The 569124-nt window shown below is 40.7% G+C and overlaps 9 protein-coding genes and 2 long non-coding RNA genes across 16 annotated transcripts; 6 read left to right on the plus strand and 5 right to left on the minus strand.

The window, feature by feature from the left end:
* The first annotated feature begins 56534 nt into the window (after positions 1-56534).
* LOC139755350 (uncharacterized) lies at positions 56535-91503 on the plus strand. Its single transcript, XR_011714085.1, has 4 exons — positions 56535-56621; positions 56740-56845; positions 73248-73404; positions 91365-91503. It is a non-coding gene; the product is annotated as an uncharacterized lncRNA (long non-coding RNA).
* On the minus strand, positions 90728-110456 carry LOC139755346 (beta-secretase 1-like). 2 transcript variants are annotated; one of them, XM_071673512.1, is made up of 10 exons: positions 110350-110456; positions 103349-103559; positions 102027-102167; positions 100846-100977; positions 98752-98920; positions 98072-98256; positions 96748-96861; positions 95797-95968; positions 93829-93945; positions 90728-91554 (listed from the first exon to the last, which is right to left on the minus strand). In XM_071673512.1, the coding sequence occupies exons 2-10, from the start codon at positions 103541-103543 to the stop codon at positions 91361-91363; spliced, it is 1419 nt and encodes a 472-aa protein (XP_071529613.1). In that variant the 5' UTR covers positions 103544-103559; positions 110350-110456; the 3' UTR covers positions 90728-91360. The 2 variants fall into 2 exon arrangements, with proteins under 2 accessions (XP_071529613.1, XP_071529614.1); XM_071673513.1 differs by having other exon boundaries at positions 110315-110422.
* A 6507-nt stretch (positions 110457-116963) lies between these two features.
* LOC139755349 (uncharacterized) lies at positions 116964-206630 on the minus strand. The gene is given in 7 exon segments (XM_071673518.1): positions 116964-124882; positions 124884-129172; positions 199774-199808; positions 200004-200390; positions 200422-202051; positions 204160-204343; positions 206469-206630. Coding segments are annotated over 7 exon segments (8079 nt in total). The 5' UTR covers positions 206472-206630; the 3' UTR covers positions 116964-123331.
* A 181-nt stretch (positions 206631-206811) lies between these two features.
* On the plus strand, positions 206812-228091 carry LOC139755348 (splicing factor YJU2). Its single transcript, XM_071673517.1, has 3 exons — positions 206812-208129; positions 227077-227143; positions 227606-228091. The coding sequence occupies exon 1, from the start codon at positions 207000-207002 to the stop codon at positions 208050-208052; it is 1053 nt and encodes a 350-aa protein (XP_071529618.1). The 5' UTR covers positions 206812-206999; the 3' UTR covers positions 208053-208129; positions 227077-227143; positions 227606-228091.
* Positions 212892-322299, minus strand: LOC139755347 (tyrosine-protein phosphatase non-receptor type 2-like). 3 transcript variants are annotated; one of them, XM_071673516.1, is made up of 10 exons: positions 322114-322282; positions 316986-317144; positions 314873-315007; positions 312612-312745; positions 310750-310975; positions 308864-309025; positions 306345-306540; positions 303883-303976; positions 286438-286557; positions 212892-213362 (listed from the first exon to the last, which is right to left on the minus strand). In XM_071673516.1, the coding sequence occupies exons 1-10, from the start codon at positions 322195-322197 to the stop codon at positions 213302-213304; spliced, it is 1371 nt and encodes a 456-aa protein (XP_071529617.1). In that variant the 5' UTR covers positions 322198-322282; the 3' UTR covers positions 212892-213301. The 3 variants fall into 3 exon arrangements, 2 of the variants coding, with proteins under 2 accessions (XP_071529617.1, XP_071529616.1); XR_011714084.1 differs by lacking the exon at positions 212892-213362 and adding an exon at positions 294037-294114 and having other exon boundaries at positions 322114-322284; XM_071673515.1 differs by lacking the exon at positions 212892-213362 and having other exon boundaries at positions 281349-286557; positions 322114-322299.
* Positions 232962-241295, plus strand: LOC139755345 (uncharacterized). Its single transcript, XR_011714083.1, has 2 exons — positions 232962-234782; positions 235245-241295. It is a non-coding gene; the product is annotated as an uncharacterized lncRNA (long non-coding RNA).
* A 7349-nt stretch (positions 322300-329648) lies between the features above and the next one.
* On the plus strand, positions 329649-349319 carry LOC139755353 (protein O-linked-mannose beta-1,2-N-acetylglucosaminyltransferase 1-like). Its single transcript, XM_071673524.1, has 16 exons — positions 329649-329702; positions 331635-331904; positions 331992-332148; positions 332375-332505; positions 333397-333609; positions 334259-334478; positions 335525-335652; positions 336286-336350; positions 336917-337075; positions 337324-337422; positions 339303-339501; positions 340139-340326; positions 340626-340728; positions 340888-340959; positions 344895-345004; positions 347375-349319. The coding sequence occupies exons 1-16, from the start codon at positions 329664-329666 to the stop codon at positions 347721-347723; spliced, it is 2502 nt and encodes an 833-aa protein (XP_071529625.1). The 5' UTR covers positions 329649-329663; the 3' UTR covers positions 347724-349319.
* A 2093-nt stretch (positions 349320-351412) lies between these two features.
* Positions 351413-367895, plus strand: LOC139755351 (uncharacterized). 3 transcript variants are annotated; one of them, XM_071673519.1, is made up of 4 exons: positions 351413-351564; positions 356681-360100; positions 362166-362393; positions 365496-367895. In XM_071673519.1, the coding sequence occupies exons 2-4, from the start codon at positions 358287-358289 to the stop codon at positions 367663-367665; spliced, it is 4212 nt and encodes a 1403-aa protein (XP_071529620.1). In that variant the 5' UTR covers positions 351413-351564; positions 356681-358286; the 3' UTR covers positions 367666-367895. The 3 variants fall into 3 exon arrangements, with proteins under 3 accessions (XP_071529620.1, XP_071529622.1, XP_071529621.1); XM_071673521.1 differs by having other exon boundaries at positions 351447-351520; XM_071673520.1 differs by having other exon boundaries at positions 351458-351594.
* Positions 367896-399643: 31748 nt separating this feature from the next.
* On the minus strand, positions 399644-415632 carry LOC139755352 (ADP-ribose glycohydrolase OARD1-like). The gene is made up of 5 exons (XM_071673523.1): positions 415505-415632; positions 414121-414201; positions 411464-411631; positions 410591-410695; positions 399644-404145 (listed from the first exon to the last, which is right to left on the minus strand). Exons 2-5 carry the CDS (start codon positions 414178-414180, stop codon positions 403939-403941), a joined length of 540 nt encoding a protein of 179 aa, XP_071529624.1. The 5' UTR covers positions 414181-414201; positions 415505-415632; the 3' UTR covers positions 399644-403938.
* Positions 415633-416258: 626 nt separating this feature from the next.
* Positions 416259-454447, plus strand: Rubicon (run domain Beclin-1-interacting and cysteine-rich domain-containing protein rubicon). The gene is made up of 14 exons (XM_071673525.1): positions 416259-416486; positions 418420-418654; positions 419964-420041; positions 420730-420896; positions 423928-424060; positions 430217-431965; positions 433394-433610; positions 433841-433957; positions 435604-435779; positions 439047-439192; positions 444800-444982; positions 448208-448390; positions 451564-451717; positions 453697-454447. The coding sequence occupies exons 1-14, from the start codon at positions 416479-416481 to the stop codon at positions 453898-453900; spliced, it is 3750 nt and encodes a 1249-aa protein (XP_071529626.1). The 5' UTR covers positions 416259-416478; the 3' UTR covers positions 453901-454447.
* Positions 454448-458685: 4238 nt separating this feature from the next.
* LOC139755667 (glycine receptor subunit alpha-2-like) lies at positions 458686-477856 on the minus strand. The gene is made up of 13 exons (XM_071674318.1): positions 477755-477856; positions 475242-475333; positions 473289-473359; positions 472107-472379; positions 469763-469878; positions 468502-468584; positions 466131-466277; positions 464228-464426; positions 462611-462715; positions 462494-462500; positions 462202-462350; positions 461977-462025; positions 458686-461127 (listed from the first exon to the last, which is right to left on the minus strand). Exons 1-13 carry the CDS (start codon positions 477772-477774, stop codon positions 460984-460986), a joined length of 1455 nt encoding a protein of 484 aa, XP_071530419.1. The 5' UTR covers positions 477775-477856; the 3' UTR covers positions 458686-460983.
* Between the last annotated feature and the right edge of the window lie 91268 nt (positions 477857-569124).

The following is a 569124-nucleotide window of genomic DNA, read 5'->3' on the forward strand; positions in this document are numbered from 1 at the left end:
TTATACGTTGGTTTCTGGGTTTACCTACGTGTGTGTCTGTGCATACATGTGTATCTATGTATGTCCAGTGCATTTCATATATATATATATATATATATATATATATATATATATATATATATATATATATATATATATATATATATATATATATATATATATATGTACGACCTGGTCATCTTGACCTCCACCCAATACAGCGTTCTAAACATAAGATTTCGAGTAAGTTTTGCTGTGAGGGGGGGAGGGGGGGGGGGGAAGGAACCATCTCCCGCAGTAATTACTTAAATGTCACGAGTTTTCCTCCTAATTTCCCCAGAGAGAGAGAGAGAGAGAGAAAGAGAGAGAGAGAGAGAGAGAGAGAGAGAGAGAGAGAGAGAGAGAGAGAGAGAGAGAGAGAGAGAGAGAGAGAGAAAGGGCCGCCTGTGTCTCGTTCCTCCCCGTCGTAGGCTTCACCTTAGCGCTAAAATAGGCACCGCCCAATTCCATATGATGAAACTATCCCTCAAAAGGTCAAGATTGTTCATGACTTTCGTCGTCGTCTTTTTATCTCCAACCATTACTTCTCTGCTCGACAAAAGTAAAAAAAAAAAAAAGAATATTGCAGTTTTTTCATTAATTTGTGAAAAGCATAAGTCGCTCTATTCCTAGAAGAAAATAAACACTGCCCATTTTCTTTGATATAAGAAATATGATTGTAATATATATATATATATATATATATATATATATATATATATATATATATATATATATATATATATATAGCGTCCTAGCTTCGTCTCTTCGATGTATATCAACTGAGTTATATTTCTCTTTTGTGTCTCCCCTAATGATGTGATTATTACACGAAAGTGCACTTGGGAACTTATCGTGTTTCATTTTCCCCGTGGACTCATAGGAATATATATATATATATATATATATATATATATATATATATATATATATATATATATATATATATATATATCTTTTGCAAGAGACTGAAAGCGACGCCCCCTCTGCCGGAGGGTAGGAAGCTTGTCAAGAAATTCTGTGTACTTCCGTCCGCCCGGAGCTAGCCTCCTGCTGGGCAAAAGATGTACTTTTTTACGGTATTTGATATACATGATTCCCCAGCTGAGGCTCCAGCCTCTTGCTGACGAGACCCAAGAGTAAGAGGTTGTGAGAGGAAGTCACAGAGTGAGAGTACAGGATGCGTAGGTGGTTGTGAGAGGAAGAAGTCATAGAGTGCGAGCAGAGGATGTTTGAGTGGTTGTGAGAGGAAGTCATGGAGTGAGAGCAGAGGATGAGTAGGTTGTTGTGAGAGGAAGAAGTCATAGAGTGCGAGCAGAAGATGTTTTAGTGGTTCTGAGAGGAAGTCATGGAGTGAGAGCAGAGGATGGGTAAGTGGATGTGAGAGGGAGTCATAGAGTAAGAGCAAAGTGAGAGTAGGAAGTTGTAACAGGGAATCATAGAGTGAGATTAGAGGGAGAGTAGGAGGATGCCAGAGGGAGTCATATAGTGAGAAAAGAGGAAGAGCAAAAGAGGATGTGAAAGGCAGTCATAGATATATGAGTAGAGGGATAATAAGATGATGTGAGAGAGGACCATATAGAAAGAGTAAAGGGAGAGTAAAATACACTCCCTTACTTTCGAACCCTCGACCTCACTGGCTCGATACGTACAAAGACTTCGAATCTCTCACACCAGTTTGATGATGGCGACAGCGAACAGTTTGTTTTTTCGATAGATGGAAAGACAGAGCAACCAGGGGTCAAGTTATGAAAGACATTTTAAGAAAATATTCTAATAGTACTAAGGTAAGTGGTTGATGGGGAATCAGGTAAATGACGAACCTTTGAACTGTGAATACAAAAAGTTTAAAACGTTCTATGACTACAGTTCAAGAGGTGGGGGAACCTTACGAGTATAGAACTTCCTCCCTAGGACGGTACAAGTAGATAATTCCAGAGAAGTAATCACTTATAAGTCAGTGAGTCATCAGACGAGTAGATATGAACTCTAAACCGCGAATGAACCGGTCTCGATCGGCTTCGAATGCGCTCATTCGGCCGACTCCCTCCGCCCGCACGCCCTCCATTTCTTACCAGTAACAATGATAATGCAGTCAAAGGCTTCGCTTGCTCTGCCTTGTTCTCGTCTGCACAAAAGCATCACACAAGGCCCCTCGGAGCGTCTTGCGTGAGGTAACAGCTTTACTAAGGGCACACAAAGGAGCTCCGAACCCATTATCATACAACTGTATTAAATTTCAGTATATTGTGTTCTGTCTTAAGCCATCGTTCATACAGACGGCGTGTGTGTGTGTGATTTGATGAAGGACGTTCTCCTATAGAAAATACTTCATCTAAGTGCTATTTGTGGACACACATTGTATAGAAACGTTCAATCTGGTGTGGGTGATGAAGAAAGGAAAGGACAGCGACCTGGGCCAAAGGAGTGACACTTCAGCCCCTGAAGTGTTGGCTCACTGCGCAGGAAGCAGTGATTCCCCCAACACCCATGGAGGTATAGTGCCGGTAATATACCTCCTTTGTGTAGATCTCGGCATAGAAAACGGAGGTACCTAGAACAGCAACCAACCACATTAAAAAAAAAAAAAAAGAAGAAAAGAAATGAAAATTATAAAATGAAATTAGAGCAAATCATGTCAGCCACTATGTGCTTACATTTCCTCCCCATAATGATCTAATGAGTCTTGTACGTTGACGCCAAACGTGAGAAAACCAAGGCGAATTCTCCTTCCACTCCAGGGCCTCGAGGAAGATAATTGAGCAGCAAGTGAATGCTTCCTCATTTTTTCGGTGGAACGCCGGAGATTACAGAGCCAAACACGACCACCGTGCCGTCTATCCCAGGGGCAAAGCTGGTGACTTAATGTGATGAGATGAAGATTGTGGAAAAGAAAGAGAGATTGGTGTTATATACTCATGAAACTGGAGCATTTAATAATGATGATAATAATAATAATAATAATAATAATAATAATAATAATGATAATAAAGATATTAATGATAATCACAATAATGATAATATTAATATCAGTATGATAATAATGATAATAAAAATCATAATAATTATAAGAAGAAGAAGAAGAAGTATGATAACAATGATAATATACACATGAAAATAATGGTATTGATAATGATGATAATATTGATAATAATTATGAAAATGATAATGATGGTGATCAATAGGTGGGTCCCTTCTTCCAAACACTTGTTGAACTGCCACTCTTCTATGTCAACAGATTTTCTCCTCCCTGAGGCAAGTGTAGAGAGAGAGAGATCCATCTTTCTTCAGCATCTGTAGACAGATCCGTCTTCCTCGAACATCTGTAGACAGAGATCCTTCCATTCTCTTCACACGTATCAACAATCCTACCTCCATAGAGAAATCCCTCTGGACAAACACCTGTAGACCCTTCCTTTTAAGCACACACACACACACACACACACACACACACACACACCTGTAAACAGATGTGTCCCCCCCCCCTTTCATTTTCTACCTCTTAAAAGTAATGGACAGTTAACAGCTTCAAAGTTTTCTTCAGAAGAGCTAAGATAATGCTCAGCCAAGAAAGGAAGACGTTATATAAATCCACCGAGAAAAATGCTATACCTAATTTATGTTTTTTTCCTTAATACAGTAATGGAAAAGGTTCCTCTTACCTCAGTTTTCTGTAACTTGAAACAAGACAAAGAAAATGGGTTTAGCGTTCACAAAAGACAAGGAAGATGGATTTAGAATTGGTCAAAGACAGGGAGAGATGAGTTTAACTTTTTAGCGTAGAAGACCATTATAAATTGGTTTAGATTCGGTAAAGGATTGAATATAGGCTTTAATTCCTTCCATGATAGGGACAAATGAAGCGCTGTAAACACACCCACACACACACACACACACACACACACACAGGACACACACACAGGACACAGGGCCAAACTTGATAACTAGATCCTTGTTACTAGACAACACCACGAAACGCCAGCAAGTCCTCTTGATCCCGACGCAGCACCAGAGGGGTTAGTTCTGCCAGCACGGCGTCGTGGCGTCAGAGAGGGTGTGTGTGTGTGTGTGTGTGTGTGTGTGTGTGTGGACGGGGGGTAATTGGTGTGTGTATCTGTGGGGGGGGGTCTTCTTCTTCAAGGCCCCGCCCGCTTTCCTTCGTCTCCTCCACAGGGTTTCGTCCATAACGAATGATCGTGACTGACACTTCCAGTGATTTTAATTGATCTGCGAAAACGCAGACGAAAATTTCAGCAAGCTGATTTTTCTTTCTTTTTTTATTTCATTTTAGCTGCTCTTAATACGTATATTCTTTTTTCTTCTTTTTCTGCTTAATTTGAGCGGAATATTTTCATATTCTTTCAGTTTCCCGTATCGACCGAATATTTGCCTGCGTCTATACTTTGTACTCACTCGCTCCGGGTAATACACTCTCTCTCTCTCTCTCTCTCTCTCTCTCTCTCTCTCTCTCTCTCTCTCTCTCTCTCTCTCTCTCTATCTATCTATCTATCTATCTATCTCAGCGGTGAGTGCTACGCCCTCATGGCAAAATCCCGTCGTAAAGTAGAGGTTGGTGAGTTCGCAGTCACCGGTGAGTTTCGCAGTCACCCTATTTGCACGAAAGTTAACGACCCTTAGAGATATATAAAGGCCGGGCCTTTTGTTCCGAGCCATTTATCAACGAATATTATCACTGTACATGTACCATTGTAGCATTAGATCTCTATCTATCTGCTTATCTATGAATCTGTCTACAGTCCAACCCGTCTATCTGGCGATCTGTCCAAAATCATTAGTCCTCATATGTTGCCCGTGTCTTTCTCTCTCTGTCTCTTGACCTGTCTGCCTCTATCCTCATTCATCCGTCTGTCTCTCCCTGCCTTCATCACCTGTGATGTTATATGTGGCTATATCAGCATAATGAGAAAATAGACGTTTGAACCTATTGAAGTAAAACTTTGGATTTCAGGAAATGTGAGACGCGAATATATCCTCGTATGTAAAAAGGTTTTCCGTAATTAGATGTAATTTCTAATACCCCTTGAAGGAAAAAAGGAGTCCTTGCGCACGACATTACGACCCTTGCACACGAACGTACGACCCCTTTTACAAGAGCGTACGACCCTTGAGTGTAATGGCCAGGCCTTTGTCCCCAACCCTTAAAGAACTGAGTCATACAAACGCTTTCGGCCTGAGGCACAAAGGTATCAGAACACGTCACCAAAAGTGTTTACGCGAAAATTAAGATTTTTATTTCTTTACGACGTGTTTTTTTCCGCAGAATTATGTCATAAAATGGTCGTTACCTCATCTTTTATGAATCTTAAATCTTTTGGACTCTCCTTCTCTCCAGGGACACGTATCTTAAGATCGAATTTTCTGATATTATCTCCCGAATATTTATATAAGAATATTTTATCTGAATATTGATTAAAGAGTTGTGTTGAAGTGATCGAAAATTAATAAAAAGGGGAGATTGCAAAAGAAATCGTCTCAAATTACCTATGAAACAATTAAACAAAAGCATTATGACAAAAGAGTTCATGTAGAAAAAACGAAAGAATTCCATTCTTATGTTTCTGATAAGAAAGGTGTTTGTCCACATCTTGCCATGTGTATCAAACAAAAAAAAGAAAAGAAAATAATTGTTTCATCGATATAGCTGCCGGAAAATATAATTCCTTTTTTTTTTTTCTATAAATGCTATTTCCAGGAGAGTTAACCCAGTTTCCAGCCTCAGTCATGTCAGGAATTCTCCCCAACAGACCGTATACGTGACTGGAAACTCGAGCAAATTATCTCCTTTCTTTCCTTTAATTCGTACGTACTTCATATATATATATATATATATATATATATATATATATATATATATATATATATATATATATATATATATATATATTTCTTTTCTTTCATACTATTCGCCATTTCCCGCGTTAGCGAGGTAGCGTTAAGAACAGAGGACTGGGCCTTTGAGGGAATATCCTCACCTGGCCCCCTTCTCTGTTCCTTCACTGGGCACAAAGGGAATATCATTAGCCTGATTACAATTCACGAAGATATGTGCGCCTCGTTTTAGATAATTGGATGATTGGAATGCTTAAGTGAGGGTACAATCACCTGGAAACAAGAGACAGTAACTCGAGAATAGCCATAAACCTTACGACTTCATTCAGACGAACCAAGATGTTGCAAAGACGATCCACAAAACACACACACACACACACAAAACACTCATTGCACTGTTAAGGGTAGACACAGGGAAGTGATACAGAATTCATTATCACCTTCTCCTCTCATCGGTGTTGGAGGCCAGGATGCCAGGTGCACACACACACAGCATACTAGATGTGGCCGCAGGTCCTATATTTCCCAAAGGCAGGATTATAGGATATCACAGGTCAAACCCCCTAACAGCTCCTGCCGAGCAATGATAACAAAAAAAATATATTCCGTGGACCCAACCCCCTTCATCAGGAGTTGGGGAAAAAGAAAAAAAATCGCTCCGTTGTATTATAGGGGGAAGGGCCTCAGTCGATGTGAAATATAATGAATGGAAGGGAAACTAATGAATATTCAATATCCACAGGGAATTGACCCGGTAAATTATCTCTTCAGCTGGGCTAGTGGTCATATCTCCCTCTTGCTAACCCCAAATATAGCAATAAAAAGATACAAATCAATCGGGGTGGAGAGCGCTGCTCCCCTCCACCCCCTGGCCAAGACCTACTGGGTATTACGAAGGGCGTTTGATTAATCTAATGGATTTTAAGGAAGTAATATCCGTTTCTTTTGCCCGCCCTTTGATTAATTCTTTACGCCGAGTTTGTTTGCTCACATGTATTTGTGATCGGTTAGTTTAGCTTGTGATTATGTAGGTCAAGTGGAGATTGTCATCTATCTATCTATCTATCTACCTATCTATCTATCTATCTGTCTGTCAATCCGTCTATCTAGCTGTCTATATATGTTTACATGTATATATATATATATATATATATATATATATATATATATATGTATATATATATATATATATATATATATATATATATATATATATATATATATATATATATTCCTATGAGTCCACGGAAAAATGGAACACGGTAAGTTCCTAAGTGCACTTTCGTGTAATAATCACATCATCAGGGGAGACACAAGAGAGAAATATAGCAGTCAGTTGATATACGACGAAGAGACGTAGCTAGGACGCCATTTGGTAAACATGAGATTGTCTTGGAAGAAAAACTGACCATAGAATAAGAAAAGAATTACATATTTGTCACATTCCTACTTTACGATATATGTGATATGTCACGATATTTGTAGTCGTGTTCAAGGGTCGTAACAGCGTTCCCGGGTCGTACCGTCGTGCTCGAGGGTCGCAACGTCATGATCAAGGGTGGTACCGTCGTGTTCAAGGGTCTTACCGTCGTGCTCAAGGGTCGTACCGTCGTGTTCAAGGGTCGTACCGTCGTGCTCAAGGGTCGTCGTACCGTCGTGCTCAAGGGTCGTCGCACCGTCGTGCTCAGGGGTCGTCGTACCATCGTGCTCCGGGTCGTACCGTCGTGCTCAAGGGTCGTAGCAACGAGGTCGCGTCGTGCCGTCGTGCTCCGGAGGTCCTTCCAAGCCCGTGCCCAAGGCGCCGGCGCCCTCAGGTGCACTATACGACGAAGAGCCGGAGACGTGATTACATTCAAGGATTTATGAGGGGGGGTTGCGCGCGCCACCCAAAACACGAGCGGGGTGGGCAATGCTTCTGCTGCTGCCGACGTCGCTGCTGCTTGGTGGAATGAATTTGTCGCCGGTAAAGCTATCATTTACCGGAGGTTGCGTTGTTAACCGTTCCAGATGAAACACTTGTGTGATTTTCTGTGGGTGCTGGGAAGACAAATATTTGGGTGTTGATTTAGGAGGATTGGCGGCCGGGCTTATGTCAAAGACTGGTTTGTTGGAAGTGCAAACACGGGTTTCTCTGTCTCACGCGCCGAGAGATTGGTTGCCGCCCGAGACAAATGTTTGTTGCCGGTATTTGTTGTCGATGTTGTAAGAGAGGAGAAAAAAAAAATGTACAGCAGCATCACTAGGGTGTGTACAGGAAAGCCTTTCTTTTTTCTTCTTCTTCTTCTTTGTATGTTGAAGGTTTCCAGTCACAGTGACAAAAGTCTACATCAAGGCCAGGCCTTCGTTGAACTAGGGAGAGAATTATGAAAGAGAACAAAGACTAGACAAGGGGAAGTGTTTACGAATTTTTGAGGTGAAAAGCCTGTTTGTTTGTTTTGTTCTTTTAAATGTGCCAGGTCGTAATTACTGGGTAAGATATGAGGAGGTAGGACTTCGGTCATCTTGACAGCATTTGCTGTTGCATTCGTTCATGATGTGATGAAACATGGGGCTAGGAAAAAAAAATATTGCTGTCTCTTAAAATCACTTTCGTTTTTGCTTCTTAAGAAAAAACAGTTCTCTTTAAATTTCTATGACTGAACCTTGTCACTTGAACACTGACTTTAGATATGCGAGCTTGATTACATGTCCTAAGTTGTTTGAAGGGAGAGAGAAGGAAGAATTATGAAATTCCTCTTCTGGGCCATGATTGGGCATTTACAAGGTCAACCCGTCTTCGTTTTCTGTTTCAGAAATGATGGTTTTCTCATCCCTTTCCTTTTCAGAACACACACACACACACACACACACACACACACACACACACACACACACAGCTCTTGAACTTCAGTCTCTTTTTAATTCTTAAGCCTGTTCTCTCTCTCTCTCTCTCTCTCTCTCTCTCTCTCTCTCTCTCTCTCTCTCTCTCTCTCTCTCTCTCTCTCTCTCTCTCTCCTCCTCCTCCTCCTCCTCCTCCTCCTCCTCTTTGATGCAATATACTTGAATCCTGAGACGCAGTCAGAGATGATGATGATAATCATCATCATCATCATCAGCCACCCAGAGCTGCCAGTGTGAAACTGAACATCCCATACAGTGCGACAGCCGCGCTGGTCTGGGAGAAACGTGACCCCCCCATCCATCCATATACGAGAATTTCGTCCTCTTGGGCCACTGGAACATCCACCGCTGACTCTGCCCCAGAGTGTGACTACCAGCCCTCTCCCAAGCAACACGTTCTCCTACGTCAATTTGCAAGACCAAGAAAAAGAAAGAACTACAGATTTCTTTCTTCTTTTTTTTTTTCGTACGTTTATTCAGCTGAAAGAACGGAATGACGTCATGCCTCGGGATGGGGCAAGAGAGCTTTGGATCCGCCAACAGAGCAGAAAAATCCTCGTGTCTCATATGACATATTTTATCCTCCCCCGGAGGCCAAGATCCCCCCCGCAGGGTATTCCTTGGTATTACAATTACAGAAACGGATGCATCAGAATATCGCCATACGAAATTGGCCTGTATGAAAACCAGTGAGAAATTCCATCATATATTGACCTTTTATAGGAATACGAGTTGGCCCTGATATATCGCAAAGCGATTTTATTAAAAGGAATGTTACTTTCGGGAGACTTGGCCACGGTGATTGTGTTCTTTGGCCACAGTGGTCGTGTTCCTTTGACCACAGTGGTTGTGTTCTTTGGCCGCAGTGTTTGTGTTCCTTCGCCACAATGATTGTGTTCCTTGGCCACAGTGGTTGTGTTCCTTGGCCACAGTGGTTGTGTTCCTTGGCCACAGTGGTTGTGTTCCTTGGCCACAGTGGTTGTGTTCCTTGGCCACAGTGATTGTGTTCCTTGGCCACAGTGGTTGTGTTCTTGGCCACAGTGATTGTGTTCCTTGGCCACAGTGATTGTGTTCCTTGGCCACAGTGATTGTGTTCCTTGGCCACAGTGGTTGTGTTCCTTGGCCACAGTGATTGTGTTCCTTGGCCACAGTGGTTGTGTTCCTTGGCCACAGTGGTTGTGTTCCTTGGCCACAGTGATTGTGTTCCTTGGCCACAGTGATTGTGTTCCTTGGCCACAGTGATTGTGTTCCTTGGCCACAGTGATTGTGTTCCTTGGCCACAGTGATTGTGTTCCTTGGCCACAGTGATTGTGTTCCTTGGCCACAGTGATTGTGTTCCTTGGCCACAGTGGTTGTGTTCCTTGGCCACAGTGGTTGTGTTCCTTGGCCACAGTGATTGTGTTCCTTGGCCACAGTGATTGTGTTCCTTGGCCACAGTGGTTGTGTTCCATCATGTCTTAAAAACCATTAGGAATATAAGATGTTGTATCACTTGGTCTGATTTAACTTGTTGTCATTTCGTCTTAAGCCTTTGAATACGACGGTACGACCCTTGAGCACGACGGTACGACCCTTGAGCACGACGGTACGACCCTTGAGCACGACCGTACGACCCTTGAGCACGACGGTACGACCCTTGAGCACGACGGTACGATTCTTGAGCACGACTGTACGATGCTTGAGCACGACGGTGCGACCCTTGAGCACGACGCACGACCCTTGAGCGCGACGGTTCGACCCTTGAATATGGCGTACGACCCTTGAGCATGACGGTACGATGCTTGAGCACGACGGTACGACCCTTGAGCACGACGCACGACCCTTGAGCACGACGGTCCGACCCTTGAGCACGACGGTTCGACCCTTGAATACGGCGTACGACCCTTGAGCACGACGCACGACCCTTGAGCACGACGGTTCGACCCTTGAATACGGCGTACGACCCTTGAACACGATGGTACGATGCTTGAGCACGACGGTGCGACTCTTGAGCACGAAATTACATTTTCTATGAATCTATCGACTGTTTGACTGTTCTAAATAAAGAAGCAACCACGGTGCGTGTAAGAAAACGGAAGATGGGTGGCACCATCTGTACCTTAACCCCTCCAACCAGGGCTCAACGCCCGTATGGTAATTAGCCTCCCTGAAGCAGCGGTGGACGAAACACGTCACCTCTACTTCGTTATGGAGTTAGGTCCAGACGGGGTTGATCCCGGGGAAGAGGACGACAAGTGCAAGAACATGTATGAAACAAGCAAATTCTTGATGTATATGCAGATACGGTATGCATACGGTAATCATACGGTAATCATATGGTATGCATACGGTAATCATATGGTATGGATACGGTAATCACACGGTAATCATACGGTATGCATACGGTATGCATACTGTAATCATAAGGTATACATACGGTAATTATAAGGTAATCATACGGTAATCATACGAAATCAGTGATGATAAATTCTCCGGTATTCGTTGTAGTTTCGGCAGTTATAAAAGGCCATGAACACCCCTTTGAAATATGAAAACAAATGTCATATTCTCTAATGATGACAGTGAGAGAGAGAGAGAGAGAGAGAGAGAGAGAGAGAGAGAGAGAGAGAGAGAGAGAGAACCCGACCACACGCATTGCTTACTGCTACTTTTTTTACGCTTCGTTTGTCTTCTTTGTTTGTTTGTTTTTATCTAATCCTTCGCAGTGTGGTACTTCTTTTAGGGTCCACGCGTTAAATGGATGCCTGCTCTCCTTTCCTTTCTCCTCCCGCCTTTTTTGAAATTTGCTCCGGTCGTTCTTTTAGCCAACATCACGTACTGAGAGATTCTATCCGGGGCGAAAAATCCCCGCCGAAGTTAATTTGTGGACTTGGGGGTTTCTCCCCACCGACGCAGGGGCATTCGGATGCTGGACATGGATGCTGACAAGCGATAGTTGAAGGTCGCTGCTCGAACGTATATCACTCGTAGTCAGACTTAAAAGAACGACAGGAGGGTTTCTTTTAAGGGGGAGAGAAAGAATAAGAACGAAATCAGGTAAATGTAATGAAGGAGGAAATAAGATGAAAATCAGTAATACGTATTGAAGAGAATGTGTAGCATTTTTTGGAATGGTAGGTGAATGAAGGAGGAAATAAGATGAAAATCAGTAATACGTGGAATAATAGGTAAATGAGAGAAGAAATACGATAAAACCACTAATACGTATTAAAGAAGAAGAGAGATGCGTATTGTATGTGGGATGAATAAGTGCGTCTCCAGCATGTAGCAGAACACGATTGTGAGAAACAGGAGCAAGAGGGAGCCTAGAAATCCTTCCCTCTTTTATTATCACTTTCTAGAAACATAAGAATAGGGGTTAAGCGATATTGATTTCTTCTTCTTCCTCGTAGGTTTGATTCCTAATCATGCCACAGTCAGATGGAGAGGTCGAACGCATATAAAAGGAATACGCATGCGTACCGAGAGAGAGAGAGAGAGAGAGAGAGAGAGAGAGAGAGAGAGAGAGAGAGAGAGAGAGAGAGAGAGAGAGCTCAGTGGCCCGGGGATAGCGTGCTTACCTACATCTCGCCCAGCGGATGTGGGTTCGAGTCCCACTGGAGGAGCGGCGTTGATGTAATATGCATGCGCAGCCACTAAGCTCTTATTTCGACAGTGTACGTAATACCGCAAACAATTCTCCCTGAAATTAACCGTAAGAAATTATGGCGAGTTATTCCCTATGGTCGTAGTAAAGTCAGCTCTCTAAAGCTGTATGTAAATAAGCCTCTTAAAATTTACTCCTTGCCGGTAAATAGTGAGGAGGGAAGAAACCATTTTCAATCTTGCGAGACTTGAAGAGCCAGAGGCGATGTAGTCTCGTCATTACGGTCGAGGTCCCAGGACTCGGGTGTGGTAATCATTAGCCTCTCTCTACCTTTGCCGCCTCGAAGGGCAAGCTGACGAAAACGGATTGAGAGGAGGAAGACGCAGGGAAGAACAAGAGGGTTGGGGGGAAATAAAATATGGAAGGGGGCAAATTAATCGACCGCTTTCCCATCGATTCAGAGCGACGTAAAAATTGGCCATAACACGCGTATCGCAGTATCGCCCTCCCTCCCTCCATTGCACCCCCTGCTGATGCGCGTCTGTGAGCGGGAACCGCGTACACACGAGCGACCACCGAACACTATACCCCAGTCCCTGCGCTAGTAGAGACCTTTGCAAGGCCGGAATAACAAAGTCGGCGCTCGGAACACCACCACCTCCCCTCGAAAGCGGGGAGTGGGTGAGATCCTCTGGGCGCGTCCCACACTCCCTGCTCCCACCAGAACCCAGTTTGATGAAAACCAACTCAAGCATACGGGATTCCCAGCTGGGATTGCCTCCTCCCCGCGCGCCCCCGCCTTGTGTTGCATTGTCGGGAAACGTGGAGACACAGCTGAATATCAGACCCGGACGAAATATGTTTTCCCCGCGAGTTCCCCCTGGGAGGGGGGGGGAGGCTGCGGGGGGGCCCATAGGATCAAGAGGCGTGAGTGAGGTGAGGCAAGTTGACGAGTCGCGTGCGCGCGCTCTCCTCCCGAGTTCCACCACAGAAGCGTATGTCACAGAGTACCATTGTGCCCTCAAGCTCGCCTCAGAACAGCGCGTACTACAATACTTCTGTCAAACTAGTTTACTCGTTAAGTAAATGTGCGATAAATGTAACTGGGAATATAATGCACAACTCTGTTTGATATTGTTAGATTTCGCCAGCATTCAACTTTAAGTTGGACGAAGCCTAAAGGTATTATTATTATTATCATTATTATCATTATTATTATTATTATTATTATTATTATTATTTTTGTTGTTGTTATTATCATTAGTATCATTATTATTATCATTATCATTATCATTATTATTATTATTATTATCATTATCATTATTATTATTATTATTATTATTATTATTATTATTATTATTATCATTAATATTATTCATTCAGTCAGTCGTTTCATCCTACCGTTCTTTACTGATCTTTTCCATAAAACCCAATGACTGTGAATCAAGTGTATGACAGGACTAACATAAATGTGGGTTAGTCTTGGTGACTGGTGAGAGCAATTGAAGAACACAACTACATCAACCACATAATGTTTGCGTCGCGAGGAGTTTGTTTGTCCCTGCCCAGGTACAAAACATAATCAGTATGACTGTGTCTAGCTTAAGTAGCTATATGTATCTTCGCTGGAAAGAATAAGGCAAAGGCTGTTGTCTCCTCCGGGCTACAGTGAACCACCGGTGGATTAAACAGTGTCTTACTGTTTGAGATCCTTCAGCACAACGTTTAGGGTCAGGTCAAAGACCCCGACATCATACCCAAGGGTCGTATCGTCGTTCTCAATTTCATCCTCTCCTGCTCAAGGAAAACGTGCCATCGTCCTCAAGATTTTTTTTTTCTAAACAGCATAAGATCAAGTATTGCCAAGAATGTCTAGTTCCTCAAAGGCGACGGCAAGAAACACAAAGGAATTTGAAAATCTCTTCAGAGTGTATCGGTCATGGCTGCTGGAATAATTCCTTCCCGTTCTGCTGAGAATCTTTTCAACAGTTTATTGAAAGCGGTTATGCAATTTTTCACACTTCTCGGCCTTTTTCCTTGCACTGGTGCGGATGATTTAACTTATTCATCCCAACTTTTCATTCTACGACTTTACATAAACTGATGCAATGTTTTTTTTTTTTTCGTACGTTTATTCAGCTGAAAGAACGGAATGACGTCATGCCTCGGGATGGGGCAAGAGAGCTTTGGATCCGCAACAGAGCAGAAAAATCCTCGTGTCTCATATGACATATTCTATCCTCCCCCGGAGGCCAAGATCCCCCCCGCAGGGTATTCCTTGGTATTACAATTACAGAAACGATGCATCAGCAATAATCGCCATACGAAATTGGCCTGTATGAAAACCAGTGAGAAATTCCATCATATATTGACCTTTTATAGGAAATACGAGTTGGCCCTGATATATCGCAAAGCGATTTTATTAAAAGGAATGTTACTTTCGGGAGACTTGGCCACGGTGATTGTGTTCTTTGGCCACAGTGGTCGTGTTCCTTTGACCACAGTGGTTGTGTTCTTTGGCCGCAGTGATTGTGTTCCTTCGCCACAATGATTGTGTTCCTTGGCCACAGTGGTTGTATTCCTTGGCCACAGTGGTTGTGTTCTTTGGCCACAGTGGTTGTGTTCCTTGGCCACAGTGGTTGTGTTCCTTGGCCACAGTGATTGTGTTCCTTGGCCACAGTGGTTGTGTTCTTGGCCACAGTGATTGTGTTCCTTGGCCACAGTGATTGTGTTCCTTGGCCACAGTGATTGTGTTCCTTGGCCACAGTGGTTGTGTTCCTTGGCCACAGTGATTGTGTTCCTTGGCCACAGTGGTTGTGTTCCTTGGCCACAGTGGTTGTGTTCCTTGGCCACAGTGATTGTGTTCCTTGGCCACAGTGATTGTGTTCCTTGGCCACAGTGATTGTGTTCCTTGGCCACAGTGATTGTGTTCCTTGGCCACAGTGATTGTGTTCCTTGGCCACAGTGATTGTGTTCCTTGGCCACAGTGATTGTGTTCCTTGGCCACAGTGGTTGTGTTCTTGCCACGTTTTGTTCCTTGGCCACAGTGATTGTGTTCCTTGGCCACAGTGATTGTGTTCCTTGGCCACAGTGGTTGTGTTCCATCATGTCTTAAAACCATTAGGCATATAAGATGTTGTATCCTTGGTCATGATTTACTTGTGTCATTCGTCTTTAGCCTTTGAATACGACGGTACGACCTTGAGCACGACGGTAGACCCTTGAGCACGAGTACGACCCTTGAGCACGACGTACGACCTTGAGCACGACGGTAACGACCCTTGAGCACGACGTACGATTTCTTGAGCACGACTGTACGATGCTTGAGCACGACGGTCGACCCTTGAGCACGACGCACGACCCTTGAGCGCGACGGTTCGACCCTTGAATTGCGGTACGACCTTGAGCATGACGGTACGATGCTTGAGCACGACGGTACGGCCCTTAAGCACGACGCACGACCCTTGAGCACAACGGTCCGACCCTTGAATACGGCGTACGACCCTTGAGCACGATGGTACGATGCTTGAGCACGAAATTACATTTTCTATGAATCTATCGACTGTTTGACTGTTCTAAATAAAGAAGCAACCACGGTGAGTGTAAGAAAACGGAAGATGGGTGGCACCATCTGTACCTTAACCCCTCCAACCAGGGCTCAACACCCGTATGGTAATTAGCCTCCCTGAAGCAGCGGTGGACGAAACACGTCACCTCTACTCCGTTATGGAGTTAGGTCCAGACGGGGTTGATCCCGGGGAAGAGGACGACAAGTGCAAGAACATGTATGAAACAAGCAAATTCTTGATGTATATGCAGATACGGTATGCATACGGTAATCATACGGTAATCATATGGTATGCATACGGTAATCATATGGTATGGATACGGTAATCACACGGTAATCATACGGTATGCATACGGTATTCATACGGTATGCATACTGTAATCATAAGGTATACATACGGTAATTATAAGGTAATCATACGGTAATCATACGAAATCAGTGATGATAAATTCTCCGGTATTCGTTGTAGTTTCGGCAGTTATAAAAGGCCATGAACACCCCTTTGAAATACAAACACAAATGTCATATTCTCTAATGATGACAGTGAGAGAGAGAGAGAGAGAGAGAGAGAGAGAGAGAGAGAGAGAGAGAGACCCGACCACACGCATTGCTTACTGCTACTTTTTTGCGCTTCGTTTGTCTTCTTTGTTTGTTTGTTTTTATCTAATCCTTCGCAGTGTGGTACTTCTTTTAGGGTCCACGCGTTAAATGGATGCCTGCCCTCCTTTCCTTTCTCCTCCCGCCTTTTTTGAAATTTGCTCCGGTCGTTCTTTTAGCCAACATCACGTACTGAGAGATTCTATCCGGGGCGAAAAATCCCCGCCGAAGTTAATTTGTGGACTTGGGGGTTTCTCCCCACCGACGCAGGGGCATTCGGATGCTGGACATGGATGCTGACAAGCGATAGTTGAAGGTCGCTGCTCGAACGTATATCACTCGTAGTCAGACTTAAAAGAACGACAGGAGGGTTTCTTTTAAGGGGGAGAGAAAGAATAAGAACGAAATCAGGTAAATGTAATGAAGGAGGAAATAAGATGAAAATCAGTAATACGTATTGAAGAGAATGTGTAGCATTTTTTGGAATGGTAGGTGAATGAAGGAGGAAATAAGATGAAAATCAGTAATACGTGGAATAATAGGTAAATGAGAGAAGAAATACGATAAAACCACTAATACGTATTAAAGAAGAAGAGAGATGCGTATTGTATGTGGGATGAATAAATGCGTCTCCAGCATGTAGCAGAACACGACTGTGAGAAACAGGAGCAAGAGGGAGCCTAGAAATCCTCCCCTCTTTTATTATCACTTTCTAGAAACATAAGAATAGGGGTTAAGCGATATTAATATCTTCTTCTTCCTCGTAGGTTTGATTCCTAATCATGCCACAGTCAGATGGAGAGGTCGAACGCATATAAAAGGAATACGCATGCGTACCGAGAGAGAGAGAGAGAGAGAGAGAGAGAGAGAGAGAGAGAGAGAGAGAGAGAGAGAGAGAGAGAGAGAGCTCAGTGGCCCGGGGATAGCGTGCTTACCTACATCTCGCCCAGCGGATGTGGGTTCGAGTCCCACTGGAGGAGCGGCGTTGATGTAATATGCATGCGCAGCCACTAAGCTCTTATTTCGACAGTGTACGTAATACCGCAAACAATTCTCCCTGAAATTAGCCGTAAGAAATTATGGCGAGTTATTCCCTATGGTCGTAGTAAAGTCACCTCTCTAAAGCTGTATGTAAATAAGCCTCTTAAAATTTACTCCTTGCCGGTAAATAGTGAGGAGGGAAGAAACCATTTTCAATCTTGCGAGACTTGAAGAGCCAGAGGCGATGTAGTCTCGTCATTACGGTCGAGGTCCCAGGACTTGGGTGTGGTAATCATTAGCCTCTCTCTACCTTTGCCGCCTCGAAGGGCAAGCTGACGAAAACGGATTGAGAGGAGGATGACGCAGGGAAGAACAAGAGGGTTGGGGGGAAATAAAATATGGAAGGGGGCAAATTAATCGACCGCTTTCCCATCGATTCAGAGCGACGTAAAAATTGGCCATAACACGCGTATCGCAGTATCGCCCTCCCTCCCTCCATTGCACCCCCTGCTGATGCGCGTCTGTGAGCGGGAACCGCGTACACACGAGCGACCACCGAACACTATACCCCAATCCCTGCGCTAGTAGAGACCTTTGCAAGGCCGGAATAACTAAGTCGGCGCTCGGAACACCACCACCTCCCCTCGAAAGCGGGGAGTGGGTGAGATCCTCTGGGCGCGTCCCACACTCCCTGCTCCCACCAGAACCCAGTTTGATGAAAACCAACTCAAGCATACGGGATTCCCAGCTGGGATTGCCTCCTCCCCGCGCGCCCCCGCCTTGTGTTGCATTGTCGGGAAACGTGGAGACACAGCTGAATATCAGACCCGGACGAAATATGTTTTCCCCGCGAGTTCCCCCTGGGAGGGGGGGGGGGGGAGGCTGCGGGGCCCATGGGATCAAGAGGCGTGAGTGAGGTGAGGCAAGTTGACGAGGCGCGCGCGCGCGCTCTCCTCCCGAGTTCCACCACAGAAGCGTATGTCACAGAGTACCATTGTGCCCTCAAGCTCGCCTCAGAACAGCTCGTAATACAGTACTTCTGTCAAACTAGTTTACTCGTTAAGTAAATGTGCGATAAATGTAACTGGGAATATAATGCACAACTCTGTTTGATATTGTTAGATTTCGCCAGCATTCAACTTTAAGTTGGACGAAGCCTAAAGGTATTATTATTATTATCATTATTATCATTATTATTATTATTATTATTATTATTATTATTATTTTTGTTGTTGTTATTATCATTAGTATCATTATTATTATCATTATCATTATTATTATTATTATTATCATTATCATTATCATTATTATTATTATTATTATTATTATTATTATTATTATTATTATCATTAATATTATTCATTCAGTCAGTCGTTTCATCCTACCGTTCTTTACTGATCTTTTCCATAAAACCCAATGACTGTGAATCAACTGTATGACAGGACTAACATAAATGTGGGTTAGTCTTGGTGACTGGTGAGAGCATTTGAAGAACATAACTACATCAGCCACATAATGTTTACGTCGCGAGGAGTTTGTTTGTCCCTGCCCAGGTACAAAACATAATCAGTAAGACTGTGTCTAGCTTAAGTAGCTATATGTATCTTCGCTGGAAAGAATAAGCCAAAGGCTGGTGTCTCCTCCGGGCTACAGTGAACCACCGGTGGATTAAACAGAGTGTTTTACTGTTTGAGATCCTTCAGCACGACGTTTAGGGTCAGGTCAAAGACCCCGACATCATACCCAAGGGTCGTATCGTCGTTCTCAATTTCATCCTCTCCTGGTTAAGGAAAACGTGCCATCGTCCTCAAGACTTTTTTTTTCTAAACAGCATAAGATCAAGTATTGCCAAGAATGTCTAGTTCCTCAAAGGCGAGGGCAAGAAACACAAAGGAATTTGAAAATCTCTTCAGAGTGTATCGGTCATGGCTGCTGGAATAATTCCTTCCCGTTCTGCTAAAGAATCTTTTCAACAGTTTATTGAAAGCGGTTATGCAATTTTTCACACCTCTCGGCCTTTTTCCTTGCGCTGGTGTGGATGATTTAACTTATTCATCCCAACTTTTCATTCTACGACTTTACATAAACTGATGCAATGTTTTTTTTTTTTCGGTATTCACTATGACACCCACTTGGGTAGAGCGACAGAGAGAGAGTTTGGTAAGAGGAAGACATTGAGATGAATATGAGCGTAAACGGGACACCAAATATATGTGGCTCTTCATGAGAATCAGCGTTTCAGCTCCTTGAAATCTAAGCTGATAGAAATTTGTTGTGTATGTGCCTAGTTCACGAATGAGATCAGGGTGAATTTTCCAGTATTTTTATACCCGTTGTCCACAAAATAGATATACGAGTCACATAAGTATAAGAAACACAATCTTATATAGAGAAACGTTAGAGATATATAGTCTATACTCTATAGCGAGGTGGGATATAGGGGTCGACCATTGCAAGACTATAATTGGCCAACCAGTATTGATGATACCTACCATAGTCTAAGCCCAGGCCAGCGCCGCCTGCCAGCCAGCACCTGAAACTCTCCCACCACCACACACATTCGTCTTGTTAAACAAAACACCAAAGCAACGATCTTTATTTCACCTTCCATATAAGTTCAGACGATAATTATTGTGGCTTTCCACCTCACACGACCTTCTAACCAACGCAGGTTGCAAGCCATTTCCGTATATACGAATTTCGCCCGGGTTGTGAGGATAGCAGCCGAGACGCTGGCTGCGGGAGTCAAACGAGCGCGGAGGAGGTGGCTTGGCCTCAAGTGAACAGCCAGGAATGTGTGTGGTAATTGAGGTAATATCTCAGAAGATATCTGGGCGTTCTGTCACTCGGTAATTCTGTTCTGGAGGCAGCCTGGGGTCCGATGAGTCAAGCCTGGGGCCCACTAAACTTGCGATATACTGCTGACCTGCCACAAGATACTGCACTTTACGACCCCCTGATATGGGGTTCATGATGGCGTGCGAACGGGTCTGGCAACAACCGAGGAGAGGTGCGTGGTTTTCGACCTGGTTCTCCCAGCAGGTGGGGCAGCGAGCTCCCCCTGGCTGTGAGGCTCCAATGTTGTTATTGTTGTGAGATTGGCCAGGTCTCCACACACTGGCATGGACACTTATCTCATGACAGCTAGCGAGACTCGAGGGGGATCTCACTTCGTCCTAGTCGAAGGCACTGCCTTACCGTCTCACGTGACTGTGTTTAAGGTCTCCTGGTGTATAATGCGTTTGAGATTCTCTCTTGTTGAATTTAGTGAATCACGAAAAATGTATTTTGTGGTATCACGTGACTAAACAAAGCTCCTCTCACATCACATGTGTCGCAACGTAAAAGCCTTCTCCCAGTCGTGTACATCGCGGTGTTAACCTCTCTCTTGCAAATCGTTATGTAAATGCGCGTCGATATTGTATTGTGTGAATGGTTAGAATAACATGTTATTCGGAGGGAGTTCTAGTGGGTTCCCGTGTTGGTGCATCACACGACCTTCATAAGCGGCGACCTCAGACACTCAGAAAAGCTGGTTGTACATAATGAGAAACATCCAGAGGTCAAGTCTCGAGTGGAACAATGTGTATAGGTGGACTAGATTTCGGGCGCTGTATGTTACGTTGATATGCTACGTCAAGAATAGATTAAGGGGCATCTTACCCTCACACACACACACACACACACACACAGACACACACACACACACACACACACACACACACACACACACACACACACAGCCCCTGCACCTCCAGAGTTGCGTTACAGTCAGTAGCAGGGAAGGATTCCTTTGAAGTTCTCTTACGGGACTGTACTCTTTTTCGTCAAGTGACGATGATAGAGACTCTTCAAAGGAGAATTTTCACTTTCGATATTACTTCAAAAGGGCGGACTCTAGCAACACCTAATATATATATATATATATATATATTTTTTTTTTTCAAACTATTCGCCATTTCCCGCGTTAGCGAGGTAGCGTTAAGAACAGAGAACTGGGCCACTGAGGGAATATCCTCACCTGGCCCTCCTCTCCGTTCCTTCTTTTGGAAAATTAAAAAAAAAATTGAGAGGGGAGGATTTCCAGCCCCCCGCTCCCTCCCCTTTTAGTCGCCTTCCACGACACGCAGGGAATACGTGGGAAGTATTCTTTCTCCCCTATATATATATATATATGTATATATATATATATATATATATATATATATATATATATATATATATATATATATATATATTTACTTGTATGCACCGTGTACATGTTTGGAAGAATCTCTGCTTTATTTCAGTGAAGCCAAACTGCTGTCACGGGAGAAAGAAGAGGAGAATTTATAAGACTTGTTGGATAATCCTTTTGAATAGAGGCAATAAGGAAAGGCAAGGAGAAAATGCAGGAAATCTTAAGAAATGCCAGAGTAAGGCGCTTAATGGCCTTCACTAAGGAGGGGTAATCTTAGGAGAAAATCAGGAGAGAGCAAGATGGAAGAGGAGGAAGTGTGTGAATGTCACAACGCGATTTCGGCGACGTCTGAAGAGCCATTAGTTTAGTGTTGAGTTTGCGCGGGTTGGGGCAGTGTTAGGGTGTCTGGAATGTCTTGGAAGTACTTGTCGTCAGCTCTGGCTCTGGAATTTAGATGTTGTCTCTCATAAAGTTCTCTGTAGTGTCTTCACGTATAGCTGGCGTCATGTGAAGTGTCCTAATACACGAGAGTACAAATTTTGCGCGTTAAGTGTACATAAGTAATGAACATTTTCAACAAAAGTTTGCACAGAGGTACTACTTTTTTTCAACTGAGGTACTACTCTCTCCGCTCTTCCGATCCAAACATTCTTGTATATGTATTTCCACGAACTCAATTTTCTAGTTTAAAAGTTTGACTATTGTGTTTCGCATTCTAAAAAAAAAAAAAAGTTGCCTAAATCTATTTCATCCCGAGAGCTACTGTGAATGTAGAATCCGTACAGAACATTCAGCAGACGAGGGAGTTTATATTCTTCATAACTTTTATCAGTGTCGAGGATTTGGAACAGGTGAACATCGCTTTTACAAAATGTGTCGGTCAAGGGACGATCTAAATCCACAGAATTATCGATTGGAAGGACTTCAGCACAGTGATCAAGTGGGGAAATTTTCCTCGTCATTACTGTTTAATGTCATGTAATCAAAGTTATAGGAATATGACGAAGAAATAGGCTTCGGTGTTCTAAAATCAACTGGGAAATACACAAGACTGTATCTTAGCTGTAGTGTTCACAGAGGTGCCTGACTCTGGCTATGAGAATAGAATTCCTCAAGCTTCCTCCTAGCATAGTGAGAGACCACAGCTTCCTCCTAGCATAGTGAGAGACCGCAGCCTCCGCCTAACATAGTGAGAAACCACAGCCCCCGCCTAGCATAGTGAGAGACCACAGCCCCCGCCTAGCATGGTGAGAGACCACAGCCCCCGCCTAGCATAGTGAGAGACCACAGCTTCCGCCTAACATAGTGAGAGACCACAGCCTCCGCCTAGCATAGTGAGAGACCACAGCTTCCTCCTAGCATAGTGAGAGACCGCAGCCTCCGCCTAGCATGGTGAGAGACCACAGCTTCTGGCTACAGTAGGAAGACACCACATCCTCCACCATCGTCATGAGAGAGCACAGTTTCCAGTAGCGATACAACCCTTTAAGCACGACGGTACTCACAACCCTCAGCCACGAAGGTACGGATCCGCGAGTACAGCCGTACATCCTTCGGGTACGGTGTTCGAAAACAAGTGAATGAAGGAGGCATTCGTCCTTCAAGAGCGCCTCCCCGGACCTGCCACATGTTCTTCTTTCAGCAGCAGTAAAAAAAAAAAAAAAAAGGCGTTTGTAAGTGGCTTTTCTCCCTCCCTGTTAGTCTTACTACGTGCAAAGGAGACGCTCTAACTGCTTTGACTATTTCACTCAGGCGCCCAGCGATCGTATGGCATCTGATCGAGTTACGTTTCATGAAATTTGATAATAATTTCTCATATTTCTCTCTCGTTCTCTTTGCGTGACCTGAAACTTCATCCCTGCGAAACCAAGGGTAATGGAGTCCCACTAATGAAATGCATGAAAATGAAAGCCCATTATGGCCAGCAATATCATCAAGGGAAAGGAAGCCAGTCTCCGGCAGGGGAATCCGATTCCTGAAGAAGGCGCTGTTGCAGGACCTGACCGAACTCGGCTCACACGACGCATAGAAAATGGATGAGCTCAGCTATTCGTGCGCGGCCAGAGACTTCCAATCAATATATAAGCCAGAGAGACGAACGTAATCGTGCACTTCGATGCCGTGGTAAAGGACTCGAACTGCATTTCTTGTCTTCGAGCTGTAAGCGTCGGATGGGAGCTGAGATGTATGCTGGACCGCTGTGCTAGACCTGACGCGAAGGTATTGGAGTTTTCTGATATGTGGCTTAGAGGAGAGATGAGAACAGCTGCTGAATGCATGTGATATGCCCTCCTCCTGCTCAGCGGACGACCCAGAAATGGAGGGGAAAATTCACCAATTGACCCCTGGCTCAACAGAGGTTTCGACCAGCGTGTCATGAACGGAGTACTCATAGATACGTATACGCATGTTCATGGCGCGCAATTTAGGCGTTTGTTGAACTGAAGATAAATGGTGAATTTTGCCTGTGAGTCTGGATTTTTGAGACGCTTTTGCTGGATGGGTGTGGGAGAGAGGAAGAGCAAAGCTTCGAGAGCCTTTCACAAGGGGAACAACAACAACACCATCAACAACAAGCAAAATCCAAAACCTTTATTTTGTTGTGCCTGAAAGTTGTAATGGACGTGAAATGGCCATAAGCACTTTAGCGGTTTCTTGTGATACTGGAAGAGAATGGACATATTCCAGGCTTAGTGCGTGGGCGATGGTTACACTTCTCTTATGCCTTTCTCTCCATTCACATGCGTTTCTCATACAACACGGTTATGAGTGGCAGTAACTCCTCATATCGTTTATATCCTCTGGTATTTTGGTGTCTACACAAATAAGACGAAAAGAGTCGGCTACATGTGCAGTGGAGGAAGATGTTTTACACTAAAAGAGAGAGAGAGAGAGAGAGAGAGAGAGAGAGAGAGAGAGAGAGAGAGAGAGAGAGAGAGAGATGGGAAGGAGACGCAGGGAGGAAGGGAGAGAAAGAGAGAAGATATGAGAAGTCGAGTGGAAGGGAGATCCACCGAAACTCTCACCTCACTGAGCGAGACTTGGTGGAGGGTGTGGATGATGAGGAACCTCCCACCCCATATATCAAGTCATTATCAGCAGGTGGGGGGCCAGCCAAGCACCAGAACGTTGAGTGGTGACCCTTGATAGATGGGTTAGGTTCCTGGGCTGGTCTGTAGGTCCAATATATCATAGAGATTAGGGAAGTCCCCTTTACCTGGCCTTAACGAACCCTCGCAGAACGTATTGTTTACATCTGCACTGAACGTTGATATTTCAAAGTCTAGCTTTTATCCTGCCAGTCTGACACATTCTCTTTTTGAACTGTCGTAGATGTATTACCAAAACAGTTTGATAGATGATATTTTTTCCCCTCCCTCCTCTTCACCACCGTCTGGCGCAGGAAGATCCCTCAAGACCTGACAATTTTCCATGGGAGTAGGTCGAGTGTTGGGATTTTTCGTTGTCGGTAGAAGGTGCTCTGGTTGGTTCGCACCTGGTGGATGTAGGGGTCTTAAGCCTTGGTAGTGAGGTATGCGTCTGTTTGTCAGTGTGTGTGTGTGTGTGTGTGTGTGTGTGTGTGTGTGTGTGTGTGTGTGTGTGTGAAACAGAGAGAGAGAGAGAGAGAGAGAGAGAGAGAGAGAGAGAGAGAGAGAGAGGAGAGAGGAAGGGGAATGTTTATATGCATAGGTGTTCATCAGATCCAGAGAACACAGATGCACTCCAAGGGTAAAACTTTTGAACATGTTCCTGCTTGGTGATCAGGTAATGCCATTTCTCTCATTAATTAGAGTAATTGCACGCACTCCTGTTAATTAATTGCATTGCACAAAATTCGAGAATTTTAGTTTCACGAGTTTTTATACAGTTGAGAAAAATTTGTGCCTGTGATGCATCTCATTAAGTGTATTCATGATGAGGATAGAATGAGACATAAGTAACCCAGTGATGTGAGTAGTTTTGGGTCTCATTATGAGTGTGTGAGTTCATCTCCCGACGAAGACTGAGGCTATAACCATACAAGTGTTCTCTTAACGTTCAAAACTCCACTTCGTATATATTGTTCGTAGGGAATTCTTTTTTTTTTTGTTAAGACTCTGCCTGACAGAGATGCTGAGGGCTTTGACCAATACCTCCCTGAAGGAGGAGGACGTATCTCCTCGTCTCCAAACACAGGAGGCGTCGTGTATGATGCACTGAAGACGAACTCGTATATTTTGAGTGGGTGTTGTGCCTCATAACTCAACACGAGGCTTTCTGCCTCTTCTACGTTGCAAGGATTCACTTTACTTCTTCCTTGATGTGGGAAGGGGGCCGTCTGTTCCATAATTGCTTGGGGGGGGAAAGGGAATGTCTCTCTCTCTCTCTCTCTCTCTCTCTCTCTCTCTCTCTCTCTCTCTCTCTCTCTCTCTCTCTCTCTCTCTCTCTCTCTCTCTCTCTCTCTCTCCTGCTGTCGTCCCTGCCCCAACATACCGCCCATCCTCGTCTATCGCTGCTCTTCTTCCTCCCTCGTCTGCCTCTCTCCCATCCCCCGTATCGCCAACACCGGGGTCCAGAACACTTGTCAGTCGCATTTAATTGTTCCCGGACAAAGGTCACGTGTTCAGTGTTTACACTGGTGGTACAACACCGTAATGACAACTGTTCGACGGTGCTGGACGGGACAGCACCATCTGCAGATACGCAATCTATTTAGTCCTCAGATAAGCAGAGATGAGAGACATTGATTGTCAAAACTGTATCGTCGAAGAAAACCGAGTGTGTGTGTGTGTGTGTATACACACAGACGTAGATTCGTGAATCAACACTCGACAAATATAAATATTTAATTGGTTCTTATGCATATACACATTTCCATTAATTGAGAGGCAGTTCAGCTCCAACGCGTCAGAAAGACAAACACGCCCTGCACGGGACGGGACCCATGGAGAGGGGGACAATAAAGCGCAGCTCATCATAACTCTTGATATGTCGAGGGTGGAACGCTTGTGAGAACCAGGTCGCCCTACAGAATACCAAGAATTTTGTTCTATATTCTAAATAGACATAATCCCAGACGGTGTCCAGCACAATTCGGTGATATACGATTCTCCTGGGATCATCCCTCGTCTCTCTGTGTCCCTCGAGCTTGCGGGAGGACAAGAGGCGGCGCCCCCCCCGGCCCCACAAGGCCTAATGGCATCCCAGGCCTCGTAGAGCCACCACACAACACTGATTCACAACAGCTTCCGCCCTGGCTGGAAGGTACAGGTGCTGAGGTATTGCCTTCAATTTGCATAATGTTGACCCCCGGGAGCGACGGTGGTCGAAGCAGCGGCGCTAATGTTAGCATTAAACAACATAAACTTCTCGGTATTATGATCATTTTTCTAGCAAAACTAATAATGGCTTTTTCAATAGCCATAAATAGAACGACGGATGAAATACAAGGGCGACGCGGCAGGCTGGGGTGCGTCAGTGTAGGGAGGTTGTTGAAGGCCACACACACACACACACACACACACACACACACACACTTCATAAGCCATGGTTAAAGCCCGTAGCAGCAAATTTGTGGAGCTCGATGAAAAGATGCACGGGACAATTACCAAAATATTCGAAAGAAATCTTGACACGTTGTTGGTATCCGACCCAGATGAACGTACGATGCTCACGTAATCCAGGCGGGGGTGGGGATGGGGGCTGAGGGCGGGGGTGGGGGCTGAGGGCGGGGGCGGGGGCGGGGGCGGGGGCGGGGGCTGAGGGAGACGGTGGTCAATCATGAGGCAAGATGAGAAGTGAGCGCTTCCCACCTAGCCCTGATATAGGCCCACCTAGTCCTGATGTAGTCCCACCTAGCCCTGATGTAGGTACTCGTACGTAGGTAAGGATTCTCTCTCTCTCTCTCTCTCTCTCTCTCTCTCTCTCTCTCTCTCTCTCTCTCTCTCTCTCTCTCTCTCTCTCCAGGTAACTAGCGTCAGCATTTCGGAGCTACGCTTCCACAACAACACTCTCCTACATACACCATCCCTCATCGAAGACAGCCAGTGGCATTTCAGGTAAAAGTCCATAAATGTATACATATTTATATATATATATATATATATATATATATATATATATATATATAGAGAGAGAGAGAGAGAGAGAGAGAGAGAGAGAGAGAGAGAGAGAGAGAGAGAGGGGGGGGGGGGGGGGGGGGAGAGAGAGAGAGAGAGAGAGAGAGAGAGAGAGAGAGAGAGAGAGAGAGAGAGAGAGAGAGAGAGATAAACCTCCAGAACCGACAAGGCATGAGATCAGAAAGACATTACGAAAAGTTTGACCTAATATGCCAAAGATGAGGAGAGGGAGAGTGACAGACAGACAGACAGCGCCAACGCACCCTACACTTCCTGCAATAGGTAGCCACTGCAGCCTGCAGGCACGTACGTAAGGTGCGATGATTTACGATATTATCTCGAGCGTTTTAAATCTAGTCTTAAGTGGCTATAAACTGCAGACTTTATTTTGCCATTTACATACACATTTCAGTCCCTGGGAGTCGGGGGGGGGAAAAAGATATTGTCCACGTATCTTATACGTTTTATATATATATATATATATATATATATATATATATATATATATATATATATATATATATATATATATATATATATATATGCCGGCATATGTAAGATATGAAGAAGAAAATTGGCAGAGGTGAGTGGTTGGTACCACTGAACAATGCCATTCCGCCGCTCAGGGTGACGGTGGCCAGTGAGGGAGGAAGTGTTGATGGCCATGGGGGCTGGGTGCGATGGTGATGAAGGAAAATGTTTGGTAAAAAAGAAAAAAGAAAGGGAGGGGGTTAGGTGGGAATGGTTGCGGTAGCCAAGTGTGGTGGTGATGAGAAGGGATGTGCTAGGTCTCCCCCAGGAGCGAACAGATGAGGACCCAGAATACCGAATATCGTAGTATGTAACCACTGTTTCAGCTGCCAGTCAAAAATGGTAGGTTCTTGGGCCGGTTAACTTGGCGTCAGAACCTGTCACCAAGCCAGGGTCATTAAGGCTGTCATTACCAAGCTATAAACACGAAAATATTAAGATGATCATCATCTTCAGGTGTATAGGATGATTTAAGTACCATAGACTCTCTCACGAAATATATGGTCCTTCCAGATGCCCGAGACTATCACTCTTGTAGCTTCCGTTGAGCTGGGCGCCGTGTTGTGGGGGAAAGGGGGAGGGGAGTTGCCAGTTGCCTCCAGCAGTGTAACAGACACTTTCTATCGCAGCCTCCTGTCTCATTAGTCCTCATCACGTCAGCAGATTATCTTCTACAAAAGTTTTCACTGAATTTAGAAGGAGTCTGACAAGGCTGGCTCGTGTGACGAGACTCCAAGATTTCATTCAAAAAACTTCGTCTGAATTAATTGTTTAGTGCGAGATTTGAGGAACAAAGATGGCGGACCTGATGACGCAGGAATGCTGTCACACGCCCGGCGTCATATCTCTTTTATTATCTTTTTTTTTTTCCCTATCTTTCTATATCTTCATAACAACTGAAGAATGTCTGACCAGATATCTGAGTGATGGTCGCTCAGAATCATTATCGTAACCGGTCTCAAACATTAATTTCTACTTCAACGCGAGCTAAACTTTTAATAGGAGTACTGAATAGAACTTTTGATATTAAGATGATTAGTGTTATAGCTCGAAGGCGCCCTCCGCGGGATCAATTTTTGATGCGTAGACCACTGGCAGATCAGGTCAAAGGTCACCACGCCATCATACCCAAGGGTCGTACAGCCGTACTCACGATTAGAAGACAGTTGTTTGTACGTGTAGTTAGAGCTACATACCCTCGCAACACAGCCAAGATGAAGGTAGTGTGTAGATAACCACTCAAACATACGTGGAGACGTGAGTTTTAAAATCCCTCGTGCTTTTCTAGTTAATGGAAGTAGGTAATTTGATAATTTGTAAGGATATGATATCAATGTTATGTCTTGGTCCTCTTCACTGAGCACTTTGAAACCCCAGTTGAAAGAAATCTTCATGAAACTCCTTTGCATTGCTAAAGTTATCCCCTAGAAGAAAATGGACGTAGTGTATATTTATTGGCCTGAAGTTACGATTTCAAAAACAAATAAAAATGTTTTTTTCACACAACCCCCCCCCCCCCTAAAAAAGAAATACCCTTTAATCTCCGGAGATTTGCGATAGAATTCCTTCTTATTCCTTATTCTTTCGTTGCCTATACACTCTCTCTCTCTCTCTCTCTCTCTCTCTCTCTCTCTCTCTCTCTCTCTCTCTCTCTCTCTCTCTCTCTCTCTCTCTCTCAGCATGTCTTCCCTCGTCCTTCCTTCCCTCCCTCCATACTTTGCCTTCCACACCGGGCTAGAACTTTGTCGTGCATTCCCCGATATATTTCTGGCACCGCACAATGCCCTCTTTCTCTGCAGTCCTTTGAAATATATCCATTTGTCTCCATCCACTGCGGAACCTTCAGTTCTGCTTCGGTGGCCAAGGGGCCAATTATTTCCCCTCCTGTGAGCACAATAATGTTACTGTTTTCTCTCTCTCTCTCTCTCTCTCTCTCTCTCTCTCTCTCTCTCTCTCTCTCTCTCTCTCTCTCTCTCTCTCTCTCTCTCTCTCTCTCTCTCTCTCTCTCTCCATTTCTCTTTCTCTCCCCATTACTCTTTACTGAAGATTACCAGCGTCGTCACCGTTATACAGAAGGAGAGGAAAACAATACATCATTGTCTCAGGAGGGATGTTATATATGTATCGTATATATATATATATATATATATATATATATATATATATATATATATATATATATATATATATTCCACTATATAAATATATATCGTTCCAGTTACTCCATTCCTTGCACCCTTTTCACCCTCCTGTATGTTCAGACCCCGATCGCTCAAATATACATAATATATATATATATATATATATATATATATATATATATATATATATATATATATATATATATATGTTCCTTCTTTCATACTATTCGCCATTTCCCGCATTAGCGAGGTAGCGTTAAGAACAGAGGATGAGGACTGGGCCTTTGAGGGAATATCCTCAACTGGCCCCCTTCTCTGTTCCTTCTTTTGGAAAATTAAAAAAAAAAAAAATTAGAGGGGAGGATTTCCAGCCCCCCGTTCCCTTCCCTTTTAGTCGCCTTCTACGACACGCAGGGAATACGTGGGAAGTATTCTTTCTCCCCTATCCCCAGGGATATATATATATATATATATATATATATATATATATATATATATATATATATATATATATACACAATTTTTCTATCTATACTCATTATACTTAACCGCCGTCTCCCGCGCTAGCGAGGTAGCGCATGGAAACAGACGAGGAATGGCCCAACCCACCCACATACACATGTATATACATACATAAACGTCCACGCACGCACATATATATATATATATATATATACATACACATTTCAACGTATACATACATATACATACACAGTCATATGCATATATACACATGTACATGTCCATACTTGATGTCTTCATCCATCCATTCTCGTCGCCACCCCCGCCACACACGAAATAGCATTTCCCCCTCCCCAAGCGAGGTAGCGCCAGAAGACAAAAATGCCTCGTTCATTGTACGGGTTCGATGCCGTGTCCCAGCCTCGTTCACTGTACGGGTTCGATGCCGTGTCCCAGGCTCGATGCACAACTTGTTAGTCAAATATTTGTATTTTGCTTTTTCAATTAGTATGTATATATGAGTGTTTGTTTTCGTCTGCGTATGTATTTGTTTATGTGTTGACGTGTGTGTGTGTGTGTGTGTGTGTGTGTGTGTGTGTGTGTGTGTGTGTGTGTGTGTTATGCGTTTGTGTCTTTGTGTACGTCTCTATGTGTATGCATGCGTGTGTATGTGTTTGCATATATGTACGTTAATCCACACACGACAGTTCTTATGCTCACCTCTGGAGTCACTACGAAGAAGGATGATTTTACAGAAATGTAAAGCAAGAAATCGTTTGGGCATATATATATATATATATATATATATATATATATATATATATATATATATATATATATATATATATATATTGCATTTTGTACATCTGTTGTTTCTCCCCATCTCTCTCTCCACACTGCAATAATTGAAATCCGATGCGTTCGTGTGAAGTCACGGCTGGTGGGACAAATTGGCTGTTAATCTTGGCCCGGGGCGTAGATTTAGATGAATCCTATGAGAAGATTCTGGGCAAGAGATGTTAGTTTCCCCTGGTGGGGGTTTATAGCAAGAGGGAAGGGCTGTGCACTGAGAGGACGAGGGAAGGCTAGTGCCTTCCTGTAAGTTCCCCGAGAGGATGGAGGTTTGTGTGAGGTTCGGTGAGAGGATGTGTTGATAATGAGATTTAGCAAGAGAAACTAGTTCATGGGATTTCGTTGTAGAGGAGATTGCTGGTAAAAGATGATAATGATGATGATAACAATCGATAGTGTATTGAATATACAGGAAATGTACACAATGTATAGACAGCGGGGCTCTTAAGAGCGTCTTGAGGTAGGCAAGTTAAACAGACAGACAGTCAGTCTTTATATACACAAGCTGAGGTGGCAATCTGTACCGAAGTTGAGGAAAATGTTGTGATAATGTCAGCGGCTCAGACCGAGGAAGTAACTTTGAGATTACCTTTTATAGGGAGAGATAATTTGGGGTTATATTATGAAGACTAATTTTTTTAGTCGACGTTTTTACTACTGATCTGACACTTGATATTGACGTTTCAGTTTCATCCGAGTTTAAATGATGTTTAGATGTCATTGGTGAACTTCAGCGTAGCAAGATGCACTGAAGATAGAAAGTGCATTGCTCAGTTTACCTTTACTACGTACGTATACTTAAAGTATGCATGACCCTATCCATTGTTTATGGTGGGGAAAAAAAGAATGCTTTACCAATTGTAATAATCACACTCAAGATAACGGTGGGAAAAATAATATCCCTCCCACTACTGGACCACTAAAGTACGACCCTTGAGCACAACGATACGACCCTTGAGCACGACGGTACCCATGAGCACGACGGTACGACCCCTCAGCACGACTTCAAGACTTTTAGTTTATGGTGACGAAACTATGGAACACACACACACACACACACCCTCGGCCACACGAAACTGTGGGACACGAAAGTGTAGAACGTGCGTGCCCAGTGTGTGGCTGCCCTGCACCCCGGCAGCGCCACACGCCACTACCACTAGAGGGATTACTGCTGTACTTCCTCTCCTCCTCACGAATCCCTCTCCGCCATTATTTTGGGGAATTGGCTTTTCTAAGTCAATTTTCCTGCGCCATAAGTTCCACTGTCCCCGGAGCGTTGCTGAGGGGGAGGCAGCCAAGGACCCAGCGCCACCACACACCCCACACACTAGCTAGAACTGTGGTACAGAGAGACCGGGTGGGTCTGCATCACAAGCCTGGGAGACGTGAGAGAGGAAAGAGTAGGGAATTATAATACAGACCGATGACACAATGCTGAAATAAGTAGGAACTGTGGCTTTTGGTTACCGAAGTAACTGGAAGGGGCAAACATGCTTGCTCTGGTAAACCGTGATGTGGGACTGATTACGGTGAGTGATAAGGAAATATGACACATCTCGCATGGCCACAGCAAGGAACCTGAATACACCGTCTTGGTTCCCAGGTAGCCTTCTGGAACTTTATTGGCCATCAGCAACTCTCCCTTCGTCTTAGCTTGTCTCTCTCGATTCTGCAGACTATTGGTTTAGATATTGATATTATTTTAGAATTGTTCTCTTGCCATAGCTACCAAATCATTTCATGCACATGTCCCATGAAAAAGATTATATATATATATATATATATATATATATATATATATATATACACTAATGTGCATGTATAGCCAAGACCTCCAGCAGCCTCTCCAGTGTACGTGTCATCCTTTCGACGTGAAACTTCCATTTTGCCCAGCCATCACTCCTGGCTACCGCCTCTTACCGCACCTCTCCACGACGCCCCTGACAATTTATTTCCCCCCTTCCTGCTTCCCTCGTCACCTGGAAAGCATCAGGGAAACATACCACACACTTTACAAGCGGAGAGAGGAGCGTAAAAGAAGCCTTGCCTCGTCCAACTCCATCACAGCCATCTTATGTCAAGGCTCCGGGATGTCTCCTCTCATTCCCCCGTCCAGTTAACAGCGTCTTCGGCGCGGAACTTGTGGCAAGTGTGTTGTGCGTCCTCCACTACACGACCAGTTGAATGTAAATGTCTTGTTCCCCGCGGGTGGCGTCGTGTGTGTGTATACCCACACTTAGTGGTCTCCATCAGGGAAGTCTTCTCCTCCTTTCGGCAGGCACTTCACCACAAGGTTCCTGGCTCTTCTGATGTCGAGTAATTCTCTTCCTGGTGGCTTCTATTCTTTCTTTTTTTCCCCCCTTTTCTTCCCGTCTCTAAACTCGTGTTTCGTATTTCCTCCCCGAAATTTGTGTTTAAGATTTTTTTTTTTTCCCTCAGCGAGTAGGTCTCTCTCCTTGGCAAAAATTTCTGTTCGCTGCTTTTTTTTTTTTTTTTTTTTTAGATTTTTCCCAACATTTTTACAGTTATTTAGTAATGTGTGGACGGTTTGAGCATTTCTGTGTCATCTTTCCTTTAACAGCATTAAGGCACCGATGTTTCTCGGCGAGCTTGGGGCTTAAAATGATAGTGTGGTATGTTCATTTGTTCTCTGTGAATGGTTTGGACTCTGGAGGTGTCTGTTTGTGTGTGTGTGTGTGTGTGTGTGTGTGTGTGTGTCTGTGCGTGTACTGATTGGTGAACATATACTGTGTGTCTGTGCGTATAACTACGTATATATGTATATTCGTGTGTATATTTTTGTCCTTGTTGTGTATGTATTCCTTTGTTGGTGTATGTGAATGCGTGTGTGTGTGTGTGTGTGTGTGTGTGTGTGTGTGTGTGCACATGGATATCTTTGTGTTCGTGTGTACGTATGTGTGTACGCGTGTCACTCATCCACACCAGCATCCACCACCACAGGTGTTATTAAGACTGCTTCACCCAGACCATGTTAAACACAGTGTGGCGGAACGAGGAACGAGAGAGAGGGGGGAAAAAAAGAATTTAATCCAGTTGTTTGGTTCTGACTGCCAGAGAGATACCCTCTACTGTTGGTGGCTCTGTGAAAAAGAGTCACTTCGAGTCCAGCTTCAGTTTTTATTTAACAAGGTTTGTGCCCAGTTGGTGCCGTACCATGCCTGACACACGGGATTTCAACGATGAGAGAGTCACACCAGAATTACTTTATATATATATATATATATATATATATATATATATATATATATATATATATATATATATATATTGGAAAGGATCACAATTTTGCGCGTGATCAAGATATTCCTATGAGTCCACGGGGAAAATGAAACATAGACTCATAGGAATCAAATTGCGTAGAGAAGTATAAACGGAAAGACAGGATGTCAGAGAAAGGTGCAAGATGGTTAATATAGGGCAAGAACTTGAGGTGGAGAAACTATTCAGTATTTTTAGGGAGAATTACAAGAATTCTAGAAGGAAAGAAATAAGGGCGATAGTACAAGGGAGCAAATTGGAATTCAGTGAAGGCGTAAAAATGGGAGTTATACACGAATGGGAAGTGGAAGTGCGAATATTAAAGTATTGAAGTGTTGAAGTGGTCGAGAAGATGGAGTTCGATAGGGTTTTGTCAGCATCGTGATCAAAGTGAGAGGTTAGGAAATAATGACTTGGTATAAACAAGAAATAGATATAAACTATTGCGAAAATAAAGCGCAAAGCAGCTATTTGAATGTATTCGCAGTGAATATTATTAAAAAAAGAGGTGAACATGCAATGTATTGCGAGCGATGAAGTGGATTAATAGTAAATTAAATTCTGTACGGCTTGGCATGAGATTGGCGGAATGCATACTCTGTTGCCATTTGCCAAAGCAAATGGATAAGAGTGAGCAAATACAAGTATTAGTTGTTGTGTTTTTAAATTATGGACGGTATTGATTGGTAGGGCTCCGGCAGTAACGACATCAGATTTAGGAAACAACGGTTCAGAAGTGGGAGGAGTGATTCCGTTTTTACTAAATTTGAAGAGTAGTTTGAGTAACTTAAATGCAAATGTGTATTAAATAGAGAAATAAGACGATAGGCATATGAAGATTATACGATGCTCTGTGGAAGATAGAAATAATGTGGGAAGATAGTTGAGAAGCAGTAAAGAATTATTGACGAGGACTTAAGCACTGTGAACGTGTGTACGAAGTGAAATGTTTCCATGTAGAGGTTTGCGCAAGGGATGTGTGATATCCACTGGTTGTTAAATTGTTTAGAGATAGGTTTTAGGGGAGGTAATCAAGTATCCTGGAAGAGGGCAGTCTAACATAAGTCTGGGTTTGGGATGAGAGCTTGGGAAGTGCGTCAGTTTTTTCCTATATACAGCCATTGGCTTTCCAGTCAAACTGCAAGCTGCTGTGACTGCCTTTGGACAAGTGTGTAGCAAATTAAGAACATGTGTGATGCAAGTTATATTAGCTAGCATGTTGGTTGAGGTCCCATCATTGCGTCGTTTTAAAGATTCGCAAAACACTTGACCCGGAGTGCATAATTCACACTGGGAGTGGATCCAGCGACTACCATAGGACTGGCATAGTGGGAGCGGGCGAATTTCGAGCCTTGAAAAATGCGTTGTAACGCGAGACATTATCTCGCAAGCAAAAATGGGTATGTTTGAGGGAATGGTGGTTCCAACAATGTTGTATGGTTGCGAGGCGTGGCTATGGATAGAGTTGTGCGCAGGAGGATGGATGTGCTGGAAATGAGATGTTTGAGGACAATGTGTGGTGTGAGGTGGTTTGATCGAGTAAGTAACGTAAGGGTAAGAGAGATGTGTGGAAATAAAAAGAGCGTGGTTGAGAGAGCAGAAGAGGGTGTTTTGAAATGGTTTGGGCACATGGAGAGAATGAGTGAGGAAAGATTGACCAAGAGGATATATGTGTCGGAGGTGGAGGGAACGAGGAGAAGAGGGAGACCAAATTGGAGGTGGAAAGATGGAGTGAAAAAGATTTTGTGTGATCGGGGCCTGAACATGCAGGAGGGTGAAAGGAGGGCAAGGAATAGAGTGAATTGGAGCGATGTGGTATACAGGGGTTGACGTGCTGTCAGTGGATTGAATCAAGGCATGTGAAGCGTCTGGGGTAAACCATGGAAAGCTGTGTAGGTATGTATATTTGCGTGTGTGGACGTGTGTATGTACATGTGTATGGGGGGGGGGGGTTGGGCCATTTCTTTCGTCTGTTTCCTTGCGCTACCTCGCAAACGCGGGAGACAGCGACAAAGTATAAAAAAAAAAAAAAAAAAAAAAATATATATATATATATATATATATATATATATATATATATTAATCTATGGAGTGTCTCATTCCTCTTGGGATTTAATTAACAGTGGGGCGAGTAAAACGAATGAATTATCAGCAGTACCGGAGATGAGAGCTAGGAAAAAAGATTAATGTTGTTACGTATGCAAATGATCACATAACATAAAAATTCCCACAGATGTGTTCGGGATATGCGAGGAATGTAGCGTGTTTCTTTTTTTTTCTTTTTTTTTCCCCACAGCATCCTGTCTAGTGCGACAAAGTTTTCCAGTTTTGCTTTCCCTCCATGTCCTGGAATTACTAAGATGAAAAAGAAACAAAATGAGAATTTTTCAGAATCATCACATTCGGTGTGACGTACAGAAAACTGTCTAATTTTACTGACTCTGCGCAACACTGACGGAATGGGACAGTGCCTCGAATTATTACAAGACAAGTGGATGAACAAGATAGCTGGAACAGACATATGAGATGGTTTCGACCCCTGGACGTTGTAAGCGCCAACCTAGCTATTCATATCCCCTCGGGGCAGGTTGATAAATAGATACCTGGCTTATATATATATATATATATATATATATATATATATATATATATATATATATATATATATATATATATATATATATATATATATATTATAAAACAAAATCAAAACAAATGCCCAATGATTGGCGAGCGATGAAGGTGGCATTCAAATGCATCCCACACCACCATCTTAAATTCCTGTACGTCTTTGTCAATTAATAGAATAAGTTACGAGGCAAATATCTCTTTTGACATGTATTTGGCCAAATATAAACTTCTCGCCGCTCATGAAAAACAGAGGAAATACATTCGCCCTGCGTTGCGTGTTTGTTTACGAATGTGCGTCACCCATGTGTGATGGTGGAGCGTTCCCGGAAGACTCGAACCATTACTGTTTTACTTGTTTACCAACGGCCTTGACTGGGACGGTTCTTCCTTTTTCACTAAAACAATATTGCAGAGGCTTCAGGTTTCAGTGCCTATGAATGCTCGTGTCTCCGATCAACAAATAGAAGGAAATAAACAAGCTTCATAGGACGTCCCCAACTTTTCCCCATAGATGATGGGAGACTAGCAAACCTTAATGGGGAAAATGTGACTCCCGACGAAAGTATAGATTAAAGGGGCGAACGTACCTACACCGTGCAAGGTGTTTCACGAATTGTCTTTGCAAATGTCATCCTTGTCCTAAGGGTTATGACGCGAAGTGACATATCATTATAAAAAGACACTTTGATAACAGGTTTCAGAATACACCTTTGGGGGGGACGTGTCTCTGTCTCATCCGTGGGTGTCAGCACTGTTCTCCAACCATATTTCTCTGGTGCTCTCATGGCCTCTCCTGCTCCTCTCGCTCCCTCTTCCTTACCTTTCTTCACCATTGTGTTTCCAGGTCCACCACCCACTCTCTCCTCACCTGCCTCCCCCTCACTTCCTCTTCTTCCATATTACCCCAGGTCCTCCTGCTGCTTTCCCTTATATTCCTGCCTCGCTCTGGTCCGCCCTACTCTTCCTCTTCGCTTCCTTTCTTTAAGAGGCTTCCTCATCCTCCTCTTCCCTCGATCGTCCACTAATCCCCACCCCACGCCCCCGCCTCTTCCCGCCCTCACATACTGGCCCTCCACTGCCCTGAGACCCCTCCCACTCTCCCTCACACACCAGAACTCCAACGCCGTCTGTATACGCGAGAGCAACTCGCTCTCAGAAGCGACTGTGATGAAGAAGAATTGTTCCCAAACTTTTTCAACTCGGCTCAAACTAATGGCGTCGACCGAGGTCTACGAGGTCAATAAGACAGCGCCTACCAGTGAGGTTGCTCTAGGTTCACATGCACACATAATCCAAGTATGAAGATCGACCTTATTTCTTCCTCTTGGTTTCAACGACCGCACGCCTCGTCGGGCCTAGGGCGAATCACACTTGTTAGTGTCTGGAACATGAAAGACGTGATCTGTTAAACTAACGATAGAAGTAGGCTGTAGATTACTGTGTGTAAGCCATGGATATTTCTCGCTTTTTTGCACCTGGTGAGGTTTAGCCTATCGCTTTGCCTCAACTCTTTTCCGTCTATTGGCGATACATCTTCGCCAAGGGTGATTTTTCACTCTCGGTCCAACCACTTGCAGATGGAGTCCCGCGTTAGTGAGGTAGAAATATATATATATATATATATATATATATATATATATATATATATATATATATATATATGAGTGATATCGTTTGTTCCTTAGAGCCCATTTCAAATTAGATACACATTGAACACGTGTCCGTAAACCTGACAAATTAAGGAACAATAACGTTTTCCGCAGCGGTGGAAAACTTCCTGCATCACCACACTACTCTGCGTTAAGCTCCTGCCGAGGCAGTTCTTGGGGTCGTTCTATCGGGAAGCCATCACTGGCGCCTTCAGCGAGGAACATAACAGGGGCTGGGCGGGCGCGGGGGGGGTGGTGAGTGTTGCTCACGGCCTCACAGCTGCTCCTGCTGGGGGTGTGGGGAGGGGGTCTTGGTGGTCTGGACATTGAACTTAGAATTACATTTGCTGGTCGTGTGAACAGAATTACATTTGCTGGTCGTGTGAACATTTCTTCCTCCCACTTCGTCTCCCATAACGAAAGCCTTCAGCAGCTCGTCGTTCGAACTTTCCCAAAGATCTTTTTGAGTCCACTTAGACTCCGCGAACGGGAAATCCTCCAGACCTCAGACATAAGCTTGTGAAACAGAGACGATTATTCTTAGCATAGAACCAGTAGTGCTCAGGCGCCCTGTAGGTAATACTTCCAGTCATACCCCGTCAAGAGGTTGGAGTGAGCGAGGAGGTACGATACAGCGCAGAGTTCCCTGCATGTCGACAGCGCAGTCACTAAACCAGCTAGGCTACCTCCACTGTTTACAATGTTTCTTCATTACCCCACAGTGGGTCCCCGTGGTATTGAAAATGTCTCCTCTGCACCCGTTACGGCACACTGTGCAACGGAAAACAGTTTATTTAATTTCCTCAAGAGCAGGTTTTACAGACCAAGAAGAAACTCGCATTTCTCGTTTTAAAACCGAGCTTCGCCACCAGCCTGCACCGCCAAGTTTAGAATTTCTATAAAAGTTTCCTTATCATTCAATGGTATACTTATAATTCATGGGTGTTCACGTCTGTCCTGTCACAGTTAGGCTGAGTTATCTATCAGTTCAAAGCTTTCAGCAAAGTGCATTAGCATGGTGTGGTATCCTCCTCAAATTCACATACACCTCTCTCTTTCTCATCTTTCTTAAATCAACAGACTTTTTTCTTCCAGTAACAGTTAAACTTTCTCCTTCATTCTCGACAACACTGCTGCATTAATTCTGGACTAATTATTTCCGAGTAATTAGTTCGGTTAAGAGTCTTGAGATAAAGATCATAATGATATCAGCGAAATGTTTCGTTCCACACAAGTCCAAGATACAAAAGAAGCCTTCTTAAGCCACTGTAAATGAAGAAAATACTAAAGGCCTCTGTCGTTTTGTCTGGGATATATATATATATATATATATATATATATATATATATATATATATATATATATATATATATATATATATTTATATATATATATATATATATATATATATATATATATATATATATATATATATATATATATATATATATAGTTACTTCATATTCAAAATCTCCGTTGCCTTTACATTGCCTCGGCTGTTCATAGTTCTCAATCTGCTCCTAAGATGCAATTACACTTTGGGATGCACGTAGCGCTACTGCTCCGGCTTTATGTCTTCAAGACGTGCCTGGTGTGTGGGCGTGTGTGTGAGGTGGAGGAGGGAACTCCTGGCGGAGGGATCTGTAACTAGTAATTCTGTTGTTTCATTTCCTACCTTCGCTTCTATCGGATATATACATTTTATTCTCCCCTTCTGTATTCCTGAAACTAAAAATGTCTCTAAATGCCTCTTATATTTTTGATAGGAACTCACGAAATTATCAGTGTATACCTTTGGGTAAATTAATAACCTTGCTTAGTGGGAGTGTTCCCAGCTAGCGTTCCCAGGCGCAGGCTGCGACCGAGTTTGAGGTCGGAATGGGTTACACATCTCCCGCGGCAGTTTACATGCGCCAGATGACTCGCTGGTTAATTAGTTTACCAGGAGGTCGAGTCCGGACAGTAGTAGGTCAAGGCTCAAGGAGGCTTCATAAAGTGTTGCGCTGCTGTTATTGTAATATTCATAGACACCAGAGGCTGGCTGGGTACCTTGTGAAGACGGAGAAATGCTAATACTCTCTCTCTCTCTCTCTCTCTCTCTCTCTCTCTCTCTCTCTCTCTCTCTCTCTCTCTCTCTCTCTCTCTCTCTCTCTCTCTCTCTCTCCTGCATTGGTGTGTGTGTATGTGTGTGTGCCTTAGAGCCATATACATAAATGAATATTACACTAGACGTTGTATTTCACAGAAATGGTTGTACATTATACATTTTTTTTATTCTTTCTACCTTAGTAGCATTTACATAGTTTTCAATGCATTTTCCTGTCCTTTTCAGGGAACATTAAATCTCTTGAGCTGTCTTCTCTTGCTCAAAGGAAGATCTACGGATCTTGGAAGAGGGAAATCACTCGTCAGGCCAGACTGGGACACACGATTGTTTGATAATGACCCTCATCAATCTTGAGGTAATCAGGAGGGTGATTTGCAACAGAGGAGATAGAGAGAGAGAGGAGTAGGAGGCCGCAAGGAGCTCCAGAACTCTTCATTATCTTCTGCGTTACGTAAGGACGGTTAGGGACACATAATTTCATTCTCGGAGTCTGGGCTGCCAGAGGAGAGAGAGAGAGAGAGAGAGAGAGAGAGAGAGAGAGAGAGAGAGAGAGAGAGAGAGAGGGCGTCTTCAGTCAATGACTTCGAAAGAATTTCTTTCTCCAGGGCGCGATCTTTTATGGTAGACATTTTCTTAGTCTTCGGCGCGCGATGGATTGTTCACTGTGAACGAGTAATCTAGATATCTCAGAGTCTGAAGACTTCACAAGGGTTTTTTTTTTCCTATACAGTGAATGAGACAAAATGTCTTTTTAAAGGTTAAGTAAACGAGATGGTTTTGATCGACGGTGTTGTGGCCGTAACAGGTAAAACCCGGAGTGGTATATGGACAGCACAGCCGTCATTTTGACACTCGATTTATGTGACACCTGCTCCTCGTGATGAATGGCATGTATGACACCAGACCAATGTCACGGCATGCCCGCATGACACCTGTGTCGCGTGACAACCCTTTCGCCAGCTGGTGTTGCCAGCGATGGGTCACATTATGCCATTCAGGTATGGTCGCTGTGTTTACATAACCAGTCCTATAAATCATTTTTTTTTTTTCTATCTTCTCAGGTTTGTCTTTGGAATCCGGCTTCCTTAACACAACGTCCGAGTAAATTTCCCCCTAAACTTGGAACTTAATATGGGACGCTTTGAGGAAAAAGATTATCACGAACGTAATTACTTGACAGTCAGCAGTTCCTCCTTAATTTCCCTGAAGACGCTGGTCAAGACTCGAGGAATTATTGGCCTCGGTTTGTTGAGCAATTTTTGCACGTATTTGTATTGTCACCAACGTCAGTTGTCCTCAGCCCAGGGAACATCTGCTGCAGCCTGTCTAGTGGAGGACCTTCGTTCTCAAATACAAGGAAACACCTGTAACGTCTTTTTCGGGCACCGCGCCTCAGCTGGACGACTCAAGCGACGCGCTCGGCGCTCCTTAAAAGTTTCGATCTTTGCATGATTCAGTTGACAACAGACCCCGTCTCCCCCCACACTCCTATCCAGTCTCTCATATCTCTTTCGGTTCCTCTAGCTTCTGGGTCACCTAATCGCGTATATTCAAATGTATAAAGGTTCACAAAGAGCCTTTGATATCTTGTTTTCTCTCTCTTTCTGTTCACGGAGATACATAACATGAGATCAAACTTATTCTGACGAATTACTGGCCCTTCAGAACCTTTCGTGGATCCAGCGACGTGTTTTAGATAGGCATTTCAAATTCTGACGTGGTGACAGGTGTGATCTTCGCGGTAAAAGATTGGTCGCTTCGGTAGCATTGGCTGTTTTGCATACAGGTTTTCCCGAGCGTTTCACGCTCCTCTCCGAAAGTAACAAATGTATGACAGAATAAGATATGACGCTGGAAGAGGCAAACGGCTCTGATCGTCCTCCTGTCAAGCTTACTGTAATATCTTCTACGTTGCCTGGCTATAAAGCATCAAGAGCATTTCCCTTCATCAGAGGAATTTCCTCCGAATGTATGTTGTTATTGATGGGGATTTTTCTGTCGTGTTCCATAAAGCGTCACATTTTACGGTATGAATAATTCACTCATTGCTGACACACTTTGCACAACCCATGATTTAGGAATGAAATATTGACGATTCTTTTGATGGACAATGTTTTGTGAGTGTTCCAAAACATGCAGAAACTACACGTTACTGATTTCTTGCGCTCTGGGAATTGGTGAACCAAAATGTATAGTTTGTGTGGTCTTTGTTTGCCTTCAGTTGTGGTGCAGTTGTGGTCCCTGTGTAGCTACAGTTGTGGTGAAGAAATATGAATAGCCACTGATGGTTATGAGAGTGTGATCCTCTGTGGTTGTGGTAGTAAATACAGGAATATGTGTCGACGCTGTGTGGTTACGCTTATGGCATTGTGGTCTTGATGTGGCTACAGTGGTAGTTAGGTTACGTTTATGGCATGAATGTATACGCGGTCTTTATGTGGCTACAGTGGTAGTTAGGCTACGTTTATGGCATGAATGTATACGTGGTCTTTATGTGGCTACAGTGGTAGTTAGGCTACGTTTATGGCATGAATGTATACGTGGTCTTTATGTGGCTACAGTGGTAGTTAGGCTACGTTTATGGCATGAATGTATACGTGGTCTTTATGTGGCTACAGTGGTAGTTAGGCTACGTTTATGGCATGAATGTATACGCGGTCTTTATGTGGCTACAGTGGTAGTTAGGCTACGTTTATGGCATGAATGTGTACGTGGTCTTTATGTGGCTACAGTGGTAGTTAGGCTACGTTTATGGCATGAATGTGTACGTGGTCTTTATATGGCTATATGGTTGCTGCAGCTATAAGGGTGCGTTACCCTTTGTAGTGTTAAGGTCTGTGGTCCCTCTGTAGTACCTTTTGTGCTATATACCTATGTGGTCCCTGTATGGTACGTACTTGTGTGGTGCCTGTGTGGTATCTGTGATCACAGTGTTTTCTAAATATACTTTTATCTACTGTAGACTGTCATACGAAAGAGTAAGTAAAAGAAGTTCTTTAAAAACTCGGGAGATAGCAGTTCAGGCGTCGGTGATTTAAGAGAGAAAAAAAGTTCGAGAATGGAAGACCTTTTGACTCGTATTCGAGGAGGCGGAACAAAGCTAAACAGACCAATATAAACGTTCATTCAGAATGCAAAAAAAAAAAAAAAAAAAAAAAAAAATAAAAAAGCTGGTGAGAGTTGGCCGTCACAAAGAGTGGGAGAAAAATGGCTGAGTAAACAAGGTGGGATTACTGAGGGCAAGAAAGCAAGGAGGGAGGAAGAAAGGTGAGTGTCGTCAGGCACAAACTACCACAGTGTTTTTACAAGAGCTGTTGCTTGAGGACCAGAGGCCAAGTGGACTTGTATGTGAGAGCGCGAGAGACGATCATCGCTGGAGACTCCGTCAGACGGTGGATATATGACCAGAGTGAGGGAAGGGAGCACACTGCCTCACTGCAGGAGGTCCTTCTAGTGTGGGAGAGACAGTCAAATTGCAGGACACTCCCCTCAGACTGCGGAAGACATAGCCAGGCTGCGGAGGTGTGTCGCATCTTTTAAGGTAAGGAACTTCAGTCGTCGTGCGGGTACAGATAGCGTGGGACGTTCGAAGAAAGATGATACTGCCGTTCGATTCGTTCCCAAGTGTAACATGGGCCACTCTGTCGCGTCACAGGACTAGGGGTGACGCTTCTGTGGCCTGAGCGAAACGATCTCGTTGTAAACAGTAGAAGAGGACAACGGTCTGGCGAATGACAGTAACATTTTGTACTCCGGTCCGGCATTGGTTCACATCCAGTTTGAAAAGTAAAGTGAACGCTGGCCCGCAGTTTCAACATTCCACCGCGTCAAAGGCAGTGACTGGCCGCTGTCCAAGCACTTCTCAATAAAAGTTTCCCCCCTTTTTTTAACGTTTACACCCTCATGATATTTTGTCATTGCATATTTTTGCTCGTGGTGCCTCAATTATGCGTTTGTAGTTCGGCTGTTTCATTTTTTCTCACCTCACCTCAGTGTCATGAAACATTTTAGGAGATAATTTGATACAGCTTTTATCATCGAAGTGACCCTAAGGCGTACCTGTAGCTAGGTGATCTGATATCTATCGTTTTGTAATTTATTGGACCATGGATTTTATGTCTGATATATATTAAAGTTTCTTGTCTCTGTGTTCTTGATAATCTCGACATGTTCCTCAATGAAATCCGGCCGTCAAGTCACACCAGTGGGGAACACACTGAAATACACCTCACTGAATTTCAACATTCTACTAATTTCTCTTGACTACGATATGAATTGCTCCGAGCCTCGGAAGCTTTCTAGAGAGGGAGGGGGTTGCTCTGGCGTCTTCTTAGTGCCCTTATGATTATCTGCATCATGAGTCTATGCTGATGTTGACAGGGAATTTCGATCCATAATGTGTTTCTTGGTATCACAGGAGGAAATACATCATCTACATTGTCTTCAACCTTCGTCTGAATCGTTGAATTACCTGCTTTCTCATTTCGTTATCCGTTGTAACAATAGATTTTGCTTTACGTTTTAAAAGAAATCTTGAATCGATTAGTTAATGAATTCCATGCCTTTTCTTTTTTATTTTTGGATGATCTTTTCTTTTTCTGATACCATCTTAAAGCCTTTTAGTTATTCATCTCTCGTTTTCTCTTTAGAGAGAGCCACCATGTGTGTTCGCCTGACATGTCTTTGACAGTTGTGATTCTTGTTTTCTTATTCTTTAGACTTTTACCATATTGGCTCATTCACCACAAAACAGGAATTCTCCTCTTTCCAAACTTGCATTTTACGATTTTATGTATGGTTGGTGACCGTCGGCCCATTTTCTGACCTCGAATCTCAGCCGGGGAGGAGAAAGCTTCCCTCCTTGCACTTCCAGCCGCAGGTACTGGGGACCTCCTACTCTCCTCTCCAGCCTTGACCCCTCAGCGCCCAGCTCGACCTCCAGTTTCTCCATATGACGATGCCTCCTCCCCTTCCCTCCCATCACAGATTAAAGGTGTGTCTGTGGCAGAGAGATAAGAAAACGGGCAGCAGGGGGTCCCTCCTGTTGATGGCGGGATGTCTCGTCCCGCAGCCCAGTGTGGTCATTACCGGCGGGAGTCCTTCAGTCCTGCATCCCCTTCTCGGAGGCCCGTCACCCGCACGGTGGCACAGGAGGAAGGAAGGAAGAGGTAGAAAATGGCAGCAAAATGTGAGGAGCGTCCGACTACATCACTAACGAACGGATGTACGATCGACCACCCTGAGGCAAAGGCTTCGATCGCTTTGTGGGTTAGGTCGAGGAGGCGAGTGTGAGTAAGCGACTGTCACACTGGCAGGTGAGGAGGCCCTCTGAGTTAGTTCCCGAGGGTTCATTCCAGTCACGCCTCTACACGCCCTACCTACGTGACTTCCTGGTGTGTGTACATCTCAGGAAAAGACTTTAAGATGCGATAGATCTTCGACCGAAGGCGTTTGATCAAGCTCAGAGTGAGTGAGCTACAATTTACGAAGAATAAGTGGAAATCAGTTATGAATATCAAATAAGGGCCATTATGACTTTACATGATCATAGTCATATTCAATTACGTGTAAACGATGATTTAGGTGATAGGATGATGCCAGTTTGTGATGGTTAATCGACGCATGTGAGACGTGATAGTGGAAGCGACGATGCTGCATCGAAGGAACTTATACGAATACCATTTTCTCCTTCTTGACCTACGGGATTAAAAGGCTGAGGATCATCGACGTAAAGGATCATCTTTTGCCATTCCCTTACGCCCCGAGAATAGGGTTCTGTTTATCAGGCGCGGCGCATACAACACGACGGTCTTAAAGAGTTCGTCCCAGACGCGACGGGTCTGGCCTTGAGAGAAGCCTCTCGGTGAACTCTCTTGACTGTTTAGTTTTACCAGAAGCAACGATCTGGGGCGTCTCGCGTCGCACGCCAGATGAGACGACCGAGGAACAACAGGACATGACACCTGTTACGTAGCTAATAGTGGTCGTGGTGGTGACTCTAGCAATCATGGCGGTGATGATGGTAGCAGGTGGTGTTAGTGGTGGCAGTGATGACGGTGGCGAGCTCTCGCTGATTTTCACTGCCCGCCATGGAGGATGGGAACAGTGAGAATCATATACTACCGTACACTACCCCTCAGAGTCAGTATGAACAGGGGTACATAGCGAATGGTGATATCCTTCCTGTTACTTGGCACCAGATGAATAAGCTACGTAATATATATGTAGATCACTGGGCCTGAGTTTAGCTAAACTTAGCAAAATCTCACATCTTGGTGAGTGTTGGCGAAACGAGAATGTTTAGCAGACTTACTGTTTGTGTGAATTCTGCCAAGTTTGGTTTATGAAATTGCAACGGGATATGCATATTCATGAGGTCCGTGACAAGTGTGTAAATGAATTTGAGAGCAGAACCTCACCTTTACACTCCCAGACACAAAGTTAGGAAGCAGACTGGCAGGCAAGCGAATGGGTAGGCTGGCTAGATAGATTGGTCCCTAAAGCATCGCTACTTGATGAATAGAACGATACACATCAAGACAGTGCCTGAGATTCAGGTTCTCTTCCGTCTTGTTCGTACTGTTGTACCATATTCACAACTATTCAAGTTCGTACGATTGAAAGAAAAAAAAAAAGTGTCCTTCAGGGAGATCTTTAAAAAAAAAAAAAAAAGGATCTAGGTAATTCTCATACCTTATTTATCTTAGCTACCTCGACGTGCCTTGATAAAAGAGTGTTCCTGATTCCTTAAGCATAAGTCCTGAGTCCCTATCAAGAGTATGGCCTTCAGTCTTAAGAGTCCTTGTATGTTCATCATCATCATGACTGACCTGACCACGATGTCAGTAATTCAGTCCAGACATGGTCATCCCTGCATGCCTTCAAGCGTAGACTTATTCATCAAACCGTAGGAGCAGTGGGTATGAGTAACCAGGACAACAAAACTATAATGAGAAGCTGTCTGACAAAGATAACAAAGCGAGTCTTGACTCACCAAGATGACAAAAGCAACCTAAGTAACTCATAAGCAACAGCACCAGCAGCTGTGTAGATTGGGGCCAAGCCAGACTCGCCACAACAGAGGGATCAGACTAAGCAGGACTTTTCGTTGGGCGCGTATAGAAGAACGAACCCTCAACCCTGGCGTGCCAACATCCTAGCTCACACGGTCCCATGAGGCCGCTGTCTCTTGCTCCGGTCTCGCACGCTCCTTATCTTCTGACATTTTTGCACAAGTTATGCTTCCATCACCAGCATATATATTGCACATCACCAGTTCTGAGGAGGAGCAGCAGTTTCTCCGCCTCTCTGTGTGGAAGACTTATTTTTTTTCCTTCTTTCTCCCCGTCGACTCTCCTCACATCACGGGGGAGACACAGAGAGCACCTCCCGCTGATAGAACCCGCTACATTTTTCACTCCCGTCTTAAAATTCTGCGAAGTCTAATCAGGAAAATCCTTCAGATGTCTCGAAAAAAAAGAAAAACTAATAAAAGGAAAACACGCGTTATCTTTGTTACGGGGTTACATGAAAACGTTAGAAAAATATGTCAACAAAACTAAGCGTATGCAATGCCCTTGCGAATGATGGATTCGTCCACAAACATGAAGATCATAGCGAAGATTCGGAGGAATAAACAGAGTGACATTCACGATGCGCGAAGGTAAGAGAAAGAATAGACGAAAGAGTGACTAGGATGAGGGAGGATAAGAAGAATACAAAGAGCAGTTTTGTTGGACAGTGAAGAATGGCTGCTGTTAAGACGTGAATGACCCGTCGAGGGCGGGGGCAGTGCTGGGCGGTGGGGTTGAAGGAGCTGGAAGAGTGTGAGAGGAGGCGGGTGAGGTGGGGGAGAGTATGGGAGGTGGGGGTTTAGGGTGGGGGTGGTAGAGCGCGCTTTATGAATTATTTCAGAGGCTTCCGAGAACAGATGTGTGTGGCAGTGCGTGCAGGTGCCTAGCCATGTATACTTATGTATTCATGTGTGTTATGGTGAAGCCATGAACACGCTTTTATGTTCGTGATGGTGTGTATATCCATGAATGCCTGTGGTGTATATGTCTGTCTGTCGGTGTCTGCGAAAATTCCAGCTGCCTCGTAATATTGAAACAAGACACAGAAATGGTTCGGAACTTCTTTGACACATACTATACGTATTTCAATTTGTTTTCCTTTAAAGAAAAAAAAAAAGAGAAAGAAAAATGATCGTTTGTCCTCCGCCTCGACGTTGTGGTGAGAGCAGAAGGATGACTGGCTCTCTCTCAGACCTTCGTTCTGTTTCACTTCGACTGTTTAGTTCAGAGACGACCTACGTAATACTCTGAACTTCGAAGCGACGCTTTCGAGCTCCCTGGAATCTGTATTTCCAGTAGAGGAAGGTTTTCTTTGGGAAGGTGTCTGCCGGAGTTCATGGTTATGTGAAGGTGAACGTTCGGTAACTACTAGTTCGCTGTGTGTTGGATAAGAGGTAATCATGGCTGGAGTGAAAACTTGGGCATTTTCCTCTGTGTCTTCACAGGTCCCCATTACTCCCTTCGCTCCAGGTGTTGTGGACGTTTCTTTCTTGAGCACGACGTAAGGGGCCTTTGGATACGATCACCTCACCCTTGACCTGGCCCTGACGGACTAGAAGTCTAAGGCCAGGTTAACATAATGGTCCCTATGCTCAAGGTTTTTAACAAAGTGATCGGTTAATCTACTGCAGATCACGCACGTCCAGGCTATAAGCTAAAGTTGCGAGATCTCACGCATTTTCAGATGCCAAAAGTGTGACATATAAGGTCTTTCTCTGGTCGGCAGTTTCAGTAATGGAATCAGGACCCGCAACGCCATACACTGTTACCATTAACACTTGTCATCAACACACATCTTTCAACACTCGTGTAGGTTCCACCCCCCCCCCCCCCCAACCCCCACGTAGAGAGACAGACCTGCAAGAACATAATTTGAGGCAAGGACGCCATAGCGAAAACGTCGGTGTTTCAAGCATCACTTGTATTAATCGCTACCAAATTCGCTTCGCTGGAAGGACGTCTGCCAAAGGTGGATCTCAGAATCGCCCGGGTGTTGGCTGCAGCTGAACCTAAGAAAAAAAAAATATACGCAGAGGTTCTTGGCAAGATCGATACATTGTGGTACAGCATCATATCGGATATTCTTCTCTGTGTCTATCGCCTGCATGATCATTTGTTCCAGGAGGTATTCTGGAGGCTGGATCTTACGGTGGAAAATGTAGAAGACTTCCTTGCGGCTGGTAGGTTAAGGTCTGTCAGGAAAAATGTTTCTGCAGTCAGAAATTTATATATTCTTCTCCCGAGATATGTTTCTTCCACGTCTATAGATGGAAGTCCATCTTACCCTCTTACTAATGGACAGGATTACATTACGTCCACCTTACGAGCAGTAACTACCTGGAACAGATTCCATTTATGTTCATAGGTGTAACTGATATCATGATACTGGACGGTGGATGTTGGCCAACTTGGCCCGTCGTTGGCCCACTCGGCCACCGACATCAATACACCGGACGGTAGACATCGGCCAGGGGAGGGCCCCGAGCTGAGGCCAAATTGGGCCGTCCTTAGCCCGCTCAGCTGCCCTCCACCATCAACATTATACCTACCGGTAAGCGCCTGAAACTTCCCTCATATTCCGGCCAAATCCCTCCATTTTTCTCCCCGTCTCGGCCGAGATGGGGAGGGTAAACCCTGACTCTGGATGGGGGAGAATAAACCAACCCCCAACCCCCCCGCCTCAAGACGGGGAGGGTAAAATTGAATTTGATGCTCTCATAAATTTCTCTGTAACTTTCCTTGTTAGAGAAAGACATGAACGAATCACTGGATTCAACTGAGGCCCAGTATCTGTTGCCTCACACAACGGATTGTTCAAGTTTCCCCTGACAAACTTTGGCTGCCTGCGTCCGTGGCCTTGTGTGTCTGCGTGATCAACATCTTCCTCAAGCAGAAATGTTCAGAGAAGCGGGAACACCCAGAAGGCCGATGTATGTATATGATTCTCGATGACTTAAGATTAACAAGACAGGCCTTATAGATTATGTATACTAAGACAGTCATTCACTGAAGAAAAGAGGAATATATATATATAGTAGTTCCAACAATGTTGTTTGGTTGCGAGGCGTGGGCTATGGATAGAGTTGTGCGCAGGAGGATGGATGTGCTGGAAATGAGATGTTTGAGGACAATGTGTGGTGTGAGGTGGTTTGATCGAGTAAGTAACGTAAGGGTAAGAGAGATGTGTGGAAATGAAAAGAGCGTGGTTGAGAGAGCAGAAGAGGGTGTTTTGAAATGGTTTGGGCACATGGAGAGAATGAGTGAGGAAAGATTGACCAAGAGGATATATGTGTCGGAGGTGGAAGGAACGAGGAGAAGAGGGAGACCAAATTGGAGGTGGAAAGATGGAGTGAAAAGGATTTTGTGTGATCGGGGCCTGAACATGCAGGAGGGTGAAAGGAGGGCAAGGAATAGAGTGAATTGGAGCGATGTGGTATACAGGGGTTGACGTGCTGTCAGTGGATTGAATCAAGGCATGTGAAGCGTCCGGGGTAAACCATGGAAAGCTGTGTAGGTATGTATATTTGCGTGTGTGGACGTGTGTATGTACATGTGTATGGGGGGGGTTGGGCCATTTCTTTCGTCTGTTTTCCTTGTGCTACCTCGCAAACGCGGGAGACAGCGACAAAGTATAAAAAAAAAAAAAAAAAATATATATATATATATATATATATATATATATATATATATATATATATATATATATATATATATATATATATATATATATATATATTGCCATGATTGAATGGGAGGCAGTTTCTGATCGTGAAATGTATCTACGTTAACTTGTACATAAATGCTTTTGTAGTTGCTTCTGCATTTTTCATTAGCAATTATCAAAACTTCTAAGCCAATATTTCTTACTCACGGTTGTCATTATGAGTAAGAATTATAATTAAGAGAAATGTCAAGAGTTGAAATCAAACTGCGCGTTAACACTCCCTTTGCGTATGGCAAATATCAACTTCACTCCGAGTGTAGGACACAAGTCACCCTCACTCTCCCTTCGAGTGTAAGATGGGTCAACCTCACTCTCCCTTCGAGTGTAAGATGGGTCAACCTCACTCTCCCTCCTTGCGTGGGGCACAAGTCAACCTCGCTTATGAAAACACAAATGCATATTCATTCATCTGAGGTCAAATTTACTCGGTCAATGCAAGGAAAGGTTAATTACTCTTCAAAGGGACTTGTGTGAAAAAAAAAATGAATTACGTTTTTTTTTTCCTCCCACATCCAAATTGTTCAAAGGTTCGGTTTTAATTTTCCATGAATTCATTGCTCGTTTTCAAAGCTACGGGCAAGCCCTTACCCCAGTTCCCCGTTCTTCCACAGTGCGTTTTTGGTGTACGCACATCTGACGTCATCATCATCATCATCATCATCAACTATCTGTTAAGTCGTGTAATGTCTTCAGCAGCTTCCCGACCTCCTCCAGGCTGAGGAGTGAGTGCACACATGTGCCGAACACCACCACTGTACTGCCACTGACACTTCACACACACACACACACACACACACACACACACACACACACACACACACACACACCAAACAGACAAGTACGCTTACAGTGAGAGAGAGAGAGAGAGAGAGAGAGAGAGAGAGAGAGAGAGAGAGAGAGAGAGAGAGAGAGAGAGACGTAGACAGGTTAATAGATATTAGTTTATGGATAGATAAGAGCACATATTAACAGACAGATTGATAGATAGATAGATGCTGATTTAAATATGCTGTATTTGAGCGTATACGTGTAACCGTCTATATATAATAACAAAGCTGATATGCCTTATATAAAGCCTGATGGGATGTGTGTTGATTCTACCATACGAAACAAAAAGTCTTTCTCAATTCATAAAGAAATTAATCTCCAAAGAATATATCGCCAGAAATGAGGTCGGTAGCGGATGCAGTGGGAAATCACCCGTCCATTTCTTTGCTTTGTTTATTCTGACAGCTGTTAAGCTCAAATACCTGTTCGGTTTACGGAATATTTCTAGAGTTAGTCTAACCGCCCACATTCTCCGACTCATAACCAAGGGCGAGGGGACCACAAACATGTCATACCAGCATCTATATTGCACCCTCTATCGGCAGACAGATCACGTCCTTCATTCTAGTATCCGCAGTGTAAGAGACAGGACTCGGCGTTAATGGCTTTTCTTGTAAGCTCACTCATTCAACTTTCAGTCGAGAGAAGAAATGACTCATAAAACCCTAGGAAATACTTATTATCCTCTCGAGATTCGCGAACGGCAGAGCTGGGCCTGTAAACACTCACGTAGACAGACATATCGGTTTTAAGTGTGACGCGTTTCAGAAGCAACGTTTCCCTTAAATAAAGTTTGTTCAAGATTAACGTTTTCTTTACGGTAACGTTTTTTGTGTGTGGAAGTAACGTTTCCTTAAGGTAACGTTCGTGGAAAGGTAACGTTTCCTACAGGAATGTTTTTTTTTTTTTTTAATGGAAGTTTATTCAAAAAGCAACGTCCTTGAATATAACTCTGCTTTTTAACAAAAAGTTTTTACAGTATTACATTGTTTGTCTCCTGCATCACCTCATCGTCTTCCTTCCGTCCTGTTTATCCTCCTTCTCCTCCTCCTCCTACTCCTGCTCCTTTACCTCCTCCCTCCTCTCTTCCTTTCAGCCCTCCAACCTCTCCTATTTTCCCGGCTCTCTTGCGATCCAAGAGAAAAATGAGAGGGATCCAGACCAAACAACACCTGGGGTCGTGTTGCTCCTCAAGCCTCCTCATGAAGGAGAAAATGCACCGTCAGTAGCCTAGCCCCCTGGCTCTGGCAACCACCTGCAGTAAGCGACTTGCTTGCTTACCCGCTTGCTTGCTTACTTACTCCTCCATCACGTTGCAGCTACACGAGGCCAACACCATCTTCTTTTTCTCGTTTCCCCTTCACTTCGGTCCTGCGGCCTCTCTCTCTCTCTCTCTCTCTCTCTCTCTCTCTCTCTCTCTCTCTCTCTCTCTCTCTCTCTCTCTCTCTCTCTCCCTGAGTTTCGCACACCTCAGGTCCTGCATCCCTTCTGACGCGGAGTTCCGCATCCCTCTTGTCTCGGTACCACGACACCTGGTCCTCCTAGTCTTCCCTGAGATCTGTCGCACACCGCAACGCCCTCTAGACCGACCTTCTGTTGTCTCCTATCCTCTTTATGAGCCCGGAACCACTTCACACTGGCTGTTCTTCGTCGCAGACTGAATGGTGGCTGTTCATGTCTGGTCTTAACCATCTTCAGACCCCACCAAGGTCGTCCCACTTGATGTTATAACATTCTTCCCGGTGATCTCGGTGTAAAGTACACCCCAGTGAATCGTTGCTACACGCTTATCTCCCCAGTTCTTGTCTCCCTCGCTCCCCGCTGCTTCAGTGCGCCAACACCATCTCTACCCTACCCAGGTGCCAACTCTTTTGCTCTCTTACCCATGTAGAAATGTTTCTCTACCCAAAGCAAACTGCAACTGCGAATCTCAATCCCCAAACGACCCAGTTCTGCACCCCGACTTTTTTTGTGCTGGAAGGGTTAGAAAAATACAGACTGAGTCGAAGAATTAGAGGCGGGGTAAGACTGACGGTGCAAAGGAGAGAGGTTAAAGAGAGGGTAGAGTGATTAGAGAGGGTTTGTGGTCTATCTTGTGTCTCTGTGGATGTATCCTGTGTCTGGAAGGGTTTTGAAGAGGATGTGTCACCCATTTCATGCATAGGATAACATCCTCTCTTACGTCCATAGCTCCAGTGACGTAGATATCGTCTTCCGCAAAGCAAAAAACTCTATTTTCCTTTTTTTCTTTCTTTCTTAAGACTGAGCTTTCCAGTAGGTTAATCCCTTCGTTACCTCAGACTCGGTCATCCACAAAGTGGACTATAATTTCTGGGTGGACCTCAGCTGCCGTTTACAGTACTTCAATCTCAGCACAAGCTTGTATACGAGGAAGTCTTGCAACTAAGTCTCCCAAATACCCTCAGGCTCTGTATCGGTCGCGTCACATAACACGACTTCAGTATCCCCAGCAGTCCATATGTTTCCTCTGTAATGTGCAGCCTCTCCATAAATCCTCCTCAAGGAAACTTCTAACCAGCATATTTCTCCCTGGGTAACAGTCGTGGGGAAACTGACCGAAGCGTTATTGAGCATTAACTTTGATTTCTTGGGATAAGTTTATGCGTCGGTTAACAGCAGAGACGCCAGTCTTCGCAGCCATTCTCCTGCAGCTAGTTGTACTGATAACCTGGGCCGAATTGGGCTATCGAGTCCCCAACGCTTGGTTTATTGGAGGTGGTGGGATGGGGGTTGGGGGTCTTGTTCCTTTAACAGCATATTTAACTTCGTTCCCGAGGCCTGACGCGGGCGTAATGGCGAGAAAGAGAGAGAGAGAGAGAGAGAGAGAGAGAGAGAGAGAGAGATGGAGTTTCGGATGGCTCCCTTTCATCTCCACCACCACCACCGGTAGGTGCAAAAGTGAGACATGTTGAGATTTTTCCTCGTCTGTAATGAAGCCCAACCTATTCGTGTTATCATCTCTCCTCTTGTTTACGTCATACCCTTTAATACTAGGCTTCCTGCCACACGCCCTCCAACCCGACTGCGACGTCCGCGGATGTATTTCAGTGTCTCCAGAGAGTGTGAGGAGACGCCCTGTTTCTCGGTGAACGCTGATTCTCTCGAAATGCAGCCTCGTTGTTGCGGGCGTCGCTTAAAAGGGGTCCTGGGGATGTGAATTAAGAGATAATATTACTCTAAGTTGTTGTCGAATACAGTAGAGAAAAGAAATCTGTTTCATGATCTGCCACTGTGCTGGAGAGTAACAATGACCGCTTGTTGCTAGGCGCCTCGAGAGCTCACTTTCTGTTCTAAAATACGCAAAGCACTAAGTTAAGTGTCCTTAGGAGTTATAAAGATACCATTATTTAACTTATGATATTCAACCAAGGAAGGTGAGCAAGGGAAATAACTCAGATCAGCGATAGCTACCGAATGACCGGGAATGTTTGGTAAGTCGATTTGGCACATACGCCTGGAGGAGGAGGATTGTTGTTGCCACGTCTGTGTTGTCTTCGTCAGGTTGACAGTTACCCGCTGGCCTTGGTAGTGACAGGTTGTCTGCTATACGTTTCAATTTTTAAAGGTATATTGGTTTCAGGCAGAGCATGTGATGTGCTTGATTGATTATTTTTGTATTAATTGAGTGATCATTTGGTTAATGAAGGTGTAATAAGTGAAGTGGTTATAATTCCCTCTTGCAGGTTGAGTCTTGCCTGGAACAATCTCCGGCTCTTGCACGCAATTATATTTCGGTTGACGTCTACAACAGGGAGGTTCAACACTGGAGCACAACGTTACGACCCCTAGGTAAGTTGACATGTCCACTTATCCCAAAGTGAAAGGGCAAAGGTCACGCCATCACAATAAAAGGGTCGTATTTTTAAGGTTAATGAGCATTGTTGATTTCCGCTAAAATTTGTATTTTGCTTTTTTATTTTGTAGTCAAGGATTCGTATGATTTTCGTGAATTCTGTAGAGATGGTAATGTTTTCTTGCAAAGTTGTTGAAGGTAATTAAGGGGTTATAGTTCGAGGATAAACCGCTGGTGAGAAGGACCTTTCAAGTCGAACCCAGTATCGTCATTGCTCGTTTTGACAGTCGTTAAATGTTCAGTTCTGTTAATCATTTTGGTGCCCGAACGTTCCAAGCAGGATCAGAGAAATAATGAACTCTTTTGGAGCGTGAATTTCCTCTATAAAACTGTTCCTCTTCGTTCGGTGACTGTGTGGGCAACAGGTGAAAGGATGAACCATTGGTGCTCCTGCTGGCGCCCTACCAGCTCATCGTCCGGTCACAGACATTACTTAGATCAGCAAACTAATGTAGAGAGTGGGATTTGGTGGGGCCAGATTGTGAGCCTGTTGCCGGAGATGGGTCTCTCGTCGGTTGCGCCAGGATTAAAAGTCTGCGAAGTGACATATTTGAAAGGTTGACGCAATGCTAGTGAAAGCCTACTAGGAGTGTGGTGTCCACATGGATGTAATCAAATATTCATACGAAGGCACATGCGAAAGGATTTATTCCTATAATGAGATGCGTATACATAATCTGCTTCGGGGACCCGTAGGAAATGAATAAATCTAGCAAACTCACTGTATTCTTCACTGTTTATCCGAGAATCCTCATGAATTAGAATATCTTGTACTCATAGTATCACTGTTTTCTTCTCGGGAAGCAGATAAAGGTGTCCGGAAAGCTCCACAAGGCAACCGCGATAAATGCAACGATACAACAACATCCTAGGCTGATGAGTTTGCAGTGGTCCCATCAGCGGAGATTGTTTTTTGAATGAGATCTTTGCGGACAGCCTTGCGCTCTTAATTCAACCTCCGTGTCTCCTGCATTACACCGTAAACTTGCATGAGAGGTGAATCACTCGGAAAAGTCGTTCGCATAAGTTGCAGTGATACCGATCAGGCTTTATGGTATTAGACGCGGCTGTCAGACAGCCGATCAGATTCCAATACGATGGGTTTACCCACAAGAGGCTGAAGGGTTGAACTGGAAGTTGTGTTTGTGATTGTCCTGAGCGTAGACAAGTTGTGTCGAGGCTCTATTGGTCACGCACCAGAATGGTACCCGTAAATTCTGATTCGATGTTCGAACGAAGCGTTGGTTTTCGTAAATGTGTATTAGTTACTATCGCTGGGTAGTTGGAATTTCTGTATTACATGAAAAACGTAGCAATTTGCCTGATAGAAGACCTTTTGTTCTTTCCCTTCCTTACCCGACCCGTTTCGAAATGTTTCCCCGGTTCGCTTTAAAAACTAGAAACACCTTTTCACATTCGGGTTCCTTCACCATCACTATTATTCTTTGTCACCTGTAGTGCCACTAGCTACTTAAAGTCCTCAGGTGCGTCACGTGTGTGTTAGTACTTTTCTGTGCTTGTGTTTTTGTATGTGTGTGTGCTTGCGCGTATTACTTTTGTTTTGCGTGTTTGATTTTTGTACATATGTGTTCTTGCGTGTTTTTGTTTTATACACTGATTCCCATTATCTTAAGGATAATTAAAGACCTCTCACGACCTTGGTAACGCATATAGCAACATGAATATGTCAGATGCGCAGATATAATCTACATAACTTTTCCTGAAAAGCTGAAAAGACAATCAGCTTTAATGGCACGGTATTTAAAAGGCTTTTCTCCCTTTGATCCTTATAGGAATATTAATACGACCGGGTCCAAATTTAGTAACGTGTTTATAAATGCTTCCCTAGAGATGAGGCTGTGGTCTGATACCTTACACAAAGTCTAGGAGTTTGTTTCTCTTTGTGTCCAGATGACCAGTCGTTGTAATATGTTAGCAGAAAAGATGTAGAACCACACTTTCTATCCACAATGCAAATTTCACGTCATTAATAGTCAGATGAACACGTCAGCTAAAATCAGTACCATAATCCTAGTAGTGTTTGGAAAATGGTTGTGGCTGGCGAGGGCAGAGAGCTTAGAGTGAAGGCTGCGTGCCGGAGCCAGCCAGCCAGCCTCCCTCCTGTTCCATTGGCCTGGAAGGTAACCTGAGCTGAAATGCGTATGGGAAGGTTCAGTTTTGTCCACACAGTTGACTGCACTGGGAGGGGAAGGACCCATGTGCTGCTGCTGTTGGACCTGTGACTAAAATCCTTTTATTTATTTTCACAGTTTTAAGGCAACCAGTTTAAATGCGTTTCTGTCGGTGATTTTTACTTCAAAATTCACGCGTTTAAGAGCACCGCCAGATACAACCTCCAGTCACGACTATGCAAACTCTGCTTGTTTTTAGCTGGAGCCTTGAGTCTCGAGAGAACTGCGGAATGAAAAAATACTCAGAATACTTCCCCTACCTTAAATGCCGGGTTGATGTTGGTCTGGTGTACGTTTATCAGGTTGGGCTTGATGTTGTGGTGGACCTGCTAATGCTTGGGATGGTGTTGGTGACGTTAACGAAGGGGGATGGATATTGCTGGAGGGGACCAGGGGTGTTATGTACATGTAGGTAGGAATATTACCACGGAATAAAACGCTCGCACATATTTGCATAAATACATGCGTGTGTGAATATACACATATATGCATGCGTTAAGGATTTAAAAGTTTTCCACGTGTTCTAGTGATCTGATGCGGTAATGGGATATCCTGAGGACATTCCATCCGAAGCGTTTTAGTTAACTGATATATATATATATATATATATATATATATATATATATATATATATATATATATATATATATATATTTATATTATCCCTGGGGATAGGGGAGAAAGAATACTTCCCACGTATTCCCTGCGTGTCGTACAAGGCGACTCAAAGGGGAGGGAGCGGGGGGCTGGAAATCCTCCCCTCTCGTTTTTTTTTAATTTTCCAAAAGAAGGAACAGAGAACGAGGCCAGGTGAGGATATTCCCTCAGAGGTCCAGTCCTCTGTTCTTAACGCTACCCTGCTAACGCGGGAAATAGCGAATAGTTTGGAAGGCAGAAGTGATATTGTGACAGTGATTGTGTCAGCGTCGCGTCGCCTCGCCGCAGTGTATCGAGACAGACTTCCCCAGAACTTTTAAAGGGGAAGTAAATGTTTATAGTTGTGTTACTGGAGTGATAGTTTTCATGCATGGTGTTTTTGACAAGAAAATAGTGAAGTTGGAGAAAAATGTAGCTTAGACATTGAAGCTTATTGATACAGTGGTGAAATTGATGAGAACTGCTATTTACGTTTGTGTGAATAAATTGTACATTTCCTTTTCCATAGCCAGAGGTTGAACCATTATGTGACATTCATTTTTTTTTTTTTCATTCATTTCAAGCTAAAAGTTTGTTTCTAAATTGTTTCTTACATTTTTCATATGTATATATATGTATGTGTGTGTGTGTGTGGGTATGTGCGTATGTGTGTGTATGTGTGTGTGTGTGTATATGTATATATATATGTATATTATCCCTGGGGATAGGGGTGAAAGAATACTTCCCACGTATTCCTCGCGTGTCGTAGAAAGCGACTAGAGGGGACGGGAGCGGGGGGCCGGAAATCCTCCCCTCCTTGTATTAACTTTCTAAAATGGGAAACAGAAGAAGGAGTCACGCGGGGAGTGATCATCCTCCTCGAAGGCTCAGAGTGGGGTGCCTAAATGTGTGTGGATGTAACCAAGATGTGAAAAAAGGAGAGATAGGTAGTATGTTTGAGGAAAGGAACCTGGATGTTTTGGCTCTGAGTGAAACGAAGCTCAAGGGTAAAGGGGAAGAGTGGTTTGGAAATGTCTGGGGAGTGAAGTCAGGGGTTAGTGAGAGGACAAGAGCAAGGGAAGGAGTAGCAATACTCCTTAAACAGGAGTTGTGGGAGTATGTGATAGAATGTAAGAAAGTAAATTCTCGATTAATATGGGTAAAATTGAAAGTTGATGGAGAGAGGTGGGTGATTATTGGTGCATATGCACCTGGGCATGAGAAGAAAGATCATGAGAGGCAAGTGTTTTGGGAGCAGCTGAATGAGTGTGTTAGCGGTTTTGATGCACGAGACCGGGTTATAGTGATGGGTGATTTGAATGCAAAGGTGAGTAATGTGGCAGTTGAGGGAATAATTGGTATGCATGGGGTGTTCAGTGTTGTAAATGGAAATGGTGAAGAGCTTGTAGATTTATGTGCTGAAAAAGGACTGATGATTGGGAATACCTGGTTTAAAAAGCGAGATATACATAAGTATACTTATGTAAGTAGGAGAGATGGCCAGAGAGCGTTATTGGATTACGTGTTAATTGACAGGCGTGCGAAAGAGAGACTTTTGGATGTTAATGTGCTGAGAGGTGCAACTGGAGGGTTGTCTGATCATTATCTTGTGGAGGCTAAGGTGAAGATTAGTATGGGTTTTCAGAAAAGAGGAGTGAATGTTGGGGTGAAGAAGGTGGTGAGAATAAGTGAGCTTGGGAAGGAGACCTGTGTGGGGAAGTACCAGGAGAGACTGTGTACAGAATGGAAAAAGGTGAGAACAATGGAAGTAAGGGGAGTGGGGGAGGAATGGGATGTATTTAGGGAATCAGTGATGGATTGCGCAAAAGATGCTTGTGGCATGAGAAGAGTGGGAGGTGGGCTGTTTAGAAAGGGTAGTGAGTGGTGGGATGAAGAAGTAAGAGTATTAGTGAAAGAGAAGAGAGAGGCATTTGGACGATTTTTGCAGGGAAAAAATGCAATTGAGTGGGAGAAGTATAAAAGAAAGAGACAGGAGGTCAAGAGAAAGGTGCAAGAGGTGAAAAAAAGGGCAAATGAGAGTTGGGGTGAGAGACTATCAGTAAATTTTAGGGAGAATAAAAAGATGTTCTGGAAGGAGGTAAATAGGGTGCGTAAGACAAGGGAGCAAATGGGAACTTCAGTGAAGGGCGTAAATGGGGAGGTGATAACAAGTAGTGGTGATGTGAGAAGGAGATGGAATGAGTATTTTGAAGGTTTGTTGAATGTGTCTGATGACAGAGTGGCAGATATAGGGTGTTTTGGTCGAGGTGGTGTGCAAAGTGAGAGGGTTAGGGAAAATGATTTGGTAAACAGAGAAGAGGTAGTAAAAGCTTTGCGGAAGATGAAAGCCGGCAAGGCAGCAGGTTTGGATGGTATTGCAGTGGAATTTATTAAAAAAGGGGGTGACTGTATTGTTGACTGGTTGGTAAGGTTATTTAATGTATGTATGACTCATGGTGAGGTGCCTGAGGATTGGCGGAATGCGTGCATAGTGCCATTGTACAAAGGCAAAGGGGATAAGAGTGAGTGCTCAAATTACAGAGGTATAAGTTTGTTGAGTATTCCTGGTAAATTATATGGGAGGGTATTGATTGAGAGGGTGAAGGCATGTACAGAGCATCAGATTGGGGAAGAGCAGTGCGGTTTCAGAAGTGGTAGAGGATGTGTGGATCAGGTGTTTGCTTTGAAGAATGTATGTGAGAAATACTTAGAAAAGCAAATGGATTTGTATGTAGCATTTATGGATCTGGAGAAGGCATATGATAGAGTTGATAGAGATGCTCTGTGGAAGGTATTAAGAATATATGGTGTGGGAGGCAAGTTGTTAGAAGCAGTGAAAAGTTTTTATCGAGGATGTAAGGCATGTGTACGTGTAGGAAGAGAGGAAAGTGATTGGTTCTCAGTGAATGTAGGTTTGCGGCAGGGGTGTGTGATGTCTCCATGGTTGTTTAATTTGTTTATGGATGGGGTTGTTAGGGAGGTGAATGCAAGAGTCCTGGAAAGAGGGGCAAGTATGAAGTCTGTTGGGGATGAGAGAGCCTGGGAAGTGAGTCAGTTGTTGTTCGCTGATGATACAGCGCTGGTGGCTGATTCATGTGAGAAACTGCAGAAGCTGGTGACTGAGTTTGGTAAAGTGTGTGGAAGAAGAAAGTTAAGAGTAAATGTGAATAAGAGCAAGGTTATTAGGTACAGTAGGGTTGAGGGTCAAGTCAATTGGGAGGTAAGTTTGAATGGAGAAAAACTGGAGGAAGTGAAGTGTTTTAGATATCTGGGAGTGGATCTGTCAGCGGATGGAACCATGGAAGCGGAAGTGGATCATAGGGTGGGGGAGGGGGCGAAAATTTTGGGAGCCTTGAAAAATGTGTGGAAGTCGAGAACATTATCTCGGAAAGCAAAAATGGGTATGTTTGAAGGAATAGTGGTTCCAACAATGTTGTATGGTTGCGAGGCGTGGGCTATGGATAGAGTTGTGCGCAGGAGGATGGATGTGCTGGAAATGAGATGTTTGAGGACAATGTGTGGTGTGAGGTGGTTTGATCGAGTAAGTAACGTAAGGGTAAGAGAGATGTGTGGAAATAAAAAGAGCGTGGTTGAGAGAGCAGAAGAGGGTGTTTTGAAATGGTTTGGGCACATGGAGAGAATGAGTGAGGAAAGATTGACCAAGAGGATATATGTGTCGGAGGTGGAGGGAACGAGGAGAAGAGGGAGACCAAATTGGAGGTGGAAAGATGGAGTGAAAAAGATTTTGTGTGATCGGGGCCTGAACATGCAGGAGGGTGTAAGGAGGGCAAGGAATAGAGTGAATTGGAGCGATGTGGTATACAGGGGTTGACGTGCTGTCAGTGGAGTGAATCAAGGCATGTGAGGCGTCTGGGGTGGACCATGGAAAGCTGTGTAGGTATGTATACACGTGTGTGGACATGTGTATGTACATGTGTATGGGGGGGGGGGGTGGGCCATTTCTTTCGTCTGTTTCCTTGCGCTACCTCGCAGACGCGGGAGACAGCGACAAAGTATAAAAAAAAAAAAAAAAAAAAAAAAAAATATATATATATATATATAGTGAGGCTTTGTCTGGAGCTTTACATAACATGAGCTTTTAGTTCGTCTAATCCGCTTCAGGGAATATGTGGGCTATCGAAGGTTTACTTTCAGGTAGTTTGTGTATAGAATTCGTAGTAGAAGTGTTCCAGTTCGTATATATAATATTTTGGTTGGATGGAGAGTAAGTTTGTTTTCATAGACCGATTTTTCTCCATTTAAACGTGATACATAGCTAAAGGACATGATACTTGCATACGGAGTTCTTGCATGTCTTCCAAAGATGATGGTGAAATAGGGTATCTGTAACTGGCCTTGTTTCATGATTCATAATCTACGGAAGAATCTTAAATGCACCTCTGTATTTATTGATTTATGTATCCCCAATAGCTTGGTGATTTAACAGAAATTATAAATAGATTTTTGATGTGATATTCAGGCTAGAAACTCGAAAGCAAGTTTCGATAAAACGAATGAGTATTTCACTTTATTGGTTTGCCCTGCGTTAGGAGTACTCAATTTTCTGTGTGGTAGGTACATATGAGTAAGATAATGTTGACGTCTCAGATGAGCATCAGCTTATGGAACAGAGAGATGGACTGTATAAGGAGACGAAGCTTAGACGATGATGTATACATAAATGTGTCGTTTCTATTTTCAATCTGAAGGTTCCAGTCACGAACAAAAGTCTTCATCGCTATCAGGCCTTAAATAGAACGGAAAAAAAGTGAAAAATAATCAAGAAAGGAGAAATGGATGAGAATTATCTAAGATTTTCTGAGGTGGTGGAGAACCTGTCCCTCACTAAAATGCAGGTTCTCCACCTCCTCAAAAAAAAAAAAAGTCAGAAAAAGATAAGGTGAGGAAGAGTGTGAGGATGAGAAGTAAAAGACTCTTCTATTCCAAAACTCTCTTTCCCATTCTCCAACTTTGCCCTAAATCATTTTAATTCCGTGTTTCATGATGAGAAAAGGAAGTAGAAGAGAAGAAGCGCCGAGGTAGGAAGTGAGGAGAATGATAAATGTATGATGTATGTCAGGAGAAAATACTGACTAGCCTGACAAACTTAGCCATCATCACACCGAGGATGTAAGATATTGTCCCGCGTACCAGTTTAACGCTCGCTGAGGCACTACCGTTCCGGGATGTGGAATAACGGGTTGTGACTGACAGTGAATCGGTTGAATCCCCAAGCAGTTGGGCCTCCTTACCGCTTGACGACTGGGACTTTTAAAAGTGAGTTTCAAGAAAAATCTGCAGTTTGCGACGTTATTAATTTGTTGATGGTCAGTAGAGCTCAGAAGGTATGCACTTGGAGATTTACACCTGTACCACTGAAAAGCTGGGTCGACGTACGTGAGAAAATATCTGAGAAACCTTTCCCTCCTCCACACTAACGTTGGAGGTAGACCGTAGCCTAGGCTGGCCGAGCGTCATCACACACACACACACACACACACATACACACAGCACCCTATCGACCACTTCGGAAACTTCTACATTTTCAGCCACCATTTGCAGTCCAAAAGGAACGAATCTGCAGCAAATTGAGGATCAAAGTTTCCAAATCGGCGTTAACTATAACTTGTGGGATCGTAGGGTAACTTTGGGTCCGACTGCTGCTCTTAAGGGATTAGATCGTTGAACTGTGGACCAAGTCTCAGGCCTGGGGAGGCTACGACTGTCTCTCAGGAGGAAAGAAGTTTGCCGGAGCGAAGATTAACTGTGTTACTCCCTTGGTTCTGTTATGACACCGAGTCAACGAGATGACGTACGGCTCCCTTAGCTAGCTAGCCCGTGGATGTTGCCAGTACCTCTGGTACATGAGCGCGTCTCTGGATGAAACTTGTTCACCCACCTCCGGAAAACCTAGCGAAAGTTATCCATCCATCTCATGAATATTTACCGTGATCATGGTCATACTTGGTTCACAAACACGAAAAGGAAGTTAGAAAGAAAGAAAGAAAAAAAAAAAAGCTGGTCCTACGAGGCAAGCGAGTGGGAAGGACACCAAACAGTCCTATGAGCCAAGATTTGGCACAGACTCGGGGCTTCCATCTAGAAATTTAATGCCATTTTACTGATATCTATAATGCGTTTATGTAGATAGTACTTGAGTTTTACTTTTTATATTTTGTGATGGGAGAATGGATGACGTAAGACCGCTGCACGCGACCAGCATCAGTTTGTCAGGCATAGTTAGAGTACATGGGGAACCAGCCTCATCTTAAGGTTCCATACCCACAACTAACCAGAATTTCGAGCATATTTATTTATTCTCAGTTTAGAATTAGATATACTTGGTGTAATGTTGACGACGAAGGCGATAAACGATTATTTTCATCTTTACGTTAACTACTGGTTTTAATTAAGGTTTGTGAGAGAGTCTCCAGTCTCACTGAACGTCTCATTTTCATACAGATTGTTGAAAGCTGGAAAACAAGTTCTTAAATGAGGTGAATTTTGAAAATTATGCTGTTTCCAGAATCTGCGTCGCATATGTTTTCCAGGATCTGCGACCTCTAACATCATTATACCAAACACTTCAACAATCGAAGGAAAAACTATAAAGAAGTTTTGTACATGAACAGATTTGGGATGTCCTCAAACATAATGAAAAATCTTTGTGTCATCAGTCAACATTTACGGGAGATTTACATGTTGCATCACCTTTGCCCAGAGGCGGAGACGAAGATTCAAGATTTCTGGTGCTAGGCTGTCCAGCCCCCAAGGCCATATACCACACAAACACCCGCCTTGACGCACCTCACTCTGCCCGACCGTAATGTTGACACGTTTACACCTCTCGCTTCTGGATGATCACTTCCTCCTGAGGCCTCTACATGTAGAAGATAATATCACCCTCTGAAGGGTCGTACCGTCTTACTCGAGAGGTGGTGCCATCGTTTTAAAAGAGGTTAATAACCACAGCATTCCGTCAGTCTCCGCGCCACCATTCTTCACACTTCATCACCCGGGGGTCAGCGTCATCCATCATCGGACGCCTCGCGTTCAAAGGCCCCTCTCCCCCCAAGGAAAAACCCTGGCTCCTCCTCCTCCTCCTCGATAGCGTCAACAACCACTTTATCCGCTGAAAATTCGCCCGCTTTGAGAGCTTTAGACTTTTCCGTGGCCTTACCGTCTCCCTGCGCCTCTCTCTCTCTCTCTCTCTCTCTCTCTCTCTCTCTCTCTCTCTCTCTCTCTCTCTCTCTCTCGCTCTCTCTCTCTCTCTCTCTCTCTCTCTCTCTCTCTCTCTCTCTCTCTCTCTCTCTCTCTCTCTCTCTCTCTCTCTGCCAGATGCTGCAGCTGGGACGCAGTCCTGGTAACCTACGTATCTGTAGGAAGTCACTGTTGATTGTGGAAGTTCTAACCGGCCTGTGTGTGGTGTACAAATACCCCGTTTCCCCAGGAAGTTAGATGAGGGATTCATAAGCCTTTCAGAGAACTTCTTGAACTCATTAAAGGCCATTAAATATTCAAACACATGATGAATTATTCCGTCTTTCACCTACACACTGATAAGCACTGGAGGCCACGACCTGCCTTAATGTTCATTGCACACACACACACACACACACACACACACACACACACACACACACACACACACCAACTTTAGCCAACATGATTATAAAGAATATCCAAGGTTAAGAGACGGCGCAACATGAGTATAAAACTCTCTCCTTGTAACGCAAAATGTAATCACAGGCTAGCCTCACGTGTGGTTGAAGACAGTGATAGCCAAGTGTCTTGAGAGGCAAAAGGAACAAAATATCCTGGACATAAAAAAAAAAAAAAAGGACCCACGCATCTTTGTGCTGTTTGGCAGACCATGATGCCGACGAGATCGTCATGATCAGCAGCGCTCGTAATTTTACTCCTGCTTCTATACTCGACCCGCTAACACGTCACGGGACTTCCCTGCAGCGTCAGATGCTGGGCCCGGCGACCGCAGACCATCCCTTTTCTGTAGGAGCGGAAGACTGAAGGAGCCATGACCTTGGGCGGCACGTCAGGATACGTCGTTCACAACACTGACAAAGCCTCCCAGTGTCCAACACTAACAATGAAGGTGCCAAGGCCAGCGTCTCAAGCGTGTGTGTGTGTGTGTGTGTGTGAGGGAGGGTTCAACGGAGCTATCGCTGCTGCAACAAAGATTCGTCCAGCCATAAAGAAAACGGAAAAGAAACTTTAGTCCAGTGTTGGTGTGCCGGGCTTTACCTAAAGGCGGATCACAGACCGTCAACTTTCTCCGAGGCTGACCGGAAAATCCTTCTAGTGGATGTTTTTAGATCGCTAGATTATATTTTGCTTTTGTAGAGAAAGTCTCCAAAGGGAATTAATTATCCGACACGAAATTTAATGTGACATCATCTCGTCGTATCGTAGAAACTTAGATGCAGATATTTACGTCGCTGGCAGTGTTCAGATCTGAAAAGAATTCAGGTTTCCATCATAACCGCCTCTCAGACCAATGACATATACGTGTTTTTACAGTTATTTCCAGTCCTATTTCTGATCCTTTGCGATTCCTGGGTGCCACATGCCCTTTTGCGTCTTGCGAACGCTGTATCGCTTCTGAAGATAAGCTGTGTTAAACACCTCGAAAAATTACGAATTTGGTCCGAGTTGCCTAACTGTTGATGTGGTCGAGGTGGTATTTCCTTCCTTGCACCATATAATGACCAACAAGAGTTAAAAGAGTATTGCACAGAGTTTAGACACGGAAATTAATTAGTTTTTTAGTGGGCAACATAACATATCCTCAGATTTTTAAAGGATTTGGATCATGTTGACTCGTCTTGCTTCCACTCCCGCCTCCTCGAAGAGAATCTGTTGCAGTAATGGAGATAAAAGTTATGATCGAGATTTTCATTTAAAGAATTATGTTCAAGATGAGTATCATCTGATATGCAAGGCTTATTCATCTTGGAGATCTCTAATTACTAATTTGAACATCGAAAGTATTTTGATATATGAATATTCCTGTTTACGAGTTTCGCTTGGTCAGGTTCTTACCCTTCCTTCAGCCGCATCAAACGCCTCTTTGCCTCATGGCCACATGAAGAGGCGCTGTATGTGATGGAGCAGAGGTTCGTATCATAATCACGGAAAAATACTCGGCTTTGGTTATCTACCAGCAAAAATGTGCTCCCTCTTTGATGCTGCAAGTAAATAAACTTAAAAGAATAATTTCCATTTGTGTCGATCAGCTAATGCACAAACGTTGTTGCTTTTATAGTTTTTTGTATTTCTCTTCAAAATTTATGAATATTGATGTTTGAGTATATATATATATATATATATATATATATATATATATATATATATTATATTGTGTGTTTGTGTAACCCAAACTTTCGTTTCCTGGCCAGATGAACTGTACTTAAGACGTTGAGTTTTCAGTATTAAAAAGCATTTTCATACACGCAAGTAACCAATCCTCGGAATCAGTAACCGAAGTAATATCTAGAAGATAAGAAAGAGAAGATCAACAGCACGATGTGGGGAAAGAGGGCAAAGCGTAGGAGAGTTGCCTATGATGGTGTTACATAACACCCTCACTTATTTTCTATTTTGTCCTGGTAATCTCGATACTTCCGGTCACAAAGATCCTTCTGGTGATGAGTATGAAGAGTAGTTTGTTGTATTTTCAGTCGTTACAAAAAAAAAAAAATAGAATAAAGAATTACCACAGTCGACAGTTATGAAAGTTCGCTTATACCGCATCAACATTACCAACGCCAATATACACTTCCGCCGCTCATTCGCTGCTCGCATTAACTTAGGCTGTAGCAAATACCTCAGGATTTAGGGATCTTCACGCTAATTTCGTGCTGGATATTTATGTGATAACGCGCTAACAATATTCTCATTAAGCACAGAAAAAAAATGTGTACGCTTTATTTTTTTTTTTCACAATTTTTCGGACTTTTAAGAAATGTTAAGAGAAATTGTGAACATTCATGGATTCAGTGTGTGAAAAGACATTAGCAAAATCATTTTTTTTATATTCTTACGTAATCTGTATTTAAAATTACGTCATCGCTTAAGGCAAGTATAGAATGAAATACAAAGTGTAGAGGATTTAGCGAGAAAGAGTGGGATTACAATAAGAGAAGAGAGATGAGATATAATGAAAAGTTGAAAGTTAAGTAGGTAACTTGCTGAGGGTGAAGTGAAGTTTTAAGATGAGATCAAAAGAGTCAGTAAGGGAAGTGAGGTACTGGAATGGAGGAAAACGGGCCTGGATGACTAATATTCTTCCCAAGTGTTGTCTGAGATGGAAGGATGGAGTGCTTACTTAATACAAGGCTGGAGGAAGGGCGTATTAATACCAGACTTTATGCTGCTCTGGAAATGAAAAAGATAAAAAGAGATTGCTCTAGATGCGGCAAGGAATGGGATATATATCTGACAGAAGACGGGGTTATGTGATACACTTTCGGGTGTTCATAAAAATCCGTAGACTGATCTCATCTGGAAAGATTGAGTGTACGACAGTTACCATGAGAGGACTTGAATAAAGAAAAGAACACAACAGTTGCTTTATTGACTGCACGAACACCGCGAGAAACGAGAGGAAGGTGGTACACGAGGCAGTTGTATCGCCACCAGACAGACCTACATGTACACTAGCAGCTGTACCGTCGCCAGAGAACCCACTGGTACACCAGAAGCCTTGCCGTCGCCAGAGAACCCACAGGTACACCAGAAGCCGTACCGTCGCCAGAGAACCCACAGATACGCCGGAAACTGTACCATCGCCAGAGAACCCAGAGGTACGCCAGAAACTGTACCGTCGCCAGAGAACCCACAGGTACACCAGAAGCTGTACCGTCGCCAGAGAACCCACAGGTACACCAGAAACCGTACCGTCGCCAGAGAACCCACAGGTACACCAGCAGCTGCGGCTGGGACGCATAAGATTTGAATAATGCGACGGGTTCTCAGCTCGTCTGGATTTGTTGAGTCAACGTCGGAAACCTTCCTGAAGTTGTTTCTCTTCTTTTTCAGCTTGCGGCTAAAAATGATGTAAATATTCTTTTGTTTCTTTTTATTATTACTGTTACTGTCACCGCTGTTATTGTTAGCTTCTTTGGGGGTCAGGTCAAAGTTGAAACCATTATACTTATGGATTGTGCTGTCATAAGGTGATTAAAAATGTGATTATGTTTCTGTTTAAAGTCTGATCTGTAATGCATGATTGTGTCATCACTTTACATCAGCCTTTTACAGACATTCATCCTGACCTGACATAAGAAGACAGGTCTTTGAAATTGCCTCTGTTAACAGAACTGTTCGCGGCGTCACATGCGACGTAGACGAGAAGCGACACTCACCCCAGCTTAGGCGAAGCGACTATTTTTTTTTTTTTTTTATCTAAAGAATATTGTAGGGTAAACACCGTCGCGATTATCAGTATTGACCAGGTACACACTTGTGTAAAAATCTCTCGTCCACTGGTTTTAAGTATTACCATTTTCAGGAAATTTAAATCATTTGATAGCTTGACAGATTTTAAGTTAACTTTCCGCGCAATGGTTGCTGGCGTGCAAAGGTAGCGGGAGGGGTGTCTCCACCTCCAAACCAACCTGTTCAAATCGTCCATGTTTATATTTTCCGTGTAGCAAGATGTAGATTTTGTTTGGAAAACTGATGTGTTTTGTGTAATACAAGTTGATTCTTCAGTAAACTTAAAGATTTGATGGAAAATTTTGCGCCTTCGATGCGTACCGTAAACTCTGTTTTATAACCTACCCCCAGACTAGCGCTCTGATCATTCTTATAAATCTTTTGTTTTTTATACAGAGGACATTAGAAACCAGGGTCATTACTATATTATCTTAATGACCTCCATTAATATTAGTATCCCTTGGTCCGAGTAAAGTGGGTTTTTTTTTGTACAGATAAGCCCATTAAACCCGGGTTAGATTCTACCTGCTTTAAAGTCATTGTGATCGGTTGCTTCCCTTTATATTGTGTGCGGTGGACCTGAAATTATTGTCATAACTGACTAACGTCACGTTGGGTTAGTGGCATTTTTCACCGTTGTTGATATTGGTTACATAAAGGGAATAGGTTGGTAGTCCCAGTTTCCGTACACGTCCGAAAGCCCAGGAGTGTATAGATCTCTAATGGTGATTTTAAGACGTAGATGCATCACGACCTTATGAAAATTAGAAATAGTTTTGAAATTGTATTCTGTCTGTTCGTGTTTCTTTATTCAACATAAGCTAAGATAAACCTCTGTCGTCGGAAGAGCTGCGATCTGGAAAGACATAATCCGAGACAATGATGAAAGTCAAACTTTGTCTTTAATGTATTTTTGGGTTTCAGCTCAACTCGGACGGTCGTTTGAGCGACGGTGATATCATATGTATCGGGAAAATGAATTATTGTTATCGATTATATACCTGCCCTTTTATGTACAGTATTATAGATATACCTGAATCCTCATCAGTATATGGTTTATGAAGAAGACGGCAGATTCCTCAGTATCAAGGTATATTCAGACACCACTCCCGAGACGAATGAAGTTCCCACCTTCAACTCGGTTTCCAACGTGTCTAAGCGCGGCTTACCTAGACCTCAGATCGGTCAGGGGTTGGCTCAGGCCGAAAGAGCGTCTGCCGACATAAGGATGATCACGCTTAACATCTAGGTTCTTTATATATATATATATATATATATATATATATATATATATATATATATATATCGTTTGGTTTACCTAAGTGGAAAAATCCGTTCAAGTGTTCCGCTGAGGCTGTCGCTACGGCCAAGATGAGGAGGTGAGTTTAAAGTCCTGTTGAAAATTCGTTTTCGAGTAGATTATGACGAGAATGAACGGGGTGATAACAAAGTTGTGCTATAACTAAATTACGTAAACTTTGTTCTGAGTGATTCCCCATGTTTCATGTGTAGCATGTTTTATTCGTTTCCAATGTATACCATAGTATGTAATGTTACCTTCATTGTTTTTTTATAGAGTGGAGTATCATTGGCTTTATTACGTAGGTAACATAGATTATTGTTAGCTTTATCGTGTATGTAACATGGAGTATCATTAGCTTTGTGGCGTAGGTAGCAGATTATTGTTAGCTTTATTGTGTATGTAACATGGAGTGTCATAGCTTTATTGTGTATGTAACATGGAGTCTCATTATCTTTATTGCTAAGGTAACATAGGTTACTGTTACCTTTATTGTGTATGTAACATGGAGTATCATTAGCTTTATGGCGTAGGTAACATAGATTATTGTTAGCTTTATTGTGTATGTAACATGGAGTGTCATAGCTTTATTGTGTATGTAACATGGAGTCTCATTATCTTTATTGCTAAGGTAACATAGGTTATTGTTACCTTTATTGTGTATGTAACATGGAGTATCATTAGCTTTATGGCGTAGGTAACATAGATTATTGTTAGCTTTATTGTGTATGTAACAATGTGGTATTGTTACAGGTGCGGTGGAATCCGATGATACAGTCTCCGTCGTCGCTCCCACACCCCGGCATCATATCCACCCTGTGGACCCCGATGACAGGTGCCTCTGGCAGAGGCTGGACGGCCGGCACACACACACACACACATACACACAACTCCCCACAGGCGTCATAAGGTGAGCTGGTGCGTCTGTTAATACATAGCTGTATGTAGTAAATCCTCTTGATACATTACATACAGCAAGATATATATTAGAAATGGGATGAAGGCTTTGAAATGGGCATAATGTATGACTGCGATGGTTTACCCATGCCTGCAAAGTTTACCACACTTTCCCCTATGGATGTTTTCTCCCTCAAGCGTATTATAATAGAACCTGGGAGCCTGTTATCTGCATGGCTTGATGACGACGAATTGAAGAAGGGTTTCCTCGTTGTCCTCGTCTGTCTCTCAGTCCGACGATCATATCCACCACAACGTTTCTCGAGCCAAAAATAAATCAAGTCCATTGCTGGAACCACAGTCCCTCCCTCCGGGAATGGCTGCAGGTGGTTCCTGAGGGGGGGGGGGGGGGGGGGGGGGCGAGATGTTTGTTGGCGTCAACTCCGTTCCGTTTCCGTCCTCCGTTGCCCACCCTTTTTATCCCAATTTTGTGGTTCCGGTTACAGTGGGAGGAGGCGACTGTTGATGTGAATTCTTTTCCCCCAGGTGAGTCACAGCCAGAAAGCTCCGGGCTGGCAGATGAAGCAATCTAAAAGGCACATTAAAAGCACAAATGAAGAAATGCAACGTGAATTTTACCACCTGGTTTCAGAATGTGGCCTGCTGCTCCCAGTTGGTAAAATCCATGTCGCATTTCTTCATTTATGCTTTTACCGTGTCTTTTGGATTGCATCGCCTGCCCGCCCGAAGCTTTCTGGCCGGAACTGAACTGGAAATAAAGAACTTGTTGACGAAGTCGACTGTCACTCAGCCCGCAGATAATGCCCAGACCACTGGAGCTGCAGCATCATGGTTTTCTCCCCACTGCCGATGCTCCTGACTTCGACAGGAGACGTTGGCAAAAGCGAGTCTTTCTTCCCATTTTATTGGTCATATTTTCCCCGAAGACACTCCTGGCGAGATCGGCAAACTCGCCCTTGTTTCGCAGCCCTAGAGGAGTGAGGTGGAATGGAAAGATGTCATTACCACGTTTACATACCACAGTCATAATCTTATTCCTAAGACCCCGTCATTAGATACGCTGTTGAGTAGTTTCCCGAAAGGGATACCGGCGTATCAGATTTTGTGGTGGACCTCCTCATGAATTCCTGCCGCTTCGGAAAGGTGGCTGCTCTCCGTCTGTGGAGGATCAGGTTAGGATTGCTAGCCACATTGGTGTTCCATAGATTTACTATAGCATGACCGAGAATGCACGTTGTAAATAGACTGGAGAAGGATAACCAGGTCTGTATCTTCACTTGGGTTGAGAGTCGTGGTTCTGAGAGGCAGGGAGATGTACCCACAATGACGTTATCTGATGGCTGCAGGAGATGGACCAAGGAACGTTAATGAAGATAACAAAGCGCACAAGACACCCACTCCTCAAGTCTCTCGGGAAATTATCACCGCATCTTGGACTTGGCAATGATTAATGTCTTGTGTTCATCTCGTGGCTCAGGTCTGATTGTCCTTCGCCAACCTTCCCTCCACTACCACCACCGTAAGACTGACTAGGATCCTTACATGATAACAGTACAGACTAGGCGCGTTCGAGAACCCCTTACATAGCATAGGATCCAGTTTTGTGTTTGTTTTTTACATCTTTAGTTAATAGTAGGATTATCATTTTATCTCAACATAGTCAACAGTTTAAAATATAAAAATCTGTTTACCCCTGCGGTTTCTATACAGTTTAGACGTTATGAGAGCGATACCCTGTCCTCTTTCTACCACAAATAAGATTATAACCGCAGATAACCTCGTCATGGTCCATAAGGTCTCCTATTATCTGTCCTCCCTGTGTACCTCTGTGTTACAGGGGAACCAGATGAGAAGAGACATCTAAATACATCAGTTATTGGCGTCCGTGCGTCAGGTTCTTTCGTTACGTTTCCATAGATAAAATCATATCTGGTACTGGAGTGGCTGATCATATACAGTATATATGTGGACGTTTGTATTTGTTTAGATACCTGAATGTAATATAAATCAGTGTATGTAAGTATTCCTCCTTGTTACGTCGAGTTTTAAAAGTTAACTAAAATGCTAATGAAGAACTTGCTTGAGGACGACGCAAATCCTTGAATTTGATGAAGAATTGCTGGTAATTTGCAGGTAATTACAGAGAACCTGGGCCCAAGCCTCTCACCGCACCCGCCGGCTCTCTATATCCTCCATGACAACTCCAGTTCGTATTAAAGGACCCTTCCATCTCTACCTCCTAATGAGCTGAGCAACTCCACAATATACAGGACAGTGTAGTGTGTTTCCTGGCGAGGCCGTATATGTTTTAATGCTCAGAAGGACGCGGCAAAAATATTTCAATAGAACTGAAATATTATAGCGGAAGTTATTAAGGTTTGGTCAAAATACATGAGCGATTAAAAAAGCTATTATGATTGTCACTGTGCTTTGCACCCAAACAAAATGTAATAAAGACAAACCTAGGTGTAGGGAAGTCATTCGTACATTAAGATACTTAAAGATTAAAAGAGATAATTCACAAGACCCATTATATACTTATGAAAGGGTTATTGTGCTTCATAAGTATTGTATACCTGCCAGGTCAAACATGATTTTCTGGTGAATAACAACATTATCATCCCCTTGAAGGCAATGGCTCAAGTGCTTGAGAATAACAACTACTTGAGTACGACGACTCATGTTTACTTTCTTTTTACTTGGTGTACTTGAGGGGCTAATAATTAGTCGTACTTCGATGTGTCAGTATTCCGAGAACAAAATTCGTGCGAGTCCGTCCCCGCTTTGTTACGTTGTTTCAACACCCAGACGCGTACCGCAATACTATGCTTTCTTGATTACTTGAAAACAGAATAAACTTCCAGTGTACTCTGTGATGTTCAGTGTGTGACGGTCTTTCTCACGGGACTACTATACGCCCTCAGAAAGGCTTTGCCCTATGATGAATGCTGACATGTGAGAACGAATACGAAATCTCCCTCACCTGTTCCGTCTGGGCTGTGTGCGCTGTAGCCTTGGGCCTCGTTTCATCCAAAAATGATCGGAATAAAGAGGAATGGCGGGTCTTAAACCTTCTTGGAACGGGATGTTTGTTCACGAAGAGAGAGACAGATAAACTTATAGGCAGGTCTAAAAAAGATTCTTGGCAGGGAATGAGAAGAAATGTGGTGATGTAAATGGAAGGAAATATACCTTGATATAATCTCCGCATCAGTGAAATAGCTAAGACTCCCTAAAATAGACAGGGGGTTTTGTTCAGGCGTCCATTGTATTCTCCGTAGGAGTAGCCACTCGAGATGGACAGGTGTTTGATTTGTCTCTGTATGGAGCAGTGATCGCACAGCCGGAAGCCTTCTTTCTCAAGCTTCTGTCTCTACAGGATTCAGCTCGAAGTAGCTCACCTCATCACCCCCTACCCCACGGTTTTGCCTGGAAAGACAACATCGTGTATCAGAAGCGGTCACAACGAGCGATATGACTATAGAGTACAAGTGAGGAAGAAACTAGATATTGTTCTTCGCCGGATCAGCACGACGACACATGACCGCCAGACTCGCAGGAGAGAGAGACTTACAAGGCGCGATGGCCTACCATAATCCACCTGCAGGGAGGTGTCGTCTCCAACTGTAGGAGGTTCGCGCCCTCAGGGTTCGGAAAGGCTGGCCCCTACCTTACGGGAAGCTTGCCCGAGCCTGTGACAAATGTTGCCTCGTAAGGAAGCAGTGTTGCGGTTCACTGTGGGAACATTTGCAGTATTGTTATCTTCCAGCCGATGGGTCAGGTCGGAGGAAGATGGACCGCTTGGCGTGGGCACCTCACCGCTGGGATCAGATACTGCCTGATTTATAATGGTTGGAGGGAGGTGGGCGAGGGAGACGTGGAGGGTAAAGGGTGAAAATAAAAAGAAGGGAGTGTGTTGCAGATGGAAGATGGAGCAGCAGAGTGGTGGAACCTAATGGGTGGAGTGGCAGAGCAGTGGAACCATAGAGGTTGAGTGGCAGAGCAATGGAACCACAGAGGTGGAGTGACAGAAATTTGTAAGATGTGAGTTGAGATAGTCAAAAGAACCTGGAGGTTGCGGAAGGCAAGGCATTAAGACAATAGTTAGAGGGGTGAGAATTATCGTTCCTTCGGGATGAACCATGCTACATGTTTCCATGGTGAAGGAAGTTTATATATTTTTGAAAAGATAAAAAGGGAAACGGAGGAGGCATTTTCTCTCGTGCTCCGATACTACTTGTATCCAATCACCTTTTCCCTGTGTAGATTTCACAAGGTCTCTCATTATTCTGCTCTGATGTGCCTTGGGATTATGTCCCCCTTTATGTATTTCTGAAACTGTACAGCCTATCTTGATTTCCCTCCATGTATCTTCTCTAAACCCAGTTCGCTCTCTGTACTCTAGCACTTCTTCACTTAAGTAGCTCTTCAATCTAGAACTAATGTCTCCAGTTTCGAGACTTGTACTCAGAGCTATACTCAAAGTGTTGGTACCTACACTCAAAGCCACGCCTCACCAGCCTAGTAGGGTCGTACACTCAAGCCTAGTCGTACTCAGAGCTATACTCAAAGTGTTGGTACCTACACTCAAAGCCACGCCTCACCAGCCTACTAGGGTCGTACACTCAAGCCTAGTCGTATTATCGGTGGACAGCAAGTCAGTGGATCTGGACGGCTTGTTGATGCATGGTTGCGAAGGTTTTCTTATGCTTGGCCCACGAAAATGTATCAGCATAAATTGTCACCTTTTTGTGAATCCCAATTGCGCACTGTGTTGCTCAGTAGTTATTCCCTCCACTATGAAAACCTTTCCTCCGCATTACCACTGCCGGTCTTTCATGCATCCGTCATCTTGATTGATCTTCACCGACATCATTAAAGACCAGTTTGGTTACCCTCAACTCTTTTTGAGGGTTGAATACAAATCAGCGTAATTCGTTCACATTGTCCAAATTATCCACTTTTCAGAGTACTGGCTCCTCGCTCACCCTTACCAACTGTATATTCTCTAGAGGCTTCCCAACTCGTGCCTTATTGCCATCTCTGGCGTGTACCACGCGCAGATGTTTGTCGTCTCATGAGTAATGTTTCTAACCCGTATGGACCACGTCAGACGTGAAAAGTAATTTGAAGTAAAGCTCTTAATATCTCGTCGGGTAAATAACAGGTCGAAAAATGGTTCTTACAGACGCTGGCGGCTATTGGCACTATCTTTCAAACTCTCAAATCTTGTTTGAGCTTCCCTTCCTTAAATCCGTGACAGAATCAGATATGTAAATATGTGATATTACGTTAATTTAGGTTTACGTAAATACGTATGTTATATAAGCATTAAGAATTAAAGACCCAATTTCAGCAGTAATACAAATTAGCGAACAGTGGTTTACCCATAAACAATAGGCCATCAGATCTGTTATCGTGCGAGGGAAGGAGCTTCTGTTTAAAGAGGAAAACTTTTCTTTTTTTATTCTCGTGGTAAAGGACTTACATATAAAAACCAGCCTCATTTTGCCCCGGGGGTGCAATGTCATAGTATTTTCTGGTTGTTCTCCGTATGCCCAGAGGGGTCTCGCCGAGAAAGGTATATTTATTGAAGATGAATAATTTACTTCCATACGTGGCCTCGACCTTTCCATTGTGGAGCCTGAAGGGCAAGGGGGAACCTGGAGCAGTGGGAGGGAGTGGGTGGGAGGCTGCTGCTTCACCTGCCTGTCCATGAGAGGGAGTAAAGTAAGCGAGGGGGTTAGGCTCGCGAATGAGGTAAGTGAGGGGGTTAAGCTAGCGAATGAGGTAAGTGAGGGGGTTAGACTAGTGAATGAGGTAAGCTAGGGGGTTAGACAAGCGAGGGGAGGTCAGGCAAAAAAAACTGAAGATGAACGAGTAAGAGGGGAGGAAGGAGAAGTGAGCGAGTAGTGTTAATGAGTGAAGGTATTAAGGTGAGGTAAAGCGAGGCTAGGAAGACTGTGCGGTAAATCGAGCAACGTTCACCTTTCTCCAGACTTGAATAAAATCCTTCCCCATATCCTGTGCTTCCCCTGCCACTCCGTGCACTCCCTTCTTCCTCTCCCGTCCCTCTGCTTGGGCTCAGATCCGGCGTCAACTGGGCTTCCCCCACACCTACATACTGGCAGCGTTACGTCTCTCGCAGCCTATCCTATGTATCACCGGTAACTTGCCGGCTCTCCGCCGGGGTGTGTGTGTGTGATATCTTGACGTCCGTTCCTCCATCTCTATGAATGCTTCCCGGGTATTTGGAATTCTGGACTCTCTCCAACCTCGTGCCATCTTAATCCTACCTCGCCCTGATATCCTTCCCTTAGACGCCACCATTCTTGATATTCTTGGTGGTCACTCAAAATCCTTCGTTTTACATTGCTACTACTGAAACGTTTTAGAAAACTGTACGTTAAGAAAACAAGTTTAAGAGGCGATGCCCCGCGAGTGTAAAGCTCCCTGCCCGTGTACACAGTTAGGTAAAAGAACAGTTAGAAAACTCCAATACAAAACATTCATAGTTCGTCCGCCTTTCCATTAACTGCTCTTCGCACACTGACGCTCCTTCCAGTCCTCCCCTGTGTAACCTGCATTACCCACCCAGGTCTCCCTTACGTCATTGAAAATCTCGGGTACGTAACGCCCCCGTCTGTCTTCAGACAACCAGCGACCACACGGCCATTCCTCTTGTCGCCCTGACGCCAGACTACTCAGGTAGAGCCCCTTCACCCCTCCGGCAGCGTCCCCACACTTCGTATTCTTTATGACACACTGCTCAGTCCATTCCTGCCAACTCCATACCGTAGGGTTTTCTAAGCCCATAAATTTTCTAGACACAGTCTTTTCACTTTTCTACGGACGTTCTCCGCTGTCCTCTGTGTTGTACACAGATGCGGACTTTAATTAATGCCCTGAATATGTCTCTCATTTGTTACTTTTGTAATCCTTTTAATTTCGTGAGGACTCCCGTCATGTGTACCTTCCCTCTTGTGCTTAATACGAGTCACCCTGCAAGGTATGCATCGCTCTTCAACACATAAGCGTTTGTACATAGTCACTGTATTCATCCACTTCCTCGGTATTCTACCTTCATTCTTGGCTGTGATGTGAAGACACTTGTCAGTCCACTCACCTCAGGTCTCATGTTTCTCTTGCACCTTACACCTCAACAGGAACTCTCCTTAAAGCTCCTAGTTTCCATTTGTCTACTGCTGACATGCCATCTTTTCTTACCGTATTTCACAAATTCCGGAGCTCATAAGTTATTCCTCCAGTCTTATACATATCCATCGACACGAACGTCCGCGACAGAAGCTACATGAAAAGGTAACTGATGCATGTGTTCGTTGCCCATGATAAATTGATTTTACTATGTTCCGGATAGAATGTCAGCGGGGAAAATAACTGAAATGTCTCGAGTTCTTTGGCCCTGTGAAATTTTGAGAGGCCCTCAGCACTACAACCAAGCTGTGAGATGGTTGTCAGTAATAAGATAATTCATGAAAAGAGGAAACTAACAAGAACATGAGGAGGAAGCGGTAAACATTGGAATGCAAGGAAAACAAAAGCCAAGCCTGGTTGATCCCGTCAAGAAAGGGACGTTGATCGATAGAACATGGTCGTTAACTCCGGTTTAAACAGAAAGACCACACGACACAACTGGCCCTCAGGTGGCACACACACACACACACTGCGACTAGAGGAGGAAATGAACACGTATAACCTGGATATAAAGTTCGTTCCCTTTATACTCTGGTTATATATCAGGGACACTGGGACGGGATTCAACACGGGGTCTCTTATCTGTTCAAGGATAATTGTGAATTTATTCGTATTAACGCAGACAACTTCTCTAGCACGACGATGCAGCCCTCTGACCTAACCCTTCGGGATCAGGTCAGAGGTCATGTCAAGGGGTTGTGATTTTTTTAAATATTTCAAAATGTTGACCAAAAATAAATCAAGGAGTCAGCAAATGGAAAACTGCATAGGACTGTTAAAGTTTATGCTAATTTGTAGTAAATTAATACATATCTGACTCCACTGTATAATTTATTCCAACGCTACCACACACTGCTGAACACATGGGCACAGAGGGACAGATACAGTAACAACTTAATTAGAAAAATGACCGGATAACTTCATTAACCCATTAACCCCTTGAACATGATGATACGACTCTCGAGCACGACGGTACGGTCCTTACGTGTAATTAGCGTGGCATTTAAACCTAACCTATGATAAGGATCAGGGCAAAGGTCAATCATTGTAATCAAGGGTCGTGCTCGGGGAATTCAACGGGTTTTATCTACTTACTGCTGGGTGATATAAGGCGAAGGAAATTATTCAACCCGCGTTGTTGCGGGTTGAATCCCAAGAATTTGCGTTCAGTCGAAATCCAGTCTGCAGTAAAGTGGGTTTTTTTTTTTGTTGTTTTTTTTAAGAGCTTTTGGTAAGCTGGTATAGATCGTTTCAATCGTAATTCGAAAAAAGAATTGGAAGCTATAAGTAACTGTACTTTGAAGCAGTGAGGCATTATATTTCTTTACAAGAAAGATCCGTAACCCTGAGCATTGCCAGACCCCTAACATAAATAAGTTTTAAACCAGAGTATTAACAGACACGCACCATCAGCCCACAGTAATACCAGATACCTAATACTCCCATCCGCTTACAGTATTACCAGACACCTAATACCACCATCAGCCTGCACTATTACCAGACACCCAGCGGCGCAATTTTTTATGCAAATTAAGTAACATCTCATTACCTAAAATCTCTCTGCTTTGCGAAATTAAAAACCTTCCATTTGCTTTTATTTCCGACGTAAAGGGATTATATATATATATATATATATATATATATATATATATATATATATATATATATATATATATATATATATATATATATATATTTTTATTTATTATACTTTGTCGCTGTCTCCCGCGTTTGCGAGGTAGCGCAAGGAAACAGACGAAAGAAATGGCCCCACCCCCCCCCCCCCCCCCCCCATACACATGTATATACATACGTCCACACACGCAAATATACATACCTACACAGCTTTCCATGGTTTACCCCAGACGCTTCACATGCCTTGATTCAATCCACTGACAGCACGTCAACCCCGGTATACCACATCGATCCAATTCACTCTATTCTTTGCCCTCCTTTCACCCTCCTGCATGTTCAGGCCCCGATCACAAAATCTTTTTCTCCATCTTTCCACCTCCAATTTGGTCTCCCTCTTCCCCTCGTTCCCTCCACCTCCGACACATATATCCTCTTGGTCAATCTTTCCTCACTCATTCTCTCCATGTGCCCAAACCACTTCAAAACACCCTCTTCTGCTCTCTCAACCACGCTCTTTTTATTTCCACACATCTCTCTTACCCTTACGTTACTCACTCGATCAAACCACCTCACACCACACATTGTCCTCAAACATCTCATTTCCAGCACATCCATCCTCCTGCGCACAACTCTAACTCTATCCATAGCCCACGCCTCGCAACCATACAACATTGTTGGAACCACTATTCCTTCAAACATACCCATTTTTGCTTTCCGAGATAATGTGTGTGTGCTACCCTCTCATGGACAGTAGCCGCCACATCGTTCTACATCGCCCGCCTCAGGCAGAACTTACCTTCAGCCATGACCGTGCTCAGGCCTTTGTGACGCTCCTGATGTATTATCCGCCCGTATGCGAGACAGCTGAATTAAAATGGCTAAAAAACAAGAACGATGCGCTTCCTTGTAAAGCATAATAGGAAAAATACATGTTTATTCTGTCCGCGTCGATGTAAAGTATCAAGTCCCATTGATTAGTGAATGAGTCTTGAAAATCATCCTTTGTATGCATTAAAGATCTGATGGCGAGTACATTCCAATTGACGCTGAGAAAGAAATGTAAAGACTGCAGAGATATTCTCATCAAGTGAAAATACCAGACTGTGAAAAAGCCGGTATCCAGTATCGGATTCCTGCAAAGTAAACCTCTTATATATGAGGATTTTGTTGAAATAAAGATGTGGAAATTCGGTAAATGCAGAGTTGATATCCTGAAGCGGTTACAAGAATATATATATATATATATATATATATATATATATATATATATATATATATATATATATTTTGCTTTGTCGCTGTCTCCCGCGTTAGCGAGGTAGCGCAAGGAAACAGACGAAAGAATGGCCCAACCCGCCCACATACACATGTATACACATACATGTCCACCCATGCACAATATACATACCTTTACATCTCGATGTACACATATATATACACACACAGACATATATGTATATATATATATATATATATATATATATATATATATATATATATATATATTTTTTTTTTTTTTTTTTTTTTGCTGTCTCCCGCGTTTGCGAGGTAGCGCAAGGAAACACGAAAAAAATGGCCCAACCCACCCCCATACACATGTATATACATACGTCCACACACGCAAATATACATACCTACACAGCTTTCCATGGTTTACCCCAGACGCTTCACATGCCCTGATTCAATCCACTGACAGCACGTCAACCCCGGTATACCACATCGATCCAATTCACGCTATTCCTTGCCCTCCTTTCACCCTCCTGCATGTTCAGGCCCCGATCACACAAAATCTTTTTCACTCCATCTTTCCACCTCCAATTTGGTCTCCCACTTCTCCTCGTTCCCTCCACCTCTGACACATATATTCTCTTGGTCAATCTTTCCTCACTCATTCTCTCCATGTGCCCAAACCATTTCAAAACACCCTCTTCTGCTCTCTCAACCACGCTCTTTTTATTTCCACACATCTCTCTTACCCTTACGTTACTTACTCGATCAAACCACCTCACACCACACATTGTCCTCAAACATCTCATTTCCAGCACATCCATCCTCCTGCGCACAACTCTATCCATAGCCCACGCCTCGCAACCATACAACATTGTTGGAACCACTATTCCTTCAAACATACCCATTTTTGCTTTCCGATATAACGTTCTCGACTTCCACAATCTTCAATGCTCCCAGAACTTTTGCCCCCTCCCCCACCCTATGATTCACTTCCGCTTCCATGGTTCCATCCGCTGCCAAATCCACTCCCAGATATTTTAAACCCTTCACTTCCTTCAGTTTTTCTCCATTCAAACTTACCTCCCATTTGACTTGTCCCTCAACCCTACTGTATCTAATAACCTTGCTCTTATTCACATTTACTCTTAGCTTTCTTCTTTCACACACTTCACCAAACTCAAGTCACCAGCTTCTGCAGTTTCTCAAACGAATCAGCCCCCAGCGCTGTATCATCAGCGAACAACAACTGACTCACTTCCCAAGCTCTCTCATACACAACAGACTGCATACTTGCCCCACTTTCCAAAACTCTTGCATTCACCTCCCTAACAACCCCATCCATAAACAAATTAAACAACCATGGAGACATCACACACCCCTGCCACAAACCAGCATTCACTGAGAACCAATCACTTTCCTCTCTTCCTACATGTACACATGCCTTACATCCTCGATAAAAACTTTTCACTGCTTCTAACAACTTGCCCTCCACACCATATATTCTTAATACCTTCCACAGAGCATCTCTATCAACTCTATCATATGCCTTCTCCAAATCCATAAATGCTACACACAAATCCATTTGCTTTTCTAAGTATTTCTCACATACATTCTTCAAAGCAAAACACCTGATCCACACATCCTCTACCACTTCTGAAATCACTCTGGTCTTCCCCAATCTGATGCTCTGTACATGCTTTCACCCTCTCAATCAATACCCTTCCATATAATTTCCCAGGAATACTCAACAAACTTATACCTCTGTAATTTGAGCACTCACTTTTATCCCCTTTGCCTTTGTACAATGGCACTATGCAAGCATTCCTCGAATCCTCAGGCATCTCACCCTGATCATACATAAATAACCTTACCAACCAGTCAACAATACAGTCACCCCCCCTTTTCAATAAATTCCACTGCAATACCATCCAAACCCGCTCCCTTGCTGGCTTTCATCTTCCGCAAAGCTTTTAGTACCTCTTCTATGTTTACCAAAATCATTCTCCCTAACCCTCTCACTTTGCACACCACCTCGACCAAAACACCCTATATCTGCCACTCTATCATCAAACACATTCAACAAACCTTCAAAATACTCACTCCATCTCCTTCTCACATCACCACTACTTATCACCTCCCCATTAGCCCCCTTCACTGAAGTTCCCATTTGTTCCCTTGTCTTACGCACTCTATTTACCTCCTTCCAAAGCATCTTTTTATTCTCCCTAAAATTTGATGATACTCTCTCACCCCAACTCTCATTAGCCCTCTTTTTCACCTCTTCCAACAATGTTATATGGTTGTGAGGCATGGGCTATAGTTGTGCGGAGGAGGGTGGATGTGCTGGAAATGAGATGTTTGAGGACAATATGTGGTGTGAGGTGGTTTGATCGAGTAAGTAATAATAGGGTAAGAGAGATGTGTGGTAATAAAAAGAGTGTGGTTGAGAGAGCAGAAGAGGGTGTTTTGAAATAGTTTGGTCACATGGAGAGAATGAGTGAGGAAAGATTGACCAAGAGGATATATGTGTCAGAGGTGGAGGGAACGAGAAGTGGGAGACCCAATTGGAGGGGAGTGAAAAAGATTTTGAGTGATCGGGGCCTGAACGTGCAGGAGGGTGAAAGGCATGCAAGGAATAGAGTGAATTGGAACGATGTGCTGTACCGGGTTCAACTTGCTGTCAGTGGATGGAACCAGGGTGTGTGAAGCATCAGGGGTTAACCATGGAAAGCTCTGTGGGGCCTGGATGTGGAAAGGGAGCTGTGGTTTCAGTGCATTATACATGACAGCTAGAGACTGTGAACGAATGTGGCCTTTGTTGTCTTTTCCTAGTGCTACCTCGCGAACATGTGGGGGGGAGGGGTTTGTTATTTCATGTGTGGTGGGGTGGCGATGGGAATGAATAAGGGCAGACAGTATGAATTATATACATGTGTATATATGTATACGTCTGTGTGTGTATATATATGTATACGTTGAGATGTATAGGTATGTATATTTGCGTGTGTGGACGTGTATGTATATACGTGTATGTGGGTGGGTTGGGCCATTCTTTTGTCTGTTTCCTTGCGCTACCTCGCTAACACAGGAGACAGCGACAAAACAAAGCAAAATATATGTATATATATATATATATATATATGTGTGTGTGTGTGTGTTCTTCAGTCTCATCCTAAACCTTTAATGGAGACAAAAATATCTATTATGGAAGTTTGTAATGTCTGAGTAAGGATGGCTAGATTCCATATGAGTTAGTAGTGTTGAGAATATCATCCAGCACATTTTGTTGAGGATGAAGTGAAGAAGACCTTTGATCTGACCCCTTGACCCTAAGATGGGTGGTATAGATGAGGGCATAGTGAAAATGTCATTGGTGTCAGTAATAAACAAGTTAAATATATGATACGTTTGAGTATGCTAATGTAGTTTTTCAGATCTAAATGAACAAATGTAATGAAAATTCTTGCAATATTATATGTGTGATGGCAGCAAGTATGTATAAGCATAGGACAAAATGAATGTAAGGCATGTGTACGTGTAGGAAGAGAGGAAAGTGATTGGTTCTCAGTGAATGTAGGTTTGCGGCAGGGGTGTGTGATGTCTCCATGGTTGTTTAATTTGTTTATGGATGGGTTGTTAGGGAGGTAAATGCAGAGTTTTGGAAAGAGGGGCAAGTATGAAGTCTGTTGGGATGAGAGAGCTTGGGAAGTGAGTCAGTTGTTGTTCGCTGATGATACAGCGCTGGTGGTGATTCATGTGAGAAACTGCAGAAGCTGGTAGAGAGTTTGGGAAATGTGTAGAAGAAAAAGTTAAGAGTAAATGTGAATAAGAGCAAGGTTATTAGGTACAGTAGGTTGGGGTCAAGTCAATTGGGAGGTGAGCAGGATGTACAGAAGATAAGGTTTATGAATATAGCTTTTGACCAAAATTGTATGGGCCAGGTCAAAGTCCAGAGGTGTTGAGAGTGCAGTCAAAATGTGTTTGGCAGAGCATAGTGAATTTAGGTTTCTGAGGGGTGTAGAGTTTGTTAAAGTCTCCCTCTCAAGGGAATACGGTTGAATGATATTGTGGAAGGCAACATACTGCAGTAGCTCAGTGTTCTAGGTACATGTGTTTTTGTTGGAGGGAAGCAATGTAACCCTTGTCCTAAATGTTTTTTTGTTTTTGATGTTTACTTATTCAGAATTAGTCAACAATATACTCTGTTATTTGATGCCTCTGCATCAGTTATCCAGACCTACCTTGATCTTTAGCTCTTTTGTCAGTAATTAACTAGTTACAATTATGATACCCCAGTTCTGCAGTTGCTCAACTGTATATTTTCAGACAAATGACTACCACAATTCAATAAACCATTCTTTATTATTTATTTAGATGCACACAAGCTATTCATATCCTACATAAGGACAAAACTAGAATGTAAGGCATGTGTACGTGTAGAAAGAGAGGAAAGTGATTGGTTCTCAGTGAATGTAGGTTTGCGGCAGGGGTGTGTGATGTCTCCATGGTTGTTTAATTTGTTTATGGATGGGGTTGTTAGGGAGGTAAATGCAAGAGTTTTGGAAAGAGGGGCAAGTATGAAGTCTGTTGGGGATGAGAGAGCTTGGGAAGTGAGTCAGTTGTTGTTCGCTGATGATACAGCGCTGGTGGCTGATTCATGTGAGAAACTGCAGAAGCTGGTAAATGAGTTTGGTAAAGTGTGTGGAAGAAAGTTAAGAGTAAATGTGAATAAGAGCAAGGTTATTAGGTACAGTAGGGTTGGGGGTCAAGTCAATTGGGAGGTGAGTTTGAATGGAGAAAAACTGAAGGAAGTGAAGTGTTTTAGATATCTGGGAGTGGATCTGGCAGCGGATGGGACCATGGAAGCGGAGGTGGATCATAGGGTGGGGGAGGGGGCGAAAATTCTGGGGGCCTTGAAGAATGTGTGGAAGTCGAGAACATTATCTCGGAAAGCAAAAATGGGTATGTTTGAAGGAATAGTGGTTCCAACAATGTTGTATGGTTGCGAGGCGTGGGCTATGGATAGAGTTGTGCGCAGGAGGATGGATGTGCTGGAAATGAGATGTTTGAGGACAATGTGTGGTGTGAAGTGGTTTGATCGAGTGAGTAACGTAAGGGTAAGAGAGATGTGTGGAAATAAAAAGAGCATGGTTGAGAGAGCAGAAGAGGGTGTTTTGAAGTGGTTTGGGCACATGGAGAGAATGAGTGAGGAAAGATTGACCAAGAGGATATATGTGTCGGAGGTGGAGGGAACGAGGAGAAGAGGGAGACCAAATTGGAGGTGGAAAGATGGAGTGAAAAAGATTTTGTGTGATCGGGGCCTGAACATGCAGGAGGGTGAAAGGAGGGCAAGAAATAGAGTGAATTGGAGCGATGTGGTATACCGGGGTTGACGTGCTGTCAGTGGATTGAATCAGGGCATGTGAAGCGTCTGGGGTAAACCATGGAAAGCTGTGTAGGTATGTATATTTGCGTGTGTGGACGTATGTATATACATGTGTATGGGGGGGTGGGTTGGGCCATTTCTTTCGTCTGTTTCCTTGCGCTACCTCGCAAACGCGGGAGACAGCGACAAAGTATAATAAATAAATAAATAAATAGTTTGAACACCACACCTAAAGAAGCTCAAAGAACTAGTGGAGAAAGTCCAGAGAAGGGCAACAAAGATGGTACCAGAATTATGAAAGTTGAGTAACAGGGAAGGCTGTAGAGGCTTTAAATTTGCCTGTCTTGGAAGGAGGAAGAGTTAGGAGTGCCATGATTACAACCCTAAAGTTTTTAAAACAGATTGATGATGTGGACAGTGAACAGTTCTTCGAGATATGGAGGGATAGGACAACCAAAGAACATAACATGAAAGTAAGCAAGATTTGTTATGTAAGATGTAAAGAAGTACTTTTATCATGTGAGTGATGGGAGAATGGAATAGAATGACTGAGGACAAGGCTAGAGCAGACAGCATACAATAATTGTTGTATGATAGCAGAGAATATTCAGTGTAAAACTCTCTCTCCATTCAAACTAGGTAATCACACATACACAAAGCTAGATCACCAAGTCGAAATATGCGAGATACTCTTCAGTGGATTGATAAAATTTTTGGAATACGATAGAGAGCATACATCAGAGAGGCATTCCTTGAAATTGGTTGAGGTAGCCATTGAAATATCACATGGGTTTGGAACCATCAATTATCTTGATCTATGCAAATGACTTGCCAGAAGTTATGGACTCCTTCCTGAATATGTTTGTAAATGATTCAAAGTTGATGAGTTAACTGAAAAGAGAGGAGGATTGCATTCCCTTACAAGGGGACCTTGATAGACCCCAAGTTTGGTTTATGTGGCAGATGAAATTCAGCTTGAATAAATGGAAAGTGTCCATAATGCATATGGGAAAATATAGCTGGTACATGCCAGGTGAGTGTAGTTTTAGCTGAGTGTATGTCTGATGAAATGGAGTTTCAGACTGGGTTGGGAGTGGTGGCTGTTGTGTTTGTCATTACTGTGTAAATCAGCATTGTCATGTCCTGTTTGTTGAGAAAAGGGTGGATCTTTGAGAACAGATCACTGAAGTGGGGAGCAAGGTAAATTTTTTTTCCTACTTGGGGGTTGGTTGGTAGTAATGGTGTAGTTTGGACCGTAATAAAAGAATTTCCCAGTAATGAAATACATAGAGCAGTTAACATTTTCCCAATCACCATAATCAAATTAACTGCCCACATGTAATGTATATCCACACGTATTCGATGGTGATATGTAATAGGGTGTGTCTACTTTTGAATGAACACCTTCCAATCCCTTTTCCATATTTATGACTGATTTCTTATGGATGATGTGAGGCCGGTCAAATTGGAAATAAATACCCGAAACGAAATTAGATAAAACTTGTAAGTAGAAACATTAGACAGGAGCATAGGTTTGCTTCATTAACAGTCCCCCTCCCAGGAGGTTTCCTTGAGCAGTTGATATTTCCTGATAACACCAAAGTCTGCATGAAAGCTGTTAATTCTACTTATTGTAGTATACTTTCATAAGAGCCTCTGAAAACACTGTGCTAGAGTTGTCTTCTGCCAGTGGACTCTTAAGGTTGAAGCAGCAAGGGACTAAGAAACAACACTGAAGTTCACCAAGTATGGAGACTTTTTCTGGAGCAACCTCCTGGAGGGAGTTCCCCAAGGGAATGGGCATCATAGATATAGACAAAATTAGTTTAAAGAGTATGGAATATAATAATCACATTATTTAAAGTTTATTTCAAACATCAAAACTTGTTTTCCATGTAATCAATAATGCAACAAGTGTACCTTAAAACCTACTAAAGTTGGATTTTATGGTAAGGATTATTTTTGTCTTTCTAAGCAATTGTTAGTCCATTCATGAAAGTTCTTCCATATACCTGTTATAACTTTCCTATAAACACTGTATTCTTCCAAGGTGATATATTGCAAACCTTATATTTTCCGATCAACACTGGAACATTCACCCATATATTCTTCATGAGATAATGATTCTTATCATTCTTTTCACATTTTCAGTGCACCTTGATCAGTTCTAATTGTTCCCCATATAAAGAATCACAATCAAGTGCATACCATAACATTTTCAATGTATATGGTGTATGGATAGATAAAATATCAAAACAGCCACCCTTTCACTTTTCCCAACTCCATCAGTAAGTTTCCAGTTTATTATGTGTAATGGCACTAAAAATTTCAAAGGTTACTTGTAAGATGAATAAAATATAAACTTCACAGTAGCCATGAACAGAGCTCCATAGTCAAACATAATGAAACTTATTTAATCATTGTAAATTACAAATCAAACATTCATACATAAGTACAATATTAAAATTTTCATGTTGAACTTTCAGGTGTTCGTCTCATCCAAGGTTAGGAATGGGACCTCAGGGTTAAAGTGTGGTCTAATGAGAGATCGCCATGCCCATCTTAATGCTGCTAATATTAAAGGGAGAGACAGCAATCCAAGGAGTCCACCCATTATATAAGAAGCCAGTGTTAGTCCACTAACTTCATTTGGCACATACTCGCACAACTTCAAGTCTGCAAGGGGAGAAGAATGTTTCCATCAACACATAGCATTATCATTCTAAACAGTAAGAATACTGTCTCTACATTAATATTTTGAAATAATAGCAAATATAACTTTAGCATCAGTATGAAATGTACTTTGCTTTAAAGAAACTATTTTGCTTGTCCTGTAAAGTCACATCAAAACTAGCTTTAAATCCATCTCTTTGTAGATGCCTTGGCAGCATTCCTCTTTTCTTTTTAATTCCCACTTGACCTACAATGCAGTCTACTCTCCCATTAGCCACTTATTCTCACCATTTTAATTAGTTCAATTCTGCATGTATCCAACCTGAGCTTCTTGCTAAAATACTTGGTAGTTATACAGCATTAACGGTGGCCTATGGTTGATGATCACTTTAATCTTGATTGCTAGAATTTCAGGCATGGGTGTCTTGCAGAATTCAGTCAGCTGGCTACACAGCAACACACTAATAGTCTTTCTTTAGTCTGCACACATCCTTCCTTTCAATAAGCATTGCACAAAACTGCATCAAATGTCATCAGTATGACCACTAATGAAAGTGCTATGAAAGATGAAGTGCAGCAAAGCAGGGGAAATGGATGGGACTGCATTTACAACCCTCAAAGAATAGGAGTGCATCACTGATAATTGGTTAGTCATATTCTCTGATGTTTGTATAGCCCAAGGTGAAGTGCCTAAAAACTGGGAGAATGCATGTATTGGGAGATACAAAGGCATATTCAATTTACAAAAGTTTGAGCATAACTGATAAGGTGTATGAAAGGGAGGTGAAAAGAGTGTGTTAGTATCTGACTGGGGAGGAGTATTGTGGCTTTGAAAAAGGTAAAGGCTGTGTGGACCATGCATTTGCATGGAGAAAGAAGGAACAGCGACATTTGCAGATCTGGAGAAAGTTTATTAGAAGCTTGACTGAGATGCCTTGTGGATGGTGCTATGATATATGAAGTAAATGAAAGTTAATACATGCAAAGAAGTGTTTTTTTATGGGATAGTAAGGCATGTGTGCAAGTAACAAGGAAGGATGCCAAGAGGTTTCTATTGAAGGTGGATCTGCATCAAAGATATATGATGTCACTATGGTTATTTAATTTGTTCACAGATAGGGTGGCGGTAAGATGTATAAAAAAAGGGTTTTGGAGCAGGCCCACGATACGCAGGGGGTGGTATGGAAGGTGAATCAGATGCTGTGTGCAAATATGACTCTGATGGCAGACTGCAAAAAGAAACTCATCTGGGAGAATGTCTGAAAGTTGAGAGTTAATGTAAACAAAGGTGGAGCAAAAATGTGCTGCCAGGGGTACCTTGTTATAAGTACCAACAATCAGATTTCACCACAATGGTTGGGCTGGCATGCAGTGTTCACCAAATGCCTTGCTTTTTAAAGTATACTATTTCCACGCCATGCTTCTTTCATAGTTGCCAGTCAGATATTCATCTAGGACTGACCTTAACAATGTAACTAGTTTTCCTTTAAATATTTCTGTAGTTTCTCAGAGAGAGGACAGTATGAGTGTTAGTTTAAATGTGGTGGACCTGAAGTACAGTGCTTTAGGTTCTTGGAAGTGGACATGGCAGCAGATGAAACCATTGGGGATAAAGTGTGTTGTACGGTGAAGCCAAGGTCCCAGGCACATTACAAGCATGTGAATGAAAGGGTCAGTTTCTGTAAGGATTATGCTGAATGTTTGATGGTTTGTTAATCCTAACAGTGTTGAACAGATGCAAGTCTTAAGTTGTGAATGCAAAAGAGGAAGAGGGTATGCATGTTGAAAAAAAATGCCTGAGGATATGTAGTTTGGGTAGGATGATCATTTAAGGAATGATTGGATCAAAGAGTGGTAGTAAATGCAGTCTGATTGAAATAGCCAACCAGGGTTTGCTGAAATGGTTATGGTATACATGGATAGGATAAACAAAAAAAATACTAAGAGAATCCACACAGCAGAAGTGGAGGGAGCAAAGGGAAAGCGGGAGACTGAAATGGATGAAGATGGCTTCCAGGTACAAGCCTTAACCTTCAGGACAAATGTGAATATATGACAGGCTTTCGATGAGTCAGCATAAACCATGTAGTAGTCTTCAGGGACTGGCTCTGATATTGGTACATTGAACATGACAGCAAGAGTGTTGTGTGCAAATGAGGTCAATGTTCCTTTGTTCGTAATGCTACCTCTGATGCAGGACAGCATTTAGATGTAAAAAAAAAATATTTCTCAAGCATAGGTGAACATGCATTTCTACTTAAAAAAATTTTATATAACCTGAGGAATTGTAGATCTCTCCTAAAGTAACAGATGGGCCACAAGTTGATTCAGAGAAGCCAATCACACTGCGACTTCGGTCAAATGTGACACATAATCCCTCTAATATTACAGCACCTAGAACAGTAAGACAAAATAAGCTCAAGTTAAAGCTTCTTTCTGTTACCTTATGAATTAAGCCATAGGTACAATTTTCTTTACACCCAAAGCTTTATTTGATTGTTTTTCAGATTGTATAATTAAAACCAATAATGAGAACATTTCTGAATATTTAAATTGCTATAAAGTATAAATTGTATATGTGCAAAAAAAAAAAAGTTTTTCTTTTCCTCAAAGAAATTTTCCACTGTCCCTGTTTACTAAATGTGTGTGTATGAAGTAAATACTACCCTGGCAGTGGTTAAGGTTCCATTAAATGTTACTGTTTAATGAAATCATCACTACCAGTAATTCTAACCTCTTTTATCTCATATACACCAAGTAAGACGCCATATAATACTATCCAATATATATAATAAGCAAAAACTCAGTCTTGCTATATACAGTAAAATTTTCACAAAGACAAAGATGCATCTTATGTTAAGTGCTTATATATATCTATCTATGTTTCTATTGCCTTATCCCTGGGGATTGGGGAGAAAGAATACTTCCCACGTATTCCCTGCATGTCACAGAAGGCGACTAAATGGGGAGGGAGCGGGGGGCTGGAAATCCTTCCCTCTTGTTTTTAATTTTCCAAAAGATGGAATAGAGAAGGGGGCCAGGAGAGGATATTCCCTCAAAGGCTCAGTCCTTTGTTCTTGGCGCTACGTCGCTGATGCAGGAAATGGCGAATAGTATGAAAAAAAAATCTAATGCCTATTCCTTCCTGGAACTCCCATCAAGGGGGCCATGGCAAAAGACTGCATTTATCACTGTCTTGCATGCCTCCCTCACATACGCCATTTCACACATTCTTTCGTTATTTCTTTCCCTCCAGTGCTCTTCCGATCTGTTTCCCCATAATACACAAGGTTTTCCTCTCACATCATCCCCTTTAATCATACCCTTTCCATTTTGCATTCTTTCCACATGCCAAAACCAACTAAAAAAATTACTGTTTCACCCACTCTAATTGCTTCATATGATCTTCATCAAACTTGTACAATACAGTACTTTCACTAATTCAAAATTCCTCAATGTCGCTCTAAAGAAAAAATGATTGTTACACCTCCAATGCCATTCTCATTTACAGAGCAGATTAAGTGTAAACAGTAAATCGCTTCACTCATTTATTCTCAGCCTCTGTTCATGATGTTATTTCAAGTCTTTCCACACTACTGCACCAGTGTTTTTTAAGTAATCACTTTGCACCCTCAAATGATTCATGAGAAAACTAACGTTTCCATTAAAACTTTGACCTTATAAACAAAATGTTTCCATTGCACACAATCAACAGTTCAGTGCCTGGCATCCTTATATGAAGTATTTTCATTCTTTAACATATTAACTGCATCTATCCAATCCTTTTCTGCTTATTTCTCCTTGTATCAACCATATTAAAACATACTCACAACCCAATCATCTATCCTGTATTCTTTTATGTCCATACCATCTCAAAAGGCTTTCATCCATGTGCTTTTCTAACTACTACATACCACATAACTTGTTTTCATTCTTATTCATTATCCTAAATTCAAGAGTAACATGCTTCTTTAATTGAAGGTTAGAAGAAAATATGGCAGTCTTTACCATATAATCTGAGTATCAAGTTATGATCCTTAAAGAATGTATTGGGCTGGTCAGAACATGAAATACTTGAGAAAGATTCTGAATTCTGATGAAACTGTACATGAAGCTGATGAGGCATTAAAAAAAGTAATGCAGATGAATGTTTAGAACTTAGTATACAGTAAACAAATGGTCTGATGAAGAATTCCCATGCTTCTTTATGCCAAGACATTATAGAAAATTTCACATGGAGCTTACCTAACACAGTTCCTGTTTGTGACTCGTTGATTCCCAGCACCCAGCAGTCTGTGGTGTCATTGACAGCATCTGGTGCAGGGCGCAAATAAGACTGAGGTGGAATTGTGATGGCAAATGCTGAGTTGTTATTGTTAGCTAAATGTATTGTAATGTTAGGAAAGGCATCCCAAGCCTGGGAAAGAGAGAGATCTATTAATGTTCACAGTATAAGTATAAATACTTGCATATTCTGGATAAATCAATATATTTCATGTCCAACTGACAATCCCTTTGATGAACCATTCTTAACAAGCTTAATTATTTACAGTAAATTCAAAACTGTGTCTCCTCTCAAAGTCTTAAGATATGATGCTTAGCCATGACAACTCTCAAAGTATAATGAATTAACTATAATAAAAAGCCCCTTCATTGTCTATGATGACAATTACTTACATACCATATCTTAAGACTTGCATAGTAATTACACAACGCTTTTATATCAGCACTATTACTACCATTCCAAGGTTTGCATTCAATTAGCTCAATCCAATGAGAACATGTACTGCTTTCTCCCCTACACCTTAAAGCTTTGGAACTCTAATTTCTCATGTTATTCCCAATAACTATGACCTGGCATATATTAAAATACAGGATTTTCACGTCCTCCAAAATTTGTAAATACTTTCTTTCTCTTCTTTTTCTTTCATAATCCTCTCTATATTTCAATTAAGGCCCAGCCTTGATGTGGACTTTTGTCTAACTGGAACCTTAAACAAAAAAAAACTGTAGTCCATTAATAGTCCAATATTTTTTTTTTCATACCAAACTGGTTCTCCTCCTAAGCAAGGTAGTGTCAAGGACAATAAAAAAACAAACAACCTCACTTGTATACATCCAACCTCTAGCTGTCGTATGTGATGAATCAAGTCTTACGTTCAAATCTCTTATTTTCTAAACATATAAAGTGCTAACCTTATGATCCTCTGGCCAGCAAACTTCTTCATTTCCCAACCAAAATTCCTGTGGCAGCGGTGGCTCCAATACAGAAGTCTGAGACTGTATTTCTGACATTACAATCTTGAAGACCTGTTAAAAAGACCTATTTCAGGTCAAGAACATACTTCCTCACCATCATTGTACAATATGACCATTATACTGCTTTACTTATTTATTTAAGCCTAAAAATTTTATTACATTTTCATAGCTTATATGAGAATGTAATAAAAACTAAAAGTTATTCACCGCCTGTCTGTTTGTATTCGTGGCAAACTATGTATCAAAAAGCAGAATGGAGGGTCAGTTGGATGAATCACAAGTGTCTTCAGGAACGAGAAGGAAGGAAATCTATTCATAATGCACACATTAACGAAAGCAAAACATTCTCAAAGCCTATCTCAAAGAGGAGGAGGAGAAAAAGTACTAGTTCCACCAATCCTCCATCAGCAGACTACATATCAACTGTTTGACTCCCATTGTACTGATAATGCTAATGAAATCATATCAGACAATGACCCTAGTTGTGAATGCAGCCTGAAATCTCAAGACTGGAGGATGCTATTACTTGCTACAAGGAGCTTTACAGTGTGAAGAAAAATGAGCACAGCAATAAAAAGTCTAGTCCTACTTCTTACCAAGACATTCTCCAGTATTAAGACAATTGAAAGATAATGATGCTGATAATTCATAGAGGTAACCCCCTGCCCAACTCTTTAAGCACATTGCTGCAGCATAAATTCACACAATGTGTACTATAGTTTCTTGTAAATTTTACTGTTTTGGTAACCCATTTGATTATCATTCTCCATGGTTATGCAAGAAAATAACTTTATGTGCAAAGTGTAATTTAATAAGTTCTGAATCTGAAAATCTTTTAATAGGAATGCATCTTACATTATATAATTGAACTTAATGGGAAAATACATTCCATTATACTATATGATATTCATTTCAATATCAGGATTTCAGGGCAACTACCCAGATGTATTAAATCTCCCAATTTTCTGTGGGATAAATCAGATACATACAGTCTCTCAAATCACTTGCCCAGTGTGTCAAAGTGAAACATGAGTGTACACCTGTAAGTGCCTCTTTTTCACTTTGCACTCTAAAATTATTTATAATTTCCATTCAAACTACCTCTATATTCAAAATGCTCCAACTTTCTTTGATATTGCACCATCATTCTGGCATTATTATCTGGAAAAGTGTACTTGTAAAAGATGGAATGGGTAAAAAAAAAATCCTTTTAAACTAACCGTACATGCAAGTTATATTTTGAAAAAAAAAAAATACATACCTCAGATGGTAATCGCAAATTGGATGTCCCTGAGTCTATGATACTCTTGTCTGTGTTGTACTCTACACAGGGAAGGGTAAGTATTTTTCCACCAATATCCAGTGCTACCACTAGGACTTCATAAAACCATGCTCGTCTGATGGGGCTGGTAACAGTGGGTGATGGACATGCACCAGTGGCAGATCCTGAACACCAAAACAGTTTAACTATCATTATCAAACACTATCATTATCGCAAAGAAAATTGAGGCCCTTTAGGAAATCAGTTATTCAGCTGTTAGGTATAACTGGGTAAATTACAAGTATATTCACACTTACAAAGTATTTGAAAACATGATGAACTACTCCAAAAGCCAGCATTTTCAAATCATAAATACGGAGCTCAGTAAAATTGGTATTACCAAGCATTCATTAAACATCAATCAAAGGAGTTGTTTCCAGACATTAAGACGTTATAGCTCTCTTCCTGGTATCATAATATTTATGATTTAAAAATTGTATTATGGTATGAATGAATTTCACATTACATTCCCTCCAAACAAAACTGACTAATCCACAATATCACAAGTGTTTTCCTTCCAAAACTCAAGGTGTGTGAGATCTCGTTATATATACTAAAAGACTAATTCACTGCTTTGAAAAATTAGCTCAAGTACATATAACTACAACTTCAGAACTAACCAATAAACAGCCGTCCAAAGTGATGAAATGTTCCTTCCTCTCTGGAGGGTCCACACAGTTCAAGAGTAAAAATGTTAGCTGCTTGGTTCCGGGCAACAAGTCCATCAAACCATGGTTTAACTACTCCCTGAGGCTGAGCTAAAGCTGGAAAGGCCAGGCCCACAATACCCTAGAAAAAGGAAGTCTGTTTTATGAAATTGGGTCCAATTCCTTCCAAATGTAAGTGGATAAATAGAAAGCCTCTTCAGAAATATGTAACAGCTATGCATAAGTTCTGCATGTAAATGCAGTATACGCCAATACATGAAAAATCGTATGACTTAGGGCTTACTTGTTCACAGCCTTCATTACTGGTCTGATGCATATGATGCCCATATGGAGAAAGACTGGGTACCTTTCACGATGTAAAACTAGATAGTTATGAATACATCTTGTGCATGTACACAGTGGGATCCAATGCACAAACACAACAAGTTGGAGGTACCTCTTTTTATATGAGAACACACTAGAAATCACTAAAAATTACAGACATAAGAAGACATCAGCTAATAATGAACTCATTGGTACTACAAGGAAGTAGTCATACTAGAATGGTTTTCCTATCCAAACTTTTTTATCATTACCATTACTTTGTTATCTATAGTTTCCCAATATGAGATACAAGTGCTAGCAATGAATGAAGTAAAGTTCAATTGAAGAAGTCATAGCCATGTTTATCATTAACAGAACTCAGATTACCAGGACATACATTTGAGTTACATTGGATGAGCCACTCTTCTAAAATCTAATTCCGAATTCCATGACACTTAGGGTCTCACAAATCATTGAGGAAACTATGTCATGGGTCTATTGTACATCTAACAAGCCTCCTGTAACTGTGAAATTTCAGTTGCTAAGCAAAGCCAAAGAATGCCCTCCTCTTTCTATCACATACCTATAGAGACTCCAGACAATGATTTGGTGTGTCACAAATACCTATGGGATAGTAGGAGCTCACCAATTCATCCCCTGTGTCTGTGGATATCTAAATATCAAATAATGTGGGTGTCCTACCAAGGTGAAAGTGCCTAAAAATCACTTCCATGTTATTTCATTGTGAATTATTGAGTTGTATTGTTTATTCACCTTTTCAGAAAGGTAGCATCAGGAACAGATGAACTATAGCCTCAACTGCACACATCCAAAATCTACCTATGCACAATGTACTGATTCCAGAGATTACCATCCACAGACTACACCATGCTTTTTCTTGATCACTTCTCATGCCCTGCTCCTGCCCAATGACTAGAAGTCATCCACACTCCATCAAAAGACCACATCACTCTATGATGTATATCCAGTGCATTCCTTTCCCCCTTCTAAATTTTCAGGCTCTCTGCACAAGAACTAGACAAGCAACAAGAGGTCAAAAATGTAGGATATTAAAATTCCAAAACTGAGAGTATAACTACACTTACCAAATGGTGATGCTCTGGAGACTGACTGACAACCAACCAAGGTGTTACACATATGGTACCTCGTGCATTTTATGTTGTCCACAAATATATAATCTCTCCTTGTCACACATAACACTTGACAAACGTAACTCATTCTTCATGACTAGATTTTCTTGCAGTGAACACTATGCGCTAACCCTACCTTTTGGAGAAATGGTATGAGCAATGAATAGAAGTAGGAACATTAGAAAGGAGCATTACAAAGAAACAGGTAAAAGTAACAGGTAGATATATTAGGTGGAAGAATTAAGTAGTAGTATGGTGGAACATTAGGTGGAAGTAGTAGGGAGGAAAATTAGGTAAACACTTCATGTAGAAGTAGTCGAGAGGAATGTTACGTAGGAGCCTTTGAAAACACTGAGCAAGAGTGGCCCTTTGCCAGTGACTATTAAGGGTGAAGCATTAAAGGCCTAGAAATGGCACTGGAGTTCACCAGTTATGGAGACTATTGCCGTGGCTAACCCCTCAAGGGAGATCACTATGGCTCTACGGGAATTAGCATAAAAAATATAGAAAGACAGATATTAAGTTCCTTATCCAATAAGAAATCACAAAAGGTCATGATAAGATTATTCAACAATCTATTACAATACTGTACCTGCCACTGGGATTTGTTGACATAAAAATTTTCTGACTTTGTGATGAGTGCCAGGTCAGTTACAAGGGGAACTATGCCAGGCATACTAGAAAACTTCACCAGGTCACGTCCCAAATGGCCTGTCCAACTACCCTGTAAAAAAATATGAACATCTATTTTCATATGTTTACAATATTTATGAATGTAATTATAAGTGAACCAAAAGTTGCCAGCAAAAAAGGCTTGAGCAAAATGAGCCATTACTGTAAATATTCTTTCAGGTGATTCTGTGCCTGATGTAAGCAGATTTCAAACAGTTATGTTCATCAAAACTTGATATGCCTCCTTTCACTGCATAACAAAGTAACACATGGAAACAATTTCTCACCGAGGCCAGAGGTGATATTGGGAAAGGTCCAAGTAAGAAGGGTAACAGAAAATAAAACTAATGCAAAACAGTGAAATCAGTAAATTCCTAAGTTGAAGAAAAACTTTAAAAAAAAAGTACTGCTGACCAGTTGAAGTGCCTTAACAACACTATCATAAACAACAGACCAATGAGGTCAACCCTATCTAATTCTCTGCTATTCAGGTGCTCTTAAATACTCGAGTTTTGTTTATGGTAAAGAAACGTACATGGTAAAATAATATATAAGATATAATCCTGAATATTGCTGTGCTGTACAATTACTAGCAAAACAAGAAGAAATCAATATATCGGAGATAATTCAGTAACCCTTTACAAGCAAAATCAAGCTTACACAACATCTGGCTATGATGGAGAGCTTGAAGAAATTATGTAATCTATGTCAATATATTAGGGAATTAAAATATAATACTAGGACTACAACCTTCATGATTATAATGGAGGAAATTAAGTAATTAAATCCTCAAGATGCCCTGTACATATATCAGAAAGGCACGCCTGAAAGATATTTGACTGCTCATGCATGAAGGATTGAGACTTTTTCGTGTTTTGAAAAATGAAATTCAAATCTGCCTGGATTAAGTACAACAATGGCTAAAAGCAGTTCCAGTTGAACCCAAATCTGACTATACTGCATTGTGCCTGGTTGCTAAAGAAGTAATAAATGTGAGAGCTGTCTCATGGCAAAATCTTTTCATACATACAGATAGTCAGGAAGGCATGATTCAGTAACAATCCCAGTTAATATAAAATGGTGTTATGTGATGGAACCTACCTGAGTATACATCACCTTAACATCCATGTTTCGATCCACATATGATGATGAGTTTTGACTTGCAAAGAAAGTGTCAAGATCATCATGTGGAGCACCTGCTATGGCCAAATTGCTGCTGCCTGTGTCCACTAGTACATTAAACTGAAACAAAATATGGAGCAAATTGAAAAATTTGCATAATAAACTAAAACACTAAAAGTGTAAATGGGGAAATGAGGTATATATTGACAGGAACATCAATCATTACTTGTGCCACGTCATGTTCAAAGTATCATTGGAAAATCTGTACATACTGTAAATTCAAATATCACTTTCATCACTTACATTAACATATCAACAGGTACATTAACGTATCAACAGGTTAGTTCAGGGCCAAAACTATCAAACATCTTTTGACATTACCAAGATAAGTTTTCTAAGATTATTTTTCTTGGAAAACACAGTGGCAATTAGATGAATTTTAAGAAACACAAAAGACCTCTCCCTTTATAAAACACAGTGGCAATTAGATGAATTTTAAGAAACACAAAAGACCTCTCCCTTTATGATGAACAAGGCTATTTATTCAGGTCTTCTTTACCTTCAGGGAGTAAACAGCATATGGGCTGATGCCCTATCAAGGTTGGTTTATATGAACAAACTGAACATAATCAGAGGCACTCATTACGATCCTTTCTTTTGGGGTAACCCATAAGTGGATCTCTTTGCCTCCTTGGAATGCCCTTTTACCAACTACTGTCTCTAGGATATTCCAAATGGGATTACAATTTCACTGATTGCTCTGCGTCCTTACTTGACAGAGGTGAGTTGAAAGAATCTGACTTTATAATAAATTCTACCAGGTTAACTTAGAAACCTGACCCTCTTGCCCTATGCCACAATGCTGGCTCACTTTCTCTCATTTGTATTACTTTGGTTTTTGCTCTCAAGAGCTGGTAAACTAGCAAAAACCATGGAATACTCATATGATTACTGTGTGGCTGCTGGCAACGCAAGGGTGGGCCATTTTGATAACTGTTTATTTCTCAACAAGTCACAGCTTTGGAACTCTACTTTTTCATGTCTTTCCTAATAACTATGACCTGGCACATTTCAAAAGACATGTTTTACACTTCCTCCAAAATTTATAAATACTTCCCTTTGTCTTTTCTTTTTCCCTTTCATAATCCTCTGTATGTTTCAATTAAGGCCCGGTCTTGATAAGGACTTTTGTCTGTCACTGAAGACTCCATTGCAAAACAAATGAAATGTAAATCTTTTGCCATATGATGATAAAGAATTATGTCCAGAAATAATAAAACACTTAAATATGTACAACCAACCTTTTGTGGAGGTGTACCAATTTCTATTTCTGTGTAGTATCCATCACCAGGCTTTCCAAATAGGTTCCAAATCTGAGCTGAGGTAGGTGTGGAGGTAGTGACTGGTGGATGACTAGCTGTGTAGTGGATACTGATGCACAAAAGAAGAGACACTGCACACTGACTCACTAACAGATGATGGATACCCAATGTCATCTCATTTAGATGGGTTCTGCAATGAATGAAAGAGAAAATTCCACACTCTACCTGCACACAATATATGATGAATCATTATCATCTTGTGGACACCATGTCACAACATTATCTACAAATCAGAATAGCACAGCATAACCAAAAAAGTGTGTTCCATATATTATGATATAATTACTTGCAGCCAAAGCTACATATGCAAGGTAGTATCCAGCACTTACATTAAGACTTTATGGGGCACTTGAATGAGCATCTATGATTGTTTTCATGCTTTTGCTTAAGACACTTCTGGCTATTCTGAGTTACATTGAGTTACATAGATACACAGACCACAAAGACCCAAGGCTCAGGCAAGGTAGTCTGGCCTTAACACTAATGAGAAGAACCCAGTAATTAACAGTTATTTATTTAACAACACTTAATCATACGCTTCACTGCCACTTATTTTTAAAACTTTTAACTTATTTACCAGTGAAAATGAACTACAATATTTAAAGACTTGAGGGAGTGTATCTCACATATCATTGCAAAACAAGTGCTGATATCCTAAAATAATTTTCATGTTACCCCTTGAGTCCCCCCACTCCACAGAATAAAAGGAACACAAAAGCTCTACCCTAAACTAACCAAACTTTGTAAATATATATACCTGAATTAACAATTCTTGTTATTGATGACGAGTATTCATGATTAGTAAATAAAAAACTTCCATGTATGTTGCAAGTTGAAGAGAAAGATAAAACCAAATCCGTCAATAGTCAAAAAATGTAGCTGCTACTTACATATTCATCTTGTTCCAAAATACATGTCACCTGAGACATCTGCTTACTCTACAGATATTCAGTGTTTACAAGTGTAGGGATATATTTCTAGGTTATTCATTTGGCTATGGCATTCATTACCATTTTTATAACCTTTATCCAATTTTTGTTTTGAAACCATAAATAAAATACAGTAACATTTATAGAGGAATCTGGCGTGCTATGCAACTAATCTTTTCAAATGCAGAGGATCACAACCTGGTTTTTGTCTCAATCAACAGGATAATGGCAATGCTATTCTTTTCTTTTATCATCCATCAATGCCTCTGTAGATCACAGTGATAGTGAGAGCACTTAGGGTAGGTTAGTTTTTGACATATATTTCACTTGCATTAATAACCCTACACTATCCCGTAACCTGGCCAAAACTCTCCCAAGTTTTGTCAAGTTAATCTAATATGCAATAACTGGATGTGAAATATAATCTTCCATGAGATCACTGACTTCTAGCATCATACACTATCTTAATTTCACAAAAAAGGAGAAAAATAGAGTAAAAATTTTTCCCCATACCTCACCTACAGAAAAGGTACTCCAAACATATACGTAAAAATCAGAATAGGTTCTAAGGTCACTGGGGCATACTTAAAAGTAGAGGTTCAGGATATGTGAATGTTATGCTCCAAGGCTGGATGAATGATAAAGTTGTATTCTAGTGCTGCCATCCAAATGCAGTAACAGGGAATCTAAGAATTTATGGGATAGCAGGAATCACTGTGGAGAATATATCCTGAAACAATAAATTATTCTATGGTAAGAAGGGCCATAAAAATCTGGGAAAATATGGGGATTAGGTATTGCTAAAGTATGTGAAACATTTGCATACACGCATAGATCTTATGAACGCCTCACATACTTTACCCCTGCAGCTGAAACTTACCTTAAATTCAACGTTATTTGAAAATTCTAAGATTGTTTGGTGTTGTGTTTACACCACGATGCTGGGAAGTTTCTGATGTGTTTGCAGACATACAAATGCTCTAGTGACAAAAGTTCCAATGCACATACTTTATCATCTGGTGAGATGCAGCAGATAGCAATAACATTACTATATTTCAATTAACACTGAGAATTATGTTATCTCAGCTGCTAGGTGAAATTAATTGAGGTTTTTATGCATTTTGTTGATTTCTAGTAATGTTTCAAATACTTTCACATAAATACTCAACAATTACCTTTGTAAACCTCCCCATTATTAATATATTTATCACTGTAGGATAAACAAGAAAAGAACAAAGGTCATTTTATCATTGTACTGGCACCAGCAGGTGAAATTATTATATGCCATTATTACTGATTTTGTTTTAACTTCACTATATTTTTTATTTACTGATTTTTCCAAAAAAACAAGTTTTTGTATTAATATGATTCAGAAAATATAAATTCTCATGACTGAAAAGCACCATTTTGATTTTGTTTAAACATGTTGTCAAAGAGCTCTTACTGCAATTTTCAAGTGCTAAGAACACATTAACAGTCAAATCAGTCAATCTTACTTTTATCCCCATACCTTGGGGAAAGGGGCTATGTCCTTCACACTCCCTAACCTTATGACTCAACACGTCACACCCTATCTCAGTATAACCAAAAGTTAAATAAGATTTCAAAGAGATCTATTGATAATGAGACTCATAGTAAAATAAACAATGTTGGCATCCTAGCTTTTGACCAGCCCATGCCAATTCTGTATAATTGTAAATTTGACTGCATGATAACAAAAAATCAAATAACCCAATGATGCTCCTATGATGTTATTCTCCACAATGAGCTTCAACATTCCATTAGTATTCCACTTAATACAGTAATGGCAATAAAGCACAATTTTACAGATACTTCCATAATAATCAGTAATTTCCTAACAAAGAGATGAAAATTTCTACCATTTCATTATACACAAGAATTTTGTTTTGGTTCAATAGACAATCCATTGGACCAAAATTATATATTGTAGTTTAGAAAAAGCATGGAATGGATGGACTTGGACAAAAATAATATAAATAGATCCCTTACCCTAAGCAGAAGTGATTCAGGAGAGTGCTGATAAAATATGAGGGCCATAAAAATCCTAAATCCTAAGATAACAAGAAAACTGTAAAGACTAAGGTAACAAAAAATGTGGTTACTTAACATAATAGTATTTGAAACAAATCTAGAAATCAACAAGTTATAGAAACCTCACCGAGCTTCCCCTTTTAGCTGAGATTTATATCTTTCAATGTTAGAATATACAAATGTCAGTACATATTCCATCCCTTCATAAGGTCAAGAATGTAAGCAAAAAGTGGTCATGTGGTGGTTTTACAGTTGGGACATTTGCATACACATAATACACTAAATTCCCAGCAATTGTATCCAGACAGACATAACAACCACATATTTTTCAAATAATATAAAAGTATACTAACTCTCAGTTGCTAAAAAGGAAATTTGAGAGAGGTTTTCATAGGTTTTATTGAATTCTACATATGTTAAACATATGTATGCACGAGACCGGGTTATAGTGATGGGTGATTTGAATGCAAAGGTGAGTAATGTGGCAGTTGAGGGAATAATTGGTATGCATGGGGTGTTCAGTGTTGTAAATGGAAATGGTGAAGAGCTTGTAGATTTATGTGCTGAAAAAGGACTGATGATTGGGAATACCTGGTTTAAAAAGCGAGATATACATAAGTATACTTATGTAAGCAGGAGAGATGGCCAGAGAGCGTTATTGGATTACGTGTTAATTGACAGGCGTGCGAAAGAGAGACTTTTGGATGTTAATGTGCTGAGAGGTGCAACTGGAGGGATGTCTGATCATTATCTTGTGGAGGCTAAGGTGAAGATTAGTAAGGGTTTTCAGAAAAGAGGAGTGAATGTTGGGGTGAAGAAGGTGGTGAGAGTAAGTGAGCTTGGGAAGGAGACCTGTGTGGGGAAGTACCAGGAGAGACTGTGTACAGAATGGAAAAAGGTGAGAACAGTGGAAGTAAGGGGAGTGGGGGAGGAATGGGATGTATTTAGGGAATCAGTGATGGATTGCGCAAAAGATGCTTGTGGCATGAGAAGAGTGGGAGGTGGGCTGTTTAGAAAGGGTAGTGAGTGGTGGGATGAAGAAGTAAGAGTATTAGTGAAAGAGAAGAGAGAGGCATTTGGACGATTTTTGCAGGGAAAAAATGCAATTGAGTGGGAGAAGTATAAAAGAAAGAGACAGGAGGTCAAGAGAAAGGTGCAAGAGGTGAAAAAAAGGGCAAATGAGAGTTGGGGTGAGAGACTATCAGTAAATTTTAGGGAGAATAAAAAGATGTTCTGGAAGGAGGTAAATAGGGTGCGTAAGACAAGGGAGCAAATGGGAACTTCAGTGAAGGGCGTAAATGGGGAGGTGATAACAAGTAGTGGTGATGTGAGAAGGAGATGGAATGAGTATTTTGAAGGTTTGTTGAATGTGTCTGATGACAGAGTGGCAGATATAGGGTGTTTTGGTCGTGGTGGTGTGCAAAGTGAGAGGGTTAGGGAAAATGATTTGGTAAACAGAGAAGAGGTAGTAAAAGCTTTGCGGAAGATGAAAGCCGGCAAGGCAGCAGGTTTGGATGGTATTGCAGTGGAATTTATTAAAAAAGGGGGTGACTGTATTGTTGACTGGTTGGTAAGGTTATTTAATGTATGTATGACTCATGGTGAGGTGCCTGAGGATTGGCGGAATGCGTGCATAGTGCCATTGTACAAAGGCAAAGGGGATAAGAGTGAGTGCTCAAATTACAGAGGTATAAGTTTGTTGAGTATTCCTGGTAAACTATATGGGAGGGTATTGATTGAGAGGGTGAAGGCATGTACAGAGCATCAGATTGGGGAAGAGCAGTGCGGTTTCAGAAGTGGTAGAGGATGTGTGGATCAGGTGTTTGCTTTGAAGAATGTATGTGAGAAATACTTAGAAAAGCAAATGGATTTGTATGTAGCATTTATGGATCTGGAGAAGGCATATGATAGAGTTGATAGAGATGCTCTGTGGAAGGTATTAAGAATATATGGTGTGGGAGGCAAGTTGTTAGAAGCAGTGAAAAGTTTTTATCGAGGATGTAAGGCATGTGTACGTGTAGGAAGAGAGGAAAGTGATTGGTTCTCAGTGAATGTAGGTTTGCGGCAGGGGTGTGTGATGTCTCCATGGTTGTTTAATTTGTTTATGGATGGGGTTGTTAGGGAGGTAAATGCAAGAGTCCTGGAAAGAGGGGCAAGTATGAAGGCTGTTGGGGATGAGAGAGCTTGGGAAGTGAGTCAGTTGTTGTTCGCTGATGATACAGCGCTGGTGGCTGATTCATGTGAGAAACTGCAGAAGCTGGTGACTGAGTTTGGTAAAGTGTGTGGAAGAAGAAAGTTAAGAGTAAATGTGAATAAGAGCAAGGTTATTAGGTACAGTAGGGTTGAGGGTCAAGTCAATTGGGAGGTGAGTTTGAATGGAGAAAAACTGGAGGAAGTGAAGTGTTTTAGATATCTGGGAGTGGATCTGTCAGCGGATGGAACCATGGAAGCGGAAGTGGATCATAGGGTGGGGGAGGGGGCGAAAATTTTGGGAGCCTTGAAAAATGTGTGGAAGTCGAGAACATTATCTCGGAAAGCAAAAATGGGTATGTTTGAAGGAATAGTGGTTCCAACAATGTTGTATGGTTGCGAGGCGTGGGCTATGGATAGAGTTGTGCGCAGGAGGATGGATGTGCTGGAAATGAGATGTTTGAGGACAATGTGTGGTGTGAGGTGGTTTGATCGAGTAAGTAACGTAAGGGTAAGAGAGATGTGTGGAAATAAAAAGAGCGTGGTTGAGAGAGCAGAAGAGGGTGTTTTGAAATGGTTTGGGCACATGGAGAGAATGAGTGAGGAAAGATTGACCAAGAGGATATATGTGTCGGAGGTGGAGGGAACGAGGAGAAGAGGGAGACCAAATTGGAGGTGGAAAGATGGAGTGAAAAAGATTTTGTGTGATCGGGGCCTGAACATGCAGGAGGGTGAAAGGAGGGCAAGGAATAGAGTGAATTGGAGCGATGTGGTATACAGGGGTTGACGTGCTGTCAGTGGATTGAATCAAGGCATGTGAAGCGTCTGGGGTAAACCATGGAAAGCTGTGTAGGTATGTATATTTGCGTGTGTGGACGTGTGTATGTACGTGTGTATGGGGGTTGGGCCATTTCTTTCGTCTGTTTCCTCGCGCTACCTCGCAAACGCGGGAGACAGCGACAAAGTATAAAAAAAAAAAAAAAAAAAAAAAAAATATGTTAAACAACCTAAGTCTACAATAATTAACCCAATATTTTCCCTGAACATTTTAGTAACCCTTATCATTGCTTTTTACTTTATTGTAGCATTAAACATTTTCATAATTTCCCAAAGCCCTTTTATACTGGTTCAAGCGAGGGCAATCAGTCTATGCATTTGCATTTCTTTAAAATCCTTGTCATTTCTGTGCTGTCCCTTATTGACTACACATCCACATAACTTTTAGCAAACTTTGCACCCATGAATGAGGGACAACAAATACAAACTTCCAATGTTCATAACGATCAGGACAACCCCTCACACCAAAAAAAGTTTTGATATTAATGAATTCTAAAAGTAAAAGCCATTTGACGGTTTTCTGTGTTAGTGAAGAGAGACACACCCCTAAATTAAATAATCACCCTCATCATAACTCCTTTGGATCCAAAACTGTACTAAGATTGAAGAAAAACTCTGCACTTGCTACATTTGGTACCAATAATTAATGAATGCCAAAACACCGCCATATAAATCTTGATTACTACCCCAGTAATATTCACTGTGATCACCAAAGGAAGAGAAAGGATGTTTTTTACACAGTCGAATACTATATTCATAACTAGTTAGTATCATAAAGCTAATGTTTTTATATTTTTGCTGATGAACTAAGAATACAAATTTACCCTGAAACTTCTTTCATAAGTGAAAATCGTACACACGATAAGTATTTACTTACCTGATTCATTCAACAACAGTAGAAGAGAAACTTACTGGTGGGGTGAACTAAACACAGAGTAGTACCGTGGTCATCTCTTGTTACCCTAGAATCCCACCTCCCACACCTGTCCTGTTGTTTACGTCCACTACAATGCCGAAATGATTTGAGCCCTTTAATTATATATATATAAAATATATATATATAATATATATATATATATATTAAATAATATATATTATATAAAAAATATAATATATATAATAATTATATATATATATTTTAAATATATAAAAAATTAAAATTTATTAAAAAAATTTTATATAAATTATTATAAAATAATAAATAATAATTAATAATAAAAAAAAAATTTTTTTATTAATAATTTTTTATATTTATATAATAAAAAATATTATTAAATAATTTATTTAAAAAAATTAAAATTAAAATATAAATATATAAAAATAAAAAAAATAATATATTTTTTAAAAATATTAAAATTAATAATTTATATATAAATATTTAAATAAATATAAATAAATTTTAATATATTTTATTTATAATTTAAATAATTATTAAATAATTTTTAATATAATTAATTTAATTTTAATATTAAAATTATAAAAAATATTAAATTTAAAATAATTTAATAAAAATAAAAAATTTTATAAAATAATAAATAATAAAAATTAATATTTAAAATAATTATAAAATAATATTTTAAAATATTTTTAAAAAAATATAAATTAAAAAAATATTATATTAATTTTTATAAAATTTTTAAAAAAAATTAATTAAAATTTAAAAATTATAAAAAATAAATAATATAAAATATAAAAATTAAATTAAAATAAAAATTAATTTAAAAATTAAAATTATTTTTAAAATTTTTTTTTATTATTAATAAAAAAATATTTTTAAAATTAAAAAATTTAATAAAAATTATTTATTTTTAAAATATATAAATAAAAATATTAAAATTTAATTTTAATTTTAAAATTTTAAAATTTTATATTTATTTTTAATAATAAATATATTTTTTTTTAAATATAATTATATTAAATTTAATTTTTTTAAATTTTTTATTTTTAATAAAATAATAATTTTTTATTTAAAATTATAATTAAATTAATAATATTTAAATTAATTAAAATTTAAATTTTTAATATAATATAATAAATAATTTTTAATATAATTTAATTTATTTTAAAATTTTAAAATAATTATTAAATTTTTTATATATAAAAATTTTAAAATTTTATTTTTAAATTTAAATTTTTTAATATTTTTATTTTAAAAATTAATTTTATTATTATTTTATAAATTTAAAATTTTTAATAAAAAAAAAATAAATTAATAAATTTTTATAATAATAAAAAATATAATATATAATTAAAAAAATATATTTAAAAAAAAAAAAAAATTTATTTTTTTATTTTAAAAATATTAATATTTTTTTTATAATAATAATATATATATATATATTATATATATAAAATTTTATATATATATATATATATATATTTTATATAAAAATAAAATGGGGGAGAAAGAACTCTCCCTTTCCCCCTTTCCCTCGCGTGTCGTAAAAGGGCGATTTTAAAGTGAGCGGGGAAAGGGGGGGGGGGGATTGGAAACCCCCTTCCTTTAATTTCTAAAGGAGGAAGCAAGGAGTTGGGCGGGTAGTGCTCATCCTCCTCGAAGGCTCAGACTGAGGTGTCTGAATGTGTGAGAAGAAAGATCACGAAAGGCAAGAGTTTTGGGAGCAGCTGAGTGAGTGACATCAATTTTGGTGCAAAAGACCGAGTATCAGTGATGGGCGATTTAAATGCGATGGTAAGTACTATGGCAGTTGGGGGTATAAATGGTTTGCATGGGGTAATCAGTGTGATGAATAGAAATGGTGAAGAGCTTATGGACTTGTGTCCTGAAAAATGATGTGATAGGGAATACCTGGTTCAAAAAGAGGTTTACCCAAGTATATGTATGTGAACAGGAAAGATGGTTAAGGGACATTATTAGATTACATACTAATTGATAGGCGTGTATAAAGAGAGACTTTTGGATGTAAATGTGCTGAGACAGGCAGCTAGTAGGACGTCTGATCATTATCTTGTGGAGACAAGGGTGAATATTTGTTGAGGTTTTCGAAAATAGGGAAACAATATCAGGAAGAATAGAGTGGAGAGAGAACATACGCTTGGAAAGATCTGTGTGAAGAAATACCAGCAGAGATTGAGTGTAGAATGGCAGAAGGTGAAAGCAAATGAAGAGGGGAGTGGCTTAGGAATGGGAAGTATTTACGGAGGCAGTGATAGCATGTGCAAGAAGTGCATGTGGTATTCGAAAGGTGGGAGCTGGTCAGATTAGAACGGGCTGTGAGTGGTGGGATGAAGAAGTAAAATTGCTGGTGAAAGATAGGAGATAGGCAATTGGTCAATACTTACAAGAAAGGAGTGCAAATAATTGGGCTTTGTATAAGAGAAAGCAGCAGGAGGTCAAGAGAGAGATGCAGGGGTTGAAAAGAGGGCAAATGAGAGAGTATCATTAAACTTTAGGGAGAATTAAAAGATGTTTTGCAAGAAGGCAAATAATACACAAAAGACTAGAGAGCAAATGGGAACATCAGTGAAGCAGGCAAAATGGGAAGTGATATCAGGTAATGGTGTTTCAAGCTCAGCGAACCTGTTTATAGGATGTAGTGTGTTTTGTGAGGATTTTCTGAAATGAGTTTTATATGCCATAAAATATGGTGTTTTATTAACGCAATTTGTTGTTCCATTACCTTCAAAAACTTGGGTCAACCTATACATGAGGCATACCTTAAATAAAAGTTTTCTTGGCCAAAACCTAAGGGTGACCTATAAACGAGGTAGACTTATAGACCAGTATATACGGTGTATGTGTACGTGAGTGGATGTCTTTCTTCGTCTGTTTCTTGGCACTACCATGCTACTGCTGGAGATGGTGATCAAGTATGAATATACATATACAGTATTATGAAACTGAAACTGATGTTATGGCAGGCATACTTAAGAATCACCTTCTTGTCCATATACCTTTTACAGCAAAGAAATTCAAAAACCATGGTATGTCATATGTGTTTAACTAGTGGCATACATACGGGAAGAAAAAGAAGATACCAATGCAAAGACTGAAGTTACATTATACTGACCTCGATCCCAAGAGTTTTCAAACAAAAGCAGCAATATCACTTCATAAAATGTCCATTAAATGCTTGTATCAGTTCTCCAACCTGAGAACACTTTTTCATCTGATACATTATTAAATAGGCACCATAAATAATCACATAATTACAGATGAAGTATCATGGAACATTATTTTTCCAAAGAACAAACATTTACGATAGTATAAATGTTTTACATCATAATTCTGTCCTATAATCTATGACAATAAAAAGAGAACGGGTTTGAAGTTTCTTTTGTTATATTTTCACCGTATAAAAATAAATTTACAATTTTTTAAAAATGTGAAAAAATGCCCCACCTCCTCAGCAGGGTACATGAAAAACTGGCTGGGTCCAAAGTTTTAAAGAACTGCTCAAGGATGACAATAAAATGAGATGTGGATTATGAAACAACAGAATTAAAGGTGTGTTAGGAGAGTGTGGGGATAAGTATGCACATGAAAACTAAAAATCCTACGGTTTTATGGAATTATGTGCACTAAAAAACCTAGGATTATTGATGACTCTAACTGATGCAGGCAAGAATGAAGGTGAAAATGCTGCTAGATGGCTATAATTAGTATTAAAGTACGATAAAAAGTGGTCAAGTACCTGATGACTGTACAAAGGATGTGACCAACCCCTACATAAAGTGGTTTCAAAATTAGTAAAAGGACTATGGAGGAATATATATTCTTGGCATAAGTGGCAAGGCATAAAGTAAGCTATAATAAACCTTGTTCAAACACCTAGTAAATGCCTTGTACATGAACAAGATGGATTTTAGAGGGAGACATCGTATAGGCCAAAATTTTACACTTTGGCCTGTAGTAAAGAAAGTCCAAGATAAAAAAGATGTAAGCAGTGGTTACAGAATTATGGTAGAAAAGGGATATAATAAATTTCATTGGAAAAGACTAAGAATTTCTGACCATAGTACATGGCTAAGACTTGTCAATGCTGTTATGGGCTTTTAAATCGGAAACAGCAATTGTATAAAGGTATATGGTGGTTTAATCAAGGGGTAAATGAAACTGGAGGTACTTCAAGGCTTAGTAATGTCATCATGGTTGTTTAATGTCTTTCTGGTAGGAACATCATGTGAGATAAGAGGGAGGTGAGGTTATTAAAGTGTACTGAACTGATAAATCTTGATGGAACATTATGGTCATCACAGTTATTGTGAGCAGATTTATACCATTCTAAAAGATGAATCAGATTTTGTATGAAACAAATCACTCTTATGTTCAGCAGAAGGATCATTGAAGTAAATGAAAGTAAAACTAATATTCTAGGCTTTGAATGATATGATTTGTTAGTGCAATATGAATAAGAATGAAGATGTCACTAAATTTGTTAAACAGACCAAGTACTGATGATCTTAAATTAAGGATAGTACCAGGAAAACTAAAGCTGAGAATAGATCCAGGCAGGGAAGAACATCTGGAGGAGCACTCAACTGAATTGAAAACATTCATATGTAGTGTGTGCCAGAGGCTTGTATATGTTTGTTTGTTCCACCTCTGGTGCATGGAAAAGAAACCTTAAGTTTCCCTAGATCCAAATAGGTAAAACTTATGAGAAGTATATGTGCATAAGTTTGTAGTATAGCTGGAATTATGAGCATGTACAGAATACTTGAATAAAGATATTAGAAAGGTATGTAACATCAAGAAATCATTGACCATTAAGGATGCATGATAGATGACAGGTCAGTCAAGATATAGGAGAGGCACAGAGAGTAAAGGTAGATTGCAAAAGAAATAAGACAAGCAATGAGTGTATTGTTTACTGTAAGAGGTTTTTCTAATGAGAATACCACAGTAATGATTTATATTCAAATGTACTGGAGTCATTTTGTGTGATGTCGGAGGTGTAAATGGCCCAAGTTCACTTTAGCACAAAGAACATGGATTCTATATAAGTGAACTGACAGGTAACATGATCCACCACCATGTAAATGGGAATTCAAATCTAACAAACCACAATAGAACAAAACATGTGGTAAATAAAGATTCATCAATTAAGATCCAATATACCAGTACATGCATTAAAGTCTTATCATCACAATAACAGCTAAAATTCATTTGTAACTTAACATTTTACATGGTACTTCACACACTTTCACTATTAAATTAAACTGCTACGCAAATGCTAAAAGAACCAGCAAAGGAGGAACAAATTGTGACACTTCATCAGTCAGCTGTAAACTATACAACCTTATAAGATTGCAGGGTCCTGTTTAAGTTAAAGCTAATCTATCTATTAATGTAATCCATGGCAATTGGTGCAATTAAGTTATATAGTTACAAGGCAGCAGAATTTCCTAAATCATCTTATATTTCCTTCAGATGTGATTCTTACACACAACCTAATCCTGTACAAGAAAACATTCTTGGTCTGTTGACTGTACAGCTGAGGAAGGTATAGTAACACACTTGATGGTCACAAGTTTACATAAAAACATATAACTTTCTACTTTCTCATTGATACTAGAGCAAGTTTATATGATACAGATGGAAAATTAACAAATGAAGTGCTAATTTGAACTTACCTTGACCCTAATACTAACTGCTAATATTAGGTACAAAATTCATGCCGAGCTTCTCATCAGCAAATGCAGTAAAGAATGACACCAGGATGTTACTATTTTTTACCCTCTTCATATTAACCCAATGATAACAAAACCTAATAATCACATGCAAGGTTGACTGCACACCTAATCAAACTGGGCTGAATATCTGACTCAGAATTAATGAGATGATAAATCCATCTCATTTGAACCATAACCAACCCTAATATTCAGCAATAACATGCTACTGGACTTCACCTTCTTAAGGTTACACTGCAAGTGCATTTGGTGAGACTGTAAAAAAAAATGGCTTCTTGCTTCAAAAGCATCCATCCTTTCCCACCTCAAGGATGCAGCAATGCCTTGAAGCTGCACGAGACCCTTGAATTGGGGTCCTGAGGTAACACCAGAACCCGAAAGAAAGGGACCCTAGGGTAATATTATTATCATCATCGCCTAACTATTGAACAGTATCATCAAAGACACAAGTCAGATCATGAGTCAAAGGACTGAGACTGATTACTGCTTCTGTTGCTTTTCCAAATCACTTTCACTACTTTAACTTTTCTTGTCTGGCATTCCAACCTTTGTTCACTCGCATACTCTGGCTCTTGGAAGGGAACTGATGCTGTGAAATGGTATTTGTGTTAGCAAAATTAATTACTTTAAGTGTACATTGCTGCCCATGCACCCATATGTCACCACAGTCTACAGTTTGTTGTTTTAATTATTACCTAAAGGACATTGCACGCAGTGAGGATGACCGACCTTGATAAGCTTGTTTATGAGTGGTTCAAGCCCTTGAACTTCTACGTAATTACCTACCTCTACCTCAGAATTTTTGATAAGTACAGTAAAATCTACAGTTGTATTGATATTCAAACTAATCTTCTGGAAAATAAAACTCCACAAATTAAGTTAATTTATTCCATCTGCTATCACGTCCCTTGGTAATACTCATACCCATAATCCAGCAATATCCAAAATTCAGCATCTGAATGGCCCTAAGGTTTTTGGATTTGAAACATTAGACTTAGAGTGCAATATCAGAACCTTTCCCAATGAAGACTGACTTCACAGAACTCTGTCTAGAAAGTAAGCAGTTTGGGCACATACAGAATAGTTTATTTCATAAAAGGAATAAATATGAACGTCCCCACCCTCCACCCTTTTTAACAACTTTATAATCACAATAATGGTCCCAATTTGATCTCAAGAGAGCCCCAATCCTGTATTCCTGGTCCTAAACTGGATCTATCTAGTACTTAGCCACATCTCACACGTAAGTTGAAGATAACAGACTTAATGACCATTCCATTTACTTTAAACAGGGTATGCCTGTAGGCTTCAAGATGAACAATGTTAAGTGAGAGTGGTATATCATTCATCAAGATAGAAGCCCTTCCATATTCATGTCCAGCTACTTAATCCAGATACATAAGAATGACAGAGTCCTTTACTGCAGTCATGTGCAAATAAATTATAACAATGCTTCAAAAACATCAAATAAATACTATACATGCTCTCACTAAAGTCCTATTTCTTACAAATTACAAGCAATTGCTACATGCTAAAACTATCCTTGTATCAAAATACAAAAAAATTACTAAATCCAATACAGCCACCATCCAATGCAACATGCACTTCTAATACTTTTTTCATTGCTTATCTGCCCTTGATCTGACACCTACCTATACAATCTCATTACTTTTTTATCCTTACTTTCTCTTCTTTTCTACTATTAAACTCTGTTTACAAGTTTTGTTGTCCTTTAAAAAAAAAAATGTTTCATTTGCCACACTTCTGCAGAATCTGACATGCATTATAAAAAAATTTTGGTTAAATTTGATTTCAGGGGCATACAAGACAGCAACAATGGATTTACATATGAAAGGCATTTTGAATGAAGGAATGTGTGATCTGCTTATGATGCAGGGTAGAAAATAACTTCCCCTGATATACAGAAAGCTTAAAGCAGATAAATATTTATTGAACAACAGTCAATGAAAACAGAAGTATACAGTACCCTGCATTAGCAAGACATAACCAGTAGGAATCCTCCATTTCTTGGTAGACTGAAGGGTAAAAATGTCTTGAGGTAGAAGTTGATAAATCATGGATACAGGAGATGAATTGTATGAGAAAAACAATGAATGAATTATCAACAAAAATAGAATGAGAATATAAAATGTCCAAAGAAATTTTGAAAATATACAGATGGCAAGAACAAAATTAAAAATGAGTTCTGAAACTATTCTATTTGAGTCTATTAAAAGTAAACTGAGGGTATTTCAACTAACATGTCCAAGTTTTGACTAGACAACTCATTAACTGAAAAATTGATCTTATTCAAGTAAAATGCTCCAGTAAATGTAACACTATACGAAAAATCAGCGCAATGTTGATGAAGCTTCAAAATTAAAGCAATCCATTTAGAGGAAATGTAAAATGAAAGTAAACAAGCATGTCCTTAGTGTGTCTCATGTATGATTTAAGAAATGCCCCAGACTTAAAACCCATTTTTTATTCCCAATGGAAAACTGAGGATGCTTCTCATAATCAATGAGAAAACATTCTGCATGGAAAAGGTGGGCAATCAACTCATACCTAAATATAAAGGAACTCAAATTTGAGAACAGTTAGTCCTGTACCTAAACAGGTAAGTTGAAATTTTGATATCCATAGTCTTTAATGGGAAGAGTTGTGTTTTAACCCAATTTTGAGAGTCCTTGCATCCTATGAAACCTGTGCTCTGAAATCCTACAATTAATATCCTATCAGGCTGATGTTAATAGTTTACAGGAAAGTTGCAAACTTCCTATCATCAGAGCATATGCTCATAGTTGTATAGAAGATATCTGGAGTCAATAAATGGGTCTATATTCAAAATTTTACCTGTAACTTGCAGGTAAAGAACAGTTGGGTGGCAAATCTAATCTCAGGGAACTGAGCATCCCTGTCCTTTGTCAGCTGGTAGGATTGGGGTTCGGGACCTCAATTCTGGTCACTCAGTTTGCATTTGATCTACCCCACATACATGTGAATGTAATAAAAGACAAACAAATAAATAAACATGCAAGTATGTCAAACATACCTTAAGATTCTGCTATGGAAATAATTTTGATTCATCCTTAGATCTATTTTGTTCTTAACAATGAAAGTTCTCCCTTCATCTTGCATGGGGATGAATGGAGAAACCATGAATGAGTGCAATCAAGGAAGTACCAAGAGTCCAGGGCAATTATAGAACGAAAACAACAACAAATCGAAATCTTTCGCTAAGCAAATGTCGTGAAGTATAATGAGAAAAAGCAAGGGAAGGTTTAATTATGGTCTAATCTTTAAAAATCTCTAAATAATACATCAAGTGCATTGGCCCGAAATGAAGAACGATCAATAGTGTATTTCTTCCATACTATTTATACTACCTTGATTAAACCCTATCAATTTTTCTGATTTTTTTAGGTTTGAGTAATTTTTCTAAAGAGCGATCTGGGAAAACTTAACTCTAATAGAGTTATAATCAAGTGTATCTTCCATTTATGATTCTGATGTTAACATCAGAAGCAATACTATATTTCACTTTGAAATTCAAGGTAAGGCATTTTCTATCTAGAAAAAAAACATCTGCAAACACTACAAATGAAACATCAGAATATCTGATTTTACTCCATCTCCCCAAAATTCCTGAACTCTTAATCACACCAACACATAACTCCAAAAAGATTATCTACAGGTCACCTTTTTATCTTAATAGTATAATGTAGAAACTCAAGCAAGGAAATGATAGACTCTATGCATGGTGATATAAGCTATGCAGGTAGGAAAAAATACCCCATTTATTCTATGACATGATAATTCTCAGAATGCATAGTAAGAATACTTCTCTGCCCAACCTAAAGCAGTAATGGAACCACATACTTGTTAGGAAATATAGAGCAATTGCACCTGAGACTGTAAAAGAAGCACATCATCATGAATCATGTATACCATACCTGCTTCTTAAATGAATCGGACACGATAAAAAAATAATGTATTGTACTGAACCAAATTTTGTCCACGTTTCTGCATCTAACATGTCTTGTATACAAAGGCTGAACTTGGCAATTGCACAGATGAAGTACCAGCTGCAGCATCACATTTCTTCTTAATATAGCATAGGATCATGTTTCCAACAACATAATGCTCCCTCACATTATACATCAATTCACCCTCACTTAATTTTGGATTCATTTCAACTTCCTGCTCCATGGCATGTATAATCTGCTTCCTCTTTTCACTACTACAATCAGAATTATCCATGGATGCTTGTTAGATACTATTTTATGGATAAAATAGGGGCAAAACCCACTGAATAGAAAAGCACAAACCACTAAAACCTTAAATTTAAACCTTGGAACCTTTGCCACTTTGGAAAGAATCATAAATATGTGGACATCTGAATTCTGGATGATCTAGGACTATTGGACATTTACAGCCAAGATGGACTTTTATCTACTTTAAAGCAGATGTTTTCTAAACATTTGATGACTGATAAAAGCTCTTTGGACATATGTACAAGTAACCATTGTTTAGCATACTTTCAAATAAAGCATTTTCATTTTAATGGTTTTCATATTGGGAAACTTTCAAATAGAAGCTGAATGCACCAGTAATTTTTCATTTAGCTTTGTTTTGAAACGCGCAATGCATCGATATTCTGGATTCTCTTTATGAGCCCTCTTGAGGTATCACATCACCTGCCCATCTGTCTCCAGAACAGCTGCCTTAAACCATAGTTGCTAGTTTAGCAACTTTGTAGCCAGTTTCATTTTCATCTGGTGGCATTTCTTAGCCTTTCACAACATGCAGATATCTACAAATTTTTCATGAAGTCTACCAATAACTGGAAACTTCTGTCTGTACTCACAGGTAATAAACTGTCTGGCCTTATTAATCACATATTTCATTATTTTCATACAAACATATTTTGATACTGTATAAACTCTTTTATATATTATATTTAAACAGATAATAAACCAAAAATAATTAAAGGAAAAAAAGTGAAAGTCACACCTAACCTCACAAATCTTGTTCCAATCTCATACCGCACTAAAGCAGGGTTAAAATCATGTAGAGTTGTGGAATAAGATCAACGACCCAACACTTAAGGGAGTTTGAAGAAAGGTCTAGTCAGACAATGTGTACAACTGTTGATCATATGATGTGCTAGGACTGTCATCATGGGAAATTTTTAAACTTTGCACATGATGTGGATGTCAGTTAGGATGCAGAGGGCAATGTGTATTTTGTTGGTCTCCCTTGTGAAAATCTCTCATATGAAAAATTGCTTAAGTTGATCTGGATGAAAGCAGCTTCGTAGCATCATGATAAAGAGAAAGACACTGGAGAACAAAACATATTTCAATTTACAACAAACAGATTAAGGTAGGTGTTCAGCTTAACAGAAGAGAAGTAGTCAACTATAAGACATATTCCTCTGTAAACTGGAGCTCCAATGTTTGCAGGGACCTGGTGGGTTTGACTGAATGCTAGTGAGTAATTCAAAGGAAGAAGCAGAAGTATACTGTGCAGACTTCTTTGGAAAAGTTCTTAAAATCAAAACTACATCAACCAGCAAAAGCATCCTTCCATCAACTCCTTTAGAAGCCACCAGTGTAGCACATGCATCCACTGATAATAAGGTGTTCAACAACTGCTTCACAATCTTCCCTCCAAATACTAACCCCCTAACAAATTCATCATAAAAGTCAGTTTCACAAGTCTTTCCAGGTCACTGTCTGTGAATTTAATAAATACCATACAAAACATCTCAATAGTTTCCATGTCCAGATAGCTCTAGGTTCACAATGTATCCCATCATTATTGTATGTATTCCTGTGGGAAATTAATCTTTGCTTAGTGTACTTCTGAGCTGCTAGACATTTCTTAGCAATGTTTCTACTGTGTCAAACAATGATTAAGTGTATTTTAACTGTAACATGGTTAAATCCCATACCTTAAGAAAAAATACCATACAAAATAACTGACTGATAAGAGACTTGGAAGAACTTATGACAACATGGCTGAAATTACTGGACAAAAAGGAAAATGAAAATGAACAGAAATAGTGAATGAGCTAACAATGGTTAAATGTATCTCAGAAAATCATGGAAAGTGAGACTGCTAATCATGTTCACCTGCAGGGTTTTGTTTATATGGCTGAGATGCAGGACTTCTACTAAGGATAAAAAACATAAAAGCAAGATAACTTTGAAAGGCATGACTGATGGTGCTTCGAAAGAGTTTTTCAATGACTTGAAATACTGCTGGCCATAATGCATGACAAGGTTTATATGAACTGTATACAAATAAATACTATGGTATAACATCAAAACTATGATCAGGTGGGAATAGAACAGAATAGAATGAGGAAACTAAAAGCAAGTAAAACACGATGCAAAAAGGGGCTAATTAAGAAAAGACATGTGAACAAGAATAAACATAGTATATATATGTGTGTGAGGGGTATCTTGATGGAGGATGCTATAATACCTTAAGGGCATGGAATGTGAAGTAGGTTCTGCAAAGCCACCCTTTCATACTCGGGAAAGAGTGCAGGACTTCCAATTAAAATTTCCCTCATAGTATGCAAATGAACATAAATATTCAAATGAACTTTATTTTTGTAACGGGGAAAGATGGGAATCTTCTGTGGTGGTTTACCATATTCTGAAGTAACATTAGTATAGGCTATACTGGAAACTGATGGCATGTCACAAGTGTATAGGCTATACTGGAAACTGAGGGCACATGAGAGACTGGGTGGTTGATATTTATTTCAAATGTATGCACTCTGCTCCACTAGCCATCATATTCCACAGCCCAGCTGCGTCTCTAATCTGTGTGAGCTACCTTTACATTAAATGAAAGTTTTAACTGAATTTTCTTATTTTCAATTATAAATAACTCTAAGAAGTAAGAATGATCTACATTTCATTGCTCCCACATATTTCAACCGTCAAACCTGAATGAAAAATAATCTGAAATCCTATCTTCATCATGAAAGCTGAATAATTCATTTTCTCTATCATGTCAATTTAGATATAATATAAAGCACCTATCAATAAATAATACTATATAAGTGATTTCCTCTGTAACATGTAGTCGGAAATAGTACAATCAACTCATCAAACTCTGCATAGTAATCACATTTATGGCAGTAGTAGGAGAAAATCAAAATAGGCAGTACAGTAATTTTGTAGTCATCTTTAAAAATTGTCTAATACATCTAGATATATTACTTTGTAGAAGTCTCAGCTAAATCTCTGCGGTACACATGAAGTTTCCCACCAACACATACCACCACCATTTCTGGCACAACACAGTTATCTTTGCTTCGCTCCACTGTCTCCTGCACCTTTCCTTTCACAAACTTTTTCGTTTTCCTATCTCTTTTGATTTGACCTCTTATCTTTTTTCTCCTCTTTTTGGATTTAATTGACTTACTTTTCCCTTTCCTTTCAGATGGAAGGATGAGAGGATGGCAAATTGGCTCCCCATCAGGTAACTCAACATACTTAGCATTTTTCTTTGCATTTTCTTTAGCCCTAGCATCAAGTTCTGACTTCCTTCTCATTTCTGATATTGCATTCATCAGAGATAAACTTGGTCTCATGTAATACCCACCTTTAGAACCCATTTTGACTTTCTTTAACATATTATTTTCTAGACATGATTCTTTGATTTGCTCACTCAAGGACTCAACTGTGTTATTTTTCTTTTCATCTCTACTATTTTTTCTGCAACACTGTTCCTTAGGATGGTCACTGTGCTCCATGGAGGGTGTTACAACCCTTAAAACTCGAGTTACTGGGCCATTAGCAGTCTGAGCTGTTAGAGCAACAATTCTTTCTTGTGGTTTATCTGCATAAGTGGATTTTGAATCATCTAAATGGGTTTCAGCCTTAGCCTGAGTGAGGATCGTGTTACCAGGTAAAGTGTTAGCATAGCTAGTAATTAAAGCTGGAGGAACAATGGTGAGTGGATTAGGTGAAACAGGTAACTCATAGTCTATTACAGATTTTTGCTTTTCGTGGTGAGAAAAATAATGTTGATGTGTTTGCATTACATTTGTACTGTTGGATATCCGATTCACTAATGTAGTCTTTAGAGGTACTCCCCATGATTGGGATAATGAAGTTCTTGGTAACGGTACACCAGTGGGTCCAATTGGTGATACAAAAGGCAAAACATGGAGCCTCTGGTTCTGGTGTTCTACTGTCGATCCCTGAGAAAAAGCTGTCACTGACTGAATACTGTTTGTCTGTGGATTCCTTAAAGAGTTTTTAGTCTCTGATCTTTCTGAGAACTGATTAGAAGCTAATGAAGGTGATGTCCTAGATGAACAAATGGTTTCTAATGAGTTGTTAGTAACATCAACTTTTAAGGGCATTACAGGAACAAGAGATGACTGAGATGTTATGTATTTCCTGGATAACATCATAGTGTTACCATCATTTTCTGGTCTACGAGTGTCTCGCAAACTTTCTGGTTTCAGAGAATGACTAGTTTTAACACACTTTAATTGCTCTATATCATGTGCAGATTGTGAATCAACCACGGGAATGACTTTCAGTACCTCTCCCTCAGAATCAGATATCTGAATCTTCATATTAGACAAAACCATCGGCTTCTGAGCAACAGATGATTTCCAAGAATCTTCACCTTCACTTTCACTTTCCTCTTCTGAGCCATCATAAACACTGGTCTCATTTTCAAAATCTGATGTTGGTTGCACAGTTTCTTCACTTTCACTGCCTGATATGCCTATCTCTGTCCCATTTGTCAACCCTACTCTCTATACAGGAGGTTTCATGACCACTTCCAATACCCTCCAATGACTTCACACTAATATGGCAGTTACAGCCACCTGATCCAAGTTCTAGCTGTGATGGTTCAGGGGATGGAGTGCAACTTTCTGGTGAAGTAATTAAAGGAGACAAAAATCCAATCTCTGTAGAGTCCAATTCCAATAACCCAGGATTGGATTCATCTGACTTTAAAGCTGGATGAAGCTCATGCTGAGGACTAGATTTAGTGCAGCCAAATTTGTAGTCCTGACAAAGTTTAGCTGCATCAAAAACATGACATGAACTTTCTCTTTGCAAGTTATTATCTTGGTTCAAAATGTGACTATACTCATTTTCTCTTGAAACATCCAACCCTAACTGTTCAAATGCATTTATGTTATGGCATACCTTTATGTCTGATTTCTTGGAAACAGAATAGAACTTTTTATCTTTTTCTGGAATATCACTACTTCTTGCATTCTCATCAAAATCAAGAAATTCTTTTACTCTTGGACTAAAGCATTTCTTGTCATGAACAACTGAGTTATCAAGGATTCCACAAATTAGTGCACCTCTTTCAAAACAAAAGTCATCCGATGGGCTATCAATTTCCTCAGTCAACCTCCCAATTTTGTTTTCTTTCTGAATAGTGTCTGATGTATTTCTTTGCTTTTTAATGACTTTATTCCCATCTGCATCTTCAACCATCCTTTTCTGGCCTCGCTGATTTGAGCAACATGTTTGTTTTTCAGGATATGTGTATTCCACCTTTAAGGTTTTGTCCCAACAAAAATTTTCACCAGTTATACCCTTCTCCCTCCTTATTTCATACAAAATATCAGAATTACCTTTCAGTGAATTAGTGTGGCAATTCTTTTTTTCCTGCATACCACAGCCATGAATAGAATCTGACACACCTCCATCTTTAGTTACTTTTCTCATTCCATTACCAACATCCTTTGTCTTCTTGGGGTGTTTGCACTTTTTCTCAGGAATTATAATCTGAATCTCATCTTCTGAATCAATTGATATAATAGGAATGTCATCATCACCATCTCCATCATGTGAGGTTCCTGGTTTTTCCGCATTGATGATAAAATTTACTTCCCCTGCACACACAGGCAAGGAATCAACTGCCAGCAGCTGCTCTGAACCTCCAGGTCTATCATCATCATATTCATCATTGCAATTATTTCTTGACTGAAAACATTTTGGTTCTTCCATATATATACTATCACTAGGAACTGTCTTTGAGAGTCTTTCCACACATTTTCTATTCTTTTTAATTGCTTCAGATAAACCAAAAACATTGTGCAAAGCCTCCTCCATTTTTACAGAAACTACTCTATCGTCTAAAGACTGAACTACTGAACATACTGAGGCACTTGGTAAATTGATACTAGATTCTCCTTGTTTAGTGTCACAACCACTTTGATCCGAGGTACTAAGGTTATTTCTTAACATTTCTATACTAGCAGCATAAGTTGCTCCTGAATAGTCCTGAGTTACAGATGTATCATGAATTTCCTTTCTCTCTTTAGAGAGACTTTTTCTAATACTAGTATCAGTAGTAATTATTTGGGATTCTTCATTTCTGTTTTCTTCCTGTCTTACTGCATTCATGCGTAGTCGTCTTAATGACATACGCTTTTTCTTTTTCTTTGATTTATCATGAGTATCAACTTTAGTTACTGGTATACTTGAGCAAGTTGGTCCTGAATCTATCATTACAGATGGGACTGTTCTCATACAAGTTGAAGTTACCATGGGTACCACAGCCATTGTACATACAGTGCTATATGACATAGAAGGGTGAGGAGTTTTGGGTGCTGTGAACACAGCAGATGATGTAAAGGTTTGTGTGACAGGTAAATTTGTAGCTTCATAATCACATGAAGCACCGGATACTGGAAATTTTACTAAGTGGGCTGCTACCTCTGCTCTGTGATGAGAAAGTGAAGAACATGATGGTATTCTTGTACAAGTCTGAGATAATTTCACGGGGAAGGGGTTTAAATCAATATTAGTAGGCAAAGGTACACTATTCATCTGAGTAGAAGTGGTTGATACTGAATTTATGGCAGCACAATGTTCAGAAACTTTACAAACAGGATACTGAGATGCCTGGATATTATTTACTTGGCAGTTTTCCTCCAGTTCTGAGTAACCAGTATCTTTATATTTCACATTCAACTCTTGATCAATTTCACTTTTAACACAATTAGATGATTCAGGACTGATTGTTTCAGGAGGAGAATTACTCGCAGTTTCCCCAAAGAACAGAGAACTACTAATATGTTCCTCAAATGTTTTACTTGGGTGTTCTTGAACAGGACACTGGAAGAATTTGTCATCAAAGTCTATGTCTTGTAACAGCGAACCAAAGTACTTGCTTGAAGGCCCTTTCACAGTTGATTCTGAATTATTGTTTTTTCTAAAGAAGCCTCTGTGTTGCACATCTTTGTCTTCCAAAAGGGGCATAGCCTGAACTTGTTCTTTTAATGACGAATCCTCAGGATATCCCATCCAGCTGCGGACATTATCAGACTCAGGAGACAACAATAAATAATAGGGACTAGCATTAGGGGAACTTTCAGAAGATGGAGTACTGCTTTTCTTTAATTCATGATTTGTGGCATCACTACTGTCTTGAAATGAAGATGAACTACATTCAATGACTGAATTACTATCTTTAACCTTCCTTTCTCTATTTTTGATGAACTCTCCATCATTTTTACGACTAATAACACCTGATCCATCACATTCTTGTATAAACTTCTCAAGAATATCTAATACATGAACCTCTTGAAGGCTTCGATCCAAATCCCTACTTTTACAACATTCACAATCAAGGTGTAAATCCTGTACAGCATTTGAAAACTGAGGAATTAGGGCAGTATCATACTGCATGAGGTTTACAGACCCTTCAGATTTGTTTTTCAACTCAAGCTCTTTGCTATGACTTGGGTTTTGGATTGCTCTACTCTCGTTGTGTGTGCAGACTAGCTGATCAAAACTTTCATTCTGCATACCTACTGACTGGCCAGATTCTGTTAACTCCAAGGCCATCTTCTTCATATATTCTTTAGTATCAAGATCATGCTGTGGTGCTTTCAGTTGAATTTGGCAACATTTCTCAGCAATTATTTGTTTTTCACTGGGTAAGGAAATATCATATACAGCTCCTTTAGCACTGAAACAATGCTGTGTTGTTTCTTTCACCTTCTCATCATTAACAACAACACTGCTAACCTCATGATCAGTTATTTTTGATATCTCATTTTGAATACCAATATCAAGTACTTGGTTTTCTCTACATCCCTGACCATGTGTGGAAATTTCATCAGGCATATTACTAGCCTGGAAAGGCTGGCTGTCCTTCATACTAAATTCTCTATCTTTTATTTCTGATTTTGTATCATTATCCACTAACTCTTTGGTTGAAGCTTCTGACACTGTAACTTTCAAATAAGACTGAACATTTTCCTCAGGTAACACATATTGTTTCTTTATACTGGCTTCAAAATTCTGTGTGCAATGTGGCTTAACATAGTTCTGTACACCATGTGGCACATTAATTTCCAAATCCTCTGGGGTATCCCTCTCAGGTTTGTTTATACAAGTTTTAGCATCTAAAGGGCTTTCATCTGTTTGTTTCTGTTGAGGCTCCTGTGCAAATCCTAATCTTTGACTATCCCCATGAATCTCTACTGGACTAACTATTTTGACATAATCTTGTCTGCCAAGAGAAAGCAATGAAGTAGTGCTAGAATGGCAGTTACGTAATTCCTCAACATGGATCTCATCTTTGTCATCATTCATCGTAAGTACAGAATCTTCCAACATATTCTTCAATTTTTCATTTTCTGATGCAGATATAAGAGTTGTGTGTATATCATCATTCAATTTTCTACCTTTCTCATATGATACACATGTGGAAGTTTCATTGTTTATTTCACTTTCCGTTCTTTCTTTCTTCGACAGCACATCTCTTTGGGCATCAATTTGTACTTGGAAAACACAGCTGTTATCTAACATCGGAGTACCCACACTATGTTTGTCTGTTTGCAGCTCGTTTTTCGCCTCATTAATTCTTTCTGCTAATTGTTCACCATGCTTTTGTTGTTGAATGTTGTTGCCTGCTTCTTCTGTAGTTTTATTAGTACCTGGTGATGAATTTCCCTCACTTGGGACTTCTGGAGAAGAACGGATCCCTTGTACCACAACTTCGATGTCCAATTCTTCAAGGTATACTTCCATAACAGACCAAGGATCCTTAGCAATTGAACCTGCAATAAACCAAACTTTTAGTAAACAGACTTAAAATCCTGAAGGTGTGTACATAAGACTTTTTATAGTTTCCACAAGAAATCTTGGAAACATTGTATATGAAAAGGTAATGAAGCCTAGGATGAAATACGATGAGATGTAAGCAAAAGGGGATACTAGATTTACATAAACAAGCTTAAAGCATAGTATATAATAAAACAAAACTTCTGGAAAAAAAGGGCATAAAGACAGAGGAAAAGCAACATAATGTCTTATCACATTAAATATTCTAAGTGAGAAGAGTCAAATCCAACTTGTACAAAAGTAAAATAAAATGTAAAATCTAGCATTTCATTCTTATATTATTCTCTAATATATGAATACACAGAAATATACGAGTAAATAAGGAAAATAAATATGCTCATATGTGTCTTTGTATGTGATTACCTAACTGTATATGGCGAGAGAGCTCTCCATTAATAGAGGCCCACTACTTGACATTTCCTATCATTTACACTCTAAGTTTTCCATCACCAAATGCACATATCTTGTCAATGTTTTTCATTATCCCACTGCTGAAGAACTATTTCTTCATATCCTTCCTGACCCTTTTAATCCTCAGTTCCTTTCTACATATTCTGGTTTAGGGTTTGTTTCATATAACTAATTTATGAAAGCATCAGTGTCATCCCTTCCACGAAAATAAAGGTGATTATGGTGTCTTTCTTTTTCCTCCCTTCTTCATTTTGGGTATATAAAAGAATTCTCTCCCCCCCTTTAAGTTATATCCTTAAAATCTAGCATCATCCACAAAGCAATAAGTTGGATTTTATTAAGCTGAACTTGGGTATATCCAAAAGAGAGGACACTAAACTGATAAGGCACGGTCCTGCTTAGGCTGATTTTGCAATATATATATATATCTTCAGCATCTCACTATCCACCTACCTGAAGGATATTCTGAAACAGTGACATAAATCAAAATAAAATCTAGTTTTCTCAAGATCCTCCATACATGAATTTTTGGTTTCAAGTTAGGAATAACATCAACTTGAAGGTCCCTGCTACTGAGTGTAGAACAATCCCACAGATGCAGCCCTGTACAAGGAGTTCCCAGGGTTATGTGTTCATCATAAGTATATATACATATATAAGTGTTTACGGAATTTTTTTTACCTAATGTAATCTTCAGGAGTCTTCCACTCCAAAAGCCTGAGCCGGGACCATACCATTGGGCTGGTCATTCGTTGACCAATCTGTTAGAAGCTACAGCCCACAGGCCCATGTAGGCCCCATAACCTGGCTGATCTGATATGATTTGTAGATATTTGTTCAGGGCCCTCTTAAATTTCTTCACTGTGTATCTCATAATGTTTTTGATGGTTTCTACATGTCATACTTTTCGATTTCAAAGGTAGTACTTTACGGAGTCTTCCATGCCTGTCATACCAGTAGGGAGTCAATCCTAAATGTATGTTGGGGCCATACCTTCTACGACTTCCTAAGTGTGGATGATGATATACCTCTACTGTTTGCACTCCATAGAGTACAGCCTTGGAAATTTCAGTCATTCCCAGAAATGGAGACCCATGGTCCCTAACTGTGATACACTCACGGGCCACCCAGTGTCAAGTGCACAAGTTCAAATCCTGGTAATGGCAGTCAAACTGCAGTTAGCCCAGCTGTTCACCAACCCCTAGAGGATGGTTGATAAAATGGGTACCCAGTTTAGGTTTGTGTGTAAATATAAAGCATCAAAACTACAGCTCTCTTTCCACATCCAGGTCCCACAGACCATACCATGGTTTACCCTAGATATTTCACATGCCCTGATTCAGTCCATTGACAGCACGTCAGCCCTGATTTACCACATTGTTCCAATTCACTCTATCCCTTGCATGCCTTTCATCCTCCTGCATATTCAAGCCCCAATCACTCAAAATCTTTTCCACTCCATCCTTCCACCTCCAATTTGGTCTCCCGCTTCTCCTTGTTCCCTCCACCTCTGACACATATATCCTCTTTGTCAATCTTTCCTCATTTATTCTCTCCATGTGTCCAAACCATTTCAACACACCCTCTTCTGCTCTCTCAACCACACTCTTTTTATTACCACACATCTCTCTTATCCTTTCATTACTTACTCAATCAAACCACCTCACACCACATATTGTGCTCATAAATCTCATTTCCAATACATCCACCCTCCTCTGCACAACCCTATCTATAGCCCATGCCTTGCAACCATACAACATTGTTGAAACCACTATTCCTTCAAACATACCCATTTTTGCTCCCTGAGATAACATTCTCTCCTTCCACACATTCTTCAATGCTCCCATAACCTTCACTCCCTCCCCCACCCTGTGACTCACTTCTGCTTCCATGGTTCCATCCGCTGCTAAATCCACTACCGGATATCTAAAACACTTCACTTCCTCCAGTTTTTCTCCATTCAAACTTACCTCTCAAATGACTTGTCCCTTAATCCTACTGTACCTAATAACCTTGCTCTTATTCACATTTACTCTCAGCTTTCTTCTTTCACACACTTTACCAAACTCAGTCACCAGCTTCTGCAGTTTCTCACCTGAATCAGCCACCAGCACTGTATCATCAGCGAACAACAACTGACTCACTTCCCAAGCCCTCTCATCCAAAACGGACTGCATACTTGCCCCTCTCCAAAACTCTTGCATTCACCTCCCTAACAACCCCATCCATAAACAAATTAAACGCACCCCTGCCACAAACCAACACTCACTGAGAACCAATCACTTTCTTCTCTTCCTACTCGTACACATGCCTTACATCATCCATAAACAAATTAAACAACCATAGAGATATCACGCATCCCTGCCGCAAACCAACACTCACTGAGAACCAATCACTTTCCTCTCTTCCTACTCATACACATGCTTTACAACCTTGATATAAACTTTCCACTGCTTCCAGCAACTTGCCTCCTACACCATATACTCTTAATACCTTCCACAGAGCATCTCTATCAACTCATATCATATGCCTTCTCCAGATCCATAAATGCTACATATAAATCCATTTGTTTTTCAAAGTATTTCCATGTGTGGCGAGGTGGCGATGGGAATGAATAAAGGCAGACAGTGTGAATTGTGTGCATGAGTATATATGTATGTGTCTGTGTGTGTATATATATGTGTACACTGAGATGTATAGGTATGTATATTTGCGTGTGTGGACGTGCATGTATATACATTGTGTATGGGGGTGGGTTGGGCCATTTCTTTCGTCTGTTTCCTTGCGCTACCTCGCAAACGTGGGAGACAGTGACAAAGCAAAATAAAAAAAATAAAAAAAAATAATATATATATATATATATATATATATATATATATATATATATATATATATATATATATATATATATAAGTCAATTGGGAGGTACGTTTGAATGGAGAAAAACTGGAGGAAGTAAAGTGTTTTAGATATCTGGGAGTGGATCTGGCAGCGGATGGAACCATGGAAGCGGAGGTGGATCATAGGGTGGGGGAGGGGGCGAAAATTCTGGGAGCCTTGAAGAATGTGTGGAAGTTGAGAACATTATCTCAGAAAGCAAAAATGGGCATGTTTGAAGGAATAGTAGTTCCAACAATGTTGTATGGTTGCGAGGCGTGGGCTATGGATAGAGTTGTGCGCAGGAGGATGGATGTGCTGGAAATGAGATGTTTGAGGACAATGTGTGGTGTGAGGTGGTTTGATCGAGTAAGTAACGTAAGGGTAAGAGAGATGTGTGGAAATAAAAAGAGCGTGGTTGAGAGAGCAGAAGATGGTGTTTTGAAATGGTTTGGGCACATGGAGAGAATGAGTGAGGAAAGATTGACCTAAAGGATATATGTGTCGGAGGTGGAGGGAACGAGGAGAAGTGGGAGACCAAATTGGAGGTGGAAAGATGGAGTGAAAAAGATTTTGTGTGATTGGAGCCTGAACATGCAGGAGGGTGAAAGGAGGGCAAGGAATAGAGTGAATTGGATCGATGTGGTATACCGGGGTTGACGTGCTGTCAGTGGATTGAATCAGGGCAGTGAAGCGTCTGGGGTAAACCATGGAAAGCTGTGTAGGTATGTATATTTGCGTGTGTGGACGTATGTATATACATGTGTATGGTGGGGTTGGGCCATTTCTTTCGTCTGTTTCCTTGCGCTACCTTGCAAACGCGGGAGACAGCGACAAAGTATAATAAAAAAATAATAAATATATATATATATATATATATATATATATATATATATATATATATATTTTTTTTTTTTTTTTTTTTCATACTATTCGTCATTTCCCGCATTAGCGAGGTAGCGCTAAGAACAGAGGACTGGGCCTTTGAGGGAATATCCTCACCTGGCCCCCTTCTCTGTTCCTTCTTTTGGAAAAAAAAAATAAAAAAAAAAAACGAGAGGGGAGGATTTCCAGCCCCCCGCTCCCTTCCCTTTTAGTCGCCTTCTACGACACGCAGGGAATACGTGGGAAGTATTCTTTCTCCCCTATCCCCAGGGATAATAAATATATATATATATATATATATATATATATATATATATATAAGAAGAATGTATGTGAGAAATACTTAGAAAAGCAAATGGATTTGTATGTAGCATTTATGGATCTGGAGAAGGCATATGATAGAGTTGATAGAGATGCTCTGTGGAAGGTATTAAGAATATATGGTGTGGGAGGCAAGTTGTTAGAAGCAGTGAAAAGTTTTTATCGAGGATGTAAGGCATGTGTACGTGTAGGAAGAGAGGAAAGTGATTGGTTCTCAGTGAATGTAGGTTTGCGGCAGGGGTGTGTGATGTCTCCATGGTTGTTTAATTTGTTTATGGATGGGGTTGTAAGGGAGGTAAATGCAAGAGTCCTGGAAAGAGGGGCAAGTATGAAGTCTGTTGGGGATGAGAGAGCTTGGGAAGTGAGTCAGTTGTTGTTCGCTGATGATACAGCGCTGGTGGCTGATTCATGTGAGAAACTGCAGAAGCTGGTGACTGAGTTTGGTAAAGTGTGTGGAAGAAGAAAGTTGAGAGTAAATGTGAATAAGAGCAAGGTTATTAGGTACAGTAGGGGTGAGGGTCAAGTCAATTGGGAGGTGAGTTTGAATGGAGAAAAACTGGAGGAAGTGAAGTGTTTTAGATATCTGGGAGTGGATCTGTCAGCGGATGGAACCATGGAAGCGGAAGTGGATCATAGGGTGGGGAGGGGGCAAAAATTTTGGGAGCCTTGAAAAATGTGTGGAAGTCGAGAACATTATCTCGGAAAGCAAAAATGGGTATGTTTGAGGGAATAGTGGTTCCAACAATGTTGTATGGTTGCGAGGCGTGGGCTATGGATAGAGATGTGCGCAGGAGGATGGATGTGCTGGAAATGAGATGTTTGAGGACAATGTGTGGTGTGAGGTGGTTTGATCGAGTAAGTAACGTAAGGGTAAGAGAGATGTGTGGAAATAAAAAGAGCGTGGTTGAGAGAGCAGAAGAGGGTGTTTTGAAATGGTTTGGGCACATGGAGAGAATGAGTGAGGAGAGATTGACCAAGAGGATATATGTGTCGGAGGTGGAGGGAACGAGGAGAAGAGGGAGACCAAATTGGAGGTGGAAAGATGGAGTGAAAAAGATTTTGTGTGATCGGGGCCTGAACATGCGGGAGGGTGAAAGGAGGGCAAGAAATAGAGTGAATTGGAGTCATGTGGTATACAGGGGTTGACGTGCTGTCAGTGGATTGAAGCAAGGCATGTGAAGCGTCTGGGGTAAACCATGGAAAGCTGTGTAGGTATGTATATTTGCGTGTGTGGACGTGTGTATGTACATGTGTATGGGGGGGGGGGGTTGGGCCATTTCTTTCGTCTGTTTCCTTGCGCTACCTCGCAAACGCGGGAGACAGCGACTAAGTATAAAAAAAAAAAAAAAAAAATATATATAAGAGTGAGTGCTCAAATTACAGAGGTATAAGTTTGTTGAGTATTCCTGGCAAATTATATGGGAGGGTATTGATTGAGAGGGTGAAGGCATGTACAGAGCATCAGATTGGGGAAGAGCAGTGTGGTTTCAGAAGTGGTAGAGGATGTGTGGATCAGGTGTTTGCTTTGAAGAATGTATGTGAGAAATACTTAGAAAAGCAAATGGATTTGTATGTAGCATTTATGGATCTGGAGAAGGCATATGATAGAGTTGATAGAGATGCTCTGTGGAAGGTATTAAGAATATATGGTGTGGGAGGCAAGTTGTTAGAAGCAGTGAAAAGTTTTTATCGAGGATGTAAGGCATGTGTACGTGTAGGAAGAGAGGAAAGTGATTGGTTCTCAGTGAATGTAGGTTTGCGGCAGGGGTGTGTGATGTCTCCATGGTTGTTAATTTGTTTATGGATGGGGTTGTTAGGGAGGTGAATGCAAGAGTTTTGGAAAGAGGGGCAAGGATGAAGTCTGTTGGGGATGAGAGAGCTTGGGAAGTGAGTCAGTTGTTGTTCGCTGATGATACAGCACTGGTGGCTGATTCATGTGAGAAACTGCAGAAGCTGGTGACTGAGTTTGGTAAAGTGTGTGAAAGAAGAAAGTTAAGAGTAAATGTGAATAAGAGCAAGGTTATTAGGTACAGTAGGGTTGAGGGTCAAGTCAATTGGGAGGTGAGTTTGAATGGAGAAAAACTGGAGGAAGTGAAGTGTTTTAGATATCTGGGAGTGGATCTGGCAGCGGATGGAAACATGGAAGCGGAAGTGGATCATAGGGTGGGGGAGGGGGCGAAAATTCTGGGAGCCTTGAAGAATGTGTGGAAGTCGAGAACATTATCTCGGAAAGCAAAAATGGGCATGTTTGAAGGAATAGTGATTCCAACAATGTTGTATGGTTGCAAGGCGTGGACTATGGATAGAGTTGTGCACAGGAGGATGGATGTGCTGGAAATGAGATGTTTGAGGACAATGTGTGGTGTGAGGTGGTTTGATCGAGTAAGTAACGTAAGGGTAAGAGAGATGTGTGGAAATAAAAAGAGCGTGGTTGAGAGAGCAGAAGAGGGTGTTTTGAAATGGTTTGGTCACATGGAGAGAATGAGTGAGGAAAGATTGACCAAGAGGATATATGTGTCGGAGGTGGAGGGAACGAGGAGAAGAGGGATACCAAATTGGAGGTGGAAAGATGGAGTGAAAAAGATTTTGTGTGATCGGGGCCTGAACATGCAGGAGGGTGAAAGGAGGGCAAGGAATAGAGTGAATTGGAGCGATGTGGTATACCGGGGTTGACGTGCTGTCAGTGGATTGAATCAAGGCATGTGAAGCATCTGGGGTAAACCATGGAAAGCTGTGTAGGTATGTACATTTGCGTGTGTGGACGTATGTATATACATGTGTATGGGGGTGGGTTGGGCCATTTTTTTCGTCTGTTTCCTTGCGCTACCTCGCAAACGCGGGAGACAGCGACAAAAAAAAAAAAAAAAAATATATATATATATATATATATATATATATATATATATATATATATTGGGAAGGCATATGATAGAGTTGATAGAGATGCTCTGTGGAAGGTATTAAGAATATATGGTGTGGGAGGAAAGTTGTTAGAAGCAGTGAAAAGTTTTTATCGAGGATGTAAGGCATGTGTACGTGTAGGAAGAGAGGAAAGTGATTGGTTCTCAGTGAATGTAGGTTTGCGGCAGGGGTGTGTGATGTCTCCATGGTTGTTTAATTTGTTTATGGATGGGGTTGTTAGGGAGGTAAATGCAAGAGTTTTGGAAAGAGGGGCAAGTATGAAGTCTGTTGGGGATGAGAGAGCTTGGGAAGTGAGTCAGTTGTTGTTCGCTGATGATACAGCGCTGGTGGCTGATTCATGTGAGAAACTGCAGAAGCTGGTGACTGAGTTTGGTAGAGTGTGTGGAAGAAGAAAGTTAAGAGTAAATGTGAATAAGAGCAAGGTTATTAGGTACAGTAGGGTTGAGGGTCAAGTCAATTGGGAGGTGAGTTTGAATGGAGAAAAACTGGAGGAAGTGAAGTGTTTTAGATATCTGGGAGTGGATCTGGCAGCGGATGAAACCATGGAAGCGGAAGTGGATCATAGGGTGGGGGAGGGGGCGAAAATTCTGGGGGCCTTGAAGAATGTGTGGAAGTCGAGAACATTATCTCGGAAAGCAAAAATGGGTATGTTCGAAGGAATAGTGGTTCCAACAATGTTGTATGGTTGCGAGGCGTGGGCTATGGATAGAGTTGTGCGCAGGAGGATGGATGTGCTGGAAATGAGATGTTTGAGGACAATGTGTGGTGTGAGGTGGTTTGATCGAGTGAGTAACGTAAGGGTAAGAGAGATGTGTGGAAATAAAAAGAGCGTGGTTGAGAGAGCAGAAGAGGGTGTTTTGAAGTGGTTTGGGCACATGGAGAGGATGAGTGAGGAAAGATTGACCAAGAGGATATATGTGTCGGAGGTGGAGGGAGCAAGGAGAAGAGGGAGACCAAATTGGAGGTGGAAAGATGGAGTGAAAAAGATTTTGTGTGATCGGGGCCTGAACATGCAGGAGGGTGAAAGGAGGGCAAGGAATAGAGTGAATTGGAGCGATGTGGTATACCGGGGTTGACGTGCTGTCAGTGGATTGAATCAAGGCATGTGAAGCGTCTGGGGTAAACCATGGAAAGCTGTGTAGGTATGTATATTTGCGTGTGTGGACGTATGTATATACATGTGTATGGGGGGGGGTTGGGCCATTTCTTTCGTCTGTTTCCTTGCGCTACCTCGCAAACGCGGGAGACAGCGACAAAGTAAAAAAAAAAAAAAAAAAAAAATATATATATATATATATATATATATATATATATATATATATATATATATATATATATATATATATATATATATATTTATTTATCTATTATACTTTGTCGCTGTCTCCTACGTTAGCGAGGTAGCGGAAAGAAACAGACGAAAGACTGGCCAAACCCACCCACATACACATGTATATATATACACATCCACACAAGCATATATACATACCTTTACATTTCAATGCATACATATATATACATACACAGACATATACATATATACACATGTACATAATTCATACTTGCTGCATTTATTCATTCCCGTTGCCACCCCGCCATACATGAAATGACAACCCCCTCCCCCCGAACGCACAGCAATGGTGCATATGCCACGACATCCAGGAAATACCTCAGTATCGCTAAAATGGTGAAAATGACTGAGCATTATGAGTGAGAACAGTAGCTTACACCTCATGCAGAACTGACTGACTCAATTGGAGCACATTCTATGACATCATTAAGGCCAAGGACAAAAGTCCTCTTCCTAATCTCACTAGTACTGGAATGATAAGTGTCCTCAACTTTGAATATACTTTTGTACTTACTTACTCCCAACATATTTCCTCATCATTTATAACTCTTCCTTTTGAATCCCCAAATTTGGTTGTCTGCTCATTAATCAACAATTTGCAGCAGATGAATTAATGAAAAGTTTTGGGGTTTTCTCTGCCATGACCATAAGCGCTTATTCCAAATTTCTCTTTTCCTCTGTTCTTTCAAATCCTAGTTGGCTGTCTTGCCACCTTTATGAGTGGGAACAGTAGCTCACACCTCATGCAGAACTGACTGACACAATCGGAGCACATTCTATGACATCATTAAGGCCAAGGACAAAAGTCCTCTTCCTAATCTCATTAGCACTGGAATGATAATTGTCCTCAACTGTGAATATACTTTTGTACTTACTTACTCCCCACATATTTCCTCATCAATTTATAACTCTTCCTTTTGAATCCCCAAATTTGGTTGTCTGCTCATTAATCAACAATTTGCAGCAGATGAATTAATGAAAAGTTTTGGGGTTTTCTCTGCCATGACCATAAGTGCTTATTCCAAATTTCTCTTTTCCTCTGTTCTTTCAAATCCTAGTTGGCTGTCTTGCCACCTTTAACTTCTCCAGAGTACATCCATATGCTCTTTTGCTTTTTGACATTTACTAAACTAACTCTTTCCCTTTTCTAGCCTTCTCTAAAAAGTAATGACGTTGGAACTCCATTTTCTATTTAACTGAACTTCCCATAATAATTACCTATACATTGGCTATGAAACTTCATTTTCAATTTGTGATCTCAAAGACACTGTCATTACTAGGTAGTTTCCACAATATGCCACTTTGAATCTGTTTTGTCTGATCTTTTTACCTCATTAAAAATAAGCTCAAACTCAATCCTTACATCACTTTTTCCAAATGGTGCATCACATCAATTCCAATGCTACTAAGGTTACAGGTAAGATCCAATAACACTGATATATCAAGCCCTCTTATTCTAGTTGGTTCAGTGACATGCTAATACAGGAAACTTTACTTTCTACTTTCTAGCACTTATATTTCAAATACTATGATCATGAGAATCTAAATTTTCCCAATTATTTTCTATAAGAAAAATCACCCATTATCAGGAATTTACTATCAATGAGAGGTGCATTTCTCAACACATCCTTAATGTTCTTTCATTATAATCATTAAATATTTGTTTTTGAGTCAATACAATTCTTCATAAAATTGTAAATCACAAATACCACGATGCAAATCTTTCCTACAGTTACTGTTTCCATTTTGTACTGTTGGAATTGGCTATCCATCAATATTTCCAGACAACGTTGTCCTTTATCAAGGGGACCCATTCCCTTCATCCTTTGTCTTATCTGTCCATGCTATCATTTACCCCTCTTGACAGAGTAGGTCAGACCTTACCTCTTTAGCAAGATTTGTCTCCATTACTCCAATAGTATCAAGTTTGCCTTCCCCAATGTGGTTCTTGTATTCTAACTCTTTTCAATTTATTACCAGTCCATCCATATTCACATGCACTATTTCCAATCTAAAATTGTACCAGTTAACACTCCTAAACTCCAAACTTTACGTGTAGCTACCTAATTACATATGATGTGAGATATATTTAGCAAACTTTCCATGTTCCATATGAGTTTCAAACTATACTATGCTTCTCAAGTTTGGTCACTGCACCTAAAGAAGCACAAAGAGCAAACAGAGATGGCCCTGAGGAGGGCAACAAAGATGGTACCACAACTAAGAGAGCTAAGTTATAGGTAAAGCTGGAGGTTTTGAATTCACCCACCTTGGAAGAGAGAAGAGTGAGGGGTGACCTGATCACAACTTTTAAAGTCTTTAAGAGAAATCAAAGAAGTAAACTGTGAACAGTTTTCAAGAAATGTAGAGATAGAGCAGTGGCCATAACATGAAAGTAAGAAATTAATTAACTAGGATGTAAAGAAGTACATTTACTGTACAAGAGTGGTGGATGAATGGAACAGACTGACGGAGGATATGGTTGACACAAAAAACATACATAAGTCTAAGAGGTTGTATGACAATAGAGAATACTCAATAGATGACTTCAACGAGTGTAAAACTTTCCCTCCTTACAGTACAAACAGGTAATAATAACTGTGTGGACTAAAAAGCAAAGTATTTCTCACATATATTTCTACTATGGTATTGTTTTCAAATACTCTTGTTGATAAATACAGTATACAGTATACAATTCAAGGGATTAATAGAGGATGGGCTGTCCATTTATGTAAGTTGTTCACTAAATTGCATCTTTTAATATACTCACTAATAGCCAAATATGCAGTCTAGATACAGGAACGTAAAATGTAAAGGTATCATCAATTAGAGAATAAAAATTAAATGAAATCAAAGACTACAATGTAGTGAAAAAACAAATAATTAATGTACTGTATACTGTTTTAGTCAACTAACCTGTTGGGTGGAAGCTGTAATTGCCATGTTGTATAGTGGGGACTCTAAATGAAGGTCATTCCAAGTCTGAGGAGTATACAATGATTCTCCTCTTGCTGCTACTTCCAGAAGGTTCTGGTAAACTCTTACTGGTGTTGGCAGAAGGTATTAATGAATATGTAGTAGAAAGAGCAACAGGCTCAAAAAAGAGTAAAGCTTTAGCTGGGTTATGTCTTTGGTGCAGCCTCCTTACTATAATTCCCCTTGAGGTTTTTAAATACCCATAATAATGTTGCACATCAGCATCACATGAGGTATTAATGAAATTGAGGGTACTGTCAAAAGACTCCCATATAAAGGTTCCCCGTCAGTCTTTCCATCACTTCATGAGTCTCATCAGCCAAGGCATGATCTGCAATCCTCCTCTGTCAAATGGTGTTACCCACAATCAGCCCCATCATCTTCATGCCACGCAGCAACAGTACCCTTGGGAGCATTTTCTCCAGCCTATGACATAATTTGGTGGTAGTCTCCTTGCACACATTCCTGAAAATCAGGTTCAGCATTTACAACATAAAGGAATTTGTGTAAGCCACTGGCAAGCATCCTTATCTTCTTGTCCTTCTAAGGTTCCCAGTTGAAAATTGCTGACTTAAGATTATAATTTTTGAGATTCTGCAATGTCCTCTTGCCTCTTGTAATCTCCTCTGAAACCATTATATCTCCTTTCAGGAGCTTCTTCCTAAATAGCCTCATGCAGGTAACAATGAAGTCTTTATCCATTGGTTGGATCAAAGAAGCGGTGCTAGGGGGGGATTCCCAAGCACCTAATATTGCCATCATGGCTAACTATCATGTCTACACTGAGATGAAGATGTAATGACCAAAAGTAGGACTGCTTTCACATCCCTGAGAGAAATCTGGAGGAGTTTAATTAGATAGCTGCACATCTTGGGTACAGAGTAATCAAAAACCAATCAGAGAATAGCTGCACATCTTGGGTACAGAGAAATCAAAAACCAATCAGAGAGGATCTTCTGGAAGAAGAATAAAGGACAAGAAGTTGTTTCCTTAGAAAATATGGTTTTGGTGACTTCCACACAACCACAGATTTCGCCTGATGGATGCCATCACCAAAGGCACAAAAGGTTACTGATATGCATTCCTTACTGACTTTGCAGCCAAGGGTGGAGTGATCCTGTTTAGAGGCCTGTGTATTTTCAGATAGAGAATGCCAAAACAAAGCAGTTTCATCATTTTATACATGTGCCTGCAACAAATCCTATTCTTTCATAAGGTCATTAGAGTTTTCTAAATGGCTCTACTCTCAGTCACAGAATGGCAATGCATTTACAAAAACACCATAACCATTTTCAGCCCCCCTAAACCTTACATTTTGCAAGCTTATTCGCTGCAGCACACAAGTGTATGCCATGAATGTTGACCCTAATTAAATGATATAATAATCATAACTGGTGCTAAAATTAAAGTTTGTACATTTTGTTAGTTTATTTACCACAGCACAGTTCTACACCATCAATGACACCCCTTGAGTGCTGATGCATGTAACATTTATGATCAGTCTCCTTCTAACTGTTTACTGCTAAAACCTTTCATGTGCTTCCTAGCACCAATAGTAAATTCACTAATTGTTACACCAACTTAGAACTTTAAAAGCTAATTGTTTTGAGCTTTTCTTTCATCTTTCTTCTGTCTGAAACTGTTTACATTTAATGCTGTCTCATTACACAAGCAGGAAAAAGACACTCCAGACCTGAGCTTTTGGTAATCATCAGCTCTAATTCTTTATCTAAACTCAGATTCACAAACTTTCCTTTGTTACTACCTTTAGGAACCAAACCATGATGGCCATCACAAATGAACAATACAAGTGAAAAATAAAGCAAAATATTTTTCTGTAGTGCACATAGCACACAAAAGAATAGCAATACTTCTGCTTAAGCACATGTCAACAAACTGGGTTAGTCAAGGGTCAAGCTTGGGTGTGTGGGTAAACCACACACATCTACTGTGCATGCTTCAAGCACAAGCTAGTCTTAAAAGATTAAAAAATCAAGGCAATTGGAGCATGATTTGATCACACAGACACAGATCAGCATGGGCAGATTTGGTCAAAGTCTAAAAATCTTTTTGATTTTGGTCTTGTACCCTCGACATCTTGGACTGACCAACTGCTGAGCTGGGTCACTGGTTGACCATGTTGTTGGAAACCAGAGGCCACAGACTCAGAACATCCACAACCTAGCTGGTCCTGTATTATGTGTAAATACTTACCCATGGCTTTCTTCAATTTCCTATCTCTGCATCCCAGTGTTTCTGATGGGTGAAGGTAATGTGATGAACAGGCTTAGGTTTGGGTCTCTTTTTTTAAATTTTCCAGTGTCTTTCATGCCTATCATGACCACAAGGAATTATCGACAAGTGTAGGTTGGGAACTAAACCTCCTAGGATTTTCAAGTGTAAATGATGATACACCTTTCCTTTCAACAATGATACACATTTCCTGTTAGCACTCCAAAGAGTGCCACCTGAGATTTCAGTTGTTCTCAGCATTTGGTTTTTTTTAATTACATCAATAAGGGTTGTGAAAGCTTTTTGAACAATATCCAATTTTGCAATTTCATTCACCTTTAATTGTAAAGGTGATGTTAGCAGTAGGTAGTAGTTGGTAGGTATATTACCAGTACTACCCGCCCAGGGCCCAGGTATCAGGAGGGTTAATGACATCTGCTTAGTGAGCCAGTACTTCGGTGGTTGTCAAGTTGCACACCTCTGATTCCGGTAGCTGTCTGTTCTTTCTGCCTCGCTAATATGTGGATGACTTGTATTCTGTCCACAAACATACAATCTCTCCTTGTCATACATAACACTTGACAACACTAACTCATGTAATTCATTCTTCGTAACTCTAGATTTTCATGTGCTGAGCACTATGCGCTAGCCCAACCTTTTGGCAAAATGGTGGGAGCAGTAGACAGAAGTAGTAGGTAGGATTATTTAGGTAAGCTTATTAGGTAGAAACATTAGGTAGAAGCAGTAGGTAGAAGCATCAGACAGAAGTAGTCATTAGGAACTTTAGATAGGAGCCTCTGCAAACACTGTGCCAGACTTGCCCTCTGCCAGTGGCCTGTTAAGGGAGAGGCACTAAAGGCTAAAAGGTGGCAATAGAGTTTTTTAGTTATGGAGACTCTGTTGCCATAGATAGGTACCTCTTTCAGGTAGTTCCAATTGGAATAGGCATCAGAGATATAGAAAGATAGACAGATAGACAGTCATGTTAGCACATAGCAGTATCATATTTATATGAGCATTACTACCTTTCATTAAAGAACAACACCACTGGCTTTCCCTCTCTTGACTTAGAGTCTACAAGCTCTATCTAACCAACCTTTTGGTAAAAGCCAACTCTTGCTTTGACTTGTTTAATAAATGTTAGGTCATTAAACATTACAGCTTTAATACTGTTCAATGGGGATGTGCTTACTTGTCATTAGGACAAACACATTAGTGTCAAACACATTAGTGTTTTACCAAATTTCTGTCACGCAACTCATCAAAGTTTACACTGTTATACTGAAGCTTGACTTTTCATGTTTAATGCTGATGTGTAAAACTTTCTATTTATCCATACTATTCGCCATTTCCCGCATTAGCGAGGTAGATATACCAAAATTCTTTTGTCACCTATACCCTAAATCCAATCTATCACTATGTCTGTACCAACTTAAGAATGCAGATGATAAATTTCTGTTGAAACTTAATTTACAGACAGAATAAACTAAAAAACAAAAAATCTAACATGGAAGAAAAAGGGTAATTAAATTTACAAAGACTCAGTGAAATACATCAAAAGACACCAAACAAAAAGTTCAAGAGCTAGCAGGGAAGATAAGAGATATTCAACGTCATACCTGAAGAAATGAAAAAAAAATCTGCAAGGAGGGGTTTTGGCAACCTTTTAAAAACTGGACAAATGGCTAAAATCAGTATCAGATCAGCCCAAGATGAACAACCATGCAACATGTTGTTGAGACATTAAATGAAAGTATTGCAACACAAGTAGGAAGTCTGATGAACACTACTTCATCTGAGCATAAAGGTGGACTATGTTCATTATCACTACCTCATTTCCTGACGGGATCTTTCAGTATTTCTTTCCTCCAAATTTCTTTTCCTCTTGTTTCCTTGTAAATGGTTACTATTAAACTATTAATCATTCAATATGAAAGGCTAATACTATAAAAAAAATTCTTCTGTGAAATCCATTGTTATCTTCTGTCTATTTCTATATTCTATTCTTTTGCATTTTCTCTTTGTCTTCTCTTTCTATCATTTCTATGAGTCTAGTACAATCTACAAAACATCTTACATTTATACTATAGCTCTCTACTTTCCAAAGGATTATTTCATGAGACTAACACAGTTGGTGTTACTGGACTCAATCTGTTCAAGATCACAACACAAGTGGAAGATCACCTTTTTGACAAGGATGCATCATTGGGAGTGCAGTCTTGTTAAAGAGCTTCTCACCCGATAGGAGTCCATATTTCTCTACTACTGGAAGTAGAGCTGCCTTGCGCTACAGAATCACCTTAGAAAGATCCTAGGTAGCACCAGGACTCTAATAGAAATTGATCCTAAGGCAATCTAGATTCAGGTGTCCCGAGGTCTTTCACAGCCATATTTATGTAAAAAGAAAATAAATCACCAGGAACTACTAAAATCACTGAGGCTATACTCCAAGGAGCACAGATGGGAGAGGTATATCATCTTTCTTTTTCTTTCAAACTATTTGCCATTTCCCGCATTAGCAAGGTAGCGTTAAGAACACAGGACTGGGCCTCTGTGGGAATATCCTCACCTGGCCCCCTTCTCTGTTCCTTCTTTTGGAAAATTAAAAAAAACAAACAAGAGGGGAGGATTTCCAGCCCCCCGCTCCCTCCCCTTTTAGTCGCCTTCTATGACACGCAGGGAATACGTGGGAAGTATTCTTTCTCCCCTATCCCTAGGGACACCAAACAGGTGACTGTGGCAGCATCATCTATATCTGGTAAATCCTAGAAGGTATGGTTCCTAATCTGAATTTGGAAACATCTAATGGCATGACAGGCATAAAAGACTTTGTCAAATACTATCTCTGAAATCCTAAGGGGCCATATGCACAAAAAGAGAAAACATCTTAAACATCCAGGGACCATGACTTCAACACCTAGCCATATGCCAAAAGAAACAGCATGGGATGCACAGTGGAGAAGTTCAAGGGTGCACTGGACAAGTACCTACAAAGCATACCAGACCAGCCAGGCTGTGGGACCTGAGGGTTGTGGCTTTTAACAACTTGGTCAACCAACGATCCAATCTAGCAACATAGGTCCGATCTAAGCCATGGGGGTAAAGACCTCTGAAGACTCGCCCAGGTATCCATTAGGAGGTAATTATAGATATATGACTAAAATAAAACAGAGAAAATGTATGAATTTTTTTCATTCTACAAATAATCTTTGGAAAAACAGTGAAATGAAAATAACTGTTCTGTGAGACCATCTCATTAATTCTGAATGATACAAGTTGTTGTCCAGTCAAACATCAACATTCTGCTAGTGTCAACCACTCAGCTGGAGGTACATCTGTAAACCATTTCAAATGAAAAAATACAACTGGAAAAATGAAATCCAGTCTCACGGCATCAACCTCTACAGTTGTTTTAAAATCAACTAATAAACACTGCAGAGTGATCTTATAATACTTTAGATTATTAATACATTATGTAAAATTCAGTGATATATGATACTAACAGCAGCTCAATGCTCTCATGGTTTTCACACATATTCTTTGTATGACCGTATTAACCCCTGAGGGTTTTCATGCATATTTCACATATTAACTAACGTATGTGATTTTGATACTGGCTTTATTGCATTTCACTGGCTTACATGTATATCATCTTAAAGCTGAGGTCAATCACAGATGGCCGTAAGTCAATCAAAGCAGGATACAGGAACTTGGGTCAATCACAGCTCACCATAGTACAATACATAGTATAGTACAATCACAGCTGGTATGAGGCTAATCACAGCTCTTCTCAGTTCTGAACAATCACAGCTAGCATGATGTCAATCACAGATGATCTTATGTTAGTCTGAGCTGACTTTATGTCATTGACAATAAGTCTTCAGTCAATACAGATGGTATTACACCAATGTGAGTAGGCCTTACGTATATAACACCATCTGTGATTGACAAAAGACCATCTCTGACTGAAAAATATATTATCAACATATTCTAGGGGGAAGAACCTGAACAAGACCCTGAGACCTTGCACCCAGAGCAGGAAAGAGAGTCATCCAGCCCAGTACTCTGAAAGAGTTAAAGAGTATAATTCAACTCACTCAACAAGAAGCAATAGCTATACAAATGAGTATCTACCTCAGCTTTTTCAACACTCAAAAATTAATTACTGAACAGCCCTATATTATTTCTTCGTAATCAATAACCCACATTTTTGAAGCCCACTTGCTATATTCATAAAACAATGAATGATTGTGGCATGAGAAGAGTGGGAGGTGGGTTGATTAGAAAGGGTAGTGAGTGGTGGGATGAAGAAGTAAGAGTATTAGTGAAAGAGAAGAGAGAGGCATTTGGACGATTTTTGCAGGGAAAAAATGCAATTGAGTGGGAGATGTATAACAGAAAGAGACAGGAGGTCAAGAGAAAGGTGCAAGAGGTGAAAAAAAGGGCAAATGAGAGTTGGGGTGAGAGAGTATCATTAAATTTTAGGGAGAATAAAAAGATGTTCTGGAAGGAGGTAAATAAAGTGCGTAAGACAAGGGAGCAAATGGGAACTTCAGTGAAGGGCGCAAATGGGGAGGTGATAACAAGTAGTGGTGATGTGAGAAGGAGATGGAGTGAGTATTTTGAAGGTTTGTTGAATGTGTTTGATGATAGAGTGGCAGATATAGGGTGTTTTGGTCGAGGTGGTGTGCAAAGTGAGAGGGTTAGGGGAAAATGATTTGGTAAACAGAGAAGAGGTAGTGAAAGCTTTGCGGAAGATGAAAGCCGGCAAGGCAGCAGGTTTGGATGGTATTGCAGTGGAATTTATTAAAAAAGGGGGTGACTGTATTGTTGACTGGTTGGTAAGGTTATTTAATGTATGTATGACTCATGGTGAGGTGCCTGAGGATTGGCAGAATGCGTGCATAGTGCCATTGTACAAAGGCAAAGGGGATAAGAGTGAGTGCTCAAATCACAGAGGTATAAGTTTGTTGAGTATTCCTGGTAAATTATATGGGAGGGTATTGATTGAGAGGGTGAAGGCATGTACAGAGCATCAGATTGGGGAAGAGCAGTGTGGTTTCAGAAGTGGTAGAGGATGTGTGGATCAGGTGTTTGCTTTGAAGAATGTATGTGAGAAATACTTAGAAAAGCAAATGGATTTGTATGTAGCATTTATGGATCTGGAGAAGGCATATGATAGAGTTGATAGAGATGCTCTGTGGAAGGTATTAAGAATATATGGTGTGGGAGGAAAGTTGTTAGAAGCAGTGAAAAGTTTTTATCGAGGATGTAAGGCATGTGTACGTGTAGGAAGAGAGGAAAGTGATTAGTTATCAGTGAATGTAGGTTTGCAGCAGGGGTGTGTGATGTCTCCATGGTTGTTTAATTTGTTTATGGATGGGGTTGTTAGGGAGGTAAATGCAAGAGTTTTGGAAAGAGGGGCAAGTATGAAGTCTGTTGTGGATGAGAGAGCTTGGGAAGTGAGTCAGTTGTTGTTCGCTGATGATACAGCACTGGTGGCTGATTCATGTGAGAAACTGCAGAAGCTGGTGACTGAGTTTGGTAAAGTGTGTGGAAGAAGAAAGTTAAGAGTAAATGTGAATAAGAGCAAGGTTATTAGGTACAGTAGGGTTGAGGGTCAAGTCAATTGGGAGGTGAGTTTGAATGGAGAAAAACTGGAGGAAGTGAAGTGTTTTAGATATCTGGGAGTGGATCTGGCAGCGGATGGAACCATGGAAGCAGAAGTGGATCATAGGGTGGGGGAGGGGGCGAAAATTCTGGGGGCCTTGAAGAATGTGTGGAAGTCGAGAACATTATCTCGGAAAGCAAAAATGGGTATGTTTGAAGGAATAGTGGTTCCAACAATGTTGTATGGTTGCGAGGCGTGGGCTATGGATAGAGTTGTGCGCAGGAGGATGGAGGTGCTGGAAATGAGATGTTTGAGGACAATGTGTGGTGTGAGGTGGTTTGATCGAGTGAGTAACGTAAGGGTAAGAGAGATGTGTGGAAATAAAAAGAGCGTGGTTGAGAGAGCAGAAGAGGGTGTTTTGAAGTGGTTTGGGCACATGGAGAGAATGAGTGAGGAAAGATTGACCAAGAGGATATATGTGTCGGAGGTGGAGGGAACGAGGAGAAAAGGGAGACCAAATTGGAGGTGGAAAGATGGAGTGAAAAAGATTTTGTGTGATCGGGGCCTGAACATGCAGGAGGGTGAAAGGAGGGCAAGGAATAGAGTGAATTGGAGTGATGTGGTATACTGGGGTTGACGTGATGTCAGTGGATTGAATCAAGGCATGTGAAGCGTCTGGGGTAAACCATGGAAAGCTGTGTAGGTATGTATATTTGCGTGTGTGGACGTATGTATATACATGTGTATGGGGCGGGGTTGGGCCATTTCTTTCGTCTGTTTCCTTGCGCTACCTCGCAAACGCGGGAGACAGCGACAAAGTATAATGATGAATGAATGAATTCTAAAGAATATTCAAATCATATATTACAAACTCTGACACTACTTTTATATTCCAATTTAAATTTCTCCCTAGTTTGTTACAAATAAGTACCATGAGTAAAGAAAGAATTCCACATATAAAGTTGGAATAAACACTTCCTAACTCTAAATTTTTTTATCCAAATTCAAATGCATAAAATACCACTCATACTCAGAGTTTTGGATTAATTAAAGACACCAAATAATCAAAATACCAATTTCAAACAACTATGGCCTATCTGTGACCATGTAGTATCATGATAGCGGAAATATGGTTTACTAAGCTCTTCACATTCTAGACTACCAGAATGCTTAGACAAAGAACATCAACACTTTTGGCTAAGAATTATTTTTTTTTTCAATATCCCATTAAAGTTGTACTTACAAGTCTTGAATTCACTAAAGATACTATTTAAGGAAGTGGCCAAAGAAAAGTACTTCAGATCTATGTGCATATGTAATCATATGAAGAATGACGTATTAACCCATCATAACGTGCACTACAATGCTGTTAACTATTCAAAAATGCATAGGTGTTAACAACACGAATTCTTGCCACACTCAGTCTGTGTATGTCCCATTGTCTTTGTACTGCGAATAGTGAATTCACTCAAGATGCCATTTAATAGCATTCATGTCATGGTACTTTAAACCTATCTATCAATGCCAATTAATAGCATTCATGTCATAGTACTTTAAACCTATCTATCAATGCCAATTAATAGCATTCATGTCATAATACTTTAAAACTATCTATCAGTATTAGTGCTAAATCAAGAAGCATATTAAAAACATGCCATAATGTACTTTATTTTGGTGGACATGTTCTAGGTTATGAAAAAGCTCTGATGCATTATCATTACCACTAACAGTCTGGAAACACAGTGTAAGTGCATATCTTGATAGTTTTCATTTTGCTGTAGTAGGTGAACCACATCATAATCATTTATAAACCATTTGTGCAAGTGAAAGCACTTGTCTGACTACACATCAACACTTCATATCATTCCACCAGAAACTGGTAACAATCCAAGAATCAGAAACATTCACTTCCACATAAGCAGCAAGATGGCTAAGAGAATCAAGGATGAAGAGGCTGGAAGGAGGAGCAATCCAGCCCACCATCCAACATTGCTAGAGCACCAGCAGACCAGAATCTGCAACAACACTGCAGTCTAAGACACAGACCCAAAATCACTTCCTTACTTACTTGTTCTGTCTTCACCCTTTATGTGTTTAACATTATTAGCATTAAGACACTGCTCAGCTCACCTTTCAATCTACTGCAATTATAGCCTTTAACACAACATCAAATGGCATTATCTCATTCACTTCCAGTAAATTAAATATCACTTCAGTTTAAAAAAATGCATTACTGTCATGTAACTTCAAGACCACTTTTACAGGGCTCCCACAGCATCAATCATACAATCCTATTAATAATAACAGACATTTCCTGAGGAAGAAGGTCCACAATGAGACTATCACATTTTGTTTAAAGACAATGATACAGTCGTGGAAAAGGTAACTTCTTACTCAAAGTGTAATAACATAAAGGCAGTGGGTTTGGATGGTATTGCAGCTGATTTTATTAAGAAAGGGGGTGATGGTGTTGTTGATTGGTTGGTAAGGATATTCAATGTATGTATGGATCATGGGGAAGTGCCTGAGGATTGGCAGAATGCATGTATAGTGCCACTGTACAAAGGCAAGGGGACAAAGGTGAGTGCTCAAACTACAGAGGTATAAGTTTGTTGAGTATTCTTGGAAACTGTATGGGAGAGTACTGACTGAGAGGATGAAGGCATGTACAGAGCATCAGATTGGGGAGGAGCATTGTGGTTTCAGAAGTGGTGGAAGATATGTGGATCAGGTGTTTGCTTTGAAGAATGTGAGAAATACTTAGAAAAACAGATGGACTTGTATGTGGCATTTATGGATCTGCAGAAGGTATGTGACAGGGCAGATACATATGCTTTGTTGAAGGACTTAAAGAGTATATGGTGTGAAGGTAAGCTGCTAGAAGCAGTGAGAAGTTTTTATCAAGGGTGTAAGGCATGTGTTAAAGTAGGGAGTGGAGAGTAATTGGTTCCCAGTGCAGGTCGATCTATGGCTGGGGTGTGTGATGTCCCCATGGTTGTTTAATTTGTGTATGGTTGGGGTGGCTGAGGAGGTAAATGCAAGAGTTTTGAAACGAGGGGCAAGTATGCAAGTCTGTTGGAGATGAGAGGGCCTGGGAAGCGAGTCAGTTTTTGTTTGGTGATGATACAGCTCTAGTGGCTGAGAAACTGCATAAGTTGGTGATTGACTTAGGAAAAGTGTGTGAAAAGAGAAAACTGAGAATGAATGTGGATATGAGCACGGTCATCTGATTCAGCAGGGTTGAGGGACAAGTTAGATGGGAAGTGAGTTAAAATGGAGAAAAATCAGTGGAAGTAAAGTGTCTTAGATATCTGGGAGTGGACCTAGCAGTGAATGGAACCTTGGAAGTGGAAGTGAGTCATTGGGTGGGGGAGAGGGCAAAGGTTCTGGGAGCGATGAAAAATGTGTGGAAAGAGAGAATGTTATCTCGGAAAGCAAAAATGGGTATGTTTGAAGGAATAGTTCAACAATATTTCCAACAATATTATATGGTTGCAAGGCATCAGCTATACATAGGGTTGTATGGGGGAGGGTGGATGAAATAAAATGGGGTGTGAGATGGTTTAATTAAGTAAGTAATGAGAGAGTAAGAGAGATGTGTGGTAATAAAAAGTCTGGATGAGAAAGCAGAACAGGGTGTGTTGAAATGGTTTGAACATATGAAGAGAATGCATGAGGAAAGGTTAACAAAGAGGATGTGTGTCCAAGTTAGAGGGAACAAGGAAAAGCAGGAGGCCAAATTGGAGGGGAAGGACGGAGTGAAAAAGATTTTGAGCAATCAGAAACTGAACATGCAAGAAATAGAGTGAATTGGAACGATGTGGTATATCGTGTTGGCGTGCTCTCAATGGACTGAACCAGGGCAAGTGAATGTCTGGGGTAAACTATGGAAAGGTCTGTGGCGCTTAGTTTGTGGAGAGGAAGCTGTGGTTTTGGTGTATTCCACATGACATGTAATGAATGGATGTGAGCAGATGTGGCCTTTATCGATCTGATCCTGATGCTATCTCACTGAGGGGAAATAGCAATCAAGTATGAAATACTTCTTGTTAATCATTTCCCACATTTGCAAGGTAGCACTAAGTACATTTGAAAGACTCATTTTCTCACATCCACTCTAGCTGTCATGTATAATGCACCCAAACCAGAGACCCCTGTCCACAACCAAGCCCCATAGAGCTTTCCATGATCTCCCTCATCTCTTTATATGCCTAGGTTCAGCCCACTGACATGTCATCATTTGTATACCACATCACTCCAATTCACTCTATCCTGCATGTTCATGCCCCACACACTCAAAGCATCTTTCACTACATTTTTCCACCTCTTCCATGGTTTCTCTGTTTCTCTTACTCCCTCCTCTCCCATCACTTATACTCTCGCTCATCATCTGCTTATGAGCACATCATTTCAGCACTCTTCAGCTCTCTCGTACATACTAATCCCACTACTATATCTTTTATTTGATCAACCCAACTCAAAACACATATTGTCCTTTCCTACACATCCATCCTATTATGTACAATATCATCAACATCCCATGACTCACATACATTCAACACTAATGGGACTACTATACCATCACACATACCCAATTTTGCCCTAAGAGACACTGATTCTCCACACATTTCCCAAGTCACCCATGAACTTCATCCTGTTACCCACCCTCATTTGTTCACATCCATTCTCTTGCTGTCATGTGTAATGCACTGAAACCACAGCAATGCTATCCACAACCAGGCCCCACAAAACTACCTAAAGTTTCCTGCAGCCTAAGGGTATGTACACTACTTGCAGCAGCAGGAAAATGTAGACTCTTCTGGAGCAGTAAGTTCTTTGACTAGAGAGAACTCCCAATGATACAGCCTCACCAAATGTAACTTTTCAGTCAGTGTAACAGTGTGCAGGTGGAGTCTAGTAACTTAAACACAAATCATATATATATATATTTTTTCCATACACATTCGCCATTTCCCACATTAGCGAGGTAGCGTTAACAACTGAGGACTGAGTCTTAGAGGGAACATCTTCACTTGGCCTCCTTCTCTGTTCCTTCTTGTGGAAAATCAAAAAACAGGAGGGGAGGATTTCCAGCCCCCAACTCCCTTCCATTCTAGTTGCCTTTTACGACAAGCAGGGAATACGTAGGAAGTGTTCTTTCTCCCCCATCCCCAGAGATAATATATACACACCCATCTGGGGTACCCAGGCTCTGTCTGCTAGAGGTTACACTGAGAGTGAAAGGTCACTTCTAATTAATTAACATACTAAAGTGCAGTCTTGTCTAAAGACATTCTTGCTTCAAAGAAGTTCATTCTGTCCCTCCTAATGAGTGTAGTGCAGCCTTAGGCTACCGAATACTCTGGAAAATGGGTCCTACGGTAACATCCAGACATTTTCAGAAGGGATCCTGGGGTAATAATAAATAGCTATGCATACAAGCATATGAAGGCAGAAAAATTTCTCTTTGGCATATTACATTAAAGACCAAAAGTTCTTCTGTATCTATTCGCCTAAACCTACAAATTACAGATGTACAGAGAATACCTAGATTATCAACAAATACTACTTAACCTGCACAAGGCACCTGACAGTCACCTCATCCAGCACATCATTACACCTGATGCTTTCCAAAAGAGAGAAATCCCAGAAAGGAATGAGAATCGATCTTCCCAGTGATGCCTTCAGTCCAAATATTAGTCTCACGAAACAAGTAACTCAGCAGTGCATAAAATGGGTCAAATGTATCTAACTGGCTTTGTTCTTTTTAGTACAATTTAGTACCAACTATCCCTGAAGATGCTATAAAGTACAGAATAGAAAAATGTTGGAATCATCATAGTAAAAATGTTGCAATATTAGTGTGTGTAGCACTCACATGATAAAGAATTATGGATATAGCATATCTAATTTATAACCTCCTGAACAATGTAATAACAGGTGTAAGAAAAAATAAATGGTGAAGATACTAACATATACCTAGCTAAATGTGTGCACATATTGACTTACATATGCAAATGTACATGCCTTAAATTTGCTCACCTTGGATGAAAGAAGAGTGTGGGGTTACTTAACCACAACATGTAAGTTTCTAAAACAGGCAGTTGACAAACAGTAAATATTTCTTTAAGAGATTGAGGGACAGAACAGAACAACCAGAGAACATAACATGAAACTGAGCAAGAAACATGTTACGAAAGATGTGGAATACTTCTATGGTATACGAATGGTAGATGAATGTAATAAAATGATTGAAGACTTGGTTCATGCACACAGCATACAAATATTCAAATTTCATAATATTAGAGAATGATAAAGAGTTGAGGGGACATAAGTGTAAAACTCCCTTCCCATAAGGTACAATTAGATAATTACATATATTCACACACAAACATACACATACCTTACCTTACCTTCCTGCCCTAGGAGTCCATTCTATCTTCTATGAGGCTCCCACAGCGCTCAGGAAGTAGGCCACGTCCACCAAGCATAACCACAGGTCATAAAGTGTGATGATGTTGTGTTGTGTCTATTTTTTTCTTTTCTTTGGGGGGGGAGGGAGACTGCACAGTAGGTGTTCATTTTGTCATAATTATGGCACTGTAATGTGGGCATGACGGGATTCTGTAGTAAGAAACTAGGTTTGTAGTAACAAAATGTAGTTTTGATGGGTTTATGTCTATCTGGGTGGTATTAACAACTGAATTGGGAAAATGGTTGTTTAGTGCTTGTAATATGGTATGCATAAGCTCTGACTTTTTCATGGTTATGGAGTTCTTTTGATAAAATAGGCCTAGTGTCAGAAAGTATAGCATGGCAATGTGGAACTGTATTGCAAGAATCTTTGTTCACTGTGTAGGCATTGAATGCTTATGGTAGCAAGGCTGCTTGTATTCTTCACAGTGCTCTGCTTTTTTTTTTTGTGGCCTGCTGTTTTGTTGAATTTGTGTGTGAAGATGTTAATTTCCACTAATAAGCATCCCTTATCCCTGGGGCAGGGAAAAAGAATACTTCCCACATATTCCATGCGTGTTGTAGGTGACTAAAATGGGCAGGATGAGAACGATGAGAAGAGAGATATGTAGTATGCTTCAGGAGAGGAACCTGAATGTTTTAGCTCTGAGTAAAACTAAACTTATATGTAATGGGTAAGAATGATTAGGGGGAATGTCTTACTAGTAAAGTCAGGAGCTAGTGCGAGAGCAAAAGGTAAAGGAAGGTGTGACATTCCTGCTGAAGGAGTTTGTGTGAAAGAATGTAACAAAGTGAACTCCTAATTGTTATGGGTAAAACTACAAGTAAAGTACAAGAAGTGAAAGAATAATACTGCTTATGCACCTGGTAATGAAAGGAGGGAGGAAGAAAGGTGAGTGCTTTGGGAGGAGCTGAAAGTGTGAGTAATTTTGTTGTGAGGACTTGATTATTAGTACTGTAATGGGTGATTTGAATGTAAGAGTGGGTGGGGTGATGTGGTAGTTGAAGGTATGATTGGAAGTGATGAGAAACTTAAGTGTGAATGAAAATGGTGAACACCTTCTGGAGTTATGCATTAAAAAAAGAACCATAATAGGGAATACTTAGTTCAAAAAAAAAAGGAATGTGTAAATACATGGATGTGTGAGGTAGATGGTATGCAGGCATCATTAGATTTATATACCAACTGATAGGTGTGCAAAAGAGCAACTAATGGACATGAACGTGCTGAAAGGGGTACCTGGAGGAATGTCTGAGGACTACTTGTTGGAGGCAAGAGTGAAAGCTTGTAGAGGCTTGTAAAAAAAAAAAAAAAAATGAAATAGTGTGGATGGGCAGAGCATAGTGAAAGTGAGTTCATATGAAAAAAAGCTTATGTGATGAGATAACAAGGGAGAGTACACAAAGATGGCATAATATGAGAGCAAATAAAGCTAAGGGAGTGGAAGAGGTATGAGAGGTATTTTAGGAAGCAGAGCATAAAAGTGCAAAAGAAGTGTTTGGCATATGGAAGGTGGGCATGTGAGAAGGGTAGTGAGTGGTGGGATTTGGAAGTTGCTGGTTAAAGAGCAAAAGAGAAGTGAATGGATGAAGGTGAGATTAAACAGACCTAATGAAGCAAACAAAGAATAAGATATACTTACGGCAACAGTGCTTACAAGTGAAAGAGAATAAGATATACTTACGGAAGCAGTGCTTACAAGTGAAGGACAAGTGTCTGACAAGTTGGAGGTGGGAATGTGAGAAAGGGTAGTGACTGGTGGGATTAGGAAGTTATATTGTTGGACAAAGAGAAAGGAGAGGTGTATAGGCATTACTTACAATGAAAGAAAGAAAGTGACTGGAAGATGCACAAGAGAAAGAGGAAGGAGCTCAACGGGAATGTGCAGGAACTAAAAAAGAAGGCAAATGAGAGTCCGGTGGAGTGAGCATCAACAACCTTCAGGAAAAATGAGATTTGTTTTGGAAGGGCATTAATAGCACGAAGAAATAAAAAAAGAACAAATGGGAGCATCAGTGATGGAGGCAAATGATGAGATGGAGTGAATATTTTGAAGGACTGTTGAGTGTGCTGATGATAGGGCAGCAGATGTGGGATGTTTTGGACATAGGATTACACAAACAAAATATTGCCGTGAGGTAACATCACACTTCAAGGCATGAGAAATAGAATTCAAAAGAGATCTTTCACAGCCTGTATTGATGTGGTACAGAAACTAAACTACTTTCCTAGAAATGATTGAAATCAGTGAAGCTGTATTCTCAGGTGTACAATGGAAGAGGTATATCATCTCATACATCTGGAAAGTTCTACACTCATAAATATTTCCCTACTGACATTGCAAGCATGGAAGACTACAAAAATTTTACCAATAAAATCAAATGGCATGATAAGCACAAAAACAGTCAACACCATAAGCATCTGGGCTCAAGAGTATTCAAAACTTCCTTCGGATGCACTCTGGTAAAACTTAAGAATGCCCTTGACAAGTATATACAAAGTGTGCTAAACCAGCCAGACTCTGGTGGTTTCATGGGCCTGAGGTGAGCATCTTCAAACAGGTTGCTAATTCAATGACCTTGCTCACCAGCTTGGGCTCAACCCAAACTGTGAGGCACAGACTACTCCAGGTAAACCACATGTAAATCCCTCTCTTTCTCCAAGGATTCTCACAAAATTTTTTCAAATCACACATCCTCCAACTCTCATTTCATAATGTGATGTTCTGCACATGTCCCATCCTCTCAATCTCCTTTCTCTCCTACATAACTTACTAGGTATAACCAATAGACTTACACCTCAGTAATATGATCAGTCAATTCTGTTCTCTTTACCTCTATTTACAGGCACTCTATATTCATTCTGCCAGTCTTTTGGCACCTTAACTTGGGCCACACATACAATGAAAATCCTGATAAGTCAATCAACTATGGTGTCATCCCTTTCTTGAGAAATGCTACTGAAATCCCATCCACTCCTACTACTCAGCTAAAATTCATCTTATGCAAGGCTTCTGCTCAACATACCACCTCAGTCTAATCACACTATATTTTCCATCATAATATCTAATACTTTCAAAAGGCTTTCAAAATATTCTCGCCATCTCTTTTCTTTGTTACCACTTACCTAAGTGCTCCCCTTAATGCTGCTTCCATTTTTTATATTGTACTCCTTAAGTTCATGAATAATCTATCACTCCAACACTCAATAGCCTTCTTTTTTAGTAACATGCTGCATTTCCCAATCACTAGCACTCCTTTCTGGTTACAGAAACCATCCATACCTCTTTCATCTCTTTCCATAGCAACGTAAACCCCTAGCTCCTCTTAAAGAGATATCTAAGCATGCTGGGTAACTTTTCACAAAGAACAGCTACAAAACAAGTTTTTCACCTCTATTTCAAAGTGAACTTGGTTGGTGCTTGAGGTGGCACTGCATGATAATTTTTCCCACAGTCAACCATCCTCCACCCATATCAATGATGGTGAATTATGTTTTATGAGTTTTCAGAGAAAGAAAAAGAGTGACTCTCAGTTACATTCACAGGACCAGGAAGATGATCTTGTATTACTTGACAATGATGATGTCTTCGAATTATAAGGAGAGTGATCTTGTGGAAACAGGTTCTTCCAGCACTGAAAGCTCAACAAGATGAGGCAGAAGGTGTTTCTTGCAAACGTGGAGGCAGTGTTGTCTTTGCCTGCATGACCTTGATATTACTGTATCTGACTGATACAGCTGGTAACTTTACAACTTTTATGATTTTGCTGTTATAAAGACATCATTAATGGATCACCAGTTATAAAACAAAAAATACATCATATACGATCAAAACATTACCATGCTCCAATAATACAAACTTGCTGAAAGTGAATTTTCATTTGTAGCATCACCACAAGCAGGCAGAGTCTGGCATCACCATTAATAACGATAATAATAAAATCATTTTAATAATAATAATAATAATAATAATAATAATGCAAGAGTTTTGGAAAGAGGGGCAAGTATGAAGTCTGTTGGGGATGAGAGAGCTTGGGAAGTGAGTCAGTTGTTGTTTGCTGATGATACAGCACTGGTGGCTGATTCATGTGAGAAACTGCAGAAGCTGGTGACTGAGTTTGGTAAAGTGTGTGGAAGAAGAAAGTTAAGAGTAAATGTGAATAAGAGCAAGGTTATTAGGTACAGTAGGGTTGAGGGTCAAGTCAATTGGGAGGTGAGTTTGAATGGAGAAAAACTGGAGGAAGTGAAGTGTTTTAGATATCTGGGAGTGGATCTGGCAGCGGATGGAACCATGGAAGCGGAAGTGGATCATAGGGTGGGGGAGGGGGCGAAAATTCTGGGGGCCTTGAAGAATGTGTGGAAGTCAAGAACATTATCTTGGAAAGCAAAAATGGGTATGTTTGAAGGAATAGTGGTTCCAACAATGTTGTATGGTTGCGAGGCGTGGGCTATGGATAGAGTTGTGCGCAGGAGGATGGATGTGCTGGAAATGAGATGTTTGAGGACAATGTGTGGTGTGAGGTGGTTTGATCGAGTGAGTAACGTAAGGGTAAGAGAGATGTGTGGAAATAAAAAGAGCGTGGTTGAGAGGGTGTTTTGAAGAGGGTGTTTTGAAGTGGTTTGGGCACATGGAGAGGATGAGTGAGGAAAGATTGACCAAGAGGATATATGTGTCGGAGGTGGAGGGAGCAAGGAGAAGAGGGAGACCAAATTGGAGGTGGAAAGATGGAGTGAAAAAGATTTTGTGTGATCGGGGCCTGAACATGCAGGAGGGTGAAAGGAGGGCAAGGAATAGAGTGAATTGGAGCGATGTGGTATACCGGGGTTGACGTGCTGTCAGTGGATTGAATCAAGGCATGTGAAGCGTCTGGGGTAAACCATGGAAAGCTGTGTAGGTATGTATATTTGCGTGTGTGGACGTATGTATATACATGTGTATGGGGGGGGGGGGGCCATTTCTTTCGTCTGTTTCCTTGCGCTACCTCGCAAACGCGGGAGACAGCGACAAAGTATATAAAAAAAAAAAAAAAATAATAATAATAATAATAATAATAATAATAATAATAAAATCACTTCCATAAAACTGATAATAACAATGATAATAATAAAAATAATAATAATAATAATAATAATAATAATAATAATAATTATAATAATAATAATAATAATAATATACCATACCTTACCTTCTCGCCCTAGGATCCCCTTTCATGGGTTTCCCACAGCACTCACGCAGCCCACCACATCCAATGTGAAGGACCACAGGTAAAGAGGTACAGTCATGTGGATACATTTTTCTAGGGTGTGTGCAGGATGACTGAAGAGTAATTGATGAGTGTCTTCAGTATAGAAGTTGCATCTTGAGCATTAGGGGGTCTCGTGATATGCTGAATTAGTGTTTGTATTGTTGGAGGGATAGGTAGCATCCACGACCCAGGTGAGGAGGCATAACTTGTACAGTGCCTGCGAAGTGAAGTTTCAGGTGGTTGCATGTCTGGTGGAGTTATGTGTAAGACCGGGATGGAAGGGGAGTCATCTTTTGCTTGTTATTATGGCATGTGCATGTATTGTTAATTGTAAATGTCATGACTGTTCAGGGGTGAGGGGAACTGTAAGTAAAGGCTGATGAAGTGTGAAGCAGGGTTAAGCATTTCATTTCTACTTGGGGGCTAATGGGTGGTTTTGAAGTGGTTTGGGTGGGAAGGGTCTAGCACTGTTCCAAAGAACTGAGCACCAATGCTCCTAAGATAGGGCTGTATTAGAATCAATCTTGTTTAATTCAGCAGATACTGAATGTTTATGGTTGTTTAGCAGCCGGTAAGTCTTCTGAATAATGATTTGTGAAATCTGTGGCTCTATCTGCTTCAAACTGAGCATGACCAGGCAGATGAGGTGAAGTTTACAGTGGAGTAGATAAAGTATTTGTATTCGATATGAAATACTGTCCTCAAGGATTTCATTTCTAGCATGTCCATCCTCTTCCTTTCACTTGAGTTTAAGGCCCAGGACTCATACACATAGAAAACAGTGAGGACTAATGTACCTTCAAACATTCCCACCTCTGCTCTTACATGCAAGGACCTCTTCATACATAGTGAGTGTGGCAGCAAAGATAAATGACATTGTTAATCAAGAAATGCAGCAACAACTGCACACTAACCCTACCTAAGAGCAGGATTTCACTGTACGCACTTATACTATAAGTAAACGGCTGACAGGTATTTTACATGCTCCTTAACCCTTACACCACAGCCACCGTTAGCTAATGCTGTCAATGGGAGCAATCACCATCATCACATGACAAATTTACTTTTTCCATCTTTGCTAATCCACAAATGCCAGGAGGCCAGGAGATGCAATTACAGTATCAATATTCAAGGGTTTTCTTTGAACTGCAAGTCAATATCATGACAAGAATGGCTTCTGAGTGTGAACTTGATTCATGCCCTATGAGGGCAGCATGAGTGGCAACTAAGTGATACATTAAACTGTGACTATGGCTAACATGCAACCTCCTCCATCATTTTATTTTTTTCAACCACTCCTAAAGGGATTTATGCATTACCTTCACATTATGCCATGGCATTATGAAATATGTTAACTCACTAGGGGATCTACACATTATCTTCAGTGTTATACCATATCCATTATCTACACATTAACTTCAGTGTTATACCACATCCATTATCAAGTATTTTAGCCCACTTTACTTGTAAATGCTTACTTTTACATGCATTTCTTTCATTACAAAAACAAGAAAAACAATGTTAATGATACACACCCTTAAAACCTTCCTTCAATCTTCTTAGGAATCTATGAGTTAACTTCAGTTATATTGGTCGTATAGGGTCGGTTAGCTCATGTTTTTCTTTAACAAATTCTGAACTCTTTATATATTTCTTTTAATTTACAATAGGAATTTTACTTTAATATGTTAATCAACTTTCAGCAAGCCATCCAGCATTTAAAGGTTACTCTTCAGGCTGACTACTTGTACCATTAGTAGCCAACTGAGGTCTCTTCCACTGCCAGGCACAAAAAGGAAAAAAATTCCACTCTCCTCAGTACTCATACAATCACCAATATCAGGAGAATGGCCACAAACAATTATCATGCATACATAGTGACTGACTATCCAGAAAATATGTAAACTGTTGGAAATCAAGTAATGAGCACAAGCACTAATCACATACATCAGTCATTTGTTAAGGAAAGTAAAGAATAATGATATGATAAATGTGAATAAATAGACAGTGATTTTAGAAGGATTACATAAGGAGAAAACAAAAACTGTGTCCCTATAACTTTCATACTTCACCTATATTCAAATGGAAGATACAAACCTGAAAACCATGCTTAATTTTCTCTTTTTGTAATCTTGGGATGATGGAGGACTTTGGCAACAAATGATAGTACGGCACTTGGATATTCCCACCGAAAAAAACACCTCCAACATCCTCCCCACACGGGCCAGCCACTTTCCCTCCTCACTCTCACTTTTAGGCAAGTAGTTTAATATTCAAAGGGTTTTGGGAACAATGAAGAATGTATGGAAAGAGAGAACATTATCGAGGTGAGCAAAAATGGGTATGCTTGACAGAATAGTAGTTCCAACAATAATATATGATTGCAAAGCATGGGCTATAGATAGAGTTGTACAGAGAAGGGTGGATATGTTGGAAATCAAATGTTTGAGGACAATATGCAGTGTGAGGTGGTTTCATCGAGTAACTAATGAAAGGGTAAGAAAGGTGCATGGAAATAAAAAAGAGTATGGTTGAGATAGCAAAAGAGGTTATGTTGAAATGGTATGGACATATGGAAAGAATGAGTGAAGAGTGATTGACAAAGAGGATATATATGTCAGAGGAGGAGGGAACATGGAGAAGTGAGACACAAAATTGGATGTGGAAAGATGGAGTGAAAAAGACTTTGAGCGATCGGGGCCTGACCATACAGGAGGGTGAGAGGCGTGCAAGGAATAAAGTGAATTGGAATGATGTGGTATACAGGGGTCGACTTCCTGTCAATGGACTGAACCAAGGCATGTGAAGCGTCTCGAGTAAACCATGGAAAGGCCTGTGGGGCCTGGATGTGGATAGGGAGCTGTGGTTTTGGTACATTACACGTGATAGCTAGAGACTGAGTGTGAATGAATGAGGCCTTTTTGTCTGTTTTCCTGGTGCTACCTCGCTGAAGCAGGGGGTAGTGATTGCTGTCTCAAGCTGTCATGTGCAATTTACTGAAATCACAGCTCCCTTTCCACATCCAGGCCCCATAGACCTTTCCATGGTTTACTCCAGACACTTCACATGCCCCAGTTCAATCCACTGACAGCACTTCAATGGTGGGTGGGTGGGGTGGGTGGGAGGAATGCTATTTCAGGTGTGGAGGGGTGGCAACGGGAATGGATGAAGGCAGCAAGTATGAATATGTACACATGTATATTTGTATATGTCTGTGTTTGCACATGTATGTATGTGTACGCTGAAATGTATATGGATGTATACATGTGTGTATGAGTGTTATGCATGATGCATGTGTACATGGGTGAGTTGGGCCATTCCTTGTCTGTTTCCTTGTCTTACCTCACTGACGCGGGAGATGGCGATTAAGTATAATAAAAATAAATAAACAATTAAAAAAATATATATATATATATATATATATATATATATATATATATATATATATATATATATATTTTTTTTTTTTTTTTTTTTGCTTTGTCGCTGTCTCCCGCGTTTGCGAGGTAGCGCAAGGAAACAGACGAAAGAAATGGCCCAACCCACTCCCACACACATGTATACACATACGTCCACACACGCAAATACACATACCTACACAGCTTTCCATGGTTTACCCCAGACGCTTCACATGCCTTGATTCAATCCACTGACAGCACGTCAACCCCGGTATACCACATCGCTCCAATTCACTCTATTCCTTGCCCTCCTTTCACCCTCCTGCATGTTCAGGCCCCGATCACACAAAATCTTTTTCACTCCATCTTTCCACCTCCAATTTGGTCTCCCTCTTCTCCTCGTTCCCTCCACCTCCGACACATATATCCTCTTGGTCAATCTTTCCTCACTCATTCTCTCCATGTGCCCGAACCATTTCAAAACACCCTCTTCTGCTCTCTCAACCACGCTCTTTTTATTTCCAAACATCTCTCTTACCCTTACGTTACTTACTCGATCAAACCACCTCACACCACACATTGTCCTCAAACATCTCATTTCCAGCACATCCATCCTCCTGCGCACAACTCTATCCATAGCCCACGCCTCGCAACCATACAACATTGTTGGAACCACTATTCCTTCAAACATACCCATTTTTGCTTTCCGAGATAATGTTCTCGACTTCCACACATTCTTCAAGGCTCCCAGAATTTTCGCCCCCTCCCCCACCCTATGATCCACTTCCGCTTCCATGGTTCCATCCGCTGCCAGATCCACTCCTAGATATCTAAAACACTTCACTTCCTCCAGTTTTTCTCCATTCAAACTCACCTCCCAATTGACTTGACCCTCAACCCTACTGTACCTAATAACCTTGCTCTTATTCACATTTACTCTTAACTTTCTTCTTTCACACACTTTACCAAACTCAGTCACCAGCTTCTGCAGTTTCTCACATGAATCAGCCACCAGCGCTGTATCATCAGCGAACAACAACTGACTCACTTCCCAAGCTCTCTCATCCCCAACAGACTTCATACTTGCCCCTCTCTCCAAAACTCTTGCATTCACCTCCCTAACCACCCCATCCATAAACAAATTAAACAACCATGGAGACATCACACACCCCTGCCGCAAACCTACATTCACTGAGAACCAATCACTTTCCTCTCTTCCTACACGTACACACGCCTTGGAGCGATGTGGTATACCGGGGTTGACGTGCTGTCAGTGGATTGAATCAAGGCATGTGAAGCGTCTGGGGTAAACCATGGAAAGCTGTGTAGGTATGTATATTTGCGTGTGTGGAAGTATGTATATACATGTGTATGGGGGTGGGTTGGGCCATTTCTTTCGTCTGTTTCCTTGCACTACCTCGCAAACGCGGGAGACAGCGACAAAGCAAATATATATATATATATATATATATATATATATATTTTTTTTTTCATACTATCCGCCATTTCCCGCGACAGCGAGGTAGCATTAAGAACAGAGGACTGGGCCTTTGAGGAAATATCCTCACCTGGCCCTCTTCTCTGTTCCTTCTTTTGGAAAAAAAAAAAACGAGAGGGGAGGATTTCCAGCCCCCCGCTCCCTTCCCTTTTAGTCGCCTTCTATGACACGCAGGGAATACGTGAGAAGTATTCTTTCTCCCCTATCCCCAGGGATAATATATATATATATATATATATATATATATATATATATATATATATATATATATATATATATATATATCCCTGGGGATAGGGGATTAAGAATACTTCCCACGTATTCCCTGCGTGTCGTAGAAGGCGACTAAAAGGGGAGGGAGCGGAGGGCTGGAAATCCTCCCCTCTCATTTTTTTTTTTAATTTTCCAAAAGAAGGAACAGAGAATTGGGCCAGGTTAGGGTATTCCCTCAAAGGCCCAGTCCTCTGTTCTTAATGCTACCTCGCTAACGCGGGAAATGGCGAATAGTTTAAAAGAAAAAGAAAAGATATATATACATATGGCTGATTCATGTGAGAAACTGCAGAAGCTGGTGACTGAGTTTGGTAAAGTGTGTGAAAGAAGAAAGTTAAGAGTAAATGTAAATAAGAGCAAGGTAATTAGGTACAGTAGGGTTGAGGGTCAAGTCAATTGGGAGGTAAGTTTGAATGGAGAAAAACTGGAGGAAGTAAAGTGTTTTAGATATCTGGGAGTGGATCTGGCAGTGGATGGAACCATGGAAGCGGAAGTGGATCATAGGGTAGGGGAGGGGGCGAAAATCCTGGGAGCCTTGAAGAATGTGTGGAAGTCGAGAACATTATCTCAGAAAGCAAAAATGGGTATGTTTGAAGGAATAGTGGTTCCAATAATGTTGTATGGTTGCGAGGTGTGGGCTATGGATAGAGTTGTGCGCAGGAGGATGGATGTGCTGGAAATGAGATGTTTGAGGACAATGTGTGGTGTGAGGTGGTTTGATCGAGTAAGTAACGTAAGGGTAAGAGAGATGTGCGGAAATAAAAAGAGCGTGGTTGAGAGAGCAGAAGATGGTGTTTTGAAATGGTTTGGGCACATGAGTGAGGAAAGATTGACCAAGAGGTTATAACGAGGAGAAGTGGGAGACCAAATTGGAGGTGGAAAGATGGAGTGAAAAAGATTTTGTGTGATCGGGGCCTGAACATGCAGGAGGGTGAAAGGAGGGCAAGGAATAGAGTGAATTGGATCGATGTGGTATACCGGGGTTGAGCATGTGAAGCGTCTGGGGTAAACCATGGAAAGCTGTGTAGGTATGTATATTTGCGTGTGTGGACGTATGTATGTACATGTGTATGGGGGTGGGTTGGGCCATTTCTTTCGTCTGTTTCCTTGCGCTACCTCGCAAACGCGGGAGACAGCGGCAAAAAAAAAAAAAATATATATATATATATATATATATATATATGTATATTTTTCATTTATTTATTTTGCTTTGTCGCTGTCTCCTGCGTTTGCGAGGTAGCGCAAGGAAACAGATGAAAGAAATGGCCCAACCCACCCCCATACACAATGTATATACATACACGTCCACACACGCAAATATACATACCTATACATCTCAATGTACACATATATATACACACACAGACACATACATATATACCCATGCACACAATTCACACTGTCTGCCTTTATTCATTCCCATCACCACCTCGCCACACATGGAATACCATCCCCCTCCCCCTCACATGTACGAGGTAGCACTAGGAAAAGACAACAAAGGCCCCATTCGTTCACACTCAGTCTCCAGCTGTCATGCAATAATGCCCGAAACCACAGCTCCCCCTCCACATCCAGGCCCCACACAACTTTCCATGGTTTACCCCAGACGCCCCACATGCCCCGATTCAACCCACTGACAGCACGCCCACCCCAGCATACCACATCGATCCAATTCACTCTATTCCTTGCCCGCCTTTCACCCTCCTGCATGTTCAGGCCCCGATCACACAAAATCTTTTTCACTCCATCTTTCCACCTCCAATTTGGTCTCCCACTTCTCCTCGTTCCCTCCACCTCCGACACATATATCCTCTTGGTCAATCTTTCCTCACTCATTCCCTCCATGTGCCCAAACCATTTCAAAACACCCTCTTCTGCTCTCTCAACCACGCTCTTTTTATTTCCACACATCTCTCCCACCCTTACACTACTTACTCGATCAAACCACCTCACACCACACATTGTCCTCAAACATCCCATTTCCAGCACATCCACCCTCCTGCACACAACTCCATTCATAGCCCACGCCTCGCAACCACACAACATTGTTGGAACCACCATTCCTTCAAACATACCCATTTTTGCTTTCCGAGATAATGTTCTCGACTTCCACACATTCTTCAAGGCTCCCAGGATTCTCGCCCCCTCCCCCACCCTATGATTCACTTCCGCTTCCATATATATATATATATATATAATGGCGAATAGTTTAAAAGAAAGATATATACATATATATATATATATATATATATATATATATATATATATATATATCTATATATATATTTTTTTTTATTATTATACTTTGTCGGTCTCCCGCGTTTGCGAGGTAGCGCAAGGAAACAGATGAAAGAAATGGCCCAACCCCCCCCCATACACATGTATATACATACGTCCACACACGCAAATATACATACCTACACAGCTTTCCATGGTTTACCCCAGACGCTTCACATGCCCTGCTTCAATCCACTGACAGCACGTCAACCCCGGTATACCACATCGCTCCAATTCACTCTATTCCTTGCCCTCCTTTCACCCTCCTGCATGTTCAGGCCCCGATCACACAAAATCTTTTTCACTCCATCTTTCCACCTCCAATTTGGTCTCCCTCTTCTCCTTGTTCCCTCCACCTCCGACACATATATCCTCTTGGTCAATCTTTCCTCACTCATCCTCTCCATGTGCCCAAACCACTTCAAAACACCCTCTTCTGCTCTCTCAACCACGCTCTTTTTATTTCCACACATCTCTCTTACCCTTACGTTACTCACTCGATCAAACCACCTCACACCACACATTGTCCTCAAACATCTCATTTCCAGCACATCCATCCTCCTGCGCACAACTCTATCCATAGCCCACGCCTCGCAACCACACAACATTGTTGGAACCACCATTCCTTCAAACATACCCATTTTTGCTTTCCGAGATAATGTTCTCGACTTCCACACATTCTTCAAGGCTCCCAGGATTCTCGCCCCCTCCCCCACCCTATGATTCACTTCCGCTTCCATATATATATATATATATATAATGGCGAATAGTTTAAAAGAAAGATATATACATATATATATACATATATATATATATATATATATATATATATATATATATATATATATATATATATATACATATATATATTTTTTTTTTTATTATTATACTTTGTCGGTCTCCCGCGTTTGCGAGGTAGCGCAAGGAAACAGACGAAAGAAATGGCCCAACCCCCCCCATACACATGTATATACATACGTCCACACACGCAAATATACATACCTACACAGCTTTCCATGGTTTACCCCAGACGCTTCACATGCCCTGCTTCAATCCACTGACAGCACGTCAACCCCGGTATACCACATCGCTCCAATTCACTCTATTCCTTGCCCTCCTTTCACCCTCCTGCATGTTCAGGCCCCGATCACACAAAATCTTTTTCACTCCATCTTTCCACCTCCAATTTGGTCTCCCTCTTCTCCTTGTTCCCTCCACCTCCGACACATATATCCTCTTGGTCAATCTTTCCTCACTCATCCTCTCCATGTGCCCAAACCACTTCAAAACACCCTCTTCTGCTCTCTCAACCACGCTCTTTTTATTTCCACACATCTCTCTTACCCTTACGTTACTCACTCGATCAAACCACCTCACACCACACATTGTCCTCAAACATCTCATTTCCAGCACATCCATCCTCCTGCGCACAACTCTATCCATAGCCCACGCCTCGCAACCATACAACATTGTTGGAACCACTATTCCTTCAAACATACCCATTTTTGCTTTCCGAGATAATGTTCTCGACTTCCACACATTCTTCAAGGCTCCCAGAATTTTCGCCCCCTCCCCCACCCTATGATCCACTTCCGCTTCCATGGTTCCATCCGCTGCCAGATCCACTCCCAGATATCCAAAACACTTCACTTCCTCCAGTTTTTCTCCATTCAAACTCACCTCCCAATTGACTTGACCCTCAACCCCACTGTACCTAATAACCTTGCTCTTATTCACATTTACTCTTAACTTTCTTCTTCCACACACTTTACCAAACTCAGTCACCAGCTTCTGCAGTTTCTCACATGAATCAGCCACCAGGGCTGTATCATAAGCGAACAACAACTGACTCACTTCTCCCAAGCTCTCTCATCCACAACAGACTTCATACTTGCCCCTCTTTCCAAAACTCTTGCATTCACCTCCCTAACAACCCCATCCATAAACAAATTAAACTACCATGGAGACATCACACACCCCTGCCGCAAACCTACATTCACTGAGAACCAATCACTTTCCTCTCTTCCTACACGTACACATGCCTTACATCCTCGATATATATTTGTATATTTGTATGTAGCATTTATGGATCTGGAGAAGGCATATGATAGAGTTGATAGAGATGCTCTGTGGAAGGTATTAAGAATATATGGTGTGGGAGGCAACTTGTTAGAAGCAGTGAAAAGTTTTTATTGAGGATGTAAGTCATGTGTACGTGTAGGAAGAGAGGAAAGTGATTGGTTCTCAGTGAATGTAGGTTTGCGGCAGGGGTGTGTGATGTCTCCATGGTAGTTTAATTTGTTTATGGATGGGGTTGTTAGGGAGGTGAATGCAAGAGTTTTGGAAAGAGGGGCAAGTATGAAGTCTGTTGTGGATGAGAGAGCTTGGGAGAAGTGAGTCAGTTGTTGTTCGCTTATGATACAGCCCTGGTGGCTGATTCATGTGAGAAACTGCAGAAGCTGGTGACTGAGTTTGGTAAAGTGTGTGAAAGAAGAAAGTTAAGAGTATATGTGAATAAGAGCAAGGTTATTAGGTACAGTAGGGTTGAGGGTCAAGTCAATTGGGAGGTAAGTTTGAATGGAGAAAAACTGGAGGAAGTAAAGTGTTTTAGATATCTGGGAGTGGATCTGGCAGCGGATGGAACCATGAAAGTGGAAGTGAATCATAGGGTGGGGGAGGGGGCGAAAATCCTGGGAGCCTTGAAGAATGTGTGGAAGTCGAGAACATTATCTTGGAAAGCAAAAATGGGTATGTTTGAAGGAATAATGGTTCCAACAATGTTGTATGGTTGTGAGGCGTGGGCTATGGATAGAGTTGTGCGCAGGAGGGTGGATGTGCTGGAAATGAGATGTTTGAGGACAATGTTTGGTGTGAGGTGGTTTGATCGAGTAAGTAACGTAAGGGTAAGAGAGATGTGTGGAAATAAAAAGAGCGTGGTTGAGAGAGCAGATGAGGGTGTTTTGAAATGGTTTGGGCACATGGAGAGAATGAGTGAGGAAAGATTGACCAAGAGGATATATGTGTCGGAGGTGGAGGGAACGAGGAGAAGTGGGAGACCAAATTGGAGGTGGAAAGATGGAGTGAAAAAGATTTGGTGTGATCGGGGCCTGAACATGCAGGAGGGTGAAAGGAGGGCAAGGAATAGAGTGAATTGGATCAATGTGGTATACCGGGGTTGATGTGCTGTCAGTGGATTGAATCAGGGCATGTGAAGCATCTGGGGTAAACCATGGAAAGCTGTGTAGGTATGTATATTTGCGTGTGTGGACGTGTATGTACATACATGAGTATGGGGGTGGGTTGGGCCATTTCTTTCGTCTGTTTCCTTGCACTACCTCGCAAACACGGGAGACAGCGGGAAAGAAAAAAAAAAAAAAAAAATATAGAGAAGAATGTGAAACCAAATTCAAGAAAAAGATGGGAAACTCAATGCCACCTATTCTCCTTCTTCACACCAGTTCTACAAAACGTCATGCAAGAAAGAAACAACTGCTCCGCATCTTTCTCTCTTCCTGGATCTCAGACATGTCACCCAACCCTTCTGTCAATAAATCAGCATTGATCCAGGCCTTCTTTAAATGTCTTCTCTTACTTTTGCATACCAATCAATCACTTAATAAAGAAACAATTTCCTTTTCATTTTCTTTCAGAAAAAAGAGATGCAAACTGCAGGAATTCCACCACGTAAAGGTTGATGTCCCAGGATCTCAGTTCCCTATTCCATTCTGTGATATGCTGTCAATGGGCTGAATATGAAGCAGCTATCAAGTGCAAACCACAGAGATGTCTGTGAAGTTTGGCTGAGGATAAGAGGCTCTAGTTTAGAAGCATTATACATGACATCTAGAAAGTGAATAAGAACAAATGAGGCAATTCTTCATAAGCTCCTAGCAATACCTTGTTACACAGGTAAAATAATGATGTTGATGATGATGATGATGATGATGATGATGATGATGATGATAATAATATCAATAATAATAATAATAATAATAATAATAATAATAATAATAATATAATAATAATAAAAATAATAGTAATAATAATAATAATCCAGGAAACCTTTCAAGATAGGGTATCCCAAGGCTCTTGCAGCCCCAAGGTTCCACTACACTCAGCAGTACAGACAGGATGAACTTCTTTGAAGAAATAACTTATTTCACAAGACTGAACATTTATCTATCAACTGAAGATGAATCAAGCTTGCTAAAGGTGACTTTTCAGCTGAGGTGTAACCCCTAGTAAGAAGAGTAAGCAACATGTATACACATATCACATATGGAGGTAATACTGAGCTTACCCTACTTGTGGTTACACCATGAGCATAATATCCCCTCACTAAGACTGTATCATTCACAACAGACAGAAAAAAAAAAAAAAAATGCAATTCCTTCAAGGAACTTCTCACTCCAAAAGACTCCCATCATTTCAATGCTCCAAACTGGAGTGCACCCTTGGAGCTGCAGGGGCCCCTACAAGGGTCCCAAGGCTGTATAATTACATACATTTGCGTAATCATCAGTATTTCCAGACTCCACCTGGATACATATGGTGACACCACAGGGAAAAAGTCTCCTTCAGTGAGGTGGTATCATCCTCAATGGATGTAAGTAAATGCTTGACATGGAGCTTCTCATTCCAAAGGAGTCAATCATTTCCCCAATAAATGGAATCCTGGAGTAGTACAGTACAACAATATACCATATTCTTTTTCTTTTGAACCTGTTTGCCATTTCCCACCTTAGTGAGGTAATGCCAGGAACAGATGACTGAATCTTAAGAGGAAAAGTGCCTACTTGACTCCTTCCTCTGTTCCTTCTTTTGGAAAAACTAATAACATTCACTGCCCTTGGTATTGTGTTACTTCTTTTGAAAAGTAATATCCAATCTCCTTGCTACTGGATTATTTGAGATCTCTGTGATCAATAAAGTTGTGTTTAATGTCCTTCGTATCGTGTGTTCCTCTTCCTTTTGGAAAGTAATAATATTTGCTCTCCATGGTACTTTTTTATCTGTTCCATATTTGGGAAAGTAAAAATATTTCCTTGGTACTGTATATCTGTTCCTTCTTTTGGAAAGTAATGATATTTACCATCCTTGCTGCTGGTTATCTGTTTCTTCTTTTGAAAAGTGGTAATATTCATTCTCCTTAGCATTGTGTTATCTGTTCCTTCTTTTGGAAAGTAATTATACTTACTCTCCTTGGTGCTAGTTATGTTTCTTCTTTTAGAAAGTAATAATGTTTACTCTCTTTAGTACTGTGTTATCTTAAATCTATGGATGCACAGTTTTAATACAGTAGTTACTCTTCTTAGTGTCATGATATGTTAGATATCTGAAAGCATAAAAGAGTCCAAAAATGCAAGCACAAATATTCAAACATGTGGTTGTTATGAGGACACTCTTGCTCTAAAGGATTCCCTGATCCTATATTAAGCACACCCTTGAAACTGAATGAGCCCCATAAAAGGAGTCCTGAAATAGTATCATAATATAAATCATATTCTCTTCTTTCAAGTGGCAGATTAAAAAATCTACGTAAATAATGACTGTTGCATTTACATCAAGAAATGTGAGGCCATAACTAAAGAAACAGGAAAGGACACAAAGTTGACCAGTACAAAAATAATACAGTGACACAAGAAATCTTTGTTATGTAAAGTTAAAGAATGCATGGGATACCACCAAGTTAAAAATGAATGTGGCTAAACGAAATATACTTCTCTGAAAGAAAGAGCAGGCCCCTTTCTCACAAAGAAATGCTTCCACAAGTGGTTCAGGTTTATTGATACACAGTAATACTTAATATCAAAATGGCAATCATAAAAGTTTTTCTATTTCTGTGAGTGTAGTCAGTTAGCTAAATGGAAAATGTAACGTGGAAAAACAGAATGAAGCAATGGTAAGTATGAAGGTCAGGTGTGGAAGAATGTGTACAGAATGAATGTTGAGGTAAATGGATGTGACAACTGTGGTACATGGGTCAGACTCAGCATGGACCAACCTGCTTTAACTGCAAAAGAAAACTTACAGAAAAATATTTACACACTCATGTGGAAATTATATAACTAATTCTGCTACATACACAAAGCTTATGCTTCATATATACAAAGCATGAAAAATACTACAGAATGAGGTTTCATCTAAATGAAACACATAGCCAATTCTATCCATCTATAAACATACCTTTGTTTAAAGAAAGTGATGATGTTGGCTGCAATAAATCTTACGAATTATGAGGAATATAAAAAGATTCCAAGAGCAAAATATAAATATGGGAATTCTAATCTATCCATCATCATTCCCTTACACCAAAAAATTTGCTCACATAATGACTCAAAGTCTCTTCGGCATTTCTTAATATTCAAACCCTGTATATATTACACACACAAACACACACACACACACACATATATATATATATATATATATATATATATATATATATATATATATATATATATATATATATATCTATTTTTTTTTTTTTTGACGCTGTCTCCCGCGTTTGCAAGGTAGCGCAAGGAAACAGACGAAAGAAATGGCCCAACCCACCCCCATACACATGTATATACATACACGTCCACACACGCAAATATACATACCTACACAGCTTTCCATGGTTTATCCCAGACGCTTCACATGCCCTGATTCAATCCACTGACAGCGCGTCAACCCCGGTATACCACATCGATCCAATTCACTCTATTCCTTGCCCTTCTTTCACCCTCCTGCATGTTCAGGCCCCGATCACACAAAATCTTTTTCATTCCATCTTTCCACCTCCAATTTGGTCTCCCACTTCTCCTCGTTCCCTCCACCTCCGACACATATATCCTCTTGGTCAATCTTTCCTCACTCATTTTCTCCATGTGCCCAAACCATTTCAAAACACCCTCTACTGCTCTCTCAACCACGCTCGTTTTATTTCCACACATCTCTCTTACCCTTACGTTACTTACTCGATCAAACCACCTCACACCACACATTGTCCTCAAACGTCTCATTTCCAGCACATCCACCCTCCTGCGCACAACTCTATCCATAGCCCACGCCTTGCAACCATACAACATTGTTATATATATATATATATATATATATATATATATATATATATATATATATATATATAATCGAAAGATATTTGAGATCTTGTGTTACTAACCTCATCTAACCCAACTATCTACTATGTGTATCATCACCGACTTAGCACATAACTGTTATACATATTGGTTATTCTACAGAGCTGGATAAGAGTGGAGCTGGTTGCAAATGAAAATTCAGCAGAATTAAAAACTACTAGTATCCCAGAAACTTTAGGAAACCTCTAGCATTCTTGGGGTTACGATCCTCTGTCTTCTGGCGATACAAACACCTCTTACCCATTTTTAACAACCTATTACTCATTTGGCCCACTGGCTTGGCCTGGCTATGTTTACCGACCAATCAGCAACCTCCATATGGTAATGCTACTGTACTGCTAAATGGTACCAATCTGCCTTGTAATTTTGAAAACAATGTCAATATAGCGGCAGTCAACATTGGTTAAGAGAAAGACATTCAAAAGAGATGAAGGACATTACAAAACAACCTGAAAAACTGCTGATGGGACACCACCCTGGAGGAAACAGATTTTAATTCCTTGAAACCTGCATTTCTCTCCTGAGTTTGATCATCCTGCCTACCTTTAAGAGCATAAGCACCAACATGTAAAAGGAAGGTTAGAGAAAAATCTTAGAAAAAAAAAAAATGATAAAAGCAAGCACAATTACCTTAATACTTATATCTATGGTACAGTAAGTTCCTTCAGCCCAAAAGTGGCAACCTCAGTGCCATGTAAAGTCAATCTCAACATTTAATCTACAGTATAGCATAACCTAAAATTGTGCTATATTGATCGGCAAGGAAAGGCTCCTCAGAAAGGTTTGGTTTGAGGATAACTTCCAGGAATGTCAGTTTCTAGTATGCAGGCCAGATTGAGCCAACCAAAACAAGTCATTTAATCCAGAAGGAGGAGGTGTTCCTAGTTGGGAAAAAGCCATCTATAAAAAAGTACGTAAGCATGTTGTGCTGAAAATGGCATTTGATGACATACTGTGATGAAAAGGGTTAATAAAATAAGTCATGATGGGGTAATACAGATGGATGAAAGTAAGAAGGGTGCATATAAAACAGATGAAGACAGTGTGCTGAAATGGTTTAGATATATGGGAACGACAAGGGAGGAAAGGCTGACTAATCCTAGGTGTAGAAGTTGGTCAGCAGTCAATCCACTGCTCACCTCAAACTCCCAAAGGGGCTGGTTGATTTATTTTTATTTTTTTTTTTTCCCCCAAAGGAAGGAACAGAGAAGGGGTCCGGGTGAGGATGTTTCCTCAGAGGCCCAGTCCTCTGTTCTTAACGCTACCTCGCTGATGCGGGAAATGGCAAATAGTAGTACGAAAAAAAATTATATATATATACATACATATATATATATATATATATATATATATATATATATATATATATATATATATCTTTTTTTTTTTTTTTTTTTGCTTTGTCGCTGTCTCCCGCGCTTGTGAGGTAGCGCAAGGAAACAGACGAAAGAAATGGCCCAACCCACCCCCATACACATGTATATACATACATCCACACACGCAAAATATACATACCTACACAGCTTTCCATGGTTTACCCCAGACGCTTCACATGCCCCGATTCAATCCACTGACATCACGTCAACCCCGGTATACCACATCGCTCCAATTCACTCTATTCCTTGCCCTCCTTTCACCCTCCTGCATGTTCAGGCCCCGATCACACCAAATCTTTTTCACTCCATCTTTCCACCTCCAATTTGGTCTCCCTCTTCTCCTTATTCCCTCCACCTCCGACACATATATCCTCTTGGTCAATCTTTCCTCACTCATTCTCTCCATGTGCCCAAACCATTTCAAAACACCCTCTTCTGCTCTCTCAATCACGCTCTTTTTATTTCCACACATCTCTCTTACCCTTACGTTACTTACTCGATCAAACCACCTCACACCACACATTGTCCTCAAACATCTCATTTCCAGCACATCCATCCTCCTGCGCACAACTCTATCCATAGCCCACGCCTCGCAACCATACAACATTGTTGGAACCACTATTCCTTCAAACATACGCATTTTTGCTTTCCGAGATAATGTTCTCGACTTCCACACATTCTTCAAGGCTCCCAGAATTTTCGCCCCCTCCCCCACCCTATGATCCACTTCCGCTTCCATGGTTCCATCCGCTGCCAGATCCACTCCCAGATATCTAAAACACTTCACTTCCTCCAGTTTTTCTCCATTCAAACTCACCTCCCAATTGACTTGACCCTCATCCCTACTGTACCTAATAACCTTGCTCTTATTCACATTTACTCTTAACTTTCTTCTTTCACACACTTTACCAAACTCAGTCACCAGCTTCTGCAGTTTCTCACATGAATCAGCCACCAGCGCTGTATCATCAGCGAACAACAACTGACTCACTTCCCAAGCTCTCTCATCCCCAACAGACTTCATACTTGCCCCTCTTTCCAAAACTCTTGCATTCACCTCCCTATATATATATCTATATGTATATATATATATATATATATATATTATATATATATATATACCTCATCGATCCAATTCACTCTATTCCTTGCCCGCCTTTCACCCTCTTGCATGTTCAGGCCCCGATCACTCAAAATCTTTTTCACTCCATCTTTCCACCTCCAATTTGGTCTCCCACTTCTCGTTCCCTCCACCTCCGACACATATATCCTCTCGGTCAATCTTTCCTCACTCATTCTCTCCATGTGCCCAAACCATTTCAAAACACCCTCTTCTGCTCTCTCAACCACGCTCTTTTTATCTCCACACATCTCTCTTACCCTTACATTACTTACTCGATCAAACCACCTCACACCACACATTGTCCTCAAACATCTCATTTCCAGCACATCCACCCTCTTGCGCACAACTCTATCCATAGCCCACGCCTCGCAACCATACAACATTGTTGGAACCACTATTCCTTCAAACATACCCATTTTTGCTTTCCGAGATAATGTTCTCGACTTCCACACATTCTTCAAGGCTCCCAGGATTTTCGCCCCCTCCCCCACCCTATGATTCACTTCCGCTTTCATGGTTCCATCCGCTGCCAGATCCCCTCCCAGATATTAAAACACTTTACTTCCTCCAGTTTTTCTCCATTCAAACTTACCTCCCAATTGACTTGACCCTCATCCCTACTGTACCTAATAACCTTGCTCTTATTCACATTTACTCTTAACTTTCTTCTTCCACACACTTTACCAAACTCAGTCACCAGCTTCTGCAGTTTCTCACATGAATCAGCCACCAGCGCTGTATCATCAGCGAACAACAACTGACTCACTTCCCAAGCTCTCTCATCCCCAACAGACTTCATACTTGCCCCTCTTTCCAAAATTCTTGCATTCACCTCCCTAACAACCCCATCCATAAACAAATTAAACAACCATGGAGACATCACACACTCCTGCCGCAAACCTACATTCACTGAGAACCAATCACTTTCCTCTCTTCCTACATGTACACATGCCTTACATCCTCGATAAAAACTTTTCACTGCTTCTAACAACTTGCCTCCCACACCATATATTCTTAATATATATATATATTTTTATATATATATATATATATATATATATATATATGTATGTATTCCATGTGTGGCGAGGTGGCGATGGGAATGAATAAAGGCAGACAGTGTGAATTGTGTGCATGGGTATATATGTATGTGTCTGTGTGTGTATATATATGTGTACATTGAGATGTATAGGTATGTATATTTGCGTGTGTGGACGTGTATGTATATACATGTGTATGGGGGTGGGTTGGGCCATTTCTTTCATCTGTTTCCTTGCGCTACCTCGCAAACGCGGGAGACAGCGACAAAGCAAAATAAATAAATAAAATATGTATATATATATATATATATATATATATATATATATATATATATATATATATATATATATACATATATATATACATATATATATATATATATATATATATATATATATATATGTTTGAAGGAATAGTGGTTCCAACAATGTTGTATGGTTGCGAGGCGTGGACTATGGATAGAGTTGTGCGCAGGAGGATGGATGTGCTGAAAATGAGATGTTTGAGGACAATGTGTGGTGTGAGGTGGTTTGATCGAGTAAGTAACGTAAGGGTAAGAGAGATGTGTGGAAATAAAAAGAGCGTGGTTGAGAGAGCAGAAGAGGGTGTTTTGAAATGGTTTGGTCACATGGAGAGAATGAGTGAGGAAAGATTGACCAAGAGGATATATGTGTCGGAGGTGGAGGGAACGAGGAGAAGAGGGAGACCGAATTGGAGGTGGAAAGATGGAGTGAAAAAGATTTTGTGTGATCGGGGCCTGAACATGCAGGAGGGTGAAAGGAGGGCAAAGAATAGTATGAATTGGAGCGATGTGGTATACCGGGGTTGACGTGCTGTGAGTGGACTGAATCAAGGCATGTGTATGGGGATGGGTTGGGCCATTTCTTTCGTCTGTTTCCTTGCGCTACCTCGCAAACGCAGGAGACAGCGAAAAAAAAAAAAAAAAAAAAAAAAAAAAAAAAATATATATATATTTTTTTTTCTTTTGCTTTGTCGCTGTCTCCCGCGTTTGCGAGGTAGCGCAAGGAAACAGACGAAAGAAATGGCCCAACCCACCCCCATACACATGTATATACATACGTCCACACACGCAAATATACATACCTACACAGCTTTCCATGGTTTACCCCAGACGCTTCACATGCCCTGATTCAATCCACTGACAGCACGTCAACCCCGGTATACCACATCGATCCAATTCACTCTATTCCTTGCCCTCCTTTCACCCTCCTGCATGTTCAGGCCCCGATCACACAAAATCCTTTTCACTCCATCTTTCCACCTCCAATTTGGTCTCCCACTTCTCCTCGTTCCCTCCACCTGCTGTTTCCTGTGGAGCAGGATGGCAACAGGAATAGATGAAGGCAAGCAAGTATGAATATGTACATGTGTATATATGTACATGTCTGTGTATGTGTACGTATATGTATGTATATGTGCATATATGGGCATTTATGTATATAAACATGTATATGAGTGGATGGGTCATACTTCGTCTGTTTCCTGGCGCTTCCTCGCAATTATGTATAATAAATATAAAAATCTTATATATTATCCCTGGGGATAGGGGAGAAAGAATACTTCCCACGTATTCCCTGCGTGTCGTGGAAGGCGACTAAAAGAGGAGGGAGTGGGGGGCTGGAAATCCTCCCCTCCCATTATTTTTTTTTTATTTTTCCAAAAGAAGGAACAGAGAAGGGGGCCAGGTGAGGATATTCCCTCAAAGGCCCAGTTCTCTGTTCTTAACGCTACCTCGCTAATGCAGGAAATGGCGAATAGTTTGAAAAAAAAAGAAAAGATCTTATATATATCATCATCCTAGAGACCCCAGAGACAGAGGGAGAAAGAATGCCGCCAATGTATTCACTGTATGTCATGGAAGGTACCAAAGAGGGTAGGGAGCATGTGGCAGGAAATCCTCCCTTCCTGTATGACTTTCCAGGAGGAACACTGCAAAGAGCCAAGTGAGGATGTTCCCCCTCTAAGGCTCAGTCAGCTGTTCTTGTCATTATGTTGCTCACATGGGAAATGGCAAGCATATATATAGTAAATGAGAAGACCTTGAATAGGGCATTCAGTTGCACATGCTGTCTCGGCTCTGAAGGAAAAAAAGGGGGAGGGGGTAATCATATTAGATGTGGAGAGATCAAGGAGAAATAGAGAAACAGGAAGAGGTGGAGGGCTGGAGGAAAAAATGCCTTGAGTGATCAGGGCTTCAGTATGTAAGAATGCATGCAGTGGGCATGGAACAGATCTAATTGAAGTGATGTGGCCAAGTGTAACTAATGGTTTGAAAAAGGCATATGATGTGACTGGGGGAACCAGACAGGTCCATGGAGCTTAGCTGTAAATAGTTGGGATCTGTGAACAATGTGAGGCTATTCTTCATATGTTCCTGGCACTACCTTGCTACACAGGAAATAGCAAACAAGTCTGATAGAATGAAGAAATACATACATCATCACACTGTGTTAATCAATCCCAGAACCCCTCTGTGAAAGAGGTCCTGGGACTATAACCTTAGGAACCACCAAACAGAAATCTTACGGCCATCAGGAATGTAATACTTGTACAGATGTTGCTGATTCATCAGTGGGCTAACCTAGGCCAAGCCAGCCAGCCATTTGCACTGAATATGTGGTTAGCAAGAGGCGAGAGGCATTCACCTCACCAGAAGGCAGGGGATCTCAGAGAAAAGGCTCACAGGGCAAACTGAACTTAAGGAACATTTGTTAAAATGTGAATCTTTAAAAAAATCTTTTTTATAAAAGGCAAAGGTTAACACTTGATTACACCCACTTCTAATATGATTAACCAACATCCTACCAGGTAAAAAAAATTAAACTGGGTCTGGGAACATAACATACCTCAATGATCATGGAATATGAATCCTGCTAACCTCAAACAGGCCCAAGAGTGAACCACCTAGCGATCAATGTCTCTATCCCATGATATAAAACAAGCTATGATTTGCCAAATTCTATCTTATGGTCACTATTTCCTGAATTGGGTAGATAGAGAGAGCAAATCATTTTCTTTTCATTCACATTTGTTGGTATAATCCATTTTTTCCGTATGTGTGAAGAAAAGGAAAAATAAAGATGAAAAACTTCCATTATAATGAATATAACAATAATTATATTCAACAGCTTATCTATCATATGATGTCCACCACATCTTTTAACTGCTTTTGCTTACATGCTGTTCCTTCATTTTTTCTTCTCCCATCTGAAGTTGTAACATGACAATCTTTCATAAATTCTAAGGATTCAAAGCTATAACTAGCCTCACTGTTTTGAGAATTAATTTATTCATTAATAACAAGAGAACATGTATTGAGAGATAAACACATAAGAACCTCCTATTAGGCAAATAATGGTAAAATGTGCCCATCCATTGATCATCCAAGATCTGTTTAAAAAGCATTTCAGTCAAGCAGAAAATCAATCTACTTTGTGCTCTTATCTAACTCTGATTTATGAGTACCAAATGTTCCAAAAGCCAGTTCTAAATCAGTAGTATTCACCGGCAGTTATGAAAAGTGACATTCAATTTCAGGTATAGCCTTTTTCAGCAAGTACCTTTATAAGCCTTTCCATTACCATGGATAATCAAAGGCTGGGAAAGATGTGCTTATAGAGAAGTCAGGTGGGGAGGAAATAATAAAAAAATAAAATTTTTCCTAAAAAAATCTGCCCCATTTCCAACTCAAGAAAGACCTTAACTGTTTTGCCACTTTATGATGCATCAACTTGTGTCATTTTCTTGGTGCTTATATGGACAACTAATGTTCACATTCTTGGAATTCAAAACAAGAAACAACAGTAATTGCCACAATTACTAAACACTAAGTGCACCTTTGTACCAAGAGACCAAGCATGAAAAAAACTATTTTTTCCTTAACCAGTTCCAGTCTCGCATCTTGTGGTATTGGTCTTGGTAGTGCGTGGATTACCAGATGTGGTTGCTGGGTACAGTGGGGCATAGGGAGTTTAATCCAGGGCAGCAGACACAGGATTTGCTACTACCCTGTTCCTCACCAGCCACTATATAACACCAACACCACCATCTTCTTCTTTTCTTCCTCTTCTTACAGATTGAGACTGTATCTCACTGGAAAGGGTTGGAAACAATTCAAGTCATGAATTGTTGATAAGGTAGTTTTACTTACTGTATCCCTGATGCTTTTGCTTTATTCTTATTCACACTAATATAATATTTGGACAGTAATTTGGACAGAGTGAAACTAAAAGGAAAGGCTTCTGCTTTATTCTTATTCATACTACTATAATATTTGGATAGTGTGGAAATAAAAGGAAAAGCAAAAGTGTAAAATGAATGAAATAATAGTGTGATCAAATATTTTGGTGCAGATGTAAGGCATTACAGTTTACAAAGAAAGATGAAGTCATTCATATTGAATTGTGGCAGAAGGATGCTATAGAAAATTATAGGAATGATAACCACTACAAAGTTAGAAGGGAGAAAGAAACAAAAGATATATTATATAATGCAACAAGTGCAGATAAATAAATGTTTGGAAGAGCTTAAAAGATCTGGAATACATTGTCATTGGTAATGTTACATCTAGAGAATGAAGAGAACATGTTTGATGCGCTTTTAACCTTGAGGAGGTTAGAGTACTGGAGATATGGTAATTCTACAGAGGGTGAGGTGTTGCTATGGAAAATAAAAATAGGAGCCTGTTCATAGGCATACCAAATGGACTGTGTACAACTGATACCTTTTTTAAACAAACATTCATAAGTTCAAATAATAACATAAGAGTATAAGGTTTAAGACACTTTTAGGGAAAGTAACTGTATACTGGAGGTTCGTGAAAAAGGTGTTAGAAACTAATTAAAGTCTGAACGGAATACTATCGACTGACATGGCCTAAAGAAATTGTCAAAAAGAGAAAAAAAAAAGTCAAGAAAAATGTAAAGATGATATGTAAGAGGTACAACGAAATAGTGAAAACGAGGCTGACATCAACATAGGAAAGTATGAGGGAAAGGCTTTGGAAGTTTTGGTTGTTGAAAAGATGCGTGTGCTTTATAAAAATCAAAAGGAACAAGAGAAGAGTTCAGTATGATCACAACAGAATAAGGAAGAAAGTAAAGCCAACATTGTGAATAATTAAATTTCCTAGTGGATACAGCGTGCAGATACTACTAACATTTTTGCACACCAGGCAGTAAGTCCTGGCATCCCCAAGTGAATGAGGTAGGTACAACCAACCATCAGCTGTACACAAAATGTTTACAATAATTATCAATTTGTGACACTGTTTTCAGTCTTAAATTTTCTTCTGTTTGTATCTTATTGTTCTACGATATTGAATATACCAACGGAAAGAATACTGCCCATGTATCTCCTGTATGTTGTGAAAAAGCAACTAAAAGAAGCAGAAGCAAGGGATAGAAGAGTATGAAAATGAACAACAATAACTGTACTGAGGTTGGATACCCTCCCTTCCTTTATCATTTTCCAAATGAATGAAAAGAAGGAACCACAGGAGGACATCTCCCTCTAAGGCTCACTCTTCTGTTCTTGACGCTACCTCATTTCCAATGGAAAGTGAACGTGTAGGAAAAAAAAATTAAATCTTATACCACAAACCATTACTGTGAGTGGTGCAAACTACTGGCAGAATTAATATTTACAATACACTGTAAAACATTTTAATTTTCCTTTTGCCCCTGGGTAATAAGAGTTATTTTCTAAATGACTGTTACTAAAAAGTACAGAAAATGGCTATCATTCCCCAGAACTTTGCTTTTGTGATAAGGACTGATATTTTGATATTTACCTATTTTTCAGAACATTCCAGATAGATTCAGTGTTGAGTAGCTAATACAGAACTTTCTAAAAGTTTCTAGTAATACAAATAGTAACACAGGTTCTATCTCTTTAATCTGGCAACCCTATGATCTGCCCACTGCCAGACCATAGAAAATACTGGAAAACAGAAACTGACGCCAAGTCATACACAGCTGACGAACTAATTTCATAGTATTCACAAAGTCTTTCCAGAAGTTCCTTTATCTAATTTTTTTCAGTAACTCCACCTTTTCAAGCACAGACAATGATTCATGCTTAGGTTTTTTAGCACTAGCACCATCTGCACCTCTTGGTCTTTTGGATGACATTCTGAAAGGCTAAAATGTAGCTGAATATAATTAACAAGACTGTTAATTAGCTCGCCTGCAAAGTAAACAGATTTTGGCGCCTTAGAGATGCTCACAACACTTGGTGGCAGATCCACAAACTACTAATTAATGGAGGCAGATTCAAATGTGCTGGACCATGGGAGTTGCCTGACCAAAGAGCGTTGGATTATAGGGTAACAACCTGTATAAATATAAGGGCCTTAAAACAACCAGTTCATTTCAGATCTAGCTGCCTTAGTGGATATATATATCATTCATTTTATTTATTTTGCTTTGTCACTGTCTACCGCGTTAGCGAGGTAGCGCAAGGAAACAGACGAAAGAATGGCCCAACCCACCCACATACACATGTATATACATACACGTCCACACACGCAAATATACAAACCTATACATCTCAATGTACACATATATATACACACACAGACATATACATATATACACATGTGCATAATTCATACTGTCTGCCTTTATTTATTTATATATATTTCTTTTTTTTTGTTGCTGTCTCCCGCGTTAGCGAGGTAGCGCCAGGGAACAGAAGAAAGAACGGCCCAACCCACCCACATACACATGTATATACATACATGTCCACACACGCAAATATACATACCTATACATCTCAACGTATACATATATATATATATATATATATATATATATATATATATATATATATATATATACACATGTACATAATTCACACTGTCTGCCTTTATTCATTTCCATCGCCACCCCGCCACACATGAAATAAAAACCCCCTCCCCCTTATGTGTGCGAGGTAGCGCTAAGAAAAGACAACAAAGGCCACATTTATTCATACCCAGTCTCTAGCTGTCACGTAATAATGCACCGAAACCACAGCTCTCCTCAACATCCAGGCCCCAAGGAACCTTTCATGGTCCACCACAGACGCTTCACATGGGGAAGGCATCAGGGATAAATATCACAGGAAAACCTATATCCAGCATTCATCCAACCAGAAAGCTCTTGCATCAGGAATTTCCAATAACTCCCAACACAAATCCACATCCTAGCTACTGACACCCTCACAAATTTATCTTGTAAGTTTTAGCCTGGTTCAGTGCTTGTTGAAAGTTTACACCACTACCACTAATCTACAGTGTTTACAGTCTTTCCTGCTAAACTTAAGCAGCTACCCACCTGAACAGCAGTTTGCATTAATGTAGGCTGACATTCATCTTCTAATATTTCCTACAACCTTGTTACAGTATCCAATTCTGGGGAGATGTCAGAGACCAAACCTTTTTCTCTCCTCATGGTTTGTCCTATGAGCACCGAGATATATTCTATGGGAATATACCAATCTGCATCCCTCCAAACCCAAAGCCAGTGAGAAGCCTCAACCTTTTCTCAACCTTTCCCATTTAAACTTGGGTCTCTGTGTTGAAGTGGTGTTTGCAGTGTTGTAAATCTAGTGTTGTAAGCAAAAACAGTAAAAGTGTGACAGGGGATTTTTCTAGTGTGTGGCTTCTGATGGGTGCATACCTGATGGGATGACTTTTAGACAAAGATGGAAGGATAGCTGTTTTGTGCTTATTGGATAATTGAAGTGTGTATGTCTTGTTTGTTCTGAGTGGAAGGGATCAATGAGTAGAGGTTTCTGAAGTGTGAGGCAAGGGTAAGCTTTCTAATTGTATTAGGGCGTTGTTGGTTAATTATGCAATGGTTCGGGTAGGGGTCTAATACTGTTGCAGAGTTTACAGTAATGTTGGGATGCGTTAAGTTCAGACAACAGAATGGAAAGTGTGATGTGTGTCTGGGGGTGTGTGATATCAGATGTCTAATTCTCTGGTGGGATGGTGTTTAAGACTGAGTTGGGAGGGCACTTGTTTAGTGCTTATTGGGTTACTTCTGTAAGTATGCAATTTTCAGAGGTATGTCTGCTAAAGAGTGGTAGGATCTGTGAATAAAGACTGAAGAGCAAGGCAGGGGCAAGCCTTTAATTTCTACTAGGAGGTTGATTGTTAGTTAGGAGTGATTTGGATAAAATGGAACTAGTGCTGTAGCAAAGACTAAGTGATAAGTAAGTTGAGGTGGGATTGTACTGGGATGATGCTTGTTTCATAGTTTAAGTGCTGAGTATTTGTGGTTGCTAAGCAGCCAATACTTGTCCTGAGCGCTCTATTTTCTGTAGCTTGAAGCCTTTTTTAAAGCTTTCTGTCGAGATGGTGAAAGACCAGGCAGGGAAGGCAAAATTTAGTGTAGACATGATGACTGTTTATAAAGGATGGTATTGGATTATTTTTCTTATCCAAATCTGATGTCGATATCTTATCAAAACACATCCAAGTTTATGTTTCTCCTTTAGTTAAGAATATCATTTGTTTCTTTGTTGTCCTATCATTCTTTAATGAAGTTCTTTCATAAAAGAAAAATGGTGTTTTGCTTTTACTATTTCTGTATTTAAGATGAGGGAAGAGCACTAAGGAAAAATAATTGTTTTTCTTTGACTGGCTATCATTATTCTCTTAAATAATATCAAATATTGTTCTAATATCTCACATAAACACAAATTAGGACATCTGGATTGTATACTCTGTCAATCTGGTATAACTTATTTTTGGGTTTTTGTCACACTGAGGATAAAATACTTACCTACCTCCCACCCAAAGCCATTCCAAACTTATAATCAACAGAATGGGACTGTAACTTGTACTTATCACATTTTACATAATAATCTTCGGTAGCTTTGTACTTCATTCAAGAATTAATAATAACCGGCATGTTCAGAAAAATATTGGAGAAAATAGGTGAAATAAGTAGTAGTCTTATCCGTTATTTACAGTCTCTGGTGCCTACACCCAGCTAGCTCCATAAATGTAAAAGTTCTACATGTATTTTTACAATAATGGGGTAATATTGGTAAAAGTATCAAATTAAAAATGCACATAATATTGTAATACCAGTGTCCACATGTGCAGTTAAATAAACACACACAAATACATACATGTAATTCCAAGTTAATGTTGGGTGTGTGTTCCTCAAAATCACAACTTAACAGAAACACTGGATAGTGGTTCACACTGTACCACAGGATTCAATGGAATGATCAGAGCATTTTGTTTTTTATGGCTCTCTCTCTCTCTCTCTCTCTCTCTCTCTCTCTCTCTCTCTCTCTCTCTCTCTCTCTCTCTCTCTCTCTCTCTCTCTCTCTCTCTCTCTAAGTTACACACAAGATGAGTAAAATGCCTAAAAATGAAGAGTAAAGTGCAAGTGTATGATTAATTTAAGTATCTAAAATGAACAGTAACGTGCAAGTATATGACTAATCTATGTAAATAGAGTTATGAATAGTTGCATAAAACATCTCTCATATATATCCCACTGTAACTGCAATGCTTTGGAATTTAGCTTTCAACAGACTCTTCAGACCCCATCAGTCTAAGTTTGGGATCTACAGGAAATTTCTGAAAAAGTCCATTGTATCAAAAATCTAATTTGGTAAGTTAAGGATCCATTGGAGTGAATGTGGGAGCTACTGAACTAATCCATTAGTTCCCAGCCTTCATCCAGTATGCTGGACATCAGAAAAACATTTCCCAGCCAGTTGCTCATTTCTCTAACTAGCATAAAATGTTTTCTCTGCACACATACAGATAGTTTTACATTGATCTACAATGATTTAATAGTGAAGTATCATCTTTTGTGCCTGTGTACCTACAAAGACATGTACCTACAAAGATAATCTATACAGAAATTTCAAGACACAACAAGCCACAACTTTGTCACTGCCCATTTGTTTTAGGTTTAGGTTACCAGAGATAATTACACTGAGATCTTTTTCCTCACTCACCTTTTGAAGATTAAGAGTTGATACTATAGCTTGCATTCCTGTTTTCACTACCAATACACTTTTCATTCACTATTAATACAATAAAATTTGCCATCTTTCAGCCTAGTCCATCAATATGTCTATGCCAGTTTAAAGCTGCAGACATTCAATTTCTTATGCCTTAAAGGTGGCTATCACACCTTAATCCATGAGCCGGATTAACACTACAACATTTATAGGGAGGCATTCAACCTTTACATTATCATACTTCACTCAAATGTACTGGGTGTCCTGGGGCATTATCTAAAATTAGCAGCACCTTGTTAGCAGTGTTATCTTCAAAGCAGTGCTATTCCACAGCAGGGAAAAGAAAGAAGTAATTTGTTTCTAAAAAAAAAAAATTTCAGTTAACCAACCCCCCAGTTTGAATGCCAAATCACAGGCAGATTCAACACCCCCATTGCCAATGGAATGTTGGGCCTCTTCAGGTTTTCAAATCAAAATTGCCCTAGGCATTTCTCCCAGAAGTCTTACCCTGTCTTTTGCAGCTTCAAAACAGTATGGCTACTTCTCTTCAGTAGAAATAATTTTTTCCTATTGTATGCTTCCATTAGTTGTCACTTGTTGCAGTAAATAACTACTTTCTTTGATGTTTTCTAAAATCTTCAGGATAATTATTAGGCCCTAGTGTCAGAACTAGCAGCTTAATCAATCATTTCAATATCAAGCACACCATGATTTCTTTTAAATCTTTCAAACCACCCATTACTAGCATAAAAAAGTTCAGTTTAGAATCTTCCCCACATTCATTTTTAAAAATTTCTTTCTAACTTTTTGTCTTCCAAATAATCATAGCTTTTATCAGCAAGTTATGCAGATTCTGATCATCCTGATTATCAGCATGTTAAACTGATTTTGGTCTTTCATCATGAAACTTTGCTGTCCTTCCATCTCTTTATGGAGAGTCATTTTCTTATCATTGAGATCCAGCTTTTAGTATAGCTTATTACAGTCTATAACATGATGTTCCCAGCACAGATATAGCAAGTACAAACACTTTCAAAACCTGGTTATACTGTTCATCTGCTTCAAAAAGCTATGATACTTTGAAATTTGCTCCTAAAGTTACTGATACGGTTTCTTTTTGCACCATCGTTTTCTTAATGCCTTGTTTCAATACATCTTGACCAATTGTTACCATCATTAAAAATTTGTGATACAGTCACAATGATCATTTACACAATGTACTGACAGCCACCACAGAAAAACAGTGGGTGTAGTCTGGACGAAAACAAAGAAGAATGAAGCAGCATAAAATTCACACAAGGACATGCAATAGGCCATGCGGAATGTTGTTCTGTCTTGGATCGAATACTTATAAGTTTCAGATTCAGAGTTCAGTAACTCAAATTGATTTCCTAATTCATAAGTTATGTTAAAGATGAATTCCTACATAATGGGAGGAACTCCGAGCATCAACCATGAAGAACTCGTAAAGGAAAATAGCCTACACATGTTCACAATTTCTGTGGTTTTGCCAAACCATAAACTAGTCCAAATCCTGTGAAACACTGGCCCATGAAAAAAAAAAAAAGAGGAGATACTTGCAATCTCAAGGAAGAGATTCTTATGACAAACTGGACCGAAAGGGAGCTGCAGGAGAGAGTGAAGATGCCCTAATAATTCTATGTAAGTTGACTACAAAAAAATGATCTGAGTTTCTCACACTTTAAGGCAGATTCGCCAATTTGTAATGATCATGATCCATACCATGGGTTTGCCTTAAAGCTTCTAAAGTAATGTACAGTATAGTCCAGTGAGAAAGAGTTGCATAAAGAGAAAAGATGGCTTTCAAAACCACTATCTATGGATATATTTCTTGAAAAAAAATTCTTCCTCTTCCACAAAATCAAGACAAAATAATGCTCCAAGTTAATATATCTATGCCTGCTGCAGAAAAAATGACTCAGAGAATGGGGAACACAAATTCAACACCGCTCCCTCTTCCTAATATTAATTCCAACACTTCTTACTGTAAAACCTAAAATTAATGCCACAACAGCCACAATCTCTGGTGCTAAATTTGTGTCTTATTTCTAACATTAAGTGCTGAAATGTCTGTCATCCGTATTTTTAGACCCCAAACACTCCTGAGGGTGAGAGATCAGCATAGGAAAGAATGACCTCTCACCATGGTATACAAGGAGCGTCATCCTATCAATGGGATAAACCAGGGAATATGTAGCAATCAAGTCTGTGGAAGGTTTGTGGGGCTTGGCTACTGATAGTATGTTCTGTTGTCAGTAGATTGAATATGAGATCCAAAGAATGTATGTGTGCAAATAAGGCTGGTGTTCACTTGTTCCCAATGATACCTTATTAAGGTGGGAAAATCAACTGTATACAATAAAATATCTTAACTATTAGACTTACATTATATATATATTTCTGCAGTCTTGTGTGTGTTTTATAATGTTTCAGAGCTGACCATCTTTCCAGATGAACATATCTTCCATTACATACAGTACTGGGAATCTACAGAAAAACAGGTTTCACTAAATGGGATTTCCCTACGCATCCACCATTTCAAAAATAGATTCTACTCTGTACTGCAAGGGATGGATATAGCTTCATTTATGTAAATACTAAAACACTATATCTGTAAATCAAAATCTAAATTACAGTCAAATACATTAACACATAACTTCAAAAACATTTCATAATGAACATTAAAACCTAATATGTGCTATATACTATCAATAAAATAACAAAAAAGCAAACAAGAAGCCTTATTCTAATGAAAGCATATTCTACTAATTCACACTTTCACTATGGCAGCATATGAATAAACATTGTCTAGACACTTTGTGCACTCAACACTTAATTCTCTTAAGTTATTCCTTGCGATCTAAAAGTACCAAGGCATTCAAATATAATTTATCATACACAATAGGAATCAATTATGTTTAACTACTGAAAACTAACAGAATTACAACTAGTGCTGGCAACAGTTTTGAAAGACAATTGTTTATGGACAAGCTACCTCATATCACAATCTCACAAATGTTAATATGACTATTATGCAAGACATAAACTCTGTTAATGGATTGAACCACGGCATGTGAAGCATCTGGGGTAAACCACAGAAAGGTCTGTGGGGCCTGGATGTGGAAAGGAAGCTGTGATTTCAGTGCCTTGGTTCATGCCATTGGTGGCATATTGCCCTCCAAATGACATTTTCCAGGTCATTCTATCATGTGCACACCCTTCCTTGTGAATGTTCAGGCCAAGATCTTCAAAGTCTCTTTCATTCCACCTTTCCATACTCTTGGTCTTCCCCTCACTATTATTCCTTCTGCCCTCAATGTATAGTTACTCTTTTTCAGTCTCTCCACCCATTCTCTTCATATGATGACTGTATTAGCACCCCTGGTTACCTCTCTTAGTCACATTGCTCTCTACCACACTACCTTCTCTTACTCATGGGCTTTTAATAAATCTTACTTCTTTTTCCATTAATTTTGCCGATATTCACTTTTTTTTTAACAATATATTCTTCAAATGAGTATGATTTCGTAATATCTTACTTTTTAGTAGACCAAACTGTTTGGTGATGTTTCCATCAATTCTTTTTGCAAGTCCAACAACCTAGAACCAAAATTCTGTAGCAGAGGAGTCTGTACTTTTTCCAACACTAATACACATGTTGCATGCCTTGTGGACCTTGAATCTCCAAACTTATATCCGTCATATGGTTCATCACCCAACTACCACTGGTTTTCTATTTCTTCATTTCCTGCTAGTAAAGGGAGTAGTGTTACTACTTGAGCCTTCTCTCTTTTTGACATCAAGGACAGATGGAACCATAGTGGTTCTTTACACACCTCATTGCTGGATACTTGGGATCATAAGTATGCTGGATTTCTTCTTACATGTATTTTGATACTTATGATGACAAAAGTAAGATTCTGAGAAGAGTGTGTAGATGTAATGTGTGCAGCTTGGCATTGGTCTCTGGTTTCAATACAAACATGCAGGGTGTGCTGCTATGATTCAAACATAGAATGATGATGAACAGAGAAAATGACAGAGAGGATCTATACTTCAGAGGCTGAGGGAGAAAGGGGTAGGGGAAACCAAAGAGATGAAAGGATGAAGTGAAGGAGACTCTGATGTATCATTACCTGAGCATTCAAGAAAGGTGTGCATAGGACAGAACAAATTTGGGGAACGTCACATGCAGGGGTGATATGCTATCAATAGGCAGGGAATAAGAAGATAAACAACAAAGTAGTCAGTGGGGCTTCACTATGGATGGTAGTCTATGGTTTTGTGCAAGTGAGCCCAATGTTTGCATGCTCATTATGCTACCTCATAAAAGCATCACAGACATTTAATTATCTAATAAAAAAATTTATCTATTTATTTATTACACTTTCTCGTTGTCTTCCGCGTTTGTGAGGTAGCGCAAGGAAACAGAAGAAAGAATGGCCCAACCCAACCACATACACATGTATATACATACATGCCCAATTTTCCTCGGGCTGATAATGACAAAAAAGGGGGAACCATGACAGTCTAGATTACAAATCTGCTATTATACTTCTCAAAAAATATTACAGCTACAAAATGCACAACCTAATTTCAAAAGAAATGAGAAAAGGAGCTTTTAATTACGAAGTGATAAATGCTGTTACAAAAAAATTGAAAGAATAGAAAATGAAAGAGAACTAAATGAACCAGTATCATGTATTGCAATGATATAACAGTATCATAAGGAGAAAGATTAGTATTTTTAAAAGTCCTTAAAATGTTCCTACGTAGTAAATAAACACATGATCAAAGTCATATAAACTGCCATAATGAGGCTACGATTACCATAAATAACTGCAACAGGATAATATTAGACAACAATAACAATGAGTACCGGATGGGCAGGAGAAAAAAAGATGGCACATGAGATCACAGACCTGCTTCAAGAGTAAATTAAAATTATGAAAGCTTAAAAATCATGTGCCTTAAAAGGGGACAGGTTTTTAGCTGGCATGGGATAACAGTATTAAAGAAAATAAATGCAAGGAAAGTGTTGATCAAATTCTTTGCCTTAGGTGGTGAGTTCATTTGTACCAAAAATTATTAGTCATAAACTTAACACTACTAATAAAATGCAAAATGAGAGACTATTCCATACAAAGTATCAAGGTTACAACTGACGTGTTTGCTAACACCAGATTCAACTGTATTCCTTTCAAAAAGGACTGAATCTACTAGCATCACATGCTGTGTCAATTAAAACCTTAACAACACCAAGTTCTAGTCTTCATAAGGTGATCACCTTCACAGCTAACAAGACTGTTAGTTGTATGAAGCTTGGGACCAGACATGTCCCCTACCCAAAAAAAAAAAAAAAAACTTTCCTGGTAGGTGGTAATCCTCCTTAAGGTACCATATTCTTTCAAGTTACCCCATTCTCTGATTAGCAGTAACCTGCACAGAAATATGATGACAAAGAACAGTTACAACAAACCAGACTATGTTAAACCAGATAATGTCAACCTTGAAAATTCTGCAATAAAATTACCAATCTGGCACTTCTGATCACAAATGCTCCAGTTGGTGATGGGAACGCATAAAATTCTGTATACGACTTTTCATAAAATTCTGATACTAAGCTATTAGGTATAAGTAGTAAATATACATGTTTACAGGAAAAATATACATACCATGATAGGAACAATTAGAATTATATGTATATTTCAGAAGTGCCAATGTGCAAGATGTGTGTACAAACAGAAAAATACTCTTTCTAATACAAATCAGCACTGCACATACATCTTCAAAGGTATATATCTATATATGGAATCATTCAATTAATTGCCCTGTATATACACATTCTGTACTATCAGATACATAGTGATGGTGGAGGCAGCCATGGTGGTCGGGCTGGAGGTACAGTACTGTACTAAAGCAGAATTCAATCACACAATACAGTGGTATGTACAGCCCTTACACTAACATATATTCAGTTCACCTAAATATCTACTTATCTACACACAAATTATAATGGATTGTACTGCTCATGCACTATACTTATATTCTTTCGATTATCAACTTCACAGGCATTCCTTAGACTTGTTCTTCAAGGAGTTTCATCTTCACTTTCACAGACAAATTCTGCTTTTTCCTACTAGGAGTTGATGAAACTTTGTCTTTAGAAGCCATAATGTGAAACAATTAAGTAAGTATGAAAGCATAATATGACAATAAATCTACTATTAAAAAAGAATTTTTCCAGAATAAAAGTTTGGCAAATCACAGGACACAGGTTAAGATATACTGATAGCTTGGGCAACAAAACAACATTGACCTAACAGTAGCTACAGAGAGGCAAGAACGAATGAATCTTATGTGATACTTTACTGTAAACAGTAATAAACCTGTATTAGTAATTCATTAGAATGAAATATTTACTTTTGGGGGAATAAATCAATAAGTAAACCCCATTCTAACAAACTAATTGAGGGAAAGGGTAGTCTGTCAGAATCCATAAATACATTACATCTCATATTTTTGGAAGGAGCAGTAATGAAAGAAATATTAACAAAAGTAATGGAAACCTACCTTATTCCCTGATGGCCACAGGTGTTTAGGGAGTAGCAAACACTACTGTCAATCAGAAAAAAATAACCCCCAGAGTCACCTGAATTACTTTTTGGTCAGAAATGTCCATGCTCTCCCCATGCTCATGATAATCATATTCAGCATTTCATAAATTCTGTGGTATGTCCTAGATCTCAGCACAAGCAAAACTGGTGGCCTTTGAGCCCCTAAAAACACAACAATTATGTGAGGACAAAGACACCATATTTGTTTAGGAGTACAACCAAGTTGGCACTTATCTCGTACTGGCATTCACTGACAAAGATGTGTCTTGCTTCATCTTTAAATCTTACTTAAATCACCTCTGAAGGTGTAAAGGCAAAGATAAAAATGCACCATTCAACTACAGTGCATCAATTCAAAACTATGTGTATGTGTTCAGAGAGAATTAAATGTTAATAAAATAAGGAAAAAATGCACCAAGTGATATGCAACATGCTGCTGTACATTCTGACACCTCGCATACCACAACGAAGTAAGGGACTAACAGAATATCCCATCACATCTCAAACTCAGCCCGATAGGTCTTTAATTTACCAAACTAAATTTGTAAGGTAACAGACTTGTACAAAAATGTTTGTTAGACCCCAAACAAAGTCTGATACTTTCTGAAAAGTCCATTAGAAGTTGAATTATGATACACTAAAGTCCATCTAAATGGGGGTTTACCGTATCTTTATTAGCTATGAAGAGTAGATTCCGCTGAAAAAATAACATTACACAAGTCCATTCATAACACAGAGATGTTTCCAGAAAAATTTTTTTGATATCTTATATCTACTCTCATGTTTGTACTGAAATAAAATATAAATTTTACATTATATCAATACTGTATGTACAGTGATACATCATAAGAGTACAGAAGTACATTAGTCTTTAAGCAAAAAACTATTGTGCTCATCACTAAAGCTGTTGGTAAATGGAACCATTGGTTGCTTTGGACAGTTATTAGATACATCTGACTAGTTCTGATATACCAGATAAAAGTTCAAACAGGTTTCAGGTATACGATAAAACCAATTTCCAACACTCATAGAGTGAGCTCTAACAAGGTTTCACTATAAATGTTCGTATATATGTACATAAAGCAAGTACCTAAATATCTTTTCATTCATTTTGCTTTGTCGCTGTCTCTCGCATTAGAGAGGTAGCGCAAGGAAACAGACGAAAAAATGGCCCAACCCACCCACATACACATGTATATACATACACGTCCACACATGCAAATATACATACCTATACATCTCAATGTATACATTTTTTTTTTTTTTTTGCTTTGTCGCTGTCTCCCGCGTTTGCGAGGTAGCGCAAGGAAACAGACGAAAGAAATGGCCCAACCCCCCCCATACACATGTATATACATACACGTCCACACACGCAAATATACATACCTACACAGCTTTCCATGGTTTACCCCAGACGCTTCACATGCCCTAATTCAATCCACTGACAGCACGTCAACCCCGGTATACCACATCGATCCAATTCACTCTATTCCTTGCCCTCCTTTCACCCTCCTGCATGATCAGGCCCCGATCACACAAAATCTTTTTCACTCCATCTTTCCACCTCCAATTTGGTCTCCCACTTCTCCTCGTTCCCTCCACCTCCGACACATATATCCTCTTGGTCAATCTTTCCTCACTCATTCTCTCCATGTGACCAAACCATTTCAAAACACCCTCTTCTGCTCTCTCAACCACACTCTTTTTATTACCACACATCTCTCTTACCCTATTATTACTTACTCGATCAAACCACCTCACACCACATATTGTCCTCAAACATCTCATTTCCAGCACATCCACCCTCCTCCACACAACCTGAATATATATTTATATATATATGGATTATTCACTTATCAGTAGGAAGAGAGGAAAGTGATTGGTTCCCAGTGAATGCCGGTTTGTGGCAGGGGTGCGTGATGTCTCCATGGTTGTTTAATTTGTTTATGGATAGGGTTGTTAGGGAGGTGCATGCAAGAGTTTTGGAGAAGGGGGCAAGTATGCAGTCTGTTGTGGATGAGAGGGCTTGGGAAGTGAGTAAGTTGTTGTCTGCTAATGATACAGTGCTGGTGGCTGATTCGAGTGAGAAACTGCAGAAGCTGGTGACTGAGTTTGGAAAAGTGTGTGAAAGAAGAAAGTTAAGAGTAAATGTGAATAAGAGCAAGGTTATTAGGTACAGTAGGGTTGAGGGACAAGTCAATTGGGAGGTAAGTTTGAATGGAGAAAAACTGGAGGAAGTAAAGTGTTTTAGATATCTGGGAGTGGATCTGGCAGCGGATGGAACCATGGAAGCGGAAGTGGATCATAGGGTGGGGGAGGGGGCGAAAATTCTGGGAGCCTTGAAGAATGTGTGGAAGTCGAGAACAGTATCTCAGAAAGCAAAAATGGGTATGTTTGAAGGAATAGTGGTTCCAACAATGTTGTATGGTTGCGAGGCGTGGTCTATGGATAGAGTTGTGCGCAGGAGGATGGATGTGCTGGAAATGAGATGTTTGAGGACAATGTGTGGTGTGAGGTGGTTTGATCGAGTAAGTAATAATAGGGTAAGAGAGATGTGTGGTAATAAAAAGAGTGTGGTTGACACAGCAGAAGAGGGTGTTTTGAAATGGTTTGGTCACATGGAAAAAATGACTGAGGAAAGATTGACCAAGAGGATATATGTGTCAGAAGTGGAGGGAACGAGAAGTGGGAGACCGAATTGGAGGTGGAAAGATGGAGTGAAAAAGATTTTGTGTGATCGGGGCCTGAACATGCAGGAGGGTGAAAGGAGGGCAAGGAATAGAGTGAATTGGATTGATGTGGTATACCGGGGTTGACGTGCTGTCAGTGGATTGAATCAGGGCATGTGAAGCGTCTGGGGTAAACCATGGAAAGCTGTGTAGGTATGCATATTTGCGTGAATAGCTAGGTTGACTGTGGACCTACTGCCACAACTAGGATGTGGATGTGTGCTTGACCCATTGTACATTTGGAGCACAAAAGTAGTTGTCTTTAACACTCCTACACTTTGGTACTCAGCAGGCTTTCCCAATGTGTCACAGGCATCTCAAGGATAACATCCTACTATTCTATATGCTTACAAATAAAGGAATTTCCTCAATACACCTCAATAGTTACGTGTGTTTTTCTCAGGTGATTTAGCACCCATACCTGATTTTACTTGTCAGGTTGTAATCAAAGTAAAGGGTGTCCCACACTCGATCCATGTTATCCATAATGATTAAGATGAAAGTGTTATTTCTTCTGGTTGGTTCTGTTTCAAGTGAATGAGGGAGAACTTCCCACACAGCCGAATAACTTTTAAAAGCAGCTGCCAACCCAACAGCTTTCCATGTCAACAGTTCCAGCTACAGTGCTATTTCCTATTTGTTTCCACATTTACAACAAGGCTTCTGGGGTTAACATATGATACTATGTTTCTTATTTGTTCCATAAACTCTTGTGGCTTTACTCTAGCCTAAGCCTGGTACCCATTTCATCAACCAACCCCTGCGGGTTGACTGTGGACTAATTGCTGCATCCGGGATTCGAAGGTATGCACTCGACCCTGGGTGGCCCATGAATGTGTCATGGTCAGGAACACTAACCACTGCATCATGTTGGTCAAATAAAAAGGTTCACAGGGTCTAGTCTAAGTAAATATTACATAATTCCATTTCATGGGAGAAACATAACTATTGAAATTTACCCATGATAAGGATCCACAAACAGTCACCAAAGAGAAGCACTAATCCAAGCATAAAGGATTCAAATTATCTACTGGCCAATGACAGGACAGCTTTCATGTTAGAGAGAGATACATTTGAAAGTTTTCCTTGACAAACATGGGAATGTACCACACATTTCTCTTCCCAAGTTAGCACAATAGCATGAGAGAGAGAGAGAGAGAGAGAGAGAGAGAGAGAGAGAGAGAGAGAGAGAGAGAGAGGAGAGAGAGGAGAGAGATAGAGCAATGTGGATACTCCCACTTTGGAGGAGAGGAGGTCAAGGGGTTATGTGGTGACAATAATCACCATTTCCAATGACTCTGACAGTGCAAAAACAACCTTTTTCCAAGTGATTAAGTATTGTAAGAACAAGAATCACACCTAGAAATGGATAAAAGCTAAGAAGGAAGACAAAATATTTGTCATATAAGAAAACAGTGGACATCTGAAAAGAAATCAAATGCTGATAACATAATCAGAGGTAGAATCGAGAAATCGTGTCTGTGCACAAAAAATAAGCATGGTTAAGAAATGGGGCAACATGAAAATAAACTTGCTTTTCATACACACAAACAAGTAAATTGGATAACAAATTATAAATCTGAAAACATCACACTTTAAAGTTTGGATCATAAACTTTCATACCAAAGCATAAAAACTTGTAGCCAATTAACATGAAAATCAAAAATGAGATATATCCTTCCACATACACAAGTGAATTAACACATATGCTACCAAATTAACTTTAAGCTTCTACTCACCACTCAGAAGGCTACGGAAGCTCAGGTTGGTGAAGCTGGAAGATAAGAAAAAGATCATTAAGCAACAAAGTAATACCAGTAAAATTTGTATATAAAGAACTGATTACAAACCCTTAAATTGCAAATTCATTCTTTTCCTCAAAAGCTGATATTGCAAATATATTCATTCTGCTTAATAACAACCATGAATACACCAAAACAACATGCAAAATATCGCATCCACAACTCACTTTTGGTTATGTTGAATGTTTTTTTGCTCGCTAATCTGCCAACTAGGGCTCTGTAACAGAGATGAAAGACCTCTTCTCATACTTCCATCATCACTATCTACTGAAGTGGTCCATTTGGATAAACGTTCCCTTGGGGCTGTAGGGGCTTGGACTTCAATGGAGCCAGTTCTCTGTCTTGTTTGGCGGCGTAATATTTCAGCAGCAACTCTTGGTCTCTTATTGGGTTGTAATTCTGAAGGCCAAGGTAAAACATTTACTCGTCCCTGGCCCTTCCCTCTATTGGCACCCCTTCCATGGCCCCGACCCCTTCCCCTAGATTTGGGCTGAGTATCATTACTAACTTCTAGGTTTGAGTCAGACGATCTAAAATTTCCAGCTGCACATCCACTAATTATATGCGATCTACCTCTTCCCCTACGTTTTCCTCGACCTCGCCCTCGGCCCTCGGCCTCGACCTCTATTATTTCCCTTGCACTGGTTAATACTTGCACCCGAACAATGAGACAAACCATCAGAAGACTGATCAGAACACAATGTTTTGCTCTCATCATCTTCAATTATGTCCGAGGGTAATGTAGACCCAGAATGACTAGAAGCCACACTTAATATGTCCTCACAATGCTCATGAATCACTGGAGTTTGGGAGGAGTTTATAACAGAAGTAGCACCATCATCAATCCTTAATATACTCTCATTTCTTGGCACTGAACATGAGCCATTATCTTCTTGACCTATAAAACATGATCTTGAAAAACTAGGAGTATTTTCAACAATTTTATTTTCAAGACTTAACACATTACTAGCTTCTACTTCTCTCTCATTACCTACAATCAAAGCATGTTCATCACTGCTACTTGACTGATTAACTGGTAATGAGCCACCACCCTCATTAGACACTAAAGACCCAGATGCAACATCAGGTGGATCATTTACTGTTCCACATTTTTCTAATGTTATCATTGCTGGGTGAATGTTAAAATGTATATCTTGAGGGGCAGATACTTCCAAATCTGCTGATGTCAAGTTTTTCAATTTGACTTGAGATGAATTTACTACAGATTTGCATTTTGCTACTTCATTTACATCTATATCTCCTGATGACCCAAAAGAAGAGTTAGAATATGAGGATAACTTTCGATTTTCCTGTAACTGCGGCAAAGAAACAATTGCTACTTTGTTAGCATCATCCTCATTATAACCACTGTCATCACTTGAAGCTGAAGCAGCTGGTGACAAGAACTGAGAATCACACAATAGGGAAAGATCATCTTTAACAGAGTCACTACAATTTCCTGATGTACATATCAGTGAGTCTCGGTTAGAACAATTTCCCTGCACACCTTCCGCCAGGATTTTCTGGATATCTTCATTTTCTTCGAATGCTGATGCAGGTTTACTTATGATATCACTGGTAATGCCAGTATCCTGACAAGTATAAGAATGTAACACCTTTTTTTCTCTTTTTGGAGAAACCTGAGAAAAAGCTGACCTTTGACTGGGAATGACACATCTTTGTTCTTCCGGTAAACGTAAATCTGACAAAGTCTCTCCAGAAAGTTTTAATACATCAGGTTCAGCACAGGTAGAATTCACACCTGTACTATTTGAGTGTAAACTGTTCGTCACTTCATCACTGCGTGCTGACTCTGGGGATTCAAAACCTTTCATCCATGACTCAAGTTCTGCTGTCACAATATCATCTAAAGAAGATGCAGATGGAGATTCCTTTTTGACTGGATGAGCAGGTGATTCTAAATCTAGATTATTAAGCAACTCAAAGAAACTTTCACATTTAGGATCAGTCTTCAACATGGGAGATAGCAATTTTGTTGAAGAAACTTCGGTTGGTTTGCTTACTGGGGGGCACTTTTTTGGAGATCTGCGTATATGTTTGGTTGGTTTAGGGGGAGCATACGACTTTCGCAAGAGAAGTTCTACTTCTTTATCGGTGACGGATCCAAATGACTGAGCAGGACTCAGCAATGGGCTTCTTATATCTGACTGCACACCACTACTGCTGCTACTTCCACCCCATAATCGGTAATGACCTGCAAATAGGTAAATATATATCAATGCATGGTACAACATATCAAAAAGAATATACAGTTAAAGTCATGGGAACAGAATTCAAATTTTACAACATACCATTTAGTAATTTTCTCTCTCAAAGCAATATCATACAGATAACCTTATTCAATTTGGCAGTTATCTCCTTTTGAAAAACCTATAATTCATTAACTGATAAAGATATTCCTTGGTACAAAGAAAGAAATGGCATAAATTATCAACAGCAATTCATTTCATGGGGTATTTAATGTATTTCAACAAAGAGTGCTTCATGAATACATAATCTATTTCTTTGGTTAGACTTGTGAATGTACTTGCTATTTGAACCAGTGTCCCATCAAATTCAAATAACAGGAAAGAACTTTCACCCAGAACAAGCCTCCCCTTCTATCTACTTAGTTTTCTTTCCTGGTTTAGCAACACAACAGTAGGAAATGCAACATAGCCTCATGTAATTATTTTGTAAAATGCATCAACCCAAGACACCATCATCCACAGCCAGTATCCAGACTATGCCTTACTTTGAACACTTCATTCACATAATCTAGTTTAGCTAACTGGAACCACATTCAATCATCCCCCACCACCCTCATACTGTTCTTAATTTTTCTATCTAATACACAACCCTTACCCTTCTAAACCTTTATCCATCCTTCAATCTACTCCTCCCCCTTGTTCCCCACACTTCTGACACACTCATCCTAATCGTTCTTTTGTTGTTCATCATCTTGAAATGGAAGTTCTAACAATTTCAGCATAACCTGGTCAGCCCTCACAATCGGACTACATTCACAATTACTCCTGTCTCTACAATGTCATTCCTTACAAACTTAACCAAACTCAAAGGACATATCAAAGGCACCTCATTTACATTACATCCATATTTTCTTTTCTTTTGCATTTAAGGCTAAAGTCTTGCATTTGATAAAACACCATTAGGACTCTGATTCAAATACACATATCCATCCTGGATCCTTTAACTTTTAGAAATTACACATACAAGGAGGGGAGGGCTTCAAGCCCCAACTCATGCCCCCATTTGTTGCCTTCTACAACATGGCAGAGAATATGTAGGAAATATTCACTCTTCATGTATTTAAATGTATATCTCGGAAAGCAAAAATGGGTATGTTTGAAGGAATAGTGGTTCCAACAATGTTGTATGGTTGCGAGGCGTGGGCTATGGATAGAGTTGTGCGCAGGAGGATGGATGTGCTGGAAATGAGATGTTTGAGGACAATGTGTGGTGTGAGGTGGTTTGATCGAGTAAGTAACGTAAGGGTAAGAGAGATGTGTGGAAATAAAAAGAGCGTGGTTGAGAGAGCAGAAGAGGGTGTTTTGAAATGGTTTGGGCACATGGAGAGAATGAGTGAGGAAAGATTGACCAAGAGGATATATGTGTCGGAGGTGGAGGGAACGAGGAGAAGAGGGAGACCAAATTGGAGGTGGAAAGATGGAGTGAAAAAGATTTTGTGTGATCGGGGCCTGAACATGCAGGAGGGTGAAAGGAGGGCAAGGAATAGAGTGAATTGGAGCGATGTGGTATACAGGGGTTGACGTGCTGTCAGTGGATTGAATCAAGGCATGTGAAGCGTCTGGGGTAAACCATATATATATATATATATATATTAGGAACTATGAAAAGAATGAGTAAGGAAAGGTAACAAAGAGGATATTTTTGGCAGAAGTGGAGGAAACTTGGAGAACGGGGAGACTAAATCGGAGATGGAAGAACGGAGCGATAAAGATTTTAAGCATCTGGGGCCTGATCAAGCAAGAAGGTGAAAGGCATGCAAGGGACAGAGTGAGCTGGAATGATGTGGTATACAGGGGTCGACATAATGTCACTGGACTGAACCAGGGAAGGAAAAGCATCCAGATCAAAACAAGGAAATACCTGTGGGGCACTGGTTGTGGATAAGGGGCTATGGTTTTGGTGCATGAGACAAGTCAGCAAGAGAAACCAAAATGTTTTAAAGACAGCAAATAATCATGATATCCATCATCACCTTTTATAAAAATACATAAAGGCAGGAGAAATCATGCTTAGATTATCTTACCAGATTCTATAAGTGATAAAAATACCTACCAAAGTCTGAAGATCGGCGAGGAATTTGCTGCCTTATATTTCGACTAATTACTCTCTCCCACGGTGATTCATCCAGCAAAGAGTCACACCCTGCATTGTCACACCGTAATATTGCTTGATCCAAAGAAAAGTGAAAAGGCCGTACACGTCCCTCTCTGCAGTGAATGCATGGATGGCCAACACTCTGTCAAGGTAGAAGCCATGATTACTCTTAAACACAGATGAGAGAAATATTGCATGAGGGGGTTCTTTTAAGTGAAGTGAATAGGTAGCTTATTTCATTTAGTGGAATTAGTAAAGCACTAGAACATACTGGTTATCCAGCACTTTCTAGCATGAAAAAAATATCTTGGCTGAAAACTATTTACATAAAATTAGTATTGCACATCTTGGCTTTATTCAAAAACTTCAATTTATTTTCATTAACATTACTATCAGAACTCTCTCCAATACTAAGATTACTAAATAAATTCTAATTCTTCGTATCACACTCATTTACTGTTTTACTATTTTCTGGAATTTATTCTTCATATCACACTCATTTACTGTTTTACTATTTTCTGAACACAACTCTACCATGGCAAATCAAAATCACTCAGCATCCAAAGCTAATAGTGATGCAACTAAACTGGGCTTTTCTAATATCAATTCTCGTAAGCAAAATGTCAAATTAACATTTCATTAAGTTTACTGGGAATTGTCGCAAAGCCCTTTCCTCACAATCCTGTTTGGTTAAAACATTTATGCTAATCAACATTATATAACTCCCAACTGGGGTCCCTACCCTTGTTTACCTAAACAAAATTTATAATATAAGCAGCAATAAGTACCAGAGTCAAGTACTACTTTACCAACTGGTAACAAACCTTTTCTTTCCTCTTTTATACTACTTTAATTGAATTTCCCTACATAAGAAAAGTTTTCGAAAATAAAATACATACAACTGATCATCAAATCATAACTTGCAAAAAGTCCAATCTTCACTGTGGTCACAAGAAAGTTTGTACTCAATGCCTTAATAAAATTTTGTAAAATAAAAGTTTATAAGTCATACATAGTTGTGTTTGTAATGGTAGAATATACATCCTAATTCCACCAAAGATAGCACATGAAATATCATGTATTCTGTACATATTTCCAATATGGACAATGACAACTCAAGGAGGGAGGGGTTTGATGACTGTTTCTCTCCCTACACCTCAAATCTTTGAAACTCTCTATGTTCTTATATGTCTTTCACACCAACTACAACCTGGCACATCTTAAAAGATAGGTTTTCCTTCCTCCAAAATTCATAAATACTTTACCTCGTCTCTTATTTTTCCCTTTCATTAATTTCTTTATATTTCAATTATGCCCTGGCCATGACGTGGACTTCTGTCTATGACTAGAGCTTCCAACATAATAAAAATACAATTAACATGAAGTATCATATTGAGAGAGTACAAAAAAATAATTAAATGACATACATAATGAAATGACTTCAAAATTACTCAAAACTTACATTTCAGAGTTGAACCCATTACCAGAGAACTATAGTTTTTTTGTTTTTTTTTTTGACACATTAAGATCATAGCCCCTTCCTCAAACCCTGTCTGAATAACTATGCCTCCCAGACCCTGGCTCTAGCCTACCTCAGTAAAACATAATCGTACTACAAGGAAAAAATTACTCGAAATACTCGACAGAAATATCCAATACAAAACTAATAAACATGGAACACTGTTATCAAAAAGCAGCCACTAAATCCAAAATTAGGGACAAAAACTGAACATCAGCATATTGTCACGACCTCACATTGCCGACATACTTTGGAACAAAATTTCCACTTTTTTGCCCATATCACCAACAATAATGTTCAACCCCTATTAGACACCGCCCCATCGATCCCTTATCTTTTAAAATTAACATAACATTATAACAACCTCTTCTAATTCCTGTCAACCATATCCTATGCTTATCATGCTGTCCTAATTTTGCACTATAATGAATAATGTCTGATATGTCAAAGTTTGAATCATTTTCGAATATTCCTCTCTTGTTTATACACACAAACCTTATCACTGCCGATATGTGTAACCCGAAACGTACTGATTCCTATGAGCCATACTTCTCATATCTATTTCTTATCAACCCATATTGTGCATCAATGAGTACATAGAGAGAAATAAACATTACAGTGGAAATAAATACATTAAGTGGCGGTGATCCTTGGCCCTATGGGTTGGAAATGCGAGTCTATACAACCCCATACCAATTACCTACACGCCTGGTGAAATACTTAGCATACAAATTACATGCAGCCATACCATTTTGCTCGTGGTGAAGTAATACGCCTTTCATACTCTATGCGTGCCTCGTGAGAAGTGCTATACAACGTTTTGCCGCCGTTTGGGTGCCGCCATCTTGAGCTGTGACCATGCGCAAGATTCACCCACTAGTCCCAACACCTGTAACACACGTGGAAAACTCTAATAAAACAACCCTTTTCTCGATTCTTATTAAGAATGATGGGAATCTATCCGTTCTACTGTGCAGTACCGTTAGGATATTTATTCGAAAGAGTTATAAGAAGGCGGCAATAGATAAAGAATAGTGTTATTAGTGACTGTAAACTCAGGCATTGGGACACAGGGCAACACTGAACCCAAACTTTGCTGGCAGAGTGTTTACGTTGGGCCAGTTTGGTGAGGGCTGAGTAAGCTTTCCCAGGACTCGGGTTTTGCCGACGTAAACCATCAGGCAATCACCAACAGATTACTCTCCAACTGTTGCTGCCCAACCACTGTGACTCAAAAGTGTAAATCACGGGCAAGGTAGCCAGACTTCAGTAGGCGAACATGTCTGAAAGGAAAGTCCTCAATAAATATTATCCTCCAGATTTTGACCCGTCTAAGATTCCTAGGGCAAGATGCCCCAGAAACCGCCAGTTCACTGTGCGTTTAATGGTACCATGTAACATCAAGTGTTACACGTGTGGTGAATATATTGCCAAGGGGAAGAAATTCAACGCAAGGAAAGAGGACGTGGAAAATATGACCTATCTCGGAGTTCGGATTTACCGATTTTATATCAAGTGTCCAGGATGCCTTGCAGAAATATCTTTTCGCACAGATCCAGAGAGTACAGATTATGTTATTGAGGCTGGGGCTCATCGAAATTTTCAGGCATTAAAGCTAGCAGAAGAGCAGGCAGCAAGAGAGGAGCGAGAAGCTAAGGAGGAAATTGAATCAAATCCGATGTTACTTCTTGAAAACCGGACACAACAGTCCCAGTATGAGATGGAGGTGTTAGAATCACTCGAAGATCTTCGTGAGATGAATGATCGGCATGCGGGTATTGACCTTGGGAAGATAGCAGAGAAGTTCGAGGCTGAAAGAAAGATGACTCAGGAACAAATTGCTGAAGTTGAAAGATTAGAGGCACTGCAAGCCTTAGGTTATGAAATGGTTGATGGAAAAATGATAAAGAGAATTGCTCCTGAGGAATTGGATGATGATAAACCATTAACGAAGAAAATTAAAGTTGAGCATGATTCAAAAAGTTCAAATGTTTGTACAACAAAAGATGCAGTTGATGCAAAGAAAATTAACATGAAGTCAAGACTGGCTGGATTGATCAAGGCTAAAGTTTCACAAGAGACAGAGAAGGCAAGAACTACTGAATCTCAAGGTAAACCAGAGTCTGATGAACCTGAAGAGTCTGTATTGTCAAAGCCTGTAGAGTTGAAATTGAGAAATGTGCCTGAAAAAACAGCATTATCAGAAAAATGCCTTAAAGGTATCATATCAGCTAAGTCCACTGAAGCAAGTTCATTGCCAGAGACCGGACCAAAAGGACTCAGTGGACTGTCATTTCTTGGAGCATATTCTGATTCCGAGGAGAGTAACTGAGGCCATCAGTTATAGAATATACGTTTTTTACTTCATTTTACATGAAATTTTACTGTTTCACATACCTCCTCTTGCAGGTGAGAATAAAAATACCAGTATGCTTTTTCCTTTTGACACATCTTGAGCTAAGTCTTTCTGAAAATTTTTTGTTCTGTAAAAAGTAATGATGATTATATTGTACATATGATATATTACACAGTTTTAAAAACTGCACCGACCTTATGGGACTTATAATTAACATATTGTGCACTGACCATATGCGACATATAACTAATATATTAGTGAACCTATTTTTTAAGTAACAATTATCAGTTGATGTATGTTGTCAGTTTTTTTTTTCAAAAACGAAGTATAATGCAAGGGAAATATATTTTACCTACCAGAATATAGTTTATTTTCAAATTTCGCTCTGAGTAATATTGTTTTACATTTTTTGTGGATGCTGTTAATCATACCATAAAACTTTCATTAATATTTATGTAATAAAAATTAATGTTTATGTTAGAATTTGTTTGTCACTAGAACTCTGTACCTTTATGGATACGAAACACAGATGAAAGGCAACATGTAAATATTCCTGACTGTACCATATAACTGTACTATGTGACACTCCCATAGCATTTTAAAGTTTGCATTTATGGGTATGTTCATTGCCTGGGAATATGCATATATATATGTACATTTTATATACATATAGACTTTTTTTTAGATGGTAAAGGTATTGCCAGCCTCTGCCTTTAGGACGATACATTGCAAGTGAAAAGTGAACTTTGGCGATGCTTTACTATTGACCAGAAACTCGTCAAAGAGCTTCTCACCCCATCATCATTTCCCTCCTTCTGTAAGTAGTGTATCCTTAGGTTGCAGGATCCTTAGGAAAGGAAGTCCTGGATAACACCAGGACCCTTTTCTAGAAAGGATCCCAGGGAAGTCTTAGATATAGTAAGTGTAGACTATGTACATGTATATGTATAGCATAGAAAATTCCTGGTGCTACCTCCCCGATGCAAGAGGTGGCAATGCTGTTTCCTGTGGGGAAGGGTGGCGCCAGGAATGGATAAAGGCGAGCAAGTATGAATATGTACGTGTGTATATATGTATGTATATGTAGGGATGTATGTATATATTGTGCATATATGTACATGCATATATATATTATATATATATTATTATTATTATTATTATTATTATTATTACTTTTGTCGCTGTCTCCCGCGTTTGCGAGGTAGCGCAAGGAAACAGACGAAAGAAATGGCACAACCCACCCCCATACACATGTATATACATACACGTCCACACACGCAAATATACACACCCATACATCTCAATGTACACATATATATACACACACAGACACATATACACATGCACACAATTCACACTGCCTTTATTCATTCCCATTGCCACCTCGCCACACATGGAGTAACATCCCCCTCCCCCCTCATGTGTGCGAGGTAGCACTAGGAAAAGACAACAAAGGCCCCATTCGTTCACACTCAGTCTCTAGCTGTCATGCAATAATGCCCGAAACCACAGCTCCCTTTCCACATCCAGGCCCCACAGAATTTCCCATGGTTTACCCCAGACACTTCACATGCCCTGATTCAATCCATTGACAGCACGTCAACCCGGTATACCACATCGTTCTAATTCACACTATTCCTTGCACGCCTTTCACTCTCCTGTATGTTCAGGCCCCGATCACTCAAAATCTTTTTCACTCCATCTTTCCACCTCCAATTCGGTCTCCCAGTTCTCGTTCCCTCCACCTCTGACACATATATCCTCTTGGTCAATCTTTCCTCAGTCATTTTTTCCATGTGACCAAACCATTTCAAAACACCCTCTTCTGCTGTGTCAACCACACTCTTTTTATTACCACACATCTCTCTTACCCTATTATTACTTACTCCATCAAACCACCTCACACCACATACTGTCCTCAAACATCTCATTTCCAGCACATCCACCCTCCTCCGCACAACTCTATCCATAGCCCACGCCTCGCAACCATATAACAATGTTGGAACCACTATTCCTTCAAACATACCCATTTTTGCTTTCTGAGATAATGTTCTCGACTTCCACACATTCTTCAATGCTCCCAGAAACTTTTCACCCACTCCCCCACCCTATGATTCACTTCTACTTCCATGGTCCCATCCGCTGCCAAATCCACTCCTACATGTATGTATATACATGTGTATGTGGGTAGGTTGGGCCATTCTTTTGTCTGTTTCCTTGTGCTACCTCGCTAACGTGGGAGACAGCAACAAAACAAAATAAATAAATAAATGAATAACAATTCATAGCCCTTGGTACCATGAAATAATTACATAATCTGCCCATGTATGAGAGAAAAGACTTCCAGTGCTGCCTTTCACTCTCAGGTCCTTTCCTTTTCCTCTGTCCATTTTTAAATGTTCCTCAACCCTTCAGATTACTTCACAACATCTCTATGCAGTTTCACAATGCTATTCCAAGATCCCTGAGCAGGAGCTTCCCTTGATTAATATAACTATGTAATTCAGCACTTACTGAAAGTTCTTGGTAAAAGTATCATGATCAAAACATCAGAAAAATTAATGGATGGTTTGGTTTTACACATTGTTACCACCTTAGTATAAGAATTTAAAGAGGTCAGCATGAGAAGACTGAGAGTACACTAGATAAACCACTAAATTGATTTTGCTAAAGGGAAGCAGGAGAATAAGGTGTGAAGCATGTAGGAGAGAGAGAAATGAATTTTTAACAAAAAAAGAAAAATTTCATTATGCATGATTATGGATAAAAACAGTAAATAATCACTGGGAGAAAGGTTACAGGATTTTTTCCCCTACTATCAGCATGCCTAGTCTTTCAACCTACCATCCAATTTGCAAACATTTGTGTCATTAACATTCCCTAGGGTATATCCCAAAAATTGCACATGAGATCTCAAATTTTACCCTGTACCGCCAAAGTGATCCAAAGGAAATTTGACCCTAATTACATTAGGAAAATGCAAAGAGAAGAATCATCTCAAGTACAGAATTATGAAAATTTTGAGTTCAGAATTGGCTAAGAAACTAAAAGACCCAACGGGTGCTCTGTAACCCACTTAGGTCTGTGACATCATGGCTTAGTAATGAGGTGACAGTAAGCTGACAACCCATCCCACATAATAATCTTAGGCCACGAAAGGTCTGTCCTTGCCAACCCTACCAGTGATTTGGATACAAGGTGATCTCAATTTAAGCAAAGAATCGATCAAACAGAAGCAGTAGTTAGGGTTTGTATGCTGTAGTCAGAGCCCTGTTGAAGATCCATAAAGGAACTACCTTGTGGGATTTTGGGGATCTTCCTTGGGTAGACATCTAACTCAAAAGTTTCCTTATTATATCACCAGTACTTGAGTCGTGGGAATCTTGGGCATTAAGGTCTGTCTTTGCAACCCCAACTGATGAGAATGCATTACAAGATAATTTTAACTGCAAGACATGTTAACTAGACACTTCTGAAAAGGGCAAACGAAACAACTAAAAATTGGAGGGAGCTGTCTAGTAGAGCATCCCAGGAGTGGAGGAAGCTGTTTGGTGGAGTATCCCCTTAATGGAAAGAGTTCTGTGGTGGAGCAACCTAGTTGTGAAGGGAGCTATCTGGTGGAGCATCCCAGTTGCTGAGGATGCTCTTTGGTGGAGCATCCCAGTAGTGGAAGGAGCTGTATAGTGGAGCTTCCCAGTAATGAAAGAAGCACTCTGGCAGACCATCCCAGAAAGAAATTACTCTCAATTGGTTTAAGTGCTGTCACAGTATGACACCATTCATTTTTTTTTTTTTTTTATGTTGAAGGCTCCAATCACAGACAAAAGTCCCCATATACAAGAAATTGTGAAATATACAGGAAATTGTGAAATGGAAAAAGAAAAGACAAGGGGAAATATCTACAGATTTTTGAGAAATTCAAAAACCTGTCTTTTGAAATGTGCCAGGTCATAGTTATTGGGAAAGACAGAGGGTTTCAAAGTGTAACAAAAGAAGCAAGTATCAAATGGCCCATGCCAGCATAACATTTGGAATGGTTTGTGTGAGAGCTTCAAAGACCTAGTCCATTCACAGAACATTCAGTTATAAAAATATTTTTCATTAAAATAGTACAAAAATAAACAACGACATTGTGTAGGTAGGCTCAAAAGCAAAGGCTTCTAGTCACTCTTGTATTTGAAAATGAAAAAGTCTTTTAAAACAAAATCTCCCTAAGATCAACAAAAGTTCTCTACAATACATATATCATTAAAAACAAAAATAAAACTTTATTAAAGTATTACAGACTCATGATTAACTGGTTAACCCAAATGACACAGTGCACTAACATTCATCTTGGAGCTCTTACAAGAGTAAAATAAAAGCACTCTGTTCATTCTATGAAACACGGACAAAAGAGAGGGAAACAGATCTAAATCTCTAAAGTTCAGATGCTATAGTTAAGAAGTGAAAAATCTAATGGTAGAGGTCAACAAGTTCACACAAAATAATGTTGAGGAATGGATCAGGTAACTGTGGCTGTTGAAAAAATATGGACAAGTATAAGCTGGTCTCAGGTATTATAGAGGACAGGAAGGTGAAGCCTTCTTTATACACCATATTTTAGGGAAGGAATGATCTTCCTTAGAGATCTTGTTCTTTCAAATGCTCATGGGGTTCTGTCCAAAGGAAAATTTTTATAATTATCTAGCTGTAGTTATTGTATAGCAGTCAACGTAAACATTCCAACAATTCTATAGCTGAACTGCCAGTATGTTGACCTTGACCCTTCAACATCCTACAGAAATTTGCTAATAAGGTAACAAGAATAAAGTGTTTTAATATTTGATTTTTATTATATTCTTCCCCAAAGCCATTTAACACAAGAATATTTGTGGACCTGATAATGTGAAACTAGTTTATCATTTTATTTTCATTTATATATCTCTTTCGCAGATCCAATAAACATAAAAATATTCATTGTTCTTACCATAGGTTGAATAAGATTTTACAATCATTTAAGATACTGAACAGTCCTTCATTATAATCAAAAGCAAATTGTATGCTAACATGATGCTGATCTGGATATACTGCAATTATCAATATGGGGGAAAACACTCATGAACACATTCTCTGTACTCTATTTTATGCTGTGTGTCAGTTAGGCACTATCACTTTTGCATTTTTGATTCCTGCAAGTCAGTTATGCCTCATTAATGTGCTATGTGGTATGTCAACTAACAGTGCTAGAGACGGGAACGTTTAGCTGGAACCTCCAACTCTTCATCCTCTTCATCCATGCTGGATCTGTAGAAAACAGAGAGGAAGATGAATGTTTATAATCACCAAGAAAGAAGCTAATGTATTTTAAGCAGAGGTTTGTTTTAGCAGGTTAAGCCAAAAACAAAGACTTTTTAGCTGTTTCAATTTTCTTTATAACACCTGTATATGAAAATAAACTACCTACTGGTACAGTAACTGCTATATCATGAATCGATTAAATTTGGTAAAAAGTACTTGGGCTGACATGCTAATTCTAGGGAATATGAAAATACAATAATTTTTTTCTTGGCTTGAATCATGCTTTAAGGTAGCACATGTCCTTACTGAGCATGAATAAATGAGACTCTAAATAAGTTGTGTGAACTCAATGCACCTGTATGATTTTGCAGATAAATTTCCTAATGTTAATCTGTATGTTCCTTTCAACTTGCACTTTTTAATATCATATAACGTACCAGTCTACTTTATCTCCTATTTCTAAATGCACTTTTCAGACAACAAACTCTCAAAATAATTTCAAGAGAACAATTGTGTAACTGATAAGTAATCATCAATATATATATAACAGAAATTCACAAGCACAGAGAAAATAAATCCATAAGAAATGTTAAAAATCTTATTCATGAACTAACAAAAAGGTTCCACATAATATATGTCTGGTAAATAATTATACATAAAAATGAGTTCTTTTATCATTTGAAATGAAAATGATTATAGTCCTTCTAGGAAGTCATTTACATAGATTATCAGGGCCCCTAAGAGGTACATGCAACATGCATGTCTTCCCTAACATTCAGATAGTTCTGACTGCCAGGAAGTCCTGTTTCCTCACCAACATCCTCTGTTGTAGAGTGCCAAATGCCTTCTGGATGTCCAAGAACACAAAATCCACCTGGTCGTCAACTTTATGAAAGCCAAACTCACTTTATCCTATAATAGATTTGCTGCACAACTTTTTTCCTCTTTGAACGTGTTACCTTTTACCTTTTACTTTTTTTTTCTTCTTCTTTGCAAGTAAGCATTCATTTGCTTCCTGATTAGTATTTACCAAACCTCACTCTTGGTCATTAGTTTAGTATATTTTCCACATAGACTTTCTTAGAAGAAAAATATGACGCTCTTTTCTGTTTCCTTAGCAATTATTTTTTTTTTCTACATTTCAAGTGGCCAGATAAGAAATTAAAGATTTGCACTTTGTAGATGTCAAGGGCTAGACAAAAGTTAAGAAAGCAAAGACTCCCATTCACTCAAATACTCTGGAGATGTGGGCTACAACAGAAGTTCAAACAAAATCCCTGAGAGAGGAGTGTGACATAAGACAAATCACCAGTATACCTGGCATTATGAAATCCACACTGGTGATCAGAAAGAAGAAAATGGGATTCAAAGCCCTCAAGAAAAAAGTTTCAAAGACTGGAGATAGCAGAAGTGTGAGCTATACAGTGATAGATGGAGGGATTAGAGTGGTCATCTCTTCAATGTTTTATGTGATGAAACTCAAAATCTGCAGGGAATGAAAAAGAAAAACTAAAGAAATGGCTTAAACTGTTCCAGATGAACCCAATATAAACAGCTATGCAATTTATGTGGCTGATGAGATCAACAGTATTGTGAAACAATCAGCACACATGGTGAGCACTGTATGCTAGCCGTACCTCATAGCAAAATCTCTCAGTACTACTAGGAAGGTACTACTTCCCCATTTCCTGTACTTATTTCTAGCTATTGTACTTCCCACATATCACCTATATCACTTTTTCTTTTGACATCTGAACAATAACCCTTCTCTCTGACCTCTTTGCATTTCCAAATACTTATAACCAAACCTCTTATTTTTGACCATAAGTTCTCTTTCCATTTCCTTTCTGCACAATAATTTTTAAAGATAATTATAGAGTACAACGAACCTATGGCCCTAGTCCCCAGGATCATGGGATACTAAGAATCTTCAGGTATCTGACTGACTCTACTGCCGGTGAGAGGGAGGGCTCAGACAGTATTAGTACTTGCCCCTTCCATGATCTTTTCTTTTCTGATAGACCTGCCCCTTTTTCTATTCACTGTACCAACACTCATGGTCTCTAGTAACCTCTCTTCTGTTTAACACCACTTGTCTAGTACCTCTCCTAATATCTTACTTCTCTCTGAGACCCAATTATGTTCTCATTAGTTCCTTTTGCATATCCAACTATAATCTCTACTCACAATTATTGTTCAAAGGTGGTATCTGTGCTTATTTCAACAGCAATATGGGTTCCTATTTAGGTGTTGAAATTTCATCTTCTGAACAGATGCTTAATTTATACAAAGGATTGATCCGTCTTTGTATGGAGTACTGCTCTCAAATCTGGGTTGGTTCTGGCTTTGCATTCTTGACAGGCTAATTCAGAACTTGATCCACTTGCCTCATTCCACATTGTTGGTACTCTTTCCCTCTTCTGTAGGTATTAATTTGGTTTTTGCTTCAGAGAGCTGGTTGCATCACAGTGTACCCCCACCACCAGCTGCACCATGCAATACTCGGCAAGCTGCTGTGTCACCTGATAACTGTGTAGCTGTTAGGAACTCAAGGATGGGTAGTTTTGATAACTGTTTCTTTCCCTACACCTTGAAGCTTTGGAATTCTCTACCCCCTCATATCTTTCCCAATGTCTATGACCCGGCATATTTTAAGACAAGTTTTTTGCTTCCTCCAAAATTCAGATACATTCCCTTGTCTCTTCTTTTTTCCTTTTCATTAATCACTCTATACATCAAGACCCAGCCTTGATGTGGATTTTTGTCCATGACTGAAGCCTCCTATGTAAAAAAAAAAAAAAAAATCCATCATAACTTACAGAACCTCCCACAATACTGTTGTGTATTCTGTGGAATTCTACTTCCCATTTTAGATTTTCAAAAAAAAAAAAAATTTGACTGTAGAATCACTCTATATTTCCTCTTGGTTCAGGTTTTCTCTCTGATTTCAATGTTAATTCTTCACTAACTACAGTGTCAGCCACCACATATTTCCAAAGGCAGTCCACAGCGAAGGTTTAGGGTATGAGCATGTGATGCTCTCAGGGTGGAATCATAGTATGTTTGATCGTTGAAACAATTGCTTCTATGTGAGCAAAAGCAACCTGCCTCAGTGTGCCTCAAGCTGTCTTAATGGAATGATGTTCTGTCTTTACTGTTCAGGACTGCCTCTCCATTTTGGGAATATTGCTTCTGGGAGCTGTATTTCTTCCACCTGCACCTCAAGATGCTTAGCTCTTACCTTTCTTAGGAGTAGAAAGCATGAATTCTCACCTGGAAGCAAGAAAATGTGGGTCCATGAGATTTCCTTGTGTATTGGGTGCTCAGAACATACAATCAGGAGACTGCTTTCTGCAACAACTCATCAATGCCTCACCTCATTCAGGAGATCAAGACCCTGTGAACTCTAGACATGGACCTACAATTATTCAGGAACCTGTACAATTCCATGCCCATATGTCTGCAGATGGTAATCAAGGCCACAGGAGAGATAAAGTAATGAAATGTGTGACATTACCTTTGAAAATGTATAGATAGGTGGACAGGTTGTTTGTGGATACTGTACATAATCAAATGAGTAATGCATGGTTACTCTTCCCAAAAGTCTGATATTTTCAGGCAATTGGAAAAGAGAATGAAATTGATTTTCGGATGATGCATCAGCCCTTCAAACTATTGGGAGTGCAGTGACTTATTAGAACTTAAAGTTTTTCAGGGTATTTTCTGAAAATTAATATCATGATTCTCTTCATGCATTTTGTTCTAAGATTATTTTGTACTTAGAATCTCCATTATTAGAGCTTTCCTAACTACAAGTTTTCTTGCAGCCTCCTTCTCTGTATAAACTATACCTTCAATATCTCTTTCATATATTTAAACTAGTTCATCAGATCTTTTCTGATGATTGTGTGCTATCAAAACCTGTATTAAATTTTCTTCCAATTGTTAATTTTCCTATTACGTCTCCAAAACTAATAATATCTGGTCTGTAAACTCTAGGTTCTTACCTTTAACCACAAACCCATCTCTTTGTAGTCTCAGCACAACTCTTTTAATGCAGTATATAATATTCCTTTCTTCAGACGAGTGTTGTAGGTGACCGCTCTCTAGTCTATCCTTCTCTTTTTTAACCTTTTAGCTTTTTTCTCCCCTTGATATGTTTTTCTTTTTGTAAAGAATACCCTTCTGTATTCTTTATGATCAACAAGTTTCTCTGCCTGCTTTAACACCACCTATCACACTCCAAGCTGAAAGTAACCCTAACAAGCTTTCCCTTTTGTCATAACTGTTTCCTTTTCCTTTGTTTACAGATTTTGCATCTCCCATGTCTGTTACATCTATCAGTTTCACTAACCATTTCTTTCCTTCAATGCCCTTTCCGGTTTTGACTAGATAAGGGCATCGTACTGTGGGAAGAAATTGGGATTTAAATGTGTTAATTATGTCAACTCTCTCCAAATGAAAAATTGTCAATCTAAAATAAAAGAAACAATAAACAAGACAAAACAGATCAAGCAAATGAAGATGGAGCAAATTTTGAAGCTGGAGAAAAATGTGGTGTGAGACAAATGTATTAGTGAAGTGGGTTATTTGTTGAAGGAAGAGTTAAAAAGATTTTAGGTTGAAAGAATGAATAAAACAAGACAGGAACCAGAGGAATACCACCAGTGTGAGGGAAAGGAGAGACTAATTAACAACACTGGAAAATGGACTAACCAAAAAAAGTTGGTAATTAAGAACAAAATGGGGGATAAAAGCCAAATGAAGGTAGCTTGGAGCTTAAAGCTCTGTGCTAGTCCTTATCAGAAGCTTCAAAAAAACATGCAGCTGGTGAGAAAGGAAACTGTGAGTCAATATTCTTTAAAGGAATGAAATCTAAGCAGATATTCAAAATATACGAAATAGTAAAAAAATAGCGATGATAACTGGAAGGAACAAAATGGTCAACCATTTTCAAGGAGGGCATTACAAATTCAAAGGTGAACAAACATAGGATCTAGCTCAAAGCCACACTCCTTCAAGACACAAGGAGGCATGTCATTAAGATTCATTCACCCTGATCATATCCAAAAGGATAAGTGATTTATAAACTTCACAAAAAGTAATCATAAAAGGGGTTACATGATTAGGAATATATAGTAATAAAGTGCTGGTCTTGCATTCTTTCTCATTAAAACTATGCTACTAAGTTAAACTGAATATTTTCTTACATATGCTTTTTACTTTAACTCTTCCCTTAAAACTATTTCTCAACCTCATTTTTTCTTTTCTTTTTTTCATTTAGGCTGGGCATCACTCAGCAACTTAAAACTGTGACCTGAGTCTTTGACTCAAAGAATGGAAGTAAATCAGGTGAAGAAATGTCAGAATTAACCAAGGTGGAATGAAAGGAACAGAGGGGACCAAAAAAGGTGGCTATATCCGGAGGGGAAACAAGAGAAGTGCAGGATCATTTTTTTTCTGTTGTTCTTGCTCTATGTAAACAATTCATCAGGACTACATTCATACTAGAATATATTAGCAACTGATACCACAGTCGTAAGAGAAGTAAGGAATGACCAGGATTGCATCTGCTTAAAAAAGGAACTCAATTAAACTGATGAGTTGGTCAGATGCATGGTTTATGAAGCTCAACTCAAAAAAACACAAAGGAATGAAGACAAGACACAGTTAGGGAAGGCTTACATATGACTTCAGTCTGGCAAGAAACAAATTAAAATAAATTGTGTAAAACTTGGTGTCAGCAATATACTCAACCAAACAGCAAGACATATGTTGTGAGAATTTGAAGGAGCCAAATTACCTGTTGGTTAATACCTGTATCAAAATTTCCTTTAATTACAAGAACATAAGACTGTTTACACCTAATATCATGCCTAAATTAGGGTTTGCAACATAACTTTAGTTACTGCACCTAAAAAACTAAGACAACCAAATAAAATAATATCCAGAAGTGAAAGACCACAAAGACAGTACCTAAAATAAGAGCTTTAAGTCTCAGGGAGAGGTTAGATGTTATAAATCTGCTCAAAAAAAGGAGAATCTAGAAAGACTTGAATACCATTTCTAAGTTTAGGAAGATATGAATACCATTTTTAAGTTTCTTAATCAAAATGACAATGTCCACAGTTAGCACTTTTTTGAAAGATGCATAGAGAGAATAATGAGAGAGCATAGCAAAAACCTGTAAAAAATATATGAGGCAGTATTTCTATAACAATGGAATTAGGAGGAATGGAATCAGCCAAGTGATGAGAATGAGAATATAGAGTTTAAAGAAATTTAAAAAGTTGTGTGACAGGAAAGATGATTTAGGGATGGAGCTCCACAAGTATAAAACTACCTTCCTGAATTATACAATACACAATTACAAGCAGATCCCCAGAAAGAAAACTGCAAAATGTAAACACACAGGCCATATAATGGAAACTGAAGAACAAGCAGAGCAGAGTAGGGTTTTTGTATCTATTTGTTCAAATCTGGTCTTTGGCTTGTGATGAGCCTTTTTGCTGTAAAGGAGATGCTGGTGAGTGGTGATCACATATGGTAATCCTGTCCTTGGGGACTGATGGTGGGTCTATGAACAAGTTGTTATTGAGATATCAACTAAAACACAAGGATACCTGCACCTTCTCATCTTAATTTCTCAATGGCTGACTCCTGTCAGGTAAGTGTTTAACATAAAATGTATACGTTACATATAACAGAATTACCAAGTATTGGCAAATATTATGAAATTACATAAAGCGAACTGAAAAGGCAAGTTCATGTTAACACTTCGTCTGATTATAGATGTCACCAACAGCTGATCATTTCCCAAATACTATATTGTTCATTACTTACTCTCTTCCTGTTATGTTCATTGCTTATTCTCTTAGTTCAAAGCACATGAAGATCATCATACAAGGATTTGAGTTTTGAAGTTATCTGAAAACAAACCCTTTTACATGGTTACTGACATGTCATGACCAACTAAACCCTAATCGTAGTAACCTCCTATATGCTACACACACACACACACACACACACACACACACAGGTAGCGCAAGGAAACAGACGAAAGAATGACCCAACCCACCCACATACACATGTATATACATACACGTCCACACACGCAAATATACATACCTATACATCTCAATGTACACATATATATACACACACAGACATATACATATATACACATGTACATAATTCATAGTCTGCCTTTATTCATTCCCATCGCCACCTCGCCACACATGGAATAACAACCCCCTCCCCCCTCATGTGTGCAAGGTAGCACTACAAAAAGACAACAAAGGCCCCATTCATTCACACTCAGTCTCTATCTGTCATGTAATAATGCACCGAAACCACAGCTCCCTTTCCACATCTAGGCCTACAAAACTTTCCTTGGTTTACCCCAGATGCTTCACATGCCCTTGTTCAATCCATTGACAGCACATCAACTCCAGTATACCACATCGGTCCAATTCAATCTATTCCTTGCACGCCTTTCACCCTCCTGCATGTTCAGGCCCCGATCGCTCAAAATCTTTTTTGCTCCATCCTTCCGTCTCCAATTTGGTCTTCTACTTCTCCTCATTCCCTCCACCTCTGACACATATATCCTCTTTGTCAATCTTTCCTCACTCATTCTCTCCATGTGACCAAACCATTACAATACACTCTCTTATGCTCTCTCAACCAAACTCGTTTTATTACCACACATCTCTCTTACCCTATCATTACTTACTTGATCAAACCACTTCACACCACATATTGTCCTTAAACATCTCATTTCCAACACATCCACCCTCCTCCACACAACCCTATCTACAGCCCATGCCTCAAAACCATATAACATTGTTGGAACCACTATTCCTTCAAACATACCCATTTTTGCTTTCCGAGATAATGTTCTCGCCTTTCATTCATTCTTAAACGCTCCCAGAACTTTTGCCCCCCCACCCTGTGACTCACTTCCACTTCCACAGTTCTATCCGCTGCCAAATCCACTCCCAGATATCTAAAATACTTCACTTCCCCCAGTTTTTCTCCATTCAAACTTACCTCCCAATTGAATTGTTCCTCAACCCTACTGTACCTAATAATCTCGCTCTTATTCACATTTACTCTCAGCTTTCTTCTGTTACACACTTTACCAAACTCAATCACCAGCTTCTGCAGTTTCTCACCCGAATCAGCCACCAGCGCTGCATCATCAGCGAACAACAACTGACTCACTTCCCAAGCCCTCTCATCCACAACAGACTGCATACTTGCCCCTCTCCCCTAAACTCTAGCATTCACCTCCCTAACAACCCCAAACATAAACAAATTAAGCAACCATAGAGACATCACACACCCATGCCACAAACTGCCATTCACTAAGAACCAATCACTTTCCTCTCTTCCTACTCGTACACATGCCTTACATCCTTGATAAAAACTTTTCACTGCTTCCAGCAACTTGCCTCCCACACCATATATTCTTAATACCTTCCACAGAGCATCTCTATCAACTCTATCATATGCCTTCTCCAGATCCATAAATGCTACATACAAATCCATTTGTTTTTCTAAGTATTTCTCACATACAAAAAGCAAACACCTGATCCACACATCCTCTACCACATCTGAAACTGCACTGCTCTTCCCCAATCTGATGCTCTGTACATGCCTTCATCCTCTCAATCAATACGCTCCCATACAATTTCCCAGGAATACTCAACAAACTTAGACCTCTGTAATTTGAACACTCACCTTTATCCCCTTTGCCTTTGTACAATGGCATTATGCATGCATTCCGCCAATTTTCAGGCATTTCACCATACATACATTGAATATCCTCACCAACCAGTCAAAACACAGTCACCCCCTTTTTAAACAAATTCCACTGCAATACCATCCAAACCTGCCGCCTTGCCAACTTCCATCTTCCGCAAAGCTTTCACTACCTCTTCTCTGTTTACCAAATCATTCTCCCTGACCCTCCACTTTGCACAACACCTCAACCTTATCTCTGCCACTCTATCATCTAAAACATTCAACAAACCTTCAAAATACCCCCTGGGGATGGGGAAGAATGAATACTTCCCATGTTTTCCCTGCATGTCAGAGAAGGCGATTAAAAGGGGAGGGAACAGAAGGCTGGAAAGCCTTCCCTCTCGTTTTTGATAAATATGTATCCCTCTTTTACAAGTACCCAAGAAGAATTATGGCTTATAAAATCACATGTTATCCCTGGGGATAGGGGAGAAAGAATACTTCCCATGTATTCCCTGCGTGTCATAGAAGGCGACTAAAAGGGGAGGGAGCGGGGGGGCTGGAAATCCTCCCATCTCGTTTTTTTTTAATTTTCCAAAAGAAGGAACAGAGAAGGGGGCTAGGTGAGGATATTCTCCCAAAGGCCCAGTCCTCTGTTCTTAACGCTACCTCGCTAACGTGGAAAATGGCAAATAGTTTGAAAAAAAAAATATATATATATATATGTTTATTATACTTTGTCGCTGTCTCCTGCGTTAGCAAGGTAGTGCAAGGAAACAGACGAAAGAATGGCCCAACCAACCCACATACACATGTATATACATACACGTCCACACACGCACATATACATACCTATACATCTCAACGTATACATATATATACACACACTGACATATACATATATACACATGTACATAATTCGTACTGTCTGCCCTTATTCATTCCCGTCGCCACACATGAAATAACAACCCCCTCCCCCCCAGCATGTGCACGAGGTAGCGCTAGGGATAGGGGAGAAAGAATACTTCCCATGTAGTCCCTGCAAGTCGTAGAAGCGACTAAAATGGGAGGGAGTGGGGGGGGGTGGAAATCCTCCCCTCCTGTTTTTAATTTTCCTCAAGAAGGTACAGAGAAGGGGCCAAGTGAGGATTTCCCTCAAAGGCTCAGTCCTCTGTTCTTAATGCTACCTCGCTAATGCGGGAAATGGCAAATAGTATGAAAAAAAATGTATGTATATATAATATATATTATTTACTTATCATACTTGATTGCCGTTTCCCAGATCATCGAGGTAGCACCAGGAGACAAACGAAGAATGTCCCATGCACTCATATACACAAATATATACATAAACGCTCATACACACACATATATGTATATTATTTATTTTATTATCTTATTTTGCTTTGTCGCTGTCTCCCGCGTTTGCGAGGTAGCGCAAGGAAACAGACGAAAGAAATGGCACAACCCACCCCCATACACAATGTACACACACACACACCCACACATGCAAATATACATACCTATACATCTCAATGTACACATATATATACACACACAGACACATACATATATACCCATGTACACAATTCACACTGCCTACCCCTATTCATTCCCATTGCCACCTCGCCACCTCGCCACACATGGAATACCATCCCCCTCCCCCCTCATGTGTGCGAGGTAGCACTATGAAAAGACAACAAAGGCCCCATTCGTTCACACTCAGTCTCCAGCTGTCAAGCAATAATGCCCGAAACCACAGCTCCCTTTCCACATCCAGGCCCCACACAACTTTCCATGGTTTACCTATACCTATACCTATGTATACATACATATATACATATATTTTTTTTTTTTTTTTGCTTTGTCGCTGTCTCCCGCGTTTGCAAGGTAGCGCAAGGAAACAGACGAAAGAAATGGCCCAACCCACCCCCATACACATGTATATACATACGTCCACACACGCAAATATACATACCTACACAGCTTTCCATGGTTTACCCCAGACGCTTCACATGCCTTGATTCAATCCACTGACAGCACGTCAACCCCGGTATACCACATCGCTCCAATTCACTCTATTCCTTGCCCTCCTTTCACCCTCCTGCATGTTCAGGCCCCGATCACACAAAATCTTCTTCACTCCATCTTTCCACCTCCAATTTGGTCTCCCTCTTCTCCTCGTTCCCTCCACCTCCGACACATATATCCTCTTGGTCAATCTTTCCTCACTCATTCTCTCCATGTGCCCAATCCATTTCAAAACACCCTCTTCTGCTCTCTCAACCACGCTCTTTTTATTTCCACACATCTCTTTTACCCTTACGTTACTTACTCGATCAAACCACCTCACACCACACATTGTCCTCAAACATCTCATTTCCAGCACATCCATCCTCCTGCGCACAACTCTATCCATAGCCCACGCCTCGCAACCATACAACATTGTTGGAACACTATTCCTTCAAACATACCTGTTTTTGCTTTCCGAGATAATGTTCTCGACTTCCACACATTCTTCAAGGCTCCCAGAATTTTCGCCCCCTCCCCCACCCTATGATCCACTTCCGCTTCCATGGTTCCATCCGCTGCCAGATCCACTCCCAGATATCTAAAACACTTCACTTCCTCCAGTTTTTCTCCATTCAAACTCACCTCCCAATTGACTTGACCCTCAACCCTACTGTACCTAATAACCTTGCTCTTATTCACATTTACTCTTAACTTTCTTCTTTCACACACTTTACCAAACTCAGTCACCAGCTTCTGCAGTTTCTCACATGAATCAGCCACCAGCGCTGTATCATCAGCGAACAACAACTGACTCACTTCCCAAGCTCTCTCATCCCCAACAGACTTCATACTTGCCCCTCTTTCCAAAACTCTTGCATTCACCTCCCTAACAACCCCATCCATAAACAAATTAAACAACCATGGAGACATCACACACCCCTGCCGCAAACCTACATTCACTGAGAACCAATCACTTTCCTCTCTTCCTACACGTACACATGCCTTACATCCTCGATAAAAACTTTTCACTGCTTCTAACAACTTGCCTCCCACACCATATATTCTTAATACCTTCCACAGAGCATCTCTATCAACTCTATCATATGCCTTCTCCAGATCCATAAATGCTACATACAAATCCATTTGCTTTTCTAAGTATTTCTCACATACATTCTTCAAAGCAAACACCTGATCCACACATCCTCTACCACTTCTGAAACCACACTGCTCTTCCCCAATCTGATGCTCTGTACATGCCTTCACCCTCTCAATCAATACCCTCCCATATAATTTACCAGGAATACTCAACAAACTTATACCTCTGTAATTTGAGCACTCACTCTTACCCCCTTTGCCTTTGTACAATGGCACTATGCACGCATTCCGCCAATCCTCAGGCACCTCACCATGAGTCATACATACATTAAATAACCTTACCAACCAATCAACAATACAGTCACCCCCTTTTTTAATAAATTCCACTGCAATACCATCCAAACCTGCTGCCTTGCCGGCTTTCATCTTCCGCAAAGCTTTTACTACCTCTTGTCTGTTTACCAAATCATTTTCCCTAACCCTCTCACTTTGCACACCACCTCGACCAAAACACCCTATATCTGCCACTCTATCATCAAACACATTCAACAAACCTTCAAAATACTCACTCCATCTCCTTCTCACATCACCACTACTTGTTATCACCTCCCCATTTGCGCCCTTCACGGAAGTTCCCATTTGCTCCCTTGTCTTACGCACTTTATTTACCTCCTTCCAGAACATCTTTTTATTCTCCCTAAAATTTAATGATACTCTCTCACCCCAACTCTCATTTGCCCTTTTTTTCACCTCTTGCACCTTTCTCTTGACCTCCTGTCTCTTTCTTTTATACATCTCCCACTCAATTGCATTTTTTCCCTGCAAATATCGTCCAAATGCCTCTCTCTTCTCTTTCACTAATACTCTTACTTCTTCATCCCACCACTCACTACCCTTTCTAATCAACCCACCTCCCACTCTTCTCATGCCACAAGCATCTTTTGCGCGATCCATCACTGATTCCCTAAATACATCCCATTCCTCCCCCACTCCCCTTACTTCCATTGTTCTCACCTTTTTCCATTCTGTACTCATATATACATATATATATATGTACACATATACATACTTATACACAGACAGACATATATACACATGTACATATTCATAATTGCTTGCTTTCATCCATTCCTGGCGCTACTTTACCCCACAGGAAACAGTATCGCTTCCCCCTGCTTCACGAAGTCAAAAAAGGCTACATTCGTTCACAGTCAGTCTCTAGCTGTTATGTGTAATGCACCGAAAACACAGCTCCCTAACCACATCCAGGCCCCACAGACCTTTCCATGGTTTATCCCAGATGTTTCACATGACTAAGTCCATAAAAATTATCAAAACCAACGTTTATTCTTATCAACTAAGAGTTAAGTATTTGTAGTTTAAGAAAAACACCATTTACCAAATTAGTTGATCTTAAGTAAGGCCTATGTGGGTGAAGTGGGGGCACAAATTGGGTGCCACAGGCATGTCGAGTCACAGCAAATGGAGTACAACTGCCCATCTTGATCAGCATTTGGTCAACAAAGCCTCTACAAAACTCCAGTGGCTCATTCTTTGTTTGGGTTGTCATCTATGGCCAATCTACAGTGCTTTGATCACAGACAGTAGCACTAATAAGGTTAGAGCTTACATTATTCATCCCTTGCCAATTTCTTAATCTATTTGACAGAACATCAAAATATCACCATCCCCCTTGCTGGGCTCTAGAATACTTTTGTTTCATGCCTTTCTCATCTAATCCATATTGTTTTTATGTGCTTGATTCTCTGTTTCTTCCATACTGTAAAGCTTCTAGTCCTAGAATATTTTCCTTAATTTCCATTTGATACAAAGCATAAATAATCATACATCTTTTTGCTTCCAGATTGTACAACTGAAGTCCTTTTGATCTTTCATGATAGTCCATTTATTCCATTCTTTCAATATTGGAGGTAAAGCATTTCTGAAGTCTTTTCCAACTTGTTAATCTCAATATGTTTTGTTGATAAAAAAACAAGCAGTTTTCAATTATCCCTCTTATACAGATAGTGATCATCTCCAGTACTTAAAAGTTCTCATCATGCATTACCTGATTCATTAACATAATCTTTTTTTTCAGAGTAGTTTTTAAATTTCAAATATTCAAATTGATAACTTCTAGATATTGAAAATTTTTAAACTCTCCACCTCACTTCCTACTGGAAACTTTTAGGGTGATACCATTACACAGTTAATCCTTCCAATATTTTTTAGATCGTCTCTCAAAAAATTTCTATCGGTTCTCTGCTGCTCAGTTATATATTACAGTACATTTCAAATTTATGCATTTTCTCTAGGACTTTAAATTACATCATTTTACTATCTCTAAGAGTGCTTATTGCATATCCCCTAACTGGTTTCTTTTCTGTTACCAGGCTCCACCTGTAAATGGTTTCATCATGAGTGGGAAGTCACTTTTGGCATGTCTGTATCGTGTCCATGAACAGAAAGGTGTCATCTTGTTGAGAAACTTTCTACGCCAAAGGAGTTCATCATTTCCCTGCTTTTGCACAGAGTGCAGCCATGAAGCTGCAAAAGACTTATACTTAGGGTCCGGAGTTGTATAACTAATTACTTATCAGTGCAATAGGGGAGAGAATACTTCACTTGAAGGGCCCCATCCATTGAACTATCTTTACCATTATACAACTTTTAAACTACTGTATGAATTCAAATTTTCATCACCAAGCTTACCTAATTTATCCACACCTCTGAATCCATATGAGAACTTCTTTACAGCTTTATGAAAAATGACCTCAGTTGCCATTTCTTTATATCTTTGAGGGAAATATTCGCAGTTGTTATTGACAAATAAGTTAACAAATTTGAAGGTTACAATAAACTGTTTTAGCTCTCTGTCATAATCTTATTGCATGTTTACCTAGTTAAGGAGCATCCATGCTGCCACCATAGGCCCTCCCTCTCCACTCAACAACCACCCTCACTAACAAAGAGGCAGGTATATTATTATTCTTTAAAACAACATCCTATAAACATATTCTGTAGGGGGATTTTTTTTTTTTTTTGCTTTGTCGCTGTCTCCTGCGTTAGCAAGGTAGTGCAAGGAAACAGACGAAAGAATGGCCCAACCAACCCACATACACATGTATATACATGCACGTCCACACACGCAAATATACATACCTACACAGCTTTCCATGGTTTACCCCAGACGCTTCACATGCCTTGATTCAATCCACTGACAGCACGTCAACCCCTGTATACCACATCGCTCCAATTCACTCTATTCCTTGCCCTCCTTTCACCCTCCTGCATGTTCAGGCCCCGATCGCTCAAAATCTTTTTTGCTCCATCCTTCCGTCTCCAATTTGGTCTTCTACTTCTCCTCATTCCCTCCACCTCTGACACATATATCCTCTTTGTCAATCTTTCCTCACTCATTCTCTCCATGTGACCAAACCATTACAATACACTCTCTTATGCTCTCTCAACCAAACTCGTTTTATTACCACACATCTCTCTTACCCTATCATTACTTACTTGATCAAACCACTTCACACCACATATTGTCCTTAAACATCTCATTTCCAACACATCCACCCTCCTCCACACAACCCTATCTACAGCCCATGCCTCAAAACCATATAACATTGTTGGAACCACTATTCCTTCAAACATACCCATTTTTGCTTTCCGAGATAATGTTCTCGCCTTTCATTCATTCTTAAACGCTCCCAGAACTTTTGCCCCCCCACCCTGTGACTCACTTCCACTTCCACAGTTCTATCCGCTGCCAAATCCACTCCCAGATATCTAAAATACTTCACTTCCCCCAGTTTTTCTCCATTCAAACTTACCTCCCAATTGAATTGTTCCTCAACCCTACTGTACCTAATAATCTCGCTCTTATTCACATTTACTCTCAGCTTTCTTCTGTTACACACTTTACCAAACTCAATCACCAGCTTCTGCAGTTTCTCACCCGAATCAGCCACCAGCGCTGCATCATCAGCGAACAACAACTGACTCACTTCCCAAGCCCTCTCATCCACAACAGACTGCATACTTGCCCCTCTCCCCTAAACTCTAGCATTCACCTCCCTAACAACCCCAAACATAAACAAATTAAGCAACCATAGAGACATCACACACCCATGCCACAAACTGCCATTCACTAAGAACCAATCACTTTCCTCTCTTCCTACTCGTACACATGCCTTACATCCTTGATAAAAACTTTTCACTGCTTCCAGCAACTTGCCTCCCACACCATATATTCTTAATACCTTCCACAGAGCATCTCTATCAACTCTATCATATGCCTTCTCCAGATCCATAAATGCTACATACAAATCCATTTGTTTTTCTAAGTATTTCTCACATACAAAAAGCAAACACCTGATCCACACATCCTCTACCACATCTGAAACTGCACTGCTCTTCCCCAATCTGATGCTCTGTACATGCCTTCATCCTCTCAATCAATACGCTCCCATACAATTTCCCAGGAATACTCAACAAACTTAGACCTCTGTAATTTGAACACTCACCTTTATCCCCTTTGCCTTTGTACAATGGCATTATGCATGCATTCCGCCAATTTTCAGGCATTTCACCATACATACATTGAATATCCTCACCAACCAGTCAAAACACAGTCACCCCCTTTTTAAACAAATTCCACTGCAATACCATCCAAACCTGCCGCCTTGCCAACTTCCATCTTCCGCAAAGCTTTCACTACCTCTTCTCTGTTTACCAAATCATTCTCCCTGACCCTCCACTTTGCACAACACCTCAACCTTATCTCTGCCACTCTATCATCTAAAACATTCAACAAACCTTCAAAATACCCCCTGGGGATGGGGAAGAATGAATACTTCCCATGTTTTCCCTGCATGTCAGAGAAGGCGATTAAAAGGGGAGGGAACAGAAGGCTGGAAAGCCTTCCCTCTCGTTTTTGATAAATATGTATCCCTCTTTTACAAGTACCCAAGAAGAATTATGGCTTATAAAATCACATGTTATCCCTGGGGATAGGGGAGAAAGAATACTTCCCATGTATTCCCTGCGTGTCATAGAAGGCGACTAAAAGGGGAGGGAGCGGGGGGGCTGGAAATCCTCCCATCTCGTTTTTTTTTAATTTTCCAAAAGAAGGAACAGAGAAGGGGGCTAGGTGAGGATATTCTCCCAAAGGCCCAGTCCTCTGTTCTTAACGCTACCTCGCTAACGTGGAAAATGGCAAATAGTTTGAAAAAAAAAATATATATATATATATGTTTATTATACTTTGTCGCTGTCTCCTGCGTTAGCAAGGTAGTGCAAGGAAACAGACGAAAGAATGGCCCAACCAACCCACATACACATGTATATACATACACGTCCACACACGCACATATACATACCTATACATCTCAACGTATACATATATATACACACACTGACATATACATATATACACATGTACATAATTCGTACTGTCTGCCCTTATTCATTCCCGTCGCCACACATGAAATAACAACCCCCTCCCCCCCAGCATGTGCACGAGGTAGCGCTAGGGATAGGGGAGAAAGAATACTTCCCATGTAGTCCCTGCAAGTCGTAGAAGCGACTAAAATGGGAGGGAGTGGGGGGGGGTGGAAATCCTCCCCTCCTGTTTTTAATTTTCCTCAAGAAGGTACAGAGAAGGGGCCAAGTGAGGATTTCCCTCAAAGGCTCAGTCCTCTGTTCTTAATGCTACCTCGCTAATGCGGGAAATGGCAAATAGTATGAAAAAAAATGTATGTATATATAATATATATTATTTACTTATCATACTTGATTGCCGTTTCCCAGATCATCGAGGTAGCACCAGGAGACAAACGAAGAATGTCCCATGCACTCATATACACAAATATATACATAAACGCTCATACACACACATATATGTATATTATTTATTTATTATCTTATTTTGCTTTGTCGCTGTCTCCCGCGTTTGCGAGGTAGCGCAAGGAAACAGACGAAAGAAATGGCACAACCCACCCCCATACACAATGTACACACACACACACCCACACATGCAAATATACATACCTATACATCTCAATGTACACATATATATACACACACAGACACATACATATATACCCATGTACACAATTCACACTGCCTACCCCTATTCATTCCCATTGCCACCTCGCCACCTCGCCACACATGGAATACCATCCCCCTCCCCCCTCATGTGTGCGAGGTAGCACTATGAAAAGACAACAAAGGCCCCATTCGTTCACACTCAGTCTCCAGCTGTCAAGCAATAATGCCCGAAACCACAGCTCCCTTTCCACATCCAGGCCCCACACAACTTTCCATGGTTTACCTATACCTATACCTATGTATACATACATATATACATATATTTTTTTTTTTTTTTTGCTTTGTCGCTGTCTCCCGCGTTTGCAAGGTAGCGCAAGGAAACAGACGAAAGAAATGGCCCAACCCACCCCCATACACATGTATATACATACGTCCACACACGCAAATATACATACCTACACAGCTTTCCATGGTTTACCCCAGACGCTTCACATGCCTTGATTCAATCCACTGACAGCACGTCAACCCCGGTATACCACATCGCTCCAATTCACTCTATTCCTTGCCCTCCTTTCACCCTCCTGCATGTTCAGGCCCCGATCACACAAAATCTTCTTCACTCCATCTTTCCACCTCCAATTTGGTCTCCCTCTTCTCCTCGTTCCCTCCACCTCCGACACATATATCCTCTTGGTCAATCTTTCCTCACTCATTCTCTCCATGTGCCCAATCCATTTCAAAACACCCTCTTCTGCTCTCTCAACCACGCTCTTTTTATTTCCACACATCTCTTTTACCCTTACGTTACTTACTCGATCAAACCACCTCACACCACACATTGTCCTCAAACATCTCATTTCCAGCACATCCATCCTCCTGCGCACAACTCTATCCATAGCCCACGCCTCGCAACCATACAACATTGTTGGAACACTATTCCTTCAAACATACCTGTTTTTGCTTTCCGAGATAATGTTCTCGACTTCCACACATTCTTCAAGGCTCCCAGAATTTTCGCCCCCTCCCCCACCCTATGATCCACTTCCGCTTCCATGGTTCCATCCGCTGCCAGATCCACTCCCAGATATCTAAAACACTTCACTTCCTCCAGTTTTTCTCCATTCAAACTCACCTCCCAATTGACTTGACCCTCAACCCTACTGTACCTAATAACCTTGCTCTTATTCACATTTACTCTTAACTTTCTTCTTTCACACACTTTACCAAACTCAGTCACCAGCTTCTGCAGTTTCTCACATGAATCAGCCACCAGCGCTGTATCATCAGCGAACAACAACTGACTCACTTCCCAAGCTCTCTCATCCCCAACAGACTTCATACTTGCCCCTCTTTCCAAAACTCTTGCATTCACCTCCCTAACAACCCCATCCATAAACAAATTAAACAACCATGGAGACATCACACACCCCTGCCGCAAACCTACATTCACTGAGAACCAATCACTTTCCTCTCTTCCTACACGTACACATGCCTTACATCCTCGATAAAAACTTTTCACTGCTTCTAACAACTTGCCTCCCACACCATATATTCTTAATACCTTCCACAGAGCATCTCTATCAACTCTATCATATGCCTTCTCCAGATCCATAAATGCTACATACAAATCCATTTGCTTTTCTAAGTATTTCTCACATACATTCTTCAAAGCAAACACCTGATCCACACATCCTCTACCACTTCTGAAACCACACTGCTCTTCCCCAATCTGATGCTCTGTACATGCCTTCACCCTCTCAATCAATACCCTCCCATATAATTTACCAGGAATACTCAACAAACTTATACCTCTGTAATTTGAGCACTCACTCTTACCCCCTTTGCCTTTGTACAATGGCACTATGCACGCATTCCGCCAATCCTCAGGCACCTCACCATGAGTCATACATACATTAAATAACCTTACCAACCAATCAACAATACAGTCACCCCCTTTTTTAATAAATTCCACTGCAATACCATCCAAACCTGCTGCCTTGCCGGCTTTCATCTTCCGCAAAGCTTTTACTACCTCTTGTCTGTTTACCAAATCATTTTCCCTAACCCTCTCACTTTGCACACCACCTCGACCAAAACACCCTATATCTGCCACTCTATCATCAAACACATTCAACAAACCTTCAAAATACTCACTCCATCTCCTTCTCACATCACCACTACTTGTTATCACCTCCCCATTTGCGCCCTTCACGGAAGTTCCCATTTGCTCCCTTGTCTTACGCACTTTATTTACCTCCTTCCAGAACATCTTTTTATTCTCCCTAAAATTTAATGATACTCTCTCACCCCAACTCTCATTTGCCCTTTTTTTCACCTCTTGCACCTTTCTCTTGACCTCCTGTCTCTTTCTTTTATACATCTCCCACTCAATTGCATTTTTTCCCTGCAAATATCGTCCAAATGCCTCTCTCTTCTCTTTCACTAATACTCTTACTTCTTCATCCCACCACTCACTACCCTTTCTAATCAACCCACCTCCCACTCTTCTCATGCCACAAGCATCTTTTGCGCGATCCATCACTGATTCCCTAAATACATCCCATTCCTCCCCCACTCCCCTTACTTCCATTGTTCTCACCTTTTTCCATTCTGTACTCATATATACATATATATATATGTACACATATACATACTTATACACAGACAGACATATATACACATGTACATATTCATAATTGCTTGCTTTCATCCATTCCTGGCGCTACTTTACCCCACAGGAAACAGTATCGCTTCCCCCTGCTTCACGAAGTCAAAAAAGGCTACATTCGTTCACAGTCAGTCTCTAGCTGTTATGTGTAATGCACCGAAAACACAGCTCCCTAACCACATCCAGGCCCCACAGACCTTTCCATGGTTTATCCCAGATGTTTCACATGACTAAGTCCATAAAAATTATCAAAACCAACGTTTATTCTTATCAACTAAGAGTTAAGTATTTGTAGTTTAAGAAAAACACCATTTACCAAATTAGTTGATCTTAAGTAAGGCCTATGTGGGTGAAGTGGGGGCACAAATTGGGTGCCACAGGCATGTCGAGTCACAGCAAATGGAGTACAACTGCCCATCTTGATCAGCATTTGGTCAACAAAGCCTCTACAAAACTCCAGTGGCTCATTCTTTGTTTGGGTTGTCATCTATGGCCAATCTACAGTGCTTTGATCACAGACAGTAGCACTAATAAGGTTAGAGCTTACATTATTCATCCCTTGCCAATTTCTTAATCTATTTGACAGAACATCAAAATATCACCATCCCCCTTGCTGGGCTCTAGAATACTTTTGTTTCATGCCTTTCTCATCTAATCCATATTGTTTTTATGTGCTTGATTCTCTGTTTCTTCCATACTGTAAAGCTTCTAGTCCTAGAATATTTTCCTTAATTTCCATTTGATACAAAGCATAAATAATCATACATCTTTTTGCTTCCAGATTGTACAACTGAAGTCCTTTTGATCTTTCATGATAGTCCATTTATTCCATTCTTTCAATATTGGAGGTAAAGCATTTCTGAAGTCTTTTCCAACTTGTTAATCTCAATATGTTTTGTTGATAAAAAAACAAGCAGTTTTCAATTATCCCTCTTATACAGATAGTGATCATCTCCAGTACTTAAAAGTTCTCATCATGCATTACCTGATTCATTAACATAATCTTTTTTTTCAGAGTAGTTTTTAAATTTCAAATATTCAAATTGATAACTTCTAGATATTGAAAATTTTTAAACTCTCCACCTCACTTCCTACTGGAAACTTTTAGGGTGATACCATTACACAGTTAATCCTTCCAATATTTTTTAGATCGTCTCTCAAAAAATTTCTATCGGTTCTCTGCTGCTCAGTTATATATTACAGTACATTTCAAATTTATGCATTTTCTCTAGGACTTTAAATTACATCATTTTACTATCTCTAAGAGTGCTTATTGCATATCCCCTAACTGGTTTCTTTTCTGTTACCAGGCTCCACCTGTAAATGGTTTCATCATGAGTGGGAAGTCACCTTTGGCATGTCTGTATCGTGTCCATGAACAGAAAGGTGTCATCTTGTTGAGAAACTTTCTACGCCAAAGGAGTTCATCATTTCCCTGCTTTTGCACAGAGTGCAGCCATGAAGCTGCAAAAGACTTATACTTAGGGTCCGGAGTTGTATAACTAATTACTTATCAGTGCAATAGGGGAGAGAATACTTCACTTAAAGGGCCCCATCCATTGAACTATCTTTACCATTATACAACTTTTAAACTACTGTATGAATTCAAATTTTCATCACCAAGCTTACCTAATTTATCCACACCTCTGAATCCATATGAGAACTTCTTTACAGCTTTATGAAAAATGACCTCAGTTGCCATTTCTTTATATCTTTGAGGGAAATATTCGCAGTTGTTATTGACAAATAAGTTAACAAATTTGAAGGTTACAATAAACTGTTTTAGCTCTCTGTCATAATCTTATTGCATGTTTACCTAGTTAAGGAGCATCCATGCTGCCACCATAGGCCCTCCCTCTCCACTCAACAACCACCCTCACTAACAAAGAGGCAGGTATATTATTATTCTTTAAAACAACATCCTATAAACATATTCTGTAGGGGGATTTTTTTTTTTTTCTGCTAATAGAAAGGATCAATACCAAGAGTTCATTAGCCAAGAATTATGGCACTATGGTGAACAGTTTTGTGAAATTTACATGAGAGTATAGAAGAAACACTAGTACCTTAACCTCAGACACAGGTCAAATAGTAAAACAGTTAGGGTGGTTTAATAATGTACAAATATGAAAGGAATTGAATAAGTTCAAAAGCATTTTCAGTAGAAGACATTAAAGACCCATCAACACTCAGATGGAATGGGGAGTCTTGGAAAGCAATAAAATACCTAATGGAGACATAATGTATTAAAGAGTCTCGACCAACATATGGGTAATGGTCCTGATGAAATATCTTCATATGTGCAGATGTGCACAGATACACTTGACAAACCACTTGAAACATTATTCAAGATGTAGCTATAAGCAGCCAGGGTGCCAAAGGAGTGAAAGGGAGCAGACATCATACCTATCTGAATGAAAGGAGATTGGGAGGATGCAGTGAACTACAGATGGGTCTTCCTAATGAACTTTGTAAAGTACTGGAAAAGATAATCAGAAAGCAAATGACTGACTCCTGCACAAGAAAACCTATCTGAATAGAGACAACATGATTTCAGGAAAAGGTTATGTCCAATGAATTTTCTATATTTCTACAAGAGAGTAATTGTTTTGAGCAAAAGAGAAAGCCGAGTGGATTGTCTATATATGGACGGACAGAGATCATTTGACACAGTCACACAGTAGACTGCAAAAGAAGCTGCATCACCATGTAAGAATAAAGAGGAGATTCCTTTGATGAATGAAAGATTGTTTGTGGAAGGGTACAAAGTTTATATTGCTCTTCTTGATCTATGTGAATGATTTGCCAGAAGAATTGGACTCCCACATGCACATGTTTGAACATGATGAAAAGATCATGAGGAAAGTAAAAAAAGTGAAGTAGATTACATAAGCTGTGATCACAAGGGACCTAGACAAACTCGAAAGTTGACCTGATATATGGTTGATGAAATTCAACCAGAATATATGTAAAATGATAAATATGAACAAGAGTGGAAGAAGGCCTGAATAAGAACATTACCTTGCAGGAAATATGCAGCAGAATCTATGTGTGAGAGGGACTTGGTTGTTCACATCATCCCTAAACTGTCACCATAGTCCAACATTACATAAACAGTAAAGGAGACAAACTGTTTGCTAGCAACTCTTAGAATATCATGCAAATAAAATGATAAGGAAATACTTGGCAGAGTGTTTAAATCCTATATAAAGCCATACCTAGAATATGCTTCTCAAAGTTGTCCTTGCTTAAACTTAAAGAAGCCCAAGAACCAAAAAAGAAATCCAGAGGACAACAAAGATGATGCTACTGGAATAAATAATCTGAGATACATGGAAAGCAATAGTCCTTAAACTTGCCCACCATGGAGGAGAGAGATGTGAAGGGTGATACGATCACAATCTTTCTGTTTCTAAACCAGCTTGATGACATGCCGAGAAATTCCTCAAAAAATGCAGGTATAGAAACACCAGGGGCCATAACATGAAATTTAGCAATCAAGAAACTTGTTAAAAAAGGAACACAAGAAATACTTTTATAAGAGGAGTATACTGAGTTAAATGAATGTGAATGTAGATAGTATGTATTGATTAAAAAAAGTCGCAAGATATCACAGAAATTTCAAGGGATGGGCCCCACAAATGCAGATCTCCCTCCCCGTACGAAACTAAAGCGTAATGAAGATAGGTATTCATGGATACAATCCTGCTCTTTAACACTATGACCATCTCATCAATCCTTTTCATATTAAGGATACTAATCTACTGTTATATAGCAGGGTAGCAGGGAGCTAAGTATGTCCAGCTACACATGTAAAATCTTGCCACAAATTGAGTTCTGTGTGTGCTAGAAGCTCTACTGATTGACCATAGATGGCAACACAAACAAAGGATTAATCACTGGAACTGTCTGCAGGCCTTAATACCCTACTAGAGACCACTGTGGTTAGATATGGCTCATTCCTAAACACTAGCCAAGTTAATGGAGCTCAACCCTCCTGTATTGCCCACAACCATGCCCTTGCCACTAAAATGCCATCCTAATTTAGGATTGGGCAACCAAGTAGATAATGTATTTTTCCTGAAGTACAAGTGCCTAATTCTGATTTATAAAAAGATCAATAGTTTTTCAAAGCTTCTCTAAACCTGATCATACAAACAAAAGAAATTATGAAATACAAGTTTATGCAACTTGTGTAAATAAGGTCCAGTCTTATGTATAATATGTTTTCCTGAACAAGGAATGGTTACATCTTTATCCATATGATTTTTTTTCATATCTTTTCTGCACACCTTTTTATAATGGAAAAATTTACCGGGCTCTGAAAAATTCAACTGTGAACTGAAAGGGTTAAATTCTTTGATCCTTCACCAATGACGTCAATTACTTTTCATCATAAAATGACCATAACGTTAGCAAGACTAGCCATCAAATCCACTTAAAACAATATTAGATAGTGGAAATCATCATTTCAACCCAAGAATTGTTAAGAATATGAAAAGGATTCTCCTTTAATCAATGGTGTACAAATTAGTTCAACTAGTTCAATATGATGTCAAGATTCTTCTGAAAGTAAATACATTGCACCAGATGAAAATTCTTTATGATAAATAGATTTTCAGCTTATGAAGTAATATTAGGGTTTAATTGCAACTATACAAGTATACTGTAATTCTTGCTTCACCACATAAAGGCACATTAGTATATATGAAAGAAATTATAAAGAAATCTGATTACTGTGGCATAATTTCAAATAGCTTTACATTTACCTAATCCGAGTACATGGGAATGTTTTTTTATATCTTCTGTGTATGAGATACTTCAAAGCTTGAGTTCACACACACTGTGAAGGCTTTGATGGTATACTATTACATTCACCTTTTCCTTTCTTTGTACATTGTGCTGGTATATATTAACACACTACAGTTTTGCTTGTATACTTTTTCTTCATAGTGTGAGGGGAAGTGTCTTTCTTTTACACTCAACTCTGAAGGCTCAGAAACTTTAGACATATATTTTGCATAATTTCCCTGCATACCCTTCCAACAGGCCCATGATCACTTGTTCTCTGAAATTCCTTTGGGTTAATTTTTAAGATGTACTTTGAATGTTGCAACATATATCATAAACATTTGAAGAGGAAGAGAAGTTTAAGCCTTGTGAAACATAATTTCTATAATTTTTTTATCATTTTGAAAAAATTATATAAGTAAACATTCACAATACATATCAATATGTTATACTATCAACAACTTGAAAAAATTGAGATAAAATTTTTAAAAAATGGGAGAATCAAGAGAAGATGGTGGCATGGGGTGATCAGCTGGCTCTGTGCTTTTATTCAAGTTTACTGCTGTTGTTGGGAGTTGGCAGCACATCTTGGGGTCTAGTAACCACTTTCTATGCCAGAAAGAATGAACAAACTTTGCATTAAGGGAAAACATTCCTGGTGAATATGGAGGAAAGATGAAATATGTGCATTAGGATAGATAATTTTCATTTGTCTACAGTCTAACTACGCAATCAAAGGGTTAAGGTTAAATTACTGATCATTTCTAATATGGAGCTCTCAATTCTTAAGTCTGCAACCATATTTATAACCATTCAGGGTTTTCTAACCTCTGTTTATTTTAGGTCCTTAGTTAACTTATCTTGAACTGTTTCATTCTTGTAACTGTATAATTCTGTGTTAACCTTTCCATATAAAGTATTACTGGTGTTATCACAAACTCACTTATACAGGTTTTGATTAATGTTGTAATTTGTTTCACTGTCTGCTATTCTCCTCACTATTTTCATTATTTGTCTTATCTTTTATTTCAACTATCTCTATTCATTATAGTGATTCTTTTAATTCTACCCTTCACAGATATTCCCTAAATTACAGTTACTCTGTCTATTCTTATTCAAATCAATGCCACTGGTAAAGTAAAGGTGCTTTCCAATTTCATTTTTTCATGTTAGCATTTTTCTCACATGGCAAAAATTTCAAACTCATCCATCCAGACCCAGGAAACTCCTTCAATAGGCAAAAAAAAAAAAAAAAAAAAAAAAAAAAAAATTACAACCCATGGAAGAAATTGGCCAGATATTTGATGAAGCAATCAGTCTTGCTTAATTGTATAACTTTTCCATTCCTCACCTACAACTCGCATTTTTAACACACACTATGCACCTCTATGGTAATTACAGTGTATATATACATAGTGAGATATTTATGAAAACATTTGCTTCTGTTTTGTACTTATCAATTGTTACTGTCTTTAGCACTTAACCATTCATACAGTCATCTATTTTCAGTATGGATTTATTAAATGTCTAAAATCTACTTCAGCTAGGATACCTGAAAATTACTAACAATCAGGAAAATATCCTCAATATATAATATCATGCTTAGTGGAAAACCCTTCAATCTATGCCTTTCCAATTTATACTTAGGTTTTAAGGAAAATATTTCCAATTTATACTTAGGTTTTTAGGAAAATATCTCGGTGTAAATAAAGGACAAGCTGTGCTTCCATGATCTATTTGTTTCCACATTTGTCTCCATTTTTGTTTTATACTTCATCTTATCTTACTTGGTCCATATGTTTCACATATTTCTAATTCCTTTATCAAGTTCTATGACTAGATAAACTAGTCCTTAGCCTTAAGTTTCACCTACTTTTGATTCCTCTATCTATTCCCACAACTCCTGATGGACTACATATTTTCACTTATCACATCACTAACAACGCTCATATTATTCGAAATGCTAGAATGCTTCTAGAAGTCAAATAATTTTTTCTTCTCCATACATAAACTTTTGCCTTATAATTTCCAATGTTGTACATTCTCCTACATACAAAAGGATGTTCATGTATTCATATTTCATCATAAAGCACCCTAACCCATTCCAATGAAATCCCCTCTCCCAAAGAACACACAAACATACTCATAAGACACTACTCAAAGGTCAACCACAAGCCAACCTCACATCTAAATACGAGTCATGAAAGAATTACATAAAATACAACAAGAAACAATTGCCCCCCACCCTTCACTCCAACTAATAAAAGCAATGCAATTAAAACCTTAAAGAAATCCTGCTACAGATACTAACAACATATCAAACATTCACGTAAACACTTTGACCCATTTGCAATCCAAGCACTTACAGATATCTTTAACCACTCTTAACTACACAACAAAGTCCCTGACATCTGGAAACTTGCCAACATAATAACCAATCCTAAAACCTTTTAAACCACCAAAATCCCTCTCCTCATACTGCCATATATCACTTCTATCCTCAGTATCCAAACTGTGAAAAACTGATCCACAAAATAATCAAACAAAACATCCCAGTCTTATTCATACAACATTGCTTCAGATCCAACCACACTTCACACAATGTATGCTGGATGACTTCAACCAACCACAAGCCCCCTTCCAGCAGAGAATGAGTGGCAATAGACATCAACAAAGCATTCAAAACTGTCACCTGACACATCCTCACACAAAAGATAGCCAACTGTCATGGCAGAGTTACTCTACAATGAAATTCCTCAGGGTGCAGTTCTTTCTCAAACCTTCTTCAATTTCCTCCTGCACAACCTCCTATTACCTTGAGCAAACCACAACATGATGGCTCTTTCATGTGCAGATGACCTCACAATCACATCACAATACCCTAATACTACAAGAGCATCAACAAACATATAGCACTGCAATACTCCACTAGACCAATAGATCACTCAAAGAAGAATGTCCACCTCTACACAGAAGTTCTTAATCACTCTTTTACCCCTGAAACACATGAATTCAACTCACATTCTCCTCTCATCATGAATGGACAGTCACCTGCACTGAACAAAACACCAACCATTTTAGGCATCACAAATGACACACATGGGGTCCATTGCTCACACCACTGGTACCAACACAAAAGCAATACACAAACTGAATACTTCGGAATACTAATTGGCACCGGGTTTGGACAAGAAGAAGAATCCTAAGCATCTTCTACAAACAATTCACCTGATCCACTTTAAACTTTACTTTATGTGCCTGATCTTCAGTCCTCTCAAAATCAAATATAACAATGCTACAAACCATGCAAGATAGAGCAGTCAGATCAATGGCTGCCTAGGAACCACAAACATTCATTACCTACAGAGAAAGAAAGGTCTTCCTAATGCAATCCCACCTTAACATGCTCAGTACTCAATTCTATGCAACAGCACAGAAACCCTTCCATTCACAACTAACACCAATATCCAAAAAGAAATAAGAAGTTTACTCCTGCCTCATCCTTCAGCAACCTCCATTCACAGATCCCTCACCCTGTCCCCTAACATTTATGATGCTAACAAAACACAGACACTGAAATAACCAAGCAATTACTAAATACCTGCCCTACACCCCATCCGACACTCCCCCAACAAACATGAGTCACACTTTCTTATGTATGACCTAGGAATCACCCACCTCTGAAACAGTACAAATATTATTTCAACATATCTCAGGACACTTCATGCTCATGATGCACCATCCACAATGAAGGTACCATGCACTTACTACTCAATTGCCCTGCACTATCTGCACAAAGAAGCACACACAACAACTATACTCTGTGACTTACAGACCTGAATGGTGGAAGTGGCTGGCTTCCTGAGTGCTGCAAGAGCCTCATAAAGTAAGTAATAATGATGTGTGGGTGTATATGATATGTAAATATGTAAATCATGCATATATGAAAATGCATACAAGTAAATATTGTGCAAATGACACTTACAAGATTTGTGAAATCATACCTAAAAAAAACCCCATAAAGTGTGAAATGTGGACAGGTGTCTGCACAACAAAATCACACCTGGAAAAAAGCCATAATCATCTTACACTTACATAAGCAAGGAGCATCCATACCACAAGCCAGGGCCCTCACCTGTCTACGCAACACTGTCCCACATCAATACTTTTTTTTGGGGGGGGGGTATTTTCGTCAATACCATTAGGTATAGAAATATTCTGCAAGGGAATTTTTTCTTTCACATTATTTCTTTATTTGTGCACTTGGAAAGCATCATTTCAGTTGAATTGCACAGCTTATGGGTTAAATGGTACCTAAATTACACACCATGACGGAGTGTGACACAGTGATGGAGAGCTATGTGGTTATATGTAAGAGATGGAACACATCACAAAATTGCAAAATATAATGTTACTTCCTAGTGAAAAAAAAAGATATATCAGAGGAACCAGCAACATTACCAATAAGACATATGAAAATACAATGAAGGTTCCAAAAGTTTTAGCATTTTTCTTTTTGTAATGCAGATTTAGATCAATTTCATTCTTCTTCACTTTTGTATTGTAGATACAAGTAACCCTATACAATAAAATTCTATCACTTGAAGGACAAAGCAGCAAAATATTCATACCAGGAACAATCAGCATTTGTAAATTATTCACGTGACATAACATCACAGGCAACTGCAGAGGTTTACTTACATTTTCAAGATCCCTTTGGTAAGCATGAAAACTTCTTAAATAGGGACAAACATCAATCGCTGAGGTATTCTTTAAAACAAAGCTTCCCAAAAGTATATCATGAGACAATGCATACTATAATTTTAGAGCAACTGTGTCCAAAAGTCTAACTGTCATATTTTGAAAAAGATATGTTAATTATATTAAACTGTTACATAAAAGTTCTTACATCACATATCAGACATAACTGATACTGTAATGGACACTACACTAAAGAAGAGGAAACAAAAATCTACAAAACTACTGATACAGGTCTAATCCATGGTGTTCCAATGGAATACAATTTTGTTATTTTCTATAGATAAATAACTAAGATAATGGGGAATGATATGACACCACAAACACAACATAACTCTGCTGTAAAAACAACAAACATTAGCAAACAATTCTCTGCGATCTGAAAAAGAAACTGCTCCCTATACTTATCTGTTACAAGACCTGTTACTGCAAATTTTTTTCTAAATCATACCCATATTTCATTTTTTTGTGTCATTACTTTCCGTATGCAGTTACAAGACAACTATAAGTGATGATGCGACTTCCTGGGGTGTATTGTCCTTCAAAGTGTATCGTATTACATTATATGCTGATAACACCATATAATTATATATTTTTTCATTATACTTTGTCACTGTCTCCTGCATTAGCAAGGTAGCGCAAGGAAACAGATGAAAGAATAGCCCAACTCACCCACATACACATGTATATACATAAACGCCCACACACACACATTATACATACCTATACATTTCAATATACACATACATACACAGACATACACATAAATACACATGCACATATTCATACTTGCTGCCTTCATCCATTCCCGTCACCACCCTGCCACACGTGAAATGGCAGCCCCCTCCCCCCACACAAGTGTGGGGTAGCACTAGGAAAAGACAACAAAGGCCACATTCATTCACACTCAGTCTCTAGTTGTCATGCGTAATGCACCGAAACCACAGCTCTCTTTCCACATCCAGGCCTCACAAAACTTTCCATGGTTTATCCCAAACATTTTGCATACCCCAGTTCCATCCATTGACAACACATTGACCCCAGTATACTACATTGTTCCAATTCACTCTATTCCATGCATGCCTTTCACCCTCCTGCATGTTCAGGCCCTGATTGCTCAAATTTTTTTTTCTCTATCTTTCCACCTCCAATTTGGTCTCCTGGTTCCTCTTGTTCCCTCAGTTTCTGACATATATCCGTTTTGTAAACCTTCCCTCAAAACCATTTCAGCACACACTCATTTGTTCTCTCAACCACACTCTCCTTATTTCCACTAATCTCTCCTACTCTTTCATTAATTACTCAATCACACCACCTTACACCACATATTGTCCTCAAACATCTCATTTCCAACACATCCACCCTCCTCTGCATATCATAATATTGTTGAAACCATTTATTCCTTCAAATATACCCATATTTGCCCTTCGAAATAAAGTTCTCTCTTTCCACACATTCTTCATTGCTCCCAGAACACTCACCCTCCCCCCAATCTATGATTCACTCCTTCTTCCATGGTTCCATTCACTAACATGTCCACTCCCAGATATCTAAAACACTTCCCTTCCTCCAAATTTTCTCCATTAGAACTTACATCCCATCAATCTATATATATTTCTGGTGCATTTTCCAACTGGAACTCCCCCAAGGGGGTGGCTCTGGCAACAAAGTCTCCATAACTGGTGGACTCTGGTGCCACTTCCTAACCTTCCCCCTTAATAGGCCACTGGCAGATGGAACTCTAGTGCAGTGTTTGCAGAGGCTCCTACCTAATGTTTCTATAGACCAGTGCTTCCTAATGTGTCTACCTAATGCTCCTGCCTACTACTCCCTAATGTTTCTGCCTAATGCTCCTGCCTAAATGTTCTGACCTACTACTGCTATATACTGTCCCTACCATTTTCCCAAAAGGCAGGGCTAGCACATGGTGCTCACCACAGTAAAATCTAGTTATGAAGACTGAACTGTAAAAAGTGTTGTCAAGTATCATGTGTAACAAGGAGAGATTGTATGTCCCAACTAACTTGCTCTTTACCCTGTTGAACCTAATAACCTTGCTTTTATTCACATTTATTCTTAAACTTCTCCTTTCACACACTCTTCCAAACTCACTCACCAACCTCAGCACTTTCTCACCTGAAACAGCCACCAGTGCTGCATCATCTGCAAACAATAACCGACTCACTTCCCAGGCCCTCTCATTCCCAACAAACTGCATACTTACCCTTCTCTCCAAGACTCATGCATTCACCTCCCTCACCACCCCATCCAAAAACAAATAAACAGCCATGGAAACACCACACACCACTGCCGCAGACCAACCCTCACTAGGAACCATTCACTCTCCTCTCTTCCTTCTCATACACATGCATTACACACTTGATTAGAAATCACTGCTTCAAGCAGCTTACCTCCCACACCATATATTCTTGAGACCTTCCACAAAGTATCATTCTCAACCCTCTCATATGCCTTCTCTAGATCCATGAAGTATTACTCATACACATTCTTCAAAGCAAACACCTGATCTACACATAATCCACCACTTCCAAAACCACACTGTTCCTCCCAAATCTGATGCTCTATAAACGCTTTCAAACCTAGGTATACTCAATAAACTTATACCTCTGTAGTTTAAACACTCACCTTTAACCCCTTTGCATTTATACAATGGAACTATACATGCATTCTGTCAGTCATCAGGCACTTCACCATAATCCATACATACAATGGATATCCTTACCAACCAATCAACAACACAGTCACCCCCTTTCTTAATGAATTCAACTGCAGTACCAAACACTCCTGCTGCCTTACCACATTTCATCTTCCTCAAGGCTTTCACCACCCTTCCTCTATTCACCAAACCACTCTCCGTGACTCTTTCACTTCGTATACCATCCCAACCAAAACATCCAACATCTGCCACTCTATCAACAAACACTTATAACAATCCTTCAACATACTCCATCTCCTCCTAACATCATCACTACCTATTATCATTTCCTGTTTTGACTCTTCCAAAACCTGACTCACGTCTGCTTCCATGGTTCCATTTGCTGCCAAGTCCACTCCTAGATATCTAAAACACTTCACTTCCTCCAATAATTCTCCATTCAAACTTACATCCCACCTAACTTGTCCCTAAACCCTACTGAACCTAATAACCTTGCTCTTATTCACATTCACTCTAAACTTTCTCCTTTCACACACTTTTCCAAACTCAGTCACTAACTTCTGCAGTTTCTCACTTGAATCAGCCACCAGAGTTGTATCATCAGGGAATAACAATTGACACTTCCCTGGCCCTCTCATCCCCAACAGACGTCATACTTGCCCCTTTCTCCAAAACCCTTGCAAAAACTTCCACAATGTATCTCTATCAACCCTATCATATGCCTTCTCTGGATCTATAAATGCTACCTTGCTGGAGGGGGGATGCTTTCGTGTGTGGCGGGATGGTGACAGAAATGGATGAAGGCAGCAAGTATGAATATGTACATGTGTATATATGCATATGTCTGTGTATGTATATGTATGTATACGTTGAATTGTATATGTGCATGTATGGGGGCGTTTATATATGTGTATGTGAGTGATTGGTACATTCTTCATTTATTTCTTTGCGCTACCTCGCTGACATGGGAAACAGTGATTAAGTATAATAAATAAATATGTGTGTGTGTGTGAAGGGGGGGGATGCTAACTTCCTCTGGCGGGGTAGCACCAGGAATGGATGAAGGCAAGCAAGTATATGTGCATGTGTATATATGTATATGTGTGTGTGTATGTATGTGTATGTATATGTGTGTGTATGGGCATTTATGCATATATATATGTGTATATGGCTGGATGGGCCATTCTTCATCTGCTTCCTAGCGCTACCTTGTTGACATGAGAAACATCGATTAAGTATGATAAAAAGGCCACATTCATTCATACTCAGTCTCTAGCTGTCATGTGTGATATACTGAAACCACAGCTCCCTTTCCACATCCAGGCCCCACAGACCTTTTCATGGTTTACCCTGAACACTTCACATGCCCTGGTTCAGTCCATTGACAGCATGTCCACCCTGGTATACCACATTGTTCCAATTCACTCTATTCCTTGCACGCCTTTCACCCTCATGTTTGTTCAGGTCCTGATCACTCAAAATCTTTTTCACTCCATCCTTCCACCTCCAATTTGGTCTCCTCCTTCTCCTTGTTCCCTCCACCTCTGACACATGTATCCTCTTTGTCAATCTTTCCTCACTCATTCTCTCCATGTGTCCAAACCATTTCAGCACACCCTCTTCTGCTCTCTCAACCACACTCGTTATTACCATACAGCTCTCTTGCCCTTTCATTACTTACTCGATCAAACAACCTCACACCACATACTGTCCTCAAACATTTCATTTCCAACATATCCACCCTTCTCCGTACAACCCTATCTAGAGCCCATGCCTTGCAACCATAAAACATTGTTGGAACCACTATTTCTTCAAATATACCCATTTTTGCTCTCCAAGATAACGTTCTCGCCTTCCACACACTCCTCAACACTCCCAGAACCTTTGTCCCCTTCCTCACCCTGACTCACTCATATATATATATTATATTCATATACATATTATACTTGTTTCCTATAATCATGCCTTCTGTTTTTCAAATAGGCTTGACTGTGGTTATTTCACTGTCTTCCATTTTCAAATATCTAAAATTAAGTCAAATACCATCTAGAAAGTTTCAGGGGCTTCAAATAAAAATAATGTCAATCTCCATAACTACTTATTAGGTGAATTCTTCCCTTGATTGATAAAACACAACCAAACTAAATGAGTGATGAAATTCTACTTTGAAGACTCCCTCCTAGCAACTGGCAAATTCTGGGTTCAAGGAAGTTATTGAGAGATGGAGGAAGTATTACAAACAAATACAATAACTAAGTGGAAAGACACAAAGAAAACATAAAGGGTGCGAGTATGTGATGTGCAAAGAAAATAAAACATAAAAAAACAAAACATAAAGGGTGTGAGTGTGTAATATACAAAGAAAATAAAACAACAAAAACAGAGTTACAAAATAAGAAGATAAAGAATAGAAATAAGTAGGTAAGGAAATACAAGTGATACAAGAAATTATAAAATCCACCAATCATCTAACTTTTATTCTTTATTCATTTTCCTCTAATGGACTTCATTAGGTGTATACTTAAAGAAAAACAACCGAGTTGGTATGCTGTTTATGCTAAGGTCATTAAGGTCATCAACGTTAAGATAATTCTACAGTCACAAACACTCTCATTATGTAAGTGAGTCATGGAAATGGGTGCAAAAATGTTATAGAGAATATGCAATATAAAGAATGATGAATGAAGTAAATAATGAGACAAAGAAAGATAAAAGTAAAAGTGGGTACAGCAAGGGACAGACAAAATTGGAGATAGATATTATACAGTTTGGTACACAAAATAGAAGATAGATATTATACAGTCTGGTATTCATCTCTTATATTCAGCTCCATTCCCATGAACACAAGGCACACTAGGTGCAAACAGACCATCATCTAACTCACACATAGCCCAACTTCAATGCACCTCAGTGAAACCTGGATTTCCACATTATACACATATCTTCATGTCCAATGCACTGGAGTAAAACGTGGATTTCAAAATCAATAGAAGTGTGTTTTACTTCTAGATTCTGCACGCCCAAGATGATTCATCATGTATGACTTGTCTCCAATCTCACTTCCAACCTCACAGAACATGGTTCCACTACATTTCATGACAAACCATTCATATGGCCCCTTCATCTGACAATCCCAAGTCCTAATCAATTACTCTTACACCATCTATCCAATTCTACAGTTTACTACCTCTTTTGTCTTCAGGTATACTACTATATACCTGCTTTACTAAAATAACATCTATCATAAACACTGCTTAACAATATTATCGTAAAAAGACTCACCAATGTGTCTTTCTAAAGATTTTTCAATTCTTCTTCTACCATATTTATTCAATCTGTAATGTTCCTGCACAATGTACATATAAATTTTTGCCAATCATCACAGCTTATGCCACATCAATTTTAATCCTTAGTATGACTCAATTCTTGTCTTGCTCTTTATTTCTTACTAGTTGTTGCTTGGATCCTTATAACTACTACCAATCACTTCTGTTTGAGATGAATACATGATGTTTCAACTTCACTTTTAATAAATTTTGAAAACAGGCCATTTTTGGCCTATTTTTCAGAAATAAAAGAGGACAGAACCCACTCAAACAAACCTTGACTGTATTTTGATACAAGTATCATCGTCCATAAATTTCATCACAATCAATAAATCACAGCTACGGTCTGCTTAAAATTGAATGTCTATCATTCACAGATCATAAAAAACAGATGGTGACTTAAATTGCTAAATTTTGTGCAATCTCGATATAGGTATCATCCAAAAATTTCTTAAAATTTTATCATTCACTGGTAACTAAAGTCAGAGCCTGGACACAAATTATTCAAATGATATGTGAGAAATACTTAGAAAAGCAAATGGATTTGTATGTAGCATTTATGGATCTGGAGAAGGCATATGATAGAGTTGATAGAGATGCTCTGTGGAAGGTATTAAGAATATATGGTGTGGGAGGAAAGTTGTTAGAAGCAGTGAAAAGTTTTTATCGAGGATGTAAGGCATGTGTACGTGTAGAAAGAGAGGAAAGTGATTGGTTCTCAGTGAATGTAGGTTTGCGGCAGGGGTGTGTGATGTCTCCATGGTTGTTTAATTTGTTTATGGATGGGGTTGTTAGGGAGGTAAATACAAGAGTTTTGGAAAGAGGGGCAAGTATGAAGTCTGTTGGGGATGAGAGAGCTTGGGAAGTGAGTCAGTTGTTGTTCGCTGATGATACAGCGCTGGTGGCTGATTCATGTGAGAAACTGCAGAAGCTGGTGACTGAGTTTGGTAAAGTGTGTGGAAGAAGAAAGTTAAGAGTAAATGTGAATAAGAGCAAGGTTATTAGGTACAGTAGGGTTGAGGGTCAAGTCAATTGGGAGGTGAGTTTGAATGGAGAAAAACTGGAGGAAGTGAAGTGTTTTAGATATCTGGGAGTGGATCTGGCAGCGGATGGAACCATGGAAGCGGAAGTGGATCATAGGGTGGGGGAGGGGGCGAAAATTCTGGGGGCCTTGAAGAATGTGTGGAAGTCAAGAACATTATCTCGGAAAGCAAAAATGGGTATGTTTGAGGGAATAGTGGTTCCAACAATGTTGTATGGTTGCGAGGCGTGGGCTATGGATAGAGTTGTGCGCAGGAGGATGGATGTGCTGGAAATGAGATGTTTGAGGACAATGTGTGGTGTGAGGTGGTTTGATCGAGTGAGTAACGTAAGGGTAAGAGAGATGTGTGGAAATAAAAAGAGTGTGGTTGAGAGAGCAGAAGAGGGTGTTTTGAAGTGGTTTGGGCACATGGAGAGAATGAGTGAGGAAAGATTGACCAAGAGGATATATGTGTCGGAGGTGGAGGGAACGAGGAGAAGAGGGAGACCAAATTGGAGGTGGAAAGATGGAGTGAAGAAGATTTTGTGTGATCGGGGCCTGAACATGTAGGAGGGTGAAAGGAGGGCAAGGAATAGAGTGAATTGGAGCGATGTGGTATACCGTGGTTGACGTGCTGTCAGTGGATTGAATCAGGGCATGTGAAGCGTCTGGGGTAAACCATGGAAAGCTGTGTAGGTATGTATATTTGCGTGTGTGGACGTATGTATATACATGTGTATGGGGGGGGTTGGGCCATTTCTTTCGTCTGTTTCCTTGCGCTACCTCGCAAACGCGGGAGACAGCGACAAAGTATAATAATAAAAATGACAATGCTGTCAACAGCAATGTCATACCATAATACAACCATAACATTTTTCTAGCCTTATAAAAATTAGAGTCTCTTAGTTATTTTCAGCATCCCTATATGTATATAATTGACCTAAAGTTCTAGCTAACATCTTTGCTTCAGCAAATGGAAGATAATCATCTCTATTAAGCACGAGTGCTAACTTCCAATTTATTCTATCAAGTGTTCACAGTACATTACTGTCACTCCACTTCTCTCTCCTCCAATGTAATGCCCCATTCATAAAATCAATGAAACATGGGTTAAATTACTTAGTTTTAAAGCAATCACACATTTACTTCAAATTACTCACTCATACTAACATCAACTCTTCCACAAAAACTTTTTCCAAGTGCTCTCAACAACATTCTAAAAGTTTTCCATGCACACCAGAGTAAAAACTACTACAAGAGCTCCCTTTTTAATCCCTTAACTTCTCCAAAAGTAAAATCAAAAGAGGTAAGCAACTCCTATAGACATAAATACACACATCATGACTTATGCATCTATATCAAAGCCACCCGCCGGATCTAGGTGGCTGCCAAGATGGCAGTGCACAATCATTTTTCCCCCACAATCAATCACCCTCAAACCTTGCCAATGACAACATATTCTTGTGAGTTTTCAAGGAAGGAAACAGAGCAGCTTTTAGCTAATTTAAAGGATCGGCAGATGATCCTAAAATACTTCACGATAATGATCTTTATTCAGATTAATTGAGAATTATTTCATGGTCAATGACTCTTCTAGCATTGAAAACTGACGAAGGTACAGCATGAGGTGTTTCTCACACAAGTGGAGTCAGTGTTACCAGCCCCATCTGACCTTGACAATACTAAATCTGACTGGTGCAAATGATAATTTTACTTTAATAATTTTGTTGATGAAAAAAATTAGCAATTATACTGAATATAATATAATAAAATCTATTATGCAAAATTAAACAATCATAAATCAGTAATCAATTTTTCAATGAAAAATGCATAATAAAACAAGTGCCAACTTATTTGATATTCAAGCCTTACTCTTGCAATTCTTATTTTGTTAACACAGCTAAAAAGCTTCTAAATATCATAGAATGATAGTAGTGGATGAAGTATATTTCTAAAATGATTTTTTTCAGTTATGTGATTATCTCTGAAACTGTCACTTCTACATAAATATCTTTGAAACTAAGGTTGAAGTCAGTCTTTATACAATATGAAAAACATCAGAGGGTTGGAAAGTAAACCTAGCTGAGAAGGTAAGGGGTTAATCTTATGATGTGCCTTTTATATATCCATAAATGCTGCAAACAGTTAATCCATTTCTCTTTAGCTTGCTCTAAAAGGTCTGGCCTCTACATCCTCTTGCCTTCCTAGATCCCCATTGTTCCTTACATACACAAGAAAAACACTAATCCTTTTGATCCAATCACAAACTCTGTCAACTATGCTACTGAAATTAATTCCTCCCAACTTTTACTGTAATCTTTACAACCTTTACCTGTACACAGTAGAACAGTTACTGCCTTTGTTCAATAAGCTGGCAGCGAACCTTTTCCCCATTCTGCAATACTCACTTTTCAAATCCACTCAATAGCAGTTTCTCTATTTCTCACCATTATATTCAACAGTCCATCCATACCTCTAGCTTTCCCATTCTTTGAAGTGTAAAATTGCTCTCTTCACCTCCTTTGTAATATCTTTCTTTCCCTTATGCTTATTTCAGTCTGTCCTTGTCTATATTCTAATTGCACTATCAGTCATGTCTCTTGGGCCATTATCTTCGTTCTTTAAAGTCTTCTCTCCATCTCTTACAAACTTAAAAGAAGAATGAAGGAAAGAAAAAAAGAAAGAAGGAAGGAAGAGAGAGTGAATGAGCTACAGAAAATTAAGCAATATTGACATTCAAGATAGAAAATAAGAAAATAGATGCTTAACATTAAAGTAGGCTGTCACTATATTTGTCCAAACCACTAATATACAAGTCAAATCTTTTATCATCATAACTCCTAAAAGAACGTGCACCTTCTTCCATGAATTTCTAAGATTTATTACTTTACATATACCAACAGTCAATCAATTAGAATACCCTTAAAACACTACTAGCTGGGATTATTCTAAATTTGCATTTAGTGCTCCATTCTGTAATTGGAAAATATGTTGGGACAATACACTTCACTTTGAGGAAAATTGGAAACGTTTGGACTTTCAAACGGGGCGACTGATATTTCTTACAACAATGGGGCATCTTTGCAAATTCCAAAGGCTGCATCATTTACAGCTAAGTATGAATTCTACATGAATATAAGTAAAGGTTACAGCAGTGAGCAGATAAAAGAACTATATCCAAAATATACTATTAACAGCTCAAGTTTAATCTTCCTTCTTTTCAATAAGCTATGATTGTTAAAGGTTTAGTACCTTCTCATCAAATACCAGTAAAGTAAATGAAGAAAGGAACAAAAGCTGATCTTTTAACTTTAACGGCATTACAATACTTGTAAGAGACAAATGCCCCGATCACCAGAAAGCAAAAAGAAAACAGAAAAGGAAAAACACTTAGGCTGGATTAAATAAATGTCACTTATCACCTTTTACAAAAAATTTACTAATGGGAATGCTTTACACTAGTGATTAAATGGCTTATAAAAAAAATATGGCACAAATATTGTGCCAGCCTATTTTCACTACCTTACACAGGTAATACAATGGTAATTACATATAAGCAGGTGTATATATAAATAGAAAAATAAATTTCCTTATCAGATTACAGTTATAAAGAGCCTCGACATCCTCTAACTAGCTACCCTACATAGGAATATAGCAATACAGTCCATTGCCTTTTATAAATACCTGTAGTATGAAATGTTGTACCATTCACAACTAAAGCTGTTTCATCTTCCATACCCCTGACTGTTCTTTAGTACATATTAAGTGTACAAAATGAACGATATTATCACAAGCAACTACAGTACTTAATGTGAACAGCTGGAAATATTCAAATAAAAATAACTTTGTTAATAGTACAGATGTTGGCACCGAGTATGGCACAGCAACAGCCACATGAAATCCTGTCTAACTCTGGAAACTTGCAAGAAAAATGTTCAAATATTTGCTTCCCTGCAATATGATGAAGGAGATAAGTAATCTACTGTACATGCAGTAGAGATAAAAGTTATCATGATGACATACAATCCAAGCACACCAACCCGAACCCAGTCATCCAGAATCTTCATTATCTACAACATTATACTTTGATATTAGCAATATAAATGACCATCCTCTTTATGAAATGTCTAAAAACTAAGAAGAATGTCATTCTGACATGCCAGTAATAAACATTCAGGTAAACTGGGTTTTGGGGTAATAAAGAAATTTGATTAGTGATTCAGGAGTATCTTACACAAAGGCAAAACTCCTTTCATTTTGATTATGAGAGACCCTTACTCTTAAATGCATCAAAACACTTTGCCCTCTACTCAGCATTAAATCTACTTAGAGCCAAATGAATTTGGGTGCAGCAGTCTCAAAAAAAAGTCTTTACCTTTTATGAAGTGGAATGAAGGCTACCATAATCACAAATAAAAACTACACCTACATTATCTAACTTATCGTACAATAATGTACAGCAAAATATTTAGCAACTGAAGATAATCTTGTTCCATCAAAACTTTAAAGCCAATGAAAATAATCAAACCAAAGCCACACTGACTTCTGACTGGCCCATCATATAAAAGATAAAATCTAAGGCTAAATACAGTTAGGCGTATTCTGACTGCAATGACATCATCAAACTCAGAAATATATCTTATTTACCCCCATGAATTTTCAATGAGAACAAGCTATCGAAACCACATAAGCTGAAAAAGAATATATCAATTCAGAATTAAAAAAGCCTTTGTATGATCTAATTGTTGTAAGGACTGATAATGCCCTGTGTTTGCTTCATATTACAGAAGCTAGTTAAAATAAGGACATAACTGGTGATAGATTACTAATATCCCTACATTATGCACACCATAAGAGTTCTTTGGCATAAATATCATCAAAAATGCTTCTGTTCACCTTTTCCATCATATTAGTACTGTCTTTCACATTCTTAGTTAAAATCTGTTGACAAACTTATCTAGAGGGAATTCTGCAATACTAACAGACATACATACACACTCTTCTAGAAACACCATTCTACATGTTTTGTTCTGTTTACGGTAAAAGCTGATAGCAAATGTCCTTGGACTAATTCAAAATAGTGGATAAGCTACAGGCACCCTGTAGTAGATATAAAGTGGTATCTCCAATTGTCATCAGAGAATTCATTTTTTCTTATGTTAGAATAACAATATTGAAATAAAATTGTTTTAATAAATCTCACTGTAATTTTTCTTAATACAGATTCACCAAGAGTACCTCAGACTACTACAAACTCTTAAATCTGGACCTAATGTGCGAATAATGATAATTATAATCAATACTAATTACTATCAAATAATCTAAAAATACAGGTCCCTCAAATTCATAAACCAGACTTTGCTTGTATGTCAATGCATCACTATCATCATCTTAGAACAACCCTCTTCCTGCGCAAAACAATGCCAGTTTCAGCCAAGAGCAAAGCACCCGTACCAAGGCATAACCCCATGTTGTACTACTTCCATACTAAAACCCAAATGTCTTTTATACTAAGAAATATCCAAAGGTTTCAAAAATTCCACACCAAAAAATACTTAAATACAATTTACCATGTCAATGGACTGCAGTTCATATTTGTGGTTATTGGTTTTAGTGGCCATGTGCAACACAGATATGAGAGCAAATAATACTAGGTACTATTAACTTTATATCTTTGTAATTATATAACCCCAGGACCCCTTTCACAGGGATCCTGCAGCTCAGTGGCACATCATGCTGGCTTAGGGGCTCATCCCCCATCACTTACAACAGTTAGGGCCAAGGTATATAAGGTATGTCAGAGTTTATCAGGCTCCAGTTAAATGTTACAAAATTTGGGTAGCAACTGGATCACTAAAAGTTGATCAAGATTTGCTCTAAGTGTTCTAAAATGAATTTCCAACAGGAATTATTACTGTAATTCTATTTGAGAATTTTGATATAAGTGTGCAATTCATGAATTTCTTTTAACCTTGATGTCACTTAATTGCCTTCATATGTGAACTGATTAGTGCCTTTTTTTCATGCTAGAAAGCATTAACTCATGATATCCATATTGTGCCTCTCCCTTCTCAAATTTCCCATACTACAACTTCAAGGCTGCAATATAATCAATAACAGAGAAATGATAGACTTCTTTATATTTCTTTCATTACTCTGTACTCTTCTTGTCTAATGAAGATGATACAACCTTTTTGAGGATGATTTCTCACTAATGGTGTATTCATGGGTGGACAGAGCCCGGTTTTATATATGATATATTTCATTTTTTCATACATATTTGTGCAAGCAAGGTAGCACCAAGAACAGATGGACGAGTCTTACAAGAAAAAATCGTCACTTAGCTCCTTCTATTCCTTCTCTTGGAAAGTAATACAGTGGGGAAGGATTTCTAGCACTCCCTGCCCTCCCATTCATCCTAGTCCCCTTCAATGACATGTAAGGGACTCATGACCAGTATTCTTTCTGTAGCTTATAAAGTGTAGTTGTCTGCATTTACATACAGAGTGCATGGCAGTGCATTCATGACAGATGCATCTTGGGCATGAAGGGTCTAGTATAAGTTGAAACAGTGTTTATATTGTTGCAGGGATGGGTGATTTCTAGAGGGCAAATGGGAAAGCATGACTCATGTTTGTCTGGGGAATGTGGCTTCTAATGTTAGTGCTTGTCACTTCATTTGGGGGGATCCGTGAGTAGAAGGGTTGGTGCTTAGTTATGGAGTGGTTTGGGTGGGAGGGGTCTAAAGCCGCTTCATAGAACTGAATGCCAAGCATGTTGAGATGGGACTGCATTAGGAGAATCTTAGTTTCATTATGTAGGTGTTGAGAGTCTGTGGTTGCTAAGCAGCCAGTGATTGTTCTGAGTGCACTATTTTGTGTGGTTTGCAATTCTTTTAATTTGCTTTTAGGAGGGTAGAAGTTCTGTCAGGAAAGGTAAAATATAGAGTGAAACAGAGGAACTGTTTAGAAAGAATGTTCAGGGATTTATTTTCCTGTCCAAATCTCATGCCAGTTAGCTTTCTGAGGGCATTCTTGTACTGATGTTATTAGCATGGAGAGTGAATGTCGCATGTGTTTGGTTTGTTATGTGAAGCCTAAAATGGTTGGTGCTTCTTTAAGTGGAAGTGATAGTCCATTTAAGACTTCTATTGAGATGATGTTCTGTCTTGGGTGAGCCATATTCCTAATCAAATAATGTGGTGCAGCATGCCTGTCGCTGCTACTGTAATTTCAGGGTGTTGTGATGTGATTGTGAAGTCATCTGTATATCAAAGGACCTTCATGCTGTGGTGTGCTGGAGGTAATTGGAGGTTGTGTAGGAAGATATTGAAGAGGGTTGGAGAAAGAGCCCATATGTAAGTGTGTATATACATACATGTTACAGGACTCTGCCTGCTCAAGGTTACACGGCCAGTGAAAAGTCACCTTTGGCAGGTCTGTATCATTGGGAGTATAGTCTCATGAAAGAGCTTCTCACTCCAAAGGAGTCTACAAATCCCTTCTCTGGAAAGCAGTGCAGTCTTGTGCTACAGGAGCCTTTAGAAAGGTCCTGGGTAACTCCAGGACTCTCATATAAAGTGGTCCAGGGATAACTATAAATGGAAATAAAAGGAGTATGGTTGAGAGGGCTGAAGAGGATATGATGAAATGGTTTCAACATGGGGAGAGAATGAGTGAATAAAGGTTGACAAACAGGACATACATGTCAGAAGTGGAAGGGGACTAGGAGAAGAGGGAAACCAAACTGGAGATGGAAAGACGGAGAAAATTTTGTTTTGAGTGCTCAAGTCCTGATCCTGCATTAGGGTGAAAGGTGTAAACTACAGTGATTGGAGCAATGTGGTACGCAGCGTGTGATACACAATCAATGGAGAGAACGAAGGCATATGAAGCAGCCAAGGGACACCACAGCAAAGTCTTGTTGTGGATAGGGAGGATATGGTTACAGCACATTGTACATGAGCTAGATAACAGATGAGAAGGAATGAGGCCTTTTCTTTGTCTGTTCCTGGTGCAACTTTGCTAATGTAGATGTGTGGTAATAAAAAGTGTGTGGTTGAGAGAGCAGAAGAGGGTGTGCTGAAATGGTTTGGTCACATGGAGAGAATGAGTGAGGAAAGATTGACAAAGAGGATATATGTGTTAGAGGTGGAGGGAACAAGGAGAAGTGGGAGACCAAAGAGGAGGTGGAAGGATGGAGTCAAAAAAATTTTGAGTGGTAGGGGCCTGAACATACAGGAAAGTGAAAGGCATGCAAGGAATAGAGTGAACTGGAATGGTGTTATACCGGGGTCGACGTGCTGTCAATGGATTGAACCAGGGCATGTGAAGCGTCTGGGGTAAAACATGGATAGTTTTGTGGGGCCTGGATGTGGAAAAGCTGTGGTTTCAGTGAATTATACATGACAGCTAGAGACTGAGTGTGAACGAATGAGGCCTTTGTGGTTTTCCTAGCGCTACCTCACGCACATGAGGGGGGAGGGGGTTGTTATTTCATGTGTGGTGGGGTGCCAACGGGAATGAATAAGGGCAGACAGTATGAATTATATACATGTGTATATATGTATATGTCTGTGTGTGTATATATATGTATACGTTGAGATGTATAGGTATGTATATGTGCGTGTGTGGACGTGTATGTATATGCATGTGTATGTGGGTGGGTTGGGCCATTCTTTCATCTGTTTCCTTGCACTACCTCGCTAACGCGGGAGACAGCGACAAAGTATAATAATAAAAATATATATATATTATATTTATTATTATATTATACTTTGTCGCTGTCTCCCGCGTTTGCGAGGTAGTGCAAGGAAACAGACGAAAGAAATGACACAACCCCCCCCCATACACATGTATATACATACGTCCACACACGCAAATACACATACCTACACAGCTTTCCATGGTTTACCCCAGACGCTTCACATGCCCTGCTTCAATCCACTGACAGCACGTCAACCCCGGTATACCACATCACTCCAATTCACTCTATTCCTTGCCCTCCTTTCACCCTCCTGCATGTTCAGGCCCCGATCACACAAAATCTTTTTCACTCCATCTTTCCACCTCCAATTTGGTCTCCCTCTTCTCCTTGTTCCCTCCACCTCCGACACATATATCCTCTTGGTCAATCTTACCTCACTCATCCTCTCCATGTGCCCAAACCACTTCAAAACACCCTCTTCTGCTCTCTCAACCACGCTCTTTTTATTTCCACACATCTCTCTTACCCTTACGTTACTCACTCGATCAAACCACCTCACACCACACATTGTCCTCAAACATCTCATTTCCAGCACATCCATCCTCCTGTGCACAACTCTATCCATAGCCCACGCCTCGCAACCATACAACATTGTTGGAACCACTATTCCTTCAAACATACCCATTTTTGCTTTCCGAGATAATGTTCTCGACTTCCACACATTCTTCAAGGCCCCCAGGATTTTCGCCCCCTCCCCCACCCTATGATCCACTTCCGCTTCCATGGTTCCATCCGCTGCCAGATCCACTCCCAGATATCTAAAACACTTCACTTCCTCCAGTTTTTCTCCATTCAAACTCACCTCCCAATTGACTTGACCCTCAACCCTACTGTACCTAATAACCTTGCTCTTATTCACATTTACTCTTAACTTTCTTCTTCCACACACTTTTCCAAACTCAGTCACCAGCTTCTGCAGTTTCTCACATGAATCAGCCACCAGCGCTATATCATCAGCGAACAACAACTGACTCACTTCCCAAACTCTCTCATCCCCAACAGACTTCATACTTGCCCCTCTTTCCAAAACTCTTGCATTTACCTCCCTAACAACCCCATCCATAAACAAATTAAACAACCATGGAGACATCACACACCCCTGCCGCAAACCAACATTCACTGAGAACCAATCACTTTCCTCTCTTCCTACACGTACACATGCCTTGCATCCTCGATAAAAACTTTTCACTGCTTCTAACAACTTTCCTCCCACACCATATATTCTTAATACCTTCCACAGAGCATCTCTATCAACTCTATCATATGCCTTCTCCAGATCCATAAATGCTACATACAAATCCATTTGCTTTTCTAAGTATTTCTCACATACATTCTTCAAAGCAAACACCTGATCCACACATCCTCTACCACTTCTGAAACCACACTGCTCTTCCCCAATCTGATGCTCTGTACATGCCTTCACCCTCTCAATCAATACCCTCCCATATAATTTACCAGGAATACTCAACAAACTTATACCTCTGTAATTTGAGCACTCACTCTTATCCCCTTTGCCTTTGTACAATGGCACTATGCACGCATTCCGCCAATCCTTAGGCACCTTACCATGAGTCATACATACATTAAATAACCTTACCAACCAGTCAACAATACAGTCACCCCCTTTTTTAATAAATTCCACTGCAATACCATCCAAACCTGCTGCCTTGCCGGCTTTCATCTTCCGCAAAGCTTTCACTACCTCTTCTCTGTTTACCAAATCATTTTCCCTAACCCTCTCACTTTGCACACCACCTCGACCAAAACACCCTATATCTGCCACTCTATCATCAAACACATTCAACAAACCTTCAAAATACTCACTCCATCTCCTTCTCACATCACCACTACTTGTTATCACCTCCCCACTTGCGCCCTTCACCGAAGTTCACATTTGCTCCCTTGTCTTACGCACTTTATTTACCTCCTTCCAGAACATCTTTTTATTCTCCCTAAAATTTAATGATACTCTCTCACCCCAACTCTCATATGTTTACCAAATGGCGTTCTAGCTTCGTCTCCAAGTCACTCTCCCTTGCACACCTCACAACCTTCCACATGGTCAGGAGGCTGATATCCACCAATAGTTCATTCTCAATAAATGAAAATCTGACAAATGAAGAAAGTACTGTACACTATCCTCGATAAAAAAAGAAATACTGCATAATGATAAACAATTAGCGTTCTTCACCCAAAAGACCACTAGTATAATAAGCTAAGTTGCATATCATTTTCCTCAAGTGTTCCATTGTGTGTAACTTTTCACAACATTTTTGAAGAGAAGATTTGGACACAATGCTAACAATAGCATAACAGAAATTCCAGCACATCAAAAGAGTCAACCATTCCTTGAATGATGAATAAAACTCAGGGATCACCCCATTTTAAAGTAAGACAATTTGGAAAATATGACCTAAATATGCTCTGGAGTATTGATCTATACTCCAAACAGATATATTAAAAAAGATTATGCCAATGCCTTTGCTATAAATCCTTCAAGATCTAAAAACCCAAATAACTAAAAACTGACTCGCAATACTAAACTAAATACACCAAACTCTCAGTCTGAACCTATCTACACTGTAATTTGTACATACATAACCACAGCAGACTGATCATTTGGAGTAAATCAAGAGAAGACTAGTACAGAAATAATTAAGTACACAGAGGTATTGATAACTAAAGAAAATTAATGAAAAGTGAAGCTCATTTTGAGCTGTTACAATTCCTTATCATTAATAGCTTATTGTAAATTTTTCCTGAAACTATGTTTGATAAGCAGTATATCAACTGATCCATGATGCTTCTTATGTCTGTGTGACCTAATACACTGTAAGTATCATGATGTTGTTACATACTGTGGGAGCACATTAACATTCATCATGCAGTGTCTGCAAAAATACTTGTCTGCTTCCCCATACATTTTCAAAGGAGATAAACTTGTATGTTATTAATCTGTCATCTCTTCTTTGGCCTTGATTACAATCTGCAGATGTCTGAGCATGGAATTGGCAAGGTTCCAGAAGTATTCTAGTTCTAAGATTTTGTTCAACAGGATCTTGATAAGAAAAGGAGTGAGGTACTGATGAGGTGTTGCACGAAGCAGCCACCTGATCATGCATTCTGAACATGATCTCACACGTACTCACACTTTCTTGCTTCCATGGGAGAATTTGGGCTTTCTCCTTAAAAAGGTAAGAGCCAACTATCTTGAAGCACAGGTGGAAGAAATCACAGCACCCTAAAGAAAAATTCTCAAAATGAAATGGCAGCCTTGAACAGTAAAGAAAGAACATCTTTCCCTCAAGATATCATGAGGTGCACTACGACAGGTTGCTAGTGAATAAACCATTTGAAATACTAGCCTCAACGACCAGATGTATAATGATTTCACCCAAACAGCATCATATGCTTGTTCTGACAAGTAATGTATAGCATATGGAAATATATGGGGTGGACAAGGCTTTTTGTGAACACTATATGTGGTAGAGGAGGAACATTATTTCCACTGGAAATAATTCATTCCACAAAGAAAGAAACTACCAAAAATACCTTGTACTATGCACTGTTCTTAAAAGGGGAGTAACTAACTAATGGAAAGTAATAAAAAATGGCAATATCTATCTTTTGACAGCAGAGGAATTCAATGTTGGATGAAATCTGAACACTCACATGGACACCATTTAAATAATGCTTAAAAATTAAAAGAAAAATCCACGCCATAACCATTACAATTAATAACAGTCTTTGATACGACAAACTCAAACTTATTTCTGGGCACAGTAAGACCCTTAAGTCAAGTTTAGCAGACCTAATATGATTCTACATAATAAAGCAAACCAGGAAACTGTATGCAATACTATGGAGTACAATAAAATCATTTTGTAAGTGTGTATGTGTGTGTGTAACTAATTACCTATTTTCTAAGTACAAAGAGGGAATTCTTCATTTATGGGGTCTCACTTCTAACATTTTCTTTACAGTCACACACCTTTTTAAATTCTAGTATAATGTCAGCATTTACAATGTCATCATTTTGTTTGTTCCATTCATCAATTACTCTAACACCATAAAAGCACTTCACATTTTTTCTAATGTGCTTTTTGTTGATTTTTTTGATATGGCCCCTGGCTGCTCTATCTTTGCATCTTTTGAAAAAATTTCACTGTTATTATTGTTAAACTGGTTTAGAAACTTAAAAGTTGTGATCAACTCACCCATTAGTCTTCTCCCTTCCATGGGAGGCCTCTAATCTCTGAGTGCAGCTCATTTCTCTGAACTCTGGTACCATCTTTGCTGCCATCCTCAAGGCCTTCTCTGTTAGGTCTTTGTGCCTTCTTAAAAGGTGCAAAGACCAATCATGAGGAGCATATCGTAGTTCTGGCCAAATATACATTGTGAATAGCTTCCTGAACATTTCCTCATCAATATCTTTACAGGCAATTTAAATACTTACCCACTGACAGTTTGTCTCCCAAGTTGTGGATCTAGAGATAAGTTAGGCACAGTCCCTCTAAAACAAATTCCTTCAGTGTATCTTATCCTTATGACTTTGCATTTACTTATGTTGAATTTCATAACACTGTGTGTATTTAGCTATCTCTTTGCTTTTTGTCATCTTTAATCTTCCGTATTCATTATGTATATTTCTGATGTAGCTGGGAGAACATTAAATAATATCTCCATCTATTTTGTTGGTTACTCCAATACTCTTGTTTGGCATTTTCTGATATATTTCAATGTATTTTTGTGAATTCAATCACTATTTCTTCCTTACGTTGAAGTCTCTCGTTTGAGAACATTTTTATTGCCTCTGTTGCCAATCATATATCATGACAGATCCTTCTCCTTTTAAATCAAAGCTATATAGCCCTGACTATCATTTCGTTTTGTTGAAGGCCATTAGACACAGCACTCAACTGATACAAATAAGTATATCTTTTTTATTTATAATAATTGATCAATATTTCCCACGTCAGCAAGGTAGCGCCAGGAAACAGACAAAGAAATACCCATCCACTCATATACATTTATGCACATATACATTCAAAGCAACATACACACATAACATACATATACATACACAGACATATACATATATACACATGTACATATTCATACTTGCTAGCCTTCATCCATTCCTGGCACTACCCTGCCCCATAGGAAACAGCATTGCCATCCCCTGTGCCAACAAGATAGCACCAAGAAACAGACAAAAAAGGTCACATCTACTCACACTCAGTCTCTAGCTGTCACGTGTAATGCATTGAAACCACAGCTCCTTATCTACATCCAAGCCCCACAGACCTTTCCAAGGTTTATCCAGATGTTTCACTCCATCCTTCCACCTCCAGTTTGGTCTACCACTTCTCCTCCTTGTTCCCTTCACCTCTGACACATATATCCTCTTTGTCAACCTTTCCTCACTCATTCCCTCCATATGTCCACACACTCTCTTCTGCTCTCTCAACCACACTCTTTGCATTACCACACATATTTCTTACACTTCCATTACTTACTCGATCAAACCACCTCACACTACATATTGTCCGCAAACATTTAATTTTCAACGCATCCACCCTCCTCTGCACAACCCTGTCTATTGCCCATGCTTCACAACCATATAATATTGTTGGAGCTACTATTCCTCCAAACACACCCATCTCTGCTCTCTGAGATAATTCTCTCTCTATCTCCAAGAAAGGGTCTGTGGGGTCTGGATGTGGATAAGGAGATGGGTTTTCAGTGCATTCCACATGGCAGATAGAGAATGAGTGTGAACAAATATGACATTTTTGTCTGTTCTCTTGGCATGTATGTGTATGTATATGTTTATAAATAAATAATGGGCATTCATGTATGTATATATATATATATATATATATATATATATATATATATATATATATATATATATATATATATATATACATACATATATATATATATATATATATATATATATATATATATATATATACATACATACATATATATATATATATATATATATATATATATATATATATATATATATATATATATATATATATATATACAACAAGGGCCACACTCGTTCACACTCACTCTCTAGCTGTCATGTAATAATGCCCGAAACCACAGCTCCCTTTCCACATCCATGCCCCACACAACTTTCCATGGTTTACCCCAGACGCTTCACATGCCCTGATTCAATCCATTGACAGCACGTCGACCCCAGTATACCACATCAATCCAATTCACTCTATTCCTTGCCCACCTTTCAACCTCCTGCATGTTTAGGCCCCGATCACTCAAAATCTTTTTCACTCCATCTTTCCACCTCCAATTTGGTCTCCCACTTCTCCTCGTTCCCTCCACCTCCAACATATATCCTCTTGGTCAATCTTTCCTCACTCATTCTCTCCATGTGCCCAAACCATTTTAAAACACCCTCTTCTGCTCTCTCAACCATGCTCTTTTCATTTCCCCACATCTCTCTTGCCCTTACATTACTTACTCGATCAAACCACCTCACACCACATACTGTCCTCAAACATCTCATTTCTAACACATCCACCCTCCTGCGCACCACTCTATCCATAGCCCACGCCTCACAACCATACAACATTGTTGGAACCACTATTCCTTCAAACATACCCATTTTTGCCTTCCGAGATAATGTTCTCGACTTCCAAACATTCTTCAGGGCTCCCAGGATTTTTGCCCCCCCCCCCCCCATTCACTTCCGCTTCCATGGTTCCATCTGCTGCCAGATCCACTCCCAGATACCTAAAGCACTTTACTTCCTCCAGTTTTTCTCCATTCAAACTTACCTCCCAATTGACTTGACCCTCAACCCTACTGAACCTAATAACCTTGCTCTTATTCACATTTACTCTTAACTTTCTTCTTTCACACACTTTACCAAACTCAGTCACCAGCTTCTCCAGTTTCTCACATGAATCAGCCACCAGTGCTGTATCATCAGCGAACAACAACTGACTCACTTCCCAAGCTCTCTCATCCCCAACAGACTGCATACTTGCCCCTCTTTCTAAAACTCTTGCATTCACCTCCCTAACAACCCCATCCATAAACAAATTAAACAACCATGGAGACATCACACACCCCTGCCGCAAACCTACATTCACTGAGAACCAATCACTTTCCTCTCTTCCTACACGTACACATGCCTTACATCCTCGATAAAAACTTTTCGCTGCTTCTAACAACTTGCCTCCCACACCATATATTCTTAGCACCTTCCACAGAGCATCTCTATCAACTCTATCATATGCCTTCTCCAGATCCATATATACATTTCTTTCTTTCAAACTATTCGCCATTTCCCGCGTTAGCAAGGTAGCGTTAAGAACAGAGGACTGGGCCTCTGATGGAATATCCTCACCTGGCCTCGTTCTCTGTTCCTTCTTTTGGAAAATTAAAAAAAATACGAGAGGGGAGGATTTCCAGCCCCCCGCTCCCTCCCCTTTTAGTCGCCTTCTACGACACGCAGGGAATACGTGGGAAATCCTCCTCTCTCATTATTTTTTTTTAATTTTCGAAAAGAAGGGACAGAAAAGGGGGCCAGGTAAGGATATTCCCTCAAAGGTCCAGTCCTCTGTTTTTAACGCAACCTCGCTAATGCAGGAGATGGCGCATAGTATGAAAGAAAGAAATATATATATATATATATCTTTTATATATATATATATATATATATATATATATATATATATATATATATATATATATATACATATATATACATATATATATATATATATATATATATATATATATATATATATATATATATAGAAATATATATATATCTTTTATATATATATATATATGTGTGTGTGTGTGTGTTTGTGTGTTTGTGTGTTTGTGTGTGTATGTGAGTGGATGGGCCGTTCTTAGTGTGTTTCCTGGTGCTACCTCACTGACGAGGGAAACAGCGATCAAGTATGTGGAAAGGGAGCTGTGGTTTCGGTGCATTACACATGACAGCTAAAGACTGAGTGTCAACTAATGTGGCCTTTGTTGTCTTTTCCTAGCTCTACCTCACGTGTGTGTGTGTGTGGGGGAGGAGGATGCCATTTCATGTGTGGTGGGGTGGCGATGGGAATGAACGAAGGCAGCAAGTATGAGTATGTACATGTGTATATATGCATATGTCTGTGTATGTATATGTATGTGTACACTGAAATGTATAGGTGTGTATATGTGCCTGTGTGGGCGTTTATGCATATACATGTGTATGTGGGTGGGTTGGGCCATTCTTTCGTCTGTTTCCTTGCACTACCTTGCTAATGTGGGAAACAGCGATTAAGTATAATAAATAAATATATTGGTGCTGCTGGAATCTACATGCATTAAGTTACATAGCAAGTAGAAAGTCACTTTTAGCATGGCCATTTCATCAACGGCTGGTGAAAAAGAATACAGTCTCCTCAACGAACTTATCATTTCAATAGAGTCCAACCAGTCCCTCCTACTGAGTGTAATGTTTCCTTAAAGCTGCATGAACTCTTGGATACAGGATCCTGGGTTGTACAGGCAGAGCCAAAAGTCACTGTGCACATATACTACAAAGGATAAAATTGCCTTATTCTTAGTATACCATATACAACAAATGGCCTACATAACTCTTGACACGTATAGTGACCAAACGACCTCTCCTTCCTCCCTTCCTTTCCCACACACGTCACTTCAGTGTTTCTTTAAACACAAGCATGTCTGGATGCAAACAGCTGTTAATGTGAAAATGAAAGTATAGCAAAATGCATTCGGAAACAGAATAATTTGTAAGGACATTTGGCCACCACAGTCATCAGATCTTACAACCACTGATTATTATCTAAGGGGAGCTATGAAAGGCACAGTTTACAAAGACAGTGCTCACACTGAACTGATGGATGCCATCACATATTTCATTGAGAACATCTCTATGACTGATTTGTCGCGTATCTCGGCAAACAAGATAAGATGTATCGACGCATGTCTACAGGCGAGTGGGTACCATTCAACATCCATTGTAACTGGAACTTAAGTATGGGAAATGTATTTATATTAATGTACAAAAACTCGCTGATTATACTCATCGTCTAAGGTAGGTGCAAACTGACTTTTGGTTCACAATAATGATGTATGTAAAAAAAAGTTTCCTCATTGCCATTTACTATGTAGCAAGGTAGTGCCGGGAATAAAGAACAACAGTCTTAATTGTTCACATCCACTCTCTAGCTGTCAAGTATAGTGCTACAAATCCAAAACCCCACATCCACAGCTTGCCCCACAGACCATTCCATAGTTTCATCTGACCACTTACGCCCTGGCTTGGCCCACTGTCTGCATGTCACACCCTGCATACCACATGGCTCCACATCAATTTATCCCATGCACACCTCATATCCTGCATATTCAGGCCCCAGTCACTCAAAGCACATTTCACATCATCTTTCCACCTCCTCAGTATCTCACTTCTTGTTCTCTTTACATCATACATGTGCAACCTCAGTCAGCCTCTCCTCACTCATCTCTCCATACGTCCAAACTATCTCAATCTCAACACACCCTCTTCACCTCTCTCATTCATACTCCTCTAACTTCAACACTCTCCTCTCACCTCATTATTCTTTATTTGGTCATCTCCCTCACACCACTTACTACCCTTAGACATTTAATTTCCAACACATCCATCCTCCACTTTACTTTCTCTTACAACATCCCGTGCCTGGAACCTTAGCCCCCTCACCTACCCTCTGTTTTACTTAGCTCTCATGGTTTCATCCACTCCCAGGTATCTAAGCACTACACTTACTCCAAGTTCTCTTCATTCAAACTCACCCACCTCTGTTTCTCCCCTGCTAAACTTAAAAATCTTATTTTTCTTCAAATTAACACTCAACTTTCTCCTTTCACACACACTCTCCCAAACTCAGAAAACAGCTTCTGCATTATCTCACTCAAATCTGCCACTAGAGCCTTGTAAACAGCAAACAATTGACTCATCTTCTTGCCAACCCCCCTCCCCCCTTTCACCAATTACATACTTAGATAATAAGGAAACTTACAATCCTACCGTAACTGATGCTGTCTTTAAATATCATTGTCTGCAAGATGCTCCAATCCTGGCAGAGGGACAGCCTATTAAAATCTTCAAGAAATTTATGCGGGAAAAAGTATCTTTCTTCCTAGCACCAATTATGGAAAGGCAATTCCTTTTAAAAAACCTTGAAAGAATCCTCTCCAGGTTGACAGAGTTCATTTATTTATCAATTCAGATGTTTATCTAAAATTACCCAAGAACCCCTTTCTACAGAAAGAGTCCTGGTATTACCTAGGACCTATTTCTGATAGCTCCTGAAGACCAAGGCTGTGCTACCTCCAGTAGCAGGGAAATGTGGACTCTTTTGGATCTGACCAAAGGATCACTCGCTGTGTAATCTCATGCAGGTAGAGTTTGGTAACACCTGTGACAAAGTTTTGCTTATGTAAACTTGGTAGCTTCAGCCCTGACCTTCCTCTGAACTAATTCCACAGAAATGGTACAACTCCAAAGGTGAACAATGCCAAACAGTTCCTATATACAGTAGATATGTATCTATGTACTTGTCTATGATTGTCATATAATCATCACCCATCTCTTCCAATCTATTCAATATTCTTGTAAGAGAAGTATGATGACAACTAGTGTGCAATCTTGGAACCAGTTAAAATTCATGCTGAGTGCCAATATAGAAAAAACTTCACTTCAATTATCAAATCTATAAAGTACAAAATGAGCACAAATTCATTTCTTGCTTTTTTCTTGATTCTTACAAACAATCAGATATCATAAATCATAGAAAATCTGATTAATGTTGTGGTATTCATATGACACCAATGAAATGGTTTGACAGCTAAATTAAAGAGTAGGCACAATTTGTCTCTCTTAATGATGCTTTTTCAAATATTAAAGAGACTGTGAAAAGAGCCTAAATATTCTAAACTACACCGCATGCATTTTCCTAGCATAAACAAACTGATAATTACTGTCATTAAGAAAAATTCAGGCCCTTTGTTGATGACATATCTAAGATTCTATGCCTAAAATTAAGTACCTTATTTTCTGTCAGTAATCAGATGGAGATATTCCATTCTTAGTTTGTCAAAGACGGAATGCCTTTAAATCTATTAATATCCTCTTATATGATATTTAAGAGGAAACTATCAGTTAAGTTTTCCTTTCAGGATAAAGGTAAACTCAAGTTTGTACCACCACAATTTTAGGTACAAGTCACCTAATAGGATATCACACACTGATTAATCACACTATAAATATGCACACCTATCTGTTCATCCCCAGTCTGCAAAGACACTGAGCAAATATTCAGGTGCCCAATTACTGATGGCACTACAGAGCAGCAAATAATCAATTTATTTCCTTGGAAGGATAGAAATTGCTAGTTGCTGGGTTAAATTACTTTTGCAAAAATATTTTACTGTTAGGCATGAAAGCTGTGTCAACAAAATGGGAGATATGGAGAGGGCAAATATTAAGATGTGTGTTTATGCCATTGAACAATGCCATCCCATGTTCAGTGTAAGGTGTTGGAGGCAAAGGATGGAGCGATGGTGGTGGGGGAGAGTGTGGTAGCCAGAGATGTAGGAAGGGGTGGCGGTGGTCTGGGAAGATGTAGTGGCCAGGAAGGAAGGGCACGGCGTTCAAGAAGGGAGGGTATGGTGGCTAAGGAGAGAGGGAGTGGCAATGGTTATAGAGTGCATGGTGGCCAGGGTGGTATGACATGGTAGCCCTCTGCAGGTACATATGGGTTTGAGGAAAAAAAAAAAAAAAAAAAAAACATTGCAAGGGAAACTGTCATCAGGTCATAATCTTAAGACTCTTAACAAGTTACTATTTCTAACAGCTAGCATAGCCAAGCTTTACTTATGGCTTTAATATCTGGAGTGATACCCACATAATTTCATCATATCCTGTTGTTATAGCTCACAAATGAGTAATCAAAGTAACACCTGGAGAACTTTCTCACATATTTTCCCTCTACTCAACAATGAAACTTGATTAAACAGAGCAAAAAAGGAAATATTCTAGCTTTCCCTATACATTCAAAAGAAAAAAGTTTGCTAGGGGGCCCAAACCCAGAACTGCAGATTTCAGTTTTTCTCTAAGGTTTGCAGGAAACATTTCATATACAAAACATTAAAAACAGTCACAGTGATCCATACCACACTAGACCTCTCTGCTATGAAACATTTCAACCAGCAATCTCAGAGATAAAAGCTAATATTCAGTGTCAAATCTGGCTGAGACAAATATATCTTTTATCACAAACCCAAGTATCATAACCTTATAATTTATTACATTATTGTATTTTCTGAACCTATCACTTTTCCAAGACTGAGAGCCACTATAAAACTTTCTAACAGTATATAACCATTATCCACAACTTCTCAAACATTCTCCTTCATAATCAGGCATATATGTTTATAACCAAGAATACTTTGACTTGCTGAATATACCCCTATTTTTTCAGACATTCTACTAAAGCTAAATAAAATCTCAAGTGATAATAAATCTTATCTACAGCCTACACACAGAATTCAAAATTATGACAAATAATGACTTTGGGCGAGTGCATTAAAGGAAAAAGTTGACTAAATATAAATAAAAGCAACGGTATTTGGTTTAGAAGTGTAGAGAGACAATTGAGGTGTGTTTGATTGGAGAAATATTGGAGGAATGAAGTGCTTTAGTTACCTGGGAGTGAACATGGCAGCAAATGAAATAGGGGAAGCAAAGGCAAGTCAAAGGATGAGTGAGGGGGTGAAGGTTCTGAGAACACTGAGGAATGTGTGGAAAGAAAGGTTGCTATCTGGGAGGGCAAAAATGGATATGGATGCAAGGCATGGGCTACAGATGAGAATGTGAGGAGGGTAAATGTGTTAGAAATAAAATATCTGAGAACAACATTAGGTGTGCGGGGGGTTGATCAAGCAAATAATAACAAGGTAAGAAAGAGGTGTGTTAATAAGATTATGGTTGAAAAAGATGGAGAGAGTGTGCTGAAATTATTTGGACATATAGATAGAATGAGTGAAGAAAAGTTGACAAAGAGGAAATATGTGCAGCAGAAGTAGAGGGAATGGGGGAAAATAATGAGAAGGAATGACAGAGTGAGATATTCTGAGTACTAGGGGCCTGCCTGATGGAGAAAATTGGAGTAATGTGGCATACGGGGGTCAACATGCAGTCAATGGAGTAAAACAAGGCATATGAAGCAACCACAGGAATCCATCAAAAAGGTAAAACAAGGCATATGAAGCAACCACAGGAATCCATCGAAAAGGTCTGTGGGACCCTGTTGTGGAAAGGGGAACTGTGGTTTTGATGCATTGCACATGTCAGCTTGGGAATGGATGTGAGCAAATGAAGCCTTTTCTTTATCTGTTTCTAGTGCTACTGCACTAACTTAGGAAACAGTATAAACAAAAACGAAAGGGAAGAAAAAGAAGATTAAATACAAAAGAGAGAATACATACGTCAGAAAAGGAGGGAACACGGAGAAAGGGAAGACCATATTGGAGACGAAAGAATAGAATGAAAAAGATTTTGAGCAACTGGGGCCTGATCATACAGGAGTGAAAGGCATGCACAGGATAGAGTAAACTAGGATTGATGTAACTGACATGTTGTCAATGGGCTGAACCAGGGCATGTGAAGTAACCAGGGTGAACTATAAAAAAAACTATGCGGCCTGGTTTTGGTGCATTATGCATGAAAGCTAGAGAATGGATGTAAGCAAAAGCAGCGTTTCTTTGTCTATTTCTGGTGCTACTTCACTAACGTGGCAAATTGCGACCAAGTCTGAGTACATATCTATTATATTTTCATTCATTTATTTAAACCTGATCAAAATACATAAATAAAAATATAACAAATACATACTTAGGCTTGGCTGCAATTTCCCACATTACCAGAGTAGCAACAGAAACAAAGAAAGGCTGCATTTGCTCACATCCATTCTCAAGCTTCCCTGTGGGGCGTGATAGAGAGGAATGGATAAAGGCAAGCAAGTATGAATATGTACATGAGTATATATGTAAATGCCTGTGTATGGGTATGTATATGTTGATTTGTAATGTATGTATGTGCGCATATGGCTGTTTATGTATATATATGTGTTCAAGAGTGGATGGGACATTCTTTGTCTGTTTCCTGGCACTATCACGCTGACACAGTAAACAGTGATTATGTATAATAAAAAAAAGAAATATATATATATATATATATATATATATATTTTTTTTTTGCTTTGTCGCTGTCTCCCGCGTTTGCGAGGTAGCGCGAAGAAACAGACGAAAGAAATGGCCCAACCCACCCCCATACACATGCCTTGATTCAATCCACTGACAGCACGTCAACCCCGGTATACCACATCGCTCCAATTCACTCTATTCTTTGCCCTCCTTTCACCCTCCTGCATGTTCAGGCCCCAATCACACAAAATCTTTTTCACTCCATCTTTCCACCTCCAATTTGGTCTCCCTCTTCTCCTCGTTCCCTCCACCTCCGACACATATATCCTCTTGGTCAATCTTTCCTCACTCATTCTCTCCATGTGACCAAACCATTTCAAAACACCCTCTTCTGCTCTCTCAACCATGCTCTTTTTATTTCCACACATCTCTCTTACCCTTACGTTACTTACTCGATCAAACCACCTCACACCACACATTGTCCTCAAACATCTCATTTCCAGCACATCCATCCTCCTGCGCACAACTCTATCCATAGTCCACGCCTCGCAACCATACAACATTGTTGGAACCACTATTCCTTCAAACATACCCATTTTTGCTTTCCGAGATAATGTTCTCGACTTCCACACATTCTTCAAGGCTCCCAGAATTTTCGCCCCCTCCCCCACTCTATGATCCACTTCCGCTTCCATGGTTCCATCCGCTGCCAGATCCACTCCCAGATATCTAAAACACTTCACTTCCTCCAGTTTTTCTCCATTCAAACTCACCTCCCAATTGAATTGACCCTCAACCCTACTGTACCTAATAACCTTGCTCTTATTCACATTTACTCTTAACTTTCTTCTTTCACACACTTTACCAAACTCAGTCACCAGCTTCTGCAGTTTCTCACATGAATCAGCCACCAGCGCTGTATCATCAGCGAACAACAACTGACTCACTTCCCAAGCTCTCTCATCCCCAACAGACTTCATACTTGCCCCTCTTTCCAAAATTCTTGCATTCACCTCCCTAACAACCCCATCCATAAACAAATTAAACAACCATGGAGACATCACACACCCCTGCCGCAAACCTACATTCACTGAGAACCAATCACTTTCCTCTCTTCCTACACATACACATGCCTTACATCCTCGATAAAAACTTTTCACTGCTTCTAACAACTTGCCTCCCACATCATATATTCTTAATACCTTCCACAGAGCATCTCTATCAACTCTATCATATATATATATATATATATATATATATATATATATATATATATATATATATATATATATTTTTTTTTTCTTTTTTTTATACTTTGTCGCTGTCTCCCGCGTTTGCGAGGTAGCGCAAGGAAACAGACGAAAGAAATGGCCCAACCCCCCATACACATGTATATACATACGTCCCACACGCAAATATACATACCTACACAACTTTCCATAGTTTACCCCAGACGCTTGACATGCCGTGATTCAATCCACTGACAGCATGTCAACCCCAGTATACCACATCGCTCCAATTCACTCTATTCCTTGCCCTCCTTTCACCCTCCTGCATGTTCAGGCCCCGATCACACAAAATCTTTTTCACTCCATCTTTCCACCTCCAATTTGGTCTCCCTCTTCTCCTCGTTCCCTCCACCTCCGACACATATATCCTCTTGGTCAATCTTTCCTCACTCATTCTCTCCATGTGCCCAAACCACTTCAAAACACCCTCTTCTGCTCTCTCAATCACGCTCTTTTTATTACCACACATCTCTCTTACCCTTACGTTACTCACTCGATCAAACCACCTCACACCACACATTGTCCTCAAACATCTCATTTCCAGCACATCCACCCTCCTGCGCACAACTCTATCCATAGCCCACGCCTCGCAACCATACAACATTGTTGGAACCACTATTCCTTCAAACATACCCATTTTTGCTTTCCGAGATAATGTTCTCGACTTCCACACATTCTTCAAGGCCCCCAGAATTTTCGCCCCCTCCCCCACCCTATGATCCACTTCCGCTTCCATTGTTCCATCCGCTGCCAGATCCACTCCCAGATATCTAAAACACTTCACTTCCTCCAGTTTTTCTCCATTCAAACTCACCTCCCAATTGAATTGACCCTCAACCCTACTGTACCTAATAACCTTGCTCTTATTCACATTTACTCTTAACTTTCTTCTTCCACACACTTTACCAAACTCAGTCACCAGCTTCTGCAGTTTCTCACATGAATCAGCCACCAGCGCTGTATCATCAGCGAACAACAACTGACTCACTTCCCAAGCTCTCTCATCCCCAACAGACTTCATACTTGCCCCTCTTTCCAAAACTCTTGCATTTACCTCCCTAACAACCCCATCCATAAACAAATTAAACAACCATGGAGACATCACACCCCTGCCGCAGACCTACATTCACTGAGAACCAATCACTTTCCTCTCTTCCTACACGTACACATGCCTTACATCCTCGATAAAAACTTTTCACTGCTTCTAACAACTTTCCTCCCACACCATATATTCTTAATACCTTCCACAGAGCATCTCTATCAACTCTATCATATGCCTTCTCCAGATCCATAAATGCTACATACAAATCCATTTGCTTTTCTAAGTATTTCTCACATACATTCTTTAAAGCAAACACCTGATCCACACATCCTTTTGCTTTGTCGCTGTCTCCCGCGTTTGTGAGGTAGCGCAAGGAAACAGACGAAAGAAATGGCCCAACCCACCCCCATACACATGTATATACATACACGTCCACACACGCAAATATACATACCTATATATCTCAATGTACCCATACATATACTGTCTGCCTTTATTTATTCCCATATATATCCTCTTGGTCAATCTTTCCTCACTCATTCTCTCCATGTGACCAAACCATTTCAAAACACCCTCTTCTGCTCTCTCAACCACACTCTTTTTATTTCCACACATCTCTCTTACCCTTACATTACTTTCTCGATCAAACCACCTCACACCACATATTGTCCTCAAACATCTCATTTCCAGCACATCCACCCTCCTGCGCACAACTCTATCCATAGCCCACACCTTGCAGCCATACAACAGACACAAGAATGGCCCAACCACCCACATACACGTGTATATACATATGGAAAGTGTGTGAAAGGAGAAAGTTGAGATAAAATGTGAATAAGAGCAAGGTTTATCAGGTTTAGCAGGGATGAAGGACAAGTTAGGTGGGATGTAAGTTTGAATGGAGAAAAACTGGAGGAAGTGAAGCATTACAGATATCTAGGAGAGGACTAGGCAGCAAGTGGAACTGTGGAGGAATAAGTGAGTCATAGGGCGGGGAGGGGGTGAAGGTTCTGGGAGCGATGAAGAATGTGTGGAAAGTGAGAATATTATCTTGGACAAAAATGAATATGTTTGAAGGAATTGTAGTTCCACAATATCATATGGTTGCAAAGCATGTGCAGATGAGGGCGGATGGGTTGAAAATGAATGTCTAAGGACAATACGTGGTGTGAGGGGCTTTGATCGAGTATGTAATGAAAGGGTATGAGAGATGTGTGGTAATAAAAAGTGTGGTTCAGAGAGCAGAAGAGGGTGTATTGAAATGGTTTGTACATATGGAGAGAATCGGTGAGGAAAGGTTGACAAAGAGGATATATGTGTCAGAGGTGCAGAGAACAAGTGGGAGACCAAATTGGAGGTGGAAGAATGGAGTGAAAAAGATTTTGAGCAATTGGGGCCTGTACATGTAGGAGAATGCAAGGCGTGCATGGAATAGAGTAAACTGGAACAACGTGGTATACTGACGTTGCTATGCTGTCCATGGACTGAACCAAAGTAAGCAAAACGTCTGGGGTAAACCATGGAAAGGTCTGTGAGGCCTGTGTGGATAGGGAGCTGTCGTTTCGGTGCATTACACATGACAGCTAGAGAATAGGTGTGAGCAGATGTGGCCCTTTTTTTCTGTTTTTCTGGTGCTACCTTGCTGACACAGGGAGTGGCAATGCTGTTTCCTGTGGGGCAGGGTGATGCTGGGAATGGATGAAGGCATGCAAGTATGAATATGTACATGTGTATATATGTATATGTCTGTGTGTGTATGTAAGTGTATATGCTGATATGTATATGTATGCGTATATGTTGATATGTATATGTATGTATATCCCTGGGGATAGGGGAGAAAGAATACTTCCTACATATTCCCTGCATGTCATAAAAGGCAACTAAAAGGTGAGGGAGAGGGGGCTGACAATGCTCCCCTCCCATTCTTAATTTTCCAAAAGGAACAGAGAAGGGGGCCAAGTGAGGATATTCCCTCTAAGGCTAAGTCCTCTGTTCTTAACGCTACCGTGTTAACGTGGGAAATAGCAAACATGTTAAAAAAAAAAAGTTCATTTATGTATACATATGTGTAAATGAGTGAATGGGTTGTTCTTCGTCTGTTACCTGATGCTACCTCACTGATGCGGGAAACGGTGATCAAGTATGATAAAAAAATATAATAATAATATCTATAATGCACTAGAACCATTCTAAAGGTTCCTATGACTCAAGGCTGTGCTACCTGCAAAAGTAAATGCAGGATGCTCCAGAGTAAGTTCTTTGATGAGACTGTCTGCCTAGTGATAGAGCCTCACCAAAGTTGACTTTTCACTCATGGTGTAACCTGAATAGCCCTATATCACTTTTATCCTCAGTATCCAGGTTTTGGTAAAAAACTGATCCACAATAGAATCAAATAAACCATCCCTCCCCCCAACGGAATCAAATAAACCATCCCTCCCCCCACACACCATGGTTTCAGACCAAAACTCTCTACTTCCACACTACACAGTGACGTCACACAACATATCCTGAATGTATTCAACCAACCACCATCCTCCCACACAGTGCAATAAGCATCAACATAGCATCTTGACACTGTCCCCTAACTTGAAACTAACCTACACAAGTGGTTGGTCAATTTCATAGCCAACTACCATGCCAGAATCACTCACAATGTCTCCATCTTAAACTCTACAATGGAGTTCCCCAAAGAGCAGTTCTTTCTCCCTTCAATCTCCTTTCACACAACTTCTCAGTATGTTAGGCAAACCTTAACACGAAGATCCTTCTGTATGCAGACGATCTCTTGATCGTGAGAACACCCTGATACCACGAAAGTAACATCAAACATGCAGCAATACATTATGCAATTGGAACAATACTCACCCACAATAGAATGTCTGCATCTCTACAGAAGTGTTCAATAACTCTTTCAACCACAGACAGGACATGGATCCAGCTCACACCCTTCAATCTCTCCCAGTGAGCAAAACACCAATCATTCTTGGAAACCAACACATGACATTCACTCCCCACACCAATAACATCAAAACAAAATCAAAACACATACTAAATGCCTTCAGACCACTAACAAACACCAGATATGGACAAGAAAAAGAATCCCTCAATATCCTATATAAACAGTTTACCTGCTCTACTTAAAACTATGCCTCAACTGCCTAAATTTTCACCCTCTCAAAAGCAAATTTAACAAAAGCACAAACCACACAAAATCAATGCTGTCTGAAAAATCACTGGTAGCCTAGCAACCACAAAAATTCAATACCACAATGAAACAAAGATCCTCCCAGTACAGTCCCATCTCATACTCGGAACTCAATCACACTTGGCAATTGACCCCTCCCAAACAAACCACTCTTTAACACTACCAACTGCTACATAGGCATAAAATGCTTACCCTTACCTCATACTTCAGTAATCTCTACTCACAGATCCCCAAACCACAAAACATAACACAGACGAACACACAATAAAATATCCAAAAAGCTTTAAAAAGCCAACCTCCTAACTCAGTTTCGACCTAACCACATCAGAGATACACCTACCAGAAACTACACTCCCCTAACAAACACTAGTCACACACTCCTACTTATGCTCTGGACATCATCCAACACTACGACTACTCTACAATCAACATTTCAACACATCTTAAGACCCTTCATGCACACACTGCAATAACCACAAAGAAGACACCAAGAACTTAATAATTTAATACTCAGCTGTTCAGCACTCACTGCACATAGATGCACACACATCACTATACTTTAAGGCCAATGGTCCTAAACAGCAGATGCAGCTGACATCTAGTGCTGCAAGAGCCTAATAAATGAATAAGTGCTCTGACACACTGACTTTTTCTAAAAAAGTGGTCCTGGGAAATTTTTTCTATTTTTTTCTTTCATATTTGTTCAATATTTCCTGCATTAGCAACCTAATGCCAGGAACAGAGAAAAAAAAGGCCACATTTGCCTGCATCCATTTCATTCTCCACCTGCTGCTCATAAAGTACCAACATCACAGCCCTATCCACAACCAAGCCCCACAGACTTTTCCAGTTTTTCCCAGCCACTACATATGCCCAGATCCAATCCACTGACAGCACAATGTCTTCTGTAATCCACATTGATACAATTTATGCCTTTCACCCTCCTGCACGTTCAGGCCTGAAATACTCAAGGACTTTTCAGTTAATCTTTCCACCTCCAATTCAGTTTACCCCTTCTCCTTCTCCCTCCACTTTCTCTCTCCTAACCATTTTAGCAAACCTTCTTCAGCTCTTTCTATCATAATGTATGTGGGCGGGTTGGGCCATTCTTTCGTCTGTTTCCTTGTGTTACCTCGCTAACACATGAGACAGCAACTAAGAATAGAAAGGAAAAAACTCTTTCTTACCCTACAATTACTTACTTGACCAACACTCCTCACACCCACATATTGCCCTCAAACATTTAATTTCCAATACATACATCCTCTTCCATACAGTCTCATCTAAATTCCATGCCTTGCATCCCTAAAACATTATCGGGACTACTATGCCTTCAAATGTATTAATTTTTACCTTCAATGCTCCCAGAACCTTGGCCCCTCACCCACCCTTTAACTCACTTCAGCTTCCACGGTTCCATTCACTGCCATGTCCACTCTCAGGTATTTAAAGTAATTCACTTCCTTCACAGGTTTTTTCCATTCAGACCCACACCCAAACTAACATGTCTCTTTGAACTGCTGAGCCTAATAACCTTGCTTTTATTCACACTGAATCTCAACTCTCCTTTCACACACTTTCCCAAACTCAGACACCACTACCTGCAGTTTCTTACTCAAATCTGCCAACAGCACCATGCCATCACTAAATAATAACTCGTACCCCCTAAAAAAAAAAAAAAAAAAACTACCATTTGCCTCCTTTATCCCATCCATAAACAGATTAAACAGCAATGGTGATATCACATATCCTTGCTACATACCCTCCACCACCTGGAACCACTCACCATCCTGTCTACCTACTCAAACACATACCTTCTTATCTATAAACTACTCCCTGCTTCTAACAGCTTTCATACCCCACTATATATATATATTCATAACATTTTTCACAAAGCAACCCTATCAGTTCTAACACACATTTTCTCCAGATCCAAAAATGCAACATACAAATCCCTCTATTTCTCTATGTATTTTTCATGCACATTCTTCAAAACAAAAGACAGAACCACACATCCTCTGCCACACCTGGAACCACATTGTTCCTACCCAGTCTAATGCGCTGTGTATGCCACCACCCTCTCAATCACCACTTGTCCATACAACTTACCAACTACACTAAACAAATGTTTGCCTTTGTAATTAAAACACTCACTTTTGTACTCTTTGTCTTAATACAATGGCACTATACAGTCATTCTGTCAATCATCAGGAACCTCACTATGATCCAAGCACACGATGAAAATCATAACAAAGCAATCAACAAGTGTCATCCCCTTCCTTAAGAAAGTCAACCATACTATCATCCACTCAAGACACTTTGTTACTCTTCATCATATGCAATGCTTTTCTCTCCTCTCCCTTTTCACAGAATCACTTTCTATGACTCCCTTCAATTAGCACCATATCAAAAATATCCCACATCTGCCATCCAATCACTGCATGGCTTAACAAGCCTTCAAAATAATCACTCCATCTCCTCCACTTCATTTCTCCCTACTACCTCTTCCCTATTTGCCCCCTTCACTGGAGTTCCCTTTTGTTCTCTCTCTTTTTTTTTTTTTTTTTTTTTTTACACTATTAACCTCCTTCCAAAACATTTTCTTATTCTTCCTAAAATGTGATGATACTCATTCATCCTAATGCTCATTTGCCTTTTTTCAGCACCTGTACCTTCCCCTTAACATCATGCTGCTTTCTCTTGTACATCTCCCAGTAACATTCATTCACCTGCAAAGAATGCCCATACATCTCTTTTCTCTTCTATTCGCAACTTTACTTCCTCATCCTACCACTCATCACCCTTCCTCACCAATCCAACTTCCATCTTTTACACATTTCTCTCAAGCATGTATGCGGTGTTTCCCTAAACACCTTCCATTCCTCATCCAAGCCCCTAGCGTCATTTACTCTCATCTTTTGCCATTTAACACAATATCTCTCCTGGAATCTCTTCACACAAGCCTATATAGACATACATGCTTATGTATAAATACACCTGTATTACCATAATGCACTTGCATATGCATTACACTGCAAATGGAAAGTCACCTTCAGAGAGGATGAATCACATTCAGTTGACTAAAAGGAGTGCAGGCAGTCTCATCATGGAACTTCTCACTCTAAAGGAGCCCACCACTTCCCTGCTTCTGATTGTGGTGTATCCTTGAAGGTACAGGGGGGGGTATAAAGGGGGTCCTTGGGTTATATATATAATGATGTATATCTATATGTATTTGAATAAACAAATATACATTAGAGATGAATCGGATATCCGCATCATTTTCTTAAATCCACATCCACGTTTGTGATAAACATCTGCATCTTACCACACATAAAGCGGCTGTGGTAGATAAACAAAAGAAGATTGAAAAACAAGAACTGGCAGCGATGAGCACTTATCACTCCGTGATAGTGATGTGAGGGAGCTGGCTGCAGTGCAGAGGAGCTTGCCTCAGGGGTGGGCAGTGTGTCTGTTGATCACATGGCTCTTAGTGAGATAATCAAGTTTACTAAGCCTTACTGACGTTCATTTATGTAAAATGGCATAAAGTAAGTCAAGTGTGGAAATGTAAGTCAAGTGTGGAAATGTTTTGTGGAACAACCAAATAACTTAGCACAATGTGCAAAATATATTATTCACAAAAGGAATATGGAACTACATCTTTGAAAAATCATTTGAAATCAAAGCACAAAGAGCAGTCTGAAGAGTTTGAAGCAGAAGAAAGAAAGAAGTTAGAGGAGAAACTAAAGACAGAAAAAACTCCTTAGCAAAGAGTAAGGTCAGATATTAAGTAAATAAGGGTTGAAGAATATTTTCAGAGTGGAAAACTGTGGGATGCTTCTAACTTTAAATCAAAGAAACTGGATAGGTGTGTAGCAGAAATGCTAGTACTAGATGATTTACAAATCAGTCATGTTGAAGACACGATTCATGAAACTGATGGCTGAAGCTGCTCCACAATAAGGCTGAAGCAGCATAACTTTTATTCCTCACTGATATGCAATGACATGAATGAGTCTATTTTCAGGGAAGTAAAAGGACTGATTGATGTAGTGAAGCAGAACAGCAAGATTCTTTCACAACTGACATGTGGTCAGATACCTCAGCAGAAACGCCACAGCACCGCTACTTATTTTCATCACTCAATGATGGCACAAGATGAACTTAAAAAGATTCAGGACAGGCTGCAAGAACCCAAGCTATATGTTGTCCACGATACACCCACAAGGTGGGACAGCACCTTGCACAAGCTGAAAAGAAAACTAAAAATAAAGGAGTCACTATGTTTGCATGCTACTACCAACTCCAAATAAAGCAACTCAGCACCACTGAATGGTGAATAATGTCCAAATATGCAACAGCTCAAGAACCTTATGAAGCTACCACAGAAATACCGAGTGACTCAACATTTACAGTAGGTGATGTGATACCTCTCGCAGTTTCCTTGAAAACCAATCTTCAGCCAAGCACATCAAAAGTTTCTGAAGTAACTGATACCTCGGTTTCAGGCTCTGAATCAGATACTGAATCAATGACCGAGTCACCCCAAAATAAAAAAGCAACACAGGTAGTAAACATTATTAAATAAGCAATGCAAGCTGATGTTGAAAAATATTTTCCTGGCTTGAATGTGGAGATTTGTACAGAGATGCAACATTTCTTGATCCAAGATATAAAAGTAAATTCTTTGCCTCTTCTCTCATCATTGATCAAATGAAATCATCAATTGCCAGACTATGTGAAGAGCTGACTCAGCTGAGCACCAAGGCAAATGAAGAAGATGAACCAACCAGAAAATGAAGAAGAGACAGCAAAACACAAACAATTAAGGCAACCAACACGTATGGAATATTGGTGAAGCAATAACCTCTATTCTTGCTACCATTAGTGATGAAGAAGCGAAAGAGACACATGTAGCAAGGAAAAGAGCAATGGAAGATATTGAGAGGTATCACAAGGAGAAGATTGTTAGTGGAACAAGTGAAGACAGTTTGCAATGGTGGAAAGAAAATCTACCCTGATTTGGCATAGGTCACATGCCAATACCTTCGCTGTCCCCCAAGCAGTGTCACTAGAGAGCGGCTATTCGTGGTGCTGGCTTCATCTACAATACAAAACGTAAGCAACTTTTAGCAGAAAGGGCAGAGAAACTTTTGTTTTTGAAGGAAAACTTGCCTACCTTGAACTTTAAATACTGATGAAAGAACAGCTGTTAAAAGATTAGGAGTTAAGTTAACCACTTTCAAAAAGAATGGAGGGTGGGGAAAGTGGTTGGTGGGATGCCCAATGAGTTGGGTCCCCGTCCCACACCCTGGTAAAACACAACTTGAGAGGGTGGAACTCGTCATAACAATAAGAAACTACAATCACACAGTACTTTGTAACAGAAGTAGCTGCCATTTAGAAATGATTGATGTTCTATAGTGAATGAATAATTCTTCATCTATTGAAATATATAACAAAATATCCAGAAAACATCCGCATCCATGAGGATGTCAAAGTCTGACATTTACATCAGTATCCGCAAAATACGTGAGCATGATATCCGCATACACATCTGCATCCGCATATCTCTGAATTCAGACATCCGATACAACTCTAATATAACTTCCTGTAACCTGATGTTCACCTACAAATTGTAGAAAAACTTCACTACAAGCATGTTTTTACTTGTTTCTGATGAAATGAAGGAAACCAAGATGTTGTATGAGAAACACAAATCTATAAATGGATGTCTGTCATTTTGAGCAATATGATGATACACATATTCATCAGAATAAGCCTCTTCCTCCAAATGGAGTTAGGTTTGGTTGAAATCCCTTAAATGTATGACAGAATGACAATGTTATCACTTGAGCGACTAACATTATTCTGACCTCTGAAACTATGAAATTAACCACAGCATTGTATATTATGTCCTTAATGCTACTTATTATATTTGGTATAGTTAGAGAACAGACCAAACCTTAAATTTTGTATATCACTAGCACAAATTTCATTTCTATTATGAAACTGAATCTGCTCCACACAATTGTTATTTCATTACAACGAATTTCATAAATGGCTGATAATGAATGAAGTACACAAAAAATTACCTTATCATAAATCACTTTCTCTTATACTCTAAAGAACAAGAATGAGCTAATAAGTGATACCATTCAACTATCAAAAAGGCAGAGAAGAAAATTATTATCTTAGACAACATAAATACTGTGCATTATAAAATACTATGACATTCTGAAGAAATACCAAATAAATTAAGAAAATGCTATACAGTCCATTACATTCATCTTTCATTGCTTTCATAACCTCTTTAATAGTCTCACTTTGGTTTCTTGCATTTAAGAGTGTCTGACATCACAGTGTCCTCTCACACTCAACACCTACATAAGCTATGTTATCAATACACCATACATCCATTCCCTCTCACACTAATATTCACTTACTCAGTGGTATTTTTCCATGCACTCCCACTGCAATCATGTGAAGAAACATATCCATGATAAACCCAAGAATCAAAGAATAAGCTTGAGATTCTTCCCCTTATTTAACTTGGGTGATTAATATCTAAAACACTTCCTTTGGTGGGAAATATCATAAACTACATAACACACTAGTGTACATCAAAAGAATTCCAAATGCAGCCCATTCCTGTCAACAGCAAATACTTAGACCTTCTTCAACTGCAGATAAGATTTGGGATGGTAATACCAAGATGTAAAATGTGGAAAACCAAAAAATTTTTACTTCCCCTACATAGGATAAATGAAGGTATTTCCTCTTAGTTATGTGCTACATGGCACAGCTTAAATAAATCAGCAGAGGTGGTGTACTTTGATTAAAGTCTACACAAAGTGTTCTGATGGTAGTCTGTAGCATCCCACTATACTGTCCCATTTCTGAGCAAAGCACACAATCTACTGAAAGGTACAAAATATATCAAAGATTTAATATTATTTAACTCATTTAAAAAAAGGCAAAACAATTCCAGATGCATTGACTGATCCATAAACAACCAATATAGCAAAATCAATAAGGTAACGCTTCATTTCACTGCCATTGGCAGGCTCTGGTACCTTGCATATTGGAACTCATTCTTCTCACTGACCTTTACCTGCAAATTCACTGAGGCACAAATTCAAAAGGTCAGATATGCAAGTTCGTGGGGAAAAAGAGAAAAAATTACTTTTTCACCATACTATCAACAAAACTGGTACTTCACAAGAACTATCAATCTAGCTGGTGGTATTACTTGAGTACCCGTAATCAGAATCAAATGTCATCCTACGCATGAAAAAATCTATAAAAGAGAGCGCCTCCTCCCAAACCAAGGATAACAAATGCAACACATAGGGAAACTGGGCGCATTATTAACCTCTTTTTCTCTTGCCAAAGCTCGTTGGCTCGCTGCTTTTCCACCATGGCCTTGATTTTGGCTGCAGTCACTGCTTTTTGTTCCCGTCGTTTTCGTCGTCGAACATCATTTTCGTTGCACCTAGAACACAAAGGAGAATCGGTAATTGCTGAACATCTGTGATTATAGTTGAATCAAAGTGAAATGAATACCCCAACCACCTCATTCTGGAAAAAAAATAAATATTTCTGTAAGAACATATGAAGAAATTTCAGTACATTTTTACACTTGTATTATGGCCCAAAGGCACAAGTATTCTCACCAAGCCTAAAAAATCCAAAAAGATAAAAAATGTCCAGAGAGGTAAGCATGATACACATATGTTTTGGATGTGGTAATTATCGTCATCTCGAACCCTAAGCTTAAAATTGAAGGAACAGAGAATTTCATGAAGTCTGAATAAAATTCAGCATGATTTAGCAATGCTATCACATCAAAACTAAAGTCTGGGGAGAATTAATGTAAACACAGACTGGTGTAAAGTGCAATGACATACTGAGACAGTATCACACTATATATCCCCTTCCATTGAAATGTGTAAATGCTTAAAATACATTTATATAACAACCAATATCAATGAACAGGTTAAACATGTCTTTTAATTTTCTTTCATAAACCCAAATGTTCTCCCTGCCTTAGTGCTTGCTGGATTATTCTAGTGTCCTATTTGTTGAGGGTGGCAGGATCAAAGAACATAGGTAACTGAAGTGCGAGGCAATGGTAAGCTTTTTATTTCTATCATTTCTACTTGGGGGTTTGAGTGGGAGGGGTCTAATATCAAGTGTATAGCATATTGAAGTTGGGTGGTACTGGGAGGATCTTTGTTATATTTCATTGTGAAGGTGCTGAGTGCTATAAGTCCTTGACAGCACATTAATTATTCTGAGTGCACTATTTACTGTGGTTTGCATATAAATATACATCAAGGCCCCACCAACCTTTCCATGGTTTATCCCAGACGTTTCACATACATTGGTTCAGTCCACCAACGGCAAGTCAACCCTGGTATACCACATCGTTCCAATTCAATCTATTTCTTGCACGCCTCACCCTACTGCAAGTTCAGGTCCCGACTAGTCAAAATCTTTTTCACTCCATCCCTCCACCTCCAATTTGGTCTCCTACTTCTCCTTGTTCCCTCCACCTCTGACACATATATCCTCATTGTCAACCTATCCTCACTCATTCTCTCCATATGTCCAAACCATTTCAACACATCATCTTCTGCTCTCTCAACCACACTCTTTTTATTTCCACACATCTCTCTTAACCTTTCATTACTTACTCAATATTTACTTATTTATTATTCATTATATCTTGTCGCCGTCTCCCACTTAAACAAGGTAGCACAAGGAAACAGACAAGAATGGCCCAACTCACACACATACACATGTATAAACATATACGTCCACACACGCACAGATACATACATACCTATACATTTCAACATATACATACATATACATACACAGACATATACATATATACACATGTACATATTCATACATGCTGCCTTCATCCATTCTCATTGCCACCCCGCCACACATGAAATGGCACTTCCCTCCCCCCGCGTGCACGTGGGGTAGCACTAGGAAAAGACAACAAAGGCCACATTCGTTCACACTCAATCTCTAGCTGTCATGTATAACGCACCCAAACCACAGCTCCCTTTCCACATCCAGGTCCCACAAAACTTTCCACGGTTTACCCCAGACACTTCACATGCCCTGGTCCAATCCACTGACAGCACGTCGACCCCAGTATACTACATCGTTCCTATTCACTCTATTCCTTGCACGCCTTTCAACCTCCTGTATGTTCAGGCCCCTATCGCTCAAAATCTTTTTCACTCCATCCTTCCACCTCCAACTTGGTCTCCCACTTCTCCTCGTTCCTTCCACCTCCGACACATATATCCTCTTTGTCAATCTTTCCTCACTCATTCTCTCCATGTGACCAAACCATTTCAATACACCCTCTTCTGCTCTCTCAACCACACTCTTTTCATTACCACACATCTCTCTTACCCTTTCATTACTTACTCGATCAAACCACCTCACACCACATACTGTCCTCAAACATCTCATTTCCAACACATCCACACTCCTCTGAACAACCCTATCTATAGTCCATGCCTCGCAACCATATGACATTGTTGGAACCACTATTCCTTCAAACATACCCATTTTTGCTCTCCAAGATAATGTTTTCACCTCCACACATTCTTCAACACTCCCAGAACTTTTGCCCCCTTCCCCACCCTGTGACTCACTTCCGCTTCCATGGTTCCATCCGCTGCCAGATCCACTCCCAGATATCTAAAACACTTCACTTCCTCCAGTTTTTCTCCATTCAAACTTACCTCCCAATTGACTTGTCCCTCATCCCTACTGTACCTAATAACCTTGCTCTTATTCACATTCACTCTCAGCTTTCTTCTGCCACACACTTTACCAAACTCAGTCACCAGTTTCTGCAGTTTCTCACCCCAATCAGCCACCAGCGCTGTATCATCAGCAAACAACAACTGACTCACTTCCCAAGCCCTCTCATCCACAACAGACTGCATACTTGCCCCTCTCTCCAAAACTCTTGCCTTCACCTCCCTAACAACCCCATCCATAAACAAATTAAACAATCATGGAGACATCATGCACCCCTGCCATAAACTGACATTCACTGAGAACAAATCACTTTCCTCTCTTCCTACTCATACACACACCTTACATCCTCGATAAAAACTTTTCACTGCTTCTAGCAACTTGCCTCCCACACCATATACTCTTAATAACTTCCACAGAGCATCTCTATCAACTCTACCATATGCCTTCTCCAGATCCATAAATGCTACATACAAATCCATTTGTTTTTCTAAATATTTCTCACATACATTCTTCAAAGCAAACACCTGATACACACATCCTCTACCACTTCTGAAACCACACTGCTCTTCCCCAATCTGATGCTCTGTACATGCCTTCACCCTTTCAATCAATATCCTCTCATATAACTTCCCAGGAATACTCAACAAACTTATACCTCTGTAATTTGAACACTCACCTTTGTCCCCTTTGCCTTTGCACAATGGCACTATGCATGCATTCCGCCAATCCTCAGGCACTTCACCATGAACCATACATACAATGAATATCCTCACCAACCAGTCAACAACACAGTCACCCCCTTTTTTCCTAAATTCCACTGCAATACCATCCAAACCCGCCACCTTGCCAGCTTTAATCTTCCGCAAAACTTTCACTACCTCTTATCTGTTTACCAAATCATTCTTCCTGACCCTCTCACTTTGCACACTACCTCAACCAAAACACCCTATATCTGTGCCTTGCAACCATATAGTATTGTTAGAACTCCTATTCCTTCAAACATACCCATTTTTGCTCTCCAAGATAACGTCCTATCTTTCTACACATTCTTCATCCCTCCAAGAATCTTTGTTCCCTCCCCAACCCTATGACTCACTTCCACTTTCATGGTTCCATTCGCTGCTAAGTTCACTCCCAGATATCTGAAACATTTCACTTCCTCCAATTTTTCACCATTCAAACTCACATCCCAACTAATTTGTCCCTCAACCCTGCTGAACCTCATAACCTTGCTCTTATCAACATTTACTCTCAACTTTCTCCTTTCACACACTTTTCCAAACTGTCATCAACTAAGCAGTTTCTCACTCAAATCAGCCATCAAAGCTGTACTATAGGTGAACACCAGGTGACTCACTTCCCAGGCCCTCTCATCCCCAACAGACCACCTACTTGTCCTTCTCTCCAAAACTCCCTAACCACTCCATCCATAAACAAATTAATCAACCATGGGGACATCACACACCCCTGCCACAGACCAGCCTTCATTGGGAACCAATAACTTTCCCCTCTTCCTATTTGTACACATGCCTTACACCCTTGATAAAAACTTCTCACTCCTTCCAGCAGTTTACTTCCCACATCATATACTCTTAAGACCTTCCGCAAAGCATCTCTACCAACCCTACCATATGCCTTCTCCATACATACAAATCCATTTGTTTTTCTAATTATTTCTCACAAACATTCTTCAAAGCAAATACCTGATCCACACAACCTATATCACTTCCGAAACCACAATGCTCCTCCCCAATCTGATGGTTTGTACATGCCTTCACCCTCTCAATCAGTACCCTCCCATATAATTTTCCAAGAATACTAAACTAACTAATGCCCTTGAAGTTTGAACACTCACCTTTATCCCCTTTGCCTCTGCACAATGGCACTATACATGCATTCTGTCAATCCCCAGGCACTTCACTATGATCCATAAATACAATGAATATCCTTGCCAACAATCAACCACACAGTCACCCCCTTTCTTAATAAATTCAACTGCAATTCAATAGGAGTGCAGATAATCTTATCAAACATTTAATTTCTTTTTACATGCAGTGCTACATGTATCATGGAGACAATCAACCTCATCAGGTGCAAACAATTCATATTCTAAATCCCCTGCGCGTCTTAGAAGTCGACTAAAAGGGATGGGAATTGGGTGCTGGAAATTCTCCCCTCCAGTTTTTACTTTCCCAAAAGAAGTAAGATAAAAGAAGGCCAAGCTAAGATTTTCCCTCTAAGGCTCAGTTCTCTGTTCTTGACGCTACCTTACTAATGGGGGAAATGGCAAATATTTTTTTTTTTTTCATACTATTCGCCATTTCCCGCGTTAGCGAGGTAGCGTTAAGAGCAGAGGACTGGGCCTTAGAGCAAATATCCTCACCTGGCCCCCTTCTCGGTTCCTTCTTTTGGAAAATTAAAAAAAACGAGAGGGGAGGATTTCCAGCCACCCGCTCCCTCTCCTTTTAGTCGCCTTCTACGACACGCAGGGAATACGTGGGAAGTATTCTTTCTCCCCTATCCCCAGGGATATATATATGAAAAAAAAAAAATAGATACATATTTCAGTCATGATTGCTACATGATTATGGGATCCAAACTGGAAGAATAAATGATAAACCCTTTCCAGATGTACCCTAGTCTATCACTGATAAAGTAATTAAGATGTTAAGATATGGCAATGCAGCAATACAGGACTTTATTCATATTCACCATCAATGATTAAGGGATATGTAGTGATCATGACCAATGATATGATTAAGAAGCTTGAAGGATAACAATCAAGTCACAGTGGCAGAATAGTTGTTGGGGGACCATATATCATGTTGCATGGGCCAGCCATCAAAAAAAAAAAAAAAAAATTCAATTATTTCATCAGCATGCTAGCTGGAGCAAATGAAGCTTAACTTTTGGAAAACAAAGGATACCTTATATTTACATCATTTATTCCCCTTTCATTATTCAGGGACTGAAAGCACTCTTGGCTTTACAAGATCTCCAAAAAATGCTTAAACCTCTATGTTAGATGATAGTGGACTGAAATGATGTACATACCCTAGGAAGGGAAAAAAACTAAGGTAAAACAACGGTTGAATGGTTAATCTGGCAGTGATTCTGTTATGGTAGCTAGGCCAAAACCTTTCAACTCACTTTCCATCTTTAAACCCATAATCAGAATGTATGGGAAAAAGAGATGACCTTAAATGACATAAAACAATCCAGAAAATGTATAAAGGTATTCTTTCCTATCTTACTAATGTTTACTCATCATAACTGAAATATTTTTGGGAATCCCATGTAGCTGCCCTTGACATATCTAAAGCTTCTGACAGGCTGTAGCATCTGGGTTTCCTCTCTAAGCTCCCATCTTTTGACTTTCCTCCCTCCTATGTAACTTCCTTTCGGGCCTATCTATCTCCAAGGCTGTTGATGGATCAGCCTCTCTACCTTTCTCCATCATAAGCAGTGTCCTTCAAAGTTCTGTCCTGTCTCCTACACATTTTCTGCTCTTTATCAAAGATTTTCTTTCTTCCACAAATAACCAAACGCACGCTAATGATACTAACTCAACACTACTTCCATACATCCTTCAATTATGCTCCTTTTTCTCTTGTTCGATCGGCATTTCATCTTAACATACCTCCCTAAATAAACTCAGACTTGTGCAGTACATCTCACTGGGGCTGATGAAATCAGGTTAAGTTTAATGACTCCAAGACCTAGCTTCTACACAATTCTTTAGAGAAAATTCCTTACAACTTTCCTCTCTTTTGGCAGTTCTGAAATTCCGCCTCTTCACTCAATGAACATATCAGGTATAACTGTACCATCCACTCTATCTTGGAAACCCCACATTACAGAAATAGCTAAGTCCACCTCTAAGAAACTGGGAGTCCTGTTTAGATGTCAAAATTTCTTTTCTTCCAAACAGCTGCTCTGTCTACACAAAGGATTGATCCATTCTGGTATGGAGTACTGCTTTCACATCTGGGGTGGTTCTACTTTGCAACCTTATTCTGACAGAGTTGAGTCAAAAGACATGAGACTTTATCATGCTGCAATGTTGGTTCATTCCCTCTTCTATTGGTATTACTTTGATTTTTGGCCCTACCATTTGCAAGTCCACCCAATACTCAGCAAGCTGCTGCATCAAATAATTACTGTGTGGTTCTTGGCAACTCAAGGGTGGGCCGCTTTGATAACTGTTTCCTTCCCTACCCCTTGAATCTTTGGAACTCTACCCTTTCATGCGCTTCCCAATAATTATGATATGGAACATTTAAAGGACAGATTTTTCACTTCCTCTAAAATTCATTTTTTCATCTTTAGCCTTTTTATATTTCAAGAGAAAAAAAAAAAGACAAGGCCTTGACATGGTGTTTCGTCAATGACTGGAGCCTCCAATGTAAAAGAAAAAAATCTAGCCATCCACTAAAACTGGGGGGGGGGGGATCTTTGGTGAAAGATGCTTTTAAAACTCCTGACCATGTGTGAAAATAGTGTCCCTATAAAACAACACCCATCCCCTATGACTCAGATAAAGGAGCCTTTTGTCTACAGAAACACTAGTCAGTCAATTGGGTAAAATCCTAGCTGCAAAGGCATGACTCACTTGTACGATCATGGGGGTACAAACCCTGGACAAGGATTGGCATTATTTCTCAGGGACAATACTTGTACCATACCAGTCCTCATCTCTTTCAACAATATTCCCTATGTAAGGAGCCCATACACCAAAGGAAAACAACCCATAAATACACACACAACCTACACAAATGGTGGTAAGACAGCATGATCATTACAGGTGATGATCAAAAGTTGGAATGTTCTGTATGTAGTAAATGGCCACGGAATAGTCTGAGGGTATGCCTCGTGCATACAAAGTGATAAGATATTGCTCGACAATGTTCACTAATGTTACAAAACACCTACAGGTGAAATGCATAAGACAAGTATACTTATCAGCATTAGGATGGAAGCCTCCAAACAACAGAGTGTGTGTGTCCTACTACATCAGTAATTGGAAAAATAATAAGGCAGGTCAGTACAGGCTCATTAGATGATGACGTCATCACCAAGTGAAAGATGCTGATTGGCCAGAGGGTGTACCCTGACTGAACCGATATAATAACCACCTACTAAGTGGTAGCCAAGGGCTGGGAAGCATTCATCTTACCAGTATAGTAGGGGGTTAAGAGGCTACAGACCCCCATAGTTCCAAGATATCTCTCATGGCTTGCAGGACAGACTGACCCTGAAGAGTAAAAATTCGTAAAAGTACAAATATTAACCATCTGCGAAGGATGTTTCTGGGTATCTACTGGTAGCGAAGTTTATATGTAGGTAACAATACCTACTGTGTCACCTCCCCTATACTCCAAAAAAAAAATCTTATATCAAACAAATGTTTAATACATAACATAGCATTAACATCGAACAACAAATGAAACGTTTAAAACCTCAAGATTCATTGTACATAAAGTATATAAAATACTGTGGTAAACATGGGCAACACAGTGGTCAAATTGTCAACGCAATATTTCCACCGATTCTTATATCCAATATGTTATTTTCTGCATTTAAATCTGGTTGGCCCATGCAAAGCCTTCTCCAAAAATACAGTCAACTCACATGTTTTAATTCCTGACCTTCTTACCAGCAAACTCCACTCTGTCCTTACTTCTGCAGTAATATTTAGTCTTTTCCTAAACATACTGCCACTCACCTCACTCAAATATACTCTCTTAGTCATTCTTCCTTTATCCATTCTCTCCATATGATACCAGCTGCGCCACGGCCTCTCTTATAAATAGAAGTACAGCCTGTTTGATGAGGGTTCTCCCAGCGACCAAAGAAATGAGGTTCCGCCACTCATCCTCCCACCCTACAGACGCTCCTCTGCAATGTCACCATGACGTAAATATCCGCAAGTAATGGTGGTGGCGGATTGAGTGGCACAAGAATTGCTGCACGACCTTCAAAGATCACTTGTCTTCTGGTGCTACTTCAACTCACCTCTCTTCCACGATTTGTTGATATCCAAGCTTACTTAAAGTCATTAAATAATCTTTATTATATTTCATTATTTACAGCAAATTTGAATGATGAATTGTGTTTTAGCACTGCAGTGTTCCTGGCAAATATATATTACCAAAATTTACTTAATAAACTCTAAAGTCATCTTTTCCATATTAACTCCAAAATGCAACAAATCTGAAATACAGTACCACGTAGGGTTTACTTCCATTAATTCTAATGTGACTTTTGGACACTGCTTAAATCTAAAAGTATTCTGAAGCAGTTTGAAATTCTGAGAATTCAGTGACATAACATGGTCTATAAAAAAGAATTATATATCTGGTAACAAATTCGCAGTGAAAGACCCCTCAACAGCATTCTGAAGCATGAAACACAAGATACTTGGGTCTCCTTGTGCAATATATCTATTCATTTAACTCTCTATATCTTTGACGTCTGTTCATAAAGAGAAATACAAAATGTCAGAAGAATGACAATATTCATTTCTGCACTCTAAACTGTGGCAATTATGAATACATAAAGTCAATCTTGTCTTGTTGGATATGGCTGCTGAACCCACTACATGGAAGCCAAATATACCAAAACAAAGTGACCAATTCTCATGGAAACCATCAAACAAAATTCTTTAATAAAAAGTTTGGTTGCCTGACACCAGCATATAAGTTGCTGAAATACTTCTAAAACTATATGTGACTCTTCAATGCCTGGCAGGAATACACTAAATATAGTTATCATACTGCACAATCTAAAACTTTTCATGCCAAGCTATGAGCTATAAAGTGTAATATTCCATAAGGCAGAAGAGTTGCTACCACAAGGGTTTCCACAGCTTCAGTGACTTTATCAACGCACATTTCTCAAATATCAGAGGGTATCCGATCTTTTACCTCTTAGTGACAAAAATTATTTGACTTGCAATTCTATTAAAATCATAGCATTCTAAAGACAAAGGGTATTTTGGTCAGGGTGGTTTGTGAAATCAAAGTCATGGAGAGAGAAGAGAAAGGAGGTGAATGATGAAAAGGTGCAAGGCAGTGGGAGTCAACAGTGTTGAAGACGAATTTATCAAGAAAGGGAGTTGATTGGTTGGTAAGGATATTCAATGTATGTATGGATCATAATAAAGTGCCTGAGGATTGGCAGAATGCATGTATAATGTCACTATATAATGGGAAAAGGGATAAAGGTGAGTGTTCAAACTAAAGATGTATAAGTTTGTTTAGTATATTTAGCAAGTTGTATGGATGAGGATTGACTGAGAGGGTGAACGCATGTACAGAGCATCAGATTTGAGAGGAACAGTGTGGTTTTAGAAGCAGTAGATATGTGGACCTAGTGTTTCCTTTAAAGAATGTGTGTGAGAAATACTTAGAAAAACATATGGATTTGCACATGACATATAAGGGTCTGGAAAAGGCATATGATAGGGCTGATAGAGATGCTTTGTGGAAGGTCTAAAGAACATATGGTGTGGGAAGAAAGCCGCTAGAAGCAGAGATGTTTTTATCACAGATGTAAGGCATGTGTACGAGTAGGAAGAGAGGAAAGTTACTGGCTCCCAATGAAGGATGGTCTACAGTGGGGGTGTGTTATGTCACCATGGCTGATTAATCTGTTTATGAATGGGATGGTGAGGGTGGTAAATGCAAGAGTCATGGAGAGAAGGGCGAGTATGCAGTCTGTAGGGAATGAGGGGTTCTGGGAAGTCTGTCAGTTACTGTTTGCTGATGATGCAGCACTGGTGGCTGATTTGAGTGAGAAACTGCAGAAGCTGATGACTTAGTTTGGAGCTGTGAAAGGATAAAAAATGAGAGTAAATGTTAATGAAAAGCAAGGTTATTGGGTTCAGCAGGGTTGAGGAACAAATCATTTGGGATGTAAGTTAGAATGGAGAAAAAATGGAGGAAGTAAAGTGTTTTAGACATCTAGAAGTGGACCTGGCACCGAATGGAACTGTGGAAGCGGAAATGAGTCATAGGGTAGGGGAGGGGGTGAAGATTCTAGGAAAAATCAAGAACGTGTGGAAGAGAGGAAGTTATCTCGGAAAGCAAAAAATGGGTATGATTGAAGGAATTGTAATTCCAACAATATTGTTGGTTGCGAGGCATGGGCTATAGATAGGGTTGAGTGGAGGAGGGTGCATGCGTTGGAAATGAAATGTCTAAGGACAACATGTGGAGTGAGGTGGTATGACTGAGTAAGCAATGAAAGAGACGTGTGACTGAGAGAGTAGAAGTAATAGTGAGGAAAGATTGACAAAGAGAATATATGTGTGTCAGAGGTGGAGGGATGAAGGAGAAGCAGGAGAACAAATTGGAGGTGGAAAGATGGAGTGAAAAAGATTTTGAGCGATCAGGGCCTGAACATACAGGAGGGTGAAAGGCATGCAAGGAATACAGAGAATTGGAACGATGTGGTATACCAGGGTAGATGCACTGTCAATGGACTGAACCATGGCATGTGAAGTGTCTAGGGTAGACCATGGAAAGGTATATGGGGCCTGGATGTGGAAAGGGAGCTGTGGTTTCGGTGCATTACACATGACAGCTAGAGACTGAGTGTGAACAAATGTGGCCTTTTTTGTCTGTTCCTGGCACTACCTTGCTGGGGGGGGGGGGGGGGGGGGGTGTGTTTGGTATTTCGTGTGTGGCGGGGTGGTGACAGGAATGGATGAAGGCAAGCAAGTATGAAAATGTACATGTGTATATATGTATATGTCTATGTATGTATATGGATATGTATGTGTGTGTGGGTATTTATGTATATACATGGGTTGGTTGGGCCATTCCTCGTCTGTTTCCTTGCGCTACCTCGCTAATGCGGGAGACGGTGGTTAAGTATAGTAAAATAAATATTTATGTATTCTATTATACTTAATCGCTGTTTCCTGCATCAGCGAGTAATGCAAGGGACAAAAAATGGCCCAACCATTCATAAACACATATATGTACATAAACACCCATACACACACATATGTATATATACATATACATTTCAGCGTATATGTACATATACATATATATACACATGCACTTATTCATACTTGCTGCCTTCATCCATTCCCGGTGCCATCCCACCACATCTGTTTCCAGGTGCTATCTCTTTAATGCAGGAAACGGCGATCAAGTATGAAAAAAATTCAATAAATGTAGTCCCAGTCAATAGAGGTTTGGTTAAAAACAACTAAGAAAGAAAAAATTAGTTTAAAAAAGGGTACAATATGCATCTCCTACTTTTCACTAAATTCACTTTATCAGCGACAGTTAAAAATCTTTTAACACTAAAATTCTTCACTTTATATTTTGTGATATGATTTTTTTGATATCATGCTTCTTACGCATGAAAAATTTTAAAATGTGCAGTAAAATGAAGTTTTTCTTTCAATGCATTAGCCTTTCCTGCTTCAGCAAAACAATGCCAAGAACAATGGCCCAACTTGCACAAATTCAGTCTTTAGCCATCACTTATAATGTACCAAAGTCAGCCTACCATCAAAATCCAAAGGCAAAAGACTACATCACAATCTAACTTGACCACTTCATATCCCTGACCACTGACAGTACATCTTGCCCCATATACCATACTGATCTAATTCATTCCACCCATTGAGCACCTCTTGCCCTTCTAAATGTTCAGACCCTGACAACTTGAATCCTTCATTTCATCCTTCCGTCTCCTTCATCTGCCAATCCCCTTTGCTCCTTCCAATTCTGATAGAAAAATACTGTCTTTCTTCACTCATCCTCTCCATATGCCTAAATCATTTTAACACATCCTAGTCAGCCCTCTCAATTACAATGCACTTACTACCATGCCTATCCTACACAATCAACTAACCTTACACTTCATTCTTAGGCATTACGTTTCAGTAAGATCCACCCTCTTCCTTTCATTTACATTCAAGGTTCAAGACTCATCCATATAATACTATCGGGATTACTATGCCTTCAAACATCTTTGCCTTTACAGACACTGGCCTCACCTTTCACATGGTCCTCAGTGCACCCTGGACCTTAGCCCCCTCTTCCACTCTTTGACTCACATCAGCCCCTGTAGTTCCATCTATTGCTTTGTACACCTGAACTTACCATCATACCCTTATTCCCCCCGTCACACTATCACACCTCATTACCTTATCTTTGTTCATATTCATTCTCAACTTTCCACTTTTACAGACATTTCCAATCTCTGCAACAACCTTTTGGAGTTTCTCTCTGGAATCTATCACCATGGATATGTCATCAGCAAACAGCAACTGATTCACCTCCCAGGAACCCCTCCCCATCCCACACATACTGTAGACCTGCCAATCTCTCCCAGACCTTCACATTTGCTCTCTCTCCCCTGTCCATGAAGAGAATGCACAGCAATGGTGACAACTCACACCCTTAATGCAGACCTAACTTTACCTGGAACAACTCACGCTCCTCCAATCCTATTTGCATGCACACTTTGCTCTCCCATTAAAACGCCTAACTGCATCTAGTAGCTTTCCTCCCACACCATTTATTCATCCCCTTTTCAACAAGGTATCACAGTCAACCATTTCATATGCTTTCTCAGGGTCCATTCTATATTTTGAAGCTGTTCACTCTTTCCTAATCTAACAAGGTAGTGCCAAAAACAGATGAAACAGCCTCATGAGCTAACATCCTCTCTCCAGCTGTTTGGGGTAATGCACCAAACCAAAGTCTTTCATCCAGAGTCCAATCCCAAAGTACATTCTGTGGTTTCTCCTGACCATTTCCATTGCCCTGGTTCAGCCCAATGACAGCACAATGCCCCCTGAATGCCTAACCACTTGAATCCATTCTATCTCATCATGAATGATCAGGTTCCAGCAGCTCAGAACCTCTTTCACTCAATCCTCCCATCTTCTCATTCTCCCCTTCCCCTTTGATCCCTCCACTAATCCTCCATTTCTCACACACATATATCCCTTTTGCCAGTCTCACTCTGTTCATCCTCTTCATTTATCCAAACTATTTCAGCACACCCTGGTCAGCTTTCTCAATCATATTCTTATTACCATATGTCTCTTACACTGTCATTCCTTATGTGACCAACTCACCATACATCATTTCATTTTAAGCATATCCACACTCTTCTGTTCATTTGCATTCAAGGCCTTAGCCTCACATCCAGACCACATTGCTGGAACTACTATACCTTCAAACATTCCCAATTTGCCCTAAAAGGCAATGACCTCTACCTACATAAATTTCTCAATGCATCAAGGACTTTAGGCCCCGCTCCTATCCTATGACTCATCATAGTCTCAGTTCTCTCTGCTGCCAAGTCCACTCCTAAGTATACAAAGCACTCCAAAATCTCCAGGTACTCCCCAATCAAACTTACTCCCAAATCATCCAGTGTCATCTATGTGCTGCATCTCATCATCATGTTACACAGAGAGGATATCATCACTTCACCACAAGATTTTGAGAAAGCCATTTAGAGCATGCCTCTGCAGTTCGCCCCAGGATCAGGCTCCTGGAATTCAGTTTTTATAAAGAAATACAAAACATCTCTTGCAAGAAAAGTCTACATACTGCCATCATCCCCAAGTCTGAAAATAACTCATGCTGCCCTACTCCACAAAGGGAAACGCAAAGTTTTGCAATCCAAAAAAAATGTTAACTGATAACACTAACATCACACATTATCAAGCTGAAGTGATGCAAAAAAAAACATTTGATAAATGTGACTATGGTGTCACAGAACAGATGTGTAAGATGGGATGAACTGAAAAAAATTGGGAGATAAATATACAGCTTTTCAAATAACAGTACACAATAAGTTGTATATCTACACTAAAGGTTCAATACCCTAGGGAACTGTAATTGTACCCCTTATGTTCCCATTCTTATATCTGACACTGGCAAACACAGTTCAATATCATCCTTTGCAGATGACACTTGAATAAGTATGAATATCACTAACAAAGGATGCCGAAAGGCTACAGAGAGACATTAATGTAGTCTACCAATGGGCCACCAAGAACAACGTGCTTTTCAATGGGGATTAATTTCACCTCCAGTATGGGAGAAATGAACAAATCAAAACAATACCAAATACTGGACAGACAGACATTGTCATGAAGCAAATGAATAAAGGGAAAGACCTTAAAAGTAATAATGTCTAACTACCGAACCTTCAGCAAACACAGTGCACAACAGTTGCTTCATCCAGAGGGATGGTAGGAGAGATCCTGTGGACTTTTTAAGACATGAGATGAAAATCCAATGGTGAAACTTTTCAAAGTATTAATTCTTTCACAAACAAAATATTGCTGTGTTCTAACATCACCATACATGGTAGGCATAACTGCAGAATTAAAAAGTGTTCAGAGATCTTTCACAGCCCATTTTAAAATAGAAAAAGAATTGCAAGGGTGTGGGGGGGAATGTTTATGTTTGAAGGTATAGCAGTCCCAGCAATATTATATGGATGTGAGGCATGGGCTATAGATGAAGCTATGCAGAGGAGAGGAGAATCAATGCGTTGAAAATTAAATGTTTGAGGATAATATGTGGTCTGATCAAGTAAGTAACAAAAGGGTAAGAGAGATGTGTGGAAATAAAAAGTGTGCGGTTGAGAAAGCAGACAAGGGTGTGTTGAAATGGTTTGGTAATATGGAGAATGCGTGAGGAAAGACTGACAAAGAGGATAGATGTGTCAGAGTGGAGGGAAGAAGGAGAAGCAGGAGACCAAACTGGAGGTGGAAGGGTGAAGGGTGAAGTGGAAAAGATTTTGAGTGATCTGGGCCTGAACATGCAAGAGGATGAAAGGCATGCAACAAAGAGTGAACTGGAATGATATACCAGGGTCGACGTGCTGTCAATGAACAAAACTAGGGCATGTTAAACATCATAGGTAAACCATGGAAGGGTCTGTGGGGCCTGGATGTGGATTGGGAGCTGTGGTTTTGGTGCATTACACATGACAGCTAGAGAATGAATGAGAACAAATGTGGCCTATTTTTTGTCTCTTTTCCTGGTGCTACCTCGGTGAAGCAAGGGGTAGCGACACTGTTTCCTGTGGGGCGGGGTAGTGCCAGGAATGGATGAAGGCATATATTGTCCTCAACATTTCATTTCCAACACATCCATCCTCCTCCGTACAACCCTATCTAATGCCCATTCCTCGCAACCATATAACATTGCTGGAACTACTATTCCTTCAAACATACTCATTTTTGCTCTAGGAGATAAAGTTCTCTCCTTCCACACATTCTTAATTGCTCCCAGAATCTTAACCCCCTCCCCCACCCTGTGATTCACTTCCGCTTCCATGATTCTATTCACAGATAAGTCAACTCCCAGATGTCTAAAACACTTCACTTACTCCAATTTTTCTCCATTTAAACTTACATCTCAATTAACTTGTCCCTCAACTACTGAGCCTAATACCCTTGCTCTTATTCACCTTTACTCTCAATTTTCTCCTTTCACACACTTTTCCAAACCCAGTCACCAACTTCTGCAATATCTCACTCGAATCAGCTACTAGAGCTGTATCATCGGCAAACAAAAACTGACTCACTTCCCAGGCCCTCTCATCCCCAAAAGACTACATACTTGCCCCTCTCTCCAAAACTCTTGCATTTACCTCCCTAACCATCCCATCCATAAACAAATTAAAACAACCATGGGGACATCACACATCCCTGCCGTAGACCGACATTCGCTGGGAACCAATCACTTTCCTCTCTTCCTACTTGTAATCCTGCCTTACATCCTTGATAATAACTTTTCACTGTTCCCTACATTAGTGAGGTGAGCCATCAATAGACAAAAAAATGACCTCATTGCTTACATCCATTATTTAATCCATTATTTAGACATAAAATAAAATCCACTGAAACCACAGCCCCCCACAGAACCAGACCTCACACACCTTTCTACTTGTATACCTCAAATCCTCCTGCATGTTAAGGCCCCAAACACTCAAGGCATCTTTCACTCCATCCTGTAACCTCTGTCATAGTTTCCCAAATTTACTCCCTGCACCAAGAGTCCCTTCTATTTTCATGAGGCTTCTAGGTCAGAACAATGCAGGGCATCTGAATATCAGATGTTCATGTTCATTGTGGTTGCTGCACTGTAAACATGAAGTATTTGGGGATATGTTGAAACAGCATTTGTGGCGTGTACACATGCACTATACTATCTTTATTTTAGAGTTCAAATTTTCCTAAAAATCATTAAGCTGTTGGGAAACCTTTTATAACAACTGCAAGCACTTGAAGGGTTCAATACAAATTATCAACCACTAATTGTGAAAGGTTCTTGTGCTCACATTCTCCATAACCAACCTTGGCATAAAGACTGCAAACCATAGTTGTGTGTTACACAAGACTGATGCAACCCTTAAGGGAAGAAAAAAGGAACATTTCTACTTAATCACAATCAACTGAAGTTAAGTGAATTTCTGGGTCTAATGCCAAAGAAAAAAGGGGGTCACTTCTTTTCAGATTCTGGCTTCCACATAATAATTCATTTTTGCTCATCTCAGCTACTTAATTGTCCAAAGGACTTCTAAAACCCATGTCAAATACAAGTACAGGAGAAAATATCAGCCTACTGACCAGAAATATTTTTCTTTTTTAATTGACCTAAGTATAAGGAATAACCAAAAGTCAAATCAACACACAGAGTGCAGTTGTATACTTGGCTAAAGTTCAAGTAAGGGTGAAATTGCAAAGTTAAAATAAGTGAAGATTTCTATAGCTGCTCCGAATAAAATGCAAGACGGCAATATAAGAAAAGAGTCAAGGAATAAAGGTCTAAACATAAGCAATCGTAAAATGTGTGAAGACCAAGAAGTTTGGAAAAGACTCTGCATGGGTACACACCTTGAAGTGGGAAATGCCTTGATGGTTAAAAAACAGACAGATAAGACATAGACAACTTAAAAGGAAAAAAAAAAGAATCTCTGCAGATTTAGAAATCCACTGTACATAAAAAGCTATCAAACTTACAAGTCATTATGATTTTCTGGACTTGCTGGTGTGGATGTGTCTGGGCTTGGGCCATCTGTACATGGTTCAGCTGGTAATGGTCTAGCTGGAGCATCTGCAAATTAAAGGATCACATAAAATCTTATCACAGGGTTAATAACATACACAAGAGGATTACACCACAATATTGACATATAAGTTTGATTCACTGAGCTCACTACCTATCTCTTACTTATAGATTCCTCACTATTTCATGATTGACAGTGATCTATTCCATTTCATACTTCCTATATTTGGAAAAAATTGGAGCTGCAGTGTTTGTAAACAATCTGTGAGGTGCCATTACATTCATCAATGGCCATACATTTCATTTCGAGACAGGTGACCATTTCAAAAACTGGTCCTTATATAAGGTCACCTGCTCTCAATCTAAGGGTTAGAGAGTGTGGTAGATGTCAGTATACATTATGGTAAAGAAGGTATTGTTGTCTTAATAGTATTCTATGCATGTAAGTCTTGCACTCTTCATTGATGCAAGAAAGGAAGAGGGTGGACCCGTTGGAAATGTTTATGTGGTGTATGTATGGCAGGCTGACTGTGCTAGTAGCGACAATGTAAGAGATGTGTATGATAGTAAGTGCAACCTGACATACAGCTGACCAGGGTGTGCCAAAATGGTTTGGATGCATGAAAAGGATGAGCAAAGAAAGTATGGGGGAGTGGAACACCAAGAAGGAGATGGAAGGACAAAGTGAAGGAAGCTTTTGGGGTAACATAGCTTCAACATTCACAGGGATGATAAATGTGCATGGGTTAGAGACAAAAGGATCAATGCGGTATATGAAAAGGGACATGCTGTTAATAGGCTGAACCAAGGTATGCAGACAGTGGAGATAAATCAAGGAATAGTCTGCAGGACCTGGCTTAGGATGGCGGGCACTGGTTACAGCACATAATTCATCAATGTGATGACCATGACTATATGATTCCTTGATGCTCTGAGATAGGAAGCTGATACAAATTACATGTCTCCATAGATTGGGTTCATATGAAATGGCTATAGAGTGGAAGTGTGCAAAGGAGCCACTGTTCATTTGTTCCTAATGCTGTCCTGCAAAGCCAGAAGTAATTGGGTAAGAAAAAATATATATATCTAGCATTTACTTCTTAAACTCTAATTGCCTCTACTAACTTAGTATGGTTGCATCACAAACTAACAATCAATAAACTCATTTGCACATGTCTACTCATTAATTTCCATTTATAACATAACAAAACCAGAGCATACAATCCAAATCCAAATCCTACTAGACTACACTACGGTTTATCAGGACTGCTTCATTTGCCCTGCTTCAGACTGATGATAGCATGTTGTCCCCTATATACTAAACTGATCCCATTCATTCTGCCCACATCATACCTCTATCTATCTATATCTCTGACACCTATTCCAACTGGAACTCTCTCAAAGAGGTGGCCACAGCAACAGTCTCCATTACTTAAGAACTCGTGTCACTTCTTAGCCTTTAGTGCCTCTCTCTTAACAGGTAACATAGCTTCAACATTCACAGGGGTGAGAAATGTGCATGGGTTAGACAAAAAAAAAGGGTCAATGCGGTATATGAAAGTCTATCCATCGTTCCTACAATTTTGTCAAAAGGCAAGGCTAGGCTAGCCTTCAGTACTCACTGCAAGAAAATCTACAGTTACAAAGAATGAGTTGTGTGAGTTAAGTGTTGTCAAGTTTTACAAATGACAAGGAGAGTGTATGTTTGTGGACAGAATGCCACAAATGACAAGGAGAGTGCATGTTTGTGGACAGAATAACAGTAATCCACACGTTAGTGAGTCAGAAAGAAAAGACAACTATCAAGGTCAGAGGAGTGAAACTTGACAACCACTAAAAGTGCTGGCTCACTGAGCAGATGTCACTAACCCTCCTGATACCCATGCAGGTAGTACTGGTAATACATCTCCCTGGTCGTTGGCTGCCTACCAACTACTACTTACATCTTGTCCTTCTAAATATTCAGGTCCTAATAGCCTAGTATCCTTCACAACTTCCTTCAATCCTCTTTTTAACAATGTCTTGTAAGTCCTCATAAGTAACTACTTTCCTATGCTTCCTCCATTTATGACAAATAAAGCCTCTGACGTTCTTCTTCGTTTATCCTCTGAAGATATCTAAACCACTTCAGCACACCCTTGTTGGCCCTCTTAATCACATCGTGCTTACATAATAACATCCCTCACACTACCAACCCTCCCAAATCCACGTATCAACCTTAAGCATTTCAATTTCAATGCATTCAACCTCTTCCTTTCTTTAGCATTTCCAATTCAAGGTTCACATCCAAAACAATAATAACTGGGTTCACTTATGTAGTATAATATGGCTGATAACAAGGACCTCTATTCTATGTCCATATGCATACAATTTAATCAATTTGCTGAATTGTTAAAAGATTTCCTTATTTTCCTACCTCCTCTACTGTCTTCATCTTCATAATCTTCATCATTATCCTCTGGTGCTGTGTCTGTGCCATTACCCTCCTCAAGCTCCTTTGCTAGCTGACTCTCAATCATGGAACGAGTGAGTGAATCTGTACGAGGAGGAGGCTGCGGAGGAAGCTCATCTGTTAAAGATGGCTCCTCACTGCTACTTTCTTCACATGGATCCTGTATCAAAATAATGATGATAGATAAAGGATCATATGCGGGAAAATTTTCACAAGCCAGAATTTAGCATATGCTTCATCTAACACATGATTCAGCATTCATAAACAACAAGACTGCTTATATTAAGTTTTATCAAATAGGTAACACCAGAAATGAAGACTAATGACCCAATATTTCAACTGTATTATGAAGAAATGGAACTGATTTGTAATCAGCTTAATCAACTTAATACATAAAATGTGAATCCAATAGAAGTTTCACTCTAAACACCTACATTACCATAGTTTAAATCAAACTACATATAAATATCTTTTAAGTTCTAGTGTACATATGTATTCCTAGAAGGGCTGTGTATGGAAAATCTCCCAGAGAAAATCCTATTCATTTCCACATTTATCTTTTTATTATTATTATTTTGCTTTGTCGCTGTCTCAAGCGTTTGCGAGGTAGCGCAAGGAAACAGACGAAAGAAATGGCCCAACCCACCCCCATACACAATGTATATACATACACGTCCACACACGCAAATATACATACCTATACATCTCAATGTACACATATATATACACACACAGACACATACATATATACCCATGCACACAATTCACACTGTCTGCCTTTATTCATTCCCATCGCCACCTCGCCACACATGGAATACCATCCCCCTCCCCCCTCATGTGTGCGAGGTAGCACTAGGAAAAGACAACAAAGGCCCCATTCGTTCACAATCAGTCTCTAGCTGTCATGCAACAATGCCCGAAACCATAGCTCCCTTTCCACATCCAGGCCCCATACAACTTTCCATGGTTTACCCCAGACGCTTCACATGCCCTGATTCAATCCACTGACAGCATGTCAACCCCGGTATACCACATCAATCCAATTCACTCTATTCCTTGCCCTCCTTTCACCCTCCTGCATGTTCAGGCCCCGATTGCACAAAATCTTTTTCACTCCATCTTTCCACCTCCAATTTGGTCTCCCACTTCTCGTTCCCTCCACCTCCGACACATATATCCTCTTGGTCAATCTTTCCTCACTCATTCTCTCCACGTGCCCAAATCATCTCAAAACACCCTCTTCTGCTCTCTCAACCACGCTCTTTTTATTTCCACACATCTCTCTTACCCTTACATTACTTACTCGATCAAACCACCTCACACCACACACTGTCCTCAAACATCTCATTTCCAGCACATCCATCCTCCTGCGCACAACTCTATCCATAGCCCACGCCTCGCAACCATACAACATTGTTGGAACCACTATTCCTTCAAACATACCCATTTTTGCTTTCCGAGATACTGTTCTCGACTTCCACACATTCTTCAAGGCTCCCAGGATTTTCGCCCCCCTCCCCCACCCCATGATTCACTTCCACTTCCATGGTTCCATCCGCTGCCAGATCCACTCCCAGATATCTAAAATACTTTACTTCCTCCAGTTTTTCTCCATTCAAACTTACCTCCCAATTGACTTGACCCTCAACCCTACTGTACCTAATAACCTTGCTCTTATTCACATTTACTCTTAACTTTCTTCTTTCACACACTTTACAAAACTCAGTCACCAGCTTCTCCAGTTTCTCACATGAATCAGCCACCAGCGCTGTATCATCAGCGAACAACATCTGACTCACTTCCCAAGCTCTCTCATCCACAACAGACTTCATACTTGCCCCTCTTTCCAAAACTCTTGCATTCACCTCCCTAACAACCCCATCCATAAACAAATTAAACAACCATGGAGACATCACACACCCCTGCCGCAAACCAACATTCACTGAGAACCAATCACTTTCCTCTCTTCCTACACGTACACATGCCTTACATCCTCGATAAAAACTTTTCACTGCTTCTAACAACTTGCCTCCCACACCATATATTCTTAATACCTTCCACAGAGCATCTCTATCAACTCTATCATATGCCTTCTCCAGATCCATAAATGCCACATACAAATCCATTTGCTTTTCTAAGTATTTCTCACATACATTCTTCAAAGCAAACACCTGATCCACACATCCTCTACCACTTCTGAAACCACACTGCTCTTCCCCAATCTGATGCTCTGTACATGCCTTCACCCTCTCAATCAATACCCTCCCATATAATCTACCAGGAATACTCAACAAACTTATACCTCTGTAATTTGAGCACTCACTCTTATCCCCTTTGCCTTTGTACATTTATAACAACAATAATACTGAATGACTGAAAAAGGCCTGAAAGTGACTATCCCAGTGACTCCTTCCAAATCCTTAAAAAAAAGATACTTCTTTGCATCACTGTAGTATAAATAAACTAAAGACTATTAAGCTCACCTTGCCATTCATTTCACTAAGTCTACGTGAACCATAGACAATAGCCTGATAAGAAAATCTCAACTGGTCATGAGTCTGAATGAGACCCATGCGTTGCCGTCTCATGTCCAGCAAAACTTCAACTACCTTACCCTGACCAGAACCACAAAGACCCTTGGAGAGCTGAAATAAATTGGGGATATGTGATTATACTTAAATTGGAGAATAAAATGGTTCTTCATATATCATTAAAGGCTATAGTCTAATGTAAAACAAAGTCTTGCTAGTTCTTTAAAATATTCATATATAAATGGATTATTTTTCATTTACCAGTCAACTTTCAATCTGCACGCAAGTTTAGGCAGGAAAAGTCACACTAAATATATGATTATAACCAAAAGGAATGACTGAATGTTAACGAATAGAGAAATGAGGAAAAGTTATTTTATACGATAGATATAGGTTTTTTAATCGCCTGTTAAACTTTAAATTGCACTAGGTTGAGGGCAGGAAAAGCTACACCAGGGATGTGATTGTTAGCTAAAACAAGGGATAATTAATGATATATAATGATACAAAAAAAAAATAAGATGGTAATGCAAATGAAAATATTTATGTATTAATCTATTTATACGTACCCCAGGAACAATTTCCAAGAAAGTCCTCGAAGAACTGTTCAGTGACCTGTTCTAAAAACTTAAAAGGTTGTGATCTCTTCCAAGGTAGGCAAATTTAAAGGCTATAGCTTTAAATGTAACTCAACTCTCATAATTTGGGTACCACCTAAATTGCCTTCCCCTGGACCCTTTCTATTAGCCCAATGTGCTTCTTTGGGTGTGGTGACTAAACTTGAGAGGCATGTTCTAGTTTTAGTCTTACGCAGGATATGAACAGGTTACTAAATATTTCCTTATCAATACACTTGAAAGTCTAATATTAGTCAGCAGATAGAACTCTAAGAGGTTTGCTATACAAGGCCTCATTTCCCTAAAACCATGCTGTCTTTCACTTAGGTAATCTCTCCTCTGTAATAATATAAAACATACTGAAATAACCTTAACCTCTTCTCTGTCCTGGAAATCCCAAATAATCAACATCACAAAGCCTGCTTCCCAAAAACAGGGTATTGTACAGATCCCATAGTTTTTTCTTGTTAGCAGCTATTTCATATCTACAAGTATTTTACTTGCTCTAGTGTGAGGTACAGTATATGGCATGTTAAGTTTACCTGGCTGTGACTGGTAACCCTTAAACTGTTGCCAGCAAAAACACTGAAGGCTCACTAAGAGGAAAATTTTTCTGAAAGTGATTCAGAAATTTTGTCTCGGGTGATGTATACCGCAGATGATCATGCACTGCTAAATGGTGTATGTTGCAGTTTAATGGTTAAATGGTTCATTACATTTTCTTGGTAAAATTTCAGATTTTGCTAATTCTACCAATTCTGGGATAACATCTTTACATTGATCAGCATTAAATGGTTAATACTGAAATGCTCTAAAAACAAAGTTAATGCCAGTCTACAGGTACTATATTTCACTCATTCTTACGCACTCCTCTTTCTCATACTCTTTCTCTCAAGAGAGTCAACATATCCCTGTATCCAACAGCAGTGAATGCAGTGCACTTTAATAGGTTCTTGGTCATCTTTCAAACCATAAAATGGTGTTTTGAGACTCTGATGACATTGTGCATATTCAAATATCACTATTGTCTGATGTTTCCATTCACTCTCTCACTTCAGAATTTGAATTTTTTCACAGAAATTTACTGTTAAACCATATGGTAAACTGTCTTATGGTATTTAACAGATCTGAATACTGTTGCTGAAATGCATGTATGTACTTAAATAACGAAGGCTGAAAATTCTTGAAGCTTAATATCACAAGATACCAAATCTAACTTACCATCATAAGAATAGTATCCACTAAACAGAAAGTCCCTGATCGACCAATTCCAGCTGAGCAATGAACAACAGATGGCCCAACATCTGGTTCTAGGACACCACTGGCTCGTACAACAGTTAGGAACTTGTAAAAAGCTTCAGGAGACTGTGGAACACCAAAATCTGGCCATGTTGTGTAATGAAAATGTAAAATCAACCTGCTCTCTCCAGATGATATTTCAATTAATCTGAAAAGGAATAATGGTTAGGCATAAATTACCTAATACATTCAGGTTAACAGCATATTCTTTAAATACTAATTAATGCTAAATCAGAAATGATTCAATGGTGTTCAGTGACAAATTCAAGGAACCAGAGGGTTGCAATTCTTTCTTGTGCCAATGAAATCATAGCCTCTGAATAGAATCTAATGACAAGACACTACATACAAATCTACCTCTGACAGCAAACATTTCCATAATAATTATCATCATAAAACCTCAAGAACCCTTGTACGAGACTCCTACAGCTTCAAGATTGCAATCCATGCAGAAACAGGGAAATGATGGACTCCTCTGGGTAAAGGACCTCGATGAGACATTGCTGATGGCACAACCTCACTGAAATCGACTTTTGAAGAGCAGTGTCACGACTTACAGACAGAGTCTGATAACACCCATTTCCACAATCTTCAATATCTTTTTTTACCAAATCTACTTCATAGCAAGAAAATGCAAAATGCAAGTCGTGTTAATGAAACAAAAAAAAGTTGTGGATAATTAACTCCTAAATGATACCATCCATAACTGTACATTCAATGGCATGAAGATCCTTTCAGTATATGTACAGATTACCTCTCTCTCTCCTCCTTTTTTTGTTGGTATGTAATGGTGCTTCATGTCACAAGAAACTGTAATCAGCTCCAAGACAATATGCAGTATTTATAGTTTCTACATGGCACAATATCTTACCCTGTGGGAACCCTAACTGTACTTGTATGGGGTGCCTGTTCCCATAACCAACTACATTGAAAGGCAAACTTTGTTGGTATGCAGATACCTTGCATTCCAAGCAACTTTAAATAACACAGGGAAAGAATCCTACTGTCTCAGTAACCCAAATGACACAAGGAAAGGTATGGCCCTGGTGTAAGCCCGCTGTCAATTAGTGACTCATTAGCGACAGTGCACAAATTATGGTTATAATGATTTGGCAATTTTGAAATGTTAGCACCAAGTAAAGTACTTTATGAATAAGTAATCCATAGATGGTGATGGAGAAGAGAAGATGCATCAGTCAGCAAACGTTAACAAACACTTGATAAGCCAAGCTTAAGAGAGAGAAAAAGAAGCATGACACACAGCAAAAACTGAACAGCATTTCAAAAGGTCTGGGAGAACTAATCCCAGATGCTGATGATCTAAGTGCCCCTTCCCTTCCCACCTAGTAACACTTATTCCACCACATCACACTACACCACTATCTCAAGTTTTCATCATCACATTTTCCTACATTTTCATAAGGTATCATCCAGATTAGTAGATACAATTTTGTGGCAAGTAGTTCTTAGGCCAACACTCCACCGCTATCTCAAGTTCTCATCATCACATTTTCCTATATTTTCATAAGGTATCATCCAGGTTAGCTGATACAATTTTTTGGCAAGTAGTTCTCAGGCTAAGTTGTTGGATGTACATTCCATACTTAATAGTTAGATACAGAAAATAAGTGCTCATGCATATAAACCCCTTATATAATGGGGTCAAACATCTTGCATGACAACAGGTTTTTCTGGATTGTAACACTGCTGCCATACTGGGATGGCTATACATATAACAGGAGAGAGATATCTAAAGAAAATGATTCTAAAAACAAATTACTAACCTAAGAGTACTATAATTGTAGTGTGAATGGCGACGAAATTTGAGAAGATCCACCTTGATGCCTACAGTTGAGAACACCATTGTATCTTCACCTCCATCACATTCACCCAAAGGCCAGTACTGATGACATTTTATCTGAAATATGAATTCAAAATGTACAGAATACATCTAAAAATAATCAATGCACTAATGGAGGGTTACACTTGTCAGACCCCATTATTCAAATATCTTCATAAATAAATATGAAATTACTAAAGTCAAAATTAAAGATAATGTACCTTGTCATTAATAACACTCCTGATAAGAGAAAATCCATTTAAGAAAAAACTAAATACAAAAACAAACAAGCACATACATATACTACAACAAACTTAACGAGCTGCAAGCCAATAAATCTTTTAATACCTAAAAATCTTTTCCACTAAAGCACAGTAAAGTAAGGACCAAACAACAGCCTACATTGCACAGGTCCTGTCTTAAGATTATTTGTATAATGACACATAGTACATAATGATAATTGTATCATGGGCATGAAGGGTCTTGGGATATGCTGAAACAGTGAATGCACCGTTATAGAGATGAGTAATGTCAGGAGCGTAAGCAGAAGAGCATGACTCACGTCTGTCCGGGGAACGTGGTTTCTGATGGGTGTATGTCAGGTGGGTTGGGGTTTACGAATAAGTAGGGAGACTGGTTACTGAAAATTGTAGAGCATGCATGATCAGTGCTTAAAAGCAAAACGAAGATTGTAGAGGAAGGAAAGGTAAAGAGGACGATGAACCAAAATGAATGAACTTGGCTGTCAGATAGGTGGCATCTAAACCAAAAAGATTAGTAAAACAAGAGCTTGACATACGTAAGCATCTGATCATTTTAGGACTGGATGAAGAACATATGTACATCTGATAGATTAAAAGGGGTAAGAAAGAACAAATGCTCATTAAAGGGCTACAAGAGGAGACAGAAATATCAGATGCAATTTCTGTGACAAAGGCAAGAAGAGATTGGTGGTTATCATCAAGGTATACAGGGATGACCAATTTTTTTTTTTTTATTATCCTTTGTCGCTGTCTCCCGCGTTTGCGAGGTAGCGCAAGGAAACAGACGAAAGAAATGGCCCAAACCCCCCCATACACATGTATATACATACGTCCACACACTCAAATATACATACCTACACAGCTTTCCATGGTTTACCCCAGATGCTTCACATGCCTTGATTCAACCCACTGACAGCACGTCAACCCCGGTATACCACATCGCTCCAATTCACTCTATTCCTTGCCCTCCTTTCACCCTCCTGCATGTTCAGGCCCCGATCACACAAAATCTTTTTCACTCCATCTTTCCACCTCCAATTTGGTCTCCCTCTTCTCCTCGTTCCCTCCACCTCCGACACATATATCCTCTTGGTCAATCTTTCCTCACTCATTCTCTCCATGTGCCCAAATCACTTCAAAACACCCTCTTCTGCTCTCTCAACCACGCTCTTTTTATTTCCACACATCTCTCTTACCCTTACGTTACTCACTCGATCGAACCACCTCACACCACACATTGTCCTCAAACATCTCATTTCCAGCACATCCATCCTCCTGCGCACAACTCTATCCATAGCCCACGCCTCGCAACCATACAACATTGTTGAAACCACTATTCCTTCAAACATACCCATTTTTGCTTTCCGAGATAATGTTCTCAACTTCCACACATTCTTCAAGGCTCCCAGAATTTTCGCCCCCTCCCCCACCCTATGATCCACTTCCGCTTCCATGGTTCCATCCGCTGCCAGATCCACTCCCAGATATCTAAAACACTTCACTTCCTCCAGTTTTTCTCCATTCAAACTCACCTCCCAATTGACTTGACCCTCAACCCTACTGTACCTAATAACCTTGCTCTTATTCACATTTACTCTTAACTTTCTTCTTCCACACACTTTACCAAACTCAGTCACCAGCTTCTGCAGTTTCTCACATGAATCAGCCACCAGCACTGTATCATCAGCGAACAACAACTGACTCACTTCCCAAGCTCTCTCATCCCCAACAGACTTCATACTTGCCCCTCTTTCCAAAACTCTTGCATTTACCTCCCTAACAACCCCATCCATAAACAAATTAAACAACCATGGAGACATCACACACCCCTGCCGCAAACCTACATTCACTGACCAATTATGATTACATTTGATCTTGAGTCATCAAGCTAAGAGGTACTAACGAGTATCTAAGCTTGTGATACAAAAGTCATTGTACTAACCTGATTCTTTTCAATAATCTTGTTAAGCATGATGATACCTTTAACTTTCTGCTGCCATATCATCAGCCAGAAATGGGGAGTGGTATGTGGTAGTGGCCCCTGGGTTAAGATGTAAGACCGATTCACACATGCTGCCTGTTACACAAAAGCAATCTTTAATAATCGAGATTTCTAAAATCTTTAAAAGTTATATGAATAAAGAAATCACACCAGAATTTAGTCTAAAAACTATTCAGGGAAAAAATAAATGCATCAAAATTGTCACAATTTACAAGGTTTTCTGTTCTAATCTATATATGATTTTCTCTTCGACTTTTTAGGATACATGCACTCACATTATAAAATCGTTTTGATTGAAAGAGTTTCAAAATATTGCCTTCTATGAATTAGGGAACAGAGACACTACACTACAATTCCATGTCAATAACCTTGTGATGCTGTGACAATGATTATTACACTGCACTTCTAAGACACTAAAATTGTGATTCTGTGACAATGACTATGTAAAGGGTGTGAAGCAAACTAATTTGTGCCACAGTTTAAATGTAACACTGGCTTTTGCTTTGAGCCATGCCGCGCTTAAATTTCCTTACTCCGCCAGTGTATCACTGTGGAGTACATTTTCAGCCACATTTAAAAATTCATGGCTGTAATTTCCAATCATGAGTCAAAGATGCCCAGCAAATGACACAATCAAGCCTTAACTGTTCAGAAATCAAGTGAAAAAGAAAGTCAGCGTTTTGAATATCTGTATTGGATCAGTTAACCGTCTCTTATCAAAGCTAAATAAATCTAAGTCACTTGGTCAACTCTCATGAAATCTGTCTCTCAGCCCAGAAATCATCCTTGTCGCTTAATGCTGTACTCTTTCCATTGTCAATGTCTTTTTTTCAAGGATGATGACGACAACAGAGAATAGTGTTTAAGAAGGGAACAGGATGATTTCCCTTGACGAAAATTCAAAAGCCCTACATATGAGTCTAAGAATACTGTCTGCCATTTTCACTCCTGTGCACTTCTTACTTAGCTTTAACTCACTTGAGATGATTATACCCATGTCTTTTTCATCATGTAATTTTTGTTGCTTTACAAAATTCAACAGCAGCCTTCCTTTTCATTTCTACTTCTTAACAATTTTTTTTTTTTATACTATTCGCCATTTCCCGCGTTTCCGAGGTAGCGTTAAGAACAGAGGACTGGGCCTTAGAGGGAAAATCCTCACCTGGCCCCCTTCTCTGTTCCTTCTTTTGGAAAATTAAAAAAAAACAAGAGGGGAGGATTTCCAGCCACCCGCTCCCTCCCCTTTTAGTCGCCTTCTACGACACGCAGGGAATACGTGGGAAGTATTCTTTCTCCCCTATCCCCAGGGATACTTCTTAACAATCATTAAAATTAATTTCCAGTGGTTATGACATGAGGATGATCATTTTTTTTAGGGGGAGTTACTTCACCTGTCCAACAGATGGGCACTCCATCTAGTAGCTATATACAGCATTCTAAAGTTCCTCATTTCCCTTAACACCAACTTACCCGATTCTGGGTTACTGTTATCATAGAAAATATTCTAGTGTTAGCACCCAAGGACCTTGAACAGCCCTTATACATGGGTTCCTGTGGGAAAAATGGATTTGCTTAAAGTCACACTTTCCAGAAATGCTAAAATGACCTTAACCAGGGCTAACCTGTATATTCTTAAAAGCAAAATCTAGTTTCCTTCATCATCGTCATTACTTATAGGCAACAGGAGATAATGCTGTTATATCTGCTTACATTCTATTTTTACTTTGACATATACTATACCTTTCCTTTTTTACTCTCCCTTCTTCCATTTTCATGACAACTTCAAAATCTTTCACCATACCAAGAGCATTCATAAATACAAAATATATTCAAAATATCAAGTGCATCCACAACACTGTCATAAATATTTCATGGTATGTCTTCATTTTGGGAATGGCAGATCTTTACTTTCTTCACATCTAAACAGTATGGCATGATCCATTTTGGCCTTAAAACTCACTCACAAGTAAAACAGATTTTCTAACTTCAAGGACTATCTACTCTTTATACCTTGAGATGCAAGACTATTTTTCAAAAACACTCTGGAACAAACCTTTACAAGAGAAGCATTGATATAATTAGTATTGGTCTCAGTGAGAACTATTCTGGAGTGATCGTATGGAAGAACATCCCGATACCGATTCAAGTTCCTATTGATTGGTGCTCTGGCCTCCGTACAAGGTAAATCAAATGTCCCTTCACTCCGTATCCGCTGGAAAGGAAATTCACACATGAAAATTGCATACATTTTTTTCTGACATTTTAAGCTGAAAACTTTAAGAAACTTTCTGTGGCAAGAAAATCTACTGACTGATATTAGTACACATCCAAATGACCTCTTATTTTGCTGTCAATTTTTTCTAAACACCAGTTATTGCACATCATTCACTCTTTTATTTGACATCAAATTTCACATGCAAAAAGACATCTAATTCTTAATACCTAATTATGTTAAAGATTTCAGTAACATAAAAAATCTATAAGTTTTTACTCAGCATAAGGATCACTAATACACATAATTCAGTAATTACAGGGTGAAAAACCCTGAATTTACAACACAAAGTTAAAATTCAACGAAAAATGTTGGATACCAGACAAAAAGGGTTTGAATGGAGGAATTAGATGATACACAATAAAAAGAGTGTGGTTGAGAAAGCAGAAGAGGGTGCTTTGAAATGGTTTGGTCACATGGAGAGAATGAATGAGGAAAGATTGACAAAGAGGATATATGTGTCAGAGGTGGAGGGAACGAGAAGTGGGAGACCAAATTGGAGGTGGAAAGATGGAGTGAAAAAGAATTTGAGTGATCGCGGCCTGAACATGTAGGAGGGTGAAAGGTGTGCAAGGAATAGAATGAATTGGAACAATGTGGTATACTTGGGTCGACGTGCTGTCAATGGATTGAACCAGGGCATGTGAAGCGTCTGGGGTAAACCATGGAAAGTTCTGTGGGGCCTGGATGTGGAGAGGGAGATGTGGTTTCGGTGCATTATTACATGACAGCTAGAGACTGAGTGTGAACGAATGGGGCCTTTGTTGTCTTTTCCTAGCGCTACCTCACACACATGAGGGGGGAGGGTATTGTTATTCCATGTGTGGTGGGGTGGCAATGGGAATGAATAAAGGCAGACAGTATGAATTATGTACATGGGTATATATGCATATGTCTGTGTATGTATATATATGTATACATTGAGATGTATAGGTATGTATATGTGCTGTGTGTGGACGTGTATGTATATACATGTGTATGTGGGTGGGTTGGGCCATTCTTTCGTCTGTTTCCTTGCGCTACCTCGTTAACGCGGGAGACAGCGACAAAGCAAAATAATAATAATAAAAACAATAAAATGGAATACAAGGTTGAACTCACACAATATTCTGATTAATTTTTCATATGTTCCATTACAAATGACAGTCAGAGACTGAGTGTGAATAAATGTGGCCTATCTTGTTTGTTTTCCTGGCACTACCTTGCCGACACACTTCACCATAAACCATACATACATTGAATACCCTTCCCAACCTACCACCCCCTTTTTCAATAAATTCCACTGCAATACCATCCAAACCCGTTGCCTTGCCAGTTTTCATCTTCCGCAGAGCTTTCACTACCTCTTCTCTGTTTACCAAACCATTCTCCCTGACCCTCTCACGTCACACACCACCTCGACCAAAACACCCTACATCATCAAACACATTTAACAAATCTTCAAAATACTTACTCCATCTCCTTCTTACTTCACCATTACTTGTTACTACCTCCCCATTAGCCCCCTTCAACGATGTTCCCATTGTTCTCGTCTTACACAGTTTATTTACCTCCTTCCAAAACATCATATCATTCTCCCTAAAATTTAATGATACTGTCTCACCCCAACTCTCATTTGTCCTCTTTTTCACCTCTTGCACCTTTTTCTTGACCCCCTGCCACTTTCTTTTATACATTTCCCAGTCATTTGCACTACTTCCCTACAAAAATCATCCAAATGCCTCTCTCTTCTTTCACTAACAATCTTAGTTCATCCCACCACTCACTGCCCTTCATTTATGTAGCTGTTTGACCAGCTGCTCTAGAGTGTCTTCTTTGATCAATCTTCCAAGGACTCTTAACTACATGTTTATTTAAGCTGGTGTCAAATATGCCATTTTTGTGAACATTATCAATTTTACTTCTGTCCAGACTTTGCATCATCAGGGACATCACTGGTTTCACTATCACTGTAGCACCATATATGGTGCAGTAGGCCTCTAACAGTTGACTGCAAGTGTTTTACATACAGTCCGGGGTTTTCAAACATCACAGGTAGTGTATGTTGGGAAAAAAGAATCAGAAAATAGTCATTTTTAACTCAGACAATGTTTACATATCTTCTGCCAATATTTTTTCCACTCAACTGATCCATATCCATCAAAATGTTGAGGACAGTATATCAATGCAGGCTGTCAGGAAAGTTGTGGAAAATGTACATATTTACAGTAAAAAACACAGAGCATATAACATGAAACTATAAAGTAATTGCAGAGTAAAAGTAAAAGGAAGGAAACACTGTAAGGCTGGCAGAGTTGCAACCTGGACATATATTTACCGGAAAAATCATCACACATATGGAGCTAAGTAAAGTTTTATTACAATAATATTATCATAGCAATATATGTTCAAGCAAAAATAACTTTCAAATGGCTAGCAAAATGAAATTTTCTTTTTATTTACTGAATAGTGCTGCACTAGAAGATTTAACCTATAACCCTTAATCATCAGTACTGCCCCCATAATCCATCCCTAAACCCTTAAAAAAATTTTAAATCTTTCAGAATACCTATGTCATACTTTACTGACTCCTTAACATTTCCAGTCAGATACTTAAGCTAGCAGAGTGATGCCTCTAGAAGGATATTTACCCATGAAGACTCATGCTTCAATTTCATGGCAGTACTTAATCTGCCTCTGCCTGATGAGCACCCATTACGCTTCCCAGTTCTTTTTAAATTCTAATTGATATCCATGTATCAATGAACTTCTATTACAAAACAGATTTCTATAAAAGCTGCTTTACCATGTCTTAATTTTTCTGCCCTAAAGCCACGATTCATGTCCTTTTTCACACTCTGGCACACCATTTACAACAATATCGTTATCTTTCTCCCTATCATGCTCTGAATTTGCCAAGCAGTTTTTTCCATCAAAACTTGCACAAGAAATCTAACTTCTGCTTTCCTCACATACAGTAAGGTTTTGCCTTGTTTCTCAAAGTATCCATGCAAGAGCTCCTTAAATTTTCTTTCCCATTTTATCTTATCCTTAATTTCCTTTAACTGCTCATCAATCTCTTCATACTTTCCAAATGAATCTTTATCTAGTTCAAAAAATATGTTTTTCATTTTACTGTCTTTGTTCCATCTTTGTAACATGATTCCGAATTCTTTTAGCAACATTACTCCATACCCTGCAATACCAGTAGTGTGTCCTGATCATTACTCATCAGATATCTAAAGAACACCAACTGACCTCACATGAAGTATGGTGCCACATGTAAAAATGATTGAATATTTTTCCTTAATCATTTTGTATCACTATATCTCTAAAACGTCCCAAAGTTGTGTCCACTAGTGCCTATGTATACTTTTTGTTGACTGACAGCCAGCCCTAATTGTAGCTGCCGACCCCTTTATAAAACATTAATTACTGAAATCCAAAAGACACAATTGCCTTTACTTCCAATCCTTAATATAAGTTCAGACAATTATTTAAGCTTCACTGACTGATTCTTAATGCTTCATTTACAAAACTACATATGTATCAAGCAATATCAAGTGCTCAAACAGGAATGCCTGCACACAACCACAGCATTTTCAGAATTTACAATATTTTCAGTATTTGTTTTAAAAAGAAATGTGATTATGAAACAATTTGCATTCAGCTGCAGGGAATTTTGTCTGATGTGTATGTTTACTTCCTACAAATTCAAGAATTCAATATAGTATAAGTACACCACCAAATATTAAGCTGAATACCAGCCTCTCATTGAACTTTGGTAAGGATTTCATAGGGTCTGCTGACTATTACTACAGTTTTACTTAGTTTTACCACACAATATAACTAGCCATCATACTCTTTATATCACTTTATATGGGGGAAATTATGTAACAAATAATGCTCCCCTGATCTATAGCATATTTGTTGTGATGAAAGAGTCCAGTCATATGCTTCTCCTCCACATAAGTTATAACTGGTAATCCTAAAATGATCATGCACTAAAATTTGCTACAGTACCAGCAACAGTTTTACAATAGCCGAGGTTGATTAGGCTACCCGGTTTAGCTGGTCAGGATAGGATAACTTATGTATCACTTACCACTACTCAGCAGAAAGTTCAGCATCACATCACTGGGATGGAAGTTGCAAAACAAAATCATAAAAATACATACAGGCAAGAAACAGCTAATATAAACATAACTCCATTAATACACCAGGTCTCCTTTAGTATTCTAGGTGCATTTCACCCAAAATACTCCAATCCTCTGGATTTTGATGGATATCCTTATTTAGAGAATCCCCTTATATTCAATGCTTCATGCATCTAAATGTTTACCAGTAGAGGTGTCCGATTTCCATCAGCAATGAATAATCATAACTTCTCTTCCGTCACCAAAAGCCTTATCATTTCTACCTAAGTAAATCTGAAAGTTAACCTGCTAACCCTAGTCACCTTGAGCAGAAAACAAGATCAGTTGCTGATCACAATGAAGCCTATCAATTCCAAAATAATCACTGCTCTTACAACAGCACACAAAAGTTCCAGCAGCCGTTATTACAAGCTTCTGTTCACATTTCAAAACTAAGGTCCTATACTTAATGAAGAATAGACATCCAAGAGCCCACTACTCCTACAGTTGTCCCTCCATCCACCAAAGCCAATATACTCTGAACGCCATGCTTCTTGTAAATATTTCACTATAACATTCACTGGCCAAAGCCATGGTTTCCGTCTTCTTATCACAGAGAATAAGCATCAATAGGAGGAAACAACGTCTCCCTCGACGCCTAACACCCTCCATTCACGACCTGTAAACACTCAGGTGGCTTTGCCAACCAGTTGAAGACCACTTTCCTTTTAGCCATTTCCCTCCTCTCACTGATTTTTCCCGCTAAAATTTCACAAATATGATCAGTACCGCACCTGATATACTTGATTCCATGCATCACTGACTTCTATTTGTCTACATTCACTTTCTATGGCCTCTATTTGACAATGATCCGTCATTTTGCGGCCACCGCTCCAAGACTCGACATATCACCACAACAATCCTCCTGTCCAACGCTCTTCCCTGGGAATCTACTGCACACTCTTCTGAAAAGAACATGGACAACATATCATCAACTGTATTCAACTCGTATTATACCATCACACAAATGTTTAACAATTTTTAATTTTATTTCGCTTTTGTAGTAAACTTCCGAAGGAAAAATTGTGACGAAATCTTAGCGCATTTCATCCACTTTCGTGCGTTGTTCTATGCAGTTTCCCTTTCATTGACAAATGTTGCTTTTATTAATTAAGTCTCTATATTTTCCGTCATAAGTAGGATGGGATTAGAAGTAAAAAAAAAGAGTCATACAACTGATCTCCAGAAAAAAATAGATACATAGGTATATCGTCTGGGGAGATGCCTCAATCAACACGTACCAAGATATGTTGATCCTTAAGCCCGTTGTGCTACATGTTAGTTATCAACTTGTCAAGTACGTCATGCTTTCTTGGTACTGTAGTTCTTATTAGAGAAAAAATTAGCCATCTGAGGCCTCAGCTGCGAATGAAGGTTTATCAGTTCAGTGAATGTTTTTTATTTTTTGCAAATGTACCGTTTGAATAACGATGACCTTGTTCGGTAGATATTTATCATTATCACTAAATCATTGCATGAAGAAATGCTTCATAGGTTTTCAAATGTTCTGGTAAACATACTGAGCGTCAAAGAAAACTCAGAAATTACGATGAAATCATATCAATATGCTCCTAATTGTTTACGACGAGACAGAGACAATTGGATAATTTGCTGACCAATCGGCAGCAGTGAGTCTAATATTGTCGGGTAACTTATTTTCAATCAATTTTCCTTTGCTCCACATTTAACTAAGTTAAGGCCAAGGATTACTTTGAGGTAGGTTAAGTTTACGTTGAGGTAGGCTAGGGTTGGGGGTCTGCCGTTCCCGGGTCGATGTTTGGGTAAAGTTGATTGTTTAAACCCAACCCTTTGCCAAAAGTTTGAAATGGCGAATGATATAATCTCTTCCACGACCCTGGAGAGCTTCTTGCGTTTAATATTGGTCGCTTCACTAGTCTGTTCTGATAGTTGTGTGAAACGATATTTGCAGAAACTTTTCTCCACCGGAATCCGTGTTGTATAATGGAACGAAGCCAGAGGCCCGTCCTCCTTACTGCAACACGTCTCATGTAAAACCTGTCATTCATTACATGATCAACGCTACTTCACATATTATCCTCAGGTATTTGATTTCCATTACTTCCACTCTGTCATTCTGTTGCAGCTGGGGCCCAAACCTTAATCTCATCAAGCTTATTTTCTTGATCAGGCACCAGTGTTTTTATCTGTTACGCCTACTGTTCTGTTTCTACAAAGTCTAACGCAAGTTTCGGGCATATGAATTCCTGTTACGAGGCCGTGTCATCCTCTGAAACTCAAGTTGAGATCCTTGCCACAGGGAACCTTAAAGTACAGCACGAGGAGTAGCTAACACATTCTAGTTGCCATTCTTAACGACCTGAAGGAAAATGTTAACTACCCTGCTTATACTCCATGAGGGATGTGTTCGTGATGGTCAAAGAAGTCTGGATCTAGTCTGTGATGGGAAGAAATGATTATGTGTTCGTGATGGTAAGGGAAGCTTAGATTTTTCATGATGGTAAGTTAAACTAATATATGTGCTTGTGAGGTAAGGGAAGCATAGATTTATGTTTATGATGGTAAGAGAAGGTATTGTATGTGCCTGAGAGGTAAGGGAGGCTTAGATTTATGTCTATGATGGTAAGAAAAGCTTAAATATGGGCTTGTGATGATAAGGGAAGCTTAGAATTATGTTTATGACAGGAAGAGAAAGTTAGATATGTGCTTGTGATGGTAAGGGAAGCTTAGATCTAAGTTTAGTTAGAAAAGTCTGAACTAATGCCTGGATCTGCCTCCGTGATGACACAAGAAGTATGGGTCTGTTTGTGGTGGTAAGATCTTTGATCATAATTACGTTAATGGTTACATTCCAAATTCCATTGGCGCCAAGAATAGAATTTCTTTTGCAGTTGGTTGCTGCCACAAGCGATTAGTCACAGGAGAGGAATTGTGCCACGTGTTGATAACTGCACACTTGAATACGGCAGATGAACATGTGCGAGCGTTTGTCGTATTACATTATATGAGACTTCCAAATGTGCTGTCACTGCTTGAATGTTCTTCGTTTTCACGGTAAAACTGATATTTTTGTTTAAATAAATAAATCATGCAGTGGTAGTGAAACAGGCTTTGACTCATGTAACAGCTGATGAAACGATTTCTTCTGTATGTGGAGAGCGAAGGTGATATTACATGGGCAGAAGAATGAAAAAGAAAAGGAGAGGGGAAAGAGCAAGATAAAAAGGAAGCATGAGGAAAGCATAAATATGAAGTGGAAGGTAGGAAGGAGTAGCGGAAGAGGAAGTGGAGAAAAGGGAAGAAGAGACAGAGAAACGCAATGGCCAATAAAGTTATGTAAACCGCAACAGATCATCGGGTCCTTTGAAGGCTCTGTGGTAGTACGAGAGAAACAAAGAACTTAATGAAAGAACAGAAAGACAAATAGATGATTTACGAGAAAATCCATAAAAACAAAGACGGATGAGCAAATCAAGTCTGTTAGTAAGGGCGATCAAGTAAAGTCTGTTACTATGGACGAACAAGTAAAAGTCAGTTGCAGTTGGACATCGGTATTTATCTGATTTATTTTCAAACATTTTTACTGCGTAGCTTCTGACGCTGCTGTGCCATTATGTATGTTAATGAATATGTGAAGAAAAAGTAGGTTGACTCGTTTGAAATGAAACACTTGCTCTTAGAGAGGAAAAGGATTTGTGGGAAAAGAAGGAGAGGCGAAAGAGGATAAGAAAAGTTAAGGAGAGTGTCTTTCCTGTCCCTTAATGTCAGATTGAAGCGATGCATCAAGGATTTCAGAAACCATTGCACAGAAAGCGAAGGTGACCGACGGCATTGGTCACCACTGGCCTTTTTTATGCCAACAAAAATGAATCCCTGATGTACATACAACTGAATATAAGAACGACACTGCAACGAAAATGTTTCTAGAAATGTACGAAACTGTAAATCACGGTATGGGCATGTATGCTATTAAGTTTAGTGGTTACCAACAACTGATCAAGGCAGAATCCTTACCGATTGTTAAGTCGTGCAAAGTACAATAATTGTCGTTGACTATGTGTTAGGAAGCCCGTAGTGTCGATATGGATCGCTGGGATATACAGGTGAGGACAAGAAGTGATCAGGGAAAGGCAAGCAAAGCGAAGAATCGGAAATTTATACGTGTTACACGAGGGTAATGTCTTGACTACCTTGTCATCTGTCTTTATTATTGTGTATTTCTATTCATGTTACCATTTCTCTTAACCGTGTACATTTAACTTCATACATATACGTACGTACAGTTGACTTTGGGTACCCAGTGTTTCTGCCTGAGTAAGCCACAACCACATTTTCACCATGTCTCTCTCTTAACACTCCAACTTGAATGAATGTCTAGTTGATGTTCATGGAATATGTGAGACAATTATGCAAGAATGAATTAGATATTGTAAGACATTAGAAGTTGTAATCAACAGGTCCCCTTCTTTCATGCATATCGTGCCAGGATTCTACGAGACTACCACAGCAGAATGATGCTTTACGCCCCACAGACGCAGCTTGCTGTTTCAGCTTGGTCTCTGAATACAAAACACCGTTGCCAAAATATCGTAATCTGTAAAGACAGATCTCTATATGCTCACAGTATTACTCACCACACAAACTCTGTCTCTGTGCTACAGCTGTCAAACTATATTCATGGGTGATTTTGTATAGGATGAGATACTTCATGAATCAGGCAATTCAAATGCCTCTGTGTTAGTTCTCAGTGAGGCATGAGAGATGTACGAGTTCAGCCACCGATAAGGTGGAGTGTGTGTATAATGAATATCAGCTGGACCAAGACTGGCTAGCGAACGGCCAAATGTGCTTAAGACGAGACATAACTGCGTTAACGTGCAATTTTAAGCAGAGTCCACAAGAAACAGCTCAACCTAACGACAGAAACAGGCAGAGCTAGTCAACAGAACAACTACATACGATTCCATTGATGTAAGATCTGACATTCATTCAGATAGTGAACTTTAAAACTTGTTGACAATTATTCAAACTATCATTCAACAATCGACCTCAGACCATATATGGATAAACATACAGGGTGTTTTCAGGTATCTCACAGTAAGGATGAAATACATTAGTGTTCCACTGTTCCTTTATGGATAAGAAACATTATAAATGGGTTGGGAGAGATACAGTGTATGTGTATCCATTTTCTATTTTCCTCGACAAACATGGAATATAATTCTTTCAAACTATGTAGTTATGAGGATTATTCTTATGAGACCGCGTTAACTACAGTTATACGTAACTAGCATTCCATTTACAAATATTATTGTCAAGTTAGTAGCAAAACTAGGTTGCAGAGAGGGCCGTTGAGCGGCATGGTTGCTAGTGTTTACGTGGAGCCACAACACTCCGGTCGATGCCAAAAATACAGTTCGAGGAAACCCAGCGAGTAAGGGTATACCACATATTCGTGGAACTAGAGATACGGTCACATGACGCTTTCCCATACTGACATATATATATATATATATATATATATATATATATATATATATATATATATATATATATATATATACGCACACACTGAGAAGTAGCGATAAAAATGATAATTCAAGATAAGGCTCTGTTCCAAGAAAAATTACCGTAACATCGGTACTGGTAGACTTGTCTCAACTGACTTGTGAGTGTATAGTGTATGTAGACGGGCTTACAGTGGTATTCTTAAGTGTTTATTACATGCTTCCAGATGTAATGCAAACTCCACGACATTCCTCTTTTTTATATAGTTCGAAATCCTTTGTTGTGTTCAGCTACTCATTGCTGTAACTCAAGATAGTGTTTCACAGATTAAGATGATTGACCATCGCACAGGTGCAGCCAGACTCCCTAGCTGCCTTCAGTATCCTGATTCTAGCAGAATAAAGTTGGACTGCTCTAGGCTTGTTCCCCACAGTGTTTATGTTGCCTGGCCTCGGTTGGTATGGGTGTTGTAACTCCTCCGTAAACCTGCTCGCATCTGCTTGTATACAGAATACTGATTCTGTTTCATTGTTTAGCTCTGAATCCCTTGTGCACGTAGATTATAACCTGAAGTGCTTGACAGAGATTTATCACTACTGTTATTATCATTTGATGTTGAACATGTTAACCTATACACTCATATATATATATATATATATATATATATATATATATATATATATATATATATATATATATATATATATATATTATCCCTGGGGATAGGGGATTAAGAATACTTCCCACGTATTCCCTGCGTGTCGTAGAAGGCGACTAAAAGGGGAGGGAGCGGGGGGCTGGAAATCCTCCCCTCTCGTTTTTTTTTTTTTTTTTCTTTTTTCCAAAAGAAGGAACAGAGAATTGGGCCAGGTGAGGGTATTCCCTCAAAGGCCCAGTCCTCTGTTCTTAACGCTACCTCGCTAATGCGGGAAATGGCGAATAGTTTGAAAGAAAAAAAAAAAAAAAAAATATATATATATATATATATATATATATATATATATATATATATATATATATATATATTGGAAAGGATCACAATTTTGTGCGTGATCAAGTGTATTCTTAAGAGTCCACGGGAAAAATGAAACACAATAAGTTCCCTTATCGTGTTTCATTTCCCTGTTTCATTCTCCGCCGTTTCCCGCGTTAGCGTCAGGAACAGACGAAAAAAAAAGGCCTTATTCGCCCACATCCGTTCTCCAGCTGTCATGTAAAATGCACCGAAATAGCAGTCCCCTATCCACAACCAGGCCCCAGAGACCTTTCTGTGGTTTCCCTCGGATGCTTCATACGCCTTGGTTCAGTTCACTGACAGCACGTCGGCCCTCATGTACCACACTGCTCCGATATTCTCTCTCTCTCTCTCTCTCTCTCTCTCTCTCTCTCTCTCTCTCTCTCTCTCTCTCTCTCTCTCTCTCTCTCTCTCTCTCTCTCTCTGTGATTACCTATTTGTAGCTATGTACCTATTTGCACGATGTCGGAAGCGGGTTTTACACTTGTAGGGAACTGTCGGGAATATTTTCCACTGTCAGACAACTTTTAAGCGTGTATGCTGTCAGCGTTTACAGTTTCTTCACTCACTTTTTGTAAAATGTGTTAGAGAGAGAGAGAGAGAGAGAGAGAGAGAGAGAGAGAGAGAGAGAGAGAGAGAGAGAGAGAGTAAAATCAATTATATATACAGCACGGGAAGGGATTTCTTTAGTTGTGAGGCCCCATCTCTTGAAATCTCTCTATCGCAGAACCTTGTAGACTTTTACAACCCATCAACATTCACAGTTGCATCTAGCTAATGGGTCTTGTTTAAAGGAGAAGCTCTCTAATCATTTGATTATTTCATGTGCCGCAATGACTGCTTTTCGAAGAGAGTCTGGTTATATTTTTGTTCAGGCATCTTAGTTATGTGTCGAAAAACGTATTGATCAAGATAATAATTTTTTGCCAGATAAGGCACAGAAAAAAATGAGGGAGAGCAAATATATACGATATCTTAGAACCAATATAGATTTACATACAACAATATTCAAGCTAAACAAATGTTACACGGAAGTTGTGACGGAGAACAATGTGATTTGCAGTACATGCAGTGGTTTGAAGTATATCCAGAATTTTTCAAACTGTTAATGTTACGGTTTATTGTGTTTTATAAGCGATATATCTGTGAGCAGTCTTCCGGTGGCATATTTGTTATTTTTGATTTTCCTCATACCACCATCATTCGTAGTGTCGTATCCCTTCTCGATTTTCCTCCTTTCATATTTTGTATCAAGCTCTTATTATGTCAGTGTCATATTTATTAATGATGAAAATTTTGTGTTTGAAATGCTAAATGGACTGAGAATAATTCACAGAATAGCAGTATAAATACAATACGAACTGACGATGTGGCATCGTTCGCCCGAAGGCTGACGAGAGAACACGTCATCCTACTTCCGTTGCTTGTAGAATTATATTAGCATGTCTTTCGTAATCACACCAGTGAACGGTATACAAATCGTCTCTCACGAACTTGTAAAGAGGGAATACAAATGTACATCTATCTCTATGAAGATACAGAAATGTATAACACGAAACAGTTTTTTGTAGTTTTTTCCTACTTAGTAGCGGATGCTCCGCATTCAGTATCTCCTCGACAGTGGTGAATATATGTTTAGTATTAGGCCACATATTATGAAACTGAGTGTCATGAAGAAGTTTGATTCATTCAGTTTCATGTAGAACATTGCTGTAGTCAATATCTAGTGATCTACTGTGCATAATTTCATATCTTGTCGCATGGTTGCTATAGATACAGGTCATGACATTATATCGTTGTGATGCATGCCGCATTGATAAGGTAAGATAGGGTACATATATTGCTTCTCTCACAATCAGTCATACTTTAACCGTTACCTCACTCACTATCAGTCATGCTATGACTGTTGCTTCCCTCACTATCAGTCATGCTGTACCTGTTGCTGCACTATCTATCAGTCATCATGCTGTCACATCCGTTGCTGCACTCACTACCAATGCTGCCTAACCTGTTGCTTCCCTCACAACCTGTCATGCATTGCACACCAGTTGCTCACTCTACTGGTACACCGCTTATTGAATCCCTCAGCGCCCTGTACTGTGTTGCATTTTGAGCCTCCCAACTGCGTTGCTGTAATGACTTCCTGGATCATTATGTTACATTCTGTTGTCTCATCTAACTACCAACATCATGAGACCTGTTACAGATCCCGGTACGTGCTCTTCACCGACGTGTGGTTCCCCACATCATTCATGCTACCCTGCTTCATCGTCCGCCATTATTACAGTACCAAGCCCACGGCGAGTGAAGCAAGGACCTGAACGTTCACTTCTTATTCGTGCTTCTTTGGCCATTGATTCATCTTTTACCAGTACTTCAGTGTCAGTGCCTTCATTCGTAAGACGTTTTTCATTGTCAGTGGCTTCATTTATGACCACTGTTTCACTGGCATTGGCTTCATTTATATCCAGTTTCACTGTCATTGGCTTCATCTTCAACCAGTGCTTCATTATCCTTGGCGTCACCTGTACTTTGTTGTTAATTTCCCTGTCATTGGCCATTTATTCATTATCAGTTGCTTCACATACGACAGGTACTTCATTGTCATAAGCTTCATCTGCGAACCGTGTTTAATCGTCTGGGTTATCATTGCGATCAGTGCTTCAGTGTATGTTTCTTTATCTCACTAATTTTTCAGTTTCGCGTCATGCATTTATTGCTTCGTTGTGTTTTTCCTCATCATAAACCTTCGCTGTGCTTCATCACAAACCTGTTTCATCGTGTTTCTTCTTCATGCACCTATGCTTCACTGTTTCGTCATCATATGGCTGTGTTTCACTGTTTCTTCATTATATACCAGTGTTTCGTTGTGGCATGCTTCATCGTAGACAAGTTTTTCGCTCTAAGTTGCTTCATATAGACCAGTGTTTCATAGTCATTTGGTTCTCTTGTGTCAAGTGCTTCATCCTTGTGTGTACTTTCTGTGACGAGCGCTTTATTTTTTTACAAGTAGTTATATATTCCCTGTCGCTTCTTGTATTATTAACATAGATCTCTTTATATTGCTGTTGCTTCCCCCACTACCAGTGGTACAGCAGCTGTTGCTTCCCCCACTATCAGTGGTACAGCAGCTGTTGCTTCCCCCACTGCCAGTGCTACAGCAACTGTTGTTTCCCCCACTTCCAGTGGTACAGTAGTTGTTGCTTATCCCACTAGTGGTACAATAGCTGTTGCTTCCCCCACTGCAAGTGCTACAGCAGCTGTTGTTTCCCCTACTTCCAGTGGTACAGTAGTTGTTGCTTTCCCCACTAGTGGTACAATAGCTGTTGCTTCCACCACTACCAGTTATACAGCAGCTGTTGCCTCCCCCCCACACACACTATCAGTGCTATACTATATCTTTACTTTCTACCATCTCGAAAAACCTAGATGTATCTTCTTGATTAATTTTGTTTCAGTACCTCAAAAGTATCTGGCTTGGTTTCCCGTATTCCCCTTCTATGATCTTTTGTCATTAGATTGGAAATCATCTGTATAGTACTATAAGCAAATATACCTCCACTATCTTGATAGTCTCTTTGATATACACATTTGTTTAACTGCCATGACATTCCTGAAGGTAAATTTTACGGGTGTACATCCAATGTCCTGACCATATTAACTCGATTTTGTCATAGAAAAATATGTGTATTGTATATAAGTAGTACTTGAACGCTTTTCCAACACCTCTTAAAATGTAAGTGTTTTATGCAGATGTGTGCGTACGGAGGAGGTTGGCCTCCCCTAGGAAGGCTTCTCCTTCCTGGCCTGCTGCTGCTACTGCTGCTACTGCCGGCAGGATGGATGGGGGGCGTGGGTTGGGCCGCGCACGGCAGCCGCGTCAGCGTCAACCTCACCATCGCCGTTTCTGAGTCCGTCAACGTCACCGAAACCTTTGAGGTAGACGAGGACAGCCTGAAGGAAATGGGCGCGACGGCGGAAGAGATCGGCCGTTCGCTGGCGCATGTCGACGCTGCCGGAAGGGTAAGTGTTCGCTAGTAGTGCAGCTCATAAGTAAAGATGTCGAGACGCGTTGGCTGTTGTAGAGTATACGACGAGGTTCTCCGGCAGGTGAACAGGATAACGATAGGAGAGAGTGAGGTCCCTATCCACGTGGAGGTGAAGACCGACCCGGGCTCTCTCACCTACAGTTTCCTAACGGTCGACAAGCACCTGTGGTCCGTCACTCTCAACAACTTCACCAACGTAACCGTCGAGGATTTCAAAGGTCAGCCAGCAGATCACATATTGCCCCGGACAATCGTAAAAACATTACAAAGTCACATGGAATCATTTCCTATGCATACATAGTCCATAAAGTACAAAAAACATGTTTGGGGGATAGATTTAAAGTCGTGTTTGTTTGGGGGATAGATTTAAGGTCGTGTTTGTTTGGGGGATAGATTTAAGGTCGTGTTTGTTTGGTAGATGATTTGGTACAGTGGAATTTGCAGGTGATACGACGCTGACCGAGATGCAAGTGTCCCTAGACTGGTCTCTGCCGCCCCAACACCCGCCGCAGCCCGCCAACCTCACCCTCAGGTCGGCGTTACTCGAAGTCGACATCCTCCTGGACAACACCACAGTCAGTTTAACTTGAGCTTAATGCGTTATGATGAGCGTCAGACACAAGTATGAGACAAATTAGAGGAACAATCGTTCCCAAAGGAAAATTTCTAGCTGCTTTTCGACCTGTTCACAAGGATAGGACGAGAGTAATTGATAATAAATGACTTTTAGATTTAGCTCACTAATTATGATCATTAGAAAACTCTAAATAATGCCTCGGCCCAGTGAGAAGTAAGAACTGCAATATTTCCTGTAAACTGTCGTTGACGCTTTGATGACGGTTACGACCTTTTAGTCACAAGCGTACGACCCTAGATCACGACGGGACGACCTTAGAACACGACAGTACGACTTTAGAGCACGATGTTACGACCTAAGAGCACGGCGGTACGATCCTTTGGTATAATGACTTGGCCCTTGCCTGGCCCTTAGCACAGTGACTGCCATGGCAGTCATATGATAATCACTGACATGCACTCTTCTTAGAAAGGCCACACCACGTATGGCTGACGCACGTTTTCTGTGTTACGCCGCGTCTGGTAGATTGGCGCTTCACAATACACTGATTTCAAGGCCATTTTAGAACGTATGACCCCCGTACATACGTGCTGGTTTATCCTTCGAGGACCCCCGTGTTTAAGGCATGGAATGTATGGATAAAACATGTGACGTGTGGAACACGACAAATGTTTTGAAACCGATGACCCTGTCACATTGTCGGCTCTTGGTTGAATAAAGTCTTTTTTTTTCAACACCGCCTCCTCCCCACTCACTGTGTCAGGGGTCGGATCAAAGGTTACGTCACACGCACCCAAAGGTTAGAGCATTGTGCTGCAAGGGGGGGTGTAAAGCAACATGAAAATGATGCCAGTTTGTTCCCAGATCTACCTTGCATCTGTCGTTACAGTTGGCGTCACAGAAGACGAAGGGTGAGGTGGGAAGCGGCCAGTGGGTGCAGGTGATACCAGGCTCGGGGCTTTACCTCCGGACGGTGAACCCACACACTCACCGACTCACCCTCGTCACCTACTTCAATACCCAAGACTACTTCATCGACAGTGAGCTTGTGGACACCCTCAGAAACATCAGGACAGGGAGGGTCGCCTTGCTCACGTCCTACGTAAGTACCAGGAGGTAGATGTAGAGGAGTCTACATGTCTCTGTCGGATCAAACGGAGAAGGAATTACGCGCGTTGCAGATAGAGTGTACGTTGCACATTGTAGTAGGATGAGGCAGATATGAAATCACAACTGTTTAGCATTGAAATGTAGTAGTTAGGTGTCTTGGTAACGATGAAGTACTGGATCCCTTTGTTACGACAATATTCAGACAAATAAGCAAGTAGATGGAGATGCTCATGACTCTGTACGTACGTTGTACTGCATATATGAGAGAATGGGAGATGCATCCCAGGAGGAAGCACAAAAGTAGTCAGCTCCCCACATTAGACACCAGGGTAACATATGCACAAAAGATATATATATATATATATATAGAGAGAGAGAGAGAGAGAGAGGGGGGGAGGGAGAGTTTCATAGATACACAGACCATACTGAGACTCGTATTCACATTTTCTTTACGTAGATATCAATAAAAATTTATCCTTAAGAACCATGATTCGCATATTTATGTCAATGTGAACTGATATTACGCTGAATAACTTTTTGCTGATGGCATATCGTGAGGTGTGGCTGGTAACGAGGGTGTTCCTCTAAAGGCTGAGCTACGACGCCCCATTACCAGTGACCAAGCGCTTCCTGCTCTTCAGTACGATGCTTCGGCCCGTCTGGAGGCGTCGTCCAGGGCCGCCCTCGCCTCTCTCGGCTCCTTTGCCGTTCGCCACCTTGCTTTCCGTGACTGCTGGGCGTGGGCGTGGAGTGCGGGCGGGGCCACGCTGGCCGAGGGCCTAGTCACCAACATGAACGGCACCAGCAGCCAGCCGCCTCCCCTCGACCTACACTTCACCCTCCCTACACCGCCTCCTTCAGGTACGCCATTACGAACGAACGTTTATGTATCGAAATACCTTTCATACACATCTCCTGAACTTTCTCTCATATCAGTTTCTAAACCGTATTGCTGTCCAACTTAATTTGTTCATCACTCAATATATTTCATTCATCCACTGGTCTTTCTCTGGCTTTCCCTCTCAGCTCTTTGTGATTCTTTAAGTGTGATGACCAAACTTGAGAAGCTTATTTTTAGTTTTGGCCTAATGTAGGCTGTGAGCAGCTTGCTAGATATTTCCTTATCCATATACTGGAATAATATTCTAATATTTACCTATGGACAGTTTGTCTCCTTTACCATTCTCCTAATGTGGGACTCTAGCTGCAGTTGAGGAGCGATGTCTACTCCCAAATCCCTCACAAATAGATTCCTGCGGTTGATTTCCTCCTCGACAGTATTCACACCAAGGCCTTCGTTCGCTCTGATCCCATCCTCATAACCTGACATGTACTCGAGGTTGATGCAGTCCTTTTCGCTTCTCACGTCCCGCATGACCTTAGCCTCATCCACACACACACACACATCCACATAGGAATACAGTAATTCCAGCATGGCATATACATAGATCATGAGTGTGTATGTGTATATCCTAGGTGCCAGGTCTTCCAAGAAGAGATAGAACAATCATATTTGCCTCTAAATACTTTCATGTACCATTACATAACGTGCAGTACATCAGCTCCCGCTTAACATGATGAGAGGCAAGATCGGTTCTCCCCCATTTTTATCTGATTTCATCATCATCGTGAAACAACAAATCACTGTAATGGAAGACATGTTTTCCGAGGAAATCCGAAGATTTTTTTTTTCATACCAAAGCTGGATATAAGCTTTTGTATTTGGGTATAACCAGAGGCTCACACCAGTCCTCTCCATTCTTCTGAAATTCTAAGTGTGTGTGTGTGTGTGTGTGTATAAACGAGAGAGAGAGAGAGAGAGAGAGAGAGAGAGAGAGAGAGAGAGAGAGAGAGAGAGAGAGAGAGAGAGAGAGAGAGAGGTAATGTTGGGTGTGGTGAATTTACAGATAGGCTGTGCGAATCGTGGCCGTCGTCTTGGAATAAACGACAACATTTCTGTGACGTGTACGACGGCTACGGCGACCTGTGTGCGTGTTCCTACCCCTTCATGCCACCTACGAATACGACTAGGACGGTGAGTCAAGATCCTTCCTCTGTGACGAATAGTGCGAGGTGGTACTTGATGGTACCAGAGACTAACTACCGCTCTGCACCTAATGGTACTGCTAGGGCTTTCTTTAACATACCTCTACCCACAACCATGTTTTTAAACTATCACAAATGTCTCTTCCCCAGACCTATCTTAAATGCTGTAGCCAGGAATGTCCCTTGCTTTGACGAAATATATCCTAGGTACCTTAGATTTTTTTTTCTGAAGAAAATTTTCCAGGTTTCGAGAGGAGTAAGTTGACCAAATTTGCATCAGAAGGTTCTCTGGTCGTATTAATCAAGAGGTTTGTCGCTCGAAGATTGTAATGATAAGAAATGACGATCGAGAGTTGTTCTTGTGTCATACAGTGGAAGAGTGACTTACGAGTCAGTGGTCGTCCATAACCCCGTCAGAGTATTCAAGAGTTATGTTTTTACATTTTCATGACCTAATTCAAAATTACAGGTCACAACTCACCATTGTCGCCTCGGTTGCAATGTTTACAGATAGATGTCAAGTTAATATATGGACGCACATCAGAGTGTTGGATCATGATATGTCACGAAAATGTAAGTCAAATATCCTAAGTACCTTTGTAACTAGGGGAACTCTCTACAGGATACGTGGCGTGAGGACCTTGGCGTAATGGTGATGGCTGGCAGTAGGCCCCGCTACCTCTACAGGTATGTGTCTCACCTGCTGCTGCTCATGCTAGTTTGTCTCGCGATCTGTTTTAAATATCATGCAAGGAAATCTTGATAAAATTTTTACTAGAAAAAAATGTTTTTTAAATTTATCGTATGCCTTGGAGTGCGGTTGCATTCTTCAGTCCCATTTAACGCACTGTGAAAGGTTTGATCTTTTGCAAGCTGTAGATTAGGAATATGGATCCTGATAACCGCAATGAGAGCAGACGAAATACGCTATCCACTCATCAAACATTGTGCCTCAATATATCATGACAAATGACTCAAGACTAGAAGCATCCTAACGCAATAAAAGCACTCAAGAGTAACGTAAAGAACTAGGCTTGGTATTACTTTTTGATACATTTAGCATTCATACAGGGAAAAGGTGTCCTTAGGTCGTATTCTATCGTCGACCCTGACCTCTTAAAACTCAACGACACGCCCCTTGTGCACGACAGTACGACCCTTGAGTACGGTGACTGCGACCAGAACGTCGTGTTAAACGGATCGTGCTGTCGTTCTCAAGGTTCTTTCCACTGACTGTCGTCTTTCTGTGCCAGGCTATTGCGGCAGCTGGTGACCCAGCCAGGCCTGGACCTACAGCTGGTGCTGGTGTCTGTTGACGGTGTCCAGGAAGAGACCATTAAGCTGGTAGAGGTGCTCGGTCTCAGATGGCGCGTCCACGCCCCAGAGGGTGCGGGCTCACCACGGATATCCAGGTGAGATTCCGCGGTGCTATACTTAAATTCCCCTTCAGAAGAAACCAAGGTCTCTGGGTCATAAGAGTATGACTTGCTTCAGTGATATACTAATTCATAGCTTCGCGTACAGTATTATGAATAATTATACGATTTTAGAGCATCAGCATATTTTTACTTAGTTATTTTCAGAGTTATTTAAGAGTCTCTGAGGTAGTCAGTTCATGAGGAGCTAATATATGCAGTGACGTTTGCATCTGCTGTTCCAGGCACCTGCGGTTTGCGCTCTTCCAGGCTCTGGACGTCCTTACCGTGGACAAGTTCATCATCCTGGAGGAAGATCTGATCCTAGCACCAGACTTCTACTCGTGAGTTGCATCCCGGAGTCTGAAATACCTCTTGCTCTTCCATCTGCTGATAGAATGTAAACAACCTGAAATCCTGACGATGAAAATTATTTCAAGAAATATTTAGCTGTTGAAATGTATATATACATTAAGATACTTTACATACAAATTGTACTTACACACACACACACACACACACACACACACACACACACCAAGAGCCCTCAGATGGCTGAGATTGTGAGAAGCGTTTCCTCCCTTTCGCAATTGAAGTATGGTTAGGGAGGTGCCACTGTGAGTTCCCAGCCCGCCTCCGACCACACCAGAGATGTTCCATGTGAGACCTAAGCTGCAGGAGGTCAGTCGATTTTTTTTCATTTTCTCTTCTACATTTGGAACCAAATTGAAGGAGGTGAAGTGTGCTGAAATCTAGAAACATAAGCAACCTTAAGACTCTCATCATTTCATATACCGTACTCTCTCTCTCTCTCTCTCTCTCTCTCTCTCTCTCTCTCTCTCTCTCTCTCTCTCTCTCTCTCTCTCTCTCTCTCTCTCTCTCTCTCTCTCTCTCTCTCTCTCTCTCTCTCTCTCTCTCTCTCTCTCTCTCTCTCTCTCTCTCTCTCTCTCTCCCACCCCTCATCTCTGGATCTGGGACTTCCGGATTCCCTCCCCGCTGAGGGAGGAAGTCTGGGATAGTAGGAAGGGACACACTCTCCCAGTTACTCCTTTCTAGGAAGTCTCATATACCCCACACACACACTCGCATGTCCTCAACAAAGATAAATCAGCATGTACCTACGAGCAACTCGCATGAACACATACTGTTCACAGAGACGTACGGAATCTACAAACACACACACACACACACACACACACACACATACTCAGCGTTGAGGAGACTGGAGAGGGCCGAGCCTCTCGGCAGCTCGGCTTTATTTTCGGGATATATCGGCGTTTTCACCGAATGGCCAACGTGTCTGAGTGTCCGGAGACGAACCTTGCACTCGTGGCTACTGGCGAATCGTAAATTAGATTAGTGGAAAAAAAGAATAGTACGTCTAAAGTGGAAAACGAACAGGGGTCGGTAACCTACTGGTGCACAATGGTGACCACTACGGAATGAGGACCAGTGACGCCCCTTGAACACGAACACCTTTTTAGATATTTGGACGACTTGGTGAGGACATACCTCACTCTCTAGAGGACGGAGATAGGATCACGGACACTGTAGGGTGCATAAAGGAAGTGACCAGAGAAGATAGGGAAGAAATGGTTGAGAATTACCAGAAGAGGTGTGAACAATGAAGCTTCATCAAGGTTACACTCAGATTGGAAAGTAAACAAAGCCTGTGTGCTCAGACAGGTCAACATACTAATATAAAAAAGAGGGGAGGGGGCATCCAGTTGGTTGTTTATCAAAAATAACTAGAGACGAGATAGATGGGGAATGACATCATCCAATCCGAAGGGACTACAGGAAGTGGAGGTAACTAAATGGGAGCTAGGCCACGATGTATGTCAGGAGGGAATGTCTGGAAACGTTTCCTAAGCCGCGGCGTAGAGGACACGTGGAACAGTTCACGTAAAGAGGAAGTTAAATATAGAAAGTATCGGGAAATGCAACAGGTCGTGTGACGGTGACGTAAGACTAACATGCTCGCGAGAGTAAAGCCTCCCTCCCTTGTAGAGAGAAACAGGTAACCACAAACGGGTAATTGCACACACACACACACACACACACACACACACACACACACACACAATATACATACAGGACCTGTATATAATACAAAATCCCGACAGGACATAACACAGTACACAGTAGGATACAGCCTAGGATTGAGGGGCGTGGCTCAGAGCCAGCCAACCCGACAGCAGTAAGCAGCGGCCGGTCTCGGCAGGTATATGCAGCAGACTTCGGTGCTGCTGGACCAGGACCCCTCGCTGTTCGGGGTGTCCGCTTACGCCCACTTCTCCTACGTCCACACTGCTCGCGACCCCACCCGTCTCAATCGCGTCCACTCCTTGCCTGCCTACGGCTGGATGGTCAAGAGGAGCTTCCTGAGGGAGACGCTGCCCAAGTGGCCCCCAGTCTACGTGGTAAGACAAGTGTGCTTGGCTTGAATTGTTCCTCCTGTGGTGATGGTCTGATCTGATCAGGGGATCCTGGTGATAGCAGAGATATTTTTCTACTTGGGACACTGAATTACATGATATAAACATCGTATGTGATTCATTACACCTTTAACACTTTGGCACTACTACTACTTCTACTACTACTACTACTACTACAGTTACCCTTACCACTACCACTATGATACTACTACCACTACAGTTACCCTTACCACTACCACTATAGTACTACTACCACTACAGTTACCCTTACCACTACCACTACCACTATGGTACTACTACTACAGTTAATCTTACCACTACCACTATGGCACTCCACTACCATTATGGTGCTACTACAACAGTTACCCCTACCACTACCACTATGGCACTACCACTACAGTTACCCTTACCACTACCACTATGGTACTACTACCACTACAGTTACCCTTACCACTACCACTATGGTACTACTACCACTACAGTTACCCTTACCACTACCACTATGGTACTACTACTACAGTTACCCTTACCACTACCACTTCTACTATTTCCACCGCGCCCGCTGGTGTTGGTAGTCGTAGTAGTGGTGGTAGTGGGAGGGGTGGCGCCACATCCCCGGCAGGCCACGGACTGGGATTACTGGGTTGGGACCGGGCTCGTGCGACGGGGACGGGAGCTGATCATCCCGGAGGTGTCCCGCACGGCGCACGCTGGCCTCACGGGCGCCCACTTCTCTGGCCTCCTTACCAAGAAACGCTTCTTCAACAAGCCACTCTCGTCTGACGCCCTCACTGTCCTCAACCTCACCACGTGAGTCCATCCTCAGCTTGAGCATGTGACTTAGCCGTGCCTGCAGAATGACTGAGCGACCATGATGTGTTTCGGAGGTGACTAAATGACCTAGCCATGTGTCACAGTATGTGAACGTGTACTTGGTATGAGCTGTAGCCTTTACTATTGCCTTGAGTTATATGCTGGACGATACAGAAGCGACGTGGTATATCCATTAAGACGCAAGTGGCTGTAATTCTCGACTTGACCTGGGCTTGTTTCAAAGATGCGATCTAGATGTACCTCCAGGATGAACTAAGACTGGGCGTGTCTTCCAGGGTTAACAAGAAAGTGTACGAGAGCGAGATCAAGGTTCTGTTGGCACAGGCTGAGCCACTGAACATCACAGACTTAGATAATTACACCATCCCCGCTCGTCCTGTAAGTATCACATTTGCTGAACATCGCAGCTACTAATAAAACAACCTTTAGCCTCATGATCCACATTGACTCAAGAGATGTTTTCATTTTTGTGCTATAAAAATGTATGTCTGACTGATTAGATATTTTTCCCACCTCGGTCCGCTTGGGTACTGCCAGGGCGCTGTGTACGCGGTCTGCGTCAGGATGAGGAACCCTGAGGATGCCGCCTCCTTCAGGATACTCGCTAAGGTAAGGACGTCTGTTTATATCATCATCGTATCCATCCTTTATGAATCTTCCAGTTTCCCGTTTGCAAAACTCGAAAATAGACAGTAGCTATCTTTATCACTCGATACATACTAGCACTTTGATATTAATCGAAGTGTCATCATCGCCACTGCTTATATTTAACCAGCGAGAAATCTAATCATGCTTCGTACATTCGTGAAATGTTTCAATGTCACAAACTTAGAACGGAAGATGAAATTATTTATTTTCCCTTGGTGTAGTTAAATGAATTGATGGGTAAATCCATACAGGAACGGATCAGTCCTTTGTATAAACGGAGCAACTGTTCGGAAGAAGAGAAATTTCGATATCTACGCAGAACTCCCAATTTATTAGAGGCAGATTTAGCAATTTCCGTAATGTGGGGTTTCCAAGATAGAGTGGATGTTACAGAAATACCAAGTATGTTCATTGAGTGAAGAGGCGGAATTACAGGACCGTCAAAGGAGAGAAGAAACGAGAAATTTCGATAGAAAGAGGGCAAGAAACTAGGTCTTGGAGGCATTAAAATGAACCAGATTTCATCTAGCACATTGAGATACACTGATCAAGTCTCAATTTAATGCGGAAGTTGTGTCGAGACAAGATGTATATCAAGAGAGGAGAAGAAGCAGAACTGAAGGATGTGGAGGAAGGCAGCGTTAGTCGTGCATTTGGTTATTTGTGCAAGCAAGAAACTCGATGAAAAGGGGAAGAGGTGGAGACAGAACAGAACCTTGAGGGACACTCCTAACAGATCATGAACTGTAACTAAATGACACATAAATATGGCACCGAATTCCAGAATAAGATAAAGTAGATCAATAGGACATCTTGAACATAAAAAAAGAAAGAACGGTGGGAATTTCATTAAAACCCACTATCTGAAACTAGATACTATGTGTACTACGCTCTTATCTACACGTTTTTGTGTATGGTGTGCTTACGTAAGCTCTGCTGCGAATTGTCATTTAAAGCTTATCATCACATAGCAACCTCTCAAAATCCCATGAATCCTGACTGTAGAGAATAAATCAGTTTTCTTTTCTGTACTCGCTAAGTATATTCAACACAAGAATCCTTGTTTCTTTCATGTTTTCAAGCTTTTAATCCTCAGCGCAATTAGGAATTCAACCTCGGCTTTTTAGGCAGAGGGTTAATTTTGTATTGCACTGCCGATTAAAGGCTTGAATAGATATGCCTAGTTTGCGTGTAGACCGTATATCAGAAGTGAGAAACACTCTGATGTATTCTTTATGGTAAGGATTTATAAGAACTTCATTGCTGTAAGTGTCATTTGGCAGCAAACCGTAGAACCTCGACAGAAAGCATTTGAAATCCCTGGTATGTGCTTGAATCATTGTCGTAACGCTATATATATATATATATATATATATATATATATATATATATATATATATATATATATATATATATATATATATATATACAACTACCAATAGATATATTTCTGTATTACTATAAAAGTATTAAAGATAAAGATTGTAAGTACACTTGCTTCCCTCAGAATTGTAAAAATGTTCATCTCAGGTACATACATCGTATGCGTATTTGATTTCCTGTTTATATAAGATTGATGTTTTATATTGATATATAAGCTTTAATCTTAGACTTTATCCTTAATGCATTGGTCTTTACAAAAAAAACATAATCACAGAATGCTAAAACGTCCCTGACAAAGCTTAAATAACCCCTCTCGCCAGTCAGTCGACTTAATCCGTTACGTAACCTTGCTCGCGTCTCATTACCTTACCGAGCTGCATCTTGTTACCATAGACTTTAAAAAGATGAATACAATCCCTAGTGGATGATTAGCAAGTAAACGATAAAACCACATGTTTCTTGATGTTTGCTTCGTTAAGTTAGATAGGCTTGGCTATCTTTTCGGTAACAGTAATAGTAGAATAAACTGACTGTTTATCTATGTGTTAAGCGTCTGGGATGCCTCGCATGTATCAGCTTAAGTCCTACTAATTCACCGAATGTCAGTTAAGCGTATTTGATGTAGATTAGCTCAATAATAGTTCTGTGTGTAAGAGTTGTATGAGACTGTTCAGCTTACCTTCAACTGAGTTGGAGTTACTCGATATTTAATACGATGGTGCATGCTGGTTTTTTTTTTTTTCATTCTCTTTTTACAGATTATAGTTTAATGATATTGTTGGATGTGGAGGTGGGAAGCGCTAATGCTGTATAATCAGCAGCTGACGACAATGAGTTTTACATAAGTGTGACTACGAGTGGAGGCCACTGTCTGGGTCACAGACTGTTGCCTTGCACCCTTGTTCCCAACCGCACTTGTCTCACCTTTTCAACCACCTAGCTCACTTCAACTCGCCTCACCTAACGCCTACCATTCACCTCATCCACCCCACCTACTACATACGTTACTCACCCTATATTGATTTCATTACTATCATTCGTCTGAAATTGATCTTTTGTATCCACATTGTATATGTGTAACACTTTTCTGTCCATTGTTGTGCCTGTATAACGCCAGCATCGTCCGATCAACACCTGCTGTGGCTGTGGATGGACCACCTCCCTACCAGTAACATTCAGAACATCTGTTGGTGGTACTTTCGAGTGTCTTTCGTAAAATTTTTCTTATTTTAGCCTTCAGTATGCATTTCTTCCTACCCTACTGACCAGCCTTGGACTTTCACTCATAGTCTACCGTTTGACCTACGGGTTTTATGCCTTCTTAGCGTTATCAGCATCTGCCGATAATGACAGAGGTCGCCTTAAGGGAGATCATTACATCATAGCTGTCGATAAGGCAAGTCTTGCCGGCCTCCTGTACGCGAGCTCCCAACGGCAGTGGTGCGTCACCAGGGCTCTTGGCAGGCCAGTCAGTGTAGGTGTCGGGGGTCCTCCCACGTCCACGGGTTCCGGCAAAAGTAAAAGTTTAGCTTGAAACTGAGGTGGAACACTGCACTGAAAATCTCTCGTGCAGCCCTGGACTGATACTGAAGACCACTCAAGTTTTATTTTTTCCCACGGTTTTCTGACTGGTCATCAAAATGGCAAACAGTGCTGGCTGGAAATGTCCGATATGGATCTCTGTTCCCTTGGCCCTCGCAGCTGTGGTGGGTGCTGTGGGGATCATCTTAGCATCCGTCTACCAGGCGGACTTATCCACAGACACGACAGATGTGCCAGAAGCTAAGGTCGAGCCAGTTAACGTACCGGAAGAACCTGCAGCTGAAGAGCCGCCCAAGTTGCCTGAAGAACCTATAGTTGAAGAGACGCCTCAGTCGCCAGAGGAACCTGTAGCTGAGGAGGCGCCTGAATTGCCGGAGGAACCTGCAGTTGAGGAGACACCAGACTTGCCAGAGGATTCTGATCATGAGACAGATGAGGCAGAACTGGTGGACGACTCAGAGGTTGAAAAGGGTAAGACAGAGGATGGCTCTCTGGGGATGATTTTTTTTATCAGCTTGTAATATCTCCTGAATTCCTTTTAGATGAGTATTCCAGTGACGCTTCATGCCATTTTGTTTTACTGACGATAGTAATTTTAAGTTCTGAGAGTATCAAACTGGACTATCCCATAATCTACACCAGCCACCATCTTTCAGGGCATAGTCCCCCACATATCTACTTTTGGTGGCTCTTCCGTGAGCAATTCCATTTTCAGGTCATCTTTGTAAGAAAGAGAATACTAAATAACCCCCCTCCCCCCAAAAAAAAGGCGAAGTTGAATGTTGAAAGCTAGGAATATCAAAGAGGAAGGTCCCAAATGTTTAAGTAATTCTTAGCAGTAAGAATGCTACCAACATCAGTGTCTAGTAATGAGAGAGAGAGAGAGAGAGAGAGAGAGAGAGAGAGAGAGAGAGAGAGAGAGAGAGAGAGAGAGAGAGAGAGAGCGTAATAAGACTTGGTTCTTCCTGCAGGCTCTGAGGGTGTGGGACCAGGACCTGAGGGACCATCACTACGGCTTGTGGAGACTCCCGTATTACCAGGCGATCATCTTGGTGATAGGGACCCCTTACTCTAAGTATAGGTAACACTTCTGTTGTTGAGACACCTTATTCTTAAGGTCCCTGACGAAAGTAAGAGACCCGTGTCGCAAACTAGCCCTCTGTGATGAAGGTGATATCCTTAAACCGACATTGGCGGGAGCCTTGTGGTAGGTTTAGATATTAAGTGTAGAAAAGCTCTTTAAATATCGATAACCTCCTTATGTTAGGAGTACCAGAATCTTAAAAAACCTTGTGAGGCTGGTTTCCTTTGGAGATATTGTGGCCTACACCATAGTAGCAGGTGATTCTCCATGCACGCCTATACACTGATGGTATCTCAGAGAGGTGAGTTGTATGTTGTAAATATTACCGTTATCATGTAACCTGTACGTCTCTCTCTCTCTCTCTCTCTCTCTCTCTCTCTCTCTCTCTCTCTCTCTCTCTCTCTCTCTCTCTCTCTCTCTCTCTCTCTCTCTCTCTCTCTCTTATATATATATATATATATATATATATATATATATATATATATATATATATATATATATATATATATATATATATCCCTGGGGATAGGGGAGCAAGAATACTTCCCACGTATTCCCTGCGTGTCGTAGAAGGCGACTAAAAGGGGAGGGAGCGGGGGGCTGGAAATCCTCCCCTCTCATTTTTTTTTTTTTTTTTCCCAAAAGAAGGAACAGAGAATTGGGCCAGGTGAGGGTAGTCCCTCAAAGGCCCAGTCATCTGTTCTTAACGCTACCTCGCTAATGCGGGAAATGGCGAATAGTTTGAAAGAAAAAAAAAAAAAAATATATATATATATATATATATATATATATATATATATATATATATATATATATATTGCAAGAGGTCACAGTGGTGCGCGTGATCTAGTACTGTATGCAAAAACTATATGAAGATGAAACTCAAAGTTCCCTAGTGCACTTCCGTGTAATGATCACATTGTCAGGGGAGATACAAGAATGAGATAGAAGACGTGGAAGAATAAGTTGATATTCAAGAAAGGGACGTTGCTAAGACGTCTTTACGTGTCTTCCTTGTATGTCAACTGACTGCTCCGTCTTCTATCTCATTCTTGCATCTACCCTGCCGATGTGATCATTACACGAAAGTGCACTTGGGAACTTATCATGCTTCATTTTCGGTTTTTGCATATATGTATATATATATATATATATATATATATATATATATATATATATATATATATATATATATATATATATATATAGGAACAAGTGTACCGTTCTAGTTTCCATATGGGTATGTTTAAGAAAATATGTTATCAGGAAAGTGTGAAAATGAAATTGGTAGAGGACAATGGAAATGATAAAGTGACGTAAGAGCGTAGATTGTTGCTTCGTTAATAGCGCGAAGGAACTGGACAACTCAGTTTTCAAGGAAAGAGACTGAGGAATTCATCGCGTGAAAATTTTACCGTCATAAGTCGCTAAGGTATACAGATAAAGAAGCACATACAAGTGAATAGCCGGGGCAAGTGGCAAGACCACTAGTGAGCAGAATGTCTTTAGGTAGAGAACAGGGTTACTCAACAGTGGAACACCTGAGAGGGTTTCTTAAAGTACACAAAGTAAAAAAACAGACTAAGGGAAGAGAGAGAGAGAGAGAGAGAGAGAGAGAGAGAGAGAGAGAGAGAGAGAGAGAGAGAGAGAGAGAGAGAGAGAATTCAGTAGATGTGAAAAGGCCACAAAGATCAAATATATGCTGTGGGGAAGTAGATACCGCAGCAGCTACATAACATTTGATAATTAAGAAACCAAGGAACAAATACACGATAAGAAAAGACGAAGAAAAAAGATTGCTCCCCGTGACCTTAGTGACTTCCGTCATAAAATGTTTTCTTAAGTTAGATAAATGTGTGGCGTTTTTCTCCATTAACTATTTTCTCCCTGTTCTTGATCAGGACTAGGAGGAAAATATGTTTTTCTTATGCCAGTTTCAATAATAACAACTGACTGAGAAAATTTATCATAATTTGTTTAATTTTCTCTTCCAGTTACAATTAGAGAGAGAGAGAGAGAGAGAGAGAGAGAGAGAATTCAGTAGATGTGAAAAGGCCACAAAGATCAAATATATGCTGTGGGGAAGTAGATACCGCAGCAGCTACATAACATTTGATAATTAAGAAACCAAGGAACAAATACACGATAAGAAAAGACGAAGAAAAAAGATTGCTCCCCGTGACCTTAGTGACTTCCGTCATAAAATGTTTTCTTAAGTTAGATAAATGTGTGGCGTTTTTCTCCATTAACTATTTTCTCCCTGTTCTTGATCAGGACTAGGAGGAAAATATGTTTTTCTTATGCCAGTTTCAATAATAACAACTGACTGAGAAAATTTATCATAATTTGTTTAATTTTCTCTTCCAGTTACAATTACTTGAGTAAGAGGTGCCCAGTCTGGAGCGTGGGCACGGGCCACTTCTCCCACACGATGGACAACTTCGACGAGACCTACAGCTTCGTCGGCCACTCCCATCTCGATTTCCTCAAAATACTGAACCTCTCGGTGGACGCTCAACTGGGCCAACTCTCGCAACCGTATGATGCGCCGCGGGACGTTAGCAACAAGACCATTCATCCTGCAGACCAAGCCAATACTACTACTACTCCTACAGATTGCTGCGGAGATGAACGTAGTATGACTAGCACAGAGACTCCATTGAACCATGAGCCGGATTATGTTGGTACTCTTCCTGATAATTCAACACAGATATGAATATTTTTTACTACAGATGATCTATTTTAATACGTTTTCTTTTAAACATTAGTTATTCTGAAGTTTAACAGGACAAAGAGTGAAACGGTAGTATATTTTCAGAAATATGTCTCCCTATTAATTATGTATGTTGAGCTGTGTTGGTCCTCCGGATCGTTTACCAAGGGAACAAGTAAATATCCCTACTTGTCAGTATGTACGATGAAATGTAGGAAAAAGAATAATCAGGATCTAAACCGGTCATAAAGCGACAGGCTGGAATATAAATGTAACTAAAAAGTTACATAATTACTTCTCTAGTGGTATCCCTCTACTTTGTGCCTCCTCACACCTAATTTCTGTTTAACAAAGTAACTTCTGTAAATCTGAATAACTTTTACGTAAGTTAAAAAAAAACCCATATTATTAGAGTAAAAAAGTATTCATTATTCCTTTTTAACGATTCCAACTATTGAAGCTGACGCCATCTACCGTCTGGACGGCTGTCGCGTGCTACTGATAATATGATTACGGCTGGGCTGGATGGAACCATTACTCGATGATAAACTTGAATATGCTAGCACATTGAGACAGTTAAACAAAAATTGATGTCCTGGAATACTCAGCGGAATATCTTGACAGCACAACAATTCCTCCAGAGGGTAAGGAAGCTGCCTTCCACAAGAAGTCCTAATAATCAGAACTGTGAAACAATGAAAATTTAGTAGCAACTGCGACAGAGGAATCAGTTAATGGAAGGTCTGCAGTCATTGTTTATGAAACATAGGCTAGTATTGCCTGTGCCTTTAGAAAATACCAAATGTTGGCAAAAGTTCGAGACAACTCAGCAGACTCGAAAAGCGACTTGTAAAAATAACCTGTTTGTGAAAACTTTGCATTATAATTTTGTACGAAGGCTCGGTCCGAAACAAGCCAGAACTCTCAATATGGACAGAAGATGTCTGGTCTTCTATGATATTCCGTGACGTTTACGATCCCCAGCTTGAAGGAATTTCGTTCTGATATCGGTAGATGAAGGAAACCGTACCAATGTGGCGTTACACATTCAACAGACCTACTACACACATAGGCATAGGTAGGGTGCGCGTTTGTGTATGTGTGCATACGTCGGAGTAAAGACATAGTTCATATATATATATATATATATATATATATATATATATATATATATATATATATATATATATATGGTTAAGAGACAGGCAACACGCGTGAAAAACTTTCTCCCCGTATCACACAAACAGTAATAGCGTATGTATCATTATACTACGTCGCTGACGCAGTGTGACTTTGCATACCAACCATGGTTGTTTACCTCACTGAAAGGACTTTACACCATAGATGCTTTGGCAATTGTTAAACTTTAATATTTCATCGAATATTTCTGACAAGCTTGAATTATTAATTAACATAAGTATAATCATAGTTAAACGTCAAATTTTTCTCTTTTTTTAACTTTGACGTGACTTAAAGGTGGCCTTTTATGTGGGAGAGGGGCCTTCAAACCAAGTGGTCGACGTGGGCAGCCATAGTAAGGATGATTGATAGTGAATTTGTTGGATTTCATGGCATGTCTGAATAAAAGAGTGAGTGAAATTCTTGTTTTTTCTTCATGCTCTTCCCCCTATACTACTGAGGCAAAAAGATGGTAGAATATCTGGCTGTTATGCTCTGGAGACCGTGATCCGACCTAAAGCAATTTACATTCGTGTTTACTGAGCGTGCTTCCATCGGTCGAGAGCCAAACTTGAAGGTGGGGCGAAAGCAAAGTAATGTTACATGGCTACTTATATCTAGTGAGGAGGTTGTTAGGTTAGGTAGATGTACGTCAAGAAAATGACTTCCTAAAACCATGCAAAGTAGGCCGCCTTTTAAACGGTACTGGAAGCCCAATAGTTCGTGATGACAGCTTCTTACATCTTGTGCTCATCTCTATTTACTTAAGGCTGCTTCCACAGACACCATCGAAACTGATCCAACGAAACATCAGTTATCTTTATCATTTTTGACACATGACAAATATTTCTCTTGACCTTAAGGCATCTTACGTAACTTAATTTATATAACCCAAATGCTAGATTATAACGTAAAACAGCGTTGGCTCTGATTAGGACTGCCTGAACTGTATTATACAATCCACAGGTACTGAAGACCTTGACCAGCGGTTGATAGTAGTGTGAGCAGACTTCTGATGGCCGTTATCTTCCCATTGAAATCTGTTGCACTTGACACTCAGCGGCCACAGTATCCAGAGATCTAGATTTTCGAGGAAACTGGAGTTCTCGGGATGCTATGCGGCCTGTGGGGGTACTAGAGAGCTAGGGTTCCTTGTACATTCGGAGGTTTCCCGGGTGGCTTGGATGCCAGGGTTCCTAGGGAGTTTGCCGAGGGTACTAGGGAGCTAGGTTCTTCAGAATGCTAGTAGGCTTTCGGGGGTATCAGGGAACTAGTGCCCTAGATATGCTGAAAGGTTTCCTGGAGTATCAGTACGTTAATGTTCCGGTGATGAAAGTAGCTTGTTGTATCAGGACTACTTAAACGGAAAATGTCGAGAAAAATTTAGACCTGAACGAATATGTTACTAGATGATAATATCTTTTCTTCATACTACAGATCACCTGGATGCTCCAATATCACATGAGTGAGTCATTTTTCCGATATCATTAGAGGATTCTATATATTCTACAGATCTCTTAGCAAGGCTTGGAAACAAACTGTTCATGGGTAAACACTCAGATCTCTATAACGAAGGTACTTTTAATTCTCGCTTTATTTTTGTAGTCTCCAGCAAACAGTTTTGAGAATGGCTATTAGAAGCACGGATTTTTTTTTTTTTTTTGTAAATTTTGCCATCAACTCTCAGATATGGATGGTTTATCTCATTGTTGTATCAGTGATATCTTACCTGTCAGTTCCTTTATGGTCTCCCTTTCTTCAAAGCATGTCAGCCACTATTTTCGGGCCAAAAGTATTACACAAAATAGAAAAAAACTCGTAAATAAAACTGAAATGAGCAGAACTGTTTTCTACACGAAGAGCTTTGGAAGGTATGTTTCCTTCTACACGGTGTTCAAATGCTTGAAACACTCAATGTTCAAAATCCAAAAATCCCTGGAACTGCTGGAAAGGCATTTTTTCCCTTTCACCTTTTTCCAGGAGGAGTTCTGGAGTTACCCAGGACCATTGGCCGACATACCACTGCCCTGCATTTTACTCGTGAAAGTTGTCTTGATTGATTTAGTGAATGAACATATTTGGTCAATACACATTTTAATTTCTTCAAGGATAGCACATCAAATATAATTACACACTTATTTCCAATGAGGTCCTTCAAACATGATCAGTGTAGAGTAACAAATATAATGTTCAAAATCTCTGTTCACGTAGATATGAAATAGTTTGATTCCATAATGATCAGAACTAATGATAAAGCTATGAGAATACAAGAATTGAAATTTTGTTGCATAGTAAAATTTTAGATCTTGTCACATTTCTTTTGCTTTCATATCTGCTGTGTTAGTATAAAACTTACTATATAGTAATTTCTAAATGTTTCATTGTACTAAAGAGCTCATGATCATTTCTATGACAAATATTAAGTATAGTTAAACTAGCAGACGGCCTTTGGATAGAGAGTATAACGCCATCTCTTGGTCGTCAGGTAAGTGTCCTCTGCTATGTTGATTCGTATTTGTTTGTTTAGTTAATAACAAAGAGAGTCTCATCCTAGGAGTCCCGTAGAGTTCCTTATACTCTTGTCGACCATTGATCATCTTTGTCAACAATTCTTGATCCATGTAAATATTTAGCTTGCCTCCACCATGAAAACCTCCGGAGACAGGTATGGTCCGGAGCATTGATTGTAGATACAGTAAGTTGTCTGAGGTTGGAGTGATTTTACGTGACGGACGTGATTTAGCTGGCGAAGAGATAAAAGTACCTGATGTATTGCTAACCATTTAATGTTGTGCTTTTAGGTTAACCATTTACAGAAATAGTTACTTGTATTTCACGATAACACAAAGCGTTGGGACATATCAGTTTTACCCGGAGGCCACTCTATCCTTATACTGTTGCTCCACTTCATTTGTGAAATAGTCATGAAAATGGATAAGTGTCTGACATGTTCCTCATGTTTGGCAAGATATTTCAGTATTCGGCATTTATTTGCTTGGTAACGAACTATAGTTGGGCATCTTTCTGCATGAATTGTCTTACTGCATAGAGGAACCATAGTCAAATTTTTCTTTGAGCTTTCTACAATTATCTCTTAAACAAAATGGGATTTTTAATTTTCCTTTGAAATGTAATTTACTTGGATGAATGATCAGTATATGTATCAAAACTAGCTTGTGATGATGAATGATTTTACTTTACAGTGGTGATGCAGTACTTTGAGAATGTAATAAAAGCTTCAGAGTGAGATTTGGAGAATTATATATTTTTCATTGATGTAATTTGATAGTGGTGAGGGTTATGAATTTCAGAGAAAATGTGGGGTTGATTAATGCCCAAGTAGGTTAAACACTTAAGAATTGAACAGTACTTATGAAAACCCAGCCAAGCTTTCCTTAAATCTCTGATTTATGTATGCTTGGTTTATCTCAGCATTAGAATTAGCTGTATGAAATGGCCTTCAGTGTTTTAGATATTATATGTAATTCGTTGTGACCACAGAAATATTACAGAAAAATAATGTCTTATCTTTTTTTAGATGATATTGAATGAGGTAGCATTAGTATATCAAGGGAGGTTACATTTTGTAAAAGTGGGTAATATTTTTTTTTATTTTTTATTTTGCTTTGTCGCTGTCTCCCGCATTTGGAAAGAGGGGCAAGAATGAAGTCTGTTGTGGATGAGAGAGCTTGGGAAGTGAGTCAGTTGTTGTTCGCTGATGATATAGAGCTGGTGGCTGATTCATGTGAGAAACTGCAGAAGCTGGTGACTGAGTTTGGTAAAGTGTGTGAAAGAAGAAAGTTAAGAGTAAATGTAAATAAGAGCAAGGTTATTAGGTACAGTAGGGTTGAGGGTCAAGTCAATTGGGAGGTAAGTTTGAATGGAGAAAAACTGGAGGAAGTAAAGTGTTTTAGATATCTGGGAGTGGATCTGGCAGCGGATGGAACCATGGAAGCGGAAGTGAATCATGGGGTGGGGGAGGGGGCGAAAATCCTGGGAGCCTTGAAGAATGTGTGGAAGTCGAGAGCATTATCTTGGAAAGCAAAAATGGGTATGTTTGAAGGAATAGTGGTTCCAACAATGTTGTATGGTTGCGAGGCGTGGGCTATGGATAGAGTTGTGCGCAGGAGGATGGATGTGCTGGAAATGAGATGTTTGAGGACAATGTGTGGTGTGAGGTGGTTTGTTCAAGTAAGTAATGTAAGGGTAAGAGAAATGTGTGGAAATAAAAAGAGCATGGTTGAGAGAGCAGAAGAGGGTGTTTTGAAATGGTTTGGGCACATGGAGAGAATGAGTGAGGAAAGATTGACCAAGAGGATATATGTGACTAAGTGTGAACGAATGAGGCCTTTGTTGTCTTTTCCTAGCGCTACCCCGCACACATGAGGGGGGAGGGGGATGGTATTCCATGTGTGGTGGGGTGGTGATGGGAATGAGTAGGGGCAGACAGTGTGAATTGTGTGCATGGGTATGTATATATGTATGTGTCTGTGTGTGTATATGTATGTGTACATTGGGATGTATAGGTATGTATATTTGCGTGTGTGGATGTGTGTGTATATACATGTGTATGGGGGTGGGTTGGGCCATTTCTTTCGTCTGTTTCCTTGTGCTACCTCGCAAACGCGGGAGACAGCAACAAAGCAAAATAAATGAATAAATATATATATATATATTATTATTATTATTATTTTGCTTTGTCGCTGTCTCCCGCGTTTGCGAGGTAGCGCAAGGAAACAGACGAAAGAAATGGCCCAACCCACCCCCATACACATGTATATACATACACGTCCACACACGCAAATATACATACCTATACATCTCAGTGTACACATATATATACACACACAGACACATACATATATACCCATGCACACAATTCACACTGTCTGCCTTTATTCACTCCCATCGCCACCTCGCCACACATGGAATACCATCCCCCTCCCCCCTCATGTGTGCGAGGTAGCGCTAGGAAAAGACAACAAAGGCCCCATTCGTTCACACTCAGTCTCTAGCTGTCATGTAATAATGCCCGAAACCACAGCTCCCTTTCCACATCCAGGCCCCACACAACTTTCCATGGTTTACCCCAGACGCTTCACATGCCCTGATTCAATCCACTGACAGCACGCCAACCCTGGTATACCACATCGATCCAATTCACTCTATTCCTTGCCTGCCTTTCACCCTCCTGCATGTTCAGGCCCCGATCACACAAAATCTTTTTCACTCCATCTTTCCACCTCCAATTTGGTCTCCCACTTCTCCTCGTTCCCTCCACCTCCGACACATATATCCTCTTTGTCAATCTTTCCTCACTCATTCTCTCCATGTGCCCAAACCATTTCAAAACTCCCTCTTCTGCTCTCTCAACCACACTTTTTATTACCACATCTCTCTTACCCTATTATAACTTAATCAAACCATCTCACACCACATATTGTCTTCAAACATCTCATTTCCAGCACATCCACCCTCCTCCGCACCACTCTATCCATAGCCCACGCCTCGCAACCATATAACATGTGTATGTATATATATATATATGTATACATTGAAATGTATAGGTTTGTATATGTGCATGTGTGGATATGTATGTATATATGTGTGTATGTGGGTGGGTTGGGCCATTCTTTCATCTGTTTCCTTGCGCTACCCTGTTAATGCGGAGACAGTGACAAAGTACGATATATAAATGATAGATATTTATATCCTTGGGGTAAGGGATAAAGAATACTGCCTATGTATATCCTGAATGACATGTAGAAGGCAACTGAGATAGGTGGGAGTGGAGGGCTGGAAATCCTCCCCTTTCATGTTTCTTACTAGAAGGAGAAAGAGAGGAAGGAGCCAGAGGATAGGCTATTTTTTTTTTTTTGTAATTCTCCGTCATCCATTTTCAGTGCTACCTTGTTCCCTTGGGAAATTGTGCATAAGTAGGAAAAAGTGAGTTTTGGAAATTTTATGTTCAGGCTTTGTTACTGCTGTATTGATTTTTTTTTTCTTTGCTGTGAAGCTATCATGAGCAAGTACAGCTTATGATTTGTTGTATGTTAGAATGGGACAAAATGTTGAAAACATGAATTGATGGTAAAATCATTTTTGGTACAGATTTCTTCTTATCATAGGACTTCAGTCAGAGAATCAGCAGTGTATAGTGTGAGCATGGTCTTATATAAATGTACATGGATTGTGATTGATATGAGTAGAGTAAAATATTAATGTAACAGGTGTACATTGGCACTGTATTAAGAGGATGAAGTATCGTAGAAAAATAGTAATGACATTGAGGCCCCCCCCCTTTTTTTCTGATTCCTGTAAAGCTCTTGCACAGTGCTGCAAATAGCATCAGAGGTGGGTACATTATGGTACTAGAAAACATGGCGGCCCCTGGGAAGCTGGAGTTCAAGCATAATTGTTCAGCAGTAAATTGTGCAAAATCATGTGAGCAGTAAATCCACAGTTGTCTTTATTTTGAGTCCTGGTTAAGGCAGAAGACAGGTGAGTTTCATTTTTTATTATTGTATGGTATTTTGCTTCCACAAGCTTTAAATTTGGATCAAAATATGAGGGGAAACCAGTTGAGGGCTTTCCATCGACAGACCAGATTTGTGCTGAAATATAAATATCATTTCTCTGCGTGTTCATACCATGTATCAGTTGCTTATGAAATGTTCCCTTGCTTTTGTAAATGTAGAAGATGGATCATCAATACTAGATGTATGACCTTGATCCAGGAAGAGTCTTTTTTTTTATGAATGTTCAATTATGTGAGGATCACTTTCAATGATCTCATATCACATGCTGAAGTGTTCTGTAATCATGATTATTAAGAGAGTCTAGCTCATTTTCAGCTAGGTTTATTTATTCTTTTTCAAATGCTTTTTCATATGTTAATGGGTGTTCATTATGCCTTAGGGTAATTCACAAAAAGGATATTTATGGTTTTAAAGAGCATACTTGAAGACAAGGGTATGGGATGTGGGGAAAACAGTCAGAGGAAAGGTCTTGCATGATGTTTGAAGAAGGTGCACAAAATAACACATGCGTTTTTTATGCGATTAATTAAGATTAACTCAGCTAAATTTTCTTACATAAGATTACTAAGAATAATCATTCTGCCACATATTGAATGGAATACAGTATAGCATGTTGTATAACAAAAGAAATTCTGGCATTGAGGGCCAAAGGAAACTCTTCACCTGAAAGGGCACTTCCTCCCTTCCCTGTGATATTTTTGTGGAATGACTAGTGGTCAGGTATAGGGGTTAGGGTTATTTTCTCCCTGCTTTTGACTTAAATGATTTTACTGGCTGTTTATATCCTACAGAATATTTGCTTTACAGTATTAGTTCTTTTAGACATATTCATTTGATTAGATATATTCTTTACAATTTAAAAGAGATGGAGCCATTTCATTTAGAGATGTTTACTTTCAAGAAGGTGTTCATTTTGTTTCTAAATATTTGCTTCTGAATAAATGTTTATTTATTTTGGAAGCACTTGCTTTCTTGCGCAACTTAATGCAGCACTTGATAAAAGATTTGAATGCCTTTGTGAGACTGTTTCATTTGTATGAAAGCTATCATCCTAGATCATTTTCATATCACCCAACCATCGGTATCTGTCTTCCAGATTATCAAGTGGAATGTTAGAAATGTGTTGATTAATGGTGAAAATTGTCAGGTAATTCATAATACTGTGGAATGATCTTATGACTTACTTTAATTTGCTAATGAGTCCACTTTTGTCACTTTCTCACAAATGCATGTTCTTCACAGGCTGACAGAGATGGAGTGATTGAGTGGTATTCAAGAGCCTCATCTGTGCCTTATTGAAGACACTCAAGATAGTTATTGTTTGATACCAGTTGTGGAGTAAAATCTCATCCGTAGTTAAATGGATTCTTGTAATAAAAATCAAGACATTGCAGAATGCAAGAAAGTATTTAGTTTATATAAAAATGGAGCATATCATGGAAGAAAAGAGGAAAGATATGCTTATAGAATGGAAATGATGGAGTTATCTATCGATAAGAATTACTGCAATTATAGTACATAATTATGACCTAAGGGTATCTTTAATTAAAATTTGAAAGTACAGAGATTGTGTTTGTAAGACAAGATAAAATTGACGTGGGCATTGTGAGTATGTTAATGAAAAAACATTTGCTACAGTCATGAATTTGTGAGTGATGGCATTAAAGATTAGATGGGTTAATTAGTTTGAGAATAAATTGAATAATTAGTTTTTATGATACTGAAAAGTAAATGAAATTACACATTAAAATGAAGGAGTAAAGAAAATGAAATCTTATTGGTAAATAGATTTTAAACTTACTGTAGTTTGCATAGTAAACTGATTTATGAAATTTTTTAAACTGGAGAAACTGAGAAGACTGAAATCTGCTTAGTGCTTGTATATGATTTTTCAACAAATTATATGATAACACCAGCAGTCAAGCTGATGAGTTGTAAACTTTAAAGGTTTAACCCACATATGTGGTAATGAGTGCAGACTTGAAAGATTTAAGCAATTAAAGTGACCTGAGAAATATTTTAAGGCTGTGATGATGTGCACCTTGAAAACACTGATGAAATAGGGTAATGAAGAGAAGCAGAAAAGGTGTATGACATTTAGATATGTATTCATGTTAACTCACCACTGAAGTTCATATAAATGTAAAGGATGCATGTTAAGTAATTTAAGAGTTGAATAAGATGTCTGTTAACTCTAGGATAGTACTAATGAAATAATTTTGAAATTTTTTATTGCTCAAATAAAACAGATTTTTAGCCTTCTCAAAAGTTACGTTGGTTAAGAGAGGACATTGTCGTTGAATCTCATGAATTGGTGATAACTTAACTTAAATCCACCTAAGTTAATAGAAGACTGAATTACCGAAAAGCATCCAAATTTGTTTCATGTATGAACAGAGAACAGGAAAGGATTGTATGGAATTTTCCAAAAACTGGAGAATTAGGATCAGACTGGAATCAATAAGAAAAGACAGATTGAAGCTGAATATGGTATGGAAAAAATTCCAGTAATTGATTTAGTTGCATGAGGCAAATTCAGAGCTTAGCAAAGATTAATAAGAGGTTGCATAAGGCAAATTCAAAGCTTAGCAAAGGTTAATAAGAGGTTGATGGTAAGGTACTCTGCTTGGACTTCTCAGAGAAATGATGTCAAGAATGCTGGGGAAAATTGAGGTCAAGAATGTGGTTTTGTCAGGTACAGAAAATTTTACTTAAAGCCAGAAGAGATCTGAGTACATCAATTTCTTATTACCTAACAAACAGAGTGATGATAGTATTCAAGAAAAACTGTTAGAAAGTGATGAAAGAACCACAGGTACAAGTGAGAAAAGGCCAGCCATTATAGAGAATGGGTGATGAAGTAATAGAGGTTTCTCATGACTTTGAAACTATGGATGAATTGAAAAATACTGAAGAAACGTTTGAAAGTAATCGTGAAATAGAAAGTACTGTTGAAAGAATGAAGAGTATGAATGAAATAAGTACCTGCAAAGTAACTAAATGTACAGATGAAATTACTGGAAGTACTTGTAAGGTATCAAAAAATGGGAATGAAATGACAGAAAATATTGATGAGCTAGCAAAATGTGATAGTGAAGTGAAAAACACTTGTCATGTAAAAAGAAATGTTGAAGAAGAGGCTTTGGTGAGAAACACTAATGAAGAGATACAGACTTCAGATAAAGTAACAAAAAATAATGTTGAGATGACAAACAAAAGTGATGAAGTAAGAGAAGATGCTGTAATGGTTGGAGGAACTCATGGTATCACTGATGGATTAGCACAGAAAAAAGTATCTGGCACTGGAAATTTTACTTCATCTGAAAACATAAAAAACCCATTAAATGAACAGAAGAAAGAGTATACTATTGAAACAAAGATATGCACAGATAGAAGTCACACCACACATGTAGCTGAAGAAAACTTTGAACATTCTGATGACTATGAAGGGGGAAATAAGCAGAAAATTAAGAAAAACAAAAAGTTTTTGGAAGAGGGGGTAAAAATTGATGGAGATCGCAATGAAAAGAAGATAAGTAGGAAGGTTACAAGGAGTGTTAAAGTGCCTGCAGATGTTCAGAAGAGGTGTGAGTTCACGAGAGTGGGCAGAATTCATTCCCAAATACTTGAAGAGAAACAAGATGGTAGTTTTTCCAAGAAACTTAGCAACGATGAAAGTGATGATTCTGGAAAAGATGATGAAAGTAACTCACGAAGAGGGATAAAAAACAAGAGAATGGATGAAAAAGGGAAAAGAGGGCATGCTTCTTATTCCAATAAAAGTGATGTGACAGAAGATGTAGATCCTTGCAGGAAGTGGTACAGCATGGAAAGAGATATTTACCAAAATTGTTTCAGAAGGGAGGGTAGCTGTTCATCCAAGGATTTTGAAAAGGATGTTACAAATTTCCTAAGGGATAGCAGAAGAAAGAGCAGTCACTCCTCAGGACGTAAGAGCTCATCACCTAGGTTTGATGATGAAAATATATCTTACTCAAGAGAAAATGAAATTGATGTTGCACATTATTCTGGTTGGAGTGAAAAAGAGGGTCATCACATTAAAAAACGTGGAAGGTTTAATGGAAATTCTTTTGAAGAGGAGGACGAGAGTGAGAGTTGGGATATTGATCAGATGAGTTACATGGGAAAAGCCTGTAAAAAAGAAACTAATAACCAAAGGCTTTATAAAAGGGAAAATGAGCATTCTGTGTGTTGGAATCAAGATGAGAGCAATTCCTCATGGAATGAGCTTGGAGATGGTGAAGTGAGGGATCAGTATATGACTGATGATATTAATGAAAGGAATCTAAAGACAGAAAGCACTGAAAATTATACAAAGGTTATTGAAAGTGGACCATCAGTAAGTAGAAAAGTATCTATTGCTGACTTGGTCGCTAGAAGTGGAGTGATGATAAATGAGGATATTAGAAGGAAGTTTGCCAAGGCTTGTGTTTCTTTCTTAAAGAATTTGAATCAGATTCCAAGCAGTAATGAGACAATTGATTCAGATATGATCCCAGATGATTGGCACTGTAGATATTCAGGTAGAGATGCAGTACCACCCTACCGCCGGAAGAGAAGTTACTCACAAAATGGATCATCTTTTATATCTGATTTTGATGCAGCACAAACTGGGTTTGCAAGATATCGTTCAAGGACAAGGTAAGTGCATCCATAAATTCACATTCAGCTGAACTTGCTAGAGATTGAAGTATGCATGCATTACAGTTTTGTCTTGTTGAACAGCTAGATGTTAACATAGGTCGTAAACACTTCATGTATTTATTATGTCTGATTAGGTTTGAATTAGTATTATCATTACTCTGAAATTTATATACAAATTGAAATGATTTCAAGTATTCTCCTACAATGACAATTTTATTACATTTTCCTATGTTTATGTTGATAGCATTGCATGTGATATGATGACTAGTAAAGATATTTTCTTGTGATGTTGCATAGATTCTCTGGAAAAGTACTGTATTGTTTCAGGTTTGAGCGGGAGATTCATGATTTATGATTTTTGAATTTCTGTAAACAGAAGAAATATAAGAAAATGTTAAGAACCAGAAAATACTTCTTTTAAGCTAAGACAACTGTTTTTTTGCAAGTGAGAAATCATAGTAGCTAGGTTTCCAAGGTCATTATGTGGGTTATTTCCCCTACAGCAGCTGGTCATTCATCAGCTAGGGATTCTTCCTTGATCAGAATCTGTAATGCTGATCAACCAGCTCCTAAGATGTCAGAGAGATATATGTTTAAACCAGCTCCTAAGATGTCAGAGAGATATATGTTTAATATTACCCAATTTGTCTTGTAACTAGGTAAAATTTCAATTTCATAGCCAATTTATCTATTTTTGTTGACTAAAACATGAGTTTCAAAGCATTCATAGTCTGCAGGATTTTACTGTGGACAGACATGTCCATTTGATTTTATCATAACTGACAGGTTAATGATGTCGGAAAATTTTCTTTATATATGATTGTGACAATAATTTTCTAGTATGTTGTACATGAATGTGACTGACTATTCTATGCTGAGTATGATTGAGACTAAATTTATATATTTTTCTTATGACTGTGTTTATAATTTATGGTATAATTAAAGTAATCATGGGTTATTAATGGCAATGGGCTTGGATGATTAGTGAAGACTGAAGCTTCATTTTATTTTAGTGAAAGTTTTAGTAGGTAACACTTTTTTTAAAGTAAACTTCCTTGCTTTGAGACCTTTAGAATTTTCATCATATATTCAACACAATGAAAAATTGGATTAGAATTGGTGCAATTGATATTCTTTCTTTCCCTCTATTATCATAGGTAGTTTTCAGACTTACAGAATGAAATCAGGTATTAATACCCTTTTTATGGCTGGCTTGCTTTTAGTATTCAGCTATCTCACCCATACTCTTCATATGACCACACTTCTCTCTCTTGCCTTGTCATTTCTTATTTGATAAACACTCCTCACACCAAATATTGTCCTCAAACATTTAACTTCAGATTCATTTACCCTCTTCTGTACAATCTCATGTAGAGCTCATGCCTCACATCCATACACCACCATTGAGACTATAGTACCTTCAAACATGCTGAACTTCACCCTCCGTTATAGTCACCTATCTTTCCACACATTTTCAGTGCTCCCAGGACCTTCACCTGCTCATCCATCTTGGGACCCACTTCAGTTCCCATTTTTCATTATTACATTTTTAGAGCAGTCTCTCAAATTAGTTATAATATTCCCATTCCCTTTAAAGAAATGCTTTTAATCAAGTGCAATGTCATCATCACATCCTGATCAAGAAGAGTTTTGATTTATGGCATATTTTTTTTTCCTTATCCAACTGTATTCATGGTTGTTCACATCTTCCACTATCCCTTTGATTCAGCCTCAGACCCCTTCTGAGGTTCCTGTTGTGGTTGGGAAGATTTTTCCCAAATATTACAGTGGTCAGGTAACTTTTTTTAAGAAAGGTGGTAAGTATGCACAATGGTAGCTTATATGAAACATGCTGTAGGTGTAGTATACTTCCTACATTTAAATGTGTCACTCTTAATGATTTTAGTGTACTCCAGAAGTTCGTTTACTGTTTTAACTTCCTCGCGGCCATTTGTTACGACAATAGAATTGTGAAAATATCCTTTATTACGATGATAGAATTGTGAAAATATTTTTTCTTGTGCACATATATTGATATTACAACATTACTGATGACTTGCAGAAGTAGGAACTCGAGGAAGAAAAATTTTTATGAGCAGTATAGTACATCAGATGCAGACACACAGTATGGTCAAGACTGGTCTTGCAGTCCTGAAATAGGGTACAACTCAGATGAGTGGTACTGTGACCAAAATTCAAGATATTCTTCAAGAAGTAGACCATATAGTTCTGGGAGGCATTGCAGAGAACATGATGTCTTATATTCTGCATCTCATTCACAGAGACATAGGTAAGTTGTTGGAAGTCATCTCACATTCTGTGGAATTTTGTGTGGGAATGTTGAAGGGAATAAAGACTTCACTTGTATAGATATAAGAATGCACCAGTTAAGAGGCACCCATATGTTTACTTCTGACATTGTCTTTACTGCACTGAAAACATACACAAGCTCATCAAAATATTACGTCATATTCCTCCACTTTTACATACATTGTGTAGCAGCTTCAACTGATGAACAAGAACTCCTCATTCCTGTGTTATTTCCCTTGACTCCTAAACTGTGTGTTTGGAGTGGATGCAGGTGCTATTCTCAATCCTGAGGATTTTTTGCACACGCACCCTTTGACATTTTAAGTTTCCCATGAAATTACTCAATGACAATGAAATGTTAATCATGGGAAAGTTTAGATTAGTTCTGTTGGAGGTCAAAGGTTGTTCTTTTGTAGTCGAGAGATACTCAGGCAACTAATCCAAGGAGAAATTCTCAACTAGTACTCAATCAGCAAAAAGTACTTTGGTAAGTAGTACACTGGCCTCAGGAGAGTGATTTGTGTAATCCTTGAGAGTCTTTGTGAGCTGGAATACTGTATGAAAGTTTTATTTGATAGCTCTGATTATTTCATGAATACATGAATGAGTGAGGGACAGCTGCATTAAGGGCAGTGTACCTAGTAGGGTCACCTCTGACTGGTCTGGCTGTTGAGTCCATTGATATTTTATATCAAACTGCCTGTAATTATTAACATTAAGCAAGTAGAACTCTATTCTTTCTTGTTTCCTCCTCCCAAGACATTTATCCATCAGGACCATTCAAACATTTCACATGACAACTAGCAAGTATGGGCCACTTTCTGGGAAGAGTACACCACCTTACATAGGACTTAGTTGTTAATTTAGAACCAGCCTTAGTGGGACCAGATTTTTAAATTATTTGTTGCGGATAGTGCATATGAGGTCTTTCATTTTTTTCCATGCATTATCAGTGGTACAAATAGGAATACTCACTTTCACAAGTGCCATGTTGTGTTGGAAAGGAAATATTATTGTTAAAGTTTTCCAGTGTTGCCCATGGTGTTATTGGGCTTCACCTTTAAGAGGTTGCACGTTTGGAAACTTGCCACTGACAAGGCTGTATCACTAGGAATACAGTTTTGTTAAAGAACATCTTACTCCAAAGGAGTCTGTATTTTCCTGCTACTGGAAGTAGCACAGCCTTAGGTTGAAGTCTGTAGAAAGTGGTCCTGGGTAACTCATTCACTGACATTGATCTTGGGGAACTTATAAATAAATGAATAAATGTAGCCCCGCTTTAGGCTGCCATACAGTAGATTGATTACTTATCCCCTCTATAGGAAAATTCAGATGAAAGGATTTTTACACAAAAAATTTCATTAATTTTATGCAAAATAGATATCCAAATAAATTCATAGGTATTAAAACAGACACTGATATACAAGAAGCTATGAAATAGAAGTAATTAAAGAGGAAAAGGAGTCTGGCAATTCTGAATCAATTAGGCAGAATTAGATATTGAATGAAGTCATATAGGAGGCAGTGAACTTAGAGGAGTATGTAGAATTAATGGATGGAAGACCTGCAAAAGCAGAAATCATACAAGATAAATGTGCAGTGATGAACATGCAGATTTAAGATAAGATGAAATATGAGGACATAGTGTGACAGTACTTCTGTGGAGGAAGACTCATTTTTTGTTCAGTATCTTTGTTAGCAGGGTTCTTGCAAATCTCTGGGCCACTCAAGGTGGCAGAGATCCTTGCAAGTGGATGATTGATCTTACTTTCCATCTGATAGGTTTCAACAATTGGTTGAGTGATGGACTATTAAGGTTCAGTATAATTATGCATTTGTACTAGATGTGGAGGGAGTTATACAGTCTTGGGAACATTCTGTACTTTCATACAACTTGTTAAATTTATGTATGCTATCTGCATTACAATGTTCTCAGTCATCATATTCTATTCATCCACCACTCTTATACTGAAAAATACTTCTTGACATCTTCTTAACAAGTTATGGGCTTGATTTTATGGTATGTCCTCCTGTTGCTGTATCACAATGTCTTTAGAACTGTTCTCTGTCCACATCATCAGTCTGCTTTGAAAACTTCAGGTTGTGATCCCTCCCTATTGTCTCTTCCAAGGTGGGCAAATTTAATTCTGATAATATCTTTGTTGCTTTCTGGACATTCTCTGTTAGCTTTTTTGTGCTTCATTTGGTGCAGGGATCGAGCCTTAGAAGCATATTCTAGTTATGACCTTTTGTAGGATATGAGCAGTGCTAATATTTCTTCATCCATATACTTGACTCCCAATTCCTTCTTGTACACAGAATTCTGAAACTTATTTCCTGCTTGATAGTGATGTCCTTTTGTTTGAGTATTTGATCATCTTGGATCCATAATGCTGGTTTAAGTCTGTTAGGATGTCTACTTGTGGAACTGTGATATGCAGACATTCCTTAAATTACATCATATTGAGGATGTTCCTGATTTGGGCATGTCCCTTGCTTTGTGAAAAATTTCCTCAGTACCTTTAACTCTTCCTCCATAGCACAAAAATCAGTTTTTCATACTTCAAAACTCCATTTTACATTAAACAGGTTAAGACTTATGTAGAATATTTTTCATTTATTGAGAAAATTGCAAACAAGAAAAGGATGGCAATGGAGAAATATTTCTTCCTTTGGTGAACATTTTAGAAATTTTATTTTCTGTTTCAGTCTCTATATAGTCTTCTATATGGACATTTTACCCAATATGCTCCTTTCTTTGGGTGTTTGGAAACATGGAAAACGTGAACACTGTTTGGTCATTGCCATTTTAAATTTTCAATCTTTGTATCTCCTTTGAGATGTACCATATATTATTATTATTCTACAAGTAACACCTAGCACTGAATGCAGTAAACAAACATAGGTGTTATAGGAGAAGAATACGGGTAATATCATTCACGGATTTGGTTCACAGTACCTCTTTTCTTTAAGGTAGATATATTTGTTTAGAACAGTTCTGTTCTGAATGGGTTTAGGGTGTGATATATAAGTATTTTCATTATTTATACTAATTTTTAATGCCATAATTCTCTTTTTGCAGACACTCTAGCAATGATACAGAAGCTGTTGAAAAGGAAGAAGATCCTACAGTTATTTTCAGACTTTCTAGTGAGAAGATCCGAAAGCAGTGTGAGAGGGAGAGGGATCCAGCCATTCGTCGCGCTCTTTTGTCCCTTTTCGATGCTCATGATCATGAATGCTTGTTGTATCTTAAGCAGCCAGATGCCCACCCAGATTATAACAAAGAATACAGAATGTTTGTCCAGCAGAAAATAAAGAGTATCATTGAATTGGGAGGAGACCCAAACACTTTTAACTTTCATTTTGAGTGGAGAAAGTACTGGCCAACACGGATGAATGATCTTTTTAGAGAGAATTGGGAAATGAAAATGCAACAGTGCACATCTTTTTTATCCCAAAAGAGTAATTGCTTCAGCTCAGAATCTTCCTCAGACTCATCATCATCATCATCCACATCTTCATCATCATCAGATGACTCGACTGATTCAGATACAAGAGAAAAGAAGCATAGGTATTCAAAAAGGAAAAAGATGCTGAGAAGCTGTAAGTCTACAACCATATCAGGTAGGAAAGAGAAAAAACAGGAGAAAAAGTGCTGGAAACCTATAAAGAAGGTAGAAGAGGGTACTGATGATTTAACTTTAGAGTTAGATATAAAGAGATTTAGAGAAAGATCAGAAAGTCATTCTCTGGACAAGTTCAAGAGCAGTGAACAAGCATCATTCTCTCTTCATTTGAATGATCAGAACCAGGGATCCTTGGCTATTCAGGTTGTTGATGTTTTGAAAGTTTTAAACCATATGAAAGAGAGATTTGGTGAATTAGAGAAGCCTTTTAATACTCTCTACCTAAAAGCAGTTAATATGAAAGAGAATGATTTAAAGTCAAATGAAATCCTTGAAGAGGAAGAAAGTTGCTGTGTATTAGAAAAGCTGGGTGAAAAACTTGAGAACTTGTTAGAAGATGAGAACCAAACAGTGATCCAAAAAGTCATCACACGAGAAGCTCATGAGCGTTTCAAGCCCTTATTACTTAAGATTAGAGAGAAATCTCCATTCATGGGTTTAGACATTGGTAGCATAGCAAGAATTACTATGGGAAAAGATGAATGTGAGACCCTTACCTTTATAAGAAATGCTCTCCTCTATCAAGGACACTCAAGTGTTGCTAATGAAAAGCTGATGAACATTTATTTAAAAGTAAAAGAGGAACATAAGAATATAGAATATGTTTCAAATGCTCAGAGACTAATGTCTTACAAGAATTCTGTATTTTCCTTTCCCAATGTTAGTAAGGGTAAAGGTGAATCAAATCTCACTTATGAAGAACCTTCACAATGTCAGCAGCATATTCAGGCACCCTTTGTATATACTGAACCATTCCTCTCCGGTTCATATCCAGATTACCATTCATCATTTGATGGCCCACTAGCAGGGCCTGCTACTTTAAAAAACAGTGTAAGAAGAACTCTAAAACCAGTATCAATTGTACCGTCCCTACCACCTAATAGCAGTAAGAAAGAATCCTCACATGTGGCATCCACATCCACAGACGGGGTAAATACTTCACCAGCTGAATTAAAGGAAGTATCATCTGCAAGTAAGGAACATCGTGCAGGAAAGGAACAGTCATCTCCATCAACATCGTCTTTAGTTACATCTCCACCAGCGTCACCTATAAAAACAGATCTTTCAACAGCCACAGTGCAAGTGTCACAAGTTGAATCTATTCCTACCACTAGTGAAGCCATAACCTCAGTATCTGAATGTGAATCAATGGCAGATTCAAAGCTTTATCAGAATACAATAAAAGATTGTTTCATTACACCATCATCATCACCAAGAGAGGATCCTCCATTAGCTTCTTCAGAAGATCAGTTGCAAATAGATTTTAAGAATCCAGAATTTTCTTTTTCAAATCCGTTTTCTAGGTTACTAGAAGTCAGTCCTTTGAACTCTTCTGAAAGTCCTGTAAACTTATGTGAAAAGAGTTCTGAAATTATTACATCTGCTTCTGTCACTACAACATCAAACACAAATTCATTATCAGGTAATAGTAATATGGCATGTGAAGAACCAAGCACAACTTTTTCCAAGAAGCCCATCAGAATCACCATTCCACAATTATCCAAACAAAAAGGTTTTATTCCTTCATTTAGTCCCATAAATGATGACCAGGAACTTCTTTAGTGCACTGATAAATTGAAAAATCACTGAACAAAAATGATTTTATTGGTGTTGCAATGACATAACTGCGACTCAAATTTGGCTGTTGTATTTCATATTTCATATACATTTTAGTTTATATAGATGTTTCATGTCATATTAAGCATTATAATGTACTTGTAATACTTGAAAATCATTATGTTTTGCTATGAGTTGAAGAAGTATGCATTAAAGAGGGTTATTCACTCTAATAATGTATGTTTATCATACCTTACAGTTAATTGTTGAGTATTATGATTGTTGAAGTATGAAAGACTGGAACGGAAAAAATTTAACCTTAATGCCTTTGGGCAACCAGATTTATGGTTTTCTTTAAAATTAGATCTGATATGAAGATTTTGCCATTAGGCAGGATTAATGCATAGCACTTACTGCACATCTTGTGTGATTTACAATGCAGTTTTTCAGTGCCACTGCATACAGATCATAACTGTCATTTGTGGGTTCATTTGAAACTCTTTTTAGTCATTTACTGAGTTTCTCTTGAATGTTTCTCAGTTTCTACCATGCTGGATTCTTATCTCAATTTGCAGTACATTACAGTATGTGAGAGTACATGTGCATTTGCAGTTATTTTCTGTGTGTGTGTGCGTATATTATTATTTTTTATATTATTATTATACATAATTGCTGTTTCCCGCGTCAGTGAGGTAGCGCCAGGAAACAGACGAAGAATGGCCCATCCACTCATACACACATATATATATGTATACATAAATGCCCACCTATGCACATACTCATACTTGCTTGCCTTCATTCATTCCTGTTGCTACCCCGCCCCACAGGAAAACAGCATTACTTCAAAGTAGTTGCAAGAATACAGACAAAAAGGCCACTTTCTTTCATACTCAGTCTCTAGCTGTCATGTGTAATTCACCAAAACAACAGCTCCTTTTCCACATCCAGGCCCCAGAGGCCTTTCCATGGTTTATCCCATATGTTTCACATGCTCTGGGTCAATCCATTGACAGCACGTCGACCCCGATACACCACATCATTCCAGTTCACTCTATTCCTTGCACGCCTCTCACCCTCCTGTATGTTCAGGCCCCAATCACTCAAAATCTTTTTCACTTCAGCCTTCCACCTCCAATTTGGTCTCCTGCTTCTCCTTGTTCCCTCTGCCTCTTACACATGTATCCTCTTTGACAATCTTTCCTCACTCATTTTCTCCACATGACCAAATCATTTCAACACACTCTCTTCTGCTCTCTCAACCACACTCTTTTTATTTCCACACATCTCTCTTACCCTTTCATTACTTACTCGATCAAACCACCTAACACCACATAATGTCCTCAAACATTTCATTTCCAACATATCAACCCTCCTCTGTACAACCCTATCTATAGCCCATGCCTCATAACCATATGGCAGTATTGGAACTACCGTTCCTTCAAATATACCCACTTTTACTCTCCGAGATAACATTCTTTCCTTCCACACATTCTTCATTGCTCCCAGAATCTTTGACCCCTTCCCCACCCTGTGACTCACTTCTGCTTCCATGGTTCCATTCACTGCAAAGTCCACCCCCTGATATCTAAAACACTTCACTTCACTTCCAATTTTTCTCCATTCAAACTAACATTCCAATTAACTTGTCCCTCAACCCTACTGAACTTAATACTCTTGCTCTTATTCACATTTATTCTCAACTTCCTCCTTTCTCACATTTTTCCAAACTTAGTCATCAACTTCTGCAGTTTCTCACTCGAATCAGCCAATAGAGCTGTATCATCAGCAAACAACAACTGACTCATTTCCCAGGCCCTCTCGTCCCCAACAGACTGTATACTCGCCCCTCTCGCCAAAACTCTTGCACTTACCTCCCTAACCACCCCATCCATAAACAAATTAAATTACCATGGGGACATCACACACTCCTGCTGCTGACTGACATTCACTGGGAACCGATCACTCTCCTCTCTTCCTACTTGTACGCATGCCGTACATCCTTGGTAAAAACTTTTCACTGCTTCTAGCAACTTAGATTCCACACCATATACTATTAAGACCTTCCACAAAGCATCTCTATCATCCCTATCATATGCCTACTCCAGATCCATAATACTACATACATATTCATCTGTTTTTCTAATTATTTCTCACACACGTTCTTCAAAGCAAACACCTGATCCACACATCCTCTACCGCTTCTGAAACTACACTGCTCCTCCCCAATCTGATGCTCTGTATTTGTCTTCACCCTCTCAATCAATATCCTCCCATATGATTTACCAGGAATACTCTTCAGTCTTATTCCTCTGTAGTTTGAACACTCGCCTGTATCCCCTTTTCCTATTGTGCAATGGCACTATGCATGCATTTCACCAATCCTCGGGCACTTCACCATGACCCATACATACATTGAATATCCTTACCAGTGAATCAACAACTGCAGTACCATCCACACCCACCCCCTTGCCGGATTTCATCTTCCGCAAAGCTCTCATTACCTCTTCTCTCTTCACCAAACCTTTCTCCCTGACTCTCTCACTTAGCACACCACCCTGACCAAAACACCCTATATCTGCCACTCTATCGTTAAACACATTCAGCAATCCCTCAAAATACTCACTTCCTCTTCCCACTTCATCACTACCCGATTACTCTCCCCTTGCCCCTTCACCGGTGTTTCCACCTTTTCTTTTGTTTTACGCACTTTGTTTACCTCCTTCCAAAACATCTTTTTATTCTCCCTAAAGTTTAATGATACTCTCTCAGCCCACCTCTCATTTACCCTCTTTTTCAACCCTTGCGCCTTTCTCTTGACCTCCTGCCGCTTTCTTTTATACATCTCTTAGTCATTTACACTCCCTTGTAAGTATCGTCCAAACACCTCTCTTTTCTCTTCCACTAACAACTTTGCTTCTTCATCCCACCACTCTCTACCCTTTCTAATTTGCCCACCTCCAACCTTTCTCATGCCACGTGCATCTTTTGCACAAGCTATCACTTCTTCCCTAAATGCATGTTTTCTGGTACTATATAAGTACTTCTGATCTTGAGGAAGAAAATGAAAAGATTAAGAGAGGAAGAGAATGTCAGATTACATTAAAGTGAAAGAAGCTTTGCTTGAAGCATACTTGGAGGGGAAGATAATTTTGATTATGTGAAAGGAGTTTGACTTTTGAAGACATTAATGGATTCAGTGAAGGATAAAAAATTCAAGTGTAATTCCTGTTTAGTCAGAGCAACTGAACCCACAAATGGCATGCGGAAACCTCCCCAACACAATCCATTTACAAACAATGAATTGTGTTTAGACTAGCCAGTTGTAGCATCAAGACTAAACATAGTAACCATCTGGGAGTTATTCCCTTAGTCCTTTGGCAGCTAAAATTGTAGGCCAAAGCTCTTTAGCTTTCAGAATATAATTTGTTCATACTAAGGAAATGATGCTTGTAGTTATCTCTCTAGTATTAAGAGAATAAGGTGTAAAATTACACATTCCCTTTTACACTGTTATGAAGGGCATTTACTGCCACATTTGAGAGATTGCCTGATCTGTGTCATCTCAAAATATCAGTGAAATTGAATTATGTAGAGAGTTTAAGAATTACAGAGGAATAATTCTCTGTTATTGGCAAGATGCAAATTAGGATAGGGATTAATCATCTTAAAACAAGTAGGTCTTGAGAAAAGGCATAAAAAGTGAATGAGAAAGCACTTTAGAAGGTTTTGGGTGTGTATGGAAGACTTCTGAATGCTACTATGAACTTCTGTATTGAAAGTAGCTTATGTCTGAGGGTAAGCAATGGTCTGAGCCAGTAGTTTGAATTATTTGTTGGAATGTATGTGGGTTGTGTAATGTCACCATGGTTATTTGGTGACTTTATGGATGGGACTCTGCCTGAGTTTAGAATAAGGTGGAGTAATTTTGATATTCAGTCTTGAATAAACATATTGGAAGTAGCCTCAGTTTGTGTATGCTGATGCTGCTTTGTTAGCTAAATCAGAGAAAGAGGTGGACAGAATGGGGGGCCAGTTTATTGATTTATGTTGATGTATGAAGATGAATGCAGATAAAAGATGTTAGTTTTTTAAAGGATTTGGAGATGAGAGTAAAATCAATTTGCACAGTAAAAAAAATTAGAAATTGCAGAGGAGTTTGAATACTTAGTTGTACAGTTTAGCAAGGATAGCTGTAGGAAGTTGAAGGTAACAACTTACTTCATTTAATAACGTTCCTTTTATCGAATATATTTCAAAGCACACACCTCATTGCATTTAATAATTTTCCATTTATCCCTTTTAACCCCATCATATGCAATTTCCAGATCCATGAATACTGCATACAAATCACTGTATTTCTCCAAATATTTTTCATATAATTTCTTCAAAGCAATACCTGGTCCACACATCCTGCTCCTCCCCAGTCATTTGTGTTGTCACCACCCTCTTAGTCACCATTCTTCCATACACCTTACCAGGTATACTCAACAGGTTTATACCTCTGTAATTTGTTCGTTTGTATAAAGGCCCTATACATGTTTTCCAGCAGTTCTCATGCACATCACCTTGAGCCTTAGAAAGTTTGAATAACCTGACTGAGTAGTCAACAACACTACAACCCCCTTTTATTTGCAACTCGGTTGCAATCTTATCTACCCCTACAGCTTTATGATACCTTTTTACACAAGGCTTTCATTTCCTTTCTCTTTTCAGCAAACCTTTCAGAAGGACTTTCACTACACATGCTACCAAATGTTAAACACACAACATCCATAACCCTTTCATCAAATATAGGAGTCATTAAAAATTCTTTCTTCATCTCTTCTTTGCCTGTTACCATTTTCCCATTTGATGCCTTTATTATCACTTGCTCTCTTGCAATTCTCACTCTTTTCATCTCCTTCCAAATTAGTTTCTTGTTTTCTCTGAAAGTCATCAATACATACTTATGCTCCCTCTTTGGCCCTTCTTTGCAGCCTCAGCACCTTTTTCTTGACTTACTGCTTCCTTCTCTCATACATCTCCCCATCACTTTTGCTCATTTCCAGCAGGTATCATCCACATACTTTTCTCTTTCTATAGCAGTTTAAGTTCCTCATCCTTCTACATATGGCTGAAAGGGGAAGTAAATGAAAGTTGGGTATTGGGTAAGGAATGGAAGGTATATAGGGAAGCATTGCTTACATGTACAGGTGAAGTGTAGGAGATATAGGCATTAGAGAAAGGGCAGTAAGAGGTGGCATGAAGTGAGGTTGTTAGAGAAAAAAGCAAAAGAGGTGTTTAGGCAGTATCTGCAGGGGATGATTGTCATTGATTGTGAGATGTACAAATGAATATGGCAGGCCAGTAGGAAATGCAGGGGTTGAAGAAAAAGGGAAATGAGAGACAGGTTAAGAGAGTCTCAGCAAACTTCAGGGAGCACAAGGTGAATAATGTAAGAAAAATAAGAAAACAAATAGGGACATCAGTGAGGGGAGCAGATGGGATAGTGGTGAGTCAGTTGCTGTTTAAAGATGACATGACTTGAGCAGACTTGAATGGTAAACTGCAGAAGCAGGTGGCTGAGAGTGGGAGAGTGCATGGAAGAAGGAAGCTGATACTTAACGTGAATAAAAACAAGGTTATCAAATTCAGCATGGATAAATAGGTCATATTCACTGAGATTTTAAACCAAGTATTCCCAATCACCAGTCCTTTTTCAGCGCACAAATCTACAAGCTCTTCACCATTTCCATTTATAACACTGAACACCCCATGTACACCAATTATACCCTCAACTGCCACATTACTCACCTTTGCATTCAAATCACCCATCATTATAACCCGGTCTCATGCATCAAAGCTGCTAACACACTCACTCAGCTGCTCCCAAAACACTTGCCTCACATGATCTTTCGTCTCATGCCCAGGTGCATAGGCACCGATAATCACTCATCTCTCTCCATCCACTTTCAGTTTTACTCATATCAGTGTAGAGTTTACTTTCTTACACACTGTCACATACTCCCACAACTCCTGTTTCAGGAGTAGTGCTACTCCTTCCTTTGCTTTTGTCCTTTCACCAACCCCTGACTTTACTCCCAAGACATTCCCAAACCACTCTTCCGCTTTACCCTTGAGCTTCCTTTCACTCAGAGCCAAAACATCCAGGTTCCTTCCCTGGAACGTACTACATATCTCTCCTTTTTTCTCATCTTGGTTACATCCACACTCATTTAGACACCCCAATCTGAGCCTTTGAGGAGGATGAGCGCTCCCTGCATGACTCCTTCATCTGTTTCCCCTTTTAGAAAGTTAAAATACAAAATACAAGGAGGGGAAGGTTTCTAGCACCCCCCGCTCCTGTCCCCTTTAGTCGCCTTCTACAAAACGCAGGGAATGCGTGGGAAGCATTCTTCCTCCCCTATCCCCAGGGATAATATATAATTATTTGTTTATATTTATTTATTTTGCTTTATTGCTGTCTCCCGCGTTAGCGAGGTAGCGCAAGGAAACAGGCCCCGATCCCTCAAAATCTTTTTCACATCATCTTTCTACCTCCAATTTGGTCTCCCACTTCTCCTCATTCCCTCCACCTCTGACACATATATCCTCTTTGTCAATCTTTCCTCTCTCATTCTCTCCATGTGACCAGACCATTTCAAAACACTCTCTTCCGCTCTCTCAACCACACTTTTTATTACCACACATCTCTCTTACCCTTTCATTACTTACATGCAGGAGGGTGAAAGGCGTGCAAGGAATAGAGTGAATTGGAACGATGTGATATACTGGGGTCGACGTGCTGTCAATGGATTGAAACGGCATATGAAGCATCTGGGATAAACTATGGAAAGTTTTGTGGGGCCTGGATGTGGAAAGGGAGCTGTGGTTTTGGTGCATTATACATGACAGCTAGAGACTAAGTGTGAACGAATGTTGCCTTTGTGTCTTTTCCTAGTGCTACCTCATGTGCATACGTGGGAAGGGGGTTATCGTTTCATTTGTGGCAGGGTGGCGACTGGAATGAATAAAGGCAGCAAGTATGAATCATGTACATGTTTATATATGTATATATCTGTGTATGTATATATATGTATATGTTGAAATGTATAGGTATGTATATGTACGTGTGTGGACATGTATGTATATACATGTGTAAGTGGGTGGGTTGGGCCATCCTTCTGTCTGTTTCCTTGTGCTACCTCGCTAACGCCCGAGACAGCGACAAAGTATAATAAATGAATAATATAAATGTATATTTTTTAATCTATGTTTTTTTCCAGTTGTATGTACATATGGTCATACGTCACATAAGTAGTAAGTCAGGGAATATCTGGAGGTTACACCATGAGTAAAATGTCAGTGTTGGTGAGGCTGCACTACTGGGAGTATAGTCTCGTCAAAGACTTCTCACTCCAATGGAGTCTACATTTCCCTGCTGCTGGAAGTAGTGCAGCTTTGGGCTGCAGGAGCCTTAGGAAAGAGTCCCTGGGTAACATCATGATTTTTTTACTGAAATTGATCCTGGGGTAATTATGAATAAATAAACATTACAATATACTGCATTTTTGCTCTAACTGCATTATATTTCTACCCTACTTACAACACTGTTTTATTAGTGCTTCATTTCTTATTCCATAATATTTAGATGGTTCAAATTAGTTTTTTGAACATATTACAGTCACTTCCAGCATAATATGTAATGTATGATGTCAATAATAAACATTCATATGCATAATAACTCCATCAATGGAGTACAGAAATAAATATCAGCAAAGAAGAAAAAAAATGCTTTTAGTGCATTTACAAATATTTTTTAATAAAAATACAGTATATACATTTGGAAAGTAGTTGGCTGATTGAACATGAAAATGTGTAGATTATCACTTCTTGTTTAGAACTTAATATTACTTTAGTGATATGAAAATAATTAAGTTACCTAAGGCTTTGAAAAATTTTGGTATGAATAGATATACAAAGAGTCAGTATGCTGGCAACAATAAGGCAACTTAAGAGAATCATCATTTATCTTTTACAGGTACTTCATTCATTAAAGCTTGCTTAATCAGACTTAGAACTAAACCTTGACACTGAATATTCATCAACATATGGAAACATGTCAGCAATGAAATAATGTAATTAAACAACCAGTAGCTCATTTAGTAACTTAACATAACATAAAATGAAAAGCTATTTCTTCTTACAGAAGAGGTCAGTGAGCAAGGAAAATGAAAAAGCCCTGATCTCTTTGGGAATAACAGTGTCTAAATAAAGATGAAAAATCTCACCAGTTATCTGTAAAACAGATATGCTTGCATGAACCAATGCTTGCCACTATCTCAAACCCTTATTTGGTGGTTGACTTCAACTGGTGTTTGAATTTTCCTGCCTGTTTGAATATCCAGCTGACTTATCATACCTTTAATAACCTTTTAGGAGTCTTTACCATCATGAGAAGGGCATGGAAAAAAAATTGTCCTCTCCTCAGTCCCCCTACACTCATCATCACCAGATGGTGCTTACATGGTGTTCCATTGGAAAACACATGGATTTTGGATAACTTATAAATTGTTAAGAGGAACATATGTTCTAGTTTGGGAAGAAAATCAACTAATGTAAACGACTTGAGTGATTTTAGTAGGATTATGTAAGAATGATGGTGTACATGGAAGATGACCACAGTGAACTTGCACTGTATAAGAAATTATGGAAAAACTGTGCCCATCTTTTCTCTTTGTGTAATCATGGGGATATGGATAACATAATGTGTAATGAGTTTTAATATTTCTAAAGAAAAGCACCTCCAGTATCCTTCCCATGTGCCAGCCATTTGCCAGCGTCACTTTCAAGATGCATTTTGGAAAGATTGAGGTGAATGTTCCTCTTCAGCCAGCTAAAAGTGATGATGTCCATGTTCTCTGCAAGAAATTTTGCATTAGGATGGTTCCTTGTTGATGAAGTTCTTGTATTGAGACATAGTATGAATCTCAGTCGCTCAGCGTCTGAGGTTCGAGTGATGAAAAACAGTCTTTTGGAGTATAGCTTCAAGAGGATACCTGATTATGGAAGATCTTGAGCCTTCCATAGGGACAAGGAAGGTTGTAATGCTTAAGCTTAATGTTGATTAAAAAAAGAATGTAGTACTCAAAATTAAGAAAAGTTCCACAACCAGCTGAAAGGGTTTCTTGAATGCTGATTTTAGGTGGTTAAAGTGATAGTAGGCTGATGGTTATGTAACAGAAGCAAGGAAGCAAAGATAAGTGCCCAAAGATGGTGATTTCTGGTCTATTTCTGTGAAGTTGGAATGCCTTTCAAACTGACTTATACTGGTACGCTGTGGAAGATCTGCTTGTAATGAGGGCTTTGGCTGCAAGGTTTCCACACTGGTATTAGTGTACAGAGAAGAGAAATTCCAGGTATGAGAAACTCAGACCTTTGAGTCATTAAGTGTGAAAGAAAGTGGAACAGAACTGGGACTGGAAATAAGCAATGGTGTGGAAGTGGGAATGAAGGCTTTGCTTTCAAAAATGGTGCTTTCAGGCCTGTCGCCTGGATTTTCAGGTTGGGGTTCTTGTTCGTGTCAAATGGATTTTGGGAGTGAGTGTATGCACATCATTTGTATAGAGTAGAACACAGAATATCATGTTTTAATGCTTTTTTTTCTAATTTAAGGATTATGTGTGGAAGCTTGGCAATTTGTCCAAACCATCAGTGGTACATTTTGGCAAAAACTGAAGACTTTTCAGGGACAAATGGAGATTCATCTTAATCCCGTCAATAGGCTTGCTATTTTGGTCCCTAAATTTAAAAAATATAGAGCTCTTGTGTCATACTGGTTCCATCTGACATGGGGGCATTAGTTTTGTTATCTTCTAGTGCAGACATGCACAACCAGCAAAAAAAGAAAAAAAAAAAAATACACATATATATATATTCATTTATTTATTTATTATATTTTGTCGCTGTCTCCCGTGTTAGCGAGGTAGCGCAAGGAAACAGACAAAAGAATGGCCCAACCCACCCACATACAATGTATATACATACACGTCCACACACGCACATATACATACCTATACATCTCAATATATATATATATATTTATTTATTTTATTTTATTTTGCTCTGTCGCTGTCTCCCGCGCTAGCGAGGTAGCACAAGGAAACAGATGAAAGAATGGCCCAACCCGCCCACATACACATGTATATACATACATGTCCACACACGCACATTATACATACCTATACATCTCAATGTACACATATATATACACACACAGACATATACATATATACATATATACACATGTACATAATTCATACTGTCTGCCCTTATTCATTCCTGTTGCCACCATGCCACACATGAAATGACAACCCCTTCTCCCCGCATGTGTGCGAGGTAGCACTAGGAAAAGACAATAAAGGCCACGTTCGTTCACACTCAGTCTCTAGCTGTCATGTATAATGCACCGAAACCACAGCTCCCTTTCCACATCCAGGCCCCACAAAACTTTCCATGGTTTACCCCAGATGCTTCACATGCCCTGGTTCAATCCATTGACAGCACTTGTATAATATATATTATTATTATTATTATTATTATTATTATTATTATTATTATTATTATTATTATACTTTGTCGCTGTCTCCTGCGTTGGAGGGGTAGCGCAAGGAAGCAGACGAAAGAATGGCCCAACCCACCCACATACACATGTATGTACATAAATGCCCACACATGCACATATACATACCTATACATACATATACAGACACAGACATATACATATATACACATGTACACATTCATACATGCTCCCTTCATCCATTCCCGCCACACATGAAATGACACCCCCCTCCCCCTGTGTGAGTGCGAGGAAGCACTAGGAAGACAACAAAGGCCACATTCGTTCACACTCAGTCTCTGGCTGTCATATGTAATGCACCAAAACCACAGCCATTGTACAAAGGCAAAGGGGATAATAAAGGTGAGTGTTCAAATTACAGAGGTATAAGTTTGTTGAGTATTCCTGGAAAGTTATATGGAAGGGTATTGATTGAGAGGGTGAGGGCACGTACAGAGTATCAGATTGGGGAAGAGCAGTGTGGTTTCAGAAGTGGTAGAGGATGTGTGGATCAGGTGTTTGCTTTGAAGAATGTTTGTGAGAAATACTTAGAAAAACAGATGGATTTGAATGTAGCATTTATGGATGTGGAGAATGCATATGATAAGAGTTGATAGAGATGCTTAGTGGAAGGTATTAAGAGTATACGGTGTGGGAGGCAAGTTGCTAGAAGCAGTGGAAATTTTTTATCGAGGATGTAAGGCATGTGTATGAGTAGGAAGAGAGGAAAGTGATTGGTTCCCAGTGAATGTCGGTTTGCGGCAAGGATGGGTGACATCTCCATGGTTGTTTAATTTGTTTATGGATGGGGTTGTTAGGGAGGTGAATGCAAGGGTTTTAGAGAGGGGCAAGTATGCAAGTTGTTGTAGATGAGAGGGCTTGGGAAGTGAGTCAGCTGTTGTTCGCTGATGATACAGCGCTGATGGCTGATTCGGGTGAGAAACTGCGGAAGCTGGTGACTGAGTTTGGTGAAGTGTGTGAAAGAAAAAAGCTGAGAGTAAATGTGAATAAGAGCTAGGTTAATAGGTTCAGTAGGGTTGAGGGACAAGTAAATTGGGAGATGAGTTTGAATGGAGAAAAACTGGAGGAAGTGAAGTGTTTTAAATATCTGGGAGTGGATTTGGCAGCGGATGGAACCATGGAAGCAGAAATGAGTTATAGGGTGGGGGAGGTGGCAAAGGTTCTGGGAGCATTGAAGAATGTGTAGAAGGTGAGAACGTTATCTTGGAGAGCAAAAATGGGTATGTTTGAAGGAATAGTGGTTCCAACAATGTTATATGGTTGTGAGGCATGGGTTATAGATAGGGTTGTACAGAGGAGGGTGGACATGTTGGAAATGAGATGTTTAAGGACAATTTGTGGTGTGAGGTGGTTTGATTGAGTGAGTAATGAAAGGGTGAGAGAGATGTGTGGTAATAAAAAAGAGTGTGGTTGAGAGAGCAGAAGAGGGTGTATTGAAATGGTTTGGTCACATGGAGAGAATGAGTGAGGAAAGATTGACAAAGGGGATATATGTGTTAGAAGTGGAGGGAACGAGGAGAACTGGGAGACCAAATTGGAGGTCCAGGATGGAGTGAAAAAGATTTTGAGCGATTGGGGCCTGAACATACAGGATGATGAAAGGTGTGCATGGAATAGAGTGAATTGGAACGATGTGTTATACTGGGGTCGACGTGCTGTCAGTGGATTGAACCAGGGCATGTGAATCGTCTGGGGTAAACCATAGAAAGTTTTGTGGGGCCTGGATATATCTTTACCCTAGGGTTCATTGGAATTCAAAATAAGCAATATTACCCCTGTTGTTTCTGTATGGCTGGTGACTGATTATTTGCTGCATATGATATACATTATGAAATCTCTTCCTCATGCTATATTCTTTTAACTTGAATCTTTTAGAATTGTATCAAAAATTCTTTATTGAAATAGGACAATCAAGTCTAATTCATTACTTTAGAGATATTCATTTTGAAAAGTAACACATAGTTTAGATATGGTGCTAGAACCTGTTTTACTTTCTGAATGATTGTCATTGTTAACTATAGAACAGTGAAACTTGAATGTTGAATGGTCAAGGATAATTCTTTTTTGGATTCCTGCAGCACTGAAGGTGCACTCCATGTAGGAGATTGGAATTGATGAACTTGACAGCAAGAAAGTCCTTGATGAGACTGAATTCTGTCCATTAATGATAATATATTACAGCCATGCTTAAGGTTACTTCTCATGGGTGTTGTAACCACTTACAAATGGAGTCTGGTAACACTTAATGGGAAATATAATTCTTAAATATCAGGGGTCCTTATACTATATGATCATGAATTGTAGAGTGACGTATTGCTTTAATGACATTCAAGAATTAGGGTGCAGACAAGAGAATGACACTTAAGGTCTTGCAATAGCAACATTTTTGAAAAAAATTAATTTACCATATCAAATATTCATTGTAATTGAGAATTAATATTTATAGTTGTAAGGATTTTAGTTATAATGACTGTACTAATGATGTCAAGGCTGATTATTATATTCATATCCCACAAGCACTGAAAATATTGATTAAAGTCATTCCACCTACTCATGTTTGCCATATAAGGAACACCATCTTCACATTCAGCATTTTTAATATGTCTAATAAGAGAGAACTGCCCAAGTCAAAACCATCATAATGCATAATATACCATAATGTATATACAAAAATAAATATCGTACTGAAATGGTTAAACTTACTCTGGCTTGATCTGTGAATGCAGTACATGGTGTGTAAACACAAGAAGTGCTTCTCTTGGGATACAGAAATAAACATTGTGGTAATGGTTGTTGGAAACGAATCACAATTTTGGTTTTGCTGTCATTATAAGATAAATGACTAAAAACTCCTAAGTATACCCTCTTTTTTCTAATGTATTTTATTATTACAGTAGAAGAATACCTGTACATCATAATTGAAGAAAAAAAAGTGGGTAAAATTTTTAACCTGCCATCTAAAATACCCTCCAGTACCAGTACTTTGTTCTTTTCCTATAATAATGAAATCATAAAAGAGGATAATTAAAGTTTTTTATTCATCATGTGTTTCATAATGACGGCAGAAAATAATTTATGGTTCATATTCCGATAGCGGGAACGTGCCATGGCCTGCAGACTCAAGCATGTTTTCCAGTTCTCCTCAGTGATACAGGTCACCTTACTGTACTTCATATGGTAAAGAAGTAAGTTTTATCCATTTCAGTATGTGATCTTGGTATTTATTGTTGAATAAATATTTATGTATGTATGTATGTATGTGTGTATGTATTGAAAACTGACATTAGAAGCTGGAATGTGATTCTCTAAACAAATTTCTTAGAGCTACATTGGAAGTCATTCATGAAATTAGCTGATTACTTACCATTCTTTGCCTTTAATGATGAGTACCATTATTTTAATGTTTGGTAAAGTTATAGTTGTACTCAACTTATTTAACTCATTTTGCTTGTGTGAGTGGTAAAGCTTGTACAACAAGGGTCTTTTAATTCTTTTGATAATTCCTGATAGGAACTGGATTTCAATACATAGCCAAGGCTTCCTGAACAGAATTTTCCTTGAAGTTTGTAGTCTTTGTAACATTATGCCCAAAATTTGTGACAATTTGTCCACTTTGTTGAGAACTTTATTAGTTAGAAACTAATGATTTTTATGAGAGTGGATTTAGGTGATCTGCCTCATGTGCAAACCTTTACCAGTTTCTTCCAAAGTGATTGAAACTTCCAATTTGTGAATCAGAGTGAGAGTGGTGCTGTCTAGGAAATGGCATTAACCTTCCATCAAGCTTACTGTAAAAGGGGATGATAACTATAACAAGGAAAAATCTCTTTCTAGGGCATGTCCAGGAAAGGTTTGAGATTAAAGGACCAGTTCTGAAGTGAGGCTGGGAATGAACCCTGTCAGAGAGACCACTTGAAGGGTCATTGTAGAGGGCCGTAATTAGTTGCAAGAGGGTTGGGACTCCTTCAGGGTGACATTGATGTTGAAAGACCTTTCTGATAGCAGTTGGACGTGTTACTTTGGTTTCAAATTCGTACAGATCTGGCTTTGGAGAAAAGAGCACTTATCGTATAGGAGATGACCTACTTGAAGCAAATGAATTTTGAATTAAGATCAAATTTACTAATTTTATGTAGAAAGCTGAAGTGGCATCCCTGCCAGTAATTTAAGAAATTTCGTACTTAAAAGCCTTTCAACCTATTTACTTCGCCAGAATTACATATGTCCTCTTGAAATGTGTATTAATCGGTAAACACACAATAGTGAGCCACTTGCACATTGTTGTATTCTTCCTAACTCATACTCTAGGTTTTTGTTTGAACTGAGTTAGGCTGCATAGAGTAACCAACTCCTTTGTTAGGAGAGTGGCAAATGTCACAGGTGGTTGGATTTTAGAGTAAGTCGTGTGTGATGCACAGACTCTGGATAGCACAACATACAAGCACACTATCTGTTTTTAAAAACCCTGAGTAGATTTCCAGTGCACATTCTTGGTTTGGCAATTGATATTCGGGCACTTACTTGCATCTCTGGATCCAGAAATAGAGAGAAGCACTTGCAAAAGTTGGGACCTTTTTATAAACCGTCAGATGGAAATAAAACTGAACAAGCTACAGTAGCGCAGAAAATATAATTAAGAAGGAAGGTGAAAATTCAAAATAAACATGGGTTGAGACCAAAGTAAATTAAGTGCCTTGCAGATATTTAACTGTAGCCAGTTATTTAATTGTAGCCATTCTGCAGTCGTGCCGAAATTCACCAGGATAAATGTACAAAAATACCCAGGAGGAGGAAATATAAGGAAGAATCTTTCCTATGGCAAAAACATCTAGATCTCTGAGCCCTTCACACATGCAACACCTCAGAACTGGAGAGAGTGATCATCTTATTTTTTCACAGCAACAAATGAAGAATCATTGATGAGTTATAATTGATTTTGTGGAAAGAAATTGTTGAATTAGTCAAGAAGAAAAAGTTGGCTCAAAATGAAGACAAAAACTAGGAGGCAGTTGCTGGAATTAGTGCAGAGCAGTGCTCATTTCATCCAGTTTTAAGCTTACAATTTAAGCTTTGTCCCTTAAAAGGGGACACTGATAAGCATTGGTTTCTTAATGTGCTCTTGTCATTATTGTTTATTATTCCAAAGAAAATTTGCTTGTCATATTTACTGTTTTTACGGGCTAACAACTGTTTGAAAGAAAGAGAATTAGTTACCAGTGCCCTAAAATATATAGAAATAAAAAGTGCAGCGGACATGACCACTAAGCCATGCAGATGCTTGGGCAGTACCCAAACATCAATGAAGTGCCTTCCATAAACATGAGATATTTCACTGAGCACAAGTGGATTGAATAAATTATATTCTAACTTGAGTAGTTTTATTTTCCCAATATAAATATATGTTTAGAAAAAAGCTATAGTTATATAATGTATTTAAATTTATAATTGGACCAAATTATCATCTAGTGAATACATAGAAGTTTAAGTGCTGGGGGTCTCATTGAGCATGAGCACTTTTGTAAATGATGGGTTTTGGGAGTTGCCATTATCTGGAAAACTGGATATGAGACAACTGTAGAACTAAAGCTATAGTATGATTTACATTTAAACATGACAAGGATTCAGATAAACTGTTTTACAGTTGTACAATCATATGTTCATTTTAAAGGTAATTATGATTAGAAAGAACTATATTGGGTAAGTTGGCTATTGGCTCTGTACAAATTACAAATAAGTGCTGATTAGTATAAAAACCTAAATATTTATATTCCAGGTAAATGCATCTTTTGCACGGAATGATCACATGATATAATGATCTGAGTACTTATAACAAATACTTGCAGTGTACAGTTAAGCTCTGTTATTGGTATCATAGGATAAACCATTGCTGATGATATCCTAATGTACTGCTTTATATGAAATTTGATTATCATATGTTCAGAATTAAAGTCAACACTGTGTACAAAGAAATACTTTAACAATATAACTGTAAAATTCTCTATCCAAACAGCTATCCTTTAGCTAAAACTGCTTTGGTTCATGCTATGTAAATTAAGCTGTATCTCTGGAATTCTTAAAAAAAAGCCAATTATAGAACCACTTTAAAATTGTGGAACTGCTTCACTGCAGGTAGTTCTTTTAATGTTTTGCAGATTTTAATATCATTGTGAAGTGAGTGGTATTAACCAAGTTAAAATATTGTATTACATTTTTTTTTTTTACATTTCATTGGTTTTATATTGCCCATACATTTCTTAGAAAAGTGACTATGGCCCACTCGTTTTCTCCTAATTTTTTTCCTAAGTAATAGAATACATGTAGATAATCAACAAATAAGCTACTTTGTAATATCCTTCCCCTAAGGTGAGAACTTAATATATTACTGTGCTGCATGTCTTCAGACATTTGTTAGCAACTAGCTTATTGATTAAACAATACTATTGTATATGTATTTTGGTATCAGCTAAGGGTCAGTAAGCCAGAATACATACGAAGCATACAAAATACACAAATTGTCTTTGTGATATTTGTTTTTTCTGCAAGTAACAGTTTGTATCACTTTCTTTTCTTCTATTTTACTTAACTACATTTTTACAAGAAAGTGCTTTTAATCTTTTGATTATGAGTGGTTTCAGGAACGCAAGAAAGAAAAGTTAAGCCATGGATGAAAATTTTCTTTCTTTCAAACTATTCGCCATTTCCCGCATTAGTGAGTTAGCGTTAAGAACAGAGGAGTGGGCCTTTGAGGGAATACCCTCACCTGGCCCAATTCTCTGTTCCTTCTTTTGGAAAATTAAAAAAAAATGAGAGGGGAGGATTTCCAGCCCCCAGCTCCCTCCCCTTTTAGTCGCCTTCTACGACATGCAGGGAATACGTGGGAAGTATTCTTTCTCCCCTATCCCCAGGGAACACACACACACACACACACACACACACATATATATATATATATATATATATTTTTTTTTTATACTTTGTCGCTGTCTCCCGCGTTTGCGAGGTAGCGCAAGGAAACAGACGAAAGAAATGGCCCTACCCCCCCCATACACATGTATATACATACGTCCACACACACAAATATACATACCTACACAGCTTTCCATGGTTTACCCCAGACGCTTCACATGCCCTGATTCAATCCACTGACAGCACGTCAACCCCAGTATACCACATCGATCCAATTCACTCTATTCCTTGCCCTCCTTTCACCCTCCAGCATGTTCAGGCCCCGATCACTCAAAATCTTTTTCACACCATCCCTCCACCTCCAATTCGGTCTCCCACTTCTCCTCGTTCCCTCCACCCCCGACACATATCCTCTTGGTCAATCTTTCCTCACTCATGGATGAAAATATAGTGGGGAATTTCAAATTGATGGGTCATCTGATTTTATTTCTGTAGTGACCAACATGGGATAGGCAAAACATGCCCCACTCGTGGTCATCTCATGTGAAAAAGAGTATAAAGTAAAAATAAGAATAAAAAATGAAGGCTTACTTTCCCAACAATTAAAGGCAAAAAAGTTATATGAAGATGGAAATAGGAAAGAAGGCAGCGAATTCCACAGCTTCCCTGTTTGAGGGAAGGAGGTATCGTAATGGTCAGTCCTCATGTAAATGGTTTCCACTTAGAAACTGGGAAACAGCAGCCAAATGCATGTCACTGAGCCCATTCCTTGGTGGTTAGGACTTCAAGTAGGGCTGTTATCTTTTTCTTTTTGTTTGCTGTTTTTCTAACTTGTGATTCTGGGTTGTCTCCAAATAGCAGCAGCTGTAATCATTAGTGACAGTGAAAGAGATATTCAAAATAAAATAGATGAAAATAATGCAAGAGTAGGTGTGTAGTTGTAACGAAACTGATCAAACCTCTCAACGGTATTTATAAGGAGAGAGATAAATTATTTTGATAGGTAAGTAAGATATGCTCAGTAGTACAATTGGGTTGAAAGGGCTGTGTTGTCTTCCTCGGACCTATTAAGTGGAATAAACCTATATACTAATTCTGAATAAAATGTAAGCCAATCGCCTCAAAGTGTTCCAGGAGTGACCAGTTAGACATCTACAATACAACCAGTTATGTCAGTAAACAATCATAGAGGTGTTACCAGACTATGTCTGTATGATGTTGCACTGCAAGTGAAAAGTTGCCTTTGGCAAGGTTGTATCATTGAGTAAAGTCTAATCATTGCATTTTGCACCCTAAAGGAGTACATTTCACTGCAACTGTAAGTTGTGCAGCCTTGGGCTGCAGGAGCCTTTGGAAAGGGTCTTGGTAACACCAGGACTCTCTTCAAGAAAAAAAAGTACTAGTTCATTTTTGAATATGTGAACTAAATATGTGAACAATCAGATCATGTATTTGAATTCTTGGTGAACCATAGATACAAATTGGGTTTGATGGGTTACACTTATTTGCATAATTTTTTGTAGCCTCATACAGAATTTAACATTGCAAGATACCAGGCAACACAAGTGCCTCTTGTCACCCCTTGAATACAAAGAGCATAATATTGCAGCAAAGACCACCCGTAAGATATCCACGTGATGCCATTTGCAGGCTAACCCCTTTGATGTAACACACTAGTTGCTAAACACTGGATGCATTATTAAATGAGTTGTGATATCTGTGGATATGTCTTCGATTAATTTTTGGTCCCCTCTCATCTATTTTTAATCAAAAATATGCTGTGCGTTTTCCACCTGCCCCACCCCTGAGCAAAGCCTTTAAGACTTTATATATCTATGCTACAGACAGATTTCCGATTCATTTCTGGAAACAGAACAATTTCCTCTCCACTATCGTTTTACTTACATGATACTTGAAAAACCTACCCTCTTTACTGTCATTACTATTCATCCCAATGGCTTATTAGTGTATGTGTAAGCATAAATGTGTCAGGGATTAGTGTTATATTTACTTATAATTGATCTGCCATTTGATAAATTTACAGTTTGTATGAGAAAGCTATTTTGTAAACTAATTTCTATTTTGTATATACAAGTATTTCTACCACTTCCGTCAAGATACATAAAATGTTTTAAAGAACTGGCTTTAGATGGTGAGTATTTTATCCTGGAAGTGAGTATAGAGTGTCAGACTCACACTCCATGTTCTGTTGGGCGAGCCCTTTTCAAGTAACTAATCCTTTAAGTTTATCCTAAGATTGGTCCACTAGTCTCCAGCAGCCAAATCCAAAATCAAAATTGTATTGGCTGGCTTCCTTTTGTAATTTGTAGTTAACGCTAAATACAGTTTATATTTATTACAACTGGTTTACTCTTACCATTCAGGTGAAACTCGAAAACTCAAGAAGAGGAAAATCGTGCTTTACCCCCTGACTATTCTCTCGAGTATCCACTGGCACATATGCTTGATCAATCATTTCCAACACTCTGGGGAATATCCTGAAGTAGTACAAGTGAAATTATGAATTCAATATCAGTGTGCATGGATGTACTTGTCTTTATGAATGCAAACTGTTTGTGACACCTGGCTGGGTGCTGCTGTTAGCACTTCGTGGTATCTGTAAACAAAACCAGCGTCTCATTCATGTATCAAGTTTATTTTGTCTTGGGCCATTCTCACTAATTCTGACACGTTTAACTCCTCACAGCAAAGTACCTAAATATAGTAACTGTGAAGTTTTCCTTACGTATATATTTTGATATGCAGTAATTCAAAGGTTTTATGTAAAAAAAAGTGACGTAATTGAAATCAGTATTTTGTCATATGAAACTACTGAAAGCATTATCAAGAAACAGTTTCACACACTGCATAGAATAAGGTGATACATCCTAGATACAATGTTGACAGTCAACCTGGAGGGTCAAGGATTTAAAAGAAATGCTGGACAAATTAAAAACTATATTAGCAATTGCTATGAGGGAAGGATTTGGCAGAGTCATTACAAGTTATTCCAGTGAGTTTAACCAAGGACAGCGGAAATCAAAGTTCAAGCCTTTGAAGTCACTCATAACTGGCTTTGTTTTCAAATTTGTGCATAAAATTTGTTTTGCAATCAGGAAGTGGGTTTCATTTTATTTTCTACCTTTTTCTTTCACTTAGCTCAAACTATACATCTTTTTAAAAGTTTTTAACTAATCTTTCCAGCAAATGTAAACATACCATGCTTTCTACTGATTAGTGTGAATCAACACAAAAGCTTTTATTATTTAGGTATACGGACAAAATACTTCACTTAAACTAAATACATACTAGTTGGTAATAAAACTGGCAAATTCTTACAAAAACAGTTTTATATCAAAGGTACATTCCCACTAAATAGGTACAAGTAGACTTACCCCTTTGAGGTTCTGTTTTTGGCGATAAATATGGAAGCATCCCTAGCATAATACAAATCCACACTACATGTTCCCATGCCACATTCATTCCCTTTTTCCCCCATTTCACTCGGGAATATGTTACTATGATTTCTACACTCATCTTCATTAACTTGAAGTACTTCATCAAAAGCAGAATCTCCATCAGTCTCACTAACCTTTCTATCACTTAAAAGTACATCTGTGAAATTAATTTGTAAATATTCACCATCTGGGATAATAACTTCTGGACTGTAATTAATTCTTGTGGATGCTTTACTAAAAGTACATCCGTTGGAAAGGGATAAAGCAAAAATGCAATGAAACAAAGAACAAGCTAAGCAAAGCAAGACAGACAAAGGGTGGAGGAAGAAAGATGCACAGTGATTGAGGTCTTATGATGCAAACCATGACTAGCTGAGAGATGTTTAAGATTGTAAGCTGTGATTGGCTTAGGCACCTTCACTTGCTATCATTCAACTTACTTTTCTTGAGGGGTCTGCCAACCTCAGTTTGACTGTAATGTAAATGATCCAAAAGTTTTGTGTTTCCCCCCCTTTGTTTTTTTCATCAAAACAATGCAAACATACAAAGTAGCAGAGTCTGTCTGCACTATTTTATGCTGTGAATAAACCAGACACACTAATGCAACAACAAACTCAAGAACTATACTTTGTCCACCCATAACTGACAGGCAAAGTTGGTGAGTATGGTTATTATAAATGTTCATGTAGGTATACAACATCTAAAAACCACACATTATTCTGGCAAAGTAAAATATAATGAATACATAAAAAGAAAATAATAATAACTGTTTTGAAACAAAACCTATACCACACTCTGTTAAACAAGAATTTTGCTGTTTAATGAAAAAGAAGCCAAAATCTCTCAGCATTAAAACTTGTATTGAAAATCTCTGGATATTGTTGCTAAAAATAGTTTCTATACAATTCATGATAAAAAAGACAATGCACATAATATTTTTTTTATACAATTCATGATAAAAAAGACAATACACAGTCATTAAAATCAGATATTTAAAACCTAACCATACTGTACACGAAAGAATAGGAAAAATAACTAGTATCTGGAGTGGAGAAAAAATGATGAAAGAATGAGGGATTACAAAAGTAAATAGGTCACACAATGCAGGAGTGTATGGATGAGTACAAAAACAGGATGGATACTATAAATGAATCAATACCGAAAAATACCATAATTCTGCAACTTTTATGAGTGGAGAACCAGGTTCATAAAATGTGAAGCTGACAATAAGTGAAATATATGCCTCTATCTATACTCTGCTGCCCGTTGCCTCCAGGAATTCCCTCATCAAGCGGGTGGCCTTGGGAAAATTCTCCATAACTGGTGAACTTCAGTGCTGCTTCTTAGCCTTTAGTACCTCATCCTTAACGGCCACTATTAATTACAGTTCATACTCTAAACAAATGATTCACGAAAACTAAATAAGTATCAAAAGTTTTTCACTGATATCTGAGCAAAAAAGATGACAAAAACTAAGCTTTAAAGCCCTGCCCTATAAAGCAAAAAAATAAGGCTGTCCAAAATACTAAATGTATAAAATATTTCATATCAGGATACATAAATCCACAACTTTGGATCATAATCATGATTTATCAAATGGAATTTTGTGAGCAGTAAGCCAAGGCAGTAGTTAATAGGCAGCCACTGACCCAGTAAATATATTACTGGTACTACCTGTCTGGGTATTGGAAAGGTTAGTGATGGCTGTAAAGTGAGCTAGCTCTTCACTGGTTGTCAGTTGCACTCTTCAGACCAAGGGAACTTGTCTTTTCTTTCTGCCTCACCCACATTCTGTCCACAAACATAAAATCACTGCTTGTACTACCTGAGACTTGACAACACTTGACTCACATGACTCATTCTTCATAACTTGATTTTTCTTGGAGTGAGCACTGTGCACTAGCCCTACTTTTAAGCAAAATGGTAGAAGGAATAGATAAAAGTAGTAGGTAGGCACATTAGACAGGAGCATTAGGTAGAAGTAGTCGGTAGGAATATTAGGTGGGAGCATTAGGTAAAAGTAATAGGATGGAACATTTGGTAGAAACATTAGGAAGTAGAAGTTGGTAGAAAAATTAGGTAGCAGTCTCTGAAAATGCTGCACTAGGGTTGCCCTCTGCCAGTGGTTTATTAAAGGTGAGGCAGTAAAAGCTAAAAAGCGGCAATGAAATTCACCAGTTATGAAGACTTTTGCTGTGGCCACCCCCCTTGAGGTAGTTCCTAAAGGGAAAAGGCATCAGAGATATTGATGGATAAATGTTATGAAAATACCTATTTGTTAACGGGACTGTATAGATACATGCATCTTGCATCCTACAGATAATGACTAAAGATCTTAGATAAATGAAAGGAAGCTTGCAGGTTAGGAAGAAACAACGTCAAGCTAACCATACATTTAAGAACTACTTTTACATTAAATCAAAAGTATTTAATAGCAAACAATATAAAAACATTCCTCCACATGGAGTAGGTGTTCTTAAGCAGGCTACATGCACTGAAAGTAAAGCCAAGATGGTTCATAGCACATAAAACATACATTTAGAGCCAGAATTGAATGTAGTTCAAACCTAAAGGGACATTCATCATGACTGGAAGGATCAGTTTGATTCATTTATGCGAGCATAAATGTTATTTAAATGTAATCAGTCGATTATTCTTTTTTTGGCACATATATGATTTTCAATCCTACCAAAAATATCATGTTCAGAAATAATTCAGTTATTGACTTTTACAATTCTTAATCAGCAATGAGTGTTATCTTAATTCACAGAATGGATGTACACTTGTTAACTATCAATTCCTGCTATTTTAATAATTCAGACACATAAACATGACAAATAAATATAATTTTGCATCAGGAATGTGCAAAGATGAAAAAGCTTGAATATCAGAAACTGAAAAATCTGAAATCAACATTTCTAATCAAGAAACTTAATCATTAAGGAAATAAATTGCAACCCAATTCTCAGAGGGATACCTATTTGCACCTAAAACTGCCCATGGAAGTGACAGCAAATGGAACCACAGGAGCAGAAATGAGTCACAGGATAAATGAGAGGGTTAATGCCCAGGGTTCAATGAGGAGAGATTGAGTGGAAAGAGGGCACTGTCTGTGAAAAGAACATGGCTCTGTTTGATGGTAAAGTGATCCTGACAGTGTTGTATGGATGCAAAATATTGGCCAAAGATGAAATACGAAGGAACAGGATGAATGTGATGGAAATGAAATGTCTGAGGATAATACTTGGTGTGATGAGGGTTTACTAAATAAGAAATGATAGGGTATGATAAAGGTGTGTTGTAAGAGTATGTATCAGAAAGCTGAAAGAGTTGTGCTGAAACTGTTTGGACATACAGACAGGATGAGTAAGGAGAGTATGAATGATCAAGTATGTATAATTTCAGAAGGGGAGAGATCAAGGAATAAGAAGATAATTAGGAAGAGGTAGAATAAGCAGGAATTCAGGGCTTCAATACACTGCAATTCTGCCAGCCATATGATGTATACACTGTAATGTACTGTACCACTATGTAATTATGTTATAATTTCTCAATTTTCAATATGTACTCCATTATTTATTAATTAATTTATTTATTTATTTATTTATTATACTTTGTCTCTGTCTCCTGAGTTAGCAAAATAGCGCAAGGAAACAGATGAAAGAAAGAATGACCGAACCTACACAAATACATAAACGCCCACACATGCACATATACATACCTATACATTTCAATGTATACATATATATACATACACAGACATATACATATATACACATGTACATAATTCATACTTGGTGCCTTTATTCATTCCCGTCGCCACCCCGCCACACATGAAATGACAACCCCTCCCCCCGCAAAGACAACAAAGGCCACATTTGTTCATACCCAGTCTCTAGCTGTCATGTATAAGGCACCAAAACCACAGCTCCCTTTCCACATCCAGGCCCTACAAAACTTTTCATGGTTTACCCCAGACACTTCACATGCCCTGGTTCAATCCATTGACAGCATGTCAACCCCGGTATACCACATCGTTCCAATTCACTCTATTCCTTGTGCGCCTTTCACCCTCCTGCATGTTCAGGCCCTGATTACTCAAAATTTTTTCACTCCATCCTTCCACCTCCAGTTTGGTCTTGCCACTTCTCCTTGTTCCCTCCACCTCTGACACATATATCCTCTTTGTCAATCTTTCCTCACTCATTCTCTCCATGTGACCAAACCATTTCAATACACCCTCTTCTGCTCTCTCAACCACACTCTTTTTATTACCGCACATCTCTCTTACCCTTTCATTACTTACTCGATCAAACCACCTCACACCACATATTGTCCTCAAACATCTCATTTCCAACACATCCACCCTCCTCCGCACAACCCTATCTATAGCCCACGCCTCGCAACCATATAACATTGTTGGAACTACTATTCCTTCAAACACTCCCATTTTTGCTTTCTGAGATAATGTTCTCGCCTTCCACACATTTTTCAATGCTCCCAGAACTTTCGCCCCCTCCCCCACCTTGTGGCTCACTTCTGCTTCCATGGTTCCACCCACTGCCAAATCCACTCCCAGTTATCTAAAACACTTCACTTCCTCCAGGTTTTCTCCATTCAAACTTACCTCCCAACTGACTTGTCCCTCAACCCTACTGTACCTAATAACCTTGCTCTTATTCACATTTACTCTCAGCTTTCTTCTTTCACACACTTTACCAAACTCAGTCACCAGCTTCTGCAGTTTCTCATCCGAATCAGCCACCAGTGCTGTATCATCAGCGAACAACAACTGACTCACTCCCAAGCCCTCTCATCCACAACAGACTGCATACTTGCCCATCTCTCCAAAACTCTTGCATTCACCTCCCTAACAACCCCATCCATAAACAAATTAAACAACCATGGAAACATCATGCACCCCTGCCGCATACCGACATTCACTGAGAACCAATCACTTTCCTCTCTTCCTACTTGTACACATGCCTTACATCCTCGATAAAAACTTTTCACCGCTTCTAGCAACTTGCCTCCCACACCATATACTCTTAATACCTAACAGAGATCAACTCTATCATATGTCTTCTCCAGATACATAAATGCTACATACAAATCCTTTTGTTTTTCTAAGTATTTCTCACATATATTCTTCAAAGCAAACACCTGATCCACACACCCTCTACCAATTCTGAAACCATACTACTCTTCCCCAATCTGATGCTTTGTACATGCCTTCACCCTCTCAATCAATACCCTCCCATATAATTTCCCAGGAATACTTAACAAACTTATACCCTGTAATTTGAACACTTACTTTATCCCCTTTGCCTTTGTACAATGGCACTATGCATGCATTCTGCCAATCCTCAGGCACTTCACCATGAGCCATAAATACACTGAATATCCTCACCAACCAGTCAACAATACAGTCACCCTCTTTTTTAATAAATTCCACTGCAATACCATCCAAACCCGGCGCCTTGCCAGCTTTCATCTTCCGCAAAGCTTTCACTACCTCTTATCTATTTACCAAATCATTTTTCTGACCCCTCTCACTTCCATTATTTATATACATCAAAAAAAGTTATGTAAATTTGTTCACAATATTCACATACATTTTCCTATTCTGCCTTGGCAGCACACACTTGATATACTATCCTGTTCAGCATTTTCATGGTACAGACAAACTAATTTGAAAATACATGGGTGACACGTAACTGTTTTCTGACTACCCTACTTGGTGCATCCAGAATACTCAAATACCCTGAACCATATGTGGTACACTCCTAGTTAACTGCCAGAGGTGTATTGTATCATACATGGCACACCAACTTTCAATTTGTTAATAAGACAATTATAAATAATCAGAATCCTCCCTCTAATAAGAAATACCAAAACTAAGCTACCAGAGCAGATCACATTTCCAACCTCCACCTCAAATATCTATGATCCACAACCAAAAATTCCCCAACAGAAATTTTAATTCCTACTAGACTGGTTGCAAGTTCCCTTCCTTCGGAAAAAAATTGTAATCCTTCCTACCTACTACTTAATCAACCTCCAAACAGCTCCTCATAATACAGACCCATTTCTCTCATGTATACCAAAGCAAAAATACTTGAAAGACTTTCCCTTAAAGAAATCCCCCCTCACATTCTACTAGTTCTTTCCACCAAGATCATTTATTAAATAACTTTGATAAAAAAACACTATCTTTCACATAATATTTGTCACAAAGCATTCCATACAGTCCCCTGTTATGCACTTGTACACAAGATCCTAGAAAACATTGAGATTAAAAACGGTGAAAAATATCCTATTTGGTCCCTATGTCCAAATAAAAACACATTACTCACTCTAATGATCATTCAGTAGTAGTTGCAATTTCAGTGCTGAGAGTGGTGATACAATTTCTTCTAATATCTTCAATGACAATAAACCAGTCACTTGGAATGTAAGGCCCAATTATGGGACTGTAAATATATCCTTCTCCTGTAATAAGAAAGGCTTACAAAATCTCATAGCCTTTTAAATAAGCTTAATGGAGAACTGAAGGGTTAGGAATAATGACATGGTAAAGAGTCAATCAGTAGGATGATGGGCATTTGCTCATCCACTGTCTACTTGGGAAACAACCACCAAATAAAATGAAGACAAAAAAAAAAATATGAGTGGTAGTCCAGCTAACTTCTTGTAGTCATATGTAAAAATGTCCCCTAGCATCACACAAAGTAATTTTATTTCAGGACCTGGGATATAATTACGCAAGATGTCATGGCTGGAATAGTCATAATGAATTGACAGTATCAATAACTTCAATAAAACTTACACTGTGCTTCAACAACATTCCTTGAGCCTTCACTTTTGTGTTGGTTTACTGTTCTACATATCTTATTTTTATACTAACATTTAAAGTATTTAAAATTCTTGGGTCATTGTTTGAGTTTATTGTAAGCAATCGGAGGTTAACACCTAACTCTTCAAGCTCTAATGGATGTGTATCATATGTATCACTTAAGATTTGGAGTATTCTAATTCATAAAGTAGTATGATAACCCTGGGGATAGGGGAGAAAGAATACTTCCCACGTATTCCCTGCGTGTCGTAGAAGGCGACTAAAAGGGGAGGGAGCGGGGGGCTGGAAATCCTCCCCTCTCGTTTTTTTTTTTAATTTTCCAAAAGAAGGAACAGAGAATTGGGCCAGGTGAGGGTATTCCCTCAAGGCCCAGTCCTCTGTTCTTAACGCTACCTCGCTAATGCGGGAAATGGCGAATAGTTTGAAAGAAAGAAAGTATGATAACCAAAGAAATGCATGATACTGATGATAACTAAATGTCTTTTAGATAGAAAAATAAAAATGGTGATTTATGAACCAAGTCACTTTTTCAATGAGAAAACTGGTTGTTGGTCAGTCTGCTCAAAAATCCTCTAAAATAATGCATACTTATAAGCTGATGCCATTAAGAGTGAGTGCTTTGGAAGAAATTGCTGGGATGAGATCCAAAAGTGGACCAAGTAATTTAAAGCAATTGTTACTCTAAATTATACTCTAAATTATTCCACACAGAATACATGTACCTTAAACTTTAAACGGTGAATTTAGATTCAATGGGTGTCCCCCCAAAAGTGGCATTTTTCCATGAAAAATTAATTCTAAATTTGACCATTTTTATTGCATTTCAAACTTTAGATGACCACAAAGTTTACTAGTCTTCAAAGTTTCCCTAAAATAATATCAGCAATGTAATACGTAAAATTGATCAAAATGGTTTTCAATACAGAACAGGAGATTTCAACAAACGAAATGTATTCCAAAAACATGAATCATGAACTTGCATTAATCAAACATAATGCTACCATAATTAATAAATATCATGTAATACTATCATGAGCCTATGAAAACAATATGCTACAGTTGCCCTCTGCCAGTGGCCTGTTAAGGGTGGGGCACTAAAGTAGCACTGGAATTCGCCAGTTATGGAGAGACTTTTGGCCATGGCTACCCCACGAGGGAGTTTCCGAAAGAAACAAGTATCAGAGTTTAGACAGATTTCATGGAAATTCTACCAAAAAAGGCAATTTTCCATAAAAATGTCCTGATTTGACCTTTTTAATTTACATTTCTACTTTTAAGTGACCCTAAGGTTTCCTTATCTGGGATTAAAATTTCTCTTAAATAAGATGTTGCATTTGATATTTAGATTTTTAACATAAAATAGGTAAGATTTGTAGAATATGCTTTTTAACTTGTGACAGAAAACTGAACAAAGCAAAATGGCAAATGTCACTAACTTATACAATATTAACATAATTAAAAATTATAATGTATGATATGTGTCAGTACTAGCAGAACATCACATATATATTAAAAAATTACCATATTTAAATTGCCGTACTTGTTGCCTGAATCACATCATCTATTTCCTCTGTAGTACATTTCCCTTCCTCTTTTAATGAACCAAACAATTTCTAGGTTTAGGCACCAAAGTCTCATAAAAAATTCACATCTCTATTCATTACTATTTCTTTATATTAGAATGTTTGCTAAATAATAAACTCTCACACTGTAAATTATGATGTTATTCTGTATATAACTGACCTAATATACAGGGAAAAAGTACACAGAGTGGTAAGAGTATAGGTGGCTCTGCTATTTATTTACATTTACGTTTACCTACATTGCTTACATATGGCAGCATTCTGCACAGTCTGGTGGGCATTTTAGAGGCCATGTGAGATGCAGCGATTAACACAGCAGATGGAAAAACTATTTTTGGATACCACGTAGAAATTGCTATTTTTGCACTAGCAGTGACATTGAAAAATGCTCATTTGCATATATATGACCGGCAGCAAAAGTGGTTAATATTCTACTTACCAGAGCCTGCAAACAGAAGACAGCTCTTTTATGGGGCTGAAGTAATTCCTACTGAATTTCTAGTTACTCAGCTTCTATGAAAGTCTTCCAAAATTCACTGAAAGAGGTGGAATTTAAAAAACTAAAAGGTAATTAGAGCAGAAATCTGAAATCTTTCTCAATCATATATCCGATACTGACATTTTTAAAGAACAAAGTTATATTTCATGTTTTGCATGATACCAGAAATAGTTTGGTAGTCTTGTCAAATGAAGACCCCTAAAGACTTCAAACAGACCAATAAAGTCTTTCATTTATATCAATTATATCAGTCATCAAAAACAATCTGTTGCTCACAAATGAAAACTTCACCACGGAGAGAGAAGAAATCAAGGTACATACACAAGCCTCGTCATAAAATGAATGTGTCACAGATGTAGGTGTGATGATGTTGCAAAACATTAATGGAAAACTAACTGCTTAAGTATTGAAGATTACAAATTGGACACTGACAATTTTAAGGCAAGGAAAATATGCCAAGTAACATTATCTCAAAGACTTATAGTAGCCCGACTAGAATAATACTGTGTGCTAACATTCCCACATAAATATGCTAAAACTGTTTTGCGAAAAAGCAGGTAAAGGTCCTTTACTTACTGTACTTTATAAAGTAAGCAAAGCATCTAAATTACTAAAAATATGGGTTAAAAAGAGTTTAACTGTATTTGTTAGAGTATACATATAAGTGTTACTGGATTCCACTTGCATGAGGTTACAAGTGGAAAGTCACCTTTGGCAAGGCTGTATCGTCAATGAAAAAAAAAGGAGTACAATCTCATTACAGAATCTCTAATTACAAAGTTCATGATTTCTCTGCTATCAACTGTAGCACAGACTTGAATCTGCAGAAGACCATAAAAAAGAAGTCCTAGGGAGATATAACAATAACACTATAATCATATTTTGCACATAATGTGCAAAATGAAAATACTGGATCTATATATAAATAAAATGCCCTGCTGGAATGATAGATTTGGTAAAGTATACAAAGTAAACTAAATGAAAAGAAGAGGTGCTACAAGAAATGTCAGGAAAACAACATAAAAGCACTGGGTCAGTGTCTAATTAGCCGACTGCCAACAAATCAAATGACATATTTTTTCAGGAAAACGTTAAATCAAATTCTTTTCATATTTCACCAACTTACCTGCATTATATGTGTAGAAATGAGGGATGAAGTATCCATCAGCTTAGTACATCAGATAATCCCAGAGAAAGCTTATCTCTGATTAAGCTGCAAGGGCAGAGGACAGCCCCCAAGCCAATGTACAGTGTGTATAAGTTATCAGTCAAGGTCTGTAATACTTTCTGCACACATGCAAAATACTGTAAGAGAATCTTATTACCAAAATCGCAGGCAATTTCCTGTGGATAAGGCATATGATAAATATAAAACTACTATTCATCCAAGTGGAAGCGGTTAGTACTGAAGAACAAGTCATACCAGTAAAGGTTGTAAGTCACCATTACCCTATTCTAGTAAATGCTGGCTGAATAAGACAGCCAGCTCTTGGACTCCATGAATTAGTCTGATTCTTGTCAATTTGATTGGACATGTGATTCATATGTCAAACCTCTCAGTTTTGTGAAAGAAAAAAAATGCATTTGTATCAAAGTAAACCAATGTACTTTGCCCTAATTTTCACATACACTGATTCAAATAATTCTGACTCCCTATGCCCAAGGCACTGATTGTATTTGGCACAGGCTAAGAGTATTAATGCTCTGTATCAGGAAGCAGCTGGACACATGACTAATATAACTCATTTTGTACAATTGGGTTCAATCCCTGGTGCATAGGTTTTATAAGTAAACCTAAAACATGGTCAGCACTGGGTGATATTTGTACTACCTTCGAGTAATACATCTTGAAATGGAACCAAGTTTCCCAGCATCCTAGCTGACCGATTGAATGCAGTGATGGTGAACCCTGCCTAAAGTCATAGGGATTGCCTCCCCATTTCTATATTCAGAAAAATTTATACATCTATATGCTAATCATACTGTGCCTACTTTATACCAATATATTACTTTGTCTTAGTAAAACAGCATAAATACATGATATGAATCCATACACTCACACTGGTATAAGCATCTATTTACATGCTGGTGAGGAAAAGTACATGTGCAAGAGAACTCACTGGCTATCATTAAGGAACTAAAAGTTAACTGTGGATAGCAAGCAGGTAAGAGAGCCACAGTGTGGCCCCATTGGGATGTGAGAGTTTAATAGTTAACCTCTTATTCATGTTATATCTCCACAATATATAATATATAACATATTAATGTTCCTGTTTTTCAAAGACTTTAAACCCTCTAGTATTCAAGGTATTAATCCCCATCTACATCCTAACCTATATGGTAGAAGAGGGCTGGTACAAAAGCTCTAATATGACTGTCATCTCTGTGACATTGAGATAAATACCTGGAGCCAAAATCACATTTCTAACAGCCAAACTGTTCAGTTTAGGATTCCTCTCACTTAATTATCCTGAGGTATACTGGGAGAATAAAAATATAACTTGTAGACCTCTAACATATTTGATGCTTTGTGCCATAAGTTTGCTTATAAACAAACTTAGGAGCTTCTGGCTGACAAGACTCTCCAGCAACATGATAACTGCAGAAGCCAAGTGATGTTACACTACATCAGAATAATCGTAACCACCATTACATTGTTCAAGAGTTTAACTCCAAATTTGTAACACTGGTGACTGTGTTTACACCAGCATTAGCCTGTTATTAAATGTTCATATTATGCACTTGAAGGAGTTAGAATAAACATTCAGTTTGATTAGGTACAAGGTGGAATGATGTAAGTTATTGGTGGTGGGAATAGTGATATCACATTGTTGATGTGTATTAGAACCAGAACAGTCATTAACAGGGGTGGCATGATCACCATTAATACTTATACATAAAACTGACAAAATATTGCCAATTTGCAGGGAAACCATTCTCCAAAATCAATTTCCAGGAAAAATGCATGTCTGTATGCAATTGATCCACTCCTTGGAAATGGGAAGAGTTAATGATAAAAGATTGATAGGAAAGTAATATTTTGTTTTTACTTTAAATGAAATCAATAATTTTCTTACTTAATCTATCTACTTTGGGTTTAAATGAATGCTGAGAGCTTAGAGTCCTTTGTTGCCATGAAGCTCTGAGATAATATAGTTCACAGGGACAGTCTATGCTATACTCAACAAAAATAACAGTGCATAAGTAGTTTTTCAGTATGCATTCCAAATGCTGATTATCAAGAGATCCAAAATATTTGTGTAAATCCAAATGTGTAAAGTGCCATGACCATTTTGTTTGGAAATGATTCTGCAAACATCACCCATGTGGTAAGAGTGAACTGATGTATCTGGACAACTACAGATGGAACTTAGAAACACTCTGAAAGATAACCATTATTCTGTCTGAAATAGTGCTATCAGTTTAGCATGAGAAACACTAATTCTGCTGAATATAATCACGTATGCACCCATTTTTGTTAATACATGAATTATTCTGACATAGTATTCACTATCACAACAAGTACATTAGAGAGAGAGGGAGAACTTTTGGTGCACACATACTAAAAAAGAAAGCTTGGCACTTTTCATATTCCTACCAAAATATACAAATCAACTCTCAGTGATACTCTGATGATTTGTTTCTGTGTATGACTTCAACTATGACAACATTAGTCCAGATGAAGGAAGCAGCAATGCTTTCATTATGAACATTAAGTCAACACAGTTACATTTGTGTATTTCTGGATTCTAGCTTGGATAAGAATGAAATGTATGGGAAAGGTTTTGAGGAAAAGAAAGACATGCCTTTCTCATAACCCTCCTATCAAAGTTGGTATCTCAGAGCTAAAAAAACATAATTTCATTAGTCAAAGAATACTTAAAAACTTATGAACTGTGGCCAATTATAGCAAATCCTCCAGTTAACAATATTCCAAGCATCAAACTTTTTATTTAAAAAAAAGGTTATTAGAAGAAGATTCAAACACTCCTAATTTGAGAGTGAAGCTCCCACTGAAAGTACATCAGTTTTTCAGTGTGTAGCAAAGAATTTCACATTTCCATAAATTAATAAATAATATACACACAATCAACCTAAGGAATGTAAGTCTGACAAACAATATAAAAGACTATTATATGGAATTTTAAGACCAACAGCTAGAGCCAAGATGCTGGGCATCTGTTACTATATATATATGTCTAAATGACGACCAGTAATACACTACATACAATGATATTGCTATGTTCTGTTTTGCTATGAAAATAACAATATTGATCTACATGCAAAAACAATCTTTTCAAAGCATGTGAAATATACTCTTGTGCCTTGGTATGCAATATGTAAATGACTTCTGTCTAAAATATATACTTAAATACAGCAAAAACAGGCAATATTATCAAGCCCTGTATTAAGCCTCCTGTTAGTGACCGATGTTCTGAACTGTCCAGCATATACTTTGCCAAGCATATACTTCCAATACTGATTACATACCACAGATTATATACAGAAATCTAAATTGAAAAATTACATTCAAAGATCATTTAATGAGTCATATAATCACATCAGTAAAATCTGACATCATAAATCAAATTAAGCAAATTTTTAACAATGAGGAAAGATATGCAACGTGACTCAAGAAAAGAGCTTAACATATACCTTTTCCCTCAGATATATCACTGACTGGAGGATTTATTGAATGTAAAAATATAAATACATTAGGTTAATCCTAGCTAGAATTACAGAATTCGTATCAATAACTTTTCCCTTTAGCAGTCTTCCCTTGGAACCATGTCTTTTCAGATATATATGTGGAAGTAACCATCAATAACTAATCTCTGCACAGCTAAACCTAGCCAAATCACCAAATTCATGTAGGAATTAGCAACTGACAAGAAAACCCTCTCACGGTTGTTTGCTATTTCAAACTTCAAGTACCTGCTTATCAAAATCCCTCATCACAAAAATTCAATAACCACATTTGTGTATTATTCCTAATCATTTCAATGACTGTATAAAAAATAACTACACTAACCAGAGCTGCCTCTCTGTACTGACGTGATTTCCAGCCAGCAAATTTACATAAACCTAACAACGATAAATTTTTCAATGCTTAATCATCTGTGATATTACACTGAAACAAATTAATCCAATTGATGCTGTTTTAAATATTACTCACAAGAAATCATTGGGAATGTACATGTTTCTTTTAAATCTTATATCTGCATATTATTTTCCATTGCAACTCTGTGAGAATTTCTAAACCAGCTTCCAAATTGTTACTGTGTTACCCAATACTGTGCAGCAAAAAACATTACTTAAATATTGTGGAACTACAAGTTTTCAGCTCTACGATGTCAACTTACTATTTATACTTTGGTAATTTTTAACCACTTTACTTGTTACAAAAACTTCAGAGAAGTCACAGTACAAAAGTGCCCAGCACTTTTCAGCGTCTCAAACAGTACCTGACTAAGCAGCAGTCAGCCACAATTATCTGTGTTCAATGGTAAGCGTAACATGCGAAGTATTAGGTAGCAGAGCACCAGGTGGGTCCTTATTCTAAGCTCAGGTAAAAAACACCTTAGCAGTTCTAAAGAAATTTACAAGTGGGATTTAATGACCATTTTATACCAAAAATAACATCTGTACTGAAACACTAACATTTCGGAAAACTGAATTTAGTGAAAAACAAGATTTTGTCATAAATCCCTTGACATGGAACACCCACTGTAGAAAATAACAGAAGGGTTGTTAACTATATGCTCAGACACTTTACCAGCCTTTGCATTATCTAGCATTAATGTAAATGTGTAAATATTCTGAAAATTCCATTTACTCCAAATATCTAACCACATAAAATTCTTTTGCAAACACTTTATACATTCTGTGCAATGTTTTCACACCCAACTATCACTGTGCATCTCCCACTATACTGGACATTAGGTTTCAAAACTCTTTCATATATTAGAACAGCTTCCCTTACATGAAGAAATATCTCTGACTTTTAGGTGATGACATTCATACCTCTTTCATGATAACTTATCCCATATAATACTGAAGGAACCAATATGTACCCACTGGAGGGATAAGTTTTCCATAGATCAATATAAATGATCAACTGTATGTGACTCTATGAGCCTTACTCTTAAGCTTATTATAAAATAATTTTCCCAGGTTCTGTCATGGGTTTATAAAACTGTGAAAGCTTGTATGTGCACATCACAAATGGCCTCAAATATGCCCACTAGTGATAGCTGAGTACACAGCCCTGACATGTACATACCAAATGCAAACACATGCATGTACAAGCTTATACAATAGCTTCTTCAGGTGCCTAAAAAGTTATGTATAAAACCTCAGATAGAGTAAACAGATATCTTAATATCTGTATCTTTAAAGACATCAGTGAGGATTTCTCGGACACGATCCCATACCAGACCATCACGTCCACAGCCAATGCGAGGCATGGCAATGGCACCAACATTGTGCTGTAAGGAATGACGCTTCATTGCTTGTAATGATGAACGTACACTTAAATAGGTGGGCTTGTGCCAGTATCTCTCCTGAAAATCAAAGAACGTACACTTAAATAGGAGGGCTTGTCCCAGTATCTCTTCTGAAAATCAAAGAAAAGTCTTAGTTTCCTTCATATTTTAATGTTTAGGAATGCTAATCAAAACATGGGAAATCAAATGATATCCAAAAAACTACATCTCAGGCTTTGAGTTAATTCAATGACCAATCTTGGTCTTGGCATATCAACAGACAAAACGTCTTATGAAAATCAACAACATACTGTTTGAGCTATAAATCAAGTATAAATTCTTTTATGAAATTATAGATTTGTTAACACATACATTTTTCTGTATAATGTGTTATGAACACTCAAACTTGTACTTGATTACAGTAACTGGCAATGAAAATCTACATGTTAACATTACATGAAAAGTTGCCACCAATCACCAAACAGGCAGTTCCCTATACAGGCTGAACCTCTTTAATTTAGCAACCTTGGAACCTGGCCATTATTGTACCAAAGAAAATGCCAGAAGAAGAACGTGACCCCTAAGGGAACCCCCATGCAAACATATGCCTGACCCCTAGTCTTGCCAGCTCATTCCACATACATACTGCTGTGTTATCAAAGGGGAAACAAAGCTTCAAACAGGAAATAATACAACCATTAATGCTTCCAAACAAGATTTTTTTTTGTTACATCAGATTACATTAGAATTACCCCCAGATAGAGACTCCTCAATATCTTGGGCATTGGTTTTTGTGGCATATGACACCAATGCACAGCACATTCATCAGCATTATACACTTCTCCTGGGTCTTCGTTTTCTGCTGCCACTAGCTGTGCAAATTCATCCACAAACTCTGTCGCTGCTTTGTGACAAGCAGTTCATATAACGAACAACCACAGGTTGGTTGTTGGCTTGGGATGACTCTTGTTACTATTGCTGTTTTACTGTTATCATCAAGGCAGCCATCCCATGCTGCATCTGTCCCAGCTAGGCAGCCAGCTTGTACACTTTCTCTTGGCCAGTACATATTGCTGTTGGTTGTTTAATAGAGAATTGGCATTTTTATCAATTCTTTTGATATGACCTTACACTACAAGCTTCCATGTCAACACTACAAGCTTCCGTGTCAGCACTATGCTTTTTCCTGCACACACTATGTATTGAAATTCCATGTCTCCAATTAAACTTGTGTAACCATCTTTGCTAATATTCACAATCATAGTCTAGCTTTGGTTCTCTATGAAAAACTTTGGCCTGCTCGATAAGCATCTCCCCAGAAATGCTTACATCTTTATAAAAGCGCTATTGAACTCTGTACTCCTGCATCCATTAAAAGTCTTCTGAATCTTTAAACTTTTCTGGCTTTCATTTTCAGTAAAAATCTGAATGTTAGAAATTAGCTCAGCTGCAGTGTAACAGATTTTGATGCCTTAGCGCTGCAAACAGTGCTACCCTGGTGGCAGATCAACAAACTAATGACAGCAGATTCAAAATGTGCCAGAACATGGGAGTTACTAGACTAAAGAGTGCCAGATTAAAAAGGTACAACTGGTACTACAATTTACCCCTGGTTACCCTACTAATGTTACCATAATCAATGTTAGCAACTAATGATACAACTTCTATTATAACTAATACCATCATCTTAAGATAACCTTGTCAAATGGAGAAGACTGACAAGATATCTCAATACATCTGGCTTTTTTTTTCATACTTGATTGCTGTTTCCCACATTAGTGAGGTAGTGGCAGCAAATAGACGAAAAAAAGACACATCCATTCTCACACATATATATACATACATATATGTATAAACACGTGCACATATTCATACTTGCTTGCCTTCATCCATTCCCAGTGCCACCCCACCCACAGGAAAGAGCATCCCCACCCCCTGGCTCAGCAGGGCAGTGCCAGGAAACAGACAAAGAATGGTCACATCTGCTCACATCCATACATTAGCTCATGAAAGAGAGTCTTGCTTCATCTCCAAGTGATTTTCTAAATCACCATTAAACTTGAATTACTTGAATTGTAACCAAATGGGAAAACAGTCTGAAAGGAAGTGAGCTATCCCCTCACACTTACAAATGTTAAAAATGATCTAGAGAAATCACAATGAGCAGTATACCATATGGTTTGTGAATGAGCTTACTTGCTAAGGAAAGGAAGGATCTGTATTCATTTCTGTCTATTCGATGATATCCTGCCAACCAGAAATAATCACGGTTCTTGATTGAGGCTGTTATATTAGTAAAAGTGGAATTAACAGGCATCTATTCCATGGTTAAATGGCGATTTGTAGCTAGTATCAGCAAAAGAGGTTTACTATATGCTTTAATTCATAATGTCTGGTGACTACACTCTTCCAATTACCTGGAAAAGTTTAGCAATAATAATGTCAAAGTTCCTTACCGTGAATACTCCGATTGTCACCTTAGAGTCTTTTCCTTCGTAAACAACAGGTCAAGTTCCTTTGTTCTTTTCTCATACAGTTTGTTTCTTAGTCCTGGTAGTAATCTTGTAACCCTTTTCTAAACTCTTTGAATTGTATATTGGTCCCTTTGAGAATTTAGAGAAAAAACCTGTACAGCATACTCAAGATCTAATGTTATGAGAGATTTTGAGGGTTAGCATGGTTTCTGATTTGTAGTAAATGTTTCCAGCAACAAATCTTAACACATTTCTTGCTTTCTGAGTAACAGCTACACTTTGTTTAGCAGACTTCATATCATGCATTAATAATTCTTGATAATTATCAACATTTTATTTTTGTATCGATGATAAATCTAAAGACTGAAAGTTAAGTCTACATTTATAACATTTACCTTCATTACAAAAGTAACCAAGCTGGAACTGTGCCTTGTAATACACAACACATTACAATTAAGACTGGATGTTTTTGTCTAAAAGTACTTGTCTTCTTACAGCTAATCAGTCTTTCATCTTACATTTTTATATATCAATATTATATTTCATAATACATAATATTCTTCCATACAGGGCTTTATCAAAGGACTAAGTAACTGACATCAAATGTTATCTTTGCAAACCAGTTGATACATATTTCATTTAATGATAATAGTAATTATGGCATACATAAGGTGGGAAGTGGGCTGGTGAGAAAAGGTAGTGAGATGTGGGATGACAAAGTAAAGTTGCTAGAGAAAGAGAAAAGAGAGGTGTATGAGTGGAGCTTACAGAGGAGTGCAAATGATGGGGAGATGTACAAGAGAAAGCAACAGGTCAAGAGGAAGGTGTATGGGTTGAAAAAAGGGGAAAATGAGGCTTGAGGTGGGCCATTATCAGTAAATTTCTGGAAGAATGAGATGTTTCGGAAGGTTAATAAAGTGAGAAAAACTAGAGAACAAATTGGAACATCAGTGAAAGGGGCAAATGAGGAAGTAGTAACAGGTAGGAATGAGACATGGAGACGGAATGAGTATTCTGAAAGACTGTTGAATGTGTCTGAGAATAGGGTGTTTGCACTAGGAGGTATGCAAAGTGAGAGAGTCATGGAAAGTGGTTTGAAGAAAGAAAAGGTGATGAAAGCCTAGCATAAGATGAAATAAGGAAAGGCAACTGGAGTGGATGGTATTGCTAATGTATTTTTAAGGTCTTGACTGTGTTGTTGACTGGTTAGTTTGGATTTTCAATGAGGTGCCTGAGGATTGGCAGAATGCACATACAATGCCACCATATAAAGGCAAAAAGGACATAGGTGAGTGTTTGAACCAGAGAGGTGTAAGTCTGTTGAGCGTACCTGTTAAGTTGTACGTGAGAATGGTGATTGAAAGGGTGAAGGCATGTACAGATCATCAGACTGGGGAAGAACGACATGATCTCAGGAGTGGTAGAGGATGTGTGGATCAACTGTTTGCTCCAAAGAATGTATGTGGATCTGGGGAAAGCATATGATAATGTTGATAGAGATACCTTGGGAAGGTCTTGTGAATATAAGGTATAGGAGGAAACCTACTGGAAGCAGATAAGTTTTTATCAAGGGTGTAAAGGATGTGTAAGAGCTGCAGGAGAAAAGAGTGAGTAGTTCCAGGTGAACATTGGTCTGTGGCAGGGGTGTGTAATATCACCAAGGCTGTCCAATTTATTCATGTATGGGCAGGTGAGAGAGGTAAATGCAAGGGTCTTGGACAAAAGGGCAAGCATGCAGTCTTTAGTAGGTGAGGGGAGCCAGTAAGTAAGTCAGTTTTTATTTGCTGATGACTGGTGGCAGATTTGAAAGAGAAACTATGGATGTTGATGAATGAGTCTAGGAATGTGTGTGAAAGGAGGAAGTTAAGAGTAAATGGGAATAAAAGCAAAGTTATAAGGTTTAGAAGGGCAAAGGAACAGGTTGATTGGTCAGTGAGTTTAAACGGAGAAAAATTGGAGGAAGTGAAGTGTTTCAGATGCCTGGAAAAGGAAGTGAATCATGGGGTGGGTAAGGAGGCGACGGTTGTGGGAGCACTGAGGAATGTGTGGAAAGAGAGGTATTATCTAGGAGGGCTAAAATGGGTATGCTTGAAGGTATTGCAGTCCCAACAATGCTGTAGGGAAGTGAGACATAGACTATGGATAAGGATGTGTGGAGGATAAAGATGTTGGAAATGAAATGTTTGAGGACAGTATGTGGTGTGAAGCAATTTGATCAAGTAACATAAGATCAGGTAGGTAGTAGATGGAGGGCAGACACCTAGTGGTGTGAGGCAATTTGATCAAATAAGTAACAAAAGAGCAGGTAAGTAGTAGTTGGAGGACAGCTACCTACCAGAGAGGTATATTACTATTACCACCCAACTGGGTAGTGAGCCAGCTCAGATCCTCCTTTGAGTATATGCTAAATATGTTAATTTGTGAATTTTTGCAATCTTGTTCATTCAAAATTTGCCTCAGTAATAATATAACTGGTTTTGCTATTGCTGCTTTTGTCTTTTTGAGGAATATGGTTAAGATTCCCAATGGTCTTATAGGTGAATTTTCTCTGAGCAAGTCAATCACTTTAATTATATAATATTCTGATATTTCAATATCTATTCACCATATTGGTTGAATGGTTCATCTTCAAATTTCTCCATACAGTTTGAGCTGAATACTGATCTATTACATATTTCAATCAACATCAAGCATACTTCCATGGAATCATTCATACATCTATCTCCTACCTTAAGTGGTCCAATCTCTGTTTTCTTGTTTTTGCTTAGTTCATGAATGTAACTAGTAACTTTAGATTCCCTTCCACTGTTCTGAATAACTTTTTCAACATTCACTTTTTTTTTTGTTCTCTTCTATGGATTTTCAATATCTGCAATCTTTATTTTCTTATCCAATGCTCTCATTCTTGTTTCTTTAATTACCCTCTTTTTCTTTTTCCCTGCCTTTCTTCTATTCATCCACACTTTTCTGTCCCTAGGTATTTTCCATACAATAATACTTGTCATGTTTATCTTCCACATCTGTTTAATGATTATATGGTCAAATTTCTCACAGTATAATTTTGTATTTACCACCAGGTAATTTTCTCTGACAACCTCAATCCAATTTGTGCTTTCAATTTTCTCAAAATCTTTTTCCAGTCTGATCTGCAATGGTGAAAATTTATATCACTCAGCCTATAGTCTTTTATTACTGTCATCGTACTGTGTTCACAATCATTCACTTGAGAGAGAGAGAGAGAGAGAGAGAGAGAGAGAGAGAGAGAGAGAGAGAGAGAGAGAGAGAGAGAGAGCCTGCTCATCTGAGAGAAAATGAGGTTCGAACTTGGTACTGTATTTAAAACCTCTTCTCCTTTGCCTAGAGATTAGCATGCATATTCATGGCACTCATGGTGTAAGGAATAGTTGCTACTAATGAAAATCATTAAAGTCGTAAATGCTACAAAAAATGGAGCACTGAGTGCAGCATATATGTAAACAAAACATAGCAAGGGATGAAAAATGGGAGTACTGTATTCAAATGCTCAGGAGGAGTATATGAATTAATGAAATATTACAGAAATTTTTATGGGTTTTACCAGATTTTTATTAGAGTAACTGTAAGAAGAAGAGAACAAAAAAGGGAACATTAGAGAAAGGAGCAGATGGAGAAGTAGCAATAGGCAACAAAAAAAAAAAATAAAAAGGATATGAAGAGAGTATACTAAAGGATTGTTGAATGTAGTAGATGACAGGGTGGCAAATGTGGGTGTTTGGAGTATGGTGGTGGGAGGAGTGAGAGTCATGGCGAATGGCTTGGTGAAAAGGGAGGATGTGTCGAAAGCTTTGCATGACGTGTAGCAAACCAGCTGGAACAGATAGGACTAAATTTCATTTCATTAAGAAAAAAGGTGATAGTTTTATGATTGGTCAGCATCAGGCTATGGAGGAGCAATGTGGTTTCAGGACTGGTGTTTGCTCTGAAGATGCTGTGTGGCTATGAAACATCACCAGCCACTAAGTGAGGACTTGGTGTACTGCTATTCTTTCATTCATTTAAAGAAAACATACCTTAGTAACTAGAGCATACACATATTTCTGGCCACGTTTCAGGACGGCAACATCACCTGGCTTCTTGCCTTGATCTGTTAACTCCTGTACACCACCAAATTTAGCCTGAAAGAAAACAAAAATTGGATACAACTGACACAATGTCTTTAAATAAATGCTTTTGCCTTAGAAAATAGGACATTTTCAAAAAGACAGTCAGTATTACTACTCCAAGATATCTCATGCACTATTAGAAAGACATTATAAACATAATCTCATGCTAACATATGACTATAAAGAAGAGTCAACACTTTTTTACCTTTACACAAATGTTAAGAAATAAAGAAGACAATCAAACAGGAAAATGGAAAGTGCTAGATACCCCAAAACCTCACTTAATAAAATCTCTTGAGTCTTTCTGGGTCTCTCACTGGCCCTTCCTCACTCCACTCTCAACATGTTGATCCTATTAATCAGTCACTACTCATCCTGTCCATATGTTTGAACCATTGCAGCATGCTCTAGTAATCTCTCTTAATCAAGGAGTGCTTACTACAACAACTCTCTTACACAGTCATTGCATACATGAGCAATCTGCCTCACTCCTTGTGTTCACAGACAATTCAAACCCAACATGGTCATCCTTTTGCTTTCTTTTGATTTTAGGGTCAACAGTTCATATCTGTACAAGACCATTAGGATTAATATACTTTCAAACATGCCTAATGTGAAAGATCATAAATTACCAAAATCTTTGGGAGGGAAGTTACATCTAACAACAAAATGGGTGTTACTTTATTGTAGTACTCTCTTTTTCACACAAACACTGATCTTATCTCTTGTTTGGTACGGATAATGGAAATTCCCTCTCGAAGTATAGCAGACAATACTAACCTTAAAGACATAAGCGATACCCTTACCCATGCGTATATCTTGTGATATGCAATGGGCAAGAGAAGTTCCATCAGGACATGTAAATAGATCTCCACGTACTTCTGTAATTGCAAATCCTTCACTGCGGACATGGTTCCCTTTGGATTTCTTAATATCTCCATTTGCATCCTGCAAAACATGAATTTGTAAATTTCATATTACATATCTACTTTGACACATTACAAAGGGGAAAGAGACAAAAAATACACACCTGTCTAAGAGCACCTTGGATGAAATTTTGTTTGTGGCAGGGCTATCTTGGGTTCATTTGTAAATGCTTCAACTTATTTGTCCAATCATCATCGAAAGATTTCAGCACTAAGATTTTAAATACTTCTAATCTCACTGAACTAAACATGAGTCATTCCAACATTCTTGTTGGACTCCTGAACATGTTTATTTCATGCCTTTTTGATATATTTCATGAAATTCCCAAAATTATTGCCTCTGTTTCATCAAATTTGTTATGCTTTAGTCATTTGATGTTTTCTTTAATTCTATCTGTTTACTGTCATGGATGGATCATATCTTTCTTTGCTTTCTAGAATGTTAAGTTCAAGTTCTTTCAATCTTTTGAGATAGTTCATGTGTCCTTAAACACACACCCAAATATTCATACCTGCTTGCCTTCATTCATTCCTGTTGCTCCCCTGCCCCACAGGAAACAGCCTCACTAGCCCCTGCTTCAGCAAAGTAATGCCAAGAAAATAGACAAAAAAGGCCACATTTGTTCATACTCAGTCTCTAGCTGTCATGTGTAATGCACCAAAACCACAGCTCCCTATCCATATTCAGGCCCCACAGACCTTTCCATGGTTTATCCCAGATGCTTCACATGCCCTGGTTGAGTCCAATGACAACACGTCAACCCCTGTATACCACATCACTGCAATTCACTCTACTCCATGCATGCCTCTCACCCTCCTGTATGCTCAGGCCCCAATTGCTCAAAATCCTTTTCACTCCATCCTTCCACCTCCAATTTGATCTCCCGCTTTCACCCTCCTGCATGTTCAGGCCCCAATCGCTCAAAATCTTTTTCACTCCATCCCTCCACCTCCAATTTGGTCTCCCACTTCTCCTCGTTCCCTCCACCTCTGACACATATATCCTCTTTGTCAATCTCTCCATGTGACTCCATGTGACCAAACCATTTCAATACACCCTCTTTTGCTCTCTCAACCACACTCTTTTTATTACCAGACATCTCTCTTACCATTTCATTACTTACTCGATCAAACCATCTCACACCACATATTGTCCTCAAACATCTCATTTCCAATACATTCACCCTCCTCCACATAACTCTATCTATAGCCAATGCCTCACATCCATATAACATTGTTGGAACCACTATTCCTTCAAACATACCCACTTTTGCTCTCCGAGATAATGTTCTTGCCTTCCACACATTCTTCAATGCTCCCAGAACTTTCGCCCCCTCCCCTACCCTGTATGTATATATATATATATATATATATATATATATATATATATATATATATATATATATATATATATATATATATCTTTCATTTCTTTCATACTATTCGCCATTTCCCGCATTAGCAAGGTAGCATCAACAACAGAGGACTGGACCTTTGAGGGAATATCCTCACCTGGCCCCCTTCTTTGTTCCTTCTTTTGGAAAATTAAAAAAAAACAAAGAGGGGAGGATTTCCAGCTCCCTGCTCCCTTCCCTTTTAGTCGCCTTCTACAATACGCAGGGAATACGTGGGAAGTATTCTTTCTCCCCTATCCCCAGGGATATATGTATATGCCCATACATGCACATATACATACATATACATTTCATCAGATACATACATATACATAAACAGACATATACATATATACACATGTACACATTCATACTTGCTGCCTTCATCCATTCCTTGTTGCCACCCCATCACACAGGAAACAGCATTCACTCATCTATACTTATTCAAGGACTTCTTTCTAAGAGAGAGTCTTGGTGTTACCCAGGATCTCTTTCCATAGGCTCCCACAGCCCAAAGCTGCATACAAGAGGACTTCATACTGTAAACTGCAAGAGGTCATGTTTAAAGAGATTGAAGGGAGATGTAGAAAGAACTGATGTCAGAGTAAACTACTGAAGAGATTAATAGTTATTGAGGTGAAGCCCTAATGAATGATTTTGGCTTAGTGGCAAGCTATGAAGTTGACCTACCACTTGTTTCACTGTTATGGAGGGTGGCGTCAATAATCTTTTGTGTGACAGTTTTGGGAATGGTACTATGCTCCTAAGTTTCCAAGAATCTGGAATTCTGTTGTGAAGCCAGGAGTGACTAAAGATACCTGTAAGGACTTGGATTGCAAATGGGCCAAATAGAAGTCTGATATGTTTTAGGACCTGTTAAAAGAGAGGTCCTTGTGGCTTTAATTGCATTTCAAGCCTCAGTGGGAGTGAAGGGTGAACATAACATGACTATTACATCACACAATTCACAGCAGAGCCAAAACTGCTGCACTGTATGAAACATAATTACATAATTACAAAATCTCTCCATTGGCATCATTTTATCCAAAAATTAAAGTAGTGCAAACCACACCTATTCTCATTATGTAAAATCAAACGTGGTAGGTCAAGTACTCACAAAGTTTTCTGTAATTTCTTCCGTCATTTTTCTTTTGGGAGTGATCAGGTATTTGTCCATTGCCACATTCACACACGTGACCTGAAAATCATTAATATTCTAAAAAAGCTGCTGTATCCTTACTGTATATCTAATCCTTAAAGAGGTAATTATAATATTCATGTCTAAAAATATAATACTCCTGATATCTTCAAAAGAACTAGCATTTGTTGAATCATTTCATCATCAACATCAGCAATAATACTTACTTGTAACTGTCCAAACAACTCATTTACTTTCTTCCATGGAGTTCGTGTAATTACCTATTTTCAAAAGTAAACTACAGTACTAGAAAACATATTCAAAGATGACACCATCCATCCACTGCCTTTTAATTTAGACATGCATATGTTGGATGAAATGTTCACATGATCAAAATTTTCATGGTTCTCAATGGCAAGTTAAATGCTCATGGATATTAAAGAGTGCATACATATCAATAAGTGAGCTGCACCTTGTTTCCTACATTTTAACAAAAAGAATCACAATGCCATTTCTTTTCATCCACTTGGTGCAGCTATACTAGCAAGGGTGCTTTCAAGGTGAACTTCTTCATAGTGTTCCCATCTATATGTTCATTAAACAATTTGGTACTTATTTTGTAATAAGTTCACTGTAAGGCATTACATTCACTTTTGGGTCAAGTGTTAAGAGAACAGTCATCACTATACTTATAAAAGAAATACTGGTAACTAGATAAATTCATGGACTTTCATGTGAGAATGATAAAAAAAATTCGTCTGTCTGCACACTTCTGATGTAGTCTGTACCAAATGGATGACAGTGGATGATAATAATACTAATACATCTGTAATATATCAATGACTATTAGGTACATCTCTGAGCCTTGGGAAAGGCAGGTTTGATTTCCACAGGTCCTATTCATTCTTATCTATATTATTCTTTAAATTTTCATGATCTAACTCTACAATTTCCCTCTCCTTCAATACCTTGACCATCTTGGGGAAACTTACCATAAAACTGTTGAGCCTACCGCAGAGTAAACTCCCAATGTTTTTATCGAGTTTTCCTGACAAAATTGGTCATGATTCTCGTCAATCAACGTACGTCAATACTGCCGTGATCCTTAAATACACTCTTCCTAAGTTTGGAATATCAACCAAAGTTCCTATTCATATTCAGACTTACTCAAGCAAAAGAATAAGTGCGGTTGTCAATCCTATGAGGTAAGTAGTTACAGGGAGCCGCTGGACAGAAGCACTCATGTTTCAAGTGATTTAACTTGTTTTCCCCTTAAACATCAGCGATTCCTGTAGTGGCTATAGAAAAAAATACCTGTTCCTATTCAAAATCTACAGAAATTGTGAAGAATTTAAGTACTTACAGAGAAAATTCAAGCTGAATTTGAGACACGCCGTTCACATTTGTTTACATCCTTCAGCTGTGGTGACGAGTCGCATTCGAGAATCGAGCATATACTTAAAGTTGTCCTTAGCAGTGTGGTTGGTACTTCTCTAAATATACTTTATTGTGTGACATACAGATGTAAGTGTATTGTGTTATACAAAATAACCGTAAGGGGCTGTAAGGTGAAAAATGTGAGCTCCTTTCGTTCTGTCTTTATTGAAAATTAATAACATTACGTTTTACTCATCACTGGGTTATAAACAGGGCTATGCCTTCTTATCTTTAATGTATTTGTCAAATAATCAGTATATTCAACTAAATGTAGACATGAGGAAATACGTGGACCATTCCGGAAATAATACTACAGTATCACTCTGAAAGTGTCTTTATTCAGTTATTGCTGTAGAACTTCCTTGTTATATAGTTATTTCAAATACATTTTATGGAGAAAACGAGGGGGAAATGAAGATTATCTTCAACATAAAGCTAATGAAAAGTGATTATAAAAGATACTTGTCTCTGTGTCTATAAATTGAATTTGTTTGCATCATAAGGATGTAGTTATTGGCGAGGAATTTTTTTCCATAAATACACATTCTAATTATCTTTTTTCATGATTCCTGCTTCATAAGCTACGATTTGAGACGAAATATTATTATAATAACAAACGTTAATTTTCCTAATGATTTAAAGAAAGATAAAGTAGTACTCGAATGTGATGACGAAACTGTGTAAAAAGCGACCAAACAACAAACATGATCAGCTGACTGGGGAAGACGAGTGCCAGTACATATACCATGCACAAGGTCTCTTACGCCCTCACCCACTAAAATATCCAGCAACGAAGGGCGGATGCGACAATGGAAGATATATAATCTAAGAGTGCAATACATTATAAAAAAGGAGGAAGAAAAATACGAATGAGCGAAAAAGTAAATATGTATACACTCCATGAAATAGTAAGTTGACTAGATATATATTGGTTGGTTTTCATTACGGATAGATGTGTATCAATATGATGAGGGACACCTGTGTAAAGGGTTTGTTGAGAGTGTATTGGTAGTTTACAAGTTTAGTCACGCATTGGAACTTGGTTATTGTTCAACAATGCAAGTGTAGTCTTGGGAGTATATTATTATTGTTATGGAGCGTATTTTGTTTTAAGAATATGCATAATTATTCCAGGAGCAAGTACCATGAAAGGGTCCTGGTGTTACATTGGACGTCTTTCTAAAGGTTCCTGTTGTCTTAGATTGCTACTTCCAGTAGCAGGGAAATGTAGACTTTTATAGAGGAAAATTATTTGATGAGACTATACTCACCCCCAGTGATACAGCCTTGTCCAGTGTGACTTCACTCATGGTGTAATCTCTTGTAGGTGAACCTTGTAACACATGGTGGGTGATACTGAATGTTATACAGGTACTTGTATTCTTTGAGTTAGCTTGGGTGTTGGGAGTGGCCAGTGCACTACCACCTGAGCCCTCCCTCTCACTGGTGGCATAGTTTTACAGTGAAGTGTAGTCAGAGGAGTATGCCTTAAATTTGCAGGGGTCATAGGAGGGGGCCATTACTCTACTACCTGACCCCTTCCTCTCACTGGCAGCAGAGTCACACAGGGTAAATATAGGAAATCCTCTTGGATATGGTCCTTATCCAAGTTCCCTCCCTTATAAAGCATTGCCTTTAAAGAAGTGTGGTGTTGTTGGAAAGAATAATTTCATCATAATCTCATTTTCTTATAATGATTAGCTCTTCAAATTGATTTACATTGCAGTCTTAATTGATGTTTGTTACAAGTTTTATTCGCCCTCCATTTCATTCATTCACATGCTGTCTATCTGAGGATTTTGTTGTTTTCATTATCTTACTTTTATTAAGTTTAATTCAACTGTAGGAGAACCCTCATTCTGTCGATGTGTTTAGATATCTTTAACTGCAAAAGAAAAGATAACTGCTTCAAGAGTTTTATAGCCAGTTGATTATGACACATTCTTTGGTGAGTTATTAGAGCATTTTCTGTCAGCTTTGAGCAAAGTATGGTGTGATGTTTAGTGTCCAGATATTGTAACGATGGTCTTACTGGAGCTGTCCATTTTTAAGTATGGGAGATGCACAGAGTATATGATAAGGTTCTTTATTGATAGATTAATTCCATGAAATGTAATTGCATCATTATAAGTGGTGTACCAAGCATTGCTAACAACATAGAGTAATTATACAGTGTATTGTTTAATATTAGTAAGGCAATAGTGGTATTAGTATTGAATTTCTGAAGTACATGAGACACTTGTAAAAGATAACAGATCCCATGAAAGCCAAATATAACATTCTGAGCACTTACGATTTATCATAATATTTAGTATTTTAGTCACTCTTAGTCTCAGGCATTGCACCAACTCCTGACGAATGTCAACAAACAGTAGACAGATGAATAAGTCTGTAGCAGGGAGAATTATAAGGTATCCAGGCTGCACTTAAATAGGTAAGTAAACCCAAAAACAAATTTATAATCTACTCTGATGACCAGAATATGCTCCAAGCTAGATATGTTATGCTCCAGTACATCCCATAATCCAAAAAGTCCAAGTGTGGATCATTAGAATCCACTGAAAGTTTGAGTGCAGGATATGTAATTCTATAAAAGCCGTTTTAAGTTTTATATATTTGTATACCTCAAAGTTAGAGCATACATGAAACACCAAAAACTAGGTCTTATTGTTGTTGATATGTTATTACTTTTTTATGACCCAATTTTATACCATAGTGTGTTGATATTTATTTTCAGGAAAAATTATGTAAGGAATGTGTTTTAATATGATTTTTTTTTTAAGACTACTTACTAGTATTGTTGATTCCTTATATGAATGTATTTTTTTTTATGCTTGGCAGTGAACTGGAACTACACCAGACAATGACAGAGTCTGTTAAAGCTGCTAAGGATCTTCCTTGCAACAAGGATACCAGTAAAGCATTGAAGTCAAAGAAAGAAGAATCTGCAAGAACACTTGATAATACAACTGAAAGAAGGAATATTAATGCAAGTGCTGAAGTTGAGTTGCTGTTGTCAGGGTTGGTTACCACAGTTGGAGCTGTTCTTACTTCAAGACCAACTCATGTGTGGCAGGTAAAGTTGCAAGTGATTCAGTTTATTGTTAGACTTTATCAGGCCATTAATTCCATGTTCTCCTGCAGATCACAGGAAATTCCATTTTTTTAAATCTTTAATTTTTTTATATTAAGCCAAAATCTTCAAGTGCCTTTCTTAGTGCTTAACTGTGAGATATGTTTCTTGAATAGTAGAATTTGATTAAATGGAGACCACTCATTTAGTTTATTATTAGCATGGTTTAAGTTCAGACACTAGATACAGTGAAGGATTGGAAAAGTTTATATTGAGAAGGAATTTATTGATATAGTTAGACATATCACTGAAGTTGCCTGGAGTTTAGGAGAATTGGGATGCAGTAAGAATTTAGAAAGTGTCCTGTATATAAATTAGAAGGCTAAAGGTAATGTGGAAGCACAAAATGAAGAAACACATGTGAGAGTGACATGTTCATGGAAGAATCTGGAGGTGTATGAATATTCTCATAACTAGAGTTGGGTCTGCCTGAGACATTTTGCTGTATAACCAGTGGCATTTAAGGTTGAGGTGAATGGTTTTGGGCATCTTTATATATGAACAACCCTAAGAATTTGTTTTTCTCTCATTCTTCCTGTCCTGGGAGCTCCTTCCTTTTTGCACTCAGGAATCTGGCCATGACCACAGGGTGGGACCACAGGTCATAAAGTGTAGTGATTCTGTAATTTTCTCTTTTGGTTAGAAACACAGATGGTAAGATAGCCACTGCTTTAAAGAACTTCCAGATTTCTGACTTTGATGATATTGGATAGTCTTTTCTGTTTAGAGAAAATAGGCTGAAAAATTGAGGCAGTTAGCAAGCAGAAGGGAGCAGCTACAGTAATGCTGAATTTATTATGATGATTTGAAATGTACATCTAGAGCTTCAGAGGCTGATTTGCTGAAGGAGAGAAAAACGTTTTGTGAGGGTTACATATTTAAGTATGTTGCTATGTGATTTCCAAGTACCGTGTAATTTGATTTAAAAATTTCAAGTTGCTTTAAAAGTTTGATTAAGTATCTCCTTTAAAAACACAGTGACATGGTAATAAGACTTCTCTCAGGCATCATTCATACCTAGGATTTTTACTGTATTTTACATTCAGGAGTTGACTAAACCCAACATCAAGGTAGGTTCAAAGAGTATAGCTTGTTAATGTATGATTACAGCTGTCCAAATATTCATATTTTAGCTATGATTGAGCTGAAGTCTTGTTCAGGGTACTGCTTACTCCTGCTGTTTAAGAAACTGCTAAGAATAAATAGTAGTATTTCAAAATTCTCTAGTTTTCAAACAGCTTTATTGTGACAGGTGTATGGAGGCTTCCAGCGTATATATGAGGCTGTTCATCATATTTTCTGCCATGGCTGCAAACATTCAGACATACAAGTAAGTTTTAGTGTTCTAATTTTTATTTTTGATGGAGTACTTCATGTCAGTGATAGTTACATCAGTAAACACTCAACGCCACATAATCTGAAGAGCTTTGTCAAGGATTATAAAAAAATGTAGAAAATGTGTGTGAATCACTCATGATTCAATGTATGAATTATGTTATAATTTAGAGAATCACATCCATTACTACTCATTATTTATATCTTTCAGATTGTGGTTAAAGAATAGATTATTATTATTATTATTTTTTTTTTTTTTTTTTTTTATACCTCGTCGCTGTCTCCCGCGTTTGCGAGGTAGCGCAAGGAAACAGACGAAAGAAATGGCCCAACCCCCCCCATACACATGTACATACATACGTCCACACACGCAAATATACATTATATTATTATTATTATTATTATTACAATTGATCGCTGTTTCCCACATCAGCAAGGTAGTGCCAGGAAACAGACGAAGAAAGACCCATCCACTCTCATGATTATTCATACATTTATGGTTATGAACAGGTTAATGGAAGTAACTGTTTTAAGGTGATTTTGAGATAACATTCATTTCTTGCTTATAGTGTACTGAGTTTAAAATATTTCTTACATGGTATTGTACAGAGTGTAAAATGAAGATGTCAATTAGTAAGTTGGGCTTATAATGTCATTCCGTCAAGATATGTTTTATCATGCAGGGTAATGCAGATTTGTGGCCATTTGTGGTTGGCCTTCGGGTTCTCAGCCCAGCACTTGGACCTTGCGTAAAAATGACAACAGCTCCTCAGCCTGCTGATGATTGGATTCGTGTATCTTTGGAGAAACTTCAGCTTGCAGCCAAAGTTGCTGCTCTCACATCTGACAGGTAATCAGCATGCACAGAATTTTTCAATGAACCTTGATTTATTTGTGCATGGTTCATATTTATTTAGAAAGAATTCTGTTTTCTTCTTAATTGAACTTAGTATTCTAAAATGTGTTAGCTGAGTGGTTGAACGATCAGTCTTGGATTTCAAAGATCTTGGACATAAGCCATGAGGAGCAGCAGTCTGTTAATGGGCAGAGAACTTTCCAGCATATGCCGCCTTGGTGTAATGGATATTGTTTTATTTAAGATTAAACATTGGCCATGAGCTGCATTTCCTCTGTTAAAGACTGTATGAATATCTTCCAATGCAGGTCACAAAAAAGCTAGAGTAAAGAGGAGAGCTATGCATGTGTGTTTTTACAGCATATGGCTTCCACTTTTTTAGCTGCAATGTAATTAGAACTCTGAATGGTACTTAGAGTTAGCCAAAGTGGATCAAGGTAGTTGACAGAAGATTCATATCTGTAATATTTCAGACAAAAGACTGTCAAACGATTGTTGACTGTTCTCGGTAAAGGATCATTCTCTTCATTGCAAAAGTTTTCCTGCAGTCATTACATTGTCATATTAAAGGCACTGATTGTTATCTATGGCTCTTAAGAGTTTTACTGACCTTTGTATTCACAAACATATATTTTTGTGTCCTGTCCGAAAGTAACAAAGCAAAGATATTCATTGAAAATCCATCAAAAAGAAAGTCAGACATCCTAAAATAGTGATTTCCTATTCATTTGATTACAGCAACTTAGAAATCTGTTTATCATATGGTTAGCTTCTATTATTTATCTGAGAAGGGCACTTATTTCCTCACCCAGTTAGTATTAAGCTCATAGATGGTAGCTTGCTTTGACAGATGTAGCTAAATTGTTTGGTCATTCAGATTCACAAGCTTCTTTATCTGGCCTTCAACCTCACTAGATTTGAAGTTTGGATCATTTTGAGCATTTTAATGGCTGGAAATAGTCCATTGAACACTTCCTCATCTATGTGGCCCTCTCCTTCCCTGACCCCTATCCCTTACCTCCCCTTCTCTCCTCTCACCCATATGGGTCCCTCAGCTCAATCTCCACCTTCTGTACAGCCCACATCCCCAGATTCTCACCCTGCATGGTCCTATCCTCCCTTAATACCACCCATAGAACTTACCTCCCCTCCTTTATGTGCCCCACCCTTTGCACAGGCATCCTATCCCTACTCACTTCTTGCAGTGCCCTCCTTTCTGGGACCTCAACCCCTGTATGATCTTCCCCTCCTCAGATACCCACCCCTTCCCTGATCCCTTCTCCTTGCACTGCCTTCTCCTCTCCAGCCCCAATTCAGTAGTGGCCTATATGGTCACAGTGGTCTTGGTGGCCTGCACCATTACTATCTGATCACAGTGATCTTGGTGGCCTGTCTAGTTTTATGAGAAGTACTTCTCCCCTATCCCTGGGGATAGGGGAGAAAGAATACTTCCCATGTATTCCCTGCGTGTCGTAGAAGGTGACTAAAAGGGAAGGGAGCAGGGGGCTGGAAATCTTTCCCTCTCTTTTTTTTTTTTTCAAAGGAAGGAACAGAGAAGGGGGCCGGGTGAGGATGTTTCATCAGGGGCCCAGTCCTCTTTTCTTAACGCTGCCTCGCTGAGGCGGGAAGTGGCGAATAGTATAAAAGAAAAGAAAGAGAGACTTCACCTGAAAAGTGTTTGGATTGTGCACTCAAAATTCAAGAAAATCTGTAATGCCATTTCATAGTTGATACTTTCAGTCTTTAGATGATCATGCCATTGCTTCATGATGGTAATATTTAATCTATCCCTGAATTTCACATAAAAGCTAAGGTAACATAAGTTTCACATAACAGGTAAGGTAACACCAGGAGGGAATTACTAATATTAAAAGTCCCCTATTTACTCATTTTGGTCTCAGTAGAAGGAACTAGTTGTGCTTATGTTCCTTGTGATGAGAGATGATTATATGTTTTTGACATATGTGAAAGGATGCGAATTTTAGAATAAAATTCATTCATTTATAGCTTAACCTTGAATCCTTTCAGTGTTAGATCAAGATATTTTAATGATCCATTATTATGTCATGTGAAAACAATACAAGTTTTCCTGTAGACTGTTGCACAGCTGTTGTAGGAATTTCCTGTTGCTAAAGTCAATAAGTATCTGCTCTTATCTAGTATCCATATGGCTTCTTGGTAGCAGAGGTGCTGCTAATCTAGTTTGTAAGATTATAGGATCCAGGATGTCAGAGGTAGTGTATTTATCCATCATTTACAAAAATTAGCAGCCTAATTTCTTGCAAGTTAAGGCACATCTGCCTACTGACTGTGGGTCTAATTATCCCCACCTATAAGGTGGATATTTAGTTATGATAATGATAGTAGGTGAAAACTGCATCAGAGTCAACCATATTTTAACATTCTTTTGATGATATTAGTGTGAATAGCACTTCTGAAAAAGAGGAGAAACATGACTGTGACTGCAAAGCAGTTTTATATAAAAATGAGTTCCACAAGTCTATCTTTCTTTGTAAATATTTCATCATCTTAACTGGAGCTACAATAGCCATTATGTTGCACAATCATTCCTGTCTATTATTATTTTCCTCCTTGAGTAGTTAGCATTAGGCACTGCACTGTACTAGTTAAGGATTTTCCACATCTTTTGTATTTTGCTACAGCTTATGCTTGTGATTGCGGTCCATATGTGGGTATGTCTTGGTACTGTATACAAATATAAAATTCCCACAATTGCTACTTCATATTAAAGTAATGGGTGTTACCAGATTCCACCTACAAGTGGAACAGCAGATGTCTATATTTGTTACTGGTAGCGAAAAGTCACCTTTAACAAGGATGTATCATTGTCAGTATTCTAGAAGTAGTAGTTTTGTCAAAGAACTTTATACTTCAGAAGAGTCAGTCATTTCCATGCTACTGATTGTAGCACAGCCTTGAAGCTACAGGTGCCATGTAAAAGGGATCATATAGTTATGGAAAAATTATTAAGGTAAGCTTCTGATGCCCAGAGTTTATTTTGCAGAGACCATGTTCAGAAGCATTATCATCCATGGGCATTGATGAACTCACACGAGCATGTTTCAGCTGTCATAACCTGCCTTCGAGCTCTTGAAGAAAACTCTCAAGCTCTTTTGGCTGACATAAACCCAGAGTTGGTAAGTATAATCCATTTCACAAAAGAAATACCTTTCTTTCATACTATTTTGCCATTTCCCACATTAATGAGGTAGCACCAGCAACAAATGAGGAAAAGGCCTCAGTTGCTCACACTCCAGACGCTTTACATGCCCTGGTTCAATCCATTCACAGCACATCGACCCTGGTATACCAAATCATTCCAATTCACTCTATTCCTTGCACACCTTTCACCCTCCTGCATGTTCAGGCCCTGATCGCTCAAAATCTTTTTCACTCCATCCTTCCACCTCCAATTTGGTCTCCCACTTCTCCTTGTTCCCTCCATCTCTGACACATATATCCTCTTTGTCAATCTTTCCTCACTCATTCTCCATGTGACCAAACCATTTCAACACACCCTCTTCTGCTCTCTCAACCACACTCTTTTTATTACCACACATCTCTCTCACCCTTTCATTACTTACTCGATCAAACCACCTCACACCACATTATGTCCTCAAACATTTCATTTCCAACACATCCACCCTCCTCTGAACAACCCTATGTATAGCCCATGCTTTGCAACCATTTAACATTGTTGGAACCACCATTCCTTCAAACATACCCATTTTTGCTTTCTGAGATAATGTTCTCACCTTCCACACATTCTTCAATGCTCCCAGAACCTTCGCCCCCTCCCCCACCCTGTGACTCACTTCCACTTCCATGGTTCCATCCACTGCCTAATCCACTCCCAGATATCTAAAACACTTCACTTCCTTCAGTTTTTCCCTGTTCAAACTTACCTCCCAATTGACTTGTCCCTCAACCCTACTGTACCTAATAACCTTGCTCTTATTCACATTTACTCTCAGCTTTCTTCCTTCACACACTTTACCAAACTCAGTCACCAGCTTCTGCAGTTTCTCACCCGAATCAGCTACCAGCACTGTATCATCAGCAAACAACATCTTACTTCCCTATCATCCACAACAGACTGCATACTTGCCCTTCTCTCCAAAACTCTTGCATTCACCTCCCTAACAACCCCATCCATAAACAAAATTAATCAACCATGGAGACATCATGCACCCTTGCCGCAAACCGACATTCTCAGGGGACCAATCACTTTCCTCTTTTCCTACTCGTACACATACCTTACATCCTCAATAATAACTTTTCACCGCTTCTAGCAACTTGCCTCCCACACCATATACTCTTAATACCTTCTACAGAGCATCTCTGTCAACTCTATCATATGCCTTCTCCAGATCCATAAATGCTACATACAAATCCTTTTGTTTTTCTAAGTATTTCTCACATACATTCTTCGAAGCAAACACCTGATCCACTCATCCTCTACCACTTCTGAAACCACACTGCTCCTCCCCAATCTGATGCTCTGTACATGCCTTCACCCTCTCAATCAATACCATTCCATACAATTTCCCAGGAATACTCAACAAACTTATACCTATGTAATCTGAGCACTCACCTTTATCCCCTTTGCCTTTGTACAATGGCACTATGCATGCATTCTGCCAATCCTCAGGCACTTCACCATAAACCATACATACATTGAATATCCCCACCAACCAGTCAACAACACAGTCATCTCTTTTTTTAATGAATTTCACTGCAGTACCATCCAAACCTGACAGCTTTCATCTCCCACAAAGCTTTCACTACCTCTTCTCAGTTTACCAAGCCGTTTTCCCTGACCCTCTCACTTCACACACGACCTTGACCACAACACCCTATATCTGCCACTCTATCATCTAACACATTCAACAAACCTTCAAAATACTCACTTCATCTCCTTCTCACATCACCACTTCTTGTTATTACCTTCCCATTAGCCCCCTTCACTGATGTTACCATTTGTTCTCTTGTCTTATGCACATTATTTACCTCCTTCCAAAACATCTTTTTATTCTCCTCAAAATCTAATGATACTCACTCATCCCAACTCCCATTTGCCCTCTTTTTCACCTCTTGCACCTTTCTCTTTTATTTATCATACTTAATTGCTGTCTCCCGTGTCAGCGAGGTAGCGCAAGGAAACAGACAAGGAATGGCCAGACCCACCCACATACACATGCATATACATAAATGCACCTATACATATATATACATTTCAACATATACATTTTTTTTTTTTTTTTTTTTTTTATACTTTGTCGCTGTCTCCCGCGTTTGCGAGGTAGCGCAAGGAAACAGACGAAAGAAATGGCCCCCCCCCCATACACATGTACATACACACGTCCACACACGCAAATATACATACCTACACAGCTTTCCATGGTTTACCCCAGACGCTTCACATGCCTTGATTCACTCCACTGACAGCACGTCAACCCCTGTATACCACATCGCTCCAATTCACTCTATTCCTTGCCCTCCTTTCACCCTCCTGCATGTTCAGGCCCCGATCACACAAAATCTTTTTCACTCCATCTTTCCACCTCCAATTTGGTCTCCCTCTTCTCCTCGTTCCCTCCACCTCCGACACATATATCCTCTTGGTCAATCTTTCCTCACTCATTCTCTCCATGTGCCCAAACCATTTCAAAACACCCTCTTCTGCTCTCTCAACCACGCTCTTTTTATTTCCACACATCTCTCTTACCCTTACGTTACTTACTCGATCAAACCACCTCACACCACACATTGTCCTCAAACATCTCATTTCCAGCACATCCATCCTCCTGCGCACAACTCTATCCATAGCCCACGCCTCGCAACCATACAACATTGTTGGAACCACTATTCCTTCAAACATACCCATTTTTGCTTTCCGAGATAATGTTCTCGACTTCCACACATTTTTCAAGGCTCCCAAAATTTTCGCCCCCTCCCCCACCCTATGATCCACTTCCGCTTCCATGGTTCCATCCGCTGACAGATCCACTCCCAGATATCTAAAACACTTCACTTCCTCCAGTTTTTCTCCATTCAAACTCACCTCCCAATTGACTTGACCCTCAACCCTACTGTACCTAATAACCTTGCTCTTATTCACATTTACTCTTAACTTTCTTCTTCCACACACTTTACCAAACTCAGTCACCAGCTTCTGCAGTTTCTCACATGAATCAGCCACCAGCGCTGTATCATCAGCGAACAACAACTGACTCACTTCCCAAGCTCTCTCAACCCCAACAGTCTTCATACTTGCCCCTCTTTCCAGGACTCTTGCATTTACCTCCCTAACAACCCCATCCATAAACAAATTAAACAACCATGGAGACATCACACACCCCTGCCGCAAACCTACATTCACTGAGAACCAATCACTTTCCTCTCTTCCTACACGTACACATGCCTTACATCCTCGATAAAAACTTTTCACTGCTTCTAACAACTTGCCTCCCACACCATATATTCTTAATACCTTCCACAGAGCATCTCTATCAACTCTATCATATGCCTTCTCCAGATCCATAAATGCTACATACAAATCCATTTGCTTTTCTAAGTATTTCTCACATACATTCTTCAAAGCAAACACCTGATCCACACATCCTCTACCACTTCTGAAACCGCACTGCTCTTCCCCAATCTGATGCTCTGTACATGCCTTCACCCTCTCAATCAATACCCTCCCATATAATTTACCAGGAATACTCAACAAACTTATACCTCTGTAATTTGAGCACTCACTCTTATCCCCTTTGCCTTTGTACAGTGGCACTATGCACGCATTCCGCCAATCCTCAGGCACCTCACCATGAGTCATACATACATTAAATAACCTTACCAACCAGTCAACAATACAGTCACCCCCTTTTTTAATAAATTCCACTGCAATACCATCCAAACCTGCTGCCTTGCCGGCTTTCATCTTCCGCAAAGCTTTTACTACCTCTTCTCTGTTATATTCATATATAGGCATGCACATATTCATACTTGCTGCCTTCATCCATTCCTGTCACCACCCTGTCACACATGAAATAGCATATTATCCCTGGGGATAGGGGAGAAAGAATACTTCCAATGTATTCCCTGCATGTCATAGAAGGTGACTAAAAGGGGAGGGAGCAGGGAGCTGGAAATCCTCCCCTCCAGTTTTTACTTTTCCAAAAGAGGGGAACAGAGAAGGGGGCCAAGTGAGGATTTTTATCTCTGAGGCCCAGTCCTCTGTTCTTAACACTACCTCGCTAACATGGGAAATGGCGAATATGTATGAAAAAAGAAATAAATATATATATCTATATGTATGTATTAGCAGTGGATGGAACCATGGAAGTGGAAGTGAGTCACAGGGTGGGGGAAGAAGCGAAGGTTCTGGGAGCATTGAAGAATGTGTGGAAGGCAAGAACATTATCTTGGTGAGGAAAAATGGGTATGTTTGAAGGAATAGTGGTTCCAACAATGTTATATGGTTGCAAGCCATGGGCTGTAGATAGGGTTGTGTGGAGGAGGGTGGATGTGCTGGAAATGAAATGTTTGAGGACAATATGTGGTGTGAGTTGCTTTGATTAAGTAATGAAAGAGTAAGAGAGATGTGTGGTAATAAAAAGAGTGTAGTTGAGAGAGCAGAAAAGGGTGTGTTGAAATGGTTTGGACACATGGGGAGATTGAGTGAGGAAAGATTGATGAAGAAGATATATGTGTCAGAGGTAGAGGGCAGAAGGAGAAGTGGGAGACCAAATTGGAGGTGGAAGGATGGAGTGAAAAAGATTTTGAGTGATCGGGGCCTGAACTTACAGTAGGGTGAAAGGCGTGCAAGGAATAGAGTGAATTGGAACGATGTGGTATACCAGGGCTGACGTGCTGTCACTGGATTGAACCAGGGCATGTGAAGTGTCTTGGGTAAACCATGGAAAGTTTTGTGGGGCCTGGATGTGGAAAGGGAGCTGTGGTTTCGGTGCATTATACATGACAGCTAGAGACTAAGTGTGAATGAATATGGCCTTTTGATGTCTGTTCCTGGTGCTGCCTCGTTGCAGGGGGGGTGCCGTTTCGTGTGTGGTGGGGTGTGATGGGAATGGATGAAGGCAGCAAGTATTGATATGTACATGTGTATATATGTATTTGTCTGTGTATGTATATGTATGTATATGCTGAAATGTATATGTATGTATACATGTGTGTGTGGGCGTTTATGTATATACATGTGGATGGGTCGAGCCAATCCTCGTCTTGTTTCCTTGCGCCCATACATGTACATATACATACATATATACATATCAACATATATACATATGCATATGTATACATATGCATACACAAACATATACATATATACACATGTGCATATTCATGTTTGCTTTCATCCATCCCAGCGCTACCCTGCCCCACAGGAAACAGCATCACTATCCCCTGCTTCAGCGAGGGGGTGGCACCAGGAGAACAGATAAAAGAATCCACACTAGTCCATGATAATATTTATGGTGGTGAAATCGCAATTTGGTTGGAGCTCAAATGATATAATTTAACATGTGTTTTTCAACACTTGTTGCACTACATATGCCTCATGAAGGGGAAACAGTTCATAAAGTTTTTAAATCCCAACACCAATGCACAAGCTTGTCTGTCCTGTTACTGCCATACCAAGGTATTCACTGGTCTGACCATTAAAGGGAAAATGGGTGGTTTCTTGTGGTTAAGAGGGGTTGTGTAGGGGAGGTTGGCCTTGGTAGTGAGATGTGTGTTCAACTACTTTTCTTAAATTATCATGTCTTGATAATTCTTTCGTAATGATTTGGTGGGTAATGGTTCTTAGTATTAGCAATTTAAGACAGGTTCAGTGATGTTACAGGTAGCATAATCACATGAGGGTTACAATGTGACTGGGTTGTTAAAGCCTAGAGGGTGATCATTTTCTTGCCAGTGCTTAGTGATGGCATTCCTCTGGTCACCTCTGCATACTGAATGACTAATTTGCTGTTTACCTGTCTGGCCAGTGTTCATGCCATTAAATGTAAGGTATATAAAGTTTTTTATTTTGTTTATGGATAGGTTAGTGAGGAAGATGAATGCAAGGGTTTTGGAGAGAAGAGCAGGTATGTTTTTCTTTCACTCCCCTTTTTATGTATACTTTCACCGTATGCCACTCATCCTCTTGTGATATATCTGCACACTTTTCCAAGCTTCTTCACTTTCAGTTCTTTCACATTTATGTCAGTCCTTTCTCCTTAGGTAAGCATTTATTGCCCTCAAATGTTTCTAATATTATTATTTACCAACAGCTTGTCGGGACATACCAGCCTCCACCTGGAACTACTGTCTCAGTAAAGACTAAGCCATCTAGCACTATGGGCTCAAAAACCAGGCCACAGCTGTGGGGTGTAGGCACATCCAGTTTATCAGGTGAAGATAGATATTTTAAAGTCACAGCATCTCTTCCCACCAGTCCTGTAACAGATAAAGAGTGGTCAACAATATGGCCTTACCCAGTTAGTCAAAGGGGAAATTTGAAAGAGGGGTTTTTAAGAGGGGCATTGGTTCCCTTTAGACCTACGAGTCCTGAAATTTCAGAATCTCTTAAGAGTAAAAAGAAACATGATATAGAGAAAATAAAAAGCCAGAGTGAATCACTGCTAAAGCAGGAAAAAGAGGGGGCATCTTTTAAAGTTGATAGTAAGGGATTGACTGAGATAAAACCTTCCAGTGCAGATGATGTAGAAGCTCAAGATGTTTCACTTATACCACGAGAGAGTCCAGATGGCAGCTCAGACAATTCTGACTGGACTGCAACAAGTCCTGTCAATCACCCTTCTATGTTTTTAACAAAACCTTCCCAGCTATCGTCAAACTCATCTTCAACTATATCTAAACTAGTACATGGCAAAAGTATTCATAAGATAGCTAATCTGACTGGAGCAAGACCCAAGGAATTATTGACCCCTGCAAAAGTGGCAGATCAGCATGCTGATGTTAAGCAGAATGTAGATTTGATTGATAATGGTAGTGAACTAGGAAGCAGTATTTCTCCTAGCCTTATACAGGTAGACTACGGAGGGGTATATACCACCAGCGATGGGGACAGTAGTTCAGCTAACAGCATTCATAGACCACAATGGAGTCAGGGCCTCAGGCCTTCACAATATCGACATAGGGCTAGTAGTGGTAGACTGGCTTCCGTACCTGCAGACAGTGACCAAGACAGTGAAGATACAGGAGATGGGACTCCCTCTCAGACATCTCGTCGGAGGAAACGACCCCCACCACATCAGCAGAATGCTGGATTATCTGTTAAGTTACTGGTAGATAGTCGTGGTGTTTTGGAATCTGAAGATAATCCTCAAAATAGCACATCCAAAAAACATGAAAGAAATATTTCAATCCAAGCTGATTATTGTGGCAATGTAAATGCTTCTGATCAGCTCTCTGGAAAATCATACTCATCTTTACATAATATTTCTTCTAGTATTGTGCCTAGAGTGTCGGATTTGTCACATAGCAATGAATCTCATGCAACTTCAGTTGCTTCTGTTACACACAAGAGTATCCCTCCACATGCCATATCAACACCAGTTTCTGCTAATCATCATACAGATGTTGTTGATGGTGTAGCATTTAGTGCACCAGAGAGAATTATAAAGCCAAAATTATTACCTAATGAAGCAACAAAAGCACAGAAAAAAACTCATGGTCGCTCCCGATCAGATGGCTCTCAAGAATTGATGGGTAAATTACGGTTATCACAGTCTAACATAGTGTCAGAATTAGAAGCCAAAATTAGCTCTACAAAACTAGAAACGGCGAAAGTAGACTCAGAGGCTGGTGTACCAATTCAAGTGCGCAAACGCTTCTTGGAAGATGGGGGCCATAGCATTACACCTGCAGCTGACAATGGATTCTTTCCACGTCCTCAGCCAGGACAGAGTCTCATAGGGTTTCTTTCATCAAAAGAGTTTCAAAAGCAGTATGCTGAACTGGACAGAGAAAATGCTCACTTCAATATCTCTGAAGCTGTAATTGCTGCACTGACTCAGGTAAAGTACTTACTTGTTCACCTTTTTACACTCCAACACCTAACATTGGTGTTGTTGGTAAGATTATGATAGATTTACCCCCTTGCTCATGAAACTGTCATTATTGTCTTGTTTGATTTATGAGAAAATACATGACATTACCTTAGCTTGAGTTTTGTGGCATCTGCTTTTTGTAAGTTAACTTGTGTACTCAAATTATTGATATTTCTTATAGTTATTATATGGAGGTCACATATCATAGAAATGTTATGATTTTAATGTACAGTAAAACCAGAGGCTTAGCCAGAATTCATGGGAGGGTTTTGGAGATATTCTGAGGCTTTATAAATGTGGGATTTTAGAAATTTTGAACTTTATGCACTAATTGTACTGAAATTGTTCTGATGTTCTGATGTGTTTTTGTATATTACACTGAAAACAAAAGAACACAAAGTGATTTATTCTAAAATACTATATTAACATTCACATATCAGTCTTTTGCTTATAGGTTGGTCACTGTACATCTTTCAGGTACAGTCTTCATCATTACCTAGATTTGCAATGACATCCTGTTCATTGTTTTTTACTGCCAGACCTTGAAACCTTCATTTCATGGTTGAGTAAAGGTATTCCTTCAGTCAGTTTCAGAAGTCATTTCTTGTACACTTGAAATTAGACTTGATACTTTACATGCAATTATGCCAAGTAGATTTGTAAACCACTTTTCCTGAGGAGCTGATAAAACTTGATACATGTATTAGTTTTATAAACCCATGGGTAGTTTCTTCCCATTTCTATTTCAGTCTCCAAGGTCTGAATATCAGTTTTAAATGCACAGGTGAACTTTAAAGTATTCTAAACTTAAAAAGAGTGTTTCTCAAATTGAAAAAAAGGTGATGGGGGGGAACAGTAAAGAATATCCACATCATGCTAGTCCCCACACATAAAGTTGTTGTCCCGAACCAACAACATCCCTTTTCCCAAAGAACACATACTCATGAAACACAACTCAGACATCATCCAAACACCAACCACTCCCCTCAAGAGGAAATCATGAAAAATCTTCACAAAATCCCTCCAGAATGAACTGCTGATGCATTTTCCTCTCCCATTAACACTTGCAATGCATATAGAATCATAAAGAACTCCCCTGCAACAGGTCATGACAAAATATCAAACTACTGCTAAATACACTTTGGCCCAATTGCATTATAAACATTCAGATAAATTCAACCATTCTGGGATATACAACAAACTCCCAAATGTCTGAAAGCTTCCCAGCATGGATACCCATCCTGAAACCCACAAAACCACCCAACTCCCCCATCCCCACTGACCTATGGTGTTATAAATCACATGAAATTGTCTTTCATCTGGAACATTTTTTTTCTTTTATTTGAGATGAAACATACCATTTTCTTTATTCATCCAAAAAAATTCTGTGTGCAGATGCAATTTGATACATGGCAGCAAAAAATTAGCTCGAGCCCAGGAACGGCAGATGAAAGTGATGAAGAAATTCGTAGTTTGCAAGCTCGCATCAGAGAAAAGAGGCAGCAAAAATTATCAGGATCTCTAACCTCAGCATCTAATTCTACCAACACTGTCATTGAATCAACTTCTGATCCCCAGAGTTGGGCTTGCAACTCATCACTTAAAATAGAAAGTAAGAGTAATTTTGTGATTTATTTTGTATCATTTTAACCTTAGCTTGGCCTAGCAACACATTTTTTTAACATTATATGTATAGGCTATTTGCATCAGTAGTACAGTATCAAATAACATTTTTATTTGATATTGCCATGTCCATAAATTGATGAAAATGTTAGCTAATTACATTTGATGGTGGTTAGCTAGACTATTGATATTTTTATTATTTTATTTTATACTTTCCAGGCACAACTGATTATAGTGTGTGTGAGTCACCACAAAGCTCTACCTATAATAGTGAATCTGATCTCATGTCAGAGTTGGAGGAGGAGGCAGAGAATGATGGATCTTCAAGTTGTGAAGGTGTGATGACTTTCTGTATTGTCACTACCATTTGCTTCACTTAACTGTAACTGAGATGATGTAAGGGCATGGCTGTTCATTGTGTGCAGAGGGAGTGACTTGACTGGACAGGGAATCATTAGAAATGTAAAGCAAGAAGAAATATAGAAACTCATAATAATTATTTTTTGTAAAGTGTGAAGTTTGAGAATATGGCAAACACAATGGGTTTCAGTGTGAAAGTATTCGAATAGATGAACTATAAAAGGTGGTGTGAGGTAGTTTGATCAAGTAAGTAATGAAGAATACGTGCAATGGTGTATGCCAGGGAGGCATGGAAGGACAAGGATAAGTGGAGACTCTTTTGCCATGGCCACCACTGGATGGGAGTTCTCATAGGGAATGGTCATCAGATTAGATAGATATAATAGTAATGAAGGGGTAAGAGAGATGCATGGTAATAAAAAAGTGTGGTTGAGAGAGCAGAAGAGGTTGCATTGAAATGACTTGGACATACAAAGAGAAAGAGTGAGGAAAGGTTGACAAAGAGGATATATATGTCTGAGGTAGAGGGCACAAGGAGATACATGACACCAAATTGGAGGTGGAAGGGTGGAGTGAAAAAGATTTTGAATGATCTGGCCTGAACATGCAGGAGGATGAAAAGCATGCAAGGAATAGAGTGAATTGGAATGATATGGTATACTGGGGTCAATGCTGTCAATGGACTGAACCAGGGCATGTGAAACGTCTGGGATAAACCACGGAAAGGTCTCTGATGTGGATGTGGATGTGCATAGGAAGTTGTGGTTTCGGTGCATTACACATGACAGCTAGAGACTGAGTGACCAAATATGGTCTAGTATGTCTCTTTTCCTGGTGCTACCTCGCTAATGCAGGAGGTGGCAATGCTGTTTCCTGTGGGGTGGGTTGGCGCCCGGAATGGATGAAATTTAAGCGAGTTTGATTATGTACATGTTTATATATGTATATGACTATGTATGTGTATGTATATGTATGTATATATATTGATATGAAAGGAATAACTCTTACATGGATCCTTATTTTTAAGGGAGGAGTTCCTTGCGATTGCCTTGTTTTTGTGTTGTGTAGTACTGTATTTTGTTTGCTTTTCACAGGGCAGATGACCAGTAGTCCTGGGGATGATTTTCAAATATGCTCTAAATTACAAGTTGGCTGAACCCCTAGTGCAACATGTCATGTTTTTCTTATTCTTTGAACTTTAGGGTGATATTCTGAAAATTTCAGAGCATTAACTAAAATATCAGGTGATCGCTGTATGAAGAAAATTAATATATTGATAATAAAAATTCAGAAAAAATGGGAAGCCATGAATACTGATGGTTTACACATTTTCAAAAGGCTATGTAATGGTATAGACAGCTCAGGAGATGGGACTCCACAAGTATAAAACTGTCTCACTGTATTGTACAAAAGGGTAATTACAGATGCAGCAATTACTTATGCAGACGTAGAGGATCATTTCTCATATTTTATAAATTCCACTTTTGAGTTGGCACATATAGATCTATCAGTTGACCACTTATTGAGTTGTATATTTATATTTTCCATTATCCCTATTTCATTCGTATGTAGTTTGAAATTTCCTAAATATGTTTTCAATTTTTTCCGTTTCTTTCCAACAGATACTCCCATACTTCTCTCCAGTAGAACATCTGAAAGTGAGCAGTCTTTTTTCAAGAGTGACTTTACATCAGCAGAGAATGTTGCCATTAACCTGCTGAAACACTTTAATGAACAGAGGCTTCCAAAAGCATCTGAGTTGGAGTGGCTTGTTTCTGAGCAGGATGTGCCACAAAAGGTTAACTTTCTCTTTGATATGTTACTCTAGTCAGGAAGTAAACTTCTACACATTTTTCACACTGCTGCTGTATAAAATTCTGATCATTCATGTAGCAGTATAATGCAAGACATTTTGTGCAATAGAATAAGACAATAAGACCCATAAAATCCATGGTCATCATGTATCTTACATTAGTCTACATTTGCTCTTGAGTACACCTTTCTTTCATTTCATTGCTCTGACTTATTGTTTCTATCTTTGTCAACTCCCAATTACTTCACTCATGGTAGCTGTTCATGTATGCTCTCACCATTGCCCAGACAACCAGTGCACTATCATTAATCTCATTAGCTTCTTTCTTTTCCCAATTTTTTTTCTTCTGTAAATTTCTTCACTCCTGACTTCATTTGGTTTTCTTATTCCTCACCTCCCTTCTCGTAATGTCCATCTTGCATATTACGCACCATTGTATTAAATATATTTATATATCTATATATATATATTATTTATTGTTATTTGTAGAGGTTTTCAGAAAGGAAGAGAGAATGTTGGGGTGAAGAGAGTGGTGAGAGTAAGTGAGCTTGGAAAGGAGACTTTGTGAGGAAGTACCAGGAGAGATTGAGTGCAGAATGGAAAAAGGTGAGAGCAAATGATGTAAGGGGAGTGGGGTTGGAATGGGATGGATTTAGGGAAGCAGTGATGGCTTGCACAAGAGATGCTTGTGGCATGAGAAAAGTGGGAGGTGGGCAGATTAGAAAAGGTAGTGAGTGGTGGGATGAAGTAAGATTGTTAGTGAAAGAGAAGAGAGAGGCGTTTGGACGATTTTTGCAGGGAAGTAGTGCAAATGACTTGGAGATGTATAAAAGAAAGAGGCAGGAGGTCAAGAGAAAGATGCAAGAGGTAAAAAAGAGGGCAAATGAGAGTTGGGGTGAGAGAGAATCATTAAATTTTAGGGAGAGTAAAAAGATGTTTTGGAAGGAGGTAAATAAAGTGCATAAGACAAGAGAACAGGGGGGAACATCAGTGAAGGGGGATAATGGGGAGGTAATAACAAATAGTGGTGAAGTGAGAAGAAGATGGAGTGAGTATTTTGAAGGCTTGTTGAATGTGTTTGATGATAGAGTGGCAGATATTGGGGGTTTTGGTCGAGGTGGTGTGCGAAGTGAGAGGGTCAGGGAGAATGGTTTGGTAAATAGAGAAGAGGTAGTGACAGCCTTGTGGAAGATGAAAGCTGGCAAGGCGGTGGGTTTGGATGGTATTGCAGTGGAATTTATTAAAAAAGGGGGTGACTGTGTTGTTGACTGGTTGGTAAGGATATTCAGTGTATATATGGTTCATGGTGAAGTGCCTGAGAATTGGCAGAATGCATGCATAGTGCCATTGTACAAAGGCAAAGGGGATAAATGTGAGTATTCAAATTACAGAGGTACAAGTTTGTTGAGTATTCCTGGGAAAGCATATGGGAGGGCATTGATTGAGAGGGTAAAGGCATGTACAGAGCATCAGACTGGGGAAGAGCACTGTGGTTTCAGAAGTGGTAGAGGATGTGTGGATCAGATGTTTGCTTCGAAGAATGTATGTGAGAAATGCTTAGAAAAACAGATGGATTTGTGTGTAGCATTTATGGATCTGGAGAAGGCATATGATAAGAGTGCATAGAGATTCTTTGTGGGAGGTATTAAGAGCATATGGTGTGGGAGGTAATTTGCTAGAAGTTGTGAAAAGTTTTTATCAAGGATGTAAGGCATGTGTACGAGTAGGAAGAGAGGAAAGTGGTTCTCAGTGAATGTTGGTTTGTGGCAGGGGTGTGTGATGTCTCCATGGCTGTTTAATTTGTTTATGAATGGGGTTGTTAGGGAGGTGAATGCAAGAGTTTTGGAGAGAGGTGCAAGTATGCAGTCTGTTGTGGATGAGAGGGCTTGGGGAATGAGTCAGTTGTTGTTCCCTGATGATACAGCGCTGGTGGCTGATTCGGGTGAGAAACTGCAGAAGTTGGTGACTGAGTTTGGTAAAGTGTGTGAAAGAAGAAAGTTGAGAGTAAATGTGAATCAGAGCAAGGTTGTTAGGTTCAGTAGGGTTGCAGCGCAAGTTAATTGGGAGGTAAGTTTGAATGGAGAAAAACTGGAGGAAGTGAAGTTTTAGATATCTGGGAGTGGATTTGGCAGCGGATGGAACCATGGAAGCGGAAGTAGTCACGGTGGGGGAGGGGGTGAAGGCTCAGGGAGTGTTGAAGAATGTGTGGAAGGCGAGAACGTTATCTAGGAGAGCAAAAATGTCTATGTTTGAAGGAATGGTGGTTTCAACAATGTTATATAGTTGCGAGGCGTGGGCTATAGATAGGGTTGTGCGGAGGAGGGTGGATATGTTGGAAATGAAACGTTTGAGGACAATATGTGTTGTGTGGTGGTTTGATTGAGTAAGTAATGAAAGGGTAAGAGAGATGTGTGGTAATAAAAAGTGTGGTGGAGAGAGCAGAAAAGGGTGTATTGAAATGGTTTGGTGACATGGAGAGAATGAGTGAGAAAAGTTTGACAAAGAGGATATATGTGTCATAAGTGGAGGGAACAAGAAGTGGGAGACCAAATTGGAGGTGGAAGGATGGAGTGAAAAAGATTTTAAGTGATTAGGACCTGAACATACAGGAGGGTGAAAGTTGTGCAAGGAATAGAGTGAATTGGAATGATGTGGTATACCGGGGTTGACATTATGTCACTGAATTCAACCGGGGCATGTGAAGTGTCTGGGGTAAACCATGGAAAGTTAGATAAATAATGAGTGGATGGGCCATTTCTTCATCTGTTTCCTGGTGCTACCTCGCTGACCTGGAAAAAGGCAATCGTGTATAATAAAAAAAGATGGTATGTATATTATTCACTGAGAATACTGTTCCTGTGTATGAGTTAAGAGTAGATTGCGATACAAGATTATATGAAAAAAAACTCTCCTAACCTCTTAATGGTAGCTGTCAGGTAACACGTGTTAGTCACACCCTCTTCCCTTCACTCAGTAGTGGACTACACTTTAACATGATGGTATGTGATACTATAGCAATCTGTTTATATTCTCTTACTTTTAAATGTCAATTTATTATTTTGAATTCTTTTTTTTAATGCACATATAAAGATGGATGGTGATTCCAGTACTTCTGTGTAAGGGTTATTATTTGATTGGCCTTTGTTCATTACTCCTTGCTGCTTGGGGTGTATGCTCCTTTAGAGTTTCCAAAAATAGATAATTATCAGGTAATGTCTAATATATTAGATCATTTTTTTCTTTTTATGATAGCTGTTACCACTACCAACAAGTGTAGCAGTTAGTCCTGATGATGCTGGATTAGCAAAGGAAACCCAGTCACCAACTCAACTTCGTGGAACTGCTGAATGGGCCCCACCTCGACCTCAGCTTATTCTCACTCTCCACAGTAACACAAAGTAAGGAGTAGCCATAGCTTTCATCAATAGTTTCTTGTAAAGTAGTATCACACTTATTGATAGCAGGGAAGCTAGCTGTTAGAGTCAGGAGAGTCTTTTCTATTAGTCTTTATTGTAACACGTAAAATGAGAAGACTGAGAGAAAAAATTAATGTTGTGAGCATTCTCTGAACCAAGTACTGTAGAATGTGATAATGATAAATAAGGAATTTACTGAAAAATAGTATGCTGTATACATGTTTTGTCCGCTTGTTTTTTATCATCCCATTCCTCTTTGCATGGAGCATGGTAATGTTGGTGAAAGATGAGTGTTTTTTAAAACCTGGTTAATTGTGCTCTCATTGGACTGCACCAGGGCATTTGAAGCAGACACAGGAAACTACAGAAAGGTCTTTAGGGACTGATTGTGGATAAGGTACTGAGGATTTGTTGCATTACACATGACACAACTAGAGAATGGTTGTGAGGGAATGAGACCTTGTCTTCTGTTCCTAGCCTACCTTGCTGATGCAAGGTGAACAAGTATGAGGGAAAATGAAATATGAATGTGCAATTTAATTTTCTTTTTTTTTTATTATACTTTGTCGCTGTCTCCCGCGTTTGCGAGGTAGCGCAAGGAAACAGACGAAAGAAATGGCCCAACCCCCCCATACACATGTATATACATACGCCCACACACGCAAATATACATACCTACACAGCTTTCCATGGTTTACCCCAGACGCTTCACATGCCTTGATTCAATCCACTGACAGCACGTCAACCCCGGTATACCACATCGCTCCAATTCACTCTATTCCTTGCCCTCCTTTCACCCTCCTGCATGTTCAGGCCCCGATCACACAAAATCTTTTTCACTCCATCTTTCCACCTCCAATTTGGTCTCCCTCTTCTCCTTGTTCCCTCCACCTCCGACACATATATCCTCTTGGTCAATCTTTCCTCACTCATCCTCTCCATATGCCCAAACCACTTCAAAACACCCTCTTCTGCTCTCTCAACCACGCTCATTTTATTTCCACACATCTCTCTTACCCTTACGTTGCTCACTCGATCAAACCACCTCACACCACACATTGTCCTCAAACATCTCATTTCCAGCACATCCATCCTCCTGCGCACAACTCTATCCATAGCCCACGCCTCGCAACCATACAACATTGTTGGAACCACTATTCCTTCAAACATACCCATTTTTGCTTTCCGAGATAATGTTCTCGACTTCCACACATTCTTCAAGGCCCGCAGGATTTTCGCCCCCTCCCCCACCCTATGATCCACCTCCGCTTCCATGGTTCCATCCGCTGCCAGATCCACTCCCAGATATCTAAAACACTTCACTTCCTCCAGTTTTTCTCCATTCAAACTCACCTCCCAATTGACTTGACCCTCAACCCTACTGTACCTAATAACCTTGCTCTTATTCACATTTACTCTTAACTTTCTTCTTCCACACACTTTTCCAAACTCAGTCACCAGCTTCTGCAGTTTCTCACATGAATCAGCCACCAGTGCTGTATCATCAGCGAACAACAACTGACTCACTTCCCAAGCTCTCTCATCCCCAACAGACTTCATACTTGCCCCTCTTTCCAAAACTCTTGCATTTACCTCCCTAACAACCCCATCCATAAACAAATTAAACAACCATGGAGACATCACACACCCCTGCCGCAAACCTACATTCACTGAGAACCAATCACTTTCCTCTCTTCCTACACGTACACATGCCTTACATCCTCGATAAAAACTTTTCACTGCTTCTAACAACTTTCCTCCCACACCATATATTCTTAATACCTTCCACAGAGCATCTCTATCAACTCTATCATATGCCTTCTCCAGATCCATAAATGCTACATACAAATCCATTTGCTTTTCTAAGTATTTCTCACATACATTCTTCAAAGCAAACACCTGATCCACACATCCTCTACCACTTCTGAAACCACACTGCTCTTCCCCAATCTGATGCTCTGTACATGCCTTCACCCTCTCAATCAATACCCTCCCATATAATTTACCAGGAATACTCAACAAACTTCTTTCTTTCTTTCTTTCAAACTATTCGCCATTTCCCGCATTAGCGAGGTAACGTTAAGAACAGAGGACTGGGCCTTTGAGGGAATACCCTCACCTGGCCCAATTCTCTGTTCCTTCTTTTGGAAAATTAAAAAAAAAAACGAGAGGGGAGGATTTCCAGCCCCCCGCTCCCTCCCCTTTTAGTCGCCTTCTACGACACGCAGGGAATACGTGGAATCGACCCCAGGAGGCCCGGGTTCGATTCCCGGCATGGGAACCACATCTAAATGCTCTTAGGGTAACAAATTCAACTTAAGTATCATTTCAGACTTCTTTTTCGCTGCCTTCACCCAACCCCAACAAAATGTTTTGGAAAATGCACCACTAACTTAAGTATCATTTCAAACTTTTTTTATCATCTTAGCCCAACTTTCAACAAAATGTTTCTGAAAATGTGCAAATCCTCACCACAAATAGCAGTCAGGTGATGTACCACCTCACCTTCCAGCTTAAAGGTCCCTTCTTTTTGACTATCCCAGCGATTTATCATCATACCAAAAATATTTGCCTTGGATCAGTTTCAAAATTCCTTTCCAACAAACTTATACCTCTGTAATTTGAGCACTCACTCTTATCCCCTTTGCCTTTGTACAATGGCACTATGCACGCATTCCGCCAATCCTCAGGCACCTCACCATGAGTCATACATACATTAAATAACCTTACCAACCAGTCAACAATACAGTCACCCCCTTTTTTAATAAATTCCACTGCAATACCATCCAAACCTGCTGCCTTGCCGGCTTTCATCTTCCGCAAAGCTTTCACTACCTCTTCTCTGTTTACCAAATCATTTTCCCTAACCCTCTCACTTTGCACACCACCTCGACCAAAACACCCTATATCTGCCACTCTATCATCAAACACATTCAACAAACCTTCAAAATACTCACTCCATCTCCTTCTCACATCACCACTACTTGTTATCACCTCCCCATTTGCGCCCTTCACTGAAGTTCCCATTTGCTCCCTTGTCTTATGCACTTTATTTACCTCCTTCCAGAACATCTTTTTATTCTCCCTAAAATTTAATGATACTCTCTCACCCCAACTCTCATTTGCCCTTTTTTTCACCTCTTGCACCTTTCTCTTGACCTCCTGTCTCTTTCTTTTATACATCTCCCACTCAATTGCATTTTTTCTCTGCAAAAATCATCCAAATGCCTCTCTCTTCTCTTTCACTAATACTCTTACTTCTTCATCCCACCACTCACTACCCTTTCTAATCAACCCACCTCCCACTCTTCTCATGCCACAAGCATCTTTTGCGCAATCCATCACTGATTCCCTAAATACATCCCATTCCTCCCCCACTCCCCTTACTTCCATTGTTCTCACCTTTTTCCATTCTGTACTCAGTCTCTCCTGGTACTTCCTCACACAGGTCTCCTTCTCAAGCTCACTTACTCTCACCACCCTCTTCACCCCAACATTCACTCTTCTTTTCTGAAAACCCTTACAAATCTTCACCTTAGCCTCCACAAGATAATGATCAGACATCCCTCCAGTTGCACCTCTCAGCACATTAACACCCAAAAGTCTCTCTTTCGCACGCCTGTCAATTAACACGTAATCCAATAATGCTCTCTGGCCATCTCTCCTACTTACATAAGTATACTTATGTATATCTCGCTTTTTAAACCAGGTATTCCCAATCATCAGTCCTTTTTCAGCACATAAATCTACAAGCTCTTCACCATTTCCATTTACAACACTGAACACCCCATGTATACCAATTATTCCCTCAACTGCCACATTACTCACCTTTGCATTCAAATCACCCATCACTATAACCCGGTCTCGTGCATCAAAACCACTAACACACTCATTCAGCTGCTCCCAAAACACTTGCCTCTCTTGATCTTTCTTCTCATGCCCAGGTGCATATGCACCAATAATCACCCACCTCTCTCCATCAACTTTCAGTTTTACCCATATTAATCGAGAATTTACGTTCTTACACTCTATCACATACTCCCACAACTCCTGTTTCAGGAGTATTGCTACTCCTTCCCTTGCTCTTGTCCTCTCACTAACCCCTGACTTTACTCCCCAGACATTCCCAAACCACTCTTCCCCTTTACCCTTGAGTTCGTTTCACTCAGAGCCAAAACATCCAGGTTCCTTTCCTCAAACATACTACCTATCTCTCCTTTTTTCACATCTTGGTTACATCCACACACATTTAGGCACCCCACTCTGAGCCTTCGAGGAGGATGAGCACTCCCCGCGTGACTCCTTCTTCTGTTTCCCATTTTAGAAAGTTAATACAAGGAGGGGAGGATTTCTGGCCCCCCGCTCCCATCCCCTCTAGTCGCTTTCTACGACACGCGAGGAATATGTGGGAAGTATTCTTTCACCCCTATCCCCAGGGATAATATACATATATATATACATATACACATACACACACATACACATACATACGCACATATACACACACACACACACACATACATATATATACATATGAAAAATGTAAGAAACAATTTAGAAAACTGAAACTTCTAGCTTGAAATGAATGAAAAAAATGAATGTCACATAATGGTTCAACCTCTGGCTATGGAAAAAAGGAAATGTATAATTTAATTACAATTTTAATTACAATTTAATTTTATTGAAATATAATAGTTTCATGTGCACCATATGGTGATTGATAGATGAAAGTTAAGGATACTGTTTGGAGAGAACTGAAAGAACAGTTAAGGAAGTGGATCAGTGGGAGAAGCTTATTGTGATGGATGACAGGAATGGATGGGCTGAAGACAGAATAAAAAAGTGTGATGTAGGTTTGCTGTCATAATTCTGTTTACACCCTTAATGGTACTTATGCATTCAGGTTTGAGTTGTTAGCATTAAGTAGATATTCTGTTTAAGTGACCAGAGACAGTTTACATGCACTTAAGAGAAAGTTGGCCATATGGAAATTTCTTCATTGCGATAACTTTAGTGATAATATATCAGTGACTTTTTAGTCGGCCTGTGTAGTTAACCAATATTTGTCATGTCTCTATAGTGTTTCCAATAAGTGTATGCCAGCTTCCACTATCTCATAGATACCATAGTGTTTACAAGTATACTCACACCCTTCCAGTATACAACCTTTGGTAAAGGAGGATGATGGAAGCCATTGTCTTAAGTCTAGGATGTGCACTATTAGAATCTCTATTAGAATCTGACCCAGTATAGTAATATACATAGATGGAATAGTATGAAGACTGGACTAATAGATTCAAGAGAATTGTGCAAGTATAAAGAAAAATCAATGAGGTTCATTTTTCACTTAGATGGTACAGTTTTTCAAGAAGCAGGAAACATTTTGGTTATGAATGGAATTGAAAGTAGTAATTCTGTATTTATATGCTAGTAAAAGAAAAATAACCAGAAAGATTTTGAATGTGGTAAAGGTTATGATTAACTGCATACGTTTTGTAGAGGGTAACATGTATCATTCTTGTAATGTATTTTACATTCCTCTTCAGTTTAATGTGAAATATTAATTTCTTGACAAATTTTTCTTTATAGGCGCTCATTGTTAATGGGGACCCAAGGATGGAGGTGTGCTGGTTGTGGTATGCGAGTATCGGAGCGTCTCAGTAGACACTTCAGATTATGTAATTACCTTGGCCGATACTTTTGTACCACATGCCACAGCAACCAAATGGCTATGATTCCTGCAAAAGTACTTCATAAATGGGATTTCAGATTGTAAGAAAACTCCTCTTTGTAAATGCTGTATGCCTAAACTTTACATTACTTTTTTGTTACGTGTATCTCAAAAACTCATTTCTAATCTTAACACACTTCAAAATTAAGAATTTCCAGAGTCCAGGGATTTTGAATCATCATGAAGATGGAGGGTTGTGGAGACATCAGTTTGTCATATACACAGGAAAATTTCCCGCTAGCTTGTCACTGAGGAACTGATACACCATCATTACTAGATCTTATCTTCACGAAGAGTAGCATGGATATCGAGAATATCTCATATGATATTGATATCTTATATGATATACTAAGTGGAAATCCTCCCCTCCAGTTTTACTTATCCAAAAGAGAGAACAGAGAAGAGGGCCAAGTGAGGATTTTTTGTTTTCTTTAAGGCTCAGCCATCTGTTCTTGACGATACCTTGCTAATGCGAGAAGTGATGAATATGTATGAAAAAAAATATATATATATATATATATATACATATACAAACCTCCAACAGCCAGGATCGCACCTGGGACCCCTGCATGACAACCGTTAGCACGACCGCTAATGGTTAGCTATGATCATCCTAATAGGGAGATAACTTCGAAAGCTATGTAATCAAATACTCTTTGTCTCATGTTGTCGAGCAATGGGGTCTAGACTGGTTGTTTCCCACCAGGTTCATACAACCAGCAGATAGCATTTTACCGACCCTAACTGTACAACACGGAGGTATATGAATACGAACAAAGCGCATATGAACATGCACTTTCATTGAGCATACAAACCTCCAACAGCGAGGATCAAACCTGGGACCCCAGCATGGCAAGTGGGAGTGCTACTGCTAGGCTATGATCGCCCATAATAGGGAAATGACTGTTCCAGTACTATGTAATCGAATATCCTTTGTCTCTTGTTGGTGAGCAACAGGGTCTAGACTGGTCATTTCCCATCAGGCTCACACAACCAGCAGATAGCATTTTGCCGAACCTAACTGTACAACACTGAGGTATATGAATACAAACAAAGTGCATATGAACGTGCACTTTCACAGAACATGCAAGCAGCCAGGATTGAACCCAGGACCCCTGTATGTTTGTATATTCTATGAGTGTGCATTCATATATATATATATATATATATATGTTATTTATTTATTATACTTTGTCGCTGTCTCCCACATCAGCGAGGTAGCGCAAGGAAACAGATGAAAGAATGGCCCAACCCACCCACCCATGGTTTACCCCAGGTTACATGGAGAGAATGAGTGAGGAAAGAGTGACAAAGAGGATATATGTGTCAGAGATAGAAGGAACGAGAAGTGGGAGACCAAATTGGAGATGGAAGGATGGAGTGAAAAAGATTTTGAGTGATCGGGGCCTGAACATACAGGTGGGTGAAAGGTGTAAAAGGAATAGAGTGAATTGGAACGATGTGGTATACCTGGGTCGACGTGCTGCCCATGGATTGAACCAGGGCATGTGAAGTGTCTGGGGTAAACCATGGAAAGTCATGTGGGGCCTGGATGTGGAAAGGGAGCTGTGGTTTCGGTGCATTATACATGACAGCTAGAGAGTGAGTGTGAAAAAATGTGGCCTTTGTTATCTTTTCCTAGCACTACCTCGCGTGCATGCGAGGGGAGGGGGTTGTCATTTCATGTGTGGCGGGGTGGCGACGGGAATGAATAAAGGCAGCAAGTATGAATTATGTACATGTGTATATATGTATATGTCTGTGTATGTATGTGTGTGTATACATTGAAATGTATTGATATGTATATGTATGTGTGTGTGTGGACGTGTATGTATATACATGTGTATGTGGGTGGGTTGGGCCATTCTTTCGTCTGTTTCCTTGCGCTACCTTGCTAACGCAGGAGACAGCGACAGAGTATAATAAATGAATAAAATAGAGAGAGAGAGAGAGAGAGAGAGAGAGAGAGAGAGAGAGAGAGAGAGAGAGAGAATGGATGTGAGCGATGCAGCCTTTCTTAGTCTGTTCCTGGCACTACCTCGCTAATATGGGAAATGGCACTCAATTATGAAAAACAATATGACATTGGAAATGATCCAGGGGTAATAATGAATAGATAGACCTTTCCTTAATGAAATGATAAATTAACATGCACAAATATAACTCAGTTCATGAATGTAATATGATAACCTCTGTGTTGCCCTGGTGGAGTCCCAAGTGAGTGGGTGTCATCAACACATCTTGAAACCTTTGTGTTGCCTTGGTGGAGTCCCAAGTGAGCGGGTGTCATCAACACATCTGACAGCTCAAGATAAGAGGGGAGATCATTGAGATATGGTACAATCCACACAAAATGTGGTTTTTAGAGATGAGTCTGTAACACTATAAAGGCTAGCACTGTTTGAACCTTTAAATTAGATGGTAGGAAGTTATTGTGGAGTTAAGACACAGAGTGAAATACCAAATTCAGAAATCTGAAGGTGATAGAATGTGAAAAGATAGTGAAAGAATGATAAAGACTGTACTTGAGTGAAATGAATGGAAAAAGATGTACAGGAAGATTGAAGGTAAGTTGGATGGCAAGAGTGAGGGAGTGTGTCTCAAAAGGTCTGTAGAAGTGTGGTGGAGATACTCCATGAAGTATTATGCTGGGTAACAAGTAAAGTTTTGTTGGATTGGGATAAACTGATAGACAAGAGAAAGCTATAATTTTGCACCATATGTAAACATTGAGCTGTTTTATATATGTTCAAGTATTTTTAGAATTGTGCAGATAAATCAAAATTCACATATGTGAAGTTTTGTAAGTCTTTTTGAAAATTTAGTCATTTGAAAGATACTAGGAAGTGTTAGTTTAATGTATCAGTGCAAAATGCATTTTTGTATGTGTGCATGCTTGAAAAATAGGACACATTGCTTAAGGAATATAAATATATAATGATCTTGTCTCAAAATAAAAAAAAAGATTGTCATTGGACGATAATTGCACTCTAGAAAAGATAACATGAAAAGAATTTGATTGGCAGTCTCGTCTAAAACAATAAAAGGTTCTTTGGTGCTTTGAAAGTTATAGAAGATTTAAATCCACTGTGTGACAGAACATGAGCATATGTAAGTAAGTATTTGGCTTTCAGTTCTTATGGCTATTACTCTTTATCATAGATTGCTATCTTTTATATCTTCAGTGTATGCTTTGCCATAAATAGGACACAAAAATTAGGGTGCCGAATTGTGTTCATAAGTGCTGATGAGATACCCTCTTACAGGTACCATGTAGCTAACTTTTCATCAGAACTAATAAAGAGTATGAAAAGTGACCCTCTTCTTAATGTTGGAGCTCTCAATCCTAAGCTGTATAAGCAATGCCGACATCTTCACCAGACATACATCTATCGAGTGCAGCTGTACCACACATTGCCATACATCAATACTTGCAGCAGAGCACAGAAGTAAGTTGTATCACTTCCCTTCTTGTAAGGAGGAACGTATTTTCCATTTTCTCTTTCTTTTCCATTATTGGTAACTGCTTACCTTTAACATTGGGTCTATCAAATTGAAACCTTAGTCCGGTATGTCACTTTATTTAAGCTTTTATTAACATTTGCTGGGATAGGGAGTAATTAACTGTAACATCAGTCATAAAACATGGGAACTAACTTGATTACTTCACTGGAAGCTAGTTGAGTGAAACATTTGCCATAATTGTTGGAAGTTAGCATTTTTTGTATAACTCTGATTTAGTTTATTAATTGATTTGCGTCTGTAAAACAAGTAACATGCTTGGCAGTTTAGGGACCTTGCTGATATGTTCATAAATGGCTCTTGTTGTGCTCTTATGAATATCAAAGGTTTTTTCTTGTATGTCATACCATACCTTATACTTGTGCTTGATACTGAATGTAGGAATTTACAAGTTTTCTTCTCTTGTTAGGTTTACTTTTTGAGAAAGTTCATATTCATTTGTTTCATTAAGGACTAGCATTTTATTCTGTATCTGGAATGGCATTATTTACAAGTTCATTTTTGGTAATGTGGTTGGCAGTATATGCCCAGTGCAGTAGAAGTCTTGTCACATATCTTACTCTTTAGATTCACAACTTTATGTTGCTTCTGTGGGGAGACAGTTCAGATGAAAAATGCAGTCGAACTTTACCAAGGTCTACATTTATTTATTTTGCTTTGTCGCTGTCTCCCGCATTAGTGAGGTAGCGCAAGGAAACAGACGAAAGAAATGGCCCAACCCACCCACATACACATATATATATACATACCTATACATTTCACTGTACACATATATATACACACACAGACGTATACATATAGACACATGTACATAATTCATGCTGTCTGCCTTTATTTATTCCCATCGCCACCTCGCCACACATGGAATAACAACCCCCTCCCCCCTCATGTGTGCGAGGTAGCGCTAGGAAAAGACAACAAAGGCCCCATTCGTTCACACTCAGTCTCTAGCTGTCTTGTAATAATGCACCGAAACCACATACTTATACAGACCAAGGTCTATATAAGTATGTAATATGAAGTGAACCTTTCATCCTGCCAATTCATGCCATAATAATGAGGAATATATCTTGGAGACTTTTGAATGATGCCATAACTTCCAAACTTAAATTCCCAGCCTCTGGGCCACACAACATCAAAAGGTTTGTTCAGATGAACTCATTTTAACCATACAACTGATGGTGCCCTCTTTCCATAAAACCAACAGGGTTCTATTCCTTTCCTAGAGCAAACATAGGACATCTTGTTTCTTGTCACACCAGGTTGAAGATGCCTATGCACTATTTTGTACTGAACCTGATAGCTACTGTTAATGGACTCCTTATCCTGATAGCACATTGGCTGATGTGCCATCATTTAACAATGACCAGTAGTCATGTGACAACTGCTAGAGCTAAATTTGAGGTACTGAGAATCATGTTGTTGCTTATTGGCTTTAGCACAGTCACATGTCATCGAAACACATGAACAAGGCAGTGTATGTATTTCTCTACAGATGATATGTATGCCCTTTCTTTCATCAGATTTTGACATATGGTTATTGCTGTCAAAGTTACGACTTCATGCAGTAACTGTATTCCTTGTTTCCATGGAGTTTTGGCATTCTTTAATGTGGAGTTACCCACACATGTAACATGGGCATGCAGAATGAAAAGTAAAATGACAGCAGAGGTGGAAAAAAATTATATGCATACAAAGTTAATAATCAAGTTATTTCCTTAAAATTCTCATTTAATGCATACAAGTATGTAAAATAAGAATGGTGGTGTTGATAGTAATGATATTTTTTCCATTAAAACTTCCTTTCTCTCACTGCAGTGTTACAAACATACTGTACTCTCACCATTTTTTCGTGCTTTGTTATCTTTTTTATAAATACCCCTGGACCAATTTTTATGAGAGTCCTGGTGTTCACCAAGACATTTCCAAAAGCTTCTGTAGCTCAAGGTTGTACTTCTATTAGAAGGGAAATGTAGACTTTGTAGGAGTACGAAGTTCTTTGATGAGACTTATACTTCCAGTTATACAGCATTAAGCAGATGGAGTCCTGTAGCATCACATGCTTTATCATGCTAGCATATGCAGTGTGCTGTTTTGTATCTGTTTCTTACAACTGAAATTTACTTTTCCTCTTTTCTTACCTCAGCTTTCATGCATTATGTGATAGATAGAGGCTCGTCTTGTTTTTATTTAAATACAGAACTTACTTAGGTGCTGGTAAATATGATTTTCCCTGTGATTTAGTATTTTCCATATGAAGAAGTCATCCCCCCGATTTACACAACCACCCATTTACTTTTGGGAATATCTAAATGATTGTTAGTTCATGAATTAGGTAAGAATCTGCTGAAGAGAAATTTGTAGAAAAAATATGTACAAAATACAGTTTACTATATCACTGAATGTTTTGAAGTGATGGAGATTGTGAGTGATTGGGAGGTAGGTAAGAATTTCATCTCGGCTATTTATACCTATAAAAGTTCTGAATATCTAGATAACTAGTAATTTGTGCATTAGATAATAACCTACAGAAATGTTTTGAAGAAATTTATGAAAATTACAATTTACCATACAATTCACCTGAGGCTTCAACCAAGACTTCGTGAAGACTGTTGCTTGATCTAGCATTGGTTATGAGTCAAATGTTGTTGACTACAGCTTTCACTAAACATGGCAGTGGGAATGGGATGACTGCAGTACTAGGATTCAGAATGCTCAGATCTTTTGTATAGATTATTGATTGGCAGATACTGTATTATTATTATTATTAAATCAGCATGTATTATTATTTAGCATCTACAGTATTTTATTTGTTACTTTTGGGTGATGCAGGTATATGAACTTCTGACATTTCAAATGTAGAGATGATTTATTATAATAGAGCAACAAATATATAAGGAGATATATGGATAAGGAGATAGTTATAAATGTAATTAGTTTCTTTAGTAAGAGATGGTACTTAACAGAATATTTATAAAACTTGAACTCATCACATTTCAGATAAATCAGGGAGAATAGAATGAAACATAAGTATGAGTATAACTTAGAAAGAGTGGATAATATTCAGAGGACATAAGTACTCATCTGTGTTTTGTTGCAGTGAAAAGATGATGCTAGATAAAGTACCTCCTCATTGGGCAGCTGATCCTCATGCATATTCTCTAGACGACCTCATAGCAATCAAGAATGGCCAGCTGATAAATGAATTGAAGAATATTACCTCATTATGTATCATACATGTTGCTAGATGCCAGGTAAGATGTACTGCTGTATTCTTGAGGAGTTTGTAAAAGATTTTTGGAAAATATTTAGATATATCCTCCATTTTTTATCACCTATTAAAACGAATATGTGGCATAAGAAACGAGTATTCACTAAAATTTTCACTCTTTTGAATTAATATTTTTTGATGACATACATCTGAGGGCATGGGCAAAAGAAGAGACTTTACACAGAGTTCCTGTCTCTTTTAGATAACATAATGATATTAACATTTGCACTGAATTCATACTGAGTGAACCATATATCACTCACCTTTTATGTTATGTGGCATTTCTTACTCCTGTATTATTCACTTTTTTTTTTTTTCTTTTTGCATAATTTACATAACGTGTGAGGGGTATTACAATTGTTTTCATTTTGCCACAATTTCTTCTAACCTTTTGTCAGCTATTCCCTTTCTTCAATGGTGCCCTCTTTTTCTTTCAAATGTACTCCACTTTCTTTTGCTTGATCCAAATCTTGTCTCAACTTCCTATGTAAACATATTAAGATGGATTTCTCAGCAAGACAACCTAGTCAAGTTTAATGCCTCTAAAACTCAGCTTCTCCCTATCTATGTTCCTAAAACCCCTCACAACTTTACTGTCTCCTTTGATGGCTTGTTTATTCTACCACTCAACACAAGTACTTGGTATCACCATTACATCTAATCTCTCTTAGAAATCCTACGTTACAGAGACAGTTAAGGCTACTTCTAAGAAACTGGGAATCTTATGTGCATACCAGAAATTCTTCCATTTGAGTAGTCCTTGTATAGAGTACTGCTGTCACATCTGCGAGGTTCCCAGCACTTGTGTATCTACCCGGTGCCATGCTATTGATCCTCTTTTCCACTTCTGTGCATATACTTTGGTTATGCTCCCAGGAACTGGCCACTTCATTGGCTCTGGCATTTGCTAGACCCCCTATTACTCTATATACATTGCAAGACATGATTACTGTGTCCAGAAACATCTTTAGTGTTGCACTGTTGTGATGTCTGTTTCCCTACAGTAGTCTGCTTTGAAACTCTACTGTTTCATATCTTTTCTAACAGTTACAACCTAAACCTTTTAAAAAACATTGCTAAGGACCTCTGTGGTGTAATTGTTAGCTTTGCTGACAATGATACATTCATGGGCTGCAGAGGTTTGAATCCTGGGTTTGGCAGTCAGCCCATAGCCAGTCTTGCTGTTCATCCTCCCTGACAGTTTGCTTGGATATGGTTTGGACATATGGAGAGAATGAGTGGGGAAGGGTTAACAAAGCAGATATATGTGTCAGTAGTGGAGGGAACAAGAACATGGAAACCAGATTGGAGATGGAAGGATAGAGTGAAAAAGATTTTGAGCGATTGGGGTGTGAATATGTAGGAGCATGAGTGGCATGCGAGGGATAGAGTGAATTGGAATGATCAGATCTACTGGGGTCTACATGCTGTCAGTGGACTGGACTAAGGAATGTGAAGCATCTGGGGTAACCTATGGAAAGGACTGTGGGGCCTGGTTGCGAATAGGGTGCTGTGGTTTTGGTGCATTATATTTGATAGCTAGAAAATGGATGCAAGTGGTTGTGGCCTTTTTTCATCTGTTCCTGACACCACCTCTGACGTGGCTGTATCCCAAGACCCTTCATGCCCACAATGCAGCTACCATGATAAAGACATCAAGCACTTACTCCTCAATTGCTTTCTACTTGACACATAGATGCACACTCAATGTCACTGCAGTTTATGATCTATGGTCTCAACCAGTGGATGTGGCCAGCTCCCTGATTGCTGCAGGAGCCACATAAGAAAAAGGGACACTTGGGACAGAAAGTATATTTACATGAATCATTGTGCCTCAAATATAAGAATGACAGTATTTAGACATAAGAAGCAAAACTAATTATTATGTGCCTGATTGAAATGTTTAAAATTGCAGCATTTATTATGCAATATTACGAATAAAATCCTAATGACTTCTTACAGGTGTGTGTTGGACGAGGTTTCATTTGTGAAGTGTGTGGCCAAGGGGAACCCATCTTTCCATTTCAGCTGGATTCCACAGCATTGTGCAGTGTTTGCAGTGCCTGTTTCCATGCTGGCTGTTTTTCTCCTCTTCGTTGCCCTCGTTGCATCAGACGAGAAACAAGACGTTTATCACAAGATCTTCTTCAGAAACCTGACACTTAATCCCAGTTTGTTTAGAGACTCTGATATATGTTTACCTCTACTTGTATTCTATATTTTCCTCATACTTAGATACTTGAAGTTATCTGATGAAGCTATTTACACTTGTGATACACGCGTTTAAGTACTATTAGAAAAAAATTAACCAAAGATTAGTTTTTATTCACACAAAATGAGATCTGAGTTATGTACATATTTAGCTCATTGAGAGAATCAAATCTAATTGTCAAATAAGGAGAGGCATATTCAAGGTCATGCTAGATATGGTGAATTCCTACTTTTCCAAACTTAAATGTACTTGTGATTATAGCTGTCATAGAGCAAGAATTAAATGGTATGTGAAACAGCATGTGTATTACTAAAAATCACGCATGATGCTTCATCTCTAATAGTTAAATTCTTGTTTTGACACCTCATGCCACTTATGACTGATAACTGAAGACAGATATTGCAGGGTAGGGTATAAATGTTTATCAAAGTGTGAACTAATTATATTTGATGTTCTGTTTCTGTCGCTTTTCATAAAATGAATTATACATTATGAAACTGATTGCTTAGTTTTTTGGAGCAAAAAAAATCTTTATTGTTTACAGATCATGTAAATGAAAAGACTTAGAATCCAATATTCTGTTGAAATGATTACTATTGGACTTAAGAAAAAATCTGCAAATGCTACCCTGCTCTACAACAAGTAACAAGGGAAAGAAAGTCTTAGTTTACATGGAATTCTCAAAGGTTCATTTATTATCACATTGTTAGAATATGCACAGTTTTTATTAATTACATTGGAAATTGTTGAAACTGTACCAGAATTCTAAAGTTCTGGGTAATGAATAGTGAAAATAATATCTAAATTGAACAATTTCCTATGGAATATCAGATGGATCAACAATTCACAATTGTTGCCAATGATTTCTGTTGCAAAATATGTGTGTCAGGTGGTGACATATTACATTTTCAACAGATTTTTTTGTGTTCCTTATTCCAAATTACAAATAAACCTTAAAAACAGAATATAACTGCACAGAGGATTGTGTAGATAAATGGAGTAATTTCAACATATTTATCAAAACATGTATTTCAAGAAAGTGCATTATACATATTGTTACTCCATGGAGGGATACCAGCCTATTCACAAGTAAAATCCAAATGGAATGGGTTAGAGTTCCATCTTATACTGTTTTCCATCCTTCTTCACCTTTTCCCATGATAGTGAGCTAACACCAAGAACAAAGAAAAGACTTCATATGCTCTCATTTATTCTCTAGCTGTCATATGTAATGCACCAGAACCACAGCCACCCCTATCCACAACCAGGCCCCACAGACCTTTCTATGGTTTCCCTTGGCTACTTCGGATGCTGATATCCATATACTTATATCCTCTTACTTTATACAAGACTTTTGGCATTTGTGAATATTTTCTGGGGAGCCTTTATGATCAAAATGGCTATTTGTGCCTCAAGGAAATCTCTGTTCATCCTTCTGTTAAGGCTACTTTTTGTTTGTGAACTTTTTTGATGAACTTAATTTCTGACTAAAAGACTTTTTTTTGACACTGTAAACTGTAGAGACCAGTGCCATGTGGCCCTTTGTATGAAAAGCTGCAAAAACTCCTAAAATATCAAATTCAGCCACCAAGGGCCCAACATTACCAAACTGACTTAACTGTATGAATTTTATTATACTTTAATCATATACAAGTATCAAATAATCCACCCGGGCAGCAGCAATGAATATTTTCACACTATGATACCACTAAAAAAGCATGCAATTGTCACCTACTCACCACATAGAAAGTTGCAGGGGACCTGGTTTTTCTGCAGTCAGAACTTTTCTGTAGGTGAAATGGGATTTAGGCTGCAAGCTGGCTTGATCTGGGTAATAAGGATTTCATTTTTCATAAAAGCCATTTGTGTTAGACCGATAAAAATCATCTGTAGATATTCTTTGTACTTTGTTGGGGTGGTTGTGTATTTGTGTTAGGGACCAATTTCTTCGACTGGATACAATTATTAAGCATCAGCTGACCAATCTTATGTTAAGTGCAGAATAGCAGAACAAAGTTTTTTCTTAGATTTCTTTAAGTTAGATGTGAAAGTTTCTACCTCAAAACTCTTCTGAAATGATGTAAATTATTCCATGTTTTTTTCACTTTCTGTAAAAAGCTAGTTATAAAATTGCCTATGTGATTGATTTGGGGCCATGATGAAGGGCACTGCAAGAGAGTGAGCTCCTTAGAGGGACCTGGCAGCAACATTATTAGGCATTGAGTGCAATGGTAAACTTGGCCTTTACCTTTAGTATGTATTATAACGAAATGCCTAACCCTTTCATTGCAGCATACTTATACACACTCCTTACATGTGAAGAAAAATAACATTTTTAATATGTATAGCTAATGCAGTGGTCATAAACCCAAGATTTTAGAGAAGAGGAAAGCTAAAAACAAAAGCAGTAGAGATAGACAATTTGCATAGTTGGCTGGAATTATGTTTGTGCAGACTGTACTGGAAGTAATGGGATGATCAAGAAGGTATGCTGCAGTACAGAAAAAGAAATTGACTACAGAGGAGATGGACAGATGTAGGAAAATTGATTGACTAAAGTTAAGGATACTTTTCATTCATGGAGCAACCACAAGTAGGCAGAGTCAGGCAACTATCTTTCAGAAGCATGGAAGTTCATGTTTCGCTTTAATACAGAGCATGATTTGAGGGCACATATGAATGCAGTTGCATAGGCTTTATGCACCTGACTTCCAGTTGCCCTTTCTTTGTATGTCAAGTACCATTTCAGTGTCATCATTGTCAAAATGATTTAGAAACCTGAAGGTTGTGATCAGGGCTCCCCTTATTCCTTGTTTTTCTATGATGGGCAACTTTATAGCCTTTAACCTTTCCCAGTAACTTGGCCTTCTTATTTCAGGTACCATCTTTGTTGTCCTCCTCTAGAAATGAATGAATATTTTTGTTTCACTGACGTGAAAAAACTTGAGATGCATACTCATTTTTTGGCCTGTGTTGTATTTGGTTTACTGAACATTTCCTTATGTATTTAAATAAATGTAGTTTATGTTTTACCAGTAGACAGATGGGTGATGCACTGTCCCCCCAAGGCACTCTGTGTGTGTCTGGTATTGGCTTCCCATTATCATTTCTATGTGACCTGGGAAGGGATGCCTCTTTAGTTGCTGAGAATGTGACCTCGGAGGTATATATAGAAGCAGTCCTTACATGTGCAAGAGAAGTGTAAGGTGCAAAAGGTGGGCTTATGAGAGAGGGTAATGAGTGGTGTGATAAGTTAAATTGCTAGTAAACAAGAAAGAGTAGAATTTTTCTCAAATGACTTTTGTGAATGCAGCAGTGTTCACTTTTTAACTTCCTTGGTTTTGTAAACATTCCTCTAAAAGGTATTAATGAGAGCAAGGTTACTAGGTTCAGTAGGGTTGAGGGACAAGTTAATTGAGATGTAAATCTGAATGGAGAAAAATGGGATGAAGTGAAGTGTTTTCTATATCTGGGATTGGACTCAGCAGCAAATGGAACCATGGTCATGGGAGTGTCACAGGGTGGGGAGGGGGCGAAGGTTCTGGAAGTGATGAAGAATGTGTGGAAGGAGAGAACATTATCTCAAAGAGCAAAAGTGGGCATGTTTGAAGGAACAGTAGTTCCAACAATATTATATTGTTGCAAGGCATGGGCTATAGATAGGGTTGTGCAGAGGAGGGTGGATGTATTGGAAATGAAATGTTTGAGGACAATGTGTGGTGTGAGGTGGTTTGATCAAGTAAGTAATGAAAGGGTAAGAGAGATGTGTGGAAATAATAAAGTGTGGTTGAGAGAGCAGAAGAGGGTGTGTTGAAATGGTTTGGACATATATAGAGAGAATGAGTGAGGAAAGATTGATCAAAAGGATATATGTGTCAGAGGTGGAGGGAACAAGGAAAAGCGGGAGACCAAGTGGGAGGTGGAAGGATGGAGTGAAAAAGATTTTGAGCGATTGGGGCCTGAACATACAGGAGGGTGAAAGGCGTGCAAGGAATGAGTGAATTGGAACAATGTGGTGTACCAGGGTGAACGTGCTGTCATTGGATTGAACCAAGGCATGTGAAGTGTCTGGGGTAAACCATGGAAAGTTTTGTGGGGCCTGGGTGTGGAAAGGGAGCTGTGGTTTTGGTGCATTACACATGACAGCTAGAGACTGAGTATGAACGAATGTGGCCTTTGTTTCTTTTCCTAGCACTACCTTGTGCGTGTGCAGGGGGAGAGGGGTGCCATTTCATGTGTGTTAGGGTGGCAACAGAAATGGATGAAGGTAGCAAGTATGAATATGTACATGCGTATATATGTATATGTGTGTGTATGTATACACTGAAATGTATAGGTATGTATATGTGCGTGTGTGGTCGGTTATGTATGAGTATGTGGGTGGGTTGTGCCATTCTTTCGTCTGTTTCCTTGCGCCACCTTCCTAATGCGGGAGACAGCAAGGTCACAGTCATAGCAAGGCCTTCTTTCACAGTGTCCAATCTTCAATGCATTGTATTTCCTTGGGTTGAACTTCATCAACCACGAACCTTATGCTTCATCAACCATGAACCTTATGTTTGTCTATGAGGCTTCGTAAGTTAATGCAATCCTTGTCATTCCTTCCTTCTCTCATGATCTTATCAAGCACAAACGTATTTAGTTATGAAATCCACTTCTTGCAAGTCATTTACAAAGATCAAGTATGGAAGTGATCCTAAGACTGAGCTTCAGGGTATACCAATATTAATCCCAACACACTTAAAAAAGGTTCTTCTGACATGCATCCAATATTCTCTTCCATTAAGATAGTTTTCAACTCACCAAAGGAGTCTCTTTCCTTATACCTGTCTGAAAATTCAGTCTGTATACCACCTTAAACAGGACACATTTAAATGCCTTCTGGCAGTACAAGTATTAACAGCTTGCCCATCCATCTCTTGTCTTCGGCACAGCTCCATCTGTCACAGAAGTCTGGAAAATGTGTCATGCATGACCTTTCTTCTGCTCCAATTTTGTCTCATTTAAGTGGTTTCTGCTTTGCAAGTAAAAATCCATTTGTTTTTATATTACAGCATTGTATATCAACGTTTTTATGCACAGCTGTATGGTCAGGCTCTCTGGGATTCTCTTGGTTTCTCAAGGGGTCTTCAGTATTCTGTACTTTACAGTCAATGTTGTCTCTTTCTTCTTTCTAATTCTCTAGATTTAACAAGTTGTCATCATCAGAAAGCTTACATAATTTATCTGAATACATTTCAATCAATAATTTCATATAACCAGAGGAATCTTATGAAGGTTCAAGAGTATGATGATGATGATATACTCAATGCTCTGCCATATCGCTTACAGTGACTGCCAGAGACACTGAAAATATATGCCTATTGTATGGGTGATAAGTTAGCAGCATGTTATTTGGTGCCCTTATTGCAAACAATAGGAATTTCACAATTTATTGCCTATACATGGGTCAGCAGTAGTTAACCACTTTTTTTTTTTTTTTTTTAACTATATACAAATCATCAGCAATGAAAGGGTTAAGTGCATTTAGCTCATAGTAGACTTCATATGAAGATGGTTAAACAAATTCCTTTCTAGGCCAAAAAGTTTGGGACTCTCTTTTTTCTTAATTACTGGAAATAAATGATATAGAGCCTTTGGATTTCATTTGACTTTTTTTCCATTTGACAGTCTGAGTAGATAAGTTAATTTGAATACTGTATATCTTTTTAAGATGTTGTACTGATATGTATGCTTACAAAATGCTTGCACAATAGTGGCCTTACCAATGTATATATACAAGACCTCTGTATTGTTGGTAGGTATCCTTGTTTGTATATCCTTGTTTGCATGATGTCTTTATGTTTTTAAATTGTTGTAACTATAACTTTCTTGAAATATTACTTGTACAGTTGGGCTTTTCATCAAACAGGAGTTTGAATTATAAAACAAAGAGACAGCTGGACTACTGTCAAACAATTTCTCTCACTGTTTCTAATGATTATAAAACCCAACAGTAGATGGCAGTGCCACTACTTTAGACCTCCCACAAACAAGATTCCTGATTAGATTTGACTACCCATGTGCACACATTATTTTGGAGCCTTCTTTGATTAAAAACATTAAAGGGATGAAATTGTATGATTGCCTTGTCTTAGCCTACCATTTCCCCGACAGGAAGATACACATTACTAGTCCATCCTTTAACCAATTCACTGTGTGATTAATCTTGGGGAGGTACTTTGATAATTATCCACTGACATATGAAAGTCCTCATTTTTCAAGCTTAACCTTATCTTGAGGCATGTGACACAGGAAACACCTTAAAGTCATACGAAAACATGAAAATTACATTTTCTTAAAAAAGAATTCCGAAATTTACCATAAGTCAATTGCACTCGACTGACACTGCCAGAATAATTAGTATCAAGCCTTAAATATTCTCGGAATGTATGAATGCAAAAATCTGTACGAAAATACAGCAAATATTCTTAAACACTGAGAAAATCTTGCAAGAGAGAAAAATGCTTTCTCAGATCCACAAGTCAGGGATGGGGTAAATTCAATTGCTTCAAACATGGATCAAATCATTCATTTTATAAGTTTGAACATAAAGTGATATTAATGAAAAGGAGAAAAATGAGCATTTCCTTTTAATTTGAAAAGCACACAAGTTTCAACCATCATCATCTCTACTGGCCATGATTAGATTTTATTTGACAGTTATGAAATTAATCATAATGTATGGTACACACTAGAAAAGTATTACAAACATTCCTATTATAACAAAAAAGTGAAAAAGACAGTTTAGGTGACTGGAAATGTAACAAGACTCAACAGCTAAAACAATGATTAGATGGGGATCCTGGGTAGGACTTTTTATGAAACCAAAGTCTTCTTACACGACTGTCCAATGTAGCTCAGTACTCTTCCACCTTTCACAGCAAAGTGTGTCCAAACACTATGTGTATTCTTACAGCTCATTCTTCTCCATTCATTGTAAAAAAGTATGTAAATGCTATGTACTGCTTCATATGAATACAGGCACATAAGAACCTTTAATTGCGAAGGTAAGCAGGCCAGTAGACGAGGTTGAAGATAACAAAACACAGAGGTACACCAACACGGCCTGCCCACTCTGTCCTCTTTTCGTAGAGCACATATATGTCATGCATCTTGGATCCCTCTACTGGTGGCTTGCTCTGAAATAGTAAAAATGAGCCATGACTGAATTCAAGTTTAGTCAAGCAATAGCAAGTAGCAGCTACTTCAAGAAGCTGCTGTAATTTGGACAGGTCCATCTATAAATACCTCAGAATCCTCAGCAGGGAATTAGGGATGAAAATTTCTGATTGTGACAATAAATTCGTCACATTAGTGACTCAATTAATTGTCATTTTATTTAGTTTTTCATTTTTCACTTTCTTTTACATTGAATAACCCCTTACTTACCAATCTTCATAACCCTCACCACCATTGCCTTTTTTTTTTTTCACATTGCAGATTAAATCAAAATGCTGTGAATCATGCTCCAGAACTCAAACTGAATTCTACACTTGTCACACTACACTAGCATTATCGGCCAAAATCACTCAATACCACACCCAAAGCTATTTTCAGTACATGGCTAAACTGGTCTTATATCCTTGTTTCTAAATCAAAGTTCATATATCCTTGTTTCTCCATCTTTATGGCTTCAACCAGTTCAACCTTTGAAACCAAAAGCATCCTCTTAATGCCTCCAAAATAAACAAACCTAATTACGCCAGTGTGTATCCAAAGCGGCAACTTTGATCTCACCATGATGAAAAGCTCAAAATTTTGATATATTAGAACTTAAGAGAACTTAGAGCTTTGTGGAGGGCTTTGGTCTATTCAAAACACCATCCATAAGTTTAGGATGAATGCAAAATAAGCTGTGAGAAAGTATACACCCCTTCCATCTCATGAAGTTGAGGACAAAGTTGGGTATACCAAGTTACAGAGATGAACCTTTGAAGCATACTACTTGGATATGCCACTACTCTCTTACATTATAATGTTCTACTTACCACGGGCGATACACGTCGCACATTTAATAAATCTTTCTTTCTGCGCCACCTGGGAGAACAAAAAATGATCCATTATTAGGTGAGAGCACTCAGATAATCAGTATTTCAAAATCTTAAGATAAATTAGTGAATCAAGTTATTTTCAATTTAATCACTGCTCAAGCACTATTCAAACAATATGCTCAATATGCTGGCAATATCTGGATCAAGTTAGAGGAGGGTGACCTTGGAAAATAATATGTATAGGAGTCTAGGTGGTGGTCGGGCTGGTTTGCCTGGGAAGGTAACAGAAAGTATAGTGCCAATTGTAGCCTCATGAGCTGCATTAAATTCACATTGATCTTTGCGAATGAAAAATCTGTAATGATTTTCAACTAGAGTCGTCAAATACACTGAAACGTCAAGGTAAAGTTGTAATGGCCCTGGAAAGAACGTTTTAAACACAATAGCTGAGACTAGCGATGATAAAGCAGGAACTCGACTTAAGTAAGAGCATTCCAGCTAAATCGGCTGGAACTAAGTAACTGGGAACAACAAAATAAAAGAAACTTTGATGAAGTTTTGGGAGACTGAATTGAAATGGGAGGAAGACTAGTGCCGATGGGTAATGATGGATGAGGTGAATGGTACTCACGTAAGGACAACAGCGTACTGGAAGAGAGGTACAGTCGTCATCAGGATGCACATGAAGAGCCAAACATCAATGGCCTTTACGTAGCTGGTGGTCGGGCTGGTTTGCCTGGGGAAGGGAACAGAAAATATAGTGCCAATTGTAGCCTCATGGGCTGCATCATCAAATTCACACTAGACTTTGCGAATGAAAAATCTGCAATGATTTTTCCACTAGAGTCGTCAAATACACTAAAACGCAACCTTTATAGAATCTTGGTATGTGCCTACAAGCGTCAATACGGATCACCTGTAGATTGGATTCTTAATATGTACTTTAGAGCAGAAATCAAACATAATCTAGCTTAGAAAAAATAGGGGGGGGGGGGGGAATAAAAAAAATATAATGTGGTATGAAGTAAATTTTTTCTTAGTGAAATCTACTTGAGGTGGATACGATGATAACACTGGGATGTCTCAAAAGCCACGGTTTTCCTACACATTTGTTGGCCTCAGAATCTTGCCCAAAAGACGGGGAGTAACACTGTGTATGTAACAGTCTATTACGACAAAGAACTCAGCTATACCTGACTAATAATCATTATGAATAAAAGATGTATCTTAGCTAAGCTCTTAATTGATAGATATGTAATTAAACATATCATGCAACCCCAGGACCCCTTTTATGGGGCTCTAGCAGCTTTGAGGCTGCGCTCCAATCAGATGCAGGGATGTGATGGACTTCTTTGGAGCAAAAAGGTTGTCGACGAGACTATACCATTTTTCACCGGACTCTAACTACAAACTGTTGCACTGTGAGTGAGAAGTTACATCAGCGAGGCTTTATCATCGTTAGTAGATGTAAGGAAGTACAGTCTCGTCAAGGATACCCAGGTTCCAGTAGAGACCATCATTTTCCTAATTCTGCTTGGACAGCAGTTTTGAAGCTGCAGAGACCATGACTGGAGTTTGTACAACAATTACTTCGGTGAGTAGGAAAGCAGGGCTATGACATCTGTTGAAAGTGCGTAGGCTAGTTGGCTGAGGAGTGAAGGAAGGAAAGTCGAATGTATATAAATGCGTCTCAAGTGTTAAGTATGGTGACGTGGCTGAGTTGGACGGTGGTGACTTGATGTGTGCTGGATAGTGATGGAAGTGTGCGTGTAAGGTAACAGCTATCTATCTTTATCACAGTCATCTGTTAGTTTTAAATGTTCATCCATATTTTTCCGCTAATCTTAACATTATCTTAGCACTCCTTTACTAGTGTTCTCAATATCTGTCCACACTCTACCACCAATGTTATCACTGTCGTTAACACTCCTCCACCAGTGTTATCACCATATGTTCACCGCCCCCACCATTGTTATCACTATCTATCCACACTTCCACCAATATAGCTTTATCCACTCTCCCCTATCAGTGTCATCACTACCTATCTTCCACCAATGTCATCACTCTATCTATCCATGCTTCTTCCACTTGTGTTATCACTATCGATCCATGCTCCTTACCAACGTTATCAATGTCCATCCAATCTTTAGGGTTATTAAAGATTGTTTTTGACTTTTGTTTCAGTTTGGAAGGGTTGATGAGTGTGGTGAGCTGGTCGTTTTTGGCAGTTGTAGGCTACAGACCTCACCTGATGTCGGAGTACATGGAGGTGACGGTGAGGAGCGCGGTGATGACGAGTACCGTCCTACCTGGCACCACGTCAGCCGGCCAGAAGAAGGATGCCCACCCTACCAAGACGAAGAGTGAGGAGGGCACGAACTCCCCCATCACATGGATGAAGCTATGTCGACGCAGCACCAGCAGGACGCGGATGCACGGCGAATACGCTGGGGCAAGCGGAGGGAACCTCTGTAAACTGACGTGCGTGCATCATACACTCGTGTTCATGTACCCGTCCACATGCACAAAACTCACACCACCCCTTGCACTCATGAATACTTCTACACCCTTGTACTCATACAGTATACACATCCCCTCAAACACTCATGAATAAGCCTGTCATACATCTAATAAAAGAAGCCACAGATACACAATACAGCTGTCCCTTACATGCACTTTAATTGCATTACATGATTTCCCTCACAAAACTTCAAACATACACTAAACCTCTCTTAAACCCTCAAACCTCTGCATGACGAGTAGAATGTGTCGCCTAATAGCGTAACATGGTACGCAATGCATCGACCCAATTCAACGTTTATCCTCTGCGTCTCTTGTGGTTATGGGTGTGAACTTTAGTGTTAAAGTAATTTTTTTATGACTGATTTGACAGCCTCACAGAGACAGAAAGTTTGATGCTCTATCATCAATCGAAATGTAGCTTTACAGAATGCGTCTCGTTGCAGTGTATGAGAAATTTCACAAATGCACCACACAACTTCAAACGTCGCCAGACATTTCCTTTACACAAGTATACATCCTTATCAGAGGTGAAAGATGAGAGAGAGAGAGAGAGAGAGAGAGAGAGAGAGAGAGAGAGAGAGAGAGAGAGAGAGAGAGAGAGAGAGAGAGTCCTGATCGCGGCAGTCGGTACACAGTCCAACCAGCTGTTCATCCTCTCTAGGGGTTGGCCGGTCGATAAGTTAGGTACCAGGCCTAGGATATATATATATATATATATATATATATATATATATATATATATATATATATATATATATATATATATACGAACACTTTCATAGAATATACAAACCTCCAATAGCCATGCAGCGTCAGGAAAAGACTGGAGCTTGGAAGAAACTCCCTTTCGTTCCCACTTCTAGACATTAAAATACGTAGAGGGGAGGGTTTCCAGCCCCCGCAACATCCTCACGCTTGGCACCGTAAGCAATGACCAATTCAAAAGATGAAATGATAGAACAACCAGAGGCTATAACATAACACTATATAAGAAAATTGCTGGAGAAGATTTCAATTTTTTTTTTCTTGGATGACTGCGATATGAAGCTGTGAATGCCGACAACATACAGAAGGTTAATGAATTATATGATAGCGAATAATGTTCAAGAGTGGGGCACACACAAATGTAGAATTTCCTCCCCGCACAATATAAATAGGCGATTACATGCTCTCCGTACGTGCCCCTTAACCACACCTTAGCAAGACACCTCAACTCCCACCCTCACACTCTATACACGCACCACCTGTGTGGCTTGCTAAGCATCTAGTGTTTGTGAGGCGTGCTGATCACCCAGTGTTTGTGAGGCGTTTTGAGCACTGTTTGAATGGCGTACTGAGCACCCAGTTTGTGAAGCGTGTTGATCGTCTGTGTTTGTGAGGCGTGCTAAGCATCCAGCGTTTGTAAAGCGTGCTCAGCATCCCACTATATGTGCGGCATGTTAAGACCCACTATTTGTGCGGCAAGCTAAGACCCACACTGTTGGGCGGCATGCTGAGCGCCTAGTATTTGTAAAGCACAATGAGCATTAAACATCCGAGAGGTGTGTTGAGCACCTTGTGTCTGTGAGGCGTGTATAGCGCTCAGATGTTTGTGAGTGGTGTTGAACAGTGAAGACCGGAAGACTCACACGGGACGCAGTCGGAACAGTAGCAGAGCGTCTCGTTGAGGCGGGTGAGATCGTAGTCGTAGCTGGCCAGCTGATTCATGATGTCGGAGTCGGCGCTCAGGCCCAGGTCCATCCACGACAAGGAGACCTCGTACCTGTTATACATATCTGAAACAAAGTGTACACTGTACGTGATGGTGAAGTACGGGTGGTGTATAGTACACCTCCGGGACCTGTGCACGGGTAACTGATAAGGATTACATGGGAAGGACAGATAACATGAGACTTAAAAGTACTCGACCAGGTTGTTTGCTGTCCTTGTCAGAAACGGAGTAAAATTTATCTACATTGTACACTACTTAGGGTTTACCAGACGCCAAAGCAGCTGTTAGTAACTAGAGAACAGATGTGATGATGCAGTCTTATCACGGCTGTGATGCTAGACTTACTATGACCGGGAACTATGATGACAGACCTAACATGACTGGAAGCTATAATGATAAAACTACCATGAATGGAAAGAATGGGAACCATGCTGACAGATAGAACATGATGGATACTACGCTGACAAATTTACGCATGGAATACGATATTACTTTCTTACAAGACCTTCCGAATCGTCGTTCATGTGTATGTGTGCATTTATTTTTTTCATATTAACCTGTTTGTATGGTGGGGATGGCAGGAGGAGTTCCAGACTCGGGACCCCCATTGCAAGCATTTTGCACTATCTTACAACTTTTTATACTTCTGTATGCTGTCCGTATATACAGTTTTCTCTCTTTCGGTATATTCCATTCATTCATAACTCTTAAAGGTGTAAAAGAATATCTTTCGTAACGTGTCTTGCTTAATTTCATATGTCCTCTGGCTGTTTTATTCCTACAGCTTTCGAAGAGCTGTTTCCCCCTACGTCAATGGTTTCGTTTAAAATCTTAAAGGTTGTTTGTAATTCGGACAGCCCTCACTCTTTTCTCTTAGCCATGATGAAAATTTTTTAAGGTCTTAGCCTTTTCCTGTAACTAGGCTTTCTTAATTCTATTACCTTTGTTGTTCTTTGTTCTTAGTCAAGTGTGTGAGCGAACATTATAAATATATTCTAGGTTTGGCCTATGTAGTGCATGAATGGTTTGTTTAATATTTCTTTAAACGTGAGATTTATGCAATTTTAATATCTGCCACAGGCACTTTTGTCTCCGTACTTATTTTCTATGCGGGACTTGACAGATCAGCGACTCTGTCGTCTCTCATGCACACAGATTTTTGCAGCTTATTAGATTTTCTTGCTAGAATAACGTTCATATTGAGGCTTTCTTTCACTGTGATTCACTGTGTGTGTGTGCGTGTGTGTGATTACTAGTGCGTCACGGGACACATGTCCCGTCTCTTAACCATGTAAATATACATATCATGTCTTTACTCCTATGTGTATATACATATACACAAACGCATTCAGCCTAAGCCATGTAACCATTTATCGACCGGCTCAAAGGGATGGTGAACACCTGGGTAGTGTGTGGGCTGACTACCGAGCCCAGGATTTCAAACCAATGAGGGTCAGGCCCCCCCCCCCCGTGGGACTGTACTGATTCGTGGTCACTCAGTTACTGAGGTTCATATACACCACGGAGTAGTGTGATCATTATTTGTGATTACTATTTGCATGTTACGGGAAGAGTTTTACAATATTGTTGCCCCGTTTTCTACTTAATCTTGTATATATGTACCATGACTTTGCATACACACGCATACACACACACTAGCTTATGCCAGGTGCATATGTGTATGTGTATCCTAATTTCTGCGTACCAGTAGCATGCCACTTATAAATAACATCTCACCATCGTAAAATGTTTCGTTGTGCTTGAGTAAACAGTACTGTGGCATGGTTTCAACCCACTGGATAATTTAGAATCGTGAGCCTAACACGAAAGAGCTCAGTTAAAAATTCATTTGCATGTCAACAATACGAAACTTTACTATGAACTTCTGACAAGGCAGTATATACAATGGTCAAGTACAGTGTTGAAAATTATAACATCTGTGGAAAGTTATTTCTACTAAGTTTTAAGCGAATGATGACCGCATTTAGGAATTAACAAATTTAGACTATCCTCATCTGGAATAGATGAGAAATTGTATCAAAATGACTCGAAGACAGGACATAAATACTTGAAGAATCATTAGAAAGAATCATGCGTGAAAAATTTTGTAACATTATATGAATCGTCCGATAAAAATCTTGTAACTGACTGCTCTATATGATAAGTGTGACGTGACAATGAAGACTCTCCTCCAGCACCATGGGTATAGTAGGTTGGCGGTGAAGTACTTACTGTGGTATAGGTATATCTCCACCAACCTGTCTCTCGGGCAGTTAGTCAATACTCACAGCTGCCGATGTGTATGACGCATCGCTGCACGTCGAACGGGTACTTGTGGAACGTCATGCTGCAGCCTAACTTCAGCTGCATCCTGGCGGTGGTGGATAGTAAATAATTGATCTGTAATCTTCTTTTTTATAGTCTGTGATAGCATGATCCCTTTAGCTGCTAAGGAAAAAAAACATTACAAAAATGATTTGAAATTGTAAACCCGCGACTTTTTAGGACAGACATGCAAGAAAAATATATCTCAGACCTGACATGTCAGTGCACGTGAATGAGGGTCGTCATCAAGTTCCCGGACATGAACACCTCTCGGTAATTACTTTAGCATTGCCAGCTTTTAATTAGCCAGGTTGCCATCGCTGTAGTGTGTCGTTCCATCCTCAGACAGTAACCATCTACCTGCAGGGCAATTTCTAAAAAGCCCCTGTCGGGAACTGAACCCAAGCCAGAGGATTCACGGTAAGAAAAACCAAACACTTCAACAAGGGAACGCTATTTCTCTCTTCGATTTTTCGGCAAACCTCAGCAGTTTTGCACAGTAAATGGATTTTTTTTTTTTTTTACTAGCAACTTTATCTCTCGACTCCTTACGCGTGGCAGTGACATACGAAGTCTTTGTGGGCGACATATATACATTTTTGGCCTTGTTTTCAGGTTTTACTGTTTATAATACTCGCGCAAAAAACAGATTGCACCAGAATACTTAAACAACCTAAACGAAACTGTTTCTTTCATCATGCTATTGCTGCTGGATATCATTTTACGTTTAAAGACATTGATTCTTTAAGATGAACGAAAACTTTCGGCAGAGTAAATGTTTTCTTAAGTCTGGAGAAAATTGTAATCAAACATTATCATGTATATATGTATTTTAGACCTGAATCTTCAGACATTAAGAAACCAGGTTTAATGCGACCTTTCCAGACCTGTACAAACCCTAAGCTGGAAGAATACATGTATATGGAAAATAGATATAATTGGTGATTTACAAGTTTCAGCAGTTTGATGCGTTACTTTCTGTGAAAACTGAATAACCTCACTACAAAAGTTTTATACCAGCATTTCACTCATTACTGTCTCAAGGTTTCGAATATGGTGTACTGTGCGACGTAAATGATGGTGGAATCAGAGTATGTTGCAGTGGAAATGGAAAGTGCTGAGTGAGGGCAGGTAGAGGGGATCCATGGTGGTGGTTAGGATGGTGGAGTTGAGGGTAGGTGGAGGGGCTCATATGATTGAGTGAAGGCATGTGGAGGGGCTCACATGGTGGAGGTGAGGACGGTGGAGTCGGGGTAGATGATCACGCCCTGGAACTTCCGAAAGATGGTGAAGGTGTCGATGGCCCGCGTCCCTCGGATGAACACGTCCGGCGACCACACCTGCACGCCCACACGTGCCTTTACTTGCTGCCTGGTTACACCTGTACACTGGAGCCTGCCTTTACATGCTAACTAGTCTCACTTGCGCACTTGAACCTGCCTTTACTCTCTTCCTAGTTACACCTGCACACTTGAACCTGCCTTCACTCTTCCTAGTTACACCTGCACACTTGAACCTGCCTTTGCTTGCTGTCTAGATACACCTGCACACTTGAACCTGCCTTTACTTGATGTCTAAATACACCTGCACACTTGAACCTGCCTTCACCTAATGTCTAAATACACCTGCACATTTGAACCTGCCTTTACTTGATGTCTAGATACACCTACACACTTGAACCTGCCTTTACTTGCTAACAAGTTACAGCTGCACACTTGAACCTGACTTTGTACACTGCCGAACTATATATATCGGTGACATCCCTCACACCGGCGGCCCCATAATCTAGTGTGGAGGGATGGACGAGTTGATAACCTTGCTCACCATGGAAGAGAGAAAAGTCAGATATAACTTGATCACAACCTTTGACTCTCCAAACCATTTTTGATGATGCTGACAGTGATCAGTTCTTCGGAAGATGCAAAGACATAGCAACCAGAGTTCATATCAAGAAGTTAAATAATACGCTTGTCAGAAGCAATGTAAACAAGAACTTTCACGGTGTGAAAGAAATGGATGAATGGAATAACTAACAAAAACGTGAAAACTGAAAGTCTACAAAAGATTAAAAAGTTGTATGGCAGGAGAAAAAGTCTAAGGTAAGTTAGGTTCCACGAGTGTAGAACTCCTTCCTCAGTACCGTACCAATGAGTATAAGAATAGGTAATGAGAAGTCTTTAATGATAACTTGATTGGTCATTACAACTACCTTACCCCAAAATCTGCTTTAGATGACTGCCTTATGACACTTCTACTCAATCTATCTTCACTAATTGCCTTGTTCCAGCTTTACAGCCTTATCATCTTCACCACTACTGACCTCTACTTTAGGTCTACCACATCACGGTTGTTCCACCGGTACATCTGTAACTCACACATGCTTTTATGTAATGATATATCACACCTGCACACACAGCATCTGCCACTCAGCCACCTGCACAAGTACCCCTGCTTTTGTTCATTTTCTTTTTACATTTGTAACCCAGACATACCTATCACACTCACTACACCTGTCTATCTGCTGCCCTATGACACCTGCACACCCACACCTGTCTTAATCTGGTGTCCAGATTATCCTACGCCATCCTGACACCTGTCACACTTGTATCATCTCTTTTTCATTGCCTGGATACACCTGTCGTATAATTATTACTGTCGTATAAGTATTACAATCACCTTTCAAGTGTAACATGTACCGAGCTTACAATTTACGTTTACGTGCTAAAACTGAATGAAAAGTCATCACAGAGTGTAGATCACTTTGCAAATGGCTAAAAATCAATTTATAATAAAAGTCTTCTTCTATACACATATATGGGATTTAAACTTGGAAAACATATGTCAAGAGATGAAACTGTTGATAAAACTTATCATTTAATGATTGTTTTACTTTTGAAAAGATTTAAGAATAGATTAGAACTACAGAATATTACACAAGTTGTTTCACACAGCATATGTTTGAAGGTATAGTAGTCCCCACAGTGCTGTATGTATGAGAGTCTTGGACCCTGAATGCAAAAGAAGAGAAGAGGGTGGACGTGCGGGAAATAAAGTGGCTGAAGAAAATATGAGGAGTAAGGTGTGGTGATCGCGTGAGGACAGTGTAAGGTTTAGCTGTTCGAGCATTCCGACTGAGAGCTGACCAGGGTGTGCTGAAATGACTTGAGCACACGGAGAGGATGAGTGAGAAAAGGCTGACTAAGGGGATCTACGTGTAATAATTGGAGGAAGGAAGGGGGAGAGGGAGAACATTCAGAAGGGTGAGGCGTGCAAAGGATAGAATAAATTGGATCGATGTGATTTACGAGAATCAATGTGGTATCGGCGAGCTGCATCAGGGCACGTGAGATACTGTGTGGAGCTTGTCTGTTGATGAAGGGCTCTGGGTTTAGGTACGTGACAGCGAGAGAATGGAGAAAGGATACGTGCAAATAAGGCTGGTAATCATCCTTTTACTGCGAGAGAGAGAGAGAGAGAGAGAGAGAGAGAGAGAGAGAGAGAGAGAGAGAGAGAGAGAGAGAGAGAGAGAGAGAGCGCCAGAACACCTGGGATTAGGAGACATACGTACCATCCTTATGAGGTCAGTGGAAGTCGCGAAGCCTTTCTCTTGTGCACTGGAAGAAGAAGAAGAAGAAGAAGAAGAAGAAGAAGAAGAGGAGGAGGAGGAAGAAGAGGAGGAGGTGGAGGAAACCGAAGTAGAAGAAAGCGAAGATGAAGATGACGAAAGGGACGAGGACGTGGGTGTCGGAGCCTCCGAGGCGGTGGTGTTGTCAACGCTGCCAGGGAAGGTGAGGCGAGGATCTCGCCACGACACGCGGAAATACAGTTCGAACAGCAGCGACTGAGAGAGCCCAGAAGAGCGTGTCCCCAGCGGAAGAGAGAGTAAACGTTAGGTTAGCAAATATGACCTCGCAAGTGGATTTCCTCAGCCACACTACACTATGTACATAATTATATACGTCTACATCCATACATGTAAATGAGTATATGAATCCCATAACTACCTATATGTATAGACCGGTAAAAGGGTTCTATTCTCACCCTGTCATGAAGGTCCAAGAGATGTGTGATGCATAACCTACTTTTCTCTCAGCCCGCTTTTTCTTCCGGGTTGGTACTGTCTCCTTTGTAGGCGGTCATCCATTTGCTTTCTTATTAGTTTTAAGAGTGTTTTGCAGACCACGCGTGTTAGGGAGATTGGTCTGTAATTCCGTGCGATATCCCGATCACCTTTCTTAAATATAAGCACGACCTTTTTCCCTCTTCCACACCTTTTGTAGACACGCCTTCCTCAAACATGTTGAACAATACTTCGAATCACCTAGTTTGCGCCTCTGCATGTTGCCTAAAGCAAATCGTATGATTTCTTTACATCTTTCAAGACTTCTTCCTTACCCCACCTTGCTAATGGTGGGGCAATAGATTCCTCCACTTGGATTGCCTCACAGAAATAACAGAGTGTTTTTCTGTTTCGTCAAAGCTAAAGATCTGCGTTCTCCCTAAATGTAAAACCTTTAAGACGTAAAAATACTGCACATTATGATATTCTATTCTAAGAAAAAATTAACTTAAAAACCAGTCCTTTTTCAGTCACAAATCAACCAACTAACTTATTTGCATCACCAAGGTGGCATCCGCAAAAACTGTTCTTAAAAACGTCCTTTTTTACTGTTCCCAAAATTCTCCTCCAGATCCGTCATCGCCCAAGACTGACCATCTCCTCCAGCCCACTATAACTCCTTAGACTTACCATGTCCTCAAGGTTCACCTCGTATATGCCGTTGACCTTCATACTCAGGCTGACGTTCACCGGACCATCACCTGTAAGAGGATACCTGCTGGTGAAACAGTGACAAAGGAAGACCCAGATATATGGAAGATAATCATAAGATATATTTCTTTCTTGAAGCAAATTGCATGAAGACTTTATAGAAATTAGTTCTAGGAATGATATAGATGATATGTCTCTTGTTTCCACTTTCCGCGTGGTTATTCCTGAGAGAGAGAGAGAGAGAGAGAGAGAGAGAGAGAGAGAGAGAGAGAGAGAGAGAGAGAGAGAGAGAGAGAGAGAATGGAAGGTTGATGTTGCCAGAGTCCGCCACCCTTAGGGAGTACGGAACGTACACGGGAGTTTGTTTGAGTACGCAAAATTCGCAGGTGTAAAGCTTTTTGCTACCGAAGTTTTTTCTTGTTTATTAGCAACGACGGTGACAAGTGAAAAATGGCATGCTCCGAAGCTGATAGATATGTCATCGAGTTGGAAGGTAGTCAATATCTACCTTTGTTTACTCGGCTGAAGCAAGCAATGCTGTCAAATGTACACTTGTCAATTGCTTTATTACTGTTGGAAAGCGAAACTCTTGACTTTTGTATACAAGCAGCTCTTATGAACGACATATTAGTGTCTGTTATCTTTTCAGTGAGCAGATTGGACGAACGATGAAGAAAATGAAAATATATCGAGCGAAAGTGACTACCTCTGGGTTTACAGTATATTTCTGATGAGTTTACCCACTCATTTTAACGTATCGTTCAAAAGAGCGTCTTTATGAGCCGTCAGTACGAGTGGAGAATGGAAGTTGATGGGGGGTTGATAGAAGCGGCCGGGATCGAGTGAGGAAATTAGGTGGGCGGGGTGTTCCAGTGAAGCACAAGAGCCAGGTCCAGACACTAGGATCTACTGCATCAAGTATGTACATCAAAGTGACATGAAACTTCTTAGTAATATCTTGATATTTCAGAGCACCTCAAGGCCTTTTGGACGAATTCAATAATATTCTCTCAGTAACAACGAAGGTAAAAAAACGAGTTAGTGGACCCCAACGGTTTATCCTTGGAGTCATCCATCACTCAAGGGGTATAATTAGCATTGTTCATGTTAAGATGAGTTTAATTCTAATTGAAGTAAGTGATCGCACTGGCTCCGTCGCTACAAGTGCTCTTTTTCCATGAAATATGATCTACTTACAAGTGCACTACATTTTTTTTTTTGTTGTTGTTATTCAAACTTTGTCCTTTGCATATTTAAACATTTGTATATGGCCATGTTGAGGGCAGGTTTGAACACGTCAGACAAAAGTGTCTTTTACACTTACATGACAATGAAAAGACCGTTTGGTGACCAGGGCTAACGCACCAACGATATACTACACCCTTTGCGTAGCAGGACGCTGTCGAGGTAATACTAATCGAGAAAGATTGCTGTCGCTTCGACCTAAACCCCATAAGACCACGCAGGGGTCAGGTCAAAGGTTACGTCGCGTTGGCCTAGCGTCTTTGACTGGCTACGGCAGCTGGTCGATCGCCCCTCCTCGTAATGGCACCCGCCCGCTGATGGCCTAACCAAATTCTAATTTCTGAGCGAATGAATGATTATGGGCTAATGTATATGATATTTTCGGAGTTTCATAAAGACAGTAACAGCACAAGACACAGACTCCATGGTCCACAAGTAACCCATAGGAAGGGTTGCTCTTACCCGATTCACCCACTGCAAAGGTAACTTTGCGATGGAAGGTAATGTGGAGAATCTGTTGAGAAAGTTCAAATATTCTGGGAGAAGACTCACCAGGTGGTCTGGGGTAGATTCACCTGGTGCTCTGGGGAGGCTCAAATGCTCTGGGGAAGGTTCACTTTGGTATTCTGGGGTAGACTCACCTAGTGATCTGGGGGAGGTTCACCTGGTACTCTAGGGTAGACTCACCTGGTGATCTGGGAGGCAGGTGTCGCTGATAGCCATCTGGCACGATCTTGATGCAACCCACCGTCTTCACCAGGACCCACACCAAGGCCAGCCTACGGACACAGTAGTCTTTACTGGCCAGGGTGAGCGGCAAGGGTTGGAGAAGTGGTACTGGGGGCTGGACATGAAGGGTGGCAGGGTAGTACTGGGAGCTGGACATAATTGGTGGCAGGGTAGTCCTGAGGGCTGGTTATGATTGATAGCAGGATAAGACTGGGAGTTATGGAGCTATGGTTTAAGATACTGTGTGTAATGTTAGCGTGTTAAGTGTAGTAGAGGTGTTTGTGCTGGAGTGTTGCGCGTGGTTTTGGTATGACTGTGGTGGCGTATGTGCCACTGGAGGTGTGGCCGTTCGTGTGCTGTCTGTGGTGTTGGAGGTATGAATGGCGAGTATGGTGTTGGAGATGTTGAATGTTCGCGTGATGATAGTGAGGCTAGAAGTGTAAGTGGTAGCACTGATTCTTCACGACGGATGAGCGAGGTGAACAAGCTCAAGCGTTAAGCGCACTATTCGGAATCTGATCATGCGAGTGTGGAGCGAGTGACTGGCTGTATGTAGTCAATCAACCACTTGTAGATGGTGAGGCACTTAAAGATGATAGGCAATGAGCCCAATCATTTCCTGAGGACCTGACTCAAGTCCTGTGCAATGTCTGAGTCCTCTTTCCTCTTCGCTATATAGTTTTAGTTGGAGGTCGCTTATGGCGCCGATGGATGTGTCAGCGGAAATATGTTAACAAGAGATTATCTTTCCTCGTCTGACCCTCAAATGCCCCAATCCTCGATTGAGAAAGACTTAGTCGATAATAAGTCTTCCGAGCATACGAAGCTTGCTTTGTCCTTGACTGGGATTCCGAGCCATAAATACAGGTAAGGTAGAAATGCATCTGCACTAAAACCTAAGCTTTAGTGTGTGTGTGTACATACCATCCGTTGAGGGAGGTGTGTATTGGTTCTCACAGCTTGTGGGAAAATGGTTGGCCGCTGCGAACGACACACTGGCTAAGGGGCCCTCTGATTATTCCTACCAATACGAGTCATTTACAGGAATTCATGCTTTTGAACGTACCGATCTTTATGAAAGCTGTTGACACTCGAGCTATTAAGTTTTAGAAATCTTAGAGTAGGTAAATTAATAAACAAATAAGCAAATGAATACACATGTATATAATTTTTTCATACTTGATCGCCGTTTCCTGCGTCAGCAAGGTAGATACGGGTACAGACGAAGAAAGGCAGCATCCGCTCACATCCATTCTCTAGCTGACACCACAGCTCCCTATTCACAACCAGGCCCCACAGACCTTTTTATGGTTTACTCCGAACGCTTCATATACCCTGGTTCAGTCCGCTGACAGCACGTGGACCCCTGTATACCACATCGTTCCAGATCAACCTATCCCATGCACGCCTTTTACCCTCTGGCATATTCATGGCCCCAATCGCTCAAAATCTCTTTCACTCCATCCGTTCATCTCCAGTTTGGTCTCGTTCTTGTTCTCTTCACTTCTGACACATATATCCTCTCTCAACCATTCTCACTCATTCTTGGAAACGAGGAAATTCGCTTCAAGAACCTTTTCAATCCAAAGGAGTCCATCATTTCCTTGCTCCTGCGTGCAGTGCAGCTTCGAAACTGCAAGAGACCCATGAAAAAGCTGGGTTGTATAATCATGATGATACATATCGGAATGAAGGTAACACAGCCAAATAATCTCCTAAGCTTAAGTAGGTCATGCCGGGAAACATGTCTTGAAGATTTTACAAATGTCTTAATGGCCCGGCAGATCACAGTAATCAAATGAATTAATGAGTCATTTCACTCTTACCTACAGTGTCCTTCCGCACTGATGCTATTGAGCTCATACCCGTCGGCTAATTCTTAAGAGCCCTTACGACACACAATTTCAAGCTTCATTTCAGGACCAAAAGCCTTTTGCGAAAAAAAGGGGGGGGGGGGGGGGAATGGCACTAAAAGTTATACACAATTAATTTTATACCGACTCACTCACCTAACTAGGAACATTTTTAATTTTGCCACATAATATTGTTTGCAGCCGTTCATGATAAACGGTGGTGGCTCACTTTTGTTTTAGAGATCACGGTTGGAGAGTGTCTGAGACTACATCATGGCTGGTCACAGTTAACTCAGGAACTCTTGGTCTCGGACAATACTATATCTGAACTCAGCATCTTCCCGAATTGCAACTTCAATATGCCGCATTACTCGAAAAACAAACCAAAACAAAAATAAAATAAATTCGTATTAGTTACGGCAAACCGCAAATCGTATAGGGGGCAAAAACCCCTAACCTAGCTTATACAATGTTCCACAAATTGACATGGCCATTACAATTTATTCTACTTAGAGAAACATTTATAGTTTGATATATTGCCTTTAGGTCTCAACACATAAATGCACCTCTATGCAGCACACTAAACTATATACACAAATGTAACTACATCGCTCCTACCTTATGGAGCTTTGTACCATAGTGACTGTGACAGGTCTGGCGGGCTGTGGGTCTCTGCCGAAATAATAGTTCTTAACGGAAATGCATCTGTCAATGCGTAGACCCACTATATATTCAACCAGATGATAAAGGAAGATCCAAGGACTATGGCAGCAGAGGAATGAGCCGTGTTGAAGGCGACACCACTGCAGTGTAACGCCCGTTCGCTGGATGGCGCTAAACACAACTGACACCGATGGGCGAGTCTGTGGTTGCGCCGCGAGGTTCACAGCCACAGTAGGTAGTGGACATGACGAGGGAATCTTCGACATGCTTGGGTTCCCACGCCCATAGAGGCGATCACTTATCCACTGTGTGTTCTTTCGCTATGAAAGATAGAACTGGTAGGGAATGGCGTGATGGATATCCACGTCAGTAGTATAAACTCGCCCCGTCCAGTTTGGTATTTACCATCGCGTCAGAGAGGCTATTGTACAGCGCCAAGGTTTGGCGAAGGATATGGAACGAGTGAATGTCAAATCAATAGGTGAATATCTGTCAGGAGAGGTACGCGGGTAATTAGTAATGTTCATTAATAGTACTTATGTTATTAATGGATTAAATCAAAGGTCACGACATCATATCCAAACGTTGTAATGATGTGCTCTGGGGTTAAGAATAGGGGTTAAGAATGCCTATGAATCAAATAAGCAAGAGGGTATCTGCTATGTGATGGCTGCTTGTAACTATATTCATATTTTTTTTTGTATTCATACAATAGAAAATGGGTGGAATAAGCGATGGTGTGATAACTTGTTACAAGCTTAACAATAATCATACATATCAATTGTGGGTAGAAATGACCTTCAACGGTGCACAGCTATTAAGCGTAATTTTCGTAAAAGATGATTTTGGTTATTACGTTAGCGATAAACAGATCACAAAGGAATTCAAACAACAACGAACCTCTGGGTCATTTCGAGGCTCTTTGTGATAGTGGAAGAGATCAGAAACTGAGATTAATGTGGTAAGAGAAGGAAAACATAAAGATGATTTAATAAGATTTACCCGTAAACTTTGCAACACTGTAACTCAGGAGACGCATATCAAATAACGTCAGTCGTAGAATTGAAGACCAGTAACTATCAAGTCCCAACTTTAAAGGTGCTTTTAGCTACTCTAAACGGTAATTCATTCCACACGTTAACAGTTCTGTTGAAGAAAAAGTACTTTGCCCCATTCGCAGGAAAATAGTAGCTCACGTTTGTCTCCATGACCATGGGCTGAATCAGACAAATCTAGCCCAAAGTAACTTCTTAGATAGAGATTATCAAACAAAGAACTATCCTCCTTGTTATTAGAGCCTTCAATAGTTTTGAATACCTGGATGAAAGCGCCAAGATATGAACCTTCTTCTCTTTACTAAATCAGATGAATGTAAATTCGTTTATGTGGCTCCCACAGGATTTGTTTCTCAGTCCGGGAATCATATTTGCTGTTCGCTTCTGTACTATGTCAATTCTCTCCTTTCCCAGTTGTGAACACAGTATTCGAGGCGGGGACACACCAGTAAATTGCAAAGAATGAGGATTAGTTTCTTAAATGTATATTCAAATGCCTTGCCAACTGATCCAATAATATGGTTCACTTTTTACCCCCTTTTTACTGCTTTTGTGCACCACTTGTATCTTGGTTATCAGAGGTTATTCAGCTACTGTCTATTTCCTTACTAACCAATTGCACCCCAACATAATTCCTACAGTAGCTTGCCTTTTCGATTTTACTATCAGTGTGTATAACTTTCACTTATCTTTATATATATATATATATATATATATATATATATATATATATATATATATATATATATATATATATATATATATATATGTGTGTGTGTGTGTGTATATATATATATATATATATATATATATACATATATATATATATATATATCTTTTTTTTTTTGTCGCTGTCTCCCGCGTTTGCGAGGTAGCGCAAGGAAACAGACGAAAGAAATGGCCCAACCCACCCCCATACACATGTATATACATACGTCCACACACGCAAATATACATACCTACACAGCTTTCCATGGTTTACCCCAGACGCTTCACATGCCTTGATTCAATCCACTGACAGCACGTCAACCCCGGTATACCACATCGCTCCAATTCACTCTATTCCTTGCCCTCCTTTCACCCTCCTGCATGTTCAGGCCCCGATCACACAAAATCTTTTTCACTCCATCTTTCCACCTCCAATTTGGTCTCCCTCTTCTCCTCGTTCCCTCCACCTGCGACACGTATATCCTCTTGGTCAATCTTTCCTCACTCATTCTCTCCATGTGACCAAACCATTTCAAAACACCCTCTTCTGCTCTCTCAACCACGCTCTTTTTATTTCCACACATCTCTCTTACCCTTACGTTACTTACTCGATCAAACCACCTCACACCACACATTGTCCTCAAACATCTCATTTCCAGCACATCCATCCTCCTGCGCACAACTCTATCCATAGTCCACGCCTCGCAACCATACAACATTGTTGGAACCACTATTCCTTCAAACATATCCATTTTTGCTTTCCGAGATAATGTTCTCGACTTCCACACATTCTTCAAGGCTCCCAGAATTTTCGCCCCCTCCCCCACCCTATGATCCACTTCCGCTTCCATGGTTCCATCCGCTGCCAGATCCACTCCCAGATATCTAAAACACTTCACTTCCTCCAGTTTTTCTCCATTTAAACTCACCTCCCAATTGACTTGACCCTCAACCCTACTGTACCTAATAACCTTGCTCTTATTCACATTTACTCTTAACTTTCTTCTTTCACACACTTTACCATATATATATATATATATATATATATATATATATATATATATATATATATATATATATATATATATCTTTTTCTTTCATACTATTCGCCATTTCCCGCGTTAGCAAGGTAGCGTTAAGAACAGAGGACTGGGCCTCTGAGGGAATATCCTCACCTGGCCTCGTTCTCTGTTCCTTGTTTTGGAAAATCAAAAAAAAACGAGAGGGGAGGATTTCCAGCCCCCCGCTCCCTCCCCTTTTAGTCGCCTTCTACGACACGCAGGGAATACGTGGGAAGTATTCTTTCTCCCCTATCCCCAGGGATAATATATGTATATATATATATATATATATATATATATATATATATATATATATATATATATATATATATATATTACCGCTTGTGATCCCAGGACATCAGTTTGTCTGTCAATCTCTTGCTGAAGTCGCCCAATTTCTGTTGTAGACTTAATTTAGAACTTACTATCGCTTGCAGGTTTTAATATCTTACAACGTAGCCCATTATCGACTTTGTTGTTGCATGTGTGAGAAAGAGAACCGGTCCTAATGACTTATTCCTCTGGTATAGAATCGTGACTCTTAACCACTGACCATTGATCACTGTCTTTCCAGGCGATCAACGAATCACCCTGCCGGAATTATGCAGAAATCAATGCATTGGTAACTCTAGATATTGTGAAATTTTTCATGTAAATCCGAATAGAAATGAATGTATAAAATGCGACGTGCTTGACAGTGTGTAGAATTCATTTTCTTTTTCTTTCTTTTTGATTCCAGTATGGAATGTTTAAACACTGAACAGCAGATGTTTACTCTCCGTGCGTCACTCGTCTTTTTTTTTTTTTATTAGCAAGTTCAGCAGAAACAATGGAGGAGTCATTCATAATCTAACAGTTCTTTATTCTGTATTTCGAATACAAGTTTTATTTGCTTCAATAAGTGAGTTGACATATCTCAGAATAAAAGAAACAGCACCAGAGTGAATTATGTGTTTTTAAAATAGACTTTCTCTTTTTTAAACATTAGAACAATAATAATTCCGATGGCGGCAACGCATCTTCCTTCTGTACCGCAGAATGTTTTGATCAATACACAAATAAGTACCACAAGGTCAGTGCAGTGAACATTTGTCGCTGCGAACGATAATGAATCGTTTCAAGAAATCTTGTAGGGTAAAATCCATTACCACGGCCGCAAAACATCTGACGAGAAGCTTTCTATAAGGGTTTCTCCGTAGAACACCCCGATTGATATTATGCACCACTGTTTAGGGTGACCATTATACAAAATTTTCGTAGAGAAAGCTGCGAGTCGTTACATGAATTTCGCTCCTACTTTTTGTCTGTTTTCCTCAACCTTCTATGGATCAACTTACCCTTAGGAGCCCCAGAGCACTCTTCCCCATACATCTCTCCCTCTCAGCTCCCGAAACCTGTTCCTCTCAGCAAACAATTAGAAAACTTATTCATAGCTTTTTCTACAGTCACTTGGTATCCAGATGTCTCATGCAACACAGTTTTTTTGTATATTAATATTTACACATGTGGCGTGTGGTATGGGACGTGGCTGGGTGATATTTACTGCCTGGCGCCATCATAAATAACATACATTCTCAAGGCACATGGTTCCTGGGCCCTTCTACTTTTCGCGTGTTACTCTTACCATCAATGGTTCCTGGGCTCTTTTTTTCATGTGTTACTCTTACCATCAATCTCCTCATACCTTTGAGAGCGCTGTTCACGCAAGACCCAGATGGAGAGAGAGAACAGGTACTCATGTACCAAGAGTACAACCGAATCCAGCAAGAAAATGTTTTATACAACAAATGAAACTATGACTTCTTTGTTTCTTTATTTTCACGAGGCGCAACAAGCAATTACAGTCAACTTTGAATGATCTATGCGAAAATTGGCTGAGGTGTTGACAATACCCTCCCGAGCGTGATAGCGGTAGGTGGAGCGGCCTCCTACACCACCAGGCAACAGCACTCACGACGACTCGACACGAAACGACACATGACAAGAGTACAACAACAACAAGCCCACGACACACCAATAACTGCACTCGTGACAACTACCTGGAACTCGTGTTCACACACACACACACACACACACACACACACACACGCCTCAGACAAAAATAGTAATGGAATCCAGTGAAGAACTTTCGATCACGTCAGGTTGTAGCCCATAAAGTAAACATTATCGTATGTTTGGAGGGAGTATAAGAGCAGGTAGTCTGTGGCCACCGCTCTGTTGGAGCTTATGGCACGTCCTCTTGTTTCCTCCGGCCTTATCATCTAATCTTTACATCGCACGGTTCTCTCTCTCTCTCTCTCTCTCTCTCTCTCTCTCTCTCTCTCTCTCTCTCTCTCTCTCTGCTCCCCTCATGACTCGCTTCCTCTATGTACACTAAGGCTGGCTTACTCCATTTCCTCCTCTTTTCTCAACTTGTGTCTCCTCCTAGTACGTGGATCTATTTCCCTCCTTCTGCTCACACTGATTTGTTCCCCTTCGACCAATTCTCTCCCCATCTGCTTCCTAACTTACCACCAGTCTTCTCTCCCCGATTCTTAAGAGCCAAGAGAAACATAACCTTGATCCTGTTGATAAACATATACTCACATAATTATGGACATCTACATCTATTCATCTACTTATTCATTTGTGTATGTTACGATAGACTTCCTTTTTTCCACAGAGGTTCATAACGAAGCCAAGCTTTAGTTGAATATGATTTGAGACAAAATATACGAAAGATTAGGTATTTTTGAGGAAAACTTTAAAAAGATGGGGTGAGAAAATGGGTCAGCTGAGGTAAAGATAAGAAGATATATGGTGTATGGCAAGTATATCAAGCTTGACCCTGTAGTTCAGTTTTGACGCGAACGATTTAGTAATCCTGAAACGGAGAGTGAAAGATGGTTCTCTGCACATCAGTTCAACACAAGTCAGGTAGGTAGTACTTCCCTGGGCGGCTGTTGTCTACAACCTACAGACACGAAGGTTGTAAGATGGTTTTGGCCATCACATCAACACTCCTAAATCAGGTGGGCTGTTGTCTACAACCTACTGACAACCTACAACCTAGTAAGAGTCATGGGACGCGTGGAACGGTGAAACGAGGTTGTCTTGGTTTACTATGCTTAATATATCTTGTAGTTATTTATTTTTTCATGTGTGATACTTATATGTGTATAAGAAAGAATATAGAGATTAAATTTTCGGAGGAGCAAACAATGATTATATTTCGGCTCTCACTGGATACAGCTATTCCAACGTCTGCGCTTTTCCTGTGATAAGAGTGAAGGCTATTTCATCACTGGCCAGCTACTCTATTCTTTCCCTTCGTCTTGACTTTTCACTTTCCTGCTAAAGTTTCCTCTCCCTTGTGTTTCTTCTTCTTCACTCTAGAATCAAGGTTTTGCTCCACGCCTTTGAGACTTGATTATTGTGTACCCTGGTTCAACACACCCAGACGTCGAGTAGAAAATTCCGTGTTCGAGTACGTCAGTTTATATTTATAATGTTTACATACTTCTGCAATTCATGTGGTGCTGACAGGTAACAATACTTTCAGTTGTTTTTGCGCCCATTTTCCTGTGATATTTCGGCCAATGTTGAGAGGACTTGCCAGACGCACAATGGATAGTTAACTATAACTCCCACGTATTCAGTAATCTGCAACATCCTCTAATTGAGGTTGATGAACCGTCTATATTCGCCCTCAAACATTAGTGTCTGTGACAGGTCCTCCCTTCTTACAGACACAACATCTATAATGTGTTGGTTGCATCACTTTGTTACACTTTGCGACAACTGTTGTCGTACACCTCAGCTCAGTTACATAACAATATTATGTCGTCAGACCTTGGATCGCCGCGTCCGTGAAAAAGTCAGGCATTACAGTCCTGCAGGTTTCCTGTATCTTGAATCATTACGCTGACAGTTCTAATGTCTTCTTATGTTTCTCCGCGTTTCCAGTGATTTCTAGACCCCTTGTGTGAACTGTACTTTCCTAATAACACTCTATTTCAAATCCACATTAAGTTCCTTTGCTATTTTTTGTAACAGTCACGTTTCGGTGAATGACCATGAGCAGCGGCCATCTCTGTCTTGTACGCCATTAGAGGTGTTAAAAGATACTAACTCATTTCCTAACACTTGCCTCTCCAAAGCGTCATCATTTTCTCAATTTTCTTGACTCTACCCAAAAAATAATTTTCTTTGGTCAAACTTATTTAGTTTTCTATGAAAGACGCATGAGTAACTATGATGTTTCTAAACCCTCCAATTGTGTTTTCGAAAAAGCGTTTTCTTCTGACTCTTTTTGCACAAATATGTAATTGTGAAGACAAAGATGATGATAGAATCGACGTTGAGGCCATCATGAAGAAGTGGGTGATGATATTATCGCTGGTGAAGCCATTATGAAGACGTGGGTGATGAAGGCATCTCGTCTTCACTACTACTACTCTCTTGCTTGCGATGACGTTCGTAATATCCAACTGTGATTTGATGAATGATAATGGTAATATGATAGTGATGATGAAGATTATAATGAAGGTAATTATGACAAAGGACGATGATAACGACTCTGATCATGGTGATGGTTAAGTTTTATACATAATTATTTTACAATGAAGAGGGACCTCATGCTTGGTTATATTTCCACCGTCTCTGTGCCACCGCCTCCCAGTAGGAGTATTTTCAGGGAACTAATTTGTTCTGGGCGTTGATGAGAGGCGGGCGGATCCCCGAGAGACACTTCTGACCTCCAGATGGGGTCAGAGGAACCCCCGCCCCATTCCAGCACCAGAGACTAGATTCAATGAGGGTGATCTGGCTTGGGGTCTGGATTTCTTCACACACACACACACACACACACACACACACACACACACACACACACACACACACACATACATACACACACACACACACACACACACACACACACACACACACACACACACACACAGGCAGACATACATACACACATATACAGAGACACAGACAGTCAGACAAGTACACACGAACGAAATAATGTACATACACAGGCTCAAAACATATACATTTAAACAAACACAGACATATCCATACACAGAAAAACGGGCAAGTACACACGGAGTCCACGAGTGTAACAATCCTTTCTTATATATACAATGAACAATTACGTACGCATACACAATGTGTACACTTTACACACACACACACACACACACACACACACACACACACAGGGATCCTCAAAGGGTTAGCAAGGTAGGTGGGGAGGGAGGGGCGTCCGGCGCCTGGGGCAAGCACCGGGAATTTCAATCAACGTTCGTGATAGTTCTGAGCCGAGGGAGAGGGGTGAGGTCGGGGATGTGACACGGTGGGGGAGAGAGAGAGAGAGAGGATGGTGGGGAGTGAGGGAGAGGGATGACCCACCCGCACAGCGTCCCGGGTAGCCGGGGAGAGAGAGGCAAGGGTTGGGCCCTCATCTGGCCACGTTCAGCGGTGGGTCTTGACACTGTCTCCCGCGTCTGTTCCTCTGTTGGCTTTATTCCATCGAGTCCCTATTTCTTCGTTTTCCCTTTCCCCCTTCCTTCCTTCCCCTTTCCATCTCTACGTCCCCTTTCCATCTCCCTTCTCCCCCCCCCCCTCTCTCCCTTGTTCTTTGCTCTGTGCCAAGTCTATAAACGTTTATGTGATGTGTCTGTTTAGCAGGTGTCCAAAGTCAGTGTGAGTCTGATAACCTTCCCACGGTTTATCTGTCAGTGATCTGTGTCTGTGTCTGGTCTGTCAAGTGTCTGGAGTCTGTGGTTGTCTGTGTCCCGAGTTTAGGTGTTTGGTCTTGCAACCTATCTCTTATTTATGTCTTAGTCTGTCTATTGGTCTGTTATTTTTGTCAGCTGCTTCAATGTCAGGTGTTGTCAGTTGGTCTTTCGTCTGTGTGGCTGACGCCGAGATAGATTAGCGCTGCGCCAGGACACCCATTTGCATATCTGATCACCAAGATCCTCCTAACTTTGAGTCTCATCATCTCTGTTTGCCATATACGTCTCGAATTCCCATATTCCAGAGGGGTTAGGTGAAGGCTCCTGCCAGGTTAGCAGACTAAGACGCTCCAGTGATGGTGCAGGGCCTGTGTTAAGCATATCTTTCATTATTCGTTTTCCTTACACTGAATGTCACCTTTATCCCTCTCTCTCTCTCTCTCTCTCTCTCTCTCTCTCTCTCTCTCTCTCTCTCTCTCTCTCTCCGTGTCTCCCTCTCTCTCTCTTTCTCTCTCTCCTTCCTGCCTGTGTGGTAGGAGAATGGTCAGAGTCAGGACCAGGTCAAAGGCCGGGCCATCATATGCAAGGGTTGTGCCCACGGGCGTTCACAACTCATTTTTCTTCTTTTTAAGACGAGCGAAAGACAGTCTCAGAGTTTGAAACATTTTCTTCTGGTTCTTTGTCCGAAGTTATTTTCCTCCTTTATCCTCCTCCATCTATTAAGACTCGCCCACCTGGAGCTTGCCAATTGAACCTCAAAATACAGCAGAAATGTGAGGAGTTTTCAGACCTCAACTATTTTGGAATCGTGGCGTTTGATGACATATTTTCCCTCATCAGATCCCACACAGTTGAAGCTAATGCTTCAATTTCACATCTCAGTTCGGCATGGGATTCGCTCTTTCTTTTTTCCACTCCCATTAGATTTCTGAAAGGGTTGGAATCCTTACACATGAAAGTTTCAGTCAGTTTCAAATGCCATGATCAGGGCCAGTATGAGTCAAAACCCTATGATGTGTTGAGAAAGGAGGAGGATCCTATTGGCGGTTCAAAAAACACGTAGGTCCTGTTGGAGCTTAGGAAAGGTAGTGCTGGAGAAGATGTGAATCCTTTTAAGGGCCTGGTGATCTCCTATGACAGATATCAGACCCTATTATACAGATAATAGGTACAGCTATAAAGATAATAGGTACTCCTATAAAGATACCAAATACCATTATAGAGATAGTAGGTCCTGTCATAAAGATGATAGGTACTGTTATGAACAGAATGAGCACTGCTACAAAAACAATAAGTACTACAAGTATAGAGATTAGGTTTCACTCATATGAAGCTAATCGTAAGATCTGTTGCTACAGAAGCGGATTCTCTTCCAGAAAACGCTGCTCTTTTTCAATGAATGAATTTGGAGGTAAGGGGTCAGACGTGTACAAGATGGGAGAGGGGGATGGGTACAATGTGGAGGTAGGTATAAGGAGGTCGAGGATGAGAGTATGAGGTGAAGGGAAGCTTGAAAGTTAAGGGAGGTGGTGTAGTTGACTAGGGAGAAGTGTAGGTGAGAGCCAGGAGGGAGAAGATCCTCCACTTACCACCCCATCCCCTCCCACACCCACACACACACACGTACGTACAACTATCAACTCTCACACAACAATTTGCTCTCCCGGTGACATAAACGCTCCAAATTACCCGCTGGAAACTATGAATATTAACGTGACTATACGTCCAAATTCCACTGTTGTTTAGTGAGAGGTTTAATGGTCCAGTCCCCGCCGGTTACAGCCATAACTCATACTGCGTCTGATTTTATGGCGCTTACGTATTTGACATGACGCGTATATTGTTGCTATATATGTATCCGAAACCGACGCCACAGAGTGCCACAGTCACACATACACATCCTTCCCCGTATATCATATCGCTGCTGACAAGTCGTTTAGATCTGGGACGAACCGACGGGTTGGGGTTTTAGTTCAGATCTGGTACATGGAGCGAGAACTCTCCTGGTGTTCACCGGTGGCAAGCGTAAACAAAGTAATAATCCGATATGTTGCCAAAATATATTTTACGTTAAGAGGGGCCAGGTAGATTGGGTTAGTCTCCGCTCGAGTAGGGTAGAGTCGATTATGCGACATTACTTTTGTTAGTCCTATAAGGTTAATTTGGGTTAGATTTGGTTAGTTTAAGGTTGCAGTGATCATGCTAGGTATTCTAAAGTATATGGGAATAAACGCAAAGTTGTACCAACAGTCAGTTCAGTAACAGTCGCGCATCTTGATCCCCGAACAGCGTCAGCGACCGATGTTTTCATTCCATTTTCTAGACGTCAGCAGAAGACGTCGGTCGGCATGGATTCGTCAGGTCCTCGCCAGACACGGGTCCAGCCGCCGTTGACGGCCTCTGTCCTCGATCATCATTCCGTGGGTCTTGGTCTACTACTGCAGGCGATGTGACCGCCCCTGCTGGATGATGACCTGGGGGAGGGATGATATTTCATCCTCCAGTGACTGGCAATCAATTGACAGTCTCATAGATTCTGAGCAAGGAGGGAAGCTGCCAAGCCAGAAGAGAGACTCGATGATATTGTCTTCGTGTGGATTTGTCTAGAGGACCAACCAATGTGGGGTCAGTCCAGCAGCGTCAGACACACGAAAACTGAAATGCGGATGACGAGCTGGGAGAGCGATGCCATCACTGCAGAGCTAAGTCACTGTGTCTCCTTAGAGGCACATATTTCACTGTCATTTCAAATTGAAATGTGGATGACGAGTTGGGAGCAAAGCCATCACTGCAGAGCTAAGTCACTGTGTCTCAGAAGCATATATTTCATTGTCATTCTTCACCTATCTGCCATAACTGCCCCTCCAAAAGATCCGTCGACATTCTCGAGTCATTCCCAAACCTTCTCTTGAAGTTGCTGATGAGTTTAGTATCCATGACGCGTAACGTATTCACTACTTCCTTCGTTAACACTGTAGTTGTCCCTCGATTCACATAAGCATCTCCCACTTTACACTTCATGCTGAAGGCAGTTCATAGACCTTCTCTGGTTCGTCCTCATTTGCATTTTTTATACGTAAATGCCATTGCGAAAGTGCTTATGTAAATCGTCGGAGTCGGGATCAAAGACGGGCTCCGAATTTCTTCATAATGCTGGGAGGAGGAGATGGCTGAGGAGAGAGAGAGAGAGAGAGAGAGAGAGAGAGAGAGAGAGAGAGAGAGAGAGAGAGAGAGAGAGAGAGAGAGAGAGCGTACCTCTGAGGAATGTTTGCAGCGAAGATAGGCCACCGAGTTTTCGTCTCGTCATGTCCAAGGGTCGTAACGTCGTGTCCAAGGGTCGTACCATCGTGTTCAAGGGACGCACTACTGTGCTCAAAGCTTATTATGTAATACAATCCAATTCTGTAGTGCTGATTTATTACCTGCTGTTATTGTATTCTGTGGTGTCGTCTGTCCGTGACGCTACAGTACTGTATATCGCAGCAGCCTCTTTCACCATGGCGTCATCTGGTTTTACCACTATATTGGTTCTTCTGTAGCGTTGCCTCGCTGGCACTCTCAAAAACGTTACCATGTAGTTATTATCCCTCTAATGTCTGAACATGTAACACTGAACCCCCCCTCCCACCTCTTCTTTCTAGAAACGTAACACCTTACCCCTCTGATGTAACAAATGTAACACTTTAGCCCCCTCTGATGTCAACACATGTAACACTGTAGCCCCCTCTGATGTCAACACATGTAACACTGTAGCCCCCTCTCATACAACACATAGAACACTGTAGCCCCCTCTGATGTAACACATAGAACACTGTAGCCCCCTCTGATGTCAACACATGTAACACTCTTGCCTTCTGTGTGGCCTCTTGTACCTCGACTCTGGTGCCAATAACATGTTAAATAAGGAAGCCGGAAGAGGCGAGCTGCATGTACCGTTATCTTTCATTATCACCTTTACCTCAGGTGTAACAAAATGCAATCAGATGTAGATAGCGAACCTTGCGTTGAGTGGACGCATAGTGAGAAACGTCAGCAAATGAGAAATTTCTAATTTCATTAGAAATTCGCTTTTCATTTGAATTAGAAACAAATTGTAAGGGGAAAAAAAAGATATCGAAATGTTACTTTTAACACTGTAGTCACTATTAACATTACTGTACGACTGTTAACGGTACTGTACTGCTGTTAATAACATAGTACCACTTTTAGCATACTGTACGACCGTTGACAACATTGGAACACTGTTAACAGTGTTGTAACAGGAATAATACCGTTAACTAGAGCTGTCAACTCATCCCAGGGTCGCAAACATGGCCTGAGGCTGCATAATTTGGGATATCTTGGTGTAGCCTTTGGCAACTCTGTGAACATGAACCCCGTTAGGCAAGACGGTACGACCACGGAGGGAAGGAGATTAGGAAGTAGTAGCAGCAATAGTAGTAGTAACAATAGTAGTAGTAGCAATAGTAGCAGTAACAATAGTAGTAGTAGCAAGAGTAGTAGTAACAATAGTAGTAGTAACAATAGTAGTAGTAATAGTAGCAATAGTAGTAGTAGTAATAGTGATAGTAGTAGTAATAGTACTAATAGTAATAGTAGTCGTAGTAGTAATAATAGTAGTAGTAGTTGTTGTTGTAGTAGTAGTAGTAGCAATAGTAGTAGTAGTAGTAGTAATAGTAGTAGTAGTAGTAATAGTAGTACCAGAAGTATTAATAGTAGTACCAGTAATAAGTGCTAGTAGCAGTAGTAATAGTACTAATAGTAATAGTAGTTGTAGTAGTAATAATAGTAGTAATTATTGTTGTTGTAATAGTAGTAGTAGCAATAGTAGTAGTAGTGGTAGTAGTAGTGGTGGTGGTGGTAGTAGTAGTAGTAGTAGTAGTAGTAGTAGCTGCAGTAGTAATAGTAGTAGTACCAGAAGTATTAGTAGTAGTACCAGTAATAAGTGGTAGTAGTAGTAGTAGTAGTAGTAGTAGTAGTAGTAGTAGTAGTAGCAATATCATTATAACACTCACTACGTTCTGCCTTCACTGTGTCATCATGCATTTCATGTCTTGCCCTCGCTCATCATGATCCTCATTTATACCCTCATCACCCGGACTGGTGTCGCCTCCTCCTAGCCTCGCCTCTCCTACAGGGCTGGATGTCCTCACACAAGCCACCTCCACCACCACCTCCTCCTCCTCCACCTCCGTCTCATGACGCCTCTCCCTCATCCCCGCCACAGTCAGTCACCACCGGATGCTCCATGTCCACCACACAGTCGCCACCAGACTCACCATCACCAACATATTCTCTCTCTCTCTCTCTCTCTCTCTCTCTCTCTCTCTCTCTCTCTCTCTCTCTCTCTCCCTTGACCCTGCCTTTCTCACTTTCCCACAGTCAGAATTAGAACAACGTGGCGTTGTCCCGTTCCCATTTTCTTTGTCATTTCCTCAAACACCCCATTTTCGTTGTCAGCTCCTCGACACACACACACACACACACACACACACACACACACACACGCACATTCCATTTTCTCTGTCAAATGATTATCCCACGTATATAACATCAAATTCCAAACATATTCCCTCCTCTGGTTGTGTGTGTGTGTGTGTGTGTGTGTGTGTGTGTGTGTGTGTGTGTGTGTGTGTCAGAGTCAGCCACCACTGGCTCCCATGGTAACCCCACACACACACACACACACACACACACACACACCACTATCATCGCCCGCAGTATCAGCAAGAGCCAGCATTACCCTCGATGACCCGGAATTAAAGTCATATCCTCATTTTCCTCGCCGGATCACCGAGGTCGTAATCGTAAAGGTCTTTTGAAAGAGATTATATAAACGTCTCTCGATTTTCTGTCCATTTCTGCGTCCCGGATCGAACTTACTAGTGACCTTAACGATGGGAGGTTAATGCAGTAGTAACCTCTCTCTCTCTCTCTCTCTCTCTCTCTCTCTCTCTCTCTCTCTCTCTCTCTCTCTCTCTCTCTCTTTCTCTAAGATAAGATAAGATAAGAATAAGTGACCTTAACGGTGGGGAGCTGATACAGTACCAACCTCTCTCTCTCTCTCTCTCTCTCTCTCTCTCTCTCTCTCTCTCTCTCTCTCCCATACCGACAAGATAAGCTACCCGGTTTCTAATGGCTCCCCACACCACACCACACCACACCCACCCTCCCGTAGAGATAAAAAGCAACGGACGGCTTCCCATAATCGAAAAGCGATGACGCCGAGGTTGGGCACCGATAAGAAAGTTTTCGACTGCTCTTGCCTTGCATCGCTGGCGCTGGCTGCTAATGTTCCAGGATTTTTCGTAGCCTGTATGATTCTATGTGTGTGTGTGTGTGTGTGTGTGTGTGTGTGTGTGTGTGTGTGGTGCGGGGAGGGAGTTCTACACTCGTTGGGGAGGAGGCGACCTCATCTCTTTATCTTTCTCTTCTAACGTGCAGGACTACGAAATAGTCAATTTCAAAATATTTTCTGATACTTTGCATCGCGTTTACTGGGTATGTATCGGTAACTAAGAGCATTATGATATATTTTCCATGATTATTTCAGGGTATTTTTTTGCTAAAAAAACTTTTTGTTTCATAATTGAGAGATAAGATATTTAAACACTTCTAAACTTGAAATGATCATGGAAAATATGTCATATTGCTCTTAGTTACCGATACATACCCAGTAAACACGATGATAAAGTATCAGAAAATATTTTGAAATTGACTATATTCAACAGGTTAAATCAATGTTACAAAGCCACTAAACGATATATTAAAACCAGATTTGTATTCAGCATGAAAAATACTTCTTATAATGAGATTTTAAAGGAAATCTATTTTTCTGAAAAAAATGCCAAAAATTGAAGGTAATAGTTCAGGGTATTTTTTTGCTCAAAAAACTTTTTGTTTCATAATTGAGAGATAAGATATTTAAACACTTCTAAACTTGAAATAATCATGGAAAATGTATCATAATGCTCTTAGTTACCGATACATACCCAGTAAACACGATGACAAAGTATCAAAAAATATTTTGAAATTGACTATATTCAACAGGTGAAATCAATGTTGGAAGGCCAGTAAACGATATTTTAACACCAGATTTGTATTCAGCATGAAAATTACTTCTTATAATGAGATTTTAAAGGAAATCTATTTTTCTGAGAAAAATGCCAAAAATTGAAGGTAATAGTTCAGGGTAGTTTTTTGCTCAAACAACTTTTTGTTTCATAATTGAGAGATAAGATATCTAAACACTTCTAAACTTGAAATAATCATGGAAAATATGTCATATTGCTTTTAGTTACCGATACATACCCAGTAAACACGATGCAAAGTATCAGAAAATATTTTGAAATTGACTATATTCAACAGGTTAAATCAATGTTACAAGGCCACTAAACGATATTTTAAAACCAGATTTGTATTTAGCATGAAAAATGCTTCTTATAACGAGATTTTAAAGGAAATCTATTATTCTGAGAAAAATGCTAAAAATTGAAGGTAATAGTCCAGGGTATTTTTTTCCTCAAAAAACTTTTTGTTTCAAAATTGAAAGTTAAGATATTTAAACACTTCTAAACTTAAAGCAATTATGGAAAATATATCATAATAATATTAGTTACCGATACATACCCAGTAAACACGATGCAAAGTCTCAGAAAATATTTTGAAATTGACTATATTCAACAGGTGAAATCCATGTTGGAAGGCCACTAAACAATATGTTAACACCAGATTCATATTCAACATGAAAAATACTTCTTATAATGAGTTTTTAAAGGAAATCTATGTTTCTGAGAAAATGCCAAAAATTGAAGGTAATACTTAAGGGAATTTTTATGCTCAAAAAACTTTTTGTTTCAAAATTGAAAGATAAGATATTCAAACACTTCTAAACTTAAAGTAATCATGGAAAATATATCATAATGGTCTTAGTTACCGATTAATACACAGTAAACACGATGCAAAGTATAAAAAGATATTTTGAAATTGACTATATTCAACAGGTGAAATAAATGTTACAAGGCCACTAAATGATATTTCAACACCAGATTTGTATTCAGCATGAAAAATACTTCTTATAATGAGTTTTTAAAGGAAATCTATTTTTCTGAGAAAAATGCCAAAAATTGAAGGTAATAGTTCAGGGTATTTTTTTGCTGAAAAAACTTTTTGGTTCATAATTGAGAGATAAGATATTTAAACACTTCTAAACTTGAAATAATCATGGAAAATATGTCATATTGCTCTTAGTTACCGACACATACCCAGTAAACACGATGCAAAGTATCAGGAAATATTTTGAAATTGACTATATTCAAGAGGTGAAATCAATGGTACAAGGGTACTAAGCGATATTTTAACACCAGATTTGTATTCAGCATGAAAATTACTTCTTATAATGAGATTTTAAAGGAAATCTATTTTTCTGAGAAAAATGCTATAAATTGAAGGTAATAATAGTCCAGGGTATTTTTTTCCTCAAAAACTTTTTGTTTCAAAATTATAAGTTAAGATATTCAAAAAATTCTAAACTTATCACAATCATGGAAAATATATCATAATGATATTAGTTACCGATACATACCCAGTAAACACGATGGAAAGTCTCAGAAAATATTTTGAAATTGACTATATTCAACAGGTGAAATCAATGTTACAAGGCCACTAAACGATATTTTAACACCAGATTTGTATTCAGCATGAAAAATACTTCTTATAAAGAGTTTTTAAAGGAAATCTACTTCTCTGAGAAAATGCCAAAAATTGAAGGTAATATTACTTCAGGGAACTTTTTTTGCTCAAAAAACTTTTTGTTTCAAAATTGAAAGATAAGATATTCAAACACTTCTAAACTGAAAGTAATGATGGAAAATATATCATGATGCTCTTAGTTACCGATTAATACACAGAAAACACGATGCAAAGTATAAAAAGATATTTTGAAATTGACTATATTCAACAGGTGAAATAAATTTTACACGGCCACTAAATGATATTTTAACACCAGATTTGTATTCAGCATGAAGAATGCTTCATATAATGAGTTTTTAAAGGAAATCTATTTTTTTGTAGAAAAATGCCAAGAATTAAAGGTAATATTCAGGGCAATGTTTTGCTCAAAAAACTTTTTCTTTCGAGACTGAGAGATAAGATATTTAAACACTTCTAAACTTGAAAAAATCATGGAAAATATATCATAATGCTCTTAGTTACCGACACATACCCAGTAAACACGATGCAAATTATCAGAAAATATTTTGAAATTGACTATATTGAAAAGGTGAAATCAATGTTACAAGGTCACTAAACGATATTTTAACACCTGATTTGTATTCAGTATGAAAAATACTTCTTATAATGAGATTTTAAAGGAAATCTATTTTTCTGAAAAAAAATGCCAAAAATTGAAGGTAATAGTTCAGGGTATTTTTTTGTTCAAAAAACTTTTTGTTTCATAATTGAGAGATAAGATATTTAAACACTTCTAAACTTGAAATGATCATGGAAAATATGTCATATTGCTCTTAGTTACCGATACATACCCAGTAAACACGATGCAAAGTATCAGAAAATATTTTAAATTGACTATATTCAAAAGGTGAAATCAATGGTACAAGGGCACTAAACGATATTTTAACACCAGATTTGTATTCAGCATGAAAATTACTTTTTATAATGAGATTTTAAAGGAAATCTATTTTTCTGAGAAAAATGCTAAAAATTGAAGGTAATAGTCCAGGGTATTTTTTTCCTCAAAAAACTTTTTCTTTCAAAATTGAAAGTTAAGATATTTAAACACTTCTAAACTTAAAACAATCATGGAAAATATATCATAATGATATTAGTTACCGATACATACCCAGTAAACACGATGGAAAGTCTCAGAAAATATTTTGAAATTGACTATATTCAACAGGTGAAATCAGTGTTACAAGGCCACTAAACGATATTTTAACACCAGATTTGTATTCAGCATGAAAAATACTTCTCATAAAGAGTTTTTAAAGGAAATCTATTTTTCTGAGAAAATGCCAAAAATTGAAGGTAATATTACTTCAGGGAATTTTTTTGTTCAAAAAACTTGTTGTTTCAAAATTGAAAGATAAAATATTCAAACACTTCTAAACTTAAAGTAATCATGGAAAATATATCATAATGCTCTTAGTTACCGATTAATACACAGTAAACACGATGCAAAGTATAAAAAGATATTTTGAAATTGACTATATTCAACAGGTGAAATAAATGTTACACGGCCACTAAATGATATTTTAACACCAGATTTGTATTCAGCATGAAGAATACTCCTTATAATGAGTTTTCAAAGGAAATCTATTTGTCGGAGAAAAATGCCAAGAATTAAAAGTAATATTCAGGGCAATGTTTTGCTCAAAAAACTTTTTGTTTCGAGATTGAGAGATAAGGTATTGAAACACTTCTAAACTTGAAAAAATCATGGAAAATATATCATAATGCTCTTAGTTACCGAAACATACCCAGTAAAAACGATGCAAATTATCAGAAAATATTTTGAAACTGACTATATTCAACAGGTGAAATCAATGTTACAAGGTCATTAAACGATATTTTAAAACCAGATTTGTATTAAGTATGAAAAATACTTCTTATAATGAGATTTTAAAGGAAATCTATTTTTCTGGAAAAAATGCCAAAAATTGAAGGTAATAGTTCAGGGTATTTTTTTGCTCAAAAAACTTTTTGTTTCATAATTGAGAGATAAGATATTTAAACACTTCTAAATTTGAAATAATCATGGAAAATATATCATAATGCTCTTAGTTACCGATACATACCCAGTAAACACGATGACAAAGTTTCAGAAAATATTTTGAAATTGACTATATTCAACAGGTGAAATCAATGTTGAACAGCCAGTAAACGATATTTTAACACCAGATTTGTATTCAGCATGAAAATTACTTCTTATAATGAGGTTTTACAGGAAATCTATTTTTCTAAGAAAAATGCCAAAAATTGAAGGTAATAGTTCAGGGTATTTTTTTGCTCAAAAAACTTTTTGTTTCATAATTGAGAGATAAGATATTTAAACACTTCTAAACTTGAAATGATCATGGAAAATATGTCATATTGCTCTTAGTTACCGATACATACCCAGTGAACACGATGCAAAGTATCAGAAAATATTTTGAAATTGACTATATTCAAAAGGTGAAATCAATGGTACAAGGGCACTAAACGATATTTTAACACCAGATTTGTATTCAGCATGAAAATTACTTCTTATAATGAGATTTTAAGGGAAATCTATTTTTCTGAGAAAAATGCGAAAAATTGAAGGTAATAGTCCAGGGTATTTTTTTCCTCAAAAAACTTTTTCTTTCAAAATTGAAAGCTAAGATATTTAAACACTTCTAAACTTAAAACAATCATGGAAAATATATCATAATGATATTAGTTACCGATACATACCGAGTAAACACGATGTAAAGTCTCAGAAAATATTTTGAAATTGACTATATTCAACAGGTGAAATCAATGTTACAAGGCCACTAAACGATATCTTAACTCCAGATTTGTATTCAGCAAGAAAAATACTTCTTATAATGAGTTTTTACAGGAAATCTTTTTAACTGAAAAAAATGCCCAAACTTGAAGGTAATAATCCAGGGTATTTTTTTGCTTAAAAAACTTTTTGTTTCAAAATTGAAAGACAGGACATTCAAGCACTTCTAAACTTGAAATATTCATGGAAAATATATCATGATCCTCTTAGTTACCGAGACATAACCAGTAAACACGATGGAAAGTATCAGAAAACATTTTTCTCATTATTCAGTGGAAAGGTGGAATTTTGGGTATGAAAATGGAGGAAGATGAAGAGGAAGAGGAAGGAGAGATGGGCATCCCCTGCTGTGGTTACAGTACTACAAGGAAGAACCTGTGGTGTTGGTGGCAACAGGAGTTCCTATGGCAAGTTGTCAGGATTGGTGCCCTGCCATCACTCTCGCCCACATCAGACCCAGTCCACACCTGACAACACTAGACAGACCCTGCCCGCCCCGCTCCCCCCCCCCCCCCCCACCTTCGACATAATATAAAAGTTCCCCCTGAAAAGACTTTGAGTTTCTGGTGATGTGGAAAATTTGAATTTCAAATCCTTACAAATAGGAAAAACTGAGGAATGGAGGCGAGCCTTATTGTGAGTGGCAGCGGATGTGCTGGTGAGGCGGGGGGGGGGACCCTTCAACTACCCTGGTGGAGCACAGGAAAAGTTCTGCTGCAGATGATGATGAAGAATCGTATGTTATCTGTTGTACAGTCCCTCACTGGACGGGTGAAGGGGGACATCTGACTCGGATCGGTTACCTACCAGCTGCACTTGTAAGGCTGACCTCGACCAGGTACCCACCAGCTACTCTTACAAGTCTGGTCTCCTCTCTCTCCCTCAACAATCCTCACCTCCAAACCCAGTCATCCGACATCTTTCCCTTCAACATCTCGTCGACTTATGGCATCACCGAAGACTCCTCTCAACTCCAACCTACCATTCGCTGCCTTCTATCGAACACTTCAACTTCACTCCTCGTATTCCAACCTCCTTTCAATTTTCTCAGCTTGAAGTATTATCTTAGGAGCCAGTCACACTTCTCTCTTCGGCCCCACTCAACGCCAGCATCAACTGTGTCGTTCAAGTCAAGCTTTTGCGGAGTCTGACATAAATCTGACAAGAGGCGTTGTGAAGCGCCTTTGACAGAAACGTGCAAGGGCAGATGAAACGTGGTCATGGCATCATTACCCCAAGAGTCGTACCGTCATGCTCTAGGGTTGTATTGTCGTGCTCAAGGGTCGTACCGTCGTGCTCAAAGGTCGTACCGCCGTGCCCAGAGGTCGTTCGAGCAAAGGGTGTACAGAGAGGTGTAGACGAGCACCTCCAACACTACACTAACATGATAATTCTGGTGTGCGTACTGGTGAGAAGCCTCACTCTCGAGCACCATGTGCGCCCCGCGCCTCTACCTAACCACCACCAGCCGCAGCCAGACTGTAGAACACTACGGTACACCCCATGCCAGACGCCGAAGGTTCCCTCCCATGAGTCTTGTCTTCTCCCTCCCGCACTAGAAGAATGAAGAAGAAGAAGAAGGGGCAGTCGGCCGTCTATAGATCAAGATTCTTATCGCCTCCCGCCACCACTGGCGATATCATCCCTCCCTCTCCTCTTCGCAACTAGAAAAAAAAAAGAAAACGCGCCCTCCTTCTGTCGACGTAAATTTCCACAAGGCGACTATCTCTCTTGGTAGTCTTACATTTGGGTCAATCAAGAGTCAGTGAAAGAAAAAGCTCACGGGAGGAGGAGGAGGAGAGATCTTATACAGTGAATAAGTTGGTGGGTGTGGCGCTCGGCCGGGCGGGCTGACTGGCTGGTCCCTGAGGGGTGGGCGAAGCGGGAGCGATATACATGACCGGCCTTTGATGTCGGCGGTGAGTAGGCCACAGCCTCACCTTCAATTCCTTAGATCTGCATTTAGATGGGAAAGATCCTGACATTTGAACGAGACTTATCTTCGAAAACCTGCATAAAATATGAACTGTTTTCCTCATCGTCTTTCGCTCTCTGCTTGATTTCTTTTTTACGGAGGTGCGAACGTGATCCCCTGCTGGTTGACCGTCGGGGAAATGTTTTGATTCGTTTTCATTGCGATTCAAGAGAACCTGATGTCCACAAAATGCGAAATAGTTATTCTTTTTTAATTCTATATTCATTTATCAACTTAAATTCGTCCACGGTGCTTATTTTACACCTTCTAAAATATTACATCTATGGCTTTGGATATAGGAGCGTATTTAAGGGAAATAGCGCCTATGGCAAGCATTGAAATTGCGCCCCTAGCTTGATTCAAAATGTGCACACAGTGGACGCGTATATAAATATATACTGTGTAATTATAAACTGTTGAAAAGTTAGGCCAAACTTAAATATACATAAGCTATTAAAGACAAAGTTAAAGACTTATTTGATCAAAAATTGTAACGTAGAAGCGGTAATGCAACTGATAGTAGCAAAATATTACTATAGTTGAAAAGTAAGCGAGTTTCTTTTTTGTCTCACTAAACCAAACCATTAAAAATGTCAGTCGGGGGATATATGTCAAAAAACAAACCTGTTGAGTGCCGCCCCCCTTTCAAGTGGCGCCTTGGGCTCCTGCCCTACCTGCCATACCCTAGATACACCACTGTTCGGGTACACACACACGAGAGTACTTCAAAGTCTTAGAAAGGAAAACGTTTTGAATTTTCTTTGTATTTCCATTCGAATATATACAAGAGGATGTGTACCCGTGGCACTCTCGTGCGCCCAGAAGCTTTAAACATTTTCTAAGATTTATTTAGAAACACGTAGAGAAACTGAAGACAACTTTTATTTCTTTTCTTCAGATGACGTTATGTTGTCAGACTCACCATTTTATGGTATTCATAGTTTGAAATATTTTCGACCTTTGGCATGTGACGATTTTGGAGTATATTGTGGCAAAAAAGAAAAAGAAATTAAGGACTGTATGTGTCAGTAACTTAGAACCCAAACATAAATGATTAAGACCTTGGCTGATATCTTGATTGCAAGCACATTAGTCTAAGCCTTATGGATGTTAAGGCGAGACCCATCACTATTAATACGACGAATATGACATTAAAATGATACGATACAAAAGTTGTGAAATGATTGGGGTATTTCATGACGCTTGAACGAATATATTCATCCTCTCTGGAACCATTTTCAAAGTGCTTTATCGACTATGGGAAAAATGCGAATTTCACAGGCTTGATATTCGTATCATCCTAGATCTTAACAGCTGCCAGGGACTTCGAGTCATACTGATACTTATACTTATGAGGTCATAGCTTGGTGATAACAACATGAGGTCATATCTTGGTGATAACAACGTGAGGTTATATCTTGGTGATCACATCATGAGGTCATATCATGGTGATAACAACGAGGTCATATCTATACTTATGAGGTCAAATCTTGGTGATAACAACATGAGGTCATATCTTGGTGATAACAACATGAGGTCATATCTTGGTGATAGCAACATGAGGTCATATCTAGGTGATAACAACATGAGGTCATTTCTTGGTGATAACAACATGAGGTCATATCTTGGTGATAACAACATGAGGTTATATCTTGGTGATAACAACATGAGGTCATCATATCTTGGTGATAACAACATGATGTCATCATATCTTGGTGATCACAACATGAGGTCATATCTTGGTGATAACAACATGGTCATGTATTGGTGATCACAACATGAGGTCATATCTTGGTGATCACAACATGAGGTCATATCTTGGTGATAACATTTGGCGCGATCCGTTTATCATCAGTAAGGTGAACTGAGGTTTTATCTCTAAGTTATAACCTTTTGGTAATCTCCCTTAACTTGCCACGAGCATGTTATTCTGTAGTTCAGCAGATCCAGTACTTTCACCCGTGTTATCTGGTTCACCTGATTCGTGACAGCGGAAGTGAGGACACCAGCTCACCCTCACCTGCTGGACGACGACGGGCAGCAGAGAGCGAGCAGTAGTTCATCCAGCCCAGCTGCTGTGACCCTGAGCAGTGAAATACTTCAGAGGATTTTTTTTTCCCCGCCCCACCCTCCCCCAGCACCACCTGGGGTGTAGTAGCCACGGCTCCCCAGGTGGCTGAGTGGCTGGGGAGAGAGAGAGAGAGAGAGAGAGAGAGAGAGAGAGAGAGAGAGAGAGAGAGAGAGAGAGAGAGAGAGAGAGAGAGAGACTGCCATCACAAGACACGATACAACAGTCAATAAAGCCAGACCCAGCATATGCAACGGGGGCCATCTCACACGTACCACCTCAGAGGTGAACGAGGGGACCCCAAAGCTGTTATGGTCTGGCTTGAGGAGAGGATCACTGTGTGCGCTACAAGCTGCATTACAGTCGCTCTCAGAGGTGTTTCCACGATGGCGGCAACACACGCCAGGGGGTGTTCTCGAGCTTGTGTTGGATGCAACACATTCCACGGCGAAACAATTAGGATGCTGATGATTGTAGGTGAGAAGATTAGATGACTCCTTGATTCCCTGTGGGAGAACCTATGCCCAATTGGTCCGTGGAGAGAGAGAGAGAGAGAGAGAGAGAGAGAGAGAGAGAGAGAGAGAGAGAGAGAGAGAGAGAGAGAGAGAGAGAGAGAGAGACCACCCCCCCGACGTGCATGTATAGCAGCAGCAACAACAACTGGGGAATGCCATCTCATAACCATGTCCTTAAGCCAAGCGTCGGGACGCTTCATCATCGCCCACACACAACACATCACCAGAACCAACAGCAATGCTAATTACGGCCAGAAATTCATAATTCTATTCAAGGAAAAAAAAAAAACGGAATGAAAAGAAAACGTTAATGGTCACCGTAGAAGAACCACTAGCGGGACTTTATTACGTCATAAATTTGTCTAAGAAAGTGGGACCCCATTTGGAGGGTCAGGGTTGGTTACTCCGCTTAGAGAGGCTGGTAAGAAACAGCTGGTCCCGTAAGAGGGTGACGAGCCTTTGTGGCCGCAGAGGGACAGCTGGGAGAGTGCTCTGGGAGAGCGGCGGGCCAGGAAGAATAAGAGAGAGAGAGAGTCGTAGCAGGAAGAGGAGGAGGAGGAGGCGTTGCGGGAAAAGGGGAGAACCGTGGTAGAAAGAGGAAGGTGTGAAGACGTTGTGCTACCGACCCTAACAAATCAGATGGTATGATTTCTGTCGATGGTCGCAAGCTTGTATCCCCGCCAGCCTCCGTTAAGTTGTGCTTGACGACGTAGCGTCTCTGAGGAGGGGCTTGTGTGATGCTTGACGACGTAGCGTCACTGAGGAGGGGCGTGTGTGGTGCTTGACGACGTAGCGTCACTGAGGAGGGGCGTGTGTGGTGCTTGACGACGTAGCGTCACTGAGGGAGGGGCGTGTGTAATGCTTGACGACGTAGCGTCACTGAGGGAGGGGCGTGCATGATGCTTGACGACGTAGCGTCACTGAGGAGGGGCGTGTGTGGTGCTTGACGACGTAGCGTCACTGAGGGAGGGGCGTGTGTAATGCTTGACGACGTAGCGTCACTGAGGGAGGGGCGTGCGTGATGCTTGACGACGTAGCGTCACTGAGGAGGGGCGTGTGTGGTGCTTGACGACGTAGCGTCACTGAGGGAGGGGCGTGTGTGATGCTTGACGACGTAGCGTCACTGAGGGAGGGGCGTGTGTCGCGATGTATCTATCAGACTCAGCCGAGGATCTCGTGAATGTCCGATCATCATCATCATTATACAGACAAACACGAACCACTGCACAACACTAGTCTGACCTATGTCAACAAGGCTCGTGTTTACTCGTTCAAACGAGCACTGTGTATTATTTACCTCGTATATGTGTGTGTGTGTGTGTGTGTGTGTGTGTGTGCAGTGGCGGACATAAATTTTCCCGACGACCTCTGGTGGATAGCAGCAAACCCGACGTCGTAAACGTGTGATGTATAGTATTCTATCTGGAATGGGCGAACTTAGCATGTCTTCTGCTGTGACGGATGGGGTGACTGGCTGACAAGGAGGCCCTCTATCTCTTGGTTTATATCCAGTTGAGAGCAGATGTATATGAACGCAAGGGATTGTTACGTTACGTTTCTTATATCAATCACGAGAATCATACTGCTGATATTACTACACCGAAACTTTAACACTAATGCAATAGCTACACTCACACCCTCACGCTTACACTATCCTTCAGTACACCTGAAGCCTCACACTTACACTATCCTACACCTGCATCAGTACACCTGAAGCCTCACTCTTACACTATCCTACACCAGTATCAGTACACCTGAAGCCTCACTCTTACACTATCCTACACCTGCATCAGTACACCTGAAGCCTCACACTTACACTATCCTACACCTGCATCAGTACACCTGCTCTGTATGTATAGATAACTGCGATTGTGGCTCCTCGAGATAACAAATTTAAAAGAGAACAAAAACCCAAAATTAATTTCGACGACAAAAACAACAAAGAAAAACGATAGATGCTATTAACATTTTTAATACTCAGATATAGAAAACGGCATCATTCGAGAAACATAAAAGTCAAGAGGTGTTCCATTTTCCATTGTAATTCCTAAAAGTAATCAGTAACCCACATTGTCGTTTCAGTAATTACAGGTAAATGTGTTTCCATCTTTTTCAGCCCTTTGAAGAACCGTTTCTTCCAGGCTCTCTCTCTCTCTCTCTCTCTCTCTCTCTCTCTCTCTCTCTCTCTCTCTCTCTCTCTCTCTCTCTCTCTCTCTCTCTCTCTCTCTCTCTCTCTCTCCCAGCACACAAAAAAGGAAATATTTCCTTCAAAATTAAAATAGAACGTAATGAAAGGCTTCCATTGCGAGAATGATGATATGAAATATACCATAATACTTTTCCTCTGGACGAACATACACCGAAGATTCATGAATCGAAAAATGATCTTCAATACAGACAGGAATTTAATGGACCATACACAATATACCAACACCAGAAACGTATTGGACGAGGGGACATTTTTTTCCCCCTCTGGTTCGTGGACTGAGGTGGGGCTGTGTGTGTGTGTGTGTGTGTGTGTGTGTGTGTGTGTGTGTGTGTTGGGGGGGTGGAGTAAGTATGGGGCGCGCTAATGGGATGCTGGGGGGAGGGGGCGTGTCCAGGTGGCCACATGCACACTAACACGCACGCAAACACACACACGCACTCAAAAGCACGCACTTCTCGCAAGCACACATTGTTTATCTCATGTCGTTTTTCCTTCCTTAAGTTATTTGCTGTTTTTCTCTCTTGAGATTTTATCATTATTCACATCCTTATCCAATCTTCTTTACTCGCTCTGTGATCCCTTAGGTCTTGTTCATTTTTTTCTTGTCTGTCTTTTATTGTCTAATCTTCTTATCTTGATGATCCTTTCCATTTCATCACCTTCCATCCATCTCCTCTGTTGATTTCCCCGACACATTCGTTCGTTCCTTGTGAATTAATTCTCCTCGTCTTCAATTCCTGTTTCATTTACCTCTCCCAGCCTCTCTTCATTCGTTTTTCTTTCTCTTCTTTCAAACGTCTTTTCTTCATGATAGTCGAAACAGCATGGGGTATATTCTATGCTTCAATCATGGCTATCTCTGTCTCGCTATACATCCACATACCCCAGCCTACATCTGGTGCTCAATTATTATCGACCAAGCCCCGAAGGGAGGATGAACAGCTGGGTTGTCTGTGGGCCGACTGTACTATCCAGGATTCGAACTAATCTCACTTAGACTTCTTATACCGTTGTAGCCGCCTGGCTGGTGAGGGTCTGGTCACCCTCCCTCCCAGCTACAGTCTAACATCTTAATTACCGGAACAACACAGAAATTCTAAGCTTGTTCTCACTAGAACGTGAGTGCAAGAGATAGAACACAACATACAAGCGGGATATATAGTAAGGCTGAGTCCTTAGTATGGATTTAAAGGTAATCATTTCTCAGGAATGACACATTGGGTTCAATGTAATCCACTAGAGAGCCGATATGTGGGATACACTAAGGAAACACTGTATAAGAGCTTTGCTGGAACACCCGATGTGCCTCGCAGCAGCTCGCTGCCCTGGCGTATCCCCTCATACTTGACCCGTGTGACCTCTTCATAAGAAGCCGAGAGACTCGGAGACACAAGGGAGAGACCGCAAGGAGACCGCCAGCCAGTTTACGGCGGTCGTAAACTGCCGGCCGTTTAATAAAGAAGGCGGCAGCGGCTTGGTCCAAAGTCGCCCCACGAGATAAGCCGACAGTGAATTTTTAAGGTACTCTGTGAATTTCCACAGCAACAGACGCACACACACACACACACACACACACACACACACACACACACACACACACACACACACACACACACACACACACAAACAAACAAACAAACACACACGCTCATGCTAGAAGAAAAGATAATCAGAAAGTAAATAGATTCCTTCCTGCGGAAGGAGAAACTACCTAAGTTAGAGACGACACAGTGTTAGGGGAAGGATGTCGTGCATAACCAACCTCTTAGATTTTCTACGAGAGAGTGAGCTCCATTTTAGACAAAGGAAATGGCCTGGTGGATTGTGGGAGAATCTCGATTGCCTGGAAGCACACAGGACGCTGGTAAAGAAGGTGGAGCTTCAGGCAGGAATAAAAGGGAGATTACTTCCATGGATTGAAGATTTTCTCAGTGGAAGGGAATCAAGACTTTATGTCAGGGGGAACCTTATCGAAATGGGTTGAGGTCAGGAAAGGTCTGTTCTGGAACCAAGTGCTCTTCTTGGTTCTGTGAATTTGATACTTGCCAGAAGGATTGGACGCCGGCCTGAATATGTTTGCTGATGATGCCCAGGTCATGAGGGAGGTATAAAGCGAAGGAGACTGCATCATCCTACAAAGGGACTTATACAAACTGCAACTCTGGTCTGGTACAAGACGAAAGAAACCCTCGGTATAGATACCATCTAGCAGAGAATAGGCTACGATTCGTGAATAACATGTCCCATTTACCGAAACCAGAGACCAACTATCCACAATCAGGCTCCACAGACCTTATTGTGGTTTCCTTACCGTCTTATATGTACACTAGTTCAGCCTATTGACAGAACGTCGCCCCGTGTATACCACATCGCACCAATTTTCTCTAACCCGTGCACAGCTTGCACCCTACTGCATGTTCAGGCCCCAAGCACTCAAGCATCCATCCATCACTCCATCCTTTCATCTCCTTGGTTTCCCCCTCATGTTCCCTCCATTTCCGACATACATACTCTCTTCGTCAACCTCTTTTCACTCATCTTTCCATATCTCCAAACAGTTTATATATATATATATATATATATATATATATATATATATATATATATATATATATATATATATATATATATATATATATATTGCAATAAGATACAGTGGTGCGCTTGATCTACTCTTTGCTGAAAACCACGAGCAAAATGAAACACGATAAGTTCCCAAGTGCACTTTCGTGTAATGATCACATCATAAGGATAGATATATGAATCATATAGAAGGCTTAGAACAGTCAGTTTATATACGAAGAAGAGGTGTGTCTGTGTATGTGTGTGTGTGTGTGTGTGTGTATGTGTATGTGTGTGTGTGTGTGTGTGTGTGTGTGTGTGTTTTCATTCAAACATTTGAATATTTCTAGTTAAACATTTGAATTTGCAATATTTGCATGAAAATACCAGGGCGGAGGGAAGGATTAATCATCTGCCATTCAACAAACTGCTCGTCAGCGAGAGGGAGTGACAAAAAAAACAATTCGATTGTCCACATGAGTTAGCGAGGCATGTAAACAAATTAACACCAGCAAAACATGATTACACCCATACACAGCTACGGTACAGTCGGGTACACCTCCACGGTACAGTCGGGTACACATCCACGGTACAGTCAGGTACACAGCCACGGTACGGTCAGGTACACAGCTACGGTACAGTCGGGTACACATCCACGGTACAGTCGGGTACACATCCACGGTACAGTCAGGTTTACAGCCACGGTACGGTCAGGTACACAGCCACGGTACGGTCAGGTACACAGCCACGGTACAGTCAGGTACACATCCACGGTACGGTCAGGTACACAGCCACGGTACAGTCAGGTACACAGCCACGGTACGGTCAGGTACACAGCCACGGTACAGTCAGGTACACATCCACGGTATGGTCAGGTACACAGCCACGGTACAGTCAGGTACACAGCCACGGTACGGTCAGGTACACAGCCACGGTACAGTCAGGTACACATCCACGGTACGGTCAGGTACACAGCCACGGTACGGTCAGGTACACAGCCACGGTACGGTCAAGTACAAAGCTACAGTACAGTCAGGTACATAGCCACGGTACAGTCAGGTACACAGCCACGGTACGGTCAGGTACACAGCCACGGTACGGTCAGGTACACAGCCACGGTACGGTCAAGTACAAAGCTACAGTACAGTCAGGTACACAGCCACGGTACGGTCAGGTACACATCCACGGTACGGTCAGGTACACAGCCACGGTACGGTCAGGTACACAGCCACGGTACGGTCAAGTACAAAGCTACAGTACAGTCAGGTACACAGCCACGGTACAGTCAGGTACACAGCCACGGTATAGTCCGGTAGAAGACCCCCTGAACGATCAGACGAAGACATCAACTAACCCGCACAAAGACAAAATGGTACGACCCTTGAGCAAGTCAGGTCAAAAGACAGGCCATCATAGCTGAGGGTCGTACCGTCGTGCTCAAGGGCTATAATATCGCGCTCAAAGGTCGTACCGTCGTCCTCAAGGGTCGTACAGTCGTGCACAGTGGATTACCTCGAAAAAAAATCTCTTCCGATCGAAGTAAAAATTGAAAACTAAATTATTTCCTAAGGAATCACATCATTTTCTCAACAGAAAAAAAAAAGGCCAGGTATTAACTACATGTAAACGACACGAACTGGCCTTAATGTAATTATTTTCGTAATTTGCACGGCATTTAAAGCAACACATCTAGTGAAAAACTGAATAAAACATACCTTAAGATTTATTCATCAGGGGAGAATAAATCACGAGAGAGAGAGACGACATGTCCATCGGATGGAACTTCCTTCAACTGTCATTAGAACTTTGCGGGTCCTCTCGCTTGCCTCGTCCCAGGAGACCAGGTCATGAACCTAGAACAAAATAGCAAAGTAATTAGAATGATGAATCATTAACACTAATTACGTATTAGGACTACGTATCTGAAAACGTAATAATGGTTAACGTAGGAAAAACGGACTTTAAATCATAACGAGACATGAGCTACGCTAGTTAGTGTGAGGCAAAAATAGATTCCTCTCAAAACTCTGTCCGTAAATCATACCCACCGAACTACAGATGATCATACAGTGTAAATATATCAACCCTTGCCATACGAGTGGCGTTGGATACGAGTTTACGAATCGTTTGTCCAATAGCTAACGGGGGGGATCTCTCTCTCTCTCTCTCTCTCTCTCTCTCTCTCTCTCTCTCTCTCTCTCTCTCTCCCAAAGCCTCCATTCTTCTCACCAGTTGATCACCGGGAACAATATTTGTATCCGTGATGAGGCAATGACTGAGGAGGTGCCTTAAGGGGTCGGTCGGCCCTGAGGAGTGGTCCCCAGGGCCGACACTCTCCCTTGATTACTCGACGACTTGCTAATGCCCCGCCTCTGTGGTCGTCCAGGCCTCTGGTCTGGCTGGCTGGTCGTAGTGGGTGTCGTTGTCTGGCTGGTAGTATTGGGTGTCGTCTGGCTGGTCGTACTGGGTGTCGTTGTCTTGCTGGTCGTACTGGGTGTCGTTGTCTTGCTGGTCGTAGTGGGTGTCGTTGTCTGGCTGGTTGTAGTGGGTGTCGTTGTCCTGCTGGTCGTAGTGGGTGTCGTTGTCTGGTTGGTCGTAGTAGATGTCGTTGTCTGGCTGGTCGTAATGGGTGTCGTTGTCTGGCTGGTCGTACTGGGTGTCGTTGTCTTGCTGGTCGTAGTGGGTGTCGTTGTCTGGCTGGTCGTAATGGGTGTCGTTGTCTGGCTGGTCGTAGTGGGTGTCGTTGTCTGGTTGGTCGTAGTAGATGTCGTTGTCTGGCTGGTCGTAATGGGTGTCGTTGTCTGGCTGGTCGTACTGGGTGTCGTTGTCTGGCTGGTCGTAATGGGTGTCGTTGTCTGGCTGGTCGTAATGGGTGTCGTTGTCTGTCTGGTCGTAATGGGTGTCACTGTCTCGCTGGTCGTGATTTAAGGCTATCACTGCTCGCCTGGTCGTCAATACTAGTTACCCTCTGGTCGTTCGATCTCTCTACCAGCGGACATGTCGTTTGCATCACACGCACGAACGACCTACGACCTCCTGCGCAAGTCTCATGCGCTTTTACCCAACTTCCTGTTACAAGATCAGCCAATTGCATCCCTATTTCATTACCAATTACAGTCAATCTATCACCCATTACGTTCATGATCCCCTGTAATAGACAGCATACATTCTAACTGGTCAAAATCAGTTTACCACCCATTATACGTGACAGTTTCACTCAACACTCGTCTACCAATTCGACTGACAATTGGGTCGTTAAGGGTCGTTATGTAAAGCTATAGGGTTGGATCTCCTAGCTACTGATTGGTGTCTATGAGCTGGTCGTACCTCCCCGTCAAGGACCTGGCATGGACGACAAGGGTGGTGGAGTGTGGGAGATGGACCATAGTGTGAGTGTGGTGGTGGTGGGGGCGTCTTGGGTGAGACATTCATCATTTGTCGACGAGCCAGTGTATAGATTATAGAGGGGTGCTATGACTCAGAGATAGATAGATAGATAGATAGATAGAGAGAGAGAGAGAGAGAGAGAGAGAGAGAGAGAGAGAGAGAGAGAGAGAGAGAGAGAGAGAGAGAGAGAGAGAGAGACCAGACTTGGGTGGGTCGCAGCAAAGCAATCTTGGTCGGCTCGGGCGGGCGGGCGGCGCAGCAGCGCGGGGGCATTCCGCCACCCACCGCCCACCCCCAAGTGTTTGCCACCCTCGCCGCCCCAGCAATAACCTCCCCTCCTCAAGTAATGCAAGGTGGGGAGGGGAAGGGGCTGGTCGTGGGGGGGAGGCCCTCTTTCCTCCTCCCCAGAGGTGGGGTGGAGGGGTCCGGGGGTGGCGTTAACCGGGGGAGGAGGCTGGGAGAAGCGAGGGGTGGGTGGGAGTAATGTCTATTGTGCTGGGGTGTCGTGGTGGGGATGATATCACTTTATACACCCCATTAATCACTAAGATTGAGTTAAGGGGTGGTCAGGGGTGCTGGGGAGTTGGGGTGCTGCTTGCCCCATACTGGGGGAGGGAAGGAGGGAGGAGGCAGCGGCGGGTTGGAGAGGGGGTGATACTGTAATCTGGGGGGGATGAAGGGGAGGGAGGACTCAGTGAAAGGGGGAGGAGAGGGGAAAGGGGGAGGGTGGGGATATAACCTTTCTTTCGTCATGGTGATGATGACGTAAGCAGGCGATGATTACTTCATCCTCAAGCAACCAATCAGATATCACCTTTTTTTTCCTTTGTTTATGCCAGGATAACCAATGGCGTCAAAGGTGAGTGTGGGGTTGAGGGTCGAGGGGTGCAGCAGGCGAAAGGCTGAGGAAGAAATGTCAGAAGTGTGGAGTGTCAGCATCATGGATACACCAGGAGTGTCAGCACTATGGATACACCAGGAGTGTCAGCACCATGGATACACGAGGAGTGTCAGAAGTGTGGAGTGTCAGCACCATGGATACACCAGGAATGTCAACAGTGTAGAGTGTCAGCACCATCGCTGACACACTATGAATGGGGATGGGGTATTTTACATCAATCACTGATAATATAATAATAATAATGATGATAATGAAAATAGTAATAATAATAATAATAATAATAATAATAATAATAATAATAATAATAATGATAATAATGATAAGGATAATATCATTATCATTGTTATTATCATTATTATTAGTATTGTCATTATTATTTCTATTGTTATGATTACTAACATCTGTGAATCAACCACAATTAAAAAGGTGAAAGTATGCACCGAAAATATATACAACATAAACGCTGTGCCAGGAATGTTCACACACAAGACTTCGGCAGCGTTTCCTACGATCTCGTATTGGCTCGATGCGGTCGTGGTGCTGCACTGCAACTTGGGGACGAGGGATATCTAGTTGGAAGGATGTGACGGTGGCGGAAGTGGTGCAGGAACCTTTTTACCAAACCGTTGGAAGATGTCGAAGTTATAGTTGGAAGGAGTCGGAGGGATGCTGGATATGTGGTGTGAAAAAAGGGTCGAAGATGATCTTGTGTGGCCTGCTCTGCACCTTTTCTTCTTGGCTCCTGTTACGAGATGGATAAGGAGGAAAGGCCAAGCGGTGAAGGCAGAGGCGAATCAAGGAAGAGCGAAAGGTGTGCAGATATATATTCCTGAGCTGAGGCGCAAGAAGTCACGGTGTCCTAAGTTATCGCAGAATATAGAGTGGCGGCTTTAGGTATAAGGTTATATGCTGGTGCTGACGTGTTCATTCCAGCGTAGTCTGTCGTCCAAAATGATCCCCCAGAGAAGCTTGGTAGAACGAAACACTCGGAGGGTCTGGTTAGCCTAGCAGGGCAAAATGGAGGGTGGAAACACGGTTGTAGGCCAGGCTGACGTGTATGACTACAGTGAGGGTTTGGTTGACGGTGGCACGATTGCCTGGAGGAAGTTAATGATATCCTGGAGGGGCGCTGTTCACATTCCTAAAGTTGACAGTCAACTGAATGACGCACTTGCATTGGGGGCAGACGCATCCATCAAGGTGTCATTCACGAGGATGAAGAAACACAAGGGGGTCCTATCTCTGTTCCCTGTGGGACGCCTCTGGTGAGGGGGGAATGGAAGGTATAAAGGGGAAGCAGGGAGGAGAGATTAGAATGGGAGAGAAGATAAGGTAGGCTGGGAGGAAAATGGGTGATAGGAAGAAGGGCTGGGAGAGGAAAAGGTGGAGAGAGAGAGAGAGAGAGAGAGAGAGAGAGAGAGAGAGAGAGAGAGAGAGAGAGAGAGAGAGAGAGAGAGAGAGAGAGAGAGAATGGGGTGGAAAGAAGAGAGGAGGAACATTCGACGTATCAAGCCAATTACAGTCAGCAGGGGGGGGAAAGACCCAGCTTCCCCACCTCCCAGCCACCCTACCCGACCATCTCGCCCACAGTCTTCTTCCCCCCAAACACACTCACCCACCTTCCCCGCCCACTTCCTTTGTGGAATGATTGCTTGGAGAATGATGAGGACTCAGGGAATATTGCACCCGCGAGGGGGAACAGACGAGTGAGGGGAGAGGCTGAGATGGGAGGGGAGGCAGAGGGAAAGAGTGAGGCGAAAAATGGAAAATACGAGGAGGAAACGTTGGTAATCAGGACAGGATATATGGTGAAGAAGAGGGCGTGACGCCCATGGCACGAACGAGGAACATGTTTCAAAGAGTTTAAAGGTTGATGGATTAATGGCTGATGGATTATTCGTCAGTGTATCAAAAGGTGATACATTAAGGATTAAAGGTTAGTGGATAATGTATTACCGGGTAGTGTATTAAGGGATAAAGGTTAATGGGCGGTGTATTAATACAGTGTATCAAAAGTAGATACCTTAAGGATTACTGGAGGGTGTATTAAAGGATGGTGTGTTAATGTGTGATATTTTAACATTTAAAGATGAATAGGGAATACATTCGTGGGTGAAAAAAAAAGGACGATCAATGTATTGAAAATTGATGAGTTCAGTGTTCCAAGAGCAAGTTTGACGTGTTTGAAGACAGTGAGAGAAAATAACCATTATTATAAAGTCAATAGAAATGAAATACATATACACGTAAGAAAGAGAAAAGAACAATGAAATAGCAATAATGTAATCAATTCAGTGTAATAATCTGTCGATACATAAGGGAGACAAAGTCAGATATAACTGGGGGTATAGCCCCATGAAGGGGACAATCATTCACAATGGTACTATAGTGAAGGAAACCCAAACCCAGGAGATGAACAGATGATAAATCGTAAGGTATGAATAATGGAACGTGGGTAGTGAAGCAGATGGAACATGATAAGAATCATGGAAGTCAACAGGAGACGGAGAGGCGAACTTGGAAAGATACAGAAGAGAAAAGATATAAAGCCAGAGTGGAGTGAACCAAGAACACATGAAAGAAGAAAGTGAAAAGAAAAAGAGAGGAAATATACGAACGACATGGCTTATCTTGCAGGTGGTAAATAAATAAAAAATTAAAACGCAATTTCTGCTTGAGCTGAGAAATCATCCAGTAGAAGAATTTAATCAACGAAGAAAAACGTAGGAAATCCGTCCAAAGATCGATCTAAATAAACACTGCAAAATTATGATCAAATTCAGAGACAAACTGACGAAAACTGACCCTGGTTCATGTAAACTCGAAGTTACGAAACATTATCTATCTCAGCGTGAAGTTAAACCCAGGCTGAATGGTGGCTGATGAGCTGCTTTTCACACTCCCGCTGGCCAGAGGTGCCCCCTCCGGCTGCCTGGCGCTCCTGTTTGTAAGCAACAGTGGGAGAGTGTAGCTGTGGGTGAGGGAAGAGAGGGGTGAGGGAAGAGAGGGAGATTACACCAGTCTTAATTCATGACGGAGAGGGACACGACAGGAGGCGACTGGGCCCTACCTCCCGGCCACTGGCAGGGACACGGCGGACGGGGAACCACACACACAACGAGAAAGGAAAAGTATATATATGGAAACGATAGACAGAAACAGAAGGGAGTTAGGGAAACATGGCGAGGTGTGGGAGTTGAAAGTCTAGAGAGAGGAACCGAGAGAGAAAACGGTCGAATATACGCGTGGAAAAATGAGAATATAAAATGGGACAAGATAATACTTAATGGCGGTAGCGGTGCAGGAGGCCGTAACAAAAACACCCTAGGATTATTCCAAACGATGACATCAATACACATTGGGGTATAAATAGCCTCCCCTACTGAGGCTAGCCAATGTAGATGGAATTAATGTATAAAAAGATATATATTTCTGGGGAGAGTAGTGTCCCCCTCCGGCCCTTGCTGGATTACTAGCACGAAATATTCAATAATCCCGAGTTTTGAGGGGGACAACAGCCACTGTGAATCACGGGAGACGCGCGACCTCGTACACGAGCACTAAAGTTGTTGTTCCTCGCTTGGGTCACCTGTGGTGTCGCTGACGACTACCTCACACAACAGGGACATATAATGGCTCACCTGTACTTTCCCTGACCATTGTCTCACAGATATCCCCCGCTACACCCAGGAACCCATGACCTTTAAGAGGAAGAGGAAAAAATTAAGGAATTGATCAAGGCTCTGCAAGGGTACAAAAGCTTATGAGAAAAGGGAGAGACGAAAGGAGGAATAGAGTGCCATGAATTCGATGTTCGACGAAAGAAAGAGGTAACATAACGGTCAATCCTCGTGTGCTCGGTCCCCACACAGAAACTATGGGAAGCAGCAGCCAAACGCTTTCTTCGGGTCCAAAGCCTCGGTGACAGGGGCACATACACACAACTTAGTCTGAATCATGAACTTGATTACACAGAATGTTATTAATCAGGACCACATCTAGCAGGAACCTTCTTGGCTGTAATCTTACCATTCTAGGTTCTGATTAAGGAGAATATTGAGTCTTACGTTTCCCAGAGATGATTAGTTCGAATCCTGGTGATGCGCTGCCTCAGTTATTAAAAATCTTGATTATTCGGATCCGGTGAACTTTTCACTTTCCTTTTCCTCGTATCTGAAATGTTGCTTCCATCCCCGCGGGTACATAGGTCAGAGGAGACCAAAGTTATGCAGGTGTGAGGAAGGCAAGGAGAACGGCTGGGCGTCGGGTGTTCATCTTGGAGAACAGTTGAGATTCGGGTGTTCATCTTGGAGAGGTGGGTGCCAGTGCGTTCATCTTGGAGAGGTGGGCGTCGGGTGTGTTCATCTTGGACGGTTGGGCGTCGGGTGTTCATCTTGGAGAACTAGAAATCGGGTCTTCATCTTCAAGAACTAGGCGTCGGGTGTTCATCTTGAAGAACGAGGCGTCGGGTGATCATCTTGAAGAACGAGGCGTCGGGTGATCATCTTGAAGAACGAGGCGTCGGGTGTTCATCTTGAAGAACGAGGCGATGGTTGGTCATCTTAAAGAACTAGGCGTCGGGTATTCATCTTGAAGAACGAGGCGTCGTGTATTCATCTTGAAGAAAGAGGCGTCGGGTATTCATCTTGAAGAACGAGGCGTCGGGTGATCATCTTGAAGAACGAGGCGTCGGGTTTTCATCTTGAAGAACGAGGCGTCGGGTGTTCATCTTGAAGAACTAGGCGTCGGGTATTCATCTTGAAGAAAGAGGCGTCGGGTATTCATCTTGAAGAACGAGGCGTCGGGTATTCATCTTGAAGAACGAGGCGTCGGGTGTTCATCTTGAAGAACGAGGCGTCGGGTGTTCATCTTGAAGAACGAGGCGTCGGGTATTCATCTTAAAGAACTAGGCGTCGGGTATTCATCTTGAAGAAAGAGGCGTCGGGTATTCATCTTGAAGAACGAGGCGTCGGGTATTCATCTTGAAGAACGAGGCGTCGGGTGTTCATCTTGAAGAACGAGGCGTCGGGTTTTCATCTTAAAGAACTAGGCATCGGGTGTTCATCTTGAAGAAAGAGGCGTCGGGTATTCATCTTGAAGAACGAGGCGTCGTGTATGCATCTTGAAGAAAGGGGCGTCGGGTATTCATCTTGAAGAACTAGGCGTCGGGTGTTCATCTTGAAGAACGAGGCGTCGTGTATGCATCTTGAAGAACTAGGCATCGGGTGTTCATCTTGAAGAGCTAGGCATCGGGTGTTCATCTTGAAGAGCTAGGCAGCGGGTGTTCATCTTGAAGAACTTGGTGTCGGGTGTTCAGCTTTGGGGATTGGGAGAAGTGGGTGTTGGGGATTTTACGTCCCTGTTTATCGTTTTTCATAGATCATCAAATGCATATAGATTTTTTTTCAGCATCGCTACAGAAATTTGGTATGAGAAAAAATAGGCTGCGTTTTTTGAGGAATGCCAATGCCATGCATTGTGGCAACCTAATGAGCAGCGATTTCTTTTTAAATACAGCAAAAAAAATGACAAATATTGTATTGTATAAAAAGTGTTGTAGAGAAAAAATATGTATATATATATATATATATATATATATATATATATATATATATATATATATATATATATATATATATATATATATATATTTAAATCGTGAGCTGCAAGTATCTGTAGTGCATTTATAATATAGACTGGAATATACGAAAGGCAAATGTCTCCCTCCATTGTTCTTGAATACAGCTCTGCAGTGTTTGGTGTGAAGGGAAGGAGCCGAGAGGGAAGGGAAGCACAGAGGAGGAGGAGGAGGAGGAGGAAACAAATGAACAAAGGAATAGGTGAAAAGGATATGATGATGATGATGGTGAGGAGAGAGAGAGAGAGATAGATAGATAGATAGATAGATAGAGATAGAGAGAGAGAGAGAGAGAGAGAGAGAGAGAGAGAGAGAGAGAGAGAGAGAGAGAGAGAGAGAGAGAGAGTTGGAAACTCCACCACGTGTAAAAATGTTTTTAAACGAGACGATATTACTTGTGTGTATGTGTGTGTGTGTGTGTGGGTGTGGGTGTGTGTGTGGGTGTGGGTGTGGGTGTGTGTGTGTGTGTGTGTGTTCCTCAGCCAAGTGCACGGTATATCTACCCAATGAACACTCGACAAATATACCTTTAACGTGTGTTTCGAGCTTGGATCCCGATGATGGCTCGTTTGTCCCTATAGACGAATTATACACATTAAGACAGTGTCGCCAGCCATGACATTGTATGTACCATTACCCACAACACGATCTTCTACCCACCATACCCTCAAACCACTGGCCTCATGTACGCCGTCAGACAGGTCTCCATAACTCCTTAGAGGTAAATGTCCAACAAGAGTTATCACCAGGCGAAGACAAGGGCGTCGTCATCAGGGTGCTAAGCCATCATATCCAGGATCCTAACGTCGTGGTTGAGGGTCGTACCGTCGTGCGCGGGCGTCGTACCGTCGAAAGAAAGAGGGGGGAAGGGGGTCAGACATAGAGAGATTCAGGCATCCCCTGTCTACTACCACACACACACACACACACACACACACACACACACACACACACACACACATACACACACACACACACACACACACACACGACTCTCCAGACAGGGTTTTGTGTGTGTGTGTGTGTGTGTGTGTGTGTGTGTGTGTGTCATCAGCGAGAGGAAATTGTCACTTGTAGCAACTCCCTTTGATTCATCTTCGTCAGGAGGGCGAGGAGGTTGTGGCGCTCAAGGTTTCGGAGGTGAGTGGGCGTGGCGGGCGAATGGTTCTACTTTACACCACTGGTTCACATGGACTGGTAAACTTAGCCCTCTTCTGTCACCAGCTCCTGGTTGACCTGGTGTGATTTGGTCCAGCAAGATGCGACAGACGGACATTTGCAACACAAGTGTTCTAAACAAGTCTCATGCCCATTGTTGGAGACTTCTCACTGCTTAATCTGTCTTTTAACAGCCGTTATTGCTTGTTTCCCTGGTAGTTTGCTGGTTACACGCCTCACTGTAAATACTGAGAATCCACGCGACTTACGTTCTGTGTCGCAATTTGACTACGTCCTTCTTTCGCAACTCATCAGTTTTACTGCGTATTAGGTGCTCTTATGGCATTCGAACATACGACAATTTACATCGCAGTATTTCAATGACCTCGGCACATTATCTCATTGGAAACAATATATGATCAACTTAATAAAACCTCGATATTAATTCATAAACGGAAAGGAACGATGCATTTTATTAAAAGGGGGGGAGGGGAAAAATGATTGAGTTCAAACGTGACATTCACTTTGATGAGCTGTTCTACTGTGACCTCGTCACCAACATTTTAGAAATTGATCTGGACTAACTGGTTCATGAAGCTGATGAACCAGTCTGATTGGTCCACCAAGACTGAGTGAGAACTTCTCCGTTGTTCTGGTTCACCTAAAAGGACGAAGTGATTTGCTCTGACTCCTTGACCAAGACAGAGCTCACCAAGATGAGGAGGTGAAGTTGGTTTGTGGCTCACCAGCATGATGGGGGACGGCCCGCCCTACTCACCGAGGAACACAAGTCTCACCTCTGAACTTTTGGTAAATCTAATCATCAGTCATTAGTGTGTGTGTGTGTGTGTGAGGTTCCTCCTCAACCACAGTCTCCTCTGCCTTCCTCCTCAAGACGACTCCTGCCACGCCTCTCGCTCTTCTTTCTCACGACTTCCCTCACGCCTCTCCCTCTTCTTTTTCATGACTTCCCTCACGCCTCTCCCTCTTCTTTCTCACGACTTCCCTCACGCCTCTCCCTCTTCTTTCTCACGACTTCCCTCACGCCTCTCCCTCTTCTTTTTCATGACTTCCCTCACGCCTCTCCCTCTTCTTTCTCACGACTTCCCTCACGCCTCTCCCTCTTCTTTCTCACGACTACCCTCACGCCTCTCCCTCTTCTTTCTCACGACTCCCCTTACGCCTCTCCCTCTTCTTTTTCATGACTTCCCTCACGCCTCTCCCTCTCCTTTCTCATGACTTCCCTCACGCCTCTCCCTCTTCTTTCTCACGACTTCCCTCACGCCTCTCCCTCTCCTTTCTCATGACTTCCCTCACGCCTCTCCCTCTTCTTTCTCACGACTTCCCTCACGCCTCTCCCTCTTCTTTCTCACGACTTCCCTCACGCCTCTCCCTCTTCTTTCTCACGACTTCCCTCACGCCTCTCCCTCTTCTTTCTCACGACTTCCCTCACGCCTCTCCCTCTTCTTTTTCATGACTTCCCTCACGCCTCTCCCTCTTCTTTCTCACGACTTCCCTCACGCCTCTCCCTCTTCTTTCTCATGACTTCCCTCACGCCTCTCCCTCTTCTTTCTCACGACTCCCGCCACGCCTCTCCCTCTTCTTTCTATTACCCTTCTCGTTCTGTACATACGACTTGATCCTCCCCTTCCCTTCCTTCATAAACCCCCCTCTCTCCTAGCCTTCTCTGTCACACTGCCTCCTCCACCCCCCGGAGATTCCTGGCTCCCTCGATCATCTTTACGGTATATTTTCGATATGATTTTCGTATCGCGTGAAGAATGGGACGTTATCAACCTCGTGTTTGGCCACGAGCCATCGCCTTCCACGCCTCCATTTCAAGACCCCCCCCAGCCCGTGTTCAGAAAACGAAGAACACGCAGCTGCAGGGGGGCAATGTCATCACGTCCCAGGAGGCTAGAATGGAGAGGGGCATGTGGGAGGTGTAGCAGTGGGACAGTTTAAGCCCCAGGTTACCTGGCGGATACCTGAGACCATCCTGATAGCCACAAGAGATAATGAGAGGATCTAAATGATCTAATAACCTCATTTGTTTATTGGCTTATAAGCTTAGGATCCTGGGGTCGTAAATTTCACATACAGCCTGAGGCAGGTATCCATTTATAGACCAGTCTTAAGGGTTGGATGAACAGCTGGGTAGGATGTGGACTGACTGCCGCACCGAGAATTCGAAACCAGAAGGTCCCGACCAGGGACGGGGCCCTTGCTGGTTCATGGTCAGTAACGCTAACCACTACACCACGGAGGCCCGTCTCCTGTATCTTCCTTTTCACTCTTCTCCTGTTGTTTTTCCTTTCCCTCACCTGGCATATTCTTCTTCTATACCTCCTCCTTGAACTTTATTCTGCCTCTAACCCACCAGTGTTGCGTCAGAACCCCACAACCTGACTCACCAGTGTTGCGTCAGAACACCACGACCTGACTCACCAGTGTTGCGTCAGAACCCCACGACCTGACTCACCAGTGTTGCGTCAGAACCCCACGACCTGACTCACCAGTGTTGCGTCAGAACACCACGACCTGACTCACCAGTGTTGCGTCAGAACCCCACGACCTGACTCACCAGTGTTGCGTCAGAACCCCACGACCTGACTCACCAGTGTTGCGTCAGAACCTCGCGAGCTTTTTCATATCTGTTGACTCACCCGTTCCATTCAGCCGTCATGTCTTCTCCGTTTTCTGTTCCATTTTGCGACCTGCCATCATTAGTCTTTAGTCTGTTATCGCAGCTTTTATCCCCACTGGAGAAACTTGGAGACTTTAGATCAACAGTTCATATATATATATATATATATATATATATATATATATATATATATATATATATATATATATATATATATATATATATATTATCCCTGGGGATAGGGGATTAAGAATACTTCCCACGTATTCCCTGCGTGTCGTAGAAGGCGACTAAAAGGGGAGGGAGCGGGGGGCTGGAAATCCTCCCCTCTCGTTTTTTTTTTAATTTTCCAAAAGAAGGAACAGAGGGGGCCAGGTGAGGATATTCCAAAAAAGGCCCAGTCCTCTGTTCTTAACGCTACCTCGCTAACGCGGGAAATGGCGAATAGTTTGAAAAAAGAAATATATATATATATATATATATATATATATATATATATATATATATATATATATATATATATATATATATATATATAGAGAGAGAGAGAGAGAGAGAGAGAGAGAGAGAGAGAGAGAGTCCCCTTAACATCCTTATTCGGTAGCCATTATCCTCTGTTTTCTATGAGGGTATCAACCTTCGCTATGCTCCCCCAGGTGTTACCAACGCAGCCAGGAGCTCCGCATTTAGTTTCAATCTCATTTATATGTCTTTCCCTCGACCCAGGAGGGGGCCTCTCTCTCTCTCTGGCCACTTATTTCTTGCCCTTACCGACCGCCTTTATCCTCCCTCCCCCAGGACGCCCCAGTCTCTCCAAGCACCTCCCTAGCCCTCTCTCTTGCAGCAGTAGTCGTCATCCTCTCTACTTCAGTTCGTCCATTACTCCCTACATTAGCCAGCCTCCTTTAAGGGCCTCCTCAACTGAGCTCAGTCCACGTCTCGATACCGCAGGTCGTCGCAGTGAACAGCCTTCTCTGGCTCATTGCAGATTACATCATATCAGAGCGTATCTGGAGCTTCATGTTTGCTTGCACTGAGTGTGAGTGTGAGTGTTACTTAATGTAACTTGATGGAACTTGCGAAGACACAGCTTTCTGTGTTATCTCACTATATATATTTCCTCTTCTTCTTCTTCTTCTTCTCCTTCTTCTTCTTCTTCTTCTTCTTCTTCTCCTTCTTCCACTTCTTCTTTATCATTATCTTAAACAACCCCAGGCCTTCTTTTTGTGGAGCTTCCGCGGCTTCGAGGCAGCACTCCACGTAGGAGCACCGAAATGATGGACTTCTTCGGGAAGAGATGGTCCTCGACATGATTGCCTCTCTCCGTCCACTGACGAAGACACAACCTCGCCGAAAGTATATAACTTCTTCCTCGCAGCATAACCACATGCAGGCGGAGTCCGGTAGCATATACATGCATGATAAAGAGAAAGGAAAACAGTTGTGTTAATCTTTTCACTTAAAGTTTGCCCAAAATATTTTGACACATTCATTTCCTTTTGTTGTGGGGTTACTACAGTAGTTCTCCGCCACCCTCAGTCCCTCCCTTTCTCTCTCTCTCTCTCTCTCTCTCTCCCGACACAAAACCCAATCACTTTTATTGTCTATGAGGGAGGGAGGGAGTGGAGGAGTGTAGCCACTCTCCTCGTCCGGGTCGGCCTGTTCCCTCAACAAGCTCACCAATACACACACACACAAGTGAGGAACACAGCCTGATGGAGTTAACATGCCCAGTAGGCGATGGGGATGAGGTCAGGCTGTGACCTATAGCTGAGGAGCGGGGCGGATATATGTCATGGGTGTAACGTGAAACTTACATTAAAGTCTTAGAATGTGTATTATGAGCAATCAGACTACAGCTGATGTAAAGTTTGATGGTAACTTCATGATACCTTGTCACAAAAACATCGTTGTTTTAAGTCACCAGCAGATGACATGTCCTTTTGGGGACGACATTAAATACTTTACTATATTTTCTATGAGTTTTTGCATCAGTTCTTGATTTCTATTAAGATTATGAGCCTCACGACCCAGGGACATATGTTCTCCTCCTCCTCCTGCTTCTCTTTCCTTCCTCTCATTACTATTCCCCCCATCTCCTCCCCTTCCACGTGCTAACACCTATTCCTTCGTGTTCCTCTCATTACCATTCGCCTCCCCTCGGCCGCCTCCCCCTCCCCTGAGACGTGATCCAGGGGGTGGTGCTCAGGATTTCCACCTTCCCTCCCCCTTAATGTTCCTCGGAGAAATTAATGGTAGCCACGCCAGGCCGGCGTTACGACCAGATGCGTAAACATAGACCACGTGTACGAGGAGGACGCTGGCAGCGTCGGCCGCTTCGGTGAGGGGGGCTTTATAGGGCAGGTCCTCTGAGGGTGAGGTTGTCTGGAGCAAGTTCTGTGAAGGAAGTTCCCCAGGGAGGTCTTCTGAAGGAAAGGCGTTTTCCTGGGGAAGGCGTGAGTCTTTGGTGTTCAACTTGTCTGAAGGAGCGAGGTGCCCCCGTCGAAGCTTGAAGGGTTCTTGAAGACCCTTCTTGGTGGGGAGGCGTGTATGGGTGGGAGGTTACTGCACGAGGTACTCTAGGGGCGGGAGGAGGTACTCGTGCCCTAGGAGGTACTGTAAGGGTGAAACGCTATTTGGAGGCGGGAGGTAACTAACTCTGCAGACGAGACGGACTTAGGAGTTGAGGGTAGTTTGAAGGGACGGGGAGTGATTTATTGTCAAATGTTTTCACCACAGTTGTGGACGAAATCAATTATGGCTCTGAGAACGATTGATCACTGTCGCCAGAGTCATACCGCTCCTGAAAACACCCTGTTCCACACGGCGTGTACAAAGTCCACCTATGAAAAGTAATGTGACTGTTTAATACCAAATGCAGTTCCTATTCAAAGCCATTGTTTGACTATCAAAGCAACCAGTAATTCGTATAGATGAATATATGGATTACCCATGCAATGTTACCTACCACATCAGCAACAAAAAGAAAAAAAAAATTAGAAAGGGACAAAGCAGGAAAGATATGAGCAATGTGGACGATTCGTGGTTTGAGAGAGAGAGAGAGAGAGAGAGAGAGAGAGAGAGAGAGAGAGAGAGAGAGAGAGAGAGAGGAGGGTGAATACTGCTAAGCTCTCAGTGGTATGCTTCAAGTCTTATCTCGCCATACATTCAGAGACTTATGAATAAGAACACCCTACGAGACAGCAGCCATAGGTCATGGAAGGCAGAGTGTAGCATGTGTTGCAGGGCCCCAGATGATGGAGTCTGGTAAACATTGCTGAAATAAGTGCTCCAGGGGGGAATAGACACGGAGATAAGGAGACACTCACAACACACACACACACACACACACACACAATCTTCCCCTGAATTACGACACAACAGTCATCTACGGAACTGTCCAAAAATTCGTCTTCTTAGACGAATGACACAAGTTTCCCATTGAAGTTCTGTTGGAGAAATGATCATTCCGCTGCGACACAGTTTCAGAATGTGAAGCCTCCTTGACCCTCAACATTATCTCCAAATTTATCAGCGATGTAAGATAAGAAGACTTTTACCACACGGCCAGCGGGGATGGCCACATACGCAGGGCCATTCCGTCATGCAGTCTCATGATTATTATCCCTCCGGATCTGAGAGCACCCGCTATGCGCCAGGGCCAAAGTAGTTCCTCCAAGACCCTCCGTCCCTCCAAGACCCTCAGTTCCTCCAAGACTCTCAAGAACTTACCTCGTAAACTAAAACATTGACTCTCCCACAGACTACACCGCACACCCTTCAACTTCAGACTCCCCACCTGAGCGAAACTCTCCCTTTTAACTCTCCATTATATACCCTGGTATAACTTTGCTCATCCTGAGTTAGCCGAAACTATACCTTAACTGGCCATTAGGCTGGAGCCTGGCCCCCCCTAATCATCCCTCTGCCTACACTGCTGGAAAATAGGACCCAGCATCAAAAGAGGCTTTTCTAAGCGTCAGCCAAAACTTTTACCAGGAAACTAAAACTTCATTATACCAGTTAATTGTTGCTATTAGTCTTTTCGTGGGCTTTGGCTGGCTGAAGGTAGAGACGAGAGGCCAAGCTCCGAGAAGGGGAGGACCTGACACTTCCTTGTGATGCGTGTAAGTTGAGGAATCCAAAACTTGGGCAGAGTCTCATAAACCATAACACAGTATTAGGCTTAGCCAAGGCTTTATCTTCAGAAGGAAACGTCGTCTTTAATCATACTCCCCACACAGTCTTCTGAGCATTATAAATGATCTTGATTAATATCAGGGTAAAATTGCTCACTTGTCAGTTTCCCGTACAATAACAATGATGAGTGGAGTGGACATCCTAAGGGCTCGCGACACAGCCAGAGGGGCTGATGGTGTTCAAGATGGGGCGTCCCGTCAACACTTCATGTGTCTGATTGCCTATTTGTACTGTAAGGGTGTGTGTGTGTGTGTGTGTGTGTGTGTGTGTGTGTGTGTGTGTGTGTGTATGCGTGCGTTGGGGAAGGGGTGGTCGCCAGTCCCTTGCGGTGTACCTCAGGTTAGACCTGAGGACCACTGATGTTCTGAGAGCGGGTCGTCGATCCTCGGAGGCTCCACCATATCAAGTCTTTGTAAGGACCATGTTCCGTTTCTCAAAATCTCCACACTGTCTACTTCCTCACAGTAATCACTCCAGGAACGCGATTCATCTTTATGAAACAGGGGCTGACACATCTGTCATCTTTTATCACTGAAAGAAATCAGATTTTGGCTATGAGAGTTTTCTAAGGCCATGACACAATAAATCTAATCTCAAAGGAATGTCTGGGGCCGCTGAACGCGACGTGATGCAACAGACTGTAGGAGCCTGCGCTGTGGGCAAGTGTGGTACTGTGGCAGAGACACGAGAGCAGGACGCTTAGTGCTAATGATCACCACCCAAACAAGTCTCCTCCTCCTCACGTATCACGATTTCCCCACCTCTCATATCCAACAGAGACGAAAGAGAGAGAGAGATAGGTCCTTGATGCTGCAGGAAACCCGACATATATCACCCGGGAGAACAGTGTGGATGTCGCATCATGTCATTCTCGTGTGAGAACTTCAAGAAAACTAATCGTAGTGACACGACAGAGAAACACCATTCCTGACGGGGCTGTCTGATGGAACAGTGAGTCACCAAGGCAGGCAGTGGCTCGTGGGGGAGGAAGCACCAGGCAGGGAGGGGCCCCAGGGCAGGTGGTGCTCCTCCACCATCCTGGGATAAACATGTAAAAATCTACGAGTCAAGTGTGTATTGGGTGGGTCATAAATCTTCCCAGGACGCGATGCTGACACCTCGAAAATTAGTGCAAACAAAAGGCGTCGGACTCGGTGGTGTATCGTCCGCATTCATTATTTACGGCGAATATTTTGTGTGTGTGTGTGTGTGTGTGTGTGTGTGTGTGTGTGTGTGTGTGTGTGTGGACGACGCCGGGTTGTTCTCGTTCATCCTAGGGGAAACATTGGCTATTTCTCTCATCTCTTGCTCGTTAATGTTTTCGTTACTCTGAGTATACGAGCTGCATCAATCCAAGTTCTGACGGTGCAATGGGTTTGACGTAAGCGAGACTGGCGATCATGATTTTGTTCTACGACTGATTGACAGAGAATTGGGGCAATAAGAATGCCGATATAAGTACTAATGTACTTACAGATACACATATAGGCCTATGTCCATACATGTGCAAATACATACGGCAACCGTGATTGATGTGTTGTCTCAATCTTCGAGTCGAGACAAGGGAGAAAGAGTGAGTGAGGCCCTATTGGTTGGTCTAGGCATTTGCTGTGTTCCAGCGTCCGACGGCCCGTGTTCCAGTGTTCGGAGGGCCCGTGTTCCAGCGTCCGGACGGCCCTGTGTTCCAGCGTTCGGACGGCCCTGCGTTCCAGCGTCCGGACGGTCCTGTATTCCAGCGTCCGGACGGTCCTGTGTTCCAGCGTCCGGACGGCCCGTGTTCCAGCGTCCGGACGGTCCTGTGTTCCAGCGTCCGGACGGCCATGTTTTCCAGAGTTAGGACGGCCATGTGTTCCAGAGTTAGGATGGCCCTGTGTTCCAGCATCCGGACGGCCTGTGTTCCAGCGTCCGGACGGCCCGTGTTCCAGCATCCGGACGGTCCTGTGTTCCAGCGTTCGGACGGCCCTGTGTTCCAGCGTCCGGACGGCCATGTGTTCCAGAGTTAGGACGGCCCTGTGTTCCAGTGTTCGGACGGCCCCGTGTTCCAGCGTCCGGACGGCCCGTGTTCCAGCATCCGGACGGCCTGTGTTCCAGCGTCCGGACGGCCCGTGTTCCAGCATCCGGACGGTCCTGTGTTCCAGCGTTCGGACGGCCTGTGTTCCAGTGTTCGGACAGCCCGTGTTCCAGCGTCCGGACGGCCCGTGTTCCAGCGTCCGGACGGTCCTGTGTTCCAGCGTCCGGACGGTCCTGTGTTCCAGTGTTCGGACGGCCCTGTATTCCAGCGTCCGGACGGTCCTGTATTCCAGCGTTCGGACAGCCTGTGTTCCAGTGTTCGGACGGCCTGTGTTCCAGTGTTCGGACGGCCCCGTGTTCTAGCGTCCGGACGGCCCGTGTTCCAGCATCCGGACGGTCCTGTGTTCCAGCGTCCGGACGGTCCTGTATTCCAGTGTCCGGACGGTCCTGTGTTCCAGTGTTCGGACGGCCCTGTATTCCAGCGTTCGGACAGCCTGTGTTCCAGCGTTCGGACGGCCTGTGTTCCAGTGTTCGGACGGCCCCGTGTTCCAGCGTCCGGACGGCCCTGTGTTCCAGCGTCCGGACGGCCCGTGTTCCAGCATCCGGACGGTCCTGTGTTCCAGCGTCCGGACGGTCCTGTGTTCCAGCGTCTGTATGAACCACAACAAACACATTAAAGGGAGGAGGAGCAAGTTCATCAGAACTCAGAACAATGGCGCGCCCACGTAAGAAAGTCTCTGCAGAAGGAGATTCCAGTAGCTTTCTTGGAAAAGCTGAACCTAAACAAGAGCGACACATTCAACGCACAACGCTTCCCAGTAACGCTCTCTGATCCTCCTACTCTACATTGAACGAGTTTCCCATACCGGTCAGGATGTGCGACTAGTGTGTCTCCTTCACGACACTGCCACCTACCGACTTGCCACATTGCCATATCATGGAAAATGAATCTTCACCGGACGCGAACGGCATGAACAATCTGTGCTGAATATCATTAAGGAAATCATATCTCGACTGTACGTGATGAGCAGTGAAGCTCTCCGGGAGAAGCTGTACATACAGTGACCAGTGAGTGTGTGGCACCCGGCCCGCTGCTGCACTCACTGCACCACCTCGCCGCCACGCCCTACCACACCACACCACCACACCTCACCTCACCTCACGCCACTGCTGCACGGGACGTTTGACTCACAGGATCGAAACTCGAAATGCCAAATCTTATCTTTCACTTTCCAGTGAAACAAACTGATATTATTGAACTGGAATGACTGTTGTAAGACGTTGAGTCATTGATTAATCCAGAAATTCACGTCTGGAAATAGAGTTGCCATGCAGCAGAACCTCTGGACCTCCAGTAAGAAGACGGACAGAGGCGCACAAATAACCTCACGTATGGAACGCAAGGGATCATGTACAGAACATGGAACGCACATACAAAACCGAGGGACGGACATCCCCACAGAGTCAGCGACGTACATACAGAACCCGCCACGGACGGACAGAACCCGCCACGTACCTACAGAACCCGTCACGGAAGGAAAGAATCCGCAACGTACTTACAGAACCCGCCACAGACGGACAGAACCCGCGACGTACCTACAGAACCTGCAACGTACTTACAGAACCCGCCACAGACGGACAGAACCCGCAACATACCTACAGAACCCGCAACGTACTTACAGAACCCGCCACAGACGGACAGAATTCGCGACGTACCTACAGAACCCGCCACGGACGGACAGAACCCGCCAGTGACGCACAAAAACCAAAGTCGTGGTTACCAAACCCAGGGAAGTCACCGCTTGTTAGAGCACTTGCTTCAGATATCTTTATATACTGGTTATACTAGTGTGAGTTATATTGTGTGTACCCGCTAGACACATGCACTCTACCCATCTATCTATCAATATCTATCTATCTATCTATATATCTATCTATATATTCCTGGTGACGAGTTTGTTTTAGTTGAATTCATAAACTCAAGTCGTCATTTGAACCCCTTCCCTCCAGCATATGTGTGCATAAAAATAACATCGATAACGAAGGAATAAATCACTTACGGTAATAACAACCTCTCCTTCTCCCCTCCCTCGTCAGGAGTGGGTGGGGGATGGAGAACCTCCATCACTACCGTTCCTCCCTCCCTCCCTCCCTCGTCAGGAGTGGGTGGGGGATGGAGAACCTCCATCACTACCGTTCCTCCCTCCCTCCCTCGTCAGCGGTTATTGCCAGGGAGGATTATTGTCTTGTGGCGACTGATCACGTCCTGCTCCCACACCGCCACCCTCCCATCTAGCGCCGCCGACCTCCCCCCACCACCCAATACCCTCACGAAGGGCTTATATCTCATTACCAGCCCCCCAGCCCTTTACCCCAGCATCAGTTCCAGCTGCCTCACCCCCAGCATCGTCCCCCCTTCCTTACCCACAGCTCCCCCACGCCCCAGCAACAGCCCCGGCAACCACGTCAAAGCCCTCCACCACACCACTTGTCTTTGGACGTTTATGACAACAGTCATGATCACCACTACCACATCTACCACCATTTCCCTCACCACTACCGCTATCACCACACCTACTACCATCTAGTCACCATAGCCATTACCACCACATTTACCACCACCAACACAGAAATCCCCAGCGCCTCTCTACTGTCCTCTAATACCTGATTTGCGCGTCTTGCTGACCGTAAACCTTCCGATCTTCGTGCGTGCCACGTCCATAACTGGGCCTCAAGGAAGGCCCAGCCTGCTCCACGGCTCCAGGGGATATATCACCTCAACAAACGTCAACCTCAAGATCTCTTTGGCAACCCAGAAACTCCCGCTGGAGTCGGGCGCGTCCCTACATGTTCAGCATCTCCTCGCCCCGCCCTCACTCAGACGTCAACACCGATTACAGAGACCACACGGTAGCGACAGAATATTCAACCAATACGAAACCAGCATTACAGGGAGACAGGCGATTCTCCTGCCCAAAGTACCAATCGTCTGCTTGTAAACCGAAGTTAAATTACCAAACAACAACCAATTGTGTTCTGCCTATGTGTACACATGCAGCGCAGCGAACACAGTTCACCACAGTAAAAGTTTAATCATTCTATCATCAAGGTATTTTCGCGTCACAAAAAGGTTCTGTATCATATCTGTATGATACAAAATCCAGGTTTGAGTGCTCACATTACGCTCCTTCCACACTGATACGTAAACATTGACTATAACGAGAGGAGACAGTCAAGTTGGTCAGGTTATGACACAACTGTGATCAGGGCGTGGACGTGTGGGCTGTTGCTCTGCACGGGGAGGGAGTTCTACATCAGTGGATCCTCATCTCTTGAACAATCTCTGATATCAGTGAATGTTCTCTATGTGTGTGTGTGGCGGGAGGACCTCAAGACTAGCTGGCCAAGTCCAGAGCGCGCGTATGTGTGTGTGTGTGTGTGTGTGAGGCCGGGGACGAGGGTCATCGGAAGGCGTCCTGACCCCACACAACAACAGCTGGCGACCATCATTCTGCTGCACGAAGCGCACCCGTCGCTGACACTCTCCCTCATGGAATGCGTCTCTGCCACCAAGTGGCGCATCCAAAACCTGAACAGGAGGAAGTACGACCATGAGGGGGGGCATGGCGTTGCGACGCCACGTACGAGTGTCCAGTGAACACAGCGGTTAGTTTGAGATATTCGCCTGTGTGTGTGTGTGTGTCGCAGTGTCCCCCAGTGTTGCCGCTACGTGAAAGGCTCGTGAGTCAAACGTTCCTGCCATGGGGTCATTTTGTATATTCCTGTGAGCAGAAAATACGATAATTTGAGAGGCGAGTTTTGTCAGGCTGTTAAGAAGCCATGAATGTCGCGTGTCTGATCCTAAAGAGAGAGGAAAAAAAAAGGATAAAAGATGAGAGGAGGACGGATGTCGATGACCCCCCCTTCAAAGACGTTGATATTACAACAGGAAAAGGTGCCTCGAGAACAAAGTGTTTTCATAACCCTGCTGAAATAGTCTTATTTGGTCCACTGTCCCGTAAGGCTGGCCCCCGTCACACGACCACGGTGGACCTGTGGTCCAGCTGGACCATCACCGCCAACCCCCCCCTGCTCCCTACAAACCCAGCCTTTTGACGTCTCATCAGCACCAAATTCACCAGATAACTCCCTCTCACACACAAGCCTAATTCAAATTTAGCTTCCCCCCCGAGCCGTGATGGGATCAATTTTGGCTGATATTTGGGGAGCTGGTGTAGTACGCCCACGGTTGGAGGGAGTGAGCTACGGGCGGGTGTAGAGTGTGGGTGAAGTGATTGTGTGTGGATGATGTGAGTGTGGTAGGAGGATAGAATGGTGCGTGGAGAGTGAAATGGAAACTGAGGGATAGGGCATGAAAGTCTAGAGGGGGAAATGGATGGACACAGAACGAGAATAGACACAGTCGGGCACATACAGGTGGAGGACATATACAAGGAAAGTAATTACGATACACTGAGCTGTGGCTCGCATGACGGGGTTGTCGTAGCGTCCATACAAACCTCCAGCGGACTAGACCGAAAGAGTTGAGTCTCCTGGGCGAACCGGACTGGGACCATTTGGTCTACTGTACCATATGAACTCACTTCAGACGTGGCAGACATCGTCACGCCAGCAAGAAGGCCAACTCAGTACACGGGTTTGTTCCTCCGAAAGGCTTTTCCTCCCTTCAGCAAACGAAGGATCCTAAATCTACTCTGGTTAAATAAGAGACCATCAGTAGCCTGCCGTATGTATAGATCTTTCAATATATGAGTGTGTGTGTGTGTCAATTATCCTCGTAAACCTGCTTATTTCTCGCATGCGTTCATCGGTGAGGAGGGAGGAGGGAGGGTGTCCCAGTTCTGTCGTGCATGTCCGTCCGGGCGGACACAGTGGGTTCCAGAGCAGCGGTCCGTCAGCTTCTGTGTGTGTGTGTGTGTGTGTGTGTGTGTGTGGAGAGGGGGGGAGGGGAGGGGGAGATTGATTAATAGGCAATATGCATCAAGAAGCAGTCGAGTCAGCAAGGCTTTAGCTGTGGTAATTGTCCTTCCAGCGTTTTGCTGTGACGAAACCACATTGCTGCAACAGGATATTACTGAAGCCGCCGTGAGTCGAGGTGGTGGGTCGGGGAGGTGAGGTGGTGGGTCGGGGAGGTGAGGTGGTGGGTCGGGAGGTGAGCTGGTGGATCGGGAGGTGATGTGGTGGGTCGGGGAGGTGAGGTGGTGGGTCGGGAGGTGATGTGGTGGGTCGGGGAGGTGAGGTGGTGGGTCGGGGAGGTGAGGTGGTGGGTCGGAAGGTGATGTGGTGGGTCGGGAGGTGAGGTGGTGGGTCGGGGAGGTGAGGTGGGGGGTCGGAAAAATGAGGTGGTGGGCCGGGAGGTGAGGTGGTGGGTCGGGAGGTGAGGTGGTGGGTCTGGGAGGTGAGGTGGTGGGTCGGGAGGTGAGGTGGTGGGTCTGGGAGGTGAGGTGGTGGGTCGGGAGGTGAGGTGGTGGGTCGGGAGGTGAGGTGGTGGGTCGACAGTGATGGATGATCTGGTGCAGTAGGTACTTCCTCCCTCACCACCCCATTTCCTTCCCACTAACTCTCCCTCCCACCACCCACTACGGTAACCCTCCTTCCCTCCAGCCTCACCCTCGTCCCTCCGGATCGCCACCCTCTCTCCCTCACCCATCGGGGGACTGTCAGGGTGCGTGAGCCGTCCAAGGGTGAGTCACAAGACTGATTGACCCCGTCCAGGGAGGGGACGGGCACAGGTGTGTGTGTGTGTGTGTGTGTGTGTGTGTGTGTGTGTGTGTGTGTGTCTACTCCCCTCGTCCTCCATATCGGACACAGACAACATCCGACACCAACATTTCTCTCTGAAATCCCTCTCGACCTTTTTATTCCTCTCCCAGATCTTGTTGCTCAACGCCTCGTCGATCTTATCAATACACTAAGCACTGATTTAATCGCTGGACTTCCTGGGAAGTTTGAATCGTTGAGAGAGAGAATGAGAGAGAGAGAGAGAGAGAGAGAGAGAGAGAGAGAGAGAGAGAGAGAGAGAGAGAGAGAGAGAGAGAGAGAGAGAGAGAGAGGTGCTTCTATTAAAGTGTCAGAAACATTTCTCCTCAGCGTTGCTCCTTGGACACACTCCACGCCTGTAAGATGACTGCTCACGTATGTGAGAAGAATTCTCCTGCCCCCCCCCCCCCCCTCACCTTCCCCGACAGGCTTCAGCCATAAGGAGGTCGCCGCCCCAGCGCCTGAGGGCTGAAATAGAAATAATCTACACGATCTTAATGGCGGACCTATTGTTCCTCCTAGATGCAGCGTGGGTCTCAGAGGACCAGCCCTGGCACCCAGCAACCACAGGTGATGTGTTTACTAAGCTCACTGGCCGGCCAGCGTGGAGGACATACGTACACCATGTAAGTGTGGAACACATACGTACATTCATGATGCACTTCTGCCAGCGAAGCACGAACCATCGCTTGGAGACAACGGAGATAGGCAGGGGTTCGAGTCTTGAATCATAACAGTGTATGGTTAGAGGCCATACATTTGACCACAACGGATGACTGAGGAGTAAGGAGTGATCTGAGGACGAATGTTAAGCTTTTAAACAATTTTGATGACGTCAACAGTGAATAGTCCTTCGACAGATGCAGAAACAGAACAACCAGAGGCCAGGATATGGAGTCGTGCAAGAAATCTGTTGGAAAAACATTGTAAAGACGTAATTGTTCGTGTGGTGGATGAATGAAGTTGACTGAGTGATTGGGGCAATACCAGCAGTCCACAGAACCTTCAACATTTGTATAATAGCAGAAAAAGTTCATGGGGATGGGGCCCCACCAGTGTAGAAGTTCCGCCTCGAGCAGCACAAATGCGTAATAACATTAAAGGGACGTCCAGGGCTGTCTCCCCAGCTCTCATACACACACACACACAGACACACACACACAGACACACACACACACACACACACACACACACACACATCTGAGGAGACTTTGATTACATATGTATTAGTTTCTTTCCTCAGCTCCCTACTCCCTGCCTCTCCCTGCTCATCTTTCACGTAGACACACCCTTCAACATCCCCTAAGACACTCTCTCCCCTGCCGAGGTTCGCCACCCTTTTTTCCCCACTGACCCACCTTCTCGACCTGTCGTCCTCCACCTCCAGACGCCTCATCTGGTATCTTCACCCCAGATATACCTCCCCAGCCTCCAGTAACTCTTCTCGTGTCCCCGAGTCTCCTTTCCCCCCCACAACCTTATGGTTGTGCCCCGACCCATCTCCCCAGTTACCATTCTCGCAATTAAATTATCTGTTTTCCACCCATTTTCCCAACCGTACCATTCCTCTCCCTACCCATCCCCTCAGTGCCTCTAGTTCTAGCCAACATTCCCTATTCCTCTGCCGCCACAGTACCTCCTCCATCCCTTCGCCCTGCCCTTTGGGTCGCCCCTGCCAAACCTCACGGGTTCCCCTACCTCTGCCCGCCCCTCCCCTGCCTCTGGCTCCCCTACACCTGTTCCCCCCTGCCTCCCCCGGTCGCCTCCTGAATATTCAGTACTTCCTCAGTATTAGTCATCAGTGACGCCCTTCACGCCCAGGCCCGGGATGTCTGGTGATGTAGTGGTGACCACAGGTCCTGCACGGTGGTGTCAGGCCCTGGTTGTAGTGGTCTCAGGTCCTGGTCGTGGTGGAGGGAGCATTATCCTCATGGTTGTCTCAGTCCGGACCTCGAGGGCAAGTTACATTATGGGGTGCCGATACGTCAGGAACTTACGATAGGAACGTATCACTTACGACGGTCTCATTATCGTGGTACAATATCAATCCCCACAGAGTAACGTAGACGGGAATGGTGTGTGTGTGTGTGTGTGTGTGTGTGTGTGTGTGTGTGTGTGTGTGTGTGTGTCAGCGAGGCTCAGGATGAGGGCAAGATGTACACACAGTACGTCTGGCTCTTTGGAGAGTCGTAGTGTTAGAGATATCTTTCCTTATCGGGAGGAGCTCTATAGAGCTCTATAGAGACGTACCATACCTTACACGACCTCTCCTCTCGTTGGCCCCTCCCCAGCTGTGGGCATCCACGGAGTCTAGCAAGCGTTGGTCGTATGTTAATCAAATACACGTACATACATTACACGTAGGTCTTGCCGATACACATGTAGAAAGTAGGAATACATATGATGTGTGTATGATGCAAGTATGTGATGCACATCAAAGACATGGTATTAATCTTATATCAAATATTCCATACATAAATTTCACAGAGGACGGGTCTGCTCAGGAGGGTGGGTGGTGAGGGGTTGGTGGCGGAGTGGGGAGGGTGAGGTCCACAGCCCACTGTGGGTGTGGTCTCCAGCACCCCGCCCACTGAGGGTGTTGTTCCTAGCACCCTGCCCACTGCGGGTGTCATTTGCCACTGCGGGTGTCAGTTGCAGCACTCCACCCACTGAGGGTGTCGTCCCTAGCACCCCGCCCACTGAGGGTGTCGTCCCTAGCACCCCGCCCACTGAGGGTGTCGTCCCTAGCACCCCGCCCACTGAGGGTGTCGTCCCTAGCACCCCGCCCACTGAGGGTGTCGTCCCTAGCACCCCGCCCACTGAGGATGTCGTCCCTAGCACCCCGCCCACTGCGGGTGTCGTCTTGAACAGCCCGCCGTCCTATCACATGACCAAGAATTCCACCGACCAAGATTCAGGTCATGAAAAATAAATTTACAAATCATATTAAACTTACCTGTATTAACAGCTTTGGTCTGAACACACACAGACGCAAAATGTCAGCGAGCCAGAATACAGAGAGTCAGTAACATTTTTCACGTACCTAATGAGTTATATTTCTGTACTGTGTCATGGTAAACAAGCAAGAGAGTCAAGTCCCAAGAAGGATGCTGGCAGGAGGAGCAAGGAGGTGCCACTTAGTGTATAGAGACGTGAGCGACATCACAACTAATTGACGTGGAGTTTCTCGTCCGCCTCACCAGCTGTCACCTGCATGCATAATTCATCTTACGAGAGAGAAAAACATTTACCTTTTTCTCTCTCCCTCCTGATACACATGACGTTATTCTTTTATTTCGTTTGACAGAGCTGAGTATATACGTCATCAATAGTGCGAGACGAATGGTTGGTAGGCACACCTTTGGCCATTCTTCCCGAGGACGACAATAAGGGCAGGAACCAAACACACCAGCTGGGACAATAGAGGCGCGGTAACGAGGGATCGAGGACGCATCATTTGGGTTCTTATCGTGGGAAGAGATCAAGTGAGAAAGAAAAGCCGCGCACCTGATGCCACTTAGGACATGCAAAGGGAAGGAGGAGGAGGAGGCCAGGCAGAGTACAGGAGGGGAGGGAGGCGAAGGGGGACGCAAAGTGTAGGGCGGAGGGAGGGGTGTGTGTGTGCGCGTGTGTGTGTGCGCGTGTGTGTGTGTGTGTGTGTGAGAGAGAGAGAGAGAGAGAGAGAGAGAGAGAGAGAGAGAGAGAATATATCCCGTCAGCCTACTGAGAGGCAAAGAGTCTTGCATAAAACGCACATGAATTATTATGTGGTCAGTGTGTCATAAAGCAGAACACACACTCTTTCCCCCTCACAGGTGTTGGTGAGGAGACAATGGAGCAGAGAGTCTTTCTCCTTCACCAGTGTTGGTGAGGATACGAAGGAGCAGGGATTCTTTCTCCTTCACCAGTGTTGGTGAGGAGACAATGGAGCAGAGAGTCTTTCTCCTTCACCAGTGTTGGTGAGGAGACAATGGAGCAGAGAGTCTTTCTCCTTCACCAGTGTTGGTGAGGAGACAATGGAGCAGAGAGTCTTTCTCCTTCACCAGTGTTGGTGAGGAGACAATGGAGCAGAGAGTCTTTCTCCTTCACCAGTGTTGGTGAGGAGACAATGGAGCAGAGAGTCTTTCTCCTTCACCAGTGTTGGTGAGGAGACAATGGAGCAGAGAGTCTTTCTCCTTCACCAGTGTTGGTGAGGAGACAATGGAGCAGAGAGTCTTTCTCCTTCACCAGTGTTGGTGAGGAGACAATGGAGCAGAGAGTCTTTCTCCTTCACCAGTGTTGGTGAGGAGACAATGGAGCAGAGAGTCTTTCTCCTTCACCAGTGTTGGTGAGGAGACAATGGAGCAGAGAGTCTTTCTCCTTCACCAGTGTTGGTGAGGAGACAATGGAGCAGAGAGTCTTTCTCCTTCACCAGTGTTGGTGAGGAGACAATGGAGCAGAGAGTCTTTCTCCTTCACCAGTGTTGGTGAGGAGACAATGGAGCAGAGAGTCTTTCTCCTTCACCAGTGTTGGTGAGGAGACAATGGAGCAGAGAGTCTTTCTCCTTCACCAGTGTTGGTGAGGAGACAATGGAGCAGAGAGTCTTTCTCCTTCACCAGTGTTGGTGAGGAGACAATGGAGCAGAGAGTCTTTCTCCTTCACCAGTGTTGGTGAGGAGACAATGGAGCAGAGAGTCTTTCTCCTTCACCAGTGTTGGTGAGGAGACAATGGAGCAGAGAGTCTTTCTCCTTCACCAGTGTTGGTGAGGAGACAATGGAGCAGAGAGTCTTTCTCCTTCACCAGTGTTGGTGAGGAGACAATGGAGCAGAGAGTCTTTCTCCTTCACCAGTGTTGGTGAGGAGACAATGGAGCAGAGAGTCTTTCTCCTTCACCAGTGTTGGTGAGGAGACAATGGAGCAGAGAGTCTTTCTCCTTCACCAGTGTTGGTGAGGAGACAATGGAGCAGAGAGTCTTTCTCCTTCACCAGTGTTGGTGAGGAGACAATGGAGCAGAGAGTCTTTCTCCTTCACCAGTGTTGGTGAGGAGACAATGGAGCAGAGAGTCTTTCTCCTTCACCAGTGTTGGTGAGGAGACAATGGAGCAGAGAGTCTTTCTCCTTCACCAGTGTTGGTGAGGAGACAATGGAGCAGAGAGTCTTTCTCCTTCACCAGTGTTGGTGAGGAGACAATGGAGCAGAGAGTCTTTCTCCTTCACCAGTGTTGGTGAGGAGACAATGGAGCAGAGAGTCTTTCTCCTTCACCAGTGTTGGTGAGGAGACAATGGAGCAGAGAGTCTTTCTCCTTCACCAGTGTTGGTGAGGAGACAATGGAGCAGAGAGTCTTTCTCCTTCACCAGTGTTGGTGAGGAGACAATGGAGCAGAGAGTCTTTCTCCTTCACCAGTGTTGGTGAGGAGACAATGGAGCAGAGAGTCTTTCTCCTTCACCAGTGTTGGTGAGGAGACAATGGAGCAGAGAGTCTTTCTCCTTCACCAGTGTTGGTGAGGAGACAATGGAGCAGAGAGTCTTTCTCCTTCACCAGTGTTGGTGAGGAGACAATGGAGCAGAGAGTCTTTCTCCTTCACCAGTGTTGGTGAGGAGACAATGGAGCAGAGAGTCTTTCTCCTTCACCAGTGTTGGTGAGGAGACAATGGAGCAGAGAGTCTTTCTCCTTCACCAGTGTTGGTGAGGAGACAATGGAGCAGAGAGTCTTTCTCCTTCACCAGTGTTGGTGAGGAGACAATGGAGCAGAGAGTCTTTCTCCTTCACCAGTGTTGGTGAGGAGACAATGGAGCAGAGAGTCTTTCTCCTTCACCAGTGTTGGTGAGGAGACAATGGAGCAGAGAGTCTTTCTCCTTCACCAGTGTTGGTGAGGAGACAATGGAGCAGAGAGTCTTTCTCCTTCACCAGTGTTGGTGAGGAGACAATGGAGCAGAGAGTCTTTCTCCTTCACCAGTGTTGGTGAGGAGACAATGGAGCAGAGAGTCTTTCTCCTTCACCAGTGTTGGTGAGGAGACAATGGAGCAGAGAGTCTTTCTCCTTCACCAGTGTTGGTGAGGAGACAATGGAGCAGAGAGTCTTTCTCCTTCACCAGTGTTGGTGAGGAGACAATGGAGCAGAGAGTCTTTCTCCTTCACCAGTGTTGGTGAGGAGACAATGGAGCAGAGAGTCTTTCTCCTTCACCAGTGTTGGTGAGGAGACAATGGAGCAGAGAGTCTTTCTCCTTCACCAGTGTTGGTGAGGAGACAATGGAGCAGAGAGTCTTTCTCCTTCACCAGTGTTGGTGAGGAGACAATGGAGCAGAGAGTCTTTCTCCTTCACCAGTGTTGGTGAGGAGACAATGGAGCAGAGAGTCTTTCTCCTTCACCAGTGTTGGTGAGGAGACAATGGAGCAGAGAGTCTTTCTCCTTCACCAGTGTTGGTGAGGAGACAATGGAGCAGAGAGTCTTTCTCCTTCACCAGTGTTGGTGAGGAGACAATGGAGCAGAGAGTCTTTCTCCTTCACCAGTGTTGGTGAGGAGACAATGGAGCAGAGAGTCTTTCTCCTTCACCAGTGTTGGTGAGGAGACAATGGAGCAGAGAGTCTTTCTCCTTCACCAGTGTTGGTGAGGAGACAATGGAGCAGAGAGTCTTTCTCCTTCACCAGTGTTGGTGAGGAGACAATGGAGCAGAGAGTCTTTCTCCTTCACCAGTGTTGGTGAGGAGACAATGGAGCAGAGAGTCTTTCTCCTTCACCAGTGTTGGTGAGGAGACAATGGAGCAGAGAGTCTTTCTCCTTCACCAGTGTTGGTGAGGAGACAATGGAGCAGAGAGTCTTTCTCCTTCACCAGTGTTGGTGAGGAGACAATGGAGCAGAGAGTCTTTCTCCTTCACCAGTGTTGGTGAGGAGACAATGGAGCAGAGAGTCTTTCTCCTTCACCAGTGTTGGTGAGGAGACAATGGAGCAGAGAGTCTTTCTCCTTCACCAGTGTTGGTGAGGAGACAATGGAGCAGAGAGTCTTTCTCCTTCACCAGTGTTGGTGAGGAGACAATGGAGCAGAGAGTCTTTCTCCTTCACCAGTGTTGGTGAGGAGACAATGGAGCAGAGAGTCTTTCTCCTTCACCAGTGTTGGTGAGGAGACAATGGAGCAGAGAGTCTTTCTCCTTCACCAGTGTTGGTGAGGAGACAATGGAGCAGAGAGTCTTTCTCCTTCACCAGTGTTGGTGAGGAGACAATGGAGCAGAGAGTCTTTCTCCTTCACCAGTGTTGGTGAGGAGACAATGGAGCAGAGAGTCTTTCTCCTTCACCAGTGTTGGTGAGGAGACAATGGAGCAGAGAGTCTTTCTCCTTCACCAGTGTTGGTGAGGAGACAATGGAGCAGAGAGTCTTTCTCCTTCACCAGTGTTGGTGAGGAGACAATGGAGCAGAGAGTCTTTCTCCTTCACCAGTGTTGGTGAGGAGACAATGGAGCAGAGAGTCTTTCTCCTTCACCAGTGTTGGTGAGGAGACAATGGAGCAGAGAGTCTTTCTCCTTCACCAGTGTTGGTGAGGAGACAATGGAGCAGAGAGTCTTTCTCCTTCACCAGTGTTGGTGAGGAGACAATGGAGCAGAGAGTCTTTCTCCTTCACCAGTGTTGGTGAGGAGACAATGGAGCAGAGAGTCTTTCTCCTTCACCAGTGTTGGTGAGGAGACAATGGAGCAGAGAGTCTTTCTCCTTCACCAGTGTTGGTGAGGAGACAATGGAGCAGAGAGTCTTTCTCCTTCACCAGTGTTGGTGAGGAGACAATGGAGCAGAGAGTCTTTCTCCTTCACCAGTGTTGGTGAGGAGACAATGGAGCAGAGAGTCTTTCTCCTTCACCAGTGTTGGTGAGGAGACAATGGAGCAGAGAGTCTTTCTCCTTCACCAGTGTTGGTGAGGAGACAATGGAGCAGAGAGTCTTTCTCCTTCACCAGTGTTGGTGAGGAGACAATGGAGCAGAGAGTCTTTCTCCTTCACCAGTGTTGGTGAGGAGACAATGGAGCAGAGAGTCTTTCTCCTTCACCAGTGTTGGTGAGGAGACAATGGAGCAGAGAGTCTTTCTCCTTCACCAGTGTTGGTGAGGAGACAATGGAGCAGAGAGTCTTTCTCCTTCACCAGTGTTGGTGAGGAGACAATGGAGCAGAGAGTCTTTCTCCTTCACCAGTGTTGGTGAGGAGACAATGGAGCAGAGAGTCTTTCTCCTTCACCAGTGTTGGTGAGGAGACAATGGAGCAGAGAGTCTTTCTCCTTCACCAGTGTTGGTGAGGAGACAATGGAGCAGAGAGTCTTTCTCCTTCACCAGTGTTGGTGAGGAGACAATGGAGCAGAGAGTCTTTCTCCTTCACCAGTGTTGGTGAGGAGACAATGGAGCAGAGAGTCTTTCTCCTTCACCAGTGTTGGTGAGGAGACAATGGAGCAGAGAGTCTTTCTCCTTCACCAGTGTTGGTGAGGAGACAATGGAGCAGAGAGTCTTTCTCCTTCACCAGTGTTGGTGAGGAGACAATGGAGCAGAGAGTCTTTCTCCTTCACCAGTGTTGGTGAGGAGACAATGGAGCAGAGAGTCTTTCTCCTTCACCAGTGTTGGTGAGGAGACAATGGAGCAGAGAGTCTTTCTCCTTCACCAGTGTTGGTGAGGAGACAATGGAGCAGAGAGTCTTTCTCCTTCACCAGTGTTGGTGAGGAGACAATGGAGCAGAGAGTCTTTCTCCTTCACCAGTGTTGGTGAGGAGACAATGGAGCAGAGAGTCTTTCTCCTTCACCAGTGTTGGTGAGGAGACAATGGAGCAGAGAGTCTTTCTCCTTCACCAGTGTTGGTGAGGAGACAATGGAGCAGAGAGTCTTTCTCCTTCACCAGTGTTGGTGAGGAGACAATGGAGCAGAGAGTCTTTCTCCTTCACCAGTGTTGGTGAGGAGACAATGGAGCAGAGAGTCTTTCTCCTTCACCAGTGTTGGTGAGGAGACAATGGAGCAGAGAGTCTTTCTCCTTCACCAGTGTTGGTGAGGAGACAATGGAGCAGAGAGTCTTTCTCCTTCACCAGTGTTGGTGAGGAGACAATGGAGCAGAGAGTCTTTCTCCTTCACCAGTGTTGGTGAGGAGACAATGGAGCAGAGAGTCTTTCTCCTTCACCAGTGTTGGTGAGGAGACAATGGAGCAGAGAGTCTTTCTCCTTCACCAGTGTTGGTGAGGAGACAATGGAGCAGAGAGTCTTTCTCCTTCACCAGTGTTGGTGAGGAGACAATGGAGCAGAGAGTCTTTCTCCTTCACCAGTGTTGGTGAGGAGACAATGGAGCAGAGAGTCTTTCTCCTTCACCAGTGTTGGTGAGGAGACAATGGAGCAGAGAGTCTTTCTCCTTCACCAGTGTTGGTGAGGAGACAATGGAGCAGAGAGTCTTTCTCCTTCACCAGTGTTGGTGAGGAGACAATGGAGCAGAGAGTCTTTCTCCTTCACCAGTGTTGGTGAGGAGACAATGGAGCAGAGAGTCTTTCTCCTTCACCAGTGTTGGTGAGGAGACAATGGAGCAGAGAGTCTTTCTCCTTCACCAGTGTTGGTGAGGAGACAATGGAGCAGAGAGTCTTTCTCCTTCACCAGTGTTGGTGAGGAGACAATGGAGCAGAGAGTCTTTCTCCTTCACCAGTGTTGGTGAGGAGACAATGGAGCAGAGAGTCTTTCTCCTTCACCAGTGTTGGTGAGGAGACAATGGAGCAGAGAGTCTTTCTCCTTCACCAGTGTTGGTGAGGAGACAATGGAGCAGAGAGTCTTTCTCCTTCACCAGTGTTGGTGAGGAGACAATGGAGCAGAGAGTCTTTCTCCTTCACCAGTGTTGGTGAGGAGACAATGGAGCAGAGAGTCTTTCTCCTTCACCAGTGTTGGTGAGGAGACAATGGAGCAGAGAGTCTTTCTCCTTCACCAGTGTTGGTGAGGAGACAATGGAGCAGAGAGTCTTTCTCCTTCACCAGTGTTGGTGAGGAGACAATGGAGCAGAGAGTCTTTCTCCTTCACCAGTGTTGGTGAGGAGACAATGGAGCAGAGAGTCTTTCTCCTTCACCAGTGTTGGTGAGGAGACAATGGAGCAGAGAGTCTTTCTCCTTCACCAGTGTTGGTGAGGAGACAATGGAGCAGAGAGTCTTTCTCCTTCACCAGTGTTGGTGAGGAGACAATGGAGCAGAGAGTCTTTCTCCTTCACCAGTGTTGGTGAGGAGACAATGGAGCAGAGAGTCTTTCTCCTTCACCAGTGTTGGTGAGGAGACAATGGAGCAGAGAGTCTTTCTCCTTCACCAGTGTTGGTGAGGAGACAATGGAGCAGAGAGTCTTTCTCCTTCACCAGTGTTGGTGAGGAGACAATGGAGCAGAGAGTCTTTCTCCTTCACCAGTGTTGGTGAGGAGACAATGGAGCAGAGAGTCTTTCTCCTTCACCAGTGTTGGTGAGGAGACAATGGAGCAGAGAGTCTTTCTCCTTCACCAGTGTTGGTGAGGAGACAATGGAGCAGAGAGTCTTTCTCCTTCACCAGTGTTGGTGAGGAGACAATGGAGCAGAGAGTCTTTCTCCTTCACCAGTGTTGGTGAGGAGACAATGGAGCAGAGAGTCTTTCTCCTTCACCAGTGTTGGTGAGGAGACAATGGAGCAGAGAGTCTTTCTCCTTCACCAGTGTTGGTGAGGAGACAATGGAGCAGAGAGTCTTTCTCCTTCACCAGTGTTGGTGAGGAGACAATGGAGCAGAGAGTCTTTCTCCTTCACCAGTGGTGGTGGGCGCTTCTCTTGCGTCATCAAATGATAATAGACGCCCATCTCTGGTTTATGGGGCGAGATGGGCCCAGGGAGGATGGGACGGTGGGGGGAGAGAAGGATGGGTCGAGGAGCAGGAAGGGCTGGGGAGCCCTGATGAGGCATGAAGGGGAGAGAGAGAGAGCAGGGCGTGGGCAAGGAAGGAGATGGGAGAGGGAGATAAGATGGAGTGAGAGACGTTTATAGTGTTACAGAAAGACGGAAGACGAGAGACTTAAACCTGAAGGCCAGGAAGTTAGAAAGACAACATCAAGGGAGAAAGTTGTGTATGTTTATACGAGTGTCTCTCTCTCTCTCTCTCTCTCTCTCTCTCTCTCTCTCTCTCTCTCTCTATCTATCTATCTATCTATCTATCTATCTATCTTTATATATATATATATATATATATATATATATATATATATATGTTTTTTTTTTTTTTACTTTGTCGCTGTCTCCCGCGTTTGCGAGGTAGCGCAAATATATATATATATATATATATATATATATATATATATATATATATATATATATATATATATATATATATGTGTGTGTGTGTGTGTGTGTGTGTGTGTGTGTGTGTGTGGCATTATATGTATATGGATAAACACACCCGTCGTTGGCTGTCAACCCTCGTGAGGTGACCCTCGACTCCACAGCAGGTTAGAGACCGTCAAGTTTATGGACAGCTCCGTCATACTGACGGTAGACCGACTTGCTGTCGAACGCCTTACCAACCTGAAGGTGAGAGCGAGGCAGCAGGGGGAGAATGGACGTGTGAGCCTCGAAAGGTCATCATCTTCTTGATCTCATAGCTCAAGGAGGAGGAGGAGGAAATGAATTAATCAGAAATAAACAATGGAAGTTGCGAATGACAGTGATGAATATAGAAACGAACGTAAAAGTTACATCTTGCAGTAGGTGTGTGATAGAAGGACTTCCACAGCGAGGGTTAAGAAGAAGGAATTCTCGAGGCTTTGAGTGCGACGGATCTGAGTGAAACAGAGTGAAAAGAGTTGGCTGAGACAGACGAGAGGGCGTGAGGACGGTGGGAAAGATCAAGCACATGGAAGACTTTGAGATATCTTGAGAAATTTCTGCTTGTGAAAATGTGGTCTAAGGAGGAGAAAGAAGAAGGTGAGAGCATATAGCCAAGTTTATATAGTTCAAGGTTAGTGTTCACTCAGGGTAAGGAGGGGAACACGAGGATGGTTGCTGATGGGTGGTGTGAGGCGACACAGACGCTGAGGAAAATCTCTGCAGGGTCGTGGATGATGTATGTAACTCAGTCAGTCAGGGAGGTGGATGTGATCATGGGGGTGTGTGTGAGATGGACGTCGGTGAGAGCAGTGAGGGGAGCGTCGGTGAGAGGTATGGTGAGGGTGGGTGGTGGAAGGGAGTGAGTGTGCTACACCTCCACCTGGTATACATCTTCTGTATGATGTATATCCTCAACAGGTAATTGGTTGGTGAAGTCGTACCTGTGGGGTAGTGCAGATGGCAACCAAAAGAGATACTGAGGACTGTATTTAAACAAAACAGGATGATGAGAGGTCTATGGCGAGGTTATCTATTGCAGGACAGTCATGGGATCCTACATGCCTAATCGACATAGAAGGAGACGGGATGGTAAAGCAGAAGTGCTCCTCACCACCCACCTCTCCCTCTGGCTCACCAGCCTACAGGAAAGTTGCTAGGAAGAAACACCATTAAGGATGGAGAGAATATACTGTCATGGAAATTTTGTAGGAAAGTATGACTATAAAATACAGTTTTTGTTCTAACTTCAGACGACAGATACAATGAGTAAGATGAGGCTTACACGAAAAAAAGATAAAAAAAGAAAAGACATCGTGAACTGGCCTACCTATTGATAATCGACATCAGTGAAGTATTATCCAGCTGTCTTGAATGCGATAAGATTCGTCGCTTTGGCAACGTCAATTGGCAGTTTGTTCCACTGTCATATAACTCGACCGCTGGAGAGAGAGAGAGAGAGAGAGAGAGAGAGAGAGAGAGAGACGTTTGCATTTATTTGTGCTACATCTCCTTCACTCTACTTTCATACCATCATTTCAGGTCACTGTGTCATTTGTCTGATTCGATGCCGTTGTGGGGGAGATGGGAAAGCAGCGTGAGTAGTGGGGTGGGGGATGGAGGAGTTAGCTGGGATAGGAAGGTGAGCAGGAAGGTACATTGTGGCATAAGGGAGTGTGTGGGTCGTGAGACGGGTGTGAGGAGCCGTGCAGGAGGGAGTGCGTGGGTAGAGACGGGTGTGTGGAGCCGTGCAGGAGGGAGTGCGTGGGTAGAGACGAGTGTGTGGAGCCTAGCAGGAGGGAGTGCGTGGGTAGTGAGACGGGTGTGAGGAGCCTAGCAGGAGGGAGTGCGTGGGTAGAGACGGATGTGTGGAGCCTAGCAGGAGGGAGTGCGTGGGTAGAGACGAGTGTGTGGAGCCTAGCAGGAGGGAGTGCGTGGGTAGTGAGACGGGTGTGAGGAGCCTAGCAAGAGGGAGTGCGTGGGTAGAGACGGGTGTGTGGAGCCTAGCAGGAGGGAGTGCGTGGGTAGTGAGACGGGTGTGAGGAGCCTAGCAGGAGGGAGTGCGTGGGTCGTAGAGACGAGTATGTGGAGCCTAGCAGGAGGGAGTGCGTGGGTCGTGAGACGGGTGTGTAGAGCCTAGCAGGAGGGAGTGCGTGGGTAGTGAGACGGTGTGTGGAGCCTAGCAAGAGGGAGTGCGTGGGTAGGAGACGGGTGTGTGGAGCCTAGCAGGAGGGAGTGCGTGGGTCGTGAGACGGGTGTGAGGAGCCTAGCAGGAGGGAGTGCGTGGGTCGTAGAGACGGGTGTGAGGAGCCTAGCAGGAGGAGTGCGTGGGTAGTGAGACGGGTGTGAGGAGCCTAGCAAGAGGAGTGCGTGGGTAGTGAGACGGGTGTGAGGAGCCTAGCAAGAGGGAGTGCGTGGGTAGTGAGACGGGTGTGAGGAGCCTAGCAGGAGGAGTGCGTGGGTAGAGACGGGTGTGTGGAGCCTAGCAGGAGGAGTGCGTGGGTAGTGAGACGGGTGTGAGGAGCCTAGCAAGAGGGAGTGCGTGGGTAGAGACGGGTGTGTGGAGCCTAGCAGGAGGAGTGCGTGGGTAGTGAGACGGGTGTGAGGAGCCTAGCAAGAGGGAGTGCGTGGGTAGTGAGACGGGTGTGAGGAGCTAGCAGGAGGGAGTGCGTGGGTAGTGAGACGGGTGTGAGGAGCCTAGCAAGAGGGAGTGCGTGGGTAGTGAGACGGGTGTGAGGAGCCTAGCAGGAGGAGTGCGTGGGTCGTGAGACGGGTGTGAGGAGCCTAGCAGGAGGAGTGCGTGGGTCGTGAGACGGGTGTGAGGAGCCTAGCAAGAGGGAGTGCGTGGGTCGTGAGACGGGTGTGAGGAGCCTAGCAGGAGGGAGTGCGTGGGTAGAGACGGGTGTGTGGAGCCTAGCAGGAGGAGTGCGTGGGTAGTGAGACGGGTGTGAGGAGCCTAGCAGGAGGGAGTGCGTGGGTAGTGAGACGGGTGTGAGGAGCCTAGCAGGAGGAGTGCGTGGGTAGTGAGACGGGTGTGAGGAGCCTAGCAAGAGGGAGTGCGTGGGTCGTGAGACGGGTGTGAGGAGCCTAGCAAGAGGGAGTGCGTGGGTAGTGAGACGGGTGTGAGGAGCCTAGCAGGAGGAGTGCGTGGGTAGTGAGACGGGTGTGAGGAGCCTAGCAAGAGGGAGTGCGTGGGTAGTGAGACGGGTGTGAGGAGCTAGCAGGAGGAGTGCGTGGGTAGTGAGACGGGTGTGAGGAGCCTAGCAAGAGGGAGTGCGTGGGTAGTGAGACGGGTGTGAGGAGCCTAGCAAGAGGGAGTGCGTGGGTAGTGAGACGGGTGTGAGGAGCCTAGCAAGAGGGAGTGCGTGGGTAGTGAGACGGGTGTGAGGAGCCTAGCAGGAGGGAGTGCGTGGGTAGTGAGACGGGTGTGAGGAGCCTAGCAGGAGGGAGTGCGTGGGTAGTGAGACGGGTGTGAGGAGCCTAGCAAGAGGGAGTGCGTGGGTAGAGACGGGTGTGTGGAGCCTAGCAGGAGGAGTGCGTGGGTCGTGAGACGGGTGTGAGGAGCCTAGCAAGAGGGAGTGCGTGGGTAGTGAGACGGGTGTGAGGAGCCTAGCAAGAGGGAGTGCGTGGGTAGTGAGACGGGTGTGAGGAGCCTAGCAGGAGGGAGTGCGTGGGTCGTGAGACGGGTGTGAGGAGCCTAGCAGGAGGAGTGCGTGGGTAGTGAGACGGGTGTGAGGAGCCTAGCAGGAGGAGTGCGTGGGTAGTGAGACGGGTGTGAGGAGCCTAGCAGGAGGAGTGCGTGGGTAGTGAGACGGGTGTGAGGAGCCTAGCAAGAGGGAGTGCGTGGGTAGAGACGGGTGTGTGGAGCCTAGCAGGAGGAGTGCGTGGGTAGTGAGACGGGTGTGAGGAGCCTAGCAGGAGGGAGTGCGTGGGTAGAGACGGGTGTGTGGAGCCTAGCAGGAGGAGTGCGTGGGTCGTAGAGACGAGTGTGTGGAGCCTAGCAGGAGGAGTGCGTGGGTAGAGACGGGTGTGTGGAGCCTAGCAGGAGGAGTGCGTGGGTAGTGAGACGGGTGTGAGGAGCCTAGCAGGAGGAGTGCGTGGGTCGTGAGACGGGTGTGAGGAGCCTAGCAGGAGGAGTGCGTGGGTCGTGAGACGGGTGTGAGGAGCCTAGCAAGAGGGAGTGCGTGGGTCGTGAGACGGGTGTGAGGAGCCTAGCAAGAGGGAGTGCGTGGGTCGTGAGACGGGTGTAAGAAGCTGAAGATTTTTTTACTGACTTATAAGAATGTGGTAGAGATACGTCGCTCAGCTGGAAGGTGAGGAGATGACTAGAGATTCAAAGAAAGGTGAGGATGACAAGAATATGAGAAGTAGCTTAAGTAAGGCGTGAGGAACCGGTACATAAGTACTGGAAACATGAACAGCTACTGGGGATCTAAGGAGGATTAGGACAAGAGTCTGAGAGAGAGAGAGAGAGAGAGAGAGAGAGAGAGAGAGAGAGAGAGAGAGAGAGAGAGAGAGAGAGAGAGTAGTGTTGATCAGCTCAGTGTGATGTGTGGGAGTGAGTATGGGTCTGTTGAGAGAGACTGTGACAGGCAAATCACAGGAGGTGGAGATGGATTTCTTATGGGTGGGAGAGGCGGAGGTAAAGAGAGGAGTAATGGCGAATGAGATGGACGATGGAGAGGAGAGTGGTGATGGTGGTCGCGGGACGAGACCTGTGATGGAGAGGAACCTGAGAGAGAGAGAGAGAGAGAGAGAGAGAGAGAGAGAGAGAGAGAGAGAGAGAGAGAGAGAGAGAGAGAGAGAGAGAGAGAGAGAGAGAGAGAGAGGAAGGGAAAATCTGCGGGGTGAGAATTGGGTCACCGTGAGGGAGTGACGTGAGTTACAGGACGGTTGGAGGACATGCAAGGAACTCAGGAACTCACCAATGGACAGCTGATGGTGTAGGTGACCGATGAAGACAAGATTATACATGGGGAAAGAGATAGTTTCGAGTTATGATATATATATGGCTGGCACTTCACAATGAGCAATCATCATCAAGTTTGACTGGCTAATCTGTGTGTTTGCATGATGATGGCTCCAAGGCCTGGCCAGTATGGTGAGGTGAGGTGGGGGGGTCGATGTCCGCTTGCTAGAATGGGTCGTCGTCAACATCTCAACACAGCATTGTCTCACAAGACGACCCTGTCTCATGGTGCGACCCTTATGTCTTTTTACGTTTCCAGGTATTACCTACATTCACGACAAACCCGCTCGTAGTGGTAGGCTCTGTGAGTGCGACTGTACGACCCTTAGGTGTAATGGCCTGACTTGGCCCGTGACTTTACACTTATTGGTTAGGGTCAAAGACCAGGCCATGATACGCAAGGGTCGTACACTCGTAGTCAAGAGGCTAATCGCCAATTCTTAATGCAAACAATCCTTCCCCCTGGACGAACCACTGGACACACGTGTTACAGAACGAACCAATAGTCACACGTCTCATGGAACGAACCACTGGACATCCAACTCACAGAACGAACCAATAGTCACACGTCTCATGGAACGAACCACTGGACATCCAACTCACAGAAGGAACCAATAGTCACACGTCTCATGGAACGAACCACTGGATATCCAACTCACAGAACGAACCAATAGTCACACGTCTCATGGAACGAACCACTGGATATCCAACTCACAGAACGAACCAATAGTCACACGTCTCATGGAACGAACCACTGGACATCCAACTCACAGAACGAACCAATAGACACACATCTCTTGGAACGAACCACTGGACATCCAACTCACAGAACGAACCAATAGTCACACGTCTCATGGAACGAACCACTGAACATCCAACTCACAGAACGAACCAATAGACACACGTCTCTTGGAACGAACCACTGGACGCCCTTCTCCTTGGACGAACCAGTGGAACGACGTCTCGCTGGACCAACAGCAGTGATCTCATGAATAACTTTCCTTGCGACACATCCTCAAAACGACTTAGTTCTCTTTATGGCCAGTAAACAAATCCATTTCAGTGGCTTTATGGACAGCAGTATCATGCCAGATTATTAGCACACTGCAGCGTTAAGGCGGGTTCTCTCCCTCCACGCGAAACTTGTGTAGTTTACGCAAGACAAATTCGTGGGATGAGAGTGGGGGAAAAAAAAAAGGTACTGAGATGCATGGTGTGTGTGTGTGAGAGAGAGAGAGAGAGAGAGAGAGAGAGAGAGAGAGAGAGAGAGAGAGAGAGAGAGAGAGAGAGAGAGAGAGAGATTTATGGGCCGAAGAGTGAACGCGAAGACGAGAGAAACTTTTTAGAATCCGGCCATTCTCGTTCAGTAGAAGATTGCAGCCCCGAGACTGGGAAGTGGTCGTTGGCCAGAGATACCATCAGTGGCGGCCGTCTTGCTGGTGTAACCGCTCTGTTATGGCGCGCACCCGTCCCCCTGCCAGCCCGTCCTCTTCCAACTTAATTTTACGCCTTGATGGTGTTGCATTGTGCCATTAATTAAAGGGGAATCACGTGTCGCAATCATATTTGCAGCCATAATGAATTTAGAAACATAGTGTCTCCTTGACGCCGAGGACGTCCCCGGTGGACACACATTAGGGGATTTCTCGCGCGGCGATGCCCCGTCTTCCTCCCTCCACCCCAAAGACGTCCGCGTTGTCGATAAAACCACAGGAAGTAAAGACGGTACAGGTGATGACAGCTGGGAGGAACAGCCCCCCGGGGGACGCAGGAACGTCTGGGAGAAGCGTAAATTCCCCGCAGGAGTCGCTCGGGGCGGCGCCGCTGAGGGCGTGGGAGGGAGCGTCATGGGCGGCCGAAAGGTTTACATCAGCGGAGGCGGTGTGTCCGTTGCTTGTAAGGGCCCGGGCTTGGCTTAGCTCCTCCGCTGCGCTCGCTCAGACCCACGAGACGGTTCCTGGGGGACGCAGGCGTCTATGGCAGGGAAACCGATATTCTGAGACTGAATAATCCTTACATTTCTGCATTTGAAGATGTTAGGGCTAGAGGTGACACGATACAGTAAAGCGTAAACACACGGTCTCTTGTATTCTCTTTTGATCTGAATAAAAAAAGATTATAGAGAACTTTTCTTCAAATAATCCCATGCTTTTCTTACGCCTGAGGCATCAAAGTCAGTCACATAATATGAATGAACTGTATCAATAGTCCAGCTAAAGCTATCGAGAGAGTTCAGTAATACAGAACACCTGTGTATTTATGAAAGCAACTTCAGGAACATTATAGACATCAGTTGGCCTTCAGTCAGGAATCCACGACTGAGTATGTAAGGGAACTGAAAAATGAAGGGCAACGTGAACACAGTTCTTACGTCCATATCAAAAGAGAACAAATTATTGAAGAAACGTTTGAGGCGCTGGGGTAGATAGTGGCTGTGGTGTTGTGGTAGAGGCAATGTTGTTTGTGATGGTGGTCTGGTTGTGTTAGCGCTTGTGGTGGTGGTAGTGGTGTTGCTGGTGGTTCTCGGGAGGTGGTGGTGATGATGATGATGGGGAGGCATGTGGCCACATCCTCACCAGCAGATACCATCAGCACGCCTCGCTGGCCTCCACTAAACGCCATCCATACCCCGGGGGCAACATCCGCCTCCCAGCTATCACTCCTGCTAGCGTCCTTATCATCCTTACTCCCTGCTGTTGCAGTTCCTGCGACTGGTATTATCATGTTTACTGCTCCTGTTGCTGGGGCTGTCCCTGCTGTTACTGTTGCTGTTCTTGCTCCTGATGTTACTGCTCCTGTGGCTGTTCCTGTCGTGCTGTTGCTTTGACTTTATGACACTACTTCTGCTGTTTACAGCTGATGTCTTGCTGAGCCGGTGTTTTCGTTACTGTTACTCGTATTGTTGCTGTAACTGCTCATGTAATGATACTCGTAGTCACCGCTGCTGCTGGAGCTGTTCTAGTCACCGCTGCTGCTGCTGAAGACTGGGTTACGTGTTACAAGACACAGTTGATCGTTTACCCAAATAAGCAATAAGACTCTTGGATCAGAGGTAAGAGGCAGTGTACAAGGAGGAGTAGAAATATGAGGAAGAGAACCCCAACGCGGAGAGTCTGGACGGTATAGAGTTACCGGAAGAGAGAGAGAGAGAGAGAGAGAGAGAGAGAGAGAGAGAGAGAGAGAGAGAGAGAGACTCTCTAGCCTATTCAGGGAGCCAGAGCCGTGAGATAGCGCAGGAGAGCAGGGGTCGCCGCTTGCTGTCTGGGAACACTAAACTTAAATCAGGATCTTGTTCAGGCGGGTTCGACCTCCCTCCCTACTGCCGAGGTCGACACCGTTATTGAACACCAGTTTAACTGACGTTGCCCGGGCCACTGACGCCGCTGTGAAGGTGTTGCCCAACTCCTCTGAAACAGACGGTACGATCCTGAAGCACGACAGTACGACTCCAGGGTATGATAGCCTGTCTATCATACCCCAGGGGGTCGTACCGTCATGCTCGAGGGTCGTACCGATAAAATCAAGGATTAAATTTTCCTTTTATGTTTTGCAAAAGCTGCCGCTCAAGTTCTGGCGGTGAAAAAAATATATATATGAATAGGTATTCATACCCAATCTTGGCTCTGATGAGAATCAGACTCGATGTTTTTAACATGCCTACATCAGCGTTGCTTAGGTACAGTCGTTGCTTAAGCTGACTCGCTCACTCTTGACTGACGTGATTTCAGACCACTTTACTAGCAAGATATAAATGCCTGCATGTGTGGGGTGAACAACAGAAACGTGAGACTTATGTTTTACTGTTGGTTTGGTTCAGACGAGCAAGCAAGACGCTGCTCTTGGTTGGTGTCGTTCATCCGATCCTCTGGCTTCGTTGAGCACCATTCCCTCCCGGATGCACCAACCCGAGGAAGGAAGTGGTCACTGTGAAAGCAGTGTGGTGTTACCCAGTTTCCAGCATGATATCTGATCCTCTTAAAGACATACGAAATCAAATTGTTTTCAGGTCGAACGATACGTTGCTTAAACAAAGAGTTGGAATAAAACACGATAAAGCAAGATATACAATCGAGAGAGTCATGAAATGAGAATACAGTTGTGAGATACAACCAGTTGTGTTCAGGTGGACAGCCGATACAACCCAACCTTTTTATTCCAAGTTTCTGTCGACATGGAATATCGCAGAGGGACGATGGTCCTGGCTCATAAGTGGGTGTGGGATGGTGTTGAGGTGGGAGATGTAGTTGAGGTGGTGAGGTGAGAAGGTGGAGAGGTGGTGTTGAGGTGGTGAGGTGAGGAGGTGGAGAAGTGGTGTTGAGGTGGTGAGGTGAGGAGGTGGAGAGGTGGTGTTGAGGTGGTGAGGTGAGGAGGTGGAGAGGTGGTGTTGAGGTGGTGAGGTGAGGAGGTGGAGAGGTGGTGTTGAGGTGGTGAGGTGAGGAGGTGGAGAGGTGGTGTTGAGGTGGTGAGGTGAGGAGGTGGAGAGGTGGTGTTGAGGTGGTGAGGTGAGAAGGTGGAGAGATGGTGTTGAGGTGGTGAGGTGAGGAGGTGGAGAGATGGTGTTGAGGTGGTGAGGTGAGGAGGTGAAGAGGTGGTGTTGAGGTGGTGAGGTGGAGAGGTGGTGTTGAGGTGGGGAAGATGATCCCAGGGTTGTGGTGGGGAAGGAAGCACCACACAACAGCTCACACTCCTAAGGAAGAGAACCTCGACCTAAACGTCTCACTTCACAAAACTTTTAACTACATTTCCAGCCGGCGAAAATAGACGACATAACTTCACGGAGTCATCGATAACGGAAGGAATTAACTTTGGTGTCGCGTCATCGTTTCATAAGCGACGCGCAAGAACTTCCCTCGCTCTATTGCTAAACTCAGACGAGACTCAGGAAGTCGGACATATATATCTCGTCTCCTTCGTGACCCAGATGGCCATCCATCAAGCTGATGATAACGATTAGATAAATGAAGATATCCAGGTGTGCGCTACATCCCTTGTCACTCTCATATCAAGTGGTCACCGTGTCCTCGCCTTTCCAAACACCGGGGAGACGTCAGTGGACCCCCAGCGTCCGCCATGACCCCCCCATCATCCGGAAGCTTCGAGGCCCACCAGGTAACTGTGCCGGACCCAGCCTGGCTGAGCTGGTCTGCGGATACCTACCATTGATCGTCTGGGCCGGCGCTGTGCACCCGCTCCTCTATACCCCCTGCTGGCCAGATATCGCCAGATTTGCTTCTCCATCACGTTATATTTCTCTATCATACTCCGCGGGGTGAGAGATGCCTCCCTCTCCGTATGGGAGGCCTTCCTTCAGCTGGGGTGTTGCACTGCAAACCTCACTACTCGCTGTCTTGACACGACGCAGGACACTGGGTCAGGTCGAGCGGGCTGCTGCTGTTTTTGCTCCTCCTCCTTCAGGAGGCAGAGCGAGCGATGCAGCAATAAAGTCTAGGGACATATGACCGCAGGTTTCAGTACTTATGTCCTATAATACCCATCGGCATCTTTCTCCTGCCTTTGTGGACATGTTGCTACTCCACTACTGTCAAAAGTGCTTCCCTGAGCGTTTTCATCCTTATCGTCTCTAACATCCACATTTAGCATTTTACTAACACAAAGCTTCTAACACCTACACCAGCACACTACCAATGCCTTCACTCCCTCTAATACCAACACTAACGCTTTCCTAACACCTTCCCCGTGTCTGACTGTTACACCATCGCTATGATCGCTTACATATGTATCCTCTTCGTTGTCAATTTTGCCACCAAAGACCCAAGACTGTAGTATCATTAGCCCTCGCATCAGCCGCCTCACTAACACCCTCACAAGACCTTCTCCATCACCCTCACCAACACCAACAACCTCAAGACCTTCTCCATCACCCTCACCAACACCAACACACTCCCAAGACCTCCTCCATCACCCTCACCAACACCAACACCCTCCCAAGACCTCCTCCATCACCCTCACCAACACCAACACCCTCCCAAGACCTTCTCCATCACCCTCACCAACATCACTTCCCCAGCCAATAATAACATTAAAGCAACTGTCGAGGAGAAAAAAAAAGGAAAGAACGTGGTAATCGAAAATCCTATTAGTTTTCCTTGCGATTCTCGCCTCACTAAACGAAGAGCAAACGAGATAATTGCTCTGAAAACACCAGCCATTAGAGCGGTAGATGGAGGGGGTAACTACCTAACGAGATTGTGCCCGGAACCTGGCTTTGGCGTCGCGCTATTGGGGTGGCAAAATAGATTATCAATTTGTACCCCGCCATTCCACGTCACGGCTGACTTACCGTCAGAGAGGCCGTGTTTACCTGTCGTCGTGGAGCGGCGGCGTGTCGTGTCCTCCTCCTTCTCCTCCTCCTCCTTCCCCAGGAGTTATGTCGTGGTGGCTGCTGGCCAGGCGCTAAACAACGGGGCAATATTACCAAGGCTTTCCGAAGGCATTTATTATCTCTCCACTGTGGAGGAGGTCGTCGCAAGCACATCTTTGCTCTTAAGGGAACGGGCGGTCCCTGCACGCTTGGGGGGTAGGTCGGTCTCCCTCCTGCAGAAGGGTGGGTGGAGGTGCTCTTGGGCTAGCCTGCCGCACTGTTTGTGGAGAGGAACCTGACAGCAGGGCACTCCAAGTACCTGAGTTTGATGTTATAATTTGGAGGGAGTGCGTGGCGCGGGGCCGTGTTGACTCTGAATTACTGTAATCCTCTTGATGTTCGCATCTCGGCCTTTGGGGGAAGCCGAGTCCCGCGTCGACTTCCTGAGCGAATAAACGAAGGGAATAACGCACAGGTTCTCTGTGATTTCTCGCTCGTGTGACGACGGCCAGAGAGCTACGGGTTGCAAGATGGACAGATGAATGAGAATGAAATACCACGCTTTAATCATCATTACCACGTATGGTAACACTCGTTGAATGTGTGATGATGAAGAGGAATGAAATACTGTTCCGTATTTCACCATTTGTCTTCATAATCGACCCATGGCCCTGTCTTTACTGCCTCTTCTTTTCAATCAAGGGTTGGCCTTCAGTGAGGACTACTGTCTGAGTCTGGGGCATTGAGCAGAAAAGAGTATAATCGAGACGCGAGAAAAGTACAGAGGTGAGGTTCGTAAAGAGTGAGTTAATACTTGGGCGGCGCTCCGTCCCTTGATGAAATATTTAGAGTCAATATTTTATGTAGGAGAGCCTGCCCGCAGGGGTCGTCACGGGTCAAGTGTTGGTGAGGAGGAGGAGGAGGAGGAGGAGGAGGTCGAGGACTCCACACATGATCAAGGGTCTGCTTGTGAGCATGTGTGGCCCTAGGTCTTCCTCATCCATTGTGTTGGCCATGGGTCAGGTGTGAAGCCAGGTCCACTCCACCTACTGTCATGGCCATGGGTCAGGTGTAAAGCCTTGTCCATGAGTTGGTTGTATCAGACATAGGAACGAGGTACTTTTCCCTACCTGAGATGACCAAGAGAGCCAGGTGTGAAGACATAGAAACCACGTCCTCCGCACCATCTGAAATGGTCAGGTGTGTTCATACTACCAACTGTAATGGCCAGGCGTGTAGGCAAGGCCATACCCACTACCTGTGATGGTCAGGTTATGTGTGCCAGGCCCTCCCCATCACCTGTGATGGCCAGGTGTGTAGGCCAAGCCCCTCCCCACCACCTGTGATGGCCAGGTGTGTAGGCCAAGCCCCTCCCCATCACCTGTGATGGCCAGGTTGTGTAGGCCAGGCCCTCCCCATCACCTATGATGGCCAGGTGTGCAGGCCAAGGCCCTCCCCATCACCTGTGATGGCCAGGTGTGTAGGCCAAGCCCCTCCCCACCACCTGTGATGGCCAGGTGTGTAGGCCAGGCCCTCCCCACCACCTGTGATGGCCAGGTGTGTAGGCCAAGCCCCTCCCCATCACCTGTGATGGCCAGGTGTGTAGGCCAAGCCCCTCCCCACCACCTGTGATGGCCAGGTGTGTAGGCCGAGCCCCTCCCCATCACCTGTGATGGCCAGGTGTGTAGGCCAAGCCTCTCCCCATCACCTGTGATGGCCAGGTGTGTAGGCCAAGCCCCTCCCCATCACCTGTGATGGCCAGGTGTGTAGGCCAAGCCCCTCCCCACCACCTGTGATGGCCAGGTGTGTAGGCCAGGCCCTCCCCACCACCTGTGATGGCCAGGTGTGAGGGTCGTGGTCGTTGTCCAGGTTATAATCGTTAATCGCAGTGACAGTAGCAACACACCGACCCTCCTCTGCCACCATCAGTCAGGGGACACACTCTCCCACCAACCGCCTCCAACACAGTTTGTTTGTAAGTTTTTTTCTTGTTCTGTTTTTGTTTTCCGTGGAAACTGGAACACATGTGGGAAGTGGCAGAGCAAGACTGGAGGAAGAGGAGGTCCTCCGCATGTCTGAAGGGGTCTTCAAGCAGACACCACTCCACGAATACTGTCATATCTAAGCGACGTGGGTCTGTGTATGGTGGGCAGTAGGTGTATGGAGTAGGGGTCAGTGGTCTTCGACCTATGACAAGAATACCACGCACCCGAGGTGACCATCAGAGGGGAAAATAGAGGACGACACGTCGCTCCTGAAGACCAGAGCTGTCACGAAAGTTCAGAAACATGGCGAGACAGACCAGGGAATACTGTAATACAGGGAACGGGAAGGTTGTGGGGTGAGGGGTGAGGTGTTCGTGGTGCAAGGAGGTGGGGTTGTGGTGGTGGGGTTGTAGGGGGGAAGAGAGGAGCAGGAAAGGGAGGTGGGGGTTTGCGTGTCGCTAGCTGCTACCCGGGTCATGAGGAACCAAGTCAGCTCCCTCCCTCCTCCTTCTCCTGCCAGGGTCGCTGATGGCACACAATAACCTTCCCTCATTCAGCCCTGTAATGATTCTCAGCTCTATTTCCTCGGGACTGTCGGTCCCTGTGGGAAGAAGAGACTTCAAAGGATTGAAAAAAAAAAAAAAAAGGAAACTTGCCAGCGAATTCCTTTTAAATATATGAAGGAACCGCCAGGAGAGAGAGAGAGAGAGAGAGAGAGAGAGAGAGAGAGAGAGAGAGAGAGAGAGAGAGAGAGAGAGAGAGAGAGAGAGAGAGGCTCTTGTCGAAAAGGGTTTAAGTTTAAGACATTGAGGACCTCAGATGTTTGATCTTACGTCCTGACCTTCCTCAGAAGGAGAGGCACACCATAACGCCATAGAGGGACACCACACTGCTGCCATCACTACTGCACCAGTACTAACGCCCGAGAGTTTTCGCTAAATATTTCCACGTAGAAGATCATCTTTGGCGAAGATTCATTTCGGTATTGTTTCGTGCTCACGGCGAACTTCCGAAGATTCCAAATACACCAAAGAAGATTTAGGGTCTGGACGTGTTAGCAAATACTCCCCTCCTCCTGCGGGAGTCCCCCACTTCGACTCGGTGGCTCCCTGAGTGACGTGAAATACCCAGCTTCGTCACATGCTTGGAGAAGTGGCCAGTGCATGAGCTCCTCTGTTATCTGGATATCCATTGTGCTCCCGCGAACTCAGCCAAGGAGAGATAACTCTCACCAATTCAGTGCAGCTGGCGGCCCTCACCCACCTGCTACCGTATCTCATCCATCACCTGCCTGATCCCATCCCCGTGAACCACCGCAACAACGAAGGTCAAGAGACTCGAACTCACAACAGCTACTAAGAATACCTGGTTTTATAGCATGTGTCAACGTTGGCCCTCCCTCCACCTGCCGCTCAGGATGAGGCGTAAAAGCATGTGTCGACCCTAGACTTCACCACCTGCCGCTAAGGATGAGGTGTTTCAAGCATGTGTCGAGACCCTTGCCTACCTCCACCTGACGTTAAGGATGAGGTGTTAAAACATGTGTCGACCCTAGTTTTCACCACCTGGCGCTAAGGATGAGGTGTTTCAAGCGTGTGTCACGACCCTTGCCTCCCTCCACCTGGCGTTAAGGATCAGATTCCCACACTCGGGTAATGCCTTACGACTCTCACATGTTTCTAATTTACGAGACAAGCCAACTTTGCTGGATAAGATGTGGGAAACTTTTGATGGTTCTCATGAATATAAATGACATTGGCTAGACCCTGGGAACCACACACCATGTCTCGGCATAATGGCAAAGGAAAGCAAGAAATAGAGAAGTATTGCTTGTATATATATACATACATACATATATATATATATATATATATATATATATATATATATATATATATATATATATATATATATTGGAAAGGATCACAATTTTGCGCGTGATCAAGATATTCCTATGAGTCCACGGGGAAAATGAAACACGAAAAGTTCCCAAGTGCACTTTCGTGTAATATTTCTCTCTTGTGTCTCCCCTGATGATGTGATTATTACACGAAAGTGCACTTGGGAACTTTTCGTGTTTCATTTTCCCCGTGGATTCATAGGAATATATATATATATATATATATATATATATATATATATATATATATATATATATATATATATATATATATATATATATATATATCACAAGGCTTTTGGGCCTCGAAAATTACACCAGTTTAAGGAGAGGACAAAAGACAGCATTTGTAGCCCCGATGAAATACGTGATGTGGGTTAACTCTGCGCGTTGGTGGAGCAGACGGCGCCCACCTGGGGGGCCCTGTGTGAGGATTAGTACAGACGTGCTCAGGGTGTCCATATACTGCCAGCCACACCGACGATACACTGTCAAATGCCTGAGTGGCAAAGGGGGAGGAAAGCGACCGTCAACTGATTCTCGTGGATGTTCAAGACTCAGGATCAAGAATAATATAGATACCTTTGTCTCAGAGTGTCTGTCTATGTGAGGCCAAAGACGTGACAGTGGGTCGTCTCCACGACCGATCCATCCTTATCTGTGCCACTGTGGCCTTCAGGCGCAGCGGGGTTAGGCTGAGTTCCCCCCCGCTGTGGTGCATTAATAAAAGAAATAATAATCTCCAGACTCGGTCGTTATTAGCACCGTGGCTCCATCCTCCTCCTCCTCCTCCTCCTCCTCCTGCTGGTGGTGTGAGGTGGGCGAACCTCCTCCCAAACTCCTGACTAAATGAAAACGCGAGTCCAGGGATCTGCAGTGTCGTGGAACTTTAAGGGTTCACTCGTGTGGTAACGGGTCAACATCTATGTAATAGTAAAGGAGGCGAGGTAACGTATGTATTTTTTTTTTTTTTTTACTTTTCCCCTCAATACGATGCATTGTGATGTGTGCTCATGGGATGGGTTCGAAGCCTGTAAGTGGCAGTCAGCCCATATCCAACCCAGGTGATCATCCTTTCCTCGGAACTGGTCGATATTTGGGCTCCTAGTGTAGGCTGGTGTGTGTGTGTGTGTGTGTGTGTGTGTGTGTGTGTGTTTTATATAACACGGAGGATGATATATATATATATATGTATATATATATATATATATATATATATATATATATATATATATATATATATATATATATATATAGACAAACACACACACACACACACACACACACACACACACACACACACAAGGTTTACAGATGAGGCAACACGAACGTAAAATTCTCTCCCTGTAACACAGCAAGAGAAATCACACACACACACACACACACACACACACACACACACACACACACACACACAATGGAAGGCTAGTCTCTTGGACCCATCTGTACCCAGCTGGCTCTCCCTTCCAGCCGCCTTGTGTTATCTCCAGAGTGATTCCTGCATCCTTCTCTCCCTTGATGATATCCACTTTCCCTTCTCAATCCTCACGTCTAATCTCCTCCCTTCCCTTCAGCTCTCATTTACTTCCCTCTTCCCTCCCGCCTTTTGAACGCTCTCCGCTCCTATATTTTCTTTCTTACTCAAATATCACTTTTATTTCCCCTCGCTTCACTCCTTCGCTCATTACCTTCTTTCCCGTAGCCATGTACCCCCCACCTTCGCTATCGTCTGTCCTATCATCTCTATCTCTTTCCTCTTGTCTTCTCCCCTCACCACTCTTCTTCCCTCATCAGTTCCCCCTTCCTCAACCCCTCTCCTTCCCCTCACCCTTCTCACTTGCCTCACTGGTTCCTGGATCAGTTTTAGATTAATTCTCGTGTATGATTGATGGTGTTGTGGGAGCGTCTTAGCATGTGCGCTGGTTGGCTGCTCCAACTACATACACACACACACACACATATTCACGACCCACCCCAGCGTCTCTTCCTGCCAGCGACCAATGACTGTTAGTGATGCATGTTTTTCGTGAAAATTCTGGCCCGTTATAACTGTATAGTCATATTACCTCAGGTGGTGTCAGCTTATATCTTTAAAAACGAACTGTTTGCTAAGTACTCTGTACTAAAAAGAATAAAGTGAATCTTTATTTCATTCCGGTGAGGGAACTGTGGACATTTGTTGGCTGCATAATTTTTGCATCTCATTACTGCAGATGTATGCATTTTTCCCTCCCCCCCCAAGCCTTTTTTAGGCGAAATATCTCTGAATGATTTATACATGAGAGCCAAGTCGAACTCTTAGCAAGAGTTGCGGTGCCATCTGTCAGCGGGGGAGGGTTACAGTAGCTGTCAATTTGACCCCACACCAGACATCGCCAAGACAGTATCCCCCAGTCATCTGTGGAGAAATGGGATGTTGAGGTCAGCATTTCTGCCACGGACTAGACCGTCGCCGGTCAATCATTCAAATCTAGATGGCCAACGTTTTATTTCTATACGGCATGTATACATCAATGTCTATATCTCTAATAGATGTTTAGAACCTCCTATAGACATCGCTCGTTCGATAATCTCCACAGAAAGTACGACAATTTTTCTTCCTATTCCAACGTCCTTCAACTCCATGTTGTCTTGTCTGCTCTCCCCCTGGGTGCCCTCTAATGCAACCAGAGTTGATAGATTGATGATGGATTGATGAGGAGGTGGCGGTGGGAGGAGGGAATGAGGTGTGGGTGTCCCCAGAGGCCGCTAGGGATGTAAGAACGTCATAAATAGAATTCCAAGGGGTCCTTATTTTTCCCGCAGGATTTTAAAGACGAAGGATGAAAAATACGAGAGGACGAGACGCGGAGGAGGCGAGGAATTAGAATATTTCATTAGATTAGAAAGGAATTTTATTTAGTTTCTTTTTTTACGTGACGTGGGAGTTTAAAATGTTCTCTAAGTTTCCACTATTTCTTCTTCCTCGATAGCATGTATTCCGGATTTCAGATCACTTCACGGATTTTAGATGACAAGTTTTCTGGATTTTGGATCAGCGGTTTTCCGGATTTTAAATCACCAGTTTTCCGGATTTCAGATCACCAGTGTTCAAAATTTTTGGGCCACCCGTTTCCCCCCTAATTTTAGATTATTCAGTCTATCTACTTCCTCCGATATCACTGTAATTTTCAGTCGTTTTTATGATTATCTTTTTCTCACCGTTACTATTTCTGTAATATACTTTGTCGTTTTGATGATTCGTGAAAAAAAAACTTTGTTACTGTTTCATAATCTCTTTGAGTCTTTTCCTATACTGGTATTCTATTTGCTCTCTCTCTCTCTCTCTCTCTCTCTCTCTCTCTCTCTCTAGCTCCAGCATTTTGGCCAGATCTTGTCATAGGTGTACACTCTCTCTCCCCACTCACTATCATTCTCTCTCTCTCTCTCTCTCTCTCTCTCTCTCTCTCTCTCTCTCTCTCTCTCTCTCTCTCTCTCTCTCTCACTCTCTCTTCCCTCCATCTCTCTCTCTCTCTTCCCCCAAGTTGCTGCTTTTTCACGTCTTTCTTCCTCTGTCCCAGTCTCCCTCCTCCTCCCTGGCCTGATGGATGAACCACGAGACTGACCCCAAATATCACTAATCCCGGCTGTTGATCGTCTCCCGTGGCGGCCGTCGTGACTCACTACCACCACCCACAGTAGGAGAAGGAGGAGGTTGGGGGAGCAGAGGAGGAGCAGAGGGAGGGCGCTGCTCAACAGCGGAGGGCGTCCTGAGTGAGGGAGGTCCCCTTTGCTGGGTGTGAGGGAGAAGGTTGAGGGTAGGGGTGCGTCCATAATGAGTCTGAGGCAAGGAAGGGTGGTAGGTACGTGATAAGGACAGATAACAGAAGACCTGATGGTCCACACAGACCTTATCTCCCGGGGGACGGTAATAGGATCCCAAATTCTTTAATCTCTAAAAGTAAATCCAAAATGTTTGATAAATTTAGGATGATGTTGGGATGGAAGTTTCAGAGATTGTGCACGTATCAGGGATTATATAACTAGAGGAAGACCATCCTTACGTGATTCTGTAACGAAAGTGGCTAGGCTCAGTTCATGAAACACATGTAACCAGTAATCAAGTAGGGACGATCTCTCTCTCTCTCTCTCTCTCTCTCTCTCTCTCTCTCTCTCTCTCTCTCTCTCTCTCTCTCTCTATCTGTATCATCCCTATTCCTGTATGTCTATGTTTTTTCGACCCTTCCGTCTTTACATCATCTTCCATTCAGTAAATGTTTTCGTTATTACTTTCTCTTGTTTTTGTGCATGTACATGATGCATCACCATAGGAGAAAGACGGAATAGTGATGAATAACAAGGGAAGGACGCAGGCAAGTCTTCCCCGTCTGACCACCCGTTCGGCTTCCACGTCTGACCACCCATGCACCAGTAAGACATTAAAGAAAAAAAAAAAACGCTCATACCTGCAGTAAAAAACGATAGCAAAATAAATTGATATTAGTAGGTTAGGCAAATTCTAGGTAAGGTATCTTGGGGAAGGCTTCTAGCCACGAATATGGGTCTGGTGGGCAGAATAACAAGTCGACTGTGAATATTTGGTGCCTGTTATAGATCAAATGCTTGTGCATGTCGAGATTTTTGTATTCATGTTTGCATCACGTCGATGGAGTGTCCTGGCCATCCCAAGTATAGAACATACCGCTTATGTCGTAGATGGGGACAGAGAAGTAAATCAGAGGAAGGGCAGGGAGAAGGAAGGCTTCAGTCAGGGAGTGAGGGCAGGGAGAAGAAGGAAGGCTTCGGTCAGGGAGTGAGGACAGGGAGAAGAAGGAAGGATTCGGTCAGGGAGTGAGGACAAGGAGAAAAAGGAAGGCCTCGGTCAGGGAGTGAGGGCAGGGAGAAGAAGGAAGGCTTCGGTCAGTGAGTGAGGACAGGGAGAAGAAGGAAGGCTTCGGTCAGGGAGTGAGGACAGGGAGAAAAAGGAAGGCCTCGGTCAGGGAGTGAGGGCAGGGAGAAGAAGGAAGGCTTCGGTCAGGGAGTGAGGACAGGGAGAAGAAGGAAGGCTTCGGTCAGGGAGTGAGGACAGGGAGAAAAAGGAAGGCCTCGGTCAGGGAGTGAGGGCAGGGAGAAGAAGGAAGGCTTCGGTCAGTGAGTGAGGACAGGGAGAAGAAGGAAGGCTTGGGTCAGGGAGTGAGGACAGGGAGAAAAAGGAAGGCCTCGGTCAGGGAGTGAGGACAGGGAGAAGAGGGTAGGCTTCGGTCAGGGAGTGAGGACAAGGAGAAGGAAGGCTTCGGTCAGGGAGTGAGGACAGGGAAAAGAAGGAAGGCTTCGGTCAGGGAGTGAGGACAGGGAGAAGAAGGAAGGCTTCGGTCAGGGAGTGAGGACAGGGAGAAGAAGGAAGGCTTCGGTCAGGGAGTGAGGACAGGGTGAAGAAGGAAGGCTTCGGTCAGGGAGTGAGGACAGGGAGAAGAAGGAAGGCTTCGGTCAGTGAGTGAGGACAGGGAGAAGAAGGAAGGCTTCGGTCAGGGAGTGAGGACAGGGAGAAAAAGGAAGGCCTCGGTCAGGGAGTGAGGACAGGGAGAAGAGGGTAGGCTTCGGTCAGGGAGTGAGGACAAGGAGAAGGAAGGCTTCGGTCAGGGAGTGAGGACAGGGAAAAGAAGGAAGGCTTCGGTCAGGGAGTGAGGACAGGGAAAAGAAGGAAGGCTTCGGTCAGGGAGTGAGGACAGGGAGAAGAAGGAAGGCTTCGGTCACGGAGCGAGGACAGGGAGAAAGGGAAGGGATGCGATCAAGCAGGAGGGGTACCTTGAAAGAAGATACGAGGCTGCTACCAAGGAAAGGAGGAAAGGGGGAGATAAGGAAGGAATGGGATCAGGAAGGGAGCCTCGGGAGACGCTATAAGGCTGAAGTCAGGGAGGGGTAACCAGGGAGAGAATGTAAGGCTGCGGTCAGGGAGACAGAGATGGGTGTGGAGGAGGGACATGGGGCTAAGCCCACCACCGCCACCAATATTCTTTTGTTCCTCGTGAGTCGGGTTTTGTGGTGGTCGGTTTTTTTTTCTTTCCCTTCCCGTCTTGTATTCGTAAATTTTTTCCCTCCTCATGATTGTTTTCATTAGCGCCTGGAATCCTCTTATGGAATTTTCCTCCTTCCGTTTTTTATTAAAGTTATTAATGGAAATACTGGCCTCGGTAGAGGCTTGTGTGGGTAAGTGTGAATGTTTATGGCTGAGTGTGTACGCTTAACATAAAGAATTGTGGGGTTACTTTTTCTGGTTCCTATTCGTGTGTTGCTTCCGTGTGAGTGTGAGTGTGTGTGTGTGTGTGTGTGTGTGTGTGTGTGTGTGTGTGTGTGTAGGTTTAGGTGTTTGAATGTGTGTTAGCATCTATGTATACATATGTACGTATATAAATGAGCACGCGTTTGAATGAATGCTTCTGTATGCATGTGCCTGCATGTATTACCATCATACTCATACATCTCTGGTCATCTAGGGGATATCACAGTCCCAACCTCAATACCACTGACGTTTGATCTTTCCTCATGCATCTAACCCCACGTCCATGTGGTCCAGACTGTGTGTCATTCTCACTTCTTTAACTTTCACTGGCATAACTGCTCTATCTCCACATTGCTGCCTCAGAGTGACTATCCCGTGATCGATATAGTTTCCTAAAAGCTACAGTTCTGGCCAGAAGTCCGCATCTGACCCAGGCTTTGAAGGGAATACATAAAGGAAGGGTTAAAGATATGGAAAAGTAAAGGAAGAGGAAAGAGGAATGACCTGAGAGTTTTTAAAGTGGTGGGGAAAAAAGTATCTTTTTAAATACAGGCAAGGTTGTAGCCGTTAGGAGAGACATGAAGAAGTAAAGAGTCCTAAAGCTTAGAGGTGTACTGAAGGAAATAGATATTACAACAGCCCATCATGAAGCTAATAATATGCCACACAATTATCAGGTGACGCAGCGGCTTGTCGAGAATGAAGTAGATTAGCAAATGGCGAAGAAACACAAGAAGCCAATGCTTGGGAGGGGGGAAACACCGATGTGATATCTGTAAAAGAAAAGAAAAGAGATCCAGTGGTTCGCTGGATGGCAGGAGGGTCAAGGTCTGAGGGGAGACTTAGGAGAATTGATGGACCAGATTACTGTGAACTTTATGCAAGGAGTATAATCGGATCAGCTATCTAGAACAGAAGACTCCTTGGTATCTGAACATGACCCAGTTTCTCAGAGGAAGACTTAACCATTGTGTCATGAGGATGTTTCATGACACCAGATTCCTACCGTAGTTCATCCTTCAGTTGTAAGGATTCAGACAAGTTCCTCCAGCACACAGCCAACAATTCTTTCAATCTTCTTCATTTTCTCCTGTGACGCCGTATCGACCTGTTTTACACTCTCTCTCTCTCTCTCTCTCTTGCTCTTTCAACCCTTGTCCTCGCACCACCCATTACTCTGAGCTCCTCATTCAGCCAATGTCTCCTTGACAACATGGCCTAGTTCTACCTCTGTTCCAGTATCTCATCAACAGCCTCGCTCCCGCTACCACACCGAGCCTGTGGCCTCACGTCCCTCACTCCAGTCCACAGAAAAGTTTCATCACTCCTTCACCTTCGTCTCCCACACAACTGACACATCCACGGTACCTCCCGCTCAAGTAGCTCCCTCCAGTTACTGTCTTCGTTCGTTCCACCCACCTTCCCCCTCCCTTGCTGATGTGGACTCTCTAGTGTGAGTGCCGTACCCAGCGACGGCAGGAACCATGCCACCATCTGCAACCTCTCTACGAGGAGCTGTGGTCTCTTATCACGCCTATGGAATAATATAAGACCTCTTCTTCAAAGACCAGACTCCAGTATCTTTATCTCTATGTTTAAAATCCTTGATATTCCCTGCCGTAATTTTATGGTATGTGTTGCCTAAATGCTCATACTCTTTTTCCAGGATATAGTTCTCTCTGGAAACGCGAAGTAAGTGACAAATCCAAAACCAGAACTCAAGCCCTTCTTGGCAAGTGTGTGTGTGTGTGTGTGTGTGTGTGTGTGTGTGTGTGTGTGTGTCTGTGTTAGTGCTGGGGTATACCTTCGGCTGGCACACACACCGAAATGAATTCTCGAAATCAAAGGAAATTTGCTCTCAAGGGCTTAAAGTTACACATATTTAGAAGACAAGAAAGCCTTGCATGAGGGAGGAAGTGTTGAGGAAGCGAAGCACAGAGAGAGAGAGAGAGAGAGAGAGAGAGAGAGAGAGAGAGAGAGAGAGAGAGAGAGAGAGAGAGGAGAAAGAATCGAGGAAAAGACGTGTATCTCATACAGAGGGGCTGGAGGCCCCTCACTGTATCTCATATCCAGGGACCAGAGAACCATACTCTATCTCATATAAAAGGAACAAGGAGACCCTCACTGTATCTCATATACAGGTACTTGAAACCCTCACTCTTCCTCATATACAGGGATTTGAGATCCCCTTCCGTATCTCATACACAGGGACACGAGACCCTCACAGCACCTCATACATAAAGATTTGAGACCCTCACTATGTCTCATACAGACGAGGCCTGAGAGGAATACATCCCCTTGACCAATGTTGTAGTTCCTCGCAGATCAGATGGTCTGGGATCTGGAGCATGATGGCCCATAGGGATATGGGACGTGTGGCCGAAATATGTGAATCATGGATGACCTGGTGAGAGAAACACACCGTCAAGTGGCAGCAACCGTCGGCAGGAAGCCACAGGGGCGTTAAAGTGGTTCCTGTAGGAGTGGAAGACGAGGTTAGTTCGACACAGAAGAAAACTATAAACGCCGGCCATCGAGAAGTTATATCTCCAGCGATGGAGATATGCGGGGAAATCTTCAACGATGGAAATGGCCGTTTATCTCCAGCGATGGAGAGGGCGGGAAATCTTCAGCAATGGCGATGGCCAGCTTATCTCCAGCGTTGGAGATGGGAGTATGTCTCCAGCGATGGAGATGGCTATAACATTGCTCCAGCGATAATGATGACATTCAATAGACAGACAGACAAACAGACAAACAGACACACACACACACACACACACACACACACACACACACACACACACACACACACACAAACATGCCACCACTCAACCAACTGAGCAATATCTAAATTCTGTAATCTAAATTCTAACTCTAAATTCTAAATCTAGCTATTCCTCTTCCTCACTGGCTTTAGCAAGTCCTGATCAACACAGGATGGTGTGGTGTGCTGGAATGGTCCGTGCTGGCCACATCCCCCTCTGTCAGCTGCTCACTCCACCGAGAACTTTGATCTTGCTGTCATGTAGATGGTAAACAAGTCACGGGGTATTTGAGGTAACACACTCCCCTGCTGTGGACGCACGGGAGACCCGAGCACGTCTAAGGCAATGTACAGTGTCCTTCTTCCCTTCACGTCATGGTCAAGAAGGCTGCCTTGTGAGACATCGCGATATATTGTCTTCTTTCTTTCTTTCTTTGTTCTTTCTTTCTTTCGTGTCACTGTGGTGAATGCAGCAGTCCGGTCACCTTGCCCCCGTCCATTTTTTCTTTCTTCTCGGAAAGTTTGCGACGTGGTGTTAATATTGTTATCTTTCCAGGAAGGTGTGTTTGGAATTTCCAATATTATTAGTAGGGAGAGCGCGAGTGTGTGTGTGTGTGTGTGTGTGTGTTGTGTGTGTGTGTGTGTGTGTGTGTGTGTGTTGTGTGTGTGTGTGTGTGTGTGTGTGTTGTGTGTGTGTTGT

This window comes from Panulirus ornatus, chromosome 19 (assembly GCF_036320965.1).
Source record: "Panulirus ornatus isolate Po-2019 chromosome 19, ASM3632096v1, whole genome shotgun sequence".
Lineage (NCBI taxonomy): Eukaryota > Metazoa > Arthropoda > Malacostraca > Decapoda > Palinuridae > Panulirus > Panulirus ornatus.

Excerpts from the sequence above, each read along its gene's own strand:
- LOC139755346 (XM_071673512.1), bottom strand. The coding sequence starts at position 103,543 with ATGACATTGGGTATCCATCATCTGTTAGTGAGTCAGTGTGCAGTGTCT. Across the intron at positions 102,168-103,348 it reads TTGGTACACCTCCACAAAAG|TTTAATGTACTAGTGGACAC; the intron begins GTTGGTTGTACA and ends ATTTTGTTTCAG. Across the intron at positions 98,921-100,845 it reads TCAACAAATCCCAGTGGCAG|GGTATTGTGGGCCTGGCCTT; the intron begins GTACAGTATTGT and ends TCCTTTTTCTAG.
- LOC139755348 (XM_071673517.1), top strand. The coding sequence starts at position 207,000 with ATGTCTGAAAGGAAAGTCCTCAATAAATATTATCCTCCAGATTTTGAC.
- LOC139755347 (XM_071673515.1), bottom strand. The coding sequence starts at position 322,197 with ATGACGGATCATTGTCAAATAGAGGCCATAGAAAGTGAATGTAGACAA. Across the intron at positions 312,746-314,872 it reads AGATTATTGAAAAGAATCAG|ATAAAATGTCATCAGTACTG; the intron begins GTTAGTACAATG and ends TTCATATTTCAG. Across the intron at positions 310,976-312,611 it reads TACAATTATAGTACTCTTAG|ATTAATTGAAATATCATCTG; the intron begins GTTAGTAATTTG and ends ATTCCTTTTCAG.
- LOC139755353 (XM_071673524.1), top strand. The coding sequence starts at position 329,664 with ATGACATTATATCGTTGTGATGCATGCCGCATTGATAAG. Across the intron at positions 332,149-332,374 it reads AACCGTCGAGGATTTCAAAG|GTGATACGACGCTGACCGAG; the intron begins GTCAGCCAGCAG and ends TGGAATTTGCAG. Across the intron at positions 335,653-336,285 it reads CTACGAATACGACTAGGACG|GATACGTGGCGTGAGGACCT; the intron begins GTGAGTCAAGAT and ends AACTCTCTACAG.
- LOC139755351 (XM_071673519.1), top strand. The coding sequence starts at position 358,287 with ATGGGTGATGAAGTAATAGAGGTTTCTCATGACTTTGAAACTATGGAT. Across the intron at positions 360,101-362,165 it reads AGATATCGTTCAAGGACAAG|AAGTAGGAACTCGAGGAAGA; the intron begins GTAAGTGCATCC and ends GATGACTTGCAG. Across the intron at positions 362,394-365,495 it reads TCTCATTCACAGAGACATAG|ACACTCTAGCAATGATACAG; the intron begins GTAAGTTGTTGG and ends CTCTTTTTGCAG.
- LOC139755352 (XM_071673523.1), bottom strand. The coding sequence starts at position 414,180 with ATGGACAAATACCTGATCACTCCCAAAAGAAAAATGACGGAAGAAATT. Across the intron at positions 411,632-414,120 it reads AAGAAATTACAGAAAACTTT|GATGCAAATGGAGATATTAA; the intron begins GTGAGTACTTGA and ends CATGTTTTGCAG. Across the intron at positions 404,146-410,590 it reads TGTATGCTCTAGTTACTAAG|GAGAGATACTGGCACAAGCC; the intron begins GTATGTTTTCTT and ends TTTGATTTTCAG.
- Rubicon (XM_071673525.1), top strand. Across the intron at positions 418,655-419,963 it reads GACCAACTCATGTGTGGCAG|GTGTATGGAGGCTTCCAGCG; the intron begins GTAAAGTTGCAA and ends TTATTGTGACAG. Across the intron at positions 451,718-453,696 it reads TACATGTTGCTAGATGCCAG|GTGTGTGTTGGACGAGGTTT; the intron begins GTAAGATGTACT and ends GACTTCTTACAG.
- LOC139755667 (XM_071674318.1), bottom strand. The coding sequence starts at position 477,774 with ATGGTACAAAGCTCCATAAG. Across the intron at positions 469,879-472,106 it reads CCACTGACCTCATAAGGATG|GTGTGGTCGCCGGACGTGTT; the intron begins GTACGTATGTCT and ends GTGGGCGTGCAG. Across the intron at positions 462,026-462,201 it reads TATACATATTATTTTCCAAG|GTGGCGCAGAAAGAAAGATT; the intron begins GTCACCCTCCTC and ends TTGTTCTCCCAG.